This window comes from Talpa occidentalis, unplaced genomic scaffold (genome assembly GCF_014898055.3).
Source record: "Talpa occidentalis isolate TD23 unplaced genomic scaffold, MPIMG_talOcc4v2.1 talOcc4.7, whole genome shotgun sequence".
Lineage (NCBI taxonomy): Eukaryota > Metazoa > Chordata > Mammalia > Eulipotyphla > Talpidae > Talpa > Talpa occidentalis.
This window is the reverse complement of record NW_023605083.1, coordinates 94,775,500-95,241,380: the sequence shown is the minus strand read 5'-3', so window position 1 is coordinate 95,241,380 and position 465,881 is coordinate 94,775,500. Positions and strand designations below refer to the sequence as shown.

Sequence of the window (465,881 nt, the reverse complement as noted above, 5' to 3'; positions counted from 1 at the left end):
AAAAAATGCAATCAAGAATCCCAAATCCAGCAAAACTGTCCTTCAAAACTGAAGGAGAAATTAAGATATTCACAAATATAAGAATATGTCAAAAGAATAAGGAAAGGACACTAGACAGTAACTCTGAGTCATAAAAAGAATGAATTCAGGGCCTTCCCGGTGGCGGAGCGGTTCAGTGTTGGGTTGTGAAGCTGCCCGCAGCCTCTGCAGCGCCAGTTCAATCCCCAGCTGCTCCCCGGCCACTGGAGGAGGGTCCCACATGGCGCGCAGACCTCTCCTGCCGCCCGCTGCTCCCTCAGCAGTTACTTCGTCCTTCTGCCTGTTCTGTTCCCACACTCTGGCTCTGGTGAATTCTCTCACCCTCCCGCACTTCTGACTGTACCCAGTGCTTGTATAAACAAACAAACAAACAAATAAATAAATCTTAAAAAAAAAAGAATGAATTCTGGCAAGTAACTTATTATGTAAATATAAATGCCATTATTATTATGATTTTGATTTCCTATGTGATTTTTAAAAATGCAATAATTATAAATCTAGTTATTAGGCATATAGTGTTTCAGGTATCACCAGTTACAAGAACACACGGGGTGGAACTGCATGTGAGCATTTTGTATGTTTATGAAACTAAGCTGGTAATAATTCAAATTAGATTGTTATTAATTTAGGATATTAATAGTAGTGAACACTGTAATCATTAAAAATAATCTAAAATTTCAGAAGAATGAGAAGAAAATCAAAAAGTACACAACACACAAAAAAATTTAAAGCAGGCAGCAACAGAGAAAATGAAAACCTAAAAAGTAGGACATACAAAAAGAACAAATGGTAGATAGTTATCAGTAATCATTTTAAATAGAATAAATGCTAATAAAAAAATAGAGGTTAGAGGAATGTATTAAAAATCATGACCCTACTATTAATCATAATGTGTATAAGAGATTCACTTTAGATCCAAAGGTACTACTAATAGGTTGAAAGAGAAAGGACAGAAGAAGATACTCAATGCAATGGCAACCATATGTCAAAAATTGTTACAAGAGACAAAGGTCCTTAAATATCTATTACAAGGTGAATTTATAAAGAATATGTAACAACTATAAATGTATATACATAATGAAACACTTAGTCAACTTCAGTACTGAGACAAGCACTAAAAATGTAGAAAACAGTTCACAGTTAATTCTTAGGAAGTCATTAATAAGTGTGTAGTTATACAATTTTCCAGATGCTTCATGCTTATTTTTTTTTAACTTCTTATTTTTGAAAACTTGTTCCATTTGTCTCTATTTCCCAAGAATCTGCTTGGCAAGTCAACATTCACAAAGCCAAAATTTAAATAAAAGTTTTTTTTTTTTTCTATTACAACAGACACAAACCACACACCCACATCTACACACACACACACACACACACACACACACACAACACACACCCTCTTACATTTTCATTTGTAAAAATGGTGACAGGAAAAGGTATAACAAAACAAAAACAGGATATTGAAAACCGCAATGTTCTAAAATATTGTCATAACTGAAAGTTTTTAAATCCAATGTTTTTCAATCACAATGACTAGAATTTAATAGACAAATGAACATGTACAAAGAACATATGTAATACTATTCATCACACTATGTGTAAATTGACAGAGAAATAGAAAAAGAAAATAAGATAGAAAATTTACTTTTAAATAATGCAGAAAATAAATTTGTTTTTGAAATAAGTGTGAAATCTACGTAGCACTATGCCTGCCCATTTATAAAGAAGATAAAAATGCTATGCTACATTGCTAGGGTTTTTCTTACTTTTCTGTTTCTTTTAGTACTGACTTGAGAATATATAACTTAAGAAATAAAGTATCAAATAAAAGGAAAATTTTTATTCAACTCCAAGAAAATTTTATAGCTTAAAAGAGTCCATATTGAAACAGAAACTTCTAACAGAATGTATGACCAAACCCTTACTTATCACCATTTAGAACAGAATGCTGGTCTGCCAAGAGTCATGGCCACATTAAGGAAGACACCAACCGTTGGGAAATTACTTAAAATAGAGATGCTAAATTTCCAACCAGATATAGATCAAAATCCAGACTGTAGGAACAGTATGTGCAAATACACTGAGGTGAGATGAGAACCATATGTGAGGGCAGGGTAGGGAAGCCTCCTTAAGGGGGAAGAGGCTTCAGGTTAGGAAATACCTAACTAAGGTCACTCCCTTGATATTTGTCAGCAGGCGCATCCACCTCTGAAGAGGGAAAAAAAAAATTCAAAACATAGTTTCACACTCTAAGACATATCGAGTTTTGTTAAGAACACAAGCCTTCCGATTCTCCTTAAACTGGAAATAACATTGTTTAATAGCTTATCACACATTATCAACCTACTACAACATCATCTACCAGTCAAGATAACATGGAGTGCTAGAAACACACAGAAACCTGCAAATTAAACATCTAGACTAAGATTAGTAGAGTTGGAAAAAAATAAAAAATCAAAAAGACCACAAATGATAAATGCCATATAAGAAAAGGAGAGTAAGACAATGAAGACAGAAATTCACTGGGACAATTTCACAAAGTTTCATGGAGCAGCTAGAACTTGAGCTTGGTCTTTAGGGAAGAGAAAAACATTCTAGTATGGTGAAACTGCATGATCACTGGAAGATTCCTTAGAAGAACAGCACCAAAGGGCATAGGCTCTTTGTGCAATGACAGCCAAGCAAGAAGGCTTGGCTTTTACACTTACTGCCATGTATGGCCTACACCCAGCATCTCTTGTCTTGGCAATGGAGTCAACAAGCTGTCCACTGATGCCAAAGTCACAGAGTTTAATATTTCCACTTCTGTCCAGAAGAATATTGGAAGGTTTGATATCTGCAAAAGGTAGATGTCATTCCACATCAAGTAATGAAATAATCTATGTGTTAAAGTACTTAAAGCAAAAATGTAAAAAAAACCTTAGACAATAAAAATGGACAAGTCCTTAAAATTCAGATATATAAAATGCACAAGAAAAAACAGCACCATTTATACATACAATCATTATTCATGTTTTAAAAATGAGTTTATACTTTTTATATATTTTTATATAGAGTTGTGTAAATGTAATATATACATGTGGAGATATATAACTATGTATATTTTACATGTATATAAATGTAACAATAGTAAAAGTCATTTTACCAGCAACACCTTAATAATGCATAAAATGTACATAGAGGGTGACTTTTCTCTTTAACATCTTTATATTATACATTATGAAAACTCTGCTTTTCTCTATTGTTATGAGAAAGCAATTTTCTGAATGGCAATATTTAAAAAATTAAATATCAAAAATGCTTCACACTAAATTTAGGCATTCTAAAATATTTTGTTTCCATCAAGAGACTTATAAACATTTACTATTTCACATTCATTACTTAGTCAAAATATGAAGAATGAATTTTATCCGTATGAGCATATTAACCTATTATACAATGTGTCATAAACTGTACAACTAAATGCAAAGTATAAACCCACAATTTAGTTAAAGTAGAGACTTATCTAAGTTTGGAAGACTATCCAATATCGTGCATCTAAAAGCAAAGGTTCATATTCTGGCTCTGTGACTCACAACAGTTCTGGGCAAGCTACTGGACATCCCCTTAGCAATCACAATTGTTTCATCTACAAAATGAAACAGTAAGTCTCCTATTCACAGGATTGTGGAAATTAAAACATCTGAATAAAATACCTGAAGATGGTTTGCATTCAAAATTCATTCCCTTAATCGTTAATTACTTCTCCTTGAGAGATTTTTATGAACTTGGTTTCATCAAGTTTCTCCCAACTTACCTTTTCTTAGATCAGTCCTTGAGAAATTAGATTCATTTTTACTACTCCCAGAGTGTGTACACTTTCCTGCAAGCTGAGAAAACCAATTTTCCAGTTTCGCCAAATTGTCTTCTGGGTTACCATGTTTTCCTTTCCTGACAATCAACTCACTACTAGTGTATGCTAATCGGCTGTCTGGTGAATCCTCCCTCTTTGCTCACTGGTTGTCTAGCCCTACCTGAATCCCATACACTATCATGGCTCAATGAATTAAAAATTTCAAAATAAATCAGAAGGTGACCTACAAAAAAATCCAGAAAAGATCTCTATCCCCATTGATACAATGACTGTTCTCAAATATCCATCCCTAACCACTTCATCCTTTAAGTGGAACCTCCAAGAGGTATCCACCCCCCTCTGAGTGGCTTTATTCATGAATCCAAAAAATGCATCCTGACTCCCCTAAGCTTCTAATTTAGTCTTAGGCTCCTTGCCAGGGACTGGTTTAAGTACTTAAATGCTATTTTGCTAATTTCTCTAGAAGCTGCTTCTTAAAATTCAAGATTTTTTACTTCTCTTTTACATGGCCCTATTTATTGCCCAGACTGAATCACACACTGTCATGTGTTTGTCTGTCACAAATTTAGTGAGGGTGCTGTGCTTCTTCAAAGCCACCACTTCACTATCCTGTGTCTGGCATGGTGTTAAACAGAGCAATTATTTAATCCATTTGTTGTTGCTGAATTAAATTCAGGATTCCTGCGGTATTACTGCTTTCCAAGAGAGCTACATCAAATGTTTGAATCCATGTCTATTTTGGCCAAGATCAATGTTTTCATAAATAAAGCATGCCTGAGACGAATTTCAATGTACATTAGCAATTAAAAGATGTCTCACAAATTGCAGAAATTGTAAAGAAGAAAAAATAAATAAATAAATAAAATGCTCAGGGATGCTACCCATCACATTCTTCTTTGAATGTCCACAGAACCAACTTCACATCTTATTTGTAGATACACAAGAAACCTCAATTACTGGGCCTATCCAGTGGCACAGCGGACTGAGCGCAGCGCTGTGAAGCTGTCCACAGCCTCTGCAGCGCCGGTTCGATTCCCGGCCAGCCAGGGGTACTCCCACATGGCGAGGCAGACCTCTCCTGTCTTGCCCACTGCTCCCCTCAGCAGTGCTTTTGGTCCGTCTCCCTGTTCTGCTCCCCACTCTGTCTCTGGTGAATCCTCTCACCCTCCTGCACCTCTGGCCTGTACCCCAGCTTTTGTATAAATAAAATAAATCTTAAAAAAAAACCTCAATTACCTATCAGATAAATGATAAATTACTTTTCAACTAAGAGCAGTGAGAACTTGCAGCAAAATCCATCTTGACTTCTAAGTGCAACATACTAATAAATTAGACTGAAATATATAGAATCCCAAATAACAAAACTTTTAGGGTACATTTACTAACTTTGCTAATAATGCAAATATTTCAGGAAGGCTATACAGTGACTATAATTTTCAGTAGGTTTAGTCTATTAAGGAAAAATTAATTTTTAATCTATAAAAAATAATTCATACCCACCTCTGTGAATAATTTTCAAGTTTTCTTTTAAGTGGTTTAGTGCTTTCACAGTCTAGGGAGAAAAAAACAGCAGAGATGGGATAACAGTTTCTTTTTAATCAAACAGAACAACAGTTTATCATAAGTAAAAGCCCATATAGTCACTGTGTGCTTTTAACCTTAATGTTTCAATATACTGCCCAGTTTTTCCTTTAACTGAAGATGTTGAATGAAGATTTTAGATTTGAAAACTTAGTTGCCTTTACATGATGTTTCCTGACAGCTTAAAAAATATGGTGCCATAATTTGTTTAATAAGTCATTTAAAAGTTTCTTATCCTCCAAACTTTTCAAGAATAAGAACATTTGGTCTAAGAAATCCCAATGGGCTGATTCCATCATCAACTCTTAATTTAGCACATTTTTCAAAATTCTCAGTTTCTCAAAATTATTCACCCACATTGGGGGCTGGGCCTTCCAAGTAATATTTGCAGAGCCGGAATGTCTCTGCTCAGCCATTATAGCAATTTATCCTGTGGTGTGATCACTGTTGATGATGAGAAAATCGGAAGTTTCTTCAGGAATGGAGGGAACAGTAAACTTCTATTACCTCAAACTAAAAGAGAATTGAACCACAGGTCAATCATTTGTTGCAGGCCATCATTTGCAACAGAATAGTGCAATCTCTGCCATCAAGGTACTGGGTGTAACAAATGCAGAACACACCAACTTGTAATGTTTCTGAGAGTTATGTTTGTGTGTTCACTGGATTACTAATTAGCAGGAAGAACTTAATAGGGAGCAATTTTATTTTTTTTGTATGTATATTTATTCTCTGATATCTAAGTATAATATTGGATTAATACAGAAATATTCTTTTTTTAATAAATTTTATTTTTATATTCCCCATACAATTGCAACCCCCTTATTTTGACCCCAATCCCTCCCCTCCCCACCCCTCACCCCCCATAGAGTGTCTCTGGTTCATAGTTTTTTGTTGATTTTGATTTTCACTTTCTTATAGTTATTCATTTTCCTGGTCCCTTATTTAAGTTTTCTACATTTCTGCTATGAGTGAGACCATCTGGTATTTTTCTTTTTCTTTCTGGCTTATTTCGCTGAGCATGATCCCTTCCAGTGCCATCCATGTTGCTGCAAATTGCATGTGTTTATCTTTTTTGAATGCTGAGTAATATTCCATGGTGTATATGTACCACGTCTTCTTGATCCAGTCATCTATTTTTGGGCATTTGGGCTGTTTCCAAAGCTTAGCTATTGTAAACAGTGCTGCTGTAAACATAGGGGTGCAGGTGCTCTTTGGAATTGATGTTTCTGTATCCTTTGGGTAAATACCTAGGAGTGGAATTACTGGATCACATGGAAGCTCTATGTTTAGTAGGTCCAGAAATCTCCACACAGCTCTCCATAGTGGTTGGACCAGTTTGCACTCCCACCAGCAGTGCAGGAGAGTTCCTTTTTCTCCACATCCTCGCCAACATTTGTTGTTGCTAGTTTTTATAATATGTGCCATCTCACTGGTGTAAGATGGTATCCCATGGTAGTTGTGATTTGCAAGTGATGTTGAACATTTTTTCATATGCCTGTTGGCCATTTGCATTTCCTCTTCAGAGAAGTTTCTTTTTAGCTCTTCTGACCATTTTTTTTAACGATTTATTTATTTATTTATACAAGCACTGGGTACAGTCAGAAGCACAGGAGGGTGAGAGAATTCACCAGAGCCAGAGCGGGGAGCAGAGTAGGCAGAAGGACCGAAGTACACTGCTGAGGGGAGCAGCAGGCAGCAGGAGAGGTCTGCGCGCCATGTGGGACCCTCATCCGGTGGCCGGGGAGCAGCCGGGGATCGAACCGGCGCTGCAAAGGCTGCGAGCAGCTTCACAACCCAGCACTCAACCGCTGTGCCACCGGGGAGGCCCTCTTCTGACCATTTTTTGACAGGATTATTTTCTTTGTTGTTGTTGAGTCTCATCAGCTCTTTGCAGATTTTTGTGATCAGTCCTTTATCATTAGTGTTATGTGCAAAAATGTTCTCCCAGTCGGTGGGGTTTCTCTTTGTTTTTGTTATTGTCTCTTGTGCTGTGCAGAAGCTCTTTAATTTGATGTAGTCCCAGCTGTTGATCTTTGCCTTCACTATCACTGCTTTGGGTGATGTGTCTGTAAAGATGTCTTTGATGTGCATATCACGTAGTGTTTCGCCTATATTTCCTTCTATGTATTTTATGGTTTCAAGTCTTATGTCTAGTTCTTTAATCCATTTTGAGTTGATTTTTGTGTATGGTGTGAGGTAGTGGTCAAGCTTCATTCTTTTGCATGTAGCGACTAATAGGGAGCAATTTTAAATGCGATACTTAATATAAAAGGTGATTGCCAAGTTTGAAAATACAGGCAAATATGCAACAAATGATTTATTTGTGTATTGTACATGTTGTTATAAATGATAAAACAATTTTATCTATTTTCCAATTTCATGGTCAGACTGTGGTACAGTGGTTAAGAGCTGGACTCTGGGATCAGCTGCCTGGGCTTAAGTCACTTATCACTTATAACTGTATGATCTTCATAGCAAATTAATTAGCTCATAAGACATTAAAACTTGAGCATTAATTTAGCTAAGTATCTTAAAAGACTAATATGAGACCTATGAATCCTAAGAATAAGTTTAATCTGATTCTTTAAATTCCAGTTATATACACACATATATCACCTATAACTAAGATGTAGTTCATAGACTGTATATAATTTTAGCATTAATCTTTAGTGACTTACTAGGATAAACTGACAATTTAACAGGTAGACTACCTTGGAGGTAAAGGATGCAGGAAAGAGATAGGAAATTACATGCAATCAGAATACCCATCTTATAATTTCCTATAACATTTGGTTTATACATTAACTAACCCAGGTCATATCATTAACTGAGATTCTTGGGGACTTTCTAAATATCTTATTAATTTTACTCTATCAAAAAGAAAGCTTTCTGGAAAAAAAATTGTGAACAAGCTTTGTCATATAATTAAAGATTCAGAGCAAGAAAGAAAATGATAAATTCACCCTCAAAATTACAAACACACATGCAAAAGAGTACCTCTTTTCCTTTTGGGGACTATGGTAAAAGTGAATTGTCCAAATTAATAGTGAAGCTGAAACTGCTATTCAAAAATTAAAATAGTTTAGACTAGACAGACCAAATCTTAAATCAAAGGAACATACTTTGTCTAAGAGTTTCAATTAAGGAGACTGCTGTGATTCTGATTAATTTAGAGACAACTGTGATAAAAAAAAAATAGTTAAAGCAAACAGAGGATAAAAAGAACAGAAAATTGCCTTTTCTAGCTTTATTTGCAGCACAGTTTCTTATGGCTTATTGTAATTTAATGACAAGAACATTGTCACTATTTATCTAGACCCTATTTTAAAAATAATTATTGTGATATGACAATTACCCCACAGAACTGATTTTCTTTTCTTATTACAGATGATTTCCCAAGAAAGTCAACAACAATCTGTGAAGGACATTCAGTTATGTACATTTAAAACCCCAGCAGGATTTTTATATAACAATATATGGAACGAAAATTTTGAAAAGCAGGTACTTACTGCTAAAGTGATTTTTCCTAAAATTTCTTCTGGAATAACATCATCTAATACACTATATACATATTTGTAAAACTTATCAAACGAGGTAGACATGAGTTCCATACAGATCCAACAGTCACCCTAAAAAGTAACAGATAATATCCATTATCTTTTTAGCACTTAATATTAAGTAACACCCTTCATTTAGAGAAGAAGCAATCTTATTCCCCCCGCCCCTTTTTTTTTCCATTCTGTCTTTAAATCTCCAACTAGTGGTAATTTTTGGTACTTTTATTAAAGTCTTAGGCAGGACAGTTTCCTCATTTTAAAATATAAACTATTTTGACCAATATTCCCCCTTCCTAACTGTTAAGGACAGGGACAGTCTGATATAGAAAACTGTTGTGCTTTTATAAAAATTTCAAATTCTGCCACAATTGAACATAAAAATAGAAAATATGTGGGAAATTGTTTCATTTTCCCTAACAAAGAAAATAGATGACAGCTAGTTATATAAACTTCTTAAATTAGTAAAAATTAGAAAAAAAATACATAAAGCAAACCTAACACCTAATGACTTGTTCAAATGTCTCCTTGTTTCAGTGGCTAAATTAGATTTTAATGTCATGATTTAAAATGTAATCCCTAACCACCAACTTATTTAAAACACTGGCAGGCCATCCAGCTCTGACCACTCCCAGACCATACTCTATTCTGTATACCATCTTCTAATATAAAATATCATGTACTCATTTATTATGTTTATCACCTATCTTTCCTAGCAGGACATACACTGTATCTTCCCTACAACATATAGGATAGGGGCTCAATGAACATTCCTTAAATGAATAAATGCTGGTTCTAATTAAATTGAATCATTCAAAACTGTTCACAGCATTATAGACTGTTTTAAAGCAGTTTGACAGTAATTTGACAATAAAAAAAGAAAGTGTTTATACTCGCTAATAGTCATCTAACTTAAATTGCACATAAGTTACAAAAGGAAAAAGCAAAAACAAAAACTCAAAACCACTGAATGATCCCATGAGAGGGAATGATACATTATTAAAGGGATAATCTAAAATTACCTTGAAAACAGTAGCTCATGAAAGGTAAATGTGAGAAAACACAAAATATTAGCTGATAGCATGACAGCTAATATGTTCGCATATGAACAAGGACTATGAAATATCTTAAGGGAGTGAAAAGAGGGTATGATGACTGAAATTAACTGAAACAATTTTGAGTTCTCTAGGAAAATGAGTCTCACAAGATTGCATAACAAACACTATTCACACCCAAAACGTCACTTGAATTTATTTCAATCTAAAGACACCATCTCAATAGTTTTACGATAATATTTCAATAGAGAAAAAAAAGATAACAATTTTAATTCATCTAATCAGAAAAATAATAAGGAAGGAACTTATCTTCAGTACTATAGGAAAGTGGAATGATCAATGATGATAAGTCTAAAAGGTCTGATTTATCATTCAGGCTCTTCTTTCTACTTATATAAACTTAGGGATCTTTAATTCCTCATCTATCACATGGGATTGCCCCACTATCCTCATGGACTATGATAAAGATGAAATGAGTTAACATACATACAGCACAAAATAAAGTGCATGGCAGGTAGCAAAGACTATAGTTTAGAAAATGAGAAGAAAGGCAAACAGAAAAAGAAAGTCATGGGAGTAAGTTAACAAAGGTAAGAAGTAAACTGAGAACTGAGAATGTGAAGGTGTGGCACAAATTAGCTGGTAGCTCCAGAAAGGTGAATCCTTATAGCCCCTAAGGCATATAGCTAATGTCAACTTCTAATTTCTTCTAGCAGTGCTTTAACTATAAAGGAGAATTGATAACTACAATGAGGTCCATTAAAGAAAAAAAAAAAAATGGTCTGAGTTTGCTCAAAAAGCAGTGACAGAAACTTTACTTTCATGTTCAAGCAAAAGATGGGATAACCACATGACTGAAATACAAAAGTAGAAATTACTGAATATGAGTTTGTTGAAAAGGCGGAGGATAAAGAAAAATTGAGCTACTAAGATAAGGGTTCCTAGAGACAGGATCCATACCCTTACATTGCCAACAATAACCACTTAGAGAGTTAAATGTTTGAAAAGTCACGACTCACAAAAGAAATAAAAACTACGGAGTACCCAGGAATATATCTAACAAGAGACACAACTTTTATGAAAGCTTGTATAAAAGGTTACAAAAGGGTTACCTAACAAGCTCTCCAAATACGGAGGCAAACCAGGTTTACAAATGTAAAGACTCAGCATCATAAAGATGTTAAATTTCCCAAAATTAACCTAAGAATTCAATTAAATTCTAATTAAAATCATCATGCAGTTGGACAAACTGATCCTAAAATACAGGAAAAGGGAGCCAAGAGTAGTCAGGACAAAATTAAAGAAAGGGGACTGTCCTACTAGACAAAGACTTTTTATAAAGCCATTTCAATAGAAGATGGTGGTACTAATTTATGGGGAAAAGTAAATACACCAATGGAACAGATTCACAAGTACAGGCACATGTGGAAATTTAATGTATGATGATGTAGCAAAGCAAGAAACGGTCAAAAGAATGGACTATTCAATGAATACTATCAGAGGACAGCCATATAGAAAAAAGTTAAATTAAACCTCAAATCATTCACAAATACAAAATACAAAAACGCCCAAAGGGTTAATTTAAAGCAAAAGTTTAAAACTTTAAATCAGAGTTCTTAAAGACTTCAGGATAAGAAAAAATTTCCTGTTGAAAACATACAGTCACAATGGATAAGAGCTATTAATTATAATGTATATTTCTGTATGATAAAGGATACTATATTAAAGTTCAAGAATAAGACAAAAACATCTATTTGGATATAAACAAAGGATTAGCAGCATAAATAATAAAATGCTATGTTAAATTAACTAGAAAAAGATAAAACTTAACCGAAAAATGATAAAGGGAAATGGAAAGGAAAACCTCAACACACAAGTGAAAATTTCTCTACCTTGCTACAATAAGGGGAATGCAATTTTAAAAGTAAGAAACTACTTCAAATCCATCTGATGGCCAAATATGAAACAAATGTTAGTACAAGCCAGGAAAAATGAGATCTGTGAAATGAATGCTTACAGCCTGCCAAAAAAACACTCCCCCTGTTTTATATACAAGGTGTCACAGCTAAAACTACATTTCCTAGTCTTCCATGTGGAGAAGAGCAACCTATGAGATGTTAAAGTTGCTGATTCCAGAAAGCCCCTGAGTCCTTTCCTCTTCTCTTCCTTCATATGGACATGACAGCTGAACCCCCTGGGATCTTGAGCCTACCTTAATATTGGAAACTATAAACTAAGTAAGCCACTAACAGTCTCTATGAGTGGCATCTGAATACAATTCCAGACACCAAAATCCTACTGGAGGGCAAGCAAGTTAGTATAACCACTACAGAGAGAAATACAACAGCATCCACTAAATCTGAAGATATCCACATCATTTCACCTAGCAATTACATTTCTAAGTATATCCTCTGTAATATCTTTAATCTAGACTGCCAAGGAGAGATACAAAAGGATGATCACTTCATTGTTTATAACAGCAAACAATTAGAAACAAACTACATTAGATTACTAAAGGAACATTAAAAAACACATATTTAGTCATCATTAGATTGCTACAAAGCACTCAAGCAAAATAAGCCAAATCTATGTATTACAGATCTACATTTATATGAGTCATCAATATGTTCATGACTTGAATATGGTGATAATTCTACAGGTTTACATATCTGTTCAAGCCTATCAAATTATGACTTTTTACATATGCAGTTTATCGTATGTCCATTTTTCTTCATTAGGCTATATTTAAAGCTAACAAAGGGAGGGGAAGGGAGGGGAAAGGAGAAGTAGGAACAGAAAGGGAGAATATAACTAAATTCAGCTATTATAATATCACTGCCTTCTAGACAATCTGATAAAGTTCTATAGTCACAAGTTATTCAGAACAGTATTTATGATAGCAGAATTTCTCCAACTTCAAAAGATGTTTGAAATAAGTATTTCTTGCTATTAAATTCTGAAAATTTACTGATTAAAAGACATTTAAGTGACTCTAGGTTTCAATATATAAGATAAATGGTAGGTGCAGGCCTTATTGTCAGCTACTGACTAAAGGTTATTTAATTATTCACAAGTGTCAAGCTATATATTTTTTGCCTCTCTACAAAGTCTGAAAATAAATTTAGAAATCTGTGTAATTACATGTCCTAATACCCAAATCAAATCCAAGTTGCACTTGGATTTTTATTCGAGTTTACTTCTAGCCTAGAAAGAACTACATGCGGTTGGAGACAATGGCAACAATCACATTACCCACTTGGGTGTTAAATATTCTTTACTCCCTGCTCTGGAGAAATTTATGAAACTTTCAGATGCTCAGTATTACCCAATGGTGAGATTAATTGCTACATGGTAGATGCAAGAATAAGAAAAATAACATCTCACAAACTCCTTCATTGATGGCTGATTGAACCAGACCAGGAGCTGAAGTCTGTGGTCACATAAATTATGTGAAATGAAATACTCTGGAGGGTTCCTCACAGGCACAGGAATTAAAAGCATTTGTCTCTCTTCTAGCAATGGTAATGTGAAAACTCTTGCCCTTACATTAATTTACAGTCTTTCCTTTCAAAACCCAACTCTATGTCTATTATTGGAACTAAAGCCACATTGCTCCCTCCCCACAAAAAAAATCCTTCTTTGTTTAAGTGATCAACCGCAAAAGAAAAACATTTCTCTGAATCCTTATCATCAATTTTTCAGCCATTGTAACTTGAGGAAACACACATTGACTACTCATTCTTTAAAGGTGAATCTTCTGCTTTTCTAAAACTTCACCTTTTATTACCCAGAAAGTATCAATTATTTCTCCCATCAGAAGATTTGGGGCGGAAACTCCAAACTCAGTCTCTATGACACACTGTAACTATATGAAGTCCCTAAGTCTTCACTTTATCATACTCAAAAATCAAAATATTTTAAAAGTTGATGGTATCTTAATGAAGCAAAAAAAAAAAAAAATCTTCATCTTTGGACCATTTAGGGTATAATAGAAAAGCAAGATATTTATCTTTGGTGTCCCATCTATGCCACTTATTAGCTGTGTGATTTTAGTCAAATTAGTACTCTAAATTTTAGTCACCTTTCTGGAATTAAGGATAATACCACCAAGGTCTCTGAGGCTACTATAAAGATAATATATATGAAAACTACAAAACATTCACTAGATGGTAGAGTTTTTAGCTACTTATCTCAACTCTGTCAAGCTTCCTAAGACATAAAATTAAATTTTACTCCACTATTTATGATAAGAAACCATAAGGATATTGTTCAGTTACTATTCCAAGCTTTCTGTTTTGGTTCTAATACCTTTTCAAACATGTATGTCACTCTAGCTTCTGAGCATAAAATCAGATTCCCAACAATATAAAGCCTGGGGCTATACATTTAAATGTTGCTTAAATGAATGTCTAAATAAAACAAAAACAAGACAAGTAAATTGGTACAGTACAGCACTGTGGAGTTGAAAGAGGATTAAGATAGAGAGTGACCACCTTGGAAAACATGACAGGAGAATCTAGTTAGACAAAATCAAGTTCAATCCCTAAACAATTATTGCTCTGCATGAGAAGAGTAAAGTGGTTATGGCCAGAGGCTTCAGTGATTATGAAGAGTATGTCCATGGCTTGGAGAAAAAGGAAGGAGATGGCAAAATTCTTGGGCAACACGAAGACAAACAGAACATTATGTAATTCTTAGGTGCAAGATACAGTCACATACATGATGTCATAAATGTGTACTGATACAATGCAATACTGATGTGAAACGGTGAAGTTAACAAATTCAATATATCTGGTCATTAAAAATAATTACTCAAACTGTTAATGGTACAAGTTAAGAGTAAAAAGAAACAACATGAGTCGAGAATTAATAATTATGGATTCAACAAAGAAATTAGCTTTTTCATGAAGCAGAAATTAGCAGTACCGATTAAGAGCTCAAAAATACAAAAGTTCAGGATTGGGTGGAGGATTAACAGTATTTCATGTATTTCTATTTAAAGTTAAATTCAACCATGTTTTAAGTCAATAACTATCATGTTTTTTAAGTCAATAACTGCAGCAAAAACTCTAAGACTTTATCAATACTCTTTGTAATCCAGTCTCAAAAAGACGAGAGTGGTGGGAGGGATTTCTTTCTTACCAGTTCTTAAAAGCCCTACTAGCTCACCCTAACATTTTCAAAATGAGAATAGAACTTAAATAGCATTTAAAATACTTAAGAATTCAGTTCAGGTTCTAATCACCTAACTAAATATCACAAGTGTTTGATGGATACCATGAAGATACCATAAAGTAGTTGATTCATTGACAGCTCCAGCTTTACCCCCGACCCCACCCACTTTCCTGCTTTAGGCAGTTAGATGACTAGAAAGAGTATATGGATTGACAGTTGGGAGCAGAAAAAACAACCCATGTAAGGACAAAAAATAATCAGAGTACAAAAGAAGGAATATGATCACGAGAATACGAAATTAAAGTCCTAGTTTCTCCACCAAAATCTGGGTAACAGTAATAGATAAAAGAATTTTGATTTCCATTTGTTAATTTCCATGTCTGGCAGGTTTTATTGAGGATTATGGGTGGGGATGAATAAATGATTACAATTAGTGCTGATACATTTGATGACAGAAATGTTTTTCAAAAGGGGAGAGGGGACAGAGAAGGAACTCAAACTCAAAAGAGATAAAATCTAAACCTATGCCAAAAGGATTGATATTTAGAATTCACCTAGATTATTAGGGTCTTAAAGAACAGAAATACCTCATTTTTAAAAAAATATTTATTTATTTATGCATACAAGAACTGGGGTGTAAGCCAGAGATGCGGGGGGTGGGGGTGGGGTGGGTGAGAGGATTCACCAGAGACAGAGTGGGAAGCAGAACACTGTCTCGACTGAAACACTGGATCTACTGAAATACACTGCTGAGGGGAACAGCTAGTGAGGCAGGAGAGGTCTACTGCACCATGTGGGTTGATTCCTGGCTGGCCAGGGATCGAACTTGTGCTGCAGTGGTTGGAGATAGCTTGTTAGCGCTGTCTTTAACCTCTGTGCCACCAGGGAGGCCCCAATAACAGAAATATTTTAAATGAACACAGAAATATGGGATTCACAAATGACAACCATATATATATATATATTTCTGCTACTATATATACATTAATTTCTGCTACTCTTTACTCTTAGTTAAGGAGCAAATTTCTTATATATATATATATAAAATCATCTGTCAGCTAAAACCACAATATTTTATTCCTACCTCTCTGAAGAGTGCACCATAAAACTGAACAATGTATGGGCAATCACTACTCCGCATTACTACATCCAAATCCATAAGAAGTTGTTTTTGTTCTTTTTCATCCACTGTTGACCGAATTCTCTGGAAAAGAATGACAAAAGATGTCACAAAAACATAAAACAATCTTAGAAACTTGAGAAAAACCTCTACTACAATAAGACTGAATATATTAAACAAACTTGACAATTGCTAACCAAACTTTAAAATTATCTTTAAACTTTACAAGAAAATTTTTACCACAGAAAATGTAATAAAACAGCACTTAGAAACTCTTTAAAGGACCCAGGGCTTTTGAACCACAGACATTCACTATGATGTTGTAAATTATGCAACAAAGTTCTTGGGCAGTGAAAATTAACCCCACATGCAAATATAAATATGAAAATCACAAGGAGCTATACTTTAAACTGTGTTCATGTTAACCATTATAAATAGCTTCATATTTTCTCATAATCACCATTTTAGAAAGGTATGGAATCCAGCTTTGACGCAAGAACAGCCCTCTTCACTCCCTAACACTCTTTTTTTTTTTAATTAATAAATTTTATTTTTATATTCCCCATACAAAGTATCCTTATTCTTTGGAGATGGAAAACAGTTTAGAACAAGTAAAAAGGTGAGAATTAGTGCAGCAGCAGCACGTAAGGTATAACTCCCACCTCCCAAATCTTAAAGTGAAATTCTTTCCCCTCACCATTACTTCTCTATGTTAAAGACAAAAAGTTCTGACTTTCTAAGTCATGAGTCAGAATGCAGGATGGTATAAAAGTGTGGAAGAAAACCCAAAAGTGAGGGCTCTGTCTATTGTAAACCGAAGAGGTCTTCCTCTATACACCGCAGATCCAGGTACATTTCTAACCAACCTGTACATCAACTTCTCTGCGTAACTCTAAAAGACTGCCACAAAAGTAGAACCTCCACTTCCCCATAGCCCACCCAGGAACACTACAGAATATGAGATTTTTCAGAGGGACAGTTCCCACTGCACTAGAGAGAGGGGAGTATTAAGTTCAGAAGCTATAAAACATTAATAATGAAAACATGCAAACAACTTTTGTTCTCATAAAAATTCACACTGTCACATTGCACAACTATGTACAATATATAGCACATACTTACAAGGGAAGTTAGTATCACAAAATACACAAGGTGGCATTTTGTCTTCCAAAGACTTCAAGGTATCTGTCCTCAATGTTCTTGAAAGGGATGAAGGCTGTCAATTAAACTCTTGAGCCCAATACACAGAAGAAAAGCCAGAGGCACAGAGAGATACAAAAGATGTATTCCATATGACATGACAATAAGCAGTTGTATAGAGAATAGAAGCAGGTTCTCTCAGTTTCATTTTCCACACTAAACAAAGGGTTCCATATGTTCCAAAATACAAACAAATTTATTTTGCTATTTAAAATGTGTAGCCTGCTACCTACATTATTTCATACTAAATAAAATTCACTAAAGGGCATTCATCTTATAAATAAATTCATTTATTTAAAACTTTTATATTGACTTTCACTGCACAGATAAACAAAAAATAAAATTTTAAAAATATAAACAAAATTAGACTAATAATTTTAAAATTAAGAAAAATTTCCCTTTTCTTTCTCTTTCCTATGTTTTCATTGCTTGGGGATTGATAAATTAGCTTTCAATTAACACCAGCATAATATCTGCCTAAAAAAGATATTCAAAAAGTCAAAATGTATTTTGTATTTGTGGGAAACATGACATTGATGCTTGTAAATATTTTATTTACATCTATTCATATTTTTAAACTATAACTTTAAAATACTAATTTAAGAAAGCAATTGTTTTTAAAACTCCCATATACCTAAATTTAATGGCTGGTAAACAGCATCAAAAAAGGAAGAAAATTCAAATGACCCTCTGGTAAGGGAAGATTTCCATCTGCTGGTTAAAAAAAAAAAAAACTCTTACTATTAATAGGTTAAAAACAATTGTTATCTTTTTAATTGTATGTGTATACTGACAAGTATAAATGCACTAAACCACACACTTATAAAACACTATTTTAAAAAATGCCATCTTTACTAATATATTTTATGTTTCCCAAACTAGTTAAACAGTTTTCTAAATTTGTATTTCTATAATTCTTATAATCTAACTATTGGAAAACACATTACAGTCAAAACCTCCATAACTGACTCTACATATTACATGAACTGCAGGTCTAGCATCTGATTGGTATCTAATATTCAAAGTCTGACAGGCCTGTTATTAGCCAGAATATAGAAAGGGCATAGTTCTAATCTTTGAGATCATCAGCATGGCAGGAAAACCTACTTCTCTATATAATACTCTGCAATGCCACTGGTCTAACATGAAGTTGATTCTACTCCTGGATGTCTGTCAACAAATTAATAGTTCCTCATGGTCTTTGAACATCTTGTCTAAGTCTCAAGACAAACTATATTTAAAAAAAAATCAATCTGCATTACTTTTACAATAATGAAGTATTTTTCAAATTATTGCAAATTTCGATTATTTTACTTGTAGCAAAAACACTTAAACAAGAATTACTATTCTACATACATAAACAGTTTTTTACACTGAAGCACTTTTTTATTTTGAAACTAAAAATTTTTTTTAATTGTCTTAACCAGTATTCAAGGTTGTTTTTAATACTTCTTATAAAGCTATATTAGCAGATAAATGTCAATAAGAATAGCAGGTAACTACAGGTCAATAATGCCCAAATGACTCCAATTAAAAGTCATATAGAGACACAAGGAAAAAGGATAAATTCCCAGTACATTGGCCTTCTGCTTACTGGTGTTATACATGACTCTCATCTAGTCTTTTAAAAAAAATTTCCAAAGGGCTTCATGTTTTGAAAACATTCAGGACAACTCATTCATTGGCTAAATCAGTCACAAATTCAGTTATAGAAATTCTGCATGAATTAAGCTGCAGTGATAGAAACTTAATAAGTCCCATAGGACAAAATAAAAAATTTAAGTTAGAAATTGTCCTTTTGTCATCTCCTAACTCATGTGAAAAACACAGGAACGTCCATTTTGAGAACAATCTTAATAATACAGAAATACCAAGAAGTTGCTGAAAGGTTGCTTTCCTTCTTTCAGTGCAATGTGCAACTAGAAATCATTGTTAAATTTAAATATTGAGGGCCTCCCTGGTGGTGCAGGGGTTAAAGTCTCAGTGCTATCAAGCTACCACCAGCCACTGCAGCATGAGCTCAATCTCCAGGGAGCTAACCCATATGGCACAGGAGACCTCTCCTGTCTAGGCCACTGCTCCCCTAGGCAGTGTACTTCAGTGGATCTGACTGTTCTGCTCCCCACTCTGTCTCTGGTGAATCCTTTCACTCCCTGCACCTCTGGCCTATACCACTGTTCTTATATGCATAAATAAAATAAAAATAAATCTTAAAAAAATTAAATATTGACAGCTCATACTTGTTTTCATTTAGAATGCCTCAATTTTTAACAACTTGAATTTAAAGTATAAATAAAGTATAATATAGTTTACTATCTCTTACTGATGTTAAACTGGGATGTTCACAGGGACACTATTCTCTGGCCTTATCTCCAAACTCTGCCAATCCAACCTCCCACCTGCACTTGGTCAGTACTTACAGGAAAAATAGGCTAAGGATAAATATAACATCATTAATATGAATGAAGTATTAGGTATGAAGAACTTTCAAGTAGATCAAGACACATTTTTATAATGGTAAAAGTCTGGGGGAAATAATAAAACTAAATTCACTGACGAACTGGGGTTGGGAAGCATTTCTCTTGAGAAGATGGAGAGAAAAAGGCAGTATACACTCGAGGAAACAGATTTGGCCCCTTCTTACTGGGATAATAATACTATATCAGTGTCTTTTTTGGGGGGAAGGGACTTCCCTTCTTTTCCTCAATTTATTTTTTTTATTTTTTTTTTTTTAAAGAGATCCTGTATTTATTTATTTATTTATTTATTTATTTATTCATACAAGCACAGGGTACAGTCAGAAGCGCAGGAGGGTGAGAGAATTCACCAGAGCCAGAGCGGGGAGCAGAGCAGGCAGAAGGACCGAAGTACACTGCTGAGGGGAGCAGCGGGCAGCAGGAGAGGTCTGCACGCCATGTGGGACCCTCCTCTGGTGGCCGGGGAGCAGCCGGGGATCGAACCGGCACCACAGAGGCCGCGGGCAGCTTCGCAACCCAGCGCTCAACCGCTGCGCCATCCGGGAGGCCCCCTCAATTTATTTTCAAGGGCGAGAGGAGACAAGGAGAAGGGGTAAAGGTAAAGAATACAGCAATAAACCAATCTCTATTTCAGGGTAAGGTTAAATGGCTCAACTGTGACAAAGAGAAAAGAAAAGTTGATAACACAATGGCTAAGGGACATTTGTAGAGGAAGCAAAGTAAGAAAGGTCCACTGTGTAAGTATCAGAAAGAGTCATCAAGGAGCATTTTGTTAAGTTGCTTAACAAATATCCAGTTGATTCTGATAGTAAGCCTTCCACTAGTTAACCCTCACATCTCCATGTCAGAGGAGTTCAAGAAAGATAAGGTGCGGGCCTCCCCTGGTGGCGCAGTGGTTAAGTGCTGGGCTGTGAAGCTGTCTGCAGCCTCTGCAGTGGCGGTTTGATCCCCAGCCGCTGCTGAAGGTCCCACATGGCACACAGACATCTACTGCCATGCCGGCTGCTCCCCTCAGCAGTGTATTTCGTCAATCTGCCTATTCTGTTCCCCACTCTGGCTCTGGTGAATTCTCTCACCCTTCAACCTTCTGACTGTACCCAAGGCATGTATAAATAAATAAATAAATCTTTTTTTCTTTCTTTTTTTTTAAAGATTTATTTTTTTTTTTTATACAAGTCCTGGGTACAGTCAGAAGCACGGGAGGGTGAGAGAATTCACCAGAGCCAGAGCGGGGAACAGAACAGGCAGACTGACGAAATACACTGCTGAGGGGAGCAGCGGGCGTGGCAGGAGAGGTCTGTAGTGCCATGAGGGACCCTCGCTGGCGGTTGGGGATTGAACTGGTGCTGCAGAGGCTGTGGGCAGCCTCGCAGCCCAGTACTCAACTGCTGTGCCACCAGGGGAGGCCCAATAAATAAACCTTAAAAAAAAAAAAAAAGAAAGATAAAATGTACCTTAAAATGACCCTATTCTGCATCTCCTGTGTTCTGATGTATGAACTCCTGACTTTGACCGAATACCCAGAGGTTCTCTTCCTGCCAAATCAAGCTTTAAGACAATGTCAGGCAAATGACAATCTTGTCTCTTGGACAATGCGAGTGTGAGGAGAGGCCCTTTGGGTTATCTGATCCCACTGCTGCTTGAAGAAGCAGAATACACTCTGAAGACCCAGAATAAAGAAAGACTGCTGGTAAGTCCTATGTGCTCTTGATGAAAAACAGTGTTCTACAATGTGTGTAAAAGAAATTATCCCCTAGAATATGAGCGCATGACAGGCAAAAGTGATGAATCATCTGTACATTATCTGAGGAATCAAGAACTGAAGAGTTTAGGAACTGATTAGAAAGACAAGCCTGAAAACAGCAATATAGTCAAATAAACTTAATAAAATGTCTATCAACTCTAACTTATACTCTCTTTTGCAGCTGTTGTTTTGAACTGGAGAAATATATTGGGGAATGAGACATAGGAAACAAAAGAAAAAGGAAAACTAACACAGAAGGGCACGTCCAGGAGTCCTCAGAGACAAGGTGTCTAAATTCTCACAGGACTAGTTCTCATCAAATTTTTGTATGGTTCAGCTGAGGGTCCAGAGGGCAATATGAAGGCAATAAGAGGTGGGTAGGTGACTCACATCACTGCTGCACAGGTTCATCTTCAGCTGCTTAGATTAAGTTAGGAATAAGTAAGAATACTCAAAAGTGAAGGAGTGAGTTCCCTGATCATAAATTAAGTATGGACACAACGAAACTCAGCAAGATGATGGATTCATGATGTAAATACTACAAAATATTAAGAAAAATAAAAATAAAAAGATGATTCAATAACTATAGAGGAAATCAGTGTGTGCCATTGGAGATTACTGATTAAAATAATGTGACAGCAGAGAAAATGATACAGGTTATTAGTGCTTTGGCATTAGCAAGGCAAAGTGTCAATTTCAATTTACCACCAACCAAAATCAGAACACCAACAGACGGTATTGAAACTTCCACAAAGCTGTATAGGATCTGTAATCACTTGCGGTTAGCTAAAACTAGTATCTCTATGCAGTGACTCATTCCTCTCCATAAGCACCTGTCATTTTCTAAGGTTACCAAAAGTATTTTTCAAGTAATTGCCAAATGTTTTGCCAATGTGGTATGAGAGCTAGAACAACCACTGAAGGACATGAATGAAATGAACTAGAGCAACTACAAACAGGACAAAACCCTACTCCCTGTGTCTACTACTGGGACATTGTTGAAAATCCTAGAATTGGTACATGAGCAAATATATCACCTAGGTGGAACACCTTCCCACAGAAAATAAGTTAATCAATTAAGCGACGGTTTGGCAGTTTAAAATCAAAAGATGAGAAGAACAAGATTATCTCAATTGACACAGTTCTAGTATTTTTTTTTTAAAGATTTATTTATTTATACAAGAACTGGGATATAGTCAGAGGTGCGGGAGGGTGAGAGAATTCACCAGAGACAGAGCGAGGAGCAGAACAGGCAGACGATCGAAGACACTGCTGAGGGGAGCAGCGGGCGAGGCAGGAGAGGTCTGCCAGCCATGTGGGTTTCTCCCTGGCTGGCCGGGAATTGAACCCATGCTGCAAAGGCTGCGGGCAGCTTCACTGTGTGGCACTCACCCGCTGCACCACCGGGGAGGCCCTCTAGTAATATTTTAAACATGTGCCTACTTCCTGTGATCTATGAGTCCTTTGCTCATTAAGCATTCCTTGCTAAGGTTAGTGTCTGAATAAAATATGAAGGGGAGGCCATTGCCAGTCAGCACTGACTGCAAATTGACCTAAGTCAATGTTGTGACAGATAGGAGAGCAAAAAAATCACACCAGGATCCCCAAGACCCCATTGCATTCTTATAAATATGCTGACACAAACATGTTGTTTTCTCAGAAGAAATGTTCAGAATTCAAAAAAAAAAAAAACCTAAAGCTGGAAAATCTTAGAAACCACTGCAAAACATCAATGTCCATTGCCTTACTGCAGGAAATCTTAGGCACTCTTATTTTCCTAATTTGCGAAACAAAGGTTCTATATCCCACAGAGGCAGCAAGACTCTTATTCTTGTGCTCAGGTTCATCATTAGCTGCTAAAGAGCCTTCTAAGTAGAGCACACACACACACACACACGCACGCACACGCACAAACACCCATACTTCCCTGGTGGCACAAGGGTTAAAGTCTCAGTGCTATCAAGCTTGGCCAGCCACTGTGGCATGAATTCAATCCCAGGTCAGGGATCTAACCCACATGGCCCAGCAGACCTATCCTGTCTCGCCAACTGCTCCCCTCAGCAGTGTATTTCAGTAGAATCACCTGTTCTGCTCCCTGCTCTGTCTCTTGTGAATCCTCTTCTTGCCTCCCCCACCCTATACCTCTGGCCTACATCCCAGTTCTTATATGCATAAATTGAAAAAAAAATCTTTAAAATAAAAAACATAAAACTAATCCATATCTCATAATGCCATAACCAGTAAGGTCAAAGCAGATGGTAACTTTAGCCAAAATAACAGTTGAAAAAAGCAAAATGTTTGAAATGATTAGCACAGATGCAAAAGTGGTTTTCATGCCAAAGGGTAACAAATAATTTCTATTAAATCAATTGTTTTAAATTATGAAAACACATGGTTTCACTAAGGCCAGAAGAAAGAGCCCTAATTCTTAATTGTAAAAATCATTCAAGTCTTTACAATCAATTTAATGAATTCCCAAATGCATCTTGGTCAAATTAAATAATAGTACTTCCCATTCTTCTCACTGAGGATGCTGAGACCCAATTAATTCCGTTTACATACCTTCTGCTATGCATCATTAGAAAACTTGGGAGATCAGTTCCAAAAATATATGTTATATTACATCATGGGAACAACTGCCCTGAGGACAAAGTTAATGGGGCAAGTTTAACAGATCTTGATAAGGGTGGCATCATTCTCTTCCTCTTTCTCAATTACATCATCCACATGTAAAGAGCACAGTGTTAATCTTAGCTCTGAAATTTTTAAGGGGCTAAAGATCATAAATGACAGATCACTTTAGTACCCGTGACAATAAAGAGAGATAAGAGTAGAAGTTTTATTTATAACCTATTTCAAGCATGGCCATAAGACAAAAAAGAATGATACTTGTAGGAGGTATATTAAATATTGGTACATGATTTACAGTGCAGTATAAGATAGGTTTTGCTCCAAATGACTATCTAAACTGGAATATAGTCCTACATCATAATTCAGTCAAGTAAACAAGTGATGGTAGAAAGTTTCAGAAACAAGGTCTCCAAAATGCTCAGAAATCCTTAATGGTTGATTAATGTTCACCTAGAATAATTACTTCCAATCTATCCTTCGTGGTCCTCAAAGGTTTCCTCAGAATTGATGCTCTGTGATCTTTCAATGTAGGTAGACAGCGTTCCCACCTCCTACCCTTATATCCACAAGGATAGTACTATTTTTATCTGTTTTATTATTGGGGTATACATACAATTTTGTTAACAGAAAGAACCCACAGTCTGAAAACCACTTAGAGCAAGAACAAAAGAAACACAGTGCATTAGGAGTTCCAACCTCAGCTCACCAACGGGTCTGAACTCAAAACCAGGGGTGAGTGGGGGGCAGCCTTGCCACATCCTTGGGGTCTACCTATTCTTGGAAGTACTCTTTATTCTCCTCATTTGCAACACCACACATTTAAGCAACATTAGGAAGCATAACATAGTAAGTCTGAATCAATCATAGATTTCTTAATTAAGTCACATAAACTATCCAATCAAATGACAACATAAGATGCTCGAATTAATTCTCAATTCAAAATAAGGTATCCTTTACTTCTGCACTCCAGAAGTAATCTAGATAATCAAACACTAACACTGTGGCCATTCAAAACTCAACAAAATTGCCTAACAAAACATTCTATTCCATCTAAAAGGGGCTTTTCCAACTTAGAGTCACTCCTATCAAATTCCAATTTAGTGCTTTCAGACATACATGCAAGATCACTGTTTAAAGACTAAACTGAACCTCCTCTGATAATACTCACAGTCCCCACAAAAATTATTCAGTAATGGAACTGCTGACAGAAATATCAACAGTTCCTGAAGTGATGGGGAACAAGCAAAGCCATTCTTTTCCAACCTTTGCTTTTTCATACTTGCAGTAGGTAACTAGTATCTAGGAAATGAAGGACCCTTATTGCTCAGGAAAGGGTTGAGCTGTATAACGCCAATATTGTCAGATGGAGAGCTGGATCCCTCCAATAAGGCATCAGGGACTAACCTCGGACAAGGACACTAAAGACACAATCTAAATACTAAGGAAAGGAGGGAATTCAGGAATCATGATCCGGTTACCAATCCAGGATCAGAAACATATGAACCAACACAACAGGAGAGTTGGAAGAGTTAAGAAAAAAATACTGGGGCCTCCCAGGTGGCACAGCTGGTTGAGTGCAGTGCTGTGAAGCTGCCCATAGCCTCTGCAGCGCTGGTTCCCGTTTGATTCCTGGCAGGTCAGAGAGAAACACACATGGTGTGGCAGACCTCTCCTGCTTCGCCCGCTGCTCCCCTCAGCAGTGTTTTCCATCTGTCTGCCTGTTCTGCTCCCCTCTGTCTCTGGTGAATTCTCTCACCCTCCCATGCCTCTGGCCTGTACCCCAGTTCTTGTATAAATAAATATATCTTTAAAAAAAAAAAAGAGGGGCCTTCCCGGTGGCGCAGCGGTTGAGTGCTGGGTTGTGAAGCTGCCCGCAGCCTCTGCAGCGCTGGTTCAATCCCTGGCTGCTCCCCGGTCACGCGAGGAGGGTCCCACATGGCTGCAGACCTCTCCTGCCGCCCGCTGCTCCCCTCAGCAGTGTACTTTGGTCCTTCTGCCTGCTCTGCTCCCTGCTCTGGCTCTGGTGAATTCTCTCACCCTCCCGCGCTTCTGACTGTACCCAGTGCTTGTATAAATAAATAAATAAATAAAATAAATCTTTAAAAAGAAAAAAATAGTGAAGGTTGAAGGAACAAAACAAGTTAAGTATATCAAAAGAGGGAATTACTGGGCCTCCCCGGTGGCGCAGTGAGTTGAGCATCACGCTGTGAAGCGTCTGCAACCTCTGCAGCGCAGGTTCGATTCCCAGCCGGGCAGGGAGATTCCCACATGGCGCCGCAGACCTCTCCTGTCTTGCCCACTGCTCCTCTAAGCAGTGTATTTTATTTTGTTCCTTCTGCCTGCTCTGCTCCCTGATCTGTTTCTGGTGAATTCTCTCACTCTCCCGCACCTCTGGCCTGTACCCCAGTGTTTGTATAAATAAATAAATATTTTAAAAAAAAGAGGGAACCACTGAAACCCTAAAATGCTAGGTCATATCACTACCTCAGTCTTGCCCAGATAACTTCTCAAGCACAAAGACTGAAAAGCAATGATCAACAGGACAATCTTATTAACACCTTCCTATCCCCACCTACCGCCCAATATCAGTTCCATTCTCCAAAGACCAGGAAGTTTTACACCAGCATTAACCCTCCAAATAACGCCACTACCTTCCATTTTTAGCAACAGCATTGTCACTCTCTTTTAGTCCCTCTCACTTTCATTCTTCTGGCTTTTTGTTCATAGGCTACAAACAATTTCAAGCACTCAATCTGGACACAAGGGTTAGAAAACAATAGGGAAACTGGTAGTCACATAAGGCTTTGACGTGAGGACAGCTCCCCAAGCTGCCAGACGCATGCAGGACTTATACTGCAAGCTGGACCAGGTAGAGGACACATTATCAGTCTTGAAGGTCCACAATCATTCCTCTCTCTGTTAGCAATCTGTGTTCGTCATGCCACTCACTTCCAGTCCATGGACCTGACCTGTGGCACTTCACCTACTCTAATGCTTTTTTTTCTGTGTCCCTGGATTTGCTTTGACATCCTGATTTTGATCACCTGTGGGTGTTTCTCCCAGGCATGGATTTCTTCTAACCCTAGCTCAGAAACCTAATGCTGATTATTTAAGTGTTTGGTCTGCACCCTGGAGTTTTCCCCACTACAATTAACCCTGCCAGACAGCTAAGGAGACACCTATTTTACTGTTAGAGGAGAGTGAGTGTGCATGTCTAATATTTTCTGGTTACTCCGCCACGTGCAAAATGGAGTATTAAATAACTGTTATTTACAAAAGATGATAATCAAAGCCTGAAGTACCCACCTGAGCTGAAGGTTCTCCTTCCTGAGTTTTAGAAGATCCTGGGGTAACAATGCTTTTGCCCTTAGCAGCCCTAAAACCCAGTCATTCAGACAGAGTAACACAAACTAGTAGTATTACTTCTGCTCACAGAGCTAAACAAAGTGCACCAATTAAAAAGGTGGGGTTAAAATTTCTACAACTTAGGTCTTAACACAGAACTTCACTAGCAGCTTGGGGAACTGTTCTTAGGCCAAAGGTGAGGAAACTGTTGTAAGTATAACTCTCACATAAGCTGCATGTTACATCACTGAATCAGATTCAATATGTATTAACTCATTGAAGTCTTATAATTATTTTTGGTAACTACAAAGCTGTATTTTCAAACATTTTTAATATGCGGCAAATAAATTTGGGGAAGGGTTTCTCAATGCTAAAAATTAATAGTAATAATAAATCAGATTAATACCACAGTTCATTTTTGTACAAACACTCCAAGTAGCTCTTAAGGGTAATTTCCAGGATTAAGCTTAACATCTAGTAAGTGCTTATTAAAACACTATGACAGAGCTATTTCAAGGGTATTTCTTATTTTACCAACAGCAATGGGAAACTTGCACAAGGATGAACCGTTATCTCACAGCTCCTTTACATCTTTACAGTTCTATTTCAGAGCTAAACAAGTGAGTTCTCAGTAGTCAACTGATCTACAGGTAAAATGTCAAATCTAACTCTTCATGCATACATTGCCTCTGTGTATTTATACATGTCAATTTGGTCTGTGTGCTTAAGTGATGAGGGAACAAAGTCAGATGTGATGAGTTGTTTTTCAGAGAGACCAACAAAAAATACATTTTCTGTACACAGTCAATATCAGTCAGCAAATCTGTATCAAATTGTAATGTATATTAATACAAAAACACTTCCAGTACTGCATGAAATCATGGAATTCAAGGGCACACTCCATCCATAAACTGACTGATATGCTATATTAGCGCTCTCCCCAGGCTAAACTGTCATACCTACTCAAGAATTCTGGGTGATAAAGGTAGACAATCCTATCTGGTGGGTATAGGTGTAATAGCTTATCAGTCTGTAAGTCCTATGACCACCTTAGAAGTGCTTCTTAAGAATTGGAATTTTAAAGAGCATTCCAATACGGGCTCTCAAAATAGCCATTTAGAGGATCAGATTACAAATGGAAAAGCAATTCCCTGTTTTCATTCAAAATTTGAGTAAGCATTATAGAGTTCCAAATGTTAATCAATTATTCACTAAGAAAAAGCTTTTTAAATTCAAACTGAAGTATATCCTTTATTTAACTTTAAAACCTATTAACCATGACTAAAGCCCATCCAGATTATGACGATGGTTAATATAGTAAAGTACACATAGCACAGACTGAAAAAGCAAGAAATAATTATTTAAAAGTACTTTCTGTAGCATCTGGGAGGAAAGTTTAGAACTTTAGCTATAGGATAACTTTCCCTCAAGACCCAGCCAAGTTAAACTGGATGTCATGCACAGATGCATAAGGATAATGCAGTACTCATCCAGAGGAGCCTAAGATAATTATTTTCTTTATACTTAGAAAGGGACACAATAAAAATAGAAATCACTTCACATTCTAAGACAAACAACATTTTATTTCAACATATAATCCAGAGTAGAACTCTTAGCCTGTGCACGTTTAGAGGTCTCTGTGTTACATACACAATTTTGTATATGTATGCATCTTCCTAAGAAAGGAGTCTATAATTCTCATCACATGGTGAAAGAAACATGACCAAAATCAAAGCTAAGATTCCAGTGGTAAAAATCATAAAATTTATTCCCACTATTAATTTCTCATTAGCTTTATATGAGCCACCAAAGAAAAATGGTTAGCAAAGAACAAAACTAAAAAAGAGTAAGATTGTGCATACACATAATAAATTTCAACACAGGTAGCATTTTATACTAATTTGATATAAATCCACTCCAAAAAAATCAAGTAAGAAACTGAGACCATACCTCCTTTTATCAAACCACTTTGACAAACTCTCAAAGTAGGGGATTAAAGTTTATCTTGTCTGCAAACCCATTCTTCTCAATTCTTATTTGTTACCATGCGACTTTTATGTTCAGTGAGAATATGATCAGAACTAGCTTTTTCTCCTTTTTCAACTTTTAAATAGCCCCTCAATCCTGAAACTTTCCTGAAATCTCACACATATTTAACAAATACCATTTGACATAAGAACAAAACAAATGAATAAATTACAATTACATGGGCCCACTGGGAATCAGTTGGAATCAGTCCATTACAGGAACCAACATAAGCCTGCCAAGTACAGTCTATGGGCCACTCTCCATTCCTGGCCACTCTTAACTATTTTTTTTCTTAATGAACTTATTAAATGGCATGACACAATAAGGACAGAATGCGACAGCATTATTACAAGGTAGGCATTTTAATACAACTTTCAAACCAGGGAACAGGGCAGTACTGAGTGGAGATGAAATAAACAAACAGAAGCCGAGCCGGTCAGGACCGAGTAAGGTTGAGGTTAGTGGCAACAGCATGTGTGTGGTTTCCAGGAAACCTTCAGTAAGACTGCTGTTAGCCCTAGCCCCGCACCTTGCCCAACCCAGTGTGCTGCATCTTCTTCCAGCTCCCGCCTGGCTCAGCGCAGCACTGCCCTGCTCCCAGGGGTGCAGCCGCCCGGCCTGAACTCACCTTGGCAGTGGAAGGGCCTGAAGTTTAAAATACGTTAATGCATCATGCCAAAAGTGCAATAACATGCACACTCACACTTATGTTTCCAGAGAGACAGAAAACCTCTACACAAAACACCCTCGAAGAATTCAAAAGAACAGTTTTTACATACCCATATTTACCATAAAAGAAAGAACAGAACAACAGTGGTAATACTCCATACCATGACATTGCACCTAATGGATTCAAGTACCAATAATAATTATGGGCATCACCTACTTTAACTGCCATTATTTGTGCACTTGGTTTGTGGACCATTTTGTTGACAGAACCATAAGCTCCTCGTCCAATTTCTCCAAGGTCTTTCAAGTCCTCTGCAGTGAAATCCCAGTGCTGTTCAGGGGAGATCTTCAGTTTTCCTGATGATTCAATGCTGTGTGTTCTCAGTCTCTCTCTGTTAAAATATTGGGAACCAATTTTTCCATATTTATATAGGTTTTAACTTTGTTCTTTTAACTAGCACTGATAAATACATGGGAAAATCTGTTTTCTCGTGTTACTAAAATTGTCTACCTTCTAGGTCTTAGGAGATTTTTGTTTATGTCATCTTGGTTTTTTTACACACTGAATTAATTAAGAAAGGTCTAAATTTAGGTAGTCAATAAATACAGCTTCAGTAGGATTCAGAAAACCAAATTTCCATTTATTGAGCTAACAAATTCTACAGACCAGTTTCCACTTTCCAATATAAGGTCTTTCCCAAACTTTGTAAAACTGCCTATCAAATGCAGAATCCCAGGAACTATACATCTCAATATCAAAAAGTTCTTATCCTACCTTACCCAACATTAATTATTCTAGGTCCTCAACCCTTAGTACAGTTCCTAAGTATAAGAATCACCTGGGGAAATTTAAAATCTCAATGCACATTAGAATCACCTGGGGAGATTTAAAATCTCAATGTACAGGTATCATCCCATAGCAACTAAGTCAGAATATCTAGAGACAGGAGTCAGAAAACAGTAGTTTTAAAGTTCATGGATGATTCTAGCAAAGTCTGGAATTAGTGCCTTATGCCTATTCGTGTTAGTGCCATACTGAGACAGAGGAATAATTAAAATAGCCAGCTGGTTCTTGAGAAGAAAACTCTCATACTACTATTCAAAATTGAACCTTTTACCACTTGTTCAATAAATAGGTAGAGCAACATCAGTTTTCATTCATACAAGTGCTTCTCCGTTTACAAAATACTGTCACTGACATTATTTATACTCTAACATCCAGAGTCATAAGAAGCCCAGAGTCAGGTCTAGAGATGAAGACTGAACTCACTTTTTAAGATGGAAATCAGTTCTAGGCAAGTAGATCAAGCCCTGTGACTAATTTTCTCAGCGATCTTTTTTGTGAAGTAGACAGATTAAGCCAGGAAATATTCTAACATAATGAAATTTCATGTATAGTGATTATTGTTCTATGATCACTGGCAAGTAACATGATTTCTATGACTCATTTTAATCACTGATGAAATTTACACCACCAGCCCATTAGGTTAGCTGAAAAGTTAATTGAAATTAGTTGTAAATTAGAAGGAATATTTAAAAAGTATTCACATTTTTAAGGGCAGTGCAAATAAGCTCTAAGATGGAACCTGTATCTCCACTTTCCTGGTGCTGGTATTCCCATCTTTGTGTAAGAACCTTTCCTTGAATATGGATGGGACCTGCAACTTCTTTCTAACCAATAGAATACAGCAAGAAATATCACTGTATTGTGATTACATTATGTAATACTTATTGCTACCATTCTTGAAAAAATAAATTAACATTTTATTATTATATAAGAATCACAGAATGGCAATAGTTATAACATTGTTACTTTAAAGATGGAACTTTGGAACCATGGACTAAATCTCTGTTAACAGTTCAGCAACTGCAGACTATTACGTGCTTTATGGATAAAGTCCTAGTTTTCCTTCTGAAAGTGAATAGACTGACAACTAAGGGGTGTGGGTTATCTTCTTGGACTACAGAAAATGTTAAAAAATTACAAAAGGTGACAGATGCTCTGAATATATTAAAGGAATTAAGTTGTATGATTTAAATGAGTGAGTGCTATGGCATGTGAGTTATATTTCAATAAGCTGTTAAAAGGAAAAGATAAACACAAGAATATGATAACTAGGTGATAAGGTAGAAGTAGGGAAAGTAAGGGGTTGAACAGAACATAGTTGAATAGCAGCTGGGGACTGGTTGACCCACTGGTGGTGGACAGGATATGAAAAAACACATTTGTAAAGGTTTAAACCTAAAACCTCCAAAACAGATACTACAAAATAAACCTACTTTACCTCAATAAACATAATGTGAAAAAAAATACGTAACTTCCCAGAGTTCCATTTTCTCATTTAAACAGGAAAAAAAGTGACGAAAACCACAGAAAAATATAAATACTGGACAGGGAAACTTTCAGGTGAAATGGAATCGATTTCATAGCTATTTTTTCTAGCAGTTCCACCACATGACGATTTCCAAAGAACAGTACACACACAGAGCACTGTAGTGACTGGATCTAGAAGCCTGACCTGAACCTTTACCATGAAACTAGCAGTCAAGCACTGAGACAAAATCTTAATTGTAGTTTTTATCTTGGGGCAAATTTGTCAAATAAGATTATTTCTCAATTAAGATCTGATACGAGGCTGTATAGGAAATTTAATCATTTTGTTATTAATTTCTTATCCCCAACTTGACTCTGTGAACCCATAAGTTATTCCAGGGCTTCTGCCCTATCAGCAATTAAATTTAGCATGCAAAACTTAATTAGTAGAGCCCTTAATATATTTTATCCCTATGATTCTCATAGAAAGAGGTACATACCATACCCCAAGAACTTGGAAATGGGAGTGGAGGAGGGGACAGGCAGCAGATCAGTCATCAGTGACTGGGCAGTACTACAGGCATTCAGTGGCTGGGTGCCAATGGTGTTAAATGTCTTCAATAAACAGGCAAAAGCACTTCCTTGAATAAAATTCTTACACTGGTTTCTATGATTTCTTAGAGCACATCTAAATCCTATATCCAATAATTCTTGATTTCTAGAAAGTAGCCATTCCATATACTTGGGAAAACACACACACACACACACACTCACACACCACACACACACACACACACACACACACACACACACACACACCTGACATAGATACTATACGTATCCCCAAAAAGTGAAATATATTCCAAAATGTAACTTCTGTAAAACATGCAAGATTATAGGTATAATACTTAACATAGTTTGTACGTTCAATATATGTCTTATTAAAATACAATTCAATGTGTATAAATTTTTTTAAATCAGGGAATTATGTTGTTACATGAAAACCTAATTTTTGAGCTATAATTTTATAGTTTCTGAAAACTATGTTTTGATTGAAGTTCTTTCTGAGTATTTTCTTTTATCTTCTAAATAGAAATTACAAATTTACTCATTTACTACTTAATACCAAATAATCATTTTAATTGCCATTCTTTCCTTGACCCAGACTATTCTATAAATTTCTGAAATCCTACAGATTCAAACAAACAAACAAACAATCAAAAAACTGTGAGAACATATTCCAGAACATTAATCAGACTGGGCAGTGAGAAAAGCTTTATTTCTAGTCAATGTGTCTAACAAATCTGCCTAGGGCTTTGTGTATAGGTAGGTAGGCTCGTTTTTAAAGAAAGAGAATGGCTAAGTCAAGGTTACCTAGGAAAGCTTTAGCCTACCTCCTACCCCTACCTTCAATTAAATACCATATTTTGCTATACAAATTCAGCAGCAGGATAAGTACCTGACCCTCTTTGTCCAACCAGATTATTCAATCCCAAACCCTTCTTAAAGCTACACAAGTGGAGGAAAAATTAAAAAGAAAAAAAAATCTTAAAACTGAGAGCCACTTAGAACAATACATAAACTTTACATATTTTTGTTTTGTATATATAGGTTATAAAATAACACTGTCACACCTTGTTTTATAAATTTCAATTACATATTTCTGACTTATCAGTCATCATATGTCCCACAATCAGTCATTTCTGACTTATCAGTCTTCATATGTCCCACTATTGCAATGCCATATAGTGAATAGGCACTGATTTAGCAACTTGTAGTGAGATGCCTTCTGCTCCCAGTCTACACCCTTTCCCCATGTGCCAAACTCAAATGATGAGGGTTAAAACACTTTTTAAAGTTGCCTTCTGACTTCCTACTCTCAGAATTGAACATTCTTATGCTATTTGGTACACAAGTGCTTCTTCCTTTGTTAACTGCCTGGTAACACCCCTGAGCCCTGCTAGCCTAGGTGTTTATTTTGTTGTTGCTGCTTTTGCTAAAAAGTTGTTTATCTACTAACATCATCAATCTGGTCCTGCATTGCAAATATCTTCCGTTTGTTTACTTTCTCATTTCATTTGTGAATTGATATGTTTAAAAAAAAATCAGTACTATATATATTCTTTTTTATTAAATGCCATGATTTCTTTCACTGAAGAATGCCAATCATGAGAAAGATGCGTTTTTTCAAAGTCATGAAGATATTGTTCCCTATTTCTGTAATTTCTGCTCTCCCCTGACAACGAATGTCAGCGTGGCACCTGCACTGGAAATAGAGATTGACTCTCACACATGAAACTGAAAAATATCAGACAAAATAAGTGAGAGAGTCTTCAAGACAATGGACATTAGAAAACAATGGGCACTGAACACTGAGATACAGGACATAGAGAGGTGAGCTCTGCAACTGGCTCCAGTTTATTGCCTGGAGAGCTCACAGGTGGAGATGCAGAGTTGGGGGATCCAGCAGATCCTGGTGGCACTCTCATGTTGAGATGTAAGCGGAGTCTGGGGAGAGCAAAGGAGCAAGTGTTCACAAGGCAAAGAACCAGATAAGAGAATCTCACAGATCTGCAGAGAGCCAACCTTGATCAGCACATGTTCATAAAGAAGCGTGCACTGATCTGGAAGAAGAACTGCTCAATAGGATTAGAGGGAACAATACCCAGGTTTATACCACACAATTCCTGTTGCTACCCATGAGTGAAAACTCTCCATAACTCCTAGAGAATGCAGTAGATTACTTAAAAGGATATAGTCTCACCTATTAAAACCAAAAAGCAAAATCCAAAAAGATCAAAGTTGATAAGAGTATAATACACCCAAATTCAAGCATACAGTCTGAAATCACTGATTATGCAAAGGAATAAAAAAAAACCCACATAATGAAGAGAGAAATCAATTGAAATCAACCCACAAATGACAGAGATAGTAGAATTACTAAATGAAGAGAATAAAACGTGTTTATTACAACAGACTATATATTCAAGTAACTAAAGAAGGACAAAATATGTTACACAGACATGCAATATCTCAAAAAGAACCAAATCAAATATCTAGATATACAAACTACAATAAAGCAGAATATCTGGGGAATGATGGCTATTGTTCATTTTTTTGCCTGCAGTTTAATGGGTCCGTACATATGTCAAAACATCAAACTGTATACTAAATATCTCAGGTTTATTTTATGTCAATTATAGCTCAATAAAACTGAGAGAAAAAAAGAGTTGGGGGAGAGAAAGATTGCTCTTGGGCCTCACTCTACTTACATGAAAGGGGCTTTTGTCCATCACATGTCTACAATTTGAAGGCAGATTTGAGATATCCAGAGCTCTGTATATTACCAATAAGAATACTCACTGCTTAATGAAGGCAAAGATAAACAGCTGGGACTACATCAAATTAAAGAGCTTCTGCACAGCAAAAAAGACAATAACCAAAACAAAGAGAAACCCCGCCAACTGGGAGAACATTTTTGCACATAACACTAATAATAAAGGACTGATCACAAAAATCTACAAAGAGCTAATGAAACTCAACAAAAACAAAGAAAGTAATCCAGTCAAAAAATGGGCAGAAGAGCTAAAAAGAAACTTCTCTGAAGAAGAAATACAAATGGCCAACAGGCATATGAAAAAATGTTCAACATCACTTGTAATCAGGGAAATGTAAATCAAAACTACAATGAGATACCATCTTACACCAGTGAGAACGGCACATATTAAAAAAGTAGCAACAACAAATGTTGGCGAGGTTGTGGAGAAAAAGGAACTCTCCTGCACTGCTGGTGGGAGTGCAAACTGATCCAACCACTATGGAGAGCAGTGTGGAGATTTCTTGACCTACTAAACATAGAGCTTCCATATGATCTAGCAATTCCACTCCTAGGTTATTTACCCAAATGACGCAGAAACAGTAATTCCAAAGGGCACCTGCATACCTGTGTTTATGGCAGCACTATTTACAATAGCTGAGATATGGAAACAACTCAAATGCCCAAAACAAGATGACTGGATCAAGAAGATGTGGTGCATATACACAATGGAATATTACTCAGCAATCAAAAAGATAAACACATGCAGTTTGCAGCAACATGGATAGAGCTAAAAGGGATCATGCTCAGTGAAATAAGTCAGAAAGAAAAGGAAAAATACCGGATGGCCTCACTCATGGCAAGAATTTAGAAAACCTAAATAAGAGACCAGGAAAAGACTAATCAATGCAAAGTAAAAATCAAAATCAACAAGCAACTATAAACCAGAGACACACGACGGGGGGAGAGGGGTGAGTAGGGTGGGGTAGGGAAAGGAAGGACTAGAGTCAAAATAAGGGAGGGATGCAATTGTATGGGGAATATAACCAAAATGAAAATATATACATTGTGCAAAGATGAAAATAGATGTAAGAATTATATAAAATATTTAAATTAAAAAAAAAGAATACTAACTGCTCCAATGGCAAGTTCTAGCCTCAATTTTCTTGTTCTCTAATTCTATGCTTTGCTCTGAAAACAGCAAATATAGAAATACAATCCCCAGTCTATGTTTTATGATCCTTCTCTATTCCACCCTCAACACCCACTGATAATGACCTTATTTCCCAGAGTATGTCTGCACCCATTTAACCTCCCACTTCTGATCCCTCTCCAGTTATTTTCTAGTAGTTATCAATGAAGGGGGAAGGGGAAAAAAAAAGAATAAAGATGAGACTAGTGGCTCCAAAGATACCACCTTTCCTTAGGCATTCCCTGCAGGTAAAATGTAAGAGAACCCTGGTAATTTTTTTCTTCTTTTTTTTTAATTATTAGAGATGCTATATAAAGGTTAATATTAAATTACCTTAATTTTCTGGGTTTCATATTTCCCTTTTTAAAGTTTTATAAAAATTATCTTATTTTTTGTTTCATATTTTCATTTTTGTTTATAAAATGTTTTAGCAGGATGCTACTACTCAAACATCATTTTGTACTACAAATCTGAAATTGCTTTTACTTTAGTTCCTGAAGAAAATAAGAATGAAATGTACTAGCTACTTTTCATATATAATCAGTAACTAATTTTTAATACTATTACTATATGAATTATATTTCAAACACATAACTATGGAAAAACTACATACTCAATCTTACTTTTATTATTTTGAGGGGAGACACTTATCCAAACCAGTGAATGAGAAAAAAACATTTTATAAAAATAAATTGTTACAGACATGTATTTAGGAAGATATGCACATTATGTACTATAGATACTTGAAATCTATATATTGTTTTAACCCCTCTAATGCTTAAATTTTAGCTTGTACTTATGAGCTATGTATGATCAGTTGGTTAATTTAATCCCAATCTATTCTTTAAGCCATATTTCATTCTATCTCCTTAAGTATATTCTATATGCCAATAGGAAAATTAAAAGCTAAAGTTTATTTATATTTGAATTTAAATTTTTCTTTGAAGTTATTTAAAATTAAGCATATAATTCAACATGGGTAGCATTTAATGTACAAAATATTTTGGTAAAAGAAGAGAATTTTTATTCCTTTGACTTCCTAACACATTCATTTGGTGTTCAACATACAGAGTCACAGAATAACAGAATTTGATTAGAAGAGAAACATGATTTTATTCAGTCTTGCCTTCAGGAAACTCTGAACTGGGGCTACTCAAATTACAGAAAGAGCTCTAGCATCCATACCGGAATACCCTCTCTACCATTTCGATTCTTCACCATGTGCATGTATTACTTCTTAAACATTTCAGAATATACCCAAATGAGCTAAATGAGATGTCCAGAAAATCCAAGGTAGATATCTACTAAGGCTTACAAAAATGCTCACATCACCTACCTTCTTTCCTGCCTAGGGCAATAGTCTATAGCCTCCCATCATGACAAAAAGGCTCTTCAATCAGAGTCAAGTCTCATACACACTGGTGTATACATTTTATATTGCCAATTCTTCACTCGTTTAAGAAATCTACTTACTTTGAATCCCATAATATATTTTCCATTGCCGTAATCCAGTCATGATCCCCATCCTTCAAAAACTCTAATTCTCATTTGGTGCCAACAAGCTTTCACCAAAAGTCTAAATTTATTTTGTTGTTTTGGGGGAGTATGAATTGAGGAAAGACAGATAAAAGACATTAATTGTTAGGTATACTTTCCATTAGCTTCCTGAAAGTATTTTAGTACCTTCTCTCCCATGAATATTCTAATACCAACTTCACTCTGCTGCTTATGTTTACATCACAGAGGCTGCCTTCTATGCCTTTAATAACTCCTATATTGCCTTGTCCTTGAAAACTGAGTTTAATATACTTTCCAGCAGGTTAACAACTCTACCGCAGAGTATATTCTTCATAGGTTTCCAAAGAAAACTTGCCAGGAATTATCTATTTTTAACATAACTTTGGCCTAAATGACCAAAGCCTAGTTCTACCATCTGTAGTGGGCTAAAATGAGGATCCTACCACCCCACAAAAGGTATGTCCATCCAGAACATTAGAATGTGGTATTATTGTTACAGACATAATTAAGCTAAGGAGTTCTTTAAAGTAAGCTAAAGAGATCATCCTGGGTTACAGTAGGTCCTCAGCATAAAGACATGTGTCCTTATAAGAGACAGAAAAGAAAAAAAAAAAAGAAAAAGAAAAAAAAGAGACAGAAAAGGAGAATACAGAGAAACAGGGAAGTAGGCCAAGTGAAGACAGAGGCAGCAATTTAGAGTTATGCTACCATAAGCCAAGGAATACCAGGAACTACCAGAGTTGGAAAAGAAAGGAAGGATCCTCTTCTAGAGCCTTCAGAGGAAGCACGACTTTGCCAACACTTTGATTGCGGATTTCTGGCCTCCAGAACTGCGAGAGAATAAATTTCTGTTGTTTTAAATCAAGTCTGGTAATTCATTACAGCAGCCCTAGGAATTCAACACAACATCTAAACCACAAGTCACAAATATTTTTCTATAAAGAGACAGTAAGTAAATATTTTAGACTTTGTGGACCATACTGTCTCTGTTACAACTATGTAAGCAAATAGGTGTGGCTATGTACCAATAAAACTTTATATAAAACTACCAGTAAGCCACCTTCGGCTAATGAGCTATAGTTTGCTGACTGCATCTAGTCAGCCAAATGATATCTACCATTCAAAGACCCAAATCATACTTATTCATTATTCATATTCTTTCTCTTTCAAATTTACAAGTATGATCTGGAAAGTAAAAAACTGTAATTATCTACCCAAGTCTTAAAGTCTATTTCTAGGAGTTAATCTCAAGATACAATTTCAGGCTTAAAAAAATCCCCCACAAATCAACAGGTAGTTGGTTGAGGAATCTGTTAACCCTTCCCCAGCTCTTGTCACTGGGGTACACTAGGCACATTAAGGCACACTAACAAGGTAGCAAAACTCTTTGTTTAAGCCTAGGCATTCTCATATCTACATTATCTTTCAGCAATAAACAGCTAATTACCTTAACAGATTGCTTCTTCTTGGACAGAAGAATTTGATTCCTCACATTTGCTAATGCTTACTATTTATTTGATAAATATATATTTTGTGTGTCTAGCAGTACCATCAAAAGGCATCTTTTATTATCTAATTAGTTTGAAGTGTGTCTTCTCTTATTTCATGAGCACCTTCTTCTACTTCATTTATCTTAATCTTGATTTCCTCCCAACACTATCAAACATACCTTCCTTCCCAAATTATTTTTTTCTCCCCAAGTATTCTTAATTTTATCAAACCAGCACATCTAAAATGCCTCAAGCTGTTTTATTCTATTCTTAGTGTGTGTGTGTGTACATACACACACACACACACACACACAGAGTATACATACCAAGTAATCCTCTTTAGACAGGAAAATAAACATAACACATACCCAGTACACCACTGCAACTGCTCTTCTGTGTCCATACTGTTAGGATCTCTAGATGAATACTGCTTTATGCATCCTTCTGCAATGCAGCTCTGTTAATTCCGGAAATTTCCACAGTAAACTCAGCCTGCCTGTTGCCATGGAAACTGCCTGCTTCCTGGCTCTACTAACAAAATGAGTATCTTTGCTAAGATCTAAGATCAGGCAAAATGAAAAACTGAAAAAAGATGTCCAGAGTAGCTCAGAGATTTCAAATATAAATTTTCAAAACCTGATATTCATACTCAGTGAACAGAAGGTATTGATGATATAAATCTGGAGTATTCTGAAGCAGTGCTGATTTATGAAGTACAAAGCAAATTTATCACCAAGAAAAAGAGTAGTATTAGAGAGAACAAGACATTCACCTTTGCACCTCAATTCTATAGATAACATATTCCCTAAGAGTTCATCATTTGTCAGCTATACTCAAAGTTTTCTATTAGAATAGTTTTTCTGGGCTGTCCTTCTATAGAAAAGGTTAGGAAAGTTGCCCTAAATCAACAGGTTACAAGTTTTCTTGAGATCCTTTCCCTGTTTTGGCCCCAATTTTTACTGGTAGCTAGAACCCTTTCCCCAAGTATGTAAGAAATCAGAGTAGTGAAAAGTGTATTTCAGAAACACACATACACAAACAAGTACATCTGAGGAGTCTTCAACAAAGCAGCCTTACCATTACCATTAGAACATTAGACATAGTGAAATGACCACAGTCCCCTCCCATCTGCCCTTTGAAACAATATTTAGTTTCTATGGCATCACGTCCCACTGATTTGCTTCTACCTATTAAGCATCACTCCTATCTGACCAGTGGTTCCTCTTCTATTCAAACTCTATGTGTGAAATTTCCTCCAGGCTCAGTCCTGTACCCAATTCTCTCATCAAGATACATGCATTTCATAGACAATGCCATCATCTACATGGTGACAACTCTCCACCTTTAATCTACAATCTATACCTTCTCCTCTGGGCCACAGATTTCGTATTTTCAACACCATATAGTACATTAAATTTATCTCCGTGATAGCTCTAATAGGATATTCCACAGATATTTCAAACATAACATATCTGAAAATGAACTCTTGCTCTTCTGAGTTTCCTCATGCACACCCAGTGGCCCCATCTCAGTAATGACAACTAAACCCACTTGTTTAAGCCAATAGTCTGGAAGTCACTACATATATCCCTCTTTACCACACACATTCAAATCATTACCAATTTTGTCAACGCTACCTTCAAAATTCCTTTGGAATCTCTCCATTTCCCTCTAGATCCATCATCAACCTAGTATCAGTAACATCCAGTATGCTTCAGCTATACTGCCACTGCCTTACTAGGTCTCCCTGTTCCATTCTCGCCTCCCTCCAATACATACTCAACAGAGCAGCCAGAATAATCACTTTCACTGCAAATCATGTTATGTCACTCACCTGCTGATAATCCTTCCATAGCTTCCCAGTGCACTTTGTATGGCATCTCAACTCTTTAACTACAATGTCCCACATTATCTGGCCCACAACTACCTTTTCACCCTATTTCAAGTCCTATCCATTGCAACGGGCATTCACTCAGTTCTATGAAGAACTGAACCATTCCCACCTTGATATCCTGCAATATCAAATACATGATACTCCTTTCACTTGATCACTCTTATCAGTCCCTTATACAAATGGAGTAAAAAAACAAACACACACAGGTTTAGAAGCCTTCAAAGGCAAAATGTTGAATAGAACTAATGAGTATAGACATTCCTGTCTTGGGGATTCCAATCTTAGGGAGAAAGCATTAAGTCTTTCATCATTAAGTATATTAGGTGTATTAGACATTTATTTTCATAGATATCTTTTAAAGGAAGGGCATTCCCCCACTTTTCCTAGTTTAATAAGAATTTCTATAATGAATATTGAATGTTGTCAATTTTTTTTCTGCAGCTACTAAAACAATTACATTTTTCTCCTTTGTTTAATTAATGCAGTGAATGACACTGACAATTTTCAAATGTCAAATTAAAGTGAATCCCATTTAGTTGTGATGTACTGTCCTTTCTCTATGCTGCTTGATTAAATTTGCTAAGGATTTTCAAGTGTATAGGGATACACTTGATGATACATATTGATACATAGTGTATTTTTTTATAATGTCCTTGACTAGTTTTGATATCAGGGTTATTCTAACTCGTAAAGTGAGCTGAAATTGTTCCCTACTCCTATTTTCTCGCAAAAAGTTTATAGAAGCTAAGTCTGATTTCCTCTTTTAATGTTTGATAAAATTTACCAATAAAACCATCCAGGACTTAAGATCCTTTTGTGTGAAAGTTTTTAATTTCAAATTCAATTTTCTAACAGAGATAGGAATATTTACTGTTTCCATTTCTTCTGATTCAGTTTTGATTGTGTTTTTCAGGAATTTGTTTATCAATCAGATTGCTGAATTTACTAACACACTGTTATTCATATTCCATATTATGATTTCATGGACTGTGAGATCTGTAGTAATATCACTACTGTTTCATTCCCAACAGTGATAACTTGAGTTTCTTCTTTTTTATTTTTATTTCTTGATCTGTCCTGTTAAGAGTTCATCACTTTTATTGATCTCCCAGGAAACAACTTTTTGATTTGATTTTGACCATTTTCTATTTCATTTATTTCTATTCTCTTTATTATTACCTTTGTTCTTATACTACATTTAATTTCCTTTTCTTTTCCTTGCTCCTTAATACTATTCATTACTTTTCTAGTGATTCAGTATTTGTGGCTTGTGTCAGCATTTAAATATTTGGGAACACTATCACCATACTTTCTCTATTTCTTTCTGATTCATTTAGAATTTATACTCATTCCCTCAACTGAGTTTAATTCATGCCCACTGCTTGTTTTTATCCTTAAATAAACAATAATTAGCTATCAGTTATAAAAGAAGCATGTATTTTTCACATAATTCTTATCATGTCCAGAAGTTCAATGCTGAAAGTTCACTTAATAAAGAGATTTCCAGATAAACAAATACACACTAGTCTCCCCTCCCTCCCAAAATACCAATGAAACAACAGAAAATGATTTTTTTTTTTTTAAAAAGTATAACCTCACAAAGTAAAAGAGACTAAGAGAATAGACCACACTAGCTGAGAAATAGCAACAGATTTTTGGAAGTTGAAAGTAAATGAATTCAAGTTATCACAATTTAGAAAGGTAGAGAAAGGTGAAACTAAAGTCTGTATAAATAGAGATACCAAAAAAAATGTAAACCAATTTGTTTGAAAAATGGGAAGCCTAAGTTAAGGAACCAGTTAGGGGTTAAATCCAAATGCAATACTGAAAGAATGTAAGGCACAAATAGATCCCTATATCCCCACAACCAGGGGATGATCCCACCTCTGCCTCAGTAGACGACCCAAGGCTATGTATTCTGAAGAAACTGTACTAAAAAGGCACCAGTCACAGAGAAGAAATGTAGCAAGACATGCTGAGTGAAAGTCTACATACACAGTGGAGAAACACCTATCTTCCTTGACCCAGAATTATAGCAACCTCACACATCACCTTTTTTCAGGAAAATAAAGACAAAAGGAGAAAAAACCTTTAGATACTGACATTTGGAAAAACTTCAAAATAAAAATAAAAATAGATGTGTCTTTTTCATACTTCATCATGAGTCCCACCAATCAAATAACAAAGTTTCCCATCAATTTGTTGTTCTTTCATTGTGTGTGTGTAGGGGGAAGCTAGGAGGGGGGAGGGAGGAAGTTAAGAAGGGGAGAGAAAGAGAAGAGAGCTAAAGACTAGAAAAAAGAAAATAAAAGAAAGATACATATAAAATTGAAGGTGGAGGGAAAAAAACAAGAAAAATAGGGACTCAAATTAAGAGATCTAAAACCTAAAGTAGGGCCTCCCTGGTGGTGCAAGGGGTTAAACACAGCACTGTGCAGCTATCGATAACAGCCTCTGGAGCATGAGTTCGATCCAGGGAGCTACCCACATGGCGCAGCAGACCTCTCCTGTCTTGCCCGCTGCTCCCCTCAGCAATGTATTTCATTTAGTCTGCCTGTTCTGCTCCCCACTCTGTCTCTGGTGAATCCTCTCATGTCCCGCACCTCTAGCCTACACCCCAGTTCTTTTATGAATAAATAAATCTTTAAAAACAAAACAAAACCTAGAGTGAAGCTCCAGCAGCAGGGATGACAGATGGGCAAAAACATGTAAAAAACAGAATAAAAGAATAATAAAACATATCCTAGAAAAAGTGATTTGTTTCTAGATTAAAAGAGTATCAAGAGTTCAGATCTGTGGAAAGTAAGAAGGAAGGAAGGAGAAGAGAACAGAAAAGGAATAAAGAAAAAAAAACTAACTAAAGCAAATATAATGAGATTTCAGACACTGAGGAAAAAGACAAAACCCTACAAACATGCAAAAAGAAAAAACACTTCATGTTCCAAAATCCCATAATCACAATGGCATATTAGAATAACATTTCTAAGAGTAATGCTGGGAAGCTTGGGAACACTGGAGCGATGCCTTTAAAATCCTGAAGAAAAATTCCTACCTCAGATTTCCACAGTTAATAAAACTACAAATCTACTATTAGGATTAGATAAAGGTATTTTCAGGCAGGCAGGCAAATACCCAAAAGGTTCACTTACTAAGAAAGAATATTTATCTCAGAAAGCTATGAGGAGATACACTCTACCAAAATGACGGGGGAAGCTGAGGGGAAAAATAACAACATGAAATTGCAGAAACAGGGAATCAAAATCATGAGAGTAATATAGGTATTCACAAAACAGTGGCAACAGTTGTGAAGCAGGCCTGAAGTGCAACCAGTCCAGATTAAACCTGATAAACTCAAATTCTGGAAGACAAGTTTTCTTCGCTCTCTGTTTAATGTTAAAGGAAAAAAAAAGCTTTTGCCCATGGGATCCCTAGACATGAAGACACTCTTTAAGGGAAGGGAGCACAAATAAGTGAATGTTTTTCTAGTTCTAAATATAAGTCATTGTCCTTTCTCCTTGTCCAAAGGGGCTTTAAAAAAGAATGAAAGATTTGTTAAGTTTGGTAGTTACAACTATATTCTTTCTTCCTTAGACTTCAAATTTGTGGTCCAGTTAACAACCAAGGAACAGGGATGTACTATGCTCAAGAATTAGTTTTATATGAGTTTTCACTAGAAATTCCAGGAAATGAGGAAGGGGATTCTTCTAAGAGTGTTTCCTTCTGCTGGAGCTCATTAGGTAGTACAAAAGAGTTTCTTCCACAGTATAGATCCACTTCATGTTTTAGAGAAGGTAAGAAGGCTGGGACTGTAGCTGAGCTGACAAGAAATCTCATTGTGAACATGAGTATAATAAAATTGAACAGTATTGGGCCTCCCCGGTGGCGCAGCGGTTGAGCGCTGGGTTGCGAAGCTGCCCGCGGCCTCTGCGGCGCCGGTTCGATCCCCGGCTGCTCCCCGGCCACCGGAGGAGGATCCCACATGGTGCGCAGACCTCTCCTGCCGCCCGCTGCTCCCCTCAGCAGTGTACTTCAGTCCTTCTGCCTGCTCTGCTCCCCACTCTGGCTCTGGTGAATTCTCTCACCCTCCCACGCTTCTGACTGTACCCAGTGCATGTATAAACAAAAACAAACAAACAAACAAATAAAATAAATAAATAAATAAAACATGCCTCTATAAAAAAAAAAAAAAAAAATTGAACAGTATTTCCAGTTAAATAAAATGTTACTGCCATTTTCATTTTCAATTCCCCCTTTGGGATTTAATTCCTTAATTCCTTTTCATTCCCTCTAAGTTTACAGTTGAAAGTATAAGAATATACACACACTCAAAGACATCCCTCCCTTCCAGACACTTATTTTAAAAATCAAAAAATATTGTAGGCATTCCTATTGCAAAGCACTCTGCCTTCTATCAAATTGTTATTGTTTGCAAATACAATGCATACCAAACATGGGAAGAAAAGGAAATAGCAATAAATGTGCTTCTTTGAGAATAATAAATGTATCTATAGTCTAAGAAGGCTTTAACATAAATTGTTGAGAAATGATTAGAACTATAAAATATTTTTACAGCTTTTTAAAACCATACTTTCCACCACTTGCTCTAGAGTTCTCAGTATCAGAACTAGCTGAAAATTATTTTTATGAACATGAGTATAAATATAAAGGTTTAAACTTTCATGTTCATGATAGATTTTGGTGGGAAAGATATTATTATTATTTAATACATTCCTTAGACTCAAAGTTTCCTGTAAAATATTATTCTGAAGATATTATTTAAAATTAATTTACAGATGTTTCTAATACTTTCAGGTGCTACAATATCATTTCTAATGATATGAGGTGCTACAATATCATTTCTATTTTTTATTAAAAAGTAGAGAATACATTTTAAAATCACTGACACCTATACATTGACATGTACACATTCTTTCACTTTACTATGACATGAAAATCTTATAGCAATCTGTTCAGTTTATTAAGAATAGGTATCTATTTTTCTCACCCTAGTAAGTAGGGATGATTTATACATCTCTCCAGGGAGAGTTAAGTTTCCTAAATACCACTCATTATTTAAACTACACCCAGAAGGAACAATATTTTCAGAGAGTTCAGTAAGAGAGAAATTAAAAAGATTGAAAGGCATCTGACCTACAGTTCTTCTTCCCCTTTATGTAAATTTTGAAAAGGAAATCTGTGTTTACCTACTTCAGCAATAGCTTTCTATATAGGTTCAAATAGGGCCACTTCAAATGACCCATAAGATAATGGAAATACCAACCACTTGGCTTAGAAAAATTCACAAAATACAATAACTTTAAAACTTTTGCTTGAGTGGAGCTTTTTGTTTGATTACCAGGAATACTCACATGTGTGGGTTTTGAACTCCTGTAGGATTGGGATTCAGAGTAAACCTTGCTGTAGATTTGAAAGGTGGATTTGCAAAATTCAACTTCAGTGCTTTGCGTTTACCTAAGAAATAACAAATAAAAAGTAAAAGTTTCAAGTTCTATAAAGCAATACTATTCTGAGGGCATAAGGAATTCACACCAAAAGACAGAAATACTTGTTTTAAAATAGTTAATACAATATTTTGAAAGGCAACAATAGAATTAAGAAAAAGTACATTAAAATGGTCTGAAGTTCTTACTTAACCACAAATCACTGATATGCTGCAAAAGAACAGGAAACAGCGTTTCAAGTTGATATTGCTCAGAGATGATAATACCACTACAAAAGTTATTTACCTCAACAGATATATTGGAAAACACTAAAATATTACCACTTTTCTAGTGTTATATTTTAATGTCTTTAATAAAATTCACATTCCCTCAAATTTAATACAAACAACTAAGTATAGAAACTGAAACATTCCACAATCCTAACACCTGAAAAACAGCATGGTACAGTTACTAATACTGATATTTCAAATAATCTTCAGTTACAGGAGGGAGGTATCAAAGTTTTATATTATCAAATAAAACATAAAAGCCAGAAAAGATAAAACAAAAATAAGTGAAAGTTTATATACACCTATAAAGTATATGTAGTCTTTAAAAATATATATCTAGGTCTAAGTCCAATTACACCAAAATACTCATTGTTGCAGACTACTTCTCATACAGAGATACACTTATTTTCTTTACAGTATTTCATTCTACGTCAACAAATCTTACAAAAATATTCCTTTAGGATTCTACCATATGGATACTTTGTAAAAGAATTGTGTTTTAAGCATCTGTAACATATCTTGGCTTCATTAAATATACTTTTCCAACATTCTTCACAGTTTATTACACTTACTACCTACTTAAATAACATCTTTGCAAGGCAAACACTTTCCCACCTCAGTGGTTCTGGAACGTGTATCACAGAGCTCAGACTGCTCAGCCTGGTGCTTGAGGCAGAAAGGTGAGAAGCCTCTTCTAGTTGGATAAGACTGCAGGACTAGAGCACAGAGTTCCTAGCCCGGGCTCCTAAGCCTTGAGAAAGGCTCTTAAGGAAGGGCCTGTCCACAAGATAATGTAAAGTTTCAAGACCAGACCCATCATTTTTGGAAATGAGCATAGTACAATGTGAATTTTCAATATACTTCCCTTTCAGGTAGCAAACACTTATTTTTAAAATAATTTTTATTTGATAGCAACTACAGGAAGGACATTCTAACTATACATACAAAATACATCCTACAAAAAATGGCAGATTTTGGGTGTATTTTCCCCAAAATAAATTTTAATCAAATACTTGAGAAAATCATTGCAATACAAAGTCAGAAATTCTAAATATGTAAAGACATACCACAATTCAAGAAAGAGAAAACAGCCAGGGTATGAACAGAAAAGCAAAATCGAAAAAAAAAAAAAAAACTTATGATGGGTACTCATTAACACCAAAAACATAAAAATTTTTGATCATGTGAAGCTGACAAAGTTTAGAGGTTTTATTTTATACTAAACTTTTAAAAATGACACATTGGGGGCCTCCCTGGTGGCACAAGGGGTTAAGCATCAACACTATGAAGCAATCCACAGCCACTGCAGCTAGCCAGGGAGGTGACCCATGTGGTACAGCAGACCTCTTCTGACTTGCCCGCTGTATTTCAGTAGATCTGCCTGTTCTGCTCCCCACTTTGTCTCTGGTGAATCCTCTCATCCCCCACCCTTGCACTTCTGGACTATACCCCAGTTCTTTTATGCATAAATAAATAAATCTTTAGGGAAAAAAAACACATTGATGTAAGTGAATATATGTCATAGTAATCATTACATTACCAGAGGAAAAGAAAATTGATAAATTTTTTCTCATGAGTTCAGTAATATACAAGAAAATATTTTAAAAGAACATGCTTTTATTTTAGGAAATATTTAAAGGCAGAGGATTATTCCCAGGCAGTGAAAACTTACAGAATTTGCCTGGCTGCATTTTGAAACTGCGTGGACTTTCTCCCTTCCGTTTGCTCCCTTTTTGAATGAGAATCTTTATAACTGTTTTGTAATACCTGAAATAGGAATTGTGTGTCACAATGGATAGACTGATATTTGCATCCATACCTGATTTAGATGATTTTGATAATGAGATTTGGAATTGTAGAGGTGATCATGTCCCAATGAAATCTGGATTAGAGTTGACGCTATAATAGGTTAGGAGTATATGCATTTTGGAGTGGGGTGCATGTATTTTGCATGTGGAACAAATAAATGCGAATATTTGGAAGCAAGAAGGCAAAGTATAGTGGACTAGAAGGTGGTACCCAAAGATATCAGGTTCTAATCTCTGGAACCTATTAATCACTTTATATGACTAAGTTTCTGGGGACAAAATTAAGGATCTTTGTAATCATAAATGTGAATGTGCTCAATGCCCACAAACTACTGAAATCAGAAACTAAATAACACATGTCATGTAATGTATGCTTAAAACCATCTAGCCCATTATCCATGATATCTACATGGTAATTACACTAAAGAAACACTAAGATTTAATATAGCATAATAATAGAACAAAAGCCACACTATGAAAACTGGATATCCAGAGTAAAAGATCAAAAGTCCTTTCTTCAAAAGCCTGATTTGAGACAGTAGATAACTAGTGTGGCAAATAAAGTATACTAATACAGCTAAATCTTAGTCTTCTTGCAAGGAAATGTTCACACATAATATGGGGGGAGGAAAGACAGAAAGGCAGGAATTTTTTTTCAGTATTAAATGCATTCACATCTAACCAAAATTAAATTGGGGTCTTTAGAAGATATTCACTGCATAAATGAACAAGCACAAAAGAGTAATGGAATGTTACTTAACTTACATAAATTAGATTTAAATACACTCTATACTTCAGAAACATATGCAACTATTTTGAAAACAGTCCAAGTATAATATTTTAATCTTTCCCAACAAAGTATACCAAATAATTCTATAAAACATCAAAGCCTCATTAAGCAGAGATGACTTGGAGCCTAAAACTGGTGCCAGGGGGCTTAGGGCATGATCATGTTACATGGCATGTTCTCAGTAGTGCACCCCAACTCTCCAAATGATAATCATTTTAGATGAACTCGTAAGGCAATCTGGAGAAGAAACAACATTAAAGTCAATGTTGAGATTCAGGGAAAGATAGAAAAAGGCAGCCTTTACAATACTCTAGAGAAGCTAGTTCTGGTTATTTGTGAGTTTCTCTTCCTTTCCGGACCACATTCTCCAAGTACCAGAATCTCTTTCAAGACTGGTTCTTCTCACCTTTACTATTCTTTCTCAAGAGCCTCAGAAGATCAAGCCATAATGACAATTTCTCACCATGTATTCAGATATTTTTAATGACAAACCTACAAACAAATAGGACATTAGATCGGTGTGGATCTTTTTCAAAAGCCTAAAACAACTTTCACAGGAGAAAAGGATGAAAGAAAGGAAGTGATACTATAAATTGCCTGTGGAAATTTTTAAATGCTAGTAGATAATAAAATGTTAGCACAGCAGGGTTTAGATAAATGATCAAGATTATACATCTATGACTATAATGCCTCCTTTATGGGATTGTCACCAAATGATTAATCCCTGGCCAGTCAATAGAGACACTGTTACCCCTTTATCTAAAGCAGGATAGAAACCAGACATGATCAAACAGCTTAAATGCTTTCAAATCTTCCAATGATCTAGAAATAAACTTGACAAGGAGCACCCTAGACAACTCAAGAGCAGGTTAAATTAGCTAGATTAAGGTTCTGTTGTTTACAACCAAGAATTCTGACTGATAAGGAAAGAAGTATTTATGTTCATCCCTTATTAACAAAATGCTACTTAATCTCTGAGGGCAAGACTACAAACTTTTTTCCATGAATTGACTGGTATGGAAATGAGAACATTTGTTTAACAACACTGGGTAAATTAGAAACTGGTCCAAAGGCAACCTATAAATATGGAGACCATTTCTAGAATATTTTAGTCAATCTACATATCTGTTAGTCAAACTACATAAATGTTAATCTTTAAGATTAACATTTCATCAATTTTGAAACCCCATGTTTAATATCCATTACAGTAATTGCAAAGTTCTTAGTGTTGCTAGCAATAAAGATCTAAAAGGGCTAGAATAGCTGCTTCTTGAGTATGGCCTTTTTTGAATACTGCTAATAGCTCACTGTGGGTTACATGGTAAATAGTTATAAAAATAGTCACCAATGAATCACAGTTCTCTGTGTCCACATCCCTTTGCCATATGACTTGGCCGCTCTCCCACCAACACGTGGACTCCATTTCCTACCCCTCTTCAAGCTGGGCTCACCTTGAGACTTGCTTTGATGAAAATAATATAGCAGAATGGATGTTGTATGACCTCTAAAGCAAACCTTCTAGCTTCCATTTTCACCCTCTTGGAAAGCTACCGAGTTTAAACATGAAGCAGTTGAGTCTAGCCTCCTTGATGCAAGACCACATATACCAGAGATTCAGAAGTCCCAGTCACCTCAGCTGGGCTTAGTTTACCTCACTAAACCTATTAGCTGAAATAAAACACAAGAGTGAGCCCAGGTGAAACCAGCAGAACTGCCACTCAACTAACAGAATCATGAAAATTAAATAGTTGCTCTTTTAAGTCACTACTCACAGGCCTAAAGGGATAGATAGGAATGATCAGAAAGCAATCAGAATCCGTCTGTCTAAAGGAACCCACACTGTCACCACCAAACATATGAAAAAATAAGAACCTTAATTACAATGTATAAGACACTCATAGAAGACTTCCAAAAATATTAGTGCGTGATCTACAAGTATGCAGAGTATCTTATAGAAGTGGTAGAGGGGGGAGTGCGCTTTAAATCCTCATTTCTCCCTTACTCTAATTTTCTTTCAAATTCAAATAAACTCATTTTCAAAATGGAAAGAGTATCCAAAATAATCAAATTTTGGTTACAGATCCAAATGATCTGTAATCACTAGTTATGAAATGAGGAACACAAAATTCCAACTATGCAACTTTACATTCAAACAATTTCAGAAATGAGGAAATAAAGTGGTAGACAAGAACTTGTTTTCATTCCCTTTTCTAAATTACTACAGCGAAGAGTATCCTCGTTTGTTTCATAAACTCAAGAGAATACAAGAATACGAGAGGCAGAAGAGGTTTGAAGTTGGAAGAAATGGGCAACTTCGTCAATCACAGTCCAGACTTGTAATCCCAGGCATTCCAATTATTACATGAGCTACTATCAGCTACTATTATTTTGCCCTTCTCCTCAACCAGCCTTTGATACACAAGCGTGAATAATTTCCAAAAATTTATAAAATTCCACTTAGAACTTTGAACACCCATCCAATAAAATAAAACACTCATCCACACAGCTAAACATTTTGGAAACAAATGTTTTGAATTTAAGGATACTAAGTAAATAAACCACATAGTCACTTTCAGCAAATTTTAACACTTTAGTCTATAAAATGGATTTGGGGGAAGTCCAAAGTAATCCTTTACATAGCATACATACCGAAACATCTCAGTTTTATATAAGCTATTATAACAGGCCACGAAGACAAAAAGATAAGGTAGATGAGCTATCCACAAGAGTTGTTTGGCAGTCTGCCAAAATGTAAAAGGACCCTGGTAAGTGGAAGCTAAAGGGTAGGGACAGGGAAGGAAATTACTTTTTCTAGAATCTAAATGGTGACCCTAAAACACTGGTAAAGAGAAAAATCGGGATATTTCTGTGTTCCAGTAATTTACACATGTATAAAGTAAGATAACCACAGTCCCTTACTTGGCAGTACTTTTAAACTAAGTATTAATGTACTTTAAAAATGCAATAAGCCAGCTAATTCAGAAAGTAAAAATCAGAGTTGCTGTGAAAAAATGGTAACTACTAATGATGTTAGTCATATTACAATCTCACGGAAAATAAGTCTTAAATTCTCTACAAAAGGAAAAACTGGAAAGTTTGATAGCTTTTAAACCAACAAAATATATGAGCAACAAGAAAGGAATTCGGCTTGTGAATTCATCTGAACTACTATCATATTAAAATCCCTATTCCTATCCAAATTCAGCTTCAAAATGGTGCTCAGTTAGAAACTAAATAAAGCAATATGTAATAGTAGAGTCAGTCCAATGTTGAAATTCAGCTCTGCAATTTACTAGCTCTATACACTTGGGCAACAGATTTCACTTCTCTGCCTCAGTCCATTTTTACCAAATGAGATTATTATCTTCCTCAGAGGGGCCTTGGGAGAAGTTAAGATGTTACTACATATAACAGTCAGTATCAGTCACATCAACACTCACTTTTCCCAAGGTTTTGTTATCATGTTTAGGTATGAAAAGGTCATGTCTTGAGTAACAGGGGTAGGTCACTAACACCAATGCTGCCTAAATGTTAGACGTTTTTCTCATCTGACACATTTGGGCCTCTGAGCCTCCACTGTCTAAGAAAGAACCAAAATAATTCACTCTCAGCATTCTGGATCTCTGGCAGACAATTCATAGTCTTTCCCTTGAATAGAAAGATGTTTTTTAACCTGGAATATTAAGGAGGATTCTGTTATTCCTTGAGAGGGACTACTGAGGGGTACTACTACTGTGATGCCAGAAACGTCTTAATAGATCCCAGCAGATTATTATGGACTCCAAACAAAGGGAAATAAAGCATTTCTGTTACACATTTTATTACTAAGAGGCCCTTTGTTTCTTAACAAAAATCTTCAGAAAGAATTTAAAGGCTTAAAAGCCCCAAACTGGCTCCAAGTTGATCATGCAAATTGAAAAAAAAAAAATTATTTAAAGTTGTGAGTTTATCAAGTTTCATGGCATGAAGTGCACAATATGGCCTAAAATCCTTCCAAAGCTAATAGCAAAACTCGTAACTGATCCTTCATTCTCTGTTTCACCTCACCATCAACTCTGGCATTGATTATATTAGGGCTTCTACGATCTCCAGTAATGATCCCTCAATTTTACACAATGTCATTGTTAAGGGATTTTATAGGTACCACAACTTTGAACTAGCAGGCCATAAATGCCAACAGCATTACTTTTGTTCAGACTCTGAGCCAGACATCCACGATCAGCAAACAAATAAAATTCCTCAAGATAAATTGGCTAAGTCTTGATTGTCCAAACTCCTCAAAAACACCCAGGAGCCAGCTAATTCATCTGAGGTTAACAAAACAGCACTAATGTCAAAACTTGATTGAAATAAGCAGGACTTTAGATGCTTGTTCACACAGAGAATCAAATAGATTCTACTGAGCAGTATCTTGCTTTTCGATCTCCACTGTACCAACTTCTCCTAATAGGCCTCCAGGTTTCTTGAGAGGCAAAATGAAAATACCTTTGTCTGAACTGCACAGCCCCAACTGAAGTCATTACTTTCTAAAATGACAAATTGGAGGGGGAGGTAAACTGGGGACGAGATAAGGGCCTTACTTTTTGATATAATATCAAATATCCCAATTAGTTGATAAATATATGATCAGGTAATTCACAAAAGGAGATCACATAAAATTATACAGATAAATCATTATATAACAAACTTCTATAACTTTATACAAAATTGTACAAATACTTATATATAAGTAATATTAACATGAAAGAATTAGCAAATTCTTCTAGCTATAAAAAAATAAAAATTCTATTTTTGCCTTTGATATTGCTCATAATTAAAAAGACTCCTAACATCAATGTTAACAAAGGTATGAAGAACCAAGTAGTCTCTTCAAAACTCAGCACAGTTGTAAATTTACACCTGTATGTACTTAAATTTAATGTCTACATTTCCCATTATACCCTAAGCGCCAAGAAATTCTATTTCTTAGGGGCCTCACTGACTAGAATTATACCTGATATGTAAAATCCTTAACATTTAAATTAACAAATAAATGTACAAATTATTGTTGTGAATATAAATTGGTTCATTTTCTAGAGGGTAATATATAGCAAACATCTCAACATGTCCTTACAATTAACTCAGTAACTCCATTACTAAAAATTTATCCTATGGAAATTATAAATCATTCTATTTAAGTTGTTCAAAGCATTGATATTTATGCTAAATAAGTTACAAAACTTATGGCACATTTGTAACTGGAATATTACACTGTCATCAAAAACACCATAAAACATTTATATTACAAAATATTCATAGTAAAGTTTTTTCTTTAAGCAGTAAGTACTATATCTAACAAATTATCATTTTAGTAAAATATATGTATCTATAATATTTGTAAGACACAATAGGTCATTCCCCAAAATGACACCTGGTGAGTATTTCAAGGTGTTAGAATCATAGGTGATTTTTATTCTTTTTCCTACATAAAGCATTTATTGTTTCATTATAATCTCCTCACCACTCATTCAGAATTTTCTAAAAGAAACCAATCTGTTTTCAAAAGACAATCTTACTGATGTCTAAGCAAGTTAAAAATGACCTGAAAATACTAAAACAGGCACTAAATATTATACATCAGCTTGTACAACTTTATATCCCTATTATCTTAGATTATTTCACTAATGACACTTTTTAACCTATTAGTCCCATTTCTCTGAAGAATCTTAATAGTTAATGTGTCTCCAAATAAAATGACAAATGAAGATTGTTTCACATAAAATATTATACAGTTGGTAAATATAAAAAAAATAACACAACACTAAGCTGAATGTTCATGATAAAATGTATTAGATTCACATCATATAACTTACAGAGATTTTAAAGATAAAATGACTCAAAAATATATTAATTATACATTTGTTATAGGACCAAATAATGTGATAATTTATTTTTCTGCTTGTCATGGACTATCAGAAAAGATTCAATTTATAAAATCTTCCAACATTATCTGTGAAAACTTTTAGATCATATCTAGAGGAGACCACAGACACAATTACGAGATAATGACACAGAGGAGTTTTTCTTCCATCAAGTACTTAGTACACTGCTGAGTTCAAGCAGGTGTGTGGAGTTTCCTTTCCTTTTAGTCCTCACTAAAAGGAGGACTATATACCAGCAGCTATATACCAGCAGCTTCTCTCTGCATTTCGGGAGTCCTCTTCACCATTAGTCAGTCCCCAGAGCAGCCTGCACTTTCTGTATCCTCCTTTTAGATACTCTAGATTAGTACCTGCCAGATTCCAATCTTTTATTTTATGAAATGAAAATACCCTATATTTTTCCAATCACCATCCTTTATACCCCTTTGATCTTTTCTGTTCTCTGCACTCCTTAACCTCAGAAGTCTCACTTCATTCACTAGTATCTACTAGATTTTGTAAGTATTTTGCTTTGTTGAATCATACACTAGCTGAACATCCAACATTTGCCTATATCATTCTGACTTGCTTTACTATACATACTTCCCTAGAACTCCATTTTGCGATGAATGTCAGTATTTCATCCTTACAGCTGAATAGTATTCCATTGTGTGGACGCACCATATCTTCTTGATTCAATCCTTTATCAGTGGACACTTAAGTTGTTCCATGTCCTAGTGATTATACATAATGCAGCAATAAGCATTGTAGCATATAGTTTTTTTGAGTTCATGGGTTTATGTATTTTAAACAAATACCCCAGCATTTCCAATTTTAGTTTTTTAAGGTAAATCCTGATCACTTTCCAAAATGGCTACCTGATCAAAAAAGATTAACTCATGCCATTTGCAGCAACATGGATGGAGCTGGAAGGGATAATACTAAATAAAATAAGTCAGAAGAAGAAATACCAGACAGTGTCACTGATATGTGGAATGTAAAGTAACTAAACTAACAGTCAGATAAAGACAGTTTAAAAACTAACCCTTGATAGCTGACTACAAAACCAAAGCACCAAGGAGGGAGAAGGTGGGGGAGGGCTAAGAACAAAGAAGGAAGGAAGCACAATGTCTATGGTGGTGGGTGCACTATGGTGCTACTACCTGATTGGAGTACTCCACTTATTAAAAGCAATGTTTGGATTTTAGTGTTTTTGTGCTTATCTTCTTTATTATCCAATGTAGAGGTTTCTCGATTTTGTTTATCTTCTGGGAGAACAAACCCTTCATTTCATTGATCTGTTTTTTTGACTCCTATTTTATTTCTGTTCTTGTTTTATTTCCTTCATTCTACTAAATTTTCTAAATTTCCTTTATGTAAGGTGTTAGTATGTTAGTTTTTGGGATTTTCAATGCTTCATAATGTGGGCCTGTATTACAATTATCTTTTCAAGATTACTTTTGCTACATCCTATAAATTCTGATAACTTGTATCCTTGTTTTCATTAGTCTTGAGGTTTTTTATTTTATTTATTGCTGCTTTATTCTTCCTTAATCCAATAGCTATCAAGCAGCACACTGTTTAGTCTCCATGTATTTAACATTTTCCCAGTTTTTTAATAGTTGATTTCTAGTTTATGGGCATTTTGGTCAGAAATATTACTTGGTATGATTTCAATCTTTGTACTTTGTTAATAATTGACTTATATCACAAAATAAAGTCTATTATTGAAAATGTTCCATGTGCATTTGAAAAAATGCATATGCAACAGTTCAGGGGTGAAGAGTTCCTAAATGTCTGTTAAAACTATTTGGCCTAGCTCCTCATTTAAGGCTATTATTTCCTTATTTATTCTCTGTCTTGTTGACCTATCCATATCTGTAATCTCTTGAGATTTCTGAGGGTCTATGTATCAGATAAATTTATCAAATTTTAATCGCCAACAATATTGGAAAAGCTTATTCAACACAATCCCCTCCATCCACACAACACCATGCTCCAATTACTTTGCAAGCTCTATATCCACAGGAATCTCAAAGAGTTGGAATTCCAGTTACATGCCCACCTTAAGAAGGTTCCAAATGGATACTCAAAAGGTGATAGCTATTACTGCTAGCATATCTCCACCCCTAGTTAAGGGAAAAAAGAAAAAAAAATGTGCTAATATTCTGAGTTCTTCATTTACAGTTTCCAGCTGTTCAGAGTTCTTTTTCATATGATCATCCTTCACAAGCCTTAACAGAAAAGAAAGGCCTAACCTGCTACACACTTGCACTAATGCCATTCTTACTGAAGCACTATTGTCATATGCAGTGCTGAGAACTCTAATGAAGAAAAGGGAATGTGTGTAACATATAGCCAGTCACTAAAGGTACTCAGCACCTTGTCCAGGTGCTCAGAATCCTATAAACATGTAATGCCTAAAACTCTACCAAATCTACAGGACAGTTACAGTCTTAAGCCTCAAACTTGTGAACACATCAAGGAGGAGCCAATGGAGACTAGTGAGATACATGTCCTGTGCTGCTTAACTCCAACAAAATGTTCCATGCAGAATGGTCAAGAGTGATCTCTTCTCTCTGAAGAGTAACCATACAGTGATCTCTGCCTCCCAATCACACCTACAACTGTTTTCATTAAGCACTTCATGTGTTCCTCCAAAATCATAAGTTATTATCTCATCATGTACCAAAAAACAAAATACTAGGATTTCCAGAAAACCATCCATATTAACTGACTGTTACTTTTTAGTAGCCACCTTTCTAGTGGAACAACCGAACAACATTAAAGACTTATGAAAACTGTACCCCCCAAAAAGTTACAAAATTTATCTTGGCTTTCATCAATAGCCCAGAGCCCAGGTAGTAGCTTCCAGCTGACCTCACTGTGTAGGCAGAGGTGCACATCACACAGAAGATATTCTTAGAACAGATGGCTAGAACTCTAACAAGGAGCCACAGTGCCTGCTGTCCTTAAATTAAGTTTCTATTTCCCACTTGGTAAACACCACAACATCCCTTCATCACAATTTTAACTTCCCACCACCCATAATGAAATAAGCCTTTTAATCATATATTCTAAATATAATCACTTTTTTCTAAATATACTAGCACTTTTTCAATCAGTGCTTCAAATATTTTTCATATGTGTCATGTTGTGGGAAAAAAAGAACATTTGTATAACACAGTGAAGGAAAAGCAGGGTTTTCTTGGCTGAAGGCCACTGACCTGGGGCTCTACCAAGTAGTTCCAATCCACAGGGCTAAGGAGATCTATATTTCAGCTGACAGGTAATGTATTCACAGTAACACCCAAATTGAGGAGCGATTAAAAATGGCTGTATCTGACTTCTCCCTCCTGAAGAGTTTACTTAGAAAAATACTATTAGCCATACGACAAAGCCAAATTTTTGTCAAATTGAATATGATCCATTTTTCTCTTACCTCCCCAAAATACCCATAAATTTTCTCACCAATGACAAATGCTTAACTCTTCTTAACCAATATGTTCATGATTAACAAGTAGATGATACCATGGAATATTACTCAGCATTCAAAAAAGATAAACACATGCAATTTGCAGCAACATGGATGGCACTGGAAGGGATCATGCTCAGTGAAATAAGCCAAAAAGAAAAAGAAAAATACCGGATGGTCTCACTCATAGCAGGAATCTAGAAAACTTAAATAAGGGACCAGGAAAATGAATAACTATAAGAAAGTGAAAATCAAAATCAACAAAAAACTATGAACCAGAGACACTTTCTGGGAGGGTGGGGGACGGGAGGGGAGGGATTGGGGTCAGAATGGGGGGGTTGCAATTGTATGGAGAATATAAAAATAAAATTTATTATAAAAAAAAAAAAACAAGTAGATGAGGATAAAGAAAACTGTAAGATGCAGACAATTGAGCATCATCATGAAGGCAGCCCTTTGGTCCCAAGAGATAAGGCATGTTGATCTTTTTCACAACAGAATATCAATGACCTACTGGCCAAAATGATATTGGGTATCTACTGTTCTTTCCAGATAAATGAAGATTAGTCCTCCTAAAAACCTTATGATGCTGGGCCTCCCTGGTGGCGCAGGCGGTTGAGCACCACACTGTGAAGCTGTCCGCAGCCTCTGCAGCACAGCTTAGATCCCGGTTGGCTGGTGAGAATCCCACATGACAAAGCAGACCTCTCCTGACTCGCCCACTGCTCCCCTCAGCAGTGTGTTTCATCAGTCTGCCTGTTCTGTTCCCTTCTCTGTCTCTGGTGAACCCTTTCACCCTTTCATCTGGCCTGTACCCCAGTTCTTGTAAAAATAAATCTTAAAAAAAAAAAAAAAAAAAAAAAAACGTACAGATGCTACCGTGTTCGAGGTAGTTTTACTACCAACACTGTGATATATTCCAAATATATCTGGTATTCTTCCCAGGTTCCAGGAACAGAGCTCCTAAAACCCTTGAAATGTCCTAAATAATCAACTATCTTCTGTTATTCATAATAAGCCTCTTTTAACCATGCCTGAGTTTATGCTAAGGAGGTGTGGCTAGTAGGGTTGGGGTGAGGGAGGGATGACCTATACAACTTCAATGAGGGCTCGTCTCCAGAAAAACCAGTCAGGTGGTTAGAAAGTCAGAGCTTTTGGTCCCCTACACCAACCTCCACACAGGAGAGGCACTGGAGATTAAGTCCAGTCACCAATAGCCAATAATTTAACCAATCTTGTCTCTGTAACGAAACCTCCATAAAAACTTTAAACAAGTTCAGGAAGCTTCGTGTTTGGTGAACACATAAAAGTGCTAACAGGATAGTACACTCAGAGAAGACATGGGCACTACCATCCCCCCTCCATACCTTGCCTCATGTAATCTCTTCTACGAGTTGTGTCTCTTCGTTGTCTTCCTGAGTTGCAACCCTTATAATAAACTGGTAAAAGCAAATAAAATGTTTTCCTGAGCTCTCTCAGTGGTTCTAGAAAATCATTCCATGAGGGGAGGAGGAGGAATGTTGCATGCAAGGAAACTCTCAAATTTGTAATCAGCCAAGAAGTGTGGGTAGCACTGGTACCCCATTTGCATCAGGGTTGAAGTCAGGGCAGCTTTGTGGGACTGATCCCCTTAACTTGTGGGATGTGATGCTAACTCCAAACAGATAGTATCAGAACTGAGTTGAATTACTGGAAAACTAATAGGTTTCAAAGAATTAGAGATTGTGTGGTGTCAGAAAACACCTCAGAGTGTCAAAACTTAAAACATTATAAAGTGAGGAAAACAGATTTCCAAAAGGGAAGAGAAGTCTGTTTCAAGAAATAAATCCTTTATTACTATTAACACTTGCAATTGATTTTCTGTGGAATCCACATTTTACAACCAAGTCTAAAAATAAGTTTTAAAATATCCAATTAGAGAAAGAGTGGGATGATATGGCCTATAAATTTCTCTTTATTGCTTATATATCAATAGTTAATTTATGAACCGGTACATATCATCAAGAATTATCCACTCAGAAGTCCTTCAAATACCTGGTTGGCTGCTGATCCATTAAGGTCTTCTTAAAGCAAAGGATGGACATACATGCCCATATTATGCTACCTCAGAAAAACTAGACAGAGGGTTTTACTTCCTTTCCTTCCTACCTGGTTCCAAAATGAGACACAGTAAACTTTTTGTTAACAACCTGACTTCTCTCTACTTTTCAGAGGATTCCCTGACTCAGTTGCCCAATTAGCTCATCCCAAAGCCAAAAAATTCATACCATCATACAAAATTTTACATATAATAACTCCACTTTTCACCATGATGTATTCTTAGGAATTCAGAAAGGCAGAAGGCATCAATTTTCTTCATAGAAATATTCTGCATATTTTAATTTGACTAAGATAATTTGGAGAACCTTCAAGTAACCTGTAACTGACATATTTAAATGACAACAAGGCTGAATTTTACTTAACATTTGTATTGAAGGCTAGAGACAAACTACTCAAACATAAGCAGTGGAATATAAATGGTTTTCTAGTAGCTTATGCTACCTAGAAATAAACCTTACCTCAAAGATGACTTCTCTAATTCTAAAACACCATTGCTTAACAATAATTTAATCACTTCAGAGGAAGGGAAAAAAGTCACTATATAATTTATAACTAATCATCAACAGTATACTATATTTCCCATATAATAACCCCTTTCTTTTTCAGGAACATAATCAACTATTATTCTCCTCTCACCAGCATCTGAATAGCTTCTTTGGGCCCCACTGAAGAATACCTCCCAATTTCAAAAGCAATAAAATGTTAATAATATTTAGTAGACACAATTAAGAAATATTTGTTGCCCATGAATATATTCTATAAATTTTTAAAAGCTTAAAGTAAGATTAATCAAGAGAGTAAAGATATCACTCAAAGAGGATATGTTGCATCCTACTTACATTCTAAATATATAGCACATAATATATAATACATGTAGTATCATCCATAGAGAACATATAGTGTATCCTGACTGAAATTTATCTAATTTATTACTTTAAATGGTGCAATCTCATGATCCAAGAAAGAAAATAAAAGATCACATCAGTTCTAGGATATCATGAGAGACTTAAATAATCTAGTTACAAGACTATGAACAGGAATAGTGGAAAAGGAGAGCTGGAGAGTTGGTCTACTACTGAAGAGTGAATAATGACACCTGTTGGACAAGAACACACTAGTCACTAAAAAGGTTACTGTTAATTCCAACAGAAGTAGTTCACCAGGTTTTTCTTTTATATCCTATATGAGATGTTTTATATACTTCTACTCTCACCAAAATGCCTTTCATGACCAGATCTGGTTCCCAATTATTGTGCTGGTAATGCCTGGGCATTCTAAGCAATGCATACAAATTAAAAAACATAGATGAACTTCTTTCAGAATTTATCTTAATTTAGCAGCGCTGGTCTTGCATGCCAACTGGTTCTTCAACTTCACACACAAAAGTATGTCAAGAATCAATACTTGGTATGGCTTTTGACTATCTTCCTAGATTAATAAGAGACCTTAAATGTTTTATTAAAAAAAACCCTGATTAATAAATAGGTCACATATGTTCTATGGAATGAACAGACAGAATTTCAGTTTTAATTCTCTCACAGTAAAGTATTTGTTTTGTGCACGTGTGTACATATAAACACATACTTCCCTATCCTTCAACATTGGTGTAGCCTAAAGAAACCGTCAATAATTAACTCTATAATTTACATTTAATGCATGATTATAGCTATTATTTGGAGAACCCTCAAATGTTTGAAAACATGAGTTAACTATCCCTACTTAAGTAATTTAGACAAAAATCAGATGAAAGTCTGTCAGGAACTCTCTCCTATATGAATCCCATGGATAGCACCTAAACCACTGATTACAACAAAAGCAACAACCAGAATTCATATGTCTCTTGGCCTCTTGATGTGATATGACAAGAAATGCACAGTATCAACTGTGAAGGGTTCTAGCCAAAAATCTGAAGCTCTACATGATCAAGACTCTATAACTACCAATTAACAAAAAAATACCACAGAGGAGCACATGAAACATGAATTACTAAAAGGATATAATCAGTTAAAGCCAAAATATGCAAAAAGCTACAAAGTATAGTATCCATTTTTTTCAATATTTTACTGGCAAGAAAAAAAGGAACCACTACACACTTAAAGAAACTTAATGATATATCAACCAAATGCAGTTTGTGTGTGGACTTTTTGAGCTTCCAACTTGAATAAACCAAGTGTAAAGTCATTTGTAAAACATTAGAGACAATCTGAACACTGAATGGCTACCTGCTAACACTGATTTGTTTAATGGTATGACAATGGTACTGAGATGTATTTAGGAAGTCCTTACTTCAACATCTATCTAAATGCACAGAAACCTTGTGACTCTCCAATAAGCAGCAAAGGTGGTCACTTTTGCTACATAAAATGGGAAATTAGAAATATAATCAGCTAAATTTTCCAATCTCATTACTTTAAATCCAGGATGGCTTGATCCTCCTTCCACTCTTTAATTTTCTCTGGTTTTCTATACTTCACATTCAATAGAGTCAAACACTCTCTTAAGCAAAATTATCATCTATTACAGATGCTTCTTTGTCAGATCATAAATTTATTAATGACTTCCTCAAAGATTCATAAACCATCTTCCTCTACTTTATTATTTCTTCTTTCATTAATTATCAATCTTAAAACAATTAGGGATAGTGAATGATAGTTTCACAGTAAAATGAGAATGTCACTAGGATATCTCTTTTCTATACTCCAAATTCTGATGTGCGTGCAGGTACACCAAATCAATCACTACCTGTAACCTAATTTCTATTAGTGACTTCAACACTGGAGCAAATAATTTTCTAGATAAAGATATTGCTAATATGCAAACATTCCCAAGTAAAACAATTTTTAAAAGCCATTAAAAGTTTTTCAGGCTGTCAAAAGTGTGAAAGGCAAAGCTACAAAAACTCAACACTACCCAAACCTGACTTTAGTGCTCAAAAATTCTACAATCAGGGCCTGAAAGAGATTAAAAAAAAAAAAAAACAAAAAGCAGCTTAAAGTGCTCTTGTGTGAAAACTAAACTAGTAATAACAGTATTTACCAAACTCCTAAATACACCCACTTCAAATCTTTGAGGGATTTTCCTCAGAAAATTCCTATGCCCTAAGGTTTTTTACTGGGTCATAATTCTTATCCAAATAAAAACTAAAAATATTGATAGAATATGGTAAGTTTTTAATACATAAAAAGCATTTCTCAAAAACTTTTGTTTCTAAGCAAATCTCCTACCCTTCCTAAAAAAAACTGATTTCAAATGCAAAACAAATCATATTGCAAGGAATTACATTTACAGGTTAGCTCATGAAAGCCATAGAGATATAACAATCAAACTTGGTCATAAATCACATAAACATCTTTACAAATCTAAAACCATTATCTCCAAATGATAAGTAATGAATTAATAAACTCCCTAAAAGTAGGAGCTATACATTGGAAAGAAATTTTTTCCCTAATGTAGTGTTATATTCAGGCTTGGATTATTAAAAACAAATCAATGATCCAAAAGTATTAAAAGGACTATAATGCTCTTGTCTTAAATTATGATTTTATTTACTTATTACATTAAATATACATTATCTTAAACATACATACATATATTTAGAAAAGCAACAAGCAAATAAATGCTTAAACTATGACTGATAAAAAAAGGAAGCCCATGAGATGCAAAGTGGATTTTTATTGAATTTCTATAAAAATCTGGTTCCCAAATTAAACATGTAATCTCATATTATTTGTGCATGAAAATGCCTACACACACATCTCCAATAAAACTCCACTGACTTACAACACGCAATTGTAATAAGATGATTGGAAAAGTGATGTAGCAATATCAAAAACAAAACTATGTGAAAGTCAAACAATGGAAAAAATTAATCCTTCAGAGCTTCCATTAGTCATCAGAATCATCTTACAATAAATCTTTTGAACTTGTGGTGAATTAGAACAGTAAAACTCAGACTTACTGGACTTTTTAAACAATATCAAATTTTGTGCTCTTTGAACTCCATCCCTCCTATAACTAGGTTGTGATATCTAATTATTTTTATTAAATTAAATGTATGCTTTCTGATAATTTTGAAATACTTTTAGAATAAACTTAGAGATTCTGCCACTAGAGTCTGCCCGAATAGAGGAAAAATTACTGCTTTGATGATTTCAAGATCTTTGCTTTGCAAGAAATGAGTAACCACTTTTAATATAAAGCTGTTTATATTCCAGAGTAAACTGGAAGACTGATTGCCTAGAAACACTATGAAACTGCACTTTAATTTTTAAGTCATGCAAATCACAGGATCAGTCTTAGAAAAACAAAGTGTTAATATATGTAAGCAACTGAAAAATTATCCTAAAATATAGGTAGCAATAGTATAAAAATAAATGTTGTCAAGTTGCAGCTGACTACCCTACTAGCATCCCACTTCCCCGCCACCTGATGCCTGTTTTCCCTTTCCTGGACACTTCTACTGAGCTACAAGCAGCATAGACAGATCTGCTTAACACCAAAGTAGGGCAAGCCCATTGCTGATCTTTTTCTTTTCTTTTTCTTTTTTTTTTTAAAGATTTATTTAATTTATACAAGCACTGGGTACAGTCAGAAGCGCAGGAGGGTGAGAGGATTCGCCAGAGCCAGAGCGGGGAGCAGAACAGGCAGAAGGACCGAAGTACACTGCTGAGGGGAGCAGCGGGTGGCAGGAGAGGTCTGCGCACCATGTGGGACCCTTGCCAGTGGCCGGGGATCGAACTAGTGCTGCAGAGATTGCGGGCAGCTTCGCAGCCCAGCGCTCAACCGCTGTGCCACCAGGGGAGGCCCCTGATCTTTTTCTTTTTTTAAGATTTATTTATTTATACAAGAACCAGGGTACATGCCAGATGTCTGGGAGCGTGGGAGGATTCACCAGAGACAGAGCGGAGAACAGAACAGGCAGACTGACTGAAATACACTGCTGAGAGGCGCAGTGGGCAAGACCGGAGAGGTCTAACCTGCCATGTGGGTATCTCCTCAGCCGGCTGGGATAGAACCCGTACTGCAGAGGCTGCGGACAGCTTCATAGTGCTGATTTCAACTGCCTGCACCACCTGGGAGGGCCCCCCAATTACTGATCTTTGAGACAGTCTCCAATCAGAATACAGCTCTTATGAGGCCCACAGAACCCCTTCATGGTGTTCTCTCTCATGAAAAAGCACCTGGAACAAAAGTCCTCAGTATACTCTGCTCCTGTACCACCTACCCTTGGTTCAGCTACTAATCAATCTGTAACATCAGTAGTTGAGCCCCTATATAATCAACAGAGGATCAACTCCAGTCTACTACACTAAGAGCCTTCTAAGGACAGGGACATACTCTATTCATTTCTGGACCAATAACCTCACTCACTGTATGGTACCTAGGTGTACAACGTGTGCTTTGTGAATTAATGTATAAAACTATGTTGAACTACAAAAGTCCCAAAATAAAGAGACAGACTTCCCAATAGGTAGAGGGAAAATAAAAAGGGAGATGTGAGAAGCCAGGAGGAAAAAAAAAAAAAGTGGTAGTATAAAGAGGCAGTGAGGGCAACCAGAATTGAGTACCAAAGTAGGACTACATGTGTCCCTCCCACCACATGATTAAATCCCATACCAAGCTCCCTTGTTAGATTCTTCGATGTGTATTAAAGGACTGAAAACCTATCACTTTTCTAACAATGGGAAAGGGACAGGCCCACTTAATCTAAAGACATTTTTAATCTGCCCTCAGAGATGTTTATAGACACTATATACACAATTTTAAACTAAGTAACATCAATACATTTCTCTTGTTTTAAGTCTGCATAAAACAAGAACACTAAGAGAAAAAAAAGCAATAATGTAAAACACTTTTAATTAGAAAATGTCAACATTTTCCTTAAATTAGATTTCTGTCAATATATAAATAAAAGCACAGAATTCTAATAAATGTCAAACAGAAATAATTTATTTTAAAATGTAAATGAAAGCTAAAAATTATCAATGTAAATGCTAAAATTAAAAGATAGCATGAAGTTAAAGTTGCAACTTCATTGCATATAGCTATACAGCATACATACAGGTTCACTGTGGGCAGGAAATCTTAGACTATTTTTAGTTTATAAAAATAGTGGAAATTAAGCATTTTGATTCCACCAAAAAAAAATTAAACACAGAATATTTTCTCCAAGTTAAACTTAGCTTCCTTTGAACTAAGTCACTGAGCAATGATACATATCAAGGGATCAAATGTACATCATAGTGACTACAGTTAACAACACTGTCCTATATACTTGAAAGGTCCTAAGAGACTAGATCTTAAATGTGTTCACCACAAAAAAGAGTAATTGTGTGACATGATAGAAGTGTTAAGTAATCCTACTGTGGTAAACATTTTGTAATACATAAGTGTATCAAATCATCACCTGGTAGAACTTAAATGTACACAAGGTTACATCTTAATAACATTTCAATAAAGCTGATGGAGTAAGAAAACGGATGACATATATCAAAAAATGGCCATCTTTCTTACTGTATGAGTAAAAACAAAAAGATAAAACTAATTATATAATATTTTAGGATATTTTTATGTTAACTAGAGAGTAGTCTATTTGAGTTGGGATTTATTTTTTAAACTGCATTTTATACAAGTGATATTTAAGTCTAAAATGCAATTGTTTTAGCTTTATAAATTTTTACTTTCTATAGAAAACCAATACTGTAGTCCATGAAAAAGTGCCAAATATAAGTCTACAGAGGATAGGGAGATGGTAGATGAAATCAGTTTGTTTCAAAGAAAAAAATCATAATGCATTAAATGTATAGTTTAACATCAATTGGTTTTAAAACATGGCATCTCTGAGTAGTTACACGCTTTTTGCATCACAATCTTAAAAAGAACTCAACTTGTGATTTAAGTTATGGTTAAGTTAAAATACCTATGCACAACTTTCTATATCTTTTTATACCTGTGCCTGTCTTTCTAAGTATATTTTACCTACATCTACACATATCTGAACACCTTGCTATATTTATATATATTTGAAGATATACATGTAATATATAAATTTCTCCTACTTTAATTTCAAGTGAAAATAAAACAATTTACAATCAAGAAAATAAAAACACAATTTTTTTTTTGTATTTGGAAAAATGAAAAATGGAAGCTCTTTCAATGTAAAATTGTCATGGTTGGTTAGTTGAAACAATAGTGGACACATTCCCAATACCAAGATGGATATGAAAAAAATAAGTAGCATAATATCATAAAATTTGTAGCTTACTTTGTGCCTTTTCACAGAAGTTTATCTGAAAGCCTAAAGTAAAAGAGATAAGTTCCAGTTCATTAACTGTAAATCAAACAAACCAAAATTAGAACATGACATTTCATTTTTATATTACATTTTGAATAAAACTATTCAAGTTCAAATCACATTACCTCCCCACCCCCATCACAGAAGAAACTATAACATATGGGCTTTGTTTAACAAATTCAGCTCTTTCTGATAAAGAAGCACTTTCTTATATGAAATTGAACAAGTTTAAATTATGAGTTATACTGCCTTAACCTTTACTTTTCACATCTATTCCACATAAAAAGTATACATTAAGTTCTTATAAATTAAGAGTAACTTTTAAAATAGTTTCTGTCAATTCTTTCAATTTACAAATTCAGAACATATTACAAGTTATTTTATTAACCCAAATTTCTAATTAAGAACTACTCATGAATACTACAAAAGATTCAAATTTAGTTCATAAATTGTGATGTATAAACACATATAGATCAACATTTTCTAGTCAATTAGCTGACTTCAAATGATAAAAAAAATGAACTAATAATGAAGTGAGGAAATTCTAAAAAAGGCCTTAAAAAAAGACAATTTTCCCAAGGGATAATAAGTCAGAGTAGGACTTTAGAAGTTAGAAGAAAACCTTGAGGTTTCTTTAGAAACATGGATGCATTTTTTTCATATTCAATTGGATCTGATAGTACCTTATGTAAACACATTGTATAGCAATGTGGGTAGTAAAATAAGCTGTTTAAAAGAAAAGCCTTTTCAAAATACTCTTTCACTCCTTAGTTTATTGGCAAACATCTGGTTTTCTCAGTGATCTACTTATGTTTGTGATGTTCTGTTATCACTGTGGAGAAAGCAAATACAACTTGTATTTATACATATTCAATCAAAACTTACAGGAAAAAGAGCAAGGACTTGAGGAAAGATGTTTAAGTAGTCTTTCCCATCTAATTCTCAAAATTCCTAGGATTCTAAGATAAAGGTATCACCTAAAATTTACAAAACCTGAAAAATGCTAATGTAGCTACTCAGATAAGAATGGAATGCTGGTGCAGCATCAAAGCAACCCACTTCTCGCTATCTAGCAGGAACAGAACAGGGACTAGCAAACCTTCAGGGGAAACCCAGAGGCAGTGAGTGCACTGACACTCTCCTCCACCCCTGGAGCTCAATTGGCGGCTCTAGCAGATGTGCAGTAGGAATCACTTCAGAAAGAAAAAATGAGCTCCATGGGTCCTGCACGCCTAAGTAATGAATGAAAAACCAGGCAAAAGGAGCTCAGCATAAATTAAGAGGAAAGGCTGTCTAGAACAGCAGTGGACCACAGTGAAGACAGGGGAACCTCAGTCACAGCTCAGAAGTCAGTCTCCCACCAGCTTCCACTAAAAGAGGGCAGGGAAAATTCGTCTTCACTACAGAGAACAAGGTGATGAAACACTGAAACAATTTTAAAGCAATAGTTACTCTTCTTCTTTTAGCCCTAAGTAAGTGAATGTTGCTACTAGGTGGCAAAAATAGAAGAGGCAAGAAAGATGAACAAAACAGCAGTAAGAATGCAGAAAGAAGCAAGAAAAACGAATTTGAAAGATGTATGAAAAAGAATGAGTTGAATCTGCAAGTAGGATTGTGTAAAAATAAGTTACAGAACAAAGCAAAAAAATAACTTCAATAAGCAGGAATGAAATTTTTTAAGGTATATGTGACTGAAAATGTTACAATGTCATCAATTACTGATCTAATACATTAGCAGTTAGGCCTACTTTTAAGTGCTAAAAAATTCTCGAAACTTGAAGTTCTGTCATCAGCACAGTATCAATACATGTATAAAAAAGGAGTGCGGAATTCTCAAAGCAAAATTATAGACTTGATTTTTTTTAAACCTAATTATAGATGGAGAGATCAAGTGAAGGTCTGAGGTCTTGTACCAACATTCACTTCTGCATTATTTCTCACCCAGAAAAAGACTTGCTAACTGACCCACAGTACCTGGGCAGGCAAGGTCCAAATTAACTGGAACATAATGGCTCACCTTTTCCTTGGAATTCCACTCAATATTATCACTTAAACTGGGGGTGGGGAGTTATTAGCTAAATCTTTCTAGATCTCTAAAAGACTGAATAGAGAGAGACTGTCAAGTGAGAGACAGAGAGATAATTTTTTGTTTGTGCAATGGCCCTCACAGGGTTTTGCAATTATACCACTCCCATTCCTCTGAGTTTGATGGTATAACCCAGGGAGAGTGAAGGGTAGGGGCATAAATTACTTCCTCAGTAACTCCTTACAGCTCCCTGGACAGTCTCAACTCCAGGCCTGCTAAAAATGAACTATAGGAACTGTAGCTCATAATCTATAACAGTTCATAACGCACAGCACCACAAGGAAAACCAGAACTGCCTTACTGGATATATCTATATTCCAAGCTACCACATCTTCCTTCTGACACAAGCAAGAAGAGTCTAGTTGTTTACAACCTTCCAACTTCAACATTAAGATTTTGGCATGTGCCTTAAATTGTAAAATTACTCATACTATACCATTATGGCTCTAACATCTAAAGACTTATCTAAGCTTGCCCAAAATTTGTATTTTCATTATACTTAGAGTTCCACAAGATTTATTTCCCCCTTTAGCTTTCCTTATTTCACCTTTCTCAAACTTTTTTAAAGTATCATTTTAATTGATAATTGAATAATTCCATATTGTTTCCTTCTTCCAGAACCATTCATGGTTTTGTAAATACTAACCAAATCCTTTCCACTTTTTTTTTTTTTTTTTTTACACAATTCAGGATCATGTCAGTCTTCATATGCCAGCTGTTTTTCCTCCTGTGGCTGGTGACTACCTTACTTACTCTTTGATTATGCAACCCAATTATCCTCTCAAGCCTGTTCAGTGAAGCACAGTACACCCAGGTAGAACAACTTATAAAACTACATGACTGTGAATAAGTATCTAGCCCCTGTAAGTCTTGATGTTCTCATCTGTAAAATAGAATAATAACACCCAAGCATTTTGTAATGATTAAATAAGGCAATATAGCTAAAAGATCCAACACAGAACCTCAACTAGAACAGGTTGTTATTATAGTCATGATTCCTGGTCGCTCCCTCAGGTGAAGCATGACTGTGGTCCCTTCCCTTTCAAGCCCACTTAGCCTCCCCTCTCCTTTCACTTCCAGTCACGCAAGAGAGATAGAAGGGAGCAAGCAACTCCAGGCAGTACCAGGCACCACATCACACTCTCCACATCTCTGCGCCAGCCCTTCCTACATACAGCCTAGTGTCTAACAACTCCAAAAAGGTGGATACTTCCCACAGGTAGAATCTAACTCGGGTTTCAGGAACACCAGCAAATGTGTTATAGGAGTCAATGTCGCTTATTTTTTAGCAAAGTCAGGCAATAAATAAACATAAGCATGTTAGCTATTTATAAGAAGATATCTGTCAACACTTTTTCTTGTCTTCCCCCTTTTATAATTTTTGTATGAGTAATTCTTTGGTAAGATGAAATATAACTAGAAAAAACTGTTGTAATATCCATTTCATCTTCCCTATAATGGGGTGTTGTCAAGTTGCATATGATGGAACTGTTACCCTCTCTCAAAAGGCCCACCTTGAGTTGCATTAATGGTCAAGGCTACCTTTTGTGCATAGTCACCAGGTAGACCAATCTTACCATTCCTGCCCTTGAATCCTTCCTGGAAGTACGCATTAATTCTCAACCTTGCCAAAGAGCGTGAAGAGACACAGGAAAACTTTCCAGAGTTGGGGGGAAGGACCAGACGCTAACTCACGCCTATCCATTAGCAAGGACAATAATTTACCCAGATGACAGATTTAGCCAGAACAGCAACATGTTATTAACTCATATGCTAAATGGGTTCATTTAATTAATTATGTAAAGTGTTGAAAGAGTTCTATTACCTTTCAAATCTATGCTGGTCTCCTGGGCTAATGCCAAATTAAAGTTTTCTACTAACTTGTGGATTCCCAATCAAAATGCCTTCAAATACAAAATGCCACTATAAACCCTCCAGCAAGTTTAGAACTATGTAACATAAAGGAACATCAGGTAGCACCAAGGCTCCAAAATCAATTCAAAGGTGGCTGGATGCTTACAGCTACCACCCCCTGACTGAAACCTAAAATAATTTCTTCCTTCTGTTTCTGAATCTGCACCATTTCTGGTAAAGATTCTTCTCTCAGACCTGAATGACTGAAACGGCTTAAAGAGAGCTCAGTGAGAAAGCGTCCCGAGAAGTGAAAAGGTCATCAGTCATACAGGTGGCTTAAAACCCACCTTTTACTAGGGAAAAATATTTAACTGTCAAGTTTCCTAACCTATCAAAGTGGACTATGCCAACCTACCCTTAAAAGATGCACAGGAACATCAAATTAGGTAAGGATAATGAGAAAAGAGCTGTGTTAACTAGAGACTGAAAGGCAAAGAAGTTTGGCCTGGATTTTATGTATGACAGAGTTTATGATGATCTCCAGACTCCTAGAAATAAGGAAAACTTTATGGAGCAAAATCAGTCCTGCTTCTCAAATTAGGTTTAAGAAATGGAATAAGAGAAATTTACTAAGAAAGAAAACACAGGGTCTCCCTGGTGGCCTAGGGTTTTGTTAAAGTCTCAGAGTTTGATCTTGGGCCAGGGAGATAAACCACATATGGCTCAACAGACCTCTCCTATCTCACCTGCTGCTCCCTTTAGCACTGTATCTCAGTGAATCTGCCTGTTCTGCTCCCCACTGTCTCTAGTGAGTCCTCTCACCCCTTGCACCTCTGGCCTACACCCCAGTTTTTCCATGCCAAAAGAAAAAAATAACAAAAAGAAATAAAGGGAAAAAAAGAAAACATGACTCAAAATACAGGGTTAATTTATACCCTCTATTAATTTTCAGCACACATTGGAGAAAAGTGTGAAAAAATAATCCTAAAAGCCATATTTTTCAACTTTTTAAAAGTTAAATCTATTACACTGTCTAATAATACCCCTCATGTATTTATATTTTATAATTTTAAAAGCATTTTCACATGCATTAATTTAATAATGTGATTCTCACATCAGCCCCGGAAGGTAAATATTATCTTTATTTTAGCAAATGAGAAACTCAAAAATTCAGAAAAGGTATATTTCCCCAAGGTCAGAACATATAACTGGCAAAAGCATATAGCATATACCAGGTTGAATAAGGACTCAAAAAAATGTGTTTAAAGAAAATATGCAATTCTGAAAATTAGAATTCAACAGGCTGGAGCCAGCAATAATGAAGCTAAAGAAACTATCCAGTGGCTCATGAGGGGTTAGTAAAGGAAGACAGGAAGACCACTAATAAGACCATTTAGAGTAACAGTATTGTTGCCATTAACAATGATGATGGCTAACATGTATCACATCCTTACATTATGCCAAGTCCCTGCTTTCCATGCATTCTCAAAGTACCTACTTTCCAAATGAAAAATTGACACTTGGAGAGATTAAGTATCTTGCCCAAGGTCACAAAAATCCTAAATCCTTATGACGGGATTCAAGCCCAAGATTCCAGATCTCTGCCTCTTAAGCATGGTGATTAAAACAAACAAAGTCTCAACTGTGACAACCTTGGGTTACAAATGTCAAGCCATGTAAAAGTGTGCGAGGTTAACCAGTGTCCAGCAGTGCTTAGCACACAGAAGGACCTCCAAAGACCATTAGATGAGATGTACTCCATATGTCCCACAACTGAATCCAGCTGCCTGTAAGGGCACAGTCATTAACAACTCCCAGAAAGGCAATGTTTTGGGGTGGCAAGTAGAAGCAGATTGCAGGGAGGAGGTGGCAGTATACCAAACATCTTTTAAAAATCTGAAGTCTGATCTGATGCCAAAGGTCTTTGATAGATTAAGTATGGGAGGTAAGGATTTGACATTACAAAACAAATAAAAAAGGGATTGTAAATTGCTGTTTCAGCTCATGCTTTATAACCTGGATTGTGCTAGCGAGCATTCTGAAAATTTCAAGCACTTCTCTACATTTAGAATTAGTTCAAGAACAAGATATAACTAACAGCCTCCTGAACCAGTCAAGGCTAGACACAGGGCTGATAGAATATACATCAACAATTCAAAGAGAAGTCTTGAGTCCTTCTCCCTTTTAAAATGGGTTCTGATTATTAGCAAGTTTAGTTCAAAACATGGGTGGAATGGGGAGGAGAATGGAGAGCAGGAGAACACCCCCTGACCACAATAACTGTCTTTGCATTACTAGAACACGCCAAAGTTTCCCCCTTTGGAATCTTCCCATACACTGTTCCCTCTGCCTAGAACCCTCTTCTTTAGCGTGACAGAGCTGGCATCCCAGACAGGTTTACTTTACCAATCCCAGCAATGAAGACTACTCTGCCCCCTATTAGCTTCTATTACAAAACCCATAATATTTTCTCAATTAGTAATTCTCATTTACTGCAAATTATCCCCCCTCCCCGATCCTAGGCAGAGGGTAAGTTCCATCAGGGATGAAACTGTTTGATGCTTTCTTTTCCATATACCCAGTACTAGAATACTATGCCTGGTACATAGCAGATACTGAATATTTTTTGAACAAGAAATTTATAGTTTTCTCTGTCAAGCTCCCTACTACCCACAAAAAATAAATCCACGCCCCCAAAAGAAGAAAAAAAAAAAAAACAACAACACTTGTGTTATTTAAGTTTTATAAGTCATCCCTCTTGGATAAGCAATACAATCCTTAATTGTCACTTGGCTATTTCATTTCCCACTACCAACTAGACTGTAACTGTAAGGTCAGGAAGCCCATGTTGTAGTTTGTATACTGTGACATCCAATAATTAATTCAACTTGAATTAATTATATCAGGGCATGTGCACAGACAGTGTCTTCTGAGCTCTGACATCATCCTATATCCCTACCACCATTCTTCAAGTATTAAAATTATCTCATGGAGAGGTCAACTGGGATATAAAGATAAATAGAACCCGGTCTGTTTCCTGAATAGCACCAAATATTCAATAAATGTCGAGCCTTAACCAAGGAGCTTATTAGAGTTTAATCAAAGAGTAACCATGGTCACACGGACCACCAAGAGTATCCCTACCGATTCTGCCATAACTTAACATAATCGGATTGCGAAAGTCATCGAGTGATTTCTGAGACTCCTGTTTTCAAAATTCCCGAGGAAACTTACGGAAATGGTCCTTAAGGGGCTGGGGCCTGGTCTTTTCACAACACCCCCATCAGGCGTCAAGCAGACCTAGTAAGCATTCCCAGCGGGGCGAGTCATGCATCAGGAGCGCTGCCTGCGCCGTCCAGACACGACCCCGCACCCCAGGACCCCTGCCTTTCCAGTCCCTGGATCACCTCATTTAAACCGCACTCACTCTGTATTTTTTCTGTATTACTGAATCCCGTGCTCGCAACACTAACAGAAAAACCCCCGGCCTGAAGCAAACTGCCTCTCCCGGGTCCACGGCTTCCTGCGGACCTTACAGGTGGCCCAGGCCGGGCCCCCCTCGCCCCTCCCGGCGCGCAGACACCCGCCAAAGTTAGCGAGCGCGGGGTCCGGCGGCCCGCGGCGCCGGGGGGTCCGGCCGGCGGTCGCGCCCCCGCTGCGCCTCCGGGGACCCAAGATGGCCCTGCGCGGGCCCCACTGCGGCAGCGAGCGCGCCGGGCGGCCGGCCGCGGGCGAGGGACGCGGCGGCGGCCGCCTACCTGGGCGGCCCGGGCCCGGGCGCCGGGCCGGCGCGGGCGCGATCCCGGAAGCGCGGGCGGGGCGCGCAGGTGAGGGGCGGCCGCGGCCGCGGGGGCGGGCCCGGGCCAGGTGGGCCCGCGGGCGGCCGCGCAGTCCGGCGGGGCCGAGGGGCCGAGGGGCCGAGCGCCGGCGGAGGCCGCGGCGGGGGCCTGCGGCGGCCGGGGCCGGCGGCGGCGGCCGAGCCCGCGGCGGCCGGCGCGGGGCGGGGGCCGGGGGCGCGCGCGGGAGGGAGGGAGCCGGGCGCGGGCGGCCCGGCGGCTTCCTCAGCCCGGTCCGGGGGCGTCCGCGGCCGCGGGGACAGGCCGCGCCGCCGCCGCCGGCCGCGCCAGGGGGCCGGGGTCGCGGCGCCGCCGCCGTCCTTACCCTGCATGCTGCTGACGGCCGGGGGGCCCGGCGCCGGAGCCCCGCCGGGGCCCGGGGTGCCGCTGCCGCTGCCGCCCCCGGAGCCGCCGCCGCCGCTCGGGCTCGGAGCCGCCATTGTTGGGAGTGAGGAGCCGAGCGGCGCCGCGGCGGCTGCAATGCAGCAAGCTCGGCCTCTCGCACGGCCGAGGGGCGCGGCCAGCGCCCGCCTCGGGCCCGCCCCGCCCCGCCCCCGGCCCGCCCGCGCCCCGCCCCCGGCCCGCCCCCGCCCGCGCCTGACGCGCGGCCGCGCCAGATGCGGAGCCGCAGAACCGCCCAGCTCCGGGTCCCGGCCCGAAAGGCTGGCCGAGGTCCTGGGGCTGGGCTCCGGCCCGCCCGCGGGGCCTGAAAGGGTTTGCAGAATTAGGAGACTGCGTGGATTTGGGGTGGGGGGAGAGGGTGCATTGCGCTCATCTTGCGCGCAGAGGTTGATGAGCCCCAAGTCTAGGAAGACACAATCAGAATAGTCAAGCTGAAAGGGATCCCAAGGATCATGTTTCTGGGGCAGTCACTGACAGGGTATGTTCAGAGGGGAGTGTCTCTAGCTGTGGTTCCATCTGGAGTTTCTGTGAAGCCCTGCCTAAAACCCCAATTCTCCACGTTGCCCTGGGGGCTCAGCTACTCAAAGTGCTGTCCGTGGACCTATCCCATAATTACTGCATCAGAATCTACATTTTAATAACATCTCCAGGTGAGGTGCATGCACCTTAAATTTATGAAACAGTATCTCAAACCCCTAGCACTCCCTAGTCTCCCCAAATATACTATCTTTCATCGCCCCTAAATGCACACTAAATTCACTCCAGAACTTCCTCTACACATTCTAAAAAAAGCCAGTGATTATTAAGAAATACATAAAATGACCACCTAAAAAAAAAAAAATGAGTTTCCTTCCAGTGCTTTGCACAGAGACTTTGATTTTACGAATGTAGCATCTGCAACCAAAAAAAGTCTTCCATGAGGCTAGGGGTTTGTGGTCCATTAGAAATGTAATTGGCATGGTGAATTGTGGATCTCTGGGTAGAGGTATGTCTTGCCTGCAAAAAAACGACCACCGTTTCTACCTCCCAAGTTGAAACCACGGTGTTGGCTATAACCTGCCCTTTGGAAGCATTGCACAATCTCTGCCCTTTCCAACTCTCCTTCCACCCAAACATATCTGTGCTAGAACTTCCTCATAGTATGTTGAATATGTGTCCTACATCCAAATAGCCCTGCCTCCTGCTCTAAACCGAACCTCAGCCATCATCTTCATTGCTCAGATGCTAACAATGGCTATAGACAGAATGCAGGAACTAGGGAGGCAATCAAGGCAAATTGAAGGTGAGAGCAGGTAATTGTACTTAAGGGGAGAATCATCCACATTCTGGTTGCCAGAACTCTCCTCAGAGGGCTTGGCTGGCTGATTAATATCTCCATGTCTAGGTCTTTATAAATATTCCAAGTCCCCATCTTGGACTCAGTGGCCCATCCCACTCTTTTTGGTCCTGGGGTATCCTAAATGTGGCTTCTCTGAAGAAGAAATCTTATCATAACCTGAAAACAAAGGTTCATTTCCAAACTGTTCAGCCCACAGTACAATATTCTATCTATGTCTTGTGCATTGCATACAGCAATGGCAAGGGAAAGGAGGTATTGATGACTGCCTAACATTTTCCACTTTTAAGGAACAGATTGGAAGGTGGCTATCTTGTCTTTCAGGGTTATACATTAGTGCTTTATGATGTTTATATCAGAAATCAAATGAAACACTTTATGCAAAAAATCAACACAAGTTGCCAGTAAAAATTAATGCAGAAACATAGGGGTTCCCCCTCTTACACAACAAGCTTGCATTTTCACTGTCTTGATCACTTCAGCATTCTGAGAAAAGGTATCACTATCTTCATTGTTTGCTGGAAAATGAGCCAAATGTTGATTCCCATTATCATGATGCTCCAGATGCAAGATGATCAAATAGCAAACAATTCTATTGGAAATATTTTCTGATGCTTTCTTCAGGATTGTTCCCAAACAGTTCCTGTTATCTAAACGTCACTGTGGGGTGTGTGTGTCTGTGGGTATGATCTCATTTCTCAGTTTCAATTCATTGGTGATTGGAACAGTGCCAAGAAATGCCTTGGAGACCATTTCTTCTCCCCACTCTGAAAGTGCCACAAAAATTCTACTCCTGTTCCTTGATGTGGACAATTGATATAGTCACAATCGTATGTAAAGAACTACAAACCTCTTTTCCAATTATATATATATATTTAATAAAAACTTATTTTCTGTAATAAAAATGTGAGAGACAATAGTAGAGATTGGGTATCCTTATTTTTTAAAAAAACAAATTTAAAAATTATATAGTTTTTCTATGTTATTTTAGGTTATATACAGGTTATATTTAAGATTGTTCAAAAGGTGTTTAGTCAAGATAAGAAAAACATTGGCCTGATAAAGTTAAACAAATATAAATGAGATAAATAAATATGATTAAAAAAAAAACTACCAGAAACCATTTAACCTAGGAAATTCATTCAGGAAACCATATTTAAAAAGTAATATATCACTAATTTCATTATTGTCCTATAATATCATATACTGGGTTTGTGATAAAACTGACATATACTGACATTGCTGTTAACATTGTAAACTGGTAGAAAAGAACTAAGGATAATAATCATCATTAAGTCTACATGTGGGCAAAACCAAAAAAGAACCATCATTTGTTCAAACTGATGAAGCAATGAGCTTCTTACATTTTCTTCTGCTAATGTTTCTTACTTATTAGTATTCTATGGCTGGTAATAGACTGAATTGCACTCCTCCACCCCCAAAGTTTATATGTTGAAGTCCTAACTCACAATACTTCAGAATGTAACTGTGCTTGGAGATGAGGCTTTTAAAGTGGTGAATGAGTTAAGATGAGGCCATAGGAGTGGACCCTAATCCAATATGATTTAGAAGGAGATTAGGATACAGACATATATAGAGAGGAAAGACTATTTGAAGACAAGGCAGGAAAAACAGTTATCTACAAGCCAAGGAGAGAGTTGTCCTTGGAGAAACCAACCCTGTCAACACCTTGATCTCAGACTTCTAGCCTTTAAGGATTGTGGGAAAATAAATGTCTATTGTTTAAGTCAACTAGTGTGTGGCACTTTTTTTTTATAGGAACCTCAGTAAACTCATACTGGTTCAAAAAATGAATTACATAGGGAGCCTCCCTGGTGGCCTAGGGGTTAAGTCTCAGCACTTTCCTGTCTCACCTGCTGGTCCCCTCAGCAGTGTATTTTGGTGAAACTGCCTGTTCTGCTCCCCACTCTGTTTCTAATGAATCCTCTCACCCCCTGAAATTCTGGCCTACACTCCAGTTCTTCTATGCAATAAATAAATAAATAAACAAATATTTTTTTAAAAAATGGATTACATAATTTAAGTTTAGTCTCTTTGGTAAAATCAGTAATAGCTGGTATAACCTTTGGGGAAAAGAGGAATAAATAGGCAACACGTATACATAGATAGCCAACAAATTCACACATATATGAGCTCCTTCAAAAAATCCCCAAGTCTGAAACTCTTGATTCTGCCATGTAATAATTTTTCTTTCTCATGAGAGAGGATGGAAATGACATATTAAGATCATTACCATAAACAATGATGTATGGCAAAATCAAAGTGCCCTTTCCTGAAAGAGGTTGCAGAGAAGAGTGTTTGTTTACAGGAACTTTGCTTAAAAATCTTCTTTAACACTGTGGAGGTCTGAAAACATTAAACATGGATCTGTCATTCAACCCAGTATTTCTACTCCTAGGTATCTACCCCCAAAATTCAAAAACACTAATTTGAAAGGAAATTTGCACTCCCATTTATTCATTGCAACACTACTTACTATAGCTGAATTATAGAAACAACCTAAGTATCCTACAACAGAGGACTGTATCAAGAAGATGTGGTATATATACACTGTGGCATATTACTCAGTAATAAAAAAGATAAACTCATGCCATTTGCAATGACGTGGATAGAGTTGGAAGGGATAATGCTAAATCAAATAAACCAGAAAGAGAAAGATAAATACCAGATGATGTCCCTAGTATGTGGAATATAAAGTAATTAAATCAAGAGTCAGATAAAGACAAGTTTGAAAACTGACCATTGATAGCTGGCCACAGAACTGAAGCACCAAGGGAAGGATGGGCTGGGAGTGGGGTAAGAACAAAGAGGGAAGGAAACAATGGTCTATGGTGGTAGAATATGGGTGAGTTGGTGGTGGGTGCGCTATGCTGCTAGTACCTAATGGGGGCAACCCAATATTAACTCCATTAAAAGCATAAATAAAATAAATTATTAAACACACACACAAAAGAATCCATCTTTCTTGTTCTTTTTTATATTTATGTCTCAATAGTTAGATTTACATGACATTTTTCACTTCACGTTCCAAAAAAACAAAAGCAAATTACAACCGGATTCCACCTTAGGACCCCAATTCCTACCTCTGAGAAAATAAGAGGAAAGGTGAGACACCTGTTATTTGTCTATATCAGTCACCAGCTAGTCCCCACAAGGGTTCAGCAGTAGACTTGAAAGAAAACCCATCTCTTTTCTGTCTCCAAATTACTGAAGGTGCAGGATCAGGCCGTTCAATGACAGATGTTACCTCTTCAGGCTGAAGGCTGCAAGCTGTGTAGGTTTCTCAATATTGGTTGAACATTTCATATAATTGTAAATAAAGGGCATGTGAGAAGGTCTGACTGTTTCATTCCATGAAAAAGAACCAAAGTTCAGTCTGGTTCAGATAAAAGGAGATATTATTGATTTTTATTACTAAGAAAATCTTTATCTGTAAAGAGTTATAGGTAAATACGCATCACAATATTTTTGAGAAAAGCAAAGTAAACTAATAAAACACCTCACTCAACTCACTATCACTAAGTAAAAGGTAATACTGATAATTTAACCATGGTCTGACTTGTTACAAATATATTCTAGAAGGATATGATTCTCATCTGCCAGAATTAATCCCACAGCCTATCATCATATTTAGTATTCTGTTGATCTAGTCTTGTTATTTTTTAAAAAACACAATAAACTGAAATTTAAAAAGATAACAGTGTGCACCTTTGGTTGGGGAGGGAGTGTAGCAAGATTGACTAGAGGGGCAGGAGTAGACTTCCTAAAATAAAAGTCACATTCAACACATTGATAGGGCTTGGGCTACACAAGTATATGCACTTGTCAAAATGCAACAAATTTATATCAAGATTTGTGCATTTTAATGCATGTAAATGATATGTCAAAGAAAAAAACTATAAAAACATCAAATGTTAGTTAATGATATGAATGCTAAAGTTTTCAAGAGGCTGTGTAAATATATCTGCAATTTGCTTTGGAATGTGTTAAAAACATCATAGGTGAGAGGAAGGGATAGAAGGATTAGTAGATGTATTGACATATGCTAAGATAAGCATAATAAAATGTTCATGATACAATCTAGGTTATGGGTAGCCTGATGTTAACCACAAATTTTTTAACTATGTATTTGAATTTTTTTCATAATAAAATATCAGAGGAAAATGAAAAACATGAAATAAAAAATTCACACAAAGCTTAAAGATATTGCTAATTAAATTGCCCTAGAGCAAAATTACAAACCAACTAATATATAACGTCTAGTGACTGAATATAAGTTTGTCTAATTAATTTAATCTAATTGGGTAGGGTTTTTTTTTATATATATAAATACAGGACTTACTGCAAGCTCTCCTCTAAAAGAAAGGCATCTAAGCTTGTGCCATGCGGGGTCCTCATGAGCAAGATTATATGTCAACTTTGGAGATACAGGAGACCATACATGTATCCCTGGCTGACTCAAGTTTGTTGAATTTAATAGTTATTTTGAGGAGAGCATTGTGTTTTTTGTTTTGTTTTGAGATTATACTATCTACTTTGAATTTAATAACATTGTTTTGGGTTTTTTTTGTAACTGCTTTATTGACCTGTAAGTCACATAAAATACAATTCAGTGGTTTTTAGTGTATTCACAGACTTATGCAACTACGATGATAATCAAATCTAGAACACATTGACCTCCCCAAAGAAATTCCATATTCTTTGAAGCTTCTAACTGGCCCACAACCATTTCTACACTCAGCTTTGGGTAACCATAACCATCCAGAGATTTGCCTTATAAATGTAATCATACTTAGCATAATGTTCTTAAGATTCTTCCATACTGCAATATGTGTCAGTACTTCATTACTTTTCACTCCTGGGCAATAGACTATTGTATGACTATACCACATTATGCTTATCTGTTTTGTCCATACATGGATATTTTGTGTTGTTTCTACTTTTTGCCTATTATAGGTAGTTCTGGTATGAAGATTTGTATACAAGTTTTTATATGGATGTATATTAATCTCTTGTAGATATACCTGGAGTAGATTTGTTGGGTCATATGATAATTCTCTGTATAGCCACTTGAAGAACAACCAGACTCTTTTCCAAAGTGACTGCACCATTTTACATTCCCACCAGCAGTGTATGTGTGTTCTACTTTCTCAGTCTCTTAGTCAATAATTTCTCTCTTTTTAATTGTAGCTGTTCTAGTGGATTACATTGTATTTTGAGGCATTTCACTCTATAGTATCCACTGAGTTGGACTTTGGTAGACATTGTGTATGTGATAAACTAGAAATGAAATACATGTCCATCTTAAAGAAAGAAACAATAGGAATTAACTTGACCATAAATTAGTCACTCTAGGTACACTCAGACCATATCAAATCTACCAATCAGAGCTTAGGAAAGTTGCCCACCCATTTCTAAGAGGTACACACACAGTTGTTGGCTTACTCTAACTGTCAGAAATCAGTAACTAAACTCCTATAGTAGTTTATTAAGTACATTATCAGCTATATAGATTAACTGAAAAATTACTGCTGAACATTTAAGAAATGATCTATTTTGGAATGTTGAAAAAATTAAAATCCCAAAATTCAGAATTAATAAAATTATACATTATACACAACACAAAAATATTAACAAGCAGTACAGAAGATGTCATAGAGACCTAAAATGTGAAATATATTTTACAAAAAGCAAAGTAGACACAGGAAAAATGTAACTTACCTTATATAAGTCAGGTGCTGGCACTACACGGGATAAGAGGGTATGTGATACAAAGATGTAAACCTACTTAACCTCAATAAACATAATTTGTAAAAAATTTAAAAAAGGGGGGGAGCACATAGTAAGGACTACTGGCTCAAACTTAAAGCTTGTAACACAGAACAGCTACTTCTGAATTGGGACAGAGCATCTGGACTTCTTAATAGTGAAGACTACTACTGAAGTTCAGGCTGAGCTATCTGAAACACCTGAAATCTGAAAGCTATCTGAAAATCTGAAATCCTCTATCCTAGATTGAGATATCTAGAACACTTGCCACCTCCTCACAAAGAAAGGCTTTACAACAGGAATGCCCAATTACTTGAGTCTACCAGAGATGATCCTTTGATGCCTACTGCCCCTGTCCTCTTTCAAACCTACTACCCCTAACTGGTGCCAGTCCCCTGAATATTCCAACTACAAAAACAAAACTTGAATATTTATCCTTACTAAAATCCATACAAAACTGAAAATGACGAAACAGGAGAATATATTATGAATGTCATAACAGAAAAATATCTCTGAAGGAGCCCTAACTCAGTGGAGCGTGGAACATAGCAGAAGGGAATTTCAGAACAATGGTCCTGACAATGCTGATGGAACTTAAAAAACAAAACAAAAACAAAACCAGAATCGAGATAATGAAAATATGAGCAGCTACATTCAGACATAATGGAGTTAAGGAACACTAGAGCTGATTTAAAAAGTACAGCTGATGATCTTAATAGTAAACAAACAGTTGCAATGGAGAGAATTAAGGAATTTGAATACACAATACCAAAGAATACAAGAATAGAAGAAAGTGGAGGAAAAAAGAATAAAAATAAAACAGTGTAAAATTTCTCTGGGACAATTTAAAGACATATAATATCTGTATTGTGACATCCCAGATAGAGAAGAAAAAGAGAAAGGCATAGAAAACCTATTTAAAGAAATAATCACTGAAAAAAAAAAACTCACTCTGGGAAATGAACCAGAAGTTGTGATCCAAGAGGCACCAAGTGTTCCAAACAAAATAATACCAAGTAGATACACACCAAGACACATAGGTTAGCAGTAAGGACAAAATACTAAAAATATCAAGGTTAAAATAGGGTAACCTATTAGGAAACATCAATCAGACTATCAGCAGATTTTTCAACAGAAGCATTATAAGCATGAAAGGCCTGGAGAAAGATATTCAAAGTATTTAAAGAAAAAGACTCCTAGCTCAGACTCCTCTACCCAACAAAATTAATAATCGAGATAGAAGGAAGAGTAAAGAGATTCACTGGAGAAAAAACATAAAATAATTTATCAACACCAAGCCGCATATGAAAGAAATCCAAAGGGGTTATTATAAAGCAACAGAACACTGAATATTGAAGCAAAGACAACTAAATTACTTAAATGGAGGAGAAGGAAGTAACAATGTGACCCATTAGAAATAGCCAAAGAGCAGATAGTCTAACAGGTCACACAAATAATCCATTGTACACTAATATCAGTAGAACACTCAAGCAAAAAATAATAGAAGTAATAAATAAGACAATGGGAATGAGACATAACAAAACATTAGAAGCCGACAAAAAAATAAAAAAAAGACAAGACAAACCAAAATAAGAAATAAAACATAACAAAATGGCAATAACTGTTTATATCTCAATAATCACCTTAAATGTAAATGACTTGAACTTACTAGTCAAAAGATGCAAAGTGGCTGCATGGATTTCAAAACAAAGCCCAACCTTCTGCTGTTTACAAGAAATTCACCTTACCAACAAAGGCAAACATAGATTTAAAGGTTGAAAGACAGTTATACAAACAAATGGCAACCAAAAAAAAAAAAAAAATCAGGAACAGCTATACGTATATTTGATAAAATAGACTTTCAATTAAGAAAGGTAAAAGGAGATAAAGAAAGACACTATATTGTGACTAAGGCTCTACTATGACATCAAAAAAAAAAAAACCACAAATATATATGCATCAAATGATGGAGCAGTGCCTCCCCCATCTCCCCACGCTCTGCAACTAGCAACCAACCTGGATCCTTCCCCAGAATCCCCCCTATACTCTCTGGTCAGCAAAACCCCCAGTGGGCTCTTTGGTTACAAGCTGTTTCTTCTGCACATTTCCACAGGCAATTCGAATCTCTGTGGTGGGCCTCTTCAAGACTTTCTAAATCAAACTGATTAACTTTATTTTCCCTCTATTCTCCTAATATGGCATAATGAATAGGCTACATTCTGGGAAATAGTTATGTTTTTTTAAAAAAGCCTGGTGTCAGGTTAATCCCAATCCTCTTCTTTCTGTCTGTTCCCCAGTGTTCAGACCCTCTTTGCTAATTAGCAGTGACAGATGAGCCACCCATCTTGCTGTCTCTCCAAGGGAGGAAAAAAATTGCTTCTCTTACTTGTTGATGGGTGAGAACTTCAGGAGTCACCACATGCTTTTGGAAGCTTCTGTTAGAAGAAGGAAAGTTCAGTCTGAAAAACACAGTGCAGACAGAAATTCAACATAGACAGATGTCCAGCCATTGCTAGCATCAGACAGCAGGTACAGATGGAGCTTCCTGCTACGAATGGGGTTTTCCAGAGTCCTGGCTGTTAAGGCAAGGTAAATGTCACAGACACAGCAAGGGCAGGGCCTGACATCCAAAGTTGGCAGTTTCATGGGCTCAGCAAGGTATCAGGCAGTTTAAAGTGAAAGAAGCCCATGAATTTAAACACGTGATCATGTAAAAGACATTAGGTCAATTAATAACTGGTCAAGATGAGGCATTTACAGGGATCAAAGAAGGAGAATTCTGGGTGGTGAAAGTTCAGGGGAGTGTGAGCCTCTTCTGTAATCCCTGAAAGACTTTCCCAAACAGAACTCCACAAGTCATAAAAAGACCCTAGTCAGTTAATGAATTAAGAAACTGCCTTACCTCAGAAGTTTTCCAGATCTGCATCTGAAGGCTAGAACTTTTCCTGGCATGAGCTGAAGCTCAAAAGAGGGATCCACATTTTTGGAGAGACATGACCAGGTGAGATCCCAGCTTTCAGTGATATCCATCCTTCCTTGATGGGGAAAACTGGAATCTTCATAGCTACAAGAACAGCAATGAAAATCATATGCAAAGTAAAAAAAAAAAAAAAAAAAAAAGAAAAAAATCAGATGCACAGTCTGATTCTAAAATGACAGAAATAGACTGGCCAGTAAAGGAAAACTGTCTCAGTGATGGGCTATCTTTATGAGTCAACATTCACATTTTTCCTTTGGGTTTACATTTAAGCTTGATGAAAAATGTGGTATTTATTACATGATCACAGAATGTATCACATTCTCCATATTAAGTTCATTTAATTGAGACTTCCAGTGTATTTCTAATCATCATCACACATCATTTTTTTTTTCTTCTAGGATATCTGGACATTATTTTGTTAAACACCATGGCAAAATCAGTGTGATAGAAACAATGTTTGTGCGCAGACATAATAATTTTTATTACCATTTCTCTCCAGGAATCTCCTATCCTAAAATGGATAGTACATCTCCTAACAATCTTAAGACGCAGGTGGTATTATTCTATCTCATTTACTGGTGAGAGATTGCTCAGGTGACTGAGCTATTGTATTAAAGGATTTTTGTTCTAAGAATTTGAGAATAAAAGTCAGCATGGAAAGTTGATTCTGTTTTATCTTCTTCCCAAAACATCCTGATTACTATTCATTCTGGTATCATCATTCCTGTCCATATACATATCCAATGACAGTGAATTAGATCTGTTTGTCTCTTGAAGGTTGAGTTCACAGACAATTATTTATAACTGTGCATTGAAATTGTTCTTTTCCAGTTTGTTAAAAATCATATTTCTAAGCAATATGGAGGTCTCTAGTAATAATAAAAATGGATGTACCATATGACTTAGCAAATCCACTCCTGTGTATCGACCCAAAGAATACAAAATACTAATTCAAAGGGATATATACACGCCTATGTTCTTGCAGCACTATTTACATAGCCAAGCTATGGAAACAATCTAAATATCCAAAGAGGGATGAGTAGATTAGGAAGATAAATTTCTGCCATTTGTGACAACGTGGATGGAACTGGAATGGATTAGGCTAAGTGAGTTAAGTCAGAAGGACAATAGACAGGATGGTGTCATTTATATGTGAAATAGAACAAAGGGTCAGTAAATTCAAACCATTAACAAATCTGACTCTAAAAATGATGCCACCAGAAGGGAGAAAAGAAAGTCAGGAGGGAGAATAATAGCTATGGTGGAGGATTATGGGTGTTTTTGTGGTGGGTGTGGTGTGCTAACACACCTGAAGGTGGAGAACCCATAACTCTGAATCATATACCACACTGTAAACCAATGTTACTTCAATGGAAGAAAAAATCATACTTCCAAATCCCACCTCTTAGAGAATCTGATTAGGAAAGAGGGCAATAGATTTAGCTCTAACGTGCCCTCTGTGTGAGACTTGTGCAACCAGGTTGGAGAAGCACTGTTTTAGAGTACTGGGATCTATATTTTTGATCACTCACTCTTTACCAATAAAAATGTTTTGAGGCTAGATAGACACTATTTGCATATAAAATAATATACATGTATTATTTGTTGGCATATTTTATATTATAAAATGAGAAAATGAAAGTCAAGAAAGGCTTTTGTAAGAATGAAAAAAATGTTATAAAATATCTATTTTGCTTATTAAATAAAATTCTCACGGAAAATACAATGAACAAGGAGATTGACTATATCTCATTATTTGAGCAAATCTTGGTTTAATCCTATTATTCAGAGATTTTTTTCTGGTTTTAAATTTAGCTTCTTTTTGACACTAAATTTTGTGCTTTGTAATAAGTGGAAAAAGAATCCTTACAAAATCTCCAAATGGGAAAAGGGCATTACTGGCAGCGCATGCTTGTTTTTCAATACCATCTGCTAATTAAGAAAAATAAAAAGTTTATGAACTGGAACTACTAATTTTCATAATCCCTGATATAAATTAGTAGCTCTTACACACTAAATGGAAGATATGTTCCATTTCAGTAATTTTTGCTTGTGGACTTAAAATGAAAAGCACTAAAATTTTTACGATGCAACATTTTTATATATTGATTTTTTCATTCACGTGGACCTGAACAGAGGCCACTAGATATTTTTCATTAGATTTAATGAAATTTCACAAAATACTTGATAGGATATTATATGATTTTTTAAAAAAATAACTTATTTATATACATTTTATATCATTGTTCCTTTTTTTAAATAGTGTTTTCTTTCTTTTCTCAGGTGTAGTCCCCATAGAATTTCCATCACCAGTTCACCTGTGCACCATCACCGTAGTCTCTTGTGCTCTTTCCACCCTTGTTTTGATCCCTCCCCCTCCCTCTCCCCTGCAGAATGTATCTGATTTATAGTTGTCTGTTTATTTTTGTTTTGTTTTGTGTTTTTTATTGTTATTATTTTTGATCCTGATCCCTTATTTGGTTCCTCTGTATTCCTCCTATGAGTGAAACCATCTAATATTTTTCTTCTGACTTATTTCACTGAGCATAATCCCTTCTAGCTCCATTCATGTTGCTATGAATGGCATAAGTTTATCTTTTTTGATTACTGAATAGTATTCCATTGCATATATATATATATATATATATATATATATATATATATATATACACCACATCTTCTTGATCCAGTCATCTATATTTCAGTTGTTTCCATGTTTAACCTATTATAAATAGTGCTGCAATAAACATAGGGTTGCAGGTGTCCTTTTGAATTAATGTTTTTGTGTCCTTTGGGTGGATCTCTAGGAATGGAATTGCTGGGTCATATGGTAGTTTCACTTTTAGTAGTCTGAGGAACATCTTTCCACAGTGGTTGGACCAGTTTGCATTCCTACCAGCAGTGTAGGAGAGTCCCTTTTCTACCACATCCCTGCCAACATTTATTGTTGCTAGTGTTTTTAATGTGAGCCATTCTTATTGGTATAAGGGATATTGCATGATCTTAGTCAGCACTGAAAAATTGTTTTTGTGTATGTATAATGTGTATTATATATTCTATATACATTGATAATTTGTATATTTTAAATATCTAAATATACACTATTACATATATACTAGTATAAATGTACATATATACATGTATATATCCACATATATTAAACTACAGCATATATGTACATGTGCTCAGTATAGTATATAGTATTTACATATATGGTTAAGGGTAGTTATCATTTAGCATTAAGAATAGTGGATATCAATGCACATATTGCTATGCTTTTAATATTTGGAATCCTTTTGCCTGAGTTTTGGTCAGATCTGATTAGGTTGGCATGTCATCACTTCCCTGTTTTTGAAGCAGAAATCAAGCCAAAAGTGTTATTCTGCCATTTTCTTGCTTTTTACCTGTGCCCACATTATTACTGTAACCTTTAAACTGCATTTACTTTGCAGGAAACTTTTAAAACTACAAGATAAAACTACACAATCATTTTCTTAGGGTTAGTTTATTCCAACATGCATAGATTTCAGTATGTCTCAATGTTTTTTTTTTTTTCTTTTCTTTAAGGTTTTTTTTTTTTTTTTTTTAATATTTATTCTTTGTATTGAAGAACTGGGGTATAAGCCAGAGGTGTGGGGGTGAGCTGACTCACCAGAGACAGAGTGGAGAGCAGAACAGGCGGATTTACTAAAATCCACTGCTAAGGGGAGCAGCTGATGAGACAAGAGAGATCTGCTGCGTCATAAATGGGTTAGCTCCCTGGAGGGGATGGAACTTAGGCCTTATCGCCTAAATCTCAGACAGCACTGAGATTTAACCCCTAGGCTACCAGGGATGCTCTGTCTCAATATGTTAAAAGAAAATGAAAATGTGGGATCCCATTGTCAGTCTTTCTATGGCATGTCCTTCCCTGTGGTGCCTCCCACGCAAACAGGTCTGCTTAACATATGACGGTGCTGAGCAATCCATTATATTCAATACTGGTGGGGTGGAATTTCTTTCTCTAGGTCCATGGAGTTAGAACTTGAAAGGTGTCTGTTTAACATGTAGTGACTTTTAAAATAAGAAAATTATAGGCCCTTTGGAGGAACTGAAAAATGATCACACCTACAAATACCATATAGAGGAGGGTTAACCTTTGAAATTCTGAAGCCTCAGACTGAGAATCCCTTTTCCCCAATAACAGCAAAAGATGAGTATCTTTTATAATAGTTTGTAAAAAACTTACTTGATCCTATAGTTTTGTTTCTTCCAATTCAGCATTTCTCCTTCTTTCCCTCGTCTCCTCTGATGTTTTTCTTTAATTTTATGGTTTTTACTTCTTTTAACTTTTTTTGAGCTACTCAGAATATTTATTTAAAAATCTCCTTCAGGGACTTCCCTGGTTGTGCAGGGGTTAAGTCTCAGTGCTATCAAGCCATGGCCAGCCACTGTGGCATGAGTTTGATCCAGGCCAGGGAGCTACCCACATGGCGCAGCAGACCTCTCCTGGCTCACCCGCTGCTCCCCTCAGCAGTGTATTTCAGTAGATCTGCCTGTTTTGCTCCCCACTGTGTCTCTGGTGAATCCTCTCAACCTCCACCCCCCTGCACTTCTGGCCTACACCCCCGTTCTTGTATGAATAAATAAATAAAATGAATAAAAAAAAATCTCCTTCAAATTCCAAATAGATGAAAGATTTAGATGTAAGTCCTGAAACAATAAGATACATAGAAGAAAACATTGGTGATATATTCCATGACATCAATGATAAAGATGTTTTTGGAGACTCGTCCCCTACAACAAGGGAAATAAAAGCAAAAGTAAACAATTGGGATTACTGCAATTTAAAAAGGTTTTACATGTTGAAAGAAAATATAAGTGAATTAAAAAGACATCCTACTAAGGGGGAGAAAATATTTACACATTACATAATCAACAAGGAATTAATATCCAAGATATATTAAAAAAAACCTTATATAATTAAACAATAAACAGACAACCCAATTAATAAATGGGCAGCAGATCAGATGGGTTGCAGAGCTGAACAGACAATTCACCAAAGAAAATACAAGACCAACAGATGCATGGCAAAATGTTCATTGTGTCTTCTAACAAGGAAGACTGTCAGTTAAAACCAAAATAAGATATCATCTCATGCCAGTGAAAATGGCACATTTTAAAAAGACTCCCAGGGACAAGTGCTAGAGGGCATGCAGAGAAAGAGGAACCCTAATGCACTGTTGGTGGCAATATAAACTGCTGCAGTCAGTCTGCAAAGTGATCTGGATTTACCTTAAAAAACTGAAAAAGGAAATACTGTATAAACCAGCAATCCCACTCTTGGGTATCTGTCTGAAGAACATGAAACCATCAACTCAAAATATAAGTCCTCTACAATGTTGACAGCAGTACTATTTACATTAGTGTGGACATGAGCATTTACAATGCTCATTGATAGAAGACTCTGTCAAGACAATGTGGTATATCCACACTATGGAATGCCATTCAGCCACAAGGACAGATGAAATGTTTTCATTTACCAAAAATATGAAAGGAATTTGAGGGAATTATGAGCAGTTAAGCAAGTCAATGGCAAAGACAAATATTGGACATTTACATAGCAGATGAGTCAATAGAGTAAAATGTTGATTTAATAACTAACAGACATTAATAAATGAAGTGAGGTTTCTTAGTTGAGAGGGAGCAGAAAGGGCGAAAGGGTCAAAAGAGATATATCAGATGGTTGTGTATCAATAAAAAGAAAAATTTCTTCCTGATAGCTCTATTATCTCCAATTTTCTCCGCGAGTTCTCTTTTTTGGGTATCTTTGATTCATCCCTTTTGAAGGATTGTTTTGCTGTGATTTACAATTTTTTAATTTTAAACTCCCTTTTATGGTCTCACTCATAGCAGGAATCTAGAAAACTTAAATAAGGGGCCAGGAAAAAGAATAACTGTAAGAAAGCAAAAATCAAAATCAACAAACAACTATGAACCAGAGACACTCTATGGGAGGTGGGGGGCAGGAGGGGAGGGATTGAGGTCAAAATAAGGGGGTCTCAATTGTATGAGGAATATAAAAATTAAAAAAATTATATAAAAAAATAAATAAACTCCCTTTTAGTGGAAATTGTTTTCTTTGGGTGTCCTACATGGCCGGATGGTAGGTGCACTCTAGAGCCTTGTGATTCTAAGACCAACCTCTTCTCTGCTCGAAGATATTGTTCAGTAGATGTTCCTTCCCTCCCCTGCAATACAAAATTTTCCTCCCTACTGAATCATTGCAATCAGCATATAAATATGCCATAATGCTTGTAATTTGTCTCATTTTGATAGTTCCCTCTATAGCAAAATGTCTATAATGGTCTGTCTATATTTATTGCTCCAGTTTTCTCTGTCTCTGTTAAACTGCCAACATTTAGATTTTCTCCACTCCCAGCTACTCTTGACAAGCTCACCAATGATTCCCTTGTTGCCCAAACTAAAGGCCAATTCTCATTATGTATTTTTATTGATACACAACTAGCATTTGATCCAGTTGATTACTCCTTCCTCTTCCTTTGAACATATTCGGCACTGGGCTTCCAGAACATTATTCTGTGTTTGCTTCCTACTTCTGTCTCTTCCCTTTCTGTCTCTTTCTTCTTTGATGGATTCCCCCGACCCTACATGTTGATGTGTGCCAGGGGTCATTCCTCTTCTCTTGTCTCAGGGTATTAGTTATTTCCTCTGCCTGGAATCACCCCCAAGACATATCCATATGCTTTGTTTCTTTATTTCAAGTGTGTGTTCAGGGTTGTTTTATCAGACAAACTGATGATCCTACAAAATTTAGCTTCCATTTCTAACACAACCTAGTCCCCCTTACCTTGATTTAATTTTATCATGTATCATTACCCAACATATTTATCATTACTTGTTTATTTATGTAATGTCCATTTCCCTCAAAAACACAAGTCCCCCGAGGGCAGAGACTTTATCTTATTTAGTTAATTGTTGTATACCTATTATTGGAACAGTACTAGGTGATGTCAATTTGAAGATCTTGGGTTCAGAGAAAGGGGCCCTTGGGTTACCTCTGAGAGAGTTTCACCAATGCTTCTCTTTAAATTTTTTTAAATTTTATTTGATATTTTACATCATTCTTCATTTTGGTACGATGTATGCTTTCTTCTCTCAAGTGTGGTCCTCATGAGGTTCCCACCAGCAATTCAACCGTGTCACATCACCATAGTACCTTGTGTTCTTCCCACCCATGTTTCGATCCTTCTCCCTCCTATTTCCCTGCAGAATGTCTGATTTATAGTTGCCTATTGATTTTGATTTTCAGTTTATTATAATTACTTCCCCACCCCCTGGCCCCTTATTTGTTTCCTCTACATTCCTCCTATAAGTGAAACCATCTGATATTTTTCTTTTTCTTTCTGGCTTATTTCACTGAGCATAATCCCTTCCAGTTCCATCCATATGGCTGCGAATGGCACAAGTTTATTTTTTTGATTGCTGAGTAATATTCCATTGTGTATATACACCACATCTTCTTGATATAGATATCTATTTCTGGGCATTTGGGTTGTTTCCATAGCTTACCTATTATAAAAAGTGACCAAAGCTTCCCTTTAAGCAGCACCCAGCGAGTTTCCCCACAAGGCAGAGACATTTAGTTATATCTAAAAGGGCAGGTTTATTATAAAAAAAAGAAAGGAAAGAAAAGGAAGGTTGGGACAGACATAAGTCAGCAGAAAGAGCTACCCCTAAAAGGGATGAGTTTGTTAAAAGAAATACTTACACAGACACAGGTGGGAAAGTCTTGGGAGACTCCTGTTTAAAAGCAAAGGTAAAAGGTTCCTGAAAAGAAAACTGCATAGTCACAGGTGGGCAGGAGAGATGCCTTTTGCCAGTGCAAAAATTGCAATAATATTTTCTTCTCTTTGGGAGGGGTTCATTCCTTTTGAGGAATTGTTAACTATTGTTGGATAAATTACTTCTAGGGTGTGACTAGGTAGATTTGAAAGGACAGTTGATCCTCTACAATGGCCCGCCATCTCCATAGCCCCACCTTTGGTCTGCACTCCTCATCCTTTCTATAGCAGTCTGATACTTGCTATAACATTTGGCACCTAAGACTTTTTCATATCTCCAGCTGGTTTAACGGCAGTTTCTGGGCTGGCGATGATGCCTCCATTCTAAATTTTCTACTCTTAGTCTCTACCACAAGTCAATTTTAGAAACTTCAGCCCAGGTTAAGTTAAAATAGTTTTCATACACTGGGGGTCTGTGCATTCCCGGGACCCAAAGAATAGGTTGACTTCCTTTTCCACTGGTTAGTTTTTCAGACGTGAGAAGACATCACGATACATACCATCCTTCTCCACACAACTCCCCCTCAATTCCACACCAAAAACAAACACACAAAAAAGCAAAAACCGATCAAACAAAAACCAAACCAGAACAAAAAGCCCCTGTTTCTCCAGAGGCGATGTCTTCACACTGCTGCGACTCCTTTTATGAGCGAGCTCCATTTTGCTCGTGGCCTGGATGGAGCACACATGGGATTCACGCGTCACTCCAGAGCCCCAGCTTTGCACATGCTTTACTAATGCAGCGCAGTGTCACAAGACGCCTGTGTGGCAGAGTGAGAAAATCCTAAAAATGGGTAAGATCGAAATTCGGAAACTGGTGCGATGACGCTGGCAGTTATTTCTGAGAGAAGTGCCGCGGGGGCGAGCGGCAGCGGCAGCGGCAGCCGCAGCGAGTGGGGAGCGCGGGGGGCGTCCTGGACACGTTGCCGGCGCGTGGACGGGGCGCGCGGAGTCGGGACGACATCCCAGTCCCGGCGGCGGGGACACAGGCGCGCGGGGGGCAGGGCCCGACGCGGGGGGGGCGAGTTCGGCCCCTCGCTGAACCCCGACACTGACAGGGCAGGGGAAGCGCGCGCCCGAAGTGTCGCTGGTGAGAACCGGGACAAGCGAGGCCGAGCCAGGGCCCGTCACGTCCAAGGCCCCGGGAGGTGGAACAAGAGCTGTGAGAGAGAGAGCGACCTCGGCCAGGGCCGGAGACGCCCGTTTCCGTTTTGGGTCGGGACGAGGTGGAGGGGTTTGGGACGGACAAGGAGTTACCTTTGTGGCCCTCGCAGTGTTTGATCCAGTGCCTGGCACAGACTGTGAATGGCAGATGGACCGGCCGCCTCAGGGCCTCGGGGGCGCTGGCCTGGCGGGCGGCCCTGGCGGCCAATCGAAGCCTCCGCCTCAGTTCCGGCCCCGCCCCTCCCTCCAGCCCCGCCCCCAGCCCCGCCCCTCCAGCTCCGCCTCGCCCCCAGCCCCGCCCCGCCAGTCGCCCGACGGCCACCAGAGGCGCGCGCAGCCGCCCGTCTCCCGGAAGTGCGCCCGGAGCTGGCGCTGCGGGCCGAGGTGAGCGCGCGCGAGCTGGGCTGGCCGGGCCGCCGCCGCCGCCCGGGGTCGGGCCTGGCGCCGTCCGCGTCCTCGCGGTACTCGGCCAGGTCCCCGTAACCGCGGTGGGGCCTGCTAACGCGCGCCCCTTCTCCTCGGAGCGCGCGCGGGGACGCGGCGAGTGCGGGGGAGGGGCGGAGGGGCCGGACCCTGGGGGTCGGGGCGACGCCGGGATCCCTGCCGGCTCAGCGTCCCGGAGTCTGTGGTCCCTTAGGGCGCTTCGGCCGGGTCCCTGCACCGGGAGCGCCACCGGACCCCGCTCTTCTGCCTTCCTCTAGAGCCTGCAGATGAGCCTGGAAGAGGGGACCCGGATGGGCTGAAGCCCAGCGCGTCTCGAGGGTGCAGTCGGTGTTGGGGCGAGGAGGGTGGGGAGCACCGATGGGGAGCACTGCCCAGAAGTAGCTGTTTGCTGCTGAGGGGTTTCGGGGGCGCTGGCCACCCAGGTGCTAAATGCCGGTAGCCCCCCGCAGCCGTTAGTGACAGCTCCCGAGCTCGCCTCCATGAATTTCCATACCTCCACGGCTGCCCTCCCCGAGCACAGGCTTTAGAGCTCCCTGGGTTTGCCTTTGGCTGCCACTCTGATCCTCAGAGCTTCCTGCTTTGAAAACTTTGCCGGGTAATTGTGAGAATTAAAAATAGCACGAACAGGGCCTAATATGGAGCTGCTACGTAAAAAAATTACTAGACTTTAGGTGGCAAGGCAGACTCATTCAGAGGGACTAGTACAATGGGCGTTTGCAGTAGCAGAGAGTTGGGGTGCACTCTGAATACAGGGAGAAGCAGTGTTGCTGCCAAAGCGGGGGAGTGACGGGAGGAGGGGGAAGGGGGAGAAGAAGGAGGTGGTGCAGGGGCGTGAATGGAAAATTACTAATGGCAACCTTTGACGGGAGTTGTGATTGGAGTTTTGTGGAAGGTAAGCCAGGTGACAAGTAATTTGATCAGATATCGGGATGGTCCCATAACAAGACTGGGGATGTAGAATTGTACTAGATATCAAAGATGGAGGATTTTCCTTAAACTGCCCCAAGAAAATTCCTACAAAAACTATCAAAAGAGTCAAGGACAGAGCCCAAGGACGGAGACTGGTCAAAAAGAGGATTCAGGAGCTTGACTAAAGTTTGGTTAAGGAGAACCTTTGTCAGTAGCAGGTGTTCAGTAAACACTTCTATGAGTATGTATAATAAGTATACTTACCTAGATGTACATTTAAAATTCATCCTAATTTGTAACAGCTTTAATAATGTAACAACTATACATTTGGGATATCTCTTTTTTTGTTGTTGTAACTAGATACTTCTGAAATCATTGGGATAAAAACCCATAACCTAGGCCTCCCTGGTGGTGCAGAGGTTAAATCTCAGCACTATCAAGCTATCCCCTGCCTCTGCCAGGGAGCTAACCCACATGGCACAGCAGATTTATTTTATTTATTTATGCACACAATTGGGGTGCAGTTCAGAGCTGGGGGGAATTGGGGTGAGAGCATTCACCAGAGACAGAGTGGGGAGCAGAACAGTCAGATCTACTGAAACACACTGCTGAGGGGAGCAGCTGGTGAAACAGGAGAGGTCTGCTGCACCATGTGGGTCAGCTCCCTGGCCAAAGATTGAACTCATGCCTCAGTGGCTGGCGTTATCTTGATAATGCCGAGACTAAACCCTGTGCCACCAGGGAAGCCCTTCGTGTGCTTTTTAAATGAATGTGTGTTCTGCTGTTGAGTCTAAATGTCAATTGGATCAAGTTGGTTGATACTGTTTTCATATTTTCTTTATCCTTACCAATATTTTTTTGGGGGGGAGTCTACTTATTCTACCAATTACCGAGAAAAATCTGCAACTATGATTGAAGATTTGTCCCTTTAGATCTGATATTGTAGGGTAAATGGTTTTCAGGCTTTTCTGCCCTCCCACCATTAGGATTGCCCTGCCTTATGGGGTACCTGCAGTTGTAAGCTGACTTATTTACTTCTGTGGGCCATGGGAGGAGTATTGAGGTAGTCACTAGAGAAGCAGAGGCAGGAGAGAGGCAGGAGAGAGAAGGGGAGAAAGAAAGCCAGAAGAGAGAGACGCCCAGAGTGAAGACTTGCCAGGGGCTTGGAGGCCTGCTCGCCTCCATAAACTGCCCCAAGAAAATTCGTACAAGAACTATCAAAAGAGTCAAGGACAGAGCCCAAGGACGGAGACTGGTCAAAAAGAGGATTCAGGAGCTTGACTAAAGTTTGGTTAAGGAGAACCTTTGTTCTCCTTGGAGGCCTGCTCGCCTCCAGGCCTCCTGGCACCCCTGCCTGTCATGTATCTGTTTGCCACACTACATGTAAAGCTCAATAAAAGCTTGAGAAACCCACTGAGGGCTCCAGGACTCTCCTTTACCCGTCTGCCAGATCATAGATAACCTGCTCTGTGCCTATTGTGCCCCTACAGATACATACACATTTAGGTTGTTTTATGTTTTAGATGATTTGACCCATTTATCATACTAAAATGGCCTTTATTTCCTTTTATCTTGAAGTATACTTTGTCAGATACTAATATAGCCACACTAATTATATATTCTTGATGACTTAATCCATTTCTCATCATGAAATGTCTTTGAAATCTTTTAGTCATATACCTATATAGCCATATCAGCTTTCATGTGCTCACTATTTGAATAGAATATCATTCAATTCCAAACTATCTTGACTTTATATAAAAAATGTTTCTTACAGACAGTATATGGTTGGGTCTTGCTTTTAAAAATCTAACTATCTCTGCTTTATAATTCCAGTGCTTAATCCATTTACATTTAATGTAATTATTGATATGGTTGGGTATTCATCTTTTTTTCCCCCCACATTTGAGCTTTCTGTTTTTATTTTATTCTCTTGCTTTTTCCCTATCACATTTTGGGTTATTGAGTGTTTCTAGGTATTCCTTATTGGTTTTTAAAACTATACTTCTTTATATAAGATTTTTATAGCTAGAAAATCAAAGTTTAACTTACAGTCTAATATTTCAAAAATATCACTTTATATTTCACAATACACATTTCTCATTTCTTGCCTCTCCCTTAACACCATACTCTAACCATTTGTCACTTGACACTCAACACCACTCTCTTCCTACCTCTCAGCACTTCATAAATATAATAATAATAATCTAGCAACAGATTAATTGCATTTACCTCTTTTTTTGGTACTGTTTTTAAAAATCCTTTGCTTCCACTTACGTTCTACTTTGTTATTTTTGCTTTTAAGAGTCAGCTGACTTTTAAGGAAATTATAAGAAATGAAAGCATAGTATTTTATATTTATTCAACATATACTTACTATTTTTGGAGATCTTTATGCCTTTCTGTAGATTGGCATTTCCCTTCAACTGAAGATGTCCTTTATCATTTCTTGTGCATGCAACTGGTGACATTTTCTTATTTATTTATCTGAAAAATGCCTTTATTTTGATTCTTGTTTCTGACAGATGTTTTGGGGGATGGCAAATTCTGATGGTTCTTTTTCTGGAATTTGCATTTGATTCTTTTTATAATTTCTATTTCTTGATGGAAAGTATCGCTTAAGACTACATTTTTCTTTCAGTCGTTGGGCCATGTTGGGGTTGGTTTCTCTTAATGGGTTGGTTTCTCTTAATTGTTTTTTCCAGTTAATACTGGGTCACATTTTCCTTTTTAAAAAATGTCTAAATACACCTAGTAATTTTGGATTGCGCCTTGGATGTTGTGGATGACACATCATAGATGCTAAAATTTCTATTATCTTTCTCTGAAGAGTATTGATCTTAATTACTGACTGACCACTTCTGACTTGTGTTAATGTGGTTTTATGCCTTGTTAGGGCACATCTTTGGAAAGTCCAAAGTGTTTCCCAAGTCCTTCTAATTTGATCACAATAGACCAGTAGACTGCTCTCTGTGGGTCATGTTGAGGCTTGCTTTTAGGTCTTTAAGGGCAGGTTTACAGTATGTCTTACTCTAGCCTATGGTGTTGACTCCTAATATGTAACCTTTCTGGTATTTCAGGATGCCTTCCATGTTAACAAAGTTTCTCCATTAATGGTCAAAATACCAATGCCTTTCATCACTTATTAGCCTTCTATCTCTCCTTTCCTCTTTACCCTATGGTAACTGCTTGCTGTTAGACCTTACATAGTTTCATCCTACTCATATGCAGTCCAACCCTTAGCCAAGGGTGCACAGGGAAATTTAGACTTCTGTCTCCTCCTCCACAGCTCCCTCCTCTCCACTGTCCTGTTGTTCAGATTCCAGCCACTTCAGAAGTTCCAAATTCTGACATCTGCTTCCTCAGTTCAGTAAGACCTATGAACTTTTCTTGAGCTGTAGCTCCCCACAGTATGTTCGGAAATTGTCCCCATGTAGACAGATAGATGGTCATGAAGCTTATCCAATGAGTTTTTCTCCATTCAGGGATTTCACTCTTGCCTGCCTATTGTTTCCTTATAAATATTATCAAGTTTTGTAATTGATTACAGGACTAGTTTATTTGGATTCTTGTTGTTTATTTGATTCTGCCATGGCCAGAAACAAATAACCAAAACACATTATTTAGTGAGCACATAATATATATCCTGTAGCATACTGGCTTCTCTCTGATTATATGAATGAATATGTGGACTTTTTTTAAACAGTAAGTAAATTTGATGAGGTGTATGTGAGAAACATGTATGTTGAACACCATGGGTTTAAATTGAGCAGATTCACGATACACAGATTTTCTTATAAACACATGGTACGTGGCATAATTTATGGTTCTTGATAAATACAATACAGTACTATAAATGTATTTTCTGTTCTTTTGGATTTTCCTAACATTTTCTTTTGCCTTTAGAACTATATTCTTTAGGATTACATGCTAGAAAGATAACTAAAAATAGTGCATGATCCTTTGAAAATATGTTAACTTTGCATTTAATATTTCTCTTTTCACTGTGTAATACTCTCTTTTCAATCTTGATACCATTCACCATTAAATAGTGATCACTTAGTCCAAGACTGGAGGAATGTTTTCTAAGTAGTTAGTATTATTTGTAGGCATCTTTAGCCCAGGATTGAAAATTTCAGATGTGACATTTTTCATAGATTTCCATATATACCAGTTTTCAACATGGCACTGAAGAAGTCGCTTAGAATTGCACCTTTTGGGAAAGAGTTAATATTTACTTTTCAATCTCATTTAGTATGGAAGTATCTGATCCTGTCAACATCAACCTTTATTTCTAGGGCATTGATGTCTTTGTTCAGTTTTATTTTTCAGCCCTCAGATGTATGGATGTAGATATGGAAGTGTTTTGCAGAAATGCTGCTCACCTGTAAACCATAGTTAAACTGCTTGATGTGGTACTTTTTTTCTTGTTCTTCAAACTTCCAAAGTAGAATAATGAAAGGTACCACATGAAGCTGTTTGAGGACCAGAAAACAGTGTTATAAAATCCTAGGGGGATGGTCACAATTTAGATATAGTATTAGTGGTTTGCTTTGTGACTTCGAATTTACAATCTTTCAAAATGGAATAGTGTAATTACTAGTTTTGAAAGATCTGTGACTGAGGTTTCTCAGGTAGGGCATGCAAATTTCTTCTTTTTGAAAATGTGTCTCTCTTCTTTAGCATTCAGTCTCTCTCCTTTGCTGGTGTTCCGGTGAGAAACTCTGTGAAGTCCTGATTCTCCCGAGACAACTCCATCCCAGAAGCACTTCACCTGAAAGAACTTGCCAAGCCAGACAATGCCCGTTGAGTTGGGGCAGACCCTGGTCCTGCTGCCGCCACTGGCGAAGGCTGAGAACTCTCTATTCGCTGGAGCAGATGCTGCCTCCCAAGAGGAGCTTGCTAGCCCTGAGACTGCACGCCAGCTTTTCAGGCAGTTTCGTTACCAGGTGATGTCTGGGCCCCACGAGACCCTGAGACAACTTCGAAAGCTGTGCTTTCAGTGGCTGCAGCCGGAAGTTCACACCAAGGAACAGATCCTAGAGATCCTCATGTTGGAGCAGTTCCTCACCATCCTCCCTGGGGAGATCCAGATGTGGGTGCGGAAGCAGTGTCCAGGCAGTGGAGAGGAGGCAGTGACCCTCGTGGAGAGCTTGAAGGGAGACCCCCAGAGACTCTGGCAGTGGGTAAGCAGAGAGCATTACAATCTGAGCTAGCTGGGATCTTAGTATTGATAGAATGTTCCTGAAACCAATTATATGGGCTTTTCTATATCAACAACCAGTTTTCCAGTTCTCTGATTGTCAACATCAGACAACTGGTTGTCTTGAATTCAGTTCAGTTCTGACATTATCTGGGATTGGCTGACCCCAAAGGATAAGGGGTCAGTGTCACAAAACTGCCCCCATTTCAGATACCAGTGGCAAGTCGCAGAGGTCTCTATACTTACACTGACTGAATGAATTTGGAGGTTTCCACAACTGCCTTGGGTTTGATAATTTGCCAGAGTGACTCATAGAACTCAAGGAAACACTTTACTTACCTTTACCTGTTTATTATAAAGGAAATGACTCAGAAACTGCCAAATGAAGGTGGTGGTGGCAGCACAGCAATTTCATGCCCTTTCTTTCTGATTATGCTATCCTGTCAGTATTTTGAGGTATTTACCACCTCAGAAGCTCCCTCAACTTATAGTTGCATGGTTTTTATGGATGTTTCATTACTCAAGCATGATTAATTATTGATGATTGGTGATTGAAAATCTCCAGCACTTCTCCTTTCCTCAGAGATTGAAGGATGGTTCTCACCCTCTGTTTACCTAGTTGGCTCCTCTGGTGACCAGCCCTGATCCTGAAGTTACCCTAGGAGTTCACTAAAAGTCACCTCAATAGCATACACTCAGGTTTAGTTGAATGGGCATTAATATAAATAACAAAAGACATTCCTGTCACTCATCCTTCAGGAAATTCTAAGGGTTTTAGAAGCTCTGTGCCAGGAAGCATGGACCAAGACCAAATATTTACTTACTGTAACACATTTGTCTATCCCCATAAGACTCTGTGACTTTCAATATATCTTCGCCATTAGGAATTGAAGATAAAAGTTTCCCATCCCATTCCAGCTTTACACTAAAATGTTCAAGGAGTTCAACAGATGGCTGGATTTTAATTAATGGAGACTCTCCATCAATTAGTGGCATATCTTGAAGGTCTCCCAGGCCTGGCTCAGGTCTCAGCTTTTGGCCTCTCTTAGGATGTTTCCCTTGTGGGTTCCTGCTGAACTAGAAATCTGGCTTTCTCCTTCCCTGTTGCATGCCGCTAAGGAGCTTATGATTTATGATCTCCATAGAAGATTAGCTTTGTTTTTTTCAGAAATCCTCACTCTGGATCCTTTAGTAATTAGTGCTATCTGGTCTTTAGATCAGCATCCAAGTTCTAGGACAGGAAATATTATCAGAGAAAGTGGAATCAGCAAGTTGTCAAGTGCGGGAAGTGGAAACCCATCTTGAAGTGGTGCCTCAGGAGCTGGGACTTCAGAATTCACCCTCCGGGCCTGGGGAGCCACTGAGCCACATCGTGAAAGAGGAGTCTGACCCTGAACAAGAATTAGGTGAGGGGCAGTTACCAGTTACTCATGCCAGTGTGTGGTGCTCTCTTAGAGGAATTTGGGCATCGGGGTTAGTAGACCTAAGAGTGAGTTGAAAATGATAATGCTGCCCAGATTAGGATATCTCTGGAAAGTTTGGAAGCAGGATAGACCTGCATGAATTGCTCTGATTTTGAGATTCAAGGTCTATAATTAAATCATTTTTTGGATTTTGGTCAAACCATTTGGATTTTGGTTTGGAAGCAAATATAGGTGAAAATATTGGAAAATTGGAGGGAGTTAGGGAAATCATAGATGGCCTCACAAATAACAGTTCTAATCTGTGAAGATTTTTCTCTTATGTTCTGTGGAGAGTAGTAAGTAGCTTCTTCACGCTTCTGTTTCTTACTTCAGTGATGGCTGCATCTCAGCTTTCTGCCCAACCTGAAGAAAGGCTCATCAGAGACCAGGACTTTGGAGCCTCACTTCTCCAAACAGCGCCTCAGGTAAGCTGGTTACCCTGCTTTTCTTACCGCTTAGCCAGGCTTTGATAGAAAACCAGATTACCAACTTTGCAGTTTGCCCTGGGTGTGGGTGTGTATAGGGGAATAGTGCTATGGAGGGCACAGAAGGATGTACCTTTTCAGTTGTGCTTGTGCTTTTAAACATCAAATTGTTAGGCAGAAGGTTGCTTGGTAAAACAAAAAGATCTGGGTGTTTTTTCAGATATTTCAAGCAGTTTGGAGGATTTGCTGTTGCTGCTCTACTAAGTAGAGAGTATCCCTATGAAAGGTCTGTGCAATTAACATTTTAACTAGTAGCAGTATTATACATACATATATAAAATTTCCTATATTTAGCTGATAACTAATTAATAACCACTTAACCCAAACAAACAAACAAAAATCATTTTTATACAACCCCAGTATTGCTCCCCCAAACTAACAGCACTTATTTGCCTTGGAAGGATGTTAATAGTCAATGGAATCCTTTTTATAGTCGTTCCCTCTAATCTCTTTTATAAATTAAGGACTTCGCGAACAATGACAGAATAATGAAGTGACATCCCTCCACTGTGGCACTTCGCTATCAGAATCCATGACTGAGTTGGAATCTCCCAAACAGTCTGGTTGTATTTACTATGTTTTCAAACAAGGAAAGGCACGGTCCAAAAAGCTGTGTAAGTCAATTGTGGCAGTGTCTCATAAAGTCACTAGATGGTGCCGTTTCCTCACAATTTGAGAGTATTTCCCATCAAATCCTTATTTGTTCCCTCAGAAAGTAGGAATTTAGATTTTTTTCCCTCTTTCTTATAAAAATGAGAAAAATGCAAGATGGTGGCACTTAGTGTTTTACCTCTTAAAGAAAGAGGTTTCATTCCAGCCATCCCAGCTTCTTGGCGGTTCCCTGAGTAAATATACGGCTTTTAACTGGAAGTACACTGTTTAGAGACACCTGGAGCATCTTTTCTGAGTTTTGAAGAGCTGACTGTGGCCTTGGGGATTTAGGTGGCTGTGTTCATTTCTGCCTTGTACAGTTCTTGGTCGATACTGTTTTGGTGCCCATGGACTGTAGACCCTGTAGCCAGCCAGCCAAGCAGCCGAGCAGCCCATCAGAGGGTGCTGTACCTGACGTTCCCATCCTTTTCTCTGCCAGTGCTGAAGCACGGACTGTGTTCCGACGATGAAGACTGAGAACTCCTGTATCCGGCAGTGTTTGCCCAGGCACTTTTTTCCAGGAGGTTGTTAAAGTAGCTTCATTCACAGAAGATTAACAACAACAAAATATTAAAAAGTTTGCTGTTTCCATTGTCTTTCATCTCTTTCCACGTTTTGATGTTCTAGGGTGTAATAGGAAGATGAGTTCATCATTTCTTATCTCTGTTCTCCGTATCCTGATCATTCATGAGAGTAATGCTCAGCTGTGGGCTTCCTGAAAGTATACAGAGTCTCTTACTTCTCTCCACAAACCCTTGGAGTGAGCCTGGGAGGCAGAGTATCCCATAGGCTCATATGATAGTAAAATTAATATTTATCATCTACTGGGGACTTACTTGCTGAAGATTTTATTTTACCCAGACAACATACATTGAGTGCCTGCCCTGTCCCCGTTGCCCTGTGCCCTGTCTTGGAAACTGGGAAAGTACAATAGCATCCTTGACTCATGGCACTTACATGCTAGTAGAGGCAACTATTGGCCAAAGAGGGGTGTGTGTACACGTTCATACACAAACTTCTCATAAACCACGGTGAATGCTGTGAATGAGAAGTGCTGTGTGCTGTGAAAGTAGATGACACTCATATGATTTCTTTTTTTAAATAAATTTTATTTTTATATTCCCCATACAATTGCAACCCTCTTATTTTGACCCCAATCCCTCCCCTCCCGGCCCCCCACCTCCCATTGAATGTCTCTGGTTCATAGTTTTTTGTTGATTTTGATTTTCACTTTCTTATAGTTATTCATTTTCCTGGTCCCTTATTTAAGTTTTCTAGATTCCTGCTATGAGTGAGACCATCCGGTATTTTTCTTTTTCTTTCTGGCTTATTTCGCTGAGCATGATCCCTTCCAGCGCCATCCATGTTGCTGCAAATTGCATGTGTTTATCTTTTTTGAATGCTGAGTAATATTCCATGGTGTATATGTACCACATCTTCTTGATCCAGTCATCTATTTTTGGGCATTTGGGTTGTTTCCAAAGCTTAGCTATTGTAAACAGTGCTGCTGTAAACATAGGGGTGCAGGTGCTCTTTGGAATTGATGTTTGTGTCCTTTGGGTAAATACCTAGGGACACTCATATGATTTCTGTTAAGCCTCCTGACAGTTTTTGAGTTCAATTCTATTGTTAGGTAAGGACAGGGACTCAGACAGTTTAAGTAACTACTCAAGGTCACACAGCTAGAAAGTGGCAAAGTTGGTCCTTGAAACTGTCTGATTCCAAAGCCTGTTCTGTGAACCACTCTCCTATATAAACAGTTTCTGACAGTTGGCTTCTTTGTGAGGAGATTGAAATTTGAATTCATGAAAGTAGATCTGAGTTAGATAGTGTCCAGTCTCCAGCTCTGTGGGATGAGGCCATGTTTTGGGGATACTTGAGGGACACCTTGCCCTTGAAACCCTCATTTTCCCAGTAACTGAGAGGAAAGATGATTTAATGTTAGACCCAAGTGTTTTTTTTTTTTTTAAAGATTTATTTATTTATGCATACAAGAGCTGGGGTACAGGCCAGAGGTGCAGGTGGTAAGAGGATTCATCAGAGACAGAGTGGGGAACAGAACAGGCAGACTGACTGAAACACACTGTTGAGGGGAGCAGCGGGCGAGACAGGAGAGGTCTGCTGTGACTTGTGGGTTGCTCCCTGGCAGGCCGGGGATCGAACTTAGATTGCTTCATAGTCCTGTGCTTAACCCCTTGCGCCACCAGGGAGGCCCAATTCCAAGTGTTGTTTTTTTCTAAAGATTTATTTATTTTTTTATACAAGAACGGGGTACAGCCAGATGTGTGGGAGGATGAGAGGATTCACCAGAGACAGAGCGGGGAACAGAACAGGCAGACTGCCGAAATACACTGCTGAGGGGAGCAGTGGGCGAGGCAGGAGAGGTCTGCCATGCCACGTGGGACCCTCGCCAGTGGGCTGGGATTGAATTGGCGTTTCAGAGGCTGTGGACAGCTTCACAGCGCTGCACTCAACTGCCTGCGCCACCAGGGGAGGCCCTTCCAAGTGTTTTTGACAGCAGCATCTCTCTGTTTTGAATCCGTCCATCTGAATTTCAGAGTGAGAGTTATAATTCGTTTACTTTGTAATAGATTCTTTCACCCTTTTGCTGATTTGCCTTGGTTTTCCAACAAATTCCTTTTTAACTTTTTTCCCCTCTTGACTCTCCAGATTTTAATTAAATACAAGGAATATCAAGTTCCCAATATCCAAAGACTTACTGTAAGTGCCGGAAGAGTTAAGGACAACAGTGTAGAAAAGGTCCTGTCTTCTCCGTGTCCTCTGCTCTTAGATACATGTAAATTTAGCAATTCAGAACTGAAACCTAGATCTTTTCTAATCAGGCCAAGAAATAACTGATGTAGACACTGTAATTTCCCCCTTGGCCTCCTCCCTCAAGCCTCCTCCTTTGAACTGCCTCCCCTGATTTATTTCTTAGCTCTCATGATGGCCAGAAGACTTAGGTACATTCCTCCCCACCTCCGCAGCTTTCCTATAGGCAGGGAATGCAGGGCTCAGAAACCTTCATTGGAGTCATGGCACTGCATTTTTCTAGGAGCAATGGCGGCACCTCGATTCCACTCAGAAGGAACAATACTGGGATCTCATGCTGGAGACGTACGGGAAAATGATCTCAGGAGGTGAGGCTGCGGACTGGCCTTGAAGGAGGGAAAAATGGCTTAGCATTTTCTATGTACTCTTAGACATAACTCCTCCACCTGAAGTTCTTTGGGTAAAGGAAAGACACTAGACACACAATTTGGAACTTGGGTGAGTTGGGGATGGCAGTTAGAGTAAGAACTTCCTTGTATTGAAATTACTGTGTCTGCAGGGGCTGTCGTGGGTACATTACATAAATAACACCTTCAATTTATGGAGTGGGTGATGGTTTTCCCATTTGAAAGATGGTGAAAGTGACTGTCAGACCAGGTCACTTGTTTACTGTTACATAACCTGTAAGTGCTGTTACGTAACTTATAAGCACTGACTTATGACAACTCAGTTGTGGCTGTTCTGAGTTGGTGCTCTATCTACTAAGCCATCTGTTGGAACTAGCCAGTGGGTGGGCCCAGCCTTGACCCTTCACTGGTCTACCAGGGTGTCTGATCCAACCAACCAGACTTTTTGTCTCCTTTACCATAGATCCTTGTCATCTTGTGAGTCTCAGAAGTATCACACATCCTTCTAAGATGAGTTTCCCTAAGTGGCCTCCAGAGCCATATATTCCCCTTCATGCTCAGGGCGCTCCTTAGAAAGGTGAAGCTTGGGTCTCATTGTTCCCCATTCATCTCAGTCCGGGTCTTCTTTCTTTCAGTACCAGGCATTTCCAATTCTAAGCCTGACCAGACTAATTCAACAGAGTATGGGGAAGAGCTGGCAGGATTGCACCTTCATGTCAGCGAGAAGATTCCAAGAACCATCTGCATCGGTGAGTGAAATTTCTTTGGTCCACAGTCATTTCTAACCTCCTTTCATGAAAATGGAGGTGGTGGACCTCCCCTGGTGGCGCAGCGGTTGAGTGCTGGGCTGAGAGGCTGAAGGCAACCTCTGCAGCGCCGGTTCGTTCCCCGGCCATCGGTGAGGGTCCCACCAAAAAAAAAAAAAAAAAAAAGAAAATGGAGGTGGTGGGGGGAGTATTACGACTTGGTTTCTAACACTTGGTTTCTTTTTTATTTTTTTTTTTTTTTTTTTTTTTAGAAGTTTTCTTTTTTTTTTTATAAATTTTATTGTTATATTCCCCATACAATTGCCGCCCCCCATTCTGACCCCAATCCCTCCCCTCCCGCCCCGCCCCCCTAAAAGTGTCTCTGGTTCATAGTTTTTTGTTGATTTTGATTTTCACTTTCTTATAGTTTTTCATTTTCCTGGTCCATTATTTAAGTTTTCTAGATTCCTGCTATGAGTGAGACCATCCGGTATTTTTCTTTTTCTTTTTGGCTTATTTCGCTGAGCATGATCCCTTCCAGCGCCATCCATGTTGCAGCAAATTGCATGTGTTTATCTTTTTTGAATGCTGAGTAATATTCCATGGTATATATGTACCACATCTTCTTGATCCAGTCATCTATTTTTGGGCATTTGGGTTGTTTCCAAAGCTTAGCTATTGTAAACAGTGCTGCTATAAACATAGGGGTGCAGGTGTTCTTTGGAATTGATGTTTCTGTGTCCTTTGGGTAAATACCTAGGAGTGGAATTGCTGGGTCATATGGAAGCTCTATGTTTAGTAGGTCCAGAAATCTCCACACAGCTTTCCACAGTGGTTGGACCAGTTTGCACTCCCACCAACAGTGCAGAAGAGTTCCTTTTTCTCCACACCCTCGCCAACATTTGTTGTTGCTAGTTTTTTTAATATGTGCCATTCTCACTGGTGTAAGATGGTATCTCATGGTAGTTTTGATTTGCATTTCCCTGATGACAAGTGATGTTGAACATTTTTTCATATGCCTGTTGGCCATTTGCATTTCCTCTTCAGAGAAGTTTCTTTTAAGCTCTTCTGCCCATTTTTTGACTGGATTATTTTCTTTGTTGTTGTTGAGTCTCATCAGCTCTTTGCAGATTTTTGTGATCAGTCCTTTATCATTAGTGTTGGGTGCAAAAATGTTCTCCCAGTTGGTGGGGTTTCTCTTTGTTTTTGTTATTGTCTCTTTTGCTGTGCAAAAGCTCTTTAATTTGATATAGTCCCAGCTGTTTATCTTTGCCTTCACTATCACTGCTTTGGGTGATGTGTCTGTAAAGATGTCTTTGATGTGCAAATCACGTAGTGTTTCGCCTATATTTCCTTCTATATATTTTATGGTTTCAGGTCTTATGTCTAGTTCTTTAATCCATTTTGAGTTGATTTTTGTGTATGGTGTGAGGTGGTGGTCAAGCTTCATTCTTTTGCATGTAGCGACCCAGTTTTCCCAGCACCATTTATTGAACAAACTTTCTTTGCTCCAATGCATAGTCTTTGCTCCTTTGTCAAAGATTAGTTGACCATAAATCTGTGGGTTTATTTCTGGATTTTCTATTCGATTCCATTGGTCTGTATGTCTGTTCTTGTTCCAATACCATGCAGTTTTGATGATTATGGCTTTGTAGTATAGTTTGAAGTCTGGGAGTCTGATGCCTCCATTCCCTTCTTTTTTTTTCAGGAGAGCTTTGGCTATTCGGGGTTTTTTGTGATTCCATATGAATTTCATCAATAATTTTTCTATTTCTTTGAAGAATGACATTGAAATTTTGATTGGAATAGCATTGAATCTGTATATTGCTTTTGGAAGGATGGCCATTTTAATAATGTTTATTCTTCCAATCCATGAGCAGGGGATGTCTCTCCATTTCTTTGTGTCTTCTTCTATTTCTTTTAACAGTGTTTTATAGTTTTCTTTGTATAGGTCCTTTACCTCTTTTGTTAGATTTATTCCCAAATATTTGATTTTTTTTGTTTCAATAACAAAAGGGATGGTCTTTTCGATTTCTTCTTCTTCAGATTTATTGTTTGTGTATAGGAAGGCTACTGACTTTTGCGTGTTGATTTTGTATCCTGCCACTTTACTGAACTGATTGATGAGTTGAATTAGCTTTTCTGTGGAGTTTTTGGGGTTCTCTATGTATAATATCATATCGTCTGCAAATAGTGATAGTTTGACTTCTTCTTTTCCTATTTGGATTCCTTGGATGTCTTTCTCTTGTCTTATTGCCCTGGCTAGGACTTCCAGTATTATATTGAAAAGCAATGGTGAGAGTGGACATCCTTGTCTTGTTCCAGATCTTAATGGAATTGCTTTCAGCTTTTCACCATTGAGAATGATACTGGCTGTTGGCTTGTCATAGATGGCCTTTATGATGTTGAGGTATGTTCCTTGTATCCCAAGAACTTCAAGGGCTTTTATCATGAATGGGTGTTGCACTTTGTCGAAAGCTTTCTCAGCATCTATTGATATTATCATATGGTTTTTATATTTCTTTTTGTTGATGTGTTGGATAACGTTGATTGATTTTCGGATGTTAAACCATCCTTGTGCCCCTGGAATGAATCATTTATACAAGCGCTGGGTACAGTCACAAGCGCGGGAGGGTGAGAAAATTCACCAGAGCCAGAGCGGGGAACAGAACAGGCAGATTGATGAAATATTCTGCTGAGGGGAGCAGCGGGCGCTACAGGAGAGGTCTGTGCGCCATGTAGGACCCTCGCTGGTGGCCGGGGATCGAACCAGCGCTGCAGAGGCTGCGGGCAGCTTCACAGCCCAGCGCTCAACTGCTGCACCACCAGGAGAGGCCCCTCTAACACTTGGTTTCTAACTGTTATCACTAGCCATGGTTAGTCCAGCTTACTACATGGTTAGTCCAGGCCCAGCTTAGGTTGGGTCTCCTTGTTTCTGACTATAGGACTGTTAACATGTATGTTAAATCCTGGAAGGAAGACTACATATTGGATCTGCTGCCTCTAGCCTTGTCTTGTGGCAACTTTCTCCATGAAAATAGTATATATTGTGAATAATGAAAATATGGGTAGAATTATTTTATTAAAAAAAAGATCATGTAATAGCTATTATCACCCTTCTTAACTCGTTTTCCTTTTTCTTTTATTACTCTGGTTATAGTGAATAGTAACCAATTCATGCTTGATAAAATAAGACAAGTGACCAAACAAAAAAGATGTTTTAGCTTATATCTTTGCCCCTAACTTTCATTAAACAACAGTAACAACAAATATTTCATTTAAGTCATGTGTTTTAAGACTGAGGAAGAAGAAATATGACCTTGTTCTGTTGTAAAATAGCAATCGCCGTTTGCCTTCTACACTCTTTCTAGAAAATTGTGGTTATGCAAAAGCTGTCTAAGCTACTTCCCTACCTACCTACACACACACACACACACACACACACAGGTGAAAAAGATGGAGTAGGAAAGGATGAGAATGGAAGTTGTATACAAGGCATCTTTCTCCCCAGCAGGATCTAATTATTTTCCTTTGCTCACATACTGCTGAGAGAACAAGCATCAAGTGAGACATATGATTTTAATTTTAAGCAATATATTTATCATAATACTATTTTATAATGATTCCTTTGGAGCAGCAGTAGTTTTAAAATTGCATATCGTGGCCAATTTGTGCATTGTGAAATCCTTCTGTAGGGTTGCAACCAGCATTGAGAAAAATGAAGTGATAAGATTGAATGAAAATGATCAGAATACAAAAAGTAACTATCAGATCTCAGGGTAGTTAGCATTTCAGAAAATTTTTCCCCAAATATGTGTTTGTACTGTATTTCAATGTAAGTATATTTTGTACTGTGAATAGCAGTCAAAAAAAGTTTGAAGATACTGCTTTAGTGGTTGTTGCAGTAGGATTTAATACAAATTCTGGGAAATTGATGCAGCCATCTTAGTATGCAGAGATGAGGCCCTGGATTAGGGCAGATGCTGCAATAATGATCAGTTCAGTCTAAAAGATCCATTTAGGCTGCCTGCCACATCTGCACACAGACCAGGGGACAAGTCACAGGAAAAAGTGTGTGGAAAAACAGCTCACAGTTAGAACAGGTCAGCAAGGGAGTAAGCACCAAAAAGCCATATGCTCACACTTCTAATCCAAATTTCAAGAGATTAAAAAATTAATTGAAAAAATGATTTTAAAGTAGTTATTTGGAAGACTACTGAAAGACTAGCTTAAGAAAGTTTTGAAAGAATAATCAATATTAGATGTATAAGTCTGTTTCTTTAAGAACTAAAATCATTAAAATGGTGATATACTTACAAAAAGAGAGATCGACAGGCCAGTGAAACAGAAAAGGGAGCCTAGGAAGAGAGACTGGTCTGTATAAGAATTTAATATAGGGCTGGTGAAGAATTTAATATAACCGCTGGTGGCTCAGCGGTTGAGTGCTGGGCTGCAAAGCTGATAGGGTCTCCCCTGGTGGTGCAGGGGTTGAGCGCTGGGTTCTGTCCCCGGCCACCAGCCGAGTGTCCCACCTGGCGCGCAGACCTCTCCCGCCACCCGCTGCTCCCCTCAGCAGTGTGTTTTGTCAGTCTGCGTGTTCTGTTCCCCACTCAGGCTCTGGTGAGTTCTCTCACCCTCCCATGCTTCTGACTGTACCCAGTGCTTGTATAAATAAATAAAGAAAGAAATCTTTAAAAAAAAAAAAAAAAGAATATAGATGAAGGAAGAAGCAGCACAGATCTATGGGGTATGAGCAGTATCTGGAAGACTCTGGGAATTAGTTTAAATTTTATGTATGTCATGTTCCAGAATAATTTGGAATAGATGAAAAAGACAAAATATGAAAATAATAAAGAAAATAGGTGAATATTTGACTCATGTCTGGGTGGGTAAGATTTTTATGAGTAAAAAGCAGTGGAAAAAAAGATTAAGGAAAAGATTAATAGACTTGAGTTCAGGCTTAGTATGGTTAAAAAAAATCCTGCTTCTGGAGGGCCTCCCCGGTGGCGCAGCGGTTGGTTGAGCGCTGGGTTGCAAAGCTGCCCGCAGCCTCTGCAGCGCCGGTTCGATCCCCGGCTGCTCCCCGGCCACCAGAGGAGGGTCCCACATGGCGCGCAGACCTCTCCTGCCGCCCGCCGTCCTTCTGCCTGCTCTGCTTTCCGCTCTGGCTCTGGTGAATTCTCTCACCCTCCCGCGCTTCTGACTGTACCCAGTGCTTGTATAAATAATAAATAAATAAATCTTAAAAAAAAAAAAAAAAAAAAAAAAAATCCTACTTCTTGATGTAAAAAAAAACAATAAAAAATTAAAGTAAATTGGGGAAAAGCAGTTTTAATGAACATGACAGATAAATTATTTTTTTTAATACAGAAAGAGTTAATGCATGTTGATAAGAAAAAAATGACTTTCCCAATAAAAAGTGGATGGCGGTTTTGGGTATGAAAATATCTCAAAAATGTGAAAAATTCTGCAGTTTATAAGTAAGGAATAAAAATTTATAACAATGAAAAAACCATTTTTCACTGGTCTAAATGGCAAATAATAAGACATAGTCATGCTTGAGTATTGAACACCCATCTGCCCTCTGCCCAGCTTCTCATACTAGAGGATGACACAGACATTCTGGAAATTGATTTGGCATTACAAGTGTCAGGCACCTTAATAACAACATTCATGCCTTTTGACACAGTAATTCCATTTTGAAAATCTCCTATAAGGTATTGATCAGAAATGTGGGCAAAAACTTATGAAGAAAAATAACTCATCACCCACATTGTTATTTATGGCAGCAAAACAAAACAAACGACTTAGATTTCCACAGTAGGAAAATTCTTAAGTACATTTTGTATTTTTTTTTTAAAGTTTTATTTATTTATTTATACAAGCACTGGGTACAGTCAGAAGCACGGGAGGGTGAGAGAATTCACCAAAGCCAGAGCGGGAAATAGAACAGGCAGACTGACAAAGAAATACACTGCTGAAGGGAGCAGTGGGCGCGGCAGGAGAGGTCTGCGCGCCATGTGGGACCCTCGCTAGCGGCTGGGGATCTAACCGACGCTGCAGAGGCTGCGGGCAGCTTCGCAGCCCAGGACTCAACCGCTGAGCCAAAGGGAGGCCCTACATTTTGTATTTCTATCGTATGTCTGTAATGGCTTTTCCATGATGGATCTTTATTTAGCTCTTTAAAATGATGTTTATGAGGGCTTATCTAACCACAAGCCTTTGCCAGGGAGTATATGCTAAGATTTTGTGATTTCAAAAGTTCAGCGTTAATTCTCTGGCAGATTCCTGTGTCTCTAGCAGGTAATTTGAAAGACATTAACTAATAGAGAAAAAAGGACAGTAAATAATCTCTTTAGATCTACAGGAATAAAGTAATTTATGAAAATTGAAAATATGTTCTACTTCTAAAATAAAACTCTGTATGCATCATTAAATTGTAATAACTAGAAACCTCAGTTATGATGAGAAAAATGAAATTTTAACTTCTGTGTGAGTTAATGAAACACAAGTTAATGCTGGATGAAGTATTAGACTGAGGGACCTACCTTCACACTACAGCCTCACTGTGCAGTGAAACCCTACTAAAGTGACATTTAAGCATTTCATGACTGTTTTGGTTACTTGTGAATGGGAGAAGCCATGTTAAATTGATAAATACCGCCACATATAATTTAAATGCTACAAAGCCAGGTATGTAGAATTGTATCTATAATATGATATCACTTTTGTCAGAAAAAAGTCCATATGTGTATATACATCCTGCATATGTACTACACACATGTAGATTAAATGAGAAAGACCAGAAGAAAACATAGGCTCCTAGTAGTTAATGCTAAATAGTATGATTGAGGTTGACTTGCTTTTCTTTATATTTTTTTAATATTTTCAAATTTCAAATTGTCAAATTAATATTTTCAAATTGTATTTCAAATTGTCTTTAATATTTTCAAATTTCAAAGTGATCATATTTATATATATAATAAGATAAAAACCAATCATTTATTAAAGTAGTAATCTTTATAATACACTTGTTTTCTTTGGGACATGAGAAATGCGTGTTGCATCTTTGTAGGGCTGGGACCCACATCCCTCTATGAACTCCTTCTTTGGAGCCCCCCTCTGCTGCTGACCATTCTCCTTGGCTCCAGTACTGACTTGAATAGCAGGACCCTGTGCAGTGAAGTGAGTGCCAGGGGCACTTACTGGGCCATACTTGCCCTCCTTACTCACTGATGCCCTCTCGGTAAAAAGACGTAATGTTTTATGCTGATCCTTTTTTTTGACATAGGAGTTAGGAAACAATATATCATTCATTGAACTATTCCAAATGTTCTTTCTTCTTTCAGGAGATAAACAGGAGAACGACAAAGAAAACCTAAACTTGGAAAACTACAGGGATCAGGAGCCCCCCGGTGCTTCCTTTCAAGTCTCAGGAGCAGCACCGCCTCACGCTTCCCTGAGTGACCTCTTCAGGGAGGATGAGCAGAGACACTTTGGAGAAGGAGAGCATCTCTCTGAGGTGCAGGAAACCCTGCAGAGTGAGGGCCCAGGGGGACAGCTCTCTCCTCCAGAAAGGAATTCTGGGAGACAGCTAGGCCAGCACTTGCCTAATCCTCATCCAGGAGAACTGTCCATGCTGTGGCTGGAGGAAAAGAGAGAGGCTTCCCCAAAAGGACAGCTGAGAGCCCCCATGGCCCAGAAACTCCCTACCTGCAGGGAATGTGGGAAAACCTTTTATAGGAATTCTCAACTGGTTTTTCACCAAAGAACTCACACTGGAGAGACATACTTCCAGTGCCCCACCTGCAAAAAAGCCTTTCTGCGGAGTTCAGACTTTGTGAAGCATCAGAGAATTCACACAGGAGAGAAGCCCTGTAAATGTGATTATTGTGGGAAAGGCTTTAGTGACTTCTCAGGACTGCGCCACCATGAGAAAATCCACACAGGAGAAAAACCCTATAAATGTCCCATCTGTGAGAAAAGCTTCATTCAAAGATCAAACTTCAATAGACATCAGAGAGTTCACACAGGCGAGAAACCTTATAAATGTTCCCGCTGTGGGAAAAGTTTCAGCTGGAGCTCAAGCCTGGATAAACATCAAAGATCCCATTTAGGAAAGAAGCCATTTCAATAGCCAAGTTCTCTATCTGTTCTTCCTTTTTAAAATATTTAGTTCCATTTGGAGACATTGCATCTCTTAAGAGGATTTCCTGTTCTCATTTTTCATGGATTGGAGAGGAGAAACTGAACATGGTTTTGGCCTTGTGGATATACTGGCCCCTGTACTGGATTTCACACTGGTTTCAGTTCTTCTATATCAGGACAAAGAATAGTCTTCATCTATTAGTTCATCTCTTCCTTTGGATCCCTTGCGGGAAAAGTAACACATTAGAGGTGCTGTCTGGGAAGAGTTTAACTAGATTTAACTACTATTGCTGCTCATGAGAAGAATTCAGCCCTTTAGAACTGGGGTTCTAGAACAGCTCTCTTGTTACTGAAGGGGGAGCATAGAGGGCCAATGAGCTCTCATGTATACTTTGTCATGGTTGAAAAATTAGCTTCAAGAGTCCCTTGTTTTAAATAAACCTAGTTGAGTCACTTCCAGTTTGTGTTTTAAATGTCCATTGTGTTGACTGTAACTCAAAGTGCATTTTCTCATAGACGACCCTAAGTTCTAGGTCGGCCCATGCAAATTCGCCAAATTTTTCCATCATCTGAAGAGTGATAGGAAAATACTAACCTGGTGTCTAAACATGAGGGCTTACCCAGTGCTGGGCAGTTTGTCCCCGGTGTCCTCCTTCTAAGCACACCCCCTACTTGTGCTCTTCCTCAATCTGCCCCTCTTTCTCCTGGCATCCTACATAGGCTATCATTTTTGCCAAAATGTTCTGTGTTTTAAAATTACCTTTATTATCATGTTTTGTCTGAGATGTTAGGGAAAAAAAATCAGTAGTATTTATCTAATTTATAGTACTGTTATAACACATATGGGGGTTATTAACACATATGGTTCAGCTGCCCACTTGTTCTTGGCAATAGAAGTCGCATGCCACAAACTGTCCAGCTCTCATTTGGTGACATACTTCCATCTTGGCCCTTCTCTTGCCTGTCTGATTGTATTTTTCTCAGTGAGGGTCAGAGGGATGATGTTAATGAAGAGGATGGAGCTGTTTCCCTGAAAACAGATTATGCCATAGGCAAGATGATGAGAAGTACATTACTGGTTGATGAGAGAAAAGAGACAAAGCTCAAGTTGGAGCTTTTGAACTCCAGGAGGAATTTTATAACTCCCTAGAGTGTAAAGATGAAGAGTAAGTCCCCTCTTTAGATATAGAAACCAGAGCAGAAAGCAGGAAAATCATGAAGGAATTGCCACTAGATTTTGTATTCTGCATAATAGATTTGTATGTTTGGCATCAGGATTTGTGTGGCCCCCTTATCTGGCAGCATGGAAAATTTGTGAGGTTCATTGAATCATAAACACTGAAGGGTGGAGGCCCAGCAATCTTGGTTCAACAAGCCTTCCAGGGTATTCTGATGCCTGCTTAATTTTAAGGACCACTGTTCGAAATAGTACTTAATCCAAAAATAAGTTTCTCCAAGAATAAAAGGAAATGATCCCAATTGGAGTACTGGTTTCTCTCAGACATTTCTTACCAATCAGGCTTCCCCACAGAGCTCTTTAAAACTCATGAAAACTGTGGAACTCTGGGTTTCCAGAAAAAATTTGTTCCACAGAGGAAAATCTACAAAATTCTATGTTAAAAATTTTAAGTGAAGGATTTCTCCTTGGGTTCCTCTTAAATGGTCTGAAGGATAACAGATACACAAGGAAACAACCTGCCTCATTCACGGTTGTGTCCTTGGCAAATTGCTGTTAGATAATTTGCTGAATAGAGGTATGAATTAATGAAGTATGACTATCACATACATGTTCCCCTTATGCTCTAGAGTGGTAATCAACAAAATATGGCCCACTGCCTGTTTTTGCAAATAATGGTTTGTTGGAATTCAGTTACACCTATTTATTCTCTATGGCTGCATTGAGAGATGATGGCAGAGTTGAGTATTTGTAACAGAAACGGCATGTACCTCAAGACCTAAAATATTTACTGTCTATTCCTTTACAGAAAAAAGTGTGATGACCATGATCTAGAATGTTTCCCAAAATGTCACGTGCATATGATTAACTTAGCGAGCTTGTTAAAATGCAGATTGTCATGGGTGATGCCAATGGCCCTAGTCCATGAAATAACAGGTGCTCTGGTACTGAGCAGAGTGCCAAGTCACACTGTCAGGGGTTAAGTGTTTGTGGCTCTTTTCTCTCGCTCTCTTCATGATCATTTATGACTGAAACTTTCAAAGCCTGGGCCAGACACAGTTGAAGAAGAAACCACTTTATTAGGAAGGACTTGGTGTTAGGAAATTCTGCCCTAGTTCTTGGGTTCACACTTTTACAGCTTAGTCTCACTTTGGACACTTCTCTCCAAGTTTCCTAAAGGAATTCTACAGCATTGTGAGTGCTTACGATTTCTTACCTTTCTATGTGTCACCCACCTGTCCCTCTGGTCAGTTCCAGACTAGCTTCGTTTTCTCAGTGACTGCAGGAAGCTAAATTTGGAGAAGCAAGGCTACTCCAGCTAGGACCCACTTAGATGGATTCTCCTTAGTCTTCAGGTTGAAAGTCCACACGTAGGTGGGCCCCCGCTGACAAGTCTTGTATACAGGACAGGGATAGACGCTACGGCAATCCTGCTTATCTGCAGGAATGGCCTTGATGAACATTACAGGCATGGGGGGTGTCAGATCCTTCAGCTTTGCTTCTGTAATGATCCCAGCCTGAAGACAAGAAGATAAAAACATCTTAGACCAGATCTGTCAGAAGATCCCAAAGATGAGAGGTCCCTTCACAGGCTCGCTCAACAACCTAAGATGGAATACATTTGATAGATGGAAGATATATTTCTACTATTTCTCAGCTTAAATCTCTTCAAGTAGGGATATTTATCACATACAAATGAATCCCTTTAAAGTTTGAATGATCACCAATAGTGAGTAGTGCTCAGTTTGTTGCAGTGCTGGACCCAAATTCTAGTTACACCGTGATTCAGCAGAGAAAGCAACTGAATAGATTCTACCAGTGTGCATTTTAAAAGATATTATCTTTGTTCTTCAACCCTGTAAATACCGCCCAAAGCCCAGTCCTTGGGAAGGCTGATTTGAGCCTTGTCTCAGTTTCCTGCCAGGTGACCTTGCATTTAACTGGTTCTTTTCTCAGCAAGTGGTGGCATGACTTTTGGCTTTTGTGTCATGGGGTAGTGTGCCCATATGTGCATCAACAGTACTATTCATTGGGTTTAGGGCCTACTTTATGCTGGTATCACCTCATCTTAATTTTACCTTAAAAGACTTTATTTCCAAATAATGTCATATGAGATTCTGGGCAGACATGGATTTGGGGCGGGGGGGCATGATTCAATGCTCTCCAGTTCTATATGCTTATTTACATGTCCTGGTATCTTCTAGATCATTTAATAGTTTTTCTCCATTAGTTTTGTACTGACAGCTATGAATAGTTCAGTGTCACTTGGCAAATGGAATATTTGACTAAGCAGGTCATGCATATAACAAATGGAAACTTGTTCTAGAGTTATCCATCCTTGTTCATGTCATTTAGCCCAGCTATCTGTGCTTGTTTGCGTTTCCTATCTACTACAAAATATCTTCTCTGATCTTCTGATGACTCAAATATTTATTAGCCTTCGGTGAGTAATCCTTTCAAAAATGTCACTTTAAATGACATCTACTGGTTCCCCATTACTGACAGGTAATGGTGTGCAAGGGAAATGGGATTCCTATTTTCCCAGAGCTCATGAATGAGGAAGGTGGACTGAGAAATGAAATAACTCCAGGTCACACAGCACCTTTTGAGCACTCCTCCCTTTGTGCTAGGCACTGTGCTAAAGGTTTTACACAGTATATGAATTCATTTAATTTTCAATGTGACTCTATTTTCCCATTTACCAGTTGAGTAAACTAAGATTTGGAGAGGTAGGACTAAATCCCAAGATCACAGAGTTCATGAAAGGTGTGGCTGGGATTCAGACCCAGGCAATCTACTTCCAGACACCTTTACCACACCATCCCCAGCATCAAAGCACCCATAATACTTTAACTTAGGCCATTAGGCCCTCTCCCCAACTTGTCCCTATCCTAGCTCTCCCTCCCATCTTTAGCAGCCTCCCATCTTTAGCAGCCTCCCATCTGTAGTCATATTTCTAGGGTTTGTTTTGGTTAGTTTTCTCAGTTCCTTTCCCCCTTCTATAGTCCACATACAGGTGAAATTCAGTGTTTGTCTTTCTCCTTCTGACTTGTTTCACTTAGCATATTATCCTCCAGTTCCATCCATGTTATTGCAAATGACAAGTTTATCTTTTTTAATAGCTGAGTAGTATTCCATCGGTATACATACCACATCTTAATCCACTGGCCTGTGGATGGGAAATTTAGGTGGCTCTCATAACTAGGCTATTGCAAATAATTGCAATGAATAGTGCATATATGCATTAATGATTTTTATATTATTTGAACAGATACCTAGAAATGTAATTACTGGATCAAATAGTATATCTATTTTTAGTATTTTGAGAAACTGCTAGACTGATTTCTGTAGGGGCTGGTCCAGTCTACATTCCCATCAACAGTGTACCAGTGTTCCTTTTTCTCTACACCCTCACCAGCATTTGTTGTTGTTGTTTTTTTTAATATGGGTCATTCTCGCTGAAGTGATCTGGTATCTCATTGTGGTTTTGATTTGCATTTTCCAGATGGTAATGCTGAGCATTTTTTACATGCCTGTTGACAATCTGTAAGTCTTCTTCAGGAAAGTGTTTAACTCTTTTGCCCATTTATTGATTGGGTTCTTCATTTTCTTTTTGTTGAGTTGTATCAGTCCTTTGCAGATCTTGAATATCTGCCTTTTGTCAGATGTATGATATGCAAAAATTTTCCTCCATTCAGTAGGGTGTCTTTTTGTTGCAATGATAGTTTCTTTCACTGTACAAGAGATTTCTAGCTTGATACAGTCCTATTTGTTTATTTTTGCTTTTGTTTTCCTTGCCATTGGAAACAACTTCCCAAAGATACCCTTGAGCCCAATGTATTGGAGTGTTTTGTCTATTTTTTCTTCTATGTATTTTGGGGTCAGAACTCTTATTTTAAACCACTCCTTTCTAATTACTTTGCAAAACCTGAGCTCTTCAAACCATCCCTGGCTGCATAATAATGGCTTGACAATCTCAAGGAAAGGTTATCTAGGTAAAAAGTTTCAGGGGCATCCCTTTCAGAACATTTATGGGAAATTATGTGTATTTAATCAGCCCATAGAGGATGCCTTCTGGTGCATCCTAGCTTTACCTGAGCATCCCAGCAAGCCCCTTCCATGAAGAGGCCATGGATGTAGGCCCCTTCCCGAGGAGGGCTCCTGAATTCCTCTCTGTTCTTCTTGGTCACATCACATTGCAGTGCCATCTGGTCCAGTGGCCACTCATTTTTGCGGGCCATGGACTGCATGATGGCGGTCAGGAAGGACTGGGGGTTGAAGAAGCCTGTTAGCCACACAGTGGAGGGCATTGCAAAGTCTCCAATCCAAGCCTCCAGCTCCTTGATGCGGTTAAGGAGGTCCAAAAACCAGGCTGACAGGCCTGCTGTGGAAGGGTAGGCTCGCCGGGCCCAGGCCTCGGGCACTGTGTCTAGGTACAGGGCATTCTGCAAGTTCTCCATGTCGCTGGTCATGGTCAGCTCCCCCTGAGGACAAGGGGAGACAAGAAAGAGTGAATGGGAGCAAGTCCCTGGAAACAACTGGCTCTGAGGACCTCGCGGCATTTAGGCATATAGGATGTGACTCGGGGGTGGGTGGCACAGTGACTGGTCCTATCTGTTGATTTGGGAGGTTTGTCTCATAGAAGCTGGTCATTTAAAGCATTTAAAGTAGCTGTCACTGCTTCAGTGACATCAGTGTCTATACCTCCTACTAACAGAAGTTAAGGTGCGCTGTGGATCTCAAGCTGCCTGTGGATTTTGTGTTGATTCAACTCTACCCTAAGGCTTGAGCATCATGACTCTCCTCCCATCTTTGCAGCAGTCCTGCTGGTTTTTGCATGCAGCTTAGAAACACAAGAAGCCAAAAACTGCAAGGTTTATAGCCCACCCAAATCAAGATTTCCCCTCAGAAATCAAGGTATTAGATACACAGTCAACTTTAAGTTTTCTTCTTCCAACTGCTAGATGAAATTTGCAATGAAAGTTTTACATTTTTAAATTAAGATTTGTTACTTTGGTTAAAAGGATCTCTAGCAATTTCTCAAACACCTATCTGTATTGCAGTGGTTTCTACAAAGGGATTAGGGTACCCAATAAGGATTGTGTTATGGCCTGAATGTGGGTCCCCTTACAATTCTTATGTTTAGATCCTAATGCCCAGTGTGACAGGATGGGGTCTTCTGGCGGGTAATTAGGTGTTGGAGTAGCACCCTTAAAAGAAGATCCCAGAGAGGTCCCTTACCCTTTCTGTCTTGTGAGGGCGCAATGAGAAGATGGCAGTCTGGGAACTAGAAAGGTGACTCACCAGACACTATTGATGCCTTGATCATGGTGTTCCCAGTCTTAAGCAGTAAGAGAAATAAATTGCTGTTGTGTATAAGCTATCCAGCCTACGGTATTCTATCATATCAGCCCAAACACACTAAGGCAAGCTTCACCCATTTGGTGCAAAATGCTAAAATGGGATTGATTTTAGGTATTGGAAACTGGCAACATGGAATTCTAGGTTGATTTCTTTCTCTTAATTTTTGAAACTTAAAAAGAATTAAGCACACCTTCCTTAGGATGAACATATTTCCTAAATTAGAGAAAAAAGACTAATAACTTCTTTGTGAACTTCCCTGAGAGAGTATACTTATTACATACACACTTTCTGAACTGTAGTCTGGTGGCTGAATATTTTAATATGTAAATACCTTACTATTTTAAAGAAAAGCTAGACATCCCTAATCAGCTCAGTTCCAGATAGACTAGCCTGAATGAATATAGCCTGATTATAGATATTTTTTTCTCTTAAGTAAATGGACTTTGAAATAGGGATAGAAAATAGACTTCATTCGTATGTTTCCTCAACTGTATTGAGGCAACTGACCAGAACAGTGGGTTGTGAAGGAGACAGAGGCCACCTCAAGGCCCAGTGGCAGGTGCAAGTATACTGTGTCTGCCACCGAAGTGTGTCACTTCCAACCACAATTAGACTCTTCTGGGAGATTTCCTTGATTGCTGAATGAATCCTATTATTGAATTAGAATAGAAAAAAAATAACATTCTCTTTACTTGGAATCTCTACTTTCTAATAGAGGTGTCTGAATAGTGACTATACCATACTGCTTGTATAGTTGAACCCAAATGAACTTTTTGAGACAATATGGTCTTCCTCATGCCTGTAGTTCTATAATAATTCATTATTCTATGTGGTATAGTATTTATATAACATTTTTTCATAGAGATAGTTGATTAATAAAATAACAATGGTTAAATTTAGTACAAAGGAAAAAATCATTTAAAAGACTAAATCCTTTCTTTTAAGAGGCTCCATTTGAGCTGTGTAACTTTTTCTTGCTTAAGGCACAATTTAGGACTTTCTAAGTATTAATGATGACTAAAAGTGATAAGGAAGGATATCCTTGCTTAGTTCCCAAAACTGAGATTTTTTTATTAGGTTGAGGATGGTCCCTTTTATTCTTGTTTTCCTGATATTTTAAAATCAAGATTTCATGTACATTTCTTTGCATTTCTGGGAATAATATAGTTTTCTTATTTAATACATTAATACAGTGAATGTTCAAACCAATCTTGCATTCCACAGATGAACCCCATGTGCCCATTAAGTATTATGTACTTTCTTATGTTGTATGATTTGATTTACTAACATTTTGCTAAGAATTTTTGCATTTGTTTATGAGGAATATTTGTCACTCTTTTTCTTATAATGTCTTTGGTATCAAGTTAATTCTGCTCTCATAAAATCTGATGGAAAATGGCCCCTCTGTTTTTTATTTAAATTTAACTTTTTGAGATAATGCAATAATAAGAAATAACAAGACAGATTGAGGTACTGTTTACCCAGTTTTCCCAATGGTGATATATTTCAGGGCTATAGTAGAATATCACAAATAGAATACTGATGTTGTGAAGGATACTGAGTCACAAAACAGAACATTTCCATCATTGCAAGGTTTCCTCATGTTGCCCCTTTAAAGCCACATCCACTTCCCACCTGTCCCCATACTTTTTGTCACCCCCAGTAACAACTAATCTATTTTCCACTTCCTTAAGTTTGTCATTTCAGGAATATTATATAAATGGAATCAGAGTATGAAACCTTTTGGGATTGGATAGTTTTTCACTTAGTGTAATTCTCTGGAAATTCTTTTTTTTTTTTTTTTAAAGATTTATTTATTTATTTATACAAGCACTGGGTACAGTCAGAAGCACAAGAGGGGGAGAGAATTCACCAGAGCCAGAAGCGGAGAGCAGAACAGGCAGACTGATGAAGTACACTGCTGAGGGGAGCAGCGGGCACAGCAGGAGAGTTCTGCGCGCCATGTGGGACCCTTGCCGGCTGCCAGGGATTGAACCGGTGCTGCAGAGGCTGCGGGCAGCTTTGCAACCCAGCGCTCAACTGCTGCACCACCTGGGAGGCCCAATTCTCTGGAAATACTTCCAGGTTTTTGCATGTAACAAACAGTCCATTCTTTTTTCCTGCTGTATAGTATTCCTGGTTATGTGTGGCAGGCATAATAATAATCTCTCCAAAGATGTCCAGATCCTAATTCCTGGAACCTGTGACTATGTTACCTTAAATGACAAAAAAGGGACCTTGCAAATGTGATTAAGTGAAGAAGTTTGAGATAAGATTGTCTTGGATTATCAGAGTTGGCCTAATACAATCACAAAGATTCTTGTAGGAGGCAGGCAGACAGAGAGAGTTAGAAACAAGTTGCAAATGCTATGTTGCTGGCTTTAAAGATGGAAGTGGTCATAAATCATGAAATGTAGCAGTCTCTAGGAACTGGGAAAGGCGAGAGAATGAATTCTGCCCTAGAGTTTGCAGGACATGTACAGATCTCCCTGCGTCCTTAGCCAAATGAGACTTATTTCATACTTCTGATCCCCAAAACTGTAAGATAATATTTTAAGTCACTAAGTTTATGGTAACTTATTACAGCAACAACAGAAATAATGCAGTATGGATGTATCACAGTTTGTCTAACTATTCACCCATTGAAGGACATCTGGGTTGTTTCCAGGTTTGTCTATCATGAATAAAGTTGTTATAAACATCTATGTAGAGATTTTTATGTGAACATAAGTTTTTGTTTTTCTGGGATAAATGCCCAGAAGTGCAATAGCTAGGTTGTATAGAAATTACATGTTTAGCTTTTAAAAAATAAACTGTTTTCCAGAACGGCTGTACCATTTTACAGTCTCACCAGCAATGTAGGAGTGATCTAGTTTATTTACATCCTTGTCTGAAATTGGAGTTGTCACTATTTTTTACTTTAATTATTCTGATGTCTCATGATCTTAATTTGCATTTCCCTAATGTCTAATGATGATGACTATCTTTTCATGTGCTTATTTTCTACCTGTAAATCTTTTCAGTGAAATGTCTTAATATCTTTCATCTATTAGAATCTAATGAATTTTTTATTACTAATGAGTTTTGACAGCTATTTATGTATTCTATATACCAGTCCTTTTTCAGATATATGGATTGCAAATAGTTTTACCCAGTGGTAGATTGTCTTTTCATTCTAATTACAAGGAACTTTTCTGCAAGCAAAGATTTTTAATTTGGACAAAATCCAAATTTCAATTTTAAGGTTTGTGTTTTAGATGTTATGTCTAAGATTTAGATCCTACCTTTGGAAGCATTTATTTTTATTTTCCTAAAATTTTTATACTTAAGTCTGTATTCAATAACTCAATTCCAATTTGAGTTTTTTTTTTATAAGGTATGAGACTTAGATTGAATGATGTTTTTGCTTATTGTGGCAAATGACTTCAGCACCATTTGTTGAAAATCTATCTTACCTCCAATGAAATGTCTGAAATTGGAGTTGTCACTATTTTTTACTTTAGTTTACCTGATGTATAATGATTTTAATTTGCATTTCCCTAATGTCTAATGATGATGACTATCTTTCCTACATGAAAATCAGTTGGGATATTTGGAAAGGTCTGCTTCCAGTTTCTTGATCTGTTTTGTATGTCTTCCACCAATACCACACAGTATTGATTACTGTAGGTACATTATATGTCTTAAAATTAGGTGAATTGCTTCCTCCCACCTTATTCTGTTTCAAAATTGTTTTTGCTATTCTAGTTCCTTTGCTCTCAACATAAATTTTAGAATAACCTCTCTATCTACAAAAGATTCTTGCTGGTATTTTGATAAGAATTTCATCACACCTACCTATCAATTTGAGTAGAATTGATGCCTTTACTATGTTGAATAATCTAAAGCATGAACAAAGAATTTTTTAATTCATTCCTAGTTTTCAGCATACAAGCCTTGTGGTGACAAATTCTCTCAGAATATTCCTTCATCTGAAAATGTCTTAGTTTCTCCTTCCTTTCTAAAGATATTTTGTCTAGACTGCAGTTTCTGATGAACAGTTCTTTTCTTTCAGCACTTGAAAAATTGTGCCACTCCCTCCTAACCTTTATGGTTTCTGATAAGAAATCCACAGTCATTAGAGTTGTCTACATTTTCTGTCTTGCTAGTCTCTTTCCCGGCCTTTCGACTAGAGAAAAGTGGGCTTTGGCTGGGACTTTGTGCCCATTGGCATTTCTGGTTTGCTGGCTCTTTTTTTTTTTTTTAAGATTTATTTTATATATTTATGCATACAAGAACTAGGGTGTAGGCTAGAAGTGGGGGGTTGGGAGTGGGGAGCAGAACAGGCAGATCTACTAAAATACACTGCTGAGGGGAGCAGTGGGCAAGTCAGGAGAGGTCTGCACTATGTGGGTTATCTCCCTGGCTGGAGATGGAACTCATGCTGCAGTGGCTGGTGATACGCTTGACAGTGCTTAGACTTTAACCCCTATGCCACCAGGGAGGTCCTAGTTTGCTGGTTCTTTCAGCTCCAAGTGTGGGGTATATGAGGCATAAAGAAAAGCAAGAAAACTCCTCACCAAGTCCTTCCTTTGGGTCTAAGTTTCTTAAACAGTCTTCATTTTTCTCCACATGTTTTAGAGCCTTTTTATATCTCTTTTATATATAACGTTTAGGGTTTTTATTTGTACTTGGCAGGAGGAATAGGGAGATGCATGTCTACTCCATCTTCCCTGAAGTTAGGGTCTATGTAGAATTGGTATTTTTTTCATAAGTTCTATTAAAAACTTTGTAGAATTCACCAGTGATACCATATGGGTCTGAGATTTTCCTTGTGAAACATTCTGAATGATGAATTCAATTTCTTGGATCAATAAAGGCTTATTGAAGTTGTATGTTTATTCTTGGGTAAACTTTGGTAGATAATCTTTCAAAGAATTTGTTCATCTAAGTAAATTTAATTGCAGAAAATTATTCATTTGATTCCCTTATAATGCTTTTAAAGCCTAAAAGGTTTGTGGATTCTTTACTTCTATTCCTGATATTTATAAGTTGTGTATTGTATCTTCTTTTCTTACAAATCTGGGTAAATGTTTATATATTTTATTGATAAAAGAACCAATTTTATTGATAAAAGAACCAACTTTTGGTTCTATAATATTTTCCTGTTCTCAATTTCATTAATATCTACTCTAAATTTTTTTCCTTTTATTTGCTTTGTGTTTATTTTACCTTCCTTTCTCTAGTTTGATGGAAAGTTGATTATTGATTTCAGAACTTTTTTCTTTGCTAATTACATTTCATGTTATAAAGTTCTCTCCTCTAAGTACTGCTTCAGCTACACCTTAGTAATTTTTATATATCAACTTTGTTATTTTAATTCCATTAATTATAATTATTTAGAAACGTGCTAATTTATAAATATTTAGGGATCTTCTAGATACCTTTTTGTTATTGATTTCTAGTTCAACTCTGTTATGGTTGGTGAATAGAGTCTGTATGATTTAATCTTCTTACACTTATTGAGACTTGTTTTATGGCCCTTGATTTAGTTGATCTTGGTGAAGGTTTGTATACTCTTAAGATATATGTGTATCCTGCTGCTGTTGGAGTGTTATATGTTAGTTTTGACTTGTTTACATATCTTCTTTTTTTTTTAAGATTTATTTTTTATTTATTTATACAAGCACTGGGTATAGTCAGAAGCGCGGGAGGGTGAGAGAATTCACCAGAGCCAAAGCGGGGAGCAGAGCAGCCAGACTGACAAAATACACTGCTGAGGGGAGCAGCGGGCAGCAGGAGAGGTCTGTGCGCCATGTGGGACCCTCCTCCGGTGGCCGGGGATCGAACCGGCGCTGCAGAGGCTGCGGGCAGCTTTGCAACCCAGCGCTCAACCGCTGCGCCACTGGGGAGCCCCCCTACATATCTTCTTAACCACAATTTGACAAGCAAGTATGTACTATTATAGGCTAAGAGATACATTTTTTTAAAATTGCAGTATATAGGATTTTTAAAACAAATCTGGCAAAAATGCAAATTCCACAGTTTATATTGCCAATTAGAAAACTCAGCCTTTGTGTTCATGCCAGTGCTGTACAACAGAAGTTGCTATGATGATGGGAATGTTCCAAGTCAGAGCCAATAAGGTCATATGTGGTTATTACAGACATGAAATGTAGCTAGTATGCCTAAGGAACTGATATTGAATTCTGTAATTAAATTCACTTGCACTTAAATAGCTACACAGGCTGGTGGTAATTGATTAGAGACTATAGATGTAAAGTATCTATATTCAGGGACTGCAATGTAAGGCCAAGAATAGTGGGAAAGGACTTGCCTTGCTGCTGTGTTTACTGAAAAAGATAGCAGGCAATTTTCCATGCAGAACAGTCCCTTATCCAAAGGTAAATTCAAGCCCTCTCCCTAAAACAATATATAGCTCTTAGAGGTCAAATTTTTAGTCCACTAGAAATGCTTCTCCCTATGACATCTTTCCTCATTCAGTTTCCTAGATTTAAAAACTTTCCCGGGCCTCCCTGGTGCAGGTTTGTGAGCGCAGCAGGCGATTGAGCAGCAGGCGCAGGCGGTTGAGCGCAGCACTGTTTTATAAAATATGCTAAGGACGGATACATGTTTGTACATTTCTCCAAGCCCATAGAATGTCCAACACCAGGAGCGTATCCTCATGTAAACTACTGACTCTGGATGATGATGATTTGTCAGCCTTTCTCCGCAGGCCTCAGAGTAACCCACATGGCGCGCAGACCTCACCTGCGGCCCTCTGCTCCCCTCCTCAGCAGTGTATTTCGTCAGTCTGCCTGTTCTGTTCCCTGCTCTGTCTCTGGTGAATTCTCTCACCCTCACGTACATCTGGCCTGTACCCTGGCTCTTGTATAAATAAAATAAATCTTAAAAAAAAATAAAAACTTTCCCTATCCTGAGCTCTGCTGCCACCCTCTTACACCTTCATTTTTCCATGTATACGTTTATTTAACTTTTTCCTACCTAATTGCATTAGCACTGTGCTTCATAAACTTGACTACTCAAGTGTGTGAGTCAACTCACGCTGCCATGGCCAAATACCAGGGACTGGTAACATCTACAGTCCAATATCAAGATGCTAGCCAAAATAAATTTATTTCCTCACAAAATCATTTTAGTTTTTGTTAACTCTGGATGTGTCTATGAGAGTATGTGTACTTGTGAATGTCATCTGTTACATGAGTTGATGGGGAGTAAAGGTCCCCAACCTGGAGTTGTCTCATAACATAACCTAACCAAGCTGGGTCAGCAATATTAGAATAAGTATGATGGAAATGGCCTGCTCCTTTGGTACATACTTTGAATGTTGGTTGAGCAAGAAAAATAGAGATGAGCTGAGAAGGAGCTCCAGGCTTTGTTGTTTACTTGTACAGATGTTTTCTGGTCACCTCTCCTGCTAAGTCCATCATTTACTCCCTGTTCTCAGGCCTCAAAGATGAGGCCTGAAAACATTGAAGAAAAGTAAACCTCTAGTTCTCTGAATTTTGTTATAGGAAGAAATGATGTGCTTAGGATGAAAAGATATGCAATAGAGAGGATTTTTAGGGCAGCAATGTTTTATAAAATATGCTAAGGATAGATACACGTTTGTACATTTCTCCAAGCCATAGAATGTCCAACACCAGGAGTGAATCTTCATGTAAACTACTGACTCTGGGTGATAATGATTTGTCAGTACAAACTCACCAGTTGTAATAAATATTCCCCTATGGTGGGGGATGTTGATTGTGGGGAAGGCTACATATACAGGGGTTCAGTTGGAAATATTCTGTACCTTCCTCTCAATTTTGTTGTGAACCTAAAACTCTGCTAAGAAATAAAATCTGATAAAAACATATGTGCAATACTTAATTTTTAACACCCTTCAGAAGTCTAAAATCATTTTGATAGAAGAACGTAAAATGTTTAATTTGGCTTTCTTAGAAATTTCTCACATCTGCTTATAATAGGATTCTAATTTATTCTGACAATGATTTTGCATTTACTTAATTGAATGTGTAAGTGATGGCACCTTAAACAATGTACTACCTCTTAGGTTTTGCCAGTTTGAGAGTGAAGAGGAGCAATTTAGGGAAAGAAGAGATAATTCATTTTGTAGTTAGGTTTCTAAACTCAGGTATTCCCATGACCTTGAGCAGAAGTAGAAATGACTTTTTTGGAGGCGAGGCTAAGAAGAAACAATAGCAAATCCATGCCAAATCTATTAAGTCTACAGAATAAGATGATAGTTCCTGATAGGTGTTCAGGAAACATTAGTTTCCTAAGATTTTTGTTAGATTGGTAGAGTTTGGGTGGGTTGACTTGAAGTTTCTGTGGGCAAGTGGACCCTAGGTAAAGTCTCAGGCTATACTACAGAAAAGAAACTGCTTGCATGAGTTCTAGCCATTCTGGTCTGGCTTTCAGGTGAGGGGAACAGAAGTTCATCCACATGGATATCCTGTTAGTGAGCTGGGCCATGTAAGGCCTATGGGCCAGGGCAGCTGCCTGGCAGCTCATGATTGTAGGTCATTAAAGGGCCAAACCAAGGCATCTGTTTCAACTAAGTTACATACGGTGGTCAGAATAAAGACCAGAGTCACTCTCCATGTCAGGAAGCCAGATTTTAAGTCTGGACATCTTTCATATATTTAGAAACAAATTTTTGTGAACCAGGAGGGTAACCACCCATAAAGTATAGAGAAAAAAAGTGTGATGGGGGGCCTACCCAGTGGCGCAGGGGTTAAAGACAGAGCTGTCAAGCTATTGGAAGCCTCTGCAGCATAAGTTCTATCCTGGCCAGCCCGGGAGCAACCCGGGAGCCTCACACGCTGCTCCCCTCAGCAGTGTATTTCAGTCGATCTGCCTATTGTGCTCCCCACTCTGTCTCTGGTGAATCCTCTCACCCCCCGCACCTCTGGCCTACACCCCAGTTCTTGTATGCATAAATAAATCTTTAAAAAAAGTGTGATGGCATCAAACATTTGAATAAGTTAGTTCTCAGTCCCACCCAGTTTCTCGGCTGGCCAGAGCTTCCCCTAAGAGAGCAGTGGCCCAATGAAATATAGTGCAAGGCACAGATGGGAGCTACAGATGTAATTTAAAGTTTTCTGGTAGCCACATTTTAAAAAGTAGAAAGGAAATGAATTTATCTTTCATATCTATCTTATTTAAGTCAATATATAAAAATGTCAGCAATTTCAATATATAATCAATATAAAATTAATAGGATATTATACATTTGAGGTCTTATATTTTTGAGATCTGGTGTTTAATTTACACAGGCAGCACATGTCAGTGTGGACTAGCCACATTTCATGGACTGACTTGTGATTAGCAGCTCCCATTTTAGACTGTGTAGATCTAAGGCTTATGTAGTTTTCTTACATAGCAGAGACTATTCTGGGCAGCCTGCTATTCACGGTTCTTTAAAAGTTATACCTAATTGTTATTTTAAAGGAATAAACTGGTCTTTGGGAGTTTTGTACATCAGACCTTTGTGCATTTGTCTACTGGGAGTTAGTACCTTTGGCCAATCAGCTCTGGTCCTTCATTATGTCAGGCTGACAGTCTGGTATTGGATGCTGGTGAATTCCCAGGGGGAATTCCTCTTTGTGAGAACATGGCCATGGCTAGCTGACCCCTCCTAGGCGACCACCCTGCCTTCCCCTACTACTTCTGTCTGCTGTGTGTTTTCAGCTCCCACAGTCCTTAGAGATTTAGAGTGCTGTGCCTCCCAGTGCAGATAATAACTTTTTGGGTAGCATTATGATTTCCTATCCAGCTAATTACTACAAAATTTTTTATCATAAATGCTAAGAGTATTGACTTACTGACTTATAAAGCCAGACATTTTCTAATGGTGCCTAGTCTGGGTAGAGCATTTGGATTTGTTGCTGTACCCTGTGCTCTACGTAAACGAGTCCTAGAACTTTGAAGTGACTGTTAAAGAGAAAGAAAGGAAAGGAAAAGGAGGGAAAGCTCAGTCACGATTTCCTCTTTCCTCCTTGCCCCACACCGGGTCAACTTCTCAGCAAAGTCAGCCATACTTTCCAGTAGAGTTCTATGGGAGGCTTGGGACTGAGTAATTCCTCTCTGTTCCCTTCAGCAGTCCCTGTCCGGGGGGCCTTCCCTCTCCTGCATGTGCCAGGTGTCATGGGTGCCCTCTTCTGCTGTTTCCTTTACTCTCACTTCTTGCCAGCTTACCACTACCTCTTCCCTAGACTTAAGAACTTTTCCTGCTCTGCACTCTGCTGTCATCCCCTTATACCTTTATTTTCCCATGAATACATCTGTCCAACTTTCTCCTGCTGACTGGCCTTGACACTGTGCTTCATGAACTTAACCCCTTACCTGGTTGCCTCTTTAAAATATGGCTTTTAAGACTCTACCCCCAGAGGTTGGTGGGATTGGAGGGTGGAGATGAGAATGTATATTGTGATAAACCCCCAGGGAGTCTGATGATAAGATCAGTTTAGGAACCTGTCTTCTGACAGCATTTTTTGAATGGAGATTGCCCTGCCCTTCAACTCATAGAAAAAGGCAATATGTAGCCGCCCAGTCTGCATCTGAGTCATTGTTATGGCACTACCATAACACTACCTTGGCACTACCTTTGCAGAGTGCTGAAATCTTTATGTCTCAGTTTCTTCACCTATAAAATAGGGATGGTGGCCCTGCTCCAGAAGGTTTTTGGAGGAATAGTTCTATGTGACCACACATGAAATAACTCACAATGGACCATGGTTGTAGAACTTCAGGAGCCAGACACAAGGGCACCTTCACCTCTGGATATACCGGGCTTATCTGCATTTGCAGTTGGCTACAAAATTGGGTTCTCAATTTCCCTCTGTCTGGGGCTATAATTCTTTTTAATAAATACATCAACAGTTACCTTCTTCAGCCATTAAAAGGCAGCTGGACCTCCCATTTGCCTGACATCCAAGTAGATGGTAACGATAGCGCTTATCTACCAGGCTCTGTGCTCAATATGTGACTTAGTTATCTTAGGGTAAGGTAAAACTTGTTAAAATAACTGGTATTAGAAAGAGTAAACTCTAAAATAGTAGGGAAATATCAGCTCATGCAGTATCTTGAGCCTTTCGGAAAATCATGAGGTTGTAGAAGACTAAAATTCTTTGCTCTGATGGGGCGATGATAACAGTCTTAGGTGTTTACCACGTGCTAGGCATTGCCTAAACATTCTATGTCCATCAATTTATTTCATCCTTCCAAAACACTCTGAAGCAGGGCCACTATCCCTATTTTATAGGTGAAGAAACTGAGACATAGAGATTTCAGTCACTTTGGGTCATACAGGGAGGAAATGGAAGAGCTGGGAGTGGATCCTGGGCAATCTAGTTCTAGAACCCTTACTTTTATTCAGCACACATTTTGGCCTACTATGAAAGCAACTTCACCACCATCAATAATAGGTTGTCAGTGTTTTCTGGCACTCAGCATAATCTCCTGGACAGCTCATATTCACCAACTTGCCTTTTCAGTCAGTCACAGCTTGTCCATGGAACTCAGCCTCCCCATTTATCTCCGCTTCCTGTCTCTTAGGTCTTAGACTTCCTGTGGTCCACTCAGACATTGGTTTCTGGAACACTTTCTTGGGCATTCAGGTTGCTATAGTAGAATTTCTGTCCAGCTCCCTGGTCCCCCAGTGTCTCTCTTCCCAAGATAGTCAGACTGTGTCCTCTGGCAATGGACCAACCCCCAAAAGTCACACTCACCTTTAAGCCAAGGTCCAGTTCCCTCAGTGAGCGCTGGATCTCTCTAGTGAGGATATTCATCCGCTCACACTCCTGGAAGGCAACCACAATGTAGGGGGTGCGCTCTTCCACTTTGGCCATCAGCTCTGGGATGTTAAACTCATCTGTCATCCGCTCCAATATTTCTTCCAGGAGTGCTTTGACCTGCCGCACAACAGAAAACACAGGGTGAAGACAGGGCTTCAATTGTCCAGAGGATTCCATTGCCTTGTAATATGGTATTAAAAATGCCAATCATCCATCCCTGGCCATAATGTCACTTGTTTAGGTCAACTGGGCCAGGACTTGATGATGGCCACAGGTGGTTTCTCCATGGGCTGACCAGTTCCCTATGACTTGTGTGATGAACATAGATGACTTTTTAAGAACTGGGAGTTAAAAAAAAAAAACCCAGACACTGACCCAGTTATCTGTGAGACACTTAGATGTAGGGTGATCATTTTGGACCATGTGAAGCTGAAATGATGAGCAGCAGTGATGTATGTACAGATTTCCATTCTGAGTTTCCATGAGGTTGTACTATGGTTTCTACCCTTGGATCTTAGAAGAATCATCCCCACCTACCATCTAAGCCTCCTCCACAACCCTGTGATTCCTTTTGCCACACGAACTGTCAGCTAATTAGACAGTGAGAGCTAGAACTACCAGGATCTCTCCCCTGGAAAATTGGAATTAGGGCATTGTGATACTGTTTTTTTATATATTTTTTATTATTTTTCATCAATGTTCATTTTTAAACAATATTTGCTCCCCGCCCCTCAGTTATAGTCCCCATAGCATTTCCTTCACCAATGCACCCTGCACAATCACCTCAGTACCCTGTGCTCCTCCTTCCCTCCCTCTGATCCCTCTTCCACTTCCTCCCCTGCAGTATGTCTCTGATTTATAATTGTCCATTTTTGCTTTGTTGTGTTTTGTAGTTATTATTTTTTTTTACACTGATGTCTTATTGGGCTTCCCTGTATTCCTGCTATAAGTGAAACCATACCATATTTTTCTTTTTCCTTCTGGCTTATTTCACTGAGCATAATTCCTTCTAGTTCCATACACATTGCTGCAAATGGCATGAATTTATCTTTTTTGATTGCTGAATAATATTCCATTCTGTATATATGCCACATCTTCTTGATCTAGTCATCTATTTTTGGGCATTTGGGTTGTTTCCAGGTTTTACCCATTGTAAATAGTGCTGCAATAAACATAGGTGTACAGGTGCTCTTTTGAATCAATGTTTTTGTGTCCTCTGGGTAGATCCCTAGGAGTGGAATTGCCGGGTCATATGAGAGATACTTTTTTTTTTTCTTCAGGATTTATTTATTTATTTATACAAGCACTGGGTACAGTCAGAAACACAGGAGGGTGAGAGAATTCACCAGAGTCAGGTGGGGAACAGAACAGGCAGAGTGATGAAATACACTGCTGAGGGGAGCAGCAGGCGTGGCAGGAGAGGTCTGTCGCGCCATGTGGGACCCTCGCCGGTGGCCGGGGATTGAACCAGTGCTGCAGAGGCTGCAGGCAGCTTTACAACCCAGCGCTCAACCACTGCACCACCAGGGGAGGCCCAATACTTTTTTTTTTTTTTTTTAAGATTTATTTATTTATGCATATAAGAACTGGTGTAGGTCACAGGTTTAGGGGGGTGAGAGGATTCACCAGAGACAGAGTGGGGAGCAGAACAGGCAGATTCATTGAAATATACTGCTGAGGGGAGTGACAGATGAGACAGGAGCGATCTGCTGTGCCATATGGGTCAGTTCCCTGGCCAGGGATTGAACTCATGCAGTATTAGCTGGCAATAGCTTGATAGCCCTGAGACTTTAACATCTGTGCCACCAGAGAGGCCCAATACTGGGTTATTTTGTGGCAAGCATTTAGAGTCTAGTCTGCCATTTTTTTTTTTTTATCATACTTGGATTCCTACATTATACCCATTTAAAAATAAGTGATAATGTATTTTAGGACTAAATGTAAGAGCTAACATTAGAAAAAAATATAGTAGTAATTTTTATGACCTTCTCTTTTGTGTTAGTTTCTTTTTTTTTTATTTTATTTTTTTAATTAATAAATTTTATTTTTATATTCCTCATACATTTGCAATCCCCCCATTCTGACCCCAATCCCTCCCTCCCACCCCCCCACCCCCCAAAAAGTGTCTCTCGTTCATAGTTTTTGTTGATTTTGATTTTCACTTTCTTATAGTTATTCATTTTCCTGGTCCCTTATTTAAGTATTCTAGATTCCTGCTATGAGTGAGACCATCCGGTATTTTTCTTTTTCTTTTTGGCTTATTTCACTGAGCATGATCCCTTCCATTTTGAAGCAAATCAATAAGCCAAGAAGGTTTGTCAGCAGAGAAGAAAAAAAGAAACAAGTGCAGTCATAGCAGAATATGAAGCCAGCAGGGAGAGTAAGGCAGCGAGTGAGTGCCTACCTTTCCTGGTGTCATGCACGAGTAGATGGCTATTGTTTTGATCTGCTCACCATCTCTTCCCCAACTTTTTTTTTTTAATGCGGTTTAATTAAAGCCCCCTTTTCAAAGTGGCCTGCAGGGGGCCTGCAAGCACATGGCTAGGGATAGCTTACTTCCTCTAATCTCAGGTGGCAATGGAGGGACCACCTGATGTCACTCTGCCAAACTCTTAGTGTCCTGGATCCCCAACCCCAGCCTGGCATAAGCATAAAACCACCAAGTTTCCAGTTAGGGTTAGTGAGAAATGAGAGAAATTATATTTTAAGTGAAGTGAGAGAAATTATATTTCAAGTGTAGAGCAGAATATGAGACTAAGCAGTTCTTTTGTAGAACATAGAAAATATAAGCTGGATCTCCTGAGTGAAAAGGTTTGGTTATTGCTTGGCATTGATGTATAGTTTTCATTTAATTTTTGAGAAAACATATTATTTTTGAAACAAAGTACAGTGAGTCCTCACTTAACCTCATCAACAAGTTCAACTTTAGTAAAATGATGAAACCAATTTTACCATCAATGAATTGATATAAACAAGAGTTATAATCTCCCAATATATTCTTGGTCCTAAAAAATTACCAAATTTCTAATAAAAGCCTAAAGCACTTCTAATATTAACCAATAATTTGTAATCATTTACTTATTCATTCAATCATTGTCCAACCATTCCAGTTCAGGGTGGTGGGTAGCCAAAGTTTCTCATGGCAACTCAGGATGTAAGGCAGGAACCAAACCTGAATAGAATGCCCTTCCACTGGCACTGATATTTTTCTCATGGACGTGAATGCTTATTTGTTATAATGCTTATCAACCTTTACTGCTTACTTTTGGGGTCATAAATGATATCACTGACTTGAAGACCAGACGACACAAACCTGCCAATGAAGCATCAGTATCTATTTCAAAGTTTCTAGTTATTTTAAAGTCTGAGCCCAAAAACAGGTCCTCATGTTCTCTTGTGAAAATACCTCTTCCTCATTGTTTTGGGGGTTTAGCCACTAGACCCAGCCCTGCCATGACCCCAGTTAAGTCCATTAGATTATCTTTCCCAGGAACATGACAATTTGAATCTCAAACCTAGGATTCAGGTACGGAAAGTGGCTGGAGCCGCTGACAGGATGGAGATATCCTGAAAGGACTATCCTCTCTGCTTTCTCCCTGGGAGCCTAGAGTAATTGTGGTTTCTATTCCCTCTTAAGTTGATTCCTTTGATATAGTGAACTATTTCTTGCCTGTATCAGCTAAATTAGTTTCTGTTGCTTACAACCAAGGAACCCTGACTGAATTACAGTTCTGTTATGCATTACCCATGGGAGTTTAAGCAAGTCATTTAAGCCTCAATTTTCTCATCTATTAAAATTTCCAGGAACATCTTTCTCCACTTCCTTCACTCCCTCCTTCCTCCTCCCCTCTCTCTATCCCTCTCCTCCACCCAGGACTGATACGAAGATCAAATCACATGAGTTGATAAATGTGGCAGCATCTGAAATCTATGAAGAACTATATAAATGTGAAGGATTATTAATATTCACTTTGCCTTGTATTGTTAACATAATACATTTTCCAGGAAAAGAGCTGATTTTAGAAAAAAGAAAGTAAAAACCTCATCGCCCTGTCACAAATGGATCTCGGGTGCTGTCATAGCAAAAACTGAAATGGAATTTTAATGGTACCTGAAAACTGCTGCTAGGGTTGAAGACAAATGGCTAAAATTATATCATATTTCTGTCTCTGGAGTTGAATTTGAAGAAACAGCCCTGTATCAGTGAGCTGCCATTTGGGTATTAGTCACAAAGAGATGAAAAGATAGTCTGGGGGCATTGTTCAAAACACAATGAACATGGGGAAACAGAGATTTATCAGATTGTGGAAGAGCTGGAGAGCAGGCCTGAGGAGGTAAGAACTGTTAGGGAAGGGAGTAGATCCATAGACAGAAAGGACCCTTCACGCTCAGAGAGGTGCAGGGGCCCCTTCCTACAGAAGGAGTGAATTCTAAGGGATGTGACCTATTTTATTTTACAAGCAAATAAAAATTTAAACATTACAAATCCATATGGTATTAAAAACAAAACCCTTATCCTTCCATAATTTTGTTTTTTTTCTAAAAGGGGAAGAATGACTACTAATTTTTTAGTTTAAAACTTCTGCAGATGTCCTTCAATGCATATTACTCTATTTCTGTATTCATCTATCATCCATCTACTCATCCATCCATCCTTTCATCATGCATGCATGTATCTATCTATCCATCCATCCATCCCATCTGTTGTATCTTTCTTTTCTCTCCCCCACCCTCATTTCTTTCTATCATTAATAGATCATTGTACACATAGCTTTTCCAGATTGTTTTTTTTCACCTTATAGTAAATCTTGGACACATTCCCTTGTTATTACACAAGTATTTTGCTTTGCTTTATAAAATAGTATATACTATTCCACTGTTTTGGCATGCCATAATTTACTGAATAATTACCCTACTGATGAATATATGGTCTATTTATCATTTGTTCTACTATAAATAATCCTACAATTAATTAATATTAAATTTAAATATATTATAAAACCAGCTTACTTTTTAATATTTACACTAGTTCAATTCCCATAGAATTATGGGTAAAAATATAAGCATTTTAATTTAGTAGCTGTTGTCAAATTGGCTTTTAATGTAAACCTCCTTTACCAACAGGGATGAGAATGCCTGTTTCCTTATGCTGTCACCACTGGACGTTATCCCACTTTAAAATCTTTACCATGAGGTGAAAGACAGTATTTCATTTGACTTCACTTAGTTTTGGATCATGTTGAGAATATTTCACTTTTTTTTTTTTTTTTTGGCCACTCATATTATGTGGATTTTTTTTGTGTCTTTCTTCACCTTCTTTTGCTCCCTCCCTCAGTTTCCAGATCTGAGAACTCTTTGTTTATTAGTAAATGTGCTCACTCCCATGTATCTGTGTTGCACATAAGTTCCCCTGGCTTGACTTTGTTCATAGAGTTTTTTTTGCTTGGCAGGGGCTAAGGTGTTGACAAGGCTAAGGGAGGTGGAGAAGCTCTTAGGGGTGAAGTGCAAGCATGTTAAGGCTGCACCCACATGTGTGAGGCCTGGTCTGCGCTGTGTACTGCCAGTTGGTCCTGGGGAGGTCTCCTTCTGTACTCCCTGTGCTCCCCAGAAAGAGGTCCAACAACCCCCACCACGTACCTTTTCTTCTCTAGTGGCCCCAACTCCATCTCCGGCTTGACTGTCCCGGGGCTGCATCTCCAGCACTGTGCGAAAGAGCTTTTCTGAGGTCTGGGTCAGGAAGCCAATCTCTGCATTTGGGTGGAGGCCGTAGAGATAAGGTGACTCTGGAGGCAGCTCCGCATCAATGTACTGGAAGTCAATCAAGGGTAAGCCCACTTAAAAACCAACCAAGATGTATCTCCCATGTCCCACTGTGGTTTGTTGTCTGAAGGGCAGGACAGTCACACAGGCCTGCGCAGACCTCAGGCCTTGGCCTGCCAGGTGAATCTGCTCACCAATTCTGTGGATGTCAGCATGCTCTACACCTGTTAGTGCATATCCTTCCCATTTGCCTTTCCTTGACATCATCCATTTTAGTATGCCACACCAGTTTCCCAGAACTTTCACATTTATGAGTTCATTCTCCTTTTCAGGAAGTTCAGATGACTTTATCCAACTCCAATCTCACCCTCTGCTGCTGCTCCCTGACATATGCCTGTCCCTCCCCACATGAGGACTCCTTCAGAAATACTAATCCTTTCCTGGTATTTTTCACTCAAGTTTTTCTAGGATCCCAGCCTTCTTCCCCTTTTTTCTCCCCTCTGACTAAGTCAAGGATGACAAAACTAAATGCAAATATGGGGCCCTGGAGAAGGGGATAGGAGAAGGAAGGGGATAGTCATTGGCATGGGAGATTTGGTGGAGGATGGGTGGAGAATGTGCACATGTGGAAAAGTAAAAATTTAACCTCAAAATCATATAGACACGCAAATGACAGACAAATTGATAATAAAAAATGAGGAAAAATGCATGCAAAATCAATGGGTGAGTCCTGCTGTAGGTTGAAGTGAGTTTTACAGTGAACTGGTAGTTTCATGCCCCTGATGAAATGTATTTGAACTTAAAAATTTGAAAATAGGGTGCCACCCAGTTGAGCACAGTTCGCCACCCTTAAAAGTCCTCCCAGATTTTACAGCTCTTTTTTTTTTCCTCTCTGAATGTTCTCTAAATACCTCTTCCCAATTCTTTGGATTACAGTGAAAAAATGTCCTGAGTGTAGCTCCTAATTTGATTTTGATGATTTCTCAATGTTTGCAACATATAAACTGAGTAAAAGATTGCTCATGTCTTAAAGACAAATGACAAATTTGCATGTGTTTATTTTTGTATTTCTTCCAACACCCAACAGACTTATGGACTCTTGCTATGTGTCCTAAAACCATTTATTAACTGAAAGGTTAAAGAGAAGAGAAGGTCAAGGCAAAGGAGCATCTTACTCATTCTTTTGGAAGTTGTGCAAACCATGTTATTCTTGCTCATCACACAATCTCCGATCAAATTGCTCTATGGACACTAGGGGATGCTCTTACACAATTTTCTTGACTAAAGCTTTGATTAAAGCTACTTTTGGTCAAGCAGTTTGTTTTTAAAATTCCTCTCATTTTTTTAAAAGAAATTGTTTGTAATTTCTTTTCATAAGTCCACCATGTCTGAATCTAGTGACTTTTATGACTTACTTTCTTAAATTTTATAAATTAAAAAAAATGAAACTTGTAACTTAAGGGACTGGTATTTCTCTTAAGTTTGGTATTTAAGAGTTCTTTTAGGTATGCTCAAAAGTAAGGCCTTAAAAATCATTATATATATGTATGTGTATATATATATATATACACACACATATATATATTTTCATGGCAAGTCAAATAGGCAAAGATGAATACCTTAAAAATAGCTACAGTAAGAGGAAAATAAAAACCCACGATAACAGTAGGGAAAAAGCCCCATGAGAATGTCTTTTCAGTATGTGGAGGTGGGAATGTGAGCTGGTATTCAGATAATAGCTGGGGTGAAGGCTCTATCCACAAGATCATGTCCTTCTGAGATATTTAGAATCACTAATATAAACTTTACTAAAAGTTGTCTAAGTTCTTACCTGAAATGTTGCTCTTAATGGTTTTGTCAATATGTTGAATGAAAACAATCAAATAAATGCCCCAGATGTTCTTTGTAGAAAAGAGCAACAAATAGAATTATTGAACCAAACATCAAGAATGAAATCTCTGAAGGCTCAATTTTATCATTGATTTGAAGCGAGAAATCCTATCTCTCAAACTGAACAGGGTGAACTTGGCCCTGAGAAGCAGACTCTATATCAACTCAGCTCTTTAACCATTCTTCCCTGGCCCTGTGCAAGCATCCTGAGCTGAGCAGAGCAGCATAGAACTTGCGTGAGCAGCATCAGGCATCATGAGGAAAGGGCAGCCTTACCTGATGGTAACCATTGTAGTCCATGTTCCCTGGCAGTGGGAACCCTGGGGCCAGAGACAGCTCTCCTTCTAGCATTTCGGGTTTAATGAATTCCTCCAGGTAGGTTCTGCAGAGTCTCCTGTCCCAGTCATCTGTGATATGGCCTCCATACATGATCTCTCCAAAGAGATAACGCAAGTCATCATAGGGGACCTGAGAGATGGGAAAGAGAGCAATTCCATCACATAGGTGGTGGGGTTGGCCCCATATGTGGGAAGAACCTAAAGCCAAAAGATGGCATGCTTCCTGAGATAGGGAGCAATATTTTTACTTACTTGCAAGGCCCAAGGCCCAGCAGCATGGGGCACAAGTGGGAGCTCTCTAAATGCTTGACGAATTTCATCATGAGATGAGGAGAGGTGTTAACCCTCTCACATCTATGCCTTCCCTTATTCATGGCCATTAACTGTGGCAATAATGTCAGGTTCTACTTACAAGTCCTTTATTTAAATAGACAATGTCAAATGGAGAAAAGTGAGGACCAGGGTTCTTTTCTAATTTCCTGCCATAATTAGCATATTAATGAATTGCCACTTTTGAAAGTTCAGAGCAAATGAAATACAGCATGCAAGTTCTCTGTTGTTGAAGTTGGGGGGGTGGGTGCCACTTGGGGAAAGCCTTGAGGCAGTGCAGCAGATGGAGGGATGATATGCGAAGGGTGGGCTTTCCAGGACCCAGGAGCTGAAGGCAGCTCCTGGTCTGATCTGTCCTCCCTCCTCCACCCAGAAGGAGGAAGTGCTTGCTACCTTGCTGATGCTGCGTGTTTGGCCAATGAACCAGAAAAACCTAGATGGTGTGGGCATTCCTTCAAATGGAGGAGGATGGGGCCTCCTTGGTGGCACAAGGGGTTAAGACACAACCTATGAAGCAATCTGCAGCCACTGCAGCACAAGTTCGATCCCTGGCCAGGGAGCAACCCACATGGCACAGCAGACCTCTCCTGACTGGCCCACTGCTCCCCTCAGCAGTGAATTCGGTCAGTCTGCCTGTTCTGTTCCCCTTTCTGTCTCTGGTGAATCCTCTCATCCCCTGCACCTCTGGCCTGTACCCCAGGTCTTGTATGCATAAATAAACAAATCTTAAAAAAAAAAAAATGGAAGAGGATGGATTGTGAATGGAAGTTTTCTTCGAAAGGCAGATATCAGAGAATAAGCCAAGAAGACTTTGGCTTCTTCTCCGACTTTAGCAAGACCACACCTATGTGAGGAGCTGTGTGCCCCAAGAGAAGTTCTGGGTGCTTGGCTAATTAAATTGGGAATTTGAATCAGGTGGGTATGGGGCCTCTTTCTGCCAATCTACAGTCGTCTGCAACCTGGGAATGCCCAGAGGTGGTCTGGGGGGCCTTGGCATGAGAACTTAGGGGACCAACTGACAGCATGTATGGGTCATTAGCTTGTTTCCTGAGCTTTCTTAGTTCTGACTTCACCATGGCATTCTCAGCCTCATAGAGATCATGGAGTTGACTAGTTGGTTAACTTATACTTAAAGCTTGTACTTTGTAATTCCACTTAGACCTTCCTCAGTATGCTCCTGCTGATAAGGCATCATCCTGAGAGGTGGCCCTGCCTCCCAAACCCCCCCTTCCCCCATGCTGGCAGGGCCCTTTACCTTTGCATTTGCCTCCAGGAAGTTGTAGAGCACATTCACAGAGATGGTAAGGTCCCCGGTGTTGAAGGGGTAAGAACGATTCCACCCCTGGGGACCAAACTTGCGCCTTTCTGCCACTACCGCGTGAAAGTAACAAAGAGCAAAGAGGATGCTCTTAAATTCTGTCTCCCGGGAACACATCTCCAGGGTATCCTGAAAGGAAAGCATGGTTTTTAATGTTAGCACAGAGCTGCTGTTACACAGGGCAGGTTGGGATGTGATTATGGTGGCAGGACACTGTGTTTGGAATAGTTTCTTTGTGTCTTGGTCAGGCTTTGAGCTACCGTGAGGCTGCAGGTTGTATTGTGATTTGGTGTGGGGGGACCTTTGCTGAGTTTAGAATCTGGGTTAAGGTTTAGATTCAGATTATAATGGGGTTTGGTTTAAAGTTATAGCTTATGCTTATGAATGTGCTAATTAAGTTCCCAAACATAGTTAATGAAAATGGTAGTGGGCAACGGGAGTGTTGTGGTGTTTGTCACATTTTATGTCGCTTTGTGCTGGGGTGTGGGTGAGAACCTCCACAGCATCATCTCTAATTTCTTCCCTTCCTACCATGTTTTTCTTGCCCTTTGTTGAAACCTAGTAGGTGTAATTACTGTCTATGTGACTGAGGAATCCTCAGCGCATCTGTTGGGGGAGTGCTGAAGGAGGGAGAAGATGAAAGTGGAACCTGAGAAACAAGAGGAAAGCTGTGTTCACCTTCCACACTGCTCCACTCAACCTTTGCAGGGGTGATCGGACATGGGGAAGCAAGGGCACAGAGGCATCCTAGCTGCAGGGATAAAGGAGGGGGGACAAACCTGAATCATGGGGAGGGGATGAAGAAAACGATGTATGGAGAAAAGAGGAGTGGGAGATGTTCCAGAAGAAGGCCTTGCAATTGTGTTTGGTGGATTTTAAGGGGGGTGGTGGTGATGGTGGAGAGGAGAAAGCCTGCATTTTGCAGGGATGGTGGGATCCCTGAATTATTTGGAATTAAAACTACTTTTCTCTGAATGAGACCCTCTTTGTTCAGGAAGGAGCAAGATATTTCAGGTAGAGGCCTAGAGAGGCACTTTAAAGCTCACACAAATTGGACTGGGTTCAGTCCTGACAATTCTAAGAATTTGTCTTTGGATTTGTTTACCTGGGAAGGAGGTGCAAAGGAGATGGGACAAACTAAGCTTCTGCTAGGTCTGGTTCTTCTATGAAGAAGCCATGACACAGTCTCAGTCTCTCTCTGGGTGTGTGTGGGTTGCTCTGGTGCTTTTACTGGGTGTTTAAAAATGCCTTTAAGCATAAAGACAAGAAATCACAAACTAAAGTGCTGAAACCAGTGGGCAGTGGTATGCTGAAACAAAGTCAGAATAAAATAACCAACCCAAATATCATAGCTAGCAGGGAGGCAGGGATAAAAAGAACATATTTCTTCAATTTGTCCTTGAAATGGTTGCAAATGGGACTCTGAAAGAAGAGATTGAGTAAGAGGGCTCAATAGCCAGGCCAGTTATAAATGCAGAATGAAACAATTAAAACTGTGAATGAGTACTTATAAGTCTGTCTCAGAGTGAGTTACTTAAGATGGCCATACATGGGCAAAAAACAACTGGAAGGGACAGACTAACCAGAAAAAGGACCAGTATCTTCAGATATATTCCTGGGTTGCCGGATAACCAAGACTGGACATCAGGCTTGTAGGACAAGTAAGTTCAACAAAGGTCCATGGGAGGCTGAGAAGATGAAGCCAGGTATGACTGTAGATGATGTACTCCCACAGAGCAACAATATTATCATATTAACTGTCAGGAGACACAGCATCTGCTGCCTTTCTTTCTGGCTCTGTCCCAGAGCCTCATGAGCTGGGAATGGCTGCTACTTATCCTTCAACAGAACTAGCTAACTGCATCCAAGTGCATTTTCTTTTTTCAACTTTTAATTGCTGAAAAAAACCCCATGGTAAACTCTATATATTAAATTTACAATCTTAACCATTATTAAGTGTCCAGTGGGGTGGCATTACATGTGTTCTCAATGTTGTAGACATAATGTCTTTGTTTTTGCTGGTGAGTAGTAGATGAAAACTCTTCAATGGACTCTTGCTTAACAGCTTTATTGAGATGTAACTCACAAACCATACACATCATCTATTTAAAGTATATACTTCAATGTTATTAATATATCCAGGGTTGGGTGACTATCACCACAATTTAATTTTAGAGTGTATTCATTGCCCCTAAAGAAAACCAGATATTCATTCATTGCCAATTTTCATTCCCCTACTGTATCAGCCTTAGACATCTACTAATCTACTTTCTGTCTCTACTGAGCTCTTATTCTGGACATTTCACATAAATGAAGCCTTTCATGTCTGGCTGCTTTCACTTAGCATAATGTTTTCCAGGTTACTCTATGTTATATCATGTCTTGGTATTTGGTTTTCTGCCAAAGAGTGTTCCACGGACATGCCATATATTGTCTGTGCACACATGATGATTTTTAAGGGTAGAAATGCTTTTGCTTGAAATCAACTATAACCTCCTATAAAGAAGACTATAAATTTCAAAGAATGTATATTTTCTCCATGTGGAATATAAAGTCTAGAACATTTAGAAATTTTGATCTCTGGTGCAAAGTACCTAGGAATTTATTTAAGACCTCTTTAGGAAAAAAATACAAAATAAAGGAAAGAAAATGCCCCTAGCTGAGGATGCACATGACCTTTTGCCTCATGTTTCAATGAGCAGGTATTTCCTAACAGGAAGAGCAAGCAAAAATACCCCAAATTTCCTAGTAATGTTCCCCCATTCTTTGGTCTAGATTATGTGTGGGTTTGGAGTTGGGTTGGGAAGGTGAGTGAAAAAGGAGGAGAATGAACCAGGTTTGCTTCTCAAATCTGCAGAAGTTTCCATCTCCAAGGTGGACTGCTTACCTCCTGAGCTATGAGGAGTCTTAAAAACCCAGTAAAATGTTCTGAGACTCTGTCCACTGGTTGTCATCTCAAGTTAGACCATGTCCTACAAGGTTGCTGGTCCTGAAGGTTCATGTTGGGTTAGCTACAACAGTAGTTTCCTGTTGGATGACTTATTAGATGACTTGTTTCAAGTTAACTAGAGACCCTTCTGGGACTCGTGGTGAGTTCTAGCATGGGTTCTGTGAAGCTGGAGAACCACTGGTGCTCATGGCATCAGAAAGGAAAATCTTGTCAACAGATGCTTGAACTTCTTCCCTTTGGACTCCACCAAGGTCCATATTGGGGAACACATATTAAGGTTGGTCTCATGGCCCCTACCATCCTGGTATTTTGTGTACTCTCCTTCCCATGAACTCTCCAAGGAAGAAGCAACAAGAAAGGACGTCTTTCTGAGAAGATAAAAGAGGCCAGAGCTGCAGACTTTGTGTAAGTGCTACTTTAGATACAGAGTTGGCCACCTATGAATTTGGCCTCAGTTTTAAATAAACACTCTGCAACATGAGTCTTGGAATTCCCAGTAATGAATCAAGTGGTAGCCTGCATTTGCACACTACACCTTGATATTTTGAGTCTCACTGGAGCAAAATGTTCCCAAACTTGACTATGCATGAGAATCACTTAGAGGGTTAGTTAGAACACAGATTCCTGGGTCACACCCCAGAGTTTCTGATTCAGTAGGTCTGGGTGGGGCTTGATAATTTGCATTCTAACAACTTGGTCCCAGATAATGCTGATGCTATTGGTTTTCAGGTCATAGTCTATAAGTCTAACACATGGTTACATTGCAAGCCCAGATCCCACTATCTGATACCTGGATTATTTGAATGTATTTTACTCAAGATGCAGGCAGAGGGCAACTGTTATCATCTGAACATGAACATCTTTGTTTTCTTGACAAGCATGTGACTAGTAGTACAGCTCATTTATAGTGAACAACATGCTCTTCTTCATGCTGAAATATTTAGATCACATATAGACCTCTTGTCAAAGAAAGACCCTAAGATTGGCAACCCCATGAGAGTCTGGGCATTGAGAATGGAGTTGGGTGGAGGTCAGTCATGAAGGGAAGGGATATAACCCACACAGCACATTGTTCCACAGTCCAGCCAGCACTCTGCTCCACTCCCAGTGGCATGCTCTTCTCCCACCCAGTTGAATTAGTTCTTATGGAGGTGATGTGTTCATCCCCTGTTCCCAGGGCCATACCTGAGTGAAGTTGTCCAGTGCCTTGTGCAGGTTGGCATGCATGCCCGTGGGAGGCTCATTGGTGATTTTAATGGAGTTCTCCAGGATGCCCTGGGGGATGATGTGACCCTCAGGGGAGGGTGCAGGCTCTGCACTGATGAAGACTCTGAATTTTGGGTGGCTGTTCTTACTATGCTCCTCCAGCTTCTTCTCCAGGGTGCCAAGCCACTTGGCTACCAGGTGGATGTTCTGGTGGGAAAGAAGGGCCCCCGACATAGTACTCCACTTAATTCTGTTAGCAATAGACACTCATCAGAAAGGCAGTTAGAGAAGGGACCAGTCCTTAGTTTCAAATACATTACAACATGAATCTTGGGATTCCTAGTAATGGGGACTAGTATCCTGCAATTGAACCCTATCCTTGCTATTCCAGGGGTTGTTAGAGCAGATTTGTGGACCTCACTCCAGAGTTTCTGAACAAGTGGCTCTAGGGTAGGACCTGAAAATTTGCACTTCTAGCAAGTTCCTAGGTAATGAGGATGCCTCCAGCCTAGGAGTCACACTTGGGAGTCTAACATGTGGTTACATTCTAAGTTTAGATCCCACTGTCTGACACTTGGATTATTTGAAACTGTGATCTTCAGAAGTGGGACTTCTGGACCAGCAAAGTTAACATTACTTGGGAGTTAGTTAGAAGTGCAGACTCATAAGCTCTGCTCAAATATATTGAATCAGTTTATTTTAATAAGATCCTCCAGTGGTTTGTATGCATGTTAAAAATTGAAAAGCACCGATTTAAACTCCTTCTAGCTAGCTCTTTTGACTCCTCTCCCCCAGTCTCCAAACCATTCAGCTAATTGTTGCCAAACTTATCTTCCTAAAACACACTGAGTCATTGCTGCTTGCAGACAGCAACGGCACTCCCTACTCTAAGCACAAGCTCTTCTGTCTGGTTTTTGAGTCTTTCTTTTCTCCCTGATGGATTCCTATCTGTCTGTCTAGGTAAACCTACCTTTATTTCTTAACACTACTTTGCAAATGCACCTTTCACTTTGGTGAGGATAGACACTTTGCTGCATTGCAATGTGTTTCATTATGATGGCTAGATAAAAGTGCCTCAGTAAATATTTGAGGAAGCCTGCTCCCAGAGCCTTAAACACACAGATTGTCGCTGAGCACAGTACTTGGGCTACAGCAGTCTGGTCTCTGAGTGCTGCTTTCTCTTGTATAAAAGAAATAACAATAATATTTGCCATGCTTAATACACAGAATTGCTGCAAGTAACCAAAGGTGATGCATTTAAAAGGTCTTTGAATACTGCAAAATGCTATGTAAGAGCTAGCAGTGGTTGTTGAAGTGAAAATTTGTTAAATTAGAGACTTCGTTTATAACTGTTCTATTGAACAGGAGATTTCAGTCTGCTGCCTTGCAAGCCAGGGTTCCAGAGAGATGTGCAATGCCAGGGACCCACAAGTGGGTAAGTGATACATCTTTAGGAATTCCAGATTCTGAATTTAATCTCAGAAACCACATCAGCACAAGGGTGGGAGTCCTGGCAGCCAGTAAGTGCTGGGGGAGGAAACACACTGTTGTCTAAGGGATAGAGTTCTTCAAGATGCTAGTGCCCACAAGGAGGTCTCTTTGACCAATGTGCCCCAGACAGTGGGGAGGTCATACCCTCCCAGCACCATGTGGATCCACGTGGAAGGAAGCAGAATGCCAGCCACTGTCATTGTTTCTCCTGAGATGCCCACAGTTGCTAGAAAAGACATCTCAGGGAATGGCAGATCTCCAGCTGCTAGGTTTTGAATGAATGATGAGATAATTAAAGATGAAGATCCAACAGCAAGATGTGGTACATGAATAGTCAGGAGAGAAGAAATTCTTGCTAATCAAAGCCAGAATAGGATGGGAGTGACTGTTTTTCCATTTATTCTTTCTTTCATTGATTTCTTCATTGATTATTTTTGTTGAGTGTTTTCTGTGTTCAAGGCAGTGCTCTGGGTGCCAAAAGGTAAATAAAGAATGTCTCTTTCCCTAAGGAAATGTAGTGAAGGGCATAGCCATATAATAAATCATTTCAATATGGCCAAGGTCACTCTAATTTGGGTGATTGCATGATGTTATAGGAGAAAAGAGCAGCACCTGGCATCGATGCAGTTGCACAAAACAGGAATAAGTGGCCATAACCAGAGATTTGATTTCTTATAATTTATCAGTGAGATTACCAGTGGTAGTTGTTTCAGATTTCCAAGTACCAACAGGAACTCTCAATAAAGAGTCTAAGTTCTAACCTGTAATAGAGAATGTATAACAGGTAACACAATATAGAAAGGTCTATCAGAAAAAAGTTAGGTGAAATGTATGGAAAGAGATCAGCAGCTAAAAAAATCCAGCTGTCTCTATCTTCAACTGAATACCAACTTCCAAAGGTTATACCAAAGTAGGAATCAACTTCTTTTTGTTAGTAAAGTTATTTAAACTGCTGAGAATGCCAGGAGCACAGCAGGGTGGGGAACAAAGAAAGGATTATTGGGGATAGGGTAAAGAAGAGGACTACAGAGAGAATTGGAAAGAGAGAAGACTAGGAAATGAAGAAGAGGGTAAGGATGTAGAAGGAAAGGCAGCAAAAGGAAGAGAAGCCAGGTGCCCAGAGGTTGTGATGTGAGGTCCAAACAGGTATGGGATCGAGAGATCAGGGCAGAGGGGGGGCATACCTGCAAAATAACCCAGTGACCTTTCTTGGCAGCTAGGTCCAGCGCGGCCTCAGCCACGACCTCCTGTCCCTGCCCCAAAGATACATTGTGGAAGTTCCGATTGTTGAAGGTATATCCCAGTTTTTTACCTAAAAGAAGTATGTTGTCATTGTTATCTTTTGGTTTAATGATTTATGTTGTTTAATGTTCATAAGTTCATATACACCTCTATATTGCTCTCAAACACAGACATGCCTGAACCCATACACCAAACCACATATACTGAGGGGTCAACATCTCCCAGTTTTTTGTTTTCAAATAAAAGGATGTATTTCTCTACACCAAATTGCTTCACCCTGCCCTCCTCACTTAGTCCCTAGAATGGGTCATCGTGCTGGTGCTCTTCTGTTTAAATTCCTTTTGAGGCCAGGTATTGGGCCATTGTCCTAGAATGCTGATATGAAAAAGCCTCAAAGAATAGCAAGTACATGGGGATGGCTTCTTCTAACTTACTTTGTTCTCTGAATATAAATTTTCCTTGTACCTTTACTGGATGATGTGATCAGAAATAGTTCTGGTTTCCCACATTTAATGTCATATTAACCCCCTCCCTTGCTATTCTCAGTATGTAGACAATTTTATTTCATTGTTTTTCATGCATCAAACTGAAGAGAGGCAAGTAGAAAGACAAGAAGGGACTTGGTTGTACAGGTGTGAATGTACAGTAGGCTGTATCTTGATGACATCATATTGGATGTTGCTGGTGTTAGGAATGGAGTAAGGGAATAATCAACTAACACAACCATGTCTCTGAAGCAAGACCAATATGCATGAGTTGGTCTCCAAGAAAAGCACACAAAGAAATGACCTAAATACAGTGGACCAATTTTGCTTTTATATCAGGTATTAGCTTAATATAATAAAAATTACAGAAATTATATAATACTCTTGAGACAAAAGGATCATAAAAATGTATATTACCATGAAGGAATCATTAGGTAATTATTCTAGAAAAGTGAAGTTCACAAGAGAGAAGAGGAGCTATTGAAAAAGAGAAAATAATAATAATCTGTAGTTAAAATTTAGTTTCAAGGGGACTAAAATTGAAAATTTGATACTTGGCGCAAGAAATTAAAAATAACTGTCAATATTAGCTATTTCTTTTCTTTCAACAGAACAAGACAAAACAAGATCATGACTTTTTGTAGATAGGAATAGTTATTATAGATTTAATGGAGATGAACCCAAGAAATAACTTTATTAAATTCTATAAATCTTAACTGGCAATAGATTTGATGTCAGCCTTAGAATCAGCAATATAAACAACCCATTCCCGAGAAAACACCAGAATAAAAGGTGCCAGGGTTATTAGATAGCCTTGGTGATGTTTCTACTTACAAAAGAGTCTATTTCTTTTTTATTGGCCTGAAAAGGATATGAAAAGAAGGGCTTAATAAAAATTAGAGTGAAAACTACACACTGGAGGGACCATTAGGGGCAATGTCTAGCAGAGCACTGTCCAGCTAGGATCACTTTGCATTAATCTAGACATTAGGCATGATGATGAGGAGTTTGAAGGGAAAGAAAATGAATCTCAGAGATACTGAGGAAAGGGAAAATTTATGGGACTTACACTCAGCCAAAGATGACTGATCACATGCCAACCTTGCGATATGCTGAGGATCTGTGCACAGTTCTTCCATTAGTGGTTTTGGGATTTTCAAGATGCCTTGCTAGGTCATCAGCAAGCCCCTCTCATCGGCCATGTTCTCTTGAGTCTTCACCTTCTTGTTTTATGCTATGGCTCCCATGGCCCTATCCCCATTGCCTTTAACTCATCTTTCCCTTTCTGATTTCCATCCATCTCTCCACATGGTGGCGTCACCTGGAACCATGATCCATTGTAAACCTTCTTTAGCACCTTCTTGGAGTGTTCTACCTTTACTCTCTTTGAGACACTGTAATTTCTGTGGACTTCTCTCCCATTCTACATACCCAAGAAATTGGGAGGAAAAGAAACATTTTTCTAGACTTCTCTTACAACTTGCATGCTCTTTCTTCTTGTATAAAAACCCATTCTCTTTTGAAGCACATGGCACCTGTTGTATTATTTACCAACTTTTATATTGTCTGCCTTCTACCAACTTAGTGAGATTCACTTTTACTAGGGACTCCGAAACAAAGGAAGTTGGTTCAAAATCTTATACTTTGTTTCATCATTACCCTGGTAAATTTTAATGTCACTATGGATGACTCAGAGAGCATCCAATGTCATGCTTCCTCATCTTCAAGGAACTTCTCTCCATTCCATTTCTGTCACCACTCTGTCCCACTGGCTACCCCCAGCGTTTTATTACCATAGAGAACTCTCCAATGTCTGAAGAACTATTCATTTATATCTACTTGTGGCTACTAGTTTCTACTTTCCAGGTCATCCACTCTCTTCTTCCTTCCTCACCTATTATCATTCTACCTCAGGGAAATGTCCAGTTCATTGACACCTCCCCATTTTTAATAATTTTTTGAATCATGTGAACCATGATCTTATACAATCTCCACTGCACTGCTTCTTCTACTTCTTCATTGCCCAACTTTTATAAAACTTCAATTGTGGATGAATCTAAGCATTAATAAAAGAGAAAAATAATGCATTTGGTGAATTGGAACCACTATAAATTCATGATTCTCAACCTCTATCTTGTTTGATAATCTTTCCATGTGTCCAGAAATTGTCTATGTTGCTCATTCCCTTTATTCTTAAAATTTCCTCATGAAACCCATTCTTCTCACACTCAGCAGTTTGCATTACTTTCTATTTTCTTGAGAAAACATGTGCAATATAGTAGAAATGCCTTCAATTATTACCATTTTATCTGCATTTTTCCATATCCCTATTAGTCTCTGTCCCCCACCTCCCCATTTCAATGGAAGAGATATCCCCTGCCCCACCTATTGCTCTCTGTTCTCTAAATCCCATCTCCTTTTTCATCTTAATCTTCAATTTATTTACTCCCTTGCTTTCTGGCACATCAACAATTAAGTCTCTCTCAATACAAATAACAATCCTCTGCCAGTCTTGAAGCCACTCTCTAAAGACTGTACTTTCTAAAACTTAACCAACTTTCTATTGGTTGTTAAAGAAAAGAGAATGGGGTCAGAAACAATGAAAAGGAGACTCCAAGCAAAGTGTTGATAACCTGACTGTAAAGACACTAAATTGAAAACTGTTTTTTTTTTTTTTAACATACTTGATAGCAGGCCTTTAAAAACCTGAGTGAATTTAAGTTCTGACCAGAATATTGGAAAGAGAAAAAGGAGACAATGGAAGGCAACAGTAGTAGGTACAGTTTCTTTCTGACCCCAAAATGGAAATATAGAATTCATTTTGTTATAGTCAGATAATTGGGTAAAGGAAGATGGAGACAACAGGTAAAAAAGTGGAACTACTTTTGTGGTAAACCCCACATCATCAAAATACCTAATTTAATTGCAGTTTCAACCCCTCCCAAAAATGTAATCTTAACCAGTCTGGAATTTTCTGATCAACATTAACAAGGTAATCACTTTCCTATTCCCAATGAGGGTGGCCTTGCCTGAAATAATCTACTTTCTTATTTATCTTGCCCTTACCTGCCTAGAGAAGTCTTGCATTTTGCACAGTTCTTTGTAACTCTCTTTTACTTGCTAGATGGGACCCTGCCTGAGTCATGAATCATTTAATAAAAACAATTAGATCTTCAAATTTACTCAGAATTTTTTTTTGTTTTAATTAGAACCAGTAACATCATGCTAGAGTCAAATGAAAGAAAAACTAAAGATGCCTGCATTAGGGTGGAAAGAGGAGGTCCTCTGTTGGGAGACCTAAAGACAAAGCTATACTTTGAAAGGATGTGACAAAAGGATGTAAAGGAGGAGAAAACTGAGCAGACTCAATGAATAGGTAAATTGTTGTCATTATTACAATGCTGTACAATGCTATTATACTTTTAATGCATCAAAATCTTTCCACATCTGAGATTTCATTTTTATCCTCAAGGTAACCCTAGAAGGAAGATATTGCAGGTGATTGTAAATAAGGGAGAAGTAGATGAAGCAAAAGCAAAAAATATATATGCAAAAAAGAAGGATGGTTCATATAGGTAGAAGGTGAGGAGAAGAGGCAAAAATTAAAGAACAATTAAAAGATTAATCCAAGAAAGCAAAAAGGGAAGTCATAAGGGTGGATGACAGTAGATTTCATATTAAAACATAGTTCAAGAAATGTGGATGGAATTTCTTCTTTTTCTTCCTCCTCCTCCTTCAAAATCATGATGGGAGAAAAAATCTTGGAGGATGCTAAGAGGCACAAAGGTGCCAAAAAGCATAGACTCCTAATTAAGGGTTAATGGTGAGCTTCAGGGAGTGGTGGTGGGATGAAGATGAGGGAACACATTTTTCATCTGGCTTAGAGTTTTAAAACACTACCCAATAATAATTACCAACATGATAAAACAAAGGGAGGGAAATGAGGGAGTTAAGAGAACAAATCACACACTCAGAGATGGGAAAGAATGTCAAGCTTGTAAGAGTCAAAATGGAGAAAAACAGTGACCTTTCTGAGAAGCAGATCCTACCCAAGCACAGAGGCAGTCAGTATATTTAGTAAACCCAGCTACTGGAAATAAGAGAGAGTGTCACGTAGATTACAAACTTGAGAATAGAAGCCTAGAAGGCAAACTGACTATATTCAAGATGAGATAACATAAATGTCATGAATATATTCTAAATGGGTGAATTAGAAAATAAATCAAACTATCAAGAAGGCAAGGAGGGAGGAAGAGAAAGAGAAAGAGGCACAGGTACCTAAGCAATCTCTAGTTGATGGACAGCTACTTTGCCATTGGCAAGGAAATATGTGTTAAGATTAAGTCAAGGGCAGGGCTAGATAATGTATTCAGAGACAAAAAACCAATATGGATATGGAAAGAGTTAGCTTGCCTGAAATAACAGAAAGCTTCAAATGACATGATGGAATCGTTAGAGGTCAGTAGGCACAGAATAGTAGGAAATTGCTCATAAACAGGGTATATAAAAGCTTCCAAAAAGGGAAAATATGGAATAAAAAATGAGGAAACCAGATTTGTCAATATGAAAGGAGTAGAACCTTCAGGGGACAGGAGGAACAAAGAACTTTATAAAACAATGAAAGTCAGGAGTAATTTAGCTATCACAACAGTTTGTGTGTGTATGTGTATGTGTGTTCTGCAGTTTATTGAGGTAATTGGCTAGGAATCCCTGGGTATCTTATTACAATGGTTCTTATGATTTTTATTCATTTATTTATTAATTCATTGAAAAAATATTTACTGAGCACTTTCTCTGTTCTAGTTATGATTTTAAACAGCATGATTCTCAATAGTCAAAGATGAAATGAGCCCAGATGTCCATCAATTGGTGAATGGATAAATGAAATGCAGTTTCTCTATGCAATGGAGTATCACCCAGCCATAAAGAGGACTAGAGATTTGATACATGCTACCATACTGATGTTAAGTGAAAAAAGCCAGTTACAGAAGACCACAAAGTTGTAGGATTCCTATTTATAAGAAATGTCCACAGTAGGCAAATTTTTAGAGATGGAAAGTAAATTATGGCAACTCGAGTTGTGGGGAGGGGGGTGGTAGAATAGAATGGGCATGATTCTTTTTGGGATGATGGTTGCACAGCCTTGTGAAAATATTAAACAAATTTTCAAGGACATGCTTTAAATGGGTGAATTTATGGCATATAAACTACATTTCAGTAATATTTTTGATGTTTTGGGAAAAAAGGAGAATGGATGGATAGTAATGGGAAATAATTTTCATTTTCCATGTAAGAGAATAAATAAATATTACAATGAATTAAATTCGGATATAGTGATATAAGATGATTAGTAAGAAATAGAAAATTATCAGGAGGACTAAACCAAGAAAAAATATGGTGTCTGGGAAGGGGGAGTGGGGAACTACCTCTTTTCATTTCAATTTATTATTGGTATTTAAAACATACACACAGCTATTTATTGAAAATTTTAGGAGATTATAATATAAATATGTATTAAGTTAGTGAATAAGATAATTCTTTCCCTTATACAGATCTCATCTATTCTTTAGGGTCAAATTATAGTTTTTATCTCAAGTAACCTCAACCACCAGGCATGTTCTATATATTCCTTTCTTTTTCACAGTGAACAGGTTGCTCATGGACTTGTGTTACATTTTCTGGACTTCAATTGATAAAGACCTAGCTCTATACAAATCTGTAAGGTTTTTATTTAATTTTGCAAGATGGTGAAGTTCTGCTAGCTTTATAGTTTTGATTAGTTATTCATTTGTTCACTGCTTCACTTAGCCTATTTACTGAATGTCATCACACAAAAGGCATTATGCTAGGAACTAGGGGTACTGTGGTAAAGAAGACACCTTATTCCTAAGGAGCTCTTGCTCTCATGAGAAGATATAATAGTCACTAGACAATTAAAATATGATAGACAAAAAGAGGACACTCTAAGAGCCCATGGGAGCTCCTTGGAAGGCAAATAAATAGGGCTTTCTGGAGGTAGTGACATTGAATTGTTATCTGAAGAATGAGTACAGGTGAAGGGAAAACAGCATGTGTAGGAGAATGGAATGCCCACAGTGTACAGTGCAAAAAAGGTGAGTAAGGAAACATAGGCAGAATAACAAATCCCCAGAGATGTCCACATCCTAATCTCCAGAACCTGTGTGTGTGTTATTTTACATGGCAAAAAGGGACTCTGCTGACGCAACTAAGAAACTTGAGATGGGGAGGTTATCCTAGATTATCTGAACGGGCCTGATAAAATCCCAGGGGTCTTTATAAGAGAGAGGCAGTAAGATCCATTTATGACTTCTGACCTCCAGAACTGTTAAATGATGAATTTGTGTTAAGCCTCTAGGTTTGTGGTCATTGGTTACAGCAGCAATGGGAAAATGATAATGAAAAGTAGGTTGGAGAAACAGGAGGGAGGGCCAAGTTCCCTGTGAGTCAAGTTAGGAACTTTGGACTTAATTTTGAGGGCAATAGGAGCCTTTGACAGGATCACACTTTTATTTCAGAAGGGAAGATAGCTACAATAAGGACGATGGGTGGGTGGGAGTGGTGTCAGGATGAGATCACCTCACGACGCTGCTGCTGTGGATTCTGTCTCATCTAGCCCAGAACTGTCCTTTCCTTGGCAGTGACCTCTGGTTTTGGTTCAGTGGTGACACTGGTTTCTATGTGGTTAGCCTTAAATATCAGGTATTGTGTGAGACTTGAATCAGATGAAGAGAAACAGACAGATGCAAAGAATGAAATGACATGAGGCTCATGAGGCTTAGCTGAAAGATAAAATCTTCTCACCTTGATTTTCCACATCCTTCAGTGGGTCCACCCCTGGAGACAGTATGAAAAACATGGGAGTGGCTGGTCCTGATTCTTCAAATGAAGTTGCAAAATCTAGTGCTCTTCCCACCACATATTTGCTTCCTAGTTTCTCCTCAACAAAATCTCTGCCAGAAGATAAAGTACATGTATCATGTCATATATCAGTCACAAAATAACAACATTTGAGAATAGAGGCCTACAGAAATGGAAAGAGGTGCTCAAATTCACAGGCTTGGTAATTACAGAGCTAGAACCAGCTCCAAGTTCACCACTTATCAAGCCTGTGCTGCTAGCTGCCCGCCTGCTCACTCAGAACAGGGCTCCTTCCAAATCCCCACCCATCCATATCAATGCTGACTCCTCTGAAAGTCTGGGTGTCCTGTCACATTGCCACCATCCACCAGAAGACTTCCAGAACCAGTGATTTCTCTAAGGTAGCTAAGTCCTCCATACTTCATGTCCCTGGGATCCTCCCTCCTTACCCACGATTTAAGATCTTCCAGTCTTTTAGATAGATCTTCAAATTCTATCATTCTTTGTGTTTCTTTCATGTTACTCCACTTACCAATGTTCCTTTCCAGAGTGACCAAAGTATTCATTTTTTTTGCTCAACAAAACCTTGTACTACAGCCACTTAATATCTGGCTCAACACTGGGTCTTAATATCTCCTCTAAGAACACTATTTGTCCTGTAGTCTTCTTGATTGGCCTTATTCTCTTAGCTGTGATCTCTCCCGGAATTGGAAAGTGGTATCACAGTCCTGCTCACCTATGACTACTATTTGCAAACAATTACTTCTCTACTGGTGTGGCTTTATTAGGGAAATACCCCCTGGCTGTTCACCACTGTTCCTACACATCAATGACATCTTTGGTCACTCATTCACTGAGCCCTTGGACACACGACTCATGGACTTCCTCGCCACAAGCCTGGGTGACATCAACATCAATGTGTATAATCCTGCAGATTATTAACACTTCATTTCTTCCCCATTCCTGCCACCTCCAAGACCACACCTTCATCCTTGTCATTACTTAGGAAATTTTTCTATATCTGAAAACATAAATGGAAACATCCCATTCTCTGACTTCTATCCTTACTATTTGTTTAGCATTTTCTTATATAACCTCTTCTTTACCTATATTAGTTAAACTACAAAAGCAGGTTTTTAGTATCTTATCCTCCCTAGTGTTTATCATTCCCTTATTATTTTCACTTCTTTCCTATCCAGTGGAGACTCCATGGTCTACACCTTACTTAAAACACAAACACACACACACACACACACACACACACACATCTTGAGCTACAATTGACGTACCATAAAAGTTACCCACTTTAAGTAACCCTTTCGACTTCTATAATCCTTCACCATAATCCAGTTTTACTATTTCATCCTGCCAAAAAGATTCCTTACACCTACTTAGATAATTCCTATTCCCATCATCTAGTCTGAGGTAACAAGTGATCTGCTTTCTGTCTCCACAGATTGCAAGACCCATGACTCTAGTAATTTCTTTACCAATATTCTTATGGCACTTGCTGGACACTTATTCTAACACACCAACCTGAAATGACCCACACTTTAACCAACTGAACTCTGAATTGACACCTGGGCTGCTCCATACTGCTGCAGGGAATCATGCAGGAAGGTCGTGTCAGGATGAACACAGGAACTTAACTAGTGACTTGGAATTCTTTCTCTGGTCAGCCTTTTCTCCTCCTTTTCTCACGATCCTATTTCAAGCTTCCCTACTCTCTTCAAATCTTCAACCCTACCACCTCCCTTGTCACACAAAATTTCTGCCATCCTTCCATCACCTGATCCACAGACACACTCTTCTTGTGATGGAGATGCTCTTCCTGTGACAATGACAATGGATGATCCTTCGATCTGTTCTTGGGTCCCACCATCTTCCACCACATTATAAGAGATCAGCATTCTTTTCAATGGAGGAACACCTCTAACCAAACTATCCACTCAAGATCTGAATAAAATACTGGCAAACACAGAGCAACAGGATTCATGGGATTATGGATGTTGGAACAAAAGCTTCAGTTACTATAAACACATGGTTTTCGAGCTCAGTTCTACTTGTCTGGCCATGCTGATTCTGCCCCATGCCTGTCTTGGGCCTCCCTGCAGCCCGCATCCCTACCGCATGGCATAGGTCATCCGGTCAGGCCGCATGGCTCTCATTATGCACAGGCGCTGCAGGGCTGTCTTGTTCTTCCACTCCTGTGGGAACTTCTCCTTTTCAGGACATTCTGATTCCACAAACTTTTTCCAGCTCTTAGCAGATCCTTCAATGTCCCGATCCAGATTATAGAATTCTTCCATTGATGAAAGTGCCTGAGAAATTTCAGAGAATCTTGCTTTGAAACACAGTTTCTCAAGAAACCTATAATTTGCACCAAGTTGGTGGTTGAGGGATGAGATGGTGCTATAGACATTATTCTGTCTCAGGTACATTCTTGTCTGGAGCCTTGGATCTTTCCCCAGGAACCATAAGGAAGAGGATGGATTTTGATCAGCCCAACTTCAACAAACTACCTCAATAAAAGACAAAATTTAACAAAACAAAGTGTGTGGGTTATCAGCAGCAGCAGAGATGGAGCAGCAACGGCTTGCAGGGTATTACATCTAGAGAGGGAATGCCAGGCTTTTTCTGATCATGGAGCCTACACACTTTCAGTCCCGGACTCCTCTCTTTCATGCCCTCTTTCAACAACTCCTGTCAATTCCTCTCTCAAAATGTCTCTAAAATCATTGACTTTTTGTTAATGGCAACTCTAAAATTTCTGAGTTGCCTGCTACCATAAGAATTAAGTCCAAATGCTTAAGTTGGGAATCAGATCTTCATCTTGCATTTCTTTCCAATTTGTCCATTTACCCAGGTATTGACTTCCTTCCCGCCCCATCTGTCCCCAGCCTTGGAAGTATACCAGACTAATTCCTAAGTTCTTGTTTACCTGGCTTTCACTATGTGAAAGGTACTATTCTCTTCTCTACCAAACTCTACTTGCTTTTCTCACTGGCCATGATTATTAGTTGCTAAGGGTTTAGAAGTTGTTAAAATGTAGTTCAAACGCAGCCTTCTTTAGGTACGTTGTTTCTAACCTAGCAAAGCCCTCTCACACTTCTTTAGTGGATCACTTATAGCTACTCATCGATTTGATATCTTTGACAAATTGTCTGACTCAATTTTTTAGATATTTGACCACTGATAGTTTCTTTCCTTCCCTCTTCCTCTTCTGTTCCACATATGGGCAAGTGGATCAGTAAGTCAAGGCATTTCCCTATTTGGTGCTGGAGGGAAGTTGTACAGGTACATTTCTGCCCAAGCATAGGAACCCTCACCCCACCCGCACACCCTAACCCTAACTCTCTCAAGTTATTTCTAGATTGTTCAGAAGTTCCCTGGATCTTCCCAGAAAATCTCATTACGTGAGTCATAAACTTTCCCAAACCTGCTTGGTTTGTGTGTGGCATCTCTAGTCTCATATTGAAATAAAATTTGGGTGAGAATCAATTCTGTTTCTTCAGAGTACCTACATAAACCACACACAGTTATCTTCACATTATTACTCAGCTTTGCTTATGTGTCTGGTCTCTCCAATGTGATGGATGGCTAGACTGTGTCCCAAGGACCTACCACAGAGCCATGAATTTTAACCAGTGCATTCTGGTTATTTTAATGAATGAATTAATTAGACATTATTGAATATCTACAACTTGGGAATGTAAAAGTGAAAAAAATAGACACATGCCTTTCAGGAACGTAACCCTCTTAAGTTAAGGAGACTAGGAGATGAGGGGGGACCTTAGTAGGTATATAGGATTCTATTGGGCAGAGACAGAGGTGGAGAGAGGGAAGGGCATTTTATGGGGATAAATCAATAAGAGCCAAAATCTGCAGTGGGGAGAGTGTGGAACATCATCAGAAGCAGCATAACTGGAATAGAGAAGTCTTATAGTTGATACAGGGAATAAAGCTAGAGGACACTTATTTACACATAACCTGGACTTGCTGAGTCTCCTGTGTGCATGAACATGTGACCTGAATTTATATGCCCTTTTCCACAGATTCTGTGATTTCCCACTTTCACCCTGACCACATAGAGCACCTTCATTCATGCTGAGAAGTGCCGAGGAGTGGTGTGTAGAAAGGTAGAGGAGGGACTAGGAAATGAGAGAGGAGAGTTCTGGTCCCATTGGAGCCTCTTATGATTTGGAGCCTGTATTGAAACCTTTATGGGCTTTGATTTTTCTCTTTGGAAAATGAGGCCAAGTAATGGTTGTCTGCATAGCTCACACTCTAATGTAGATAGGAGTGCTTTGAAGACTATAAAGGCCTCCCTTGTGCTATCTCAGGGCCCCTGTAGTTATTGAGATGCAATTGCTCATTTACTGGTCTGTTACTCCCATAAGATTGTGAGTTCCCTGTGGGCAAGAACTTCTCAGGCTTTTCGTCTGTTTCCTTTAGGCCTTATAGGCTGCCTGGCACTCAGGAAGTGCTCAATTAATAAAGTTTGACATCTGGGCAGCCAGCAGGAGGGCTCTTGACAGGCTGCAGCTGCTGTAATTATTTCTCTCTGTGCCGAGGAGGAGCTAACTTTCATCTTCTTCCAGGCAGCCACTTCACCCCCTCTTCCCAGCTTGCATTGTCACTAACCCTTCTGCAGTCCCATTACCCCCTCTGGTGTCACCACAAAACTGAGCAAATTACATTGTGATCAGTGCTCCCAAATGCCATGACTGGGTCTGAAACACACTTCCTTGAAGCTCTGGATTGAACACAATTGCAACATTTAATATTCCAAATGAGGGGAAGGGATTTTTAGCCTTCTAATAAGCTAAATGGAAATGACTAATTAACCTAATTACATTGGACTGTGTAGCAAAATACAACTGCGCTAAATTGGCATCCAGGATGGTAGTGAGGGGCCTTTTCAAAGGCTAACAAAAGCGTGCATCAAAGATGAGGTTTTCTAATGAAGAACAGAACATGCATTACCTAAAAGTTCAGCATTTGATGAGACTTAAAAAATCCTTACTGGGGATAATAATGAGAGCAGTATTTTATCACAAAGATTTCACTCATTACCTGCTTACTAGTTCTTCTGGGGAAACAAAGCAATCAACCTTCCTTATCAGATAGAATGCTAAAAAAATTATTTTTATCATGTTCCTATTCAATTATACTTGTTTTGTTTTTTTTTAGATTAAAAATCCACTGAACCCTCAAAAAGAGCATTTGTCAAAGGCTCAGTGATGTGCTCCACACATTGTAGTGTGTTTCACCTGCTTACATCCTGCACTGGGCTTGAGTTTGACAGAGATGGGTCTTTGCTGATCCACATAACAAGCTCATAGAGATAAAGCCTCTGAACAGTCAGATGAGTTTAGGCAACAAAACAAAACAGCAAAGTGAAGCAAAGCAAAGCAAAGCAAGGCATCTAGCTTGTAAAAAGAGGAATGAAACTGAAATGCACAGTAGCTTTTGAATTGAGCTATGTAAAACGAAAGCAGTAAAGAGCGCTTTTGAATCATTTATTCAGTATGATTTTCGTAGTGTAGTATAGAGAAAGGCAAATGGATATGACCCAGGTGGGCAACACACAATTCCTTAAAGTTTTTCCTTTTATGGACAAATTTTATGAGGCACAACCTATGTCAACCACAGGATATATACACCTAAGAGTGGGGTAATAAATAATCATAATTTGATGGGGATTGTGCCCTACAAAATAAATATTGAAGAGCTAACTTTCCAGACTCGTGAATGTGATCTTGGATTTGTAGAGGGTATTCATAATCTAGGTAAGATGAGGTCACTAGGGTGGGCACTAATTTTCTATTTTGTGAGAAGAGAAGAAACTCAAAGTCACACAGAGGGAAACTGGTCATGTGAAGGAGACAGCTGCAGAGATTGGAGTGATGCTGTCACAAACCAAAGAATACCCAGGTCTGTTAGTAACTGGAAGACAAGGGAGGATCCTCCTCCAGGAGTTCAGTAATAAAAAATTAGTAAAAAACATAGGGATTGAGAGTCAATCATATTACTTTAGATTCATACTTATTTGTGCTATGTATATAAAATGCAACAAACATGAAAAATCATAGGATTCATTTTATGTAGATGCTATTTCTCACACAGCACCAAAATCAGTGGTGGGTGCTCATTCACCCACATGGAGGCAGCTGCCGGGAGAGAGCATGCCTCCACTTTCTGGCCCTGGGATCCACTCAGTCACCATTGACTGTTGGGCGTCATGTCAGGCCCTGTGAATGCAGGCCTGGTCCCTACTGACAGTGACTTAGAGTCGAGAACTTTTCAACATTCATTGCATCCCAACAAAACTAAGCTAAACAACACAGAAAGAAAACGGAATTTACCATCAGACAGACTGGAATTTGTGCCCTGAATTTGCTACTTTATAAGGTGTGTTATTTCAGTTTCCTTATGTTAAATGAAAAGAAATAATACTTATCAAGGAGCCTCCCCCATGGCTCAGCAGGTTGAGCACAGCACTGTGAAGCTGTACGCAGCCTCTGCAGTGTGGGTTCGATTCCTGGCCTGCCAGGGAGATACCCACATGGCGTGGCAGACCTCTCCTGTCTTGCCTGCTGCTCCCCTCAGCAGTGTTTCCAGTCGTCTGCCTGTTCTGCTTCCTGCTCTGTCTCTGGTGAAATTCTCTTGCCCTCCTGCGCCTCTGGCCTGTACCCCAGTTCTTGTATAAATAAATAAATCTTAAAAAAATTCTTTAAAAAATAATAATTATGAATATGAAAATGAAAGAAGGTAGTGTAGTTTTAAGATACTATTTATTTTTTAAAATTAATTTTTAACTGAGGTAATACTTGGGGTACTCCACCAGCTATTATCACCATAGTGCACTCACCACTAACACTCATATTCCACCACCACTGACCACTCTTTGTTCTTCTCTCTTTGTTCTTACCCATCTTCTACCCACTTCCTACCTGGTGCTTCTGTTCTGTAGTCAGCTATTTATTAACCACCAAGAATTCCAGGTCAGAATGCATCTCTGACTTTGAGTCTGAGTTAGGATTCACATGGGATGCCTGAGCAGAGTCCAGGCATCTGTTTGTTGCATAAAAGCGCTGAGGCAGTTTTGCCGTAGCAACCCCAGGGTCACAGAGAAGGCCAATTCCAGCTCCAGCATGGACAGGTAAAAAGCAGCTCAGCTGAGACAGAGAAACATTTAGCATCTTACTGTATCCTTTACACCTGCTCCTTCTCCATCCAGTCTTCCCAGCAGGTCCAAGGAAGGTGAGCTCTGGTGTGGGGGTGCAAGCAAAGGGATGCACCTACACTTAACACTGCTCCATGCTTTAAGCCCACTAGAGCGCCCCACTGACTTCATGGAGACAAATGTCAGGGAAAAAACCCCAAGAAATGAGAACTTGATTTTTTTTCTAGGGCCTTTTTCTACTGACCTTGATGCCACCCCAAGCCTGATGGGAGAGGAACTCCACTGGACTGCTGACACCTGTCTGGAGGGGAGATCGAAGCAGGAAATCCAACTCTGTCATGCCAACTTCCTGGTTCATGAGCAGGATCTGCAATGTGGAAGAATGACACTGTTTCTTTAGCTGGTGTAATCACTGGGTCCTGGAGATCTTAGGGATTGTCACTCAATGTGATTACTGCTGCTTCCAATACTAGAGCTTGCCCATCAATTTTGGAATAGAGGGTCAAGTGGAAGAAAGTATATATCATTGCAGATAAATTCTGTGTGCATCTCTTACCCCAAATATCAGTGCACCCAGTGAATGAGTATTTATCCTGGTTTACAAGCATTTTATGCATCAATCATAAGTGCCACGGAATACATTCCTGCAAACTAACTAAGGAGATGACACATACAAATGACAGGATTTGAGGAGAGTGTCAAAGTAACATATGAATATATGCAAAATAAAAATGCATATATGAATCAATAATGCTAAAGAGGTTCCAGAATAGGGGGTGCCCCGCAAGCTGGAGTAGAGAGATTGCTTTGATTGAACTGTCAGTAAGTGGTTTCGAATTAGACTTTGGCAGAGCTAAGAAATAGGAAGATTTAGACAGGAAGGGGAGGCTTTCCAGGGAGGGGGAAGTGTAGAGGTTTGAAAGGAGAATTACTGAGGTATGTGCAGGGGAGAGTGCAGAATTTGGCTTGACTAGGGCTAATGGTTCACACTGTGAGGTGCTTGGGAAATTCTTCTCCCCCTTCAAATGGTATTCTCTGCTGAGATTACAGACAGGAATGCTCACAAGAAAAAAATTTTTGAGGAAATAACAGAGTCAAACACAGATGTCATCACTGGATAGCTCACTTCTACCATTGGGTGAGGCCTTCAAGATAATCCAGTTTGTACTCCCAATTTATATATGGAGGGAAATCCCAATTACTAAAGGATTAAAAAAATAAATGTGAGGAAATTTAGTTTCATTTTTTTTTGTTGTTTTGTTTTAATGCTGAAACTAAGTGGAAGACCAGGGTTTTTTTTTACTAATATTGAAAATCCCTGATGGGAAGCTCCTGAGTCCCTGAGAAGCAGAGTTGTTAAAGAATATTTAGAAAACCTAAATAAGGAACCAGGAGAAAGGCTAATTATAATAAAGTAAAAATCAAAATCAACAAGCAACTATAAGCCAGAGACACACTGAGGGGGAGGGTATGAGGGATTATGGTCAAAATAAGGGGGGTGGGAATTGTATGGGACTACAACCAAGATGAAAAAGCATACATTGTGCAAAAATGAAAAATGATGTAAAAAATATATAAAATAAAAAAAAGAATATTTTAAGGCCCGGGCTGCTATGGCTACAGATATTATTCTAGTGGAAGTTTGGCATGATAAACTTGAAATCCTAAAGGTAAATAAATAATGAGGGAACTCTGACAATGTTCTTAGAGCATGTCAAGAAGAATATAGTTATTGGTATGGTCATTCAGTTTTATCTTCAGTGCCAGTTTGGATGGATTTGTAATGGCTGCTGGATGATTATGTTGAGGAGAATCTTCATCAGGGTCAGCAAGAAAAGAGTAATGAATGATTAAGCATGCCTGCCATGAATGGGACAGTGGGGGGCAGTGTGGTGTGCCATATTGGATTTTGTTGCCTGATGTCTCTGCCTAGGGTGCTGTAGTTTGCATTCTATGGGAAGAGATGTTAAAAGAAGTATCTTTATACCTGCTGTTGGAGCACTAGAAAATAAAATGTTTTCTGGAAACTTCTTCAATCCACTTTTACCTGGAAAGTAAGCTGGGCAAGGTAGGTCAGTTTATCACACTCGAAGAGCCCGCGGGTGGTGTACTGGTACACAGAGAAGGTAATGCTGTCTATTAGGTTGGTCACCCGCTCCTTGAGGTTCTCATCAGGAGTAGCCTTTTCCACAGCTTTCTGGAAGACAATACTGAAGGCCTGGGGGTGCAGAAGGTAGAAAAATGGTAATTTGAAGTTCTCCTTGTATATAACTAGTGGTCTTACTTGTGAAGGTTATTATAATTTGCCAGAAATGTTTAATCAGCAGGTCCTGCCAAGAAGGACAGTGGTTACAAGAAAACATGCTATTAGCTCTTTTCTTAGTTTGTGCATATGAATTGTCTTGTCTCAAAGCAGGCAAAGCTATAGAGCATACAGAGATTTAAACAGAGAAATTAATGTTTGGTGACTAAAATAATTAATTTAAAATCCAACAAGATTTTTGCTGAAGAGCTATCTGCTTTAAAAAGATAACATAGTTGAAAATAACTGGCTGGGATTAATGATTCTATACACTAGATTATAAAATTTTTGATGGTCGAATCACTGTCTTGTACACTTCTGTTTCTAAAAAGAGATCTCTGTACATAATAGGAACTTAGGATATTTTTCATTAATTGTATTTTCTTTTGGTAATGGTCAGAAGTTCCTGTTTCTTTGTTTTCTTTTGTTTTCATTGTAGTCGTTTGATAAATCCTCTTATGTGTTCTTTATTTCAAGGACCCTTCCTGCGATGGTCAGAGCATAGCCTACTTTGGTTACATCTTGTGCATTGTGTACATTTGTGGAATAATATGAAATAAAAATCAAATGATCCAAATTACCATTGTTTTAAACTTAGACATTGACTATAAAAGAAATATTAGTAAAGCACATTTTGAATGCCATGTAAATAGAACTAATCACTCAAGAAAATGAAACTCAGACTGTAATGGAACCTATTCAATTCTTAGCTATGCAGATTTCTAGTCTTTACTTTCCTTCTGTAATTTCACGAAGAAAAAAATCTTAGGTTTTTATAATACTAAATATTTGAGTTGCAATGAAAACCACGTAAGATACGAATCTAACATTTCTCATTTGCAAAACGGGGAAAAAAGTGGATTCCTCTCTCTATTTCATAGTTCCATGGTGTTTCTTGTTATCGAAATCCTTGCAGTCTTCCTTTTTCATTCACTTTTGCTGATTCTAGAAAAATCTGTTGACTGCCTTCTACCCAATCCATTGTGATGTTTGCCCTCACTTGGTAGGATTTAGATTGGAATAATAGCTCATTAGAGGCTAATAATGCCTCCCAGCACCACATGGAACAATTTGGAAAGCTTCCACTTGCAGAACTGATCTTCAGAGACTGGGTATAGTTTTCCCCAGGTGATTACTATGGCTTTTCTCTAAAACTCTCAAAATGATGATGATCAGGTAAGAATTTCTAGTTACCAAGTTTAAACAAAGTGATTCACAATTCAGGAAAAGATCTAAAGAGATTAAAATACCTAGCATTTTCCTTACACTAAACTAATTTTGACTCTTTTTTTCTTTCCATCTGAAAAGGACCTTCTTCTTTCTTGTACTTCCAAAGTCTGAACAACTTTAGTGCTAATCTCGGGTGTGTTTTCCTCCAGAAGGTCTCTTCTGCTAACAGTTGCTAGCTCTAACTACCAGGTCACTTTTTCAGGGCCCTTTTCCATTGCTTTGTGTCTTATATAGTTTTTAATCTTTTCAAATGATACCAGATTTGAGTGGCTTGAGCATGGGGGCCATGGCTTACTGTCTTTCCAAGAATCCAGTCCAGATCTTCACATATAACATAAAGGATGTGCCAGACCCGGGGTCTCAAACTCAAAAACCTTCAGGGGTTAGTTGTGTGAGGCCAAATAGAGAGCAGGGGTGGGGTGGGCTGTGGAACTCAGAAGGCGAATGCCCTTTGGGAGAGCAGTCATCCCTTTGCTTCAGCAAATTTGTCTGTGTGAAACATGAGTTTAGTGCTGCCAAATCTTCCAAAATTTCATGAAAATTGAAAAGGGAATTTGTGAGAAATCTTCCTATTTTTAAACCTTTGTAACCAAAGAAAGTACCTGAAAAGTCCTTTGAAGACAAAACAGGTCTTCAGGCCCTGGGGTCTCCAGTGCAAGTCCAGTACCTTATGTTCTATCTACCTAATCTCACTGAGAAATGTTATTTCGCCTGCCATGGCTTCAGTCTGCAGGGACCCCTAGAGATGTGTCTTTTCAGTGGGGACACACTTCTAACATGTAAGCATGCCCATTAACCCTCTCTGAGCCTCTGGAAAATAACTTATAACCACTTAAGTTCCATCTTAATGATGTTAGGAACTCCCAAATCCATTCAAAACCTGGCTCTTGAAGAGTTTTTGCTTGTATAAAAGCAAATACATACATTTAAATATATTCCTGCTCAAAAAACTTTGGCAAAACAGGATGTGTGGTCTGTGTTTCCATTCTCTGAAAATGCCTCTCCTTTCTTTGCCAGGAACAGGAATTACAAAATCCAAGCTCAGACAAAATCTGAGACCTTGGAAACTCCAGTGGCTGATATTTTTTTCAAATTATAGAAGGCTTCTAAGGGTACTATTGTTTTGGGATTTTTGAAACCATTTACTTCAGCTCCTTCAAACATTTAAATCTTATTTCAGTGATTAAATCAGTCAATTAATAATTGTACATGATAATTCTTAACAGCACTGGGCCCACATTTTGCCCTCCTTATAAGTAGAGTTTCCAATGACAAAACAAGCCTGTATCTGGACACAATTACTGCACAACTCACAACATATTTTTGAACACATGTTTTCATGGGATTCATATGAATCCCTTTTCTCAGGAAGAGTCACCATAGTAGAATTCAACTACTCAGAACTAGAGATGTAAACTTGCAGTTATTAGGTTTATCATTCTAACATTTAAAATGTTTTATAATTTTATAATTCTGATAATTATAATGTTATAATTATTTCATATGCTATGTTGACAGGAATATAAGGTCAAGTAGAGGATTTCTTTTAAAAACATAAAATATGATGAACACAGTTCATGTGATTTGCAGAGATTCTTAGTTGAGGGAAGGGGGTTTGGAAATGATGAAATGTCATCTCTACTTAAATGAAACCCAGGGTCCCAGTTGCTGATTTCTCAGCATCTCTATACCTTGGCTTCCATATGGCAGTTTAGCTTCATAGAATGAGGTGTGGGCACTGAGTGTGTGTGTGTGTGTGTGTGTGTGTGTGTCCTCTCTGTTTATTGGGCCAAACCAAAAAGATAATTGAGAAATGCTCCATCACCTCCTAAAACATCTTCAATTATGTTTTTCTGGTGAATACTCTAGGGGAGAAATATATACTTGCAGAGATACACTTAAAATTTATAGGTCTTTATTATTTCATGAGTAAGGTAAGTTTAGTCAGCACTTACAATTTGCTAACATCTTTGGTTTTAGAAACATTTCCACAACCATAAAGCAGTAGCTTTGGGGATATTAGGGTAATAGAAAGGTAATTTAAAGTTACTCCATTATTATTGCCTGCTTTGGTCTTTAATCCAAATGAATGACATACATGTTTGACTATACCTATTATAGTTTAAGCTCTTTGGGGGCAGAGATAATTCCAGATATTTTTTGGTATCCTTTCACACATTCACTAAGCACAGTAGCTGCCATAATATAAGTGCTTAATGAGTGAGTGAGGCAGAGACTTGCTATGGTGGCTCCTTTAGTTCCAGCCAAAGTAAGCAATGAGTCATGAAAGAGTTGATGAAAGGGATGAGGACTGCAACTCTTTTGGCTTTGATGTTACAGATCTGCTATCACAATGAAGCATGGACTGACTATCTTATACTGTTTTATTCTGAACATGCAAAAAACTGGTGTAAGTTACCTTGAGAGAAAACTGGTACATTGGGTGGATCTTGCTGAGGTCATTCATGATGAAGTAGAGCACAGAGGCTCGGGCAGCTGCTGGCCGATAATGCTCTCGGGCCTCGTTGATTTTTGCTTCTGTCACCTTGGCCTCCTGGACCTGTTAGGAAAAATAAAAGGTGGCCATCCTTCAAACCAACTAGGCTCCCTGAGAATCAGCCTGGCATCTATATATAAGCACATGTATCTGTATGTGGGGTGGGGCAGTTTGGGATGGGCACAGTGGCTAGAGAGTTGGAAAGCTACTGCAGTATTCTTTGATTGAGTCTGAGTGAGAAACAAAAATATATGCTTCTAGTCTTCCACAAAGATGAAGGTGTCAGATCTCTAAGTTGGGAAATATAGACTATACAAGCCTCTAAGTTCCATTTCTAACAAGAATGATTTCATGTAACTTGAAAATAGACCAGAATTCCCAGTAGTGGGAATTCAGTAAAAGAAGCATAATGCAGTTTTCTGTTTTCCCAATTTTTATGAAAGAGTTAATATGTAATTTCACAAAGAAGATTTCTTTTAATGGTATACTCTATTTTCATCAAATTTCTTATCAGAGGTAAAAATAAGAGACATAAGAATTAAAGAGAGGGATTCTATAAGAACACATCACCACATACAAATCTCCATATGACCTAACTTATGCTCCAACTCCCATCTAAAATTCAAATTTCATAGCATGATTTACAAAGTACTGTGCAATGGAAACACAGCCCACCATTCACATCTCATTTCCAGAATAACCTCTACCCTTCTCTACAATCTATGTTCTGCTTATACTAAAGGTAAAAAACCCCTCTCACCTAACGTGGTTGAGTGTTCCTTCTCTGCGTGTTCATGGCGCCCTGTGATGCCTCTACCACAGCTGTCATCATATTTTTATAGCTGCCTGTTTGCTTGTCTTTCTCTGTTAGAGGACCAGGCCCTCGGAGTCTAGCAAGGTCACTGTTGTACCCTCAACTTTTATCATAGAATATAGAAGATAGCAGCCTCTAAATAAGGATTCATGGATGAATGAATGAGAAGACAAAAATTAAAGAATCAGAAGAAAGGGATTCCATATAGCACTTGACACAGTGGGCACTCAGGAAATGTTCATTGACTTTAAACAAAAGAACAAAAAGAGGAGCAAAGAAGAGACTGGGAGAAAAGATCAACAAGGTGAATTCTATTCTCTCACTCTGTTCGTGCGAGTGAGGTTCTGTCCTCCCATCTTTCCTGCCCAATGCAGTGGAACTTCTACCCTAATTACTTTACAAACTCAGCATGTCCCTATCTAGAGATCTGGAGGCCACAGGGAAATAGCAGTGAAGTCTGGTGGTCCCACAGAGATCACTGAGCCCATGCAAGGCTGGACCTTCCTTCTTTCAAGCTCTCATTATAAACTTTAATTGAATGGTTATGAGCTGGTTCTCCTGTCCTGCTGCCTTTGCTGCCTTTGTTCCTATTTTTCCCTATCTAGATCAGACTTTCACATTTGGTGAAATCCCACTAATGTGATCATAAGCATATCCCCTTATGTTGATCCTGGACACAGTTACAGAAAAATGTATCCTGCTCAGACCAGCATCTTAACTACTCTCTGACCCAAAGGCAGGACTGAGAATGTGAAAGAGCCTGTGAAAATTCAGCAGCCTGTTGGGAAAGGGCAAGAATTTGGTTGCAGCAAGTCAGGTCTTCTAGTCCCCCATAAAGGGGAATAAAAGCCTTTGAAAAATGGTGAAATAAAGGAAGGAAGCTCTAGATAAAAATTGCTTTCCAGGATAATACTGGTTTTGAGAGCTGAATTCCTGGGAAGTCATTGAAACCCTTTCATTAAGATCAGACTTGGTCAAGTTTTCCAGGCTGGTGGGTTTTCACAGGGTGCAGTCATGCCTGAACCAGTTAACTTTTACAGCAGCGTGATTCCTTAGATACAGGGCAGTTCAAAAACTTATGGAGGTACTAAATTTGAGCTACCATTCCTCACACAGAACAAGAAACTGCACAGACTTCCCCACTCATCAGATGTTTTTGGAGCTAAGTTGTCAAACGCATCCCCTGGAAGGTAGGAACTTCCTAATGCAGCTGTGAGGTAGTCCTTTCAGGAATCCTGTTTATCTTGACTTTCCAGAAGAAACTCGGAAAGCTGGAAAAGTTATCCGTGACTCTTGCTTTTTTTCTCCTAAAAGTCAGACTCAGGCTAGGAAGAGGGTCTTTGGCTCCCAATTGAGGTTGCCAGAATAGTTTTACCTTTTTCTCAATTTCAGCAGCCGTCTGCTTGGTGATCTCCAGGTTCTCCACCAAAGCTGTTTCTCCCAGGAAGTTCCCAGATGCTGAAGAGAGGCGAGAGAGCAGGTTGTCTTCTAATGTTTTGAGGGTGATTTTGAATCCATTTTGCTGCTTCGTGAGGTCTGACTATTAATATGAAGTAAGAGGGAGTCCATTATAGGAACTCTTGAATAGATTTGAAAACAAAAGCTCTGGGGCCAGAGTGCCTTCCCTAAGAGACAGTGAACTGGAGGCAGCACAACACTGATTGAGACCATGGGCATATGAGAGAAGCAGATGAGTTGACTCCTAGCTGAACCATTTACTTAAGGCTAAGTTACCCTCATACTTCAGTATGAGGAGGTATAGGTTGTGACGTTCAAAACAGCACAATGCTGATACAGTCTGCTCATTATATGGAACTTTGTTCTGTGAATAGTTAGAGGGTACGGTCAAGTCTTACTTCTTTGGAGGGTCCTCTATGTCTCTGAATGAATGCTTTCCCATTCATCTTTTTATTTTTTTAAATAAAAAGTCTAAACTGTCTTACATAATAGCCTTAGACAAGATCACTACAGAGGCCCCTCAAGGCTGGAGTGGTGTTGTAGGGAAAGTAAAGTATCAGGCTTTTCTGCCCTCCCACCATTGGGATTGATGATGGATCCCTGCAGTCCTGAATGCATGCCTGATGGTGGGCACCTGGAGTAGGGGGAGGGCATACGTAGGTGAGTATACCTGGGCTGAGAGACTAGGTCTATGAGGCAGCATCACGGGGACGCCAGCAGAGTGAGAGTGAAAGAGAAACTGAAAGAGAACCAGCAGAGAAGCAGAGGCCACGAGAGAACACTGGAGAGCCCAGAAAGAATGAAGATTTCCAGGAGGCCTGCCAGCCTCCCGGTCTGCCAGCGCCCCTGCCTGCTGTGTACCTGGTAAACCCAATAAAAGCCTGCAAAAAGCCACCGAGGAGGGCTCCTAGGACTCTCCTTTACCCTTGTCTGCTCAAATCATAGAGATCCTGCCCTGTGTCCTTCCTGCTGCTACAGGAGTGTAGGTGTCCAAGCAGTTCTTACCTTATCTTCCCTTCCTGATTGTTAGATCCCATATTCTGAAGCTCTGGACGTATTCTTTATTGGCAGAAAGCATGTAACGTCAGGCAGTTGGAGTTTCTTTGCTCTGTACAATCTGGGATTCTTGCTTTCAGATTCACAGAAAGAACAATTGTCTTGGGGGCTCAAGCTCTGGCCACCCTGGCCTATCTTTTTTCTCAAAAATACATCCTTCAGTCCAGCTTTCCAAAGCAGGATTCGCTGTTCTCTGATGGGGTTGCTCTGTGCCCAGAGGTTTTCCGAGGGCTCATGAGTTAGCTCAAATGCCACCTCCTCGTAAAAATTTTAAATCTCTCTGATAATACCCCCTGCTTATTTTTTTTCAAAATTTTTATCACTGCCTGACTTTTTTTTTTTTTTTTTGGGTTCAGGTTTTTCTTTTCTTTTTTACATTTTATTAGGGAAAGGGGAAAATGAGAAATACCTGCATAGTCACAGGAAGGAGCAATAAGGATTTTATTTTCTGTGCTTGTCCACTAGATTATAAGCTTCAAGAGGGTAAGACAATGATCTTCTTTGTTTACTGTTGATTCCTCAGTATCTATAATCTTGCTGTAGAGTAAGGTAAAGTATCAGGCTTTTCTGCCCTCCCGCCATTAGGATTAATGATGGACCCTTGCGGTCCTGAATGCATGCCTGATGGTGGGCACCTGGAATAGGGTGTGAGCATATGTAGATGGGATTCACCTGGGTTAAGATTGTGTTTTTAAGGGAGGCGTTCTGGGGACGCCAGTAGAAACTGAACGAGAAGCCGAGAGAGAAGCAGAGCCATGAGAAGAGCTGAGAGAATGTGAGAGAAGGCCGCAGAGCCCAGAGTAAAGACTGGCAGGCCTCCCAGCCCCCCAGCACTCCTGCCTGCCATGTGCCTGGTAAATCCCAAGAAAAGCCTGAAAATTCACTGAGGGCTCTGACTCCTCCTTTACCCAGTCTGCATGGGATCAGAAAACCTGCTCTGTGGCCATTCCTGACCTTACACTTGCCTTTACAGAGCTGGTGTTCTATAGGTATCCGTTGATAAATGAAAGCTTGCCGGAAGTAGAGACCCAAGAAACCCTGAACTCAATCTCAAAAGCACTGTAACTTTGAGCCTGTATTTTATAATCTAATCATATCTAAAGAGAGGGAAAAGAATACTTCTTGCTATGGGCTGAATTATTTCTCCCAGATTCATATATATGTTGAAGATGACCTCCTCCTTTTGGCTATATTGAACCTATACGGAGGTGGTAAAGGTTCAATGAGATCAAGATGGTGAGGTCCTGATCCACTGGAATTAGTGCCCTTCAAAGCTGAGACACTAGAACTCACTCTCCTTCTCCACACACACAAAGATGAAGTATGGGAGCACACGGCAAAATGATGGCTACATATAAACCAGGGAGATACTTCTCACCAGAAGCCAATACTTGGACTTCCAGCTTGAACCATGTGAAAATAATTTCTGTTGGTTAAACCACCTAGTCTGTGGTATTTGGTTATGGCAGATTTGGACACTCTCCATTGTGGTTGAACTCATTGCTACTGTTCTTGGACAATTGACCTCCATGTTCTCAACATGTATATTTGAAGATGTGTGATGAGAGGCCTTCATGGGCTGGCCCAAGTATGTCCAAGTTCCTGTACCAGGCCTCTGGGTGATGTATCTGTTCTCCCAGCTGTCTTCTTCTCTTCCCTTTAGCTTGTTATAAACTCTGTTCCCCAACTTGGTGTATCAGTGGCTAGATGATGTTGGTGCTCCTCCAAGTTCTAGCAGAACACATGCTGCGCAGGGCCCTCCCAACACTCTCCCAGGGTTGGGAGCACTATAGGATACAGTGACAAAACATTTTCTTTCTTCCTTTCTCAATGGGTACCTGACATACCTTTAGCTGCTCCAGATCTGGCCTCTCCATGCTGACCACAGCAGCCAGCAGCTGGTCCTCCAGGCCATCCCTGGTCACAGTGAAGTTGATCAGGGTCGCCTGAGCCTGCAGCTCAGGCTGGTAGTGAGGATTGGCCAGCTTGGTGTGAAGGATGAGCCGGAATTTAGGATTATATTCACATTCTTTGTCTCCAATTTTAATGAATCTGAAATATAAAGGCTTATGTGAAGGAAGGTTATCTTTTTGTGAGATTAATATCAGGAACAAAAATTTAGATTTATTTTGCAAGATCATAATAAACAATATTGCCATATAAAGATGGATTTCTCCTAAGTCTGTTTAGCATGATGCCTAGGACCCTTGCTTACCCCAATGTGGGGAACAGAGGTGGAGGGTGATAGATGGCCACCAGACTAATTTGCACTGCACAACTGGAGGGATAGTCATTCACTTTGCTTTTTTTTATTATAAGAATTTATTTTTATTCATGCATAGAAGAACTGGGGTTAGGCCAGAGGTGCAGGGGGTGAGAGGATTCACCAGAGAAAGAGTGGGGAGCAGAACAGGCAGATCTATTAAAATACACTGTTGAGGGGAGCAGTGGGGGGACAGGACAGGTCTGTTGTGCCATGTGGGTCAGCTCCCTGACTGGGGATTGAACGAACTCATGCTGCAGTGGCAATGGCCAGTGATAGCTTGATAGCGCTGAGACTTTAACTCCTACACCACTGGGGAGGCACAGGTATAGTCATTCATTTTGTAAGTCAGTGTAGATCAGTACATTAGCGAATATTTCCAGCAGATGGCAGTAAAGCTTTTGGAGGCAGAGGCACCATCATTTTTACTAAGGTACCCTATAGGATGACAATAAGGCTTACTATTTTTCATGACTGACAGAGAATGACTTCAATGGATGAATATGGATAAATAAGTAAATGAACACATCCTAAGGACATGTAAAATCATCTTACAGCCTTGGCAGTGGTCTGAGTCAAGCAACTCTGCATGGTACTTGTTACACTCTCTCCTATGTGTCTACAGCCCTTCTTTAGTTTCTGTTTTTTCCTTCCTTCTGTCAATTACTTGCTAAAGCCTGAGTTACTGCACTCAAAGCAACAGGAGTCCATCAAATTGACAAAGAACTGAGTTCTTGGAACTCAGAGGTCTGGTTTGGATAAAATGTTCATGCTTAAAAGTCAGCTTGCTTTTCAAACAATTTCAGCCTGAAGTTCCTCCAAATTAGTGCACTTTTGGCCACTTAGAAAGAAGTCAATGAGGACACTGACTGATGGAAGAAATGCTATTCCAGAAAACATTTTCTAGGAGATGAGGGCAGCTAAATTATTTCCCTTCTGAAGAAATAAGAGTTTGTGTACTTCAGAGACCTGCTTGACAAAAGCTAAGAAGATGTCCTAGCAAGAGCAGATTTCTCCATACTTCTACTGGGGACCATGAACAAGCTCCTCATAAAACATCATCAACATAGCCAACATTTACCTTCCTTTTTTAATGACTTCTCTCCCAAGCAGGGGACCCAGAACAGGATCAATGGACTCTTCTAGGTTTTCAATCAGCACCACATCTCCAGCTTCCAGGGCATGTTCTATGGTTTGAAGGTAACTGAGGGACAAAGTTGGACACAATGATCTGGTGGCAAGGTATGGATACAGAGGGAATTTACGGAGAAAACTGTGACCTCTGAAACACGAAGATAATCCTATCTGGGATAACAGCTATCTGGGATAATTTCAATGATCACATTTTTCTCCACTTGAAATGATATTTTTGTGATCTTATACATTTTTAGAAATAATAAAAAAATTTGAAAATTCTAATCCTTCCATTTGCCATTCACATTTTGGTGAATATTATATATGTTTGGCTACATTATATTTTTCAAGACTTTTACTATATTTCATTATTTATAATTGGATTCACATAGAACAATTTGTTTTATAATCTGGCTTGTGTACATAAAATATATTGTAAAATTTCCTCATGTAATTTATTTATTAATTTTTTAAGATTTATTTATTTATGATACAAGAACTGGGGTGTAGGCCAAAGGTGTGGGGATTGGGGAGGTATGTGTATGAGAGGATTCACCAGAGACAGAGTGGGGAGCAGAACAGGCAGATCTACTGAAATACACTGCTGAGGGGAGCAATGGGCGAGACAGGAGAGGTCTGCTGTGCCATGTGGGTAGCTCCCTGGCCGGGGATGGAACTCATGCTGCAATGGCTGCAGATAGCTTCATAGGTTGCGTCTTAACTCCTTGTGCCACCAAGGAGGCCCAGATTGATGTAATTTCAATTTAAACAATAAGCAACAATAAAATTTTATAAACCTTGATTTAAATCTTAAAGTTACCCTAACAGAAAACAAAGAGGATGGTTAAAAATACTACACTATCTTATGTAACTTCAATAATACATATATGTAGAAAGAAGTCTTAAAGCAGTCTTATCATATATCTAAAATAGAGGTATTTTTCTGTGCATGATGAATTATAGGAGTTTTTTCTTTTTTTGTAATCCCCTTTTTTATTATGATGATAAATGATAAATTACTTCTATATTATATTTTATACTTTTATATATTACCACAAAAAATGCTACCAAGCACACAAAGAAATAATTTAAGGATGAACTAGTGTTATATAAATAGAAAAGAACAAAGACTATTTAATAAAATGATTTAATATAGAGTGCAATGTCATTTCCAATTAATTGGAAAAGAATGGAGAATTTAATAAATGGTATTGAAACAAAGGTTAACTACTGGAAAAATGAAAATTAGTACTCAAAAATATATTTAATGGGATTAGATTTCAATATGAAAAAACACATAAGAACACTAAAATAATCTAGGTAAACATTTATATAATATCTGGAGAGAAAGATGCTTTTCTAAGCATGATCTATAGAAGAAATGGGTGACAAATATGACTAAACCAAACTAACCAAACAAACAAAAAAACTCCTTTAAGGTGATAATTTGAGAAGATTTACATTCATATGATGAAGAATGACTATCCTTAATAATCTTAAGATATAGTGTGCATAATAAAATATTTTTATTTAAATAATATACAACTAATCTAGAAAACCACCCAACAGATAGTTAATGGACATGAGGGCTGACTATTTGCCAGGCATCGTTTTTTGGTACACTAAGAATATAGCTATTAGTAAAAAAGATATTCTTTCTAAACTGTAACTCTTGGTCACTTAGAAAGGGATTTTTTAAATTTTTTTTTTTTTAAGATTTATTTATTTATTTATACAAGCACTGGGTCAGTCAGAAGCACGGGAGGGTGAGAGAATTCACTAGAGCCAGAGCGGGGAACAGAACAGGCAGACTGACGAAAGACACTGCTGAGGGGAGCAGCGGGTGAGGCAGGAGAGGTCTGTCTCGCCATGTGGGACCCTCGCCAGTGGCCGGGGATCAAACCAGCGCTGCAGAAGCTGCATGCAGCTTTGCAGTCCAGCGCTCAACTGCTGCGCCACCAGGGGAGGCCCAGAAAGGGATATTTTAATCAAGGTTTATGGAGAAGGCCAGGATTAGATGACACGTTTGGGACATGTGACCAGAGGATGCAAACCTCACCTGGGTGCCTACAAAGCTGCATGGCAGGTAAAAAGGACTTTGATGGTATCATAATAATCACATCAGCATATTATTATATATGTGTCTATCATATATGTGCATATATTATGTATCCATGGCAAATGCTCAGTTGTTTCTCAGGATAAAGAAAGTTAGGTTTGTTCTATGTGGGCCTTGGGCAGAGATAGGAATAGAGGATAGAAGAGAACTAAGAAAGGCAGTTTTTGGCTAGATGCGAGGAAAACTTTGTAAAACATAGAGTTGTCCCACAATGGAATGTGATTTTTGGGGAGGCAGAAAGTATTGAAGAGAGACAGGAGGATGAAATCCAGGGATGATGGAGTAAGGATTCCTGAATGGGCTGAGAAGTTGATATACATATATATATTTTTTAATAATAAATTTTATTTTTATATTCCCCATACAATTGCAGCCCCCCCATTCCGACCCCAATCCCTCCCCTCCCACCCCCGCCCCCCTAAAAGTGTTTCTGGTTCGTAGTTTTTTGTTGATTTTGATTTTCACTTTCTTATAGTTATTCGTTTTCCTGGTCCTTATTTAAGTTTTCTAGATTCCTGCTATGAGTGAGACCATCCGGTATTTTTCTTTTTCTTTTTGGCTTATTTCGCCGAGAAAGAAAAGCAAAGACTCAGCACTAAGCATTTTTAATTGAGATATTTCCTAGAATGGGAGGAGACACCTCATGAAGGAACTGGAAGTTAGAAACACTTTACTAGTGCCTCAAATCTGCTCCTAACATTTTTTTCCCCTTGCAAAATTGGCAAAAGTGGGCTCTTTACTCTCAGTCACCTACCCTTTTTGACCAATCTGGGTGACCCTCAGGTCTTCGCCATATTTGTTCTTGATCCATTTGATGCCTTGTAGCTGAGGGTCAACCATGAGTGGCCAGCGCTCACAGTTGATGAGGATGGTGGCATTCTCCATGGACATGCGGTCTGCAGGGAGGCCCTCATTCTGCCAGGCAGCCACATCGGCATCATCCGTCAGCATCCTCAGGGGATCCAGGGTGGGGGTGACAGGAATGGGAACCTGAAATAATGAAGTCAGCTTACATACACTGAGAATGGAAGAATGTTTTTTTTCAGTGGGAGGTGGAATACACAGTGACTTACTAAATGACGTAACTCCTTTGAAAGCAAGATCAAAATCCCTCTCAAGAGTGCTTTTCTTGCTGTGTGATTATTTCTAGAAGCAAGTTTCCCTAAAGTCCTGATAGTCATTTCCTTTCATAGATGAACAACAGCAGAAACACAGACTGTATGACCTTTTTTCTTCAGTGTACTTAAATTCAAATCAAATTTTACTCATCGATTCTTTGCACTTCAATCAATAGTCTCCAATATGCCCTGGCCCATGTTAACCTTGTCACTCCTCTACCACATGTCTGTTTCTCCTGCACGCTCTATGAACTAGGACCTATGTTTAGTGGGCTTTCTCCTGCCTATGCCAACCCATACCAACCATTTTCTGCTCATCAGCTTCACCACTTGCTGACAGAAGCCCAGCTTGCAAAGGTCTGGAGGTGCTTATCTTCACCTCTGTCAGGAACACCCTACTCCCAGGGCTACTTGTACAACTTCCCTTTGCAAACTCATCTGCTGGTGCATGTCAGGGAGATGGAAATCAAACTACCAGGTCTTAGATTGCACCCCTAGCCAGCCTCTCTCTTTTCCCTCATGGCCCTTGTCTCTGTACTTATATTTTCTGTTGACCTCTCTCAGCTCATTTAATTCTTTTAAAGTAAACTTTCTCATGGGAACACATATATACGTTCTTTTTTAAAAGTTGAGATAAAGTTCATATAACTTCAAATTATCCGTTTGAAAGGACACGATGCAATGACATTGAGTTTATTCACAATGCTGTGCAAAAAAAAAATTAGCTCTACCCAGTGCCAAAACATTTCTATCACCCCAAAAGGAAAGCCCACACCCATTAGCAGTCTGTTTCCATTGTCTCATTCCCCCCCCCCCCCGAGTTGTGAGTAACCATTAATCTGTTTCTGTCTCTTTGGATTTACCTATGCTGAATATTTTATATACATGGAACATGTATTTGTGACCTTTTGTGTGTGGCTGCTTCCACTTTGCAGAAAGCTTTCAAGGTTCTCACATATGCTCTTCAACCCTTCTGTCTTTATTCTCTGCAGTTTGTCTTACCCAGTTACCTCAGGAAAACCTCTTTAAACCATCCCCTGTCCCTTTCATCACACCACAAAGGGTACAAATGGCCAGTACCATGCCACTGAGAAAATCTTGAGAGGGAAATCAGTGTTTGGAGGTTCTCATCCTGAGATCAGAAATATATTCCAGGGGCCTCCCTGGCACAAGGGTTAAAGACACAGTGCTGTCAAGCTATCCCCAGTCACTGCAACATGAGTTTGATCCCTAGCCAGGGAGCTAAGCTACATGGCACAGTAGACCTCTCCTGTCTCACCTACTGTTCCCCTCAGCAGTGTATTTCAGTGGATCTGCCTGTTTTGTTCCCCACTGTGTCTCTGGTAAATCCTCTCACCTCCGCATACCTCTGGCCTACACTCCAGTTCTTGTATGTATAAATAAATAAATCTTAAAAAATGTATTTCAATAAATTGTATCCCATTGTAATCTTATGTGTTCTATTTTATGCACCAAAAATCATTACTGTAGCAGGAGTCCACAGATTTCACCAGATTGTCAAAGGGAACCATGGCACAAGATGCTTAAGAATCCCAAGCAATGCCAGAAAAGTCCTCGCTGTGCTGCCACTGAGCATCTCATTCTCTTTTACTCAGTGAATAATCGTCCTTCCAACAGTTTCTTTTCCCACAGGTGCTTGAGATGCATAAATAACAGCTTTGTGTTTTGTATATTTCCTAGTAGTATAACAGGTTTTAAAACATTCTTCTGTAAATCATCCAGTAAGTATGATTTTGTGAGCTGACCTCTGAAACCAAACATCACTAGACAGTATGGGATGTAAGGATACAAGTACACATAAATTTTGGAATCCAGTCCTTACTGCATGTGCTGAACTTTCTGTGCTGACTCTTACTGTAGCTGCTTCTAATGGCCCTAATCTCCACTGGACGTGAACTTCCTCCAGACATCCTGGTATCGAATGTCTTCTGGAACTCCTGTCTAGTGGAGTAGCAGGACTCATGGAATACTCACTGAATCTTTGTGGAGTGAGGATTGAGTGATGTGAAATTGCCAAGGTAAATTAGGAATTATTCTGATTATGAATCGGCTCCCTGAAGAGGGAGCCAATTACACTAAGTGGACAGCGGAACAGAGCACATGAAAAGCACGCGAGTAGCTAACTATTCATGGGCACACACCAGACAGGAACAGATGATGTGGTTTGCATAAAGGTGTCTATGAGCTGTGGGCATAGACTGTGGAGCTTTGGGGCCCAGAACAAGATGTCGTGTAGAATGTGGGAACAAGTCTTCCCCCCAATGTGATGATAAAGTTTGAGTCAATAGCAGGGTGATTGATTGGAAGGAAACACAGGATGTTTTTGGTGCTATTCAGGCTTAAAAGATTTTAAGAGCAGCAGAAAGTAGAATGCTGAGTTGCTCCCATAGAAGCCCCATTAAGAGGAGAGATACTCAATTCAGGGGTTCTAGAGGGCAGGGCATGGCAATGGGAGTGTGGGAGGACATGGGAACACTTGTCTCACTGCTGGGTCTCAGAAGTCACTGGGGGCTATTGAAGAGGTGGCATGCAAAACTGGGCTAGAAGATTTGGGTTATTATTGTTTTATGTGAGTTCACTATTAAGTCCCAGGCTGATGATCAGGAGAAATTCAGGCTGTACCTACTTTCAGCTGACTCAGGTAAGGTCTCCAGGCCCCATCCATGAGGCTCTGCCGGTATTTCTTTGTAAAGAAGCCAAGGTATGAGATGAAAGCCGTGATAAGCAAAATGTCTCCACATAATTTCCTTTCCTGTTGTTTGAAGTTCTGCACAGCTTCTGCCCACCTCACGTTTTCAGAAGCAAGTCCTCCCACCTATCATTTCAAAGACCAGAGAGAAGAGAAGATTCATCATCCTGCAGGCTACATGGGGCCAGAGTCTGTCATAGAGAATGTACAGAACAAGTTTAGTAGCAGGACAACTCAGAGTGTCACTTCTGTGGCCTGTTTGATCAGTGGGGATTTGTACTGACTGCAGTAAATAAGACCATACTGTGTGCCATCATTATGTGGGCTGTGGAAAGATGATGAGTTTGGAATGCTAGCTTCTAGACCATGCCCTTTGCAGGTATAAAGACTCACACCATCCACCTCAAAGGGCTGCTGAGAGGGTTAAATATGACTGTGTGTGTTAATCACTGAGTTCATTGCCTTACTGGCACTTGTCTCCCTTCTCCTCTCCAAAATACTGGGGCTATGAAAATAAAGTCAATTCTACATGCTATAAATAATTCTCAGTGGGTGGGGGAGATAGTTACCATAATTATGATACAGATTTGAAGTTCTGAATCATAGGTATGAATGCATCTTGCCTCTGCTTGACCCACGTTGGGATGGCACAACTTTCCAGGGAGGACAGCAATCTTGTATACCTAGGTCTGTTAAGTGTAGAGTGGACCTAGCTTCTGTGTTAGGACTTACCTTTGTTTTTTTTTTTTTTCTGTCTTGAAAGATGTCAAGATGCATGTAAAAGAAAGTTGTCTTAGACCCACCAAGCCGACCCATGCACCAGTTGACTAACATGGTGGCCCAGGCAGCACCACATGGAGTGGAAGAACCCAAATTCCTAACCCACAATCTCCAAAGATACATTGAAATGGTTATTGTGTTAAATTACTAAGTTTTGGGGTAGTTTGTTACACAACAACAGACACTTAGAACACAAGCAGCCTGTTGTCACCATCAGATTTATTTTTTCCGGAGGCCAGTGTGTATGTACTGGTATACAGACACACTCATGTGTGTCAGTACAGTAAGATCATATTTGGAAATGCTCTCAGTCCCTCAGTCTCATTATTTTCTGCTTTAATCTCAGGTCCTAATCATGCCCATTCCTTTATTATCAAACATCACACAGGTAGGTGCTTTGGAGTTTGCCTGTCATATGCTAGCTTTGTCTTTTGCTCTTCCCCTGGTTGAGACACATAGGTCTCTCGTGGCCTGCGTGATAGCTCCAGTGTCCCCATCCTCCTAGCTGTCTCTGTAGGAAAACTCCTTTCACCAGACTAGGGTGTGCATTCACACTTTTCTCAGGATGATCCCTGTATCTTGGCACATTTTAATATTTCCCCCCAAGTGAAAGCTGTGCTAAGCTGTGCTAAGCTGTGCTCATGTATTTTGCACCTCTGCAGAGCTTGACAAGCTCTGCTAATATAATTACAGCTTGGGCTGCTGAGACTCACACTCACCAAGCGATTTGCAAGGGAGATGGTGCCTGCGGTCACTTCGGCTTCTTGCTGACATTTGAGTTTGTCTGCCGTTGCTTTCTCAAACTTGGCTGTGAGTTTTGCCAGGTTTTCATTCAGGTGCTGTTCGGGAAGGAACAGAAGGTCTGTCAGCAAATTCAGTTCAAGTTCCCTCCAGTGCTTCTGAGACAGGATCCACATGTAGGTGATTTTTTAAGGAGAACTCCGTGGGGGATGTAGTGGGAGACTGGGGAAGGTAGGACAGGGAAGGAAAGAAAAGCAATTGAGGAGTAATCTCAGGGAGACCCCCAGTGTTCCCAAAGGGAGAGAGTGGGCTAGAGCTGTCCTGACCTACTCCAATGCCTTAGACCTTTTAAGGTTTAGGAGGGGTGACAGACATGATGGGGGCTGATTGGTTTAAGTTCCATCACTCCTTATGTTGGGAAAAACAGGTTCCAGTAGCCTGCCAAAAAGGTGTAGCTGCTGCTATTAGAAGGAAAATCAAGACTAAGCCTAGGGATGCCTGAAAATGATCACAAGGATCCCAAGGAGGCCTGGGGTGAACACACACTGTGTCTGCTGCCGCAGGTCTATGATTTATGATTGGCTGTCTGCAATCTAGTCCTCGCCTTGCTTTAAGTTGTTCAGAATACTATGTAACTTTTACTTAACCTCACCTGTTTTCTTCCATTATCCTGAAGTATAGGAATATATTTTAAAGAAGTCATGGCTTCAATTTTTTTTCTAAATTTATTAAAAATTGACACACATATGGGCCTCCCCTGGTGGCGCAGGTGGTTGAGCGCCGCGCTGTGAAGCTGTCCGCAGTCTCTGCAGCACCGGTTCGATCCCAGCTGGCCGGCCCGCGAGGGTCCCACATGGCGTGGCAGACATCTCCTGTCTTGCCCGCTGCTCCCCTCAGCAGTGTATTTCATCAGTCTACCTGTTCTGTTCCCCGCTCTGTCTCTGGTGAATCCTCTCACCCTCCTGCCCATCTGGCCTGTACCCTGGTTCTTGTATGAATAAATAAATAAATAAATCTTTAGGGAAAAAAATCGACACACATAGCTTTTTTTTTTGCCACCAGAACACATATTTGCACATACAATGATACTTGGATTCACGGCAGACACCTCTAAATATTTGATGTGTATGCAGTAACCAGGGTTCATGATGCTTTGCTGATTATTACCAAGTCACAAGAGATATAAATTAAGAGGTATATTTATACATCCAAACAGTCTGAAAAGCAGGTGGTGAACCATCTAGTTAATGATGGCAGGCTGTCCACACTCATTTACAGCTTTCAGAGATGTTTCTAAAATGACTATGAAGCAATTAAAAGTCATAAGCCCATAACACCAAGCAAATGTTGAGGGCCATTGAGGATGAAGGATTCGTTAGATTTAAGAAGATAACATTGATAGAGGAGTAGAAACTGCTAGAGCAAGGAAAAGGAAGCTGTAACATAGAGTAGGCCTCAGTTCACCAAAAGGAGAACTGATCAGCCCTGCACAGCCCCAAATACACTGGGGATTTGGGAATATCTGTGTGATCAAGAAGGATGCTGAAAATAAGAAGGTTAATTATAAGTCTATTGATCTTCTACCACTTATCTCCATGCTCTATATGAAATGCCTTCATGTAGCATGGCACCAGGCAAGAGCTTTAATAGTGGCAGAAAAAGATACCACATGCTGGCACTTTAGATGCATCCAACACAACTCATGTACTATGGATTCCAAGTTGGAAATAAATTGTTCCAGTCAACCAGCTCTACCCTTGTCTGGAGAGTGAGAATCAGCTTTTGATCACTGATCTTACAAATCTGAAAAGACAAGAAGGCATTTGATGAAAGTCTAGGTGAACAAGAAGAAAAAAGTGATCCAGGAAAAATATAATCAGTCACAGAATTGACGACAAGCTCTGTCTCTGGTGAATCCTCTCACCCTCCTGCGAATCTGGTCTGTACCCCGGTTCTTGTATAGATAAATAAAAAAAAAATAAATCTTAAAAAAAAAGAAATAATGACAACACAAAACTCTTCATAATCAGTTTCTCAGAAAGACACAAGATGTTTCATCTATAAAAAAAGAAGAGGACGCTGTAAAAGATATAAGGAGCAACCACTTGTGTAAATGACTTATTGTTAATGTAAAAAATAATAAACTCAAAAGAAGGATTAGAAGATGAATTCGAGGAAACCTGGAGAATACAAGGAATCATAAAGTGAAAATAAGATGAGAGAAAATAGAGGACCTATCAGAAGATTCAACATCCAAACCAACGTGTTTGAGAAAATAAGACTACAAAGAAGACAAAGGGGAGATTGCCAAAGAAATAATGCAAAATAATTTTGCAGAACTAGAAAAAAAATTAGCTTCTACATGCCAAACACCTTGAATAAGCAAAAAAAAAAAAAAAAAAAAAAAAGAGAGAGAGAGAGAGAAAACATAAAGTAAAACATACAAATAAAAAAAAATAAAGGCAGTTAAGCACATCAAGAATAAAGAAAAATGGAAAAACTTCCAGAAAGGTGGAAATAGTACATTGACAAAGGAATAGGACCCTGACTGTTCTCAGGCTTCTCACAAGCTAGGAGGATAGAGCATTCAGCGCTCTAAGGGAGCAAATTAGCAACTCAGAATTCAACACTCAGCAATATTTTCAGTTCAGTTTGAAAAGAAAGACATTTCTAGGCTGAAACTACTCAGAACATTCATGTCTTAACATTTCTGAGAAAGTTACTTAAGAATGAGCCATAGCCAAAACTAGAGAAGAAATTAAGAAAAGAGAAGGCATGGGGGGCCAGAAGTCATTGGAATCAATCCACGGAAACAGTGAAATGTATTTACTCTCCAAGACTGATTAGAGTGCTGAGCTGGAGATGCAAGTGAGAGGTCTTAGGGACAAAAGAAGAATTGATAGAACACTGAATTAGATGGTGAGTTTAAAAGCAATTAAAGCAATGCAAAAGGAACTAATGGAAGAGAAAAAATAAAGGAAAGGTAGAAACAAGTTGGGTGAGTGGGTTATATAAAAATGGAAGAGTAATTATAGAGTACCATGTAGATATACTATGAACAATGTAGACACATTCACAGAACATAAATTAAATTTTCTGTTTTTCAACTTTTGGAATCAGTTGATAGAACATGGGATACAATTTTTGGTTTCAGGACAGAATTAGATATTTTCAGTCTTGGCAATTAAAAGCAAAAAAAATGTGATGAGTAATGATAACCAAAGTTGGGAGTTGGAAGCTGAGGAAAGGATAATAACTTAATCTTGGAAACTGAGGGGTCAGAGGAAGCTACCTCTACGTGATGGAATACATAGAGTAGAAGTCTGTTTAGAAGTCACCACATAAATAGAAGTCAGACAGTCAAGGTGAGGCAGACCTCTCCTGTCTTGCCCACTGCTCCCCTCAGCAGTGCATTTCAGACAGTCTGCCTGTTCTGTTCCCCACTCTGTCTCTGGTGGATCCTCTCACACCTCACATCTCTGGCCTGTACCCCAGTTCTTGTATGCATAAATAAATAAATATTTTAAAAAAAGAAGACAGTCAAATAAACAGAGAGACAGGATGATCATATAATCTGGCATGTGAATCTAGGGTTAAAATGATGGAGGCTATGGTGGGGGACATAGTTCTCATGGTGGGCGCTATGGCAAAATGCAACAAAACTATCTGCTTGAATGGGAAGTAATTCCTTAACTCCAGGGTCAAGCAATGCTATGTGGACCTCTCTGATTATTTTAAGACTGGCTGGAAATCCAATTTAAAAAAAAAATCTGTTGTTCAAAATGAGATAAATAATTTTCAAACACTACGGGCCAAATAAAACATACTGAAGACACTAGGTAGCAAGGTCCTAGTGGCATAAATAATCAGTTGAAATATACAAAAGAATTAGAAGGACAGTAGGCTGTTGTTTCTCATTAGATGCCCTTCTCTAATGATATTTTACTTTGGAGTGAGTATATACTCCATGAAAATGACTTACTTGTTTTTCCTACTATAATCTATAATTGCTACTACTATAATATATTTTTACTACTATAATCTATTAATATACATGAAAAGAAAACACAGTTAAGTAATAAACCCATTCAAAATGTACTCCCCAGAGATAATCACTACTACTCATATTTTTATGTATCTTAATTATATGTAAAATCAAGTTGAAATTAAATTGTATAATCTGTTTTGAAATAATGCATTTTTCACTTATGCATCTTGAATATGGAATTATCCTAAAATACTAAAAGTAAGGCTCAGGGGTGAGCATGACTGGAAAGATTGGCAATGGCCTCAGAGGCAGATAGGAGAGAACTTCCTTGTCCTGGGTGGGCCTCCAGATTAAGCACAGGTGTTAGCCCATCTCCTTTGTTACACGTGGGGGACTGTCTGAATTCTTGGGATGTTATTAGGCATGTGGATAAGCAAAGGATGTAGAGGAGGTTGTCAAAAGCAAGAATACATTAAAGAAATATTTTGGCAGAAATGGAGAGCCTTTCTGAGGTAGCCAAGTATTTTTAAGATGCTTTCCCAGGTTGAGTGGGCCTATCATGAGAATGTTGGATACTGAAGAGGTGTAAACATTTGAAAACATTCCCTGTGCACCAAATGTTTCTTTAGCTAAAATAACCGAGTAAAGAATTGTTGAAAATGCAGTTCTTGTAGCACTTTTCCAGGAAAGAGTGAAGAATATGACAATTATTGGGAGGTCATTTCTCCAAAAAAGCAGTCATGAGAATGTTAGGGTGCTTTGCACTCCATGTTCTTTGAAGAAGGCCATGGTTATGATGATTGTTACCTGTTTTAAGTAAACTTGTCCCCACACATCTGGATTTATAAAGCAAATATAGTGAGAGATTAGTTTTGTCAAAAAGTATCTTTTCTTTGTAAATGGTGCTTGTTTGCAAGGATTAGCACCATTAGCCATTGAGTTTGTTAATAAACCTATGAAACAAGAAACATGTAGCATATCCACAGTCTCACTTTTCACAATTTCATCTTTTTTTATCATGCCAAATTTGCAACAAAATTCCACTTGGAATGCACATGCAGGGACTGTCTTAGACTGAACTTGCCTAATGCAGTGGCTGATTACCAGAGCTTGTGACAGCACACGTTGAACAAGGAGGAGGAAAGCAGAAGACAGTGGAGGCAGAGCAGTCATGGTCAATGGAACCACAGTAGTGGTGTTTTACCTGCATTCTCTCCTTTTATCCTTAGAGCAATCTCATGAAGTGAGTTCATTATCGTGTCCATTTTATGTCAGGAAAATGAAGTTTAGGCATTTTAAAGAACTCTCAAAGGTCATATATTGGTAAATATTATAGCTTGGATTGGAAGTGAGGTCTGCTGATGACTTTTTAGCTCTATGCTAACTGACAGAGCTCATATTTCTCTGTCTCACTTTGGTAGCATCCATATTAAAGGCAAAGGTGAAGTTCAAAGGGAAATGTCTTTCAAATAGGTATGAAGTTCAAAGGGAAATGTCTTTCAAATAGGTATGAACCTGAGATCATCCCCCTTCTGCTCCATCCTGGATAAGGGAGATATAATCAAAATATCAACAGGAAGTTAATAAAAGTTAATGACCTTCACAGTTTTATATTTATGGTCAAGGGACCACCCCCTTCAGCCTTTGTGTATTATATAACTCTATCCTTCATCTTTTCTTTCCTCAGAGGAAGAGTGTGTAAGTGTAGGGGTAAAGAGATAATGTTTCTCCATCCCCTGGGTTCTTATCAAGTGGTCAAGAAATCAAATTAGAGCCTCCCTGGTGGTGCAGGGGTTATCTCAACACTATCACAGCCCTGGCCTGAGTTCAATCCCAGGCCAGGCAGCTAACCCACACATGGCATAGCAGACCTTGCCTGTCTTGCCTGCTGCTCCCCTCAGTAGCGTATTTCAGTAAATCTGCCTGTTCTGCTTCCTACTTTGTCTCTGGTGAATCTTCTCACCCCCTGCACCTCTGGCCACACCCCAGTCCTTGTATACATAAAATATTGAGGGGGGGAGGAGCACAGGGGACTGTGGTGATGGTGCACAGGTGCACTGGTGAAGGAAATTCTATAGGGACTACACCTGGGTGGGGGAAGCAAACATTGTTTGAAAATGAACAATGATATAAAAAATAGGATTAGGGGCGGAGCAACATGGCGGCGAGGAGACGCTGCGAGTAAGATCTCCCATTAAAAAAAGTTAATAGGGAGGAAAAGCGGCAGGTCCCAGTGAGAACTGGGACACGGAAGATAAACGGACGACTCCAGCAAACTGCCCGAAGAAGAAAGTGGCCATAAAAGAGGACTAGAAGGGAGGGAAGCGCAGAACCCTGCTCCCCTCCCCCGCCCACAGAGGCGGCACTCTCCGACCGGCAGAGAGGAGGAAACAACAAACCAAAACGGCCAACAAGAAAAACGGACACAGCAAGCGGGACTGGGAGTGGAAAGGAACTATTGCAGCCACCACACCCCGTGAACGGGAGCTGAGGCGAACCCTGCAGGATCCGCCGCGGAGGTGAGCTCCAGGCGCCATTAAAGAGAACCCCGCCCCCCAGGAGGAGACCAGCACCAGCACACAGCCCCGGCCGGCCGCCCGGTAAGCTTGCGCGGAAAGTGGCGCGGATCCAGACCGGATCGCAGCTGCCCAGGTCCCCGCGCCTGTGACCTAGGCTTGCTGGGAGACGGCGGAGGCCCTCCCTGAGTGAGCAGGAACAAGGCGCCCAGGCAGGGGAGCGGGATTCAAAAGGCGCCATTCCCGCGCCACTGATCTGGGCTACAGCCCGCGTCCTGGAACTGAGGGCTTTGGAACTGAGACCCGGGGCACGAAATTAGGGGCGTGGGTTCCCCACGACGGTGGGGCACAAGGCAGACACAGCACCCCAAAGCCGTTGAGGTGTACCCTACCATCCCCGCTCTGCTCCCTGTCCCACGGGGTGGAAAATCAGCTCCCCAAGGGCTCTAGGAGAGATCTCTGGCGCCACCTAGCGACTTGACCCCAGCACAGGCTACTGAAGGAGCTAGTGGCCAGCTGGGGAGTTAGCCCACACCTGGCTCCTTCCGAACAAGTAGTCTGAGCCCACAGGGAGAGCGAGCACCCACAGCCGGGGCAGACCAGGCGCGCAGAAGAGTGTGCCTGAGACCAGACGCGCAGGGAGTGTGTCCCACATCACCATTTTAGAACAGGGACATTTCTTCAGTAAAGACTACCTGCAGAAGGCTTCCTCAGGAGCCAGAGGTGAGCGGGGGAAGTTCGCCCACGCCAGACCCCCTCTGGCCTGCAGTCCAAGCCCAGAGGGGAGCAGGAACCCACCGCCGGGGCAGACCAGGCGCACAGGGGAGTGTGTCCCCACATCGGCATTTTAGAACAGGGACCTTTCTCCATTAAAGGCTGCTTGAAACTGACAGATGACTCCTGGAAGAACCAGAGGGGAACAGAGAAGCCCACCCAAGATGCCGGCCAGTCCCAACAACACAGTGTCCCAACGCATACGGCAAATTAGAAAACAGACAGTAGGGAGGAGAAGAACCACACGCAACCTAGCAACTCTCCAGAGAAAAAGCACACCACAAAAAGAAAGCCAGCCCCCAGATTGCAAAGACAATAACTTGGAAGAATTTCTGAGCCTTCCAGAAAGAGAATTTAAAATTGCCGTGATTAAAAAACTGACAGAAGTCATAAAGGAAAACAATGATAAGGGAAAAATAATCAACGATCAGAAGAATGCAATTGAGTCCCTAGAGAGGGAAAACAATGGTCAGAAGAAAGAAATTGAGTCCCTAAAGAGGGAAGTAAAAGAAATGCAGGAGATCAAAGAATTAATGGAAGAACTAAAGAATTCTGGGAAAAGCAATGAAAGCAGAATAGATGAAATGGAAGAACGAATAAGTAATCTTGAAGACACAGAAATAAAAAGAACCAAAACAGAAAAGGAAAGAGAAGTACGAAGGAAAAAGAACGAAGAAAGACTTCGGGAACTATCTGACTCCATGAGGAAAGGAAATATAAGAGTTATAGGAATACCAGAAGGAGAGGAGAGAGATGTAGGAACAGAGAAAATATTCAAAGAGATAATTGAAGAGAACTTCCCAAATGTGAAGAAGGAGCTGAAAATTGATATACAAGAAGCAAGAAGAACACCAAACTTCCACGACGAAAGGAAAAATACAGCAAGACACATAATAGTAAAGCTCCCAAGAATCCAGGACAAGGAAAAAATAATGAAGCTGGCAAGAGGGAAGAAACAGATAACATTCAAAGGAAAACCAATCAGGCTGACATCAGACTTCTCCGAAGAAACACTACGGGCAAGGAGAGAGTGGAGGGACATAGTCAACAGACTCCAAGAAAACAGATGCCAACCAAGAATACTCTATCCCGCAAAGCTCTCCTTCCTCTTTGAAGAAAGAATATGGACCTTCCCAGACAAACAGAAACTCCGGAATTTCATTGCAACTAAACCCCCACTCCAAAAAATACTACAAGGAGTCCTAAAGCCAGAACCTCAGAGGGACGAATAACAATGAAAGAAGGCCAAAAAAAAAAAAAAGTTATTAAAAGAATAAATAAATAAAATCAAAGGAAAGACAAACACAATGGCAAATACAGATGTTAACATATCAATATTAACTCTAAATGTAAATGGACTAAACTCTTCAATAAAAAGACACAGAGTGGCAGCCTGGATTAAGAAACAAAACCCAACCTTTTGCTGTCTCCAGGAAACACATTTAGCTACAAAAGATAAAAATAGGCTCAAAGTTAAAGGATGGAAAACAATCCTACAAGCAAATGGACCAAAAAAGAAAGCAGGAACAGCTATACTTATATCAGATAAAACAGATTTCAAACTCAAAAAGATAAAAAGAGACCCCAATGGTCACTACATTATGATCAAGGGGACAATACTTCAAGAAGAAATAACACTCATTAACATATACTCACCAAACGAAGGAGCACCAAAATATATCAGACAACTGTTGTCCTGTCTGAAAACAGACATCAGAGAAAACACATACGTAGTGGGAGACTTCAACACACCACTATCAACAATGGATAGATCAACAAGACAAAAAATAAGTAAAGAAACCAAAGCTCTAAATAAGGACCTAGAGCAATTAGGCTTAACAGACATCTATAGAACACTAAACCCCAAAAAAACGGAGTACACATTTTTCTCAAGCGCACATGGATCATTCTCCAGGATCGATCACATACTGGGGCACAAGACAAACATCAACAGATACACCAAGATTGAAATCATATCAACCATCTTTTCTGACCATGAAGGCATCAAACTAGAAATAAACCATAAAAAGAAGGCAAGGAACTTTCCTACCTCATGGAGATTAAAAACCACACTACTGGAAGACCATTGGACTAATGAGGAGATCAAAGAAGAAATTAAAAAATTTTTTGAATTGAACGACAAGGAGGACACCAATATCCTAAATGTATGGGATGCAGCAAAAGCAGTAATAAGAGGAAAATATATAGCAATAGAAGCTCACATCAAGAAACAAGAAAGAACGCAAAGAAACAACCTCATCTCGAAGCTCAAAGATCTAGAAAAAGAACAACAAAAAAACCCCAAAACCAGTAAAAGAAAAGAAATAATAAAAACCAAAGCAGAAATAAATGAAATTGAAACTAAAAAAACAATCCAAAAGATCAATGAAACCAAGAGCTGGTTCTTTGAAAAAATCAATAAAATAGACAAACCCCTAGCCAGGCTCACAAAGGAAAAAAGGGAGAAAGCACAAATAAATAGGATCATCAATGAAAGAGGAGAAATCACAACGGACACAGCAGAAAAGAAAAGAATAATCAGTAACTACTATGAACAGTTATATGGAAACAAGTTTAACAATCTAGAGGAGATGGACAAATTCCTACAACTCTACAATCACCCAAAGCTAGATAAAGAAGAAATAGAACACCTAAACAGACCAATTACAATTAGCGAAATTGAAATGGTAATTAAAAACCTCCCCAAAAACAAAAGCCCAGGACCTGATGGATTTACAAATGAATTCTACCAAACATTCAGAGACGAATTAGTGCCTATCCTTCACAAACTCTTCCAAAAAATTGAGAAGGAAGGGACAATACCAAACACGTTTTATGAAGCCAACATTACACTAATACCAAAACCGAACAAGGACAACACAAAAAAGGAAAACTACAGGCCAATCTCCCTAATGAACACTGATGCAAAAATCCTCAATAAAATTTTAGCTATCAGAATCCAACAATGTATCCATAAGATAATTCACCACGACCAAGTTGGATTCATTCCAGGGGCACAAGGATGGTTTAACATCCGAAAATCAATCAACGTTATCCAACACATCAACAAAAAGAAATATAAAAACCATATGATAATATCAATAGATGCTGAGAAAGCTTTCGACAAAGTGCAACACCCATTCATGATAAAAGCCCTTGAAATTCTGGGGATACAAGGAACATACCTCAACATCATAAAGGCCATCTATGACAAGCCAACAGCCAGTATCATTCTCAATGGTGAAAAGCTGAAAGCAATTCCATTAAGATCTGGAACAAGACAAGGATGTCCACTCTCACCATTGCTTTTCAATATAATACTGGAAGTCCTAGCCAGGGCAATAAGACAAGAGAAAGACATACAAGGAATCCAAATAGGAAAAGAAGAAGTCAAACTATCACTATTTGCAGACGATATGATATTATACATAGAGAACCCCAAAAACTCCACAGAAAAGCTAATTCAACTCATCAATCAGTTCAGTAAAGTGGCAGGATACAAAATCAACACGCAAAAGTCAGTAGCCTTCCTATACACAAAGAATAAATCTGAAGAAGAAGAAATCAAAAAGACCATCCCTTTTGTTATTGAAACAAAAAAAATCAAATATTTGGGAATAAATCTAACAAAAGAGGTAAAGGACCTATACAAAGAAAACTATAAAACACTGTTAAAAGAAATAGAAGAAGACACAAAGAAATGGAGAGACATCCCCTGCTCATGGATTGGAAGAATAAACATTATTAAAATGGCCATCCTACCAAAAGCAATATACAGATTCAATGCTATTCCAATCAAAATTTCAATGTCATTCTTCAAAGAAATAGAACAATTATTGATGAAATTCATATGGAATCACCAAAAACCCCGAATAGCCAAAGCTCTACTGAAAAAAAAAGAAGGGAATGGAGGCATCAGACTCCCAGACTTCAAACTCTACTACAAAGCCATAATCATCAAAACTGCATGGTATTGGAACAAGAACAGACATACAGACCAATGGAATCGAATAGAAAATCCAGAAATAAACCCACAGATTTATGGTCAACTAATCTTTGACAAAGGAGCAAAGAATATGCATTGGAGCAAAGAAAGTTTGTTCAATAAATGGTGCTGGGAAAACTGGGTCGCTACATGCAAAAGAATGAAGCTTGACCACCACCTCACACCATACACAAAAATCAACTCAAAATGGATTAAAGAACTAGACATAAGACCTGAAACCATAAAATATATAGAAGGAAATATAGGCGAAACACTACGTGATTTGCACATCAAAGACATCTTTACAGACACATCACCCAAAGCAGTGATAGTGAAGGCAAAGATAAACAGCTGGGTCTACATCAAATTAAAGAGCTTTTGCACAGCAAAAGAGACAATAACAAAAACAAAGAGAAACCCCACCAACTGGGAGAACATTTTTGCACCCAACACTAATGATAAAGGACTGATCACAAAAATCTGCAAAGAGCTGATGAGACTCAACAACAACAAAGAAAATAATCCAGTCAAAAAATGGGCAGAAGAGCTTAAAAGAAACTTCTCTGAAGAGGAAATGCAAATGGCCAACAGGCATATGAAAAAATGTTCAACATCACTTGTCATCAGGGAAATGCAAATCAAAACTACCATGAGATACCATCTTACACCAGTGAGAATGGCACATATTAAAAAAACTAGCAACAACAAATGTTGGCGAGGGTGTGGAGAAAAAGGAACTCTTCTGCACTGTTGGTGGGAGTGCAAACTGGTCCAACCACTGTGGAAAACTGTATGGAGATTTCTGGACCTACTAAACATAGAGCTTCCATATGATCCAGCAATTCCACTCCTAGGTATTTACCCAAAGGACACAGAAACATCAATTCCAAAGAACACCTGAACCCCTATGTTTATAGCAGCACTGTTTACAATAGCTAAGCTTTGGAAACAACCCAAATGCCCAAAAATAGATGACTGGATCAAGAAGATGTGGTACATATATACCATGGAATATTACTCAGCATTCAAAAAAGATAAACACATGCAATTTGCAGCAACATGGATGGCGCTGGAAGGGATCATGCTCAGCGAAATAAGCCAAAAAGAAAAAGAAAAATACCGGATGGTCTCACTCATAGCAGGAATCTAGAAAACTTAAATAAAGGACCAGGAAAATGAATAACTATAAGAAAGTGAAAATCAAAATCAACAAAAAACTATGAACCAGAGACACTTTTAGGGGGGCGGGGGTGGGAGGGGAGGGATTGGGGTCAGAATGGGGGGGCTGCCATTGTATGGGGAATATAACAATAAAATTTATTAAAAAAAAATAATTAAAAAAACCTAATGCTGGATAATACCCCTAATTTTTATTCTTTTAGGTAATTAAGAGTGGCAAAATTTTCCTGTGTGCCTGTGGGGCCTTGATTAATCTCAGCTTGCAATACTTCACTTGCCAAAGAGATACATCTTGGGAAGGCCTGTTCTACATATCCTGTGGAGGCCGAGCCTTCAAAAGCAAAGAGAAAACCAATGATCCAGTGGATTTGTCTTGTTTGGACTATAAGGTGTCTAGGAGAAAAATTTTAAAAGTTGCCTGTATTGAAAAATCAGGAGAATTTGCCTAATAATTTGGTTTTTTGGCTTCTCTTTAAAAAAAATCCAGTCTCTACAAACATGAACAGATACATGAAAATCAAAATCATTCCAACTATCTTCTCTGATCATAAAGGTATCAAGCTAGAAATAAATCATGAAAAGAAAACAAGGAACCTTCCCACTTCATGGAGATTGAAATCCACACTACTGGAAGACCACTGGACTAATGAGGAGATAAAAGAAGAAATTAGAAAATACTTTGAGTTGAATGACAAGGAGGACACCACTTTCCAGAATGTATGGGATGCAGCAAAAGCAGTAATAAGAGGAAAATACAGAGCAATACAGGCTCACATCAACAAATAAGAAAGAACTCAAAGAAACAACCTAATCTCACATCTCAAAGAATAAGAAAAAGAACAACAAAAAAACCCTAAAGCCAGTAGAAGAAAGGAAATGATAAAAATCAAAGCAGAAATAAATGAATTAGAAATTAAAAAAACAATCCAAAAGATCAATGAAACCAAAAGTTGGTTCTATGAAAAAATAAACAAAATAGACAAACCTCTAGCAAGGCTCACAAAGAAAAAATGGGAGAAAGCATGTATAAATTGGATTATAAATGAAAGTGGAGAAATCACAACAGACTCAGTAGAAATCAAAAGAATAATAAGAGATTACTGTGAAAACTTATACGCAAACAAATTTAACAACCTAGAAGAGATGGACAAATTCCTAGAATGATATAATCATCCAGAGGTGGACAAAGAAGAAATAGAACAGCTAAACAGACCAATTACAAGCAGTGAAATTGAAGCAGTAATTGAAGCACTCCCCCAAAACAAAATCCCAGGCCCAGACGGCTTCAAAAATGAATTCTACCAAATGTTCAGCAGTGAATTAGTGCCTATACTACACAAACTTTTTCAAAAAATTGAAAAACAGAAAGAATACTACCAAATGCGTTCTATGAAGCCAACATTACACTAATACCAAAACCCAACAAAGATGGCACAAAAAAAGAAAATTACAGGCCAATCTCCCTAATGAATACTGATGCAAAAATCCTCAACAAAATCCTTGCCAACAGAATCCAACAATGCATCCATAAGATAATTCACCACGACCACCCATTTATGATAAAGGCCCTTGAAATTCTCAGGATACAAGAAACATACCTCAACATCATAAAGGCCATCTATGACAAGCCAACAGCCAGTATCATTCTCAATGGTGAAAAGCTGAAAGCATTCCCATTAAGATCTGGAAAAAGACAAGGATATCCACTCTCGCCACTGATTTTCAGCATAATACTGGAAGGCCTAGCCAGAGCAATAAGACAAGAGAAAGACATACAAGGATTGCAAATAGGCAAGGAAGAAGTCAAACTATCACTATTTGCAGATGATATGATAATATACATAGAGAACCCCAAAAACTCCACAGAAAAACTTATTCAACTAATCAATCAGTTTAGTAAAGTGGCAGGATACAAAATCAACATGCACAAATCAGTAGCCTTCCTATACACGAACTATAAATATGAAGAAGAAGAAATTAAAAAAAAATCCCTTTTATTATCAAAACAAAAAAAATCAAATACTTGGGAATAAATCTAACAAAAGAGGTAAAGGACCTATCCAAAGAGAACTATAAAACACTGTTAAAAGAAATAGAAGAAGACACAAAGAAATGGGAAAACATACCCTGCTCATGGATTGGAAGAATTAACATTATCAAAATGGCCATCCTATCAAAAGCAATCTACAGATTCAATACTATTCCAATTAAAATTTCAATGACATTCTTCAAAGAAATAGAACAATTATTGATGAAATTCATATGGAGCCTAAAAAACCCCAAATAGCCAAAGCTCTTTTGAAAAAGAAAGAAGGGAATGGAGGCATCACACTCCCAGACTTCAAACTATACTACAAAGCCATAATCATGAAAACTGCATGGTATTGGAACCAGAACAGACACACAGACCAATGGAATCGAATAGAAAACCCAGAAATAAACCCACAGATTTATGGTCAACTAATCTTTGACAAAGGAGCAAAGAATATGCATTGGAGCAAAGAAAGTTTGTTCAATAAATGGTGCTGGGAAAACTGGGTTGCTACATGCAAAAGAATGAAACTTGACTACTACCTCACACCATGCACAAAAACCAACTCAAAATGGATTAAAGAACTAGACATAAGACCTGAAACCATAAAATACATAGAAGGAAATATAGGCAAAACACTACATGACATGCACCTCAAAGACATCTTTACAGACACATCTCCCAAAGCAGTGATAGTGAAGGCAAAGATAAACAGCTGGGACTACATCAAATTAAAGAGCTTCTGCACAGCAAAAGAGACAATAACAAAAACAAAGAGAAACTCCACCAACTGGGAGAAAATTTTTGCACCCAACACTAATGATAAAGGACTGATCACAAAAATCTGCAAAGAGCTGATGTGACTCAACAAAAACAAAGAAAATAATCCAGTCAAAAAATGGGCAGAAGAGTTAAAAAGAAACTTCTCTGAAGAGGAAATGCAAATGGCCAACAGGCATATGAAAAAATGTTCAACATCACTTGCAATCAGGGAAATGCAAATCAAAACTACCATGAGATACCATCTCACACCAGTGAGAATGGCACATATTAAAAAAACTAGCAACAACAAATGTTGGTGAGGATGTAGAGAAAAAGGGACTCTCCTGCACTGCTGGTGGGAGTGCAAACTGGTCCAACCACCATGGAGAGCTGTGTGGAGATTCCTCAACCTACTAAAGACAGAGCTCCCATATGATCCAGCAATTCCACTCCTAGGTATTTACCCAAAGGACACAGAAACATCAATTCCAAAGAACACCTGCACCCCTATGTTTATAGCAGCACTGTTTACAATAGCTAAGCTTTGGAAACAACCCAAATGTCCAAAAATAGATGACTGGATCAAGAAGATGTGGTACATATACACCATGGATATTACTCAGCATTCAAAAAAGATAAACACATGCAATTTGCAGCAACATGGATGGCACTGGAAGGGATCATGCTCAGCGAAATAAGCCAGAAAGAAAAAGAAAAATACTGGATGGTCTCATTTATAGCAGGAATCTAGAAAACCTAAATAAGGGACGAGGAAAAAGAATAACTATAAGAAAGAAAAAATCAAAATCAACAAATAACTATGGACCAGAGACACACTATGGGGGTTGGAGGGCGGGGAAAGGAGGGCTTGGTATCAAAATAAGGGGGTTGCAGTTGTATGGGGAATATAAAAATAAAATTGAAAAAAAGAATGTTTAAAAGTAATACATATGTAGGGTAAAATCTTCAAATAATATAAACAAATATGCAGTAAAAAAAAAAAAAGTAAAAAAAAAAAGTCCAGTCTCTAGGTACCAGATAACAGAGGGTGTTGTTTGCAGTAGAGACTGCTGTGCAGGGTGGGGTGGGGTGGGGGGATTGTGGCTTCACTTACAGCAATCTTAGTTTTGATGGCTGCTAGTTTCTCCTGGGCAGCAGTGAGGTCCGTAGTGGCTTTGCTCAATGCTTGGCGCTTGGGTTCCACATCACAGAACACCTCGTAGAATCTTACAATGTTTATGACCCAAGAGCAGAGGCCCGCGGCTGCATAAGATTTGGTGGCCACGAACTCCGGATTGAACTCAGGGTCCTGCAGATATGGCCTGATGGCTTTGAGGCAGTTCTCGTGAATGTTCTCTTTGTCAAAATTGATTAGGGAGTCCAGAAAACCATCCACTTTGGCCATGGTGACCTTAGCAGCCTTCCAGCTTCGGTCCTTGGGTACCTTGCCCCCTGGGGCCATGAGAGCCATAACCGCAGCGCTGACATTGCTGACAGCCAGAGGTGGAGAACCAAAAGACTTCAGTTCTGTCAGGTTGGTCTGAGGAAAGACAAGGAGGTCATTAGAGGAAAATGAATGGACTTTCTTTGTCCTCGGCCACTAATGGAGTTAGGCTCTGAAGTGATCAATCTGAAAGAGTTGCTTTGAAACCTGCAGCAGCCCTCTGAATTTTAAATATCATGACTCATCAAAATGAAACCACAGCTACTCCCCAGTGACTTCAAACTTTCCCAAATGGTTAGCTGAGACTCAGCTATGTTCTTTTAGCACTTTAACTGACTTTCAGTCCAATAGAAACAATCATTTCACATTCAAGTGAAAAAATATAAGGATGCCAAGATACTCTGAAATACGCAGCATGCCATGAATAAAATATAAGGTTATTATAAATTAATTTCCATCTTGGATTGAAGAGAATAGCACTGTAACCCAACTAATTTTTTTCCTTTAATTAAACTGCTTTGTTTCATGAGCTTATTCTAACTACACTTGACTGTCCTGATAGCAATGTGGCATTTTCTGCCAAGAACAGATTCAGACAGAAAGGTAGTTACATCCTGTACGGTGGCTGTCTCTGTCTACATGAGGGTTTGTCCTTTGCTTCAAGTTTACTGGCACCAGAAAGATATGAAAAGACTTGATCTTGGCACATCATTTAAACTTTCTAGGCCTCAGTATTTTCACCTGAAAATCTGGAGCCGGTGGCCCCATTAATCTGTAGGTGAAATGAGGTCATAGATGCAGACGAATTTGACTTAAGTTTTGTTGTGACCATCAATGAAGAGTTTCTTTCCTCAAAAGCACTTGCTTTGGCGCTGATTTTGTAAGTGTGGGGGAAACTTGATTTTGAAGATTGGATCCTTGTGCCAAGTTAATCTGGGGTGCTTTTGGATCTGGAAATCTATAAGCGAGGAGAATTCTAGTGCCTAATGGAAACACCTGGGAAATGCTCCATTTGCTTTCACAACTGTTCTCTCATTTGGTCATGACAATCCTGTCAGGGGCAGGAATGAAGGGCTGCATAGGTTTGGGAGGTGAACTAGCCTACCTGCTGTAGTGGCCTCCATGGGGAGAAAGAGTGAGAAAATACAATCAGAAACAAAATCCCAACAATTTGAAAATAGTTTAAGTTTAGCATGTATTGAATCAAGAAAATATAAAAATATATGATGAAATTGAATTCTATAACCCAGATATGTCATTGTTAATATTTCAATATAAATTTTCCAGCCTTTTATATTCATATATATAGATCTATAAACTAATAATGACTGTTGGTTTTAGTGACCAAAAACGTAACTGAAGTAAGTACAAAGAATTTTCTGTATATGGGGAGGGTGGACTTGGAGTTGGCTCTAAGGAGGTGTGCAACTGCCTTTTAAACATTTAAACACGTTGCCTCTGGTAATTATTCATTTTTTTTCTTTTGAAATTAAAAAAAATTGTTAGTGATGTTCAGTGATAATATGGGGGGAGACATTTGAGAAAAGTGTAGCTGATTTCATCACTGTGTCAAAGTCATGAAGGGTAATTTCACAAACTAGATGGCCTGACCTGCTACACACCTAGGATACCCCCAAGGGGTAGCCCTTGGGGACCACTGCTATATGTGGTGACATGTGACTTACAGAAATTTAGTTTTATGTAGTCAAATTTGGTAACTTTTTCCCAAATGATCTTCTTTGTTTTTGCTTAGAAAGTCCTTCTACAGATATTAAAATTGATCTGATCTTATGGTAACTTCTAGTTCTTTTATAGTTTCATGTCTTTCTTATCCTTTTTTTTTTTTAAGATTTATTTATTTATTTATTTATTTATACAAGAGGTGGGGTATAGGCCAGATCCACGGAAGGGTGAGAGGTTTCACCGAGACAGAGCGGGGAACAGAACAGGCAGACTGACGAAATGCACTGCTGAGGGGAGCAGCGGTTGCAACGGGAGAGTTCTGCGGAGTCATGTGGGACCCTCGCCGGCTGGCCTGAATGGAACCGGTGCTGCAGAGGCTGCAGACAGCTTCACAGCGCTGCGCTCAACTGCCTGCGCCACCAGGGGAGGCCCACTTTCCATTCTTAACTATTTTACAAATAACACTGTTTTGTACTTTTATTAAAAGAGTAAATATTTCTTGTGAAATATTTAGCAAAGATAAAGGTGAAAACAAGAATCATTCATAATTTTACTATCCAGAGATAAATATTAGTTATAGCTAGCTATCTAGAAAAAAACATAATAAATTAGTATGTATGAACATTTATGAAAATATCTGTATCATTCATATATACATATACATCACGTACATACTATTTTTTATATTCAACAAAACAGTAACTTTTCAGTCACTGTTTATACTATTTTTTGAATATGATTTTCATTGAAAATTTTATCTTAAACTTTTTCATCATTAATATTTTTGGCAAACATGATTTTAAATCATGTTTGCACAGTTTTATCTCATTTAGATGGGCCATAATTTATTTAGCCACTACCATTTGTTAGACAGTTTATTAAATCTTTATAAATGAATTATAGGACATAAACTTTGAATGTAATTAAAAACAAATAAACCAATAATGGAAATTGGACTTTAGATTTACATTTAACTTTGCAATTATTTGATTAGAGAGTGAGTAGTGATATTTATAACATTGAATGTTCCATATATAAACTTCCATACACACACATACACACACACTCACACACACACACTTGGTGTGTATATATATATATATATATACACACACAAAACAAAGATATGTAATTTTATTTACATAGTCTCAACAAATTTATTTATGCTTATTTGTAGCTAATGCTCTGATTTTATTTTGAAAATACTGTATTTCCTAACTGGCCACTGATGATATTAGGAAAACTATTAAGTTCTGTAATTATTTTGTAATGGGCTGTTAGCCCTTCCTTTTAATTTGTTTTATTGTATTTTGATGACATCTATGAATAATAATACATTTGTCTGTCATTTTAAAATATTTACATAATTACCATTTTCATTTATTATTACTTTGGCTAGATAGTCTATGACTTTTTTTTTTGTATTAGTATGGAAGTGGGTATTATTGTGTTTCTTCCCTGTTAATGGGAATGACTCTGATCTTCAATCATTAGAAAGGAGGTTTTGCTCTTAGATTGGGATTGGTTGCTATTAGCAAAATATTCAAATAAATCTTTTATTTCTACTTAACTAAGAGTTTTAATAAGGAATGGAGGTTGACAATTACACACAGCAAAATTAAAATGGTAATCAAAAACCTCCCCCAAAACAAAAGCCCAGGACCTGATGAATTTACAAATGAATTCTACCAAACATTCAGAGACGAATTAGTGCCTATCCTTCACAAACTCTTCCAAAAAATTGAGAAGGAAGGGATAATACCAAACACGTTCTATGAAGCCAACATTACACTAATACCAAAACTGAACAAGGACAACACAAAAAAAGAAAACTACAGGCCAATCTCTCTAATGAACACTGATGAAAAAATCCTCAATAAAATTTTAGCTATCAGAATCCAACAATGTATCCATAAGATAATTTACCATGACCAAGTAGGATTCATTCCAGGGAGAAAAGGATGGTTCAACATCCGAAATTAAATCAACATTATCCAACACATCAACAAAAAGAAATATAAAAACCATATGATAATATCAATAGATGCTGAGAAAGCATTTGATAAAGTGCAAAACCCATTCATGATAAAAGCCCTTGAAATTCATGGGATACAAGGAACATACCTCAACATCATAAAGGCCATCTATGACAAGCCAACAGCCAGCATCATTCTCAATGGTGAAAAGCTGAACTGAAAGGCCTAGCCAGAGCAATAAGACAAGAGAAACACATACAAGGAATCCAAATAGGAAAAGAAGAAGTTAAACTATCACTATTTGCAGATGATATGATAATATAATAGAGAACCCCAAAAACTCCACAGAAAAACTAATTCAACTAATCAATCAGTTTAGTAAAGTGGCAGGATACAAAATCAACATGCACAAATCAGTAGCCTTCCTATACACAAACTATAAATCTGAAGAAGAAGAAATTAAAAAAAATCCCTTTTATTATCAAAACAAAAAAAAATCAAATACTTGGGAATAAATCTAACAAAAGAGGTAAAGGACCTATCCAAAGAGAACTATAAAACACTGTTAAAAGAAATAGAAGAAGACAAAGAAATGGAAAGACATCCCCTGCTCATAGATTGGAAGAATTAACATTATCAAAATGGCCATCCTATCAAAAGCAATCTACAGATTCAATACTATTCCAATTAAAATTTCAATGACATTCTTCAAAGAAATAGAACAATTATTGATGAAATTCATATGGAGCCATAAAAAACCCAAATAGCCAAAACTCTTCTGAAAAAGAGAGAAGGGAATGGAGGCATCACACTCCCAGACTTCAAACTATACTACAAAGCCATAATCATGAAAACTGCGTGGTAATGGAACCAGAACAGACACACAGACCAATGGAATTGAATAGAAAACCCAGAAATAAACCCACAGATTTATGGTCAACTAATCTTTGACAAAGGAGCAAAGAATATGCATTGGAGCAAAGAAAGTTTGTTCAATAAATGGTGCTGGGAAAACTGGTTGCTACATGCAAAAGAATGAAACTTGACTACTACCTCACACCATGCACAAAAACCAACTCAAAATGGATTAAAGAACTAGACATAAGACCTGAAACCATAAAATACATAGAAGGAAATATAGGCAAAACACTACATGACATGCACCTCAAAGACATCTTTACAGACACATCTCCCAAAGCAGTGATAGTGAAGGCAAAGATCAACAGCTGGGACTACATCAAATTAAAGAGCTTCTGTACAGCAAAAGAGACAATAACAAAAACAAAGAGAAACCCCACTGACTGGGAGAAAATTTTTGCACCCAACACTAACGATGAAGGACTGATCACAAAAATCTGCAAAGAGCTGATGTGACTCAACAAAAACAAAGAAAATAACCCAGTCAAAAAATGGGCAGAAGAGCTAAAAAGAAACTTCTCTGAAGAGGAAATGCAAATGGCCAACAGGCATATGAAAAAATGTTCAACATCACCTGTAATCAGGAAAATGCAAATCAAAACTACCATGAGATACCATCTCACACCAGTGAGAATAACACATATTAAAAAAACTAGCAACAACAAATGTTGGCGAGGTTGTGGAGAAAAAGGAATTCTCCTGCACTGCTGGCGGGAGTGCAAACTGGTCCAACCACTATGGAGAGCTGTGTGGAGATTTCTGGACCTACTAAACATAGAGCTTCCATATGATCTAGCAATTCCACTCCTAGGTATTTACCCAAATGACACAGAAACAGTAATTCCAAAGGGCACCTGCACCCCTATATTTATAGCAGCAGTATTCACAATAGCTAAGCTTTGGAAACAACTCAAATGCCCAAAAATAGATGACTGGATCAAAAAGATGTGTTACATATACACAATGGAATATTACTCAGCAATCAAAAATGATAAACACATGCAGTTTGCAGCAACATGGATGGAGCTAGAAGGGATCATGCTCAGAGAAATATGTCAGAAAGAAAAAGAAAAATACCAGATGGTCTCACTCATAGCAGGAATCTAGAAAACCTAAATAAGAGACCAGGAAAAAGACTAATCAATACAAAGTAAAAATCAAAATCAACAAGTAACTATAAACCAGAGACACACTACGGGGTGGGGAGGGATGTGAAAAGGAAGAACTAGAGTCAAAATAAGGGGGGGGGTGCAATTGTATGGGAAATATAACCAAAATGAAAATGCATACATTGTGCAAAGATGAAAAAAGATGTAAGAATTATATAAAATAAAATATTTAAATAAAAAATAAAAAAAAGGAATGGAGGTTGAAATATAGTAAGTACAATTTGACTTCTCTCAAAATAACCATATATCTTTTCTTCTTTGACACATGGCTGGATATGTTTATATGAATAGTCTTATAAATGGAAAACTTACCAGTTGGTAAGCATATTAGTATTTGAAAAGATTGTTAGTTTTTTTTTTAGAAAATGGACATAGAATCTGAACAAGCAATGGACAAAAGAAATATAAATATAAATATTTGAAAAGGTGCCCAATTCCAGTAGAATGAAATCATTTAAAATTCTTAAAAATGAAAAATGTTTTATTATTATTGAGAAAAATTAAAATGACTGAAAATATTTTAAGATTGGCAAGGTTGTGGGGAAAGCAGCATTCATAATTGCAAAGGCGCTGTAACTTTGGACAGAAATTTATCATTACTTATTTAAAAAGAACATATTGTTTTTATGATTTCCCTATTGCTTCTGTAACAAATTTACCATGAATTTGCTGTCTTAAAACAATATGAACTTATTATCTTATAGTTTTGGAGGTCAGAAATCCTAATATCAAGGTGTTGGCAAGTCTGGTTCCTTCTGGAGGACATAAGGGGAAAATCCTTCCTTGTCTTTACAGCTTCTAGAAGTTGACCTCCTTAGTGGGGTCATGGCACCACATCACATCAGCTTTTCTCACCTTCTGCTGCCCTTCTTGACTGCATTTAGGACCTACCTGGGCAATCCAGGATAATCTCCTCATTTTAAGATCCTTGATTTAATCATACCTGCAAAGTCATTTTTGTCATATGTAGAACATTCAAAGGTTCCAGAGGTTAGGATGTGAATATCATTGGGGAGGGGGCATTATTCAACCTGCCACATTGTTCAACCAAACAATTATACTTCTTATTTGGTCCACACAAACAGTTGCACAGACACAATAAAGATATATGCACAAGGGTATTTGTATTGGAAAAAAGAGAAATTAAACACTCCATAGTAAGTAAATAGTTAAATAAAATAGAGTTCACCTCTAGCATGGAATATTATGAAGTATTAAGTAAATGAAGTTTCAGTGAATGTGTTGGCATGAAATAATCTTATTTCACAAGGGAAAATAAGTTGGTATTATTCATTTGCATTTAAAATATATTTTATACATGCATTTGTGTAAATATAAATGCATAGAAAATTTCCTGGAATAGATACACTCCAAGCTATTATAGGAATTTTCTCATGGGAGAGAACTGGGGCTGAATCAGAAATAAGAGTGACTTTATATTTTACCCTATGTAGACTACATTATGTGAATTATTTTTAACACTGAAAATGCCATCATATGGTATTTGTATAATAAAAAGCAAAGTCAGTGTAAAAATGCACAGGAAATAGGAAATTTCAAATAATGTTGTAGGGTGAAAATGGCCATGAAATTACAAGCAAAACCATTCTTCAAATAAAGCAGGAAAAGTTATACTGGATTAATTTCAGGTTAGCTATAAAAATGAAATAAAAATGCCAAAACAGAGACTTAAAATGTGCAGACTCTTACTACCAAGTTCTGATTTACAGGTATTCTTTATGTATTAACTAGAGTTATTGTTAACATTGAAAATGATGAGAAAACAGAAAAGTGGTCCTTCAGTACCATAGTCCAATGTATGCAAAGAGTTTGAGGCTACTCCGGGGGCCCTTGGGGTCATGAATCAATAGTACATCTCTTCATGCATGTGATCAGTGTGACGCTCTGTTCTCCACCAACAAAATATACTGCATGAGACCCATTAATGGGTTGCAACCTGCATATGGTAAACACTAGTCCCCTCTTTAGTGATTCCATGGGGCTGCTAACAATATTACTCCACCAACCTTTAGAGATTCATCTCCATGTCACTTTCTGAGGCACCTACTTGTATACCCACAGTTCATACATGCCACATCCTTTCAGGCATCCACGTCTTTGTAAAAGTGGGCTGGTCTTTTCTATCTCCTTCTCCATCAAGGAAAATACTCACTCCTGCTTTCCTTGTTCCCCGGACTTTCTCCTTCCTAGTTCCTACCTGGGCAGGCAGTGAGCAATGCCGTCTTCTGTGCTCTCACAATATTGAAAATTGTAAATGTCTATGTCTGTTGATATCATAAAGGTATAGTTTACCAATTCAAATAGTGTCACAAGGCTTCAACTCCAATCGCCACGTACAACTTCCGCCATCATTACCTATGCTGATAAACATACTTACGCTGTTTTTTAAAAAAAAACTTTAGATATTATCAAGTGACTTACTATTGTAAAGGATGACTATTTCATTAGTTTTATTGCCCTCTTTTCCCTCCCAGTGCCCACCCCATTATGTGTGTATAAAATTTCAATATAATCAACATACAGTATACATGATTATTATTATTATAAAAATTGTTTGCCTTGGACTGTGTTTTCTTTTTTGTAAAGCCTATTTTTTTCTGAAATTAATAAGTAATTTTATTTTATTTTTCCCGATAAGGTGACATTCTTCTTAAAGAAGAGGAGGAGGGAACCATGGGGATACCTGGGAGGCGAATACGCCACACAGACAATCGCTAGCTTAAAGGCCTGGAGTAGAATGACGGGAGGAGCAGTCATTTGATGTGGCATAGAAGAGGGATATTGAAGAAGAGATGGACAGACAAAATTATATAAGTCCTTATAAGTTATGGTGATAATTTTGGATTTTGTTCTGAATGCAATGGTAAACCATTAGAATACTGTGAACAGAGAGAATTGATAGGGTCAAACTGCTGTTTTAAAAAAATTACTCAGACTCCTTTTTCTCAAAGGCATCATTGGAAGAAGGGTAGAAGCAGAGCGACCTGGTGAGAGGCTCTGGGAAGAGAGGATGGTGGCTAGGACCAAAGTGGTAGCAGTAAAGAGGCTATAAAACCCTTGAATTATGGATATACTTTGAAGGTAGAATTTGTATGTGACACAAAGAACCCTTTAATGCCTATTTGCTCCTTTCTATGTAATAGAGAAAACAAACTGAGGGATTAAGGACTTCAGTGACTTGTTCCAGGCCTCAATGATAGTTATAGGAAAGTACACATTATATGGCCTGGCACATAGTAGGCTCTCATTAAAAATGAAGTTATTTTGTGACTGAGATACACGTCAACTCTAGTACCATTTTCACTAGTACCATTTTCACTACTGATCTTCCTGCTGTGTCTCAAATACTCCCTGCCAATCCTACCCCATTGTTTCCATAAGTCACATCTCTATATGTTTAATCAATCAACTAACCAGTCATCAAATTAAATAAAATTGTTTATGGGTGCTCATTGTATTTGTAGTTTTGTGGAAGTAGAAGAGATAACACTGGTTACAAATGATATGAAAAACAATAATAGCAAACATTTATGGAACATTTGTCATCTGTTAGCAACTTTGCATACATTATCTCATTTAACACTGTAATGGCTGAATGTGGGTTATGTTGTGATCACCACAATTTTACAGATGAGGAAACAAAGGCTCAGAGAAGGCACAATAATTCCCAGGTCCAAAGAGTACAGTCAATATTTGGGCTCAGCTCATTTTAGATAATAGAATCCCTGTGTCAAAAGGTCTTATGAAAGACAGTCTTATTGATGAGAAATGATCAGTGAACATTACAGGAGCGTACATAAATAAAGTGGTTCCATGTTTTGTACACTAAAAATCAGCAAAAGGAGATCTAGAATGATCTATAAAGTAAATTTGATTTTAAAACATGGGTAGGATTTAGATAGAATATAATAAAAGAAGAAGAAATGTGAGATGAGAGATAGGGGAGGGGTAGTATAGTCTAATCAAAATCTAGAGGTGGAAATGATGTGACTGTGAGGGTCCAGAGAGAAGTCTGGCCTGGCTGTATTAAAAGGATCAAGCTGAGAAGTGATGAAATAATTGAACTACACCTCCAATTCCTGATCTATTTGATAATATCCAGGAGTTCCTAGTAGAGAGAAATCTTATTTTTTCTATTGATGCAGGGTAGAGGGTAAGGTAAAGCCCTTTATTTAGGTCCTAGGGACTCCCTCTTACATTACAAGAAATACTAAAACACACTCATCTCACATTAAAGACAATTTATATATATTTCATGTAGTAGGATTTTATAATGTAGCTAGTTTACTCTCAGATTTGCTGAGGCGGTAAGCCAACAGGTTCTACTTTCCAAAGTGAGATATGAGATGGTTATACAGACCTAGTGAAAGGTTTCAGAATACTAATTTTTTGACTCTTAAACCCTTTATCTACACTGAGATATAGAAGAGTACAGAAGGTGGGTTAAGAAATTTTAGTGAGAGTTGAGGGTGACTCACTCCTATTCTGCCTTTAAAGGAAGATGTGGGGCATCTGCCCTTTTTATATCAAGTCTAAAGGAAGGGAGTTAAGGAGACCACTTGGGCAGCTTACGTGATTCTCCTGTAGTTTGAATGATGCAGTAGACTATATCGCTAGTGCACAGTAGACTGAGGTCTACATCTGGAGCTTGGCTAGCTTCCTGAGAGTGTCGGTAGGGACAGTAATACTGCATGGGTAGCTGACACTCCCAGAACATGTTTGGGGCAAAGGAGAACAGCTCTCCAGAGGTGAGCTGCTTGAATGGTAGAGCTGGATAAGTTGTCTTAGACCTTGATCAAGTTGGCCATGAGAAGGGGCAAGGGATTGCTAGCCTCTCAGGCAAAGGAGGAGAAAGCAATCTTTAGAGGAGAGATCCCTCTTTGGAGGGTTTCCAAAGAGCCTATGCAAGCACCCTGATAGAGAAAGGGTCAGCTTCTTAGTCCTTTTCTCATGGCAACCCCTGATGGCATAAGCATCTTTCCCCCTTTTCCTCTTTCTCCCTTTGTCCCTTAATCATGGTTATCAAATGGCAAAGGAGGTTAAGTGTGAAAAATGACAGAAATATTGAACCATATTCTCCCTTGAACACATAGATTTAATTTGAAATCAGATAAAATGGTCTTATAAATACTTCTTAAGAGTCATGCTTGTTTCACCAAATAGTTATGTAAATGGATTGAATTTAGTTGACACACATATTGCCTTATTGTTGCTATTTAGTTGAATGCTGCCTGATTTTGATTTTGTAGATTTTTTTTCATATTTTGGAGCCAGTACATTATTTTAATCTCATGTCTTAAGGATTTTCATGGGCACTTAAAATCTCATGTATTATATAGCACACAATGGGTAAAGTGACCAGGGACACATAACTGGAAGATTTCTGGGCTTAGATTCTGAAGACGTGAGGTCAAATCTTTGGCTTTAAAAATATTGGGGTTTGTGACTCCACACAAGACAGGTCTTCTCTCTGAGCCCTGGCTTTCTCATTGTAAAGGGAAGAAGCTGTACCAGTTGACCACTCCTGTCCTGATTGGTTCTAAAGTTCACATCTCAAGGATTCTATTGGTAGCTTATGGAGCTTGACATACAGTCAGTTTAAATAGCAGTTTCTTTGCTCAGTGAATAAACCAGTGACAGCAGGAGCCTGTACTAAGTCCTCCCAGCTTTGACCTTGTATCTATTTGGAACATCAGGACCCCAATTTGTCTTTAGGTCAGATAAAGAAGGCTCCTCCCACTGGGGGATAAAGGGTAAGTAGGCACAGAAGACAACCCTCTTACCTTATTGAGAGTGTTGAGAGCTGCTTGGGCTGCTGTGAGTGCTGGCTCTGCTTTGGCCAGGTCTTCCTCACAGTCCTTCTGCTTCTGCTTCACCTCTAGCATGATGAGGGCCACCTTCTGCTCCTCTTCATCTGCAATGGCTTTTTCTCTGCTCACTTTGTCAGTCTCTACACCTACTACATGAATTAGTTTGTCTGCATCTTCATTCTTCTGCTTCAACTCCACTTCCTGGGTGGCCAGCTTGGCTTTTAGATCATCCACCTGGAGCAGAGAAGCAACAAGCTTATCAGGAATAGAGGGATGGGGAATAGGTGAACTTCAGGCATAGACCTGGGGATCTGAGCAGAGCAGAATGTAGACTCATGGTGCAAAAGTGCAAAGCCCAGCTTTCAGCTGGGACCAAGTTCCCTGGCCTGAGGCAGGAAAGTAACTCAGGACTTCCCTTTCCTCTCTTCTCTACCACAAATGTGGTGGAAGATTCTAAGCAACATATGTCCTGACTGTTCTTTATCCTTAATGCCCAAATGACTTGGACAGCATCTCACTGACATCTCTGTCTAATAAACCGTGATGTGCATAACACTTGGTGCATAGTAGCCCCTTAATAAAAATTAGTTATTGCTTAATTGAAATCAGCCAATGTGGAGTGTGTCAAAGATACAAGAAGATATAAAAAGTGAGTGCCTACTGTGTATCCTGAAAGACTGAATGTGTGAATAGACAATGGTCAGATCACATATAAAAGTTAAACTCTGACTTACAACTTGCAGCAACCTGCCCAGGAAACCAACCCATCATCTAAAATAACCAGTCCAGGAAGCTAGTTTTCTGTAATTCAGACTTGTAGGAAGTCAGTCTATTGTCTCCGGTAACAATCCAAACAACAACCTATAAGACAATTGGCTCTAAATGGCAAGGGTTTGATTAACTATTGACAATTCTCTTAATTTTTTGTCCCTACTTCCTATTTAGGACCAACTACAAAAGGTCTAACATGCACCCTGAACCAATCACATAGGAAGCCCTACTTCTAGTTGGCCCACCTCCAGTTTTCCCAGGCCAACAATCTTCAATTAGGGCACATCTGAGATTTTGCCTTTTCTCCACTGTCAAACGTCCCCATACTTCTGCCTGAGTTTGAGTCTCTGCCAAATGGAAGTAAAGTGGTTGACTTTAGAAAACTCTGAATAAATAGCCTTTGCTTGTTCTTATTTGATTAGTCTTCATTTATTTCCACAATTCTTACAAGAAATAGATGACCAGGTAGAGTAGCACAGCAAGAATCTCAAGAATCTCAGGAATCAATGGCAAGAATCTCAAGAATCTCAAAGGCTTCCCATCCAGCCCCTGAAGTCATAGGCATTTCTTAAGCAGTAACAAAGTGATGGGATATTAGCACCTGGGAAACTTTCTATGATCTATTTCTCTGATTAGCCAGAGATGGAGAAACAGTTGGTTTTTTTTTTTTTTTTAATCTAAATACAGATCAGTCGAGTATGGTGGGATTCTCCATAGGGGCCAGTAGTGTATGGTGGGACTCCTCATTAGTATGTATGATACTGATATGTATTATCTGGTACTTGCTAGAAATGCAAAATCTCAGGCCTCACTCTGAATCTATTAAATCAGAAATTCTGGAGGTGGAGACCAGCAATCTGTGTTTTAACAGACCATTGGGTGATTTTGATGCCTGCTGAGGTTTGAGAATCACTGGCCTAATATTCTGGCCTTTCCAGTGCAAAAAGACTCAGATCTATTTATTTCTGGAAAGTAAAAAAGTCATTTTTATTTGCAATAAGGCCCATACAATTTACATTCCAGAATGACCTCTGGTCTCTCATTTCTCTGCAGTCTATTTCATGTAAAACCAAAGATTACTTCAGAGCTCCTGGAACACGTCAAACAGATTCAAATGCTTTATGATGCAAAATGCATAAGGGGAAAAATAAAGCAGAGGCTTAGACACTGCTGATAATTTGCTTTTCATAGCAGATCAAAAGAAAAGAAAAGGAAAGCAAAAAAAAAAAAAAGAATGCTCTTTAATTTTGTGTATTCATAGAAACTGGAGACTTTGCATTAACCTCAAATGGAGGCCTGCTCCCTGGAACACGTCTTATAGTCCCATGTTGGAAGGTTAATCCATTTCTATCTCCCGTTGTTCAGCTGCAGAGAGTTATTTCTACCAGTACAAAGATGCAATTGTAAATCAAAATGATTGAACCACATAATCACTGCAGTCAGCAAACACACCAGTAACTTTTTGTTCCTTTTTAAAGCTTGGGAGATTTGAGAAAATTGAAGTTTTTTTTTGTTATTATTGTTGTTTGTTTTGTTGATTGCAGATACAGTTTAAGATCTCAAGGTAAATCATCGCAAGCTCTGTGAATGGGAGCTTTATAGCCCTTAAGCCCTGACATGGAGTGACATGAGCCCTGCCAGTCAGAATTAGGCTGCCCCCTGTCAAACTACAGAGAAGGCATAACTCAGGTTTATTGTATGGCTCTTCTACAACTGAACAGGAAATTAAAATAAGTTACTTAATTTTTTCTCTTGTTTTCCCTATTCAAACCACCTGAGCTATATTTTGGATCTCTTCTTCTGTAGACACTTGGAAGATTAAGAGGGAGACTAATATAAACATTGAAGACACCCTTTCCCTCAGTCTGGTGGGCCCCATGAGTATTGATCATGTGTGGTAATGGGAAGAATGTCAATTAGAGTGGGTGACGACAAGATGTTAGTGAGAGACACTTTCTTCTTCAAGCACCAGGCACAAGATGCTAAAACAAGAGACCAAGCTTTCTATGACCTTTTTACCAAAGTGCCAGAAAAAAAGTGAACCCAGGAAAATCAATGGCAATAAATTCTCCTCTAGGGGTTGGAGGGCTAGAGATATCCTCCTTAACTTGGAGTCCATATAGTCACCCCATTTTCTGATATGAATTTCAATGTCAAGCTGGCTTTCCTCTTACACATGGCTCCCACCTGCAGTAGGCATCTGTTATGCTGCCTGTCTAATAACTACTTTCCATTCCTGTTCTGGTATCATAGTTTGATTTTCCTTTGGTGCTCTCCTCTTCCTTTCCAAGTCCTTGTCACTTGGGTGAAGCTTACTCTGGTGGTTCTTATTTGATCCTGAATTGGCCAATTGGAGTGTCCTAGTCATAGAGATGGATTCAACTATGGGTAAACCAATGGCCCAAAGTGGCCAATCAGAGCCAATGAACTTCCGTCCAGGAAGTTGGTAGAAAATACTGGGAAAGAGACATTCCTTTTTATAGTGGGGTTGCAAAACTAATTTAAGTCGGAGGTTGTTAGAGTTATGGAGATTGCCTGTCTGAACAGGGACGTTGACTGAGTAGCCAGTCCAGTTCTCTATATCTGAATTTTCATTTTATGAATCAATTAATTTCTTTTAATTTTATCCTGTTGTTTTGCCTAAACAATAGTCTAGGCAAAATCAGTTGGATTATGGTCAGTTGCCATCAACTCCCCTCCCTTCTCTTCCCCTCCCCTTCACTGTTCTCTTCTTCCCCTCACTTTCCTCTCTTCTCCTCCTCTCCTTTCCTTCCTTCCTTCTCCCCTCCCCTCTTCCTCACGTCTCTCTTTCCATATTTTTCATTTCATTTTTATTTGTTTTTGCTAAGTGAATTTAGTTAGTTTTTTCACTGGCAACCAAGAGTACTGACAAATACATCACAACTGATTAAACTGTCAGCTTCAGTAAGTTTGGCAGCCTGAGACTATTTGAAACCTCAAGATTAACTAAATGTTAAAGTTTCCAGATTGACAGATTTGTGGAGTAAATCCCATATGCAGGGAATTGGCAACAGCCTTCAGGCCTTTTGTGAACATTTCTTCAGTTCAATAGCCTTTTTTATTAGGAGTACACCTGAGTTAGGTACAAAAGCTGGGATGACAGTGGGTTCTGAGGGTACCAGTGAAATATGAAGTGAGACTGAAGCCAAAAGAGAGAACACAGTTATACCAACTGTGAAGTTTTCAGTTGAAGCTACAGCAAAGACAGAAGATGCCACCTAAAGACTCAGCAGGACCAGCCACTGTCATAAGAGCCAATGAGAACTGAGGAACACACCATGTTGTTTGGCATCTGCTGCTTGAAACCCAATACCACCACAGAGCTGAGAAAGAGAAAAGACCCTTAAGAGGGAAACAACCCTGAGAAGAAGTTAGAACCCTGAACTGAATACCCTCCCAAGACCGAAGTTTTGAACCTGAAGTAACCAAGTTAATCTAAAATGCAAGATTAGGAGGTTTCTACTCTCAGATGAAAAAGATGGATTCAGATCTAATCTGTATTCAGTTATAGAAAAATAAATTTGATGTTTTACCAACTGGGCCTAAGCAAGTTTATAAACTTTCAATAATGATACAGTTGTTAATTATTGTTATCGTTACCACTGTCATTACCAAATGAACTTAGAGGCTATTGGAGCCAGAGCTGTGAGATTTATTTAACCTTCAGTCATAATTGGATAGTAGGACACTGATGCGCTGTCACTCAAGTCACTGCCCTCACGCCAAGATTATGATAATGCACGTTAGACCTTTTCTACAAGTGAGACAATTTCAAATGATGGGTTTATATAAGAGTTAGAAACTCTAGGTATCATTTTTATAAAAAAAAATCATCATTATAATCATCAGTTAGTATTTGTAGAATATAGACCATGTACACAGTGTTGCGAACAACCATCTTCCGTCCCCACTCTCTGAGCTTGTAGGTGGTTTTAGAACTTGATCATTTGTTTCTTTGCCTATCTGTCTGCCATATACTCAGCTACCATTTATTTAGCCATTTATAGACTATCTATCACGAGCCAATGAAACCCGATTTCTGCCCCTGAAGGACTGATAACAGTATGACATGCTATGCAAACAGCATAGCATGATATATAAGTAGCATAGCATGATGTATAGCAATAGAAGAAACATAATTTGAGGATGGAGCAACAAAGAAAGGGATGTAAACATGCTCAAGTCTTAGAAAGGGCTTCTGGGTCAGGGGAGGGAGGGAGAGAGCTTAGGTCTTGTCAATGACAAGCTGACAAAGTGGGAGCACACGCATATGTAGACATTGAAATGTGAGTCTGCTATAGCACTCTGGGGGAACTGAAAAGAGTACTGCTGGACTCCAGGGTACAATGTGGTAGTAAGAAAAGGTGGAGTAACATGCAAGCATACAATTATAAGAATTCTGAAAGAGCTATTTCTGAATCTGATCTGTAACATCTAAACTATTAAGATCTACAAAAGAGAACATTCAGACTACGATTTGAGAAATATCACTTTAGGAGCAGGATAGTGGTGGGCCCAGAGCTATGCTGGCTAGGTTCGTAGACACTAGTCCCATGTAGTGTGTGAGCTCTTAAAATGTGTATTTTTCCAATTAAGATGCACTATAAGTATAACCATATATACTAGTTTTTGAAATCTTATAGAAAAAAAGGAAATCAATTCATTAATAACTTTTTTACATTGGTTACATTTTAAAGTGATAAGATAACATTTTGGATATATTGGGTCAAATAAATTATATTACTGAAATATATGATAAAATAATAAAATTATATGTATAATAAAATTATACCATTAAATAAAATTCACTTGTGCCATTTTACTTTTTTGATGCAGCTACTGCATAATTTAAATTCACACACATACATGACTGGGATAATATTTCTGTTGGAGAGTGCTGTCAGAACATAATCAGAGAGACTAAGAAGAATGCTATTCAGTCATCAGAAAGTAATTAAGAATACCCACTGAGCAGACACTGTCGTAGGCACTTATGATACATCAGCAAAAAAAACAGACAGGATTCAAGTCATTTTAGAACTTGTAATCGACAGATGAAGATAGACAACAAAAAATAGACACAACAAATAAGTAAATTATATAATATGTTATACAGGGGTAAGCACTATAAGATAAATGTAAAGGTGAGCAGAATCTAACCTGCCCCGAACTATAGATCTAAGAAGGGGTTTTGATAGAAATGGACAATAGCTTCATAATTGTCACAGGCTACTTCAAAGACATTGAGTTTAAACAGATCTCACTATGCCTGAAAGTAAATGAAAAATAAAAAAGGTCTTCTATGAAAATAAAGAGTAAGGAAGGGAATAATCTTCTAGAAGATTAAAAAGAATACAGCTATGAAATTAATTCATTGCTGGAGCTACAAAAATTATGGAAGAAGCTGTTTGACATGATTAGTAAAAAGTTTTCTGTGATACAGTTACAGGAAATCAGACTTAAATAAAAAAAGCAGTAGGATGTGTTGGAAAGGGAAAAAGGACGAGATGAACATGGCTGTTAGGATATTAAAAATGTAATAGTATAATTGAATTCTTCACTGGAATCATAAGAAGCAGAAGCATTATTACACACTATTAAATTAGTATTACTGATGGTAAAATTGAAAAGCTCTCCTAGAAAGTAGAGTAAAAAGACCAAAGGGATTGAAACAATGAGTGAGAACATAATAGACATGGGGCACAAGGAAGCCATCCAGCTCATCATTACTCCTGAAGGAGATGCCAGATCAGATGAACAAAACCACATAATGTAAAAGTTTCCCAAGCAGAAGAAAGACTGTATATAGGTTGCAAGGGCTCACTGCATACCATTAAATGAACAGAAATTCTTTAGACATATAACATCTATGAATCAAGAAACTGAAGTGGGGAGACAGGATAAGTCAAAAAGAGGAAGTTCAAAAGAGCTATTCTAAAAGACAAACTTCTGAGAAAACAACAGCAAATGATAGGCATAGTTATTTATATGAACATGTGATGTCCACGAATTACATTGCTCACAATTTTAGCTCAATTGTGCAAATGTATGAAATTTTGCCATCTTAATGAGAAGCCAATTCTACTACTGATAAACAGAGCACAAGAGGGGCCATCAAAGAACCAGCAATATTTGATGGGCATGAATAGAAGCAGAGAAGGTACTAGAGTTGTCCCCAACTCTCAAGGGGAGAACAACAAATTGAAATAAACTTGTTCCATTTAGAAGAGTAAGAGAAATACAAGATCTCCTTTTGGTGGCCAACCACTGAGGAATACACAAAGAAATGCATAAAATGAGACAGGAGTTATTTAATAAATTAAGTTCCAATGACTGACAAATAATACAATAAAACAAGAAAGACAAAGGAAAATTGGTATGACCCTGTAACCATTTCTCTCAATAATTCAACTCTCTTGTTTTTGAAGAAGGAAAGAAAATGGATGGGAGAGGAAGGGAAAGTAAGGTAAAAGAGGAAGATGGTAAAGGAGAGAAGAGGTACTTCAGGGGTTCTAGAGTTCATGAGGGAGAGCAGACCAGACCTGAGGTTGAGGATGAGCACTTCTGCTGGAAGAGCCACACCTTAACCTTGGGCACTTTTGCTTATGACACTAGGGCTTCTGGAAAACCATAAATAACTCCTGGACCTTGATTGTGATCCCTCCTATGATCTGGAAGGGGCTGCTCCCATTCCCTCTGAGCATCCCAAAGGCAGGAGAGATCGAAAGGCTGTTGCTCACCTGGGCTGATGTGCTATGGAGCTTAAGCAGCCCATTCTCCAGCCGCTCCATTTTGGATTTGAGCTCTTTTCCATTCTTTTGCAGCAAACTTTGGTAGAGTCTGATGAACTCCAGAAATGACTTGGGGGTTGTGTAGTTGTAGCGCTGCTCATTGCTCAGATAAGACAGCGAGGTTTGGTTCACACTTGTGTGGACGAAAGCCATGAACTTGCTAATAGACTGCTTGACTGTGGGCTAAAGGCAAAGAGAAGGAAATAGATTATCTCAACATGACGATTGGAGGTGATGGCCCACCTGATGCATTGCTTCACCACGTGAAAAGTTGTGTTCCAAGAACTCTCTCCAAGCCTAAACATTAACCCTGATATTCTTCACAATGAATTTCTTGTACCTTGAGGTAGAGAGGTTCCTGAAGAGTGTCTCCTGTTCCTTCTTACCTCAATACTCTCTGTGTTCTGCAAAAAGCGGAGGCTGACAGACTCTAATGCCTGCTGAGGCCACTCATGGAACCAGTCAATAGCTGTACAGTTCACAATGGCTGGGAATTTCCTGCTGCGCACCCTCAGTTTGTTCCCCACAGGAGAGAAGCAGAGAGTCACCTAAAAAGTCAAAAGGGTGGGGAGAACAAGAAGGTATCAGTGAAAAAAAAAAAAAAAAAAAAAAAAGAAGGTATCAGTGAAGTACTTGCAGAGAGACAGTGAGGGGCTTGTAGAGAGACAGTGAGGGGCTTTGGATTCTTTAGCTCCTAGAAAATTGGGAAGCACATCCAACAGAGACAAAAATGCTTATATTACTGATAGATTTTATTTAAGATTTATTTATTTGTGCATACAAGAACTGGGGTACAGGCCAGAGGAGTGGAGGGTGAGAGGACTAACCAGAGACAGAGTGGGGAGCAGAATAGGCAGATTTACTGAAATACACTGCTGAGGGAAGCAGTGGATGAGACAGGAGTGGTCTGCTGCACCATGTGGGTTAGCTCCCTGGCCCTGGATTGAACTTGTGCTGCAGTGGCTGTGGATAGCTTCATAGTGTTGAGACTTAACCCCTTGCACCACCAGGGAGGTCCCCAAGTTAACTGATAGGTTTTTTAGGCAAGAAATGAAGAACCCCTAGCCTGCATGAGGCAAGAGGGAGGTTGCTATCCATGGAACAGATGAGAAAGCTGTCTTTGCAAAGGTATTCAGGATGAGAAGAGCATTGCATCCTAACCGCCCACTCCTGCTTGTGTCCAAAATATTAGTAGAGAATCCTATGAACCATCCTTGATCCTCCCTCTGTTGGGCAGTAGATCCTTCTATACCTTTAGTTGTCGTCGGACACGGTCTAGGAAGAACTTCCAGCAGTTCTCTCTGTTGTCAACCAGACCTTGGCTCTTGACTTCATTTCTCACATTGCTTATAATATTTTCAACTTCATCATCAGGGTAGAGATCTGGTATCTCTCCTGGGAAGAGACAGAGCACAGGTGGGCAACTTTGGGATCTCTGGGCAGTACAGTTGGATATGGGAGGTTATCCCGCCTGACTTGAGACTCAGGCTTTGGATTTTAGGGCATGCTCCTTTACTTACTGCTGGTAAAACTGGACAGACACCTCATCTACTTCAAACCAAGGGTAGAAGTATGACAGCTTAAAGAATGGAACAGAGTATACAGCACCCTCTTGTCCCGAGTTAGCAGTGGGTAACACAAAAATCTTTCAATTGTCTTCTTTTGCTTAAAGCTTTTATTTACTAACTAATATTATCATAAATGCTCCTAATGAGCTTAATATTTAGTAGGATAAATAAAACAGTTGCAAAATAGTTGTAAGACTGTGTGCGAAAAGGTCATGAGAAACATAAGCTAAATCCATATATTTAAGAAGGATAAGCTATCTTTAAATAAAGGAGTGAGAACAGGGATGGCTCCTTGGAATTTAGTGTGTGATAATAATTGCATCCTAAGTCAATGGGGAAAAGATGAATTATTGAATATTTGGAAGAAGGAAAACAGAGGTCTGGGGGAAAAACCCTGTGGTTGGATCTTTATATTATACTGTACAGTAGGATAAATTCCAAATCAATCAATGATTTAACTTTTAAAAGCCATGAAAATGATAGAAAAAAATGAGGGAAATACTTTTATAATTACAGAATGAGGAAGGATTTTATTTTAAATCCATATGCTTTAGGAGAAAGAAATTTGTTGCAACAGCATTATGCTAAGTGAAACTTGCTAGAGAAAGACAAATATATGGTATCATTTACATGTGATCTTAAAAAATGCCAAACTCATAGAAACAAGAGTAGAAAGGTTGTTACCAGGGACTGGAGGATGGGGGAAATAGAGAGAGGTTGGTAAAAGAATTCAAATTTTCAGTGATAAGGTCTGAGGATCTAATGTATATCATGGTGACTATAGTTGATTATACTGTATCACATAATTGAAATTTGCTAAAAGACAAGAATTGAAATGTTCTAACCAAAAAAAAAAGTTAAAAAAAAAGAAAAATATGTTTAACTCATTTAATAGTTATCTTCTTAATACATAAAGAAATGACAAATAAAGAAAAAGATCAATAATTGAAGACACAGATGGAAAAAAAAATATAAAAATAATTCAAAATTTTCTCCACATCTTTATCAGCACTTATTATTTCTTCTTTTTTTTTTTTTTGATAATAGTCATCCTAACAAGTGTGAGATGGTAATCTCATTGCCATTTTGATTCTCATTGCCTGTTGATTAGTGATGTTGAGCACCTTTTCATACTCCTCTTTGCCATTTGTAGGTCTCATTGGAAAATACAAATTTTCATCATTGGTTTCTTCCGTGGTGGTGTTATAATTTGCCTATGGTGTTCTCACCATGTAAATTTTTTATTTATCCAGTTTATCAATTTATATGTATCAGTATAGGAAATACAAATGTCTCTTAAACATATACAAAAGATTTAACTCATTTGTAATGAGAGAAATGGATATCAGAATGATGTTTACTTTTTTGTTTGTACAAATAATATTGGCAAACATGAGCAGACACTCAACCTTATTCAGAACAATAGGAACGTAGCTTACAACTATTTTTTTTTTTTTTTACCAGACTGGCAAAATCCTAACAGCTAAATAAAATACTATGTTAGTGAGGTAGTAAAACATTTAAGAATCCTAACTAAATATATAAAAAGAAATATATGATGATTAAGTAGGCTTTACTCTGGAAGTGTGAGGATAGTTAAATATTGGAAAACTTGGGCCTCCCCGGTGGTGCAGGGGTTAAAGTCAGTGCTATTGAGCTATTGCCAGCCACTGAGGCCTGAGTTTGATCCCTGGCCAACCAGCTGACCCACATGATGCAGCAGTCCTCTCCTGTCTTGCCCGATGCTTCCCTCAGTCACGTATTTCATGACTCCCCACTCTGTCTCTGGTAAATCCTCTCACCCCTCTCCCACCTCTGGCCTAGACCCCAGCTCCTGTATGCATAAATAAAAATAAACCTTTAAAAATATATTAGAAAACTCTATACAAGTAATTTACAAAAATAAAGTATAAAATTTACATTAATAAATTAAAGAAGTAAGGCAATATAATCATGAAAACAGATGCGTAACATTTCTAAAACTGTTAGCATGCTAGGAAAATATGAGATTTTTCTTAACCTGATAATAGATATCTATCCTATACCCAAAGCAAACATCATGCCCAACCATGAGCTATTAAAATATTCCCTTTCAAATCAGGAACATAGAATATTTAATAGAATATATATGTATAAGCAATCAGAACTAATAAACAATTTTGACAACAAGCTTGTTGGATAAAAAATAAATATTGGAAATAAAACAGCATTTCTATTCTCCAGCAGGTTCATGTTATTTTAAAAGTTATCATTTAGAATACCCATAAAAACTAAAAGACAGGTGGTAATAAATATGTAAAAAGATGTGCAAGCTTTTGATGTAGAAACTAACATATTGTTGAAGGGCATAGAGAAAACCTTAAATAAATGGAGAGAAATATTGTGTTCATGGGTGGATGACTCAGTATTACCAGTATCACAAAAATGCAATTGCAATAAAACAAATCAAATGGTTTTCTTTTCTGATCCTGACAAGCGTATTCTAAAATTTATATGTAAGAGCAAAGGGTAAAGAATGTCCATGACATTTCTGAAGAATCAGAAAGAGGATAATTGCCCTGCCAGAAATCAAGTCTCCTTATAAAGCTCTATTAGTTAAAATAATGTGAAATTTGTACTGAAATAAATGAACAGAACAATGAATGAAAACATCTAGAAATAAACATGAAACTGATTTAAAAATCAGCATGAATTAGTTAATAAATTATGTTTGTATAATTCAATATTATTTATTTATTTATTTTTTACGTTTCATTTTCTTACATCTTTGTTCTCCCCTCAGGTGTAGTTCTCAGAGTTCTCACCACCGTAGCACCATGAACCATCACAACAGTCCTTGGGCTCTTCCCTCCCCTATTTAGACCCCTCTTTTTCCCTTTCCCTTGCTGTTTGCCTCAACTCTATGGTTAACCTGCAAATTCTGTGTTTGTCTTGACCCTTTGTTCATTTTCCCTACCTCTTTCTTTTTGACTTATTTCACTTAGCATAATCCCTTCCAGCTCCATCTACAATGTGTTGCTGCAAATGGCATGAGTTTATCTTTTTTGATTGTTGATAAACAGTTAGGATGACATTAAACTCAAAAGCTTCTGTCTAGCAAAAAAGACAGTAGCCAAAACAAAGAGATGTCCCATGGAATGGGAGAAAATATTTGCACACTGTACAACTGATATAGGGCTATTCAATGCTTATATTACAAAAATAAAAATGGAATATTATCAAAATAAATTCCAGGTAGATTAAAGTCAGAAATGTTAAAAGGAAGACAATAATAATTAAAAATAAAACAGATCTTTTTCCGTATTCAATAGGACAAAATTTCTGAAACAGCACACACAAAAGCACAAAGCATAAAAATCTGTTAAATTTTTACATTTAAACTAAACCATAAGCATAAAAGTCAGATACAGATTTCAAAAAGGTCATAACCCATAAAACAAAGGGATTAGTATCCAAAATATATAAAGAACTTTTGTAAATCCATAAGAAAAAGTCAAAGAACCCAAGAGCAAAAGAACAAACTATATGAATAGGCAACTTACCAAAGAGGAATAGTCAGTAAGCACCAGCCTAACAAGTAATGTGGTAAAAGAAAACAATGAGATTCCATTTTATGACCTTGGAAAAATTAGTATGTCCAATAAACCAAGTGTTGGTGAGGTTAGGAGGAATTCAGATGTTATGCACTGTCAGTCAGAGAGTAAATCTGTGCAACTACTCCGGTGGCATATTTTATTAAATTTGAGATACTCATATTTTGGCAGCCTATTACCCTAAGGAGAGCTGGAGTCTTCTGAGAATGCCTGTTTACTCTGCACCCAGAGTTCCAGGATCTTAGAAGTTCTGCAAACAACTTCTTCCCAGAATTGAGGGACGTGCTGGCTTGTGCGCGTGTTCCCTACTAACCAGGAATACTTGTTTTCAGCAGTAACTTACTAATCTGTATAAGCAAAAACACAATTGCGTGCTATTTTCTTGTTCCTTTGTTCATATCTTCAATAAAAGCTTGGTCTGGGAGAGTGAAAGGCTGAGCTTCTCTCGATGGCACTCTCCCTAGCCTCCCCCCATTGCAAATTCATTTAGACTCTGAGTCTTCGTTAATGGCAGAGAACTTCATCAGCTGTCCTGTCTGCAGCACTCACCCCAGACAATTTAGTGATTTATATTTTGGACTCTTACTTTTGCATATGCATGCCAGTGTTCTACAACACTGCTCATAATTGCATGGATGTTTGTTCTATTGCTTTCTGTATGTTGAAAGTATTTTATAGAGAAATATAAAGGGAAAAAAATAAATGTACATGGTTAGAATGTGAAAACATGAGGTAGATTAAAAAATTGAAAAATAGATAGGACAAAATGATAGGAACCAGGGAGTGGCTCCTAGACCAGATGGAAAAGTTGGCATTGGAAAGGAAGAATTGTAAAATAGGGAAAAGTACAAAGAAATGGAGACAGACTGGAGGTCTACAAAGGTCGTGGTGAGGTTGATACTAAATGACATGTTTTTTCAATGAGAGGGGTGAGATTGAGGGAGAGAAAACTTAAGGAAGCAATGGTATAGCTAAAATCTTGAAAACACTGGATATGATATGAAGGTGAATGAGGTTTGTTCCAAGATCTCTTATGGGTATCAGAGAAACTCGTATTTCCAGAACAAGGCTATAGGTAGATGTTGAAGCAATGTGAACTAAAATTGCATGCAGTCCCCTCTTTAAGGTTCTCTCATCCACATTGTTTTTCCTTCCTCCATAGCCAACATATGCTAGTGTGACAGAAATGCTAGAGATGAAAGAAGTCACGGGGCCACCCCTACCCATGCAACTTCCTTTTGGATTTGGGTGAGATCTACAAAAATGTTGGTTTGGTTAATGGTCTATAACTAATCAGAATGGTGGGAATTATGAGCCTATCTGTCATTGAAGCTACTGTACTTTCTTAAACTACTGTATCTGGAGGAAATTCTTGCCAACTTTGCAACAAGTTTTTGGCCTACGTAATTCAATAAAAATAATCCAGTCAAAGTTCTGATAAGTTTTATACTAATTAGTCTTAATCATTTAAATGGTCAAAATAAAAATATTGAATCATCATGAAAATCATCATTCTTTTAATGTGACAAATTGATTTAATTTCCATTTATTAAGATATTTCATAGCATGCATGTAAAATACCCTGTGTTACAACTTAAAGAAATCAAGGTCTGACTAATGGAATATCCCATTTCAGCCTAATCTGATAAAAATAGAGTCAGAGAAAGTTGCCATGAAACGATATTCAGCATGTGTTGAGCAAAGGAATTCAGGGAAATTTTAAAAAATGAAACATAAACGGAATTGGCATGAACTACATTTATCCAGTTTAAGGGCACTGCCTGTGGCGGTCTGTTTTCCTTTCTCCTTCACCTTTCTGATACTGCATTTCCTGGCCTAGTAATACATTAGACCCTCCAATGAGAGTTTGAATTCCCTTGGGTCTTAGGATATCTGTAATATAGAGTTTGAACTCTCCACCTTTCTCTTACTTGAAATATGTAGGATTAATGTCCTTTGGTGTTTTATGTATAAGATATTGGATATTGATGACTATGCAAAGTATGATCTATAGACTAAATCAGCCACACTGTTTCTTTTTGTATGGTCTGCAAGCTAGGAATTCTTTTATAGCTTTTAATGTTTAAAAATTAAAATAATAATACTTAATGATGTGAAAATTACATGAAGTTCAAATTTTATTGTCCATAAAATAGTTTTATGGCCACAGTCACCCTCATTCATTTAGGTATTGTTTATGGCTATTTTCACACTCTAACGACAGAGTTCTGTAGCTGTGACAGTGACTGCTTGATCTGCAAAGCTGAAAATATTACTTTCTGACCTTTAATAGGAAAGTTTGCTGATCCTGATTTATGTGATACCCTTAGTTCTAAGATGTTGAAACACCCCAGCCATTTAGAGATTTTTCCATGCTCTTATGATAGTGGAGTTTGGTCACAAAATCCCAAGAATCCATAAGAAGATTACTGGATGGAATATCTGAGCATGAGCACCTCTGAATTGGAAGCAATATTTTTGCATTTGCTCTTCCAGTTTCTCCTGACAATATTCCTATCACTTGCTGTGTAATGTAGGTAGTGATGCTAAAAGTGGGAAGCTGAGTTGATCAAGGGATTTTGTGATGTGAACAGAGGCAGAGGTTACTTAAATATTTGAAAAGTTTCCTCCTAAGATCTAAAGTTGGGAAACCCATTTCCTGTCTCCAAGTGCTTATAGGCTTCATGCAGTTAATAAGCAATGTCTTAATATTTTGTAAGTCAGAGTAATCACCATCTTCTCTGTGTTAGTCTAGTGACCACATATGCATTGGGAAAGGAGATCCTGCTCATGTTCATTGCAACATTATTTACAATAGCCAACTAAAGTGTCCAAATACAGACAAGTAGATCAGGAATATGTGGTAAGCATGTGATGGAATACTACACAGTCAAAAAAAGATAAACTTTTGCCATTTGCAGCAACATGGGTGGAACTAAAGGGGATTATGCTAAGAGAAATAAATGAGAAAGAGAAATACAAGTACAGATGGTGGCACTTATATTTGGAATATAGCGATATCAAATAAAGGATTAGATAAAGCCAAACTAACGACAAACCATAGAAAGTTATAGAACTGTGACTATCAGCAGGGGGAGGGTGAGAACAAAGTGGGAAGAGAGCATAAAGGATATAGGGTGGATCATGGGTGCCTTGGGTGGTATATGTGGTGTAGTCAAAACATCTGAAGGGGAACACCCTATATGTCTAAAACACAAATAATGGTGTAAACACATATTAACTCAATTTAAAAAAAATATGGTTTAGTTAGTTGGAGCTTGGTGATAAAAAGAGCAAAGCTAAGAGGTTCTCTACAAACCAGTTAACTTCACACTGACTAAAGGACTTTGATTCCTTCTAGATTATAGTAGTTTCCAAAAACATTTCTCTGGTCTCAAAGGAGAAAAAGTAAGGGAGTGTGGTGGCTGTCTCAGTACCCCTGCTCCTGTCTCTACATGGCTAGAAACCTTCTCAAAGTACACGTGCAATAGTCATATCTAATATGTAAAATGGCTCATCATTTTCATGTTATTACATACCTCAGTTTAAAGAATGTCTCCTGAATATAACTAGGGGCCAGGAGATGTGTTAATTGCTCATAATATAAATGATGAAAATAACACCCTCTCTATAGAGAGCTGTAATTATATCAACATTGCTTTTTTCCTAAGCTGGATTATTTAATAACAAAAGATTAACCAACAACATTGTCTGTGCCTTTCATAAATGTTGCTTCAATACAATGTGGGTGTATATAGCCATTGAGTGCTATAGAAAATGAGGATGTTTCTCATTCCTACTGGTGTCAGAGGATCAATGAGAGATAGCACTCAAGATAGATCTTGTATTAAGGTACAAATTAACTCAAACAGAGAAAAGGATGAGGTTCAAAAGGAACAGGTGAGTAAGTCACAGTATTATCTAAAGAAGTTAGAAATTACAAGACAATAGAGCAGATCAATGCAGGTGTTTTTTTTTTTGTTTTTTTTTTTTTCCTGTACGAAAGGGACCTGGATATTACTTTATGTTCAGTAAGGGACTAATGAAGGAATTATGATTTAGAGAGACACATTTGTAAGCCAACAGAAGAATGGATTAGAGGGCTATTGACTAGGAAATAAAGAGATTAGTTACGAAGTACCTGTGTTTAATGAAGCAAAAAATGAAAAGATAGGTGGGAGGCATAATAGAGAAGATAGTGGATTCAGAAATGGTTAGGGGGTAAAATAAGTGGCAACTGATTATCTCTTGGATAAATGTAGTGTATGGGAAAAAACTCTCAAATAAGATGTATGGGAATCATATGAGGCATACACATATATGGACTTCTGCAATTGTATTCCAAAATGTATATAGTTAGGCAAATGATTGGAAAATCAATAAAATTTGAGAAACAAAATAAAGGCCAATCACTTAACTATCTTTCTGCATTTCCTTTTTGGCATTTCTATTGGCATCTAGAGAACCAACAGGATGCTGGTTTAAATTTCCAGATGAGTGTGGAGGTTCTCAAACTACTAAAAATAGAGCTACCATATGAGCCAGCAATTTCACTCCTAGGAATCTATTGCAGCACTATTTACAATAGTTAAGCTACGGAAACAACCCAAATGCCCCCAAAATAGATGACTGGATCAAGAAGATGTGGTATATATACACAATGGAATACTATTCAGCAATCAAAAAAACATAAACTCATGCCATTTGCAGCAACTTGGACGGAGCTGGAAGGGATTTATACTCAGTGAAATAAGCCAGAATGAAAAAGAAAAATATTGGATGGTTCCACTTATAGGAGGAATATAGGGGAACCAAATAAGGATGATTCCACTTATAGGAGGAATATAGGGGAACCAAATAAGGAATCAGAAAAAAAAATAAAAACTAAAATAAACAGGCAATTATAAATCAGAGACATTCTGCAGGGGAGGGGGAAGGACAGGGGTCAAAACAGGGGAGGGAAGAGCACAAGGGACTATGGTGATGGTGCACTGGTGCATTGGTGGTGGGAATTTTACAGGGACCACACCTGAGAGGAGAAAGCAAATACTGTACAAAAATGAACAATGAAGTAAAAGATATATAAATAAATAAATTTAAAATATTAATAATAAATAATTTCCAGAGTGCTGTTTGTGGTTGTATTGGGTAAACAAATCTACTGAAACCACAAAGTGTGCTCAGGAGATCTGGTGCATGTTCATGCTTAATGGCTGCTCTTTTGCCCCACACTTGGTCATTTTTATTACCAGGGAAATTGGGATGGAATTCAGCTAATAAAAAGCACAGTGGTCCTTCCAGGAGTTCAGTTTCAGGTGCTCATGGGAGAAGAACAATACAATGCTAACTAAGTCTTTACAAATATTTACAGACTCTATGTTCTTGTGTGATGTGGGTAAACCACTAACATGTCAAACCTGGGTCTAAGCTTGGAAGATGAGGTGATATTTTCATGTTTTATATGCCATGAGAAGATTTAGCTCCAGTATAAAGAGGACAGTCTGGAGATGGGAGAGGCAAATAACTTTGTAACAGAGGGGACCCAATGGTTCTAAATATTCCAACAGACCACAAAGAAGCTGTGTGTTATTCACCTTTGAGCACAGCACTTAGTGAGTGTAACATGGGAGTTTAACAAAAGGTTTTCAAATATATGAATAACTGGAAATTGATCTAGTCTGAATCAGAGAAGGGAAATCCTAATTTTGAAGTAAATAAGCTTTTTGAAAAGCAAAAGGAAAATGCTAATGAGAGATCTCAAAGTAAAATGAAGAAAGAAGCAGAGATAGGCAAGGAGGACACACTACACCTGGGGAAGACCAGGTCGTCTGAGCTGATAGTGAATATCAGTTTTCTGAAATACTGGTAAGCAGATGTTCTACACCAGAAAGTAAGGGAATAATTCTGTTTTCTCCCTCTGGATTAGGGATTAACCAGATAAATCTCTCCACCAACTAAAAATGGCCATATACCACCACCCACATCCCTCTAGATCAGACAGGGCCTTGCTGATGCTGAGTTTGGTTCAAGGACCAAGAAAGAGCAACTTTTGGAAGAATTTCTGAAATATGTGGATTTGATGGCAGTGTACATTCTTCAAGAGTTATTATAACAGGGCAGTAAGAACATAACAAGAGCTGAACTTTTCAAGTTCAGCAAGGTCCTACATTTCATGCATCATTTCACCAGTAGCTGCATGACCCTTGTTAAGGACTCTGGCAGCCAAAGGAAGTGACTCAAAGATATGCTTCATTTGCTCCTGACGAGGGTGAACACTATTTTCTACACAGCTGTGTATCTTTTGCTAATTAAACCAGTTAACTTAAAATTTAAGTTTTTAACTTTGGTATAGAGTTTCCTTATGTAACTCTGTAACCTACCTAGGGTACATACAACTGGCATGTTGATGGATTCTGAAAAGTTTTGTTGGTATCAAAAATGATATTCATATGATGACTTACCATGAAGACTTGAATTTGGAAATGTTGTTAGGAAACCAAGGAATAAAACATAAGATAAAGAAATGTGGGAAGAAACCAGATAGTCTATCACATGAGATCTGGTCATTAAGGAAGGCGTTTCGGGGAGAGTTGAATCAGTGAAATTCACTCACTGTAATTTAATTTCTAATTTAACAGGGTTAGATAATTAGAAAGGTATGAGTTAACAGCAAGGCAGGTCCTTGCCTTGTGTTATCTGAGTGGATTGACTGCACAGCCCATAAATTGAAAAACAAAGGGTTTGGGGGTTCTGAAGAATCCTTGCAGCTCTGCCTGGGCTGACATTCAATTTCTAGCTAGAAATTATTTATTTGACAGGGAAAATTAGGGCTAAGCTATGCTCTAGTTCTCCCTGTCAAAGTGGTTAAGAAAAAAGGGAGGAAGACCAGAGGAGGAAAGTATTTACATTCTATTTCCATTTTCACATGGGCATAAAAATCTTACTTGTTATAGAGAAGTCTTGAAAGTGAAATGTGAGCTTTGAACTCTATGACTTTGGAGCAGGCTGACTGCATCAAGTTTTCACTGGGTGGGGTTTCAGAAATTCATTTTAACTTGAGAAAATTTGGAGGGGCTGGGAGAGTAAAGGAGGGAAGGGCCCTAATAGACTATGGTGGAGGATTATTGGGCTTTGATGGGGGATGTCGTGTGATAACATACATTTGTAGAGGTGTGAATCTGTACCCTTAAAACATATGCTATGTTGTAAATCAATGTTACCATCATAAACATAATTTTAAGAGACATTAAAACAAATGGTCATTTACTAAAGTAAGGATATGTCTAAGTCTACAAGTCATGAAGGATTTAAAAGAAATTTCTTTAAAAGAAAGTTCTTTAAAATGAGTAAATTTCTCTTCTAAAAATAAATGAAAAATTAAAAATACTTAATGAGGTTTAAAATTTCAATTGGTAAAAATATAACATCTTCTGTGTCTCAGACATTATTTTAGGAGAAGGTGACCTGGCTGGATTGGAGCCAATGAGAGAGAGTAAAGTTGGCAATATGCCTGGCATCTCTAAAACTGTAAGTCTGTGGAAGCACAGATTTATCCTTTTTTAATTGTTTTAGAAATTAGACTTTAGGACACAGCTATAGGGTGAGACAGAAATTGTTATAACTTAGTAAAATGAGAAAAAGGAAATTTATAGGTGAGATGTGTGGTAGAAGGTGGTGGGATGTTAAAAAGACAGTATTTAGCAAGGGAAAATTTTGTTGGGTTGGAGGAGAATAGGTATAGGAGTTAGTAGGCAAACTCCTGGATGTAAAACCAATTTAAAAGGGTGAGTTGGGAAAGGAATGAGAATATGGTATCAACATGACACTTGAAGCCAGCAAGCAAGGATCCTGGGACTCTGGTTCCCTTCAGAAATAAGCCTAAGGTTGCTCACAGAGCAGCTGGTGCATGGTCTGCACCTAGGGCCAGTGACTTTTCTTGGAACTAACTGTAAAATGCCTTGAGATACAAGGGCACAAAGTTTGAAGTAGACAATGTTTCTAAGGCAGCAAAGTTTTAAGTATCTTATGCAGGAGCATACTGAAATATATTACATACAATGTGGAGTAGATGCTAGAGAAATACACTATGATTCTTGGATTTTATAAAGTAAAGAGTATTTTAGCAAAGAGGCAGTGGACTATGGAGAAATGGACTTTCTGAAATGCTGGAAAGTTGGAGGCAGAAATTTTGCTCTGGAACATCTGTGCACTGACTTATTTCTTAACCTGGACAAAGGGGTAGTTTTATACATGCTGAATTTGGTTTGAGATCCAGGAAAGCAAATTCTTATACACACACACACAAACACACACAAATATATATATGCATTAACCCCCACACATATATTCTTGTATTCTTGGGTATATCTATTTATATATACATTCTGTGCATATATATATTTATTTACTTATATATAAACTTATTCTTATGTACATTTATGTGTATCTATGTACACACATACACACATATTTTTTTCTGGAATGGTTGCTATAAGTGTTGAATTCCTAAATAAATAAAAACAATGAAGTATCAAGAATTGAACTTTCCCCTGAAGTCCTGTCTTGCCCGGAGAGTGTCAGTGGACAGTGCTTGTCAATAAGGTCTTTGGAAACCAAGGACAACCACGTAGAGATATTCTACTTCTGTTCTTGTTTTCATAAAGTTCTGAATCTTTGATTAATTAAGTTGGCAACTTAATTTTATCCTATTGTGTAAGTTTCAGGTGTGCTTATTCTCTGTGTATGTATCTTCCTGTTAATGTCTAACATACCTGAAATGCTATGTGCACTCTTGTTTCTGTGTTGGATATGGGCAGGGAATAATACCTTCTTTTCTGGGCTCCGCAGGTCAACAGACCCTTAACCTATTCATGTTCCAGTAATCACATCTACTCCTATTAAGAAAGTCCCAAGATTACTGTGTGTTTTGTACTGAAAGGATAATGAAAGAGCCCAGACAGCAGACACAGCATCAACACTGAGAAGGCCCTTAATGAACCTTTCCTCCACTGCATCAACTTTTTTTTATCATGACTGTGACCTAGCTCTTCAGATCTTGGACCAAGTCTCCACTTTTGAATGACCTTGACTTAGGGGAATTTTATTGTAGACATTCAAGAGCAAAAAGTCTCTTACCAGATGCCAAGAGATCATTGATTAGAACAAGGAATTTTTCATCAGCCACTTGGGCATCAGTCATAAGAAACACTGTGCTGACATTCTTCACCCCAGCTTTCAGGCACAAGCTGGCCAAGTCTACCTGCAGAAACAATTAGCATTAGAAATCTATGAGAAGTAGGTCTTTTCAAAAGAGACCCCAATCACTCTTCAGGAATGGATCCATTTATTTATTTTCAAGGGAACTAGTATAAGATGCCAGTGGGAGGTAGGAATAGTGCTGTTGTGCATCAATAGGTGGCAAAATATGCCTGGACCCCAGGCATTGATCCCAATAGAGGTGAGTAAGAAAAATTAAACAGTGACCATCTTTAATTCATATGACCACTGTGGCTCCTGTGCTAGGTTTTGGAGCTTCTGCTTTGTGCAAAGATGTAAGAGCTTTTCAAAGCATAAAGATGCTCATCTGTATTACTTATATTATCACACAGGTAAATAACCTTCCCCAGAAAGCAAGTGATTGCTCTTGGTCTTGACAAGAGTCATGTGTTTGGTCTCACACTGCACGGGGGATAAATATGTCATAGGATAAATATGTCATATTCTAGCAGTAACTCTTACGTCTAGTTCCAGCAAAAGACTTCTGGGAAAATATGTGTTGGGGAGCACACATACACACAACACTCATTGCTGGCATGCATTAAAAAATGTAGTCTGAAAGCCATAATCATGAAAACTGCATGGTATTGGAAAAAGAACAGACACACAGACCAATGGAATCGAATAGAAAACCCAGAAATAAACCCACAGATTTATGGCCAACTAATCTTTGACAAAGGAGCAAAGAATATGCACTGGAGCAAAGAAACTTTATTCAATAAATGGTGCTGGGAAAACTGGGTCGCTACATGCAAAAGAATGAAGCTTGACTACTACCTCATACCATGCACAAAAACCAACTCAAAATGGATTAAAGAACTAGACATAAGACCTGAAACCATAAAATACATAGAAGGAAATATAGGCAAAACACTACATGACATGCACTTCAAAGACATCTTTACAGACACATCTCCCAAAGCAGTGATAGTGAAGGCAAAGATAAACAGCTGGGACTACATCAAATTAAAGAGCTTCTGCACAGCAAAAGAGACAATAACAAAAACAAAGAGAAACCCCACCAACTGGGAGAACATTTTTGCACCCAACACTAATGATAAAGGATTGATCACAAAAATCTACAAAGAGCTGATGAGACTCAACAACAGCAAAGAAAATAATCCAGTCAAAATATGGGCAGAAGAGCTAAAAAGAAACTTCTCTGAGGAGGAAATGCAAATGGCCAACAGGCATATGAAAAAATATTCAACATCACTTGTAATCAGGGAAATGCAAATCAAAACTACCATGAGATACCATCTTACACCAGTGAGAATGGCACATATTAAAAAAGTAGCAACAACAAATGTTGGCGAGGTTGTGGAGAAAAAGGAACTCTCCTGCACTGTTGGTAGGAGTGTAAAGTGGTCTAACCACTATGGAAAGCTGTGTGGAGATTTCTGGACCTACTAAACATAGAACTTCCATATGATCCAGCAATTCCACTCCTAGGTATTTACCCAAAGGACACAGAAACATCAATTCCAAAGAGCACCTGCACCCCTATGTTTACAGCAGCACTGTTTACAATAGCTAAGCTTTGGAAACAACCTAAATGCCCAAAAATAGATGACTGGATCAAGAAGATGTGGTACATATACACCATGGAATATTACTCAGCATTCAAAAAAGATAAACACATGCAATTTGCAGCAACATGGATGGCACTGGAAGGGATCATGCTCAGCGAAATAAGCCAGAAAGAAAAAGAAAAATACCGGATGGTTTCACTCATAGCAGGAATCTAGAAAACTTAAAAAAGGGATGAGGAAAAAGAATAACTATAAGAAAGAAAATATCAAAATCAACAAACTATGAACCAGAGACACTCTGTGGGGGGTAAGGGGTGGGGAAAGGAAGGCTTGGAGTCTTCCTTTAAGGAAGGAAGAGGGGGTTGTAATTATAAGGGGAATATAAAAATAAAATTTAAATAATAAAAAAAATCCACAAAAAAAAAAAAAGTAGGCTGGGAGGCCATGCTTTGAATGGCAGCTCAGTTAGTCCTGGTTCCTTTAGAGTATCATGCTATCAAAGCTCAAACATCAGTCCCTGACCTGACCTTTCTTGCTGGAGACTGTGTGAACCCAGCAGAAGGCTCACCGAGGAGACAGAGCAGGGACCTTTCTTTACTGGAGACTTGTGAACCCAGCAGAAGTTCCCCAGAGGAGCCAGTGGTGAGCTGGGAAGGTCGCCCAAGATGCTGGCCAGTACCAGCAACACAGTGTCACAAGGAATACAGCAAATTAGAAAACAGGCAGTAGGGAGTAGAAAAACCACATGCAACCCAGCAACTCCTCAGCAAAAAAGCACACCGCAAAAAGAAAACCATCTACCAGATTGCAACGACAGTAACTTGGAAGAACTTCTGAGCCTTCCAGATAGAGAATTTAAAATTGCTGTGATTAAAAAACTGACAGAAGTCATAAAGGAAAACAATGATAAGGGGAAAATAATTAATGACCAGAAGAATGAAATTGAGTCCCTAAAGAGGGAAGTAAAAGAAATGCAGGAGATCAGAGAATTAATGGAGACGCTAAAGAACTCTGGGAAAAGCAATGAAAGCAGAATAGATGAAATGGAAGAACGAATAAGTACTCTTGAAGACACAGAAATAAAAAGAACTAAAACAGAAAAGGAAGGAGAAGTACGAAGGAAAAAGACCGAAGAAAGACTTCGGGAACTATCTGACTCCATGAGGAAAGGAAATATAAGAGTTATAGGAATCCCAGAAGGAGAGGAGACAGATGTAGGAACAGAGAAAATATTCATGAATATAATTGAAGAGAACTTCCCAAACGCGAAGAAGGATCTGAAAATTGATATACAAGAAGCAAGAAGAACACCAAACTTCCATGACGAAAGGAAAAATACAGCAAGACGCATAATAGTAAAGCTCCCAAGAATCCAAGACAAGGAAAAAATAATGAAACTAACAAGAGGGAAGAAACAGATAACATTCAAAGGGAAACCAATCAGACTGACATCAGACTTCTCTGAAGAAACACTATGGGCAAGGAGAGAGTGGAGGGACATAGTCAACAGACTCCAAGAAAACAGATGCCAACCAAGAATACTCTATCCCGCAAAGCTCTCCTTCCTCTTTGAAGAAAGAATATGGACCTTCCCAGACAAACAGAAACTCCGGAATTTTATTACGACTAAACCCCCACTCCAAAAAATACTACAAGGAGTCCTAAAGCCAGAACCTCAGAGGGACGAATAACAACAAAAGAAGGCCAAAGAAAGTTATTAAAAGAATAAATAAATAAAATCAAAGGAAAGACAAACACAATGGCAAATACAGATGCTAACATATCAATACTAACTCTAAATGTAAATGGACTAAACTCTCCAATAAAAAGACACAGAGTTGCAGGCTGGATTAAGAAACAAAACCCAACCTTTTGCTGTCTCCAGGAAACACATTTAGCTGCAAAAGATAAAAATAGACTCAAAGTTAAAGGATGGAAAACAATTCTACAAGCAAATGGACCAAAAAAGAAGGCAGGAACAGCTATACTCATATCAGATAAAATAGATTTCAAACTTAAAAAGATAAAAAGAGACCCCAGTGGTCATTACATTATGATCAAGGGACAATACTTCAAGAAGAAATAACACTCATTAACATATATTCACCAAACGAAGGAGCACCAAAATATATCAGACAACTATTGGCATCTCTGAAAACAGACATCAGAGAAAACACATACGTAGTGGGAGACTTCAACACACCACTATCAACAATGGATAGATCAACAAGACAAAAAATAAGTAAAGACACTAAAGCTCTAAATAAGGATCTAGAGTGCTTGGGCTTAACAGACATATATAGAACACTAAACCCAAAAAAATCTGAGTATACATTTTTCTCAAGCGCACACGGATCATTCTCTAGGATCGATCATATACTGGGGCACAAGACAAACATCAACAGATACACCAAGAATGAAATCATACCAACCATCTTTTCTGACCATGAAGGCATCAAACTAGAAATAAACCATAAAAAGAAGGCAAGGTACTCTCCTACCTCATGGAGATTGAAACCCACACTACTGGAAGTCCACTGGACTAACGAGGAGATAAAAGAAGAAATTAAAAAATTCTTTGAATTGAATGACAAGGAGGACACCAATTTCCTAAATGTATGGGATGTAGCAAAAGCAGTAATAAGAGGAAAATATATAGCAATAGATGCTCACATCAAGAAACAAAAAAGAACTCAAAGAGACAACCTAATCTCGAAGCTCAAAGATCTAGAAAAAGAACAACAAAAAAACCCTAAAACCAGTAGAAGAAAAGAAATAATAAAAACCAAAGCAGAAATAAATGAAATCGAAACTAAAAAAACAATCCAAAAGATCAATGAAACCAAGAGCTGGTTCTTCGAAAAAATAAATAAAATAGATAAACCCCTAGCCAGGCTCACAAATGGACTACAAGCAAATGGACTAAGAAACAAATGGATTAAGAGGCAAAAAGGGAGAAAGCACAAATAAATAGGATAATAAATGAAAGAGGAGAAATCACAATGGACACAGCAGAAATCAAAAGAATAATTAATAACTACTATGAACAGTTATATGGAAACAAGTTCAACAATCTAGAGGAGATGGACAAATTTCTACAACTCTACAATCACCCAAAGCTAGATAAAGAAGAAATAGAACACATAAACAGACCAATTACAATTAGCGAAATTGAAATGGTAATCAAAAACCTCCCCAAAAAACAAAAGCCCAGGACCTGATGGATTTACAAATGAATTCTACCAAACATTCAGAGACGAATTGGTGCCTATCCTTCACAAACTCTTCCAAAAAATTGAGAAGGAAGGTATAATACCTAACACGTTCTATGAAGCCAACATTACACTAATACCAAAACCGAACAAGGACAACACAAAAAAAGAAAACTATAGGCCAATCTCCCTAATGAACACTGATGCAAAAATCCTCAATAAAATTTTAGCTATTAGAATCCAACAGTGTATCCATAAGGTAATTCACCACGACCAAGTAGGATTCATTCCAGGGACACAAGGATGGTTTAACATCCGAAAATCAAACAACGTTATCCAACACATCAACAAAAATAAATATAAAAACCATATGATAATATCAATAGATGCTGAGAAAGCATTTGATAAAGTGCAACACCCATTCATGATAAAAGCCCTTGAAATTCTTGGGATACAAGGAAAGTACCTCAACATCATAAAGGCCATATATGACAAGCCAACAGCCAGTATCATTCTCAATGGTGAAAAGCTGAAAGCAATTCCTTTAAGATCTGGAACAAGACAAGGATGTCCACTTTCACCACTGCTTTTCAATATAATACTGGAAGTCCTAGCCAGAGCAGTAAGACAAGAGAAAGACATCCAAGGAATCCAAATAGGAAAAGAAGAAGTCAAACTATCACTCTTTGCAGATGATATGATAATATACATAGAGAACCCCAAAATCTCCACAGAAAAACTAATTCAACTCATCAATCAGTTCAGTAAAGTGGCAGGATAAAAAATCAACATGCAAAAGTCAGTAGCCTTCCTATATACAAACAATAAATCTGAAGAAGAAAAAATAAAAAAAAAACATCCCTTTTATTATTGAAACAAAAAAAATCAAATATTTGGGAATAAATCTAACAAAAGAGGTAAAGGACCTATACAAAGAAAACTATAAAACACTGTTAAAAGAAATAGAAGAAGACACAAAGAAATGGAAAGACATCCCCTGCTCATGGATTGGGAGAATAAACATTATTAAAATGGCCATCCTACCAAAAGCAATATACAGATTCAATGCTATTCCAATCAAAATTTCAATGACATTCTTCAAAGAAATAGAACAATTATTGATGAAATTCATATGGAATCACAAAAAACCCCGAATAGCCAAAGCTCTCCTGAAAAAAAAAAAGAAGGGAATGGAGGCATCACACTCCCAGACTTCAAACTCTACTACAAAGCCATAATCATCAAAACTGCATGGTATTGGAACAAGAACAGACATACAGACCAATGGAATCGAATAGAAAATCCAGAAATAAACCCACAGATTTATGGTCAACTAATATTTGACAAAGGAGCAAAGACTGCATTGGAGCAAAGAAAGTTTGTTCAATAAATGGTGCTGGGAAAACTGGTTACTACATGCAAAAGAATGAAACTTGACTACTACCTCACACCATGCACAAAAACCAACTCAAAATGGATTAAAGAACTAGACATAAGACCTGAAACCATAAAATACATAGAAGGAAATATAGGCAAAACACTACGTGATATTCACATCAAAGACATCTTTACAGACACATCACCCAAAGCAGTGATAGTGAAGGCAAAGATCAACAGCTGGGACTACATCAAATTAAAGAGCTTCTGCACAGCAAAAGAGACAATAACAAAAACAAAGAGAAACCCCACCAACTGGGAGAACATTTTTGCACACAACACTAATGATAAAGGACTGATCACAAAAATCTGCAAAGAGCTGATGAGACTCAACAACAACAAAGAAAATAATCCAGTCAAAAAATGGACAGAGGAGCTAAAAAGAAACTTCTCTGAAGAGGAAATGCGAATGGCCAACAGGCATATGAAAAAATGTTCAACATCACTTGCAATCAGGGAAATGCAAATCACAACTACCATGAGATACCATCTTACACCAGTGAGAATGGCACATATTAAAAAAACTAACAACAACAAATGTTGGCGAGGTTGTGGAGAAAAAGGAACTCTTCTGCACTGTTGGTGGGAGTGCAAACTGGTCCAACCACTATGGAGAGCTGTGTGGAGATTTCTGGACCTACTAAACATAGAGCTTCCACAGGATCCAGCAATTCCACTCCTAGGTATTTACCCAAAGAACACAGAAACATCAATTCCAAAGAACACCTGCACCCCTATGTTTATAGCAGCACTATTTACAATAGCTAAGCTTTGGAAACAGCCCAAATGCCCAAAAATAGATGACTGGATCAAGAAGATGTGGTACATATATACCATGGAATATTACTCAGCATTCAAAAAAGATAAACACATGCAATTTGCAGCAACACGGATGGCGCTGGAAGGGATCATGCTCAGTGAAATAAGCCAAAAAGAAAAAGAAAAATACCGGATGGTCTCACTCATAGCAGGAATCTAGAATACTTAAATAAGGGACCAGGAAAATGAATAACTATAAGAAAGTGAAAATCAAAATCAACAAAAACTATGAACCAGAGACACTTTTTGGGGGGTGGGGGCGGGAGGGGAGGGATTGGGGTCAGAATGGGGGGATTGCAATTGTATGAGGAATATAAAAATAAAATTTATTAATTAAAAAAAAATAAAAAAAATAAAAATAAAAAAACATCAGTCCCTGACCTTCTTTTCTTTCTCTCATGCACCACTCAAAGTTCTTTCTCTAACAGTCTCAGACATTTCATTACAGCAGAGTTTCCTTCATGTCCAAATAATTCCCCTTTAAGTTTAGTAAACTTTTTTTTATAAGGTAATGGTTCTCACATAATTGTTATAATTGAAGGCAATGTTTCTTAACACTCAGTTGAATCACCTGAGGAGGGGGGATCTTGGAAAGTTCTAATGCCTAGGTCACTCCTCATAGTAATTGAGTGAGAATTTTGAGGGGTTGGGATATAGTCATCAGCTTTATTTGAAGGGGATTCTAGCAAATAAGGTTGAAAACCACTGTCTTGGATTATATGATAAATGCGTAATTCTCATGCACTATCTTGTATTCTCTTTATTGAAAGGGCTGATGTTTGAACTAATGTGTACATGACATATATAAGCTTAGATTCGGTCAACTTCCAAGAAGTGGAGCTGTGGTTTCAGAGCATCAGTGAGCATCTGCCTGTCCCACCGTGGTTGGGAGACTATGAGGGTTGGTGAGTTGGTCTGGCTCAATGCTGGCTGGAATTCTCCCAGAGATAGCAAGGACAGCATCTGGATGGAAATTACATCATGATTTCCTACTATTCCTCTGTAGTGGCCATGGATAAAAAAAGGAGGGTGTGTGTGTGGACAAAGTGACCCTTGAGGGTGGTATATAATGCTTTCCCCACTTCCTAGAACATGCATTGTGGTTCCTAAATGCCTGAAGTCTAAATCTAAGAAATGTCAATAAAGGTCCCAGCTGCCAGTGGTTACTGATACCATCTTTTAAAATATGAATTTCTTATGAAACACAGACAGTCAGAATTTCACTTAAGTCCACTAGAGCTGCCAGGGAGCTAGATGCTGAATTTGATATAGATATGCTGTTGATTTGGGGGCGAGAAGCTTTCATAGGTATAACTCAAAACAACTGAGGTGTCATAAACGCAGACCTCGGGAAGGTCAGCATACTCAAGCTGATCCTAATAAGGAGACAGTCCCCCACATCACCAGCCCAATGACTAAGAAGAAAATGGAAGGGCATTTGGAATTGGTGAGCTCATGAAGAGTGACAGGGAGTACAGGGAGTTGGAGAGAGGCTGAGTCTCTTCTCCACAGTTGCCCAACCTGCTCACCTTGAAGTCGGGGATCTGGTAGCCTTTCCTCAGTGTGATCTGGAATACATCCATGGAGCTAATGAAAGCTGCAAGCCTGGTCAGACTCTGCTTGCCACTTCCACCTACACCAACCAGTAGAGCATTTCCCCGCGGTGACTCCAAGATACGATTGATATGGCAGCTAAAGAGAAGGAAGCAGAAGCACATGGCTTTAATCAGACTTTGTGAAGAGCATACCTAACGGTCTAAGTGAAAGCTGGAACTCTCCTTAGAGACCCAATGTGGGCTGAACTGTGGGAAACTTAGATTATCTGCAAACCTGGTCTCACTTTCTTGCCCAAGTATTTTGCTTTAAACCAAAGCTGCCTGTGGCTAGTGGCAGTAGACGAAGAGTTTATGGCAGTCAGATGGGATTGGAGGGTGCAGGTGATGGTGAAGGGTGAAAGGTAGAACTTCCCTTCCCTGCCCTCCCCAGTCAAGTCTCACCCTGACTGCCTTCCTCACTTCACTTTGACTCACCTATTTATGCTTTTAGGCAAGAGGAGAAGACAGGAAAAAGAGAAAAAGAAAAATAATGGGGAAAAAGAGAAAAATAGGCCTGTATGTTTATAATGATGTATATACATACAATTAGAGAAATAAAAATCAGGGTAGGCTAGAGGATAAGCAGCAATAGAAAAGTTTGTTCATGTTAGGAACATGCACACTTAAAGTTGGCAGAACAACAGAGAATGATGACATAGCTTTTGTCTTTCCCTCCTTTAATCTTCTTGAATCTTGATGGCTTTAGAAGGAATATTGGTGGATTCTTAGTGTCAACCTACAAGACACCCACTTCCTTGACTTCTGGGTTCTTCTCTCTACATTTATACTTACTGCTCTCAGTACCCATATTCTTGCTCCACTAATAGGGAAATATTCCCAGGCCCTGGGTTTAGACAATGGCCCTCCAGAGGAAGTTACTCCTCCTGCCCCTTCCAGCCTTTTCTCAGATGCTTCTGTTAGAACAAGCTGTTCACTGCCCTCCATCCAAGTTGTTACAAATGGCAAATTTTCATCATTTTTATAACTGTCAAACCAATGTTACTTCAATAAAAAAAAATTAAAGCTGTTTACTGTGTGTCCTTCAGAATATACCACCAATTTTTTCTATAATTCTGTTAGCACTATGATATACCTTAGGTAGGGTGCTTATATTATTTATAAAAATAACTTCTATTTCTTATTTTCTGATCTTAAAAATGACTGCCTCATACAAAGTGCATAAAATATAGAAGAACATCCACAATTCTAGATCTTGGGATAAACACGATTGACATTAATTGTATGTCCTTACAGACTTTACCTAAGGTTCTGTATGTTTATAATGATGTATATGCATATGTAAATGTACATGTTATGTAAATGTATATATGAATATGCATTTAATCCATATACTGTGTCTATCTTGTATATTTTCAAAACTAGATTGACATTTTATACTCAGCATAGTGTTATGAAACCATTTCTTCACTTGCCAATACACTGTGATTATTTCCCTATGCCACTGAGTAGTCTGCTAAACTTTGTTTTTAAAGTGTATTGATAGCTCATTTCATAGAATAAGCTGTTTGCTTGCAATAGCATGCTTTTGGATATTTAGGCTGTTTCTAACATCTTCCATTTATAAATGGCGCTATGCAAATATTTTTACTTTACATCCCTAATTATTTCCAGAGGTTAGGATCTTAGAAGTAAAGTTGCTGATTGAAGCAATAAGACAATTTCTATGCCTTTTGATACATACTGAAAATTTGCTCCCCCAAATGGGGGCACCAATTGGTACTCCTCTCATGTAGAATTGATCAAAAGATGTATCTGTTATATTGAAAAATTAGAATATGTTAGATTATATTAGTTGAATTAGAATGTACAGAAAGTTTTAGCTGTCTGGACTTAAAATTGTTTGCCAATAAATTTATGTGGTTAAAATTTATTGTCTTAAATATTCAGGTTTTTATTGACTTATACTTGGTTCTTTAATGATTTTACTTTAATTATTTAGCGGTAACATTTTTACTCTATCTTATCTTGCTCCCTTATTAAACCATAGTTTCTAGACATCTGAAGAGTGAATACACTCATTTTGTCCTCCCTGTAGTACTAGCACTTTGAAACTATTCAATACATTTGTGTTAAATTTAAACAAAATAATCCATGTCTTATACTCAGCATTGAATTGGGGGTGACACACACGATTGTTCACTATGTTTGGTGCAAGGAATCATCTGTTTGTGTTTATATAGATGCTACCTGACTCTAACGATAAAAGGAGAAAATATGGTGCTAAGATATTCAGGCCTTCTCTTCTGAAAGAAAAAAGGAGGGTGCAGGAATTGATTAATGGAGGAGAGAGAGAAATATGCAAGAGGAAAAGGAAGGGGAGGAGGAGAGGTCCATCTTGGGCCACCTAATGCCCAGCTCTGCTCTGAAAGGCCTGAATTCAGCTTAGCAAGGTCCATGCTATTCAATATCTAGATGGAAAATGTATCACTAGTCTTGAAGTTTTCAAAGAAGAATGGTTAAGATTGCAACTGTCAGCATTAGATTCCAGCTGGGGATTCATTAACAACCTCTGGCTAGGGCAAAGGACTCTGCATTTAAATTACAAAATTTAAAGAGAAGATCAATATTCTAAAGGGCTCCTGGGCCAGAAAACCAAGTCTGTCTAAGTTAAGCACTTCCATGAATTTCTGGGAGATTAATAACAAGAGCTGAAGATGTTGCACAGCCCAGCTGGAGGAAGCTGGTTTATTGAAGACTGAACATATACATATACATCCCCCCCACCCAGAGAATTGATGATACACAATAGAAGGGTCCCAAGAGAAGCACATCTGAGGGTCTTTTTTGGTTAATGATTGCGAAAGGATTCATTTTTTTTTAAAGATTTATTTATTTATACAAGCACTGGGTACAGTCAGAAGCACAGGAGGGTGAGAGAATTCACCAGAGCCAGAGCAGGAAACGGAACAGGCAGACTGATGAAACACACTTCTGAGGGGAGCAGTGGGTGCAGCAGGAGAGGTCTGTGCACCACGTGGGACCCTCGCCGGTGGCCGGGGATGGATCCGGCGCTGCAGAGGCTGTGGGCAACTTTGCAGCCCAGCGCTCAATTGCTGTGCCACCGGGGAAGCCCTGATTGTGAAAGGATTCTAAGAGAAAAAAAGAGGAGGCAGAAAAAGATACATGGGAATGAAAAATCAAAGACAAAGAGAGATTAAAATTATACCAAAGCAGAGAAAAGATCTAATTGAAAATGTTAAGAAAAAGTAGGACAAGAGACTGCTGAAATGGTGAAAGAAGTCAGTAAAAGAGCAAAGTGGCACTATTAAAGGCAGAAAACAATAGCACAAAGAAATCTCCATGCTTATAAACTGCTAATTAAGTGCCAATCACAGCATGTAGATAGCAAAACCCTTACGATGTGGGCATTCTTACTATCCTCATTTTTCAGATAAGAAAACTGAGGCTTGGGAAGGTAAATATCCTTCTCAAATCCCCGCAGTCAGTTAGTGGCAGCCCAGGATTTGAACTGGGGCCTGACTCTGTCTCCAGAGCCTGTGCCTGCTGCCACTACATAGTGCTCCATTATTAGGTTGCACATAAAAGCAGCAGAAAGCCAGAACAGCAAAATGTGGGAAAGGTGTGGGTAATTCAAACAAGAGAAAAAGGTTAGGAACTCAAGTGGTAAGAACAAATTGAAAGATTATAAAATCAAAGTCAACATGTCTTATACACTTTTGAACATCCACCTTTTTGCCCATCCTATCGGTTCCTGGGAAAACACAGAGATTTCCTCTGCCCTGCCCTACTCCCACCTTGGGCATCAGAAAATAAGACCTTCATGGAGTGAGCCCAGATCCTTCGTGTGGAATGATGCAAGACCATGGAATTTTCCAATATTCTTAGATTTCCTATGTTTCTCACTGTATTGTTTGACTTTTCTCTTCCTGGCATGAGAAGAGAATGCTTCTGTTCTGTCTGACTGGTAGGGGCAGCAAAGAAGGGCCAAGGAGATCCAGAGACAGGAGGGAAGGGAATGCAAAGATGACATCATGGGGGGGTGATATTTTAAAACAAATGTACAGGAAATCACACATCAAAATATGCCTCTGGCAGTTTCATTATTCCAGTTATTTTGCCATTGTTAAACACAGCACAGGTTTCTCTTTGGCAACTATCTTTGGAGTCTGTTTTGAAGCCCCAGAAGACCAGCCAGTTTTCATAGCCTGCCTTTATTTTTTCCTAAAAGCAGTATTAGTCAATTTCCCTGATGGAAATCACATTGGCTGAATCATTTGGTATTCTCCCAAGTTAAATTTATCCTTAAAGGACAAAGATTTGCTTCGATTCCAAGACTATGGCTCAGGCTCTGTTACCTATTAAGCAAGGGGAAAATATACAATGAAACTTCACAGGTTAGTTAATAGATATCTTAAAAACCCTTATTACTGACTGCTCCTTATGTACCAGACACTGGTCAAGGTACTGGAGAGTAGGCAGTCTGCGTGCTCAAGGAGTTTATCCTTGATTAACATTTGAGGAAACATTACACTGTGATGGTGAGGAGCACACATACTATTTCTAGTGTGTGTGACCCTAGAAGACTTCCCTCATCTGTCAGGGTATCATTTCCCCATTTATAATATAGGGATAATAATAGACCTCTCTTTCTTCAGTTTTTTTGTGAAAACTGAAAAAATTGAAGTCTGCAAAATGCCATACACCGGTGCAATAGTGAATTCTAAGTTAGATGTAGCTCTGACATATCATATTAAATGCTTGCTCTTCAGTGAGGCCTTCCTGATCACCCTACTTAACTTTGTAATCACCCCTGAACTCTCTATTCCTCTTCTCTCTGAATTTTTCTCCACATCATTTATCCCACCTGATATTCTAAGAGTTTTTACGGAGTACCTGCTACACTCCAGATACTGTCTTAGGTTGAAGATCTAGCAGTGAATTAAATAAAAACTCCTGCACTCATACTGAAGCTGTCTAATCAATAAATATGCGTTGGGCAGATGGGTGGATAGATGGATGGATGTAAACAAAGTGATTAATCATGACAAATAAAGCAGTTGGTGAAGTAATATCAAGTGAGGACCCAGCAGTGACAACTGATTTGAACTTGAGGTAGGTCTGTGGTGACTTTGGTTCGAGCTTCTTTGTTCAAGTGTTAAGACATATACTGAGGAAAGGGTGAGAACTCAGAAATTATGGTGAATATTGACAATGTCTTTGAAGAGTTCTGTTGTAAGCAGGAGCAGAGCAAACAGGGGTAGGAAATGAGAAGAGATGAGTCTAGGAATAGTTTATTATCTTATTGTAAATGATTACACAGCATCTTTGTATGTTGATGCATAAGACCCAGGAATTGGTGATGGCGTAGGAGGGTAGAAAGCAGAAGGGAGTAAAGGGGGAGGGCAAGAGGATAGGAGAGGAGAGAAAATTGCAAGAAGGAGAAATGTCAGTGAGATGGTGAGAGGACATGGGGTCCAATGCACACATGGAGGCACTGACCTTAGGAACAGGGATGGTTCGCAAACTAAAATAGTAGGGGAGGAAGGATTTGTGGGCGGATGCAGATAGGCTGTTAGATATGGTGACGGGGAGATGAGACAATTCTCTTCCGGCCACTTTCATTAGCTCATTGAAAGAAGAGACATGCTTATTAACTGTCAATAAAGAGAAGGGAGGATGTTAGAAGCTTGTGAAGAGGGGGAAAAAATGTGTGATACTGCTGCTGTCAAGAGAAGGAGAAGAAAGCAAACTGCCAGGTTAGTAGAGGAATATTTCTAGAAAACTTGAGGGACAACTTGGTATTTGTGATTGACAATCTGAAGCAAGCCAGGGAACATGGTGGAAGATTTTTCTCTAATAATCTTCAGATGCTTATGTGCAACTGTGAAATAAGAGAGTGGGGTTTTGTCACATGGATGTCATGACAGAAAACTGGGGAGACTGCACTGGGATAGAGCCTATGGTGGTTGAGGAAGGTAAAGCCATGATATGGGGGAGGGACAAAGGAGTTTGAGAAAGTAGTTGACTCCACGAAATCAAGTCTTGATGAAATTTAAGAATAGCTGGAATATTTCTATTTTCAGCAAAATGAATGAACCTGAGGATATTAGGTTAAGTGAAATAAGTCACACAAAAAGACAAATACTATATAATCTCACTTATATGTGGAAACTAAAAAAATCAAACACATAGAAAGAGAGCAGATTTGTGGGTGCCAGAGGGGGTTTGAGAGTGGGGGAATTAGTGAAGGTGATTAAAAGGTAAAAACTTCCAGTTATAAAATAAGTAAGTCAGAGGGATGTACAACACAATGACTCTAGTCAGAAATGCTTTATTACATATTTAAATGTTACTAAAAGAGTAGAGTTTATAGTTACTCTTCAAAAGGAAAAAATAATGTAACCATGTGTGGTGATGGCTGTTAATTAATTTTATTGTGGCCATTATTTTGCAGTACATACTTAAGTCATTTTGTTGTATACCTTAAACACACACAATGCTACATGTCAATAATATATTAATTGAAATGGAAAAGAATACTTGGAATACAAGCTAGAACAGGTGGGTAGAAGGATAGATTAGAGAGTACAATGTTTAAAATTGAGTTTTTGGATGTGGATTCATTATTGATAATAGAAGTTCTAGGGTAAGAATAAATTGAATGAGTAGTTGAGATGGGATGGGAGAAAAAGTCATGGATTAAAGAGCACATGGGGCATAAAGACTAAGAGCTACACTGATACCAGGAGTGTAGTGCCAGTTGAGGCGAGAAAGATGACTATGCATGAAGGTCATTGGTAAACGGTGTGGAGTAACTGGATGTCAGCACATGGAAATTGTTAACAGGGACAGGTCAAGAATTCGACAGCCCAACTGCTTGTGTTTCAAAACATCAGGGTTTTGGGCCTCCCTGGTGGCGCAAGGGGTTAGGCACAGCACTATGAAGCAATCCACAGCCTCTGCAGCACAAGTTTGATCCCTAGCCGGCCATGGAGAGACACACATGGTGAGGCAGACCTCTCCTGTCTCGCCCGCTGCTCCCCTCAGCAGTGTATTTCAGTCAGTCTGTCTGTTCTGTTCCCCACTGTGTCTCTGGTGGATCCTCTCACCCCCCGCATCTCTGGCCTGTACCTCAGCTTTGTATGCATAAATAAATAAATCTTAAAAAAAAAATCAGAGTTTGGTGAAGAACAAAAGGATAAATGGTTTAAGTATGCCATTGGAGGGGGGTGTGGGTAAGGAGGATTCTTACCTCTTTCTAGACCTGGGAGCACATAGAATGAGGAAGAGAAAAACCTGCTTTCAACTCAGGTCAGTCAGGTTTCAGTCAGAATTCATCAGTGAAGGAAAAATTTAGAGGAGCTGAAGCTGAAATAGAGTTTGCTATTGAAGACCATGAGTACCAAGGGGCAGGGTGGAAGGATTTTGGCAGGCAGTAAGGGTGGGGTATGGGAGAGAGAAGTGGACTCATATTACTGGGGGACGTAGACAGCAGTGTAGCTATAACACTGGCATGACTATAAATTATCTGGGAGACTTGGTTTCTACACTCAATGATTCATTTGATAGCAACAACATTTAAAGAGATATTTAGTTTTTGAAATTTATGTGCATTTAAACAAAAACCTCCAATCTCATGATTTAAAATTGGTCCTCGGATTAATACAGGGTGGTGATGCAGGTCCTGAGCTGTTCTGGTGCCTCTTTTTTTTTTTCCTTTTTTTTTTAAAGATTTATTTATTTATTTATACAAGCACTGGGCACAGTCAGAAGCGCGGGAGGGTGAGAGAATTCACCAGAGCCAGAGCAGGGAGCAGAACAGGCAGAAGGACTGAAGTACACTGCTGAGGGGAGCAGCGGGCGGCAGGAGAGGTCTGTGCGCCATGTGGGACCCTTGCGTGGCCGGGGATCGAACCGGTGCTGCAGAGGCTGCTGGCAGCTTCACAACCCAGTGCTCAACCGTGTGCCACCGGGGAGGCCCTGTTCTGGTGCCTCTTTCATGATCTTAAAGTTTCTATTGGCATGCCTGCGATCATGACCAGGGGACTGTAAACAGCTGACAAGGAAATAAATCCAGTTAGGCTAGATTTCATGCTATGTGCCCTCTAAGGCCAGTAGTAGAAGCTGTAATTTCATTATCAGTTGTCATCTTGACCTTCAAGGCAGAAGCAGTAGCTGTTTTTCTGTGTTTTTTTTTTTTTTTCCCAAGTGTCCTCAAATGCCCAATGAGATTCCTGATGTTGAGAAGAGGAGGGAGCTAAGGAAAGGCAAGAGAAGCATACTTACACATGGCGCATAGCGTCCTCAAAAAGAACCAGGTCCATCACTGTGTTGACTTCATTGTGGTTCTCCAAGGCTTCTACCAAGGTCTGTGTCAATAGCTCCCATGATTGTACAGGCATATACTTGGGTTCCCCCATGCCATTTGCAAAATGACAATACATGTTCAAACTTTGGGTCTGCTCTGTAGTTTGTTCAATACCCTGGCAATGAGACACAGGAAAAAGGACCCTCCTTAGGGACTCTCAAATCTGGTAGTTCCATCCAGAGTGGAGGCACCAAATCTGACTTTTCTCTATGCATGCTCCCTGAAAATTAAGTGTTGGGAGACCTTCCAACACTTTCTTCCTCTAGAGGACCCCTTATAAGTGGATGTTTAATATTAGCTTATCAGTTCCATATGAATGATATCCATTATTCCTGTGGAATGAGGAGTGGAAATGGAAGGTGGGAGGCGGCCCCCTTACATGCACAGTAGAAGACCATATGAGAGCAGAGGAGTTGGTGGGGATGCATGGGGTCTTTCTTTAGGGGATCACAGCCCAATGACCTGAACTTTCACACATCTATTCCAATAGGTTTTGCTTCCCAATTCACAGCCATGTCATAGAACATTTTTTCCTGTTTCCACTGAGATTGAACACAATAGATCTCCAGGTTTAATTCAAAGACTAAGTCCAGAGGGACTGGTGTTTGAAGCATGTGCCACAAACTATCCTTAAGTGACTGACTGGCTTGTTTTATGGGGACATAGCTAATCTTGAAGCATTATATTCAAACTCCCTATTTATAAAACTTTTATATAGATTTGGGTTTACTGTGCATCAAACATTGCCCTCTGGGCAAAGATTAGCATGTTCAATAAATACCTCATAGAACTCAACTAACTTAAAAGATATTCTCTAAGTATTGAAATGGCAACTTTTTTTTTTTAATTCAGGAGGGAATTACTTGCCAAAACTTAAACACAGGAGACTTCAGGAGTTAACAAAGGATGTGGAAGATGCAAGTTTAAGAAAGAATAGGTTTCTAATGCCTAAGTAGAAGGTAATACCAGCATAAGCAACTGTCCTCACTTGCCATTCTTAAAGTTCAGAATGGAAAAACCACCTAGGGAAGAGCTGAACCTCATGCTTTTCACCAGCAGGGGCATAACTCAGGGCATATGTCACCATGGGGTTAGCCATGTAAGCCCATGGGACAATATTCATCAAACCTAATGTAGGGAAAGTGATGATGATAATTGCATTTATAGGGAAAACAGGGATGCAGCCTGGGTATAAGAATAAAGAAATATGAAGAGTTAGATATTAAAGAATGACTATGTTTTGAAGGTGGTTTCAGGGTCCCAGAAAACCTTTAAGTTCTAGCTTTGCCAGATAATAAACTAAATGTTCAGACATTTGGATAAGATTTGATGCAATGCAGAGAGTCATTCTTGCTAGTTGAGGGAAGCACATGGGAAAGCAATGTAGGAACACATTCCCATTTAAAAATGGGCTATTATATTGGGAATCAATCTTAATAGCATCAGTTGGAACTAACGATCTATGGGAAGAGCGACTAAAGTGCAGTTCTGACAAGACTGGTCTACAATGAATCTTTGATGAACAAAATAATAAGTTTCCAATTTTATGATCAGAGCCATTCTGTCTAAAGGGAGAGGGAAAACCAACTCACACAGTAAACCAGAGATTTCCTAATAGTGATGTCCTATCACACATGGGCCATAAGATTCTAATGGTAGACACGGGACTATATTGCTTGCTCAGTGGAACTTGGGGCACCTTTTCTTTCATAACAAACACTAAGATTTGGGGCAGCCAAAGGTGCTTCAGGCTGATATTCTAAGTGTTGCTGGGGGAGATAAGCAGAATTAATTACACGTGCTTCTGTGGTCAAAAAATTGTGTCCTTAGTAGAAGAAAGATGTAAAAAAATATATAAAAAAACTAGGAAGGAGAAACCTTCCCCCAAAATAAAACCAATTTCAAATTAAAAAAAGGAAAGATGTGTCCTTAGTATACAGGCACCTTTCACTACATGGTTAGCCATATGACCAGATAGGAACCTCTATTGCAAAGACTGAGTGTTGTTACTCCAAAGTGCTAGTTCAAGTCAACTTAAAAGGACAATCAAGGGTTGTTTACAGACTCAAAAAATGAATATATAAACTGGCAAATGCTACAATGCAAATGTAAGATACGAGAGCACTGAACATCAAGTCATAGAATACTGATAGGATAAGTGGCGTATTCCAGGGTGTTTGAACTAGTAAAGTGCAGGATGAAATTAGTTATTAAAATGTTTAAAAGTTCAAAACAGGGCCTCCCTGGTGGCTCAGTGGTTGAGCGCTGGGCTGCAAAGCTGCCCACAGCCTCTGCAGTGCCGGTTCGATCCCCAGCCACCGGCGAGGGTCCCACATGGCATGCAGACCTCTCCTGCCGCGCCCACTGCTCCCCTCAGCAGTGTACCTTAGGTCCTTCTGCCTTTTCTGCTCCCTGCTCTGGCTATGGTGAATTCTCTCACCCTCCCACGCTTCTAACTGTACCCAGTGCTTGTATAAATAAATAAATAAATCTTTAAAAAAAAGTTCAAAACATTGACATGTAGGTTGGAATGGACTATAAATATCTGGAGAAATAAACTCAGGATCTTTTCAGGAAAAAAAAAAATGGAGCCAAACCTAACAAAGTAAGCACAGGGCTGGGCAACAGAAGGCTCAAGGTTAGCTGTAGTGATAATTTTCACACTACAAAAAAAAAATAGTAAGATCTTAGGTTTTTGTAATATATACATGCTTCCCAAGGCATATTCCATGGGCCATTCAGCATGAAAATTATTAATAGGTTTTATGAAGGGAAAAGAGTCTTGGGGTCCAATAAGTATGGGAAATGATACATGAATGAGGGTTAGCCAAGACTTTCAGGGCTTTTATATGCTGAATGATCTGTGAACTTCCAACAGGGTTATATCATATAAAGTACTTTCTCAACTTAATTTTATCTTAGATAACTTCTTTCCAAGGAGTATATGTAGTACAATTGTTTAGCAGGACACAATTTGGGAAATCTAGTAGGGAATCTATAGTATATAAGAAAGGGGACAGTCTTTGCTTTTGGTCAGACCCCATCTGGGTTGTGTGATGGAAGTTGGGCAGCCCAATTTCAGAGGGGAGAATTGATAAGACAGTAATCAAAAGGATGTCAGATTCCTCTGGGTTTGAACAGACGCCATGTCATAAAGAGCTGAAAGGACAGAGGCTATTTGCTATTTGTCTTGAAGAAGAAAACACCCAGGAAAGACAAAATAAATGATCATAAAATATTTTATGGTTTGTCATGTAGACCTAGTATTGGTAGAGAGGGAAACAAATTTTGGTCATTATCAGAATAAGTTTCCAGTCTTTAAATTATTCCAGAGCTTCCAAATTTCCAGTCATTATCAGTTCCAAAGAGACTGCCTTAGGCAAGATGAGATAGTGCTTTTTCAAGCATGTTGAAATGTCAACTGGGATGACCAGTGGGGAAATGTGACTGAGAGGTGTGAGTGGAGTAGGATTTGGAGCAGGTGATCCTCATAGATATAAACACTTAGTCTCTATGACCAAATTGTATCTCTTCTTGCCCTAGCATTTATCCCCTGGACAAAAAATAAAGATAGATTTTCCTTTCTTTATCTAATCTTTGACTTTCTCCAATTTATGGAAGATGTTTATCATTTGGGTGACCATCTGTATAATTGTCATTATTTTTCAAATGTAAAAAAAATCGCAGGGTAATACTCACATCAAAAATTTTTTTGACCATGTCTGACTGGATTTTGTCAAAAAGATCAAAGTCCTTTTCTTCCACCATCTTGTCCCGATAAACCCTATTTGATTCATGTAGGTAAAGCTTTACTAGGTCCTGTGAGGATTTTACACATTCCACTGTGGAGAAGAGAATGCCCTTTAGGGAGAATAAAAAAAGACAAAAAATGGCATTAATAACAATTGAAAACTACAATAGCTCCAATTTTTTGAAGCCAGTTGTGTAACAGGTGTTGGACTAGATGTTTTCCAGGGTACTTCCCAGTACATTTTGTAAGAACTTCATGACCCCAGAATATGAGAAGAAAGAAAAATTATAGGACAATCTTATTAATATAAAGATTGTATATAAGGAAGCAATGCGATCCAACAAAATATATAAAGGTCAACATGTAGTAACTGAGTTGGACTTATTTCAGGAATACAAGATAGATGTAAAATTCAAAAATAATCAATATAATTTGTCATGTTTCCAGATTAAAGGAGAAAACTATATAATTATTTCAACAGGTACAGAAAAATCATTTAAGTTTCAACATATATTCATGATTAAAACTCTAGTAAACTGTAAATGGATAAATTTATTTTCTTTATTCAGTAACATTGGTTTACAATTCTGTATATGATTTAGAGGTACAGGATCCACCCCTCTTCAGATGGACGTTACCACAACACACCCACCATACCAAGGTGCTGAAAGTCCTCCATATATCCTTTCCCACTTTGCTCTCCCCTCTCTCCCTCCCACTCTGGTAGCCTCAATTCTACATTCAGATTTCCAGGGTTTGGTTGGTTTTATCTGACCCTTTGTTTTGTTTCTTTGTAGGCCACATGTAAGAGACACCATCAGCATTTGTCTTTCTCCTCCTGACCTATTTTGCTTAACATAATCCTCTCCAGTCCATGTTGCTGCAAATGGCAAGAGTTGATCATTTTTATAGCTGTGTAGTATTCCATTCTGTATCTATACAACATTTTGCTAATCCACTGATCTTTGGGCACTTGGGTTATTTCCATAAGTTTGCTTTTCTTTACTAAGGTTATTATTTCACTGCAAAATGTGTCTCGGAGTTAACCACATGCACATGTCTGCCCATCAGCCTCATAGGTAAAATATATTCATTTGGAGCAGATTAGATGTTGTTTCCTATTTTGTTTTTCTTGGAAGTTTTATATTCTAGATGGAAAATTAAATGTTCATTTGACACTTGGCTTGTTTAATGAAGCCAGTATCTGTTCTCTATTTCCAAAATATTGTACATGTCAAAACTGGTCTTGAAGAAGAAAGCCTAAATCATTAAAAAGAACTTCAACAGGGCCTCCCCAGTGGTGCAGTGTTTGAGCGCTGGGCTACGAAGCTCTGCAGCACTGGTTCGATTCCCGGCTGCTCGGCGAGGGTCCCACTTGGCGCGCAGACCTCCCCTGCTGCCCGCTGCTTCCCTCAGCAGTGTATTTTTCATCAATCTGCCTGTTCTGCTCTCCGCTCTGGCTCTGGTGAATTCTCTCACCCTCTCGTGCTTCTGACTATATCCAGTGCTTGTATAAATAAATAATTTTTAAAAAATCTTTAAAAAAAAAAGAACTTCAACAATTCCAGAATGCTACTTTTGTAGCTGGGGTTTCCAAATGTGCCATAGCAAAGGCACAGATGTGGTATACATACACAGTGGAACACTACTCAACTATTAAACAAAACAAAATCTTGCCATTTGTCATAACATGAATGGAACCAGACAAGATTATGCTCAGTGAAATAAGTAAAAAGGAGAAAGACAATGCATCACTTATGTGTGGTCTATAGAGAAACAAAACAAAATGTCAGATAAAATCTAACCAATAACAAACCTTAGAAGTCTGATCATAGAACTGAGGTTACTGGAGGGGAAAGGGAAAGTGGGAGCAGAAAAGGGGAGGGAGCACAATGGACTATGGGGGAGGACTATGGGTGCTTTGGTGGTGGATGTGGTATAGTAAGAACACCTGGAGGGGGAGATACTATATGTCTAAAACACAGAAAGAAATTTTCTTAATCTGGCATGAACATCCACAGAAACCTCTGGTAGGCATCATGCATAATAATCAACCATTAGAAGCTTTCCCTCCTAAAATTAGGCATGTAGCAAGATGACACTCTCACCATTTCAGCATTGCACTGGTAGTCATAGCGAGTGCTATAGGACAAAATGGAATGAGATTTAAGGATTAGCAGAAATTGTTAACACTTACAATCTCAGTGCTACATGTAACTATCTCAGATGGTGCAAACAAAATTATTGTTATCATTGTGGTTGTTGTTACTTACTATCATTATTTGTCAACACTATGACACATAAATACAATCATGTATAATATATATTTATAAAATACAAAGGTAATATCAAAAACTACCATATGATTCTGCTTATATAATATCCAAAATACACCAAAATAAGTTATGGTGTTAGAAATGCAGACAGTATTTACTGCAGGGAGTAGGAAAAAAGAATAACTGGAAGGAAGTAAAAAGAGGAGCTTCAGGGGCCTCCCTGGTGGCACAGGTGGTTGAGTGCAGGGCTGTGGAGCTGTCCCCGGGCTCTGCAGTGCTGGTTCTATCCCTGCCGGCCTCGGAGCAACCCACATGGCGAGCAGACCTCTCCTGTCTTGCCTGCTGCTTCCCTCAGCAGTGTATTTCGTCAGTCTGCCTGTTCTGTTCCCTGCTCTGTCTCTGGTGAATCCTCTCACCCTCCCGCGCATCTGGCCTCTATCCTGGTTCTTGCATAAATAAAATAAATCTTAAAATAAAAAAAAAAAAAAGAGGAGCTTCAAGGATACTGCAAGTGTCCTATTTCTTGACCTGAGCCTTGTGGTTGTTTACATAGGTATGATGACCTTGTGACAATTAACTGCTTTATGCTAATGATCTGTATGCTTTTCTATTTTATGTTATGCTTTAATAAATGCTTATTTAAAATTTTTCATTAGAATCCTTTGGCTCCACCTACTCATATTATTAAAAAAAAAAAAACAAGAAGTTCCTTTAGATTTCTTTGGTTCCACCAACACATAAATTCAACTTCTCTCTTCCCGGATATCCTAGGTATTGTTCATATTTGAGATGCAGAGGGCAGGAAAGTACCATCTTAGAATCCTGACTTCTGGAACTTTGTGTTTACAATGAGGTATGCTATCAGTTGAAGTTTTTAAGTTTTGTGTCCAATACTCAGGCTGAATGACATTAAGAACTGAGTGAATGTGAGCATGTCAAGCACAAATTTTGCACCATCTGAGATAGTAACATGTATCACTGATATGGGAATGGTTAATGATTTCTGCTACACAGAGCATTATCAAATTCTGCTCTGCTTGGGATAGAATGAGGGAAGCACAGAGAAGGTATGAATTATTGAGCCTTGGATTAATCTGGAAAGAGGAAATCAGCATGTTCTCTAGGCAGTAAAGGTCTCCTAGTGGGCATTCAACCATCGCTTAATCTCTTCTGTCAGACTTTTAGACAAGCAGGCAGGCAGGGAGGGGAGGCAGGGGGACATTGCAGTCAAGCTCTGAGCTTAAAACTCTTCTTTGAAGGAGGATGGTGAAGAGTTGTGTGATAGAAGAGAGGCAGGTGTTCCATGGGGGGAATGTGTTTTCCCACACTTGTGGCAGGTGGCTGACAGCTGGCAGGTTGCAAAGAGACCTGGCTGGGATACAGAGCCCAGGGTGTTGCCACTCAGGCAAAGGAATAAGGCAGGGGAAACCAGAGACACAGCCCTCACTTCAATATCTCACCTCTTAGTTCCTCCTTGATGTTACATCAGATGCCACTGAAATAAGGTTAGAAAAGAACCCTCTTTTTTGAAGAAGTGTTTGTAATGATCCTGAATTACCTGCAAAGTAGGGCTGAAGGTTTTAGATACTGTGGGACTGTTTTGAGTGATCATGCTCAAGATACTTGATGTGCTTGTGGCACAGTCATGTCATTTCTAAATTGGAGACAATCAGTATTTTCCTTCATATGGTGGTTGTGAGGATGAAATTGTTTGCTAATATTGTAAAGGGTTTAGGTCTGGGCTCAATAAATGTGAGATACTATTACAGATAAAGGAAAACTTTTTACTAGGATCTACTTGTCTCCAATTATCTTCCCCATCCTCTTTCTCACCCAGACCTGCCATATCACTCTGTGCTACCTGGCCACACAACTTGTTATTCCACTGACATTAATTATACTTTTCTATCTCCGTGACCATTCATGCTGTTCCTGCTAGCTGGAAACTTCTCTGACCCTCTGTTAAATTGGGATGACAATGTGCATTTCAAAAGGTTGTCATGAACTTTCATGGTTGTACAGGTGATAAAGTGTCTTTCTAGACAGGGTAGTGGGTGCTACCAATAAGAGAGACTTCACTGCCTCTTTTCCCTTTAGTTCTGCTGCTATGAGCAATGTATATCTGATCAAATGATTTTAATTTTTAGTTAATTTTTTTAAATTTGGAAATGAAGATGATAGCACCCCTACCTTATCATGCTGCAGTGAAATTTAAAAGAAATAACATGTAAAAATGTCTTTATCAGTGCTCAATGAATGGTAGTGTGCAGAGATTCTCCAGTGTGCAAGCCTGCAGGCCACAGAGTAAAGCTGAGTCTTTCTTGCTGCCTTAATTATCTTATTGTTGTTCTCATCAGAAGTACAAATGAGGAGGACAGAATGTTGTGGTGGAAAAGGTGCAGATCAGGAACTTGAAGACCTAGATTTTAGCTTCAGTTCTTTCTTGGCTTGCTCTTAGGCAAACCTATATAATCTCAGTGGGCCTCTCCTCTCCTCCTCAGTTTTGAGTAAATGAATGACTAGAGTGTACATGATCCTGGAGTGATGTCCTGGGATGCTTAGAGGTGTTCTCAGAGTTTATTTTGTTGTGTGGCTCAGTGGTTCCACCATTAGTTTAATCTTTCTAGAGCATAGCTCTTAGATCTTCAAACTAATGTTCAATAGTTTTCTGCTCTTTATAGCCAAGAATCCTGATTGGAACATCCTAGAACACATTCTCAGTGTCTGAGGTTCCCCAGAGTCTTACCTGCACAAGCAGTGCTCTGGGTAATTAATTCTAAATACATGTGCTCTACATGGAGGGTCATGCCTCATTCCCTGATCTCTTCATGTTGACATTTCCCTACAGTGTGGCTTCTACTTGGTGTAACATCCATCAATAATGGTTCAGTGCTATATGAGGTAGGAGGCACTCACAAATCAGTTTCTGCAGATTCTTTTCCAGGATGGGAATGTTGTGTTCAGAGTGGGAGAGCTATATGTGAGGATGCTCTATCTGACCCAGGGCAAGAGAAGGCCCAGGTTTGCTTCATCACCCTCTGGAGATTTGACAGTGAAGGGCCAAGCAATTGGAAGTAATGGGCAGAGACAGGCCATCATCAATTAGATGAGTAGTTGGAAGGATCTAAAATAGCTTTGGCCTGGAAAAGAAACAAATTTTTAGGAATAAGATACCCCAGGGGCAGGCAGACGGTGTCTCAGAAATATTGCAGCATGGCTCCTTCAAGAAACAGATCTATCCTGCATGGCTTGGGGGAAATTTCTTTTTTTCATTCTAAGAATAAGGGGTACACCACCAGAATCTGCAAAATAGTCTCTCTTTTGTGCCACTTTCCCTTCTAGGCATACTCAAACTATTGAACAACACTATCTTCAAGATGCTGAGCCTTTTCCAGCCTGAAGGAACCAACTCTGAAAAGCATTTTGGTTACTGGAAACTAAAACAATCAGTGATCAGGACTCTGTTTTGTTGAGGTCCTTCCTCACGGAGTCCACAGCATCTTGTTTTCTTATTTATGTTCATGACTCTATAAAATTTGCCTTTGCCTCAGAGTTTGATGCTATTATTTTACTGAGAATGGTAGGTACAAATCACCACTAAATCTTCTAAGGTGTCTTGGAGCAGATGAACCCACCTGGAAAATGTTGGCAAAGTCTCTAAGATTGAAGATGTAGTGGAATTTGATCGCTGTGGGCAGGAATGTGGTAGCAATTTTCTGGTGGAAGGTAAGGGCCAGATTGATCAGCTGGGGGATGGATTTCTGCAGTGCTGCTGGGAAGTTTCCAAGCTTTAGGTGCTGGGTCAGGATGGTGCTGTAGATGGAGGACAGGGCATCTGCTCCCGGAAAGGAGAGGACAAATACACTGAAGTGACGCTGCACAAGGAAACATGCATGTGGAAGAGGCCAGGGGTTAGACATCATTATCACTGAATAAAAGTTGCCTTCTTCTTTACTCCTACATTCTGGTCAAATTTCTCACTCTAAACTCAAACTTTGGTTGACTGGGGGACTGTACTTTAGGTCAACGATGTCATTATGGGACAGTAGGAAGAGAACTGAACTTGGGTCAGAGAATCAAATTCCAAATCTGAATTTGATACTGAATATCCCCAGGACCTTGAGAAAGTCATGTCATCCCTCTGAAGTTTTCTCATTCTGAATATTGAGATGAATCAGATGAATTCTGACACTTTCAAGCTCTAAAAGCTTCATGATTCTGGGTCTACGAGTTTCTCTGTCTCTGTTGAAATACAAGTTAGCATCTTGTATGATTCAGCATTTTAAGAGGTTGAACAGGGGAAAGGCTACTTATTACTTATATAAGTGACATCAGCCCTGGTAGGTAGTATTCAGAACCCAGGTACCCAGGGTCCTACCTTACCTGAAGTCTTGGGTTGATGGTGAAGCTCCCGGCAGTGGGGTTCATACAGGAAATATACTGTACATTCATGATTTCCTTTAGGGACAGTTTGTTCCGATCATACCTGGAAAGTCAGATGCATGGGTGAGAGTTGTGTGAGGGTCCAGGAAAGTGTGTGCCTTGTCAAGGGAAGTGGAATGTATCCTATCATTCTTGTATTTGGGTGGTTAAAAAAAAAGTCAGATGCATCGGTAGAGATTGAAAAGAGATAATAATTGAGGGAAAAATCCTGAAGGGTCATACAACAACAGAAGTAGCATAGAAAGAAGGCACCACCAGGTCAGAATAAGAGATGGGGGATTAGCAGGAATGTTTAACACCCCTGAAAGCAAAGAAAGCTAGTACTTCCAAAAGGAGAGAGCAATTAACCATACCACATGCTGTAGAGAGAATAAGGAGGATCATGACCTAAAGGGGTCCATGGGAAGCCACAATAAAAAGAGTGAGTAGTTGAGCAAGAATAGTCCAGTAAAATTGAGGAAAAAGAAACCAATAAAATGATAGGGGACTGAGGAATGAGAGGGAGATGTGCAAGCAGAAAAAGAGTAGAGTGATAACTTGGTTAGTAGGGAGAGAGATAGCACGTAATTAGAGAACGATTTTTGGAATAAAACAGAATTTATGCAAAGGAGCCAATCAGGAGATGGGGGGTACAGTTGATGAAGTGAGGATTTCAGGAGGTGAGAGAGAATAGAATCAAGACACTGGTGGATGGTTAAGTCTTAAGGAAGAGGTAACAGGAGGAGAGTAAAAAGGATGTTTGTTGATGCAAGCAATTTGATAGATGTGGAACTAAAAACAGATGCATCTGCATCCTCTGTGAAGGGAGGGTCATCAGCTCTGATGGGGCAGGAAGTTTGAGGAGAGAAGATGAGGCATGGAATAGATATTTATGAGGTGGATATACAAACATATTAAGGTAATTTCCATTTAAGGTTTGTGACTATAAATCCAAAGCAAAACTAATCAGCTGACTGATTTTTTTCCCAGCATAGATCAGCTGCTCAAATATGGGTGTGAAGGTCATGGATGTTTGTAGATTGTAGGCATCAAGCCAAAGCTGTAGGGGTGAATGACGGACAAGTCAGGTTGCCATCATAATAATTCTCTTTGAATTCCTTTTTCATACTTCCCTTTCTTTCTCAGCAACTGATTCAGTGTGAGGTAGGAAGGTAAGCCAAAGTCATCTCAAATCACTGACTTTTTTTTTTTTCTCACAAGTTCAAACCTTTTGCCAGTAAGTCCTAATTGTTGCAAGAGCTGCTATCAGAGCCTGGGAGTTGCTATGAGTGGACAAAGGCTGTTGAAGTTCACGGACACATGTGTCCTCTACACTGTGGTGTTACCACTGATGTACCTGCTTAGTGCTATGGAACCACAGTGGGGTAGGCAAATGGCTAATCCTGCTTTGGGGGCTTGAAGAAGGCAACTTTTGACATGAGTAATGAATAACAGTAGACTTTTTTTCCTTAGATGAGAGCTTCTCTGGCCAAATTCTTCATCTGAGTCTTAGCCTATCTGAAAGAGCATTCTAGGAAACAAAAGCCATGAAGATTCTTGTAGGGATTCTCCTCCGGCAGCAGAGCTCTGCCTTAACCTCCCCCTCAGCTTCCCACTGGCCCCAGCCCCTTTGTGGGTGCTCTTACCAGTGGCCATAGTCCAGATGCTGCCTGATGATAGTGTGTGGCTGCACAGTCCCATAGGCATCCACCTCAGGCATGTTCATGTCATCAATGAAATAAATAAGCTTCTTGTTGCCCGGGGGGCCATAATTTCTGCCAGCCTTCTTTTCTAGAGGCTTTTCCAGGACAGCTGACAAGAGAGCCAGTTAGTGAGGGAAGGAAGTACCAAGACAGTAAGGGTCAAGGGAAAGCCATGCACATGCATGTACACAACAGCAGCTATTATTAGATGAGGGAGTTCCAGGGAGTTCTACAGGACCCAAAGGCATGTTTGGAAATTGCTAAGCAGAAATGGTGGCAATATTGATCAGACATCGGCTTTCTTACTATGTGCACTGGTAGATGTTTACATTTATGATCTTTCATGCTCAAAAACAAGATAAGTGTTATTTTCTCATTTTACAGATGAAAGAATGGAGACACAGACAGAGGAGGAAACAACTTTTCTAAGGCAGAGCCAGAATACAAATCCGAAGTAGTGAAACCTCAAAACAGCTGCTCCCCTATCATAATTAAGTTCCCAGTTTTCTTTGTTTATAGACTAGAAACGGGAGATAGCTTCATTCTCCCAAGGCCTGGTACTCTATCCTTATGGAAAATTTCTGCTTAGCACAAATTTCCAGATCCTGAGTAGACCTGCCCTCTCTAATTATGCCAGCAGAGGAGCACAAAGGCTGCCTTTCTCATCCAGGGCTGGGTAGGAGCCCCTTCTATCCCTAGGCTATCAGAAAGGAATCACTGGGTATCTTGTCAACATTATTTTCAGAGACTTTGCCTCCTGGAGTTTTCCTTGAGGAAAACAGCCTCAGAGAATTTCCCAGAATCTTCCAGTATCATGATCTGCTCTCCCTCTGTCTTCGGGTTTTCAGACCCCCTATGAGGGCATCCCAGTGCATTTCTGGAGACTAAGCACAGACTGTCTTCTGGAGCTGTTTCTTCAATTATCCAGGCAGAGGGAAGGAATCAAAGAGAACAATTTTCTAGCCTGACAGGACTTGTTTAGAACAAACTTAAGTATTAGTGTGGAGATATATGTTATTTTTTTCCAATAAAGCAATTAAATATTTATGCATTGCAAGAACCAACATTTCCTAGTACAGCTGGAAGCTCTAAGAGCCATCTGATTCCTCCTCTTGAAAAACAAGTTTATAAACAAGGAGAAAGTGTCAATAGACATACGAAGGTGACAGAAAGACAAGTTCCTTCAAGAAGCTTGAATATTCTAATTTTCTGGTCCTGAGTTAAATTAAGTGTTTCAAATATGAATGGAATTTTAATTTAATTAACATCCAATTAACATACACTATCAACCAATTAATCACCCAACACCTTCTTTTCCCCTGAAGATATAACGACTATATACAAGATCTGTCAAAATGAAATATAATTAACGGGCTGCCAAGGACATGCTTCTGAGAACAGTCCTTCTATTAGGAAATTCTCTCCTTAGGAAGACTTGTTTCTCCTCCTCCCAAAGCAGTGATATTCAAATCAACTCCTGGAATTAAGCAGACCCTGTAATTTGGGTTGATTAAGCTCTTTACACTTCTAAGGGATTATTGAGGAGAAAAGCATGTCAGTTAGCAAGAAGTGGCCTTAAAATGCACCAGATTATTGCAAATGGATGATATTAAATTCTTCAGAAAAAGAAAACTCCACTGGAAGGGCACATACATTTTGGTCCCTTTTTGGCCAAGCTCTGCTCCACCCAGGATGGAATGATGGCAAGCTATTCTGTTTCCTGGTAGAACTGCAGGAACAGAAGTGGGTTTAAATTTCAGCAAGCATGTTGACATTGAAAGTCTAAAGAAATGAGACATATGATGAAATGCAACCCTTACTATGCATTTCTGGGTTCTGCCTTGTGACAAGTCCTGAAGGTCCAGTCCATGTTCAGGCCTGGAGTTCATCAGTACTATCTGTACCATCTCACTGAACGCCATACCAAGGCTACACTTAAGTTTGGTGTTCAGCTTGTGACCATGTGAAGCAGCACCAACTAGTCTCAATGTTTTCATTCACTCCATCACAGTATGTCGGGAGAGCAATTTCATTTTTAATATGAGTTTCCCAGCAGAGAGGGTTATCTTTGTAAGATGTAAATCAGATTACACCAGTGCCTCACTTAAAACCCCCCAGTGGCGTCCCACATCTCCCTTGGAGCAAAAGCCAGTCTAGTAACCTCCATAAAACTGTCACGTATATTTTTCTCTCCTACTGTTCCTCTCCTCACTGCCTCTGCTCCAGACATTCTGTTTCTGATACATAGTTAGATGCTGTCTTGGGAACTTTTCTTTGTCGGCTTCCTCTGCCTGAAATTCTCCCAAATGCCAGCACACTTTGTTGCTTCACTTCCATCATGCATTTATTTACTCAAATGCCACTGTCTCAGGAAGCCCATCCCTGGAACACCATCTAAAATTAAATGGCTTCATTTTTCTCCATCACCACTTAGTATCTTCTATATTTCACTTATTTATCTTATTTATTATCTCAACCCCTTCATACTATAAATTTTATGAAGCTAAGATTCATTCTCTGTTTTTCTCATTGTCATAACCCCAACAACTAAAGCATAGCATAAAGTATATGTTCAAGAAACATTTATTAAATTAAGAAGTGAATGGATTTTATTATTAGAATAAACCCCCAAGAATAGGCAAAGGAAAGCTTATTATCCCACTTAGTGAATAAGGAAATAGAGACTAAATGCCTTGCTGGAAATAGAATCCAGGATGTGGATAGATTCCACATTTCTGTCACTGAAATAATTTGTTTACCTGTGTTTGAACTATTTTCCTTCCATATTATCTAAAACTTTTCACTTATTATGACATTTCAGTTATATTGTAAGAGCCTTGCATTTATTCTTTCAAAATTTAACATAGTTTGCATGATTATAAAAAATAATACATATTCATTATATAAAGACTAAGCAGCATAGAAAATCATAATGATGAAAATGAAAATTGCTCATAATTTACTAGCAGTAAGCATTACTTTTAATATGTTGGTGTATTTCATTCTAGTCTATGTACTCTGTTACATTTTTCCTTTACAAAATCAGAACTATGCTGCATATTCTGCTTGTGTATGTTTCATTCATTTCACATATCATAAACCTCTACATAAAAATATATATCCTTCTAAGACGTGATTTTAATTGCGGCATTATGTTTTGGAGGTAGCAAAATTTATGCAATAGTTTCTTTATTGTCTGAAACATGAGTTCTTTTCAATTTCCTTATACTTTGGAACTCCCTTTCTTATCTAAATAGAGTTTCATACCCCCCTAGATGATAAATCTTTGATGATTTAATTTTATGTCATCTTTTTGGAAGACATTAAAGCAAGCAAATGAGAGCTATCAATCCATAATAACATAAGCTTGATACTCCTTTGAGGTTGAGAGTTTGATTCGATTTCTTAAGGTCCTGTTCAACTTTAAACTTCTATTGAACAGGTTGGAGAGATTTGTTTTACGCAAAGAATCAGACACATGAGCTCTTATCTAATTAGTGTAATTAAGCACTCAAATATTTGCTGAACTAATAACTCAAATCACAGTTGGATGGTAAGAGAATACAAGATTGTAAAGAGTATAATCACAGGCCCACACCTCTTATAGTGCAAATATGAGTTTGTTGATACTTTAACTAAATCCTACCTCCTTTTCTCTTTCTAAACTATCCTGTCTATGGGTCATTGTAAATTCTTTTATTTAAAAGATTAATTATATTTTCAAAAAGAATGAGAAGAGGCTTAAAATATTTGAATAGACATAAGGCAGACCATTTAAAATAAAGACTAAAAAGATTGCAAAACAATATAGGAGAAAACTTATTTTCAGCAGTAATCTAGGGTGAAATAATTACTATAACCAAATAAAAATGACATTGCCCTTTATAGGCTCTTAATGTAAAAGCTCAGAAGTCAATTTGTATTTAATTACAGTAACCATGCCATCCCAGATTACTGGTACAAATCCACTTCTATTTTTGTATGAAAAAATGTTTCAGGTACTAACCCTAAGAGGCATAATCATGGACATTTACCAAAGGGTTATCAGATGATAAAATGAGAATGGTCTTCAACTGAGATTTTACAGGAGAAACAAAAATAACTTCATATTACCTTTTATTATCCCAAGCCTCAACAAAACCCAAGCATGGATCATTGAATTGTAACTTAGTGAAGGGAAAGAGAGAAATGCTTGGAAAAGCTGGAGGAATGAAAAATGAGGACAGGTTTCTGCCTCTCTCCACTTTAGATATAGAGTTATTAATCTGTGATTTGTCATCTGTTGGAGAGTAGTGAATTAAAGGCTCTTTCAATGACCAACTGAAGCACCTGCTTTATTTACTATCAGTGGGAAACACATCTATTTAATTTAGTTATCAGATGAACAGAAGCACAGTTGACATTCTATTATGGAAATTAAGATGCATGGCTTATAGTCTTATCAAAGTGGAAGGCTACTAGAGCTTGACAAAATAAGATAGCTTTGCTATTAACTTGTTGTGTGACTTTGAAGGAAGTCACTTAACACCTCCAGGCCTCATTTACTCACCTTGTAAAAATAGACCATCATTAGATCTGTGATGGACACCATTTCCAATTTCTTTCTCTGTAGCCACTTTCTAGCTGAGGTGGCTGTGTGATACATTTCCTAACTGTAAGACAGACACAAGTCTAGGGGTTCCTCAGAGCTGTCTTTTACTAATATGGGGCTTCCCTCTCCCTTCATTTTTTCTTCTTTTGGAATGCAAATGTGATGGCTAGAGAAGCAGTCATCTGTCACCTTGAGAGAGCAACTATGAGAGCTGTAGGTATTATAGCACTGATCTCACTGAGCCTTTGATTTAGCAATAGTGACTGCCTACCTCCAGACTTGTGCGAAAAAAATAAAATCTCTGTACAGCCGCTGTCAACAGAATTTTTGCTGCTTTCAATCTAAAGAATTACTGACAGAGTCTCATAGGGAGGGGAGGATTAACTGAACTAAAAGGGGTAAAAATCTTAGTATAAGGTTTGACACATTATAAACATTAAATAAGACGTGTTATTCACACTGATGAGTAATGTGAATGTGCTGAAACACAACTGCCATTTGTATTTAAAGGATATGTACTCAATGGAGACCCCAGAACTGGGTAAAATGAAAGAGAGGAGAGGAATTATCAAGCAGCTGCCTCCTTTATAACTGAACATCTGATTTTGAGAAAAATGGCAGAATGAATGAGCTGCAAAATATTCCCCTAGAGACCTTGATGAATTGACCTGCTGGGTGCAGTTATTGTCCATTTGAAAGCTGGAACATTTCTTCCAAAAACATTATTTTTGTTTTAAAATGGTGTATGTTTAACTCTTTTTTCATGCAAAAGGGGTTGCTTGTGTTCCTTTCATCTTGGCAGTGGGGGGTCAGAAATTATATAATATTTATAGATTCTTAAATTTGAGAAGGATTTTAATATTATTATAATAACAGCTTTCATTTACTCTTATTGTATGTTGGGAATCATTCTGAGTGTTTTACATATTTTATCTTGCTATTCAGGAATGAGAAGAATGAACCATTGATACACTCAAGCAACATGGTTAAATCTCAAAATCACACTGAGTGAAAGAAGTTAGACAAAAAGAGTGCATACTGTATGATTTCATTATGTAAAATCAGGAAAATGCAAACTAGCCTACTGTGACAGAAACAGATCAGTGGTTGCTTAGGCACAGGACAGGGTGGGAAGGACTACCAGGGGACATGAGAAACCTTTGGAGTGTTGGATGTGTTCATTATTTCGATAGTAATGATGGTTTCATGGGTATCTAAAAACTTATCGAATCATATACTTTAATATGTGTGGTGTATTATATGTCAACTATAACTCAATAATGCTTTTTAAAGGGAAAATGTAAAAAAATCTAAGCCTCCTTTTAGTAGGAAAATAGATGAATAAACAGTGATTTATTCCCACAATGGATTTTTATGCATAGTGAAAACCAATAAAATTGATGTACATATATCAAAATACACAATGATTAAACAAAAAGTTCCCAAAGAAGTTGTGGTAGATGATTATGGGTGCTTTGGTGGTGGGTGTCATGGGGTAACATATATCTAAAGAGATATATGTTTATCTCTAAATCATATACAGTATTGCAAGTTACTTCAATAAAAATTTATAATAAAATTTTAAATATATACAACAACATTGTTATTTTGTTGGTGTGTGCGTATGTCAGAAATGTAAAATTGGAGTGACACATGTTAACTTTAGTTCTGTGGTTCATGGAGGGCAGGAAGGAGGAACGGGTGGGGGTGGTGTATTGGCTGTACTTATAATGCTTAGATCCATAGCAAAATGACGACATTTTTAACATCTGTGAAATCTGGGTAATGATTACATGGGCATCTGTTATATTATTTTCTGTACTTGTCTGCTTGAAATATTTCATAATTAAAAAAATTAAGTAATTCTCTATCCCATTCTTAGCATCCAGTTCCCCTTGCCAGGGTTCCCCTTACATGTCCTTCTGAAGATATTCTAGTACATATAACTAGAGGTGTTTGAGTACACATAGGGAATTTTGTTATACAGTACATTTTTTTAAAAACAGGATACAATTTGGAGCATATATACACTGTACTGTATATTACTTTTCTCACTCCAAGATTTGGATATAGTTTTAATTCTTTGTATACAGAATTTTCTTATTCTTTGTAATATTGCTTGCCATTCTGTCAAGGGGATAATTAGCTATTTCCCATTTTTAGACATAACAGACACATTATAGACACATACTTTGCTTATCTGTCTGGGTGTACTACCTGTGCTTTAAAATAGGCAATACCACAACACATTCAACCTTTTCTTAATTGTATGTACCAGATCTTAAGTACTACCAGCATGAAAAAACTAGTGAGTGGCAGACTCATAATATGAATAGGATAGTTTGCCTCTTGTCTGTCTAAATGATGCCAGAGAAGCTATCATTTGAGCTTGTATTTTTTATGTTTTCTGTTTCCTCTTGGATGCCTTGTTTCTGGCTCCTGCTTTTCTCAAATTTGGTAGCACCTCCCCCCCTACCATTTTGTTGCTTCTAAAATGCCATAGGATTAAAAAGGCAAACAATCAACATTGTTTAGACTGTCACTAAAATAAAAGGCAGGGGCCTCCCTGATGGCATAAGGATTAAGTCTCAGCACTATCACCACTACGGCCTGAATTTCATCCCGGCCAGGGAGTTAACCCACATACAGAGCAGCAGACTGCTCCTGTCTCACCTGCTGCTCCCCATAGCAGTGTATTTCAGTAAAACTGCCTGTTCTATCCCTAATCTATCTTTCCCCTCTTCTGGCAACTTCTGGTAAATCCTTTCACCCTCTGCTGGCACTTGTGGTCTATAGCCCAGTTCTTGTGTGTATATATAAATAAAAATAAATCTTAAAAAAAAAAAAAGGCAGAAGCCTCTAAGAAAAGACATTTTTCAGATAAAGAGTATGGGTTTGACTGTGTGGTTTTTGTTACCTCTATGTTGGATATTTCCCAAATCCTAGTTGGTCTGAACAGGCGAGGTTACATACATGACAGATGCCTGATCCATCATCACCTGGTATGAGCGCAGGGATGGGGCTGAGAGGCCACCAAGGAATTAACAAGAACAAAATGTTGCATCTTGATGTGTCCAACTGCAGCGAGGAAACTCTTTTCATCCTAGCTCTATTTCACAACATTCTCTCACTTAAAAAAAGTAATTTTGTGGTTTCACAGGAGAGCAAGAAGTCTTCCAGGTGAGGGGACCACAGTAAGAGTCAGATATCTGGGCAGTGTAAGAAGCTCAACTTTTCTTCCTTGACTAAAAATTTTACTCTCTATACTCTTTATTTAAAGGGACTTTTACATTACAAAGTTATTAAAATAAGAGTCTAGAAAACAACTCTTAGTTGTTTATTGTCATTAGTATTACTAATGACAATAGTAGTAATTTCAAATATTTATTACAGTTTCTAAAGTATCTTCTTACTAGGGAGTCAGTGTACCCTAATGGTGAGAAGCTTAGCATCTGAAGTCACATTGCCTGGCATAAGTGTGGTGGCCACTTACTGTGTGGCCTAGGGTAGATTATCTAAATTCTTGGTGTCTTGGATTTTGCACGTATAACATGGGTATAAAATAACTACTTACTTCACAGAGCTTACAAAATGAGATAATTTAAAAAATGTATGAAAGTCTAATCACATGTTAGTGCTTGACACGTACTGGCTGAGTGTTTGATAGCTATAATTTATTATCATTACTAATATTATCGTAGTTGTACTAGCAAGAATTGAAATAAATAAATTACCAAATCAGAGTTGGTAATCTGATCAGTCATTGGACATAGGCTTTCAAGTAGTGTAGAGCTATCTTTTCATGAACAAGAGAGAGAAATTATGTTATGTAGAACAAACAGTGTTAAGATGTGAGGCATGTGAGGTCTGCTTAGACCACTGCTGGGTGCTAATGTGCTAGTTCCTGGTCATGAAGGAAGGTTATGACTTGAATGGCAGGGTGGTGGCTGAGGATGCATGGAGTAAAGAGGAATCTAGTAGTTACTGGAACTGTGTCTTGAGAGTTGATTGTTAAAAATGAGGGTATTTTGCTAGTTGGTTGTTACACAGCCATTATTTAAAAATAAATGAGATCAACTTTAAGTAAATTATATTAAAATGAAGGTAATAAATATTCGAACCTTATCACATTAATTTCATTTTACCATTATCCATGCTCTTGAATTATTTATGTGTATTGTCTTGGTGAGGTGGAAGTACTTTAGAATGATGTGTTACCGTGTGTGCCTCCCAACTCCATGTTCACTGACACTGTATTGGAAGCCTGTGATTGGTCATGATGAGAGTCTTTTTTTAAGCTAGAGAAACTGGCAAATGTATGACAAGGGTTTGATTTGGTTTGTTGACTGTGTAGATTTAAAAAAATGCTGGAGAAAAATGTTAATAACTCAGATTAAGCTTACAAGTGCATCATGCCTGTAGCTGTTGACATTGAAGAGCACAAAAAAAAAAAAATGAAGCACCTTTGAGTATGCAAATAAAAGACACTCACATCATTGACAAACTAGCTATGTTCTGACACCAGTATTCGTATTTTCACTTTGTCTTACTTGTTGACATTCATGTGGGAACTACAGTCCTGGATTGGAAAGGAGGTGTGACATATTTACCAGTTCAGCAGTGGAGGAAGCACAGAGGTGGGTGGGAAATAGTGAAGTCTCTCTTTTACTGGGTAGGGAGATGAGACAAGCTTCAGGTGCTTTACTGTTAGAAGAGGCAGAGAGCAGGCAAGGCTACTCCTTACTAGCAAGTGGGAGCTGGCTAGATCCTAAGCCTGGGAGAGCTGAGAAGATGGTGCAAAGAGGTGGGAAATGAGCTGGTCTGATATGGGAATGTGTCGTGCTGGCAACACCATGGGCTTGACACCAGAGTGCACACTAGGCAAGGACTACAGAAGGACCAGGTAAGCAAAACCAGTCTGGGTTGAGCAAGTGGAGATCAAAAGGAAGTCTGATTTCCAAATCCCCTGGCCTAAGGCCTAAGGTACCAAGTCCACATGTCAAGTTATAGCTGGCTTGTGACTTAACTAACCTGCCAACAGCTGATAGGCTAAATTCCTCATGCTCAGTGGATATTGCATTCTAGGGGTGGAGATGCATTGGAGTCTCACGGGGGGAAGCCCAGACCACATTACAGAGAGTGGGACAGGCTGTCACTGTGTCTGGAATAGGACCAGGGTTTCTTTCTGCGCCAGCACTCCTCTCCTCTTGTTGGGAGAGTTGACTTGGGTACTTCTAAAGGAAGCCATTTCTAGGATCAATGTGTTGAATGTTTCTATATGAAAGGAGACTCTACTGTGAGGGTCCAGGAGGAAGTGATTTGGGGAGGGACAAACATCACCTGTGGTGAGGCCCTACCCCTAAAGCCAGACCCTAGAGTGCCCAGCTTCAGTCAGGAGGTGGTCAGAAGACTGGAGGGGACTCGGGCAATTGGTGTCCCCATCACTAGCACCTGAAGGGTAAAGAAAATGCTCTCTGGAGACACGTCTGGTATTAGAAGTCTACAGGCCCAGTGCAAGTCTCTTAGGTTTTCAGCTTCTTTGTCATTAGGTTGCTGAACTGTGCTATGCTAAACTGCCCTGGAGGAATTTAACAGGTCTGGGGGGAATATAGGGAGGGAGCAGGGGAAAAGAAGCAGTGCTAAGGGGTGCTGGGAAGCGGGACAGAGGTGGAAGAGAAAGATGGGAGATTTGAGAAGGGGAGTGTGAGAGGAAATGCACAGTGCCTGCTCCATGGGGACATCAAGTCAAGCAGGTACATGGCATTCTGCCCCAACTCTACCACTCAGACCCTCCTTGCACCCTTCCCCATTCCCTCTGTGCCCCTTACCCTGTAGCATTGCTGATGTTGTGTAGTAGTTGAATGGCACATTCTTCACCACATATTCCTCAGCATCCAGGCTGGCCAGCTTAGCTCCCACCAGCACTGATTTGCCTGTGCCCGCAGTCCCCACCAGCATGATGGGCTGCCGCTGCTCCATAAGCCTCTCCATGAAATAGCACACTCGGATAGTCTCACTGGTGTGTACCAAACAAGCCTGGAATGGGAACACGATGAGATTGCCAGGGCTTATGGGAGAAACAGATGCACAGAAAATGTTTGGGAGCATTTCAGAGAGGGAACTCTGCTGGTAAAGTGGAGCTCAGTCTGGAGTGTCTTCCCTGATATCCATAGTAAGACCATTCTTTAAATTGATTGTCTGGGCAAAGAACATCCCCTCCTTTCTCTACTAGCTCTGTCTGCTTCCCTGGAGTCTCTCTGATGTAATTTAGAAAGTTCTGCCCTGCCATTTCACCTCTCTTCCTGCAGATGCTGATGGGGTCTGATAATCAGGTTACCTAGGCTTTGGGGAATCTTATGACTTAATCACATCTACGATTTCCCCTGAAAAGTTATGCAACTGGGGATGATATGTTCCTAGCAAGACCAAAACTCTTGGAGACTGACAAAGGGCTGCCACTAGAGAAGCTGTGGCTTCCTGGGTACTCTGTATTTCCATGGTTATTCAGTCACACTCACCTGCAAAGGCATCTCAGGGTCAAATTCAAACTGGGGGATGAGCTTGGACCAAGGCTCGAATTTCTTGGTTTCTGGATCTATGTAGTAGTCAAAGATGGTTCCCTGGGAAGGAAACTTGACTGTCTTGAACTCTGTCAGCCACCATTTACTGAACTCTGCCCGGTAGTCCACAAGCTGCCAAAACAAAGCAGGTCAAGTCTTTCCAGAGTTCTTGAAATCTGAACAGGATGCATTTGTATCACACAGACTCTTGGGGTGGTCCTGCTTGTGCTGGCCTGTCTGATAGACCAGGGCCTCCAGGAAGAATCCTGCTCCCCTAGGATCAGGCTCAACAAGGCTCAAATGCTCAGGGAGAACCCTGGATTGACCATGTGGCTGAACCTCCCTCGTATTGGTGCATCTGAACCATCATGGGCTGAAGGGATGGAGAGGTGGAGGGGAGGTGAAAGAACATTAAATGGAGTGGGAGTACACCACCACAAGCTAGGCAAGCATGGTCAGGAACTCCTGAAGAGATAGATATCAGTCCCTAAGCCCCAAGACTCCTGGGATACTGAGTAACTTCCAAGATGGCAGGCAGAGATGCGATGACTAAGATGGGGGTTTTTGACATCTGTGGGCACAATGTATTATGTGAGAAGAACCTCACTTCTTTTTTTTGCCCCAGTTCCTCATCTGTAAATTGAAGTGCCTAGAAAAGAAGATTTCTGATATTCCTTTGAGAGCAAAAACTCTGAAGTCTAAGAGCAACAGAAACAAAGTTATACTGTTCTTTCTGACAGAGTATATAGAGACATTTAATTTATATGCATACATATTTGACCATGAGCCATAAGAATAGGCTGTGCACCCACTGAACTCAAATTATCTTATTGTGTCCATGGTTGAAATGTCTACACAGGGCCTCTCTGGTGGTGCAGGGGTTGAAGACAGTGCTATCAAGATATCGCCAGCCACAGCAGCATGGGTTTGATCTCTGACTTTGATCCCTGAGTTCAATCCCCGCTGGCCAGGGAGCAACCCACATGGCACAGCAGACCTCTCCTGCCTCACCTGCTGCTCCTCTCAGCAGTGTATTTCAGTAGATCTGCCTTTTCTGCTCCCCACTCTCTCTGGTGAATCCTATCAAAACCTGCACCTCTGATTTATTTATTTATAAAGAAAGATTTATTTATTTATAAAGAAATAAATCTTTAAAAAAATGTTTACACAAATGCAAATGTAAACATGCACATGTGTAAACACATACACTCCAAAACATGTGGCTAATATTAGTGACCCTCTGGAGAATACAACCTCTCTTTGAACACACAGACCTAGAAAAAAAATCTTTAAAAAGAAAGAGACCCCAACTGGGCATTTTAGGAAATATTTCTGGAAGGCAGGATGAAGATGCAGCCCATCTTCATCAGGGATCTGGGTACATGGCAATGAATCTGGACTTGGAAGGAAGGGCACACCTTATTTTGGTCACACCTTATTTTGCTGTCTGTCAGGTATGTAGGATTCAGTTCTTTGCCTTAAAATGAGACTGGAAGTAGGCTTTCAGGTAAGGACAGATGTTTCCTTTCTTATTCTGCTTGAATTAAGATTAAAGGGATGCTGTATCTTCTCAGTATTGTTCTCTACAATCAGAAGCCACAGGAAAGACTCCCCACTCTCCATTTTAACCCATGGATAAAATTCTTGAAGTCCTTTGATTTCCAATGAAAGCTAGATTTTAAGTTGATATAGAAAATCCAACATGAGGATCACCTTGAGAAAAGAGAATAGGGGGGATCTTCTTTGCTTACCTCCAATTCCCCCTTGAGCTACTTGGTGATTTCCTGAGCCAAGCCATTAACCAGACTGCCCCAATATAGTCTTGTCCCTGTGTAATCTGAAGCTCGACCTCACCTTCTACTATAATTCGGCAAGTTAAAGACAAGGTCATCTCTGGTGAGTCATCCAGTATCCCCTTCTCTGTTTGGCTTTCTGTGTGTCACTGCAGTAATGACCTTCCTGAAGAGACCCATTCTGAAATCCCCATCTCTTTTAGATTCTGACAGTTCTGTCTCTTCCTGCCCTTTGAACTTGATGAGAGGAAGGCTGTAGTGCCACACCACAGAAGAGACTGGAACACAAGGTCACCTCAGCTAGTGAAAGTTGTTCTTAATTTATATATGGAAAGACAAAAGTTTACCCCTCTAGAAGCATATGGCAGACTTGGAAGTTGAACCATGGCTTTCGGTCTCCCAATCCAGTGCTGTCTGACAAATCATTTGCTCCTGAGGAATCATTTTCTGAGATCACTGCAAAGTATTTAGCCAGGATCCCCCATCTTTCTTTTTCTTTCTGTATTTTTCTTTATTACACCTTTACTTAGGTATAAGCTCCATTTTGCATTTCTTTAATGACAAAATGCTTTCTTTTGCTTTGCTCTAATGACAACTTTTAAAGTGTAAGCACCATTGGTGTTCCTGATGTGAATATTATGGCCACTTCCTGCTTTTCAATTTACAGGACTATTTTTGGTGTTTGACTTTAATGCAGGTTGTGTGTGTGTGTGTGTGTGTGTGTGTGTGTGTGTGTCGTCTCAGACATTCCCTGCTGCTAAAAGCTTTCTCCCTTGTCTTCTTCCCATTCACCAACATGACTGCCTACAGCTTCAAATGCTACAGAGCCCAGGACACATGGGAGGAATGCTTTCTCCTGGACTTTTAAGGAGAGTTGAGTAGATTTAAAAATTCCTGTACACAGACAGAAAAATTGATCAAGTATCTTCACTCTGATTCCCCACCAGCACGAGAAGCCAGTAGTGGCCGTTGCCTGGCATTTCAGCAGCTGAAAGAGGGAAGACTGCAATTGATGGAAAGCAATAACCACTGTTTTCTGGAGCTTTGTGTATTTCAGCAAGGTCTCATCCCTCCTGCTGGACTCATTGCCTCTTTGTCTGGAAGGGGAAATGTAAAGCTGACAAAGAGGCAGTCCTCAGAGAAACTCTAAGGACTGTGGGGCAGAATGCATGAGATCTCCAATTGTCAAACTCCCAGTCCCGGCATCCTCCTGCTTCTGGAGACATCCCCCTTTCCCACCAGTAACTAGCTCTGGAGAAGGAGACTGAGAACGACACCTGTTCTAAGAGCTTCAGAGAACTGCTTTATGAACTTTTAGCAGCAAATAATATGCTAAAAGGAGACAGGAAGTGGAATGGATGTTTTAACCAGAGCCTTTGAATATGGAGGAATAAATTATTACTTCTAAATTAATTGATAATTCTCCCAGATTACCTCCATTTTGGATTTGCCCTAAGAGGATGCCCATATGGTTTTGCCCTAGGAGGTCAAAATGTTTTACTTCTCTCCCCAAAAGAGCCCACAATCAACCCAGACCAGAAAGAGTAAATTATAGCTCTCCAGCAACTGCAGCTTGGTTTGATGCCATGTAGTAGAGAGGCACCAGATGCTTGCTATGAAACTGAATATTTATGGTATGAGAATATCAAAAATAAGCACATATGTGCACCAGCACTATTGTAAGTACTTTGCATATATTTATGTTGGGCAAGTAGAATGGTACCCATTCATTTAACCCTTAAAACTATGCTAGGAACTGGGTACCGCTATCATTGTCCTCATTTTCTTTGTACACATGGGGGTAGTAGGGTAGATAGAGACAGGTTAAGTGACTTGTTGAGGGTCTCCACGATAGTAAGTAGCAGAGTTACAATTAAAATCCAGAGTCAAAGTCCTTAACCTCTATAAGATATTGCTTGATAGTCAGTGTAAAAGGCTGGTCTGAATAAGCTTGAACATGTTGTTTCTGGGTCAAATATACCTTATTTGGAAGAAAATAAGCAAAGAAAAAGGCTAGGAATACAGGAAGGGTTAGGGAATAGGATATCAAGATACTTCTAGCCAACAACCCTGCCCACAAACAGCATGTTACTCCAGCAGCCAGCATCAGGAGATGCCACCACCTTTGGTTTCCTACTCCTAGATGTGAATTAACCTTTGGTCCCACTTCTATAGAGAGCTCAGTGATTCAGGTGTATGGAGACATGAGGGTTAATGCTGGACTGGTGCAGAGTGGTATTTGTTTTGGAAGCTTTTTAGAAAGCTAAAGGAATTTCAGCCATTCAAGTATCTACAACACAGCATCATTCTACCTATAAAAAACTCATCATCTTCCAAAGTACTGTACTTACACCTCCAGTTGCTCAAAATCAAACACTACATACAACTCTTGAGGAAATCAGGTTTACATTCACTAACTCAAAAAGTAACAACTCCAAAGAGTCCAATCTCATCTGTGTATGCCACAAGACCCTTCTATGGGGACTGATGTCTGTAGCAGAATAATGGTAGATAATGATATTATTTCATTTGATACTTACATGTGAATGGTGACATGTAGCTGTCCTAGCTTCTAAGTCTTTGCTCAAGGCTCAGTTTTCATTACTGTAGATGCGTACATGGGTGTTAATGTCAGCACAGCCTCTTACCTGATCTTGGACCATTGCTCCACCAAAAGCCCAGATGGCAGCAAACACAAAATAAAGCTCATAGGTTTCCTTGGGGCAGTCTGGGGGGATATCCTCTTTGGTCAGCAGACATTCAAGAAGGTGGCACAGCATCTGAACCATACTCTGCTCTGGGATTGGAATTATCTTCTTAAATCTGAAGAGAGACCCAGATATGCTAGTCTAAGTTACAGGATTTTTCCATCCTAGAGGTATTCTTGTTAGACAACTGTGGATCCCATTTGGTTTCAATGGACTCCTGATTTGTTGTGTTCATGGTGCTACTTCACCTTAATTTTCATTGGTGTTTTGGGACCAGCACCCTTTGTAAAGAAGTATGGGTCCAGAGCTCTCCTGAGAAGGTTTCTTTTCTAATCTTCCTTTCCTGATATTCTTCCCCCCGCTCCTCTTGCTTTCTTTGAACAATAATGGTCCCTTTCAAGTCCCTGGGACATGTAGACAGCTGCGACAAAACCAGTAAATATCTTGTAGTTTCACTCCTTTTCACAGTTTTTTATACTCAAAAAACACTAAAGAACTGGGTGCTCTTCTCACGTTAGTCCTTCCACTCTCTCAGCTCAAATCCCTCTCTCAGAGGTATTTCCTCAGTTAAAACACACTGAAGATGCTTTCTCTGGGGCCTGAGACTTTTCTTAGGGGCAGAGTGAGCTGGGACAGATGGTTATTTACATAATGATGATTTACTTGATGGATTTTCTCTTTCAAAAAATATACCCCTGTGACTTGTCCTGGCCTGGTTTTGTACTTTTAATCTTGGCTTTGGAGGACTCAAAGACAGAGCGATACATAAAGGAACATCCTGCCTTTGTGCATGCACACATGAGCACTGTCATCCCACCACATGTACACACAAAGCATACCACATACCCCACACTCAAGCCCTCCTGCATGCCTGGCCTCTTGGCTACCCCCAGTGGGGAGATGAGTATCACAGGCTGCACAGAGGCAGGTTCACTATTATAAGATGGGCAAGAGACACCTTAAGTCATTTACCAGTATTGGACTTCTGAGTTTCATAGCATTCCATTCTCCTCAGTGTTTTGTGTTTGTGCTTGTTTTTAATCTATCTGCAATCCTTACAACAATGCTATCATGAGGTCTAATAGTCTAGGCATTGCTTCCATGAGTGGTAAGAAAACTGAATATTTGATAGGCTTTCCTTCATTTCTTTGACACATATTTGTAGAAGAGTGTTAGAATGGAGCTACCTCAGGTTCAGTTTTGCATGAGGCACCAAGATAATCAGAACTGCTTATTCTTGCAATTCTGAACTGAGATTACTTACTAAAGGGTTTGCAGGCATATTATCTTCTCAAGGGTATGGATACTCAAAGTGCAAAATGCTGGGTGGATTAGACCTTAACATAGGATTTGAAGAAGAGCTTTTGGTGTGCAGTGAGTGCTTCCTTTCCCATAGGGCAGGGGCTTTCCCTGAATTGAGAACCAGAGGAAAGAGCTTCAACAGGACTGCTCTGTGCTAGCAAAGGAACTGTGCCTGGAAAACCCTGACAAGACTTGCCAATTTCACAGCAGAGTGTTGGGAGGTTGCTTGCTGGTGGCTTTCTGTGCTCCAGCTTATCAAAGCAAAAGAGGACTGAGCATGTCCTGGAATATAGGTGTGAGTTATGACCATGTGGATTATATGAGATGCCAGTAAGGGGGCTACCTGGAGGCATTTGCATGAGGAGTTGTCCAGGACTGGCTGATGGAGAGGCATTTACTCACTCCAAAGAAAAAACATATGGGAAATGTCCAGTGATGGGAGAGGTTCAATAAATTCACAAAAGCTTTGCGAGAGAGAGAGAGAGAGAGAGAGAGAGAGAGAGAGAGAGAGAGAGAAAGTCAGATTTCCATTCCAAAGTACCACAGTTAGTATAACTATGGGCATGCTTGTTTCAGTCACTAAGACATCTTCTGCCTGTGACTCTCTTCTTTCTGTTCTCCTTCAACCCTGGTGTTTAGAAACTACAGCTGATAAGGGGCTGCCTGATAGCATAAGGAGAGAAAAAATCCAGGATATTCACTTTTCACTATAAGAAGAAAACTGGAAACAAACCTGAGTGGTGGGGGAGGGGGAGAAACTTTAATTGTAAATGGAATTCATTTTTATATTTTTCACTGTGTGTTTTTAAATTTTATTGTGTGTGTGTGTGTGTGTGTGTGTGTGTGGTCTGATTGTGTGACTAGAAGTTATCAAACATTTTCTCATTACTGAAAAAATGACTGGAAAAGTCAAGGATGTTTGACCTAGATTTTATCTGAAGGTGGGAGGAGAATCAACAAAATAAACTGGTTTTGAAGAACCAGTGGGAAATAAAATAAAGTTGCTTTATAATAATCCCTTATGAGGCCTCCTTATTCAATATAAAAATTACTGTGTTGATATGAATCAGCTGGATCGCATAAAGCTGGGATAACAATACTGTTATGAATAACATGGGAGTAAGACTTTGAAGTAAGTGTCCTGTTACTAACCAGCTGTGATGCTGAGAGAGCATCATGGAAATGCAGCTCCCTTATCTACAGGAGGGTGGAATGTTGTGAGAATAAAACGAAATATCATGTACAGAAGACACCATAAATGACAGGTATAGTTTTTCCTTGATAACCATTGGGTCAGAGACTGGGAGGGGTAGGGGTTTTGCTGTTTAGACTTAATATAGTCAGCATCTTCAAAACTTGTTTCCATGGCTTGTATATGCACATGAACACATGTGCGTGCATACACACACACACACACACAAACATTCACACTCACACTCACACAAATAATCAGTTTAGTATCTCTTGTTCTAAATGCCAGGGTAGAAAACGACCTAACTTCTGATCAAAGGGTATATTGAACGAGTGTCTCAGCTAAAGATAAAGGACAGTGATTTTTTTAGCTCTTTGTTGCTATTGACCACTTGTGACACTAAGCACTACTGCATATTTTCCAACTCTGCCTGGTGCCAGCCCTGGATTGCTTCATTAGATATCAAAGCCACAGAGACCTCAAACTTCCAGAGGTTTCTCAAAGGTTTGTGCAAATGCTGACATTTGGAAAAAATAATTATTATAAAACTTACAAAATCAAAATGAATAGATGATTAATTAAATATCTAAAAAGATACCATTATGTCAACTATTGAACTGCAACTCAATTTTCAGTTACATAGAATTCATAACAATGGTAGGTTTGTTAGGGTGTAGGGTGGGGCATGTGAAATGATTGTGACTGGGCTCTCTCAACAGATGGTTTCCCTTATCTGCCTCCGTAGTGTGAGCAATTCTCCATCTTATGCTTGACCAATCCATAAGGAGCCTGGGGTCATTTGAGTGAGACTTTACTTTTTGGGAAATGCAATCCTGACCCTAACTTGTGAATCTTTAGAATCTATAGATCTCCGAGTCATGCTGCTTTCACAGCACCAGAATCTGATGGTTGAATTTGGCTGAACTATAGGGTTGGATGCCCAATTCCTAGAATGATGCCTCAGAAAGCAAAATAAAAAGAGAGTACAAAACAAAAGCCTGATTTAAAATTTAGACCCTCTCTCCACAGACACATATAATATTCTTGCTATAAAAAGTATTTGTTTGGTTAAGAGTAATTAACCTCTTATGTGATAAGTGGCCAGGGCTTATGTGATAAGTAGCCAGGACTAGTCAAATGACACCTTACATCCAATCCTGCTAATTATCTGGGCAATGAACTGACTGAACCAGGAATAGGAAGTGGGCCCCATATCACTTACAGGTGTCATTTTCACCTCTAGGTATACTTATCTGGCCTGTATTTCTTTTCTTCTTTTTTTTTAATCAGAGGACCAGCAGCTTGTCTCACAAACTGAAGAATCTCAGGATTGTTATCTGATATTATAACCTACAGCTGCCCATGTGGCATACATGAAAAGCATTTTAAATCTTCCTCTTTACTCTCTCACTCACTCACTCACTCACTCACTCACTCACTCACCCACTTCTTGCCTAAACTGACATGAGGCATCCTATGGCCCTGCTAATGTGTATTCCCCCTCCACCATCTGCTCTGCCCTGAAGGGAATGCTTTAGGGACATCTGACTTTGGGGACAGGACAGAACATCAGCAGGACATCAGGTATGAACCACCAGGTCCTTCATTGCTACTTTAGCTTATTACCTTCCTTATTTCTTGGCCTACCTGGTTCTGAGTGTGTCTAAGCAGGTTGGAAGATACTTATCAAATAGAATGGTTAGGTTGGCTCTCTCTGTCTGGATTTCCCTCTTGTCAATCCAGCTGCTCACTGGAGGGTTCCATCCCAGGTCTGCTGGGTTGATGTACAGAATTCCTGGGAGCATAGGAAATATTGTTCAGTGAATTTTCCATAGATGTCAGTATATTCTTCTCCCAGAGTTATATGCTATGTTTAGAAAATGTAGACAGAACTTAAAAAGAATAGAGGCCTGGCTGAGATCTGAGGTCAATACCATGATGGTTTGCTATTAGAATCAACTCCAATTGGCTGATTAATAGCTGATAGAAAGCAGTGTTGAGAAGGATGCTGAGCTCAATCTAGGCTCCAGAGTAAAGAAAGCTATTATTTCTTAGCAACACTTGCCATGTTGCAGAAGTATGTAGCTGGTTAGATTAGGGCTCCTAAAAAGATATGTCCATGTCCTAACCCCTTGACCTATGATGTGACCTCATTTGGAAAAAGGGTCTTTGCAATTAAGGACTTCAGATCATGCTGGATTATCTGAATGCAACATGTAAGCATCCTTATAATATACAGGAAAGACACACACACAGAGGAGGAGGACATGTGATGATGAGGGTGAAATTGAGGTTATGGAACCATAAACCAAGGAACACATAAGCTGGAAAATGCAAGGAATGGTTTCCCTTAGAACCTTCAGAGGGAGTGCAGCTGGGCTGACACCTTGATCTCAGATGTCTGACATCCACAACATTGAGAGAAAACATTTTTGTTGTTTTAAAGCCACAAAGTTAGTCAGAATTGGTAACAACAGCCCCAGGAAATAAACAGAATAACAGAGACAATTCACTGGACTATGTCACCAACCAAATACAGATCCTTAACAGGAAATCAGACATTATAGTAGAGATCAAAGAGTTTTCTTTATTCTCTTGTCTCTGCTGATAAGTTCAGTCAGTTGAATTAGCAGAAAGTTAAGGTAGAAGTTACTTTCCACCAGGATGTAGTGGAAAATTTCAGTGTTTGGTCATTGCCATTGATAGGCTGGAAGTTTTGGGCCTAGAAGCAGCCTAATACAAGGCACTTGTGTGCAGACAGCAGCATCCTCAGGGAATATTTCTAGCTCAGGGACCATGTTTCTTTCTATTATTGTAGCATTTCTGAATTAAGAAAATTCACAATGATCCTGACCTTAGAGTACTTGCTCAACCTCATGGATATGTATTAGAGCTGAGAGTAGGCCAGAGTTTTGGATGTCTGGCTCCTGTCAGAGCTTTCTTAGGAGCCAGCAACACCATATGTAAAGGTAGAGGCACCTGTTCTCAGCAGAACTTCTTTTTTTTAATTTCTTTTCTTGAGTCATACCTGCTCTGGAGACAGTTGCTGGTGTGGCTGTGTGCAAGTGGCTGATCTCAAAGAGGAGCCTCATTGTGGGATTCAGAGGGATCCTCTCGTTGCTCGCTAAGGTCAACACCTGGAAACAATGGAGGGACATGACAGGTAGGAAGGAGTTAGGGTGCACGGCCAACTGGTAGAATTTGACTGATTGCTCCTGGTTGGAATGATGGATGATTATTCTCTTCTTTGCAATTATACATATTTTCTAAATTTTCTGCATAATCTTTTGTCTCCTCTTTGCACTCTGATATACCTCTCTATCTGTCTCTGTGTTTGTGTTTGTGTGTGTGCATGTGTGTGTGTGTGTGTACTGAATCAGGAAAAAGTTATCTAAAAAGTTTAAGTTGATGTCAATGATTTGAATGAACTAGACCATATTGGAATAATAAGATTATTAAATGAAATGAGTTTAGGTTTCATATTACTACTATTTCTTTTAAAGTAGTCCCTCTGGGAGAACATACATTTATTCTAATGATTTTGTAAATGTTGAAAGCATCATAAAATTTCTACTCTGGTTAGCAGCAGCTACTTGCTTAACAGTCAATTTATTGCCAGTTAGTTTTCATTGTTTATAAAAAATTAAATATTCTCTCCATGGTGAAAGATTTGCCACCTTGAGGGTGTCTGACAGTCTCAGAAGATTCTGATCTTTTTTCCTTATTCATGAAAAAAGGAAAGAAATAAAAATATTTGAATAGATGATTGAAGAATTGTCTCATGTTTAAATATCAAATTAATCTATGTGGATTTTAAAAAAAGATTTATTTATTTATGTATAGGAGAACTGGGGTGTAGGCCAGAGATGCAGGGGTTGAGAGGATTCACCAAAGACAGAGTGGAGAGCAGAATAGACAGATTTACTGAAACACTGCTGAGGGAAGCAGGGGGCAAGACAAGAACGGTCTGTTGTGCCATGTGGGTTAGCTCCCTGGCTGGGGATTGAACTCAGGCTGCAGTAGCAGTGATAGCATGATAGTGCTGGGACTTAACCCCACACCACCAGGGAGATCCTATGTGAAGTTTTTTTTGAAGGAAATTACAATGCTAAAAATGGTGTAGGCAATGGAAGTACGTTGAAATAAGTGAAAATTGTTAATTCTGATGTATCAATTCTGAGATGTCTGTTAAAGACACCAAATAATAAAGCCAGGCTCTTGAAGTGACACCTGTATCCTCATGTTCAGCATTGTTTATAATAGTCAAGACAGAAAAGGAACTTAATTGCCCATTGGCTGTTGTATATACAGTCATAAATCTCTAAAGAAGGTTTCCATTAATGATGGACTTCATATATGATGGTGGTCCCAATAGGCTTAGGTGTATAGTAGGCTACACCATCTATGTTTGTGTAATTACACTCTATGGCATTTGCACAATGATGAAATTACCCAGCAATGCATTATCAGAAAGTATCCTTATCATTAAGCAATGCATGACTGTATAGATATATAATAGAATATTACTCAGCCAAATAAGAAGGAAATCTTATGATATATGACAACATGAAATGACCCGGAGGGCTAAGTGAAAGAAGCAGACAGAAAAAGAATAATATTATCTGACCTTACTTATATGTGGAATCTAAAGAAAACTGAACTCATAGAAACAGAGTAGATTGATGTTTGCCAGGGAGAGATGGGGCAAGGAAGAAGAAATGTGTGAAGGTGGGCCAAGGGTACAAACTTGTGGTTATAAAATGAAAAACTTCTGGAGACTTAATGTACAATATGGTGACTATAGTTAGTAATGCCATCTTAAATACATGAAAGTTGCTGAGAGACTACATATTAAAATTCACCACCACATCCAATAGAAGGTAATTATGTGAGGAGACAGAAATTTTTTTCCCCTTGTTCATTGTTGTACAATATTTGATTTCTCCCCTCAGGTATAGTCCCCGTAATTCTCCCACGACCATATCACCCGTGAACCATCACCACAGTCCCTTGTGCTCTTCCCTCCCCTGCTTGGACCCCTCTCGTTCTGCCCCTGCTGTATGCCTTAAATCTATAGTTTGCCAGCAAATTTTGTCTTTTTCCTGACCTTCTTTTGGTTTCCCTATATTTGACCTATAAGTGAAACCATTTGATATTTTTCTTTTTCCTTCTGACATATATTTCACTTAGCATAATCCCTTCCAGCTCTGAGATGTTAACACACCTTACCGTGGTACTCATTTTGCAATATATACATATTTCATATTCTCATGTTCTGTACCTTAAACTTATACAATATTATATGTAAATAGAACTGGAGCAAGGTTAAAAAAAGAAAGACACTAATAATAGGTTCTTAATCAGAGAAGCCTTCATGTGGAATGTTGATTTCCAAATATGCCTGCCAACCTGGGGAAGGGGGGGGGTAGTTTCATTGATGATCAGAGATGACCTGAGTATTTCCCTCTCTCCCCACCAGCTTACTTGGATACCTTGTTGTCATCCATGACTGTGTTCAATGATTCAATCCACATAGGGTCTATGTCACCATCCAGTAAAATCCACTTGGGCCCATCATGAGTGATGTTGGCAAGTTCCCGCATGATGGAAGAGAACAATCCTGAAAGGAATCACAGATATCTTATTTTCCATTTTACCTTTCATTTAACACAGCCTTTCCCTATTAGCTACAATACCCAGAAGACAGTGTAAACAGAAAAGGAAGGCAAGATATGGCTTTGTGTCTTACCAAAACTGTGACTGTGCCAAAGATGGACAGTGTTACTCCTTGTCTCCAGTCTAGCTTATTTTTAATAACAATGACAATAGCAAAACAACAACAAAATCTAATTGTACTAGCTTATTAAGTGATAAGGGATGCAGCGAATCATTTCAACAGGCAACTGACATAATGGAATTACCTGAAGCCTTTTCAGATAAGGTTTTCATTCATTGTAATTGCAGCCCTGTGAATTTCAAATGAGGGCTCTTTGGAGGCGGTCCAGAGTGATTCTATTTGGCATTACATGAAATTTGTATCTTTTTTTTTTTTCAAAGATTTATTTATTTATACAAGAACCGGGGTACAGGCCAGATGTGCAGGAGGGTGAGAGGCTTCACCAGAGACAGAATGGGGAACAGAACAGGCAGACAGATGAAATACACTGCTGAGAGGAGGAGTGGGCGCTACAGGAGAGGTCTGCCGCGCCATGTGGGACCCTCGCTGGCCGGCCGGGATCGAACCAGTGCTGAAGAGGCTGCGGACAGCTTCGCAGTGCTGCCCTGAACCGCCTGTGCCACCAGGGGAGGCCCTGAAATTTGTATCTTAATCTGGACAAAACTGATTTTTTTACCCTAAACTTTCCAATCAGTAAGGTATGTCTTTCATTTATTCAAATATTATTTTATATTCCTTAATAGATTTTTTATAGCATTTGTAATATATGTTTGGTGAAATATATTCCTAAACATTTCATAGTTTTATTATTATTGTACATGGAATTTTCTTCCTGTATTTCCATTTTTAGCTGGTTACTGCTTATATATAGAATAGATACCAAGTTTTGTACATTTATTTTATATTTAGTTACCTTTAATAAATTTTCTTATTAATTTTAGTATTTTTTTTAAAGATTTATTTATTCACGCATACAAGAACTGGGGTACAGGCCAGATGCGCAGGAGGGTGAGAGGATTCGCCAGAGACAGAGAGGGGAACAGAATAGGAAGACTGACAAAAAACAATGCTGAGGTGAGCAGCAGGTGAGACAGGAGAGGTCTGCTGTGCCATGTGGGATTCTCACCAGCTGGCTGGGATTGAACCAATGCTGCAGAGGCTGCAGACAGCTTCACAGTGCTGTGCTCAACAGTCTGCACCACCAGGGGAGGCCCAATTTTAGTATTTTTTTAAAAAACTTTTTTAAAAATTTTATTTTGTATATTTTTATATCATTTTTCATTTTTGCACAATATTGATGCATTTTCATCTTGGTTATAATCCCTACACAATTCCTACCCCCCTTGTTTTGATCCTATTCCCTTCCCCCCAAACCTCCCCCCCGCCCCGCCCTGTAGTGTGTCTCTGGTTTATAGTTGCTTGTTGATTTTGATTTTTACTTTATTAGAATTAGTCTTTTTCCTGGTCCCTTATTTAGGTTTTCTAAATTCCTGCTATGAGTGAGACCATCTGGTATTTTGCTTTTTCTTTCTGGCTTATTTTGATGAGCATGATCCCTTCCAGCTCCATCCATGTTGCTGCAAATTGCATGAGCTTATCTTTTTTGATTGCTGAGTAATATTCCATTATGTAATTTTAGTATTTTTCAATGTCTCTTGAGTTTTCTAGGAATAAGATTGTATAATCAGAAAAATAATAATCAGAAAAATAAGTATTTTTCTTATTTTCTTTAATTTATACTATGAATTCCATTTTTTGTTGTTTGCCTTACTGCATTTTCTAGAAATAGTAATGCTGGATAATAATGTTGATATGAGGTTTCTCTGACTTATTCTGATTTTAATGGAAATGGCTTTAGTTTCTCATTATTCAGAATTATTATTTTTCCTTAAAGCTTTAGGTAAAGAGTATTTATTAAATTTAGGGACTATCTTTCTATTCCCATGTTAGCATTATTTTATTAGAAAAGACTGTATTATTCTTTTGAGATACTATTGAATTCTATTTAGTGAAATTTTAGTCACAATTCCTGAGTCTATATTATAAATGAAAGTGGACTATTGCTTTTGACTCTACAGAAAGATTGATAATCAAGTTTATTCTAACTTCATAAAACAAATTGAGAGAGATTCTTTTCATGATTTTGAAATTATAATTTTTGCTCTGCTACTATTTTTAAATTTTTCCTTTTTATTAGTTTTCTCAAGTTTTCTACCTCTTATTGAGTAATTTTTAAGTTTCTATTTTGCTAGAGGATCAACCATTTCTTCCAGTCAATTGTATATCATTTAATTACATGTTCTCTTCTGTCTTAATCTTGCCTATATTTAGTGTTGTATCCTCTTTCTACTTCCTACTTTTACACACTTCTACTCCTCCCCTCCCATTAATCATGCTCATAATGAACTTACTAGTCTTTACAAAAATACAGTATTTATTTATACTTCCTATGATTTTTGTTCATTTCCACTGATTTCAGGTTTTATTAGTTTCCTCTTCCCAATTTTCTTCAAGTTTAGTTTATTACCCTTTTAGTGATTTCTTAGGATGGGTACTGATTTCTTTTATTTCTAGCCTATCTTCTGTTATAAAGAAAGTATAGTTTTCCTTTTGCCTCTAGATGTGTCCCATAGGTTTTTGTATTGAGTATTTACCTTTCATTGCTTCCTAAGAGATTATAGTTATATTTTCTCTTTAATAAGGGGATAAGCAAGTATTTCTTGATTTACAAATAATAAAATTATTTTGGGGGCATTTTAATGATATTTGTTACAATTAATAATTATATTACATTATTATCAGAGATTTAATAATTCTATTACATTATTATCAGAGATTGTGACCTGTCGATTAATACTTTCGAGTTCATTACTGGTCCTTCTGTGGTCAACTAAATTTAAACCTTTAGAAATGTTTCATGAACTAACTATATTTTCTCTTTATAATACACATAATATTAGTACAGGATTAGGTAAGTGGTTAAGTGGAATAGAATATAAAACTATAACTATGTATTATATTGAGTTTGAAAATGTATTTCCTAATTCCTCTATGTCAATACTTATTTCTCTGTTGAGACTGTCTAATTTTGGAAAAGGCTTATTAATATAATCCACTACACTTCTATTTTTATATTATTTTTTATTCTATTTATATATTATTTTTATTAAGTTCTCCTAAAAAGATTTAAAAGGTTATACTCCATTTACTTGGACATTTTCTTTTTTAGTGAAGACATATTTTGATTATTATATCTTTATAAATATCTCCAAATTTAATGTATATATTCAATAACACTTTATTTAAAATTCCAAGAGTTTAAAATTTGAATTATATTATGTGAGCTCAAATTTAATACAGAATAAGAAGTGCCTGAGACTAGCCAAGAAAATTATAAAAATATGTTGAGGAGGGACTTACCTCATTATATATTAAGATATGTTATAAAATTATTGTAATCAAAATAGAATGATATTGTACAGGATTAGGTAAGTGGATGAGTGGAATAGAATATAAAACTCAGAATTGTATCTCAGCATATGACAAGCTGGTGTTTAAATACAGATGGAAAGGACAATTTTCTTAAATGGTGCTGACACATTCAATTATCCACATGGAAGGAAATAAAGTTGATTCTCTACCTTATCTCACATTTAGCCTCCCCAAAAGATTCTAGATGGATAAAAAATGTTAATGTGAAAAGAATCTTTCAGACCAAATTTATGATGTGTTATCCATAGCTGCAAGTTAGAAAGATTTATAAAATCAATAGGAATTACAGATGCTAAAAAACTAGGCATACATAATATCCTTTTAAAAAATATGTATAGAAAATATGTGATGAAGTGTCTATAGACAAGTGGTAGACAGGGAAAACCATTAGCATTGCATATTACAGGCAAACGGTCCATGTCTTTGATATATAAGGGTCTCTTACAAACTGATTAAAAAAATAAGGGGAAATAAAATCACCAAAGTACCAATTACTAAGACCAAGAAGAAAAATATGTCTTACTAATAGACAGCCAAATGAAAATTAGAGAGTGTGCTCAGTAACTCCTCTTGTTCTTGGCCTCTGATTGAAGGCCTTACATTAGAGGAATCCAGACAGTTTGACCCTGGTTTGGTTAGACATTGGAGTGTTAGGAGGGAGCTAAGGTTTCCTCATTCCAGAAGCTACACGGGTTTTAAAAAGAGGCCCTGTCAGCTCATAGAGGTTTTTCTCCATTTTCTTCTCTCTTCTGATGACAGAGGACCCTTTCCAACATCTACCATGGTGTATCAATTTTTTGAAGGTTATGGTGAGGTCAGCACTAAGTGAACACTGGTTGGGGACTTTCTGAATCACTGTAAAAGGGATCATGATTCTGCAACCATCGTGAGATGAGTGATGACTTCAGCATCATCAGGGCCTATCCTGGGCACAGTATTCTATAGCAGCTTCCCCATCACTCCTAGAAAAGTGCTGATGGGGAGAGGAGCTCTCCTCGAGACGCTTGACCATACTGCTTCTTTGGAAATGAACTGTGGCCCTCTCTACTCCAACCTGCCTTAAACCCACTACCAGACAGTGAAGAGATCTCGTGACTTGTGTTCCAGAACCACTAACTTACAGCAGAATACCTGCCATGCCGTATCATTCTCAGTGCCCTCTTTCAAGAAGCAGTGGAAGAAGACTTCAAGGAAATAATATCCAAAGGGCTGAGGTTCCCTTCCCATTCAAAATTGTTTTCTTTCTTTCTTTAATTAATTTACCTCCCTTTCTAATTCCAAGCACATCAGTCTACTGTTCTCTCTTCTGCATTTCTCCCTACTAACTTCAGGCCTGCCCAGGGGTACTCCAAGGCCAGTGAGAACATTCTTCTAGGAGTGTCCTGCTCTTACCATCCTTCCATTCTCGTGTGGCTGGATTGATTATGCCAAAGAGTTCATCGTTTGTGACGACTTTGGGATTGAGGTCAGTCCAGACAGGACGGCGTTTCATGATCTGATAGGTTTTATACAACGACTTCAGCACCTGAGACTTGCCAGTACCGGCACTGCCCACCACGAACACAGAGTGCCGCACCGCCAGGAGCTCCTCCAGCTGGACCACCTAGAGAGGTGTGAAATTCAATCAGTGGGTCCAATTTGTCACTCCCCTATATCCCAACTCTTCTGTGAGCCATTCTGGTGTTGGAAATGAGACTTGATGTCAGAGAGGAAGAGTTTTAACCTCAAGATATGATGGGGTGCTAAAGATAGGGGCAACATTTATTCACTAATTCATCATTCTGCCATATAATTAGTAGTCACTAACTAAGTTTCAGAGTGTGTCAGGTAAGGGAGATCACTACCCTCAGTGATTTCATAGTATGATGGAGAAGCAAGTCATGTTGACAAATTATTATCATGGAGGTGATAAGTGCTGTAACTGAGGTATTTATAAACTGTTATTGGACACAGATAGGATGAAATAATTTATTTTGTACAGATAAAGGGAACAAAAAAGCCTTTATAGAAGAGGGGGCATTTGAACTGGGACTTCAGGGAAGAGGAGGAGTTTGCCAAGAAGATTAATACGAAGGATATTCTAGGCAGAGGTTACAGTACAAACAAAAGGCTTGCGGTATGACAGAGCATCATGTGCTTTAGTGGGCTTGATGAGGCTGGAATTAAAGGGCCCCTTGGGGACTATGAAGGTTTCATTGCTCTTATTCTAGTTTGCCACCAGGCTCACCTTTCCACAATGTTGTAGGAGTGTACTTATTTCAGTGGAAATCTAATCTTGTCACTGCCATGACTCTGTTGCTTCGATAATTCTCCATATTGGTGAGGAAGTCCTAAACTCTTAGACTGACATATGAGACCTTTTTGTGGTTGACCCTAACCTGTCTCCTGCCTTATCTTTCCTCCTCCAGCATGTACATTGCAGCTAGACAATGGCTTGGAGGTGTTTAATGATGCTCTCTTATTTGTCTATGGATTACAACATAATTGTGCCTTCTGTTCAGAAGTTACCTTCCTTTATCCTGCTTCCTATGACCAGCTCCTGCACCCCTTAGTCTGGAGCAGGTGCCCCAATCTACATTCTAGTCCTTATAAATATCACAATGGTCACTTTTCTGTATCCCTATTAGATTGTCAGCTCCTTGACATCTTGGCATCAGGCTAGACTGGGCTTTGTCTCTTTTCAACATCTAGCAGAGAATCTGGCAAATTCTACATGTGGAAAAAAATATTTGTTGCAAATGTGAAGAATGGGTGGAAAAGAGGGGTGGGCTGTATAAGAAAAGATCATGGTTTGTAGATTTCTCTATATTTTTGTACAATAAGATCCTTATTAGCCCAGGAAAGTGAATTGAAGAGAAAATTCATTGGCAGGGTGCATGGGCCAATATGTTTTTTCTTCATATATTTAATTTATTTATTCTGTATTTAAAAAAATTGATAAATAATGACTCCTATATTTTTTTAAAAATAAGTGATACAGGTATTTAAAAGAATTCTACAATCATACAACCAGGGAATTAGGAGAGTGGTACTGCTAAGCTCAGTATGAAGGTAGCAGATAAATGGCTATTTAGGGAGCAATATGATTAACTTCCAGTGTGGCAGAATAATTTACTAAGATATTAATCTGAATTTTGTTTTCCATTGCATCAACATGTTTCTCTTCTCTGTCCCAGGTCATTGCCATTCCTTTGATTCCAGGCCCATATTTCTTAGAGAAGAGTCTCAGTCCTGGTTCTTATTTGCATTCTTCAGAAACTTAAATTAGGATCTTTTTAGATAAGGATCTAAAGAGATGTGAGGCCTCTGAGGAGCTGACATCTAAGGCCTGAATGAGAGTCAGCCCTGTGGAGACCAGCAGAAGAGCATCCCAGGTTGAGTGAAAGTGAGTGCAAAGGCTGTAAGTTTAGCAGAAAGTTTGGAGAGCTCAAAGAATACACAAAAAGAGCAGGAGCATGGTATAAGTAAGAAAAAATCAGATATGCAGGAATTAATAGTGAGAATTTTATTTTTGACAAATTAGTAAGGACTTAGAAGATGTTCAAGCATGAAATTGACCTGAGATCATTGAAATTAAAAAAAAAAAAAAAAAGGAAGAAGAAAAGGGGATGGGGGCGAGCTATGTTTGTTGAATGGAGACTACTATATCCTTAGATATATTTGTACAAACAACTGACTGATTGTTTGATACTGGAGAATACCTTTCTAGTTTCCTCAACATCATTTGCTCATTTCAATTGGTTGGTGAGTTAAAAATTCACACACCATAAAATTCACTTTTTTACAGTGTACAATCCAGTGGTTTTATTATATTCACAGGATTGGATAACCATCACCACTATCCAATTTTACAACATTTTCTTTTTTTAATATTTATTTATTTATTATATATTTTATATCATTCTTCATTTTAGAACATTTTCATCACCCCAAAAGGAAAAACTACACTCATTAGCAGTCACTCTCCATCTCCTTACTTTTATCTCAACTCTATACAACCACTGATCTACATTCTGCCTCTATAGATTTAACTATTCTGCACATTTCATAGACGTGATATTTTGTGAATGACTTACTTCACTTACAATGTTTTCAAAACTTTCCATGCTGTAGCATGTACCAATACTTCATTCTCCTTAGGGTTGAATAAAATTCTATTGTTTATGTATACACATTTTGTTTATCCATTTATCAACTGATGAATGAGTCATTTCTGTTTTCTGACTGTAAGAATCTATCAACTTTTGACAGTATCTTTTATAAGATACATATATAAACATCCTTATACTTCCTTCTATTGCTCCTTCTTCTTTCAGTCTTCTCTCTTCTTTTAGATAAGCTATACTTTTACATTGTCATATTTGATAATATTTAAATTCTGTTTTGTACTTATATTTAGATCTTCTGTATTTCCCATGATTCGAAGGGTTAAAGACCAGTAGTGGCTTACATTTATATGATGATAAATGTTTTTCACTACAGAAAAAACAGTTGCCCAGGATGCACTGTGTTAGGACAACTGTGTATGGACCTGGTGCCTTGACTTGATAGAAGTTGTTCTAAGTACCAGTCCAAGGTGAAATGAATACTCCTTTCTATAATCCTAATAATGACCAAGACTGGGTCACATTAACTTTTAAAAAAAGATTTAGGCTATGATTTTATTTCTCTTGGTATTTTAAATTGCTTTCTTTTCTCTATGCTAAAAGAAAAGACACCCTTTAGTTCCTATGCCTTGGAAGTTAAATAAAACACACAAGAACTTTCATCTTGTTAGTCTATTCTTACATTGAATATACTCATTTTTGAGGTTCTTTTTCTTCAAGATTCTTCCTGCTCTAATTTAAAATAATTTCTATGTAGGTCTGTTGACAGATATCATCCCAGGCTTCCTTACTTTTGATTCTAGGTTTTTTTTAATCATGATTTTTTTTTTTACCATTTAGATAATATTTTATTTGACTTTTCTTTTTTTTTAATTATTTTTTATTTTTTATTTTTATATTCCCCATACAATTGCAACCCCCTTATTTTGACCCCGATCCCTGCCCTCCTGCCCCCTACCCCCATAGAGTGTCTCTGGTTCATAGTTTTTGTTGATTTTGATTTTCACTTTCTTATAGTTATTCATTTTCCTGGTCCCTTATTTAAGTTTTCTAGATTTCTGCTATGAGTGAGACCATCCAGTATTTTTCTTTTTCTTTCTGGCTTATTTCACTGAGCATGATCCCTTCCCGTGCCATCCATGTTGCTGCAAATTGCATGTGTTTATCTTTTTTGAATGCTGAGTAATATTCCATGGTGTATATGGACCACATCTTCTTGATCTAGTCATCTATTTTTGGGCATTTGGGTTGTTTCAAAAGCTTAGCTATTGTAAACAGTGCAGCTATAAGCATAGGGGTGCAGGTGCTCTTTGGATTTGATGTTTCTGTGTCCTTTGGGTAAATACCTAGGAGTGGAATTGCTGGATCATATGGAAGCTCTATGTTTAGTAGGTCCAGAAATCTCCACACAGCTCTCCATAGTGGTTGGACCAGTTTGCACTCCCACCAACAGTGCAGGAGAGTTCCTTTTTCTCCACACCCTCGCCAACGTTTGTTGTTGCTAGTTTTTTTAATATGTGCCATTCTCACTGGTGTAAGATGGTATCTCATGGTAGTTTTGATTTGCATTTCCCTGATTACAAGTGATGTTGAACATTTTTTCATTTGCCTGTTGGCCATTTGTATTTCCTCTTCAGAGAAGTTTCTTTTTAGCTCTTCTGCCCATTTTTTGACGGGATTATATTCTTTGTTGTTGTTGAGTCTCATCAGCTCTTTGCAGATTTTTGTGATCAGTCCTTTATCATTAGTGTTGTGTGCAAAAATGTTCTCCCAGTTGGTGGGGTTTCTCTTTGTTTTTGTTATTGTCTCTTTTGCTGTGCAGAAGCTCTTTAATTTGATGTAGTCCCAGCTGTTTATCTTTGCCTTCACTATCACTGCTTTGGGTGATGTGTCAGTAAAGATGTCTTTGAAGTGCATGTCATGTAGTGTTTCACCTATATTTCCTTCTATGTATTTTATGGTTTCAGGTCTTATGTCTAGTTCTTTAATCCATTTTGAGTTGATTTTTGTGTATGGTGTGAGGTAGTGGTCAAGCTTCATTCTTTTGCATGTAGCGACCCAGTTTTCTCAGCACCATTTATTGAACAAAGTTTCTTTACTCCAGTGCATATTCTTTGCTTCTTTGTCAAAGATTAGTTGACCGTAAATCTGTGGGTTTATTTCTGGATTTTCTATTAGATTCCTTTGGTATGTATGTCTGTTCTTGTTCCAATACCATGAAGTTTTGATGATTATGGCTTTGTAGTATATTTTGAAGTCTGGGAGTGTGATGCCTCCATTCCCTTCTTTTTTTTTTTTTTCAGGAGAGCTTTGGCTATTCAGGGTTTTTTGTGATTCCATATGAATTTCATCAATAATTGTTCTATTTCTTTGAAGAATGACATTGAGATTTTTATTGGAATAGCATTGAATCTGTATATTGCTTTTGGTAGGATGGCCATTTTAATAATGTTTATTCTTCCAATCCATGAGCAGGGGAAGTCTTTCCATTTCTGTGTGTCTTCTATTTCTTTTAACAGTGTTTTATAGTTTTCTTTGTATAGGTCCTTTACTTCTTTTGTTAGATTTATTCCCAAATATTTGATTTTTTTTTGTTTCGATAACAAAAGGGATTTTTTTTATTTCCTCTTCTTCAGATTTATTGTTTGTGTATAGGAAAGCTACTGACTTCTGCGTGTTGATTTTGTATCCTGCCACTTTACTGAACTGATTGATGAGTTGAATTAGTTTTTCTGTGGAGTTTTTGGGGTTCTCTATGTATATTATCATATCATCTGCAAATAGTGATAGTTTGACTTCTTCTTTTCCTATTTGGATTCCTTGTATGTCTTTCTCTTGTCTTATTGCTCTGGCTAGGACTTCCAATATTATATTGAAAAGCAGTGGTGAGAGTGGACATCCTTGTCTTGTTCCAGATCTTAATGGAATTGCTTTCAGCTTTTCACCATTGAGAATGATACTGGCTGTTGGCTTCTCATAGATGGCCTTTATGATGTTGAGGTATGTTCCTTGTATCCCAAGAATTTCAAGGGCTTTAATCATGAATGGGTGTTGCACTTTGTCAAAAGCTTTCTCAGCATCCATTGATATTATCATATGGTTTTTATATTTCTTTTTGTTGATGTGTTGGATAACTTTGATTGATTTTTCAGATGTTGAACCATCCTTGTGTCCCTGGAATGAATCCTACTTGGTCGTGTTGAATTATCTTATGGATACATTCTTGGATTCTGATAGCTAAAATTTTATTGAGGATTTTTGCATCAGTGTTCATTAGGGAGATTGGCCTTTGATTTTCCTTTTTTGTGTTGTCCTTGTTCGGTTTTGGTATTAGTGTAATGTTGGCTTCATAGAATGTGTTTGGTATTGTCCCTTCCTTCTCAATTTTTTGGAAGAGTTTGTGAAGGATAGGCACTAATTCGTCTCTGAGTGTTTGGTAGAATTCATTTGTAAATCCATCAGGTCCTGGGCTTTTGTTTTTTGGGAGGTTTTTGATTACCATTTCAATTTTTCTGGTTGTAATTGGTCTGTTTAGGTGTTCTATTTCTTCTTTATCTAGCTTTGGGTGATTGTAGAATTGTAGGAATTTGTCCATCTCCTCCAGATTGTTGAACTTGTTTCCATATAACTGTTCATAGTAGTTACTGATTATTCTTTTGATTTCTGCTGTGTCCGTTGTGATTTCTCCTCTTTCATTTATGGTCCTGTTTATTTGTGCTTTCTCCCTTTTTTCCTTTGTGAGCCTGGCTAGGCGTTTGTCTATTTTATTGATTTTTTCGAAGAACCAGCTCTTGGATTCATTGATCTTTTGGATTGTTTTTTTAGTTTCAATTTCATTTATTTCTGCTTTGGTTTTTATTATTTCCTTTCTTCTACTAGCTTTGGGGTTTTTTTGTTATTCTTTTTCTAGATCTTTGAGCTTCGAGATTAGGTTGTTCCTTTGAGTTCTTTCGTGTTTCTTGATGTGAGCTTTTATTGCTATATATTTTCCTCTTATTACTGCTTTTGCTGCATTCCATACATTTAGGAAATTGGTGTCCTCTTTGTCATTCAATTCAAAGAACTTTTTAATTTCTTCTTTGATCTCCTCATTAGTCCAATGGTCTTCCAGTAGTGTGGTTTTTAATCTCCATGAGGTAGGAGAGTTCCTTGCCTTCTTTTTATGGTTTATTTCTAGTTTGATGCCTTCATGTCCAGAAAAGATGGTTGGTATGATTTCAATCTTGGTGTATCTGTTGATGTTTGTCTTGTGCCCCAGTATGTGATCGATCCTGGAGAATGATCCATGTGCGCTTGAGAAAAATGTGTACTCTTTTTTTTTGGGTTTAGTGTTCTATAGATGTCTGTTAAGCCCAAATTCTCTAGGTCCTTATTTAGAGCTTTAGTTTCTTTACTTATTTTTTGTCTTATTGATCTATCCATTGTTGATAGTGGTGTGTTGAAGTCTCCCACTACATATGTGTTTTCTCTGATGTCTGTTTTCAGAGATGACAGCAGTTGTCTGATATATTTTGGTGCTCCTTCATTTGGTGAGTATATGTTAATGAGTGTTATTTCTTCTTGAAGTATTGTCCCCTTGATCATAATGTAGTGACCGTTGCAGTCTCTTTTTATCTTTTTGAGTTTGAAATCTGTTTTATCTGATATAAGTATACCTGTCCCTGCTTTCTTTTTTCGTCCATTTGCTTGTAGGATTGTTTTCCATCCTTTAACTTTGAGTCTATTTTTATCTTTTGTAGCTAAATGTGTTTCCTGGAGACAGCAAAAGTTTGGGTTTTGTTTCTTAATCCAGCCTGCATCTCTGTGTCTTTTTATTGAAGAGTTTAGTCCATTTACATTTAGAGTTAATATTGATATGTTAGCATCTGTTTTTGCCATTGTGTTTGTCTTTCCTTTGATTTTATTTATTTATTCTTTTAATAACTTTTTTTTTGGCCTTCTTTCGTTGTTATTCGTCCCTCTGAAATTTTAGCTTTAGGATTCCTTGTAGTATTTTTTGGAGTGGGGGTTTAGTCGTAATGAAATTCCAGAGTTTCTGTTTGTCTGCGAAGTTCCTTATTCTTTCTTCATAGAGGAAGGAGAGCTTTGCAGGATAGAGTATTCTTGGTTGGCATCTGTTTTCTTGGAGTCTGTTGACTATGTCCCTCCACTCTCACCTTGTCCGTAGTGTTTCTTCAGAGAAGTCTGATGTCAGCCTGATTGGTTTTCCTTTGAATGTTATCTGTTTCTTCCCTCTTGTCAGCTTCATTATTTTTTCCTTGTCCTGGATTCTTGGGAACTTTACAATTATGTGTCTTGCTGTATTTTTCTTTTCGTTGTGGAAGTTTGGTGTCTTCTTGCTTCTTGAATATCAATTTTCAGCTCCTTCTTCACATTTGGGAAGTTCTCTTCAATTATGTCCTTGAATATTTTCTCTGTTCCTACATCTCTCTCCTCTCCTTCTGGTATTCCTATAACTCTTATATTTCCTTTCCTCATGGAGTCAGATAGTTCCCAAAGTCTTTCTTCGGTCTTTTTCCTTCGTACTTCTCTTTCCTTTTCTGTTTTGGTTCTTTTTATTTCTGTGTCTTCAAGAGAACTTATTCGTTCTTCCATTTCATCTATTCTGCTTTCATTGCTTTTCCCAGAGTTATTTAGTTCCTCCATTAATTTTTTGATCTCCTGCATTTCTTTTGCTTCCCTCTTTAGGAACTGATTTTCATTCTTCTGATCATTGTTTTCCTTTATGAGTTCTGTCATTTTTTTAATCATGGCAATTTTAAATTCTCTTTCTGGAAGGCTCAGAAGTTCTTCCAAGTTATTGTCGTTGCAATTTGAGGGGTGGTTTTCTTTTTGTGGTGTGCTTTTTTCCTGAGGAGTTGTTAGGTTGCATGTGGTTCTTCTACTCCCTACTGTCTGTTTTCTAATTTGTCGTATTCATTGGGACACTGTGTTGCTGGGACTGGCTGGCATCTTGGGTGAACTTCTCCACTCCCCTCTGGCTCCTCTGGGAGCCATCTGTCAGTTTCAAGCAGTATATACTGAAGAAAGGTCCCTGTTCTAAAATGCAGATGTGGGCACACACCCCCCTGTGTGCCTGGTCTGCCCCAGTGGTGGGTTCCCGCTCCCCCTCTGGGCTTGGACTGCAGGCTAGAAGGGCCCTGGCGTGGGCGAAATTCCCCGCTCACCTCTGGCTCCTGAGGGAGCCTTCTGCTGGTTTCAGGCAGTCTTTACTGAAGAAATTTCCCTGTTCTAAAATGGTGATGCCGGATGCACTCCCTGCTTGTCTGGTTTCGGGCACACTCTTCTGCGCACCTGGTCTGCCCCAGCCGTGGGTGCCCACTCCCCCTGTGGGCTCAGACTGCTGGTTGGAAGGGGCCCGGCGTGGGCTAACTTCCCATCTCGACACTGGCTCCTCTGGGAGCCTTCTGCTGCTTTCAAGCAGTCTTTTCTGAAGAAAGGTCCCTGTTCTATGGGGTGTTAGTGACTTTTTTTCTGGTCGCTAGGTGGTGCCAGAGATCTCTCCTAGTGTCCTTGGGGAGCTGTTTTTTTCACCCCGCGGAACAGGGAACAGAGTGGGAATGGTAGGGAAAACCTCAACGGCTTTGGGGTGCTGTGTCTGCCTTGTGCCCCACCGTCATGGAGAGCCCATGCCCCAAATTTCGTGCCCCGGGTCTCAGTTCCAAAGCCCTCAGGTCCAGGACGTGGGCTGTAGCCCAGTTCAGTGACCGCAGAAATGGTGCCTTTTGCACCCCGCTCCCGCGTCTGGGCGCCTGGTTTCTGATTACTCAGTGAGGGACTTTCACCTCAGTGAGGGCCCCCTCGCGTCTCCCTGCAAGCCTAGGTCGCAGGCACGGGGACCTGGGCAGCCGCGATCCGCGTTTGCTTTTCAAGTGCTCTGCTTTTCTGTGCAAGCTTACCGGCTGGCCCGGGGTTGTGTGCAGGTCTCTGGGAGTCTCTGTTGTTCTCTAATGGTGCCTGGAGCTGTTCGCTCACCTCCTCAGTGAATCTTGCAGGGTTCTCCATAGCTCCAGTTCACGGGGTGTGGTGGCTGAAATAGTTCCTTTCCACTCACAGTCCCGCTTGATGCGTAGTTTGTTCTTGTTGGTCATTTTAGTTTTTTTTTTTCCTCCTTTCTGTTGGTCGGAGAGTGCCAACTTTGTGGGTGGGGGAGGATAGCAGGGTTCTGCGCTTTCCTCCCTTCTAGTCTTCTTTTATGGCAACTTTCTTCTTCAGGTAGTTTGCTGGATTTGTCCGTTTATCTTCCATGTCCCAGTTCTCACTGGGACCTGCTGCTTTTCCTCCCTATTAACTTTTTTTTAATGGGAGATCTTACCCACAGCGTTTCCTCGCCACCATGTTGATTCTCCTCCTCATTGAATTTCTCTCTCTTTTTTTTTGTTTTTCATTCTTGTTTTGCTGTAGTTCTCCCTCAAGAAACTTTGTCTCTGATATTGCTGGTTTTCTCCAGTCTGGTGAGCCTCAAGTTTCAATGACGAGCCACATTGTGTTTCCTAAGAGCCTAGTGTGGGTGTTGTGAGCTGCCGGAAGACTGAGTGGGAGCTTTGTGCACAAGATTGCACCTTGGCCTTTACCTTTGTCTTTTCACTTGAATTAGCAGGTAGCTGACTTTCAGATCAAGGGACCTCAAAGAGAGTGGCAGGTATTTCAACTGGGGCACCAATACCCCAAGTGCAGTACTCTTTCCTCAAAGAGTTTATTAAATTCCATTTTGACTATAGGTTAAATACCTGGCTGCACAATGGTTTGTGTTCTTGGGAATTGGTCCCTCTTCCTTTGAATTCCTTTCTAAGTACATTATGGCCCACATGCTGTACTCTTCTGCTTGATCTGTCAACTTCCTTTCATTTTCTTTCCAGAAATTTATTGTACACCTCTTTCTGAGTTTCCACATTTCTATGGATTTATTACTTTTTCTTTTAAAAAAAGTTTATATTGTCATTTTTAAGAGATCTCAGAGTGCGATCTCTAGGCAAACCATAGCCTCACTAGGAATTTTTGATGAATTAACTTTCAGAAGTTTAAGTAGACAGTGCAAATAAAAGTAGATAGAAAACATCTGTTCCAGGAAACCTTAATAGAGAGCACCTGTCTTATCAGAGGGACATAAAGAAGTTATGAAAAAAGAGAAGAAAAAAAACATAATATGGACATAATATGAAAAATAGTAAGGAAGAGTAAGATTCTGAATAAGAAAAAAATGCACAATGTGGGAAAGGAGGGTCATAAAGTCCCTGCAGACTCCCGAAGAGACTGAGAAGATGTGAATTGGCTTGGATCTAAGATATCAGCCTCTCAGCTATGTATGAGCCTCATCTCTGGACTAGGGGTACCTCTAAGGATCACACCCTTTAAAAGGAGACCACTCAGTCTGGTATTTAAGTTCCTCTATATAATGGTCCCGTATTACCTATTACCAACTCTTCCCCCCATCCCAATACCATTGTCTCTAGTTGTACTAAAATTTTTACTGATGCTCATATAATTTATATTTCCCACCACCCTATACCCCTTTGATCACCCTATCCCCCTACCTGGAGGACTCCAAGACCATCTCTACTTATAAAAGTCTATTCAGTGAACTGGGGAGGAGAGGTTGGGAGTAGGGAAGGACAGATTGACCTAAACAAACACAACTGCAATAGACCAGGTGTTTTTGATGCTTTGCTTTCTTTTGTAAAATGTAATCCTTGAAAGAAAGCAGACACCACCTGTAATTCTATGTAGCCAGGATTTAATCTCCACCACTGCAAGTAGCACATGTTAGAAATGCTTCCAGGAATGCAGAGAAGTAGATATGCCTATAATCTAGAAGTTCCTCAAGGGGGAGCACTTGCTCTCCTGTGAAATAATCCAGTGGACTCTCTTGAAGAAGTAATGACTTTCCAGTTTTCTCTTCTGTAAAGTCTACCCTGGGGGCTTTGGGGAACAAATGACATGCAGAATATAAAACCACTTGAGAATGCTAAATTGATAATCGTGTGATTTCTAAAGATATTACTGTATGGGGGGGAAAAAATCTTTCCATGTCCTTGTATCCTAGACCCTCTTTTGTGGCACTTGTCACATCCTGCTCCTGGGCATAGTGATTTGTGTGCAGGTACTTCTGTCAACAACATTTATACACCCTAAAAATGGTACCTTAAGCAAAATTGCACAGTCAAGATAACAGACTTATGGAAAAATTGGATTGGGGCAGACCACTCTCAAATTACAGAAGTATCTAAAACCCTAAAAATTTAACAATGTCTTTTAACCCCAATGAAACTGCTAGCACAGTTCAATCACTAAAGCATTAACACCTTGCCTCATGTGCACCAAAACTTTGCAGCCTTAAATCTGGAGGGTCTGTGCTTTCTTTCTCAAGAGGTAGGTAGGTCATGGATATATTCACTTCTAATAAAGACTATTTTAATCACAATCAAAGATATCATGTAGATAGGACCCTCTTCATTAATACACTGGTTTAACACATGAGGAAATATCTTCACCTGTCCTTGAGTCTCCCCGTAAACAGTATAGATCACCATGGTTCCAATGGCCATGAAACTAGTTATATTTATATTAAAGTTTTAGATTTATTTCCTGAGGTCTATATCTATTGCTAAGTAGATTTGCTTTCTATTGTTACATAGAAAATTATGTCAAAACTAAAGATTTAAAACAACTCAATTTATTATTTTACAGTTTGGTGTCATAGGTCCAAAATGGATCATTGGACTAAAAAGCTTATTGTTGATGGATCACTTCTCACGCTAGAGGAGAAGTTCCCACATTCCCTGGATCATGGTCCCTTTCTTTGTCTTTAATGTGAGCAATGGCTAGTTGAGATTTTCTCCCATGGTGTCACTCTGACACTCTCCAACCTCCCTCTTTCACTTATAAAGACTTTTGAGAATATGTTGGACCACATGGATAATGTCCCCAGGAACCACTCCTCATCTCAAGGTCAGCAGATTAGCAATTTTAATTCCATCTGTGACCTTGCCATGTAACATAGCATATTCACAGATTCTAGGGATTAAGATGTGGATATCTTTGGTGGAGGACATTATTCTGCCCACCAGCCTAAGATTTTTACCTGTAAGAATGTATACCCTGGTCACATAAAAATATTTACAAGCTCAGAAAAAAATGCACATCAACCAACATGGCTGCCATATCATACCATTGTCATTCCTCTGTAATTGTATATGAAATGATTATGTATTGTAGGGCTCTGTATTTCTTTGGTATCCTTACCACGTATTCTACATCGTGGGCCCAATAAGGAACAATTGAAATGAATTGGGTCATTACAAAATAGATAAATATTTGTACATCTAAAGCAACCCTTTGGGGTAAGAACAAAATGTAACCCACCATCTCAGAACAGAAATAAGAGACAAAGAAATCTCAAGAGGGAAAATCTCATGTACCTTGAGCACAAAGTTGTCTTCAGCTTGGAGCTTCAGATCCACTACTGCCTTCCTAACCAAGGCTTCAAAGTTGAGGTCTCGCCTTCTAGGGACATCCAGGGCTGGAAAGAGGTCCCCAATCAAGCCCATGAACACTGGCATGTCATCAGTCACAATCTTGGGAATGTTGAAATCTCGCAAGGAGCGCATAAGAACTTGGTCCTCAGGCCGATCAGGGTCTCCTCGCTTCAGGGATCCTGCCACAACTAGTACAGACTTGATGGCCCGCAGTCCCCAGTCATAGTGATCCTGTGAGAAGGCAGTGTGGGTTAGACCAGAGTTTCTGGGATGTGGGATACAATATACTTTGGCTAGTGTCTGCAAAATTACAGATATGATATCAGTATTAGGCACTTCCAAGGCCAAGACATAGGAAGGGATTAGTGACATGGAACATCATGATTATGGAATCCTAGTTTCTGACATTAGTTACTTTTCTAGCTGTAATGACAACAAAGCAGACAGAGAACAAACAGGAGTTGGGGGTCAGGGAGACTAAACTGAACCATTTCCATTTCTGGCTATAATTGTTACATTAAGAGGTAGAAAGGCTACCAAGGAGAGAGACATTTTTACTCTTAGTGATAGTCAGGCTGGGTAACATGCCTTGGAGGCCTTCAAATTATCTGAGAAAAAGAAATTTAAAAAAAGTTCCTGAGCCTCCCCTGGTGGCACAGTGGTTTGAGCACTGGGCTGTGAAGCTGCCCGCAGCCTCTGCAGCGCTGGTTCGATCCCCGGCCACCGCTGGCAAGGGTCCCACATGGTACACAGACCTCTCCTGCCGCACCTGCTGCTCCCCTCAGCAGTGTATTTCATCAGTCTGCCTGTTCTGTTCCCTGCTCTGGCCCTGGTGAATTCTCTCACCCTCCCGCGCTTCTGACTGTACTCAGTGTTTGTACGAATAAATAAATATTTTCTTTAAAAAAAGTTCCTTGGGCCTCCCCGGTGGCGCAGTGGTTGAACGCTGGGTTGTGAAACTGCCCGCAGCCTCTGCAGCACCAGTTCGATCCCCGGCTGCTCCCCGGCCACCAGAGGAGGGTCCCACATGGCGCATAGACCTCTCCTGCCGCGCCCACTACTCCCCTCAGCAGTGTACTTCGGTCCTTCTGCCTGCTCTGCTCCCCACTCTCGCTCTGGCGAATTCTCTCACCCTCCCGTGCTTCTCACTGTACCCAGTGCTTGTATAAATAATAAATAAATCTTTTAAAAAAATAAAATAAAAAAATCTCCTTAAAAATGTCATCAAAGGAAAATTGGTCACAAGTTCTGAGAACAGAGTCCATAGGAGAGTGGACCATACTGTTGACCCCAGGTCTCAGAGCACCATAGTGGGGGAAGTGGTGGGGTGTGTGGTTCAGCACAACAAAACCTTAACTCAGAACTAGGTTCAAGTCCATTTTCAGTCTCTTATTTCTTAGCTGATCATTATTTAATTAGAGCTGTGATATATACTACAAAATAACAATTTATTGTGTAATGAAACAATGAACATAGTGGCTATAACTGAAATTTACTGTCTTTCCATGAACCTGTGGCTGCCCTGTTCCTTCTGGTCTTCACTGCACTTCTTTCTCTTCTGTGTTTGACTGAATTCTACACCCTCAGGTTTTCTTTAACATGTTTCTCCAAGGAAGTCTGATCCTTAGCCTACCTACAGCCACCATTCCTTCATCTTCACTGTATTAAACTCAAAGAGGACAAGTGTAGGTACTGTACAGCACAATAGGGAGAGGGCTGTGAACTGAAGCTACGGAAATAGGCAGGAGACAGAGTCCTACACAGTTTATGTGAGAGTGATAAGGGTATTGGTCTTTATACTAAGACCAGTGAGGAGCATATTTAAAAGATCACTCACCTGGTGGTTAAAGAACAAATTTGAGGAAGTAGAATAGAAGTGGAGAAACTAGCAGAGAGGCAATTCCAATAGTTTAAGCAAGAAATATGGGTGTTTGAAATTGAAGTGTTAGTAGTGAGCATGGGAACAAAATAAGATGCACTTGAGAAATATCCAGAGGGTAGAATGAACAATAGTTCATTCATGATGGGTGTAGGGCTGAGGAAGAAGACAAGTGTCAGGGATGACTTTCAGGGTTCCAGAATAAGCAAGTATGTAAATGATGGTCCAGTGTACCAAGGTAAAGAATGCAGGAGAAGTAGGTTTGGAGAGGCACTGGCAGGAAGAATAGTTCTAAATGCTGAGATGGAGGTGCTTCTTAGTCACTCAGTTGTTTCTTAGTCACTCAAGTGGATCTGCGATATAAAGCACTGAATATATACGTTTAAACATCAAAAGAAAGGTTTGAGATAGAGTTAAGAGAGTAAGTCGCTGCAGAGTTCCTCATAGGACACCAGTGATCAGGTATTGCTAAGTATTCTGTAAGGGACAGTTCTGTGATCAAGCCATCCTGAAAAATGCAATGTAAAATATGAACACAAATCTCTATTGTAAAAGTGAACAGATCTTCTCATGTTTATGTGCACAGTGACTCAGTGACTCTCTAACAGAGCACTCTAATATGCTCCCCTACAGCCCATTCATAGCTAGGACAATCACATAATTGGTTGTCCAGATTAGAAAGGTAGCATACCTGTTTGGAGAGAAGCTCTTTGCATAACTGGTAAAGAGTGATGAATTTTCGGGCTAATACCCGGGCTTCAATGAATCCTTCAGCCACCAGCATGATTTCACAGATCAATTCAAAGTCTGGAACAACCATCGCACAAGGCCTGTGCACAGGGGGACAAAGGGCCATGACCCAAGCACAAAGCCAAAGGGGAGCTCATAAGATAAGAAACAATGGCTCAGATCACAGACAGAGGCATTTGTGAATATAAAAACTTAGATCTTAGCAATGATTTTATCTAATACTTTCTATTTAAATATAACTTAAGGATAAAGGAAGTGAACTCTCTTGTTCATGGTGATAGATGGTGAAGGATGATAGAATGAGGGGCAGAATTGGGGCTACAGCTCAAATCCTGTAACTTGAGTCCAGTGTGTCTTAAACAAGGCACAGATTTTTAGTAAAGCAAGTTGTCAAGAATAAATTAGGAACAAAGATTGAGAGACTGAGTCCCTCAATGTCCATAAGAAATTAGGAACTTATTCCTCATCTTCAAGATGGACACCCCCTCCAAGCACTTAGGGCTTATTCTGTACTTACTTGCATGCACATATAAATATTTGATATCTAAAGCATACATTTATTAACCCTACTTGTCACAAATGTCATATACTATAATATAGAAGTGGATTTTTGTCTCTATGTAAGGATGTATACACGTACTATGAATACACATACACACATATGAAATGATGTTTTTCCTCTGTCTCTAGAAATATTTGATTTTTAAATTATTTTTATTAACTTATTAGTTAATAAGATTTATAGTTTTTATTTAAATTTTAAAATTTCATTTTAAGGAGTCTAAGAGGTATTTTTTATTAATTTTTCCAACAGCTTTTCAAACAGATTTGATTTTCAAGTGCAGTTTTCCTTGAAATTATTTCACATTACTTTTAAATTCAAAGAAGCAACCAAACACTTAGATTCTCAAGTGTATTTTTGAATCTGAAGTGAGTAAGGTTAAATATGCTTCCATACAATGGAATGCAATATGGCCATGAAAAACCATTAGTATTTTACACTTGTACAATGTAAATGTTGACATTTATATTTGTTGTTTAAAAATATTTTTCTGTTTCCCCACCAAATTATCTTCTATGCTATTAAATTTGGGGGGATGGGATGTGAGGAATGATTCTTTATTATGGTGATAACCCACCTCTATTATTATTTGTAACTAAGTCTTATTTAATAAAATCATTGTATAATAAATAGAAAATAACACAGTATTCTGTGGCACCCATTTAGACTGCTTGTTCAAATTCCAACAATCTGAGGACAGTTTAAAAGTGAGGGACTTAAGTATACAAGGAACTATCCAGTGTCCTCTTAAGTCTCCGCATCCCCAAGCAGAGAGCACTGGGTCTCTCTGTCCAGAGATGAGACTAATAGCTTTGTCATAACTCCCACAGACTCTCTCTTAGGTAACAGTTTGTGGGTGGAAAACCAGAAGTCATCAAGTATCTTTCAGGTTTCTCTTCATTGGGCTGATTTCTCATTTGTAAAAAAACAACAAGAACAACAACAAAAAAACAACCTAGAGACCCTAGGCCCTGCAAGAAAATGTATTTCTGTTTTCTTATCACAATAAACAAGATTTTAAAAACATAACAACATCCACTAGTGGCAAAGATAAAATAAAAGAGGTACTCTCAAGTATTGCTACTAGGAGTGTAATTCAACACTACTTTTTTAAAAAAGTAATCTGGTTATGTGTATCAAGAGTCTTAAAATGTTTCTCCTCATTCATTCAATGATTCCACTTCTGGGAATCTAGCCAAAGAAAGTAATCATGAATATAGGAAAAAAATACTTACATATAAGATGCATGGATTTATTTTATTTATTTTTTTTATAGAGGCATGTTTATTTATTTTATGTATTTATTTATTTGCTTGTTTTGTTTATACATGCACTGGGTACAGTCAGAAGCTCGGGAGGGTGAGAGAATTCACCAGAGCCAGAGCGGGGAGCAGAGCAGGCAGAAGGACCGAAGGACACTGCTGAGGGGAGCAGCGGGCGGCAGGAGAGGTCTGCACGCCATGTGGGACCCTCCTCTGGTGGCCGGGGAGCATCCGTGGATCGAACCGGTGCCGCAGAGGCTGCGGGCAGGTTCGCAAACCAGCGCTCAACCGCTGCGCCACCGGGGAGGCCATGAATTTATTTTAAATGTTTGAAACAGTCTTAATATTTAACTATGGGGTGCTAGTTAATTACATTGTGAACCATGTATTTGATAGAATAAAATGCTGTCATGGAGCAAAATTTGTTAAGTATATCTAATAGGAAATTACTGATGTATGATTATGATAGATTGTGAAATGAAAAACAAAATTATATAAAAATGTATATAGAACACAAGCAGGGATTACAAATGTATGAATTTAAAATGTACCCTAAAAGAACAGAACATAAGCAAAAAAGCAAAATAAGATTTTACTGGTGATGGCATTAACAGTGATTAGAAAAACCTATCTTTTCAAATTTCCTCTAATATACTTATACCAAACAGTTTTAGTGGGAAAAATAGACTTCTGTTTTGAGGCCTCGAGGAGGGCAGAGCTAACGCTCACCTGAAGAGAGCTTTGAGGTTTTCGGGTAGTTCGGTGCGGCCAGCATAGCCCGGGTTCATGGTGATGAAGATACCCACAGAAGGATTCAGGCTAATCTCTTCCCCAAGGAAGTTGAACCGCTGCTTCTTATCTCGAATTGCATCTTGAATGCTTTTTACCTGGTAAAGAAGTCAACAGAAAATACCTCCACTGCATTTCAGTGTTGGGATAGTTGCTAAAGCAAGGAGTATCTGGTTACACACATCTCGAGAACCTATATTGTGGCCCCTTTCACTGAAGGACTGTGCACTAGGGTGCACAGTCACTGCACCCTAGACCCTTTACTGATGCACATAGGGTGCATGTCAATGGAAATATGGCTGCCCATATTCCTATATATACATATATCAAGAGTTAGAGGAGTTTGCCCAAAGTTACACATCTACTAAGTGATGGTGTCTGGATTTGAATGCAGACAAATTAATTCTGAAGCCTGGGCTATCGACCATTGAGTTTGTTCTAAGAATAAAGGAAATAAGGTCATATAGAAAATGCTCAGTGTAGCAGCTAACATGGAAATTGCATGTGACTATCATCATTGTAACTGTGGTCTCTTGTTTTAACCTCTTGCAGCCACTCCCCAGATTATATCTCAACAACAAACTTCAAGAGCACAGGCAACCTTTTGGGATGGTGTGCCTGTGTATAATGAAAAGAGCCACAATCACCATGACAGGCTAGAGCCAGTTTCCCAGGACTACTAGGGCCTTCCTAAAGAGAGTAGACTTTATTAAAATAATGAGGTCTGGAGCCAGGGGGAGTTTAAGCTGAAACTTGACCTGTTCAGATGTAAGATCTAGATCACTCATATCAGTGAGGAGAAACAGAAATGAATTGCACCCGTTTTTTCCCCACACTTGGTACTTTGGGAAACATGAAAAATTATCAGCAACAGGAGGAAGGAATACGAAAGGTATACACTTGTTCAATCAGGCCCCAGGAGAGCTCTGAGTATTACCAGGCTCTTAGGGATCTGGAAAGCAAAACCTGAATGTTATGGTCAGGGTGCTTAGAAAAGCCAAGAGTTCTGTGAAAACGAGGCTGCAAGGGAGAGAGTTTGTGTGTGTGTGTGTGTGTGTGTGTGTGTGTGTGTGAAGGAGAGAGAGAGAGAGAGAAAGGGAAAGAGAGAGAGAATGATAGATTTGGACCATAAACAGAGAGAGACAGAGAAAGGAGGAAGAGACAGAAGAGAGGCAGCTGGACCATCAACCCTTAAGCAAGCTCTCTCCAGTGCCTGCTAGGGCTCTGTTTGCCAGGACACATAATGGTCCTACAATTAGGATTCAGTTCCTTTCCTAAAGTGAAACACTAATGACTGAATGCATTTTGGCTCTCAGCAATTAGTTTGAGACTGAAACTTCTTTTCTATGTGCAGAATATCAATGCCCTTCTTGCAAAGGCCATCTTTAGCACCTGCTTTGCCAGTCAACAGATCCAGCTCTGCTGATTCTTGTGGTAGTGAGGAACCTGTTGCCATGCTCAACACTGCAAGTTCTGTGAATGCCAAATGCTGTGTCTCTCCTTCAGTCCCAGTCCTCCCATCTGAAGATATACTGAGCACTCGCCTTGTTATGGAGTGGGAAAATAAGTTTAATTACCATTTCCAAATTGCTCTGAAACCTTTGGGTCCAGGTGAAGGTAAGAGCCCAGGTCCTGCCTGTTGTTCACTCTGACTCAGCAATCCCTCCTACAAGACTGAGGCCCACAAACCTCATGCTCAGGAGAATTTACAGTGCACTGTGGGATTGGTAACATCTGTGCTTTTGTGTAAAATTCTGTAGGGGGTGCCTCAAGGGAGTGTGTAATGCAGTTAACATTGGAGCATCAGAGCTAATAGGCTCTGTTAGAACAGGAGACTCTGCCTGGCATTTCTTTACTACAAAAAGTCACTGGAATATGATTGTGAACAGGTCAGAATATAATTTTGCCCTGATAAAGTTCAGGCCTGGGCAAAGTTCAGAAATCCTTCAGTATACCAGGGACAGAAGTGGTCTGGGATCATATGAATTGACATGGTAGCCCAGGAGGAGGTGTATACACAAGTAGGCACAGGATGATATCCACAGGGCCAGGTACACTCCTCACTCAATATGGGTCTGTTATGCCTCTAAAGTCCCATCACTTTGGAAGAAAATAAAAACAAAGTAATAACCGACATTTATAGAGCACTTGAGATGTACCAGGTCCTATTTGGAGTATTTTACATGCTTTTCCCATTCAGTTCTCTTAGCAGATATATGAAATGGGTAGATTTTACCACATAAAAAGACAAAAGAAAAACAACAGAAACTGCTAGTGTTATGTAAGATGTTAAAATTAAGGGAGGCTAGTAGAGGGATATTTGGAAACTATATTATTCTTGCAACTTTTTCTATAAGCTTAAAATTAGTTCAAATTAAAAAGCTGAAAGAAATAAAACCTTGCCCGATGTCTGACAGTTGGTAAGTGGGACAACCAAGTTAAAAGTAAGGCAATCTGGAGCCAAAATACATACATTTACCCACATTGCTTTTGATCAGAATGAACATTGTGCCAGCTATGAACAGTGTCTCATCAAATATATACAGATTTGGAGTCATTTGTTTTGCTCTGAAAATTATCATGTTTGATATAATTTAGAGACATAAGTTTTTATAAAATAAGAAAAGGTGCTTTTCTCACCCATTCAGGAAAATAAACAAAAATGGAAAACTGTGTAGAAACCAGAGGATGATTTGCACCCACCCTTCTTAAGGGGATACTTGGAAATATCTGGAGACAACTCCAGGAGAAGGTGCTGCTCACATTGGTTGGGTAGAGGCCAGGGATGCTGCCAGACATCTTACAAGGCATAGGACAGATTTTGCCATGAAGGATTATCAGGCCCAATATATTAGTGCTGAAGTTGAAAAAATTTGGACCAAGTAGTTTACCAAAGAGGAAACTGAGGCCAAGAAGATATGTTACTCATCTACCATACCACAGCTTATGTCCCTGGGTCCCAGCAAATTCCCATACAAATTCTTAGCCTCACCCCAAAGGGGTGGTATAACAAATCCTCCAGATAATTCTGATGCAGTTTAAAGATCAAGAACCACTTTAGACCAGTCAATTGTTGAATTTGTAGTTATACCTGCTTCTGCCCCCAGGTCTCCCCACGCCCCTCGATGAACCTGAGTTCTCCACTCCCTTCTGCACACCTGCCATGGAGAGGACTTGTTACTTCCATCCCGGACCAGCTTGGCTGGATCTTGTACCTCTGATGTGAACCTAAACTCCACACTCCTCCAGGATGTTTTTCTTATTTGTCATTTTTCCTCTCAGCAGTGATTCTCAAAGTTTACTTACTGAACATGAGTCATGAGGAAGTGTGCTTTTTTTAATAAAAAAACCTTTTTTTCCCCACCTTAAACTGGACGTCCACGTCCTGCCACAGACCAACGAAATCAGAATCTTGGGGTGGGAGGGAAGGGAAGTGATTATCTCTCCATTTGTGCATTACTGTTTTCCAGAACTGTCCAGGCAATTCTAATGTGCATCCAGGGTTGAGATTACTGTGCCAAAGCAGCATGTCTCCAACTTTATTGTGTGTATGTATCACTGGGGACTATGTGAAAAAGCAGAGGCTGTTTCAGCAGGTCTGCAGTGAGTCTGAGAGCACTTCTCAAACATTCCCTGTGGATGTTGATGTTGCTGGTCTACAACCTAAGTAACATAGGGCTTAGCACTCCTGACTGTCCACTCTCAGGACACCTGGTGCTCCTTTCAGTATCCTTGTCACTGACCTACACTGCCCCACACCAATTTCATGACCCACCACTGCCCCTCATCCAGAGGGTTTCCCTTTCCAGTCTTGATGGTCTTCAGTCGCACTTCACTAGTGGAATTTATTTTATGACTTAGATTTTAGATACAAGGATAAGTTTAACTTCTCGATATTGCAGGCCAGCCCTGATTTCCAATGATCAATCCTGTTATCTGCACAAGCCATGAATCCTTGTCTGGCCGGGGATTTGATTTGCTATTTTAAGAATGTTATCTTTTCTTTCAAAGACTGGGAGTTGGTGACACAAAAGGTTCTGCCCCCACATCCTTCCATCCCAGCTCTGGCCTCACATAAAACATATAGAGCAGTAAAGTCATACTATTTCCCTGCTGGTAATATATTTTAAGGAGGTCATCAGCTAGCTCTGTGTGAAGTAAATTCTCCACCCACACCCCTCTATCTTGCCCACCTTCATTCTAGGAAGAGATACACTGTGGTCAGTCAAGAGAATGACCAGCCTTTGTTCCCAATGCCAGGTGTTATTCAAGGTCTACCAGGCTCACTCCCTGCTTCACTCTGCTGACTTCAGGAAGTACAACCCACTCCACACCTTTTACATATTTTTATTTTTCTGTGGTTTTTACCTTAGACTTGAAGTCCTTAAGTTACATGGGAAGCGCCCTTGGATCTGAGATTCTGGCATTTGTTCAGTTCCTGGAGTACTTAAAACATTGCTATGGTGGACTTGCTCCTGTCTTTGCTAACTTCTGCTCCTAGCTGCCCTCTTCCCCTATGTAGCACACTCTTGGGGCATCTGTTGAAAAGGAGGGAAGTAGCAGGGACACCTGGCCAGAGAATATGGAGGGGGATAAAGGATAGGAGGTATAGGGTAGTGGAGTGTGCCCTAGAGGAACACATTCCTGGGTTCAGAGAGCCAAGGGCTAATGAGCTGACTGCAGCAGTAATGGCAAAATTCTGGGGAAAAAAGAGCACATATCTTAAACATTTTAAAAATAGCATAGTAATTGCTTTTGGAATTGCCACCCTTTATGCCAATTGGATAAGCAATTCTGCTTGACCAATATGACAGAGACATGAAAATTTCCCCCTACAAGGACACTGAAGCAAATTCACTCTGTAGAAGTTACTGGGTAAAGCACAGACGGGCAAGGAGGGGAGAAGAGGAAAGGCAGAGGAAGAGAGGGGAGGGTGAGAGAGAAGAACTGTCGCAGCTGGTGCAGCTTCTGAACCAATATGCCAGGCTGGATTACCATGTGAATAATTAAGCACAATTTTCTCCCTGGATGGGTATATGATTTAAAATGGTACCAACTCAGATTTTACCCAAGCTGTTGTCAGACCACTTGCTTGAGAATATCTCTTGTGGGTGTGTTTCTAGACTGGTATGTGAAAACATAAGAGAATTTCAGGTTGAATTTGTTTAACTCAGAAGCAAAAGGGATCTTGGAAAAGCCATGACTAACTTTATGGTAAGTAGCTTCAAAATAAGACAAACTCACAGTGTCTATCTATTAGGTAGTAGGGACAATGGCTATTGGGCATTGTCTTATTCATTAGGAGGCTGTTAAGCTTGGTAAGAAAGTCCAACATTGGGCCAACTAAGAAGTAAGGAGTATAAAAGAGAAAGGTAAGGCGAGGCTGTGGACACTCTTTCCCTGTTCTATATGTCCAAACCTACTTCTCTCTAACCAATTTCCTTCAGTGTTTGGATATTAATGATAGCAATCATTATCACCACCACCATCACCACCATCTTCATGGGCACTACCATCATCAGCACCAAAGTCACCATAATGGAGACTAATATTTATTGAGTGACTACTATCCCTAAGGCTTTTTAAAAAGTGTGTTATACATGTTAACTCATTATTAATTATTACAGCCACATCAAGTTGGTACTACTATTAACCCCCTTTATAGCCCTGGAAATTGAGGCAGGGATTTACCCAAGTAAATCATATAGTTATACCCAGGGATTTACCCAAGTAAGTCATATAGTTAGTAAGTGGCAGAGCCAAAATTAAACATTGGCAATCTGGTTTCAGAGCTTACACACATAACCACTTTCCTATTTCTTTGCCTGACTCAGGTAATAATGATAACCCCACTCAAGTAACAATGATAATAAACTTCATCGGGCCTCCCCTGGTGGTGCAGCAGTTGAGCGCTGGGCTGCGAAGCTGCCCACAGCCTCTACAGTGCTGGTTCTTTCCCTGGCCACCGGCGAGAGTCCCACAATGGGGGCAGACCTCTCCTGCTGCGCCTCCTGCTCCCCTCAGCAGTGTATTTCATCAGTCTGCCTGTTCTGTTCCTGCTCTGGCTCTGGTGAATTCTCTCACCCTCCCGCACTTCTGATTGTACTCAGAACTTGCATAAATAAATAAATAAATAAATAAATCTTTAAAAAAAATAAACTTCATCACCACCATCACCATCACCACCATCATTGTGGTTACCATCATCACCATAACCATATAACTACCACCACCACCATCATCATCACCAATATCACTGACATCTTTATTATCATTATCACCAACACCATCATTGTTGTAGTCAAAGAACCTATTTTTATAAAATCCCAGTTGCATGTTGAACTTGCTTACACAATCACTGGAGTCCAAAAATGGGCCCTCTGCTCACCATGGTCTGGCTTACACTGTCTATATTTCTTTTGAGTTTCTTGAGAAGGAAACATTGATTCCACAGATGTAACTTCTCATAAAGTGTGACCTGTATTTATCTGAGGGCAGTCATGGTAGTAGGACCTGGTCAACGATAACTCTGAAATCTGCCACTTGCAGTCAGAACTGAGAGCACAGGAAGTCATAAAGGCGAGGATGAGAGAGGTGAACACAAAGGTGGTAATGCAAAAAAAGGATAGTGAGCAAGGGAATAAAAATATGGAGGAAGACATTAGACATTAGGTATATAAAGAAGGAGTAAGAAGAAAAGTTCTAGGAACACATTATAAGAGTGGCTCATCAAACCCGATAGCCACAACAGAGAAAAGCCTATGCCACCCTCTAGATTTTCAGAATCACTTTATCCTAGAACTAGTTCTCTGAGAAAGGTTTATTTCACTTATTTACTCCTCATCTCATACTCCAAATTCAAGCAGATGTTTTAGGGACATCAATTCTGCTTCCAGGAGTGAATGCAGTCAGTTAACATGTTTTGTTTGTCTGGCTCAGGCTGCTTTATTATTTTTTTAAATAACTTCAATAAGCTGCCAACTTCTAGAAATTTAGAGATTTTTAATACAAGTCTGGACTTTCAGCTTTCTCTTCAAAGTTTAAAGGATCTGGCAACACCGACTTCAAATTCTTGCAAGGCAAAGGTGTGCTGGCAAGATCTTTAATAATCAGTTCTCCTGGAAAACAAACATGTTGTTGATTTGTAGAATTGGCACTTTGATGGTGGAAATACTCCCACTGTAGCTGATTTCAAGCTTCCAGTGTGTCAGCACTGAAACGCACACAATCAACTCTTGTGAACCAAGCTAGTCAAGGGTTTTCGTTCCAAGGGATTATTCAGGCTATCTTTTGACTTCCTTCTTTTACTAACTCCTACTGAGCCAGACAAGACTCGGGAAATTAAAAGCCATATGTCATCTCTGGAACAAGAGAAGAGTCCTACACTTTGGAAACTTTTAGGAGCTTCACCAAGAAACAGTCTGGCCCAGAGTCAGGCAGTAGGGGCACCAACTGGCTGTCAAATGTGAAAGATGGAAAGTCTGACCACTTTGAAAGGTGAGGGGAGTGAAAGGACCCTGCAGAGCCTCCTACCATTTATGGACCCCAGTGGCAGCTGGAGGTGAGAGTGAGTCCCAGAGTTAGCTGATGGTATAAGTGCCACTGTTCAGCCAGATGGATGTGGCAGCACATGCCCACAGCTCCAAGTGCAGCTGACCTGTGACAGGGACAGGATAGCTGGATAAGGAGGTGACAACTTGTGAAGAGTATATGGATGGAGTTTCTCTTTGTTTTTGTTATTATCTCTTTTGCTGTGCAGAAGCTCTTTAATTTGATGTAGTCCCAGCTGTTTATCTTTGCCTTCACTATCACTGCTTTGGGTGATGTGTCTGTAAAGATGTCTTTGATGTGCAAATCCCGTAGTGTTTCGCCTATATTTCCTTCTATGTATTTTATGGTTTCAGGTCTTATGTCTAGTTCTTTAATCCATTTTGAGTTGATTTTTGTGTATGGTGTGAGGTAGTGGTCAAGCTTCATTCTTTTGCATGTAGCGACCCAGTTTTCCCAGCACCATTTATTGAACAAACTTTCTTTGCTCCAATGCATAGTCTTTGCTCCTTTGTCAAAGATTAGTTGACCATATATCTGTGGGTTTATTTCTGGATTTTCTATTCGATTCCATTGGTCTGTATGTCTGTTCTTGTTCCAATACCATGCAGTTTTGATGATTATGGCTTTGTAGTATAGTTTGAAGTCTGGGAGTGTGATGCCTCCATTTCCTTCTTTTTTTTTCAGTAGAGCTTTGGCTATTCGGGGTTTTTGGTGATTCCATATGAATTTCATCAATAATTGTTCTATTTCTTTGAAGAACGACATTGAAATTTTGATTGGAATAGCATTGAATCTGTATATTGCTTTTGGAAGGATGGCCATTTTAATAATGTTTATTCTTCCAATCCATGAGCAGGGGATGTCTTTCCATTTCTTTGTGTCTTCTTCTATTTCTTTTAACAGTGTTTTATAGTTTTCTTTGTATAGGTCCTTTACCTCTTTTGTTAGATTTATTCCCAAATATTTGATTTTTTTTGTTTCAATAATAAAAGGGATGGTTTTTTTGATTTCTTCTTCTTCAGATTTGTTGTTTGTGTATAGGAAGGCTACTGACTTTTGCGTGTTGATTTTGTTTTTTTTTTTTTTTAAGATTTATTTTTTATATTTATTTATACAAGCACTGGGTACAGTCAGAAGCACGGGAGGGTGAGAGAATTCACCAGAGCCAGAGCAGGGAACAGAACAGGCAGACTGACGAAACACACTGCTGAGGGGAGCAGCGGGCGGCAGGGAAGGTCTGCACGCCATGTGGGACCCTCGCCATCGGCCGGGGGTTGAACCAGCGCTGCAGAGGCTGCAGGCAGCTTCGCAACCCAGCGCTCAACCGCTGCGCCACCGGGGAGGCCCTGCATGTTGATTTTGTATCCTGCCACTTTACTGAATTGATTGATGAGTTGAATTAGTTTTTCTGTGGAGATTTTGGGGTTCTCTATGTATATTATCATATCATCTGCAAATAGTGATAGTTTGACTTCTTCTTTTCCTATTTGGATTCCTTGGATGTCTTTCTCTTGTTTGCACCCAACACTAATGATAAAGGACTGATCACAAAAATCTGCAAAGAGCTGATGAGACTCAACAACAACAAAGAAAATAATCCAGTCAAAAAATGGGCAGAAGAGCTAAAAAGAAACTTCTCTGAAGAGGAAATGCAAATGGCCAACAGGCATATGAAAAAATGTTCAACATCACTTGTCATCAGGGAAATGCAAATCAAAACTACCATGAGATACCATCTTACACCAGTGAGAATGGCACATATTAAAAAAACTAGCAACAACAAATGTTGGCGAGGGTGTGGAGAAAAAGGAACTCTTCTGCACTGTTGGTGGGAGTGCAAACTGGTCCAACCACTGTGGAGAGCTGTGTGGAGATTTCTGGACCTACTAAACATAGAGCTTCCATATGATCCAGCAATTCCACTCCTAGGTATTTACCCAAAGGACACAGAAACATCAATTCCAAAGAGCACCTGCACCCCTATGTTTATAGCAGCACTGTTTACAATAGCTAAGCTTTGGAAACAACCCAAATGCCCAAAAATAGATGACTGGATCAAGAAGATGTGGTACATATTTACCATGGAATATTACTCAGCATTCAAAAAAGATAAGCACATGCAATTTGCAGCAACATGGATGGCGCTGGAAGGGACCATGCTCAGCGAAATAAGCCAAAAAGAAAAAGAAAAATACCGGATGGTCTCACTCATAGCAGGAATCTAGAAAACTTAAATAAGGGACCAGGAAAATGAATATAAGAAAGTGAAAATCAAAATCAACAAAAAACTATGAACCAGAGACACTTTTTGGGGGGTGGGGAGCGGGAGGGGAAGGATTGGGGTCAGAATGGGGCATTTGCAATTGTATGGGGGAATATAAAAATAAAATTTATTATAAAAAAAAATAAAAAAAAAGAGTATATGGATGGAGGCTGACTCCTTTCGGGGCAGAGAGAGAGGATGCTGCCCCAGCAAGGTGCCCCTTACCATGCAAAAACCTTATATTTGCAGTTCCCCACCTCTCCTTCCTAAGAAAAATGTCAGTTAAAGCTAAACTTTTTCCTTTGTTTGGACATGAAAGAATAAAACAGAAGGTCCAGAGGGAACAAAGAGTCCCTCATAGCTCTAATTTAATTTTTCTGTGGTGTATACATATTGCTTCAGAAATAAAAGCAAGTGGCAAGAGGAAAATTCAACCATTTTTTTGTTGTATTGTGTGTGGGCACAAAACAGGAGCAGCAGTCATGCCAATTGTCCCAAGCACCTGGTCGCAGTTTCTGTCATTACATGGTACCCTGATACTTGCTTTGTCTTGTTGAGGCAAATAGGGGTTTGGAATAGGGGTGGAAGCTCTGAAACCATGAGATACCACTGGCAGGAAAAGGGGGAACTCAGCTTCAGATAGCAGCATTTGAACTAGCTGGCAAAGGATGTGCTTCACTGTGCTGACTGAGGGGTTTTGTGGAGGAGGATGGTGGTTTCCTGATTATCCTTTGCAGCTCCAATAGAAGACCCACTGATTCTCCTACTGCCAGCCCCTCCCCAAAACTGTACCAAGTAGAGGGGGTATTTCCCTTTCGCAAATCTCCAGGGATTCCTTCTTGCCAACTGAAAAAGGCATAATATATATCATGGCATTTTAGTCTGTCTACTATTTGGTTAGAACCTGCCTCGCCAGTCTTATTTTATCCTCTAGTGTTTTATTCTCTAAACATCAGATCTATGTCCAGACATTCACCTGGATGAAGGGTGGGTTGCTCGGTTCCAATCCTAACCTTGCATTTGCTGACACTGTACCTTAGAAAAAGTTACTTTTCTTCTCTAGGTGCTCTCTCTCATTTTATATATATTTATGTATATATATAATTTTTATATATTATTTTATATGTAGTGGGGAGTAGTGGTCCGCTGAGTTACTGTGGGTATATAAGAAACCTAAGAGGTTTTGTAAGATATAAGATATATAAGAGTATGTAATATAGAACAAACTTTCAACAAAGGCTTGTTCATTTTCCCACCCATTTCTGCTACTCCCACTGTCTATGGGATCCTTGTCTAAATCCAAATTTTCTTCATTTTTTAAAGGTCTGGCTTCAAGGTAATGAATTTAGAAGTCTTGTCCCATACTGAGTTAGAAATGGAATTACTTATGGAACAGAGAAGGGTTCTCAAGTCTTTCAAGAATTCAAGTATTTTGAAATTGGGATTCATATCTTATTCAGCTTGGAATCCATCATGCTAGTCTTTTTAATTAGTTATATATTTATATATATTTTACATCATTGTTCATTTTTGTGCAATATTTGCTTTCTAACATCAGGTGTAGTCCCCATAAAATTCCCACCACCAATTCACCCATGCACCACCACCATAGTCCCTTGTGCTCTTCCCGTCTCTATTTTGATCCCTCTCATTCTCCCTCCCTCCCCAGCAGAATGTCTCTATTTATAGTTGTCTGTTAGTTTTGTTTTTTTATTTATCATAGTTATTTTTTCCTGATCCCTTATTTGTCGCCCCTATACTCCTCCTATAAGTAAAACCATCCAGTATTTTTCTTTTTCCTTCTGGCTTATTTCACTGAGCATAAACCCTTACAGCCCCATCCATGTTGCTGCAAATGGCATGAGTTTATCTTTTTTTGATTGCTGAATAGTATTCCATTGTGTATACATACTGCATCTTCTTGATACAGTCATCTATTTTGAGGCATTTGGGTTGTTTCCGTACCTTACTTATTGTAAAAGGTGCTGCAATAAATACAGGGGTGCCGGTATCCTTTTGAATTAATGTTTTTTGTGTTCTTTGGATAGATTCCTAGGTGTGGAATTACTGGGTCATATGGTAGCTCCATTTTTAGTAGCTTGAAGAAGCTCCACATAGCTTTTCATAGTGGTTGAACCAATTTGCATTCCTACCAGCAGTGCAGGAGAGTTCCTTTTTCCTTTTTCTCAGTGCAGGAGAGTTCCCAATGTTTGTTGTTGCTAGCTTTTTTTTTTTTTTTTTTTTAATATGCTTCACCCCTAGGGCCTCCCCTGGTGGCACAGTGGTTGAGCCCTGGGCTGCGAAGCTGCCTGCAGCCTCTGCAATGCCGGTTCAATCCCCGGCCACTGGCGAGGGTACCACATGGCATGACAGACCTCTCCTGCCACGTCCACTGCTCCCCTCAGCAGTGTATTTCGTCAGTCTGCCTGTTCTGTTTCCCGCTCTGGCTCTGGTGAATTCTCTCACCCTCCTGTGCTTCTGACTGTACCCAATGCTTGTATAAATAAATAAATAAATCTTTAAAAAAATATGCTTCACCCTGGTTTTGATCATGGCACTTTATATGTTGTGGGTTTTCCATAAGTACTTTTAGATGACTTGAAAGACAAGTGACATAGTTAAATAAAATCTGACCATAAAGATGTGCTCTACTCAACAACATTCAAATCCTAATTTTAAATATAATTTAAGTGAATTAGGCTGACAGATGGAGCAATTTGCCCAGACTCTCAGGAAATAGAAGAGCTAGGGCCTCCCCAGTGGCGCAGTGGTTGAGCACTGGGTTGCGAAGCTGCCCACAGCCTCTGCAGCGCCGGTTCAATCCCTGGCTGCCGGTGAGGGTACCACATTGTGCACAGACCTCTCCTGCTGCGCCCACTGGTACCCTCAGAAGTGTACTTCCTCAGTCTGCCTGTTCTGCTCCCCACTCTGGCTCTGGTGAATTTTCTCACCCTCCCGCGCCTCTGACTGTACCCAGGGCTTGTATAAATAAATAAATAAATCTTTAAAAAAAAACAGAACAGCTAAATATTAAGCCCCAATATGATAATTTCCAAAGTCTCTGCCCTTTCCAAGGACCTGAACACTACCATATAATTTGATCTTCTCTGCAACCCCTAGGAACCAGGTGGACATTTATTCTTCAATACTATTTTTCAGAAAAGGAAATGAAGTCCCACAGCCAGCAAATGGATTTGCATTGGTAGGAATCTGTAGGATATCCATAGCTTCATTCAGTCCCCATTTTAGAGGGCTGAGGAAGAGGCATGGTATGGCAAACGGGATAGGGAACAGGAAATTGGATAAGGACAGGTGGACTTTCACAATGCTTAGCATGGAGATCATGAAACTCCCACTGACTCTGGTCGCCATACCTGCACTGCCACTACTGAGAGGACCTCCACGGAGATTCGGTTAAACTCATCAAAACAGCCCCAGGCACCAGTCTGTGCAAGTCCCTTGTAGATGTTACCACAAGACTGCAACAAAAATGTACAAAGATTAAATTACTAAGAGTGCCAGGAAAATTCAACCGATGCTTATCAATACGTGTTTAAATCATTTTTTATTCTTTTTATTGTAGATACCTCTAGTCCCCTGAAGACCATTGGTTACAAACTTGTATTAAAATTTCAAGAACAATTAAATTTTTGATGGCTATGAGTGCCAACATAAGTCATGGGATCAAACAGAACCTTTTCAAGACACTTGGACCAAAATCCCTTTAAAATGTCATCAGGCTTGCATTACTGTTGATTCTGTAGCTTTCAAAATCCCAGGAAATGAATAAAAGATTATTTTTCTTGCACCATACGGACAAAAAGCCTTCCACTCAGACTTCAGCATGTGCTGATGGAAAAGTTTATGTCTGTATTTTCAAATTCATGCCAGAATACCCAGGTTTCTCAGAATGATATGAAACTGGAGATGGGATTGGGAGGTGATAACATCTATAGAAAATAAATTATGGGTAATTCTTTTCAAATGAGAGCAAGGAAAAATTTTCAAAGTGATTATCTGCCCTAAAAATAAAAAAACATTTTGGGAATTAGTGAACCATTGAGTAACAGAAGAGGAGAGGTTAGTGGGAGATATTCTTAAGGCCATTGGCAAGGAGACTTTAAATGCCAGGAAATAGTAGAAAATACCCATTCATTTACTTAGTGAGTAGTTTTAGATGCTCAGTTCTATGCTTAGCTCATGTCTAGGCACAGAAAGCTCAGTCCTTCAAGAAACTCCAGTTAGGTTGTGGAGAGTAACTTTAAATAAAGAGGTAAATTTTCAAATAGTATTATAGCAGCACTTTCCAAAGTTTATTCCATCAAATGCTGAATCTGGGAGATGTTCCTTGAGGAAAGGGGTTTTTGGTCAAGTCAATTTGGGAAACACTACAATCTATGATCCACTTTTGCCAATCTACAATATATATTAACATTTTAAGTACTCTGAGAAGTACTGAAAAAATAAATTAGTTTAACTGCTATAGGATGAGAAAGAACAATAAGAGTAGGTGGGAAGCCTGGAAGTGAGAGGTGTGATGACGGAAGAATTGGCACTGGAGACTGAGTGTAATTAAGAAAGGAAGAACATGAAGAAATAAGGTGTCTTAAGATTTCCACCACGGATCATGGGGAAAAATGATATTATTAGTACTGATGACATGATGAATCTAGCTATTTCTGTTCTGGAGCCTGAAGGGTCATTCTGTAGCCCACCCCTTCAAGGTCAGATTGTCTAAATTGCTTAATGTCCTTCCTTTTTTCATTCAACCCATCTCACATTTTCTCCTGCTTCCCAACCCACTCAAATGTACTAGACCACTGTTTTAATTTCTTTATTCTCTAGAGACAATGAAACAGAAAGTGTTGCTGTGAGTATCATGAATGATACATCAAAATGCCACCTGGTGAAGTGCACAGCAGCTCTTTCTGACCCTTAATCCATTTCTCTCCTCATCACAGCTAAGCTCTTTGAGGCAAACTCAGGGGAGAAGTCAGAACCAGGGCAGGGACGAACATGAACTGCACATAGAACTTGGTCATTTCTTTAAAGCTGACATTGGGCTAGGCTATGTTAAAATGTCACATGCCCTGTTTGGTACTCACCCAAACCTTAAACAGCCTTGGATCTCACTCCCTTTATAATGCCATTTCAGACCAGAATATTCCAGAACTTAGAGTTAGTAGACAGACATTAACACTCAGGGTGACACTGTATCTCCCTATCTCCTCTAACTGCATTTATTCTTGTTGTCTTTCCAAATAGGTTCTCATCTATCTATCTATCTATCTATCTATCTATCTATCTATCTATCTATCTATCTATCTATCCATCCATCCATCCATCTATGTATCTGTTAATCATCTAGCTGTCTGTCTATTTTTGTATTCTTCCATGATACCCAACATATGCTGAGCAATGGTGATTACTCACTAAATTAACTTGATTGTTCAAGTGCATTTTGTGATAAAAATAATTCTGAATAGCTGAACAACAGATATTGAGGGAGATTTATGAATAGCTTGGTGAGGCTATTTGGTGACAGAGATGCCTGGACTCTAGAAAGGGATCACTGTTCTTTTCATATGTTTCTCTAGGTTCTACCAATTAATATGGCTCTATCTATGTCTAGTCTTGACTCTCAGGATTGAAGCTTTGCTCAAAATTCAAGCAAAAGATAGAAGCTTCCTTTACCCTATATTCTTAGAGAAATCAGTGATACATTTTGAAAGGATTGGATAATATGAACTTAAGGTTCCCTCAATTAAAATGAGTTTAGAGGAATCATTTCTTCCTGTTTGTTATGTTAGACATAACTTTGAAGAAACCCAACTGATGTTCTTTAATCAATATGCCTGGACTTCGACATCTCAGTGAGTGTGTGCTCTAGATTGTTGCCCTTGGGATAATCTACTTATTTCAGCAATGCTGCCTCTGTTCAACTATAAAAGAATCTAGACCTTAAGATAAACCTCATAGTTTTATTTATTACTTTAAAGGGAAAAAAATCTTTCTTCCAGGCTGACTTAAGAAGAAATGTTATCTTAATGTGTTTATCAATAAAAGCAACCATGTTCCATTTCAGAGATTAGGCTATGGAGAGGACATCTATTCTGGGTCTGAAGTTTCACCTTGCTGGCTTGCTATGAGAAAGCTTAGGTGCTTATCAGGATTCTGCAATTCTTTGCACAGCAAAGTTTTATATATAAGATAAATTATTAAAGTTACAGGAGATGAATTTCACTTAAAGAGATCTATATCTGGCAACTGCTCATGCTATCTTAGAGTCTCTAAAGGTATTTTTAATTTAAATGTATTTTACACTCAATATACCACATGATACATGCAAACACATGTTTAGTCTATTTAATGAAATTTTTTCCCCTTCTAAATGTACTTGCATGCCATCCTGTTTTCAAAAGGGACTTAAGGCAACATGTGCACAATAAAGCAAAACAAAAACGAGATGATGTTATTATACGCATTTTAAAAAAAGAATCTATATGAGGTCTAGTTGTGAGCAAGATGTTGGCTATCAAAGAAGTGACCCAGTGGGTCTTGTGTTTCTCTTGCTTTCTTTACAACACAGAACCTGGAACATATTTTAAAATGTAAAAATGATGAGTACCTGAAAGAAAAATATTAGTCTTGCTTTTGTCTGTTGTGGGTATCTCTTGCTAAAGTAGGAATTAATTTAGTCTGTTTTTATAGAATCACGCCTGCCTTTGTAGAATATTTTGCTCTTGTAGATTTTTGAAGGTACACATCTGTTATCAGAGAGATCAGTGGAAGCAGATTCCACATGCTGAGGTTCACAGAGAAGTCAACAAGATCTAGGAGTCAATGTTCTGAGGTCTCCTGGAAAGGAGCAAGCAGACCTAGAACTCTTTGTCTAGGCCTCCGAGCTAGCCCAGCAAGGTGTGGATAAACCTAGTCCCTGGTTCAGACTGCTGCCCTGTTTCTGGTCCCTCCCCAAATTGGGACTGTACCTTGTAGTCCATTTGCTCTGAGCAGTTAAACACATAGACCATGATTCCCAGAGCTCGCCCAAGGTCCTTGGTGGTCTCTGTCTTGCCTGTGCCTGCAGGTCCTGCTGGAGCCCCACTCATGGTCAGGTGCAGAGACTGGGTGAGGGTGATGTAGCACCTGCCAAACACAGGAAGGCAAAGATCATTCTCAATGCCACAGGTGGCTGGCACATAGCTCTGATCCTGCTAGGTTTTAGTGAGATGATACTGAGGTCAATGGCAATGGCAGAATTGCCCAATCCTGTCTGCTCTCTGTTGGGTTGTGTGGAGAATTTTCTAATGGACCATGTGATGATGATGCTCCCACACTGTAGTGTATCAGTAACTCTCCACCACTATGTCCTTCCTTTTCTTACCCAACCTGCTTATCTGACTTCATTTCTCAGTGCTGCCCTCCCCTCAGCTCCAACATTCTAGCGTCCACTTATTTTCATTTGCCCAATTCCATGTTCAGAATGTTTATGTTCTCTGAAATGCTCCCCCCCCCAAATTCTTATGTTGAAATCCTTACTCCTAAAGTGATGACATTAGGATGTGGGGGTTTTGGGAAATGCTTAGGGCATGAGGACAGAGCCCATATAAATGGGATTAGTATTTTATTAAAGAGGCTCCAGAAGAATCTCTTGGCCTTTCTACCATGTGAGTGTAGAATAAGAAGTTACCATCCATGAGCTAGAAAAAGGGTCCTCACAAAAACATGACGATGCTGGTATCTTAATCTTGTATATCACAAACTCCAGTAAGAAATAAATGCCTGTTGTTTATAAGTCACACAGTATGTGGTATTTTATTGTAGCGGCCTGAATAGACTAAGATACCCAGACACATTGGAACTGTGCTTGCCCCTCTCTTTCCCACCCTTTAGCCCCCAACCCTTTGAGTTCATTTGGATGACAACTGATGGCTACTAACCCCTTGGGACACATATCTAACATTACTTCACCCATGAAGTATTTCAGCCCTCCTCAATACTGAGTGAGTGAGAAAATGTCCCTCTGCTGAACTACTCCATCATACATCACTGTAACTTCCCCCCAAATCTGTCTTTCATGTATATCTTAATAAGATACTTGAAGGTGGAGCTAAATCTTATTCATTGTCCCATATTCGGAACCTAGCACAGCTCCAGGACCCTAATAATTATTTTTGAAACAAGCCAAAATGGATCATTCACTCTGTTTAAAATTCTTGTGGCTATTTTCGTTGATGGTCGTAAACTCAGCTTAAAGCATTCATTTCTGGTATTTTTAAAAAAGGACTTATATTTACTTTTTTTTTAAAGATTTATTTATTTATTCATTTATTCATTCATTCATTCATTCATTTATTTATTTATTTGTACAAGCACTGGGTACAGTCAGAAGTGCAGGAGGGTGAGAGAATTCGCCAGAGCCAGAGCGGGGAGCAGAGCAGGCAGAAGGACGGAAATACACTGCTGAGGGGAGCAGTGGGTGGCAGGAGAGGTCTGCGCGCCATGTGGGACCCTCCTCTGGTGGCCGGGGAGCAGCTGGGGATCGAACCAGCGCTGCATAGGCTGTAGGCAACTTCGCAACCCAGCGCTCAACCACTGCGCCACCGGGGAGGACCTATTTACATTTATTTTTAATTTGAACTGTGATTTTGGGGACATTTTTAAAGAAGCTCAACATCATTGGTCACTAGAGAAATTCAATTAAATCCATAATGAAATAACACTGAACACTCACTAGGACGACCATAATAAAAAACACAGACAATAACAAGTGTTGGTGAGAATGTGGAAAATTGGAAACCTAGAACATTGCTGGTGGAAATGTAAAGTGGCACAGCTACCTTAGAAAACAGCTGACAATTTCTTAAAATGTAAAGCTTATCATATATTCAGCAATTCCCCTTCTAACAATTTACCCTAGGGAAATAAGAACATTGATTCACACAAAGACATATGTAGGAATGTTCACAGAGGCAATATTCATAACATTCAGACCTGGAAACAATCTATATGTCTATCAGTAGTGACTGGATAACAAAATGGGATATTGCCATGCAATGCAATACTAGCCAGCAGTATAAGGAAATGAAGCACTGATACATGTTAAAACATTATGCTATGTGAAAGACATTAGATGCAAACATTATATATTGTATCATTTGATTTATGGAATGTTCAGACAACATGGACAAAGAACAGGCCAGTGACACCGGGAGAGAGGTAGAGAGTGAGGATTAATTGCAGGTAGGGTAATAGCAATGTTCTAAAATTGGATTGTGGTGATGGTTACAGAACTCTACGAATTTACTAATAATCATTGAATTGTACACATATAGAGGTTAAACTTTAAGTCATATAATTATACCCCAGTAAATTTGTTACTTTTTAATACCTAGCAAATCGCACAGGCTCTTAATTTGCAGGGAGACGACAGGGGCTTTTGGAGGGGGTCTCTGAAATGAATTCTCTTTGTTTCTGAATCTGATAGTAGAGATGACCAGAAACCCTAAATTAATGTCTTTCATGCCAGATGGATCTCAGCTGGCCCTACTAAGTCTGGAACCAGAAATGCCCAAATATATTCTTCCATAACAATAGAACTCTAGAGTTGTAAGGGATTTCTGAGATCAATTAATACAATTCCTTTATTTTATCGATGGGTGGACTTAAGTTTGGGAAGACTTGAAATGAGTACCCATATTCTCCTTTAAGTGCAAAATTCCCGTATCAACTTCAGCCTTTGAATGTGAAAATCAGGAAGGTAACTTCCCCAGGCAGAGAGGTGGTGGTGAAATCTTTATTCCATCTGGAGTTTTCCTGTGTAGTGGAAATTGTTTCAGGTGATCAGGCAGGCCCTGGCTACATTTAACCCCTGGTGAGCCATGGACAAAACTCATGTTAGAGTTTTGATCTGCTTGGCAGGTAAGTTGAGTGAGGGTTAAGGTAATAGCTGGTCCTCTCTCACCCTGCTCCATGACTGTGCTTGGCAACACTTCTTTCCTCTCTCAAATATTCATAGCTAGGTGTTCACAGGGTCCTATGTCCAGCCTCAATTATCCTTGCTTTCCAGGGCTCTGAGCTTTTGGTTTAACTCCATGCATTCTACCTCTTCCTGCCTCAGGCTTCTTCCAGAACTCTCTAGGACCTACCACAGCCCTACCAGGAGCACTGGCAGAGTTCCAGCCTTTAGCCAGCAACTCTTCCCATCCTCCTTGCCACCCCATTTCTGTTCCAGGGCCCCTTTCTTCTGCCAAGTCAAGAACAATTCTGGATCTCTTTTCTCTGGAGCTGCAGGGCTCTCAAAGAATCTAGGAGTCTGTAAGTGTAAGATTTCACAAAAATAGAATTCTCAAGAATCTCTTGAAAGAAATCTTTGGAACTGGGTTTCAATCTCTTTTTGAGCATCAAGACTGGATTTCTGAGTATTTCAGCAGAAGTATTTGGGGGGAAATGCCAAAACATATTTTTCCATAATAATAGAACTCTAGAGTTAAAAGGGATTTCTGAGATCAATTAATACAATCCCTTTATTTTATCAATGGGAACATTTAAGTTTGGGTCAGCTATCTACAGAGTCTTAATAATTAAGGCAAAACCTTTAGCTCAGGCCATGAGGAAAACACAAAGGGAAGGGAAAGGAAGAGAAGGGAAGGGAAGAGGTATTGTCCTCTTCTGCCTGAGGGGTTGCCATTATGCCTGGGCCACTGAGCCAGCAGGTGGACCTAGTTCTTAGGAACACATTCTCCTGCTCTACAATTGTGTTTTTAAATACATAAGTCAGCTGCTTCAATCTGCTTCTGTTTCCTATCGGGGTGGTAGATCACACAATAGTGGTGTAAGCAAGGACTCTGGAGTCAAACAGACTGAGTTGGCTCTACTACAAAATATCTGTGAGATTTGACTAAATTCTCTGTGCCTTAAAATTTGTGTTATTGGTATATATAACAGTTTTTTCTCCGTAAATGGAATATAAATAAATTTGTTGCTTCAAAAACAATAGCAACTATAAAAATGGCAAGGGAACCTTTAGGAAGAGCTCTTGCCTAGCCAAGCAACCCAACATGGATGTGAACCAATTTCGTTTGGTAGCTTATTGAGAACACAGAACCTTTAGTGTTGGAAGAGATCTTAGAGGTTTGGCTATTTAACTAGACCAGGCTTTCTCCCATTAAATCCTTCATATATGATCAGGCAGCCTTTTCTTCCAGCAATGCATGATTTATTATTTTTGAAAGCAATCTCTCCACAGTGGGCCAGTTCTCATTGTTTGAAAGGCCTTTTTAAAGCCAGCTGAAGTGGCTCTTGTTTCTTTGAGCAAACAACTTCTGCAGGCTTTGTTTTTATCTACCTAACTAGGCTCTTATGAGATGGGATGAGACAAAAGATATGAAATGCCTCAAAAAGTTGATTCAATTTCAAGACATTATTTTTAAGGTAATAAATATATATGGAATGTAGCTTTTCTTTTTCCACAGTTACTCAAATGGCAGATAGAGAAAACATAAAAGATGCTATTTCTAAATTTCAGCTATGAATAATCTGTGGCTATCCCAGAAATGTGTAGAGTTGGTGAAATCATAGTTGGTTTGTATTTGATTTCTATTTTTATGTAAAATATTACCATAAGCACCATGGCTTAAAACAACACTTATGTATTATCTCAGCATTCCGTAGATTAGTAGTTCACATGAACTCTCTACTTAAGTCTCACAAGGCCAAAATCAAGGTGTCAACTAGACAGGACCCTATCTAGATAACTCTGGGGTAGCATCTGCTTCCAAGCTCATTTGGCTTCTTGATCAAAACAATTTCCTATCATTTTAGCACTGAGGTCCCCACTGGTTGCTGTTTGGCCAGGGAAACTCACAACTCCTAGAGGCCATTCTACTATCTTTGCACATGGCTTCCTTCATCTTTTAAAGCAACCAGCAATGGCATGTTAAATTCTTCTCGTGCTCCAAATCTTTCTTTCCCTTTTGCCTTCATCCAGGATTTCTCCTTTTCCCTTTTGCAATAAAGCAAAACATAAGCATGGAACGATACCATAACCTTTACAATTTTCACTCATCTCCAAAGGGGAGGAGAGTAGTCAAGGGAAGAGGTCATTGAGGGTCATTCTTAGAATTCTACTGACCATATGATTCAAGGCGCATAATTGAGGAATGAACAGAGATGCAATAACATCAACCCAAAGGGATGCCTCTAGTGGCATACTCGGGACCCAAAGAGGTTAAATATCTGTATTGAAAACTTGAATAAAAAATAATTTATTCTATAAGAGACAGATCAAGAATCTAAATAATTTAAATAATTGGAAATAATGGGGTAGACCTCATGAAGCGACATTTAAGAGGAACAAATGCAAAGTAATCATCTGAGAACTTGCACATATACTAAATGAGGGACATCTGGTTAGATGTAGTTCATATGAAAAAAAAGACCCAGGGTTTTTAATAGTTTCCAAACTCAACATGAGAAAGAGCATTAATAGAAGAATGCCCTCAGCACCAACCTAAAACAAATCTGTTCCTTTTACAACATTTTTGCATTTAAATTTTGAAAATTGCCCTCAACATAAATGCCCTAATTCTAGATCTAATTCTTATGCTATTATGAGACCCTTCATCATCTTGTGCTCTTTCTCTTTGCGTATGGTATTTTTAAGTGCTCTTCTCAAAATGTGACAGAAAAAACTGAGAGCAATGACTGATATATGCTCCTCTGCAAAAATAACAACACACCGAGTAACTAAGCATCAGTAGTTATTATTATGCTTTATAATATGTGGATGTCTCAAATAACATCAGACATTCTAGAAGTGCCTGGAAAATGCAAGACAATCACCAGTAAAATTAAAAAAAAAATTAACACAGGGCAGTAAAAAGGCAGAATAAAGATAAATTTACAAAATCCAAATTTCTCCCATAAACAAATAGAAAGGTAAAGATAAAATGGAATTAAGCAAAGACTTATTAGCATGAAATCCACAAAAAAATGATAAATTGGATATCATCAAAATTAAAAAATTTTGAACTTCAAAAAGATATAAATAGTGAAAAGATAAGCAAACTGAGAAAAAATATTTGTAAATACATAAACAACTTATCCAGAGTAAATGGAGATTTCTTACAATTCAATAAGATAAACAGACCAATCAGATGATAAGTAAGAGATATGAATAGACATTATGCTGAAGGACATATACAAATGGTTTTTAATAAAGTCATGTCAAGATGCTCAATAGGGAAATACACGTTAAAATTCAAAGGAAATACCACTTTGCAGTCACTAGAATGGGTATAAAAAGTAAGAGAAACAGGAGGAGGCGGAGCAACATGGCGGCGAGGAGACGCTGCGAGTAAGATCTCCCATTAAAAAAAGTTAATAGGGAGGAAAAGCGGCAGGTCCCAGTGAGAACTGAGACAGGGAAGATAAACGGACGACTCCAGCAAACTGCCCGAAGAAGAAAGTTGCCATAAAAGAGGACGAGAAGGGAGGGAAGCGCAGAACCCTGCTCCCCTCCCCCGCCCACAGAGGCGGCACTCTCCGACCGGCAGAGACGAGGGAAACAACAAACCAAAACGCCCAACAAGAAAAACGGATGCAGCAAGTGGGACTGTGAGTGGAAAGGAACTATTTCAGCCACCACACCCCGTGAACGGGAGCTGAGGCGAACCCTGCAGGATCCGCCGCGGAGGTGAGCTCCAGGCGCCAGTAAAGAGAGCCCCGCCCACCAGGAGGAGCCCAGCACCAGCACACAGCCCCAGCCGCCCGGTAAGCTTGCGCGAAAGCGGCGCTCAGATTGCAGCTGCCCAGGGCCCTGCGCCTGCGACCTAGGCTTGCAGGGAGACGGCGGAGGCCCTCCCTGAGTGAGCAGGAACAAGGTGCCCAGGCAGGGAAGCGGGATTCAAAAGGCGCCATTCCCGCGCCACTGATCTGGGCTATAGCCCGCGTCCTGGAACTGAGGGCTTTGGAACTGAGACCCGGGCGGAGGCCCTCCCTGAGTGAGCAGGAACAAGGCGCCCAGGCAGGGGAGCGGGATTCAAAAGGCGCCATTCCCGCGCCACTGATCTGGGCTACAGCCCGCGTCCTGGAACTGAGGGCTTTGGAACTGAGACCCGGGGCACGAAATTAGGGGCGTGGGTTCCCCACGACGGTGGGGCACAAGGCAGACACAGCACCCCAAAGCCGTTGAGGTGTACCCTACCATCCCCGCTCTGCTCCCTGTCCCACGGGGTGGAAAATCAGCTCCCCAAGGGCTCTAGGAGAGATCTCTGGTGCCACCTAGCGACTTGACCCCAGCACAGGCTACTGAAGGAGCTAGTGGCCAGCTGGGGAGTTAGCCCACACCGGGCCCCTTCTGAACAAGTAGTCTGAGCCCACAGGGAGAGCGAGCACCCACAGCCGGGGCAGACCAGGCGCGCAGAATAGTGTGCCTGAGACCAGAAGCGCAGGGAGTGTGTCCCACATCACCATTTTAGAACAGGGACATTTCTTCAGTAAAGACTACCTGCAGAAGGCTTCCTCAGGAGCCAGAGGTGAGCGGGGGAAGTTCGCCCACGCCAGACCCTCTGGCCTGCAGTCCAAGCCCAGAGGGGAGCAGGAACCCACCGCCGGGGCAGACCAGGCGCACAGGGGAGTGTGTCCCCACATCGGCATTTTAGAACAGGGACCTTTCTCCAGTAAAGGCTGCTTGAAACTGACAGATGACTCCTGGAAGAACCAGAGGGGAACAGAGAAGCCCACCCAAGATGCCGGCAAGTCCCAACAACACAGTGTCCCAACGCATACGGCAAATTAGAAAACAGACAGTAGGGAGGAGAAGAACCACACGCAACCTAGCAACTCTCCAGAGAAAAAGCACACCACAAAAAGAAAGCCAGCCCCCAGATTGCAACGACAATAACTTGGAAGAATTTCTGAGCCTTCCAGAAAGAGAATTTAAAATTGCCGTGATTAAAAAACTGACAGAAGTCATAAAGGAAAACAATGATAAGGGAAAAATAATCAACGATCAGAAGAATGCAATTGAGTCCCTAGAGAGGGAAAACAATGGTCAGAAGAAAGAAATTGAGTCCCTAAAGAGGGAAGTAAAAGAAATGCAGGAGATCAAAGAATTAATGGAAGAACTAAAGAATTCTGGGAAAAGCAATGAAAGCAGAATAGATGAAATGGAAGAACGAATAAGTAATCTTGAAGACACAGAAATAAAAAGAACCAAAACAGAGAAGGAAAGAGAAGTACGAAGGAAAAAGAACGAAGAAAGACTTCGGGAACTATCGGACTCCATGAGGAAAGGAAATATAAGAGTTATAGGAATACCAGAAGGAGAGGAGAGAGATGTAGGAACAGAGAAAATATTCAAAGAGATAATTGAAGAGAACTTCCCAAATGTGAAGAAGGAGCTGAAAATTGATATACAAGAAGCAAGAAGAACACCAAACTTCCATGACGAAAGGAAAAATACAGCAAGACACATAATAGTAAAGCTCCCAAGAATCCAGGACAAGGAAAAAATAAAGAAGCTGGCAAGAGGGAAGAAACAGATAACATTCAAAGGAAAACCAATCAGGCTGACATCAGACTTCTCCGAAGAAACACTACGGGCAAGGAGAGAGTGGAGGGACATAGTCAACAGACTCCAAGAAAACAGATGCCAACCAAGAATACTCTATCCCGCAAAGCTCTCCTTCCTCTTTGAAGAAAGAATATGGACCTTCCCAGACAAACAGAAACTCCGGAATTTCATTGCAACTAAACCCCCACTCCAAAAAATACTACAAGGAGTTCTAAAGCCAGAACCTCAGAGGACGAATAACAATGAAAGAAGGCCAAAAAAAAAAAAAAGTTATTAAAAGAATAAATAAATAAAATCAAAGGAAAGACAAACACAATGGCAAATACAGATGTTAACATATCAATATTAACTCTAAATGTAAATGGACTAAACTCTTCAATAAAAAGACACAGAGTTGCAGCCTGGATTAAGAAACAAAACCCAACCTTTTGCTGTCTCCAGGAAACACATTTAGCTACAAAAGATAAAAATAGGCTCAAAGTTAAAGGATGGAAAACAATCCTACAAGCAAATGGACCAAAAAAGAAAGCAGGAACAGCTATACTTATATCAGATAAAACAGATTTCAAACTCAAAAAGATAAAAAGAGACCCCAATGGTCACTACATTATGATCAAGGGGACAATACTTCAAGAAGAAATAACACTCATTAACATATACTCACCAAACGAAGGAGCACCAAAATATATCAGACAACTGTTGTCCTCTCTGAAAACAGACATCAGAGAAAACACATACGTAGTGGGAGACTTCAACACACCACTATCAACAATGGATAGATCAACAAGACAAAAAATAAGTAAAGAAACCAAAGCTCTAAATAAAGACCTAGAGCAATTGGGCTTAACAGACATCTATAGAACACTAAACCCCAAAAAAACGGAGTACACATTTTTCTCAAGCGCACACGGATCATTCTCCAGGATCGATCACATACTGGGGCACAAGACAAACATCAACAGATACACCAAGATTGAAATCATATCAACCATCTTTTCTGACCATGAAGGCATCAAACTAGAAATAAACCATAAAAAGAAGGCAAGGAACTTTCCTACCTCATGGAGATTAAAAACCACACTACTGGAAGACCATTGGACTAATGAGGAGATCAAAGAAGAAATTAAAAAATTTTTTGAATTGAACGACAAGGAGGACACCAATATCCTAAATGTATGGGATGCAGCAAAAGCAGTAATAAGAGGAAAATATATAGCAATAGAAGCTCACATCAAGAAACAAGAAAGAACGCAAAGAAACAACCTAATCTCGAAGCTCAAAGATCTAGAAAAAGAACAACAAGAAAACCCCAAAACCAGTAGAAGAAAAGAAATAATAAAAACCAAAGCAGAAATAAATGAAATTGAAACTAAAAAAACAATCCAAAAGATCAATGAAACCAAGAGCTGGTTCTTTGAAAAAATAAATAAAATAGACAAACCCCTAGCCAGGCTCACAAAGGAAAAAAGGGAGAAAGCACAAATAAACAGGATCATCAATGAAAGAGGAGAAATCACAACGGACACAGCAGAAATCAAAAGAATAATCAGTAACTACTATGAACAGTTATATGGAAACAAGTTTAACAATCTAGAGGAGATGGACAAATTCCTACAACTCTACAATCACCCAAAGCTAGATAAAGAAGAAATAGAACACCTAAACAGACCAATTACAATTAGCGAAATTGAAATGGTAATCAAAAACCTCCCCAAAAACAAAAGCCCAGGACCTGATGGATTTACAAATGAATTCTACCAAACATTCAGAGACGAATTAGTGCCTATCCTTCACAAACTCTTCCAAAAAATTGAGAAGGAAGGGACAATACCAAACACGTTCTATGAAGCCAACATTACACTAATACCAAAACCGAACAAGGACAACACAAAAAAGGAAAACTACAGGCCAATCTCCCTAATGAACACTGATGCAAAAATCCTCAATAAAATTTTAGCTATCAGAATCCAACAATGTATCCATAAGATAATTCACCACGACCAAGTTGGATTCATTCCAGGGGCACAAGGATGGTTTAACATCCGAAAATCAATCAACGTTATCCAACACATCAACAAAAAGAAATATAAAAACCATATGATAATATCAATAGATGCTGAGAAAGCTTTCGACAAAGTGCAACACCCATTCATGATAAAAGCCCTTGAAGTTCTTGGGATACAAGGAACATACCTCAACATCATAAAGGCCATCTATGACAAGCCAACAGCCAGTATCATTCTCAATGGTGAAAAGCTGAAAGCAATTCCATTAAGATCTGGAACAAGACAAGGATGTCCACTCTCACCATTGCTTTTCAATATAATACTGGAAGTCCTAGCCAGGGCAATAAGACAAGAGAAAGACATCCAAGGAATCCAAATAGGAAAAGAAGAAGTCAAACTATCACTATTTGCAGACGATATGATATTATACATAGAGAACCCCAAAAACTCCACAGAAAAGCTAATTCAACTCATCAATCAGTTCAGTAAAGTGGCAGGATACAAAATCAACACGCAAAAGTCAGTAGCCTTCCTATACACAAACAATAAATCTGAAGAAGAAGAAATCGAAAAGACCATCCCTTTTGTTATTGAAACAAAAAAAATCAAATATTTGGGAATAAATCTAACAAAAGAGGTAAAGGACCTATACAAAGAAAACTATAAAACACTGTTAAAAGAAATAGAAGAAGACACAAAGAAATGGAGAGACATCCCCTGCTCATGGATTGGAAGAATAAACATTATTAAAATGGCCATCCTTCCAAAAGCAATATACAGATTCAATGCTATTCCAATCAAAATTTCAATGTCATTCTTCAAAGAAATAGAAAAATTATTGATGAAATTCATATGGAATCACAAAAAACCCCGAATAGCCAAAGCTCTCCTGAAAAAAAAAGAAGGGAATGGAGGCATCAGACTCCCAGACTTCAAACTATACTACAAAGCCATAATCATCAAAACTGCATGGTATTGGAACAAGAACAGACATACAGACCAATGGAATCGAATAGAAAATCCAGAAATAAACCCACAGATTTATGGTCAACTAATCTTTGACAAAGGAGCAAAGACTATGCATTGGAGCAAAGAAAGTTTGTTCAATAAATGGTGCTGGGAAAACTGGGTCGCTACATGCAAAAGAATGAAGCTTGACCACCACCTCACACCATACACAAAAATCAACTCAAAATGGATTAAAGAACTAGACATAAGACCTGAAACCATAAAATATATAGAAGGAAATATAGGCGAAACACTACGTGATTTGCACATCAAAGACATCTTTACAGACACATCACCCAAAGCAGTGATAGTGAAGGCAAAGATAAACAGCTGGGACTATATCAAATTAAAGAGCTTTTGCACAGCAAAAGAGACAATAACAAAAACAAAGAGAAACCCCACCAACTGGGAGAACATTTTTGCACCCAACACTAATGATAAAGGACTGATCACAAAAATCTGCAAAGAGCTGATGAGACTCAACAACAACAAAGAAAATAATCCAGTCAAAAAATGGGCAGAAGAGCTTAAAAGAAACTTCTCTGAAGAGGAAATGCAAATGGCCAACAGGCATATGAAAAAATGTTCAACATCACTTGTCATCAGGGAAATGCAAATCAAAACTACCATGAGATACCATCTTACACCAGTGAGAATGGCACATATTAAAAAAACTAGCAACAACAAATGTTGGCGAGGGTGTGGAGAAAAAGGAACTCTTCTGCACTGTTGGTGGGAGTGCAAACTGGTCCAACCACTGTGGAAAGCTGTGTGGAGATTTCTGGACCTACTAAACATAGAGCTTCCATATGACCCAGCAATTCCACTCCTAGGTATTTACCCAAAGGACACAGAAACATCAATTCCAAAGAACACCTGCACCCCTATGTTTATAGCAGCACTGTTTACAATAGCTAAGCTTTGGAAACAACCCAAATGCCCAAAAATAGATGACTGGATCAAGAAGATGTGGTACATATATACCATGGAATATTACTCAGCATTCAAAAAAGATAAACACATGCAATTTGCAGCAACATGGATGGAGCTGGAAGGGATCATGCTCAGCGAAATAAGCCAAAAAGAAAAAGAAAAATACCGGATGGTCTCACTCATAGCAGGAATCTAGAAAACTTAAATAATGGACCAGGAAAATGAAAAACTATAAGAAAGTGAAAATCAAAATCAACAAAAAACTATGAACCAGAGACACTTTTAGGGGGCGGGGGCGGGAGGGGAGGGATTGGGGTCAGAATGGGGGGCGGCAATTGTATGGGGAATATAACAATAAAATTTATAAAAAAAAAAAAAAAAAAAAAGTAAGAGAAACAACAATAAATGTATTCAAGGATGTGGAGAACCAGGAACCATCATATATTGCTGCTGGGGATGTAATATGATCCAGGCACTTAGAAAATAGTTTAGTAGTTTCTCAAAAAATTAAACAAAATCACTATATAGCTTGGCAATTTTCCTCCCAAGTATCCACCAAAGAGAAATGAAATCATACATCAATACAAAGAGTTGCATGAGAGTATTCACAGCAGTATTGCTTATAATAGCCCCAAACTGTAAATAACCTTAGTGTCCATCAACTGGTAAATAGATAGATAAAATGTATCATATCTATAAAATGGAATACTATTAAGAAATAAAACGGAACAAAGTGTTGACATATGCTCTTTCATGGATGAATTCCAAAAAATGATACGCAAAAAGAAAGAAGCCAGGCATGAGACTACATGCTGTATGGTTCCAGAATAGAAAGTAAATGTCCAAATTAGGCAAATTTATAGAGACAGAAAGGATATTAGTAGTTGCCTGGGGCTGGGAGTAAGAATGATAATTAACTGTAAATAAGTGTGAGGAAACTTAATGAGGAGCATGAAAATGTAAAATTGATTTGGTGATAGTTCAAGCATCCAGTAAAGTTACCTGAAATTACTGAATTGCAAACTGGAATGGGTGAAATTCTTGATATGTCAAATATACCTCAATAAAGTTGCTTTAAAAATACATAGTGAGGGCCTCCCTGGTGGCGCAGTGGGTTGAGCACAGCACTGTGAAGCTGTCTGCAGCCTCTGTAGCCGGGTTTGATTCCTGGCCAGCCAGGGAGAAACCCACATGGCATGGCAGAACTCTCCTCTCTCACCCGCTGCTCCCCTCAGCAGTGCTTTTGGTCTGTCTGCCTGTTCTGTTCCCTGCTCTGTCTCTGGTGAATTCTCTCACCCTCCCACACCTCTGGCCTGTACCCCAGCTATTGTATAAATAAAACATAAATCTTAAAAAAAATACATAGTGAAAAAGTAATCATATAGCAATATATTTTTTTAAAAAGACCTATGGGTGCTTTGGTGGTGGGTGTGGTGTGGAAACAACACCTGAAGAGAGAGAACCTGTACCTCTAAATATAAATTTGTAAATCAATGCTACTTCAGTTTAAAAAAAAAATCTATTGATAAAAGTAAGAATCACTCAAAATCTATATGAAGATACTTACAAACCTTTCATAGGCACATAATTTGAAGATATGAGTAAATAAAAATATAGCACATATGAAGATGGCTATTCTTCAAAAGTAAGTTGAAAGTCTTAAGGTTTACCAATCAAAATCTTAACTGTTTCTAATTTAGAACCTGACAAAATGATTAAAGCTTATTTGAAAGAAGAAATGGAAGATAGATGATACAGACTTTTACTTAAAAAATCTTACAGGTCTTTATATAGCTACAATCCTTAAATAGTATAGAATATAGATAAAGTGAAATACTAATGAAACAGAACATATATATTTGAGGCAGTTTTATGCCTCATGGCAACTGAATATGGCAGAGCAAACATCAGGAACTTATGAGGAAAAGGATCCATTATTTCCTACAAAATCTTTGGACCAATTGGTTACTTAAAAACAAAGAAAATGTTTCTGTGGATTTTCCTTGGTGAGGATTTCACACTTTGTTAAGCCATGTCCCCTCTGTAACTTGTATTCTGGTGGTGGTGTCAATCAAAGCATTTCCTATTCTCTCAGGGGTGGGTACAAGGCTTAGGTTGAGCAAAATAATCAATCTCATTGGTCACAGTGACCCACGTGATCAAAACAGGATCAATCAGAATCCCTTTGAGGAATCTGACATATGGGCCCAGGAAAGAGAAGTGTCTCTTCCTCTTGGGTCAGTAGTCATAAAGACATGGGCATGGAGACCATCTTTCCATCCATGCAAAGAAAATCTATGCAAGCAAGAATTCAATACTCAGAAGAAAGCAAAGTAATGCTATGAGAGAGAGCTCAAGTCTTGATATCACTCTGTTTAGCTCAAAGAGCTGGTTACAATGCAGCTGGACTCATCTGCCAGGGATGTGAGAATAGATGTCCTATTTCTGTTTAAATTAGTTTGAATTAGATTTTTATCACTTATAACCAAAAACATTCACTTTACTCAGTCAAAAAAATTTTAATAAAGGAATAAAAAAGGTTAAAGAAAAAATAAAATAAAATTATAGTAAAACACAGGGATATACTAGACTGATCTTGAAATGGGCAGGAACTTTCTAAACAAAAAAGTAATAAAATGGGCAATGATAGTAACAATTCACAGGAGAAGAAAATGTAATAGCCAATAGACACATAAAAATGCTCAAGCATCTGGCCATCCAAATCCAAATAAGATACCATTTTCTTACAAAATTAGTAATTTTTAACAATAATGCTTAATGCTGGCGAGGAAGCTATGATACACAGCATATTATTGCAATTTCATTTTTCAAAATCTACATGTAGATGAAAATAGACTACATATGATAATGGTTAAATCTGGGTGGCTTTTAGTTTTTTTTTTAGCAGATTGCAAAGTTTTCTAATTAAACTATCAGATAAAACCTTAAAAAGAAAGTGTACGACTCATGGTAGTTATGTCCTTGTCCAGCAAATCACCTTCAAAGACTCTTGCATCAATTATATCTCACCTACTTGCAGTAGTTCCTGAGAAATTAAGAGGTACTCCAAATTGATAAGCAGTTGATTAAAATAGTACTTAGCACAGGGCTGAAAGGGGCATTTGTGTATGAAGGTGAGGGAAGGGGAGTACAGGGAAAGGAGACCATCAAAGGTTAAGAAACAACTTAAAAGAATTGCTTTGTTCAGCCTGAAAAAGCATTTCCATTTAGTTCTTCAACTCGCTGTTGTGCCAAAGTCCTGTGACAATGGCTGAACCATTGTCTCTACTTATATATTCAAGTCCCATCCAGGCAGTGGGAAATTCCAAAGAAATAGGCATAATCAGTCAGATGTACTGTAATGCGGGTGTGCTTTTAATGAATGTGCAAAGGTTGTACGGATCAATTGTCCATTTGATTAATTCCACTGGCAGGAGAGAATTAAATGTACTTAAGCTACACAGCAGCAAAAGCTGAATGCTCTTTATAATGTGATTTTCTGCGTTGAGGCCAATTTTTTTTTCAGGGCAAAACATTTCTTGAGATAATAATGGAAGTCAATGAGAAAATGGAATTTGCCATATAAATATTCAACTACATACTACTTTGTCAGTGAAGCATCTAATGTGCAAAACAAGGTCAAGGTCTACATAGTATTCACCATTATTTTCAGCAAATCTTCCTTTCAAATTCTTATTTGCATCATTTCATAGGAGAGGTGATAAATTCCTGTCTTAGAAACAATTCATTGTCAAAACTTTACCCTTTCCCTCTATAAGACATTCAGCATTTGTATGCTAGAGACCTCTACATCCAAAAGAGGTAATTATCTTCTTCAACTCCTGGGCAGATGTGAAGACCCCAGGAAAAGAAAATCTTATATATTTTATCAGTTGGAATGATAATGTCTGATATGTCAATGGAAAGGAAGGAAATATTCTGAATGGGCATGAGGGTATGAGGAGGCTGGGCACATATCCATACTCTCAGAAATCACTTCATTGCATGCATTCAAGGAGTATTTCTTGAGGGCCTATTATATACCAGACATGGTCCTTGGTCCTGGGGGTAGAGCAGTGAGTAAACCCAGTCAATGTTATCATGGGACATAGAATCTAGAGTGGAAGACAGACACTAAACAAATTGCTTGATTTTATAATAGTTTCATTATTACATTCCAAGTTCACATCAGGTCCTGAACTATTAGCTCATTTTCCAAGAAGGCAGAAGACTTATTAAAAAAGGGAATTTGGTGGTAGATTTTCTCCCTCTTTAGTTAGGGACCTTGTTGAGAATCACTACAAAGAGAAAGGCACAGGTGAGGGTCTACTCTAAATGAAGCTTGAGGTGGGAAAACATTTTCTTTAATCCATAGGGAATGTGCCCTTTCAACTCATGAGATTGACCCAAGTAAAACCTATGGCAGAGAAATCTGCACCTTCCTTGGAGAAGATGTTACTTGCCTTTGTCCTTTGCTGGGGCAGTGAGAAGGGTCACTCCCCACTAAAAGCAGATGACAGTAGCTGTCCCTTTGCCTTTAGGAGTCAAGGCACAGAGTCCTAGGGAAAATCCTCTGCATCAACTTCCCCTTCTTGTTTACTCTTACAATCTGGGTCTTGCATATTCAACTACCATTCATTCATTCAACAGATATTAATTAAATGTCTATTAGGTCCTGATGATATAGGAACAAAGCAACACACGAAACACATAAAGTTCCCTGATTACAAAGAGTTTACATTCCAAAGGTCATTTTTGAATGTGGGAAATGTTAAGAAGAAGATGAACAGAGGGATCTGTTGGGGGAGGTGGCAGTGGTTGTTTTTTTTAGAAAGAATAGCCAGAGAAGACCTCTCAGTCAGAACTGAGAGTAGAATGAAAGCATAGAAGGTGACAGTAGAACAGAGAGCATGGAGAAGGGCATTCTAAATAAAGGAAAGCACATATGTGTAAGGCTATAAGTTTGAATGAATTTAAAGGGATCAAAGCACAAAAGGGAGGCCAGAGTGACTAGGGTGCTGGGTGTCAGGCATCAGGATGGTTGGCAGAAGGATTGGGTCCTATGAGGAACTCAAATCTTAATCTAAGTGCGGGGTGGGGGTGTACCTGGACACAGTGATGTGATTTTTACATGATGTCATGTAAAAAGAGAGAAAAGTGTAAGAGTAAGTGGGAGGTGGTTTGCCCTGGGTGGAAGATCTTTTCAGAGTAGGCAGGAAAATGAATTAAAGAAGTAAAAAGCATGGGGGAGATGAATCATGAGGTCTTACTCTACAGATGATGTTGACATTTCGACTACTTTGGACTTCAGATGGTCCTATTCATCCAATGAGAACATAAAATATAGTCTTTGCCATTATACTCCTCTGATGAAAGATTTATCAATAGTTTATCACTACTCATTGGGTAAAGAATATAGTCTTTATACTTCATAGTCTGGTTCTGACCATTCTTCCATCCTTATGAGCAACAATCTCCCCAAAGTAAAAAATCTACTGTCTCTTCTTTTGTCTTCTATTTCATTTTACTTTCCAATTTACATGACTTTGCATATAATATTTCATTTTCGAGAATATTTATCAGTAGTTCTTTAGCTTTTGGGAATCCTAAGCCATTTTAACAATTATTATATGCCCCTCAATAGAAAACATAACATACATGCAGACTTGTGTACAATTTCATGGACACCTTGAAAACCATCCTACAACCTACTAACATCCTTCAAGTTTGGATCAGACACCATGTCTTCCCTGAAGCCTTCCCTCTGCTTTTCTACTCAACCTTGGTGGGACCCTCTGTGTTCAGAGGCCTTACTGCTGAGTCACTTGCTTGAAGTTTGGAGCATATGGCTTTGTGTCCTATTTTACATTGTGGCCTTGCACTTTTCCCCTTGTGCTTTTTAAATTTTTATCTACATATGTCTTCTTTCTCTCACTAGAATTGGAGTTGAAGGGCAGGAAATGTTTATATTCCCAGGGACTAGTTCAGAGTCTGGTGTCAACTCATTCATGAATAAATTAATATGAATGGGAGAGAATATAGCTCCCTAAAAAAATTGTAAGCTTTTTAATGATAGGAACTACACTGTTTTTAATCATTCTGTGTTCCAAGAGTAAAAGGTGCTTGAATAAGTAATAAAAAATGATAAGAAAAAAGCACAAAAGATCAGTTAGTGAGCACTTAATTTGCATAAAACTTATAAACATTTTATCTTCACATAACTCATGCAAGGTATGAGTTTCTATTTCTATTTCACAGATGAAGAAACTGAGAATTAGGTTAAATTTTTCATGGTCAAAGAACTGGTATGTGTTGGTGTTAGAATCTAAGTATGTACGACTGCCTAGTAACTCCTCAAAAACTCATGGTTCATTGGTTTGCTCTGGGATTTGTTCTGGTAAGGAATCTAACCTAGATCCTTTCAGTTTTACCTTATATCTGTTGTGTTAAGCCAGGCCCTCCCCCTTCAGCTTTCTGGACAAATAGCAAGTGACAGCGACCTTGACCCTGGATGGCCATCAGAAGAACTGAACCAGTCAGCAATGGGGTTTTTCTGACACCAGCACTCACCTATCAGTCAAAGGTGTTATCACCAGACGAGGAGTATTTCCCAGGTATTCATAGGAATACAGAAATTGGGCATCACAGATGTTGGCAAAGCAGTGTTTGGCCTCATCATCCCAACGATGACGCAGCTGGGACAACCAGAGGAAGGCCTGGGCATTATCTACCTGAAGAGAGAGTAGCAGAGTATGTGTGTAAATCCAGTGTTCAACTTGACCACAGGATACACAGGACTTCGGATAACTTGGGGCTTATCTGCCAGTCCAAAGCACAGGCCCACTCTGCTTACCACAACATAGAAAGCATGATATGCTTTGATTATACAGTTTATCATATTCATATTTTTATCATATTTCTTGGGAATTTTAAAAGGTGACAGCAGCCACCATGATCCTTCCCAGCTCTCAAGCCAGTACAGAATCTGGGACTCCAGTGTTTTGGCCATCTGTAAGACTCTCTTTAACCCCAATATTCATGTGTTGCTCTTCACAAACAGGGACATTCCTACATGTTTAGAACCTACCTTCTGAGCAATCATCTTGGCTACCACATCCCGGGCATGCACATCAATGGTGCATATGGTCATGATCTTCTGCCGGTCACCCTTGGAGAGTTGACCAATCAGCATGGTGATGAGGCTTTTGAGCTGGGCCACCTGCTTCTTGTAATAGTCCTTCATGGCATTTTCATAACCTTCTTCCAATCTGGCAAACGCAATGCCCACCTCTGTCGTCCACCAGATCTGAGTGCAGGTCAGGGCCACCTGTGACAACAAAAGTTACTCAGTAAAGTTGTCACTTGGATTGTCTCTAAAACCAGCCCACTCATCCTACAGCAAGGGCTCAAAATTTAATTGTGCAGATGACCTACATCCCTTCCCTCCCTCTTCCACCAACACTGAGTAAGTGAGCTACATGCTTCTAAATCCTTAGAGATGTGAGGTGGTTAAAACACAAGTGGGAAAAGAACTTTCTGCTCCTGAAAAATCTATCATTTGGTTGAGGACAATCAGCAGCTTACTATTTTCAATATTGGTGACTTCTAGAAGTTGCCACACTGCTCATTCCATTTTTACTTCTTAAGGGTAACCTCTTTCTTGTGCTTGGGAGGATAATAATATGCTGAGTGAACATTTCAATGACACTCAATCTTTGCTCTTTTCTGGAACTTCTGAGTGTCTAGCAATCTAGTTTAGTGAGTCACTGCTGATCACGTGTGGCATATTTTCACTTACCCACAGTACCCTCATTTTTTTAATTTCTTAAAACGTCTAATGTGACATGCTTACTCTTGATGGCCAAGTTGAATATAGCACTATACCTCAATGTGGTCTATATGATTTGTGTTTTTCAGAGATTCCAAATAAATATTATTTTCTGTTTGCAGAGAAATATAATGTGGAAAAGGCATAATTTTGTTTATTCATGGTGGCTTCAAATACACTGCACTATATGATATCTGTTGCAAGCAGAAGGCAACAAAATTTCTTGCCTCAAATTTCTGATTTAGATAAAGTAGGATGGGAATGACTCCCATGTGAATAGAAAATCTTGTTGTAGTAAAATGTACCATTCCTTCACTCTTCCATTTTTGCCTATGGATTTACATATACTGGATTTTGTTAAAGAAATTCTTGCATTGTGATCTTGCTGGGATGGTTTAAATATGATAAGCCAACTGTTAAAACACAACAACAGAGCCTCCCCTGGTGGCGCAGCAGTTGAGTGCTAGGCTGCGAAGCTGTCCGCAGCCTCTGCAGCGCCAGTTCGATCCCCGGCTGCCGGCAAGGGTCCCACATGGTATGTAGACCTCTCCTGCCACTCCTGCTGCTCCCCACTCAGCAGTGTATTTCGTCAGTCTGTCTGTTCTGTTCCCTTCTCTGGCTCTGGTGAATTCTCTCACCCTCCCACACTTCTGACTGTACCCAGTGCTTGCATAAACAAACAAACAAACAAATAAATAAATCTTTAAAAAACAACAACACCACCACACAACTCTTGCATTGTGTAGTACTGGCTTATTTCCCTTCTTTTCTGATTGCCTGTCTACACTCACTATCAACATTTTCCCACCTTCTCATTTCTCACCCCCTGCAATGTGCCCTCTTTTCTGCTATATTGCCTCATAGTGTACATGGATTTCCCTCAGCCTCTTTATTTGACTTAATCTCTTAGAGGTGCATGACATTTTTGGCCACTCACCCTCTATCTATAGTTCATTTATTTATTTTTTGGTTCCCATGATTATCATCTCCCTATTTTCCTCCCATCTAAAAAGCTACAATTTCTCATTCTGCTTTACTGGCTCTTCCTCACTGACTCAGACTTTGAGTGATGCTCAACAGTTTGTTCTACATGCTCATCTCAGTCCACATATTTCCCAAGAGCAATATTATCTACTCCTAGGTTTGAATTACCACCAGTTTTCTACAGCTCCCAGTTATACCAACACTAGTATTATGCTATTAACAAAGGAACAGAGGAATGTACATTGCACCCTAAGTCATTTTTAAAAGATTATGGTTATTCTCCTTTCACTTATTACCTTCTATAAACCTTGCAAAAGAATATATATATCCTAGAATCAAGCTGGACTCCATAACATGGTCTGTAAGATCCAGGTTTCCCCTCCTGAATCCATTTGGTGTCTCTTGCTCCCTCTTTTCCTTACTCTTGCTTTCACCATACTCAGTTCCTCCAACACTTATATCTGCCTTGCTTCTGAACTTCTGTCCATGCTCTACACAATGCCTTGTAACTCCTTTCCTCAAACTTTGATTTATAGCCCCTATTTCAAATCTCAGCTTAAATATCAGACCCTCAGGGAGGTGATCCCCAAGCCCACTAACTACTTATGCTCCCAGAGCACCCTGAAGCTTCTTTATTATCACATGATTTCCATTTGTAAGTGACTGACTTCTTTTTTTTTTTGACAGCAATAATATCAACATTTATTACATGATTTCTGTATGGCATACACTATTGTAAGTGAAGTACATATATATGATCTATTTTATTTATTTATTTATTTTTTTCATTTTAGCACAATGTATGCATTTTCATTTTGGTTATATTCCCCATACAATTGCACTCCCCTTTATTTTGACCCTAATCCTTCCTCTCCCCGTCCCCCTACCCCCACCTTAGTATGTCTCTAGTTTATAGTTTCTTGTTGATTTTGATTTTTACTTTATATTAATTAGTCTTTTCCCTGGTCCCTTATTTAGGTTTTCTAAATTTCTGCTATGAGTGAGACTATCCGGTATTTTTCTTTTTCTTTCTGACTTATTTCGCTGAGCATGATCCCACTCCCTAGGAGTGGAATTGCTGGATCGTATGGAAGCTTTATGTTTAGTAGCTCAAGAAATCTCCACACAGCTCTCCATAGTGGTTGGACCAGTTTGCACTCCCACCAGCAGTGCAGGAGAGTTCCTTTTTCTCCACAACCTCGCCAACATTTGTTGTTGCTAGTTTTTTTTAATATGTGCCATTCTCACTGGTGTAAGGTGGTATCTCATTGTAGTTTTGATTTGCATTTCCCTGATTACAAGTGATGTTGAACATTTTTTCATGTGCCTGTTGGGCATTTGCATTTCCTCTTTGGAGAAGTTTCTGTAAGTGACTGACTTTTATACCAGTCTGTAAACTCAAACAGGATGGAATTACCTAGTTTTATTCCCTGTTGATGCCACTGTGTTCCATAAAAAGCATGATGGATATGAAGTGGGGTAGTTAGATAAGTTGAATTGTATACTTTTCCTCCCATTGTAGCAGGTGAGGGTAAAAATGGACAATTCTGGATTCTCCAAGGTAATGGTTGAAATAGATCATGCTGACTATTTCCCTGCTCCCTCATTCTGATTTTTGTCTGTGAAGCACATAGTGAGTCTGACATCTGACAGGAATTGAGGTTAGCATAGGACCCTGAGGAACAGAGACTAGTAGAGAATGGGAGCCCACAAAGTCCCAGTTAGGAGAATACCTGAGCTGGATAGTCAAAGAGCCACTGCTCCCTCGGTTTTTCTTCATAGGCAGTTACACCTTCTGTCATCTCATGCCTCACAGTGGCCTTCATGTGAGCAAGCACATGGTTCAACCACATTTCTACCTGCAAGTAGAGCTCTGTTAGTCACTGAATCCTGAAGAAGCCATGATCAATACTGCACGGTTTTCTCCTACTCAACCTGAGGGAGTGGACAGAATGGAAGCCAGACATGGTGCATAACCTCCAGTCTGCCTGAAGGCACAAAGAAATGCTCTTTTGTGTGTAACCAGGATGTTGGTAGGTGAGAACTAGACTTAATTACAACAGGTTAAGGTGTCCATTTGTAATATCCAAAACAGAGTAGGGGGTTAAGAAGTTGTAGGGGCTGCTATCTAGAGTTCATATGAGGAAGTCTTCATCTGGATTGTGTTTGCTGTAAATATTATATTAGTTCAGTGGATTCCCATGACCTGTCCACTTTGAGAATAAAACTGAGAATATCTGATTTTTTCCTGGTACTAGAAATATTTTGCAAGACATATGTGGATAAAGGTGGAACCCAGTAAAAAAATCTCCTCTCCAGGCCTTATTTGGGGCTATATTATAACTCCCAGGGACAATGCTTTGTTACATCATTTGGGATAACAAACAAAGAAGGCCTAGAATTTAGTGGTGATGGGCCTGCCCTGGTGGCGCAGTGGTTGAGCACTGGGCTGCAAAGTTGCCTGCAGCCTCTGCAGTGCTGGTTCCATCCCTGGCTACCGGCGAGAGTCCCACATGGCGCACAGACCTCTCCCGCCACGACGGGCTACTCCCCTCAGCAGTGTATTTCAGTCAATCTGCCTGTTCTGTTCCCTGTTCTGGCTCTGGTGAATCCTCTCACCCTCCCACGCTTCTGACTGTACCCAGTGCTTGTATAAATAAATAAATAAATAAATATTTTAAAAAAAGGATTTAGTGGTGATGCTAAAGGATGAGAAGGAGATTTAAGGAAAGAATCTTCCTGTGTTTTGTGTTTCTTGAATTGTACATGGGAGATTTGGAGGCAGTAGTTCTTAAAGCAGGGTAATGATTGACTCTCTAAGCAGTAGGGCGGTGGGAGGAAGTGACACTGAATTGTATTTCTACAGAGAAATGATATCTCAGGAAAGTGGAGAATTGCAGAGGGCATTTTCTCTCAGGGAAGGTGTCAGTGTTCCAGATTTCCCTGTAGGGTGCTTCAGGGATTATCATGTTAAAGTCTCCTGGTGCTGCTCATGATTTCAAAATCCCTTCCTTGTTGACTCAAAAAATTGTTTATGTGCATTTTATTCCCTTCTGCAGAGGTCTTTGGTTAAAGAAGAGATATGAATGTTGACATGTGTCCCTTTCAGAGAGAGAAGAGCAGGGATTAGTAGCTGCTGTAATATTGTTTCAATCAAATCAAGGGAAGTTGACAGTCCCAGGGCACAGACAACAGCTCTGGCCCAAGGTCAAGAAGGCCACCCTGGAGGCTGATGCTGACCATATATAAATGCAGACACTTGAGAGAAAAAAAAAGTGTAAGGAGGATAAAAGAATTTTATTACCTGTCCACTGCAGTCACAGGGCTCACTGAAGGCCACATACTCTTCTTCCTTGCTATACATGCCAAGACTTATCTTGGTTGGTTTCTCATGGACATCTATCTGGAATTGCATCTTGGCCATATTGTCAAAGAGTTTGGAAAGGTGGCGTTGAACCTATGAAGGAAATCATGCCCAAAGGATTAGAGATCATGTATAGGCAGTTACTTAGTATTGTTCAGAGACCTACCATGTGACAACCATTAGAGTTGAGAATATCAAAGATTTAGAAGAAAGTCTGTGGTTATGGGAAGACAGAGACCAACTGTATTGGATACAAAGGTCCAAAGTAATATAAAACTAGTGAGAATCACTAATCACTCTTGTGACTAGAATCACTCTTGTGACAATCTATTGAAGCCACACAAGTTTGATTAATTTCTGTTTGATCTTCTACAGATGGGAAGATTGGAGGGCAGAAATGACGGTTAACTAGTAAATTCTCTTCCTAAGAAAAACACCATTGTGCAGAAGTAGATAGGTAGTGGGTAGTCTGCAGAAAAATGTTAACTCATCTGAATGTGAAGGGTCAAAGGTAGTGGTGACAGTGATCTATGGAAGAAGTTGCCCAGTTGTTGGAAATGCTTTGGTGCAGCAGACCCATATCCAATTGATCCATAGGAAGGACAGGCATGCTTACACCAAGGAGAAAGTCTGGACATGCCAGGGCTTCTCTCAAGCATGGTGGTTCATATATAGTGGCCCTTTACAAAGATGCCCCAGGGAGTATCTCCAGGAAGGATGCTAGACAGAGCAACACTGTGGTCCTGAGGCAAGGGAAGTGTAGGTAGAAGTAGAAACAGTAAACAGAAAGCTTTCCTCCAGTAGAGCTTTTTGAAGTACAAGAGACTTCAGACTGTTGTATCCTGACTTGTAATCCTTACTTTACAACAACCAGTTCTCTGGTTTATCAGATGGAAGGAAAAATTCTAAGAGTAATTGGGTAAATTGTGAAAGTATTCAAGGAAACCCCACCTATGGTGATTTTGGAAGAAATATCTTAATGGGATGGACTTTTCTTTACCCAGAAACAAATAGTGAATTAAAAAATAAACCCTGGTGGTGCAGGGGTTAAAGACAGTGCTATCCAGCTACTGCCAGCCACTATAGCACGAGTTTGATCCCCAGCCAGCCAGGGAGCAACCCACATGGTACAGCGGACCTCTCCTGTCTCTCCCACTGCTCCCCTCAGCAGTGTATTTCAGTACATCTGCCTGTTCTGCTTCCTACTCTCTCTGGTGAATCCTCTCACCACCTGCACCTCTGGCCTACACCCCAGTTCTTGTGTGCATAAATAAATCTTTCAAAAAAAAAATCCAGCACAGGACTTGTGAAATTATCCTTCAACTTAAAAGAAGGAGAAAACAAGACTCTCTCTCTCTCTCCCCCACATATATATATGTGTATATATATACACATGTGTGCATATATACATATATATACATGTGTATATATATACATATACATATGTGTATATATATATATATATATATATGGTGTGTGTGCATGAGAAGCTTCAATAAAAGAAACAGAAGTAATTATGAATAACATTACCTTGTATTGTTTTTAATTAAATGGAATAAAAATAAACCATAAAATGTTGGGTGAAAGATAACTGGTAGAAGCAGAGAATCAAAAAAGCAAAGAGACCAACAAATGACACAGCACAGTTTGTAATGGTATTAGCCATACTAACATTAACACAAAATAAATATGGTGGAGACTCTTGAGAAACTATTGAAGAATGACAGAGAACTAGGTTAAGAGATAAAAATATGTAGGAATATGTTTGCATATATAAAAATATGTATGAATATATAAAGGCATAGTATATCACATAGAGAAAATAGAATCTTGACTTATGAAATATGATAAACCTGAAGGGAAAACACTCAGATAAATTGAATTGAAATACTATTGAAAAGCATGTTGAACCAAACCTTTTTAAAGATACTGAAAGCCCTGGTTTTCAAACAGGAAAAAAAAGTCATCATGTATTGAAAAAATTAACAAAATAAAACTAGTATCTAAATAAATACAAATTTTCTAAAAAATTAATTAAAATTTTATCTCTACAGAGATCCAGATAGAAAGCAATGAGACTACTTAGGAAGGTTAAAAAAACAACAACAACAACAACAAAAAAAAAAAAAAACAGGTAGGGCTTAGAGGACTTCTCTGTAACAACAAATAGCAGGGCAATGTCTACAGGGATTTGAGGGGAAGGTTGTCACCAATGAATTCCAAACATGACCATTCTATCAGTCATCTATGAAAACGAAAGACACAGATATAGAAGGAATTGGGACATTTCCCATTTCTCTCTGGGGCTAAGGGGAGAGGAAGAATTACTTAAACAACTTAATGACAAAGATAAAATCTATGCATGGATGTCATCTCTTGGCTCTGTTGGAAAGGCTCTCATCCATTGGTGGTGGTGTTATAAAGGCATAAATCCTATGGAGGGACTATGTCAATGTCTAACAAGACTACGTATGCTTTTACCCTTTGACCCAGTTATCTCCCTTCTGGCAGTATACAGGACGATAGAACTTTAATACCACACATTTCAAAGTGATTATAGGCATCCAATTACCAAACTATTAGAGATTAGTCCATGGAATATGAGATAGATGTGATATAATGAGGGACAGATCTTTGAATTGATAAGCAGTGGTTACTAGGTTTTACAACTAAGTAAAAAACTTAGTTATACAAACTTTAAGTAATACAAACTGCAAATAAGTTTATATAGCGCATGCTATGTTTTGTGTAAGAAACAGAAGTTAAACAATATATGTATACAAATGTAAATGTAAATCTACTTATTTTTGCAAAGTCAAAATAGGAAAGGTGAACCAGAAACTAATGCCATTGGTTGCTCACAGGGAGAAGAGAAAATAGGGGAAGGAATGACATTTCTCTGAGTCTACATATCTTTTTTGTATAGTTGGCTTTTAAAATTCTATATATTCAAGCAATCAAATAAAAAAGGTTGGAGAAAAGCACAAGCCTGAAAGCAAAGAGAAATAAATGAACCTAACTATACTTCAACTGAATAATAAAATCACACCAAAGGAGGAAAAGATCTCATTCAAGTAACTTCTGAATAAGTACTTTGACTCTATATCATCAGTCTGGAGGAAAATAAGGAAACTGCAAACAAATCTTGACCTCTTCTTAGGGTGAGAAGGGAGGAAAACTAAAGGACCATAGAGCATAGAGTAGAGACATCAGCCTTCCCTCCTATCACTCATTTTGAGATTTAGACTCTACAGATGGGAACAGATTGGAAAGGGGAAATGATGGTGAAGACCAGCACCATCAAATGCTAAATCCTTAAAATGCAAATTCTTTAGCCCCACTCAGAACTATAGACCCTGAAACTCTGAAATCTTAAATCTGAAAAATAACTGGGGTGGGTCTAGGAATCCATGTAATTCTGATACATCCATATGTTGAGAACTACAGTCTATTGATCCAAATACCAAGACTTATTTTATAGATGAAAGCTTGTCACAAAGAAGAGATATGCCCACGTCTATGTGGCTAATAAGTGGTTACAACAGAGCACCAAGCCTTGGACTCCTCATATGTGCTCTTTTTAAAAAAAAAATATTTATATATTTTTACCATCATTGTTCATGTCTAAACAATGTTTGCTTTCCCTCCCCCTCAGGTGTAGTCCCCATAGAATTTCCTTCACCAAGGCACCCGTGTACCCTCACCTCAGTCCCCTGTGCTCCCCCCTCCCTCCCTCTGATCCCTCTCCCTCCTCCTTCCCTGCAGGATGTCTCTGGTTTCTAATTGTCTGTAACAAAACATATGTGCTCTTTTCATGACACCACCTGATATCCAGTTAATAGCTTCCAATCTCACTTCCTCATGGAAATTGTAAGCATAATTTTTAACTGCTTTTTACTGGATCTCTCATTAGAATCAGATCAAAGGCATTCTCTGTAAAGGTGTACCCTTTCACCTCAAAGTTTCTCCAATTCTACCTCAGGGAGTAATGGTCACTGGTGGACAGGAGTGAATCCTGAGAAGCAGTAATGGTGGAAATGAAGGAAAGTATAGGGTGAGGCACGATGCTTGCTGATGGCAACGCTGAGCTGAAGCAGGCCCACTGTCAGCGAGAAGAGGCATAATGGGGACCTGAAACTCTCCTGCTGGGAACTCCTCAGTCTTTCTGGACATTTCTAAACTTTCCCCCTCCCCTCCTCCAAGCTTACCTGTTGTGGAACTGTGCCATTGGAAAGGATATCTAACAGATCAGAAGACGAGAGAAAGTAGAATCTGGGGAAGGCAAGCCTTTTGGTATCCAGGTACTCTGCCAGGGCCTTCTCACACAGGTGTAATCTGAAAGCACAGATAGTTTTGCAAGTAAGTTTGCCTGAACCCACAGGCACAGATGTATTACCTAAATGCAAACATGTGTCACATATGGAATATATATGGAAATCAGTGTAAGACATATATATGGCTATTTGCAGATATACAACTACACATATCCATCAGAATAAACACTCTTCTAACAAGATCCTTAATACTCAAACACACAGCAAGTCAAGGTACACACACCAGACACACATACTCAGGCAATTAAACAAAGATCTCCAACTCAGGGATGGGGTAGCAGGAGGAACTGTTGGCTTCTGTGTTACAAAGGGGACAGGAGGTAAATCATCACCTGCTCTGTATATCTTCCAGTTTTTCATAAAGACCTGATTTGTTGGTGGCTTCCACTACATTTGGAGTTTTCTGAACAGCATAAGCAAGCTCTTTGAAGTCAATGTCAATGCCTTCAAATCTTTTAGAATCCTGCAAATAAAAAGAGGGGGAAATTAACTACCACGCTTCTCAATTCCAAAAAAACTTCCCTCATGTAGCAAACCCGAAGCAGGTTGTCCTAGATTCCTAGGATGCCCAACCTGGAGATTAAATCCAAAAAAGGAAATACCTTTAACTTAAAACTGCAGTTCTAAAATATTTTAGTCTCAAAATCCCTGTATGTTTTAAAAATGATAAAGGAGTACAAAAGGCTTTAATATAGGTTGATAATATTCTATCTACTGATATATCATCTGTGTAGCAGCTAATGTTGAGAACTTTAAAAAACTTTGTTAATTCATTTTCAAAGTAATAATAATAATCACATTATGTTAACATATGAATGTTTTTATATAAAATAATTACATTTTCCAAAACAAAATAACAGGGAATTGCTTCACTTAAAAAAAAAAAAATCTTTGACGCCTGACTTAGAAGAGAGATTCTGCTCTGTTTCTGAATCTAATATATTGTGATATTACATGCCATGTACCTTCTTGAAAATGAGAATAAAAAAGGGAAACATATTTTAGTATTGTTATTAAAATAGTTTGAACTTGAGGATCCCCTGAGAAGGTCTCAGGGACCCTGTTGGGGTCACATGAGACCACCCTTTGGGAGCTGTTGTCATAAAACACGTAATTCTTAAAAGTGAAATTCATGTTTGCTCTGGACTCATGCAAAAGTTGATATAACCACAGTAAGTTTTTCCTCATCAAACGTACCCTATGTCAACATTAATTAGATGTCATCATTTCCCCCAAACATACACACAATCACAGTGCTGTTGAAACGATTAAGATAATAATACATGCACAGTGCTTTAGGTACCTGAGAAGAGCTTGTGGCATTATTACTACATAGCAACAATTATATGGAATTGTTACATGCACTGTTTTAAAATTTAATTCATCTTTTTAAGATTTATTTATTTATGCACACAAGAACTGGGGTACAGGCCAGACATGTGGGGGTGTGAGAGGATTCACCAGAGACAGAGTGGGGAGCAGAACAGGCAGACTGACTAAAATACACTGCTGAGGGGAGCAGCAGGCGAGTCAGGAGAAATCTGCTGCGCCATTTGAGAATCTCCCTGGCCGGGGATCAAACTCATGTTGCAGTGGCTGCGGATAGTTTCATAGGTTGCGTCTCAACCCCTTATGCCACCAGGAGGCCCTAATTCATTATTTTTGATTGAAGTTGCACTGCATTATAACATTAGATAGGTTTCAGGTGTGCAACATTGTATGTCAACGTCTCTATATGATATTAAAGTTCACGTGCGCTATTCTAATGAGCTCCTGAAGTAGTGTCAGTCTCAGTCTACACATGAGGAAACTGAGACACATAGAGGTTAAGTATCTTGTCCAAGTTCCAATGGTTGCAAATGACAGAGTTAAGAGTTTTCCAGCTAGTCTGATCTGGACCTGTGGGATCCCACCTCTATCCCAAGAAGATTGAAAAACAGGAAAGCAAGGTAAAGTAAATTTTGCTTTCTCAATGAGATATTATGCTCCAGTGAAAAATGAAGAAATATAAAGACTGTGAAAAATGAAGTGAAAAATGAAAAGTATAAATATTAGGCAAAAATGTTCGAATGAAAAGAGATGAATAGAAAATTGAAATCATACAGAGAGAAATGATGTAAAAATGTGCAGATATGTGAATAAAAGTTGAGAAGTATTCACAATGACTGAAGACTGTCACTAGTTAGAATGTAAGTTATAATAATGTTTCAGAATTGCCTGCTATATTGTTAGAACAGAGGAAAAACATATTTAAATTTTTCACATACAAACCGTAGGCATTGTTGAGAAGTTAACGATACTAATATGTTATAATATTTAATTGAAAGTTCTCAAATAGTCTTTAAATATTTTTATAAGTTCTTTAAAGTCTCTACAAAGGTCTCCATCTATGTGTTGGCTTCCTCTAATTAAACCTTTTCAATCATTAAACCTTTTTCAATTAAACCTTTTTCAATCATTAGCATTTGAGAAAAATAAAAAATGATTTATTCAGTTTGACTTAATTACAAAACTGTAACTATTTTTACTGTTTTTTTCCATTGCAAATATACAACTTCTAAACTGCATCATCACATTGAATATGCTTTTGTGGGATAGAAAGGTGGAAAAATAAAATATTTTGATGGAATGTGTTTTAACTTTTAAACAGGCCTGGACAACATGTGACAATTTAGAATCAAATTGGTTTGTAAACAAAGAATTTGCTGTGCTGAAAGGATACAGAGGAAGTCTGCAAAAAAAAAAAAGAAGAAGAAAAAATTTTAATGAATTAGAGCTCACTGACGGGGGGATATAAGTTAATAGCATGTTAATTAGGACAAATTAGAAGGGACAATCAACCACAGGGAAGGTAGTAATGAGAAAAACACATATTTCTGAGAAATTCATTGTTGAGTATTTAGCTGAAGACCAGTATTTAGCATTTTGGCACAGGTTAAAGGTTTACTGAAAGACTCAAGGGTGAGAAGGAATTTGAATTCACCTGGAAATAATGCCCACTTCCCATTGCTACCTGTATTGTAATTATCTATGGAGCAAACATGAACAGCTCATCCTAAATTGCAATAGCTAATGCTTTCAATCTCCCTGCCATGTACATTTATTTTTTAAACCAGTTTCTACTTTCTTTTTCCTACTCATCTAGGGAAAAACTGATTGGTGTGCATTTCACCTTTTCTCTTTTCTTTTACTTGACTTTTGGTGGCTTGTAAGGTCAACATTTGTTGGAGGTGCCCTTGAGTAGAGCCACAGCAGGCAGGCTGGGGGTGGAAATGGGTGGTGTCTAGAGAATACAAGGAGTGGGTGGTTATCCCTTGGCTCAGATAGGAAAAGGGGCAAACAGGATTTCCTTAGCAAGTACCTGGGGTAGTTGAGCCCGGATATCTTCAGATCCAATAAATATACTTTCCAGATGAGACCATGTGCGCTGTACATCAAACCAGATAGAGATGACAGCATCAGCAGTGGACAGCTTCTTCTGCCAGCCCGACACTTCCTCCAGGAAGAAAGCAATGTACTTAGACATCATCAGATTCTGCAGTTGGACTTGGTTATCCTCCAGAACCTCAATGAGGTCCTCATCAGACTGCAGTAGGGGGACATTAGTCCGCGGGTGGGGATCATACTGGAATTCCATGCCAGCCCAGGTGTTCTGCAGCTCATTCAAGGTCTTCTCCATACCCATCTCTTTCACAGCTTTGTCCACAATGCCCCGGACCTCGTCCTCAAAGTGGTGCAGCTGGAGCTGCAGGAGGTGCGCCAGGGTGGTGCCCTCGTCCATAGTGAAGCTCACGCCTGTGGCCTGCATCAGCTGCCTCCAATGCCGCTCCCGGATGGCCGGATTCTGGAGCTCAGCCACTGCCCTCAGGGAAGTCAGGGTGTTCAATACAGTGCTCTCCAGGCCTGTGAATGCATCCCAGGCCCTGACCTCCTTGTCGAGGTTCCGGATGTGCCTGGCAAACCGTTTGCATTCCAAATCCATAGTTTCCACATTGATATCCCTCCACGTGGTGCTCTCCCAGGCATGGATACTGGAGGTCACCATGCCAATTGTGTCCCATAGCTCCTTCAGCTGGCAGACCTCCTTCCTACACTGCCTCAGTTGCTTGTAGTCAGGAACATTGACCTCAAATAAGCCAGCGGACTCGGAAATGGAGGCCATGGTAGATTCCATCTGCTGGATCTCAAGGTGTCTGGCATCCAGCATTAGATGAGGGTCAATGCTATCAAACCTACAAAACACAATGCAGTCCCTTTGTAAATACAGCTTACAAAGGCCTATTTCTTAGGACATTCAAAATAACTCCAGTTCAAATCTTTTCACATGCTTAGTATTCCAGCAAAGAACAGTGACTTTCAACAAAGCTTGGGGAGAAAAAGATACAGGATAAGTTGGAGTGGGGTGAATATAATTGCTTGCAGGAGGGGAAATTTAAGAGGAATACTTTCCTTGGATAGTTTCTTCACATCTAAGAAGGTAAAATACTTGCATCTTCCACCTCCCTCAACCCCATTCAGGTACAGAGGGGAAAACCCCTTTGTTCATGCCTCCTTTAGATTATGCTTCCATTTGATGTTTCTAGATCATTTGAGAAAAATGCATTGCCATGTTGCTGCAAATTTTGTAAATCCAAAGCTCCTAACAGGAGCAACCAGGGGTAGGTAGTCTAAGGAAGGAGCTGGCACTTAGATCCAACTCTGACCCAATCTGACATTTTTCACTTTAGGGCAGTTGCTCTCTGGACTGAATGCGAGAATTTCCTAAGAGTTTCAAATGATCTCTATGCCCAGTCTGCTCCTGAGTCCAATTAAATCAGAATTACTGAGTTAGGACTGAAGAACTGCATTTTTTTTCAAACTTCCTGGGTCGTATCAATGTGGCAGGTTGATGTCCTTGACTGTGAGGAAGCTCACACTAATGACTGGCATTAGCTTCAGGTAACAGTACCTCCAAGTTTGAGGACCACTGACAAGGGCTTTGAAAACTAAAAGCAACACCCTTACCAAATTCTTTATCATTTTCTTCTCCCCAATGCTTATGGCTTACATCCACTGCTCCTGATCCTCCCCAATGTAACCCACTTGACAGCGTTCCACCACCTGACTTCTCCTGACACAGCCTTTCCTCCGATGTAAGGTCTCTCTATGCAAAGGATCCCACATGGGAAGATAACATTTCTTTGATCAGTAGCACCCTTAACCCAAGTGTTCAAGGAGCTTCCCATTTTCCTCCCATCGCCTCCCTTTAGGCTTTCTCCTCCTGACCACTCTCAGATTTTCTTATTTCTGTGTGCTTGGAGGGCTTGATATTGGAGGTACCATGACTTTAGGGTGAATATATGTTTCTTGAAAGTCAGAACAAGGCATCACAGGATTCATTATCAATCAAGGGGAAAGGTGAGAGGAAATGAGTGACATGAGTATTGGCCCTTTCCTTCAGACTAGTGCTCATGTGCATGTTGGTTGGTAGGGCATAGAGGGGAGGTATGGAGGGAAGGTATAAATGCTTATTCGCTCAGTTGTCATTAGGAATATTTGACTTGATAGGTGGAAAGTAACTGTAATTAAAGTCATTTACCTGAACTGCTTGCCACTTAAGCCTAATTACCAGGCAACACAATAACAGTTATGCGTGCTATTAAATTAGTGTCAGATTAACTTTGATGCTTGCTATGTTTGATTCCCACTCGTTCCATCTAAATGTTTTTGGCTTATGTGCTCTCGCTGCGAATTTACATCTTAAGTTAATGAGAGTAAACATCGTTGCATGTCTTCACTATACTCTAGTTCTCGAGTGTTTCAGAATGGACCGTGATATTGGAATTCTCAGAGTTCAAAAAGGCCCTTTGTCTGTATATATAAAGAGCTTTTCCCCCACATGAGTACAGTGGAAAAAGAACTAGAAGGAAAGAAATGTAACATCTGTTTAGCAAGGGGTCCAGCAAGAAAGATTGCCAACCATGAATGGTCTTCCTGCTTACTCTTCATTTCCGAAGACTAATCGTTGGAGTATGTAGGTTCTCCTTTTTATCTGAACTAGAGTGAACTTGAAAAGTAAACATAGTGTCTTGATGATAGCAAAAGATCTATAAAATTCAGACAAATTCTAAAAATCCACATTCTCTTTGCATTATTATGGAGTATAATTCAGGAATAATTGAGTAGGTCAGATGAGCTATAGAATGTTTGGGGGATGTGCACAGAGGATAATAAATGATTCTAACTATTCTTTCCTTAGCACATATGAACATCCTTAAATCAATATGATTTCTTCAAATATTTGTAAAAGGTTATCATTTATTAAACCTACTCCAAACTTTACCCTGTGGCATAATTTTTGTTTATAGTTTATAGTTCAATTTGTTGACAGTAATTACCTATAGTTGAGCACACATCAGAGTTAATTGGGCTGAAGTGGTGAAAGGAACCTCTAGACATGAGGACAGGTAACCCTCTTCTCATTTAAAATCTCTAGTACAAATTGTCAGAATATTCATAGATCTGATTTATGTGCCTAATAAACTTGAAGCAGTTCTCAAAACCTTGTGGGAACAATACAGTATAAGAACAAGAAAGTAATAGGAGGGAAAGGGGTGTAGTAAGTCTCTGAAATTGAAATAGAAATGCAAAAGTATTTTAATCTAAAAGAGAAATTCCTGGAAAGTCTGGATGAATAAAACCATAATTAAGAGAAGTAGAAATGCAGTCCACATATATATGATCTTGGAAAAGTAATTGCTTCAGGCATGACCCAGACATGAGCAAAGAAAAAGAGAGAGGGGAAGATTGATTAAATTGATTCTTAGGAAACTAGCCACCAATGTTAACCTCAGTACCAGGGCTGTCTGTGTAATGAATAATGACAAACCTCCACTTGATACAACACAGGTATCATAAAAGTTAATATAGCCACTGGAACTTGTGATCCTTAGGTCTTTCCAATTTTTGTGATTCCCATTTCAGTCATCAGTGACACAGGACCACCTTCATCTACTTGATCAAAACAGAAAATTATTCTAGAATCTCCTCTCCCCTTATTTCCCATATTCAATCTTTCTTATTCTCCCTCCCAAGTCTGTCTCAGATCCATTTTCCTCTCTCCATTCTCATGGCCACTGCTTTAGTTCAGTCCTACAGCTTTTCACCTGAGCTCTCGTAATCACTGTTCCCTGGAAAACCTGGTCTTGAGGCTGTCTCACAACACTGTGTTCTCTGCAGCCACAAGAGAATGGTATTGACATTATGTAGTTCTCATGTTTAACCTCCGTGGCTGATCATGGTCAAAACCTGGTCACATGGACCTCTTCATTCTCATCTCCACTTCCAGCACCCCAACCATATACCCATGCTTTTCTCCAGGTGTTTATCCCATTTCCATCCTTCTGCAACTTTGCACGCTCTGCTTCCTCTGCCTAGAATATCTTCACTTCATTTTTTCCTCAAATGTCTTATTCTTATTTTCCCATTGTCATCTTCTACAGAGGGTGCAAACTATCTTCTCAGTGGGCATTAAAGTTAATGCCCAATGCACAGGTATTATCACTCATCTTTGAAAGTGTATCCAAGGCTCTAAGTTCTTGAGTCCCGGAATGTATTTTATTTTAAAATCCTAGAACATCTCATTTTTAAAATTGAAATAGTAATGAAAAAATAGAATCTCTAATTCTGCTGCTGAGACCACAACTTCTTCTATGCCATGGATGCCTGAATCATGAATGAGTCAGATTAGCTTAAGAACAGGGTCATGTTGAACTAATGATACATCTTAGGATAGTGGTATGTCTCTGGGAGATTTAATGACTAATACAACTCTCTTCTCCAGCAATTGAAGCTACAACAGATACTGTGTAAGAAAGAATGGCTTTTATGTCTGCTGCATTGGGATATTGTGGAACCCTTGCCTTCTCTAGTTGTCATGTAGATAGCACCCGATAGGGTGTCTTCCAGAAGGCTCTTTCAACTTTTCATAGAATCTTGTTGTCAATGGTTCAAAACCATTAATGATTTTCTCGCATCTTGAGCTCATAGTGATTAACTGTTTTGGCCGAGAAACCTCTGGATTACCTTCATCTTGATGTGGCTAAGGTTGTATATAGTGGCATCATTCCTTAAGTCAGAAAGACTGTACTTAAGGTGAGGAAGACTATTTTCAAGGTCAAAAAGACCAAACAAGATAATGCTACTAGAAATTTAGAACATTCCTTTTATTCAAGGGGAGAATTAATCTGTAATTTTAAGAATTGTGGAAAGTCCTTGAGTCTAAATATGATGATTTAGCCAATTACTGAGAAGTGTGAGAGCTCAGCTAGGAATGTGCTGATATGGCTTAAAGTTAAGAACTGCAGGAGGATGTAAAACTTGACCAGGACATGAAGAAAGAACCTTAACCCAAGCAACTTGACTTTACCCTGCACCTGTCAGACTTCAAGAGCTTAAGTGCTTAATGACTGCACACAAATGCTGCTCACTTTCTTTTCCTTCCTTAAAGACAAGATCAATGTGAGCTTAACCTATAGTCTAATCAGGAACAGAAATTCACATTCACAGAGTATTGTAGCAGGGTCAACATTTTATAACTGCATATTATCTAAAAGTGATGGACCCAGAATTAAACTCATTTGCCACATACAGCACCTAAATTTTTTAAACGCACACTACACTGAGAAACAAAACAAAACACATGAGTTCACTCCCACTAAAATTCCTTCAGCAATAAATCCACAATCCAGTTCCAGTTTTGATAGTTTTCTTGACAAGGAGAGAAATACATCAAAATTGCTGCAATGCTTGGTTTTCTACACTGCTGTGAGCAGTTCTTTTCATATTCCTTGTAGAGATTCATCTGCATGTCAAATTAACAGATGTGAATTTAGAAAACCCAGCTAAGAGTAGCGATATCTTCACAGCCTACAGATACAAGTACTAAGAAAGAAAAGAGCAAAGCAGCTATGAAATTAAAAAACAACAACAGCTGATCAATGCACACAAGTGGTGTAACTATGAAGAAGGGTTATCAGATTTCCAATAAATAGACATACAAAAACACATCAGCCAATGAGTATTATTGTTTACTTTCATGCAGTCTCAGTAGTCTGTTTGGGAATATATTTCACGGAATATTTTTGAAATTTTAAGAGATAGCTGATGCAAAGATATTAGTATCATTATCTTTATGTCTGCTGCCATTGCTGGGTTGTTATTAACATTAAGCCATATTACCCAGTTTGATAGCCCACATCTTTTACCAGCTTTGGCTCTGCATGATCAGTCTTGAATTTCAATCATCCAATTGCATGCCTAAGAAAAAGTCAATAGAATGTATTTAGACTCTGAAAGAATTGGTAGGAAAGGAATTTCAGTAGTGTTTTAAGAAATAGATGTTTCTTTGAAGCAAGGGTGTAGCCATAGGCAATAATTCTAAAGAGATAAAGACTCATTTGGAGTTATATGCCCTGGAATGATTATTTAAAAGGAACCAGTTACCTCATCTCAGGGCAGCAGTCAAACTTAGCTGCACACTGGAATCACCTGGGAGTTTTATAACATACAAATGCTCAGGTATCAACCCCAGAGAGTCTGATTTAACGGGGCTATGGGACTGACTAGACATTAGAAGTTTTAAATACTCCCAAAGTGATCCTCAAGTGCAGCCAGAATGGTGGCACACTGCTTTAGAGTCATATGATATATATATATATATATATATATATATACACACACACACACACATACACTATGTGTATTGATATTTATATATACATATACATACATAGTTTACATTTCTGTCCTTCCTTGCCTCTTAACATTTTCATCTTTTTTTAAAAAGATATATTTTATTTATTTATGCATACAGGAGCTGGGGTATAGACCAGAAGTGCAGCTGGAGCGGGTAAGAGGATTCAGCAGAGACATAGTGGGGAAGAATAAGTGGATCTACTGAAATACACTGCTAAGGGGAGCAGTGGGTGAGACAGGAGAGGTCTGCTACACCATGTGGGTTAGCTACCTGGCCGGGGATTGAACTTGTGTTGAAGTGGCTGCTGATATCTTGACAGTGCTGAGACTTAACCCCTTGCACCACCAGGAAGGCCCTTAACATTCTTATCTTGTTCTCTCTAGCCCCAAGTACAATGTTTGGGAAATAACAGCTATGTAATAAATGATTGACAAATGAATAATAGTAATAGGTAGACCTGCATTGTATGTCACCTTGAGTGACCAATAATCCCAGTTTGCCCAAAACAGAGGGACTTTCCTGGATTTGGGACTTGTAATGCTGACAAACCAAAATAGTTCCAGGAAAACCAAAATGGTTGGTCACTCTAGTGTCAGATACTAAATACTTACAAATGTTATTTTTAAATCCTATCAACAAACTTTTGCAATGGATACTATTATCAGCCCTATTTTAGAGATGAGAAAATTGAAGCACAGAGATATTGAGTAGCTTCCCTTTCATAGACAAAAATTGTAGACCTGAGATTAGGCTTTAGGCAGCCTGAATCCCAAGTCCATGTACTTAATCATTATGTTAAATATATTTCCTTTCAATGAAGCTGTGAGTTTTTTTTTTTTTTGTTCATTGCTTTAATGAATATCTCCAATGTAATATTTCTGTGGATAACTTTTAAACGGGAAAGATTTCCTCAATCCTTATGTAGGACATTTTCCAGTTGAAGACCTCCAAATTTATCTCTCCAAAACTATATAAGTGACCTAGTGAGAAGCTCAGGTAGGGAGACAGAAAGCAAGTCCTAGAACTGGAATGAGGGGAGAGTGCCCATTTCAGCAGCACATCAGCAGACACAGGACCAATCAGAACCAACTGTTTTCCTGGTTGGAGTCTCCAATGCTGAGCAGTGAACCAGGATGAGAGTGCTGGTAGAATTCCCCATCAAGGGAGGTAGCCCGTGATAAAGGAACCCACACATGTGGGCACACATGAATGGTATTCTTCAGTCTATAGTTGCTTTGTTTCCATAAAGACCCTTAATAATAAGTAGGGAGGTATCAGAGCATTACTAAGCAAAGAAAGCACCTTTGCAGTAAAGCCCCCACTCAAATGCCTTCTTTATGTTGCTAAAACACCTTCCAAACTTATTTTAAATTCCATCAACAATTTTTTTAAAGATTTATTTATTTATACAAGAACCGGGGTACAGGGCAGATGCGCAGGAAGGTGGGAGATTCACCAGAGACAGTGTGAGGAACAGAACAGGCAGACTGACGGAAATACAGTGCTGAGGGAAGCAGGGTCCAAAAGAGGAGAGATCTGCCATGCCATGTGGGATTCTCACTGGCCAGTTGGGATTGAACCTGCGCTGCAGAGGCTGCGGACAGCTTCACAGTATGGCGCTCAACTGCCTGCGCCAACAGGGAGGGCCCATCAATATTTTTTTTTAAGCCAAAAAGATTCTGGGAGAATTTTGAATACTAGTAGTTTAATAAATGCTTAGTAATTTTATCACCTATAATCCCTTTATAGACCTGGAGACATAGAAACTTCTAGACTTGTTTCTAAGGCAGGGTGTTTGTATAATATTTGGTTACCAATACTCATCATCTCATCCTGATAAGACAGCCCACACTAGTACCACATTCTAACCATTAGTAGGGAAGAGTATTGTCTTGTCTCCATCTGCTGAAAGAATAGACAAACTCAATGGATAGATCATCATCAGTAACTCAAAGATTGCCATGTTTAAAGGAAAGGAAGCAGAAGTGGTGACTGGGTCCATACCTGAAGGGAGCCTCTTTGTGGAATCGCTCCCAGAACTGTTGCTGTTCAGTATCAAAGGCTGTGCACCTCTGGCGGAGGATGGTAACTTCATTTGCCTGCAGTGGGGCCACCTGCTGCCTCACGGTTATGGCCATCTTTTTTATGTTGTTCCATTTTTCAGGCAGCTCCTGCAAAGAAGACCTCCAAGTGATGAGACGCATATTGTGCTCCCCTTCCCCACAGTCACCTGGACATACCCAGGTGTCTTCATCTCCATACACTGTCATGCTATGAGTGGTGGTATCCTTTGCCAATTCTCTACAACACGCTTTCCTTGACTTATCTCCCTGCTCACCCCTTCTCCCAACTATCACATACTGACTCAACACAACCCTTTATTATCCTCAGTCTCTAGGTTGGTAACATTACTCTTTATTTTCCAAGAGTGCCTGGTTATTTCTTTTATATCACACATTTCCTCATAGACCATTTTGATATTCTTCAGTCCTGATTATTTTCTCTCAAAAAAGTAGACTCCTTTTAATTTTGCTTGAAAAAAATCTAAACATTTAATCCATATCAGTTCTCCCATATTATCTCCAGTATTATCTTGTCTTGTATTTATTGAGTTTCCAGAATGTGGTGGATATTATTAAATACAACACATACAGTACTAAAACATGGGCCTGGGCCATCACCACATTCTGTTTTTCAATTACTTCAATCCACTTAACTCCACTCTGAAATCTGAAAACATTCTATTTCTTTTATAAAGAAAACACAAACTTTGTACTGACCTCCAGCTGCTTAAACACTGTTTCTGGTAATTCTTGTTCATAGGTCTTCAGCAATTCAATAGTTTGCTTTAAAGGCTCAAACATCTCATCAGTGCTGCTCTGTCGCTCTTTAAGAGCCATAAGGTGTCCCATGATCTCAACCAATCCTTTGAAATCTCCTTTTTCAACTTTCTTGAGCAAACCGCTCTCACTATTTTTTATACACACTTCAAGGTCAGCCAAGCTAAGCAAAACAAACACAATGTGAGGAACCACTCTCTTTCTACTCCTCAAGAAGAACATTTATTTAATTACCCAACAATAAAAGCTGCTACGAGTTTTCCCCACTATCTAGAAGTAGAGCACTCCTATGAAATCTTCCTAAAGGGCATAAACTCAGGAAGCAATTACCATTAATTTACATGCAAAAAATATTCATGTATTCTCAGACCCAAGAAATAACCTATCATATGATATCAAGTAACAGATAAAACCAAAAGTAGCACTAACATCTAGTGCAAACAAGAATGCTAGAAAAAACACAGCCTATATAGAAAGTAGTTCCAGGGAAAGGGTTTGGCAGTGCCATGAGAATATATGCTGTCTCTAGAATGGCTGCTGCAAAACAAATGCTGTACACTATTTATGCTTTTTGCCTTTTGTGGTAAAAGTGAAAATCCTCTTTGGATTTCTTTCAGTTAATGAAAACAGGTACTAATGTAGGTCATTTATAAAAATGAAGTGTTATAGGGCAAACTTTTAGGAAGCAGAGGATACTTGCATTGTGGTAAATTTTCATGTACTCTGCAGTCTATATAGACTATATCCTGATGTTAAGGATATGGTCCTCTTCAGGAATGTCAAAATCTTGAAGGACATACTGATACCTCTAAGATGAGGAGACTCAGGAGACATGACACACTAGTGAGATAACAGGTAAACTTGCAAAAGGTCTGGAGATTAGTTACTAGTCCTATATCATTATTAACATCTTGATAATTGTACTAGTGTTTTGATAATTATGATAGTTATGTAAGATATTATTATTCAGGAAAGTTGAGGGAAGGTAAAGTTGAACTTTTTGTAGTACATTTGCAACTCATTTTTGTTTTGTGTATCAGAAATTATTTCAAAGTGAAAGTTAAAAATACTGAAAATAAGAAACAACACTGTCCTCTAAACTCATACACATTTCATCCTAATATTGTCATGTTTTATGTGTGTAACAATGGCCAAGTCATTTCATATCTCTGTTTCAATTTCTTCAGCTATAAGATTAGAAAAATTATTGCTGCTTATTGTGAGGGTAAGTGAGAATCAGTATTTAAAAATATTTATTAACCATCTGTTAAAACCTATCACATCATATCAAGTAACAGATAAAATTGAAAGTAGCACTAACATCTAGTAAAAAACAGGAATGTTAGAAAACATACACAGCCTATGATATAGCTAATAAATGAGCCCTTGTATGTTTCCAGGTTCTGAGGATAGAATGAAAAATAAGCCTTTATGAAGCTTATATTCTAGTGGGAAAAATAAAAAGGGAAAAAAAATCAATAAAATAAATTGCATAGTTTCACATAGTGATCAGCATTATGAGATAAGGGAATAGAAAGTTAGGATAGGACTATTTTCTATGGAGTGGTCAGTGAAGGCCTTTCTATTGTTGGAGGTGATAACTAGAATGATGTGGATGGAGTAATAGAAAGATATGGGAAAAGCGCTTTCCAAGTAAAAAGAGCCGCATGAGTAAAGGAAATAAGACTGGATTAAGTTTGATATGTTTGAGGAAAAGGGAGAAAGTAAGGGCAGAAGCATAAGGGGGATAGGAGGTAGTATGCAGAGAGAAGAGGTCAGAGAATTAATGAGGGGCCAGACACTATAGGTTCTTATAGGCCATGGTAAGAAGTACAAATTTATTCTAAGCATGAAAATTGTAAGTCAGCGAGTGGCATGTTTGACATATTCTCAACAAGACCTGTATCTAGAATAGGTTTTAGCTGGAGGTGGTGGTGATGATGTTGGTGATAGTGGCATTGGTGAAGGGGAGATAAGAACAGGAGCCAGGAGGACATTAGGAACTACAGTGATTGTCCAGGTGACAGAAGATGTTGGCTTTAACCTGGATGGTTCACATGAAGAGGGGTTAGATTGAAGATAACTTTGCATATGGAGTCAATAGGACCCACTGAAGAAGGTCCTATAGGGGGTCAATAGGACCCACTGAAGAGAGATGTGAGGGAATGAGAAGTCAATAATGACTCCTAATAAGAGGTAAGTGATGGTGCCACTTAAAAAGATGGGGAGAAATTAGCAAAGACTAATCTTTGTCAGGGTGGGGGCAGTAGAGGGAGAGGAAAAGTTATAAAACTTTTAAAATGTTTAGGTTTGAGATTCCACACAGACACTGAACATGAAGGGAGGTATATGTGAGGGAATTTAGTGTAAGTCTAGAGGTCCTGAGAGATGGGGCAGAAAATATAAATTTGGTAGTGATCAGCACACAGATATGTTTGAAATGGTGGGCTACTTACCACTCAGAATATACATTTAGATGGAGGAGAAAGCCCACGACTAGGGTTTCAGGAATTCTAATATTTTGAGGTCTAGATGAGGAGATGAACCCAGTCAAGGAGAACAAGGAGGCATAGCCAGCAAGACAGAAGGAAAATAAAAAATGTGAGGTATCCTGTAAGCCACAGGAAGAAACTCATATAACATAACCTTAAAATATATGAAAAAAGTGGGCCTCTCTCCGGTGGCACAACGGGTTGAGTGCAGCACTGTGAAGCTGTGTGCAGTCTCCGCAGTGCAAGTTTGATTCCTGGCCAGCCAGGGAGATATCTACATGGCACAGCAGACCTCTCCTGACTCGTCCACTGCTCCCCTCAGCAGTGTACTTGGGTCAATCAGCCTGTTCTGTTTCCCACTCTGTCTCTGGTGAATCCTCTCATCCCCCACAACTCTGGCCTGTACCCCAGTTTTTATATGCATAAATAAATAAATCTTTTAAAAAAAGAAATTAAAAACAGAAATATAACTAGAAGAATCCTATGTGTGAATATTTTATTTTTCTAATTTATTTTTATTTATGCATACAAGAAGTGGGGTGTAGGCCAGAGGTGCGGCAGGTTAACAGTATTAAGCAGAGACAGAGTGGAGAGCAGAACAGACAAATCTACTGAAGCTGAGGGGAGCAGCAGAGGAGACAGGGGAGATCTGCTGTACCATGTGGGTAGCTCCCTGGCTGGGGACTGAACTCATGCCACAGTGGCTGCCAATAGCTCAATAGCATTGACTTTAACCCTTGCATCACCAGGTAGGCCCTGTATAAATATTTTATACACACACACACACACACACACACACACACAAAATGAATATTAAACATAGTTAGAACTAACCATAATGAAAATATTGTCAATGGAGGCTTTGAGTATAGGAAAAGTTGTACTTAAAGGGTCATTTATAACTTTCAATGTTATATTCACAAGGACAGAGGACTGAAAATGAATAACCAAAGCATCCATCTTAAGTTAGCCAAAGAAAGTAGAAGGAAAAAATAAACATGAAAGAATAAATTATTCAAATAGAAATAAAATTATAATACAGGATCAACTGAGTTCATAAGATTGTTCTTTACAAATCTCTGACAAGGGCCTCCATGGTGGCACAGGGGTTGAGCGCAGGGTTGAGAAGCTGCCCACAGACTCTGCCCGCTGGTTCGATCCCTGGCCACCAGGTGAGGGTCCCACATGGGACGCAGAACTCTCCTGCTGCCCGCTGCTCCCCTCAGCAGTGTACTTCATCAGTCTGCCTGCTCTGCTCTCCGCTCTGACTCTGGTGAATTCTCTCGCCCTACTGCGCTTCTGACTGTACCCAGTGCTTGTATAAATAAATAAATAAATCTTTGGGGGAAAAAAAAACAAACAAACAAAAAACCTCTGACAAGATTAATCAATTAAAGAAGTCAGAAAGCATTAAAAAAAAATGAACAAGAATGAGAAGAGAGACATAACCATAGATTTTGGAAAAATTAAAAATTAAGGGCATATTATAAGTTGTATGACAATAATTTGAAGGTTTACATGAAATGGATATATTCCTAGACAGGTATGACTTACAAAGGAATAGAAAACTTTAATATCCCTACAACCATTAGAGAAATTATAGGTAAAAATCTTCCACAAAGGTGCAGCATTTGAGCACTGGGCTGTGAGGCTGCCCGCAGCCTCTGCAGCGCTGGTTCGTTCCACAGCCGCCGGCGAGGGCCACACACGCACACACACACACACACACACACACACACATATACACAAATCTTCCCACAAAGAAAACACTAAGCCCTGATGGTTCAATAGGAGATTTAAATCAAACCTTTAAGGATCAGAAAATTTCAATCTTACATCAAGTCTTCCAGGGAATAAACAAGAAATTGGATTACTTCCTAACTCATTTTATGGAGCTAGTGAAACCACAGAGCAAAAATCAGACAAAGGCAGTATAACAAAAATTGAAAGCCAATCTCAATCAGAAGCATAGATGCACCAGTATTAAAAAAAAAAGGCAAAAAAAATCAACAAATGCATACATTGAAAAGGATAACACTTTGGTTTGGACTTCTCTCAGTAATGCTAGGCTGTTCTAATATCAGAAATAAAATAATATATTCACCACTTTAATATTGAGGAAGAAAACAGAATTATCTTAATGGAGTTTAAAAAAACAATTGATAAAATTTTATATCCATTTATGCTAAATCCTCTTACTAAATTAAGCAACAGAAGGCCAATTCTTTAATCAGATAAAGAGAGCACACAAGAAACTCACAGAAAATATTATACTTAGTTGTGAAACATTGAAAGTGTTCCCTTTAAGATCAGGAACGAGACAAGGGTACTTGTCATCATCACTTTATTCAACACCGCACTGCAAGTCAGTGTGGGAAGATAAGAAGTGATAAAATGCATTTTTAAAAAACTAGAAAAAAAACTTTTATAGATGTGTACGTGATGATTAATGCATGTAATGAACCCCTCAGTGTATTCAGATAAATTATTAGAAGTAATGAGTTAATTTAGCAGAGTTGCTTGATAAAAAAAATCAATGTACAAAAATCAATTCCATTTCTACAGAAAATATGATTTTAACATATCATTTATATTAGGAACCAAATATATACAAAGGAATAAATCCTAACAAAGATATGAAAATTATTTTAAAGGTAACTACAAAATTTTATTGAAAGATATTAAAGAAGATGTAGATAAATGCAGAGAGAACATAACGCTAGGACAAGAATACTCAATACTATAAGATGACAATTCTCCTCAAATTGATCTATAGTTACTGCAAATATAATCAACATCTCAACAGAATTCTTTCTTGTACAAAGTGATTAGTAAGGACAAAGAATTGTTAAGACATTCTGAATGAAAATGAATAAGGAGGGGACTTTCCCTGTCAGAGATCAAGATTTATTACAAAGCTATAGTAATTAGGGTTGGGTTATATTAATGAAACAGCAGATAAGGGACTACTGAATGTGAAAGATAAAACTAAAAATTTGGGGAGAGGATATAAGAAACTATCATTAGTATCTAAGGACAAGGGAGAATTTCAGCAAGACAAAAGAAGGAAAGATGAAATTATATTTTGGTCACATTAAAATGAAGAACAGTTCATCAAAATAGACCATAAATGTGAAAATACAGGTCACAAAATGGAAGACTATATGTGTAACATATACAACTTAAAAAGAATTATATATAGAATATGTAACTGCCAAGTATTAAGCAGGAAAAATAAAGTTCAACAAAAAAATGGGGAAAGCACAGAAGAAGAAACATAATGTATCACCAAAATTATAAAAAATTATTGAGTCACTTTATTTATAACTAAGAGCAGTGCAAAACAATTTACCCCAATGAGATATCACTAAACCCCCATCAGGATGGCCAGCAGTAAAGAATTTGCCAATACCAAGAGGTGTTGAGAATGTGGGGCTATAGGAATTTCTACACATGGCTGCTCTAGTTTGGAGAGAGTTAATATTTTATGTAATATCTTGACCCAGAAATTCCACTGTTAACATATACTTTAGAGAAATGCTTCCCTGGGCACACCATGATTCATGTATGAAAGTACTCAAAGCAACATTGTTGATAGCAGCAAAACCATCAGAAATTATAGCAACATTATTGATACTTAAAATCATCTGAAATAACTCATCAACCACAGAATGGACAGATAAGTTGTGGTATATTCAGGTAATGGAATATTCTAAAGTAGTGAAAACGAATGAACTACTGCTACTCTAGCAGCATGGATGGAATCAGATATAATGCTAAGTAAAAGAAACAGACATAAAATATAGAATGTCCAAATGTTTCATTTTCATAAAGTTGTTTTTTCAAGATTTTTATTTATTTATAAAAGAACTGGGGTACAGGCCAGAGGCGCGAGAGGGTAAGAGGACACACCAGAGACAGCAAGGAACAGAACAGGCAGACTGACGAAATACACTGCTGAGGGGAGCAGCGGGAGAGACTGGAGAGGTCTGCTGCGCCATGTGGGATTGTTGCTGGCTGGCTGGGATCGAACTGATGCTGCAGAGGCTGTGGACAGCCTCACAGTGCTGCGCTCAACCGCCTGCGCCACCAGGGGAGGCCCCATTTTCATAAAGTTTTAAAAGCAAATATATATACATCCATATATACATAGACACACTATATAGAGATAAATAGCTATATCTATATATAATAAGCCATAGTGAAAAGAATGGGAAGGATTATGTCACATTTAAGGTACAGGTAACATATAGCATGGAGAGAGTGGGATTTGATCAGAAAGGAGTATATACAAAAATTAAAAAATATAGCCAGTGATCTGCTTCTTCATTGGAAAATGCAAATGGAAGTGTTGTTTTAATCTTTTTTTGCTAAATTATATGCATGCTATGTGTCATAATAAAATCTTTTGTAGAGAGAAAGTATAGAATATGAATACATAAAGGAATCCAATATGGATAAATTTTATTTTTTGGTAGTATTTTGCTGTGAAGCAAGACACACAAATTGGTGGTGTAGTTGGAAGAACTTCTGAGGTCAGGTTTCTTTTTTTTAAAGATGGAAAATATGACAACACATTTCATGCTGTTGAGAATGTGTGAAGGAAAAAAAATAAAAATTTTGTTAATTGGGAATATTTAAGAAGGTAAGTCCTTGAGTATTTAAAAGTAAGAAAGTTGAACTTAGAAAAACAGGGATAATGTGGCCATCTTAACAAGTGAGTAGTTGAATGTAAGGTTTCAATTGCAGATAGGTTGGTAGATTTCTTAGTTAAAAAAAAAAAAAAGCAAGTTACTTCTCTTGTGATTGGTTCTAATTTTCTTGTGAAGTGAAGGACAAGGTAATAAGGGCAGAGAAGATGTTTGGATTTTAAGGCAAGAGAGGAAAAAGGAGTCCAGGAGAGTTGGAAAGCATCTACAAAAGTCTGCAGAAACTATTTGAATTTTATAGTCCTGAATTTAACATGATACAGGTCAGAAGAATGGTTTATCTTTCCTTCATCAGAGATGAATGTTTCAGATCCAAAAGGCTGAGTTTCAAGGGAGTCAGGGCTTTACCAGGTGGAACCACGAATAGGGAACTAGAGTGAATAACACTGAGATAGTGTCAGGGCCAATGAACTGAAAACGCTAATGGATTTGAGGAGTTTTGTGTGGCAGGGTTGTCAAGAAAGTGAACTGGAACACCAGGCCATGGTCAAAGAATGGAATGCTTAAACCTGCGGATTTTTTTTTTTAAGATTTATTTATTTATTTATAGAAGAACCGGGGTACAGGCCAGATGTGTGGGAGGGTAAGAGGATTCACCAGAGACAGAGTGCGGAACAGAACAGGCAGACTGACAAAATACACTGCTGAGGGGAGCAGTGGGCAAGACAGGAGAGGTCTGTCGCACCATGTGGGACCCTCGCCCGGCTGGCCGGGATCGAACCGGCACTGCAGAGGCTGTGGACAGCCTCACAGCACTGCGCTCAATCACCTGCGCCATCGGGGGAGTCCCAAACCTGCAATTTTGAAGGAAGAACAATTACTTCCACATTTCACCCTTTGTCCACCAAGAGCACAACAGGAAATAGGTAATAGAGGTATAGTGGAAGGAAAGGGCAGCAGAGTTAGGTCACAAAATTAGAAGTAGGTAGAAAGGAGACTCTATATGGATGCTGGGTCCCTGAGGATGATTATTAGTAGAAGGGTATAAAACAAGACTGAACCGTATGATAAGATCTGTGTTGATGGGGGAAGAAGGACTAAGAGCTGGATAGATGACCACGGAAAGGACAAGAGACCCTTGCCTGGTGGACTTTGCTGCACAGAACTGGGAATTTTGAGGGGGGAGCAGTGGTGAAATGGTCTGGAAGGAACACAAAGATCAAGAATATCTTATTTATCTCTGGGTCAATGGTAAGAGAGATACAGGAGAAAAATCTGCTATTATTTGGGAGGGCTGAAAGGGAAGCAATGCCTTCAGGAGGGAGTCAGTTTTCAGTTAAAGGAAAAATGAGAATAAGAGAAAACGAAGGAAGCAGTGAGCATTTGCTAATGAAAGAGCCTGAAGTCTAGCAGATAATACAGAGGAAGGCTTTGCAAAGGCATGGGTTTAATCATACGAGGATATTAAGAGCCAAATGGGGGTGAGACTTTACATTATGTTATAGATTGAATATGTGTCCCCCACAAATATATATGTTGAAGCCCTAACTCTTCAATGTGATGATATTTGGAAATGGGCCTTTGGAAGATAATTAGGGGTTAGATGAGGTCATGAGGAAGAAGTCCTCATAATAGAATCAGTGGCTTTACCAGAAGAGGAAGACTCCCCATCTTTCCCCCCTCCCTCCATGAATGAGGAAAAAGCATATGACAACACAATTGAGAAGGCAACCATTGCGAGCCGGGAAGAGAGCACTCACCGGAAAACAAATCAACTAGCATCTTTATCTTATACTTCTAGCCTCCAGAACTGTGAGAAGTGAATTTATTGTTTAAGCCTTTTTGTTACGGCAGCCTAAGCTGACTAAGAGAGATGATAAAAAAACAAAAAGGTTGGACTTCTAACAGTAAATGAAATGCAAAAAAGGCAACGTGGGTTTAGTACTGACCTATTAAAGGAAGATGGAAATACATATTTACATGGCCCATATTAGACACTCAATAATAGTTTTTATTTTTCTTGTTATTTTTATTTTATATAAACATTGAGAACAGAGTAAAACATGCTGAAGTATAGTAAAATCACCAATTTATGAATCACTAACTGATAAAGCTGGGAAGCAGTGAGATGAATCCACACTTACCATTCTCTTTCAGGGAGAAGACAAGATTTCAGGCGTCCTAACTATCTTATCATGTGTTCATCCTGTTAAATAAATTTTTGGGTCTGGAAAAATCTTTCTTGGGTAGAGATGTAGATGATAGCTACTGTCACTCTGTCCTGTGTCATCTATATTTCTAATTACTGTATTTCTCTGATATTTGGTACATTGTTGACCCTCAGGCTAGCCATTTCCTAAAGAGAGCATATGACCCTCACTTGTGCATACGTTTCATGTGCCAGTCAACCAATCCAGTACTCATAGGCCCACTATCTCCTCTATCAGACTCTCACACTCTGACCACTCCTCCTCTGCCATAATCATACCAGAACCAAATACCAGATAACTAAGGACAGTCTCTATGCCCCAGAGTCTGCAGAAATTACTCATTAGCCAGGTAGCCTGTTTGCCCTGTCTTACCCATACCTTCTTACACAAACCAGAATAAGAAGCTCTTGATAATGTTTTCCTTTCACTCTCTCTGCCTCCTGACCTACTGTGGTGCTTCCCCATGGGGCCCTGCATGCTACAGTATCTTGTCTTGTGGCCAATAAATATAATAAATTACTTTTGCAATGACAGTTGTCTCTTATTGATTGTCTCTGTTGGCCTTGACATACCCAAATAATAATAATAAGGCCTATATCTTGAAGCATGCTCCTATGTCCTTGGATTATCAGATCTACCAATGGGGAGGGATCACAAGGCAGCTGTCACTCCCAACAGTGTTCCATTCAGGGGCATCACCATCCCAAATCCTACCAGCATCTCCCCTTCCTGCCTCTCTGAAATTAGAAAAATGACTTCTCCTTAAACAACACCTAAGAAGTCCTATTTAAAACATCTCCAGCAATGCTTTCCTGGGATTTTTCTAGAATGGTGGGCCATCATTCTTGCAAAAAATCTTGTAATTTATTTTTAGATAGACACATCCTCAACTTGCCCATTTCCTTTCTAGATCACTGAGCAAGGCAGTTGCAGCACTAAGCATAACCAACACCAAACTCAGGGGAGGTATCAGGTTGACTCCTTATATTATCAGCTGACACATTGAAGGTGATCACTGAATGGAGGGACCATGCTTCTGGGTGGGAGTGGGAGGAGAGATTCTGACTGTGGTACATTTACAGGGAGAAGGTTAAGGTGACGTGATTAGGAATCTATTGACCAATTTGGTTATTTATTTTGAGGTGGATATTCTGGACTAGAATATCCAGATGCAGAGATGGGTAGTCTGAGTCCAGGATAAACAGAGAATTTCAGGTCCAGTGTGTTGTATGGCTGGAATGACACAGACAGGCAACAACAGTGTGGGGATTAAGTGACTTACACATTGCACAGCGGAATAATCTGAGACAAGGAGTAAGTGGCAGAAATAAAATCAAAGAGGTCCATTAGACCCCCTCTGCTTTTCAGGCTTAAAGATATTTCACAGCCAGAATTGTGAAGGGAGTTTGGATATACTATTATTGTATCGAACATTATTTACCACTTACTGAGTGTCTCTTACACATTGTGAACCAAACAGAAAATAAAACAAAAAGAGGGCATATCTAGCGAACAAAGCAAAGAGCAGGACTAAAGTTACTGCTGGGGTCCAAAGCCTGGAACCTCTAACCAGTTGTTTTCATTTCTAATTTAAGCAATGAGCCCAAGGGGAAAAAGAAGAAAATTATAAATCATGGTGTTCCAGACAGTCTGAGAAGACAGCTAGAACAAATATATTACCTGTTAGTGACATAGTCAACAAGATGCTGTTTGAACGTGAGACTCCACCTCTTAATTGTATTCAGCAGAGATGCTTTAAAGGGCCGTACATCAATCTTCATCCATCTGTCAAATACCTTGATGGGCTCCAACCTGCACACATCTTCATAGAGCTTTTCATAGGAGTCAATCTGTGCTTTAAACTGATGGAGTAACGGTGGGTTCTCTGGGATACCATCTTCTGCATGGGCTTCAATCTCCTCATGTGTGAGGACATGCCCATACAACAGAAACTGACTCAGAATCTCCTTTCGATCCTCCACATAGAGGTAGGAATATTGGCTGAAGGTGTTCCGATAGCTGTAACAGAGGGTCATCATGCTCTGGACCCTTTCCATGAGCAAACTCCTCATGCTTACCAAATCAGCCATACCTTCCATGTCAATCTAGGAGAGCAAGAGAAAAGCATACAGTTGACATTAGTACTTTGCAAGAAGTTCCAGATTTTGTTGGAGGAAGGTTGGCTGTAAGTCCAATACCTGATAGTGGGGAGAGCCATTTTGTGAGGAAAGTCGTGGCACCAAAGATGATATTCCAAAAATGCTGGTGACAAGACCCTCAACAATGTCATAGAAGCCACCCTTCACTCCAGACTCCAAAGATGGAGAGAAAACTAATTCTGGGATTGCTAAACTCAGCTGTGCTTCAAAGATTGGGGTGATTCCTGCTTTACATTCTGAAAATCAAGGAAAACAAACAAAACAAAATGGGTAAAGTACAATACTTTTTAAAAGTACCCAGAGCATCTCTTTCCATTAGATAAGCCATTCATGTTTAGGACAATGGAAATGTAAATTTTGCTAATCCCCTAGAAAAGGTAAGGGTGATGGTGCTATAGTGTTTATCAATTGGGAAACCATTGACATTTTGAATAGGTCAATTCTTATGCAAGGCTGTCCTGAGTATGACAGAACATTTACTCTTCTTGTGCTCAGGGAAGTCAGTCCTCTTCCATATTCCCAAATGCTTCCTGGGGGGTGTGGGGGTGGGGAAGAAGAAGTTCATTTTCAAAGTCAATTTCTGGAGCAGCTGATTTGTTCCTAAGCATAAAATTCTGCAATTCCATTAATAGCCACTAGGGGGATGGGCGTCTTCCAGTCCGATGGTGCCATGGGGTGGACATGAAAAGCAAAGAGATTACAATCTTGTGCTTTCCCACAAAAAAAAGCTTATTTTAATTCTGTAGTCCTGTAGTGATAAACATTTTTAAAACAGTATAAACAATTAATAAATCCCTGATTACTTGCTAGACTAAATTTGCCATTGTAAATTTAAAATAAAAATAAAACATTAGAACCCTGCTCCCCTCCCCCACCCACAGAGGCGGCACTCTCCGACCGGCAGAGAGGAGGAAAACAACAAACCAAAACGATCAACAAGAACAAACGACGCAGCAAGCGGGACTGTGAGTGGAAAGGAACTATTGCAGCCACCACACCCCGTGAACGGGAGCTGTGGAGAACCCTGCAGGATTCGCCGCGGCAGTGAGCGAATGGCTCCGGGCGCCATTAGAGAAGAACAAAGACCCCGGGAGACGCGCACACAGCCCCGGCCGGCCGGTAAGCTTGTGCGGAAAAGCGGCGCGCTTGGCGCGCTTGAAAAGCAAATGCAAAAAAAAAAAAAAAAAAAAAAAAAAAAAAAAAAAAGCAAATGCAGACCTGGATTGCGGCTGCCCAGGTCCCCGCGCCTGCGACCTAGGCTTGCGGGGAGACGCGCAGAGGCCCTCACTGAGGTGAAAGTCCCTCACTGAGTAAGCAGGAACCAGGTTCCCAGGCACGGGAGCGGGGTGCAAAAGGCGCCATTCCCGCACCACTGAACTGGGCTACAGCCCGCGTCCTGGAACTGAGGGCTTTGAACTGAGACCCGGGGCACGAAAATTCGGGGCGTGGGTTCTCCACGACGGTGGGGCACAAGGCAGACACAGCACCCCAAAGCTGTTGAGGTTTACCCTACCATTCCCGCTCTGTTCCCTGTCCCACGGGGTGGGGGGAGGCGAAAAACAGCCCCCCAAGGACAATAGGAGAGATCTCTGGCTCCACCTAGCGACCAGAAAAAAAAAGTCACTAACACCCCATAGAACAGGAAATTTCTTAAGACTGCTTGAAAAGGGCAGAAGGCTTCTGGAGGACCCAGTGGCCAGCTGGGAAGTTAGCCCACGCCAGGCCCCTTCTGACCAGCAGTCTGAGCCCACAGAGGGAGCAGGCACCCACGTCCGGGGCAGACCGGGTGCGCAGAAGAGTGTGCCTGAAACCGGAGGCGCAGGGACTGCATCCCGCTTCGCCATTTGAGAACAGGGACATTTCTTCAGTAAAAACTGCCTAAAACCAGCAGAAAGCTCCCCCAGAAGCCAGAGATGGCTCCTGGAGGAGCCAGAGGGGAGCGGAGAAGTTCACCCAAGATGCCAGCCAGTCCGAGCAACACAGTGTCCCAATGCATACGACAAATTAGAAAACAGACAGTAGGGAGTAGAAGAACCACACGCAACCTAACAACTCCTCAGGAAAGAAGCACACCACAAAAAGAAAACCACTCCCCAGATTGCAACAACAGCAACTTGGAAGAACTTCTGAGCCTTCCAGAAAGAGAATTTAAAATTGCCATGATTAAAAAAGTGATAGATCAGAAGAAGGAAATTGAGTCCCTAAAGAGGGAAAACAATGGTCAGAAGAATGAAATTGAGTCCCTAAAGAGGGAAGTAAAAGAAATGCAGGAGATCAAAGAATTAATGGAGGAACTAAAGAACTCTGGGAAAAGCAATGAAAGCAGAATAGATGAAATGGAAGAACGAATAAGTACTCTTGAAGACACAGAAATAAAAAGAACCAAAACAGAAAAGGAAAGAGAAGTACAAAGGAAAAAGAATAAAGAAAGACTTCGGGAACTATCTGACTCCATGAGGAAAGGAAATATAAGAGTTATAGGAATTCCAGAAGGAGAGGAGAGAGATGTAGGAACAGAGAAAATATTCCAGGAGATAATTGAAGAGAACTTCCCAAATGCGAAGAAGGAGCTGAAAATTGATATACAAGAAGCAAGAAGAACACCAAACTTCCACGACGAAAGGAAAAACACAGCAAGACACATAATAGTAAAGCTCCCAAGAATCCAGGACAAGGAAAAAATAATGAAGCTGACAAGAGGGAAGAAACAGATAACATTCAAAGGAAAATCAATCAGGCTGACATCAGACTTCTCTGAAGAAACACTACGGGCAAGGAGAGAGTGGAGGGACATAGTCAACAGACTCCAAGAAAACAGATGCCAACCAAGAATACTCTATCCCGCAAAGCTCTCTTTCCTCCATGAAGAAAGAATATGGACCTTCCCAGACAAAGAGAAACTCCGGAATTTCATTACGAATAAACCCCCACTCCAAAAAATACTAGAAGGAGTCCTAAAGCCAGAACCTCAGAGGGACAAATAACAACGAAAGAAGACCAAAAAAAAAAAAAGTTATTAAAAGAATAAATAAATAAAATCAAAGGAAAGACAAACACAATGGCAAATACAGATGCTAACATATCAATATTAACTCTAAATGTAAATGGACTAAACTCTTCAATAAAAAGACACAGAGTTGCAGCCTGGATTAAGAAACAAAACCCAACCTTTTGCTGTCTCCAGGAAACACATTTAGCTACAAAAGATAAAAATAGGCTCAAAGTCAAAGGATGGAAAACAATCCTACAAGCAAATGGGCCAAAAAAGAAAGCAGGAACAGCTATACTTATATCAGATAAAACAGACTTCAAACTCAAAAAAATAAAAAGAGACCCCAATGGTCACTACATTATGATCAAGGGGACAATACTTCAAGAAGAAATAACACTCATTAACATATACTCACCAAACGAAAGAGCACCAAAATGTATCAGACAACTGTTGTCCTCTCTGAAAACAGACATCAGAGAAAACACATACGTAGTGGGAGACTTCAACACACAACTATCAACAATGGATAGATCAACAAGACAAAAAATAAGTAAAGAAACTAAAGCTCTAAATAAGGACCTAGAGCATTTGGGCTTAACAGACATCTATAGAACACTAAACCCAAAAAAATCGGAGTACACATTTTTCTCAAGCGCACACGGATCATTCTCCAGGATCGATCACATACTGGGGCACAAGACAAATATCAACAGATACACCAAGATTGAAATCATACCAACCATCTTTTCTGACCACGAAGGCATCAAACTAGAAATAAATCATAAAAAGAAGGCAAGGAACTATCCTACCTCATGGAGATTAAAAACCACACTACTGGAAGACCACTGGACTAACGAGGAGATCAAAGAAGAAATTAAAAAATTCTTTGAATTGAATGACAAGGAGGACACCAATATCCTAAATGTATGGGATGCAGCAAAAGCAGTAATAAGAGGAAAATATATAGCAATAGAAGCTCACATCAAGAAACAAGAAAGAACGCAAAGAAACAACCTAATCTCGAAGCTCAAAGATCTAGAAAAAGAACAACAAAAAACCCCAAAACCAGTAGAAGAAAAGAAATAATAAAAACCAAAGCAGAAATAAATGAAATTGAAACTAAAAAAACAATCCAAAAGATCAATGAAACCAAGAGTTGGTTCTTTGAAAAAATAAATAAAATAGACAAACCCCTAGCCAGGCTCACAAAGGAAAAAAGGGAGAAAGCACAAATACACAGGATCATAAATGAAAGAGGAGAAATCACAACGGACACAGCAGAAATCAAAAGAATAATCAGTAACTACTATGAACAGTTATATGGAAACAAGTTCAACAATCTAGAGGAGATGGACAAATTCCTACAACTCTACAATCACCCAAAGCTAGATAAAGAAGAAATAGAACACCTAAACAGGCCAATTACAATTAGTGAAATTGAAATGGTAATCAAAAACCTCCCCAAAAACAAAAGCCCAGGACCTGATGGATTTACAAATGAATTCTACCAAACATTCAGAGACGAATTAGTGCCTATCCTTCACAAACTCTTCCAAAAAATTGAGAAGGAAGGGACAATACCAAACACGTTCTATGAAGCCAATATTACACTAATACCAAAACCGAATAAGGACAACACAAAAAAGGAAAAATACAGGCCAATCTCCCTAATGAACACTGATGCAAAAATCCTCAATAAAATTTTAGCTATCAGAATCCAACAATGTATCCATAAGATAATTCACCACGACCAAGTAGGATTCATTCCAGGGACACAAGGATGGTTTAACATCCGAAAATCAATCAACGTTATGCAACACATCAACAAAAAGAAATATAAAAACCATATGATAATATCAATAGATGCTGAGAAAGCTTTCAACAAAGTGCAACACCCATTCATGATAAAAGCCCTTGAAATTCTTGGGATACAAGGAAAATACCTCAACATCATAAAGGCCATCTATGACAAGCCAACAGCCAGTATCATTCTCAATGGTGAAAAGCTGAAAGCAATTCCATTAAGATCTGGAACAAGACAAGGATGTCCACTCTCACCACTGCTTTTCAATATAATAAAAGAAGTCCTAGCCAGAGCAATAAGACAAGAGAAAGACATCCAAGGAATCCAAATAGGAAAAGAAGAAGTCAAACTATCACTATTTGCAGATGATATGATAATATACTTAGAGAACCCCAAAATCTCCACAGAAAAACTAATTCAACTCATCAATCAATTCAGTAAAGTGGCAGGATACAAAATCAACACGCAAAAGTCAGTAGCCTTCCTATACACAAACAACAAATCTGAAGAAGAAGAAATCAAAAAAACCATCCCTTTTATTATCGAAACAAAAAAAATCAAATATTTGGGAATAAATCTAACAAAAGAGGTAAAGGACCTATACAAAGAAATCTATAAAACACTGTTAAAAGAAATAGAAGAAGACACAAAGAAATGGAAAGACATCATCCCCTGCTCACGGATTGGAAGAATAAACATTATTAAAATGGCCATCCTACCAAAAGCAATATACAGATTCAATGCTATTCCAATCAAAATCTCAATGGCATTCTTCAAAGAAATAGAACAATTATTGATGAAATTCATATGGAATCACCAAAAACCCGAATAGCCAAAGCTCTACTGAAAAAAAAAGAAGGAAATGGAGGCATCACACTCCCAGACTTCAAACTATACTACAAAGCCATAATCATCAAAACTGCATGGTATTGGAAAAAGAACAGACATACAGACCAATGGAATCGAATAGAAAATCCAGAAATAAACCCACAGATTTATGGTCAACTAATCTTTGACAAAGGAGCAAAGACTATGCATTGGAGCAAAGAAAGTTTGTTCAATAAATGGTGCTGGGTAAACTGGGTCACTACATGCAAAAGAATGAAGCTTGACCACTACCTCACACCATACACAAAAATCAACTCAAAATGGATTAAAGAACTAGACATAAGACCTGAAACCATAAAATACATAGAAGGAAATATAGGCGAAACACTACGGGATTTGCACATCAAAGACATCTTTACAGATACATCACCCAAAGCAGTGATAATGAAGGCAAAGATAAACAGCTGGGACTACATCAAATTAAAGAGCTTCTGCACAGCAAAAGAGACAATAACAAAAACAAAGAGAAACCCCACCAACTGGGAGAACATTTTTGCACCCAACACTAATGATAAAGGACTGATCACAAAAATCTGCAAAGAGCTGATGAGACTCAGCAACAACAAAGAAAATAATCCAGTCAAAAAATGGGCAGAAGAGCTAAAAAGAAACTTCTCTGAAGAGGAAATGCAAATGGCCAACAGACATATGAAAAAATGTTCAACATCACTTGTAATCAGGGAAATGCAAATCAAAACTACCATGAGATACCATCTCACACCAGCGAGAATGGCACATATTAAAAAAAACTAACAACAACAAATGTTGGCGAGGGTGTGGAGAAAAAGGAACTCTTCTGCACTGTTGGTGGGAGTGCAAACTGGTCCAACCACTATGGAGAGCTGTGTGGAGATTTCTGGACCTACTAAACATAGAGCTTCTATATGATCCAGCAATTCCACTCCTAGGTATTTACCCAAAGGACACAGAAACATCAATTCCAAAGAACACCTGCACCCCTATGTTTATAGCAGCACTGTTTACAATAGCTAAGCTTTGGAAACAACCCAAATGCCCAAAAGTAGATGACTGGATCAAGAAGATGTGGTACATATACACCATGGAATATTACTCAGCATTCAAAAAAGATAAACACATGCAATTTGCAGCAACATGGATGGCGCTGGAAGGGATCATGCTCAGCGAAATAAGCCAAAAAGAAAAAGAAAAATACCGGATGGTCTCACTCATAGCAGGAATCTAGAAAACTTAAATAAGGGACCAGGAAAATGAATATAAGAAAGTGAAAATCAAAATCAACAAAAAACTATGAACCAGAGACAGTTTTTGGGGGGTGGGGGGCGGGAGGGTAGGATTGGGGTCAGAATGGGGCGTTTGCAATTGTATGGGGGAATATAAAAATAAAATTTATTATTTAAAAAAAATAAAATAAAACATGAAGCAAGATGTTTCAAATACAAGATAAATGCTTAAACTTTTATCAATAACCACTTAATTTGATATATCTTTTTGACTGAGAAAAAATTTTGGTGATTATTTTTTAATTTAAAAAGTGAGTCATATTAAAGAAAAAAAAAACATGAGTACTAGTACAGATGATTGTAGCAATATTTAGGATGCTATTATGTCTGGATACCATGGGTGGTGGGGCCTACTCATTGAAATCCATTATCCCCCTTCTTCACAGAAATGGTTACTAACGGGCATGCAGCATTTCCCAGCGCTACTTTGCAGCCAGTGTGAAAACATGATTCCCTCACTGTTGGAGTGTAGGAAGAAGGGATGGGTGCCATCTTGGGGCTGAGTACCTGAGACAGCAGATGAGCCTTTTTTATGCAATCTTTCTCCACCCTCCCCTCCCACTAGTGCCTGCATGAGTTTCAACCACAGAAATGAAGATAAGGCCTTAGAGAATGGAACCACAGGATGGAAGGAACCTACCCACTATCCTGGTGCACTCACATTGGACTAGTACTTGGGGGATAGACATCTTGGTCCTTTAAGCCATATTATTGATAGTTTTGTTACTACAGCTTAGCCATTCACCTTAACAAAAAACCTGGGATCCTGAAAATAGGGACTTGCTTTCAAAACTGTAGACAAGATAAATTTGCATTATTGGATTCAAGAGTATCCCATAAAATACATATTTATCTTAAGGGAATGAGAGTTTACCAATAGAACAGTAACTACACTACCATAACGAAATTAAAAAAAAAAACTATAATATAATGCTTTGTATACTCACAATATAGTCTATATTACTATATGCATTAGATATTTATAATTTAATACATCAGGTTGCATAAAATTTACAGGGTTTAGAGGACTTATCAAGACTACCTTAATATATGACATTTGTGCCCCGTGGGCTGACATGAGAAACTAATGCCAATACAAGATGCCATGCCAACATCATTAGTATACAAGCCAGACTGTATATTAATATATAGTCCACAACCTTGGTACAAGTGACACAACCTTGGTACAAGTAAATCATTTTAAAGAAGGTGATGGACACTTTGGATACCATGGGTGGTAGAGTCTACTCATTGAAATCTCCATTATCCACCTTCTTCACAGAAATGGTGATAAATGGGCATGTAGCATTTCCCAGTTCTACTTTGCAGCCAGGTGTGAAATAGAGTGGGTTGCACTTAAACTGGAGAGAGTTTGGACTCTGAGAGATGACTGGGGGCCAGCCCAAGCCATGGAAATTGTACTGACTTGACAGCACAAGAAAGTGAAAATGGTAAGGGTGGATCAGAGAACATGAAGTGGACACACTGAGCTATTGCAAAGGGTCAGAGTGATTTTTTTCTTCTCAGAGGCTATGCTTTTCAGACTCCTTTACCTGCTTTTAGAGAAGCAGTGCCTTTTAAATTTTGCCAATAGATTTTCAGCTTAGGGAGCTGCTACAGTGTGAAAAAAATATGTTCCCTTTTCCTCCCATTTCCAGGTAGGGAAAGTAACATTGGCAATCTTGAAGAAACACTACTGTGCCTTCTCTTCATCCTATTGCTCCCATCTTCTCCTTTTCACAAGAGGAGGACAAGTGACACATCAGACAATCCACATCCGGAGAGCTGGATAGCTACTGGCCAAGGGTGGAGACACTGAAGTCAAGATCCCTCTCTCATGATGGGCCTCTCCTCAAGTGCAGCTGGGTATCTTCCTGGAGCTTCTAGGGATGAGAACCCTTCAGCCACTGACATCAGAGGAGGTTTAGTCAGTTCACTAAGGTAAATGCTATAGGGCCTGCTCCCTAAGAAGCAGTTATTCAGTCTCAGTGCCTGTGCTCCATACTTCACTGGTTACTTGTCTCCAGGTTCTAGAAGATGATCTCCCACCTTGTTGACAATGCTGAACCCCTGTATCCTGTTGCTAGATCTCCTTGACTTAGGATACCCTTCCTGCCTGCAAGCAGAGATCATGTCTCTAATCTCAGTTACTTACTCCTCCTACCAAGACTGTCAGAAATTTGCCTGTCTGAATTACCATCCAGTATTGTGCCCTTCCTCTCTGTATTCTGCATGCACTCTCTTAAATGTGTTGCCTATCTGGGCGCTGATGCTGGCCTACCTATTTTAATTCTCCATTTGTTTTTTTTTTTTCCTTAGGTTGAAATCATTGTCTTCAACTCTGATCTCACCTTCATTCTTCGTCTTCAAAATATTTACTTCTGCTTCCCTAGTTTGACTAATTTTTTGATATAATCCTTGCTCAAATCATCTCAGATTCAACCAGATTGTGAAGATTTAATTCAACTTTAGCCCTGAACCTTCTGTCTTTTTTCCATGTCATCACTTACTAACCAAAGTTAGCCCCTATTATATTTTTGACTCTGTTCAAAACCATAGGCCAGTTTATCTATGATAAAGCCTTTAACAGTCTTTTTCAACAGTTTCAAAGACTGCCCATTACTTTCTTAACATTACTTCTCCTTCTGACAGCAACCATATCTCCAGCTTCTTATCTGACTCTTTCACACAGGAAAACTTGTATTTCTTATACTTAACCTGGCTATTTACAGCCTCCCCATATTCTCAAAAGACTGCAGAGATGAATTACATGAAGCTTGAAGCACAGACTGTCCCCCTCCCATTCCCACGTGTCAATCCAGATGAAGTCATCATTAGTAACTATTATTTCACTGCTCCAACTTAGTCACTCCTCTCACTGAAGCTTGATTTAGATTGAATTAGTTTTTAATGTTTTTGCTTTGCTATGGGCTTCATTATCTTAGAGCATGAGTTTTAAAGATATGGAAGTTCCATCTCTTAGAACAATTTACAAAGTCAGTACTTTTGCTATCTTATTGTATATAATTCACAAATTGAATATGGCCACAACATTTGGGCAAAGTCATAGAACACTCAATTGTACTTCAGTATAATTTAGCAGATGATATTACTGTTATCTTTCCAGTAATAATTTATTCCACATCTCTAAGCCAGTAACTACCAGTATTTTCCAGGAGGTACTTGAGGGAGCACTCAATGGCAAGAAAGAATCCATCCAGCAACATATCATCAATGTAATTAACATAAGTCTTCCAGATATTGGAGGCTGGGTCTGCTGAAAACAGACACAGGTTTTCCTACAAAATAAAGAAGAACATATATGAAATATGTTTAATAACATGGAAGAACTAAAGAAATGCTCATTGACGGCAATAAAAGCAACACATGGAGGAAATAAGCATTAATTTGAAATACTTGCTATTACACATGCATCAAATCCATTCTGTCAAATGGGTGTGACCACTGATTAAAAGACTACAAAGTTAATCCATGAAGGGAATATGTTGTCTCATCCTGACTGTGAGAAAGGAGGACAGGGTCAGGCTACCTTCTCAAGAGGACTATTGATGAATATAGTGTATGCTTCATAAATGCTGACAGTCATAGTATGGAAGAAGCTGCCTCAGCAGAAGTTAGGAAAGAAGAGGAGGGAATACTAAGGGTAAAGGACATTATGATTCAAGGCTTATAAAAATTTTGGTCTCAAACAAGTGAAGCATTTCCTAGACAATGCTTAGAAATGAGTGGGAGTGATTTGTTATTGATTATTAATATTAAATATAAACCTTTCTCATCTGAATGATTTAGAAAACAAATGTCCATGCTCTTATCCTTCATCCTTCTCTCTCTCTCTCTCTCTCTCTCTCTCTCTCTCTGTCTTTCTCTCTCCTTCCCTGTCTCCCCACTTCTCTCTTTTACATGATACTGTTGTGATCTGATAGTATGGAAAATATAGTAACCCTCTATCTTATCTCTTCAGAGAAAGCACTAAATACTTTTTTATTAATTAAATTTTTGTCTTATATAATTGTATCATTGTAGTACTCATAGTTCTCCTGCCACTGTATCACCCATGAACCATCACCATATTCCCTTGTGTTTCTCCTTCTCCTCCTGTTTTGTGGCCCCCTTCCTAGCCCCTTCTTTGCTGTATGTCTCAGTTCTGTGGTCACCTTGCTATTGTTGACTTTTTGTTGATGAAAGTAATAAATACTTTGCAGAAGTACATTTTCAAGGTGGCTCACATCCCTTTAGGAAACACTGCGGTGTTGTAATTTCTCTTGGATTAAAAAAAATCACATGATCTTACCTTTAAGTGACAAAACTTTTAAGTGCATTAGCACTTCCTAAGTAGATTTAAGATATGATTAATTAATTAAAGCCCATCATCATGCAAATTATAATACAATGACAATACAGAATTGCTCTCAGGTATTAAGCAGTATATGTTTGTCTATTTCTAAATTAAAAAAAAATAGTTTTTATGACTGCTTTGTCTAATAATCTTATTCCTCTCTATTGTCACATTATCATCAATATAATTTTCTGTACCATTTACTTATCTACCTCAAATCTAATGGTCTAAGAAGCAAACATGTTAGAATTTTCTGTGAACTATAAAGAAATAGCTTACATTTCTGATACTATCATAATGAGGAATGAAATTGACTTTGCCCTTCTTATACAGACAATAATAGAACTGGATACAATGCAAGAAACAGTTGTTTTGGGCAAGTGGATAAAAGAAAGGGCAGGCATATGATTCTTAAGAGAAAGGAACCAAAGATTCATATCCAGTTGATTTTCTACCTAGAGGCACTTTTCAAATAATGGCATAGGGAAGTGGACCTTAATCACAACATCCTTCCTTAGGTGTGGGGCAACTGAGTCCTCTTGAATCTTTGACTGAGTATTAAGCCATACATATTTATGGCAAGACTGTAAGGTTTGGCAGAGAAGATTTACGGAGGCCACCAAACTGAATGAAAATTATGTAGGTCAAACAGTGCTGTAAGATGTCATTTTCTATCATAAATAATGAAAGGAACTTTCAGTTAACCTAGGAATTCAGGTGAGACTCCAGAAATACTATGCTTTAGGATTGCAGCTAAGACCTATTTAGAATCTCCCAAACAAAGCTTAAAATGGAATTTCCACAGGATCAAGCGGACCTAGCTTTCAGTTAATTGCCTGCCAAATCAAAGCCACAAGCTCTCTAAAGAAAATAACACTCATATTGTAATAAAGAGGCATTTCACATGACTAGAACATAATAAAAATCACTAGACAAGTAAAGAAATGAGAAAATGTGAAATTTACCAGGAGAGAAAACAATCACTAAGAACAGATTCAGAAAAAGAGCTGCCATAATAATTAAAATACCTGTTCCTTTTTCCTATTTCAGCTAAGAGAAAAAGGAATTTCTGTTGTATTAAAAAGGAGACTCAGAAAATAAAGCAGATACTGTAATTATGACACAAGAATGCCATAATTTAATTAAAAAATTCCTAAATTTCATGAAAACCAGAATTAAGAAGGTCACAAACTTCAAGCAGGATAAATACAAAGAAAACCCACTTAGGCACATGATAGTCAAATGGAAACAAATACAGAGATTATGAAAGAATCTATTAAAAACATCCTAAGATAAATAATACATCACAGATAGAAGAACAAAGACACAAATTATGGCTGACTAATCATCAGAAACATAATAAAAGACAATGAAATGACTTCTGAAAGAAAAATAAAACTGTCTACACAGAAATATATACCCAGTGAAACTATCCTTCAAAACCTAAGGTGAAATAAGGACATTTTCATATAAACAAATTGAAAAACTGAGAGAATGTGTCATTAGCTGACTTGAACTACAGAAATACTAAAGGAAGTTCTTCAGGCTGAAGAGTGGCTGTAGATGATAACTCAGTTCTGTAGAAAGAAATAATAACACTGGATCTTGTGAATATGTGGGTAGATGTAATGTACTATAAGTATTTTTATGACATTTTTACAGCAATAAAAATTACACTCTATTTTGGGGGTTATTTTATACACATACATACACACGCTCACACACATACTAATAGTGCGAAAGCTAAAAGGTGATTGAATTGAATCATATTGTTACTGAGTTCCTATATTCCATGAGATAACATTAAGGACAATGTGACTAGTTCAAGATCTAAAACCTAGGGCCTTTTGGTGGTGCAAGGGGTTAAGGCGCAACCTATGAAGCTAGCCGCAGCCACTGCAGAAGAGTTTGATCCCCACATGGTGCAGCAGACCTCTCCTGTCTCACCCGCTGCTCCCCTCAGCAGTGTACTTCAGTCAATCTGCCTGTTCTGTTCTCCACTCTGTCTCTGGTGAATCCTTTCACCCCTGACACCTCTGGCCTGTACCCAGCTCTTACATAAATAAGTAAATAAATCTTAAAAAAAAATCTAAAACCTAGAACAACTCACTAAAAATGTAATGCAAATAAAGTAAAGGTGAAATATCAATTAAAAATTTAAATAGAATACTAAAAAATATACAATATATCACCAAACAGGTGGGAAGGGAGGAATAGAACAAAAAAGATATGAGGAAAATAGAAAACAAACAGCAAAATAGAAAAGCTAAATCCAATGATATCAATAGTTACACTAAATGTAAATATTCTAAACATTCCAATTAATAGGCAGAGTTGCTAGATTTTTAAAAAGTATGATTCTACATATGCTATATATAAGGGAGCAAATTTGAATTCAAAGAAATAGGCTGAATCTAAAGGGGTGTGAAAAGAGGGATAATGCAAAAATGTAGGAAGAAGGAGTCTGTAAAGAAAAGTTATATTACATCAAAAACAGATTTCAAGATAAAGGAGTATTATTAGAAAAAAAGGGACTTTCATAAATATATAATTGTTCATTTATCAGGAAATTATAATTATAGATGTACTTGCACCCACAAACAGAGCTTCAATTATTTGATTAAAAAAATGATCTGACAGAACTAAAGAAATATGCAAATCCAAAATCATAGGTGGAGATTTTATCCAGTCATTGGTAGAACAAATAGATAAAAGCCAAAAATAGTCATAGAAGATCTGAACTATGCTATCAACAAGTTTGAAATAATTGATCTTATAGAACATTATTAAAAAATGGAATAAAAAACATGTTGTCCAGTGCACATATATTTATATGTAGAGCAATAAACTCAAACCCTATATTGCCTAGTAAATGAAAATTAATTCAGCACATATTACATACAGACATACAAACTTTTCAAATCTTAAGTATTTTCTGGAGTTTGTCTTTGATTTTCTTCCACTCAAAGGCAGGATCTCTATCTTGCATTTTCTTGATATTCAATATAGTGCCTAGGAGAATTTTGGAAATATAGCTAATGGATAGACACTAGGTGGATAGATGAGTAAATAAATGGATAGTTGGACAAAAGGTGGATTAAAAGAATTATGTCTGGGAATCCACACTATGTTTCCTGAATTACTGGACATATGGCCAGAAGAGGTTAAAAATATATCAAGTTGAGGGACTCTATCTTTCAAAGTCACAATTATGGCAATTATCCCTTTTACTGGTCATCATTAGAGCTTAAGGTTCATCATTTTATTGTGCTTTAACCCATAGATAACCCAAAGATAACAACTGGGATTTGTTATTGACTTTGTTCATGAGATCAGACTGTCAGAAGAGTCCTATGACTACTTCAGTAGGGTCAGAGCTGGTAGTCTGTATAGCTCTTCTCCATTGTTCAGTCTTTCATGACAGGACATGAGGTTATCCTAATCACGATGCAGAGGAGAGACTTACTGCATGAAGGGCAATGATCTTCATTTTTTATTCTCTTTATCAAATGCAGTTAAGATTACCCTGGTAATCTTTTATCTTTCAGACACTGTAAAGCTAGGTTATGAGGATGATACTGGAGAACCACACACTAGTGTGTGTGGGCAAGTTGGGGTCATTAATATAGTAGATAATTTAGATTCTGTCCTTGGCATCTCCTTCCATCCCATGAAGATGTGGTGTAGACCTTAAGCCACGTAACAACTAAGAGTTGTCATTATTTAGATAGTATTAATTTTGACACACTAAAACTGGAATGTGACTTTTCACTCCCCTTAGGTATTAGCTTTAGTTATTTTGCTAGCTGTATAAACTTCTATCCCTGATTGCAGAAGATGCAACATCTATTGATTGTTCTTATTTCCAAATCACTTCTTGTATCCAAAAACACTTCTTGCTGCTTTCCCTATACTCATGGCATGTGCGTCTGAGTGTTTGGTTATTACCTGAACAAGGGCATGGATCTTAAGACCAGATTCTTTAATGAGATTGTAGTATTTTTCCATCCTATCATGCTGATCTTCCATGGAAAGAAGGCATTCCTTTTTTCCATCTTTTCTCTTAAATATTGGAGACACCCATGTTGTCATGATATTTTGAATCTCTTCCACGTTGTCTTTAGTTCTCTGAATTCTTTGTTCGAGATCATGAATATCATTGGTAATTTTAATGACATAATCCCAAATGCCTGCTCCACAAAAGAGATATAAATAATAGAAATAGTTTATAGAGGTATAACTAAAGATCTAGTTGTTATAAAATACAAGGATTTAAAATTATGGGTTTTATTAGTCTTTCCTGCATAGTTTACTTCACTATCATGAGAGAATTTTCCTACCTAATTATAGCAAAAAGTATTTTCTTACCACAACCCTGATTATGGGGGAAGAGAATGAGGTAAGGCTTGCCTACCAAATATAAAAAACTTGGTACAGAGAAACTCATAGCTCTCTCATTTAAGATGTTCACAGTCTAGTTGAGAAAATTAAGTAACAATGATAATATAGAAAAAGGCTCATTTGCAGAGTGCCCAATATGTGCTGGAGACTGTGACAGGTCATACAGTCCCTGAGCCCCTGAAGTACATGGCAAGAAATATTTCTAAATCTACCGGTTATATCCAAAGAGAATGCAGATAGAATACCAGCCCTCCTTGGCTTCTCTACTTTAGATATATGTCTAAGGAGAAGGTAGGCTTGTATTTCAAACCCAATTGAGATTACAGGGGAGTAATTTGAGGTTCTACTTACTTTATTTAGACTCTTAGCTACCACCCTTTGCCCCCGTCTTCCTGTTACCTTCTGTTTTCCAGTTCATAGTCTCCTCTGCTGCTCTCAGGCAGAAATCAATGTTTTTCAGCTCTTCCTCCACTAATGGAAATTCCACCTCCAGCAGAGTTTTCATAATCTTGTTGTACCAATTTGCCATCAATTCCAAATTAGCCACAAGCTGCCGATAGAATTCCCTGGAGGAGAACATGGCTGCTGCTGTTTCAGGGATGTGCTTCATCTGCCTGGGTTCAAGATAACTCATTTCTTTCAACACTGAAATCAACTGGAGAAAAGAGTCAACATAGGAGGCTATAGCCTAGTGGCAGTAAATAGCTGCAATGTGGATGGAGGAATGGAACCCAGGGGTCTTCTGGGTTCCTTCTTAACTTCTGCTCCCACCAGTTCCTTAAATCTATTCACCAGGAAGGGAAATTGAATGTTAGGCAAAAGGTATATGACTCAGAACACAATAATGTTTACTGAATCTGTAAATCACAAAGAGCAGGAAGAGAGAAAACCGAGAGAAGAAACACCGGTGATAGCAGGGAAGGGCTCTGCCTTGATCCTTTGGAGTATGTGGCTGATGAAGCCAGTTCCCAGTGAAGGGTGGTGACCTGGCCTGGGCCACCCACATGCATGATCAGTTTCAACTTTGGACCTCTATGTATGGTCAAATTTCCTCCAAATGAATTCAAGTAGACTTGGCTTCACATAGTCAAGGAGACACTGGAAAGATTGAGAGGAGATGCTCATCATGCAACTTTAATTACCAAACAAAATTATTTTAAATATCTCATAATCTCTGTAAGCCTGTGCTTGTATTGCTTTTTGTTTTAACATACTAGGTAGTGAGGAAATGGAAATCACTCAAGCCTCTTCGAAACTTTGTGGGCCCCTAAGTTTAGAGGCAACCGCAGAAATGAAAAGTCAAGCAGATATGGCCCAGTGAAACAACAGAGGACTCCAAGAGGGTTCTAAGTGCTCCCCTCATCCCCTCTCGTTTATTATGTTTATATTTGAAACTGTAAGGACTAATGTGTATAGGGTGGATGAGAAAACAGATACCAAGTCACAATTTCTCCTCCCATCTTTACCCATGCCTCTTCTCCGGATTAAAACTCCCCTGACATCTTCCTCTAATGGCTTTGTACCAGTTCATTGTTGCCCAGTCAACCCCACTCAGGATTAAGATAAATGCTAACCATTTGATAGGGAAATGAACTGTAGATATTAAAAAAAATTAATGTAAAAAATGCAACAAAATTTAAAAGAAAATGTGGGACTATTTATATCATATTGAGATAGAGATGGTCATTCCAAGCAACCACAAATAAAAGATAAAATTTATCTTGCATATAATGTGTACATAAAGTATACATATAATAAAATGACACACTTAATCTGGTAAAAAAAATTTGTAGCTTATTTCTTAATAGTTGACAAATATTTCCCAAATATTCTAGCAAGTTCACAGGAAATAGGGGACTCCCATCAGAAAATGGGCACAGGAAATGTACAAGCAGTTCATAGTAAAAATACAAATTGTCAATGAGCATGTGAAAAATGTTCTACTTTAGTAATAGTAGAGTAAATGCAAATGAAATATTTTTTAGTTCAACAAGTTGAAAAGGATTTGAAGGACTGAATGATATCTTACTCCTGGAGAATGACTGAGCTCCATTCTCTGAAGAATGGGTAGATTACATGCACGCAAAGTCTCAAATTACAAAAGACTTTAGTCCACTAATTCCATTTTTAGGCATTTATTCCAAATAATAATCAAGAATGGATACTATAATCACTAAAGATCTTTACTGTGGCATTGTTTATGCTATATTTTATCCAGTTGTAAGATGGGGAAAAAACTAAGGAAGAAGGAAAAATGTGTTTCTTTAAACTATAAAAATATGCCATTTTCAGAGCTGTTAAAATGTTAAAAATAAAAAGGTACACCTGAGGATTAAAGAGGTGCAGAGGTATAAAACCAGAAAATAATTTACATGCCCGATAATGTCACTTAAAATAAATTACAATAAATAAATAATTTACATAAATATACATATATATTTTTCCTCCCATGCATTTCTTATTCCGGCTCCATGTAACATTTGCTACACACCTTGAAGCTCGAAAGTCAAGAAGGCAACTCTTCTTTGCCCTCTTGTAGTTGTCTCCTCTCAACACATATTATAATTCAGGTACCTATCTCCTCTCTCTTTTTCTATTTTCACTCCTTTCCTCTCTCCTTCCCCTTCTTTGACTTACAAACACTGGTGAAGCGTCTACTATGTGCTACACATTGGGAAATTGAGACCTCACCCTTGGAGTGTAGAGGTTCACCTTCAAGACTGCCTAAAACTGAGGACTGAAATACTGAAATGGTAACATCTAGACTGGCCAAGTTGGTAATCCAGATGCTCATCTCTTTGAACATTTAATATTCAATACTGCTTGCAGCAAATGCTGATAAAATTACTCCAAGGAGCTAAATGAGCTAAATGACAGGCTCATGTCTTGCCAAAGTGCAGAAATGGATTCTTTAACTCCCTTTGTTGGTTTTTATTCTAGTCAAAATGGAAGTTCTATTCAAACTACAGTTTTCTCAGAAGACAATAATATGTTATCAGCTTCGTGTTCAGTTCTTTCTGTGCTGCATTCCTGGAGAACATGTTATCAAGACAGAAATAGGTTGAGCTCTTAGCTCAATGTGGTCAATATATTTTTTAGCCTAATGATGCATTTCCTGATATGCTCTAATTTGGAGTTATCCTTTTCTTCAGCACTAAGATTTTTTAAATTAATTTATTTTATATAGATTTTACATCATTGTTCATTTTTATACAATATTTGCTTTCTCCTCTCAGGTGTAGTCCCATAAAATTCCCACCACCAATTCACCCATACACCATCACCATAGTTTCCTGTGGTCTTCCCACCCCTGGTTTGATCCCTCTCCCTCCCCTCCCCTGCAGAATGTCTCTGATTTATAGTTGCCTGCTAATGTTTTTTTTTTTTTTTTTTTAATTTTTTTTTTTTATTTATAGAGGCATGTTTTTATTTATTTATTTGTTTGTTTGTTTGTTTTGTTTATACATGCACTGGGTACAGTCAGAAGCGCGGGAGGGTGAGAGAATTCACCAGAGCCAGAGCGGGGAGCAGAGCAGGCAGAAGGACCAAAGGACACTGCTGAGGGGAGCAGCGGGCGGCAGGAGAGGTCTGCGCGCCATGTGGGACCCTCCTCTGGTGGCCGGGGAGCAGCTGGGGATCGAACCGGTGCCGCAGAGGTCGCCGGCAGCTTCGCAACCCAGCGCTCAACCGCTGCGCCACCGGGGAGGCCCTAATGTTTTTTATTTATGTATTATTATTATAATTTTCCTGATCCTTTGTTTCTCCTATAGTCCTCCTTTAAGTAAAACTATCTGATAATTTTCTTTTTCCTTCTGACTTTTTTTACTGAACATAATCCCTTCCAGCTCCATCCAAGTTGCTGTGAATAGCATGAGTTTATCTTTTTTGACTGCTGAATAATATTCTATTCTGTATATATACCACATCTTCTTGATCCATCATCAATTTTGGGGCATTTGAATTGTTTCTATATCCTACCATCTCAGCACTACTGATATTTTTGGACAAAAAATCTCTTTGTTGTGGTGAGTTGTTCAGTGCATATAGGAGCTCAGCAAACCTGGTATCTGTCTATTATTTGCTATTACCACTCCCTCCATGTTTGACAACCAAAAATATCTCCAGAAGGACAAAGTCATGTCTGTTGACAATCTCTACTCTAAAGTCTTATTTCCAAAGCTTCTCCTTTGAGATTTATTATATCCTAAATTCTGAAGATAGAATTTTTTTTTTTGCACGTTGAAGTTCTGGCTCCCAAGTGGCTTATGGGTTCCTTGAGAGCAAGAACCAGGTATTACACTTGGTTGGCCCTCCCATGTCTAGTCAATGGCCTTCACATGCAGTGTGTATTCAGTGCAGGCTGAATTGGCTCTTTGATAATAAATGATCAGTGATATTTTACAATATTTTCTGTCTTGAAAAATCAAAGCAAATATATTACCTGACCCTGGAGAAGAATATGACAATCATGGACAACTGAAGAAAACATAGCAGTACAGGTTCTTCTTAAAAAGAAAACCCAGGGAGCTTTTACATATTCTTATAAAAAGTCTCTTTGCTTTTGTGATCAAGAGTTTAATAAAATTCTTCAGGGACTTAAAAGGAAGTGATGTCAACCTGACTTACCTGTGGGTTAAAGTTGACAGTGATCTGCTTTGTCTCTGGGTCGCGTTTCAGAAGCGACCTAGAAAGGTTGTACTGTGACTTCTCTGATACAGTCTGACACCAGTTTTCATAAAGTCTTGTCTCATACCTGCAAGGATCAGAGACAATGACCACCTCATAGATACCCTCCAACTCCCAATGTCTGTCAATGATAGACTGAAGATATATATGTAAACCAGATACATAATTATATAAATAAAAGTATAAAATATATATCAACTGAATATATATAATAGCACATATAACATACATCTCTATATATAGTACCCTCTGCTTTTTGAAAGTTCACCTTATGTTACTTCACTTTCAATGAGAGACCTACATTAATACCTGTTTTTGCCAGTCAAAAGAAGTCAGAGGAGGATTTTTAGGACAAGAGACAAAAAGCAAAAATAGTGTTCAGTGTTTGTTTTACAGCTATCATTCCAGAGGCAGCCTGCACCCTGAGCAGCAAGAAGGGTCCCATCCCTGGAATGTCTTTCTATAGAGTATGTTTTTATCATATAAGTCCTGTTTTTATTATATTGAGTGTTATTTTACATTTTATGTGCTATTTGCTACAATTTGGTGGGGGTGGGAGGGGGTGACAAGGAGAATGCCAGGGAATATGTCATGGAAAAAGGGTGAAAGTGATGCTTCACTAAGACTCAGATGATGAGTAGAGTTTGGACAATGAGGTATGAGGGGGCATTTGTGGCAGAAACAACAGCTTTGACAAAGGGTAAAGATGAGAAAGAGCAGACTGTGTTCTGGGAGTGAGAATTAGACAGCGCACCAGAGGCAGGAAGGGGTAAGGATCAAGGCTGGAGAGGAGGCAAAGGCAATGTCAGGAATGACTATAATACCACGTTGAGATGATGGGAGGCACTGAGAGGCTTCCCACCTGGGGGGATGTGGTGACATCAGATCTGACAACAGTGTGGGCATTAAACCTAGCCCCAAAAGATTCCTGCAGCTTTAAAGCAGAAATAAGTATGAACACATGTAAAATTTATTCTTATGCTTTCTCCATGAAAGGAATTGGGAGGTATTTTTAAAACTACTTTTCTCTTTGCAAAGCATGAACTGTTGCTTTCTGCTTAGTGAGCAGCTGGTGTGATTTTCCACGACACTGATCTCAGAGTGCCACAGGAGTACCTCACTTCTCTTAGCTCTGCCAAGTTCATGCTCCCAACAAAACTACACTGGAAAAGTGTCTGGATTCTAGAATAGAGCTGCATTCCCCCAGAGACCCAGTGTTTGCAGCCCAGAAACGCTGTACTCACAAATATTGTAGTTATAACCTGAAACACTGAGTGACATTTCAAAGTCACTGAGGAATATGCACAAGCTCAGAACTGCAAAAGGCATGGTGGGGGCTATGCAATTTTCAGAACATTACAATCCCAAGAGCTGCTTACTTTTCCAGCAATGAGACCGTATCTTCATATTTTTGTATCATTCGCTTTCCTTCAGCAGATTCCATGCAACTAGCCATACAAAAAAGAGGAAAAATTACACTAAATTAGAAGAAGCCAAAACAAGGATCTGAGTGACAAACTGACACCTATAAAGAAGAAGAGACTGAAGAGTTTCCGGACTAGTTTTCAAAAGCCCCTAAATGAGCAGGTGCTTTTCTTCTGAAACATCTTCTAGGTGACCACTAGAGGGCGTCTGAACTTCCTGATATACAGGTAGCCCCACAGGTGACAGGGCTGCAGAGACTTTCCCTGCCACCCTACTCTGGCTGAGTCAGTCATGCACAGGTAAATGAAGTCCTCCAACTATGGGAATAAAAAGGAAATTGAGACATGAAAACAATTGTAGGTGGTATTTTCTGTATTTAAAAAAAACCTGTCAATATTCTCTCTATAAATATAACATTATATATATATATATATATATATGTATGTGTGTGTGTATAGTAATGTTCACACACAAACACACACACACACACACAGACTTCCATGGGAATGTTGAGGACCACAGAGGACATGAACACAGTCTGGCCTGAGGTCCCAGTACCCATAACTTCTCCCCTGGTTTTGACACTCCTTTGTAATATGAATTCAAGAGTATAGGGCCTCCCTGGAGGCTAGGGGTTAAATTTCAGCCCTGTCACCACGATGGCCTCAGTTTCGATCCCAGCCAGGGCGCTGAACCACATGGTGTTGCAGACCTCTCACATCTCTTCCACTGCTCCCCTAAGCAGTGTATTTCCCTACCTCTGCCTGTCCTGCTTCCCACTCTGTCTCTGGTGAGTCCTCTCACCCTCCCTCCCCACCTCTGGCCTACACCCCAGTTCATCTACACAAAAATAAAAAAAAATAAAGTATTTTAAAAAATAAAGAAGGGTATATCTCCTGGGAAAGTTGCTGAAGTATCTGTGATCAGAAACCTCACAGCAACTGTGTTGGAGGGTCTGTTTTGGTTTGTTCTGCCACAAAATAGGCAGCTTATTCCAAAAATTCTTTAAAATTCATTTGTTCTTTAAAACAACATAGGGTTTCTTCACAAGATACCCTGAGCTTTCAGGATAAGCCCTCATGCCTGTAGGAAAAGCACTGGGCTTGCTGGAGTTTCCCCCAGTCCCTTAGATTCCTTTTGTGGTGAATGAGCTGCCCTGGCTGAGGTGCCAGGCAGCCAGCAGAGAAAAGGGCTTCAGATTAGGTGGGAGGGCCTGTGCCCAGCCCTCCCCTCACAAACTGTGAGTTCTGCTAATTTCATCACCCCAGGACCCACCTCAGTTTTGTGTCTGGAAAAGAATGAGACAGGAGAAGAGAGATTTTCTCACTGGGACCTATGGCAGTCGCCTAGCTGAAGTCATGGGAATAAGTGCTGTGAAATTCCCTGCAGATTCTACTTCACTTCATGGTGAGGAGTAGAAAACACCTTTAATAACCAATACATATATTTTACAGAGTACAGTACAAATTCATTTTTTAAAACAAATAGGATTTTTCATGGGAACTGCAGAGGACACTGTAAGGTGCTATTCAGCTCCCCTCTTGGTACCAGGCACTCTGACCACCCCCCAACCCCCACCTCTATTGGGAGAAGAGTGTTGGCTGCTGGTGAAGCAGTTGCTTCTTCCTTCAGGAACAGCCTCAGCCAAAGAAAACCTGCTCCCCCAAGGTCACACCTTTCTCCTAGAATGCTCACTTCCATAAACTAGCTGATGGGGGTACAAAGGCAGGACAATCCTGATGGGCCAGAGTTTCCCCATAGGATGTGCTGAGGTCTCCTTCAAATGTATTGCAGTTCAACTTCTTCCTCTGTCCCATTCCATCCTCCTACTACCACCTCCTCACAGTGATGTTCCCAAAGCATGCCTATAAATTCTTGCACTTGAGTCTGCACCCAGGGAACCAGAACTATGGCAGCTACTAAAGCAGCCCATGTTCCTAGAAGCAGCCCTGCTTCCCCTCCTCTCCCATTTCACATATTTTCTCCCACTTTGGGGTATGCTGGAGAAGATAAGGGCTCAGCTGTGTTTCTGGTCCAGCTTCCCATAGCTGCAGGATCCCCAGGCAGAGCGCTAGGCTAGGAACCCTGGGAAACAGACACTGTTTCAGCTCTTTCATCAACTCTCTCTAGGATTTCAGGCACATCACCTCACTTCTGTTTGCCTCAGTTTCTTTATCTGGAGAATAAAATACATGACTGGATCAAGAAGATGTGGTACATATACACCATGGAATATTACTCAGCAATCAAAAAAAGATAAACTCATGCAATTTGCAGCAACATGGATGGAGCTGGAAGGGATCATGCTCAATGAAATAAGCCAGAAAGAAAAAGAAAAATACTGGATGGTCTCACTCATAGCAGGAATTTAGCAAACCTAAATAAGGGACCAGGAAAAATACTAAGTATAATAAAGTAAAATCAAAATCAATAAGCAAGTATAAACCAGAGACACACTACTGGGGTGGGGGGGAGATTAGGGTCAAAATAAGGGGGGGGGGTGGGAATTATATGGGCAATATAACCAAGGGGAAAGTGCATACATTGTACAAAAATGAAAAATGATGTAAAAATATATAAAATAAAATATAAAAAATAAAAACAGTAATAAAAAAATAAAGAGTTCACTCAGCCTAGAACAGATGAAGCTTTCTCCTCTCTTCTGCCATATGAAGGCACAGTAAAGAGGTCTATGTGCAAGTCAGAAAGCAGGCCTTGCTCACCAACCATTAAATCTGCCTGCAATTTGATTTTGGGTTTCTAGCCTCCATAACTATGAGGAATATATTTTCGATGTATATAAGCTACCCAGTCTATGGGATTCTGTTTTAGCAACCTGAAAGGACTAAGATACTGATCAGTTCTGGAAATGATAAGAAATGACTTTCATGCCTCAAATGAGTTGCATTTCTACAACACTTAGATTCCACAGAAGGAACAGAAGGCAAAAATGAACGTGTTTTTCAGGAATAAATAGGATACTCACGGATGTGTGATGCGTCTGAAGTTGCTGAAGGGACCCTGGATGCGCTGCCTCAGCTCCTGTGCCCAGCGAAGACCTCCAGCCACAGTGGGCATGTTCTTGTGCACTGGAGAGAACCCTGGGGACACAGCATGTCCACACTGAAGCAAAGCTCCAGCCTCCAGTCCTGCTCAGCCGCAGGACCACCTCTGCTACTTAACCCACATTTTGTCTCATCTACCTCCACATGCTACAATCTCCCTGTGCTTGCACTGAGATGGGGAGTTTGTGGAAGATCACTGCATTCAGCTAGTGTGCAAGGAAGAGTGACCCTAGAGAGAATAAACAGGGTCAAAGGATGTGGGTTCCCAGCCCAGTTCTGCCACTCACTGGCATTATGATTTTGCACCCGTGACTTTCAACCTGGCTGTTGATCAGCATCACTTTGTATTCTTCAGAAAATACTGATGGCTGGGTACCGTCCTAGCCATTCTCATTTAATAAGCCTAGGGAGGGTGGTGGGCAGTTATCTGTGCTTTTAAATTTTCAAGATGATTATAATTGTATAGGGAGGGTTGAGAAAGACCACTTAATCTCTCTGGGCCTGAGTTTTTTCATCGATAAAATGGGAATATCTTCCCTGCTTAACACCTCCAGGATTTCTGTGAGAATTCAGTAAGACTATGAATGAGACATGCCATGTGGGTTATAAAGCATTTGTCCAGAGTTAGTACAGCCTTTACTTCAGTCAAAAGAAATTTTAGGGTTTGTTTGCTTATAATTAGGTCTCAAAATGTACTAATTTTGGGATTTCATTTATAAAAAAAATCCTAGTTTCTAGTTTTTCTGGTAAAACCAGAAGATTTGGCAACAACCAACCATCATTTTTAACTTAAAACTAGAGCTGAATAGTTGTCGCTTCCTTTAGTTTACCATAAACACCAACATTCCCTGATCTTATACTGAGCCCCAGGCCACTGCTATCATTTTCTGCTTGACCTCCATGGTAGGCAAAATTCTGAGATGATACCCAGTGAGACTTGCATATTCTGCTCCTCTTTAAGTATGGGTGGAAGCTTTGAATATTAATAGCTATCACTCCTGTGATGATATTACAGTATATAGGTGATCCTGACTTAATAAAGTGACCCCTTTAAAAGAATAGAGTTTCCATTGGCTGATGGCAGAAGGGAAAATAGAGGATTTAAAGCATGAGGAGTATTCAGTGTCCACTACTGCTTTGAATGGAGGTGGCTACATGGCATGGATGGGAGCAGCTTCGAGTCCCTGAGAATGCTGTCCACCCCACCCCCATCCTGGCTGGCAAACAAGCAAATGGAAAACCCAATCTTGCAACTACAAGGAAATGATCCTACCAACAAACATGAACTTGGAAGTGGATTATTCCCCAGAGACTCCAGATGAGACTATAGGCCAGCTGACAATTTGAGCTTAGCCTGGTGGTGCCACTCTGAGTTTGAAAGCTGGGCACACCACACCAGGTTCCTGACCTACAGAACTGAAAGCTAATGTTGCTTTAAGCCACTAAGCAAGTTTGTGATAATTTGTTATGTAACAATAGAAAACGAATGTGGTTTTTGATGACATTTGATCTTTTAAACCTGCATCTGACTGTGTGGAGTCATGAAGTTAGTCCAAATAAAAATGAGGCCTACAGCTTTTCTGGGGATGATTTCCCAAGTGGAAGCAATTTTTAATGACCTCACTATGAAACCCATACAGAAAAACTGGTCCCAGCACTCTGTTACTTTAAAACCTGGTAAAATTTCCCATTGCTTGAATAAGGACTTTCAGATTCCTGAATGTGGCACTCAGACTTCACTCCTTGACCCCAAGGTCCATGGTCTGATCACCCTCTAACACCTTGTTGGACTATTGGCAGGTCAATCTGTCTCAGATTCTCTTGTCTTTGCTTTGGAGATCTTTGTCTTTCTTAACTGCTGTCAATCAATCCACCCACCTTTGGGAACTCTGTCCAAAGCCACTTTCTCCATAAACTCTCCCTTGAATTTTCCAGTTGTCATTCATCTTGTTTTGTCTCCATTCTTTATAACTCAAGTCAAGCACTATGGATATTTTGCTATGTTTTACTGTTAACTCTGCACATACCTGACATGTTCCTTGAAGAACAACCTTTTAGTTTTAATTGTTCTATTCCTCAGCCTGGCCTGCCACTGCATACAGTGTCTACACAACTTCCCTGCATATAGCAAGGACTCAAGAAATATTTGTAAGCTGAATGCACTTGTGCCTGATTTTTAAATAAGGCAGAATTGCCAAAAAAAAAAAAAAAATAGAGGCATCACACATTGGTGTAGTACCTCCCTTTGTCAGGCACCTTTTGGTTTCTCCCTGTAGAAGCATGGTTGCTATGGCATTGGAAGGGATGAGAAAATTTTCTCAAGCATGTAGAAATCTATTGCAGAATTGAGGTATGTTGAATGAAGATTACTCAGTGTGGCAACATTGATCGGGAGTCAACGCAAACATTATGTTAAGGATTTAATTGAACAGACGCAGTCAAGACTTCATGGCTCTAGGTCAGCCTGCCAATTTCAGCCCAGACTTAGGAAAATACTGTTCAGAAATCCTCTACACAGTTCAGAGAACTTCATAATCACCCAAGCTGGTCTGGAATTTCAAGCACTGAAGTTGTGCTTGCTTTTCTTAGAGAATGTCATAGATCCATACTGGGCATTTAACAAATACAAGAGTAAGTAGCACCCTTCCCAATAATGGAATTCTCCTATCCAAATGAGCTGGAAACAAGCCTACCAAGTTCTGCCTCCTCCTGGACATGCTGACTGTAGAGTGTCCTCACCGCGTCCAGGTCTTCATTGAACATTTGGATGAGCATTAAATATTTATCAGATGCATCCTGTGCTACCAGTGGTCTTTCAAGGAGATTTCCTGCTATGTCTAGCAACTACAGAGAAGGTGGAAAAAGAAAAGGAAAAATGTCACAGATACAATCTTTCCAAAGTTTTATAACTCTTGTTTCCTGGTTTTTCATTTATCTATCAATGTAAGATGGTTGATGAAGCCTACCAATTTAGACTACTATGGAGTCACCCATTATAAGCTGAGGCTCCTCATATGTTTTCCAGTACATACTGGGGCATTTTCAGTGACTGGAAACTTAACTACTTCAAACTTTAAATAGTGCTGACAGACTTTTTCCCCTCTATTAAGCCAAAATCTACCTCCTTACACTGATTAGTCTAGTCTTAACTCCTTAATGTTTTATAAATTAAGTTCCTTTAGGTATAGAAGATCAACCATACTCTATTAAGTCTTCATATCTCAAAACTCAGAGAACTCTCAGTTGTCTCTCCATTTTTCTACTCATCATCCAAAATCTTGTCTTCCATCTTCCTTTTATTATCTGCTCTATATACCATATGGCAAAAATAGAAATCTCCTTATTCTAGTTACTTGTACCTGAATCCTATAGCCAATTGCCTGGTAGATGGTTTGCTCCAGTTTGAATCAACATGACAGCAGAGATTAAATAGCCAAAGCATTGCAGAGTTATGATTTGAGGATGGTGACCACAGTAGTCATTCTCACTTTTAATGGGTACCATACTGATATGGCCCAAAAGAGAGCATTTGAGAAAAAACTCTATTGAAAAGCATAATTACATTGCTATGTTTTAAGAAAAGTATTGGTAATCAACAAGATGAACCCAGTTCTGCACACTCCTTTACCCTAGAATACCACAATAACCCTCTAGTGGACTAATGAGAACTGATATCCACAGGGAGGAAATAGTTGGAAGAGTTCCCCTTCCCTCCTCTGATGAGGATGGAAGCAAAAGGTCAAGCAAAGAGGTGCTTCCCACCCTACAAACCTTAAAAGCATGCTCCAATCCAGGTGCATCATCAAAAGCTTGAATAAAGATAGTCCCCAGTCTTCTGTCAAAATCCTCTACCCTCCGGTTAAATTCAGAGATGTCATTTTCAAATTCCTGAAGAGACAACACACAGATATAAGAAAAACATGGTTTTCTGAAAGCTAAACACACTTATGCTCTTTCTTACTAACCTTTGTTGTACCTGAACTCATTATACCAAGGATTTATTTTAATTTTCTAAAATAAACCTTGGCATAACTTAGTTTTTATACACAAAGAGAGCTACCCTATTCTTGCAATATTTTTTCCCTAAACATTCTAGATGAAATGTTAAGGTGAGCCAAGTGGCACCATTTTACCTACTTCTGTTCCCACTTTCCTACTTCCTAAAATTCCTTCTTTCTCATCCACAGTGCCAGTTCATGCCATCTTGAGAGCCACTGTAGCAATAGTCCCAGCAATGGGACTATACCATCATTACCACCTACTTTCCTTCCACTCCCAAGTTAAAATCTTATTTTTTCTGGGCAACCAAACTAGCCATTAAAAGGAAAGTAAGCTAATTACATTAATAAACAATACTTCGTCTAAGTACACTTTATTTATTTTTTTTTTATTTTTTTTTTGAGGCATGTTTTCTTTCTTTCTTTATTTGTTTGTTTGTTTGTTTTTGTTTATACATGCACTGGGTACAGTCAGAAGCGCGGGAGGGTGAGAGAATTCACCAGAACTAGAGCGGGGAGCAGAGCAGGCAGAAGGACCGAAGTACACTGCTGAGGGGAGGAGTGGGCGGCAGGAGAGGTCTGCGCGCCATGTGGGACCCTCCTGCGGTGGCCGGGGAGCAGCCGGGTATCGAACCGGTGCTGCAGAGGCCGCGGGCAGCTTCGCAACCCAGCGCTCAACCGCTGCGCCACCGGGGAGGCCCTAAGTACACTTTAATTGGTTAAGACAATTGTTAGCAAAGTTCCTAAGGTTGCCAAATTTAACAAACTAAAATACAGGATTCCCGATTAAATTTAATTTTCAGATCACAATGAATAGATTTTTTGTATTATATTTGGCAAGCCAAAATGCATCATCCTTTTTGGAATGTAGCAATTTTCAGAGAAAGTCTTTTAATAAAAATCTCTAATTTTCGGAATTATTATTTGTTCTTATTGCTCTTATAACAGTGAGGTATATTCTTATGAAAAAACAAAGTAGGGAAACATAGTATTGTTCTGTTTCTCAGGCTTAGGGTTTTATTTTGTTTTATTTTATCATAACATAGCAAACTCCTTTCCTCCATGTCCCACACCCCAGGTTTCACTAATGAAATTTTTTAGAAAGTGACGTATCTCTGGGTTTGGTGAACAGAGGTCTCCCTGGATGTCTGAAGGTGCTCAGAGCAGATTTCCACTCTAATCTCTTTCTTCTTTTTCCTCATATACTCTTACAAATTCCTTCTTCAGTAATTCATTAATTCCATCCTCAGAGAACACCATTCCCCATTGCTTCATAGTCTCTTGTTTGTTTGTTCTCTTGCAGGGTTAGACTCATAGGTCCCAGCTCTCCTGCGGTGTCCCAGTGACAGACAATGCATCTTTTTTCAACCTGAATAATCTCTTGGTACTTTGGCACTCTGGATCATAGCACAAAAACTAGGCAACTATTTCAGTTACCCCTTCCCAAACACTAATAAAATTCTGTGCAGGGGTAACTGGCCTTCATGTAGCAGACCCTATTCAAACCTTAATGCTTTGGATGGTGCAGGTGGCCATAACCTCTACTATCATCCCATCTTGGCATCTCTGAAACCTTGGGTATCATCAGCCCAGAGCATTCAGCAGTTGGAAAGTCCTTCCCAGATCTTTCTCCTGATACAACAAATGATTAGGGGCAGTCTCTGCTGATAAACTGTGACCGCATTGTCCAAAGAAATGCACAGGGAAAATGAAAGTAAGTACACAGACCCCACAGGCTGGAGGCATCTGAGAAAGAGACAAAGACTTCAAGATAGTTTTTATAAGCCTCACCATAATTTTGGGGTCCAAGCAGTCATAGGAGGACTCTGAGAAGACCTTGTACATCTCTAGAAATTCATCGTATATTTGCTGGACTTGCTGACTCAGGGCATTCCCTCTGATGCCACTAAACTCAAGCTTTCCCAATTTGTGGAAATCTAAAGCTGTCTTCAGAAGATCCTATAGGGACAATTCACAAAAGAGTTAGAATAATAATGATGAAAATGATAACGACAGCAGATGACATTCAAATTAGTAATGGAAAGAATTTTGTGATCTGGGGGTGGTGGTTGCTTAGGAAAATGTGAAGCCTGATTAGTTTTGTAACCTTATTATTAGATTGGGTTGGTATAAATAACTCTTGGTTAATCTCAACAACAAAGCAAAAAAAAAAACAGGCATAAAAAATTCACACAAAAAATATCAAATATATATTTCAACCTTTCTGTATTACCTAATAAATAATAAGATACAATAATAAAATTATCTATATGATTGTTAACTTGACTATCTGTTTTTTAAAAAATTAATTTCAAGTAGATCATGTTATCTGTTTTTATAATGACAGCTATCTTAGGGGATATACTAAAAAGAAAACAGACCCTCCAAATAGTCCTGAGCACAAGCCCAGAGCATGACAGCAATATTCTCAACAACCATTTCTGCTAAGCAAAGAAATTTGTGGGGTGCCAAATGTGTGTGGCCAGTTGGGTGACAGTGTACAATTACTTGACATCTTTATGTTGGGTTTTCTCAACTGTAACAGGATAATAACAGTGACAAATAAGTCAGTGCAGGCTTAGGATTTAGGCCAGTGTCCTTTACATAATAAATATACAGAATGTATATCACTGCCACTGTTGTTGATACAACCGTGTTCCAGCTGTGCTTGCAATTAAATGACAGGTAGATGACACAATCCAGAGTTTTGGAGAAGAGCCCTCCCAAGTTCATGAAAGCCACTTCAACTCCAGTATGATAGGAGCCTCCAAAACACGTCAATACAACAGACTGTATTTATTTATAATGAATTTGAGGTTTTGTCTAAAATCATAAAGCCTCCAAAACAAGACATTCTTCTCATTACAGCTTCAATTGATGTGCATGCCTCTTCAATTGGAAAGAGGAAGATAATGGTTAACTTTGTGCCATTTTAGCAAACACTCAGTGTGGACCCTTAGGAGGAGCATAGTCTACCCTGATGGAGGTCAAAGGCAAGAATAGGGAACACTACGACATGATGCCACTATTCCACACTATGACATGGTATCCCTCCAGGAAACTGCTGCTGCCGATGGCCACTGCTATGTGTTGACTCATCACAATAACAGAAGGCTGCCTGACTCCTTACTCCCACTGAGACATCAAGTGCAGCAGCAGTGACAGAGGCACTGGGACATCATGAGAAGTGGCTGACTTTCCTCCAGTTGCCAGGAGGCTACCTGTACAACCTGGGAAGTCATCGATGAACTGTTTTGTGTTCTGCTATGTTCAGGCATGACTGTCAGCAAACAGCTAAAGAGAATAAAGAAGAGGAAAGAACCAGCAAAGGAAAGGAAGACATACATCAAAAGCAGGGTATCCTGCTACTGATAGTGGGAAATGGGACAGTCTTTAAAAACTTTTATCTACTAGGAAGATAACAGAAATTAATTTGATTTAGATTAAGTTGACTTGAACAGCAAGTCAAATTATTCAGAAGGTGCATAGTTGTAATGAGCGTTATAGGAGAAACACATTGGTGCTGTGGGGTTATCATTCTTCATAATTCCACCAAAGTCAATTTCAATATTAGAAAACACTCTAATCATTTTAAAAGACAGATATATCTTGATATGTTTGATCACGTAAATGAACTAGATGATAATTTTGTTCCCCTATGTGTTTGTCAGGAATATTTGAAGAATAGTCTTGAGTGTTCACTGGAAGGTGTTTCATTTCCAGTCTAACAGGTTAATCACAGGTATAGAGAAATATTTTTTTAATTATTCTGTTTTGGGAGAAACTCTGGTTACTGAAAGCAAAGAATATTACATTGTTTTATTTAACTTAACACATGATTGGAGACACATTTATTTGGGTCTCAATTCAAGACCTTAGACCTTTCTTTACCCCCTATCAGAAGAGTTCACCAGCCCCATGCCATCTTTATCCTATACTCTCCATCTCCTAACCCTGCATAAGCTTTCTTTAGAACACTTATCATGCTCTGGTTTATATTATTTAGCATTATATAATATTGTTTACTTTCTGTCCATCTTTCCAAATAGAGGTCCCAGAGGCACAACTTTATCAATCCCCAGCCATGCCCTGGATACTGAACAAACAGTTTGTGAGTGAATTTATGATCATTTCCTGACTTCAAACTATACTACATTGCAACAGTAATCAAAACAGTATGGTATTGGAACAAAAACAGAAACTAATACTAATGGAGTACAACATAAAGCCCAGAGATAAGCCCACACAACTATGGACAGTTAATCTATGACAGAGGAGCTGCAGTCACACAACATAGGGAACAAAGCCTCTAACACTGGGTGTTGGTAAACATGGATAGCCACTTGCAAAAAAAAATGAAACTAGATTCTACTTAACTCCATCTATAAGAATTAACTCAGAATAGATTATATATATAAATTAAGATCTCTACATAAGAGCAAAAACTATAAAATACTTGAAAGCAAACATAGTGAATACCCATAGGTATCTACTACAAAGACGTATTTGGGAACTCAACTTCAATGGCAAAGAAAACCACAGGAAAAATAAACAAGTGGGACTACATCAAAAAACCATCACAAAACCAAAAAAGCAACCTATAAAATGTGAAAAAAATACCTTCACATCACACATCTAGCAAGGGGCTAATTTTCCAAAATTTACAAAGTACTAACACAATTCAATAACAAAAACCAGACAATACAATCAAAAATTGTGCAAAACCTAAATAAATAGCTTTCAAAGCAGATATTCTATGGCCTGAAGTCATATGAAAACTTGTTCAATATCACTTATTGTAAGGGAAATGAAACTCACAACTACAATGAGATATCACCTCACCTCTATCAGAATGGCCCTGATCAAAAAAAAAAAAAAAAAAAAAAAGAATAGAAACAAGAAATGTGATGAGGATGTAGTGAAAAAGAAACTCATCCACTGTTGGTGCAGCCTCTTTTGAAAATGGCATAAAGATTTCTTAAGAAAATAAAAGTAGAAATTCTGTATGATCCAGCAATATGTCTATTAGGTATCTATATGAAATATAGATATGAAAATTGAAAATATGAAAATTCTAAGATGAAAAGATTTATCTATGCCTATGTTCCTAGCACTGTATACAATGTCAAGTCATGGAACCAACCTAAGTGACCTCCAGCAAATAAATGAATGAAGTAACTTTAGAATATGAATGAATATACTCAATGGGATACTACACAGATATTAAAAAGGTGAAATAGTGGCTTTTGGGGCAAAATGAATGGACCTTGAAGTGCTGATGCTAAGTTAAATATGGCAGAGGGCCTCCCTGGTGGTGCAGTGGGTAGAGCTCAGCGCCGTGAAGCTGTCCACAGCCTCTGTAGCGCCGGTTCAATTCCCGGCTGGCCAGGGAGATACCCACATAGCGTGGTAGACCTCTCCTGTCTCACCCACTGCTCCCCTCAGCAGTGCTTTTGGTCCATCTTCCTGTTCTGCTCCCTGCTCTGTCTCTGGTGAATCCTCTTACCCTTCCATGCCTCTGGCTTATACCCCAGCTCTTGTATATATAAACAAATCTTTTAAAAAAAAAACAACTGTATTTAAAAGAGAGATAATGGCAGCTGTCATATAAATATGGCAGAAAGTGAAAAATAGATATCAAATGGTTTTACTCATCTGTGGAATAGAAATAAACCAAAAAATACATATAGGCAAAGTACAGCAGGAATAAATCTTGGATTTCATGAAAGAATTTTATGGTTACCATAGACAAAGAGAATGAGAGGAAAGGGAGTAGATGATGGAGGACGTAGGCAGATGGGCTAGTGGCAGGGTGGTTTGATGGGGGCTAAGAACATGTGTATATAAGGAGGAGCAAAAACGTAAACCCAAATTAAAATTTTTTTGAGAAAGAATTTTGATCTTTGCCCTTTGACTTAGCTCTCGCCTTTCCAGTAGAAGGTGACAGAGTGACAGAGAATCTAGGAACTACAAACACAAGAGCAATTGGTAAAACCAAGGAAAATTAGATGAGAGAAGAGAATTATAAAGCAAGGCCAAGCTGTGCCTTTGAAAGTTAGAAGAGCCTGCAGACCTTGCATCATCCTACTTCAAAGGCAGAACCAGGCAAAGGGGTGAATGGAACAAAGACTTAGATCTGGGTCAACTTGCAGGTTGGACATCTGAAATTTTTTATATTTGACCATTTTAACCTGCAGGAAATGGTAATTCCATGTATAAATTAACAAAACAGAACCATCTAATGCCTAGAAATGCTCAGCCGCAGAATGGGATTCTAAGGAAACTAGTGAGCATTCTGTCTCTGGATGGATTTTAGTAGAAGTTTAATGTCAGAGGTATTGCAGAAAAGATTCCTGAATCTGGTAGGAAATTATCCTACAATTATAGAAACAGATTTATTGTAATAACCATAATTAAATCTTTGATTCTGAAATTATTTAAATGAAAGCTCCCTTCATTGTTTGTTTAGAAATCCTTACAAAATATGTAAAAGGTAATAAAACATAAATGCTACTTCTGCAAATTCATTTTTACACATGGCAGTAGACTATACATGATATTCACTTTGCTTTATGTAAATTTCAGGGGTAGGACATAGAACCTGGTGAAAAGCATCTAGGATCAAGGGCCAAAAGTCTCAGGTTCACACCACCCTGATCCTGCCATTTACTGTGACTTAAAGCAAGGCACAACTTTTCTAAACCTCATTTTCGTAACCTGTAGTTGAAGATGCTAGTACCCCATTTGCTGGGGGATTTACCAAGTTACATGGGAAATGCCTTTGTACAACATAATAAATGACAGCCACTATAAGTAGTTTCTATACCCTGATGTCATTAGATCAGGTTGGTGGATAAGAGATGTAAAATGGCTGATATATATCTTTCTAGATGAATACCACAAAGACTGTGGGGTCTCAGGCAGTTGACTAGACTGATTGGGTCCTATTCTTATGAAAAACTATGTAACCTTTAACGGGGTAATGGGGGAGAGTTCCATTTGTGCTATGGCCTATGAGGCAGGGAATCAAAATCATGGATAATGGCAAGCACCACTAACAGCAGGCCCGCTCTTGAAGGAGAGGTCATGCTGCCCATCTTAAAGGAAATGTCTTCTGAATTCATTAAGGAAGAGCACAAAGCAGACTTTCATAGATGAAAATCTCAAAAGGTCATTGGGAAAAAGACTGTTTTCTTTACCTTTCGGAGGCACTGACCTTATACAGCTAATGGTCTTCTACGTGACCACATGCTCAGACCTGGTTGAAAGGGAAGCCAGGCCAATTAGGCCCAAATGAAAGGAGGCAGCAGAGAGGCTGGAGATGAGGAAAAGAGCAAAGGAAATGCAGTGTATATTAGGTCAGCTTATTACCTACCTGCCTGCTAATCACCTCGCATAAAACCTCAGCAGGAAATCATTTTGTCTCCAAGTGAATCTCAGCTTTACAGCAATTTTATAATGAAAGAAATAAGAGTTTTCTCCAAGCTGCTTACTGCATTCTTTGCAAGGAAGAGGTTGCTGGCAGAAATATAAACAGAGGATCTACAGAATTGACAAAATTATGGCACAATAATGAAGCTGGTATGTGTGTGTGTACTATGTGTGAATACAGTGTAAGCGTGAGTGGTGTGTGGTATGTATGGTATGGTTTGTATAGTATGCATGTCTGTGCTATATGTACATGTAGGCAGTACACGTGATTTTGTGTGATGTGTGTAGTGTCTGTGGTGTTTGGTATGTTGTATGTGTGTGATGTCTGTGGTATGTGTAGTATCTGTAGTATGTGTGTCAGTGCAGCAGTGTGTGTTTGTTGTTTGTGTTTTAAATATGTAGTATGTATGGTGTGTTGGTATGTAAGCAGTGTGGGTATAAGTCTGTGGTGTTTTTGTGGGTGTGCAGTATGTGTGTTATATGATGTGCATATAATACGTTTGTATATATGTAGTGCAAGTGATGTGGTATGTGTGTAGTATGTTTGTGTGTGCAGTGGTGTGTGATGTAGTGTGTGTGTGTGTGTGTGTGTGTGTGTGGCAAATGCTTATATGTGTATATAGGATGTGCGGAGTATATGTATGTGTGGAATATGCATACATATTCCCTTCTTATATGTGCACTGTCTATGATATGTAGTGTGTGTGTGTGTGTGTGTGTGTGTGTGTGTGTGTGTGTGTACCCACACAGGAGCACTTAGGAGAAAAGCAGCATGAGGAAAGAAATCAAGAGGCAGTTGAGTGACGCCTTTCCCTTGGATTTTTGACTATAGATTCAAATTGCAAGGATTTTATATACCTTGGAGATTTCCTTACTAAGTCATAGAATCAAATAAGGCCCTTTCATGGAATGGGAATTGTTAATTTTACCCAAATGACTCACTTAGAAAAAAAGACCTAGAAATCATGTGGTAAAAATAGAGTGCAAAGGCAGAATAAAGTGCATAAGGGCATAATAAAAACCACAAAACCAGTGTGGGACTTTCCATAGAGGAGAAGGAAGGAGAGAGGGAGGGAAACAGACCTTTTGGACTCCCAAGCCATATGCCCAGGTACAAACCGCCATTAAGCCTCTCTGAGCCCTAGGACTGTGGGCAGGTTAATTTATGCATCATGTTTAGTTGTGCTCAATTGTTAATGGAACTGTATTGAAACACAGATCTTAAGATGACTGTAAGGAACAGATTTTGGAATGAAAGAAGCTCTTGAAAACATCTTAGTTCTTTCTTTTTCTAGTCTTCTTTTCCCCATCCAAGGGTTAGTATTCTAAGAGAGTACCGTGTCTTGGTTGTGAGGAGGATGGTGGTATCCTGAGAATAGAGTTACACCCCATGCACTAGACAGCTGAAAATTGCTTAGCAAAATACCTCCTTCCAAGCAGCTGCCCCGCTCCCTGCTACAACACAAATCAGAGGGCAGAAAATATGAGTGAATTAAGTAGATTAAAAACCAGCCCTTCACAAAACCACTCTGGATGTGAGCATGCACAAGGGTGAATATATTGTTGTCATTTTACTAACTTCCCTTCTTGTATTTATTAATTGTAGCCAGCCACATCTCAGTAGCCACATATCTTATTAGAATGGCAAGGTGAATAAGGCTAGGTTTATGTTAATTCTTGCTGAAGAGGCACAGGCTAATCCCATTTCAAACAGGCATCGATCACAGAGATACACAGAATGTTAACTAAGGAGCTATATGAAATACACTGGGGACGATCAATAGTCTCGTGTCCTGTGGCCTTGAGCTGAGTGCGGAAGAGGCGGGGTGGGAGGCAAAGGCCAGGGGATGAGTGTGAATACATGTTTGGGAGTTGAAAAATGAAAAATGGGGGAGATAATGGGAAGATGGGGGAAGAAGCAGCCCTGAGAAAAAAGAAAATTACATAGGTGAATTCAGGGTGAACAAAGATAAGGAAAATTAAAAAAAAGAGAGGTGGGGATGGAAGACAAGTAAAAAAAGGAAGGAAGGAAAAAGTGAGGGAGGAGGGAAAAGCAGTAGAGAAAAGAAATGGTGGAGTTTGGCCTGGATGGAAAACTCAAGAGGGGAAGAAGCAGAAAAACTAAAGCATGGTGACATTCAAGTTATCCTCTAATTAAACCGCTTTTTATGCATCTATGCCCTTGGTTCAGAAAGAAAAGGCAGCCTGAGAGCGGCTATTGTGAGGGTAATGACTCCAGGGAGACTGGCAGCCATCTCCGCTTCTATTTACCAAATATACCCAGCAGATTAGGTGCCCTAATGTTAGAATAGTTGTCTATATGCAAAGTCACATCATTAGCATGTGTGCACAGGGCCTGAGGCCCCAGGCCAACAGTCATTTCCCAGCTGCTCTGCTCCCACTCTGGCTGGCCACAGGGCTGAAGGGTCTTGTAGGGTAAGTGTTTTTCAGGCTTTTGTGCCCTCCCACTATTAGGATTGCCCTGCCTGATAGGGCACCTGCATCTGTTACATTGTTGTAAGCTGTGTTGTTTACTTCTGTGGGCCATGGCCCAGTACTGATAGTGACCAAAAGAAGCAGTGGGCGGGGAGGGGGGGGGAGAGCGGGGGGGGGGGGAGAGCGGGGTGGGGGGGGAGACCCAGAGTGAAGACTTCCCAGGGGCTTGGCGGCCTACTGGCCTCCTGGCCCCCCCAGCACCTCTGCCTGGCATGTACCTTGTTGCTGCAATACATGTAGAAGCTCAATAAAAGCCTGAGAAAGCCACCGAAAGTGCCAGGACTCTCCTTTACCTGGTATGCTCAGATCAAAAAACCTACTCAGTGGCCTTCCCGGCACTACAGGACTATAAGGTGGTAATACAATTATTCCACATGGTCAGCCCAGGCCAATGACAGGAGTGTCTGTCACTTGTCACCTTGGTGCCTAAACCACAGTGAAGGGTTTGATGTGGAAATTGAGAGGAACAGAGTGAAGGGGGAGGAGGAGGATGTGGCCCATGAAAAGCTGTGATGGAAATGGGATCTAGAATAAAGCCAGATATCAATTATTTATGTTCTCCAAGATCATGACAACGGATTTAAAGTGTTCCTTTCATAAGATCTGGTTTTGGCTTTCTCACTTATATATTTTCTCTGTCTATGTCTTTCTTCATTTTCTTCCCCATGGTAAATTCCTAATAGTTTCAAATTCTATTTCTTCTTGTGCTCCCTACTTTCTCAGAGCCCTGCCAGGCTAAGGACCCCTCTTTCTTGCTCCTAGTAGCACACCAATTTCTCTTTTATCATGGCATTTATTATACCTCACTAATGACTGCTTATTCTGTATCTTTCTATCCCTGGATCTCTTCTGTTCTCCCTTCTCTTGCTATGCGACTACTGGTCCATGAGCTTCTTACAGATAAAACTATATTTCTGTGATCACTGTATCTCCAATGCCTAGCTCAGTACTTGGTGCACGGTGGTGCAGGCAGGGATTTTTTGAACTGAAATGAACAGCTGCAACCTCATATTCTCCTATCCTCATAAACCCATGATTTTTCCCACTCTTCACAGCCTCTTCCTATAATATCCTCTCCCTTTATGGAAAATCTGTACTGCTAAAAGGTAAGACATGATTTTAATTCCTTCTTCAAGTAAGTTTTAGAATAAGTATGTATTTCCATTTTGTTATGCTCACTACCCTCCCCCCAAAGTTTAATCGGCCAATATAGAGTTATAGTGTTTAAGGATCTGTTAGTCATGTTAGATTTGGAAGATGGAAATAATTAAAAGAAAAAGCCTTAAGCCTTTCCACTCTGGTCCTGACACTAACATTTACATTAACTTTTAAATAATTGAGGGGGAAACACAACTTTCAGCAAAAATCCCATTTCTTTTGCACATTCGATGGTCTTATAGTTTTCAGATTCCCCTTGAGGATGGGAAAGCAGAGACATTCAGAATAGTGACTTTATGAGCATAACCAGCTATATCCAGGTCAGTTCACTCACATTTTGTACATCAGACTTTCAAGCAAGAGTTTATCTGAAATAGGGTTTGAAGATTATGGGACATTTGAAAATCGACTAAATTAGTTGATGGATTCCTTAAGTCCTTGGGACATCTTCCTACATGGATCTATGATTAGAATTTCCTAAACTTCTTATAAAACCGTGACATTGTGATGGTCAATATGAATACCAACCCAAATATTTATTGAATCTTCTTATGAGTTCTTTCAATCAGTTCACCATATTGGGTTAATCATTTTCATATTCTGTCTTTTGGATCTCTGGATTGCTTACTTCTGTGTGGAGCTGGGGGCCTGAGGCAAATGAAGACACTCACCTCTACTATGTGCAGTCGTCCCAGGAAGCCATCCAGTTGCACAAAGACCAAGGAAGACTGAAAATCCCACTCCTTGACTTCCTGGTTCTCTTTGAAGTAAGTATGGAGATTCTCCCTCCTGTCCTGAAAAACCTCCTTGAAGAAGTTCAAGGTACCCATCACCACATGCATCTTTCTATGACTTTCTTCTACCTCACTTCTCAGGAGGTCTTCTGGGCTGAGATAATTAGAGGCCTAGAATGCAAACAGATCAGTGTTACTGAGCCTGGCTGCCGATACAGGACAACTGACAACTTTGCCAAAACCATCTCTGAATTGAATAATTGCCCAAGAAATATTTTCCGGAAGCATAATATAGGAAACATCTGACTTCATTTTCAGTTTTACAGGTGGACGGGAACATGGGTTCAAGCCAAATAGCCAGTGACTGGCTCAAGATTGGGCACGTGACCAATCAGAGACAAGGATTCACATGGGACTTGGGTAAGCTGGAGCTGTTGGGTAAGCTGTTGGGTAAGCTGGAGCTGTTTTTTCTCAGGTCTTCTCTTGTGACTTATTGGCTTTCTATAATGAAATAATTTTAGTGCAAGAATTCCTTGAAACATTATCATCTCCCTGTCTTCAAGAGTCTTGAACCTGGAAAGCTGTGAAGCTAAATTTTCATCATTTCCAACACTGTAGGGAGGGACAGAAATAAGTAGGTCCTGTGGCATCATCTAAGATCTTCCTGTAGACCAGGACTAAAGCCAGCCTAACTTAGCACTTGGAGTTAAGTAAGCCAATAAATGATCTTTTTGTTGATGCTAGTTTTGGTTGGGTTTTGTTTCACTTTTATTCAAATGAGTCCTAGCTCACAAATATGGAGTGATGAGAGAGCACTGGTGTAGGACTCAAACAACCTGGCTTCAGGATGTGGATTGAATGACCTTTAGTGGTTTAGTTAACTTCCCTGAGCCCTGTCTACCCTGCAGGGCTCATCTGAAAATGGCCAGTTCATGACTGCCATAGCAATTTGGAGCCCACAATGTGCTCCATAGAGGTTTCTTTCATTAGCTACTCTTTAAACATGTTCATTGTTTTCTCATAGTCACAGCTCTTTAGAAGGAAGTTTGGGGGAAAGAACACCCAAACCTCATTAAGGACTCGAGTTCTGTTCACAAAAACATTCCTTCAGATTCATATAGACCTGGTTAGTGTTACAAGACACCATCTGAAGGAGAAGCATGGTGTGTGATCCCAGAAGCTGCTTTGTAGCTCACAGGCACCGAATTCTTAGCACATGCAGAGCATGATGTGAGCCTTTGCCTGCGTGATCCCATTGGCACCTGATGCACATCAACACGGGTCCTCTTCTTTGCACCATTGCACAGAGTGGGAAAGTGATACACAGAGCATGTAACTAACTTGCCTAGGCACATACAACTAACAAGGAGTGAAGTAGGATTTTAGTGAAGGGAAGCCTGTTTCCAGAGGTGGTATTTTTAACTGTTAGACTTTGCTGCTGACATGACAGTCCATCTGCATGTATGAATAGGGAGATAAAAATTCACCAGCCCTGCTTTTCACCCACCATGGGTCTTGGGCAGAAGGAAAAGAAAGACTGAGCCACACAAGTATTCCAGCACTACGGAGAAAACCTTTGTCAGTTATTGACTTTGATAGTAAAATAATTCAAGTGTGACTGCCCTTTAAACCATGGTTATTCTCCTGCCCTAAAAAAATGCATATTTTACTTTTTCTCATGATTTGATTCCAATCAGCCCCCAGGGAGAGGTTGGTGGGAACCCTGTGGAAGCTCACCTGCTGGACAAGAAGGTTGCTGATCTCCTGGAGCAGTACAGTGAGCCGCCCTGGGGAGCGGTATGACTTACACATGGCCCAAATCAGACAGACCACATGAAGCAGAGGTTGTAGCCGGGGTTTCACCTCTGGAAACTCCACTTCCTCGAGGATTTCCAGGTGGCGATGAAGGGGCATTAGGTGTGTCTGAATGTCTTGTGCCTCTGTTAGAGCTAGAAGGAATTGGAGATGGTCATGATCATCCTTTCCTGCTTGAGGTTCATACCAGAGACCTGGTACCTGGAGTTGAAGGATTTACAAAGCAATGCCAGCAAATTCTTCCTGAACTGAGGGATTGGTGAGAAAACTGACCCCCAAAACTTTTTAGCCCTTGTGCAGATATACTGAAATCTAGAGAGCCATGGACAGCTAGGATAATGATCTGAAGAGTCCCTCTTACAAAATTCCTGTATCTGGACTTCTTCCTGACCCCCTCAGTCCCAGGCTAGTGCTCTGTGTGTGTGTGTGTGTGTATGTGTGTGTGTAGAAGATAACTGGTAAATGTTTGATGAGTCCTTTGTTACTGATATCTCCAAGACAATACAAATAAATGGCAGAGGACATGTTTTAGAGTCAGAAAGATCTGCCTTCAAATACCAGCCCCAACATTTACCAGTTGCGTGACCCTGGGCACATTTATTCTTTGAGTCTCATTTACTCTTTGAGTCTCAAAAATTGGCAAAATTATAACTAACTTAAAAGTTTCTTGTGAAGGTAGCACAAACAATCTTCATACACAGCATAGTACCTGGAACAAAGCAGGTGTTCCATAAATGATAATGTTTCTGGTAAATATTTGGTAATAAATAATCTTGTAGAGCTCTTATGGAGAAGTGACACGGGATAAAGCATAGGCCAATTATGAAAAGGTATTGCTAGCTTTTAAAGCCAGAAAAATATCCTACCATTTCCTCTGATCGCACAGATCAGGCCTTTCACTTGTCCTCCTGTGGTAACCTGAGAGGGGAAAGTAGAAAACCTATAGCATTGGGTACTTACTCTGCCTAACAACTTAGAGGGAATGCAAAACTCCATTGAATAAACTGAACTGGAAGGGGTTATTTGTAAAGGCTAGTTAATTCCTGGGCAGATAATCAGACTACCATATGAGAACAGATGGTCTTAGGTTGTTACAGTATATGGATGAAACTCTTTATTCATCCTAAGGAAACTGAAAACAGTATGCCAGGCATTGTTCTGCTTGCTAAAATATATAATCTCATAGAAAACGCTGCAAGGTAGCTTTATTACTCTCACTTTTTAAGAGAAGTTAAGTCCTAAAGGAACTTGACTTGTGCCTTCCCTGTGAATCGTCCACTGCTATTCAACTGAGCAAATGTATGATTATCCAACTTTATTGTTTAAACCACTGGCCTAATGGTTGGGAGGCTCACAGCACATCAGATTTTGTGATGTGTAAACGGAATTGTGGGAAGTAGTATATAACTGGAATTTTTGAAAGTCCAATGTCACAGTAAATTGACTAGAGCAATAATTCTTAAATTGAGGAGCTTATGGAAGTATCAAAACTACCTTGTAGGGTGGAGGATATCAGAATCCAACAGTCATTCTAATAAGCACATGCTCCAGCTCTTAAATGCCAAGAGGGAAATGAGGTTGAGATCATTGTGCTAGAGATTTCTCTTTATGGTACTTTTCTTATTTCAAAAAAAGAAAAATCTCCTCTAATCATACAAGTAGGCACTACCTTGATACTTTAAAAGCACAATATTTAAGGAAACAGGGTTGGTTCATACAGGTCAGGGTGCAATCATCTTGATTCACCAAACAAATTAAGAAAACGAGTTAGGCTCACAACCTTTTTTTTTTTTTAAAGTAAATATAAACACCTATGTGGACAGTGATGTCTGTTATTTTTCTTGTAAATTCTCAACAGGTTCTTCCAAGAAAAAAAGCCTTTATTTGTAGCATTGCCAATTTCTGTGGTGTAACTATTTCCAATTGTATTTCAAGCTACCAACTTGACTTCACTGAGTGTTGGGGAGGGGTTGTTGAAAAGTTTCTCTCCTGAGAAACTACAGGTTAGTCTAACTTGCCTCCAGGGCACCACTGGACTTCGACTTCTCTTTACAGATATCCAGTTACAAGTATCCTTTGACAGGCAACAAGGCTGCAGTTTACCAATCCTTCCCCTAGTGGCCAAAGAAGAGAACTCCTTAAGAAGTCTTTGCCAGCCTGTTGTCTGTGCACCCCCTCCATGTTGATGCTTCCTATTTTCCAAAGTTCTTTACTACTCAATCAATTCCACCTCAGCTAATCTTTCCCATATACATTTTCCTACATCCTTTTCATTTCTTTCATTTCTTTTTTTTCCAATTTACATCCACTGATCTGGGAATATTTCTTTCTCTCTCCTTTCTTCATCAGTGAACCAAAGAATTACACTTAATCTTGACTAGTAAGAATAATGCACATAATGCACCTGCTTGTTATCTATTCTATCTTTAATAGATATACTACATGCATTGTTCTTATTAGAAATAAAAGTGCTCTGAAATTAAATTGGAAATGAGATAATCAGTTGCCAGCCTCTGAAATCTCTTTATGCTCAGAAGAAGCTGCCATTTCTGACCAAGTCTCTATTTTACTCCTCTAATAAAAATTTCTTTTCTTCCATCATTGAATTGAATTATGTATTTTAAGGATTTCTAATTTTATAGGAGTGTTTATTTGATGTTATTATAATGCTATTGTTTTTTCTAGGCTTTTCATTGTCAGAATATACTCTTCTGCAAAGAACTTTTTGAAACCAGAGTAGGGAACTGAATATTTTATAATTATTAACCAGTGTGAATGATTATAATCTATTGATGTGAAAAATAGAATATTTTACTAGAATAACCAGCTCGTAAATACTTTTCTTGAGAGCTGTTTTATTCATTGCCCAAAATGTCAGTCAATTTGCATACCTCCTTTTATATTATTACATTACAAATATCACAAAAGAGGTAAGCCTAATACTTTTCTCTACATTGATTCCCTTTTTAACCTAAATAAAATCATGTAAAATGAAAACTTCAAATTACTACCATAAATTACTACCATTTGCCAAAAACAGTTACCTCTTAACATATTTTTAAATATACCTGTCCATATAGCTGGCACAATCATCTCTCATACCAATAGTGGTACATATTGGTATATATAGTGTCCAATAGTGGATACGCTACCATTTGAATTAAAGATAGATTGGGAATATCAGTTGATTCCCCTGGGACACAAAATCTCTCAGTGAAGAAATGAAGTGGGTTCTCAAGAAGGAGCATGTTCCAAGCTAGCTTTCTGTGTTGGCAGAACGGCCTCTATGATACAACTTTAGGATCCAAAGGACATCAAAGACTAGCTCTTAAGCCAGTTCTACCATGGATATATAATATATATATACTATAAACTGAGGGGCATAGATATTCCACCACTGCAACTTTTATTCCTTTAGCTGAGTTTTTTTTCAACCCCTGTAACAAGAGGAAGAGAAGGCAGGACAAGGTAGCAACCAATGGACATAAGATGCTCTCCCCTTCAACACGGCAAATATACTGTGATTAGTTTCATATTTTGAACTTACACAGGAGTTTGTATTTAAAAAAAGTTCTGATGGAAAGTTGTTGCTTGGATTTAGCGTAAATCATATGAAATTGCAAATATTTTTAAAAGCACATTCTAACCTACAATGCTGAAGAGCTAGGATATTTGCTAGAAGGGAAAAAAAGCAAAGTACACTGATGAGGGGTGAGGGATCCTGAATAAATTTACCTACTTCTAATTATAGACTTAGCTGGCTTTGCAATTTTGACAAGGGCCAATGTTGTCTGGTACTCATATGGCCAGGAAATTTCAGTACCATCTGACAGTAGAAATAGAAAAAAATAGAAAATGGGGCCAGAAATGGAATATCGACTCCTCAGGGAGCAAGGAGCCAGGGGCAGAGGGACCTAAATTCCAGAGGTGAGCGATTACATGTATTTGTACATTCAGTACAGTCAAGAAAAAACTTCCACCCCAATTATCTCACAAAGACTCAGGGAAGGAGGCAAGATGTGTATATGTGAGAACCAGGTATACACTAAAGCTCAGAGAGGTTAGGTGACTTTGCTAAGGTCACAAAGCTGTGGCAATGCAAACTGAGTACAGTATAGATGCTTTCCTGCTTCTAGATGTGATATTCTTGCCACCATGCTAAATTGTATTGGTTAGAGAATTATAAGGATTTGAAGCTTCTGAAATCACAGAGAGAAGCCAATTCAATACTAAATTAGAAATGTGAACCAAACTTATTTATGAATATACTTGCTAATCCTCACCTGCTACAACATCACTGAACATGGCTTGGAAGGCTGGGAAGTAGCTGCTCTGAAACTTGTCCAGGAGCCCAGCCATGCCCCTCACCTTTATTGTTCTTAGTTGATTATAAATGTATTCCAGATCTTCAGACCTACAACACCATGGAGAAGGGTGAATCAGGAAATGTAAGTCACACTTTGATAACCCACCCTCAGACTGACATAAGTGCTGCTTAAAGATGCTTCCACTGAGACTTGCCTCCAGCCAGAAGAGCCAGAGCATCTGTTTCCAGAATAGTAAGAGCTAAGGTCTGAGTCAGGAACATAGGTTCAAAGGGGCAGCTCCAGGAGGTAACAGCAGGAAACACTGCTGTGACCATCTGGTGGCTCAGAAGCCTGGCAGCTGGAGGTCATTAGCTCTTGCAGTAAGGTTTGGGGTGGGGTGAGAGAGGTGTTGTCAGATCAAGGCTGCTAGTGAATGGCTGTGCAGTAGGTCAGTGGAATGGTCAGAAACCAGGCAGGAGAATGGGGCATCTCAGCAGGGTGGCACAGACTAGGCTGGAGCCCTAGCGGCAAGTCTGATCATGTGACACAGACATTCCATTCAATACAAGGACAGGGACATCTGCCTCAAACATCTGTATGTCTCCTTTTGAGTAAAGAATTAATCAGCACAATTATCAAATAGAAGCAAGGAAATGGCAAGGAAGAGGAAGATGATAGGAGCAAGTTCTTTCAGGAACCCTGTGGGTCTAAGGACACAATGGATAATGAAACTTCTAGCTCTGCTAATGAATGACTGGAACCTAGGAAAGGCTATTTTTCAGTCAACTCTCAAAAATCCCTTTTTCTCCAGATCATTAAAATGTATGCACACATAGCTTTAACTGTCCAAGGAGAAGAAAGTAGACAAATAGAAGAAAACTGTGTAAGAGAGTCAATGTTCCCTATATTTGGAAGAGTCTGTAAAGAAATGTCAGATCTACTGAACAGTACCCCAAGAAAAAAGTACTATTGAACCTTGGGGAAAATATGTGTCTCCCAGTACACAGAAAAATTGTATTGACCCAAATAATGCTTAGTTGTGTCTGTTGTAGGGGATGATGGGAAACAATTGGAGGGGAGGACCAGACTCAATGGCTGACTAACCCAGTCTGTTATTTTCTGAGACATTTAATCCTCAGGGTTCAAGCAATGCCTACCTGCTCTTCCAGAACTCCAACTCTGCCTTAGGGGTAGGATTCTCCCCTTGTGTAAGTGGCTGGGAAGACTCTCTCTTGAGTACCACCTGGACCTGGTGACTCCATTGGATCACTGCAGACTCAAGGGCATAGATGACTGACTTATTTGTGGAATCCAACCTGTGAAAGACATGACAAATCTACTGGGATATTGGAAATAACTTAACTCTGGGATCTCTGCCAAATCTTAAAAATGTGTGGGATCTAGTCCAGGTATTCTTTTGTTGGATAATAGACTCTGATGAGTAGACAATGAAGAGTATAGATCCTTTCCAAAGACAAAATACTTAAGCATGTATATACACTTATTCATATACTATTATTCAAGATTCAGGGGTTCACTAATATTCTGAAGACTAGAACAATTTTGAATCCTATCAGATTTTTCTGTCAAAGCAGGAATACATTATACAGAAACTATTCAGATAACTATCCAGCCCTTGCTTTCATCCCAGCAAATTAGCAAGCTCCCTACTTGAAAAAGCAATGCATTTTTCAGTAGATCAGCTCTCCTTTAGAGAAAGTTTGTCTCTACATTGAATTGCATCTGCCTCACTATGATTTCCTCATTTTGGTCTTATTTCTGACCTTTCCAGCAAGAAGATGTAGATTATTTTTCTCCCCAAGGCAAATCATCAGCCATGTAAACACCAGTATTGAATTTACTTTTCTTCACTTTTCAAGTGAAGAATTAAATTTCCAAGCATATGTCCCCCCATCCCAAATAGCTTTTGAAAAACAAACAAGGGACATTTTTGGAAGGGATTAAAAATTACAAATACCTTTTTGTTGCCTTTGCACAAAGTCTTAACTGAAAACTGTTCATGCTAAGAACCCAGGTCACAGGTGACAAAGAAAGTCTATCATTCACATTTTCATGCCAGAAACCCACCTCTACTTAATTTAATTAAATTCATATTTGCTGAGCACTGATATGGCACAAGTGATTACGGAAGGTATTGAAGGGAGAAAATATCTCCTTGAAATATGATTCAGTCTTTTGGGAAATTATCTAAATTGAACAAAGGGAGAACAAACTCAGCAATGATTATACACACACACACACACACTGAATATTACTGTGCTTAAACATGTTTAAACATAAAAGGAACAGGAAAAGGGTAATTTCAATTTATTTATTTTGAAAATTGAATATTTTTATTAAGCTACAGTAAATTTTCCAGTTAACTGGGAAATTACTTCAAATGAGATATGTAGTAAATTACTTCCAAGAGCAAAAATTCATTATAAAGTACATCATCATCCCATGCATTACTTATTTTTCATATCACAGACTCTCAATACACAACTATGACAATTACACATTGAAAAGCTACTGGCATTATGGCAGACCGAGCTCATGTAGGAAGATGGCCTATTGCCAGATACACATCAAAGGACTGGGTAGTCTCAGACACCTGTGGCAGTTGGTATTTTAGAATTTTCACACTTGGAGGTCACCCATTTCAGCTTTCATTATGACTTCCTTCCCCAGATAATCCTTAAAGATAATGTCTAGTACATCCTAGACATCAACTGAACTTGCATTTTACTCTTTGCCAATCTCCAATCTCAAGTATCTCCAACCTGGCCATTTATTATGCACTAGTACATGCTTGTTACTGTTGTAAGTGCTTGGCACTGTCCTAAGAGATGGATATTATCTTATAAGAACTTGAAGAATGAGGTAGGGGCTAAAATCATCTCCATAATACAAATGAGGAAACTGGGACTGGGAAGAGATGAAATGATTGCTCCCAAAACAACTAGCCACTAAGTGGCAGAGCCTGGATTGAAAGCCAGATCCAGAGCCTTTTCAGTAAGCTCTGTGTATCTCATAACCAGTGATATTTCATTCAGATACTCAGGAAATGATAGAGAAAAAATGGATTCCGTCATAGTCCTCCATCCACCCCTATTGCTGTGTTGATTCTACAAAACATTTTAATGTCAGGATTTAAAACATAAAGGAGACAATTTTGTTACTACTACCAACAATGGCTTAAAATGGAAAGTGTCATGGGCATTTTGTTTTGGCAAACTAGCAGAATTTTTTTTTCTATGTTTGGGGAATTCCCTCCACCTTAAGCATCTTATTATAACACCCTACCTACCTTCCCTCCTCTCAAAAGGAGAAATTCTGGGTAAATATAATAAAATATATCCTTTAGCTACATAGCTTGGTTTGAAAGAAAAAAAAAACTCATGGGATAGATGCAAAGATGGCTCATAGCTAGACTGGTAAATAGATGCTGATGGTGAATATAACTTCAAAAAGAGGGGGATGGCAGGGTTATAATATCTACTCACACACAGGAGGCATGGACTTGAAATCCCACCAAAGTCATAATTTTTCCTGTTTTTGAAAAATCTCCAGGGCCTGAAAAAAAGTCTTCGGTTGCTGGGGAGAAGGCTCTGGTACTGTAACAAGGCCACCAGTGTTAGTTCTGTGACATTGTGTGCTGAGGAAATGGTTGGAAGAGGTGCAACTGTCTCCCAGACTGGATCTGGGTCTTGGTCAATGATGAGACACCATCCTGATAAGGAAAATACTGAAACCAGTGTGGCTGCTCTCAGGCATGAAGTAATTCTGAGTGGTGAAAAGGGCAGGTTGCTATGATAGCCTTAAAAGACTTCAGAGGAACTGGGGCAAGGGTACTAATCAGCACAAAACATACAGTCCAAGGATGTTGGCAAACAGAGCAGACAGTGGGCTTGTGTGCAGAACAAAAAGATGTACAGAGTCAGGAACAAAAAAGTTGTAAAGAAAACATTCAGATAAACTGGCTTCTCCCATATCTCTGAGACCCATAGGGCCAGGCTGGCAGCACTTACACAGTCTCACTTTCAGAATCCACAAACTCCATTTTTTCTGAGCCTACTGGAAGAGGCAGCAAAGTTTTCCCCTTCACTTGTTCAAGGATAACCAGGAGGTCACACTGGAGATTGTGGGCATGTCGAGTAATGTCTTGACATACCACGTGGGGCCAGTCTAGATGGTTCTTCTCACTGGCCAAGACGGGGATAACAACCTGTAACAGAGGTGCACAGGAACGAAAGGTGGGCATTCAACTTCCAAGACTTTATGTAAACTATCCAAAGAAAGGCCCAGGAAGTGATACATAAACATTTTCAGGTCTGTGTGCTGTATGACTTAACTATTAAGATCCAACATTCTGTGCTTGTTGCCTTGACATTGGGTAAAATGAGGAGGGTCCCAAATCATCTACCCACAAGTTTTCTTCCTCCTCCTGCTCCTGACGGCATGGTCCCTGAGTCAAACAGCTCTCTTATCAAGGGGATCAGGCTTATCCTGATCCTGAGTAGCCAACATCGGTTCTCTGCCAGCCAGTGGGATTAGTCAAACAAGCCTTTCCCATTCTGCCACCCTCTTTGATACTACAAAACTTGCCTCCCACAGTCAGTCACTGGTTGTTCACTCTGTTCCTAAGTACAACCATGTATGACTATGAGGATATGTGACTATAAACTGTTAGTATCTTCTGCCCAGTGTCACGTGTTCAACCATTCTCATAACCTTAGGGCAGGAATCTTTCTCTCATCAATACAGTGAATAAGAGGTGACTGAACAGTTACAAGGGCCAGAGACAAAAATTAGAACAAATACAGGTAAGGATGACCATCAGTCTACAGGTGGTGTAAGGGAGCAGCTTAAAAGAGAAAGCAAAGTTGAAGATCTTGAATCTATGTAAATGTGAACGTTAGTTGATTTTGGCTCCCAAACATACTTCCTCTTTTGGTTCCCATCTCCAGATCTCCAGATCCAGAGATAGACAAGTGAACAAATCAGAGTAATGAGTCAGGCCAAAATCTCTTTATCTGAACTTTTTTGAGGAAGAGAGGCATTCTCTTTTCTATTGAGTCTTCTGGACCCACTGGAAGCCATCCTGTACCACATGAAACCTTAGCATAGGATCAATATGGAGAAGAGAGAGTTTACAGTTAGAAAAAGACTAGGTACTAGCATATTCCCAGAGCAAGCTGCACTTAAACTTTCTAGGCTAGTTTAAATTGAGGGGTTTTTATCACTAGAAACTTAAAGAGATATAATTAATACATCCCACTAGGAACCATTGCTTGTCAAAAGCTCACAATCAAAGGAAAAGGAATACTAGAATACTAGAAAGAAAAATAGATGTGAGGTAATATGATAAGGAAATAAATAGATAATGAAAAGGAAATAAAGACTTACATGTTTGGTGGATTCAGTATATGATCAATAAGTCTGTGTGGCTATGAAATAGAATACCTGGACCCAGTATGTGAAATCCAAGCAGATCTAACTGGTAGAGGAAACAGCAATGCAAAGCTCCTGAGGTGGGTGCCAAGTGTGATCAAAGAGCAGCATGGATGCCAATGAAACGGGAACAGGGTGAACAATAAAAGTAGAGGTAAATAAAGGGAGGGTAGATCACATGTAGCATGGTATGTAGGATTTTGACTGTTTTACTGAAATGAATGTAAATCATTGAAGGGTTTTTAGCAAAGGAGTGAAATGGTCTGACATTATTTTTAGTAGGATCACTCCAACTGCTATATTGAGAATAGACTCTAGGGGGCAAGAGTGGAAAAAGAGACTGGTTAGCAATGTATTGCTATAATACAGAATACTGTGGCTTGGCACCAGGGAGAGTAGAGGAGATTATAAGAAATGGTCTGATTCTATATATGTTTTGAAGGTTCAGCCAATATGATCTCTTAGTGGATTAGTTGTGGGGTTGTGAGAAAAAAAGAGGAATTGGGTTGACTCCAAGATTTGGGACTTGAACAGCAGAAGAAAGGAGTTGCCATTAACTGATGTGCAGAAAAATAAGGTTGGAGGAAATTCTTGAGGGAAGGTTAAGAGTTTGTCTATGGACATGTTAAAATGTGATATATTTGATTTCTAAATGGGGATATTGAGTAGGCAGTTGGATACGGCAGTTGGGAGTTGAGAGAAGAAGAAAAGAATGAAGATAATAAATTTGGGAAGTGGCAGATACAGATAGGTTGTAAAACTGAGAATTTGAATGATTGTTCTCAAGGAATTGTGTATACAGAAAGGAGAGATGATGTCTAAGGAATGAGTCCTAGAGCTTTCCAATGTTAAGAAGTTGTAAAGAAGAGGGTGTATCATCAGTAGAAACTAAGTAATGACCAATTATGACAGGAGGAAACCAGAAGACTGTTCTAAAAACCAAGTGAAGAAAATGATTCTAGGAGGAGAGGGTGCTCATGAGAAGAGAATGAACAAATGGTCGTTCAGTTTAGTCACATGGAAGTTATTGGTTACAGTGAAAGGTTAATTTCTTTCTTGTGCAATGTGGGGGTAAGAGCTTGATGAGTGAGTAGAAGATAAACCAGGGAAAAGAATAGAACACAGCAAGTATAAACATATACTCTAGACATTTTTTTCTATAAAAGGGGTCATAGAAATAAGATGATAGCAGGTGGGAGGAATGAGGATTTTGTTTGTCAGAATTATCTAGTAGAGAAGAAGAAAATGAGAATGGAGGTGAGCAGGGAGCACTGGTAGAGCAACCTCCTCAAGTAGATGAGAATGGATGGAGATCAGAGAAAATATGGCATTTTAGTTTAAGGATTGACATAATAGCAGAGAGTTTATCTGCAGCAATAGGAAGGGTGCAGAATATATGAATATGGATATTGGCAGATAGGGATATAATAAACTTTTATGTGGAAATTTATTGTTTTCATTTTTATATTTTCAAAATTCTAAAATATTTTATTGAAGTAATATTGAATTATAACACCATTTAGGTTTCAGGAATCACAAATCAGCATCTTTATGTAGCACATGATGCCACCCATTTCCATTTTTTAAAATTAAGAAGCAAGAGTGAGGTTGAAAGAGCTCTTGGGCATTTGGTGGGGAAAATAAGGTGTGCAATAGTGATCTAGAAGAGCAAAATATTCCCATCTGGAATAGGAAATATGGGAAATCCCATTTGAAAGCCTAAAAGACCTACTAGAGATTTAGGGTCATGGATATAAAATAGAGTCAGCTGGTTTTTCATCAATCCCATTCAGCTTCATGGGGGCAGGTAGGAGCAGAAGAAGAGTTATATTTTACTGGGATTGTGGTTTTGCCAAATGAGTGTAGCCAAGCAAGGGCGAGGTCAGTGAATCAGAAGTTTATGGAAGGAATGAAGATAATGGCAGAACACAGCATTCAAATTTGAAAGAGAAAGAACATGGGTGTGGGTGATGGATGGTGGGGAGGCAGCAAGATCAATGGATTAGAATTCCCAGCAGGGTCACAGGTTTTTGTAGTGTGACAGTGGGGCAAGTGAACTGGTAAGATATGAGAAAGAGGAGCCTAAAAATGGATCATGAAGGGGCAGTTATTGCATGCAATGTCTGGAGTGACCAATGGGAGAGATAGTTAAGATAGGGAGGGGAACAAGATCACTGGCGGAGAAAAGTTCAAGGAGGCCACATTATGAGAAAGGTCACTTAATCTGTCTATTTGAAATAGCCACAAATTGAGATAGGAGGAATGAATGTTGAGAATCACAGCAGAGAGCCCAGTCATAGAGAAATTCAGTCAGTGCCATCAGTGCCATGCAGCAATGAGAAGAGAGGGTGGCTTCATCTGACAGCAGATAGAAAATGGGAAAGTTTTTCAAGATGTATCTAGAAGCAGAAAGGAGGAGCAAGGACAACTGTCCCACCTCCAGGTTCAGAATGATGTACGGAAATACAACTGAATCTACTAGGGAGAGATAGGTCTAAGTTAGAGCACGGTGACCAGAATCAAAGAAGTGAGGAAGGTTTTCAGTGGGATGTAGAGTGATAATAATTCTTGTCCTTAAAAGATTAATAACTGGAACTCAGATATCCTAATATATCATGTCTAAGTTTCATGACAACCTTGCAAGGTAGTTCAACCTCAACAGAGATAAGCTAATTTGCTCACATCACACTGATGAATATGATAGAACTTCACTTGCTGAAATCCCATGCTCCTTCTCCCATATACAAAACTTCAAAACAGCTTCCAAGCTTCAGAACTCAAAATTAACCTCGCAGTAGTGAATAAAGTGACTGGGAGGAGTAAGAAAAGGTGCAGAACTAGTTACTAAATTCTGTCAGTTCTTCCTTGGAAACATTTCAGGGGTATATATTTTTTAACTGCTACCAGTATCACGAGACCAAAAAATCACCTCCCTCAACATGTTTCTTTTCTTCTCCCCTCCCCCCACCCCCACTTGAAGATCTCTCTCAGCTAAGTGGGATCCTTTAGTTGGGATCCTATACTGAAGAGGAGGCGTAGGGAAACACTCCGGCTATGGATTAAGCTGATCCATGGGCACTGAGAGAGAGATGGCTAGGATAGCTGGGAGGAGAAGAAGTGGGTTTAATGGATGAGGTGCAGATAGGCTCTAAACTAGCACTGGATCACTTTCAGGATGTGTAGAAGATGTAGAAGAGAGGGCTGAATGGCCCAAGGACTAAATCAGAGTTTTTGAGAAATACAAGGAAAGGCCTGGAGGCATTTTTTTTTAAATACATAATTTTATTTAGACTTTTAAGTAAAGAACACATTTACATGGTGTAAAATGTTAAAAGTACAAAGCTTTCACAGTGGAAAATAATTCTTTTACCGAACCCTGTTTCTCCATCAGCTAGTTTTCCCTCTCTGTATATTATTACTCTGTTAATGAATTGTCTCCCTTCCTTCTAACTCAATAGAGACAGACAGTAAAAAAGCAATTTCATTACTATTTTCATGAAGAATAAAGAAGGGCACCCAGTATGACCGGGTTGGAGGCCAGCGGTTGTTCTTTTAAACAGAGAAGACCTTGACGCACTAAATCTTCTTTCAACCAATGTCCCATATTTTGAAAGTTACCTTGCTCTATGTTTATCCTAACTCTCCTTGTTCAGTTTAACATTTGAGGCTAAACATGGCTCTCAGACCAAACACATCTCTCTCTCTCATCTGAACCCAATAAAATTTCTTGCTATCATTCATTAGGGGACTATCATTCACTAGGGGATTTGACCCAAGCTTAGACTTCTGCAGGGATGGTGCTCAGACAATGCATAGTAGACAAGTCATTCTGGTTGTTAAAGTATTGAAATATTTTCATATCTAATGAGAAACCTAGTTTCCCTGGGTCCCCTGAGAGCCCATCTCCTCAGCTTCCTAAAAAAGCAACGAAATGGCTAACTCCTACCTCCATGACCTAGTTCCATCGCTGTGGCTAAAGTTAGTTAAGTTCCACTTCCACCCTAGTCATACTAGTTTTAAATATATTATTAATTTTCATAGATGGGATCTTTCTGTTTCTTTGGTAGTTTCTCCCTGGCACCTATCACACCAAATATATATAACCAGTGTTCTGTACACATTTATTTGACAACCTGCAGGATCCAGAAGCACACACAACAGACTTGAAGGGACGTGTATTCCCATTCCAGAAGCATCTAAAAGTCCCAAGAATCTTTCTGAGGAGTCTTTTTGCAATCTCCTACACTCTCCAGGTTTCTGCTGTGGTGCCACTGGAGCATTTCATAATCCCCATCTCCTGAGATCTTCTTTCTTGAGCTCCAAGCAGACCCCTCCAAACCCCTGTTGGACTTTTCTAACTGGGTGCCCCAACATCTTACTTTGGCGCAGGGCTGACCTTAAATGGTTTTGTGAAGAATGAATGAAGTGAATCAGCAAATGTTTTTATGGCCTTTCATCTCCTTCACCTTACTGACTCAAATGAAATACCCTTTTGTTCACCACTTCTTGTCTTCCCAGCCCTAATTTACAGGAGGGATTAAGAGATACCACCTTAAAAAGAGGTCAGAACCCTCTTCAGACTTTGGCCTCCCCTTCACTTTGACTTGAACCCATAACAGGATCCAGCCAAGTTTTAGCACATTTCACACGCTCACTCCTACCTGGCTCCTACTCAGAAATCCCACAGCCTCCCCAGCCCCGATGCAACAACTCCCAAAAGTCATCTTCTGGTCTTAGTTTCCTTCCAGCTCCACCCGCATCCCCCCCCCGCCTCCGTCATGCTCAGCGCCCCCAACCTTTCCTTTCCCTCAAGACTCCTCAAACTTAGCTCCCAGCCTTTGCTCCCCTACGACTCCGCCCCTCCACCTCTAGACCCTCCCCTTTGCTCCAGCCCCCGCCCATGGCTCCTCCTCCTCACCCTCCCACTCCCCCGAACCCCCAACCTCCAGCTCCCGCGCCGCCCCACAGCAGCCACTAGCCCGGGGCCTTCACCCGCCCTCACCTCAGAGAACAGCGCGGCCAGGTGCTCCAGAGGCGCTGAGGGCACGTCCCCGCAGAGCACTGCACCGCGGAGGCTATTGGGTCCCGGTGGCTCGGGCTTGGTGCGCAGGAAAAAGAGGCCCTTAGCGCGGGGCAGGCCGGACTCGGGTCCCGTGTCCAGCCCGGGTCGCACCGCCAGGCCCCCAGGCGCGGGCCGCACCACCAGCAGCGGTCGCTGCCCCGCCTCAGCATCGCGCCCCAGGAAAGCGTGGAGCAGCTGCTCCGCCTCGGCGGTGCCCGCGCAGCGCTCCCAGGCGCCCGCGGCCGGCCGCAGGCTCTGGACCACGTAGGCCCCCAGGAGTCGCAGTCGCGGGTCTGCGTCGCGTTCCTCCTCCGCGTTCTCCTCAGACCGCGCAGCCGGCTCCTTAGCGCTCGGCATCGCGCGGCCTCAAGCGGCCTCAAGCGGCTACTGTTTCCCTAGCGACGGGGACGCGGCCAGGACGCCCTCCTCCTCTCCCTTCCTATTGGTTGCGCGAATCCTGGTCCCGCCCCTTCCAGTCTAATAAGGTAGGAGAGGGACAACCAGGGAAGGGGCGGGGTTGCGTCACTGTTGCTAAGAAACCAGCGGAGGCGCCCGCTCTGTGGCTGGTCTTTTGCATTGGAGGCGCTCAAGGGTGACTGTCCCGGGCTATAGTTTATTGATGGGTGCTTAGAAGGGAGGTCAAGGATATAAATGCTGTTAAGGTTGCTACTGCCCAAGGTCAAATTAAATTCTGTAAAGGTCTCCAGATATTGAAAATGTTACGGTTCTTTCACCTTCGCAAATAGGTAATTCAACCTTTAAAAAAAAAGTCACATCATGAAATAGAAGTAAGGGAATTCAGCAAAGTTTTAATTTCTTTTCTACGATGACTTCAGCACTTGAGAATAGTGCTCATGTGGCTATTTAGCATTTGAAATGTGCTGGTGCAACTAAGGAGTGAATTTTAAATTTTATCTAATTTTAATTAATTTAAAATTAGTCACATGTGGCTAGTAACTCTCATATTGTATAACTCAGCTTCAGAATTTCAATATCAACTATAAAAAATACAAGATTTTTCTAGGCTGTTTTGTTCCTTAAGGGTGTGCTTAATCTGACAAATGGGGTCTCAGACTCTGAGTTCACTTTGATATCCATGATTATGGCCCCCAATCAGTTCTTCCTTAATTCAGTAGAGCACTTTTTAATTTGTAGGATGTTCAGAACATCCTTATCCTGCCCTTTTGTGTGGCTCTTGTCTTCAAAAAGGGATAATCTGAAGCACCTTTCCTGACCTCAGAAATTAGCATTTATTATTTGCTGAGCCCTTCGTGATGAGGATATAAACATCTCTCCACCCTTTGCATGCATGTAGGGTGAGAATCCATGGGTGCCAAAGAAGGGCACAGTGCGAGCAACAGAAGGACTGAGGTCTGAAATGAGTCACCAACCACATCCTGTGGAATTTCTGGGTAAAATGAACATTTATAATGGGCTTCAAAGGAATATTAACAGAATTAACACTTATCAAAGGGAGCTCAGCTAACAAGACCCCTTCAGGAAATGCTAGTGGCTGGAAGGTGAAATGATTGGTTTCATAATAACTGGGGCACAGGAGGTGCTATGATGAAAAATGTTCACATTTGAAAATGAATCTTTATGTTTGTAAAGAGTCTTTTATCACTGCTGGATTAAATACTAGCTTCGAACTATGAGTAAAGGGATAAAGCAGAGGTACAAAAACAATTTTTAGAATGAACTTAACAGTTGACATTTAAAAAAAAAACACCAGGGAAAAATAGGAATGTTGGAGGCTTTTTACATGTGTCACAATTTTCTACTCTGCACATACGAAGACATCATTATTTTAAACTTTAGAACCTCCAAATGTGGCAATGCTGTTTATATTTCATATATAGTAAATCCAGTATACAGTATACAGTGTATTAATTTCTTGTATATAAACTTCTCAATTAAACTTTCTACCATCCCCACCATGGTCTATTTTGCCCTTCATCTTCTTTGTGCTTTGCCCAATAAACATAAAACTAGAAATATAGAAGCCGGTGAAAGTTACTTGAAGATGTCTTCCTGACAGTAAAGGCTCCTGAACACAGGCAATCCCAGGTTTTGCTTTTTCCACCCAGTATACTTTAATCTCCATTTTAGATGGAGATGGGGTGAGCATCTATCTAGGAATTATTGCAAAAAATAAATTGGTTTTATCTTTTTATTATACAATTATGGTGAGAAAAATAAATTCAAAAGTGTATCATATCTCTTGCTGTATAACAAATTACTCCAAAAAATTAGCAACTTAAAATAGCAATAGGCGTTTATTATCTCACATAGTTCATGGTGGGTCAAGAATTTGGGCATTTAGCTGGGTGGTTCTGGCTCTGGATCTCTCATGTTTCAGATAACTTGTCATCCAGGGGTTGCATCATCGGAAGTCTTGACTGAGTGGGGCTGAAAGAGCCATTTCCAATATGGTGCACCTGGATGGTTGTCAAGTCAGTGTGGGCTCTTGGCAAGAGGCTTCTATTTCTCAGCATGGGGAGCACCACTGGGTGCTTGAATGTCCTCATAACACTATGGGTCTGGCTTCCCCTAAAGTAAGTGATCTAAACAAAAACAATACAGAAGCCACGAGATCTCTTATGACCCAGCCTTGGAGGCCATACATTGTCATTTCTGCAATAATTTCTCCTCTTAGTTACAGATATCCACCCTATTTGATGGGAAAGAGAACTATATATGCCTTTGATATATATCAAAGATGGGAACATCAATACAGGGAACAAGCATCACTGCATTCCAGCTGAGAGACTGGCAACTGCAAAAGATATTAAGGGAGATACTGAATTTATGTAATTATTCAGATGAAATAATTCTCATTTTTTGACTTGGAAATTTGGATTTGTTTGCATGAACATACCATTTTTTTATATCAGACATCTTGCTTGAAATGGCTATGCATAATTCCTGTTCAACACTTTTTTAATAATCTCTTCAAATTCTGAATAGTCATCATTGACAAGAAATTTGTTCACACAAGCAAGTAATATAAAATTTAAAGTCTTTTAGAATCATTTAAAAATTAGCAGTTGACATTATGTTTATAGAATCCAACAGCTCTCTCTTTTTTTCCTTGACAAATGTTAGATTGAAATTTCTCATGATGCTATTAGTGAATATTAAGTTGAAATCAACCTTTCCATATGAAATATTTCAAAATAATGATCAAGTTTTAGTCCAAAGAATGTGCATGTATTATTAGAATAATCTCCTTTTAAACACTTTGGGTGTCACTAAATGGAGGCAACAGACACATATGGTCAGCTGTCCTGTACACGTGTGGAAGGAGAGTTCATGTTACCGGGAAGATCCATTCAGAAGACATGTATGAGAATAATTGTTACCTTGTTCATAAGAGCAAAATCATGGGAAATAAGCCATATTATTTTCAGTACTATTGTCTTATAGTTAAATTTGAAGTCAGGTAACTTGGTGGCCCTGTTTCTCTCCTTTTTTCTTACGTTTGCTTTTACTAATCAAGGCCATTAGTGGATCCATGTAAATATTGATAATTTTGTTCATTTTTTTTTGAAAAACGTTGTTGCTATTTCATTGGGGATTATGTGAAGTTTATATATCACTTTAGGCAGGATAATAATTTTGATTATGTTGATTCTTCTGATCCAAGAGCACAGGATATCATTTTATCTCCTAATCTCACTACATAAGTCCTTTAATAGCATCTTGTAGTTCTTGTTATATAGGTTCTTTATCTATACAAATCAACTGTAAGTGGAGCTCTTTTCTAAATTTCTTTTTATTCCAACTCATTATTTGTATATTAAAATACTAAGAATTTTTGTGTGTTGATTTTTGTAACCTCCCACTCTACTGGATTAATTTACTGTTTCTAATAGCTTTTTGGTGGAGTTGGGGGGTTTTCTATATATAATATCATGTCATCTTTGAATAGTAATAGTTTCATTTCCTTTCAAGCTTGGATTCTCTTTATTTTCTATTTTTGACTGAAAACTGGCCAAAATCTGTAATACTAAGTTAAACACAAGTGTAGATTCCAGATTCATGGTGTGGAGACATTCTAGTCTCTTGACTTCCATCACAAACACCTTCCTGTTGGTCACTCCTCCTCATTCTCTTTGACTATTTTCTTAAATATTGCTATTCCTTAGGCATCTATATCAGTCTTTCTGCTCTTTTCACTTTAAAATCTTTCTTACTATGAATTTATTCATCCAAGGTAATAATTCTTCCATGGCTCTTAAATTCATATCTACAGCCCAGAAATAGATGGGCATGGCATTTTAGGGTAAAATCTATTTTCCCTCAAATCTGTATAGAAATTATTTCACTGCATTTCTGAAACTTAGTGTTGAAGAGAAGTCTGAAGCCAGCATGATTTTTTGTTTTGAAGCCAGCATAATATTTTGAAATTATATGGTTGCTTAAGGAATTTTTTAACCCTTTTTATTTTTATGATTAAGAAAATCTTTTAGGATATAGCTTAAGTCACATTGAATTGATTTTTGCCTGAAATTTCAGTTCTCATGATGATGTGTTTCTTTATAACAGGAAAGATTATTCTATGGACTCTTTGATTACTACTCATTTTCTATGTGTACTTTTTGGTCTGGTTTTCTGGTAATGTAAATTGATAGAGTGTGCTAGCAATTAAAGCAGGGGATACATTTTGAATTACTAAATGAGGTTTTTCATTCTTCTGTGTTTTGATGTTGTCCTGTGGCTCTCCACTCAGTGAACTGCTGACATTTAATGCCTCTGGGGCGTGTTCATACAGCCTAAAACAGTGCATTGAATTTCTGAATGGTTTCTAAACACATAGCAATACAATTGTCATGAAAACTGTGTTATTTCTTTTATTGTAAGAGTCAAGCATTTACAAGGGAGAACAGGTTTATATTGTACTATTTGTTGGTTTTTAATTCTAAGGGCTCAGCTTTCAATATTCAGGCCACATTCTGAGAGACTGAGAGTTTGGAATGTATATGCTAAATTGTAGATGAATAAACATGCTTGACCATATGATAAGCAGATTTCCTTATGGAGGAGGGATGCTGAGAAAGCACAGTAGAGGAGTATCAGAGTGCCTTTAGAACACATGTCCATTTCAGAAGAATCCAGGGAAGGGGACCACATGACAGAGAATTTCCCTGGGTTTTAGCATAAGGGGAATTCTTGAACCTGACTTCCCAGGGAAGAGGTAGGAAACTGCAAGATTATGCAAAACCCTCGTCCAACCTGACCCATGCTACCAGAGCAGCTGTAAGTGAGGACAGGATTTAAAGGAGTAACTAGAAGGCAGCCTTTCAATGCTGCCTTGACTCGAGTATGTCAGGGATAGGAGATAACAGTTTCCAGCATCTGTAGGAAGGTTAGGAGGAGAATAGATATGCTTAGAAGGTCATCTTGGAGTCATGCTGAGGAGGACACAGTTTAGGTACCTGGTTTGCCTGGAGTCCTTGGTGGATGACCATTCATGGTTACAAGGATTATACAGGTAGTTTATATTTCAGTGAGGCAAAGGACAGATGTGGATACTTTTCTTTGGCCAGAACTTATAACCTTCCAGAGACAAAAGTAAAGGAAAGAATCAAGAGTAGCCTATGGAGGCATCAGAAATGACTGCAAAGTTACCTTGAATTGGCAAGATAGAATTTTCTACTACTGAGTGAATATAGGGGTGGGTTAGTCCGGATTTGGTCAGAGCCACTCCAAATAGTATAGTAATAGGGATTTATTTCTATAAATAATCAAAATTAGCACTTATGTGACTGTCAGAAGAGTTGGAAAGTAAAGGTCTGTAAGGCTGTTACAAGAGAATCAGAGAAACAGGCGTTAAATTTGGCTTACAACACCAGAGTAAATGGAACAGGCTGAGTTCATGGAAAAATGTAAAAAGTCATCACATTCTTATATCAGAAAAATAAAACAAGAGCTTACAGAGAGATTCCAAATGCAGATGTCTGCCAGAACCACAAAGGGGGATTTCTTGGAGGAGTCTGCAAAAAGACCAAGCCCAACTACCATGTCCTCCAGGAAAAATGAGATCTCACACTTCTGAGAGCAGAAATGCATTCATCAGGATAAATGAGATCATAAGTCAATCAGAATGCCAGCTAAATTTGAATTTCAGATTACTAGCAAATAAATCCTTAGTGTAAGTATGTCCCAAATAATACATATAAGAATGTGTGAGGGTGGGACATACATATACTTGTTTATCTGAAATGCAAATTTTACTGCATGTCCTATATTTTATTTGTAAAATCTGGCATCTCTACCAATAAGTAATAATATCTTTTTTTCTCCCCTTTCCAAATATCATGTGAATTCATTCAACTCTGTGGCAAACTCTAACACAGAATCATGTAGTAAAGGAGATTCTGAAAAACGTAGTTTCCACTCTTATAGGGAATGGATAATAAATAACAGATTGATAATAATCTGGAATAGGACATCATGAGGCAACTTTAACATAGGAAAACAACAACATATTGGAAATTAAAGAAGACCATCCAAATGAGAACAAGCACCCCAATGAGCTTGTCATAGCCAGGGAGCCAGCCACCATCCATCACTTGCAATCTGACAGAGACACAAAGGCAGCAGAGGAGTGGGAAAGCCATATAGTGGAAAAGGGCAGCTTCACATGTGCCCTGATGGAGGGTATTGGCCTGCAGAAGCTGTGAGTAGGCTAACTGGATGCCAAGTATCCTGTATGATTGGGTAGGGGGTGCACATTTAGCTTTCTCTGGTTGGTCCTAAGTAGGAAGTAGGAACAAACATTAAGGAAGCAGTTAATTAATCAAGTCTTGGTGGTTTGGGGCCAATTGCTACAGTGGTGTTTTTGTTTATTTCATTTTTTGGCTTCCTGGACTAGTGAATACTGATTGCAGAATCAGATTTCTGTTTTTATTTATGGCCTATTCATTGTCCCTTAGCATATTTGATCTGTCTATATATAACTTTAAGGGGTGCACATCCAAGTTTTGTGACCATGGAGAATATACCTTCATCTCAAATACTACATCTATTGCCCTCTAGTATATACCTCCCAGAATCTAATACCTATCTAATACTTTTGCTTTATAAAAGTTTCTGTCTCTGATTTTAGAAGGGTGATGAGAATAGAGAGTATGGAGTAAGATTAAACTGCAGAATAGGAGGAGGTAAAATATGATTTTGGTTATTTCACATTGAGCACTTATGGTCAAAATCATAGGTCAGAAAAATTCAGCTTGTGAATTAGAATAAATCTAACCCAGCACCTATATTTGCAAATGAAATAGTATTAGACCAAAGCCATACCTATTTATTTGTTTGTATTCATTTATGAATTATATTATGAATTATTAAAACCCTACAAAGGTAGAGTTGAAGAGTTGCACCTCTGCAGAGATTGGATAACCCACAAATCTAAAATACTTATCTATTTACAGAAGTTTGCTAACCTCTAGCTTAAATTAGATACTACCAAAATTTTTGGTTGGTGAAGTCTCAAGGTTGGAAAGGTATAAAATTGTCTGAATTTCATGAGCCAAATTCATGTTTTCGTTATTTCCATAGGCTTTAGAGTAAAAATATTTCAACACATTCTGAGATCAGGTAACCCATCAATCATAGCTGTCAAAGTGAAGAACATTCTTTTTTCTTTCTTTTTTATTAATTATTCTTATGAGAAGTTGGGAAAGGTTGCATTAAGAGTCCCTAGCTAGATATCATTTTAATAGCAAATCCATAATGTACTTTCTCATTAATGGTTATTATTGGTACTAACTACCTTCTTTTCTCCTTCATGACCCAACATGTTCTTGTGAGCTGCAGAAGCAGTGATCTCACACTTCTGAGAGCAGAAATGCATTCATCAGTCATTTATTCTGCATGCCTTGGGGATGCAGTGATGGATAGGATATAATCTTGTCTTTAGAGGGAAGGAATCATCTAGTGACAATTCAAACATGTTATTATTATTCTTAATAACAACAATAAAATGAAAACGACAACACTAGAGACTGTCTATATTCTATCTGAACCTAGTCACTTTGCATACTGCACTTTTCCTCTATTCAAAAGTCAGCAGAGATGTGGTTTGGCATTTGTTTTGTTTGTGTTTTATCCTGGTATTCTTTCACCCTTGTTTAATAACTAACTGTTCGCCACTTCTTTGGGAAAATGCCTCCACCCCCTGAAGCACCTTCCACTCCACTCTCAGTTTGGGTACTTCTAATGGGACTCAATTTCCAACCCTAGAGCTGAAGTATATGACTTGGCCTAAGCTAACTGGATCATTTCATCCCCATTCCCAATCATCAGTGTGGGCACAACCATGTGACACCATCAGGACTATAGAGTCAGACACAACGATTGATTTTGACTGTTGGAGTAAAGAAGACTTTCTCTTTTCTCTTGGACTTGAACCCAGGAGGATGTATGTAGGGCAGGGCTAATGTGGCCACCTTGGCATCAGGAGGGAAAATGGAGTCAAGATAATGAAAGCAGAGCTGAGAGATGGAGAAGAGAAAGTTGCCCTTAATGACACTGAGCTGCAGCCTACACATTGGAGTTTTCATTTACACAAGCAAAGATATTTCCTCCACATAAGTCAGTTTGAGTTGTGTTTTCCATTTCTCTTAAGCAAGTGTCATGACTGATGCAAGTGGCAGGCAAAAAAAAATTCTTAGAGAAAGAGGAGAAATGAAGATGTTTATTGGTATGGGGAAGGAATCCATCAAGGAGACAGATGAGAGAAAAAAGCATAGAAGAGATACTTCTGGGGTAATTTCTGTTGGAGATGTAAAGAGTGAATCTTCAATGCCTTTGTTTATTGTAGACTTAGCTGTTGATTTTCACCCTGTTTTTGAATTAAGGCAGTAAACCAGAAATTAATATGGGCACATTTCCCTGTGTTTATTCACTATTCAATGTGTAATTCCCAGAAGGATGAAAGAAATACTTACTTAATTAAATGCACTAAACAATAAAAATCCTTGCTTACTTTTTAGATATACGTGTCTTACAAAAATATGCTGTGAAGAGCCAAGGAAGCTATTTTTAAAAACTGAATTCACACACTACTTAATTACAATAATCTATGGAGTATAAGTGTACATTTTCCACCCAGGAGATAGGTGGGCAGAACAAGGAAAGCTGCAGAAAACACACCTTCTATACTCTTTCTTTTTGAGATTGTAGGAATTCTTGGGGCTGGTGTTAACTTTAGTTCTTAGATATGGTCCTCTTGATTTGGGAGGAAATCATCTAAGAGACTTAGGGAACCAACCAACCCTTTTGCTGGGAGTGGTATTTTAAGTTTGCAAAGCATATATTCAGTGGTTTTTTTTTAAGATTTATTTATTTTTGCATACAAGAACTGGGGTACAGGCCAGAGGTGCGGGGTGGGAGGAGCAGGTGAGAGGATTCACCAGAGATGAAGTAGGGAACAGAACAGGTAGTTCAACTGAAATACACTGCTGAGGGATCAGTGGATGAGACAGGAGAGGTCTGTTGCGTCATGTGGGTCACCTCCCTGGTTGGGGATTGAACTTGTGCTGCAGTGGCTGTGCATAGCTTCATAGTGCTGTGACTTAACCTCTTGCACCACCAGGGAAGCCCCTATATATTCCGTTTTAACTGCATGAGTGAATGAAGGTAACATCTATATTATAAAAAAGATATGCAAAAATATCTTCATCTCTTAACTGATGATATGGGTGAGGGTAAGTGTAGAAAGAGATGTGATAAAAAATTAATGCTGTTCTTTAAAGTACCTGCAATTGAGAAGAAGAGAACAGATCCTTGATCTCTAATTAATTACTATTTTCTCTCTCATATTAAAAGTTCTTTCCTGATTTTTCTTATTTGCCTCCAAGAAAAAGGAAGATCTTAGTTCCCTTTCACTCCCTTGCAGCCAAATCCCCTGCCTATCAATGACAGAGTCAGATGGGCCAAATTACTTCCAGGATATAATGAACTATTGTCCATCAAGAGGACCTTTAAGGTATAAGAGATGAGTGTACCTGGGGTGTACTGTTGCCTATTCCAGTGACTCTCAACTGCACCCACACATTACAACCATCTGGGGATATTTGAAAGTTCCAAAAGCAAGGTCACTTCAAAACAAATGAAGCAGTATCTCAGGAGGGGGCCCAAGGTTTGGAATACATTAAAATATCTCCAAGTGAATCCAACATGCTGGCAGGGTAGAGATGTACTGGGCTCTTAGGAAATACTTCCTTCTACAGGGCCAAGGTGTTCAGTAGCTGACTATTCCACCTGTTAAATCTCCTTCCCAGATCTCTGCACAATTCTCTCTCTCTCTTTGAGTTCATCTACATTCGCTTGCTTTACTGCCTCTGCCTTTCTCTTTTTCTTTGTTCCTTTGTTCGTGAGTGTGGAAAGGGGACAGAGGCCCTGAGAGAAGGCTGCCACTCCCTTTGCTCCTTCATGATCCCTTCAAATGCTGAGGTCATAACTGAAGTAAAAGGACTCACAACATTTCTTGAGTGGGAAGCTGATTTCAGTCCTAAAGAGTCCCAGGGTAGAGTGTTTTTGGTCTGTTTTGCTCTAGGGCTGGACAGAGAATTTCCCAAAATATGATCTTGGGCAAGCAGCATCAGTGTTAACTCAGAACATACCGGAAATGCAAATTCTTGGTTCCCAACCCAGATCTAATGAAACAGAAACTCAGCAAGTGGGTCTCAGCAAATGTGTTTTTAGCAGAATTCAGGTAATTCTGATGCTCATTTTGAAGTTTGAGAAGCAATCTCCACAGAGAAGTGTTCCCTGGCTTACTCTTCCCATCTTCATAGGTCTCTGCTTTGTGTAGAAATCAAACAGGTGACAATGACTTTGGGAACTGTATTTTTCCAACTAAATAATGCTATCTGCTGAGAGGAAAATCCCCACATCTCAGGTGTTTCAGAAAATGAAGACCATCCAAATGAAAAAAGCAGAGGATATTTATTCAGAGATTGCTAAGTGTCAGTCACTCTGAGGAAATTTACAGTTAGTCCTTTTCTCTACATTCTCTACACACACACACACACACACACACACACACACACACACACACACACAGAGAGAGATCAAAAGGAGAGAGAGAGAAAAAAAATAACATTGAAAGTACAGCCTCCTCTAGCTAATAGTGTCCTGGCTCTTTACCACTCACTTATGCTCCCATGCTGCCTCTTGACCTCATGGGAAGATTTCTCCTGAGTTTTATGTTTCCAAGTGACACTACACAGATAACTTGCATGTTTGACTAGCACTCTGGCAAAGGCAAACACAGCAAGATTTTGTCTTTTTCAATGGGAACAAGTTTCATCACGTGAAACTTCATAGTATAGCAATACATTTATGCATTTTGAATTGAAGGTGCTCCTTTATTTGGGCTCTCTTGTTTTCTGGTGCATCAGCCCTGTCTTACGGGCTTATTTGGAGTTAGAGGTGAGTTTAGTTTCAGTGGAGAAATAAAAGAGAGAATGATGATTAGCTTGGTATGGCCTGAAGATAAACCTATTTTCATTGTCTTGGGTTAATATGCTTTATCTGAGAGCAAAATCAAAGAGACAGTGACAATGGTTGTGAAGGGTGAGCTGCTCGTGGTGGGGCAGGGGGCAGGGCAGAGGAGTCCTGGCAGACATGAGAAGGCAGCCTATGAAATAGAGACAATTTACCTCACTCCTCCCAAGGAAGGACACCAGTGCCCACGGGTTGCATATAGGCTTATGTTATGGTTAGCCCTTATACTAACAGAAAAAATGAGAGACTGTCTGGTCTCCAAAGAAGGGAACATTCACAGCTTCTTTCTAGTCTACTTTTCTTCCCTTTATCCTGACTCTAAATCCAAACAGGAAGAGCTCTGATGTGGGTTGATGTAGGGGCAGGATGGCCCAGAGCAGGAGCTCTATGATCCGAGCAGATGGTTAAAGGAGGAGTGCTGGGGACAGGGGTGGGAAGCTGGCAGGCCTCCCAGCCCCTTGCAAGTCTCTCTTTCTGGGCTCTCTGGTGTTCTCTCGTGTCCTCTGCATCTCTGCTGGTTCTCTTCTGGTCTCTCGATTGTTCTCTTCCTGGTGGTTGCCTTCTGCTCTTATAAGCCCTACCTTAGGCCAGGTGTACTCATTTACTTATGCCCACACCCTACTCCAGGTACCCACCATCGGGCATGCATTCAGCATCACAGGGCTCCATCATCAATCCTAATGGCGAGAGGGCAGAAAAGCCTGACAATTATTTACCCTACAGTTGACCAAATTCAGGACACAGTTGTCAGTCCCAGCCAAGGGTGAACCACAGGGACACTCTTCACACATGCCTATTAGTAGTGCAGAGGGCAGGGGTTTCTCCCAGTGGAGGGATGGGTCGAACTAGTTCAGTTTCACCTTGGCTCTCTACACTGAGCTCTCCTAGCTTCCTTCCACCTCCACTGCTCAACATACATACTTGCGAGGTGTGCTTATTCACAGGATGGGATAAATTAGACTGGAGCTTTTCTAAGAAAGTCAAACTGTGTTTTTTTCTCCATTGTGTCTGGTTTTTCTCCCTTTGAGATTTTTCTCCTGCCAAGGGTAATGTAACCGACAGGAGGCATGACTTGAAGTGGAGTTGCCTATCCAATAAGGCCTGTGCCCTCTGCTCAAGCCCGCTGTGTCCTAGACTTGAGTTTTTTGTTTTTTTTTTTTTATAGAGGCATGTTTTTATTTATTTATTCATTTGTTTGTTTTGTTTATACATGCACTGGGTACAGTCAGAAGCGCGGGAGGGTGAGAGAATTCACCAGAGCCAGAGCAGGGAGCAGAGCAGGCAGAAGGACCGAAGTACACTGCTGAGGGGAGCAGCGGGCGGCAGGAGAGGTCTGCACGCCATGTGGGACCCTCCTCTGGTGGCCTGGGAGCAGCCGGGGATCGAACCCGTGCCGCATAGGCCGCGGGCAGCTTCGCAACCCAGCGCTCAACCGCTGCGCCACTGGGGAGGCCCCTAGACTTGAGTTTTTTCCTTTTTCTCCAACTTTTAACTAGAGGAAAAGGAGTCTTCTATGACTTCCAGCTGAGTTCACTAAAATTCTCTATGGCCCTAGACTGTCACAAATGTTTCTTACTTTGCTCTTTACAGTTGCATCTATTTCCTTCTAAGCTTTTGCAGTGAGAAGTGACAGTTCAAAGGAGAAATGTTTGGGATTTGGTGCTTCACCTTCCTCTTTCTGCTGTATTTTGACATGATTTCAATTTATTGCTACACTGATTTTCTCTTGGTGACACAGTTTCCCGGAGGCCTCTGAGTTACACAGTGAGAACCAAGACCAGTCCAACTCAGAATCTTTGGATGCTTTACTGACCTGTAATAAGTGGATCATGGAAATCAGCAAAATATTTCAATGCCAGTTCTCTCGTGGCCCCTGCTTCTCTGCTCCTTTTGCTCTTTTTGCTCTTTTTGCTCTGCTGTTTCCCTCTCGCTATGTTCTGCTGGCATCCCCATGACACCACCCTTATCAGCTCAGTCTTTCAGTCCAGGTGTACCCACTTATGTATGCCCACACCCTACTCCAGGTACCTGCTGGCAGGCATACATTCAGGACTGCAGGGCTCCATCATCAATCCTTATGGCGGGAGGGCAGAAAAGCCTGATACTTTGCTTGCCCTACACCTTGGTTGAAACATTACTCATTTTTTGATGTCATTACTATTTTTCAGATTTGTAGGTTTCATCCTTAATATTTATTTAGTATCAGTGGTTAAGAATTTATATAGGGCCTCCCCTGGTGGTGCAGGTGGTTGAGCGCCACACTGTGAAGCTGTCCACAGCATCTGCAACAACGGTTTGATCCCGGCCGGCCAGCGAGGGTCCCACATGGTGAGGCAGACCTCTCCTGTCTCGCCCGCTGCTCCCCTCAGCAGTGTGTTTCATTAGTCTGCCTGTTCTGTTCCCCGCTCTGTCTCTGGTGAATCCTCTCACCCTCCCGTGCATCTGGTCTGTACCCCGGATCTTGTATAAATAAATAAATAAATCTTCAAAAAAAAAAAAAAGAACTTATATAGATGTAGGCAAGTAAGGAATTTACCTCTGACTAATTTGAAGGTTATTATTCTTAGTCAACCAGTTTAGCCATAGCTGACAGATGTATGGTGTTAGCCGGAACTCATTGGCCCAGAAAATATTTTCTTTTTTAATGAATTAATTGCCATCGTTTTAAATTCACTGTATTTTTATCCCTTGAAAATAAAAAAGGTAGGTCATTATGCACTGAAATTTCCACATTATAATGATTGGCTGGGACTGAGAAGTATAGTTCCCTTTAGATGAGGCTCATGTTCTCCCATTAGATGTTGTTCCCATTACCTCCTAATGGAAGTAACAAATATAATATTAGGATAAATTAAGATAGGCTAGAAATTGTGTCTCTTCAAAGACCATAGTAATTATCTCATAATGACGCAACAGGGAGTGATGGGAACTGGGCAAACCAGAGAGAATGTGCTTTTTCCAAGGAGACAACTGCCACTCATTCATTCCACCTGGCCCCTAATGCAACCCTCAGTTTACCAATGGAACTAATTACCAGATGGAACTAATACATTCTGCTGTGGGAGAGTGATTACAGCACTGTCCAGGAAAAGAATGAGAAGGGGTGCAGAGATCAGAGCAGGCTGATGGCAAACTCTACTCCTTAAAGTATGTGCCCAGTAAATCTCATTCCATCCTACAAGTCAACCAAATTTAAGCCATCTGGTATGATTACTGAGGCTCCTTTACAGAGGAGTTCCTACTGGAGAATGGCTACAACATATACTGGCTGTTCTGTACTCAGGAATATCTTTTAAAAATTAAAGGGATACATTTTATTTTTGCCAATAAAAAGGTAATGTGTGCTCTTTGTAGAAAATTGGGAAACAGCATTATAGTAAAAGATAATTTAAAAATTACCTAGACTTATTACCACTGTTAATAATTTAGGGTGACTTTCTTATAGTCATTTTACTAACCCCCCACACAAACACTATGTAATGCATACACACATATACATTTACACCTTAAATGATCTTTTGATATTTGTAATATTGATTATACTGACTATCTTCTGAATATAAAGGTAGTTATATGTTCATTATAGGTAAAAGTTAATAAAGAATTAATAAATATAAAGAAATAGTTATATATTAGTCCTACTTAGTGATAACATAATTGACATGTTACTCTTCTATCTACACATGTAATCAGATTTTTTGAAGTGGAGTATACTCAAAATAACCCTAGTTATTTTGGATGATACAGACTTGTAACAGATACTATCCACTGCTAAATAGTTCACTTGTCAACACATTTTTAAAACATTAATGATGTGTGTTATTTATTATTATTTTTAATAATCAGAAAATGACTCAATTCTAAGTGACCACTATGTCACTCAATGGAACTGAAATTTTAAGGATTGGGCATTAATTTTGATATAGTGGATGTCCAGGTGTAGGGTAAGGTAAAAGGTATCAGGATTTTCTGCCCTCCCGCCATTAGGATGGATGGTGGATCCTTGTGGTCCTGAATGCATGCCTGATGGTGGGCACCTGGAGTAGGGTGTGGGCATAGGTAGATGGGATTCGACTGGGCTTTTAAGGGTGGCATCACGGGGACGCCATCACTCTATCAGCAAAAGCTGATAGAGAAACAAGAGAAGCAGAAGCTGAGAGAAGGCTGGAGAGGCCAGAGTGAAGACCTGCTGTCAGGCCTCCCAGCCCCCTAGGACCCCTGCCTGCCATGTACCAGGTAATCTAAATAAAAAAAAAAAAAACACTGCAAAAAACCACTGAGGACTCTGACTCCTCCTTTACCTGGTCTGCTGGATCAGAAAACCTGCACTGTGGCCCATTCCGGACCTTACACCAGGTGTAATACGTCATGCCTTCTCCTTGGTCTCCCTGCCTTGAGCCTGAATTTTGCCAATCCATTCACTACCACAGGTCTCCAGATATCCCTTTGAGGTGTAACTTTGATCTTGCTATCATGCTTCCTATAGCCCCTTAGATAAGACCAAACTCTATGATGATGAAATAAACAGCAATCTTTGCCCAGGAAGAGATAGCATGAGGATTAAGTGAGTGAATTGTGCAAAGGTGTCGTGGAATAGTGCCTAGTGCCTAGTAAGCCATGAATTAAGGGTAGTTATCATTAGTATTCTTTTCTGCCACTTGGAATCTTTCTCTGTATTGTGTGGGACAAGGTTCCACAGTCATATCCTGCTTTGAGAAGGAATTATCTTTCGTTAAGTCTGTTTTGAAATTGAAAGAATTTTAACTGGTCTAATCTGTCATGTGCCTACACTGGTGGTGGGTTTCCAGTTGGGGTTTGCTATTAGCAAGTGTGGGGTGTATTTGACTGGTAGACTGAATGATGTAGGTCGAAGAATTGGAAATTCTTGTATCACCCTTTCACCTCTATCCTTTCTCTCCTTATTTTCTGCTCCTGGTTTGTAAATGCCTCTTTTTCTAGTAGTCTATCAAGGATGTCAAATAGCTTCTCTTTCCTACAGTTTTATGATCCTCCTTTGCTTTAGCATAAATGTTCCCTTTTCCTTAATCTGGGGTATTTTGTGTGGCCCCACACAAGGTGTATCTGTCTGTAAGACCATTAGGTTAAGCAAGCAAACTCTACTGTTTCATCAATAAGCTACTTTATTCCTTCCCCTACCTCCTACTTTTCAAGTTATTCTTAGAATATAAGTTGTCATCTGGTTACTTCTCATCCTAATAAATAATATGTCCAGCCATTACGATATTAACATTCCCAAATTAATGTAAAACTAAAGCTTTTATTTTTTTTTTTCTGACATAAGCTCAGGCTTACATTGTGCTGACCAGGAACAGTGGAAAAGGGGGGCTTTTCTTCTCTTTCCTCTGTTGGTGCTTCTCTTTATGGAGAGAGTCCTGGTCCTGAAAAACATGTTTGAACTCTATTTCTATGGGCAAACACAGTAAAACAAGAAACTGTTGCGAACTTTCTGTGTGACTGTGTTCTTTAGGGATTTTTTTTTTTTAACAGACAAATTGTTGATTTGGAGAAAACTCAAAAGTTAAATAGAAGAGGCAATTCTCTAAGGGCATTGTTCTTCCATTAGTTTAATGCCCTTTCTTCCCTTACAACCATCTTATTGACACAAGAATGGATATGCCAACAACTGGGCAGATACTCTCTCATAATGGTTAGTCAAGCCAAGGGTTTTCTTCTTCACTTTCATCACCTTATCATCCTGCTCTACCCTTTGACGATGACCAGCACCATCTGAGTTCACCAACTCTCTGCAATGCCTTAATGGATCAAAGTAGAGATTTAAATAGCTGAGAAGGATATTAGAGATTTAGAGTGGTCTGGCCCACTTTTCTCATGTTTTCTCATTTAAAACACGAGAAAAGTGAGATTGGAAGAAAAGTAAGTTTTACCAGTTTGCACAGAAAAATGCTGGCAGAGCCAAGTACAATGCATAGATCCCCCCCCACCCTCCAACTGCTGTTGCAATGTTCTTGACTGCATCCTATGCTCATGGGATTGAAAGCTGATATGGGCAGGACCAAGGAAAATAGCCTGGTGGGTTACAATTAATCCAGCAAACTACAAGCATGATTTGACTTTTTTTTCACAATTTAGTGATATACATATCTATATCTATATCTATCTATCTATCTATCTATCTATCTATCTATCTATCTATCTACCTATCTATCTATCTATCTATATATCTCAGACATGGGAATTGTCTTTGAGTCTAATTGCCCAGATGCAGTTAGGAAACCAAAGCTCAAAGCTGACATTGGCCAACACATTCATGATGTAAAGGATACTGATTCCCTCATTGTTAAATTTTGTTTACTAATTCCAAACTTCTGATTTTTCACATACCTGATACATTTGCAGCCCAAATTGTTGAGTAGCTGATCTTCTTAGAACAGTAAAGGAATATATTTATTACTCCCCCCATAGGTTTTATGCTTCCTTCTCTTGCTCAACCACAGAGGAAAAGAAGGTGAAAAACTATCTGAGTTCTTGGAATCTCAGTGTTTCCAACATGAGTTTTCTCTGGCCTTGGCTTGTTAATGATGGCATATTACTAAGACCTCATTTATTCAGATCTTACCAATTTGGAATTAGTGAGAACTGTGACAGGGCTAACTTGAGTCTTATCTTTGAGAATCATACAGAAAAATGTTTAACAAATTGTTAAAGATATTTGAAGGGAGATATTTAGCCATTTTAAGTGTGTTCAGAACTCTCTGACCTCTTGATCATTTTTATATTAATTATACATTATTCTTACCTGTTTATTAAGGAAGGTCTAATGAGATTTTCTACTAGGGAACATGTTGCTAGTATAATTCAGTCATTACCTGTATGTGTAAGCATTGTGATTAAATTGCAATTCTATAAAAAAAAAATACCCTCCAATTCAGAATTTTGTTTTCCCTGGGTTTTCTTCCAATAATGAATATGGATTAATAAAGGTTTCTGACGTGTGTGTATATTTGTGTGCATGCTTATTGTGAGTGATCATGCGTTAGAGACACATAACTTAGAAGTGATGCACTGTAATAAATAGTGATTATGCTTGTCAACAAAATATATTTCAGAATATGTGTGGTTATTCGATGTGCATTGAAATAGTAAACAAGTTCTAACTTTGTCCGAGGTAATGAATAGTCTTAGCATGTGACAATAAGTGATTTTTTGGAAAATATCAGCTTGATGAATGCAATGAGAAAGGTTCTAATTACAAAGGAGTTGAGCAGGTGGTAAGAAAGTGTAACTGACTGGGACTGTGGAGGTGCTAAAGCTGGCTGAAGGCCATGCCCTGTTTGGCAACACTTTGTTCGCTGAACCTGAGCCCACCAGTATCTAGGCTATGGTGAAAATTCAGAAACACAGAACAGTAAATGACCTTAGCAGCAAAAGTGAATATATGCCAAAGAAAATAATACAAAGATGAGTCCAAAGAAATAGGATCTTGAGCAAGATTCCAAATATAATCAATTTTCATGGTGCAACTTGACTCTGGTTTAACAGGCATGGATATTTGATAGCCTGTTTAATTATCACCCATGGTAACTACAAAAATTGACTCTTAAAGCAAATTAATACCTAATGTCCATGAATAATAGTGTTAGAGAAAATAAGGGCATACAAAGTTATAACTTCTAATTCTGCTCTGAATTGTCCTACCTTGTCTACTGGCACATGTTCTAAGCCTACCTTCTTACATTTCTTTTCACTTTTAAAAGAATTACTGAGGTGTAATTTGCACAACATGGTTCTCCCATTATAAGTGTACAGTTTGATGATTTTAGTAAATTTATACAGTTGTATGATGATTACATAATTTATTTTCAAGATGCTTTCATCACCCTAAGATTTCCCCTTACTCCCATTTTCAGTCAATCTCTGCCCCACCCCATCTCCAATGATTTATTACATCTTTTCTTGATTTTTAATTCCTTTTTGTTTTGTCTTCGCATTTGTAAATGCAATCATGTGACTGACTACCTTAAAAGACAGGTTATGTTGAAACAGCTTTATTTTTTTTTAATCCATAAATATCTGTTACTGACAAAAGTGGAAAAATCCTTAAGACTAAATCTTACTAAAGTGATATATGTTTACAGTACATATAGAATGTGCTTTGACAGGTAAGTAGAACGATGACGTTTGTACAGAAGCAGCAGTTACGAGCACTGCTCATCATGAAGCTTATTATGAGTAATGAAGAAACTGTGCAAAGATACAGATAGAAAGGTACTTTTCATCAGTACTACCATATAATAAACATGAAATCCATAAATTGGGCTAATGCGTAAAAATGTTCATTAATCCCCCTTAGGAAATTGTGTCCCCAAACTAAAAATATTACAGTAAGAATTGCTTTTTATTAGAGAATTTCAAGAATTCTTGACTACAAAATGTCTAGTTGAGTTATAGAACTAGAGGAATATTTGCCACTACAAAGCAAATGAATGAGTCCTCCCATGGAGTGGCATTCAAGGGTCACAGCGGGAGTGGGCAGCAAAGTTGAGCAGGGGTCTTCCTCTCCCTCAGGAGGGAGGGCATTAAGGAAACATATAATGTCATTTCGCTGATGGATGGAAAGTTGATGTGTTTGCCGATTTACAAGATGGGTTTGATGATACTGACTTGGATTCTCAATTCCTGCTTCACAAGCTTTCACCGGGAGGGCCATAGTGTCACGAGGAGGGGCTAGAAAGGTACCAGGATGGGGTGAGTGCCCACCTCCTAGAAACCTAGGGGGGTGATACCTCCTCCTCCTCCAGTTAGAATGGAGCCTTGCATCCAGACTTGATTTTCAGGACACACATTCTGGAGTGGGATATGACATCCATTGCCACAGAGAGCCTCTGCTGTGCTTTCTCTCCTCTGTGGCTTGGAATGCATTCCAAACTGCCCCGAAGTACAGACTTCATGCCTTTGTGGGCCATCTTCTGGAATTTTCTCCTTCAGCTCCTCCCCTTTCTGAAATCCAAACCGCCTCCCTCCAGCTTTAAGGACCACATCAAAATGAAAGCTTTACACTTGGAATTCCCAGTGACATAGACACCCAAGATGATGGAGGTGTGTCTCTAGGAGAGGCCTTCCATGACACACGGTTGGGCAGCTGTTGAATGGGTAGGCCTTACACCTTCAGATATGAGAGCATCCCTGGGTCGCCAAGACCTTGGGCCCACCCTGGGCTCTTGTGAGGAGTCTGGTGGCTGTCTAGAGCATCTGAGGATGTTGCCGTGGTGCAGGTATACAGGGTTCTATGCAGCTCAGTTGAAAAGGGGAAGGAGGTAAAAGAAGGAGGGGTGCTAATGGGGAGTGACAACCCTGCATGGAAATGCTGGGTGAAACCTCAGAGCTCATCTAGTCAAAGCCCCTTATTTTACAGAGGGGGAAACTGAGGCACTGAGCTAGAACATGACTTATCCTTGGCCACGTGGCAAGATGGAGACAGAAGCAGAGCAGAAGTGTGTCTCCAAGAGCTTCAGCCCTGTGCTTTCTCCTCTTGTAGTACGCTGCCTTCTGAAATCAAATATAGAACCAGGAAGACATATCTTTCATATGGAATCTGTCATTAAAATGCTGCATTTATAAAAAATTACATTTGAATCCTGAAAAATACTTCATTAAAACACAACAAACTTCCTTGAAAATACTCCAGAGCAAAGTTTCCCAGGTTTGGGGAGGATGGTTGGGGCATGTTTGTGGGAGGTAACATATCCACTCTTCCCAGAACAGGTGCTTTCCAGGGTCCAGCTCATTGGTAACCCTTTCAGGTTAACTTGGGTCAAGTCCACAGCTGCCTGCGGGAGGAATGTGAGGACAGAAGGCTGGTGACAGACAAGGTATTTCTGAAGAAAATGGATTGAGTTTGGTGGCAGGGATACTGGATGGGATATTTCTCCAGGTTTGGAGAGTCATGAGGCTCTCAGATATTTTGAGGCAAAAGGGACCCGTAATACACATGAGCGGGTGGGCGTAAGGTGGAACAGTGATTGAGCGCCTCAAGGATGTGAATCTTTGGCCAGAGTAGGAGCCTCTGGGCTAGCGGCAGATTGGGACAGGGGCTTCCATGGACTTGCCACCAGCAGGACCAAACCTCATATTTTAACCATGACATTGCTATTAGGCAACTTCTCTCTCTTCCCTCCCAAAGGTCAGAGCAGTGAGTTCTTGGCTATGTGCCCTGGGGATCATTTCCTAGGGGCGGGAGGTGAAAGATTAAGCAGGAGATAAACAGAAGGAGTTAAACAGAAGATCTACGAATGTCTCACTCCTTATTTTCATCAAGAGTTCTGAGTTTTAGAACTAGAGACAATAGCAGGAACCAAGAAAAGAAATTAGGGATGGGGGAGATAAATGGAGAAAGACAGGGTCAGAGAGATGAAGGAGATACTGAACCAACATAGAAGACTGAACTGGCATAGAGGGCTGTAAAGAGGGAAGAAATCTGAATTAAGGGAACTTTCTAGGAGGCACGCCCATCAAGCAGGACAATGGGGAGTCCTCAGGGCTGAAGCCCGATTAGGGGATTAAAGGAATCCCTTCAAGTGAACTAGTTAAAGTCTTTGTGATTTAGAGCACGTAGAGCCAGGAGTTAACTAGAGGAAACAAGTCAGGACAGGTGGGGAGAATGAGGATTGTTAGAGCTTAATTGCCATCCAAGGCCATGGAGACCAGCAAGTCTCTTTGGGGTAAGAGAGAACCTGTGCAGACTCCAGTCCATTCCCATCAGAGCAATGGAGAATTGTACAAAGAACAAGACATGAAGAGGGAAATTGTGGGTTTCCTTCCCTTGCTGGGGAAGAGAGTTTTCTTTATGGGGGAGGGATGGACTATCTATAATATAGTAGAGGCCACCAGCCTGATGGGGCTGGAAGTCATGACCTCTGGGTTCCAGCCCCAGAACCTTCTCTTAGCTGCTACATGAACTTGTCTAGCAATGCAATTTTTTGCTTGTTTTATCCACATGGAACGAGACTACTGAATAGAAACAAGATGCCTCAATAGACCAGTTAAGAAACAATTTGATGGACTTTGAAATGAGGGATTAAACCAGAGCAGATTTGCAGGCTTCTCTCTCTTTTTCCTTATTCACTTCCTTCATTCTAGCTTTGCTCCCCCCTCCATTCTTCCCTTCCTTTCTTCCTCCCTTCCAAACCCAAGGGTGAAGCAGAAGAAATGATTTAAAGAAGGGTTCAGGGTTCAGGTAGAATTTTCTGATCTAACACTGAGATTATAAATGGACAGTCATTTTGGAATGCATCCAGCAACCTCCTGGGACAGACAGATAGAACTGGAAAGAAATGTCATCCTTGGGCTGGAAAAGTTGGGACCAAGAATATGCTTCTGACATGTTGGGATCAGCCTTCTGGTTCAGCATGTATATGTTTATATACACCTGGGTAGGAGATTCTCAAGAACCCATATCCTTTCCCCACCCCACCAGCAGGCATCCTTCAAGGGAACTAGTCTAGGGCTAGATTAGAGGGCACCAGGGTGAGGGATTAACTGAGAGATACACCTTTGTTTCTGGGAGTGTCCAACTTCTCTATTTAAATTGATTTCTTCTTCCCAACCTTCTTAGCCCTGCCTTCTGGAACAAACTCTCATAAACCCTTGGGAACCAGCCCTGGAGAAGGTTTATGCATTTATGGGGAAGGAAAGCAGAGTTAGCCCTGTCCTCACAGCCTCACAGTCCCAGTGACACATCTCTAATGTAGATGCTGAGAGCTGTGTTGATCATCCAGCCTTAATCCCCTCATGATTCATGTGATGCTTTTCTGTTTACCTGGGGAGGTCAGCCTTAGGGGAGATAAGAAGTTTGGAATTCTTCAATAAATAAGAAAAATCAGTCAATTGATTTCTTTGTGGATCATGGACTTTGTTTGATTAAAAATTCCTAGGGTTGACACTGGGAAGTTTTCTCAGCCTCTTACCTCCCTTTAAAAGGCCACACATGTTATCTGCAGAATCTAAAACCCCAGTTTAAGATCATTGCTTTTGGAGTCTGCCTGTGATGAGAATTACATTTTTAGTATCATAGTTTCATTTACTAGTCTGAAGCTGATTCCTCCAGCCTCAGCTAAGGGAGGTACTCTGGCTCTGAGAACAGGGGAGCCCTTTCTTTTCCCCCAGGCTCTGGCCTTGGGGGAGTGGATGTGGCTTCATTCACTGCTCTTCAGGAAGCCATCATAGTCTGCTCTTCAGGAAGCCATCATAGTCTGCCCACCCACCCCCCCAGAAATTCAGAGAAAGGGCTGAGATGGGGTTAGTTGGGGTAGCCCCCAATAGAGCTGATAACATGGATCTGCCTGGTCCTAGAGTGCCCTATGCAGGGGAAATTGGGGAGCTGCCCAGGAAGCCCCAGACCAATAGCCTGGAGTACCATTATTTGATTTTGCTAATGGGTCGCTGTCCCTTTGATCCAGAGTAGGCACTGGTCTGAAGAAGCAGCAGCCAGGAGAGAGGAATGGAGATTCAGAAGGACAGGAGGAGGGGCAAAGAGAAATAGGAGCTGGGGGTGGGGAGGAGAAGACAGAGAGAGAGCTAAGCAGAGAAGTTGAGCAGTGGGCAGTGACGATGGGACAGTGGAGCAAACAAGGTGTGGCATAACCACTTGAGTCCTCATTAATTGGGGGCTGACAGCCATCACTTTCTAGAAGCCTCAGTCCTGCCTGATGGGCATGGTGGGAGACAGAACCCTGGACAATGGGAATGGGGAGCCCCTGAGACCCAGGGCATCACAGTGGCACTCCCCACCCTCTGCTCTCTGGCCAGGGGCAGATGCCTCTAGGGAGCAGGGGAAGGGAAGTCAGGCTTGAGTGGCAGGTCATAATTCAGGCCTGGAGGCCTGAAAGAAGTGTGGAGATAATTAGGCTGGTGGAGAGGGCATCCCAAAATTTCCTGTACCCCATCGCTACTCTTCTCCAGGAAGGCTAGAGCAAAGCCCCAGAGAACTCAAGGGTGAAACATCTAGGGTTAGGGGAAGGGCCAGGGGGTCCTGTGGGTGGGGCAGCCAGCTGAACTGGGGTGGATGCCCACACATGGAGAGGCAGCAGGAGGGAGGGAACCCTTCCTAGTCTGGACTTGGGGGAGGAGTGCAGGGTTAGAGTGGGG

General features: G+C 39.0%; 3 protein-coding genes across 8 annotated transcripts; 1 reads left to right on the top strand and 2 right to left on the bottom strand.

The window, feature by feature from the left end:
- Positions 1-1,751: 1,751 nt before the first annotated feature.
- MAP2K4 (mitogen-activated protein kinase kinase 4) lies at positions 1,752-77,512 on the bottom strand. Of its 4 annotated transcripts, none has more exons than XM_037494656.2 (8): positions 77,398-77,512; positions 69,267-69,299; positions 47,568-47,670; positions 30,692-30,866; positions 16,345-16,464; positions 8,986-9,105; positions 5,393-5,444; positions 1,752-2,875 (listed from the first exon to the last, which is right to left on the bottom strand). In XM_037494656.2, exons 1-8 carry the CDS (start codon positions 77,510-77,512, stop codon positions 2,634-2,636), a joined length of 960 nt encoding a protein of 319 aa, XP_037350553.1. In that variant the 3' UTR covers positions 1,752-2,633. The 4 variants fall into 4 exon arrangements, with proteins under 4 accessions (XP_037350553.1, XP_037350555.1, XP_054545560.1 ...); XM_054689585.1 differs by having other exon boundaries at positions 1,753-2,875; positions 69,267-69,332; positions 77,398-77,431; XM_037494658.2 differs by lacking the exon at positions 69,267-69,299.
- A 19,421-nt stretch (positions 77,513-96,933) lies between these two features.
- On the top strand, positions 96,934-118,294 carry ZNF18 (zinc finger protein 18). 3 transcript variants are annotated; one of them, XM_037493576.2, is made up of 7 exons: positions 96,934-96,972; positions 102,625-103,127; positions 104,361-104,550; positions 104,941-105,032; positions 108,799-108,883; positions 109,558-109,671; positions 117,018-118,294. In XM_037493576.2, the coding sequence occupies exons 2-7, from the start codon at positions 102,741-102,743 to the stop codon at positions 117,803-117,805; spliced, it is 1,656 nt and encodes a 551-aa protein (XP_037349473.1). In that variant the 5' UTR covers positions 96,934-96,972; positions 102,625-102,740; the 3' UTR covers positions 117,806-118,294. The 3 variants fall into 3 exon arrangements, with proteins under 3 accessions (XP_037349473.1, XP_037349475.1, XP_037349474.1); XM_037493578.2 differs by lacking the exon at positions 96,934-96,972 and adding an exon at positions 97,190-97,627; XM_037493577.2 differs by lacking the exon at positions 96,934-96,972 and adding an exon at positions 97,829-97,924.
- Positions 118,295-120,048: 1,754 nt separating this feature from the next.
- DNAH9 (dynein axonemal heavy chain 9) lies at positions 120,049-441,659 on the bottom strand. Its single transcript, XM_037492667.2, has 69 exons — positions 441,180-441,659; positions 434,755-434,951; positions 431,881-432,039; positions 430,700-430,830; positions 426,339-426,550; positions 424,539-424,772; positions 414,574-414,741; positions 412,556-412,672; positions 411,478-411,628; positions 408,706-408,820; positions 405,674-405,742; positions 404,235-404,361; positions 400,008-400,263; positions 399,156-399,397; positions 394,014-394,149; positions 383,944-384,140; positions 383,426-383,850; positions 372,335-372,557; positions 371,559-371,725; positions 363,180-364,050; positions 360,151-360,281; positions 359,693-359,819; positions 355,425-355,577; positions 353,854-353,979; positions 350,396-350,635; positions 349,879-350,039; positions 330,774-330,930; positions 327,159-327,263; positions 313,911-314,068; positions 311,299-311,437; positions 308,672-308,959; positions 295,540-295,750; positions 290,471-290,598; positions 288,007-288,115; positions 286,626-286,773; positions 282,425-282,599; positions 277,942-278,115; positions 277,252-277,459; positions 266,776-266,941; positions 265,091-265,193; positions 264,343-264,582; positions 258,380-258,541; positions 254,599-254,795; positions 246,265-246,427; positions 237,595-237,718; positions 224,551-224,693; positions 223,685-223,846; positions 223,248-223,481; positions 215,689-215,949; positions 203,809-204,234; positions 187,437-187,556; positions 185,875-186,063; positions 182,864-183,099; positions 179,938-180,060; positions 178,441-178,645; positions 175,455-175,619; positions 173,188-173,328; positions 169,284-169,454; positions 167,481-167,603; positions 162,175-162,368; positions 159,991-160,139; positions 152,626-152,753; positions 149,930-150,157; positions 145,732-145,923; positions 144,085-144,276; positions 141,796-141,966; positions 136,093-136,275; positions 123,088-123,477; positions 120,049-120,510 (listed from the first exon to the last, which is right to left on the bottom strand). The coding sequence occupies exons 1-69, from the start codon at positions 441,594-441,596 to the stop codon at positions 120,283-120,285; spliced, it is 13,461 nt and encodes a 4,486-aa protein (XP_037348564.1). The 5' UTR covers positions 441,597-441,659; the 3' UTR covers positions 120,049-120,282.
- Positions 441,660-465,881: the final 24,222 nt, after the last annotated feature.

Coding starts and splice junctions, on each gene's coding strand:
- MAP2K4 (XM_037494656.2), bottom strand. CDS start 77,512: ATGGCGGCTCCGAGCCCGAGCGGCGGCGGCGGCTCCGGGGGCGGCAGC. Junction 69,300..77,397: donor GGCCGTCAGCAGCATGCAGG/GTAAGGACGGCG, acceptor CTTTTACTTTAG/GCTTTCAGATAAACTTCTGT. Junction 30,867..47,567: donor GGAGTTCAAAACCCACACAT/GTGAGTATTCCT, acceptor ATATTTTAACAG/AGAGAGACTGAGAACACACA.
- ZNF18 (XM_037493576.2), top strand. CDS start 102,741: ATGCCCGTTGAGTTGGGGCAGACCCTGGTCCTGCTGCCGCCACTGGCG. Junction 103,128..104,360: donor CCCAGAGACTCTGGCAGTGG/GTAAGCAGAGAG, acceptor TCTGGTCTTTAG/ATCAGCATCCAAGTTCTAGG. Junction 108,884..109,557: donor CGGGAAAATGATCTCAGGAG/GTGAGGCTGCGG, acceptor TCTTTCTTTCAG/TACCAGGCATTTCCAATTCT.
- DNAH9 (XM_037492667.2), bottom strand. CDS start 441,596: ATGCCGAGCGCTAAGGAGCCGGCTGCGCGGTCTGAGGAGAACGCGGAG. Junction 360,282..363,179: donor TCCGGGCTCAACTACCCCAG/GTACTTGCTAAG, acceptor TTTTATTTGCAG/GATTCTAAAAGATTTGAAGG. Junction 223,482..223,684: donor AGAACACAGAGAGTATTGAG/GTAAGAAGGAAC, acceptor CTTTGCCTTTAG/CCCACAGTCAAGCAGTCTAT.